The sequence below is a fragment of the Cydia pomonella genome, chromosome 13 (assembly GCF_033807575.1).
Source record: "Cydia pomonella isolate Wapato2018A chromosome 13, ilCydPomo1, whole genome shotgun sequence".
Taxonomy (NCBI): Eukaryota; Metazoa; Arthropoda; class Insecta; order Lepidoptera; family Tortricidae; genus Cydia; species Cydia pomonella.
Window position 1 is genome coordinate 15,273,879 of NC_084715.1, and position 576,716 is coordinate 15,850,594.

Sequence of the window (576,716 nt, forward strand, 5' to 3'; positions counted from 1 at the left end):
GTATGTTGGCTTAGCTTGTTAGTCATACAATAAAACACTCTAACAATAATATGTCATTATTACCTTCAATCTAGAAATAAACAGTACTCTTTAATGTGCCGAAAGTCCGAAACTGATAAGAACTACAGCTGCGTACTTTTTTCCGTGGCCCCGTACATGTGTTTTTGTTGAATTTGTTACATAATGAATACAGGTAGTATTACCTTTATCATATCTACCGAAGATTTGCAGAAATTTACCCTTTTGTTTCTTTGAATTAGGATTGCCTTGTTTATATTTAGGCTACGTTATATTCTTTGATAGTAGCAAGCTTTTACAAGTATGTTTCATTCATTTCATTAATACTTAACAGAATAAAATGTCTTCTTTTGATTTAATAATGACAACCAGTAGCACAGCGTTGCTTAAGTTCATAATTATAATGATACTTACTACGAAGCTGATGGTCCCGGGTTCAAATCCTGGTAAGGGCATGTATTTGTGTGATGAGCATGGATATTTGTTCCTGAGTCATGGGTGTTTTCTATGTATTTAAGTATTTATAAATATTTATATATTATATATATCGTTGTATAAGTACCCTCAACACAAGCCTTATTGTGCTTACTGTGGGACTTAGTCAATTTGTGTAATAATGTCCTATAATATTTATTTATTATTATTATATTAGTGCAATGCAACGAGCAGGTCGCTAGTTTTGACTAAAATCAATAGCTGGTTATACAAAAAACAGAACAACCCCAAATTATTTAGATATAACCATTATATTCAAATCGATGCAAAAAATACAATTTAAGTTTAATTCACACGTAAATGTTTGTCCGACGAACGTCCCGTATTCAATATACTAAGTGGTAACTCAATTCAATAATACCTAGTCCTTATTTATTTTTCTCCCGGGCGTGTCGAACCTACGAGACGTGCGATAAGTACCTATCCAACGGAACCGAGCCCGAAGCTCCGCACACGAACGCAGGTACGGGCTACGTATCATGGCGTGTCACGGTCACGGCGTGTCACGTGAATCCGGACGCGAACGCAGGTACGAGGTACGTACCTTGCCGTGTTCGTGAAATTCGTGATCTTAGTACCGCCGGGCTTAAGAACCCGTAGCTACGGATCGGCGTGTATCACGGATATCAGGAGCCCTAGTTTTTACCCACTTCTTTGGCGTTTTAGAGGGCGGGCAAAGATATCGGAGTTATCGCCAACATTGCCCGCGTCAATTTGGTGCTCAAATACAGCACGTGTGATGATGATGTCCAAGAATCACAAAAAGGTTTGGGCAATCCTGCCATTCCCTGTTAATATAACTTAGCGATAAGAGTATAACTTTTGAATAAATTAGGTGGGCAATGGTACCAACCCGTTTTTGCCCATTTCCATACAAGACTTGCCTAAGCATTTTACATATGCTAGGGGTTGTCACTTTTGAGAAAATCTGTTACAATAGTTTAATGGCCGTAAATATGGTTTTTGATGTATTTATGATACGTTAAAGGGAGAAAAGATCTAAACAAAAGGTAACGAGAGAAATTAAATACAGTATATATTTTAAACTTACATAACCTTCTTTCACTTGCGCTGTTGGCTAAATTATTCGAATGAACACTCTAAGCTGTTTTAGGTTTGCCCGATGCCATTCATTGTAACATTGTCCATCAACTATTTTTGCCCGCAAAAATATACTCTACATTTGACTACAACTCGCTGAAAACTCCCAAGTCAAGTTAAGCACATGTGTGTTAAAATAGTGTTGTCACAATTGTAATCTACTTTCTACTAAAAATAGTGGTGTTACTATAACGGTTATACATTTATGTATACCTACATTTATAGATCGTATCATTCACGACGACGCGTGCGTATGTATCTAGGTACATAAACGAATTTGATAAAAAATGTGTTTTTGGGCAATGATACCCCTGTAGGCAAAGTTGGATAGTTTGAAGGTAACGTATTATTCAGTCTATGTCACAGGCCATTAGAAATTGTCTTTTCTATTACTTTCTGTAGCGTATGTGCTTTCGTTTGGGACACAGGCCAGGGCGGTTAAATAAAACAATAGTTAGTACTTATGTACCGTGCGTTCGGCCGTTCAGTGCGGCGCTTGTCAACAATGTCAACGAAACGGAGAGCGGTTGGCGGGTAAATCGTATTACGCATATACTACAATTACTACACTTTCTATAATTTTCATTTAGGAAAGATGACCTAGGTAAATATTATTATTCTAAGTGCTAATTAGTATTGCGACCCTGGCATACATAATGCACACTAGCACACGGTGCGGTGAAGCGCCTATGAAGTTTTTATCAAATCGATAGATACCTATATAATACCAAAATACAAACAAAACAACCATGACTGCTGCCATAACTTGACTGACACTGAAGAGAAATGTAGTAAAAATGCGTAATAATTATCTTAATGGTCTCCTTAGTTAGTAGGGTGTTTTATTGTATGTTTGAAAAGTTTACAGTTAAAGGGTTATTAAAATAACATCTTAGTTTACACTTTGTATTAAAATAATAGTGTATGTAACCATAACAGACATCATGGAAGCGAGAAAGCCATATTCAAGACGGAAGAAGAACGCAGTATGAAACTGGATGGGTCGTGATTGGATCAGCCCTCGGAGTACGGTCAGCTCTGACCTTAGATCAGCATCTGAAATTAATATTTTGTAGTTTTTACCTAAACAGACATGTTTTTATAGAGGCCTATAAATTAATAACTTGATAAGTATTGGTGGCATAGCGATAAGGCGAGCTACTTTCAAGCCGAAGGCCGCGGTTTCGAATCCCGACTAGCACTAAAGAATTTATGTATAATGCCATGAGATCTGGGGACATGGCAGTGCCTCCGCCAAGCCGAGCATTATTTATGTCCTAATTGCTGTTCGGTAAAGGAAAACATCGCGACGAAACCGGACTTATCCCAATAAGGCTTAGTTTTTCCCTGTGGGTTGGAAGGGCAGGGAACCAAGCCAAGATGACACAACCGTTGATAGAAAACGCCAATATCGAAACTTAAATAATGTATGGAAATAGGCTTGTGACTTTTCGTAGCATCTGTCACCCCGATAGGTACATGTTTTCTTTTCTTTTGGCTTTTGTCGATGTAGTTTTGGTCGATGACTGCGAGCGCGGTGTCGAGCTGCCTGTACGCGCGGCGCTGGCATTGCGTATTAGCGTGCCGGGCATCAGCGTGCACGTCACTGATCTCCTGTACGAGAAAATAAACAACCTGCCAGTCCACTCACCAGGGTCCTTGCCGACAAGAATGTGATCGATGACGGCGAGCGCGGTGTCGCGCTGCCTGTACGCGCGCTCGCACTGCGCCACCAGCGTGCCGATCATGAGCGCGCACGTCACCATTCGCAAAACGTTCGCGGCCGCGGGGTAGTTTCCTGATGCGTACATTGTGGGCTGGAATCAAAATATACGTTTAGTCTTTTATTGCAAACGATATGCTGAGATAGAGAGAGATAGAAATCTTTATTTGCATGTATTTTTACATAACATGGTACCCTGGCAGGGTATCGCAAAAAAATCTTAATACTACTTACTTAAAATAAAACGAGCAAGTTGCTAATAAAAATGAATTTTGTATCATAATTTATCTCTCTCTACTTCTCTAGTCTTGCTTATCCAATACGTAGTCCTTCTAAGGAATTGTTATTACTATGCCGCATTGGACTACTCAAGTGGCTGAAGGGTCTTTCGATTGTCAGCAGCGGTGACCCAATGCATTTGGATAGTTGGGTAGTAAAACATTTTGTGAATATTTTAGGGTCAGTTAAACAAACCACAGCGTGTTTCAATAAAAAAAATCGTTAAAATTAATATTGTAAAGGTAAGTATCGTGGTTAAACCACCGGTCTTTGTAAAATCCAATGAGGTACCATTGGATCTATATAGGTATTATGATAAATCAATAAGAGCCCTTGCTGCGTAGCCAACGTTACAATCGTTCACGCTCCGTAGCGTATCGTAGCTATCTCTCTCTATCACTCTTCCATATTAGTGCGACTGTGACAGTTGCGTTTCGTTCGCCACGGAGCGTGAACGATATGCACGTTGGCTACGCGGCCTTATTCCTTAGTAGAGCGTTCTCCGATTTCACGACATAACGCTCGATAGATGGCGTTGGTGCTCGGTACGCGAGCGCCGGCAACGCGACGCGCGTTTCAATGCAGACAAGAATAATCTTGATAGTTTTCAATATAATTTCAAGCAAAATTAATTTTAGTGTTATAGCATATGGGCACTCTTTATTTTATTTTATATGCACAGTAGTAGTGTACAGAGTGTACTATAACCCTTGCTCTTTCACACCAATGGAAAATGAAATAGATATAGTAAATGACTGCAGGTATAAATAAAGAACATGCGCTTATGGCTAAATTTGCAGAAAGTCACAGCATGAATTGTATAGCTTGAATTGTGTTCGCTAAGCACCCTGGGTGCCTAGTCAAGATGCCAATCGTTTGCGCATATTAGTGCGATAGAGAGACAGATAGCGTTTCGTTGTCGAAGTGTAAAAGATTGGCATGTTGGCTATGCACTAATGGTGCCTAGCTAAGATGCCAATCGCTTGCATATATTAGTGCGTTAGAGAGACAGATAGTGTTTCGTTGTTGTAGCGTAAACGATTGGCATGTTGGGTACACACCCATGCTTGCGAGTCTTTTTTGTTTTTTCTAGTTTTTTCAGGATCTATGAGTTTTATGTTAATATTTTGTGTATGGCGAAACGGAAGCTTATTGAATTCCACACAAAAATCGAATTTTAAGGAACGTCAACATGGATCCCAGAGCTCGTATGCGTCAAATTTGATTACTGTCACTATATTGTTAGAATTAGAACCCCATTTCAGACCTAAAATCTGTTTTTGCAATCACAATATTTAGTCCTAAACATTTTTCCTCTCTTCATTTTAGTAATTTTGTATTGCATAGCACTCATGTATTAATTACGGATCTACTGTGATGTCTGCTTTATTGATATCTGCTCTATAATTTAGGCGCTAGAAGAAAAAATATGATTTAATATTCGGAGTCCTCTTAAGGCGGCTCTACAGATTTTTCTTTAATAAAACAAGTGTAAACAGGTCATGAAGGGCAAGAGAAATCTACCGATATGTCATTTTTAAAAATCTGGCTAGTATCCTAGGCTACAGGGTGTACTGAATCATCAGTACTTAAACCATAACCCTACTTTCTGGTGAAGTCACATTATAAGTAAAATGTTGATGTTGACATATGGGAACTTTGCAATTTTTGAAAGTTCTCTAGAAATAGTGATTTTACTATCGGCGTCGGGTCGGCTAGCGAATTCGGGTGTAATGATACAAACCTGCGATCCGATGACCAATCTTACAGCTATGTTAGTAAACCGTATCATATCTATCAGCAGGCTCAGACTGTTTAGTAATATCTGTAAATGAAGATAGCAAAATTATTAGTATGATATAGGTATTAACCATCAACATTAAGCTAATTTTACGGTTTAACTGACGTATTTTTTGTCGCTGCTCGGCACTGTTAGTGCTTGGAAATGGAGATCAAGGCTCTTCGATCTCCGAAATATGTCGCAAGAGTGATTAAAACCGGCCAAGAGCATATCGTGCCATGCTATAGTGTACCATCCCTATGGTGTGAGGCAGCAATACTCAACCTGCGGCCCGCCAGTCTTTTCTACGGTGACCGCCGTCAGGTGATCTTGTAGGGCTAAGATCCTATCATTTGTTACCATGCCTGTCACGTTCTAACAACTATGTTAGAACGTGACACCACCACCATGTGTGGTGTGGTGGTGATGACGACCAGTTTGGCCTAGTGGGTATTGACCCTGCCTATAGTTTATTTTTTTATCCCGTTGACTAAAATGACATTTCATGTGTTGCTGGATTTTTAAGTCATATAAATAGTGATGTGCTACAACCGGTACTCACCGAAAATAAACTATTGAGAGTTACTTATAATAGGCAAGTAACACCATTTTGAAGCATTTAGAAAGTTTGTATCCAGGTCTAAACACAATATTTCTAATATTTAAAAGCGATTTTATTGTAAGATTAACAGTCACCTCGAAGCTCATAATGCAATTTTTAAATGTTTGAGTGGATTAGTAGTGAGTAGATTTTATTTATTGTTTACTTCCTATCATGTAGTGAGTAGATTACATTAATTGTTTATTTTGGATCTAAAATGAATTTAATATTTATCGGTTATTCACAAACTGAAATCAAAGATCAGCACTATTTGTTATAAGCTGGTCACATATTTTTTTACGTTTTATACGTTTGACATTTGTGGTAGTCATTTTAGTCTACGGAATAAAAGAACAGACTATACGAAGCCGATGGTCCCGGGTTCAAATCCTGGTAAGGGAATTTATTCGTGTGATGAGCATGGATATTTGTTCCTGAGTCATTGGTGTTTTCTATGTATTTAAGTATTTATAAATATTTATATATATCGTTGTCTAAGTACCCTCAACACAAGCCTTATTGAGCTTACTGTGGGACTTAGTCAATTTGTGTAATAATGTCCTATAATATTATTACACAAATTAATAATTAAGTAACTTGAAATAAAGTTACTTAATTACTTAATATTTTATTTAAACTTTAATTGCCTGTTTTATTTTTACAGTTACTAGTTACATATTGCATTCACGTTGTTACATTCATACAGCCCTTACTTAGATTTAATTTATCATTTCCTATTATTCGAAGAGTAGCTGTCAAAATATAAACAATTCGCTCCTTGTACCCTGTAAAACTGCATACTGAAAAGCTATGCAAGTGTCACTTCACTAGCTCAATATTACAGTTCTAGGTTTCACTTTTGACGATTTGAAATTTGAACGTTGTCATGTCACTATGACTAAGTCTAATTTTAACTACGTTGAACTTATAACAAAGAAACCTGTAAAATTGGGCTAGCGACATGTAAGTAACCATAATTGCAATTTACAGAAGCACTCGTACCTGAGGGCTTACCGCGAACCACGTTCGACGTATTGCCACCCTGTCACACTTACGTACGAATTTACAAAACCGAAATTCGCAATTTGCGGGGATCTTTCTCTTTTACTCCCACTAACACGTAATTAGAGTGACAGAGAAAAATGCCCCCAATTGACGAATTTCGATTTTCCCGGTAGCCGCCCTGATCCTGATCCAAGCAATCCAAGTGCGATTGGAGCGTGCCACGCAAATTTAGATCACGTAAGAAGTGATCGTTCCTTACGGGATCTAAATATGTGTGGTGTGTATCGATAGCGTTTGGATCGCTTGGATCAGGCTCAGGTGCGGACGCATCTGTACATTGCAATTATGGTTACTTGAAATTAAATTGCAGCTTACTGAATCCCATGAATTATTATATAGATTTGTAATTTCTAGTAAAAATATTACTGAAAATAAGAGTGCTGCTTTATTGTTCTCAAGCAAACTATTGTGAATTTTAGTCATGGGATTAGTAAAACCAAGAAACAAAACACTAGATAAAACTTCTCGGCTTAATAAATTCCATGACTTTTTTTATAATTCCTAGTAACAGGTATAATAAATCCCATAAAAAGTTACTAAAAATAAGAAAAACTATTCTTGTTTAATGTTAAAAGCAAGTATGTTACATTATTTTTTGTTTTTTTTTTTAGTTTGCTTGTTTTTAGTAAACAGTATTGTTATTCCAAGGAGGACAATTTTTTTGGCGTTAGTAAATACTATTAGTAAAACTGGTTTATAACCGTTAGTTAGTACCTATAATCTCCTTGTCCTGGGATTCACTAATTTTACTAATGATTAATATTTTTTACTTGTTCCTAGTAAAAAAATTCTCCGTGCACTTGTGAGAAAAGTCACGTAATGGAATTTGAACATGATCAGGTTTCAAGGTTAAAAAGCGTGTTTTTGTAGTGTTTTTTAAACTATTAATTTATTCTCTTTCGGAGCGATTATGTCTGAAATTATTCACTTTATCAATATTTGTTGAAAACCCCTATTAAGACCATAGAGTTAAAGATTAAGACCTATTCAACGACACCCCACACTATAGAACTAAGACAAAAAATAAAATACATTCCTACTTTACGTGTAGGGGAGGTACACAGATATTTTTCTAATTTTTATTTTACAACTTTGTTGGCGTTATTGATTTATATATCCACGCCGAATTGCAGCTTTCCATAGCTCTAACGGACACGGAACAAAGCCTCGGACGCGGACATGGCGAAGCCATAAGCTATAATACGCGAGTCACATACCGTAAAATTACGTTAATGTTAGCGACAGTGTTAATTCGGGCAACCACTAACATTTATAGTTTCCCATCATCCTTTTATCGTTCTGAGGCTGGAAGGTCGTCAGCTACTTAATAATTAATAACAGAAAGACAGTGTTACTTAATCCCATTTTGTACTTGACAAAGACAGAATTAGTGCACCAAACGAATACTTTCCTAAGTCTAACAGTTACACGGAACCAATTAAAAGTACACTCACTAGGTTAGGTTCATCACGTTCGTAGTATTTTAAACGAGGTGAGACCCAGATCAAAGATCATCGCGCTTTTACTTGTCTAATGCTTCTTAGATGCTTACCCTAGTCCCAAACATGCTGTTTATGAAGACACACTGTTCACACAAAAGAAGATAGCATCTACTCAGCCATCTCACAGCTTGAGGGCTATTGCATACCAATGTTCTGTCCGGCGGCGTCTCGTTGGTATTTCCAGGTTTCGATGGACTTTCACAGTAGAACCAAAATTTTTTACCAATTGGGTCGCTGAAATCTCCTGGAAAGGGCTTAGTATCACAGTAGCATTCCTGAAGTTGATTCACAATACCTTTCAAACGATATTCTACGTGCATAACATGTGACATGAGATCAAGCGTACTGATCATCTTGATTAGGAGATAAATGTAACTGGTGGAATATAATGTTGGAAGCAAGCTCCCATAGCTTACTGCCCACGCGGTGAAGTCACACACTGAAGAAAATATCCAAATCGCAATGAAATAAACTATTAAATTAATATGTCTTCTTTTAATAGCCGAATAATTGGTGGAAATAAGAATTTGATCGATATTTATTAATTGTTTATCATACTCTGCATATGTATCTCGGCCATATTTGAAGACAAAAAACAAATCCACTAGGTATTGACTATAATCGTAGCTCATTTGTATCACGTCAGTTAATTTAATGGAAAGGATAACATCATTGTAGTGATAGCGAATTTTTATATACAGACAGTAGAATGTCAAACACCCTAGCACTGATGCCGAAGCCAACGCTTTAAGCACTATCCAGAATAATTGCCAACTTTTATTAGGACCTGAACAATTTAAAGAAACTATACTCGTTAATGTTTTTATAGGCTTGAAAGTATTTTGTAATTCGGTACTTCTTCGGTCAGCTGATATGACCCTCATGCCAGAAACACGCATGTTTTATTGGAAATAAAATGACACCATGGGAACGACCGGTAACAATTTCCACGAGCGATAAAGTAATTTTAATTTAACTAGAGCAAACTTAGGTGTGGCAGCCGAGTAACATACAGCGTGTTATAAATAAGTTAATATAAGTCGCGTAAACAGTTACAGTCTATAGAGGAGTTTAGCGTTACTTCGAACATTTCGAAACATTAGGTACGTAGTAGGTACCTTAATGCGAGCAACATAGTATCAATTAGCATGTCAATGATACTAAATACTTAATGCACATAATTTCATAGGGCCCTATTTAGTGCAAACTAATAGTGGCCTAATAAATTATTACCGGCCGGCTAGGTATATCTAACCTTGCAGCACGCAAGCATCCTATTTTCACACCATTTCGAGCTCATTTCCATAGAACAGGGGTTGGCTATCCGTAACAAATTGTATAATGAGTACCTATTTAGATAGAAAAGAACCGGTCAAGTGAGAGTTCGTTTTACTCGCGCACCGAGGATGCCGTACTTTCTACTTACTTTGAATTATCCCGTGTAGCTATAAAGGCGAAAGACTTGATCTAAAGCACCTATACTAAGTCACAGACCAACCCCTGGGCGGTTTTCTGTGATACTAAGTATAATTGTGTACAGCGCTATCCATCGGCAAATTGTCTAACTAATTTGCGTGATGTAATTCATGTAATGTTGCAGTAATAACATATACTCATCTGTGATGTAATGCACGTATGTTGGTTTTTAGAGGATAATTAGGTACTTGACACATGCTGAATTTTATAACAAAATTTAGCTAAATGGATAGAAAACGGGCCATTCATTATAATAAGAGTGGAATTTAAAAAGACAGACATAGTGAGATTATGAAGAAATACGAGGCTTCAATGGATCAGAAAAAAAATATTTTAACTTTCAAATATAAGAATAAAATTATACCATTCGATTCCATAAGTGTTATTGAAAAATAAATTGTATGACAACTATATACATAAACGCAATATTTCACGGTCAAAATAGCAATTTTCTTGATCTTCCATAGATTAGGACAAACTAATGTTCTGTGACGTCACATTACATTATCATTTTGTTAGAGGCGTTTCAATCATCGAGTGCGAGCGTCAGACTTTAACTCTCATTTCTGACTTCTGACCTTTGTTTTGCTTAAATGCCATGAGTCCTATATAGATATTTGATCCTCAGGAAAATCAAGATCGATTGGCATTACAAAAAACTGTCAACTGAACTGATTTCAATATAAGTTTTTTTATTTGAAAATGTGGCATAGAAATTTCAAGTGTAATAAACACATGTAAAGTTGTTTAAAATGCATACCGAATTCGGAAATGTTTTGGTTAATTAAAAAACCGGCCAAGTGTGAGTCAGACTCGCGCACGAAGGGTTCCGTTCCGTACCATTATCTATAAAAACGGCGAAAATAATACGTTTGTTGTATGGGAGGCCCCTTAAATATTTATTTTATTCTGTTTTTTAGTATTTCTTGTTAAAGCGGCAACAGAAATACATCATCTGTGAAAATGTCAACTGTCTAACTATCACGGTTCATGTGATACAGCCTGGTGACAGACGGACGGACAGCGGAGTCTTAGTAATAGGGTCCCGTTTTACCTTTTGGGTACGTAACCATAAAAGAAATTACCAAGATAGAGCTTGGGTGGCGATGGGTGGCAGGCAGACTGCAGAGCGCGACGACATCGCGGCACTGTCGCGAGCGACACGCGGCAGACACTCGGCTCGCTCACATGACTTCACCGGCAACGGAGGCCGAGGCCTACCGCGAAACGCGAAAATCAAAATTTCGTTTTCTGGCTCTTTATCGCTCGAATATCCAAGAGTGATAGAGAGGCAGATAACGAAATTTCGATTTTCGTATTTCGCGGTAGGCCCTCAGTATGTGGTAGAGGTGCCCTCTACGCAGTGTTTTGCGTAATATCCCCTATTTGTTTTCGCGATTTCGGATTCGGAGTTGGTCCTATAGTAACAAATGCTCAGTATGACCTAAACATTAATGGGTCTCTTTCTTTACCTTCCGTTCTGTTACATACTGTATGTTGGCAATATCGCGGCGCGCCATTTTTTTGTTCTTTTCTAATTGCTTTAGTTTTTGGCTTTACGCCCCCTAGTTTAAAAGTTCTCTAGAAGAACACCCTAAACACCATTTATTATTAAAATAATTGTTCTCCCTATACTCTATTATAGTAGAAGTGGATTAAGTCATTAAGCTTAATGGGTGCTAATGCTAAGTCATATTCGGTATCGTGTACGTTACATGGAGACATAAAGTGGAGTACACTTTAACTTTTTTTGTCATAGTACTTTTTCAAAAAAGGTGTTTTTACCAAACTAGAGAAAACGGTCCACTTGAGATAGCAAAGGTGGGTCGCGGTGTTTCACTCGCACATGTTGCCAATGTTAAAAACATACCATTGTGGTAGTATTTATATCAATATACTACTGAAATTAAATACTTTCTTATACTATTTTAGTGCTATATTAGAGTGCGGATCTCAAACTTTTTAAGTACTTAATTTGTAAATAATTATGATGTTAATATTATTAACTGATTAAACCAAGCATGTGCACAACAAGAAAAATTATTAATTTTAATATGGTAGACATTGTAGAAACTTTGAATATTAATTGGTATCCCCAACATTATGACATATTTTCGAGATATTTTCAAAAAACGTGAATGGTGCGCTCAGCATTTAATTGCGAAATATTTAAAAAAATGGTTAAAAAATCCCCCTCCCCCTCGTTGAGCTCTGGCAACCTTACTCACCGACAGGAACACAACACTATGAGTAGGGTCTAAGTGTTATTTGGCTGCGGTTTTCTGTAAGGTGGAGGTACTTCCCCAGTTGGGCTCTGCTCTAGATCTGGAATGACATCCGCTGTGCTGTGCCCTACCACACAAAGCGAGATGATATTCACAAAGCCCATACCTCTCTTTTGGACGTAGCTTAAGGACGTACCCGGGTCCAAAATATTATATTCATATAAATTTTATATGGCATATTACAAAAGAATAAAAAAAAAAGTGATTTTACCAGTTCTTATACGTAATAATAAAATTTTTAGCAAGTTTCACAAAACATAGCAATAGTTTCAACTGTAACAAATTAGAACTGAAGTATGCTGATGATAGCAAGAAGATTGGTATTACAGCGCAGAGCAAGGGATGACTGACTGACCTGGCTGCATCCCGTGACCTTTAATATGCACCCGGTCTACTTGAGTAACAGGAAAACTGGGAGCGGGGGTAAGAATTCCTTGAATTATCTCGAATTATCGATAACCCTAATTAAGAGTCTCATGTTTGAGCTCCTGTAATTACTAAAATACTTAACTAAGTACAATAATTACTCTAAGATTCTGAAGCGATGCATAGACCAAGCTTAAAAAAAATGCAAATAAAAACTATGTTATACGTTCCAAAAATATAGGTATGGCGACTTGGGATGTTATTAAAAACGTAACTAATAAAACTAAGGTCATTGATGGTAATATTGAAAAACTAGTCATTAATAATAATACAATAAATAATCCTCTCGATATTGCCAATTCGTTTAACGACTTTTATATAAATATAAATAATTCTAATAATACCAACTTTAAACCTGATTTCTCTCTAGTAAACACAAATAACGCCAATCTGTTCTTAACTCCAACAGATGAAAATGAAATATGTAAAATCATCACTAATCTTATTCTACTAACTCTGCTGGTTATGATGAAATACAAACCAAAATAGTCTAAGTAAATTTATCTTTCTCAGGAGGTATTTTCCCGGAGCCTTTGAAAGTATCTCTAATTAAACCTTTGTACAAAAACAACAAGGAAGATGTTGAAAACTACAGGCCAATTTCATGGTTCCATGGTTCAATACAAATCGTCCACAAAGGACAACAACAAGGTAGGTGTTCCACAAGGTAGTATCATGGGACCCCTTCTTTTTTTATTATACGTCAATGACTTACCAAATGTACTTAACCGTTTTTGACTGTACACTTTTTGCTGACGATCTATCCATCGTCATACCGTATTATGAGGCTAGGACATATAATAACTATATTAATAATACAATTGCTGATGTTATAGTATGGTTACGTATAAATAATTTGAATATAAATATTGATAAAACCACTTTTGTACAAATTGTAAATAAAAATGCCAATAAACATTCATTAACTGCGTTGCATGAAAATCAAAACCTGGCAGAATCATGTCGCACAAAATTTTTAGGTATCTGGTTGAACGATGAGTTTTCCTGGAGCGAACACATTATTAATTTAAGGAGTAAAATTAACTCTTTTGCATACGCTCTATGGAGACTGACCAAGATAAGCACGAAAGAAACCGCAATACAGGCATATCATGGATTCGTTTGTTCTCTGCTCAGGTCAGTTCTGTGGGGTAACTCGAGCCATGTCGAACGTGTGTTAATAGCTCAAAAATAGTGCATAAGAGCTATATGTAATGTGGACATGTTAACATCATGTAAACCGCTATTTAAGGATTTGAAACTTTTGACTGTACCTAGTATATATATTTATGAAGTTTGTCTATTTGTGAGACTTTCATCCGGAATTCTTCAGTAAAAAAAAAGATGTATGGAAGTTCAACACAAGGTACCCTGACAGACTTATTATCCCACCTAAAAAAACAAAATTGTATGGAAAGAATGCGCTATGTATGTCAATTAGTATTTATAATCGTTTACATGATGACATCAAAAAATTACCATTTAATTTATTTAAATCTAGGTTAAAAAAATGGTTAATAGATAAATGTTTCTATAGTGACAATGATTATTTTGATTATTACGAGAATATTTTTAACTGATAGGTATACTCGTAATTATGTATTTTTAGGCTCTTTTATTTTATTGACATTGCGAATCTCTTAATTATTTTAATTAATACTATTAATGTGTTGTAAAATTACTAATGTATTTTAATATTCTTATGTTTTTCTGCTTGTTTTAATGATATTGTTCTTGTGGGGAACGAGGTGGTGGATCGGTTGGCTAGGGAAGCATCCGAAATGAGTGAAAAATGCCATAATGTTCCTTGGTTTTCTGATATTCTATACAAAGTCAAGAATATGTGCTTTAACGGTGGTCTGAATATTTCGATGAAAGATCTCGCACAAAGGGCATATGGTACAAAACGATCCAACCCTCACTTCCTCGAGTCCCATGGTTTTCTCTTTGTAAGTTGAACAGGCAGGATCTAATTGTTGCCTTTAGATTGCGATCTGGCCACATTCCTTTGAATAATTTTTCGTTTTTGATGCGTAAAGTTGACACGCCCAATTGTAATTTATGCGGAGTAATTGAAGACGTATTTCATATAACAATGGAATGTCGCCGAGGTGTCGCACAGCGTCGCTTGCTTAATGTCTGTTCCTATGACCTCGACCGAGTCAATAGCATCCTAGCATCCCCAGCTTCGGAAGAGGCTGGGCTCCTTTATTCTATGGTTATCGATATCATTGCACGTAGAAATAGTGAAAATTAGACTGGTGTAGTTTTGTTAGAGAGCCACTATGAGGGTGGCATTTGTTTAAAAACCCTCAATAAATAAATAAAGATAAAAAAAAGATATTGTTCTGTTATGACCTTGTAAATATGGAATGAATACGTGTAATTTGGTAATTTTGCATGCCAGCTGCTGGTGAAATGTGTGTTTCCCTAAAATATTGACCATCTTTTGTACCATGTTTCAAGCAAAATAAATGATTTATGATTTAAACTCCCATATTTTCGTCTATGGTTGAGCTACAAGCACTTGTACCTGTAACCTGTAAAATTGTAACACAGTACTTTTATAAAACGCAAATTGTAAAAAACGGAGCAAGTGTTGCAAGTAAACGCCTGTAAACTTGTAACTTTATAAAATTGGGCCTGATACATCTTCCCATAGAAAAGTTACATTTATTGAAACATGTATTTGCAGATCATTTTGAAAATAAAGCTTTTAATATAAAAAAAAACACGACTTAAAAACTGTATTAAAATAATTCGGATCCACATTAAGCCCGACCAGATATTAGTCCAATCAAAGAACTATCCACTATATAACATACAACTTATATGTGGACTCGATGTTAATCTGATTTCCAGTACAGTCAAGGTATTAAATATCGATACGGACAAAGTGCCAAAAATATGTATACACGACCTTATTGCCTATATATTATGCAAAAATCAAAAAAAATCATTTGTAGTTTTACATGTATGTAAAATGTATAATTGTTGGTGCAATAAAGAATATTTACTTACTTACTTACTTATTATGGTAGTGTGTACATATTTTTGTCACTTTGTTCGTATCGATATTTAATACCTTGACTGTACAAAATTTGTAGATAGGAGCCTATGTTTCAACCCTCCCCATTTTATCGATATCAATAAGAATCGCAAGCGTGTAGCAACACTATTTAAATCGCTTATGTTGGTACTAGTTGGTACTATGGTTCTTTGACAGTTCTTTGTCGTATATTTTGGTAATGATTTGCGAAACAAACTGATTCCACTCGCTAGTATGGAAGTCCCGTCTCTTAAAACGTAGCGATTATATGCTCTTTAGCCGCAGCTGTCATTTTTGACAAGAGAATGAATCAAACGATGCTACACTAATGTTGTAACACTATTTATTAAACGTTTTTTGAAACTGTACATAAGTGAACCAATATTGTTAATTTATTTTCCTCACAATAGTTCCTTTATTGTGTACTATTTTCAAAACTTGAACCCTTTGCTTTACTGCTTTTGATTAGGTAAGATATGTTAAACCATTTTAACGCTAATATTTATGCTTAAGTATTTAAGAAATTGTGTTCCAAAAAAATGGCAATTATCACAAGTGTGACTCTACCTAAACCGTAGCAGAGGGTATAAAGAAATAAAATAATTTATATTTCAAATAAGTATGTACATTGATTGTTTAGATTTTATAAATGTGATGTGAAGAACTGATATGAGACCCACGCTAGCCTAATTCGGCAAATAATCATCTTTAACCTAATCAAATTGTAACATGTTAGTTTGTAAATACCTCCCAAAAACTCAATAAGTATGGTATGAGCCTGGGTCTGTAGTTTGTATAAATGATCTCCGGCTGGAAGCCAAATTATTTGCTTCTAGCTAGGATACTGGTCTAATTAAACAAAACAATACTCTGTGACTTAAATAATTCTTAATATAAAAACTTAAATTTTATCATTAACGTCTTGTCTGTGTATCATAAGGATCCTAACCAATTTGTTTGTCATCTTTTTGCATTTTTTTGAGAATGATTTATTCTGAGTTTCTATCCACTTACGAAACTTTAAATAATATACTAATATTAAAATAAGTATAAATTTGTGTGATAAAGAAATTCATATTTTCATATTTCAGGCATATCAGCATGGGAGGGTGCCGGTGCACCTACAAAAATTGTACAGTCAGATCCGACGGGAAGACCCATTTGTTTCACTACCCTGTATTTGACAAGGTCCGTTGCCATGAGTGGCTGTCCAGAGCTGGCCGTTATGACTTCCTTAACCTAAAGGTCTCTCAACTTAAGAATCGGTGTATATGTCAACACCATTTTGCAGACAGCTGGTTTATGAATGATAAGGTAAGTATTTTTTGTTTTATGATTGTCTTGTCATTTAAAGAGTATTCATCCTTACTTGTCCTATCATGTAAACAAACATTTCTCAAAGACATTAATCACAGTTTTCCCTGGAATTACACAATAATCATCACTTAAAATGTTATTGTATGTAATTGTATGTTGAGATAGTTTGCACACGTGGAAAGAATGAGTGAAAGAAGGTTAACAAAGAGAGTGTATAAGGGAGAAGTAGAAGAGGGCTCAACAAGGGGGGGCGGGTTTAGGGTCGGCAACGCGCATGTAACTTCTCTGGAGTTGCAGGCGTTCATAGGCTACGGGGACTGCTTACCATCAGGCGGGCCGTATGCTTGATTGCCACCGACGTAGTATATAAAAAAAGAGGGCGCTGGAAGGGGTAGACCTCGGCAGACTTTCTCTGATCAAATCGGGGAAATCCTGAAGAAAGGCCAGGTCAAGAGCACCCTAAAACGACGAGCGTGTATGAGGAATGTCATGAAAGTGAAGGAAGCGAAAGAGGTATGTCAGGATCGTAGCATGTGGAAATCCGTGGTCTCTGCCTACCCCTTCGGGAAATAGGCGTGATTATATGTGTGTATGTATGTAAAATGTTATTGTATACTTTAAAAAACTCACAAAGTTCAATACTTTGTGAGTTTTTTTATCAACCAAATAACAACTGAAAAATATAATTTCTAAAAAGATTTCATTGATAATTTTTTTTTTAATACTACGTCGGTGGCAAACAAGCATACGGCCCGCCTGATGGTAAGCAGTCTCCGTAGCCTATGTACGCCTGTAACTCCAGAGGAGTTACATGCGCGTTGCCGACCCTAAACCCGCCCCCCCTCGTTGAGCAAGCAAGATAATTGCAGTAACTAATGGATCATCTGACATTACGATGTCTAGATTGTCTATGAATCATAATGTTGGAACGTCATGTTTGTTTACATGATAAATACACTGTAGACTTTATGATCATGTAAATTAAAATATTACATATGTATACATATAATTCACACTCATAAATCCTTTCTCCATAAATAATGCTTTATATATGAACACAGGCAGAGGTCTATTTTGTTAATCCACTTGAATTTGTCCTGGAAAACCTGTTTTGCTTCATTTAATGTCATAATATTCCTTCTTGGTATTCTGTCTTAATTTTTCTTTGGTAAATTATTGGTCATACAATACCAGTTTTATGCAATCAATCCTTAATGCTATATTTTAAACATGTATTTGAAATAGGTTTCTGCTTATGACCAATTTAGAATACTTATAAATACTTCTGACATGTGTGTGTTAAAAATAGTTGGATGATCTTTTCTAATAAACACTCATATCCTTTTCAGAAAGAAAAATTAAAATTAAAAGCAGTGCCTACCTTGGATGGTCCTTTTTGCGATTTAAGCAAATTTAAAGAAACTGAAATGCCACAGAACATGTTGGGTTTATATCCATTAGCATGTGAGGTTGTTGAAAATGATGACTTATTCTTAGATAGAAAGTCAAACTATAATTTACTTTATGCAGATTTTTTAACTAATGATGCCATATCAGATTATAATATGATAGATGTGGATAATAAAAACTGGACAAATATAGAGAATGTGACCCCTTCAACTAATAATAATATTACAGAAGTGTATACCCATAAAACTCGATATGCAGATAATTCTAAAATTAACCAAATAAATATGCCTGAAAAAGATGTGGCTAAGGAAATTATAGTTGAGGTTCCACTTCTAACAGATCAACAAACTAATGTAATTGTTACCAAACAAGAATTTCCAACGCAAAATGAAGCTCCACCATTACTTGCATTTAGTAAGAACAATAGTAAAGTAAGAATAATATCAGAAAAAAAGATAACAGAACCAGAAAAAAAGATTAGTGTTCCTATTTCTGCTGCATCATTTGAGGTAGTTAAGCCTTCAATGATTCTAAGTATTAATAAGAATAAATCTAAGAATAAAGAAAACAACACTACTGTGCCTCAGTCTATACAAGTAAAAGAAGATCAGACAATTTTAAATAATGTGGACAAAAATGTAAACAATGTAGTTGATGAGATCATAATGTCATTTAACAATGAAAAAGAAGAAGCAATTGTGCAAAGAAACATGCCTACCTCTTGCAAAAGGGATGAAAGTAATCTTCCAGAAATACTCAACACTAGTGATCCGAGTAAATTTGAAATTAAAGTTAACTTGATTGAACCAAATCCTTTAGAAAAAGCCAAGTCTCCTCAAAAGAGAGACAGCAATAAACTTCATTGCATCAAAAATAAAATGTCACCAGAAAGGGTTGCTGCTATTAACGAGAAACGAAAGTTTAACATGAAACTGAAAGACATCATTGCAGAAGAACTAAGCCGATTAGAAGAACATGGTACTGCTTATAAAGATAGTTTGGTTCCAAAGAAAACGTTAAATAACGATAAAGTTAAATGTGAAAGAGTTAGGACTTCTCTATCAAAAGATCCCTGTCTTCCGAATGAGCATGCTTATCTTGTACACTATTTAGAGGCGAGAATGGAAAAGATGGAAAACTTATTGTTAAATAAAATTGATCAAAATACTAAAAAAATTATGGATTTGAAAAGAACCCTCGAAACTAAAGAAGATAATCAACCACTCCCTGCAAAGTCATCAACGAAAAGTGATTTAAGTGATGAAGCACATAAAAAACAGCTCTACAAGGAAATTTCAAAATATTTAACACCTAACTGTAACAGTTTACTTTACGAAGAACTTTTTATTAATAAGTATGATATAAATGAAGCAAAGGCTGCGTCTGCACCAGCTAAAAGGAAAAGAAATAGATGATAAATCACAACTAGTTAATATTTGTATATAATGTGCTTTTTAATGTACCTAATACATTTATTTTTAATATTTTACATTTTATTATAGCGTTTGCTTGAATTGACTTTTACAATAGATTTCCCCATATTATCTCCTTTGAATAAACCTATAAATGCATCCACTGTAGATTCAAATCCGTCATAGATATGGTTCTTATATTTCAGTTTCCCTTCTTTCACCCATTGTAAATTTTGTTGTATGCCTTCTGCAGTGCGCTCAGCAAACCTGTTAACTTGGAATCCTTCGATTTTCAATTGTTTCCCGACTATGAACGGTTGAAGAAAAGTACCTGTGAAAAACAGTTATAACTGCTAAGATAACCTTTATTTTTAGAACTTATAGTTGATCAGCGATATAGAATAACATGGAGTAAAATCACAGTACCTAGTTTGAAAACGAAACTGACAATGTGTAGATAGAACGAGTAAAAAAATACCGTGCTAAGTAAATATGTCCTGCAAACGCGAGTTTACTTAAATGCCCATTTTCTGTGTACGAGCTGCGTAGGAAGTATTTAGTGTATTCCTGATCATATTTACTAAAATGTCCTATGAACTTTTCTCAAATTCGCCTTGTTTCAGAGTTAATTCCAGTTAAATAACATTGCTCTTGGTAAAGTCAGTGTAAGTTAAGAAGTAAAAATTGACAGTTATATATATCTATCATCATCATGCTTTTTATCGCCCACTGTTGAGCATAGGCCTCTCTTCCAGTACGCCACTTATCCCGGTCCTGAGCCAATCTCATCCAGACCCGCAGTCTTCCGAATGTCGTCCACCCAACGAGCTATATATGTATATATGACAGTAAGACCCACTTGCACCATCCCACTAGCCCGGGGTTAAGCCGTTAACCCAGTGTCAAATTGTACTGGTAACCATGTATTCTGTCATGGCATTTCCGTCAATAGAAAAGAGAGGCAAATTAAAAAAAAAGTTAACGTTCCATAGAACATTTTGAATTTCGCGCCTTTTTCTACTGACAAAGGCAAATTTGTTTGACCGGCTTAACTCCAGGTTTTTCCGGTTAACCCCGGGTAAGTGATTTGGTGCAAGTGGAATTAAGGCTATTAGTTAAACGGTAGGTCTTAGCTTCGTAAATATGAGGGTCAATTCATAACTGGCAAATTTTACTTAACTTTCACCGACTATAGTGCAAAACGCCCTTTTTATAGCGATGTTGCTACTAATGGGACCAATTCTAAATATCCTTTTTGGTAGGTAGGTAGATGTCAAAAAGTGACAACACTTTGCAAAAACTAGGTATTACGAGAAAAAATGGTAAAAATACGTTTACTATTTATGAATAAAAACATAAAAAAATCGAAAAAACAACAAACAATTTTTTGGCGAAATGGACCTTAACTCATATGACATTTTTTCCTTCTTTTGGCCTAAGAAATTAGTCGTTAAAATCTTTCGGGTTCCTCGTGAGCACCATATAACACATGTATGTAAATACCTTTACGCTTCATAGGATCAGTTTCATTGTAGACTGAGATAGCCCCGCACACCGCCACCCTCCCGAACTCTGTCATCTGCGCCACCACAGTGCTGCTGATCTCCCCTCCGACGTTGTCAAAGTAACAATCTACACCGTCGGGAGCGTTCTTTTTAAGGTAGTCTGCAATGTTTACGGTTTTGTAGTTGGCCGCGCAGTCCAAGCCTAGTTCGTTGACCAGCCAGGCGCATTTGTCGTCGGATCCGGCGATACCGATTACTTTGCAACCTGGAATATATTTTTTTAATGTAACTATGATGGGCACAGCCGAACCTACGATATACATGATTAACATGATATATGAAGAACTTTCTAATTATAACCTGGAGGTTGGCTGTGATATGTATTGGAGGAGGCTGGAGGTGATAGGTATGTATAGGATCGCACTAAAAGAAGAGGCCACGAACATAACAACTCGTCGCGGACCTACCTGCTGTCATGAAACTGGCTTTGTAAGCAACATTCATAAATTCAGAATTCTTATCTATATAGCGGATATATAACACAACTCATAGTCGTGATAGCTTTGATTAAAATCTTAAGGTCTGGAAGGATAAGAGGAACATTGTTTAATTGTGACGTTCCACGGATAAAGGTACTTTATTCCGGTCAGCACTTACGCTATTATTAACGACGCTGCAGTACTAAATGCGGTCCTAAAATAGATACCAAAACTGAACTCCAAGCGTAACGACGAGTGGTTCTAAAAGTGGAATCTTGAGCTTTGCGAGGGTTTAAAGGTACGAGGGGTAACAAACTGCTACCGATTGAAACACAAAATGTTCACCACACCAATGCGAGTAAAATTCAAATGAACGTAATTAAATATTGATCATTCAAAATCATCACTTAAAAGTCAATTAATTTACCAGCCAACAGCAGGAAACAACTCAAAATTTGCATCAGATTACTTTGTCACTCTTGTCGATAAAATCATTGTCTTATATAATTACTTCGTAAAGACGGCCTTTCGCGGACTACGAAGTGGGCCAGTTCATTGGTCATACATGTTCGCTCGGCACGGCATTATAGTAAGTTTACTTTTGAAATTTTTGGATAAAATGCAACTTCGTTATCAGTTTTTGAAGAGCCTTTACGTGCTGGTGCTGGAATAACCAGACATGATAAGCTCCTTACCTAGAATTTTGGCAATTTGTCCAACGTGTGAGCCTACGGCGCCCGCTGCTCCCGACACCACTACGGTTTCTCCAGCTACGGGCTTGCAGATTTCCGTAAATCCGAAGTAGGCAGTATTGCTGAAACATTCATTACCTATCATTTTTAAAGGAATCAAATAAATGTAACATCATAAGTTGCCGGAGCTCAGTCAGACTCGCAATTCTGAATTATTTTTGCTGTTCGAACTTTATGACTGCATTATGAATAAATGACATGTGTTAAATTATATCTTTGAATTTTCCTTCGGGTAGATATGGCATGTCGAAGGGTGAAATTATTTCTCTGCATGTGAAAAAGGAAGTATACCTACGTAATTAGCTAATTGGGTAGGTCCATCTAATTCAAAATGGAAAAGTCCACCGTGGGAACTAGATACATTAATTTCACAATTTGGAATTGTTTGTTGGTGGGTCAGGGTTCCATTTGGCTTTACGTGTAAGTAGGTACATTTAGGTTTAGCTAGTAGGTAGGTACTAACCCAACTCTCCCACATATACCCAGCCCCAACGAAATGGGCAGTTTTCCGAAATCTGGCAATAGGTACATGTAGGGCTTCTGTCCGCATAGCTTCGCGTTGTCGGGGTGTACGATCGTGTGCGTCCGCCACCCGAAGTGGCCCATGACCAGCGCGCCTACTGGGTAATCCTGATTTTGGCTTTCGGTTATTCTGAAATTGGTAAAGATGTCATCAAAATATTCTACACGAGCGGCGTACGGATATTACGGATCTGCATCCAACGTGAAGACCTACTTAGGTGCCATTTGATCATCATTTGATAGGTGAGAAATGAAAGTTTAGATCTCATAAAATGATCTCTAACATTAAATAAATCAATTATATTTAACAATAATTTTACGTAAGTTCACTTTCTAAATTAGGTACGAGGGTTGATTGAAAAATTCGCGGCCTGGCCAATTAAAAAAAAAACTTTTTTCTTTTTTCTGCCTCCATTTTGAACTGTCATTATTCAACTGTCTTCCCGCGAAATTTCAATTGGCGTCTATATTTAAAAGCAATTTTACGGCATATTTAAAGTTACGTGTCGGTAGATATCGTGAAAATGGAGAAATTAGAGCAGCGTGCTGTGATTATTAACTACCTGAATAAAAAAGGATTGACACCGAAGCAAATTTATGATGATATGCAAAGTACATTAGGGCAATCCTGTCCATCATATACGATGGTGAAAAAATGGGCAGCTGAATTCAAGCGTGGACGAGATAGTATCGCAGATGACCCTGGTCCCGGGAGGCCAACAATGGTGACTAACACGGACAATGTGGCAATTATATGCGAAATGATAATGAAAGACCGGCGCTTAAAGGTGCGGGAAATAGCTGACATCGTAGGCATCTCTTGTGAAAGAACTCAAAATATTTAGTCAACGAATTAGGTTTTTCCAAGGTGTCGGCGAGATGGGTCCCGAGGCTTCTTTCAGTGGAAAAAAAAATCGCTCGCCGTACTAATTCACGTGAATGTCTAGACCTGTATGAAGCCGATACTCAAGACTTTTTGGACAGATTTGTAACTATGGCCGAGACGTGGGTCCACCACTATACACCAGAGACCAAACAGCAATCGAAGCAGTGGGTTCGTCCTGGATCTCCGCCTCCCAAAAAAGCCAAAGCAATGTTGTCGGCCAATAAAGTCATGGCATCTGTTTTCTGGGATGCAAAGGGAATAATAATGGTTGACTATCTCCAGAGAGGTAACACTATAAATTCCGACTATATTGCGAGTTATTACGCAGATTTCGCGAGGCTCTGAAGATAAAAAGACCTGGAATGTTGACAAAGAAAGTTATCTTCCACCAGGACAATGCACGTGTTCACACGTCACTAAAATCGATGGCGGAGATTGCCAAATGTGGGTTTGAATTATTGCCCCACCCACCCTATTCACCCGATTTAGCACCATCGGACTTTCATCTGTTTCCCAATTTAAAAAAACATATGGGTGGTATGAAATTTTCAAGCAACGCCGAGGTCCAAGCTGAGGTGGATACCTATTTTGAAGGTCTCGAGGAAAGCTTCTTCAAAAGTGGTGTAACGACTCTGGAATCCAGATGGAACAAGTGCATTCAACTCGACGGGGACTATGTAGAAAAATAAAAATAAATTAAAAAAAAACCTCTGTTTTGTTTTTAATATTCAGGCCGCGAATTTTTCAATCCACCCTCGTACTTACATGCACCCTGGCACCTGGAGTTACCATCGTTAGCCACATGACATTAACCCTTTTCCAGGCATAGTACGATTTATCGACCACATTGGCGTCAATAGAATTTAAACATAAGCATTCCGATTTAAGTTTCAAATTAAATTGAACTTTCGGGAAATGTGACTTATCTTCAAATGAATCATCAAAGTTGGATTTATTGGAATATATTATTTTTAGGGAAACCTTGGTGTGGCCTGGCCTGAAAAAGGGTTAAGCGAACTTGAGGGACAACGCGAACACAGAAAATCGAATATCTGCCTCTATCGCTTGAATATGGGAGAGCAATAGAAAGAAAGATGACGAATACTCGATTTGCTGCCCTCTGCTTAGCAAAGTGATGCTTGTATTGATTTACCTTGCAATTTGTCCTCCAATCATGTCACAAGGGAATGTGTTTCCAAGTTTGACCCTCTGATAAGGATCTACACTTATGTAGAGTGCCTCAGCTAAAAATTCTGGAAATTAACGTGCTGATCAATACACAGGCTGTTGTTAAAAATATCTAATTTATAAGTTACCTAATAACTATAACCGTGTATAAACCACGTCACAACGACTACCAAAAAACATGTTGGCGTGAGTGTCATTTGTAATGTAGCGAACGGCGATGAAAAAAAGAATTATGAAACTTAACCGGGCCAAAATACTTTTTAGGTAATGCCTAATAGAAATTGTACAAACTAATTTTGTTCCGAGAGACAAATTAGTTGATAAAAGATAACATTACATATATTACTTTTTTTATATTCATTCAGATTATTTATTTTTTCTAATAGTCCACGATAGCTATATTATTTATGCCGATATTTAAAAACATGGGATATCGCAACAACAACTGCGTTACTTTACTATAACCTTAATTAAAAATCTTTTTTTTTATCCCGGAAGAGCATTAGTGGTAAACAGCAAGAAACTTTTGGAGTTCAAGTATTTAAAATAAATATTACTGTATTTTAATTAATTAAATAAATTGTGTTAATAAATCTTTGGGGAAAAATGGTCAGGCGGTGGTAACAATAACAGAATTACCTACAGTAAAACAGTTGAATTAAGGAAAAATAAAGAATTTTATTAAATGTTATGTATAACATTGTATGTTAATTGTATTAAATTTGTGTATAAGTGTAATTGTCTCCTAAGTTAACCTAAAAAAAATTCGTTAAAAATTGATTTCAATTGAAAAGGGACAAGTTTTTAGGCATTAAAAAGTATTTTGGACCAACCTATATCGTGATTGAACTATATGGATTCAAAAGTTATCTACATACTATCTTTTCTTATTCTTATCTCACCATTTTTCTCTAAAGGTCTTATTTCTTCTTCAACAGTTATAAAATTTTCCGGCTTCGGTTCCCCTACAAACGGAGTTATTACCACATATTTTTTGGCTAAAACCATTTTTATAGGTTAGATGACAATTCTACAACTTATCTAAATTAAAAGGCACAACTATCACAGTTAACAATATGCAGCAATCTTTACGAGTGTATTTATTTTTATCACAACCAGTTATTATTATTATTAAGAACCTATACTAACAGGTAGGTGTAGATAAGAATGATAAATGATAATGAACAACGTACAGAATCTTCATGTTGTTTATTAATATTAATCCTATTATGTTACAAGATGGCACTAGTAGCTTTGGTATAATGGCGACACCTAGTGAGAGAATAGGAAAACCGATTTTCACAGTTATGAAAAAGATACTATATGTATAAGATAGTACTTGGTCTAATTTCATGTTTTTAATGCACCAGAAAGCACCCTATAGGTTTACCACATGTAGCAAGGTGAACAACTGGGCTGCTGAGCCCACTATAACCACATATAAGTGATATAAGTAACCTAAAATCGCGTAAAAATTGACTAAGATATCATTAATTTTGGGCCAAAATTAATGATCATCATCAGTCTGCCAAAATTTTGGACAGACTGATGTGGATGTTTTCTATGGGAGAGCCTTTGTTTTTTGCGATTATTTCGCAAAAATGGCTTAGAAGTGTGATTAAGCTTAAAAAACAACCCGTATGCGACAAAAAGAGACTTATGTTTATTGGTTTGTCTTTGTACTATTTGTAATACCTCTCGTTGTAACGAAACGGCCAAGCCATAGGTATATTCTGACTAAGGTGTAGAGTTTGTGAAGTTAGGGCATGTAGAGTTAAAAGCATGGCTCTACAAGAGATCTGGTAACTTTTTGACATTGCGAGCTTTATGGTTTCGTCTTGGCAACATTTTATTCTATTTCACTTCTTTTTGTAAGTTGCTTATCTTACTTCCCTTAATTTAAAGGGTTGGGGGTGATTTACTAGTAAAAATTCTGAAATACGTATCCGTGGGGGCATCTACTTTTATAAAATCTGCTTTTTTTCACTGATTCCACATACAAACTTCAACCCCCTCATGCCCTTTTTCTCCCCCTTTTCACCATTACGGGGTGATTTTGGGGCTTAAAACTATTCAATATCCTTTTCCATAACAAAAACCATCTACACACCAAATTTCAACTAAATTGGTTCAGCGGTTATTGTTTCCCCATACAAAATTCCATCCCCCTTAGGCCCCTAGTTTTTGATTTTTTTTGTTGCTTATTTACTAATACTATCCTAGATACTTACTAAATTTTAGCTTCCTAGGACTTCAGGAACTACCCTAAAGGTTTTTTTGATGATCATCAGTGAGTGAGTGAGTGAGTGAATCAGTGATGAAATCGGGGTTTTTCAGGTATGAATAAAAGCTAAAGTATGAGAGCTATGCAATTGAAATTTTTTATGCTTAATAAGTCCACTATTGACATTATATCCCGAAAATGTTGTTTATCTGGTATATTCCAAAACCATGTTTTGAGTTTTCAAAAAAACGACGAAGCGTTTCGAGAAAAGGTAGGTAGTGCCCTTGCGCTTCGCTTTGCTCGTCTTGGCGGGGGCACTACCGTGCCCCCAGATGAATCAATTTATTCGTGAGTTGTCGGAAAAAATGCGTGGAAATGGAGAAAACTGAGGTGAGCGCCGTTACTGAGTACTTCTTTTTGAAAAAAAAAATGTGTACTAAAGCTACGCACACTGAATTAGCGGCAACATTGGGGGACTACTTCTCCGTAGGTATTCCAAAGCCCTACGGTAAGTGGTCCTTTATAACATATAATTACAGAATTTAATGTTAATTTCAAATGAGCACCGATAAACTAAACTAATACTTTTTCAATATTTGGCGAATACGAATATTCGTATTCGTGGCATCGCTAATCTCGGCCAAACCATAATTCTATATGTATAAGAATCCACCGACGCCCACAAGGTACCTACAAATTATTATTTTTCTGACAAAAAAAGCTGTGAATACGTACTTTAAAGTAATACTTTTCATAATAAAAATGATTTATCTAAATACTATTTTTTTTTACAAAGGACTAAATAGTGACGATTTGATAATACATCACCATACGTCATATGAATTTTTCGCGCATAAATCCAATTTTTTGTGTGAGAAGGCAAAACATATTAGGTAGGTATTTCATAAATAAATTTCGCGTCCTCAATTTGTTCGAAAATGATAGCCGTACTTGACCGTATTGTAGAAATAGAGCGAATAAAAATGAGAATCGATTTGAATAAATAAATATGTAATTTACATACTCGTAGGTACCATCCACCTTCTAAACATTCAAATCTTAAGGTGGTTCGACTAGGTTACCCAAAGCTTAAACCTCACTAGATGGCGCCACAATTACAAATTTTGAGTTTTAATTTTTTTGTGGAGTAGTCTTGGTATTTCTATTCTGTAAATTATGTTTAGCGCACTCTTTAAATAAATATTGAACTATTACTACAAACATTGAACACTTCATTGTACAAAAACTACCCCTTAATGTCGACAGAATGTTTCTTGACTCTATTTCTAAGTATCACTCACACATTCGATTGGGTTCTTCCAACTCAGAATCACTAGCATAATCAATCTTCGTGCTAAAAAAACCCGAAAATTTGTATTGAAATTTTAGTTTTACATTGAAATTTCTTTCACACTAAAATGTGACGTAATGGTATGGATATTTTAGGATATCTTTTTTTAATGCTAGGGTGGAGAAGATTCTAAGTAGAATGAACCTAAGAAAGTCCAAATTTGTAAGTCAGATTTTCCGGTATTTTTTTCAAAAAAAAAAAACGCTGTTTTGTTCTAAAATTAAAGCAATCCCTTACTGCCCAGCCTTTAAAAAAGTAGGTAATATTTTACAGTAGAATTAAAACATTTTTTTTACGATACATTTAATTCAATTACAGTGAGTTACAAAATTGGATGGCCTTCTATTTATAACCATTATAAAAAGAAATGAGATATTTACCATGTTTGTTTATATTATTGATTTCCCGATATTTTGACACAACTAGAAAATTCACACAATGCCTAGAGATAGAAAATTATTTATTTATTTTATTTATTGTCAATTTCATTCAACGGATCACATCATATCCAATTTATGTGTTTATGTATTTCATTGTTTTCTACCTAGTTGGTTATTAAATTCTGTTACTGCAATAATCTTTACATAAAATATACCAACGAAAGTTTAATAAAGTATATATTAAAATGAAGTACACAAAATCAGGAATTACATATGACAATATCATTCAAAATCGCCTCCTCTGGCTTTGACACAGGCCCTCAAACGACGAGGCCAGTCATCAATAGCGGCACGCACGATTGTCATGTCTAATTCCGTCACTGTCTTAACTATGGCCCGCTTGAGGGAGTTAAGATTTGTGTGGGGTTTAGCACAGGCTTTCTCCTCAATAACCTGCTATATGGCATAATCCAGGGGGTTAAGGTCCGGGCTGGAGGACGGCCAGTCTTCGTGGGCAATAAAGTCAATTTTGTTCCTTCGAAACCAGGCTTGAGTTGTTTTTGCCTTATGTGCAGGAGCTGAGTCTTGTTCAAAGATCCATGGCTGGTTTTGAAATAGGGTGTGGCTTAAGGGCTTCACTATTGGTTCGAGAACGGTTTCCAGTTTCCGGTTTTCACACCTTTTTCACAGAAATGAATCTGTGTTAGCCCCGAGTATGACACACCCAAAATCATGTTTGGCGGGTGCCCACATTTGTCCAACGCAATAGGGTTGTTTCCATCTACAAATCTTAGAGCATAATTGCATCCCAAAAAATTCTTTTGGATTATAAGAACATGTTAAACTACTTTTAGGGGACCTGTAATGACCATATTTTTGTAAATATTGAATTTAAAATATCTTTTGGCACACGTCACGTGACCAAACCCGAAACGTCATTGAAGATTCTGATGACGTCACAACTCTCGGATTGACACTGTTGACAGTTAGGCGATTAACAACAAATGACAAATATCAGTTGACAGTTCGTATCTTCTACGTGTGTATGTAGTTATGTGTCAAACCATAAACTGTGACGTCACACAATTTTCAAAGAGCGTTTTGGGCGCGAAAGCATCTGTCAAAATATATTTTGTTAATTTAATATATTTTAATCCGTTTTTAGTATAAAAGCTGAATTTTAAGGCAACTTTTAGTTAATATAGAAAGTAATACAAGCGTTTCAAAAATTTGGAATACGATTCTCTTTTAGGCCCCAATTCATTATAGATACGACGAGATAAGCGTTATTTGTGGTATATAATTATAGCTCACAAATCCACCACATTATGTCATTTTTTATTTTTTCGGTAGCATTTGTTTTAACGGAAATAAAGAGGTTGCAAATCGAGTAACAGAACTTCAGAACAGATATCATTTGATATTTACCAGTCCCTTTTCGGTGAAGGAAAACATCGTGAGGAAACTGGACTAATCCCAACAAGGCTTAGTTTTACCCTCTGGGTTGGAAGGTCAGATGGCAGTGGCTTTCGTAAAAACTAGTGCCTACGCCAAATCTTGGGATTAGTTGTCAAAGCGGACCCCAAGCTCCATTGAGCCGTGGCAATATGCTGGGACAACGCTAGGAAGAAAGAAAGAAATCGAGTAACAGAACTTAGTAACCAACTAGGTATAATAGTTATGATGTAAATGTCCATATCATGTTGGAGTCATATATGTATTAGCCAACTAATTATTCAAGATCAATACACTTAGCTCCCTTAGGTATTCGCCTAAGTACAATCTCGGGCAAAATTGAGTTTTATAAAAGTGAACTAGTTTCTAGGTCATATTTTCTATGAATTGGTCATTTTTGTAGACTCCAATTACAGTTACACTTTTCCTGGTTTTTCGCGGACCAGAATATCGATGATTTTTGTAACTTGATTTAGACGTTGCTATCATTTTCAATCCAAAAACACATAAAATCACAATTCAGAACATGCGGCAGCGTTGTTTTCTATCAAGTACCTCAAGCACCAGGGCGGCTACCGGGAAAATCGAAATTCGTCAATTTCGGGCATTTTTCTCTGTCACTCTAATTACGTCTTAGTGAGAGTAAAAGAGAAAGATCCCCGCAATTTGCGAATTTAGGTTTTCGCGGTAGGCCCCCAGGTCCTGTCAAGTTTCAGCAGTGTTGCCAGGTGAGCGGAAGAGAATTATCGTACTTGAGTGTCAATATTATTGTACCGTTGAAAAAAATATCGTACGCCAATCAAAAAGGCAGCCCCTAAAAATGTCTTGCAAAATAAGCTTAAACTTCCAATTAATAATAAAAAAAAGACAATTTTCGTCTAAATTGCGCAAAAAATCTGTTTATATTTGTGTATTTTTGGGATAGACTCAAACGGTATACAGGAAATTGTGACATTTTAAACTTTAAACTTACACCAAGGAGCCGAACACCCAAAAGATACTAGTTTTAGCCTATTTCTGAGAGAAAGTATCATATTTTGCTTCAAATTACTAGACTTTTAAGGTGGCATCATCCAAGGGCTGAAATTATAGTACTTTAGTGTACGATAATGCTCTTTGGAACATTACGTCGTACCGGGGCCCAAATTATCGTACATGTACGACAATTATCGTACGCCTGGTCACACTGAGTGTCAGTGTCGACAGAGTCAGCTAAAAACGCGTCAAACATCGCAACGTCGCGCCGATGCATGGAGTGGCAACGCCGCAATGTATTTGTACACGACATTTGTCACACACACATGAGTAAAATTTATAAAAATATAACGTTGATTATTGCATGATTTCTGTATGAAACAAAGTTTTTCTATTAATTTAGCGCAAATGAATATTCGAAAGTAGATAGATGCGCAACTATTTATGTAATAATATTCTGTAATTAATTAATAAATAGCGATTGTTTTTTGTATGAAAATCGAACCACCTTAACTCACTGCATTAGTTAGCATAGCACTGGATAACTACAGCTCATAAATATCAAGGAAACTATTGCTTCGTGTGCATCTCATAGTACAGTTGGTGGCGGTCCATGAGCTGCTGGTGCGTGCCGCGCTCAGCGATGCGTCCGCCTTGCAGCACGCAGATGAGGTCGGCGTCGCGGACGGTGCTGAGGCGGTGCGCGATCATGATGCACGTGCGCCCCGCTGCAGCTGACTCTAGGGCTTCTTGTACTACCTGGAAACGTGATTATCAAATATTAATTGTAGATATTAGATATGTAAGGTCAAGGAAAAATTGTGCCCGTGAGTTTGACAGTTGAAGAATATAGTGATGTACGCTATATGACTTGCGTTATCGCGCGCGACTTCATATATATGTCAAGCGCTAATTCAAGTATTGAGTCGCTTGCTACAATGCAAGTCAAAACGGTCATACTTACCGCATAATGTAGAGATTGAAATTTTGTCTATGGTTGGTACCTTCTCGCTCTTCGTGTCGAGGGCGCTGGTGGCCTCGTCCAGCAGCAGTACCCTGGGCTTGCGGAGCAGCGCGCGCGCGATCGCCACCCGCTGCTTCTGCCCGCCGGACAGCTGGGTGCCTTTCTTGCCGATGTTGGTGTCGTAGCCCTGTGCATTTTTTTATCATACTCCTTTTCAGGGGTAGCGCACAAGCGTAAGATAAATTGTAATCATTTTTAATTTGTCATTTCTGGGGCATCAACCAACATAATATATCAATTAGAATAGATGCTCTTAATGTAACGTCATTGACATTAGAACTTACCTGTGGCAAAGTCACGACAAAACTGTGCACATTGGCCTGTTTCGCAACTTCAATTATTTCGTCGCGTGACACCACTCGGTCGTTCTGTCCGAAAGCGATGTTCTCTGCGATCGTTAGGTCGAACAATACTGGCTCTTGGGCTACGAGCCCGAAGCTCGCACGCAAGTCCTTCATCAGCAGTCGGGGCAGCGGAACGCCATCCAAAGACTGAATTTGAAAACAATTTTTTAAGCCTAAGTAAATATTATACCGCAATTAAAGGACCAAGCAAGATGATTGTCCATAACCTCCTGAGACCCAGAAGCAATTTTTTTGTTTTGGTATTAGCACTCAGGTACCTACTCTATAAAAGTTCAAAATAGATACAAAAATTTGTACGCGGGGTCCCAGTTAAATGTGCATCTGAGTCTGGTAAACGCACCATTAGCGCATCACTCGACAAATCACAAACAGTAAGTTTGCTCGAACACTAGATGTGCTTATCATCAATGTAATGCATATTATGAAGGTGTTTAGAGATAAATCAAGCAATCGAGGCACCATGTACAAGTACATGTACACCATGAAGTTTTATCTCAACTGCTAGTCTGTAACTCATAGGTAAGTAAAGTATACAGAGTCTCCTTATCATTACGCGAATATAAAGACTAGGGTTAAAAAGAGCTAGTACTTTACATTAACGAATGACTATTCTACCTAGTTGACAAGTCTTCTGGTCCAAGGAGACTCACCACGGTACCCGCGCAAGGGTCGTAGTATCTTAGTAACAGCTGTATGACTGTGCTCTTGCCACACCCGCTTCGACCGACTAAAGCTACTGTTTTTCCACTTGGTGCCTGAGAAAATAGAAGTAAAACTTTATTAACATAATAGAAAAAAATGTGTAGAGTCGAACCAAGATAAGTTGGCAACCATTTTGATAGCCCAGCCAGTGCAAGTATTATTTTAAATGTCAAACATCTATGAAATTACGACGTTTACTTAACACTTGCACTGGCTGGGCTATCAAAATCGCTGCCAATTTATCTTGGGCTGACTCTATATGGGTCTTTTTGGTTATGTTATGTATTAATTGTTTGTGTTACTTTCCTTTTTTGTCTGTTTTTAGGGTTCCGTACCCAAAGGGTCAAACGGGACCCTATTACTGAGACTCCGCTGTCCGTCCGTCCGTCTGTCACCAGGCTGTATCTCATGAACCGTGATAGTTAGCCAGTTGAAATTTCTACAGATTATGTATTTCTGTTGCCGCTATAAAAACAAATACTAAAAACAGAATAAAATAAATATTTCTTTCCAATCTCGAGGCTCTCATCCAATCACCGAAGTTAAGCAACGTCGGGCGGCGGAGTCAGTACTTGGATGGGTGACCGTTTTTATAGATAATTGTACGAAACCCTTCCTGTGCGAGTCCGGCCGCACTCGGCCGGTTTTTCTGGTCGTTGGTGTACGTGCCGCCACTCGGTAACTCATAGTTTTAAGTTAGGCCTCCCCCCGCCCCACTGAAACCAGCGCCACGGATTGCTGCGGCATTATGCTGAGTGATCCTATTTTAGCGTCCAATGTTTTTATGTATATACCTTTAATTTTTTTTACAGTACATATGGGGCTACTTTATAGCACTAGTGCGAGAAGTAGCATATTACGTTACTGTGTCGATCATTTAAAGGGCCATATGTACTGTAAAACGTTGTACGATACATGTGCGAATAGGTAATTCGCAACTCGTGTCGATTTAAAACACTCCCTTCGGTCGTGTTTTAATTTATCGCCACTCGTTTCGAATTTCCTATTTTTCGCACTTGTATCGTAATGTACTATTCTTTATGCATTATATTATTTCTTTCTTTCTAAATATTACCTGATATATCTTTCTTTAGGCAATAGTTTATATGTATATAGAAAATAACTTACAAAGAACTCGTCGTTACCTCAAGGTTGAGCTTCTGCAGTACCATGATGTTACGCCTATTTGGATAGTAAAACTCAACTTCCTTGAATTCTATCTCACCCGAAGCTACCTGTCAGAAATGTAAAATGTTATATTTAAGGGACAATAGAGACTGCTTTATTACTTATAGGAATTCTATTCCCAACTTGAAACCTAAATAAATGCTTCGCGCACTGTGTCTTTTCAGGGGAATTAATCCTGCGAAGCCTCCGACAGCCATACTGTGGAATGTAGAATAAGCACCCTACTGAGTCTTACTCGCGAGGGACTAAGGTAAATTTTAGGACTAGTGTGTAACAGATTTTTCGTGAGACACTGCTGGAGTTGCAGTAAACATTGATGTCTCAAATAGCTACAATGAACCTAATCGGGTAAACACGTTCGGGAAAAATCTGCTTTTTTTCTGTGGACACAAGACAGGACAAGAGTTAAGGATTTGGATAACACTTCAAATAAATTTTACTAAGTACTTAGAGGGGATATGGTTCTTGATAAAACTTACAAATCCAGTGACAGGATCCTTAGGGTCCACGATAGCCGGCTGCTTGTGCAGCAGATCCAGCACTCGAGCCGCCGCCGACATTCCCTTCTGGAAGTCAGGCATGTACGATAACACTTCGTTCGCTATCCCTGCTGCCATTTGAATGCATTGCGTTGTGCTGAAATCCAGAAATGCATTAGCAAACGGCCATTGAATATGATGGTAGCTATTCGTCAAGAGTGTCATAACATAAGCATGGAGCATATCCGCTACCGCCAAGGTATTAAACCCAGCGTCATATACCGCAAAATCCTCTATACTCACATCAAAATTTTCTCGTATGCTAATCGTTCGTATACAACTAGGTATCCGCCGTAAACAAGGGCTGCAGAGTTCATCCAATTAAACATGGCTCGGGACAGGCCAGTGACCAGGCCAAAGAGGTGGGCTCCCCGCTTCGCGAGCTGCAGAGTGAGAGCCAGCTGAGCTAGGTACTCCCGCACAAACGCGGCTTCGCGTCCCAGAGCCGCTACCGTGCGGATGTTGGACAACGCGTCTACTGCTATCTGCGAAGAAGTAAGACGGGTAAGGACGTTGAGTTGTACCGGATTTGAAAGGAAACAGTCCGGATTTGAGTTGGGTTTTGGGTTCTACGGATGTTCCATACCGATGGTTTCGGTAAAGACCGGAGATTCCGGTCGCTGAAAACAGTATTCACTGTATTTCACATTTCTCTTTCTGTCTTAGTTCAAAAAAATTACGACAGGTACGTACAATGAAATCCTCCTGTGTATGGTTGAAATAACTTAAAATAAGTACCTGAGTACTTCTCTCAACAGCCTTAGCATTCATTGAAGCCACAATGGTAGCGATGACATTTTGGTAGTAAAAGACGGGTAGCACGAGAGGCACAAATGCCAGTGCCACCAAAGCCACTCGCCATTCGAATGTCAAGGCCATGCCCAGGGATAAGACCACGGTGCCTATGCATTGGACTAATGTGCTGATTCGATGACCTGTTGCCTGAAAAGAAGTTAATATTTTATTGAATTTGCGGTGCCCGATATGGAGTGTGCGTGAACTAAAAGCGGGAGGAGGAAGATTGTTCATTGTTGCGAAATGTCAATGTCAAGTATGAGTTTTCGATTTAGGCCACACTTCCAACGCACATGATCTTGTAGTCTTTAGACGCTTCGTATGAGGGTATCCGCCAGCTCTGTTTAATGGCAGTTTATACGATGGTGTTAACGTAGCATGTGCGGTAGTTTAGACTCTCTATTTAACTACAGTTCAAACTAGGGGAACGTACGCCTTGCACATGAGCCGCCTCAGCAGACAACCTTGCGCACAGTGCGCCCGTAGAATTAGCTCGCTCGTCGAAAAACGCGATGTCCTGGCGCAGCATATGTGCAAACATGCTCAACCGCAGGCGCTCCGTGAGGTGTGCACCCGTCAGCCCAAAACACACCGCCTGGTCATATACACACCATTATTGTCATCAGCATCGAATCCTATCCGTAAAGTAGCATCAAACATATTATAAATACGTTAATCTGGACCAGTTTCGCTTATAAGACAGTGTAAAGTGCCGTTCACATGTTTTAATACAGCGGCTAGGATACATTTTGATTTCAACATGAGCAGTTCCACTGTACGAAGCACTTAGCAAAGATCATACATAGGTAATTTTAATAACAAAACTTCCGTGAGATTCTGTGCGGAAAGAGAAGAGTCGTGGAATGTATGGGACCCAATACATTCCCCGAATCTTCTCTTTCCGAAGAGACTATATACAATACAAAACGGTTTTGTATATATTTAATATATCATACATAGGTACTATTGAAAATAAATTGTGAATTACGCATCGAGTTAGTTCCGTTCAGGTTTTCATAATCAGATGCGCTTCACCAAAAAAATATTGTACTACAATCATCTGTCATCATCAAATGCTTGGTTTGTAATTCCAAAAATCGCTTTATGTAGTAGGTACCTAAGTAGGAGTATATTAAGATTTTTTTCGGTTTTATGTTCTATAGTGACGGTAAAAAGGCAATGAGACGGGGATGTTCGCATAAATCTATTTCATCACGCCATTAACAACTTTGACAAGTACTTACCTAACTTAAGGAGGAAGGAGTACATATGCTACAGTATTGCGTATTACTTACTTGTATAAAGTACGAAGATCCAATTGCTAGACCTATTCCAACACATGCCAACGATATATGAGATACTTGTTTTAACATGATGGATGGGTCTGGATTTGATAGTGACTGTAACCATAAAAATAATATAGTTATAAGCCTCAGTTCTATACTATTGAATAGAATTTCAATAGTATGTAGACTATTTACCCCGAATAACTGACCAAAAGCCAGAACAGCTAGAGGTAATGTGAATCCCACAACAAAACCGCAGATACATCCAACTAATATCAATTTCCACTCTGGCGCGTTGAGCGCTAGAGCATCTCGAAACGCAACGCGTTTTACTTCTTTCTCGTCTTCTTGAGATATCTGAAAAGCATAATGATCTCGATGGAGCTTCTCGAAACGCAAATTGACCTATAGATATAATGCAGTAACCTGTTATCGCCATCAACACAATATCTATGGTGAGGAGAGGTATTGGCCATGGCTAAAGAGCGAAATCGACGTCCTCTTGTCATGGATAGATTATGTAGCTAACGGTGATGAATAGAACAATTCAAATCTTAAATATTGTAGGGCACCAAAAATTTTTTTTAATGTTAAATATTTCTACGTATTATATTTAGGCGAGGTCACCGGCGGAGGCTAATTTGTACATAAATCAAGAGTTTATAAAAATACCTACGTACAGCTGGTGTACTGTCCGGAATATTATGTTCACTTATAGAGATGTCCTTATGCCTAGAGCCAGCATCTGAAAGTTGATTGATCTGCTTAGCTGCCTGCGCCTATTAATTTATATCTATATAATACTGAGATATAATATGTGTTATACCATCGTTGTCACTTAGAATTTCATAGTAGACTCCCTATACACCGCAAACAAGTAACACGTTCGAAAACTCACATTAACCAAGACCTTTAATATGTTCTCACTAGTGAGGTGAAAAGTTGTATGTGTCACACAAGAGCAAAGTTATTTTACATCTCGTGTTTTTGAGTCCCTCGCTACGCTCAAGATTCTATCAATTATAGGACCTTTGGCTTATTCGGGACTCAAAATCAACACACGCAAGAAAAACCAACTTTCCTCTCTTGTTGCACAAATAACTATTGGTGAATGGTGAGATATGTAGGTCTGGTACCTGGTACTAGTTTTCGTTGGTAAATATTGTAATACAAAAAATATTGAGCGAGTATAAGTTTTAAATACAAGACGTCTACTAGCTCTTCTCCTTGTTTCGATGACTAACGAAATTTAGTACCAGAAGGACTACTACGAAAAACGAAAATCGAAATTTCGTTACCTTTGTCCATCTGTCGCTCTTCCATATTTGTGTGATAGGTACTTCGATTTTATTAGTTTTACATGTTACTTGAATATCCTACCCTACCCATAGTGTTGTGTTCCTGCCGGTGAGTAAGGTTGCCAGAGCTCAACGAGGGGGGGATGCTAGGGTCGGCAACGCGCATGTAACTCCTCTAGAGTTGCTGGCGTACATAGGCTACGGACACTGCTTACTATCAGGCGGGCCGTATGCTTGTTTGCCACCGACGTAGTATAAAAAATGTTCACGTCAAATTTCATGTTATTTTAAAATGAGAGCATAACTGCCATTGAATGGCGACATGCCCACGGCGTTTCATTTTATAAAGAATATCTGGGAGATCAAGCGTAGCTCAGAACTCGGAATAATATAAAAACTAAAAAAGGCGCGTTTTCACAGAAATAAGACCTAGCTAGATCGATTTATCGTCCCCGAAAATCTCCATATAGGAAATTTAATCGAAATCGTTAGAGCCGATTCATAGAACCCCGAAATATACAAATATGTATATAGGCTGTATATATATACAAAAATTGCTCGTTTAAAAGTATAAGAATCTCCGCTGCGCCGCCAATGGTAAACAATAGTCGATCTTCTTGGATTATTTCCATACAACAATTTTACCAATTAAATCTGGCTCCTGAAGCTTCACCATATCATAATAGAGCCCTTTTTTCGCGACAAGTTCCGCGTGGGTTCCTTCTTCAGCAATGACTCCGTCCTTCATCACACAAATTAAGTTCGCGTTTCTGACCGTCGATAACCGGTGAGCTACAATTACGGTTGTTCGTCCTTCTGCAGCCTGTGAATAGGGGCTTAAGATAATAACATATTTTTGCTATGGTGGTAGAATTGAAGGTGGCAACGGTCATCCCGATGGCTATTAGCCAAGGCGGAAATTGATCGAAATCAGTAAACGTTTACAATTCTAGATATATATAATATACCTACTTAACCTGTAGGTTTTTTAAAAGTGTTACAACTTTATTCTTCAACAACTAGATTCTTCAAAAGTTGGTTTGCTGCATATCTGATTTCATTCGATTGTGATTTTAATAATTTTAAGATTAATCCTGTCTCACTGAAACTCTGTTCGCCGTCTGTCGTGTCTCCTTGTTTTGTAGCTACGCTTGAATCTTTAAACTGTATATATTGATCTGTATTTTTCTTATGTCCTCGACAGTTGTTTCGTTCGGTTTCAAATTTAAATGTCCGGTAAAGAAAAGTACCAGACCAAAGAAAGTACCAATACTCACTTTTTCTAAAGCAAGTTGAACCTCCATTTCCGAAGCCATGTCAAGAGCGCTGGTGGCCTCGTCCAAAAGCAAAATGCTGGGGTTGCGCACCAGAGCACGGGCGATGGCTATGCGCTGCTTCTGTCCTCCTGACACAGAGACACCGCGCTCTCCGACGAGCGTGTCGTAACCCTGTTGATGTGTTACACAATTGCAGTGGAAGCAAATCTACAATCACGTTCTTGTAAGTAAAATATACATATATAATATATATCTAACTCAAATGGATGCATTGGACAGGCTGATGCAACTAGGCACATAAAAAGTTTTGTATGAAGTTTGTTTCGCAAATTTTTGCCAACGAAGAAAAAGAAAACGTCAGTGCTATTTATTCTGTCAAGTTTACATCAAGTCAATTATCAGCCTAATTGCTTTGTTTGTTATGAAGGCTTTAATGTTTTGTTCGGGTATTTCGTGCAATTTCTTTATTATTTAGTGAAAATATCGAAATTAGTGAACCGTGATCAAAGTAAAGAGCGAGTTTGTTACAATGCCACCGAGAAAACGGTTTACTAAGTGTGCAATATGTGACAAGCGAGCCACTCGAGAAAATCACGAAAAAAGGGATTTTACGGCAAAATTTCCCTTAGATAAAGACCGGTACGTATTGCTTTAGATACTTTTGACGTTATTTTGGTGCAGTAGGCTTTAAACACATCGAAAATTTGATATTTTATATTATTTTTAGTTGTGAACTAGGGATGTACTAAAACTATCGATAATTGTATGTTTATTTGTATATCAGAGTATTAAATAAAATATGTGAAATTTCCTGAGAACTTGCATGCAATATGACACAAAATTAATTCGTCGAAGATTTTCAGTGGGAATTATCTATCATCTATGCATTAATGGTCATTATTTAATATATTTTTTTAAATCTAGTAATTATTTAATATAATAACCTGAAATGTAAGTAAAATAATCTCTCTCTTTTTATGATCAAAAAAATATTATATGACATTATTACACAAATTGACTTACTGCCATAGTAAGCTCAACAAGACATGTGTTGTGGGTACTTAGACAACGATATATACATATACAATTATAAATACATAGAAAACACCCATGCCTCAGGAACAAATACGCATGGTCATCACACAAATAAATGCCCGTACCAGGATTTGAACCTGGGACCATCGGCTTCATAGGCAGGGTTACTGCTCACTAGGCCAGACCGGTTCTCATGATTAACAGACATATAAATACATAAAAAGTTAGAGCATTGATAAAGGGTTGTTGATAATTGGATGCCAAAAAAACATATCATAATTTATAGATGCATATTAGCGCTAAATAATCAGTTGATCATCTCATTAGCAAACACTTGGAATATAAACTGTAGATAACCAAGGCTGTATGTTTTCAGATGCAGGCAGTGGGTCAAATTTGTTGGGAACGAAGACCTGATACATCCTCCCATAGAAAAGTTACATTTATTGAAACATGTATGTGTAGTTAATTTTGAAAATAGAGCTATTAATAAAAATAAAAAATAAGAAAAAAAATAGTGAAGGATTTTATAATTACATTCTGAGTGTAACGAGGTATTCTAAAATAGAATCCTAGCGTAGTGAGGGATTTAAGTGTTAACACCTAACGGTGGTATTCCACCTATCCAATTTCTTTGTCCAATGTGTATTGCGTCTCACATTTTGCTTAATGACAGAGTGAGCCGTAATGACATTGGACAAAGAAATTGGATAGGTGGAATACCACCCTAAGGTGGAAATATTTTTGCTACCACGTGATAAAATTTACATACTGCTTTTCACATCACCTATGAGGAAATTATTACGGTACAAATTTAATTTTACCTAAAAAGTATGCAAAAAGGGGGAAAAAAACGTGTTCTAGAACAGAATAGTGTCACTTTGATCCCTCCTAGTAGGGAAGAAAAGTGCTACTTTGATCCTTACTAGTGAGGATGAAAACGCCCCTTTCCAACAAGGTGTTGTAAAAAAAAATCGGCTCCACATTAAGTTCGACCACGTATTAGTCCACTCATAGAACTATCCACTATATAACAAACAACTTAAATGTTGACTCGATCCTAACTTGATTTCGAGTACAAAATTTATAGTCAGCAGTCTGTGTTTCAACCCTCCCCATTTTATCGATATCACAAGAAACGCAAGCGTGTAGCGTACTACACTATTTAAATCGCTTATGTTGGTTATGGTGGTTCTTTGACAGTTCTTTGTCGTACATTTTGGTAATGATTTGCGAAACAAACTGATTCCACTCGCTAGTATGGGAGTCCCGTCTCTTAAAATGTAGTGATTATATGCTTTTTGACATTGAAAGGATGGTAAGCCGCCGAACGTGGACAACCGCGCGAAACTGCCTATCCATACATACGTACCTGTCTCCAGCTGTGTCGGATCAGCTCAATGGTACCATAATATTACATTGTTACCTAACTTACATATGTATGCAAATTTTCAGTCTAGTAAACAGTAAGTACCTTTATTTATTAGACTTTATTTTTACCCTGATAACTTTACAAGGTGCATAAACAAACTTAACTAAACTTGAGAAGATATAGACAGCTACCATCGGTAATTTAAGTATGAAGTGATGCGCGTTGGCCTGCTCCGCGGCTGCCCGTATGTCAGCATCCGAGGCATCCTCGCGGCCGTAGCGGATGTTTTCACGGACGGTCGTGTTGAACAGCACAGGTTCTTGCCCCACCAGCCCAATCTGCGCGCGCAGCCACCGCACTGACAACTCACGCACGTCGTGCCCGTCCACGCGCACCTACAAAACGACCTGCACGTGAAACCAATACATATTTTATGTGGATATTCTTAGCCCGGATAACGCTCATAACTGGAGGATGAAAGGATGACCCTACGAAAACGTAGGTTGTTTAGATTCGCATTGTTTTTGGACATAGCTGTCAACTGAACGTACAGATGAGATGGAAACTACTTAAACCAAACTGGTACCTTGAACTAAAATAAGGGCATAATTACCTCAGTGACTTTGTTAGATTCAGGCTCCAAAAGCCTCACACTGCTCTTAACAACACTTATTGGTCAAGGCCAGTATGTCCAATCGCTATGTCTTCTAGAAGTCACAACTAGGATCTGTTATCATAGCATTGCTTCTCAAATATTCAATTTCCGGGCAGTCCAAGAGCGGATTTATAAACAAAACTGAACCTACTGTAAAATTATCTTCAAAACAAAGGATATTAGAACATTACTTACGCTGCCTGCGTCGACATCATAGAATCTAGTTATAAGCTGTATAATGGAGGATTTTCCACAACCAGAGTGCCCCACGAGCGCTACTGACTGCCCTCGCTTTATACTTAGATTAATGTTTTTGAGAACCTGTAGCAAAACAATAGTATACGAAAAGCAAGCAAAAAAGTCGTTTAAAAAAGTCTAGTAAACAGTGTTCTAAGTACTTACATATAAAAAGAGCCTATGTGATAAAATATCGCTGCGTTTAGTGCACCATTCGCAACCAAATATATAAAATGTATCGATGGTAAGTCGAAACCAGTAACATTAACCCATATATGCCCATTGGGTCATTTTTGACACACCGGAAAACATTCGCTCTCGCCTGACTTGTGTAGTAGATCTAAAGGCATCAACTAACCATTACGTCCGGCCTTGTAGGATAATTGAACATAACATTCTTGAGATCTACATCGCCTTCGAAACTCAAAGGTTTTACTCCCGTCTCCTTATAAGGATTTATACTTGGCGTATTGTCAATAAGGCGGAAAATTTGGGCAGCTGCGCCGCAGGCAGACCCAAAAGTGTTTACCACGGCACCCGCCATTCCACAATATTGTAAACCATGTACAACGCCGAAAAATACCTAAAAATTAAAACAATCGTGTGATGACGTCTCTAATAAATTTGACCATCCACAAGTCTTCTAGATCCATGGAGATAGTTTTGGGTAATTAATAATTATTTACTACTTTAGTCGGTATTCACAAGAAATTCCTATCCATTGCTATCTGGTGCTTTTATACTGTGTTAAGTATGTAAGTGTTACGTTACTTACAGAGAACATAATGTTGGCATTATATGACTCAGGCTCCTTAATCATCAGATAAGTACCAAAGTAAAATGACAAGCCGTAGGAGCAAAACGTTCCAAGTGTCAGGAAGCTCATCGCTAATCCCGTGAAAATATCTGAAAAATAATTCCGATGTACGATAAGGTAAGCTGGCTCTCTCCATTACCAAGTTCAAGAGTCGAAACGGTTTTTAGATCGTGCGATGATAATTGGGTACCTTGGGCCCTGCACAAGTATAGTAGATTGTTAACCATGGGATGAAAGGCACTCATTTCTGTCGAGGTAGTTTAGTCTGAGGCTGAAATGATTCCTTTCACCCGAGTTAAATACTCTTCATTTCGAAGACAAGGAAAGTAAAATGCATGTTATTTATGGTATTATGGGGAGTTACTTATATCAGAATGGAAATTGTATGACAAATCCATTCAAAACCAAATTTCAATTGCTTATCTTATACCTTCAAACGAGCAATTCTTGTATATTTATATGGACTGTCCCTATTGTATCGGCGAAGCTGGTGGCTGTAGTCGTCCTTGGCAAGACTTTCCGATTACGTCCACAGCCGTCTGTAGCGGCCAAAGGGTTATCTATCCCCAAATGGGGTCAAGTGGGAATTAAACTATTGTCACATGTTGGCATTTTTACCTCGAGGGCATTGCGGTAGTTACAAATAAGTTTGTCTTTAAGTAACCTTTCTTTATATGAATCTGTCGCGCTTTAGCAAGAGGCTCCTTATATCTCCCAATTTCCTTTTCCTGCCCGTTGTATGCATACACCGTGCGGACTGAACTGATCACTTCTTCGGCGATGGCACTTGCTCGACCGCTCTCAACTGCTTCTTTCTTAACAAATCGGCTTGCTATCTAAAATGTATAAATTGGGCACCTATATTTGTCCAAAACCTTGACAGTGTAAAACCGCGTAGGTAAATATCTACAATCGGCGGTTTAGAACCTTGGGATTCGTCTTAAGATATTTTCTAATATCAAACTACCAGAAAAGCAACGAAGTTAAATAAATAAATATTATAGGACATTATTTGTAAATTGACTAAGTCCCACAGTAAGCTCAATAAGGCTTGTGTTGAGGGTACTTAGACAACGATATATATATAATATAAATACTTAAATACATAGAAAACACCCATGACTCAGGAACAAATATCCATGTTCATCTAGCCAATCAATGCAAAATCAATGAAATGCTGTAAAAATGCTTTTTTACATTAATCTCAAACTTTTTCTCCTGCACACGTTTTAACAAAACAACATACATACCATACCAGACACCATAAGTAGGACCAATGTTACGGGAGCCATTATGAGGCAGAGAAGCGTGAGTTTCCATCCCTTGAGGAACGCCATGATGAAGGCGCTAATCGAGCCCGTTATATTGTATACGAAGGTCGATACCTTAAGACCAATGCCATCTTCCAATTTTAGAATATCACTGAAAAGATTATAGCCTATCAGCATTAAATTCCTCATTTACGCGCAAGTTCCAGATTTTCTGAAACTTTAACAATGATATACCTAGTATAGGAAGCTATACTACTTTAAATTTGCTACTATTTTGAAAGATTGTCAAACCAGCTTACTCTGCCGCTTTCAATAAAAAATCCCCCGCCTTTTATTTTGACAACAAGTGGAAAAATCATCAAAATAAGTTAGGTCATTTTCCATTAAAAAAACCCTCATATGTTATTTTTGCATGGAGTCGAAAAATCATCAATCTTACTCTGCCATTTTCGATGCGAAATCCCCCGTCTGTTGCTGGTCGAAATAAGACATATCCTGGTGCATTGCGGCTCTTAAATATGCTTGTTTTATTTGGTAAATCTGTTGAACAGAGCAAGTTATATGCGACAGAATTAACACCTACTATGTATTACTTTCAATAAGATCAAGCAAGCTAAGTACGTAGGTTACTTACCTGATTTATAGCAGCAATCTCAACAAAAGCCGTGCCTATGTACAAAGAAACGACCACTGTCAAACCTATCAGTGAGTAATTAATTCCAAATTTATGCAGGGCTTCCAAAAACTTGGCGTTGTCAATAGGTTTGGACTGTAGAATATTCTTCTCGTGTTCAACCATTACGTTAAAGATGCCAGCCACCGCAATAATAGAAAACGGCAACATAAGTCCAGCTACAATGCTGCCAATTGTAGACATGCATATCAATATTCTATCGGATGTTGTTGCGAACCTATACTGAAATCAAAAACTTTATTGACAGTACATCTGAATATCTGAGGGCTTACCGCGAACCTCGTTCGACGTGTTGCCTCCCTGTTACACTTACGTACGAATTTACAAGGGCAACAAAGAGGCAACAAGTCGAATGTGGGTCGAAGTAGGCCTTTTGATGCCAGCAAACAGGTAATTAATAAGGGACGAATAATTTGCCAAGGACATGCAAAAAAAATTGGTTTAAGCACCGCCTGTACGGGCAAATCGAATCTTGTGCTTGTGACTTCTGAGCCAGACAGTTATTGCCGTGAATGGAACAGCGGACGAGTTAAAGCCTAAGACCCACTTAGGAACCTAAGAGTTGCCTACAAACAACCATTAGGTAAGTAAGCATTAAATATTTACTTTGAAATTGAACAAGTATGGCTGTGTAGAATTATATTTAACTGCTTCCCTCTGGTTTGAGGTTTGTTGGCACGACAAGGACGCACGTGTAAGCTATTCTATCAATAATTTACACAGTCAATATAATATAAATAGGAACCTACCAACTTATAATATGAAACGTTAGGAACTCGCCCCGTTTCTGCTCTTTTATCCTTGGCCATAGTACTTATACGTAGTCGTACAATCGCAGTACTAAATAATCACTTAATCCTGAAGTGCCATGTAACTTGATGTAGTAAGGTAATCATTAACATAAATAAAGCATGCATATAAATAGTTATTTGTTTTACAAGAGGGGAAAGTAGTTGTTTAACCGTTCGTTCCAATATTGCTACCTGAGCAAGCGAAAGATTCCAAAATTAAACCCTGAGCATAGCGAGCGGTGCGAGGGTTTCAAGACACGAGGGTTAAACAGATTTTTCCACCGAGTGAAACACAAATATTTTCACAACACCAACGCGAGGAAAATACTAACTAGTTAATACCAAATAAAATGAAACCAAATCAAATCCAAATAAATATCAAATATTTATCATTTAAAAGTCAATTCTACCAGCTAACATAAGGAAACAACTCAAAATTTGAATCATATTACTTTGCCACACATGTGGATAAAATGCAACTTCTCATCCGTATTTGAACTATCAAGAGTGCCTTTACCAGCTGGTGTGGTGAAAATGTATGTACCAAACCGTAGATAAAACTTTAATAAATATACACACAAATTAATTTGAAATGATAGAACGTTCAAATTTTTTATCGAATTGAACAATTAGATAGGATAATTTCTCATTTCCTACGGATCTAAATGATATATACATATTCAACTAAAGTCTAAATTACGGATGAATGAATGTCAATGTCATAATTTGACAAATTAGTGCAACAAGCTGCAGTTCAATGTTTTAGATAAGTAGGTACAACCTCTTTTCGAACTAGTACAAACAAAAGCCACGTATTGACTATACCTACTTACACATTTTTGTTTATAAACCAGGTTTATAAACAATGTTTCGTAATGAGTACCATACATTTTCTGATAAACTTTGTTTACCAACACTGTTTATAAATAAACAAAATTGGCTAAACTTGAAAATCTCTAATCACTCTAATTACGTCTTAGGCTTAGCACGCACTGCGGTTTTTAAAAAGCGGTTCCGCTACCGCAAAAAATGTAACGTACGGCATTCTTTATAAGCGCACGCACTTGCGATTTATTTCAGTGACTGATTTTAAAAACGCAACTTGCTACATTTTGATTCGCGGTTTGCAACCGCGCGTTTTTATGTATCCCATACTTCATGTACGGCAGCGCCCCCACTGCGGTTCGTAAAAAGCGGTTTTTTCGTCAGTTCGGCTCAGAGAGCGGAGCAGTGAGGTGTGTGTTGTGCGCTGTATTATGTCGTCGGAGTCCGAAAGTTCGTTGCCGGTCGAAAGTGAAGCGTTGCCGGTAGACAACAAACACATAATTAATGAAGTGGCAAAAAGACCAGCTCTGTACGATAAAACTATAAAACAATACAGTGACAAAAATGTGAAAGCCAAACTTTGTTAGAGGATGCACCCAGTACTTATGTTGGGGAAGACGTTTTCTATTTTTTTATTTTTATTAATACTAAGGCCACAACATATACCTACGGCTCTGAGGAAATCCATTGTCATACTGAACGTGAAAACCGCGGAAACGCAACCGCAGTGCGAGTTCCTCCGCGGTTCGGCGTTTTCGGCCAGACCGCAACCGCAAGAAAAAAACCGCAGTGCGTGCTAATGCTAAGCGTAAGTGAGAGTAAAAGAGAAAGATCCCCGCAATTTGCGAATTTCGATTTTCCCGGTAGGCCCCCTGAGAACTTGAGGTTTGCCAAAAACTGTATACATATACACCGTGTTTTTATTGATTATTCCGTTAACTTCGGTGCACGAGTAAGTACGTTTAAAGAAACTAATTGGCAGAAGTAATAATTTTTCTTTTTATTTTTTTTTATAAAAAGTAATTAAATGTTGCATATAGCTTGTTGTAACACTGGCGGGACGGGCGGGGTAGCGTTGTTTAACTCAACCAAACAATTGAAAACTATAACATATCAATGACATTTCAAACATCGATCGTCCGAGATAGTACTTACGTTTAGAAGCAAATGTATTAACTCGTACTAAACACTAATCAATATGTAAACAGGCCCTAACGCAAGTGTATACGCTCGTAGGGACCTTATAAGATAAAAATAAATTATTGATTATCTCCGAAATGGAGTTCATTAGAATACCCGTGTCTTTGAGAAAGTTACTTAATTGAAGCTCAGGAATGCACCCTCGAAATTAACAGAAATAAAAAAAAGCGGCCAAGTGCGAGTCGGACTCGCCCATGAAGGGTTCCGTACCATTTATGACGTATTAAAAAAAACTACTTACTAGATCTAGTTCAAACCAATTTTCGTTGGAAGTTTGCATGGTAATGTATATCATATATTTTTTTTAGATTTTTCATTCCGTTATTTTAGAAGTTACAGGGGGGGGGGGGACACATTTTTTCACTTTGGAAGTGTCTCTCGCGACTAGATACCCCACACGTATGGGTTTGATGAAAAAAAATTTTTTTTTAATTTTTATGACGTATTAAAAAAAACTACTTACTAGATCTCGTTCGAGCCAATTTTCGGTGGAAGTTTGCATGGCAATGTATATCATATATTTTTATTAGATTTTTCATTCTGTTATTTTAGAAGTTACAGGGGAGGGGGGGGGGACATACTTTTTACCACTTTGGAAGTGTCTCTCGCGCAAACTATTCAGTTTAGAAAAAAATGATATTAGAAACCTCAACATCATTTTTAAAGACCTATCCATAGATACCCCACACGTATGGGTTTGATGAAAAAATATTTTTTGAGTTTCAGTTCTAAGTATGGGGAACCCCCAAAATTTATTGTTTTTTTTTCTATTTTTGTGTAAACATCATAATGCGGTTCATAGAATACATCTACTTACCAAGTTTGAACAGTATAGCTTTTATAGTTTCGGAAAAAAATGGCTGTGACAGAATCGGACAGACAGACGGACATGACGAATCTATAAGGGTTCCGTTTTTTGCCATTTGGCTACGGAACCCTAAAAACACGGTGTAGATTCATATCCAACCGCCTCGTTAACTTTCGACGCGATTGAATAAAAAATGTGCAAAATCAACATGGCTGCCGTTTTTTTATAATTCCGACTACGGAGTTATGTTAAAAGGCCTTTCAGGTCCTCACACATCAATTTTAAATATGATTCGGACAAAAATAGAGAAATTCAAGTTGGCGGCCATTTTTAACAATTTTTTTAAAGGGTTATTCCTATTAAGGGGTCGTTCGACGCCAATATATCATCATATCATCTACTATCAATTTATCACTGACCACTATCTAAATGCAAAATTACTGTTAAAAGATGGTTACAATCCATTGATTATAACGAAACAGGATTAATTATAAGTATTATAACCTAAAGTAGACACATATATACATACACTACAAGCAGTACACTTTAATTGATATTAAACTACAAGATTTGTTTTAATTTTAATAACAATAGCTTAAGTTATATGAATATTATGTACCTAAATTAAGAAAGAGTGGGTTCTCCTGATACAGGTATACATACATATACTTACAAGGAGAACTCAGATCTAATTGTTGTCCAATTTTATAATGTTTAATTTAACCTAATGAACTTTTTTCATTTTCATCATACCCAAACACAGAGAAATCCAAGATGACGGCCATTTTTTTTCAGTTTTGACTAGGAGTTTATACTTATTAAGGTAATTTTCATACCCTTAGATATCAACTTTCATCATGGTCAGAGCAAAATGAGGTTAATAAAATAATGAACGTTTTACGTATTTATTAGGAATTACCTAATTTGTTTAATATTATCTTAAGAAAAAATACCTGTTTACCAAAAACACAGGATATATCACATTTTTTAGGGTTCCGTAGTCAACTAGGAACCCTTATAGTTTCGCCATGTCCGTCTGTCTGTCTGTCTGTCTGTCTGTCTGTCCGAGGCTTTGCTCCGTGGTCGTTAGTGCTAGAAAGCTGAAATTTGGCATGGATATATAAATCAATAAAGCCGACAAAGTCGTATAATAAAATCTAAAAATTTAATTTTTTTTAGGGTACCTCCCCTACAAGTAAAGTGGGGGTGATATTTTTTTTTCGCTTCAACCCTAGAGTGTGGGGTATCGTTGGAAAGGTCTTTCAAAACTAATAGGGGTTTTCAAGAAACATTTTTTGGTAAAGTGAATATATTCGGAGATAATCGCTCCGAAAGAAAAAAAAAAATGTGTCCCCCCCCTCTAAATTTTGAACCATAGGTCCAAAAAATATGAAAAAAATCGTGGAAGTAGAGCTTAAGAAAGTCATTAAATGAAAACTATAGCGGACATGATCAGTTTAGCTGTTTTTGAGTTATCGCAAAAAGTTTTCCCTTCATAGTAAAAAGACTTACTTTAATTAGGTACTGATTATGCAAATTTGCCTATTTGTTTAACTCGGGTGAAAGGTACCGTTTCATCCCTTGGTTAACTTAATTACTTTAAGCTCCAGTTTAGCTTATTGTGACGGAAGAGTAACTACGGAACCCTACACTGAGCGTGGCCCGACATGCTCTTGGCCGGTTATTTTAAATAGAAAGTGAAACAAGATGTTGACAGGAAACTATAGGTAGTATTTTTCAAACAGCTTGTGCATGGTGACGTTATCTCAATACACTTTATAACCTTAAATAACAAAATCTCGCAAGTTTGTATTGATATGACAGCTTTCAACATACCCACGCTGTTTATGAGAGGAATGGGAACTTATTTAAAACAATATTCACAACACACAGACATTTATTGATTGAATGCTATGAGTAGAAGCCCCCTTTTCCTCTTATCTGAAACAACATACATTGTTTATTAATACTGGCTTGCTATAGTTCGTTGTTTTTGCATTAGAAAAAAGGTAGACAATCTTGTCGTGTCTTTTATATTGAAAACGCTTTGTAAAAATAGTTTATATTACTTATGAAAGCAAACGAATGTAAGAGATCGTATAAGATTTATAATACCTATATTGTTACATGCTGTAACTTATTTTTCAAAAATGATTTTTATTAAAAAGACACGTCAAGATCGCTTATCTTCTTTATAATGCTAAAAAACGAACTATAAACATTGGGGGGAAAGGGGTCAATAAGTCCTAAAAACAAAAACACGTCACGCATTAATGGACGCCCCCAACCGGCAATGCCCGACTGACTAGAGTTAGTGCCTGACAGTGATTCACTAACTTTGGTTAGGGCTTGTGCACAAATCACGCGAGGGTCGATAGGGGGGGAGGTTAATATGGAATAATATGTGCCCCCCCCCCATATTATTATTGCAAAATAGCGAAAATTAACAAGATTTTCTTTATACAATACTATTTATCTTAATTGATGAGAATAAAAAAATATAATAAAAATACACGTGAGGTTATGTGGGGGCGGGGGGGTTAGCCAAGAACCTCACCAAATATCACCTATACACAAATACTAAAAAACATAGAAAACATCCATGACTTAGGAACTAATATCTGTGCTCATCACACAAATACATGCCCTTACCGGGATTCAAACCCAGGACTATCGGCTTCAAAGGCAGGGTCACTAGGTCACTACCTACTGGGCCAGACCGGTCGTAGTATAAGTGTATAGATCGTTTCATTCACGAAGACGCCTTGACTCGTATTGTCATCGTTTTAAGGGTTAGATTTGACAAATCTGCGCGTCATCGTGGATGACACGAACTAAAATTATATTATCAATGTATAGGCGAACATATTAGTAAATCCTGTAACTTTGCGGTTGATCTGGCGTACGAGAAGTTAAAATAGGACAGGCCGCGTAGCCAACGTGTCAATCATTAACGCTCCGTAGCGTATCGTAGTTATCTCTCTCTACCACTCTTCCTTATTAGTGTGACAGTGACAGTTGCGTTTCGTTCGCTACGGAACGGTTAACGATTGGCACGTTGTCTACGCGGGCAGGCCGGAAACGTTCATAGTAAAGTACCTATATTCAGTCCTATATAATAAAAAAACTGAAGACTAAATAACTAACTAATCTAACTATTGTCGACGTACGTACCTACATACAAACCATTTTCACCCGTCGCTCTCGCAAAGGGCTACTACTAGACTACCTACAGTAGTGAGGTGGAAGTTACTCACAAATACTATAAGAAAAAAGTTATACCATAAGAACATGGAGGTGATATATTATTGGCCGGTACTGTATGCTGCGCACTGTTCATCAGACCCTCGAGTGCCTTTCATGGAAGAAAATACCGAGCGCTGGCGAGCTTTATTACATCTCCAGCGAAACAATATAACGTCTATATAAATTGCGGCATTCCTGGAAAGGAAACGTAAGCTTAAAACCCAAAAATACTTACGGAGTGGGAGCAGCCATGGCAACGGATGTCAGCTTAGAGAGGATACTCCCAGCTGCCAGATTGCCATAATAAGCCTGCGCGGCGGCGGCGGTGCTGCCGGCGGTGATGCCCGTCGAGCTGATGCCCATCATAGAGGCCACCAGCCCCGCGCCCAGACCGCCGGTGCCGTAGATCACAGCACCACCTAGAGCGCCGACGACTATTGCCGAGAAGATGCCCATGCTGAAATCAGATGAGCGGAAGTTGTAACCCATATAGTTAGCATTGGTTAGATATTTATGCAAAACCGTTAAAAGTATGTATGAAAGATCAAAAATTTCTACCCGCAAAACTGTGATATAGTGACCTATATGTAAATATTTCGGTTTTCTTTCTTACTTAGATCTAAGTTTCAAATTTTGACGACCTGTTTATTTGTGTGATGAGCACGAATACTTGTTCCTGGGTCATGGGTGTTTCCTATGTATTTTAAGTATTTATATATTATATATATCGTTGTCTAAGGACCCACAACACAAGCCTTATTGGGCTTACTCTGGGACTTGGTCAATTTGTGTAGTAATGTCCTATAATATTTTATTTTTTATTTTATTTAAATAGGTCTGCTGAAAAATGTTTAAAAAAGTTAAAAACAGTTATTACATAAAAACGACGCGACGCCACTCACATCGGTTTAAGCACTACTAAACTTTATTTTATAAAATATTGGATAAGTTAATAAACAATATATTAATCAGATATTTGAATAAATTTGTCCTACTACGTACTATCACCCCGGCAATTTGGCTTTCGAAAAGGGAAAAGTACTGAAATGGCGGTATTAGAGTTAACAAATTATATTATGCATCACTTAGTAACAAGAAAACTTTAGGCATTTTTTGATATAGTTAATATTGTCGGAAATAATCGCTCCAAAAGAAAAAAAAATGTCTTCCTCTAACTTTTGAACAATGGGTCCTAAAAATGTCAAAACTATAGCCAACATGATCAGTCCAGTCGTTTTTGAGTTATTGCAAAAATATTCTCTTCTTAGTAAAAAGACGTATAAAGCGCTGCAAAGGTACTCCCTTATGCTTGTGATGTACATGATTAATAGGATACTTACTAATAGACCCCATTTGGTTTATTTTTACAGAATGGTAAATACGAAACTAAGTATAGACTGTACCCCTAGTGTAAATTTGATCGACATCATAACGTGACGAACGCGTTTGCGTTAAGTGTCATTTTGTATAGGATTTTGAGTTTCCAAAACGTCCCGCTTGGCGCGCTCTTTCTAAATCACATACAAAATGAGACTAAACGTAAACGCGTACGTCACGTTTCGAAATCGAATATAATTACACTAGGTGTACTGAACATGATTTTTTACTTTAATATTATCACACAAGTGTCAAACTTAAAAGAAAGATTCGACAACAACATTTTAAATGAATATTTTAGGAATAATAAATTTTGATTTTTTGTTAATAATCATAAACATCTAACCACTTCAAAAAGGTCTCCTTTATTCCAGAATGTACACAAACACATTATCCACAAGTGCCTTTGTAAGTAAAAGTCTGTTTAAACGACAATGCAAAAAGAAACTTAGTTTATAAATACCTACGTAATGGCGATAGCATAGTTGTGGCAAACTAAATACTTATTTTTAGATACGCCGGCGTATTTTTAATACTTACCTAAATTTCTTGGTAAAATACGGGCTTTAAATTATTTCTTAGTACTTAATAAACTTAATAAATGGTACGAGTATACTTGGTACTCACATAGTTCAGTACTTGGTACTCACATGATTAATCAGTAGTAACTATGAAGAAAAACTTAACAACCGCAAGACAAGAGATGCCTGAACTGAACTGTGGTTCTTAGAAAAAAATGGCGACTACATCCGCCCTCAGTGCTTTTTATAGCCTGTCTAGATTGTGTTGCCAGTATTTTGATAAAATCGATTGGCGCCACTGTGCACTCTTATGTTATGTATGTATCGCTGCAGTAAGTAGTTGATAAAAAGTACCCATCCTTTTCTATAGAACGGTAATAATGACCAAATGAAAGAATCGGTGTAACTCTCTTAGTTGTGTAAGTAATACTGCTAAATTTATTTGGTCACAATTTAGTTCCAAATTTTTCCACGAGTGGTTGGGGGATTCACCGCAAAATGTGCATATAAATTCCCCTAAAATGTCATTGGCAATAACGTTTATTGTATGAGGAATTTTAACTATATGTGATAAATTACGATGAAAATACAAAAATACATTAGTTTCACATTAATAAAAAAAGCTAAGTTTGCTATACATATGTATAAATCATATTACTTCGTCGTAAAATGTTTACCGGAAATAAGATCATCTAATGTTGGCGGTTGGCGGTATCGGTATTTTCATTTTATATATGTAAATAAATTATATCTATTTATATTTATAATTTGTAAACAGGGTTTACTAAACGTACATACTCATTCTAACACATAAAGCTAAGGGTGGTATTCCACTTTTCCAAGATCTTTGTCCAATGTGCATTGCGGCTCACATTTTTTTAAACAAAATGTGAGACGCAATTAGACACAAATAGATCTTGGACAAGTGGAATGCCACCCTAAGCCACATGATTGTTTCGTTAACGCCATCTCGGGGTAGTTATTTGAACTACAAAACAACATTGATTTAACTGCCATCTTACGGAATACTGGTTTATTAGTGAAACCTATGAATAGCGAGGTCTGAAAATATAGTGCTTGTAGCTCGCAAGGTGGTATGATCTTCAAATGTGGTATGTTAATATTATCCCTTTATTTATTTATTATTCATCTTGTAAGATAAGATAAAGAAATAATCACTTCTTAATTTGGAATTTGGGGTAAAATGTAACAATATATAAGGTACATCAGGCGGGCCGTGTGCTTGTTTGCCACCGACGTACGTATAGTATAAAAAAATATGTAAGGGGAGGGAGATCATGTTGGATTTTATTTATTTTCACAGCTTGTGGAGGACAAGGACGTGATTTAAATACAGAAATGATATTGATGAAATGTTCTACATCATTGAATTGTATTATTTTCCTAGGCGTCAAAGTAAGCTTGTGATGAGTGTTTATATTTAGAAAACATAATAAATTGACGTATGTATTTTTTTACGTGAAGGTGTAAGAACGGACGAGCCTATAACTTAGTCCCTATTGCTGATGTCACAGAGTTTATTATTGCGAACTAATTTTACCCATTATAATAAACATACCTACTTATACAGGGTATTTATTTAGTCACCGAAATAATTTGCGGGGTGAATATATAGGTCATACTGAGCAACTTTTACTATGGGCCCAACCCCGAAATCGCGAAAAGCCTAAATGTATGAAACAGACAATTTTTTTTAGACAAATTATGGAAATTATGGGATTATATAGTCTTACCGGATGGTTTTCCAGCAAGTCTTCAATTCTGGAACTAGTGCCAATTGACACAAAGTAATCTATCTCGCTGCTTGTGTTTTGCATACATTGTATATGAGTATCTTCGGAAAATGGAACATTCGCCTAGAAAAACAAAAATAGATTCACCCATGCATAGAATTATTTTTATTTTTGTATAGGTACCTACATTAGGAGTAAATACAGTAAAACCCACTCTCGAAAATTTTTAAGACCCACGTCATAATAGTACATTACGATACAAGTGCGAAAAATAGGAAATTCGAAACGAGTGGCGATAAATTAAAACACGACCGAAGGGAGTGTTTTAAATCGACACGAGTTGCGAATTACCTATTCGCACATGTATCGTACAACGTTTTACAGTACATATGGCCCTTTAAATGTTCGACACAGTAACGTAATATGCTACTTCTCGCACTAGTGCTATAAAGTAGCCCCATATGTACTGTAAAATGCGTTTCAAGCGGGAAAATGTCTTAACAGCACAAGAGTAAAAAGGCATATTACGCCAGAAATCGTATTAAACGTGATTGTATTATATGGGTTCTACTGTATATGAGTAATGTATAATTTCTTATTGTTCAATTCTCCTGTATAAAAAATACAAACTAAAATACCTTTTCTAAAACCTCTTTGAGCGTACAGCTTACTTTTGGCAGTGTAAATGTGATAAGTCTCTGTTCACCATTTTGTAGGAATATCAACATTTTTGCTGACTGGGGTTCCGACGACTGTTCTGACGGTCCACTTGGTGGCTCATTATTGTCTGTTGACCAAGTAAAATAATGTATTAAACAGAACTGTTCGTGTTTGTAAGTTAAAAACAATGTCTTAGCTGAATGATACAAAACGGCGAGTAAGTAACAAATATTCTTTATTGCACAAATAATAATATTAATAATACGTTTAATTTTAAAGGAAAATATAGTCGGCATTTTGCATCTACATGTAAAAGATGAATAAATTTCTGTCATGTAGACGCTTAAATATTAACATTAAGTTCATAAATTTAAAAAAATATGTGCAGAAGATTGAATTTTGTTAAAATAAGCCCCTCGCTCTCCTACTTAAGGTAGAGATAGAAATTATAGTTTCAGCTGATTTTTGAAAGTGGGAAGAGATTTAGCGAGATATTATTGCAACACGAATAGTTTTCTATTGATTACGGATGATTTATGATGTAAGATTAAAGATACATTGAGTGACCATCACGAGTTAAGACTAATGGCGTTACTCATAAACGCATTACAAGTCTGAAAGAGCTATGAATAATTTGTCTTATTTGTCATTTTGCCTTATGTATTTGTAAGAAAGGGATAAATATAATTTAACTAATTCAGGCTCGTAAAGTTTTATGAATAAGGGGGGTTATTTATATGTATAATACGTGCTATAGTTTCGGTTTTACCAAATTATTGTTCAATTTGGTTGTATTTGTAATAGTTTTGGTTGTGTTTGTAATAGTTGCAGCATTAACAGAAATAAGAAAGTAGGTAAGGTTAGGTTAATTCGAACATCCCTCCACATTACATCATCAGCTTAATTCACAAGTATTGATTTTTGGTTCTGATTTTTAGTTTAATATTTTTCGTAGTTCGTCTTGAATTTTTGTCATCGCAACTCCAATCTAAGAACATGCACCAATCAAACCCGAACTCATCACTGAAAAACGGCACCAAAATCGGACTCGTAGTTGTGATTTTGCACAAATAAATGTTTACTGCAGCGCCCCCTGGTGAGTTGTCACCGTAACACAATGGCAATATTGGTTTGCACAAACATCCTCTCACCCCATGCAAACGCATATACCGTCTCCGTTCCGTCGTGGGTAATAAAAAGGGGCTCATCAACCGGTGTAACCAGACTAGTGCTGGTTATTAACAAATCCATTTAGGGTTTAAACTGTGTAAGATATTTACTGAGCCTTACCATGCTGAGCCACTTGTTGAGATTGCACAAAAGGAACGCGTTGCACTGGCCGTTGCTGCTCTTTGCTACGCACCAGCGTTTGGCGGCCATTATCGCTCCTAGAGGACAATCAATAGGTACGTTAAAATCAGTATCTTATACGTTTAAGCGAGCAATTCGTGTAGGCATACACATTTCGGGGACCCGGAAACGGCTCTAATGATTTCGATGAAAATTGCTATTTGGGTGTCTTTGGGGGCATAATAAATCGATCTAGAGGTGGTCCGGGAAAACGCGCATTTTTGAATATTTATATGTTTTCAGAGCAAAGCTGGGTCTCCCGGATATTTTATAATAATTTCATTTTTAGCTCATTCCTTTTCATAGTGACATATACAAGTGACTGAAACTCATCGATGACTTTTTTTTATTAAAACTTACAATTTTTTAAATTAAAATACATGATATCCGCGATCCCGTTTCGTTTAATTCAGACCAGGTGATCCATATTCTTGTAAGTAAAAATAGAATAACATACACCCTATGTTAGTACTAACATAAAAAACACTTAAACTTTACAACTACATTAACATTAATCACTGCGAGCAGAAAGGATCAGGAGACAAAAAGGTGGGTTATTTAGCCCTGCCTATCACCACCTCTATCCAGTAGCTTGTGAGGAGGCAATGTGAAAACGCTCTAAGATTTCCCATACGAGAACGTTTAACGAAGACAGACGGTTTGGTTTGTGGTTTGGTGTAACTAATCCTAAATATCGGGAAAGGACATACCTAAGTAGGATAGTTTTTATCTCAAAAATCATCCTTAAGGAGGTGAAAAGGTGGAAGTAAATAATTTACTGTGGAAAGGGGATATTAATATAAGTCCTATGGGTGAATTAAATTTTAAAACACTGATTTCCAGCACCTAGACTCCCTCATTGATTGTTCAAAAACCATGATGTTTTTTTTTACTTTTTACAAAAAATTGTAATATTAATAAAAGCTTATTTAATTTGCCCTGTTAGTATGTATGGGATAAATTGACCCACTTCCCGGTTTCCGATGAAGCTGAAAATTTGCATACATGTGTAAGTTGGGTGACAATGCAATATTATGGTACCATCAAGCTGATCTGATGATGGAGACAGGAAGTAGCTATAGGAACTCTGTGATAAAACAACGCAACCTAATTGTATTTGGGGTTTTAAGAATTGTCTCGATGAGTATAGGGACCGTGCGCGTTGGAGGGTCTGCCATCTTGTGTCCTGAATCGGAACCATAAACGTGTACATTTACACGTCACGTGTTTTCTTGTGCATAGTAGGTTCTGCCATCTTGTAGGCTACATCGGAACAATAAACATCACATTTACGCCTCGCGCCAAAAATCTGACGGCTCCAGTGCTGCCTCCTATAGTTCATGCACGCTCCCTATTAGTTGTCTGTGGTAAAAAAAGTACAGTCAGCGATAAAAGCTTGTATCAAAAATAAAATTTTTGCCAAAAACTTATTTGTTTACATAGGCATTATTAGATCCATGAGTATTTTATTAACACATTAAAATTAACAACTTCATCAGATAAAAGTTATATTTTGTATGGGTGCGCAGCTTTTTCTGCAGTTTGATCCCATACAAAAATCAGGGACATGCTACTTTTGTATGGCAGCATGGCAGCAAATGTTCACCCCAATATTTACGCACACGAAATCTTGGACAGAAGCTAGTATTAAATGTTAAACAAATTTTACGGTTTAACTCACGTGTTTCTAGTGGCTCGCGTGACATGTTTCAACACTAACAGTAAAAACAGTAAAAAGGAGACCTATGTAGGCTCTCCTCTCCGAAACATGTCGCGCGAGTGACTAAAAACACGTGAATTAAGCCGTAAAATTAGTTTAATATTAATACACATTAGTATGTCTCAAGACAGTTTAAATTCGAGTATAAATGCTAGTTACCTAGGTTGTTGCAGTTGAGGCTGCGCCCCCGGCATGTGCATGGGCTGGTGGATCCGCTTGTACTCCGCCAAGGTTATCCTCTGCCCCGTCGACAGCGTCTGCAGCTGTCGCTCGTCGTCCGGTTCCGTGTCCATCAACACTTGGCGCTTGCGCGAATGCTGCTCGTACGACATCTGCTATTTAAGTAAATTTTTACTGTTAACCATTTATTAAACTACATTTACAATACAATAATATAAATTCGAATTTATTCTATTATCTTTACTTACCGACGACGTTTCGACACAGGTTTCACTGGTCATGGACGTTGCTAACTGATGTCCTAGCAAAATGTCAAAACTGAAATTTGTGTAACTACCCGACAAAAAATCTATGAAAAAGTTTGGGGTAGACATCATCATCAGTAAATCATATAAAGATAATTAAGTAAAATTCGCTATAGACCCGGTTATAAATGTAATTTAATATGTGTTATAAATGCGAAATTTTTAAACGTTACCCATTTATTAAGACTAAGTTTTAATACAATGAAATAATCGAAACATAATATCTTTAAAAACGTAATGAAATCTAACACAAAATATACATTTTCAAACAAATAACACTAAGGGAATTGTCATAAACTTTCTGAGAAAGCGGCCTCAAAATTTCATTCATTTTTGTTTGTCCGTATTGTTACGGTCATAGGAGATTGTATTGTAGACGTAACCAAATGAAACAAAAAATTATTATTATAAAAAACAAAAAAACCCGACTGCACGCTAAAAAGAGGAAAACAAGCCCCACAAGAATATTGTTATTGATGGTAAGTATCGCAGGCGGGGACCAACTTGATCGCCACCAACGAAAATACCTACCTACGTAATATTCTGCTAAAAGGTGAACTTAACAACCAAAATGACTATAAGTAACCCTAACCCTCTAGTAACCCTCTGTCGTTGTTTGTCGTTTGTCGGGTTTTTTTTTTTATAATATTTATTTATTTATTTAGAACTTTTTAGTTACCCCCAAAAAACATCCTATGACACTCCCGTGATCAAAACTAATCTAACGATATCTCATACATCAAAATCCATCAAGCCGTTTAGGCTACAGGAGGCCACAATGAAAAATACATACATACATACATACACTCGAAAAACATTACCCTCCTCCCTTTGGCAGTCGGGTAAAAAAATCGAGAATTTTTTTTCTTCTCGTTAAAGATGGAAAGTGCTTATGAGGGACATAGCACACTGCGTCCGATTCCCACGTCGTCGGTCCGTCGTGCGAGCAGGATGTCGCTATAATACGCGCATAGCATGTTCTTGCTCAAACTTCGGACCGACGAATCTGAAGCAGTGTGCCATGCCCCTAATTCCCAATTCTAAAACATAAGCACGAGCATTTCTATTTAAGGAAACAATTTTAAATAGAACAGCAGTGGCAGCATGGTTCCATTTTTATCACCTGTCACTATGCCCATTACTATTGCGCTAACATACTTGTCAGAACGTGAAAGGCATAGTGACAGTGTTAAAAAACCGACCATCTTAGCCCTACTGCTCTTATAACAAATCATTAAGTACCTAAGTGCCTAACCATAGTCACCTTCTGATAGCCGAACTGTGGACTGTTACAAAAATACATAAATACCAATATAACATTGTTATAAATATAAATTAACAAATACACAATTATTTGTTAATTTATACAAAGGTTGTCTGGAAAACAAAGGTTGTCTGGAAGAGATCGCTTTTTAGCGATAAGACCGCCTGTTGTCTGCCTCTACATTTAATCAATTGTTTATTTTTCTTGTATCTTTTTACTGAGGTGTGCCAATAAAGAGTATTCTACATATCTATCTATCTATTATTACATAATATGATTCGACGTTTGTTTTTTTTTCTCTACAGTCAGCCAGTCAGCTGCAGAGAGAGGTAGCCCCCCACCCCCTGCATACAATTAGTCTATGCAGGGGGGGTTACCTCTCTCTGCAGCAGACTGTACATGTAACTATGTAGATTTTGAGAAGTGGTACAGCTGAGGTATAGGCTCGTTGACGATGTGTTTCGTTAGAATAGCGGATGTTATGCTTTCTTATGTATTAATTATTTTAATGTTCTGTACCCCTAGTGTAAATTTAGTCGATAGCGAAACGTGACGTACGCGTTTGCGTTAAGTCTCATTTTGTATGGGTTTTTGAACAGCGCGCCAAGCGGGACGTTTTGGAAAGTCAAAAATCTCATACAAAATGACACTTAACGCAAACGCGTACGTCACGTTTCGCTGTCGAAAATATTTACACTAGGGGTACTGTATCCGGTTTTTACTTTTACTAGTTTTTTTACTGAGACCAATGAATCATTAACGATTCTAAATATTTTATTTATTATGCAGTTTTTACCGTAAAATGTTCGAAAGTAGGTATACATACTAAAAGGCTATCTATTATTAACGTCTTCATATATAAAGTTTCAGTTTTTTTTTATTAATAAGTATAGTGTCACGCTACTTATGCTTACCTATAAAACATACAATTTATGTCTTTAATATAATTTAACAATAATGAATCACGTTTTATAATACAAATTATGTTTTGCAATAATCAATAAAACCTCATAGTGCATTGATATTACTTTTATTATTTTTTCCTTTTTCAAAAATGATTCAAGGGTAAACAGATATTACAATTTTATTATATAAACAATAATATTTTACGAATGTGCATACAATCAAACAGTTGAACTTGGCATTTAAAATGAATTTCTAAAAAAACATTAGCATTTTGCGGTTTTGTCTAATCTAATTTATTCAGCAAATTAACCTCAAAAATTAAACCTTTAAAAACTAGTGTGATTATGTTTTATAAATACCTTGTTTCGATCAACATTGGTATTTACCTCATGAAAATTGCAACAATTAATAGATTTGTGCACTAAATCCTTACAATTACTTATTATACACAATTTTTAGCAACACTTACCTTCACAACGAATGGAATGTGATTTCCGCTTGACATTCTATATTTTATTTAGTATGCGTACTGAGGGCCTAATGCGAATCACATTCGATGTGTTGCCTCCCTGTCACACTTACGTACGAACTTACAAGTGCGACAGAGAGGCAATTCGTGGAACGTGGTTCGCGGTAGACCCTCTTCTTCTGCCTATTACCGCAATATATAAGTTAAGGTACTAAGTAAACGCATTAATGCAAAAACACACAACACATGTTAAGAGGAAAGGGGACGGCCGTTTTTCCATACAATTTTTCTCTCTAGATATTGACAATATGGAAAATGTTTTACCTAATTTGATGAATATTAATCATAGCTGTGCCCCTGCGTTTGACTTTTTTCGATTTTTTGATTATTGTAAAAATTAGGAGCAAAAAAACAGATTTCATACATAAATGCTCCTAACTCTTAAAATACCGAATTCAAAACTCGATAAAAATCTAATGTAAGGGCATAGCTGCGGTTGATAATATATGTACAACAAATTGTGTCAAAATATCTTCAATAATGTTAATATCCAGACAGGAAAATGAGGACTACGTTTGTATGAAAAGGCGATTTCGAGCGGGTCGTCCACTTTCGTCTTAACAGATTTGTGTAAGTTCGTGTTCGTCTCTCTCCCTCACTCAGCGTAAGCGTGAGCGAGATGGATGTGCGTGCCCGAGATGCCGTATTTTAATTTTATTTTTGTGCACGTTGAAATAAATATTAATAATAATCGATACGTTCCCTCAAACATGATATTGCCGATTTTAAAAAGAAACATTGTTAGCTTTTGTGCATAATTTGTTACAATTTATTAAGTGCATTTTAGACCTATGGTCGAGATTTTTTTCCACCGAGCGAAAGTCCAAAACTCAGGATTCGAATCGATACAAGCCCTCGAGGAGGCCCTCAAGATTGCTAATTAACCCCTACCCATACCCTACTCAAAGTGTTGTGTTCCTGCCGGTGAGTAAGGTTGCCAGAGCTCAACGAGGGTGGGAGGGGGTTAGGGTCGGCAACGCGCATGTAACTCCTTTGGCGTTGCAGGCGTACTTAGGCTACGGATGCTGCTTACCATCAGGCAGGCCGTATGCTTGTTTGCCACCGACGTAGTATTAAAAAAAAATTAAATTTATGGCAGTCGTATTGTGATCCAAAAAATCATAAAAAATGTGAACATACTGCATGTCATGAGAAGACCAGATGAGCACATGACAAAAAGTGCAATAAATTAAGCCTCCTATCGGGACCAAATCCTCGTGGCAGACCCCTTACTACATGGATGTCATTTATTAAAAAAGTCCTCTCCAATAACAATTTTCTATGACAGTCTAATTGCGGCCTAAATAATGAAATGAAACTGCAAACCCTACGACATTACGTCACAACACATGGCAAAAGGAGCAAAGGGGAAACGCTTTACAAAAGGGGTTCTGGCTATTTTTTACCGTACTACCTATATTTAACCTGATAAATTGTGATTAGGTATATAGTCGTTTGGCGGTCATCACACGATGCGGATTCAGGATGTGTCGACGATGTGATAATGATAACCGCCTTAGATTTATTTTATTCCTAAGTATGACATAAGATTTTGTTTTTATATCTTTGCTTGATGTTTACAATCTCCGTTTAGGTAACTCGAGAGTATTTATTTTGTTATCATAAACTAAGGATTACGGAATCACGCTTACAGCCTGAATTTTTCGTTCAACATAATTAGGCAACGTAGCTGAAAATCTTTATTCCAAACCTAGAGGTCAGATATTTTGGTCAATCGTATACCTAGGACATCAGTCAGCTAGGTTCCAGAGTTATGGTATAACGTGCGGGTTGAGCTATTGAGGGAAACGGGCACCTCGGCAGTCGGGGAGCAACCGGCGCGCCATACACACGCCTCACGCCCTATCGCGGACAACCCGAAGATCGCGATACAACTTATCTCTTATCATCATAACGCGCTTATAAAAAATGATACATCGAATTACCTCACGAGTGCCCAGATAACACGGTACCGTGATAAGGCGTAAACGATTTGATTTAGTTGCAATTTTGTTAGTCATTTAAAATACTAAGAAAATTCGTGTTGTTTATTATTGCAAAACTTAAGTTATCAGTTAGTTCAGTCAATTCTTGTGTTATTGTGAGATATGTTATTAAGACTGTAAACAAGTAATTTCTTTGCCTTTCCGTGAACTTATTAACAATGTTCAAAACATTGTTAGTTCTTCCGCTAATTTTATTGTGCAGTGTAAACTGTGAACCGTGTAGAAGAATTGAGACTGTAAACATTACGTATGGTGAACAATTTGAGAACAATTCAATATTCTATGATGGGGTGGAGTATATCGAAGGCTCGTGGTACGACATTGAAGAAAACAATGAGACTGTCAGGCTTGGTTGTCCATGTATTGGACGTACATGTTTGTGGAAGTGCTGCCCAAGCGGTCAACTCTTCATCAATGGACAATGCGTGGAATATGACTTAAAGGAAATTAATCCCTTCAGTCCACAGATATTCAAAGACAGCGAAAGCCTGGACATAAGGGCACATGAGCATTTCTTCTATATGTACAACAATAAGCTGTGTGATTCTCGGTATTTGGTTGACTCGATGTTGGGCGAAGGAATTTACATTCAACAGGTCTGTATTCTTCAACACGGCACGAAATAGAAAGATCCGGTACAAAGTATATACATCCATTGAAATGCTACATAGCCTGCATCACAAAAGTTTTTGATCTCAAAAACCCGCCGGCCACTAATCTAATCCCTTGTTTGGAACTATTTCGATGGGCCAAGTTAATTAATTATGAATAAAATAAAAATAGCGAAGGTGTTAAGTAGTTAAGGTGTTGTGTATTACTGACAATAAACTATTGATGGAATTAAAGGTAGCTTAAAACTGCGTAATCTGCCCCACCACACGATTTACTAAAATTTTAAGACAATTAGGTATGTACTCTACGCGTTAAATATGCTAATTAGGCAAGATGGGGCTAATTTGGCTTTTTTTTCTTCATTTTCATTCAAGGAACAGTGCTTAACCTGCATGAAAATTATGCAAGCCGGTGCAATAGGCATCAGGTTCTACGAGTCAAGACGCCACACTACTGATGCAAAGCCCGATTCTGATTTTACGGTTTCGATCTTATTTTGATACGACTCCGAAGATAACTCACGCTGATTGGTGTATGCGAAAAGAAGTGAAAGTCGTGCGTAAGATGCGCGCTAACCACTAAGATGATCGTCAAGGTCACGTATCAAATTTTGAATCGACCATACGGAGGGTGATGTTAGTTTTCTTACGACGTTAAATATGAATGTAGACCAATCGCGACCAATGGACCCGGGTACGTCCTTAAACTACGTCCAAAAGAGAGGTATGGGCATTGTGAATGTCATCTCGTTTTGTGTGGTAGGGCACAGCCAGTGGATGTCTTTCCAGATCTAGAGGCTCTAGAGCAGAGCCCAACTGGGGAAGTACCTCCACTTTATAGAAAACAGCAGCCAAATAACACTAGACCAGACCCGACTCTCTCTCTGTGGCTCTTGACGCTTGGAATTCGTGTGCGTGACACCGCTGTATTGGCCCCATTCTTATTGCCTGTAAGCCCCGTCCTTACTCGTAGATATATGTCAATGTAGTTCATGCCATCCACGACGGCGCGTAGATTTGCCAAATGTAGCCTTGAATAACATGATATTACGAGTCAAGGCACGCGTCTTCGTGAATGACACGATTTATACAATAAACCGCATTTTAAAAACGACCTGAAGAAATTTTAACCATTAGATATCGGTAAGGTATGTGGCCAACGAGTAAACCCATTACGACCAGAGAACTCACAACTCATTACGATGTGTCAAGTTATCTTGTGGATAACTTAAACATAATGTAGAAAAAAAAAATAGGTATGTAAAATAGATGAGCAAAAACAATAGGGTGACTACTATAGTCATTGCCCACTATAACAATAAGATTTCTATTGGCTTGTTTCTTTCCGATTTTTAAGGAGTGGCCAATATAGTAACTGATACTCGTAGTGACCAATAACTATAGCAGTCACCTCAAATTATGTAGGTATTAAAAGGAGAAAGGAAATTTTAAATAATTTTCCTTGAGAAACAAGTTTTTTTTTTATTTGGTTTCAACTGAGGGAGGTAACACAATCGTGTTCGGTAGTAGGGGTCACGGACTTTAATTGTTGATCCATTTAGCGTTCTAGCTAATTTGGTTGTCAATACTAACGGTATGAAATGTCCAACGTAAACCCTAAAATGGCTCAACAAACAACATTACAGCAGTCCGTGATTGTACTAACCCAGGATTAAACTTGGCGGCGTGATCATCTGAATTTGAATCATTAGTCATCGCTTAAAGTAAAGAGTTTAGAGTAGGAAATCTATCATTGGGAAGATTATGGCCCGCAACGTCTTGAACTGTCTGACGAGTAGATTAATGTAACGAAGCAATATCTCAGTAACTAACTGCTTTGGCTCAGCGATCCAAAAAGAATCTTGGCCTCCGAAACGAGAGAACGCCACCTGTCCTGATCCAGCGCGGTTTCCATGAATTGGCATTCAGCCGACGCAGGTCCGCCTCCACGATATCACACCAGCGGTACCTGGGGCGCCCGATCGGTCGACGGCCGGTTGGTCGCCCCAAGTACGCTTTCTTGACTGCGCGATCCTCCCCTATTCTGACTCTGAGTAGGTGACCGAGCCAGCGAACAACCCTCCCATGGAAAAAAATAAAACGTTACGAAACCGAATAAAGAGAATATCTCAGTAAACAAAATTTAAAATCACTATCGAATTAACTTCTTAAGAGTCTGTTGTATTTTACTCTCTTACTTTCTTTGTGTAACAATTTCTATCAACGAAAACTATTTTGTCATACTCGTATTATCACCAACAGTCACACGGCTCAGTTAGGCGCCATTCATTTATTACCTGAGACGATTTTTGACAGTTTTTGTCCCCCTCCCACACCTATGTAAGAAAAAATAAGGATAGGCCTCCACCTCCCCCCTTTATTACGTAAGAATCTAAAGGAAATAAATCGGATAGAACTAAAAAACCGGCCAAGTGCGAGTTCGTTTTACTCGCGCACCGAGGGTTCTGTACAAACTTTGAATTATCTCGTGTAACTATAAAGTACCTATACTAAGTACGAGTATAATTGTGTACAGCGCCATCTATCTGCAAATTGTCTAACTATTTTGCGCGATGTAATGAACGTATGTTGGTATTTGGAGGATAATTCTCTATCGTGTGAACCGATTTAAAAATTGTTCTTTAATTTGAAAAAAGGTCTATTTAATGTAATCTCATAGAAATTTTAAGAGTTGGTTGAATTGCAAACTGAATTTGGAAATGTTTTTTGTTTAAAAAAAAGTTATCAAGACAATTTTAGCTCTTTCAAATGATACCCCACCTGACCTTGTCACTAGACTTTGAAATTTTGTCCGCTCTTCATATTGGACATTTTCCATAGTTATTAAAACTAAATAAATAAATAAAATCTTTCTATGTGTCTGGGTTAGCGTTGTTCAAAACAATTCCAAATTTCAAATCGAGAGCTCTCTAGTGGTTCTCGAGATATTTAGCGATGTGACAGATAGATAGACGGACGGACGGACAGAGTCACACTTATGATGGAAAATGGAAAAAAAAATATCATTCCCCCACCTTATCCTCGAAGTTTACGATTGACAAAATAATGTTATTTTTACATAATAATAACATTATCATAAAGATTACAGGAAAATCAGACCTATATCTTCATAATTTTTATTTTAAATAACAAAAAACATTTTGTAATTTAATTTGCAACTGAATCCCGTTTGCGGGTGTTTATTATAGTTGAAATTTCTATAAGATTATACTAAAGGCACTATTTCAAATAAAACAAAAAATATTGAAATCGGTTCACATGATAAAGAATTATCCCTGAAAAACCAACATATATACAGATCGCACAAATTAGTTAGCCAATTCGCCCATAGATGGCGCTGTACACTATTATGCTAATAGTATACTTCTGGTCAAAAGTCTTTAGTGATTATAGTTACATGAGAAAATTGAAAATTTGTACGGAACCCTCGGTGCGCGAGGTAAACGAACTCGCACTTAACCGGTATTTTTTTCTGAGGTCTCCCCTACCTACTTATTTAAAGTTTGAACATGTCATCTCGTAGGAACAGAGGATGACTCGCCGTCTGCTTGCCACAAAGAAGATTGTGCACAATAACTAAAGGATAACAGTTACGCAGTATATTTTTCATCCTGTGTTATGTTCGCAGGATATCGCATTCAGTAGGTAGAGGTATATATCAAATGAAAAACCATTAATTTTTGCTAAACATAGGCGGGGGTCAAATAGATAGCTCTTAAATATAAATATCTGGGAGCACGGTAGTGTCCCCGCCAAGACGAGCAAAACGAAGCATAAGGACACTACCTACAGTACCTACCTACTATAGTGGACTTATTAAGCATAAAAAAATAATTGCATAGCTCTCATACTTTAGATTTTATTCATATCTAAAAAACCCCGATTTCGTCACTGACTCACTCACACACTCACTCACTGATGATCATTAAAGCCCATAGGGTACTTCCTGAAGTCCTAGGAAGCTGAAATTTAGTATATAAGATAGTATTAGTACACTAACAAAAAAGAATCAATAACTTGAAATTTGCCGTCACTAAGGGGGGTGAAAAGGGGGGTGGAATTTTGTATGGGGAATCAATAACCACTGAACCGATTTAGTTAAAATTTGGTATATATATAGTTTTTGTTATGGGAAAGGATATAGAATAGTTTTCAACCCCAAAATCACCCCGTAAGGATGAAAACGGTGAGGGAAAAAGCGTTAGGGGGAAAATTTCATACAAGAAGTATTGTATAATAAACAATAATGAATAGTGAATACAGTTTCACCTTAAGTCCCTGTGACGGTAGCCAAACGGCCAAGCCATATATTTTGACTAAGGTGTAGAGTTCGTTTGTGAAGTTAGGGCTTGTAGAGTTAGAAGCTTGGCTCTACAAGAGATTTGATATCTATTTGACAGTGCGAGCCTTATGGCCTCGTCTTGGCAACATTTTACATGAAAATGTTTTTGATGGGATAAATATTATAGGGACATTCATTACACAAACTGACTTAGTCCCACGGTAAGCCAAACATTCTTGTGTTGTGGGTGACAACGATATATACATATAATATACAAACACTTAAACACATAGAAAACATCCATGATTTAAAAACAAATATCTGTGCTCATCACACAAATAAAATACCCTTACCGGGATTCGAACCCAGGACCATCGACTTCATAGGCAGGATCACTCCCTCACTACCCACGTACCCACTAGGCCAGACCAGTCGTCTTAGGGCCCTCTATCATTAACTTTCGTATAGGATTGTACAGTAGGTAGTTATTTTTGTAATAGTATTTTATATTGTTTATGGCAAAAATCAAAGACTTTGCTAATCCTTAGCAAAGTAATAATTTTGTTTTAATTAGAATGGATTTCCGCAACGCCTGACTCTATTCATTATTTGCGGGGGCTGTTCAAAATAGGGGGCCTAAATAAGATAATTTTATCAATTCTCCGATCAACAGTTCAAAGCCAGTTCTCCCTTTTTGTGATGTTCAAGGAAGTCTAACCACGCGTCTCAATATTTGAACACGCGAGATAAGGAAACGACAACGTCTGTTGACAATGGTCAATTGCGTCGGCAATTTAAAGAAGAGCGGACTCATTGAGTAAGCAAAGCAGAGTGGATTTTCGGCATGTGTCATCGGAGTTTTATTTATAACAAGGTCTCCCAACGTTGCGTAGAGTCTATCCAAAAGAATAATACTTGTATTAATAGTTATTTTAGTACATAATCAGTATAGTATTCGTATACAACGTGTATTGTTGATACGACCACATAATCAAAGGGTAATAGTTAGTTTAGGCTACATTCATAGGTTTTATAAAAAATGGATGACATATTTTCCATATAAAATTATTCAGCAAGTAATGTATCACTACCATCGCATTAATGACGCGACGTCACAACTGTCACAAATGATCACGATGTACAAACAAAATATAATGTCACTCTAAATAAAAAAACGAAAATAAATTATGCAGTAGTGTTTAAAAAGTAAATTAAAATCTGCGTTTAAAGTAAAATAAAAACATAATTGTGATTATATCAAAAATACACGCAGAATAGTAGTTTCATTTTCATCAGTAATGCAGCTTTCTGCCCTTTCCTTATTGCCACCTCTCTACGCCCGCCTACAAAAGTACAGTACCCCACACCCACTTCAAAAAAATATCGTTTTCTTTAAATGGTAGTTTAATACAATTTAGAGAAGATTTATAAATAACTTTGCATTCTGATTGTTTTGATAAGGTGTTAACTACACGAGCCAATGGGTACGTAATATAAATAAGGCATGCAGCGTATCGATGAGCTCATGCAGGCGTATTTTCTTGTATTTTCACGTTTTCTGCGCAACACGTTAAAGTAACAGGGTGCATATTGAAAACATTACCTATGACAACTACTAATATTTACATTGGCTATTTTATTGTTTTCCCATTTTACGTGCTTAAGTCAGAAGTTCAAGTGAGAATTTGTAAATTCTGGAAATAATATACTGCTTGTTGTGATTTGTGGTTTAAGCTTGAAATGTTAAATAAAATACCGTACGCCTGTACGTAAATATTGAGCCATTATTTTGGAACATGTACTGGCCGTATCAAACAATATCGCAAAGTGTGCTTTCGAATATCTCAATCTGTGAACGTGCGCCTTTGTCCTACTAATCACGAAAGCCGTTACAGAAATATTGTAAAACTCATTATATAGTAGTTTAGGTATTGGTACTTACCATATTTTCGCGCTACGAATTCCAAAGTCACACATATTTTTCGATGGTGGTTTCATCTATTATTACGCTTGGCGGGGCAAACTTAAAGACGTATTGAATTAGTATTAGATTGCCATTGAATATTCTTGCTGAATACGGACGTGGATGTAAAACCAATGTGTTTATTGTTTCAACTGGCGCGGTTGCAGCGTGCGCTGTGGCTGATAATTGCCATACGCTGAGAAAAATCTATCAAAGTATACAGGAATCAAAAGATGGTATAAACTGATGCCACATGTTCAAGGGTTTATGTAGGGGCCAACAATTGTAGCACTAGCAAACGTGTTGAGAGACTCTATGAAAATATTTATGTTACCGAATTAATCATATATACATTTGATATTCGGTGACATACCTACTTACTAAAATCGCAACCACAAAAAAGCTCATGAAAACGGGCTTATAAGTAGGTACCGCAATATCCGATTTGAGGTTCGCCGCAACTTGTCTTGTCTACTGGCAATACGCTTGTATTTTAAATTATTGTTTCTTATTGACAAAAATGAAAACCCCAACTAAAATAAAAACCTGAAAATAAACAGGAATTTCTACTGAATCCATCCGTACTAAACCAATTATATAGTTTCTATTAGTTTCTGATGTGTCTATATAATAGCCACTGTGGCCTCTCTAAAACCCAATACGAAAGCTCAGCGGAAGCTCATATAATAATGTAATCAATCACACTCAAGTCTCTCTTATTCAACTGAATGGCAACGAATATAGCAATTATACGCTATTCTTTCAAGTTTAAGTATTATTTAACAGATCTGCTGTATTTCATTTATATAATCTTTATTATAGGTAAGCACAAAAGAAAACTTATAGAAAATAATGTCAAAAAGTGGAATATAGGCTTCCCAACAGTTTTTTTTTCAACAATTTACTTTTAGTTCCGACACTCGCATCAAAAATAATACGAGAAGATATGCCGTATCTCGTATTCGACTAGTATCTAATTTATGGCATGTTTTCAGTGTGTGAATCGAGTGGATTCGCACCGCAGTCGTGTAAATAGTAACGCAGCTGTTCAGCATCACACTTAATAGTACGTATTTTACTGTAGGTACCTACCTAAACGTGAGTTACAGCAAAAGAAGGAGTTTTGCTACGATAAGAATCGAATAGTGTCGCGCTTTCATAAGTAAGTAAAACTTAGCCTAGTCATTTATATATTGAAAATAGAATGGATAAAATACCGATAGTGTTTAATTTATGAAACGTTGACCTACTCTGTTTATGTAGACAGGTATCCTAAGTAAACCATAATATTTAGTAGCTAGTCTTGCTAGGACACCACTGCACCAGTACAGGTATCAGCTACGAGCGAAATATGTTGTGTGGGCTTTTTAGCCTACATTATCATCAATAAACGAACCATTTAAGTACAATTCAAAATACATACAATTCACCATGCCGCAGGGGGATAGTTTTTAATTATTTATTTTAAGATTAGTTTTATTTATTTTTAGATTTAGATTTTAAGTTTTATATGTAGTATGTTGTTATTCCCAGATAAAATAATGAAAAATTTATTATTATTATATAAATAGTCTATTGTAATTAGCTTATACTTAAAATATCAGTCGCCATGTGCTTTGTGTGGAGCTAACATATCAACTTTAAATAGTGTATTTTAATTATGTTGTTAATCATTCAAAATTACATTTTGAACTTAAAAATGGTAAATCTCAGTCCTCTCGCCGCCGTCAATAATCGGTTCGTTTAGCTGTAAATAAATTACTGAATGCCTATTTGTATATTTCTCTTATCGACAGCTACAGTGCCTGGAATTCTACGGCCAGACTGTTTGGCTATTCTGATTCATTCACATGACGAATCGAGCTTTACCTCGTGCTGAATGGAAAAATAAAATCTCATTTATTATGACATAATTAGTTATGTTAGGTAGCTCTGAAGAACTAACTTTTGTATTAAGACATATTTTTTATGCTCCGAAGACAATGCTATTCATAATAATGAGTCATTGTTGATATAATTTTAATTGGTTGACTGGTAGAGAATGCCTTAAGGCATTAAGTCCGCCATTTGTACCTTCATGTATTGTACAATAAAGATTAAATAAATAAATTTTTATCGAAACTGTTATTATCTACCTTAATAGCTGGATCGCGATCAAGGACAACGTTTCCCGGGATTATATTATGGGACAGTTTTTTTTTATAAATGAGATAAAGATTATTGTGGCAATATTGGAACCGCTCCAGACTTTCATGCATGCCTGAGTTTTTCCTCAAGGAAATAATCATGAGTGTTACCTACGAGAGAATAAGTTTGATATGTTTCCGCGTTTTTACAATTGTATGAGCATTCATGCCTTCGACTTTTATGAAAATGAATTAAAAGTGGGTACTATTTAAAATATACAGTGAAAGTACAATATAACTGCAGTGCATACTTTTAATGCGGTATAATAATGCAAGATTTCATTCTGAAGTCAGGATGGCGGGTGGACCTTTTTTGTTATATATCTCATTTAACACCGAAGGTTCAATATGTTTATAAATATTTCGTTCAAATTCGCTGAAGTCTCCTGATGTTTACTTTTCCTCTGATTTGTGTTATGCTTTTACATAATTTTCACCATCAATGCCTAGTAAGCAAACGGTAGGTACTTTACCGGAGCTCAACAATCTCACGACATGGTATACGTGCATCTGTTGCAATTTATGGGACTAACGTGCTATGCAGGGTTTTAATTTCCTTACAGCTTACCTTACCCTATATGATTTTTATTTCAAACTAACTGTACATGAATTCCTTTTTGTCGTACCTACATACAATGCAGGCTCCATGTGCCTTTTAATTTTATTTTTCCGAGTATCTTTCGTAACTCGGGCAGCTATAAAATGGTCGCTGCTATACCTATTTCTTTTTCTATTTTCCACTTTCTTTGTTGCATATTCGAGAGCATTTATCCGCAACGCTTTCTCAATAATGGCACGAGAAATGTTGAAATTAACTGTTAAATAAATTTTTGTCCCCAATCCCTACTAATATTATATAAACGTAAAGGTAACTATGTCTGTCAGTCTACGAGTATAATACCTTGATCACACGTACCGAGTACAGACAGCAACTTGGTATTCGACCGAGAGAGTAGGTTGTGGTAGGGTGGGTGAGCAGGTGTTTACAGATATACAGTAGTTTACACGCAATTTGCTTTTCCTGACGAGTTAGTTCACTTTCGAGAGATTCGTCAGTCTGAATGAATAGCAAAAAAAAAATCATTACTCGCCGAACCCTACTGGCAATTGTTTCTACAATTCGCAAAGTACAACAGATCATAAGGACCATATTTATCTGAAAAACAATAAATGTTTACTGCAAAACCGAGATCCATATCTGCCTCTCTCTCGAATATTCAAGAGCGATAGATGCAGATAGCGAAACCTCACCAAACTTCAATCTATAGGGAGCGTGCATGTCACAGTAATAATATATACTAATCTATGGCGAGGCGTAAATGTTTATTGTTCCGATGTAGCCCACAAGATGGCAGAACCTACTATGCACAAGAAAACACGTGACGTGTAAATGTACATGTTTATGGTTCCGATTCAGGCCGCAAAATGGCAGACCCTCCAACGCGCACGGTCCCTATATAATAAATCCTAAATATATTCATAGCAATTTGATATTGTTATTGCAAATACCATATGCAGAGTAAGCTTGGTCCGAATCTATCATTCTTAGGGATAAAGTTACTATTAAATACTGGTGGTGGTGTTACATAATTCAAAAAGCTTTTGCGTCTTGCGTTCCAAAACTTATACCGATATGAAATTGTCCAAGATATCTTCAATATTGAGTAAATTAGAAGTTATTATTATTATTAGTCTTCAATTAGACGTGCTATGAATTCCGAATTTTGCCCCTCGGGCACAATCAGGAAAACAAACATTGCATCAAAGCCATGAGAGACGCTTCAGATTCTGTCTCAAAACGTAACGTAACGTACCGTATGGTATATGGCTTTGTTAACCAATATTACGAACAACAAATATGAGATAGAGACATATATTATTGTTTTTTAATTTCAATAGTCTTGGCTGATCTACTGCCGGACAGTTTTCTACTACGATCGAAGCGTAACTTTTTTCTGGCCACCGAGAAGATAAGAAGACATTTAGATTAAAAGCTAACATTTACTGAACTAACCGATATTGGTCGGCCCGTCACGTAATGCGGGAAAAACGTTATCCGTAGATACATTTAATTTATTAGTTATTAGACCAGGCATAAGGCCTAAAATCGCTAAGACATTTACTTACATTAAGGACATACCCCTATTTGTAAGTAGGTAACACAAAAATGATAAACAATAAAAAACTTTCTATTCTATTCTTATATGGTATAGAAAAAGATAATTGTGACTATACAGGCAATAGGTGACCTAATAATCGTTATTTTTTGTACAGAACGGCAGTATGATGGAGGACGTCGAAGGCCGTGTGCAGTGGCACAAGCCAGGCTACTTCTGTGTGGACATTATGATCACGGACAACATCAGTCGCCTTATCGCTGGTCCATGCCATCCGACTGAGGTCCCGGTCGACGACGACAGCAAGACGCTTTACGCTATGTATGCTGCAGGTAAGTAAATAAATACATAAGTAGTGACAATATACTCACATCTGACAGCCACTAAGTATACAAGTCGAGCATAGCTGGCATAGAAGATACAATATGCTCGCTCTGGGTCCGAAGGACTCCTGTGAGAAACAGTACCATAACAAAACATGGTCCCAGCAAACAGAAAGTATGAAACTTGTGTAAGAAATAATCAATTAATCACCGAGCAATGAGAGATGGGAGTCGTGAGATAAATCTTTTTTTACTAGACTATAGCTAGAGATAGTCTAGATTATCCCGATGAATCATTTAAGCGCTTGCCGAGTCTTTAATTTCTCATAAAAAGGGCGGAAGACTAACAAAGCGCTTCTATATAAAGGCTATAAATACAAGTCCCTTTTTATAGCCTCCGTAAATAGCAAAAAGCATCAGAGGTCGTTTGGATCGTTGTTATTCAGATACCAGTCTAGTTTTAAATTGACCGCCTACAGCCTGCGGCCCCACCATTTCACAAACCCTTCCCTTCTTCTTGCTTAATCGGATGTAAATTTGTCAGGAATAATGGCAAATTTAAACTTGGTCGGATCGGAACATTGGAAAGATATTTTAATTACTTATTAATCTTATTATGTGCCGCTAACTAAAACTCGAATGCTTTCCTGCGTTGTTCCTTCTTGTTGTACAAATTATATACTTAGCTGGTTAAACGATGGATCTAGGTAAGTATATATACCTAGTAATTGTGTGTTCTTGGTTGGAAATATTTTATTAATCAATTCACAATCTGCCAATCAAAATAAATTTATTTACATAACAAATGGCCGAAAGGGTGTTATGAAACTTATGAATATTTATCATACATGTTAAGTATTATTCACAGTGACCGATCACATCCACGTTTCAAAATAATAATTAAATAAATAAAAATACTTTATTGCAGACAACATTGATCAATATAGCATCTATAATTAAAATTAAAATTGTATACAACTAAAAAAGGAACTCTTTTCGTGAAACTGTGTGTTGGAATTGCATTTCAATTTCAATCTAGTAGAATACACATGACCCGAGTAATCAATGGGGTGCAACTAAACAAATAAAACACATTAAATTTTATACCGTATTCCCGCGCAAAAAGTTACAAATTCAAACAGATTTTTCATTGGTTGTTATGGTTATGCCTGGTGGGTCAAACTTCTATAGATTCCCCGAGGTTTTTACCGATGTTTGGCGAAGCCAATCTATTCGGGTCATTAACTCGGCACCCTCTAGTTAATGGCTCATAAAACTCATATTACGCTTAGTTTTATCGCTTGTTAAACCTTCGCATTGTAAATTAGACGAGAAAAACTGTTTTATTACAAAAAATAATTTAGTACATTTGCGGGCAGCAAGCTGAAAATAAAACCTTTAAATATGTATTTCTGTAAACTTCGTGGGCCAATAAATCTTGTGTTCGAAGCTGATGGATGAATCGATTAAGTAAACTAATTAGTACTGTATAAGTTTACAGTGCACACTAATAGGTACTTTAGTTTTACGTACCTACATTATACTTATCTTTTCTTTTTGGGTCAAGTAACGGACCTCTAAAAATAGTCATTTTATCGGCATAGCTGCCGATAGGCAGTGAAGTATTTTCTCTTATTACTCGTAGGTATGCACTTTATACTAACATAACTAGGTAACGTATGATTTAAGTTAAACAAAATCGAGCCAATGCATAATTTCTCTAATAACATAAAGCTTGTACCTAAATAACACAGGTACATATTATGAAAAGTGGTTCCGTTAGATAATAACAACAGTTGTCTGCAGCCAAATTACAGCACTCACGCTATGCATGCATGTACGTACACCACCACTAACATCAGATTTTAAATATTTGATTTTCATTTGACTCGAAGTGCATAATTTTTTACTGGCGTATCAAGATGTACTGTCAGTAATATTTGGTTTAAGATGTTTATTTCTCAAAAGATTACAAATAATCACTTACTGAGAAATACATATTTCAACTTAACATAACACAAAGGAGAGGGTAATATAAAATTAATACGAGTATCAAATTAAACTTTAGTAAAGTTCGAATTCCGCTCTTGTAACATTGCATTCTCTACTTATATATGAAAGCCTCCATAGCGCCTATCTCCACGACAATGCTACGATATTGCTACGGCGTAGCATTCTGATTAGCCACGATTAGCGTAGCGATAACACTGATTACTTGCAATTTGCAATACTATCGACTACGAGTAGTTGATGCTTTTTATTAGTAGTAGGTACGATAATCTACATACATACCTACTTATACAGGTACTAGACCGCAAGCCGAGAACAAATTTCCATGACCAATCGCCTCCCGGGTGAAAACTCGTGTAGTGATTAACGGCTATGTATGATGAATGAACCCTCGTGGACATCAGCTGCCACCCACCCATCACTGCCTTAGTGGGTTGAAGAATAGCAGTCACCGATACACGTTAAAAAATAAATAAATTTAGTAATTGCCTCCCGTTTGATAGTTTGCAAGATGATTTTGTGAATTATAAAAATCGTCAGCCGGTTGTATCGCGGCGGAAAGAACGTCAGCTGGTCGCATAAACATGTAAAAAAATAAGCACTTTAACTTTTTTTATGATAGTGATAACAAAATCATGAAACTTTGCATGGAGCATTCCATCGAGCGTTTCAATAAACGGATTACGCATACTTTGCGAACATAAGTGGTAAGGTGCGTATTTTTTATATGTTCTGTTTTGCGTGACCAGCTGACGGTCTTTCCACCGCGATACAACCGACTGTAAATTTTTTCAATTCATAATAGCATCTAAACTATCACATAGCAAAGTATCAGCCGAGAAGCGATGATTAAGGCGACTTTTAAGTCTTATCTTATGTAATACTAACAAAAAATGGGATCACTGTTATCTTGAAATAAAGAATTGATTGATTGATTGATTGATGATTCCGCTTTTTTCTTATGAGGTACGGCCAATACTGGAGAATGGAGGTTCTAATAATTCGTGGGGTACCAACAATAAAGAGTAGTGTATAGTTTTAATACACAGGCGTCATGTTGTGCACTTCTCCTCGTCTTCCTTGCGTTGACCCGGCTGTTTGCCACGGCTCATTAGAGCAACTGTCGTTTGACCTTCCAACCCAGAGGGGAAGCTAGGACTTATTGGGACTACCGAGTTCGGCTGTCTCACGATGTTTTCCTTTACCGATAATCCCGATACTATTAAAAAGACAGCGAAAATAACTAGTGTCCGTCATTTCTGTGATTAAATATACCTTGTTTATTTCAGGTCTCCTCCTATCGGCTCCATTCCTCTTGGTCACGTTTCTGGTGTACGCGTTCATCCCGGAGCTGAGGAACCTTCACGGGATGTGCCTAATGGCGTACTGTGCTGGACTTATCGTGGCGTACCCCTTTTTGGCGTACCTTAAGATGCACAGCGGTACTGTGGGTGTGGGGAAGACGGGCTGCGTTGTAATAGGTGAGTGATATAATATTTATTGACTAGGAGATGGATGTGGCGCTCTAGGTGGGACTCATTGTAACGTACCCCTTCTTGGTGTATCGTACGATATACATTGGGACTGTATAGGCAAGACTGGTTGCGCTGTTATTGGTAAGATAAATACACACTAATCAGAGGCACACTGCTGTGTTTACGCACTGCGCAGAAGCTATGATATACCTGGGTGCGTAGACAAAATATCAATCGTTAACTCTCCGTAGCGAACGAATGGCAACTATGTCTCTGTCGCACTAATATGGAAGAGTGATTGAGAGAAATAACTACATTACGCTACGGAACGTTTGGCATCTTCTCTACGCACCCTGGCTGCGTAGCCAACGTTACAATCGTTAACGCTCCGTAGCGTAGCGTAGTCATATCTCTCTATCGCTCTTCCGTATTAGTGCGACTTTCTTTCGGAGCGATTACAGTAATACCCCGCTTTACTCGACCCCGGATAACGCGGATTCGCTATAACGCGGTTTTTAGATCATATCTCTCTATCGCTCTTCCATATTAGTGCGACTGTGCGATATCCACGTTGATTACGCGGGCTGTACCCTTTCCTGACGTACCTCAAAATGCACAGCGCGCACACTCCGTGGGCTTTATTGTGGCGTACCCCTTACGTACCTATCTACCTCAAAATGCACAGCGGGAGAAAAGAACATTTTTTTCGGAACTTAATTTATCGTTCACTGCTTAAGATTAGAGATGATTAAAAAAATCTATCCTATCTTTGTTTTTTTTTTAAAGTTGTGTTATTAGGTGTTAGCTCATTGTTAGCTAGTGCAGGGTGGTAAAAAAAATACGGCTCTAATATATTTAATTGTGTAAATCTGAATAGGGAATATATATGTTTTATACAGACTTCTTGTTTTCTTTACGCTTCAGTGGAAACTGTTTAAGATATATAAAAATTTTATTCCCAAAATACACATAATCCATAAAATAAATCGATATGAATTAATTGATATAGCAAGATAACGACTAATTGAATATTGTCTTTTCAGGCAGTTTGCCGCACCTATTAGTACATAAAACAAAGGATTAATTATGATATGAGTGATTAAGTCATGCTCAGATACCTACCAAGAATTCCCTTAATACCACATGCTAGTTTTACTCTACGCTAAACGAATAAACTTGACACAATTTAAATGGAAGTCGAATCAGAAACTCTGAAAACGCCTACATTTGTCCATGATTCAGCCGGGTTTTACACATAGATAGTCCATCCTATAGGTGTGACAAGGACAAACAATAATAAAATAGCGCTTTCTCTGCTACTCCAATGAAAGATACATAAGGCTATCCCGTTCGGTCATTTCCCCGCACCGCTCATACCTGATCCAGTAATACTAGATTCATGGTTTTTCACTACAACCTTGGACCCTTTCGTACCCTTACCCTTTTAAGTTACTCTGTGAAACGTCAAGTCGAAGACGAACACTAACGAAAATATATGAACGGCTCTTTATTGGACGGTTGACGATAAACAAAAGTTAGGTAGATAGAAAATGCATATCTTATAGCACTTACAATGGCCGAGGTGTAAGAATTTCTGGACAAATGTCCATATTTCGCGACCATCCGAAAAGTTGACTTGACATATGATATGAAATAGCATTTAGCTTCGCCATGTCCGTGTGTCTATCCGAGGCTTTGCTCTGTGATAGTTAGTAATAGAAAGCTGCAATTTTGCATGGATATATAAATTAATAAATCCGACAAAGACGCAAAATAAAATCTAAATCTGGACCCGGGTATGTCCTTAAACTACGTCCACAAGAGAGGTATGGGCATTGTGAATGTCATCTCGCTCTGTGTGGTAGGGCACAGCACAGCGGATGTCATTCCAGATCTAGAGCAGAGCCCAACTGGGGAAGTACCTCCACCTTACAGAAAATCGCAGCCAAATAACACTAGACCCTACTCACAGTGTTGTGTTCCTGCCGGTGAGTAAGGTTGCCAGAGCTCAACGAGGGTGGGAGGGGGTTAGGGTCGGCAACGCGCATGTAACTCCTCTGGAGTTGCAGGCGTACATAGGCTACGGATACTGCTTACCATCAGGCAGGCCGTATGCTTGTTTGCCACCGACGTAGTATAAAAAAAAAAAATCTAAAAATCTACTCGTTTAGGGTACCTCCCCTACATTTTTATTTTTATTTATTTTTGCTTTTATCCAATAGTGTGGGGTATCGTTGGATAGGTCTTTCAAAATGAATACGGGTTCGTAACAACTAGGTACTGCAATAAGGCATTAAAACTTAGTCAACTAGGAACCCTTATAGTTTCGCCATGTCCGTCTATCTGTCTGTCTGTCCGAGGCTTTGCTCCGTGAAAGCTTAAATTTGGCATGGATATATAAATCAATAAAGCCGTCAAAGTCGAAGAATAAAATCTAAAAATTATTTTTGGTACGTTCCTACACGTAAAGTAGAACGAATTTTTTTTTTTGCTTCAACCCTACAGTGTGGGATATCGTTTGAAAGGTCTTTCAAAAGTAATAGGGGTCTTAAAGAAACATTTTTGGATAAAGTAAATATATTCGGAGATTATCACGCCGAATGAAAAAAAATGTGTCCCCACCTCTAACTCAAAAAATATGAAAAAAAACGTGGAAATGGAGCTTAAGAAAGACATTAAATGAAAACTATAGTTATCGCAAAAAGTTTCCCCTTCATAGTAAAAAGACGTACCATCCACAGTTCATCCCTTGGTTAATAATCTACTATACTTTAAGCTTCCAGTTTAGCTTATTGTGACGGAAGAGTAACTACGGAACCCTACTCTGAGCATGGCCCGATATGCTCTTGGCCGATTTTTTTAACATCACGTCAGTAGCAAATGAGCATACTATCTATTTACAGAAAGAATACTGATTATATTATTTAGAATTTTATAAAACCGTTTCATCTGACACTCTTTGTTGAGAGACGGTCGTATACCTCTTTAGGTACTACCTACTAACTACGATGATATAATTGGTATAGCCGAATAAATAAATTTAATAATACAAATCGGTCATAGCGTGTTTTAAAATATTAACCTATTAGGTAAAGAGGCACTTATCTTATACCTTTAAACGAGCAATTCTTATATATATATTTCCGGGATCTCGGAAACGGCTCTAACGATTTTGCTGAAATTTAGTATATGGGGGTTTTTGGGGGTAAACAATCGATCTAGATTAGTCTTATGTTTGGGAAAACGCGTGTTTTCTAGTTTTCATGCGTTTTTCTTTCGACGCAGAATATGGTCGCTAATTTCGTGTTGCCGGCCACTGTCCGTCTGGTCCAGCAGGTTAAGAACTGGACTGCTAAACGAGTGTTACGGGTTCGAATTTCGCCCGGTAACTAACTTTTGTTTTTTTTTATATGTTCAAGTTTATATATAATTTTTTAATTTTTATTGTTTTAGACAAGTTTAATTTAGTAAAAAAAATTAGTTAAGATTATCACCTATACACTACCATATTACAATAAATAGTTATAACCGAGCAAAGCTCGGTCACCCAGGTACTATTAATTAATAACATTAAAAAGTATGTCACATTAAAATGACGTCACAACAAGTGTCACAACCTGATACACATATGATATTAAGCGTATATGATAATGCCAACAGTGTTTTTTATAGAGATGAGAGGGCAGATCTCTGATGTCAATCAATATTATAGAATCTATCGCTTGCACGGGACTCAAAACAAGCACTCGAAGAAATATCAAACTTTGCTCTCTTGTTGTACAAATAACTATTTTGCTTCCAGCGAAACCTTGTATAAAATCCATGTTCTGGAGTACTAATTAGCACTCATGCAATCAGTGGTAACGTACAGTTGGCACACCTATATTAATTCACTTAATTTGACATAGTAAATTGCATTTCCCTCCCTAATTACTTGTAAGTAGGCCTGCCCTATAGTTTCAATTAGGCCCCGCTTTTCTGGGCGTGGACAAGCTATAATAAAGTATTTTAATGTAGCTTCGTTAATTAATGGAGGATATTATTAATATTAATGTGTTATTGTTGGAATATTAAAATGTTAGGGCTTTTTTTCTTTTATACTACGTCGGCTTTTATTACATATATGAAATGTCTGACTCTGAGTCTGCAGCTGATGTATGTGCTCGTTGTTACGTACTTTTATAGAAGTGTATGCACCATTTTTATACCTAGACACAGTAAAGTTGGTCTGTGCTAGACTGCTAAGTGAATACCAAAACAGGCAACTACAATTAAACTTGCTATAGTTCCAATAGTTTGTTCTTGGCATTGGCACTTACTAATTGATATGTTGTAAATTCCTTTGGTATTTGGCACCTAACGGTTTCTGAAACCGAAACACTACAGACAAGTTTCCAGTAATAACGGCATTTATAGCTTTTAAAATAGGTTTAATATTGTAAACAACTGGAGTGTTTGGACGGGAATAGATCGGGACGCGTTCTCTATCTATTTTGTAATCAATTTAATTAATAAATTATATATAAGCAAAAAACAGTGACTAGGGAGCTAAAACCCCGATTTCCGCCGGGTTTGCAGTATGAATAAAAAAGCCCTTTTGTGTACACCTTTTCTACTACTACTTCAGGAAAAAAAGGAAAATGTTGGCTCCAGCTTGCCTCACTGCCCGCGTAGCCAACATGCAAATCGTTAACGCTCCGTAGCGTAGCGTAGACATCTCTCTCTATCACTCTCCCATATTAATGCTACAGTGACAGTTGCGGTTCGTTAGCTACGGATCGTTAACTATTGGCATGTTGGGTACGCGGACTAATAAGTTTAACGATCCGCTAGTGCTAGTTTCCATTAATTGCATTAATAATAAAAACATCGCAGTGCTCTACGTGGCTTTAATTCTATAATAAGCTTTACGAGTAGCATAGCAAGGTTTCAAAATCTCAAGTTTATGCCCAGGAGAATGCAACCGGGACAAATGCAAAGATGAGAGAAATATGAGAAAAAACAGACACAAGGATTTAATAATTTTACTCTAATATTAAACAATATACGTTGTCGATAAGATTCTACGAAGCAGATTTGCTACATACGGCGTAGTATTACGATCTAATCTTAATAGTGAATGAGTAAATATAAGTCACATTTATAGGCCTTTATTGTTTTGATGCTACTTTAATACTTAAGTTTCGTGCTACAAAAAGATAATCTGTTCTGCAGAAACCGTATTCAAGAAGGTTTCCCTGAAAACAATAAAAGAGCAATGAAAAGAAACGCTATTCGTAATTTTCTACTTTACATTGAAAGACAAATTTCCAGAACAATTCACAACAAAGAAGCACGAGGTATTTTACAGTTTAGTTACAAAATGCCAGAACTATTTGTTCTAATTACCGTTCTAGTGAACTAAGTTACTGATGGTGCAATGGAGCTGAGACTTTAAGAATGATATATGCCGCTACTTTAATATAAGATAGTAGTTCTGGTTCTGGGAAGTTACTGCCTCTAAAACGATGCCGTGCAATTGATGTGAACTCTTGCAGTTTGAAATTCTGTATCTATAATAAAAGAGATTGGAGAAAAATATGTACTAACACACATAGGTACACTTCGTTGAAATAATACTATTTTGGAGACAAATGAGAATATACCTCCAAACAATTTTTTTTAAACTAAAATTTTGAATTTGTGCTCTAACGAAATCTCAGAACAGTTGAAGTTGGAACTGTAAAAGCCATGTAAGAACAAGTTGAAACTTACCATTAGGCGGCCCGTATGCTTGTTTGTCACCGACGTAGTACAAAAAAACTGTAAAAGCCCTGCAAAACCGCTGAAAGACGACAATATACCTTATTTTTCAGTTAAAATTATATTGGAATATAGATTGGTATTTCGAAGTGCCTAGTGCTGTAAATTACCGTTATAATAAAATTATGTTAGTAATGTACATGCACCATCTTGGTTTCAGTTCCAGACGTTTTATTTTAATGTGACAATATTTCTAAAAGTCGAGTTATTTATAAATGTTATTGACAAAACAATAAGCTAACTAAGTAGCAAGTTTTAAGTACGCTAGTCACAGATTGATCACGAATTCAATTATTTGTTAGTAGTCCTTCCCTCCTTCCTAACTTCGAGGCTTCGTCAACATTGCTTTAGAGATTTATCTAATTTGTAGGCACAGTAGTTACTGCTATCGTGTTAAAACGCTATAAGAATAGCAGGACAGAGTATTCATTTATTCTTGTAAATCAATCAAAACCTGAACCCACGCGGCCTTAAACTCTACTAACGAGTGAAACACATTTTTAACCACACTAACGCGAGGAACATACTTAAGACATTACAGATAAATTATAAACGAACGTAATTAAATATTTATCATTCAACATCATCACTCAAAAGTCAATTCTACTAGCTAATGAGCAAACATCTCGAAATTTCCAACAACAACTTTCTCATCAGTTTCTGTATAATACAGGAAGCTTATAAGCTAATGTGGTGAAAATATATTCAGCAATAAGGATTACGTCTCTCTTGTGGACGTCAACAAAGTTAAGGGCTATAAAGCCTAATTTTCTGCATAAACCATTATGTATAAAGAAATAGGTATTTACTGTAACCGTCCGTTACGGTTCAGTTCAATTCGTAATGGTTACTTTTCAATATTTTACAATTCTAATTAATGTTCGGCTAACACAGGTAGCTAGGTTGATTTGTGCAGAATTGTTCTATAATATTTATTTATAGGTCCGATTATATTTTTCCTGTAAAATTTATAGTACTTAATGTTAATATGGAAAATACACTTTACACATCATATAACCTATAAAACTTAAAATCTAAAAATAAATAAAACTAATTTTAATATAAATAATTGAAAACTATCCCCCTGCGGCATGGTGCCGTAGAAACTGGTAGCATTTCCTCGTTGTATCGCAATAATTATTCTCTGTGCGAGGAAGCTGCCAGCTCTACGATCACCAGATAACGATTTATTGTTATTCATATTAACCTAAATCAGTTAAAAGCCAATGAAATGTTTTAATTATTTTCTGCAAAAAATGTTCAAAACCTATTTATTTATGGTTTATAAAACAATCCATCAGTTACCTACTGCTAAACCAGCTAATAATTATTTAAGTAAGTATACAGAGCACGTCTACAATCGATTTTTTAACAAAGAAATGCATTTGGTTTCTAACTCCAATACTCGTCCATCACTGTAAGTTTTCTCATTATGAATATTTGTGTCTTTCAATATTTAAACGTATATTACCAGTAATATAATAGTATGTAATATTAAGAAAATTAAATATACTTACTTTTAGGATCACACACAGCAATGTGTTGTTAAAGCGTTTGTCTCGTGGACGTCACCAATAAAGATTAATTTTCATCTTATCCGCATAGAGAAATACGACCGACCGACGTTTTTGACGACCGGTGTGGCCTAGTGGATAGTGACACTGCCTATGAAGCCTGCCTAAGAAGGTCCTGGGTTCGAATAAGGTCATTTATTTGTGTGATGAGCACAGATATTTGTTCCTGAATCATGGATGTTTGCTATGTATTTAAGTATTTGTATATTATATGTATATACCGTTGTCTGAATACCTACAACACAAGCCTTCTTGGCTTACTGTCGCACTTAGTCAATTTGAGTAAGAATGTCTTTATAATATTTATTTATATATTTAAATATTTACCTTTTCTGTTAACCTCATAATCATTTAGTACTTACTCGTCTTATATTTATGCATGCACACATCAGGCTGTTAACTGTAGTCCACAAAAGCTACAAATTTGTTTTATAATCTGTGTAGAACCCTTTAAAGTCTACTTAAACAAGAAAGTATATCGATTACTTAGTTACCTACATCATTAAATGTTAAACCACGATGTTTGCGTGTTTGCCACTCTTACCTAAAGCCTTTACATTCACGAACACCATTTGCAGTATTTTGCCGACAGTGTATTAATGCCACAATAGATGAATAGATTTTCCTTCGACGAAATCTACTTCGCTATTATGATATCATAACAACTAGGGCGAGATGAAAGAGTTGGATGAATGACGTTTGATCAACAGGATATCATACGAAAATACACTCCAAGTGTGTATGTTTGACGGCGTCGAATTAACCCGATGGTGCCCTAGTTTCCGATGATATCTCAATTAGGTGATCTAACTGAATTATATCAACTTGTCTTTTTTATCAATATCTTTATTAACTTTAAGACGATTTAAAAATGCGTAACTACACGGGTATGTACCCGGGGGTGGGTATTTACCCGTTCTCTTCTAAATTGGACGTGTTTAATGGTTTGTAAAATTAGATAAAAACTATTAAAGTCACTTTTCGTAATATTACAGTCGAGTTCACAAACATATAGGTATTTTTAAGGCAAAATTCCAATAATATATTTAAGTACACGCCTAAGACACTGACAATAAGGTCGTGACTCGTGTAAATATATTTTTGAAATGTTGGCCTGTAAATATGTTTGTGAACTCGACCGTACATATTAAGTTTTATATAAATTAATGAAAAAGGTTAGGAACTATGATGTGAACTTTCTATGTATTTAAGTATTTATAAATATTTATATATTATATATATCGTTGTCTAAGTACCCTCAACACAAGCCTTATTGAGCTTACTGTGGGACTTAGTCAATTTGTGTAATAATGTCCTATAATATTTATTTATTTATGGTAAAAATAGAAGGAAAGTCAAAAACATTTTTTGTGTGGTGGCAGTGGCAAGACATCTAGTTAAGTGGATGGCCGCCCATACTTTATTTTTATTTTATTGATTCAAAAAAAATACACAGTATTACATTACAGCGAACTAATACACTGAAATTTTATAATAGACAGTATTTATACAACCTTGGTACATGATACAGTCTAGAAAGGAAAAACAGAAGAAAGAAGACTAATACTCACAGAACTTCATACATTCTTTACACAGATCCATCCAACTACTTGCAAATACATCACATTCCGGTGCTGATCCGAGAAGCGCGTTAATATATTGTAGAGCGCGGACAAGTGGTGATTTGCCATGGGACATAGTGCGTATTTTAGGCACTGCTAATAGGTGACGACTTGGTCGGAAATTAAATTGAGCCTTAGCCACAGATGGAACGAACAGGCGTGCGAGCTGTGCAACCAGTTCAGGGCAGTCCGAGTTCCCCCGTAAGACATTACATACAGTAGTCAATAGCCCGTAGTTACGCCTCACCTCTAAGGAATTAAACCCTAAAACGCCAAGCAGGAACGTTGATGGGTACAAATATGGGTAATACCCGTAAACCTTTTTGTATAAGAATCACAGAAAGGCTTTCTGGATTTTTTTCCAGAAGCAAGACGTACTTGTCCTCATGCGGGTTCCAAACGACCGATGCGGCTTCAAGTTTACTCCTGACTAACGCAGTGTACACTGTACACTAATTTAATAGCCCTAACGTCTCGAAATCGCCGACGAAATCTCGCGCGTTTGAACCACAAACCCTAACCTCCGATAGCAGTTAGTAGCCAACGCTTTCATGTGCTCATGAAAGTTAAGCTCTGTGTTGAGGATGACACCCAAGTCGCGTATAGACTCGACACGAGTAATGGGATCAGAACCGAGCAACTATTGAGCGAATATGGGACTATTGGCACGGCTAAAAGTTAGCACGGAGCACTTTGATTTGTTGAAAAGGAGCTTGTTGTTAATGCTCCACTGATGAAGGCGATCAATATCCTCCTGCAAAGATGCACAGTCGGATCGGATACTGATCCTTTAGTAAATTTTACTCAATGTATTCGGCCAAAGAATCTTTTGTCCAGAATATTTCTCATAAAGAATGCCAGGAATAGCAATAAAATCATTACTATCGATTTTTGCATAGACGCCGCAAGGAGTTCGTATTTTTGCAGAATGCATTTGGATTTTAGTGAAGAAGCGTGTGCGATGGTAAATACCTGTCTACCTACGAATTAATAACGTAATACCGATGTTTCCTATCATTGCAAAAAATATCTCAATAAAATACGGGGAATATTTGCGATGTCACAAGCGTATGTAATTGGTCCAGTTGCTGCAGAGCAAATTCGGGCCAGTGTTGCCAGGCGTAAGATAATTGTCGTACACATACGATAATTTGGTCTACGGTACGTTGTACGTTCCAAAGAGCATTATCGTTATCGTACGCAAAAGTACTATAATTTCAGCCCAGTCTAGTTTCTGAAGCAAAATATGACTTTCCTTGAGAAATATGCTACAGTTAGCACCTTTTGGGTGTTCGGCTCCTTGGTTTACGTCAAAAATATCGAAATTTCATGTAAACCGTTTGGATATCACGTAAATATAAAACTGATTTTTGCGCAATTCAGACGAAACTTGCGTTTTTGTTTGATTATATATTGGACATGAAGGCTTATTTTGCAAGAAGTTTTAGGAGTAGTGCATTTCTGATAGGTGTACGATATTTTACCATCGGTATGATAATTTTGACACTAAAGTACGATAATTTTCTTCCGCTCAACTGGCAAGACTGATTCGGGCTGTGGCAGACGGACAGACAGGCAGACGCGCGAGGAATCCTAGGAATCCTATACTTAAGTATACTGCCTATTAGTTATATGAAGGGGCTTAGGATACTGCCTAGTTATATGAAGTCCTATCCTACTCACAACCACAGTTTAATATATGTATTTTATTGTTTTGTTGCAGCCTTCATCGTCTACTATGCGTTTCAATCCAGCTTTTTCTGGCTCAACGTGATGTGTTTCGATATCTGGCGAACATTCAGGTAAGTTGCATAGCTGTTATTTTAAATTTTATTTTTATTTTACAAAGTTAAACAAACTAATTAAGATCAATTCCAGCTACAGGCCGCGTAGCCAACATGCATATCGTTCACGCTTCGTGGCGAACGACACGCAACTGTCCCAGTCGCACTAATATGGAAGAGTGATAGAGACAGATAGCTACGATACGCTACGGAGCGTGAACGATTGTAACGTTGGCTACGCGGCCTGATGTGCTGACGGAAAGTTTCCAAAATTGCAAAATGATCTACTAATACACCTAGGCACCTACAGTTGGGTAAACAATTATATTAGATAATTGGTACGTACGTAGTCAGCCTCGAAATTCGTTTTATTTTTTTGTACAGTCGTCATCAGATATATTGTAGCAGCCATGGTGCTCACAAAAATCTGAACACACCTCTATTGTCAAGGCGCCAGAGTGCGTGTCCGTCGGTGCCCGTTATTACCTACGCTACCGTTAATCTGTTTTATTGAGACTTTGGAAGAATGTAATTATTAAAAACCTCAACGTTTCTAGTACCCCATTAATCCCGAGTCAAGCGCTGTCGTGATTTGTTTGCTCACATGCATTTAAAAGGGCCTACTGAAATATACTGTACCACTGATAGAATGCGTCAGCTAAAAAAAGCAAAACTGAAAAACTTTTTAGCAAACTCTTAGGCGTTTTCAAACTTTTTCGTTCGCAATTTCTAAATGGATCCACTAAACTTTTCAGGAGTTGATATTTATAGAAGTTTAACTGCTGTGAAATATTGAACACATTTGATGAATAGATTGCGGTCCATTAAACGCTTTTACCTCCTTAGTTTAATTTATGATAACTATCCGAGATTACATTATTACATAAGAATATACGAGAATGCAGTTATTTAATGAATTCGTTGATTAAATATCCAAGTAATTAGATATGTAGTTCCTGCAGACACACAATAACAATGAGTAATAAGACAGTTTTATGAATCTCTTATTTTAGGATTATTTACATTTTTATCTTGTTACGACACACGGACACATTACCCCGTTTGTGAAGTTTCAAAACATGTGACAAAAATGTTTAATTTATATAATTCTACTCCTCTATGCTCCTGTAGTTTTATATGTTAAAATTATATTGATAAACAATTCCAATGGTCTGTATTCTGTGTTGTTACGCATTGCAGATCGGCCACTCCGATTCCCTCCAGTACCGGAAACTCTCTGTAGGTTTCATCGTTGTTCAGGGTCGATGTTTAACAAAAGCATGTGCTTAATAAGGGTGTAGGTGGCATGCCCCTGTAATCGATGTGTTTAATACCTATTATGTAGGCCTATCGGGCTACAAATCGCAAAATTTATTGTGCAAATGTAACCAAGAATTAATTTTCGTAGAGTTACAAAAAATATATTTACACGTATTTAGAACAAAGAAAACACATTGTACAAAAGGCGGAATTAATGCTATAAAGTATTCTCTAACGTTCAGGCAAAAGAGCTAGAATCAGACCAGGATAAGTTGGCAGCGATTTTGATAGCCCAGACAGTACAAGTGTTATTTTAAACGTCAAACATTCATGAAATTATGACGTTCACAGGCTGGGCTATCAAAATCTTTGCCAACTTAGCTTATAAGTGTATAATCTATTTTATACTCATAGTTTCGTTCGTTAGTTAGTAACGCTACGTCGTTGTAGCGTATAGAGTAGGTAATTGATATTTCCCGCTTTGTAGCGCTTTTTCGCGATATGCCATCACACGCAATGAAATGGTTAGTCAGTTTCTAAATTTAAAAGTTACTTATTGTACCTACTTAGTACCTTGTACGTTTTTCTATAATAGATATTGTTATCTAAAAGCTCTATGTAGACTAAACAAGTCATCTTGTGTTTAACCGTCGAAGTAAAAACATTATTTACATCATAAAATAAATAATATCAAACAAACTTCACATGAATTAGTAATTTGGTAATATTTCCTATCATTCGCACACATTATCGAAAGTAGGTATCTATAATTCTAGATATTGCAGGCCAAACAACTTTTTCACTAGAAAAAGACGCGAAATTCTAATATTTTGTATGGGACGATCACCCTTCGCGCCTACATTTTTTAAATTTGCCGCCAATTTCTACTGACGGAAATGGCTTGACAGACTATATGCCATGTCTTCCTGTGGTATACGTAAGTATTTTTAGTTGAATGTGTAATGTTTTGATATCGAATTCCGCCACTCATCGGGATAGTCGCGGTTCTCTGATCTTGCTTGAAATAACTTTGTATTTTTTTCAATCCGAGCGAATTTAATTAAAGACGGAGTTCGCGCATAAATATAACTTTCCCTCTTTTATCTCTTATTTATAATTTTATAAAATTCTTTTAGATTTTCCTTCGTTTTTACTGAGGCATAGTCAAAAACAGTAGATTTTTATTTATTTATATCATAATAGCATGTCTTTTAAGAGCAATTATCAAATAAGTAAGTAAGAAGTTTCGTAGTTTTTGTATTTTTAAAGCAGTTTGTATTTTTATACTTTTTTCCAGATACATTTTTGTAGACACTCAGTTTTTTTCAAATTCTCCAAATACGTGTTATCAATTGCATGAAATCGAGTTATTTCTCTTTGATATATTTCAATTTATTATGAATTGTATCTATAGATAACTAAATAACTAGCTATAAGAATGCCAAATTTTATAATAAAACATGTTTCATCCCGATGAATTCTATTTGTTTTGATCCTTTGTGGTGCAGAGGTATGTGAAAGCAAAGCGCTGGTATGATTTTCAAGGCATAATATAATTCTCGGTACCCTGACCACACAAACAACGCATTAGTGCATGAACCCAAATGGAACAGGCCTGTTTAAGCGTTGTGCATTTGCAGATAACCATTGTAGTTATTAAGTTGCAGAGACAAGTAACCTCTTTTACTAAAAAACTTTTCTATATTTCCGGAACAAAGGACTATTTTACCTTACATATATTCATTCATCCTGGCTATCTGCTACAGCCTTTCAGTCTTCTAAAAAGGGCCTAACTTTATCTACCACCGCTCTTGAGGTCTGCCGGGTCTCTGTTTTAAGCAGTGAGGATAATCACCGTGTTTATCTTGGCCCACAAGTTTTTTGGCAGACTGCATAGTACATATCTCCTTTACCGTAAAGTTTTGATGACTAATATAGTGGATATGTTCCAACAGCAACACTCTTAACTGTCCATTGGTGGACCTTATATTAAACCAGCTTTGCCTTTTGCAATAAGGTCCATTGATAGACAGTTAACAGTGTGGGCGATGGTATGTCTTTAAACTTCTTGGTTTTCATAGGTAAACGAGGTAACATTTCACCAATTTAACGTTTCTGGGCAGGCAGTCACAAATGAATACAATTTTCACAAATTAATTTTATAACATTTTTTAACGCTATCCGATATCACTTAAGGACGTCAGGGCAAACCATAACCCAGGAGTCGCAACGGTAAGGCTTTTTTTATTATTAATAATTTAATTTCGTTAAATTAATAATTTAGGTCGTACAATACTAAGTTTACCTACTTGTATGTAATATGTATGTAATAAGTAATCTTTTTTAATAACAAGTACCTAATTTTGGCACCTACGAGATCTAGTAGGAAAGTCAAGTTATAATACATATTTAATATATTTTCTGGTTTTTGGTGCGAGAATAGAACCCGAGATGTTCGTTCCTTGTAGCGTACCTACTCGTATTTTTGCCAAAAAGAGCCGAGCTCTCAGAATGCACTATGAAGTTTGGGCGCTTTATTTTATTTTATCTATATTCAGACACTGTATTTCACAAGAGTGCAACATGAGTGCAACGAAACGTAAAACTCTTCCAAGTCGTTTGCTTTATCTAGTTTTTAGTTTACGTAGGTATATTAACCAACCTTTCAATTATTATTCGTATATTTTTGTACTATAATATAAGTAACTTATTAGTTCCTATTAGTTTTTGCCGCGCAACACTCAAGATTCCAGTTTTCGAACCGCTCGTTGTGCTCGTGATTCAACTTTGCTTTGAGAAAAAAAACTATTTCTGCTTTTATAATATAGTTAATATCTTACGAAGTTTAAAGTCCCTCACTTAAAACATAATTGATTCCCCTTTCCACCACCTTTGGGGACGAATTTTAAAAAACGCTAATAGTTTTTTTTGTTTCCTAATATAGTGTTTTCAACGAAATTTGAAGTTCCTCGCTCAAAAAAAATGACCGTACCCTAGACGAATTATCAATTCTATTATCGAAAACAAACTATTTGTATTTGTAATTTCCACGCAAGCAAACACTATCGGCTCTTATTCAGCAGTGTACAAGGTACAAGCCGTACTAAGATAGTGGAACAAAATCTACAATCGTCTCAGATACATACGTCTATTTGGATCAATCTAGATCTATTTACCTCTGATAATGGATAGAATCAGACGTTACTTTGCGAAAATCAATACTATAATTAAAACAAAAAATATTACTTTCCTAATCCGCGAAAAATAACGTGCTAGTCAATCAGTGCTAACCCGTTATACTTACTTCCGTATTTTTACATACAATTAATGTTCCCACCCTCCCACCGCAAAAATAAATACGCAAATAAATATAACAACCCTCCTCAGCCTCAGTAAGTATAACGGTTAGCACTGATTGACTAGCATATTATTTTTCGCGGAAGAAGTAGCAAAGTAAGTAATATTTTTTGTTTTAATTATTTACCTCTGACTTGCAACTAAAACTGCTTTATTATAACTGCGAAATTATACAATCTGTTAACCTTTGCTGCTTAACGCCGTAGGTACTTATATAAACATTATAAATTGATTATATCTTGCTTAAGCTTCCCCGTTCTAAAATATGACACGGTTATCGGTTAGGTATAGTAAATTGTTCACCAAGGGTGGAAAGAGAATCATATCACCCGAGATATTATGGCAATGCAATTTCCCACCCGGCTATCAGCCTATGAAAGGTGAACTTTCCGAATAGGAGAGTTGAAAAGTATATTTAAATACCTATTTAGATTCAGTGACGGATTTGCAGTCTTCGCCGCAATAAGCACCAGGTCCTGTAGTAAGTAGTAGCCACTCCATTCTCAGCACCCATCATATATACTGCCGCCTCTAATATCTGCTCGCCCTGGCCCTGGACCTTCTGGGCCTTAGGGCAAGTCCACCACTGCTTAGATGTCATAATTAACCTAAATAAATTGTAGTTGTCACATATACATGACCAACTTTAATGTCATCCAACCACAATACATTACCTAATTAAAGGTTAAGACGATGTTTGTTTTAATTCTAATATTATTGCTCTCATCTCCCATATGCTCGTTAAAAAGAGTACAGACGAGGTATCTCAAATAATTAGAAACAATAAACTTAATTAAGAAGCTTAGCGCGTGCTGCAATGCGACCATTTGGTTTAATTCGCATTTCCGTACGTCGAGCGTACTTAGGAAAAATGCTTTAAATTCTTTTTACGGTTCTTTCTTAACGTTTACTGAAGTAATTTCCATTAGTTACCTCCTTCATAAAATGGTAGTTTCTGGTGAAAACTATAGGTATGCATTAAGCTATGGTTCGATAATCTGCGCTAAACTTTAAGTCAGTCAATGAGTAGTAAATACTTGTTTCTCCAATAACTACATAGGCATCGCTAATTAAAGCATTTCGTAGTGTACTTGAGTTGACACAATCAGTACGGGCAAATTCAAGCGAAACGGCTACTTAACACTGTTAACTAGTCTCAAGTAACCGTCAGACTACTTAGAGTGTGCTAATGAAGATTCACAGGCATAACCGTTAACTTAAATTGTTAATTTTCAACCAAAAATGACCTTACCGATTCCCTTAACTATACCTACGCTGCTACCAAAATGCTACAAGATTACCTATGTATTTTTATGACGCCGCATGCCACAGACATGATAATCTATGCATAGGAAGTTGTTAGGATTAACCAATTTATTGCAATCACAGGGGCTACCGAGGAGGCAGCAGTAAGAAGCGGCACGAGCAACGACGGTTCGCCATGTATGGGCTGTACGCGTGGGGAGTACCATTGGTGCTCACTGCTCTCACCGCCTTCATGCAGTTCGGACAACTGCCGAACTACATCTTGAAGCCGGGACTGGGGGATATGAAGTGCTGGTTTGAAGGTGGGTGATAAGTAGAAGTTAAGTATGTGTTCGAATAATAGCGAAAATTTACAGTTACTTACATAATTTTGTATAACGTTGCTTCTGTTTTTGCTGTGTAAACTACTATGTAATTTTTAACCAACTCGTGCAAAGGTACCTTAATTATGGCGATCAGCGTTTACGCTAGTATCAACGTTGCGTCAATACTAATGCAGTGCTACGCTATGTAAGAACCAACCGCCATAAACTACCTTTACCGAGGAACGTCACATATTTTCATTAGGTACACCGTACTAAATGAATATTAAATTCTTTTTTCTACATATTTACCTACAGCTTCTTACATAACTGCACTTGTTCAATTGTTTCGCATAAGATTACTGAAATCTGTAAACTTTGTTCTACTTTTGAATCGCATATTTCTAAACTTAAAGGATTCGGTAATGTAGAGCGAAAGGCGAGTCTGAACTGAACACAGGCCATGTTTCACGTTGGATAAAATCTTGTCGTTCGTGCGGTGGCTATTGTTCCCACGGGATAAGATATAAACTTCAGAGTGGTTTATTCTTACTAAATATCGTATTGGGTAATTTTTAGCAATCACTGTATTAGCATGTAGGAATGATTAATACGAAAGACACCTAACGGAAGGGAAAATTCGAGTTTAAGAGTAATTATTCCGAATATGTATACGATATTGTGTGCCAATAGTATTTTAGAGTTTTGCCTCAAAAATGGGACCAACAAGAAATAAGGAAGGTCATTTTAATAATTTATTAGTGAGATTTTATCATATAAAATGTCAACTATTTATTCTACTTATCACTCGCACATTTGTTAGATTTGGCGTAAATTAAAGGATACAGGGAGATATATAGCTGAGTAAGTCAGAACACAGGCCATGTTTCACGCTGGATAGAAATCTTGTCATTCGTGCGGTGGCCAATGTTCTCACGGGATAAGATACTCATAAGCTTCCGAGTGATGACTTCCTCATAGCTCCTGAATATCGTTTAGGGTAATTTTCAGTAACCGCTGTAGATATTGACGTCTAGGAATGGTGAAATCAGATAATGTTAATTTCTCAATTCTCAACAGACTTTCCCAGAGTAAGAAGGGAAAAATCGAGATTAATGACTATTATTATATTGCCAAAATTAGTGCCAATAGTTTTCCCTCAATAAGAAATGTAATTCAAATTCAAAGTCAAACATCTTTATTGCTCTCGTATACACGTTCTATAAGGGCACAGCAATTAAATATTACACATTTTTTTTTTTAATAAATTACTTAAAATTAATCTGATTAAGTACATTATTTATATATATTTAATTATATCACTTTAATTTCACCGTACAACCGTAAAAACATAAACTGTTTGTTCCGCTTTTCACTCGCATATTTGTTAGGATTAGCCAGATTTAGCTAAAAGGATGCAGAGAGTTGAACAAGGGCTGTTTTACGCGGGATAAAATCTTGCCGCGGTAACGATTCCCACGGGATAAGATAAAAATTTATAAAATGTAATAATCCAGAATGATGAATTCTGACTCTAATTCTACTATTGATTCTTTAATTTTAAGAGCAGGAGAAAGGAAAGGAGGAGCACAGTTTTAAGTTCCGTTTATAGGTACTTAATGTAAATCTGTATATCTGTCTGTTACATTTTCATGGCTAATTAACTTAATCTTAGTAAGTACTGTAGTAGGTATATACATTTTAATAACAGAACTTCCGTGGTACTAAGCCGTTTTAAATCAAACAAATTTGTTACATAGAAAGCTTAGGCCCTGGGGACCTAACTAAGCTACTTTATTTTTGGAAATCAGCCCCCTCCTGGCGTAAAGAATGAGATGAGATAGGTAATTAGCGGAATTGCATTACCTACACGCGTACATGCTTAGTTAACAATAATTATGTTTTTATTCTACAAACTTATTAGCTATGTCGTCTATTTCTCCGTTTTCAGTAGCTTAAAACACTAAAAGTTTTATTATTTCTCTGCCTGTAGTTTTCCTTCGGTAAAACAGAAATCTGGAATGTAATTCTAATTGCCAGATACAGCCGCCATCTTTGTTTCATTTCTAGAGTACATTGTTAATCCAGTATTACAGCAGATTAATTATGCTAAACAAGTCATTTTCTTAATGGCAATAAGCTTCCCGTTCCCAAATATTGTGGAAAGTTATAAATAATGCATAAGTACGGTGTTTACTACGGGATGGTCGTTACATGATAGGAACGTACATAAATTTAAAAAAAACCTTGCAAGAGTCGTCATCAGGCCCGACATCGGCACCGACACCGTTTCCGATCGTTAGCCGTCCGACTGCATGATGGATGTAATAAGCCCTTTGACGGTTTATTAATAGACACCAGAAAAAGTCAGAACAGATGTATCTTAACGTTTATCTTTACTGAAGGCACTAGAACTAAAAAACTAGGCTTTGATGTAATTACTAAGGCATTATTATCATAAAGTTAATGGTGGACAATGACAGAAGTTTTCCAGTCGCCCTAACCCCTTTATTTATAAAACATAGCAACCTCTTACAAATCTAAATTGTCTCTTTCCAACAAACAGAAATGGCAAAATGACGTATAAGGACAAACAATTAACATCAGTTTGTTAGATTTCACAGCCCATTATTAAGTGAGAGTCAGAATGGCAGGTGTACCTAAATAAAATTAAATTAAAACCATACCATATTTTTTTACCTACTTTGTACTATTTTCCTTTAAAAAAAAATGTACTTAAAGTTATTACCAAAAAACATTACACCCGCCATTAAATTCAAATAACTCAGAAAATCATGTCTTAAAAAAGGCTAGGCGCCAGTTCAAAGAAATCTTCCTAAGAAAAATCATTTTTAAGACATGATTTTCTGAGTAATAAAAAGAATTGTTCCTTAGCGTTTTCTTAAAAATAAGATCGATAACTTGAAAAATGATAACGCCTGCGAAATTGTAATAGCAAGTAAAATATAAAATGAGTAAAACTTGGAAACAACAAATAAAATGGCTCATATTATAATTAAATATGAAGGTACAAAAAGGTACAAAAATTTGGCTTTTATAGAATTTATCAATAACCACGGGAACATAGCGTAATAAAGTACACCACAAAGGGACAAACGGGACCCTATTACTGAGACTTCGCTGTCCGTCCGTCCGTCCGTCCGTCTGTCACCAGGCTGTATCTCATGAACCGTGATAGCTAGACAGTTGAAATTTTCACAGATTGTGAATTTCTGTTGCCGCTATAACAACAAATACTAAAAACAGAACAAAATAAATATTTAAGGGGGCTCCCATACAACAAACATAATTTTTTTGCCGTTTTTATAAATAATGGTACGGAACCCTTCGTGCGCGAGTCCGACTCGCACTTGCCCGGTTTTTTTGATAATAACTTTGTGTTCCGTGAGGTACAATTTTTTTAATGGAGGTACTAAATAGTACAAATTAGGTACAAAAATATGGTATGCTTTTCATTTATTTTTATTTAGGTACACCCGCCATTCTGACTCTCACATTATTAATAAACCCAAAATTCTCTTTTGCTTGACCCTGTATACGAAAATTGCTTAACCTTTGCATATGCAGACTCCACAAGGCCATGAGCGCACCGGATTAAATTAGTAAAGTAATTTAAATAATTTATCATCCCCAACAGTCCTGGAATGTGACGTATGATTTTATCTGACTACCCTACGCCTACAAGAGCGTGGGCGTAAAATATGGCTTTTATTAACGCTCTCATAAATTTTATGCTGTATACCGGAGTTAAAAAACAATAAGCCTGGCATTTGCTCGTGAAATCCACCGCCCGTCGAACGGTAGGAATAATTGATTTTCTATCAAATATTAGGATACCGCGGCAGCGAAAAATTCAAGTCATTGAAAATTAATGAGATGAATACATTGATTTCATTGTATTCTTTCAAATTGTTTTTATATTCTACAATGGACACGATGGTGGATAGAAGTAAAAAGCAGACACTGCAGCCTATGGACGATTGGAACTTTATATAGTTTTTTTTTTAACATTAGAGAAATGGTAAACAATATTGACGTGTTGTTTAATAATAAAAAAACAAAATAACTTAATTTCATTTCTTTTTATAGAAAGGGAAAAGGGCCTTCAAAAAACCAACCCACTGAAAAGTAAAATAGTTATTTGTACAACAAGAAAGCAAAGTTTAATATTTCTTCGAGTGCTTATTTTGAATCCCGTGCAAGCGAAAGATTCTATATTTTTTTAACTCTCACTCGCTACGCTCGTGAATCTAATTTAGAATCTTGAGCGTAGTAAGGGACTCAAAAGCGCATAAGATGTAAATAACTTTGATCTCGTGTAGTATACAAACATTTTCATGTCGGCAGTGAGAATATATTTGGAAGGTAAAGATACAACCTGAAATTTTTTAATCCGTCTTCATCACTATCTCACTCATGTTTTCTAAAGGTATTCTAACAATTTAGTTTAATTACCGCAATCAAATAAAACGAAAGAAATTTCAATAAAATAATACGATAATAATGAAATAACGAACATCAATTGACAGTTCAATCGACAACTTTTTTTTTGTAAAAAAAAAAATTGTAAGATACGGTCTGAATTGCGGATACTACTTTTGTCAACTATATGAGTGATCGTTAAAAGTAAAATTATTTTCTTTGCGTAACAATTGCGTAAATTGTTATAAGTTCATTGTTTTGACTGTAGAATAAATTACGTAAAATATGGTGTTTTTATTTAATTTGAAACTTTTCTTTCATTAATTAATTATTACAAATGAAGACTCGTAGGGTGTTTTGGAACAATGCGGTTTGTCCAATGTCCAGTCACTATCCCATCGTGGCAAAAGTATTTAATAACTAATTATAAGAAAATTAATAACCATCCGGGTAATTACTTACATAGTTTTTGAAGGCGGTGCTTATCATCATTCGACATTTTGAAATGTTGACAGCTTTGTTGAACTTGTCTATGAAGTTTATTGTGTGAATAGTACCTACAAATATTGTGCGGAATGTGCCAGCTACATGGAACCGATGTACTTTCGGCCCCGAAATTTTCGTCGCATTTTTGACCTGTCGTAGTGACAGGTGATAAGTACAGTAGTTTGATACCTAAACACCTGTAACCATTCTAAAACATGAAGTGATCCCATTAAGTGCAACTTGAACAAAATTTTGTACAGAACACTACTCAAAAATGAAATTAATCACGACTGCAATGATCACAGGATTTTGAACTCATTATAAAGGTTTCTACTCTTGTTATTCAGATTGGAAACGCGACCTTATGTATTTCTTCACACCAGTCCTGGTCTTGGTACTGTGCAACACTATCCTGTTCTCTGTGACTGCTCACCGCATCCGCTCTATCAAGCAGGAGACGGCCATCTTGAAGAGCTCGGAGTCGGCCAGGAGCGACCGTCTTAAGAAGGATAAGCAAAGGTAATTTGTCTCATCTTGGCATGCCAAAGCTGCACTATTGAAAAGGGGAATTCCCGGTTCTGGTACTGTTATTGTATAAGAAACCAGTACCGGGAACACACTTTATTTACAATACAATAGAATACAATACAAATCCTCTTTATTGCACAACCTCAAAATAACATTTACAGACAGACATACAGAGGTGACAACAGGTGGTCTTATCACTAAAAAGCGATCTCTACCATACAACCTTTAGGTAGTGGAGAAGTGATAATATTAATTTAACTATTTAGGAGGTGCAAAAAACTAGATAGATTTAAATTTTATTAAACGTGTTAATTGTCGCGGTTGAAATTTATATAACTTTTTCGTGCGCCTCGTTGTACTACTTAAGTCAGGTGCAGGGAAATACCGAACATATTCCATTTCCAACCGTGTCGTGGCGGCTTGGAACCGTTTACCGGATAGTGTTGTAACTGCTCCCTCGGTCAATGTTTTTAAAAACAGATTGGACAAGTGGCTTTTAAACAATAAGTTAGACTGATGTTACTTAGTGATATGATACTACTTTACAAACTTTGAACTGTATAATACAGGACTCTGTGTGACATAGGCTCATCAGCTAAATAGCTGCTCGCCTATAATTATATAACAATAATAATAATATTCCGTCTGTACTTGAGATTCCCATTTTTCACACAGCAGGTATCAGTTGGTCATTTAAACACTAAAATTCTCCTTAAGTATAATAAATAAAAATCATGGAAATTGTTGTACAGTTCCATCATAAAAACGACAACAAACCTAACACAATTTCCTTGTGTGAACTGAATACGATAAGAATCTATCATGATAACACATAAATCCACAACGAATGAATCGTCTGCAAGGGCATCAAGTAATCTATCAACCCACCTATCTACCAGATAGACGATGCGACAATTTAGTTTATTCGTTTAAATGGCTATAAATAATAATGGAAGTTACCCTTAACCAGGTACGGCCTATACCTGAAGCTGTTCATGGTGATGGGCGTGAACTGGTCGGTGGAGCTCATCAGCTTCGCCGTGGGTGGCTCCAACTGGTACTGGGTCGTCGTGGATCTGTCCAACGTGATGCTGGGCTTTTTTATCTTCTTTATCTTCGTGTGGAAGAAGAAGGTGCGCAACTTGGTCAGGAAAAGGTAAGCTGGACGAATTTTTCAAAACTTTTAGTTTTGTGTTCTTGTTTGTTGCGTGAACAGGGGCATTCCTATGTACTGTGTGTAGGTAATATTGATCAACTGTCAAGTAAACAAATAATAACAAATGAGTATACAAAGTATACCACAGAGCACCGACCTCTTTAGTAAGCGCCCTACATCATCCAATCTCTTTTTGTTAATACAAACTTCTTTGTATCTGAAGTCAGATTTATCTGCAGCTGACTGGACTTACCAACTACGAAGCAGCTAGTTTCAAACTATATTCAACCGAATACAGCTTATAACACCGTCCCAGAATCTGTTGGAAAAGCTGTTTCCAAATTTGTTGTAGATACACGTACCTATTACCTAACTTGGCACAGGCGGAGAAGCTGTTACTACGTAATTCAGGGATCCAATCCGTGAACGAGTTCGAACGTTCGTCGATTTGCCTGTATCACTCGAATGAGTAAGAGCGATACTGAACCAGAAAAACTATTTTCGAGTTTCGCCGTTTTCCCCGATTGTCATTTCATCGCTGACTGATTTAGTCACTCGGGAAAACCAGTATATTACTGGTATAGCGCATTTTCAATTACGTGTAGTTGACATGCACCTTAAGATAACGTTACACTGCCGCCCAAGAAATCATCTCGCCTACACTGGTAATCAGAGAGCCTACCGCGAAAAATTTAAATTATTTTATTTTATTTTATTTTAACAACAACAAAATTACACAGCATTACAGTATATACTAATGCACTGCGAAATTTAGGACAGAAAGTATATAAATGCATACACATCAGGTACAGAATACAATCTGGGACTAAGTAGGTAGATCATTAAATTGTGTTATACATAAAAATAGAATTACAAAACACAGGAGAACCTTAATAACTAACTGAGGACGGACGGTCATCCATTGCCTCACAATGGTTTTTGCATTGCTCACAAATTTGCCTCCAATTACTGGCAAAAAGATCGCAGTCTGGAGCCGACTGGAGAAGTGCGTTGATGTAGTGCAAAGCACGAACCAGTGGTGATTGCCTGTACGCCTTCGTGCGTGCTTTAGGAGCCGCAAGTAAGTCGCGATTACGAGGCCTAAAATTGAACTTTGCGACGGACAGAGAAGGGATGAGGAGGCGTACCAGCTGTGAGACCAGCTGAGGGCAGTCTGAATCTCCACGTAATATTCTGCACGCGCCGATCATAAGTGCATAATTACGCCTCACTTCTAAGGAGTTAAAACCCAGAGTTCCAAGTAAATATTTTGTCGGGTAAAGGAAAGGATAATACCCATAGACTTTTTTAAATAAAAATCTTAGAAAAGTCTTTTGGATTTTCTCCAGAAGCAAAGCGTCTTATCGAGGCAAATAAAGATATTTCGATTTTCATTTCTCACGGCAGGGTCTCAGGTTATTCGGCCGGATTTGTGCCTCTAAGGAATCGGGACAAACTCTATAAATGCAAGTTTGATTGTTTCCCGCGGTGTTGTATAAGTTTTCCAATATACAAAATGAATTATTTCAATAGATAGGTCTGTCTACTCATCTATGTCCTATGTATATTCTATATGATGTTTTGTGAAAGGAACATGGATCCAAAGGAAAAGTAGGAAAAATGGAATCCTCAGTTCAGGCAACATAATGCAACTATTTTTTTCCTCTTAATGAGCTGACAATGTAGATATATAAATTTTTACACTGACAGTAGAACTTGCTACGCGTTAAATAATTCATAGTACGAATGAACTAATGTGACCAAACAAATCTAGAAAAACATTCCATTTTAACCAGCCCACCAGTTCTTAAATATGCAGTAGGATGTAGGACATAAAATATGTCTTGTTTGTGCCGGTCCATCCCAGTTGATATCCTATTCCATATCTCGGGCTCGCAAGTGTCACTTGAGCGCAATGTAATGGCGACCATCAATATCCCTAGTTTCATGTCACCATTTTATGATGATCGTAAATCAGCTATAACATATCAGGTACCAGCGTTTGTCAATAATATTTAATGTTACGCCACACTTGCCAAGTGTTATTAGGAGCCGAAGGGGCATATTTGGAAATGCTATATTGATGTCAGGTCAGAGTCGATTTCAATATCAGGAGGCTATTTGAGAACGTGAAAGATGACTTAATTAGCATAAAAGTAAATATATGGCAACCACTCGTCTACTTTTGTGAAAAAGGGCAATATACCGCCTACAAGGCATCATGTAGTTGACGGTTCGGGTTCGAGGCATCACCATAGAAATATTGTAGTAACTTGTCACTTTCATAAGTCAAATTGGCCCCCAGTGCTTCGTGCCTTAATTAATAGTTTGAAATTTTTATTCCAAGGTTTTATTTAACTTTCCCTGTTAGTAATCTTGGATGCTAAATTTGACCCACTTCCCGATTTCCGATTGAGCTGACAATTTGCACACATGCATATTATGCAATATTATGATACCATCGAGCTGAACTGATGATAGAGACAGGAGGTAGCCATAGGAACTCTGTGATTATGTGCTTGGGGTATTTAGAATTGTCTCGATGAGTATTAGTTGCCTGTGGTCAGAAAGGTACAGTCAGCGATAAAAGCTTGTACCAAAAAATTTTTTTTTGCCAAAAACTTTTTACTGCATGAAAGTAAGTAGATATGTAGGTACAAAAGGTGTTAGTATATACAAAAAGTCCATCACAATCTGCCGAGATCCAGGACACAATGCAACTGAATGAATTTAATAATAATTTTTAATTCCCTCCAGTATTTCAAATAAGGCATAATACATGAGCACTATCATCATAACAAGCCATGAGGGAACACGCACAACAAGCACTTAGGTATATTGAAATAAAATCGGAATCATATTTCACATTCGTGAATTCTCACTTCCCCCAAAGTATTACAATTGCCCAATACTTTATTTTATGACAGTCATAACATCTTATGAAGTAAATGTATGGCGTACCAAGCTGTGAAACTAATCAATTAGCGTAGTAGCTTTATTAGCATCGTCAGTGGAGCCACTAAATTGCCGACGAAGCGATAATGAACCAATTGTGTGGAAATGTTTGGAACTTAGTTTGGAACTTGTGCAGTAAGAATCAGTGACAGGACGTTCGTAAAGCTAGATTCCTACCGGCTTAGAGAATTGGGTACTTGACACATGTTGAATATTATAACAAAATTTAGTTAAATGAATAGAAAATGAGCCGAAAACAGTGGAATTTAAAAAGACATAAGTATTGGAATTATAAAAAAATACAAGGCTCCAAAGTCCAAAGTCAGAAATTTTTTTTTTACTTTCAAATGTGAAACGAAAATGGTACTATTCGATTCCCTACATATATTTTTTTTAGATTTTTCATTCTGTTATTTTAGGAGTTACAGGGGGGGGGGGTACATTTTTTCACTTTGGAAATGTCTCTCGCGTAAACTATTCAGTTTAGAAAAAAAAAGATATTAGAAACCTAAATATCATTTTTGAAGACCTATCCATAGCCCACACGTATGGGTTTGATGAAAAAATTTTTTTATTTTTTATTTTAGATCTCGTTCAAACCAATTTCCGGTGGAAGTTTGCATGGCAATGTATATCATATATTTTTTTTAGATTTTTCATTCTGTTATTTTAGAAGTTACGGGGGGGACACACATTTTACCACTTTGGAAGTGTCTCTCGCGCAAACTATTCAGCTTAGAAAAAAGTGGCTGTGACATAAACGGACAGACAGACGGACATGACGAATCTATAAGGGTTCCGTTTTTTGCCATTTGGCTACGGAACCCTAAAAAATTATATTAGAAACCTCTATATCATTTTTAAAGACCTATCCATAGATACCCCACACGTATGGGTTTGATGAAAAAAGATGTTTTGAGTTTCAGTTCTAAGTATGGGGAACCCCCAAAATTTATAGTTTTTTTTTCTATTTTTGTGTAAAAATCTTAATGCGGTTCATGGAATACATCTACTTACCAAGTTTGAACAGCATAGCTCTTATAGTTTCGGAAAAAAGTGGCTGTGACATAAACGGACAGACAGACGGACATGACGAATCTATAAGGGTTCCGTTTTTTGCCATTTGGCTACGGAACCCTAAAAATTGTCTTGAAAACCTAATTCGCCTAACAAACATAACGAAGACGACACAAATCGCCAAGCGGGAACTATGCGTCAGTGAAGAGTTCCATTCTGATCAGCATCAGCAGTTCCACTTCATCAAATGTCACTTTCTTAAATGTAAATGTTTGACTTGTTGATTAAAATACAAAAATCACTATATGTATGTTTTTCACATTTGAAGGGTTCCCTCAATTCCTCATGGATCCCATCATCAGAACTGAGTTTTGACACAAACGGGACCAATCTGTATGTATATAAATTCAATTAAAAAAATACTTTTCAAAATCGGTTCAGAAATGACGGAGTTATGAAGTAACAAACATTAAAATACAAAAAAAACACAACTGAACCTCCGCCTTTTGAAATCTTGAAGTCGGTTAAAAACTGTCAAGTAGCCAATTGCGCGCCTTGTCCTAGAAGCGACCTGCAAGAACAAGATAAATAAATAAAGAACAATTGAGAGAAAGTTAAAAACCCTAACAGGTTCTTTTAAGTGCCGCCACTGGTAAGTATATGAGCCCTTTAGGGTTTGCCGTTTGGTTGGACAACTCATAGCCCAAGTAGCTTGAACTCTGAATGGCTAACCGTGCCATGCGTGACCTTATGTACCTTAGTGTGCTAACCAGCCTGTTTAGGTTTAGACTAAACTTTTCTAAGCTTGTTTAATAATTTCATCAATCTACTATACTACGAGTACTTACTATCCATACCTTTATTTAAATAAGAGTATCCCTAATTCAAGTCTAGAAAATGAGACCGTACCGTACAACCGTAAAACGAGTAATCGTTGTAATTAATTAAAGCGTTTTTCTCTTGGGAAATGTGTTTGGTTTAGACAAGGACTGGCGAGTCCGTTAAGACGTGTTACTAGCATCATCAAAAACATAAAAATGAAGTTTAAATATAAATAAGAAGGAAATTAGTCTAATTAGTCTAGTCTAGTCGGGCAGCGACCCGTCGACTCTTTCCTGGTTCAGCAAATATCGCTGGCTGTGCAACGCGGCAATGCCGCTAGCATTTTTGGCACGTTTGGATCAGGTGACAGTCGGAACGGGACATAGGGCTTTTGATATACAGTTAGTTTGTTATAATTAATTTAATTTTTAGGTTTATTTCTTAATGATAAATAGTTTTAATTTTTTATCAGAATGCATTTTGGACCTACGTTTACAAATAAAAACTTTATTTCTGCCTAGTCTAATTAATTGACGAAGAGTTGGTATCTTTAATACACAATGGGTGGATAAGTAGGTGTAAAAGTCATGTAGGCAGTGGTTTTTATTTTTACAAATGCGATCCGACGGTATGAACTTCCAACCCCGAGGGGAAACCACAGACCAACCACCTAGGCGGTTTTCTATTGCTCAAGATGTTTTCGTATGCTGAAACCACTGGTAAACATTAAACAATATTTTGTAGGCTTAAATTTCACGCACTGAATAGAATTCATTCATAAAGTGGCCATGCACTTTTGCGGCTGGGTGTAGGTACATTTATGGTCCGAAAGACTTATAGGTACTTACGAGCCCGGGCCGCAGTCGCCCCCTTTACTGCTACCAATGTTTATTAGAACTAAAAGCAGGCGATCCTAACAAGCGTGCTTTACGAATATGTGTACTTCGTTGTATTTCACTTTTTTTTTATGTCGCAATTTTACGTATTGTTATAATTTCAGCTGGAACAACTTCTGCGGCACGAGGACAGTCGCAGACGGGCTTGGAAAATGGGCAACCCGGACGAGTTCGGCACCTACCGAAGACACTCGAGTATCAGCCGACGATACCGCCATGCGAATGAAAGAGCTCCACTAACCATCATAGGTCTGTACATAATGCCTCCTCGACAAAAACCTCTCAGAGCGAATTCGCATGATGTAGCCTTGTTTACGATAGTAATGATGATATTATACAAAATATTCAGTCACATATCTCTCACTGCACTGCATCCAACTAGACGCAGTTCTGTTTGGCCCTGTGGTTACCTTTTTTTTTTTACATGGGGAATGCTTTTACACATACCGCCGGGTCGGGGTTAATCCCGGACGGTTATGTGGAACTCAGGGCTGTACAGAGGCCCCACTATCCACTAAACCGTATGGTGTCCTCTCGCCGCTATGGTTGCGGGGTTACGGGGAAGCTCGCGCAATTCGTCCGCGACCCCGCAGCGGCTATCCTGACTAGGATCCGTCACATGGTTAGTGCTGTCCAACCGATCGTCTCAGTGGAAGCGCTTCCGGGACACGAGGTCGCGCTTACCATCTCGGGAGCCAGCATCGTGGGCGGGGACGCCCCCATGTCCACCGCCCGCTGGCGGCCCTGTGGTTACCTGGTAGAGAATGCCTAAAAACATTAACTTGTTGTACATTTGCTATATGCAATAAAGTGTAAAATAAATACACACCTTTGTGGCTACTAAAGACATGTCATCCAACCAACATCAACAGGGATGACGCGCCAACAAACTAGTTACTGTGTAACTGTGTAATTGTTTTACATGAATAAATGACTTAATAAAAATAATAATATGCCAGTACGAGCGAGATGCATATAGAAAGTCAGTTACGCACACTCAAACGAATATGTCTTCTCATGCTTCTATGGAGTTTCTATATCGGATTAACAGACTTTCTTAAAGTTCGTCGCAAAGTTCGGAGCAACAGGAGAAAAATTCGAAATTACATTTTGATATTAAAAATGACGTTTTGTTATTATTCACGCGAGTGTTTCGCTCGTACCTATCAATTTGTATATGTCTTTAGCGTTAGCGAGACGCCCGTGCGGGTGAATTTAGGGTGCAAAATTTATCTTGTGCAACCGATTTTTGTGGTAATGATAATATTAACTAGGAATTGGAATTTATCTTGTTTCAGAACCGGACGACATGCCATATCAAAGCCAAAGAATTCTCAGAATAAATGCGCATCTATAGTTTTAAGTAACTTAAGTAAATATAGTGTAATTAAGTAAGTTAATTAAATTGCTTTTTCACATCCTTTATATACTTCTAAAAATGTTCAAAATAAAGCATAGTTCATATAGAATTGGTACGCACTAGAAGATTGTCATTTTTTTATTAACTAATACAATAAGAAAGTTATGAATGGTGAATTGTAAACAATAATTTATTTAGCTTTCAAATATGTATAAAATTTAAAAAAAAATCTCTGATATGTAAATAATTACGAACTGTTTTCATAATGGCCCCACGTCATTTCCTGTACAACACTTTTGTCGTCATTTTTGGCGTGTTGATTTCTTGTAGACCGCAATGAATTGATAGCCTGGACAATTTGACTATTCTTGTTTAATTTTTTTTCATGATTGCCCAGTAGTTTTTGATAGATTGAAATTGGGGACAAAGGTTTTGAAGGTTGGTGATTGAACTGTAATTGTCAATTTTTTTCCCGCCATGGAATTATTATTTTTTACAAACATTGCTAATTATGTGCCAATTCTATATAAACTAAGCTTTATCAAGTAAATCAATATATAAGAAAAAATAATAAAATAGGACCCATCACCTTTCCCTATATATGCGGCTATCCGGTTTTTTACACCAGTGGCGTAGCGTGAACTAATCTAGCCGTGACCGTAACCACATCTGTGAGGCCCTTTCCCTTTTCAATGTGTTTTCCCAAGGTAATAAAAATGTTGGCTTTGCGAGGCCGTGGGCGAGAACCCCATTCACCCACGCCTAGCTTCACCCACGCCTAGCTACGCCACTGTTTGACACATTCTGCTGAGAAGGACAGACAAAGGTAGATGATATTTCCCTGATCGCTCTAAGCGGGAAGTTACCAGCACAAAGTGTCCAGCGACCGGATAGAGCTAATGAAAAAAAAAATGAAATGAAAACATTTATTTCGGACAAAAACATCCATATTATGTTAGTAATGACTTACGGCTAAGTGTGTTAGTAAAAAGTATAATTGCAGTTTGGATTGGCATGCAGCGACATCCAGTGAATAAGGATAGGGCTGTCCATCCTCTCAGCAATCACTTTCAGGAGAGTGTTGGTACTGCCCCGAACACGTTCGCCCAGGGACGCTGTCCGCTTCCGCATCACGGCTTGGAAACCGTCGGTTCTCCATGCGGCGAACATCCCTGACGCGCTGCAGCGCCAGGGCAGCCCCAACAACCCCCTGAAGGCGTTATTGTACTGGGCGCGCAGAGCACTGTAGGCTTTTTTAGTGTAGTCACTCCACAGGTTGCACGTGTATAGGGTTTGACAATACGTTTTAAACAAGGTAATTTTCACCTCCTTAGAACAGCGTGCAAACCTGCGAGAGAGCATGTTACACCTTACCGACAGTGCTCTGCGCTCCCTTTCTATGTCAGCATCATCTTTAAGAGTGTCAGTAACCCAGTGACCCAAGTATTTAAATCTAGTTACTGTTTGAAGAGGAGAACCACTGAGCATTATTGGCGGAATGGGATATAACAACCCGTCATGTTCAGTTATGGTCACCATCAGATTTTTTATTTTATTTTATTTTATTTATTTAAGGTTCACCAACAATTGTTGACATCGATACATTCAAAACGTACAAGCTAATACATGTAAGGAGTGGTGTCACAATTACTTACAGGTAAACACGGCATGCGAAACAAATATAAGTAAACAACTATAGAAGTACCAAAATTTTAACTTAAATTCTAATTACTTATGTTTAAAAAAAATTTTTCGGACAGATTTTATAAATTTATTTAGTGGGTCATAGTGCATATCCGCCTTGTCACAGCAACCATTAGCAATTTTACATAACCTGCATATTGGAGAGTTAGTGCCTGAAACTGATCTTCTAGGCGGGGCGTAAAGAGGGGTGATAGCATTACGGGGGAAACGGGATGGAGCACGAAAGTTCAACAATGTCAGCAGTTGTGGACAATCTATTTTGTGGTTCACTAACTTGTACAAAAAAGTTGCATCTAGGAGCGTCCGTCGATCTTCTAGGGAATCCATCTTGAAATATTGCAGTTTCCTTTGATAGGATATTGATCTTTTAGCCATAACACGTGCCTGAAATGCTAAGTGACGAGTGAACCTTTTTTGAATACGCTCTAACCGTAATGAGTGGGTAGCATAATGCGGCCTCCAGACAACGCTGCAATATTCCAAAATACTCCTCGTCAGACTATTGTATAGCAATATTTTGGTTGCGCTGCGCCTAAATGATTTAGTGCTTCTCATGACAAAGCCCAAAGTCTTAGATGCCCTCTTGACAATATTTTCTATGTGGGGAATAAACGTTAATTTGTTGTCGAAAAGAACTCCAAGATCGCGAGTGTTCTCAACTTCGATTAGGTTGCAACCGTCTATATGGTAGTCTGACTGTGTTACATTTTGTTTTCGAGTGAATTTCATATGGATGCATTTTTTGATGTTAATGTGCATTAGGTTATGCTTACACCAACTACTCAGTCTTATAATATCGCTTTGAAGTAAGGTGATATCGTCAGTTGTGTTAATAACGCGTGCGAACTTTAGGTCATCAGCATACATAAAAACCGTAGAGTGGTGGAAGCATTCAGTTACGTCATTGATAAATAAGTTGAAAAGTATAGGACCTAAATGCGAGCCTTGAGGTACGCCAGATGTTATATTACGGTAAGACGATTCGTAGCCATTCACCACTACATAGAAAACCCTTTCAGTTAAATAAGACTGTAACCATTGCAACATATTGCCTGATACACCGTATGCTGATAATTTGTACATTAGTATTGAGTGAGAGACTTTATCAAAAGCTTTACTGAAGTCAGTATATATAACGTCTGTTTGTTTACCTGAGTCCACAGCACTTGTTAGTAGCTCGGTAAAGGATACTAAGTTTGTACATGTTGATCTAGAACTCACAAATCCGTGCAGATATAAGATATGATGAAGCTGCTAAAGTTCACACGCGTTAGGGAGTATGTTCAGATGTTTTTATGCACTTTTGCCGGTCCCATAAATTATATATGATGGCGACCATACAAGTGGCGGTACCTACGTAATGATGATACAGCTTTTAAACTCTAGTAGGTAACTAGGTAATAATAATAGGTACATGGGTACAGTTTGCAGCACAAATGTTTTTTCTCGAGTCTAGTGCAATGTTAAGCTTTTCGACCACTTCACAAATTTTGCTGCTGACTGTGCCTAGGTATTTTGAATAAAAAGTACAAATTTAAAACGATGTTACGATGTTATTTACATTAATATATATATATAAAAAATACGTATTATTAGCTTTTGCATCGTATAAGTGAAATCACAGATTGCTGGAATTATTAAATTAAAAGAAATGGTCGTTCCTGTTAGTATAATTAAGCTGCAGTGGGGTAAATTGAGATGTTAAAAAAATTGCAAATTTCTAATTAACAAGAGGAACCTTATGTTCTGACAATACTTACGACGCGTTGGTTAATATTGCTTCGACTTGAGAGTCTCGGAAGTATCTTGCTCCAAAGTATAACTCCGAAGTGATTCTTCTTGCATAGTAAAGACGTAGTTTTATACCTCGTTTTCGAATTAACCCCAACGCATCTAAGCTACAGTTATTTGTGGTGCGTAAGTTCACGCTTCTTAGTTGTTTGTGTCTTTCACTGAGTAATTAAACTAATGTTAAGTATTAATGACTGGGAATAATATGATGCCGAGAAAAGATAGGCACTGCCTTTTGCCCTTTGTCTCGTCTTGGCGGGGACACGGTCATGCCCCCAGATTCATTCAGCTGTTAGGAATCAACAAGTTTCGGCGTTATTAGATAAGTTTATGTTTGCCGGACATTTTCTGATGAGCAATAGGAAATCGCAGAAAGGGCCGTGTCCGGAGACCGGATAGGTCCAATGAAATAATCCCTTAAACTATATATCGCTCTGTGTGGTAGGGCACATTACAGCGGATGTCATTCCAGATCTAGAGCAGAGCCCAACTGGGGAAGTACCTCCACCTTACAGAAAATCGCAGCCAAATAACACTAGACCCTACTCATAGTGTTGCGTTCCTGCCGGTGAGTAAGGTTGCCAGAGCTCAACGAGGGTGGGAGGGGGTTAGGGTCGGCAACGCGCATGTAACTCCTCTAGAGTTGCAGGCGTACATAGGCTAAAGATACTGCTTACCATCAGGCAGGCCGTATGCTTGTTTGCCACCGACGTAGTATAAAATAATAATAATAATTAAGTACCATTGGTAGTGCCTTTAAACCTATATTTGTGCGGAAATGAATATGCGCGGGAAAATATGTATGGGAGCCCTCAAGACACCACGAGGGATTTTATTAAGTGGACTGTATATTAAATAGAAAAAAAAAGTACTTGCTTGACGCCTAGATTTAAGGGATTTAGGAAATGCCTGCGCACATACCTGATGATCTTGCTGTACGGTACTTGAGCTGGCCAGCACTTCGTAAAACTTTCCCCAATCCTCAGCGACAGTACACACGTATATCACTTTCACTCTGGTTCAACAATTTTGCTAATTTCACATTACATTTTTATTTATTTCGGCTAAGAGATGCGTTTAGGTCTGCATCAATTCAGGAACTGATTCGCCAAGATGGCGTCTCATAGAACATGCCGTAAGCGAGACAGCAATACGGCTTTGTGCGCGTTGGCAAGGGATAGGTAACTTGGAAGGGTTAAGAGCGTTTTCACAAGTACCTACATTTGAAAATATTAGGAAAAACCACCTTAAAATAAAAATATCAAATTTGAAACTCACCATCCCCCCGGCCTTGAAGGAACCCTTCAAAGAAAAGAAAGGAAGGAGACAAAGTGCTCAAACTATGAAAAATATCATCGCGGCATATGGTCATTGTGCCAAGTTACTTGCTAAGTTCGTAATAGGAATACAAAACAAAAATTAACCTAACACCTCAACCCAAAAAAAAAAAAGAAAGGTTTAAAAAATGATGATAATGCACAACAATTGTGCCAATAATCTAAGTAAGATAAGTAAAGCGTAAGTATAAGCTAAGCTAGCTTAAGTATTATAATTAATTGGTCTATATCAGACGCGAACTAAACCTAAGATCCTTAACTAAAATTAGACTCCTATTGAGTCGGTAACGGACATAACCGTATGGTTGGCCGTTTATACGTTCCAGTCTTCGTTTTTACTTCCGCCACGCGTATGACTCCGTCTTGAGTATTAGGATAGACGTTGGTTATAATTCCTAATGGCCATTGTAAAGGCGGGGCGTTATCAACGCTTAATATTACTACGGTACCAATTTTAATTGGATTTGAAGGAGTATTCCACTTTTCACGTTGCTGCAAATTATGTAAATACTCCATTTTGAATCGTTTCCAATAAGACTGCACTAGCGAGTCCATTAATGAAAACCGAGACAGTAAATTAGGGCGTTCATCAGACAAATCAGCCGCTGGTAAAAATTCCAGCGGGGACGTGGTTAAAAAATGAGACGGAGTAAGCGCGAGCGGTTCGGAAGGATCCGAGCTTAAAGCGTACAAAGGTCGACTGTTAAGCAAAGCTTCCACCTGAGTAAGGACGGTTTCCATCTCCTGGAAAGTTAGAATTTGCTTTCCTATCACTCTGAATAGTAAAGTCTTAATGCTTTTTATGTTAGCTTCCCATATACCTCCGAAATGGCTAGCGGTAGGAGGATTCATTTTCCAGGTAATACGGTGTTTCGCGAGCTCGTCGCTGAAAGTTTTATAGTAATTGTCCGATTGTAAAAGATCGTGAAGCTCCTTAAAATAAGCTTTTGCAGATACAAAATTTGTCCCGTTATCCGAGTAAACAAAGCTACAGGGACCTCGTCGTGATAGGAAGCGCTTGAAAGCGTCTATGAAACACGCAGAGGTTAAGTTTGAGGCCAATTCTATATGAACGGCTTTCGTCACGAGGCAAATAAAAAGGCATATATAGGCCTTAACGCTGCGTACACCACGTTTTCTATAAGGAGTAACATACAGTGGTCCAGCAAAATCTATACCAGTATGCATAAAAGCCTTGCATTGCTCTAAACGACATTTAGGCAAGTCTGACATAAGAGGAAAAGTAGGCCTAGGATTTAACCTAAAACAGCGGTTACATTTTTGAGTGCGTTGCCGAACAATGCGACGCGAAGAAATAATCCAAAATTTAGTTTTTAATATTGCAACTAAATGTTGAGGCCCTGCGTGCAAGTTATTACGGTGATAAAAATCAATTATTAATTCTATTATATGACCTTTTTTAGGTAAAATTATAGGATGCTTAGATGCATAATCGAGCGATGAGTTCGATAAGCGACCTCCAACGCGTAAAATCCCATCAGAAAGGAAAGGAAACAGTTTCTGTAACTTTAACGAGCATTTACGACCTTTCGAAATGGATTTAATGTCAGCTGAGAAGTGTGCGTCTTGCACCGCTCTTATAATTTTAAATTCAGCAGTATTCAGGTCATTAGCGGTAATTACATCATTTCGCGGTAGCTTCTTCAGAAAACGAAGCACATAAACAGTAGTTCGAAGAAGTTTGTTCCAAGTAGAACAGCGGTGGGCGAGCGTCAAAAGAGGGTGATCAATTTTAGTAACCTCCGTAGTCACGTGGGATACAGTTTTCTCCTCGGGTAGTTGTGACCGATTTGGAACGAACCTTTGTATAGGCCAACACTGTATAGGTTGTGATAACCAAGCGGGTCCTTTAAACCAAAGCTCATGCTGGAGCAATTGAGAAGGAGTAAGACCACGTGACACACAGTCACCAGGGTTTTGCGAACCTGCAACGTGGTATAAGTTGTCAGGTGAAATATTAGTTTGGATTTGCGAAATGCGATTAGCGACGTAAGTGTCAAATCTATGTGGAGAGGCGACCGACCAGCATAAGGCGACCTCCGAGTCTGAAAATGCATAAATATTATTTATTTTATGCCTAGTAGACATAGTGTCGTGAACTTCTTTAAGAAGTCTGGAAAGAAGTAATATCCCGCAAAGTTCCAAACGAGCAAGAGTGACTTTGGGCTTAGCGGAAGCGACTCTTGATTTTGAACAAAGCAACGTGACCACAGGCGGCTCGTTGCCATTCACGACGTGGGAATATATTACACACCCATATGCGGACTCGCTCGCATCGGAAAACCCAACTAACGAAACTTCAGACCGCATCTCAATGCTTGTATGTCGGGGAAAACTAAGGAGAGATATTTGCGGTAGCTCGGCTAAATATTGTTGCCACTGCTTAACAATATGCGAGGGAGGCTCTTCATCCCAATCGATAGAAAGAAGCCAAAGCTGCTTGATGATTAATTTAGCATACAAAATAACTGGGCCGACGAGTCCTAGGACATCGTACAGGCGTGCGGTAGCCGAAAGAATGGCGCGCTTGGTACAAACGGACGGAGGACTCGAAATGTCAAAAACAAAGCTGTCTCGTGCAGGTAACCATTTCAAACCTAAAACCTTAAAAGTACTTCCGTCATCGAAGGAAATAGATTTAGATTGTCGGTGTGATTCAGGAATGTGTTCGAGCAATTCGCGTGAATTGGAAGACCATTTGAGTAAATCAAATCCACCTGCTTTGAAAAGGGCGATCAACTCGTCAGCTATCTTAACAGCTTCCTCGGGTGAAGAAGCAGAAGAAGCGAGGTCGTCCATATAGACATCTCTTTCGAGCACAGAGGCTGCCTTCGGCCATTTGTGCCGCTCATCGGCCGCTAACTGACGTAACGTCCGAATTGCCAAAAAGGCTGAAGGTCGAAGTCCGAACGTCACACGCGTGAACGTTAGCACTTCGAGCGGGTCGGTATCAAAAAACCGATATAAAATACGTTGGTATTTGCGGTGCGAAGGGTTTACATAAATGCATAAGTACATTTGTTTTACATCAGCGAAAAATGCTATTTTATAAATGCGCACATTCAACAAAATGTGAAAAATGTTAGCCTGTAGGTTACATCCAGAATATAAAATGTCATTTAAAGATAAACCTGTATCCGTCTTTGAACTTCCGTCCAGGACCGGTCTCACTTTCGTACTTATTTTGTCATTACGTAATACAAGGTGGTGCGGTAGATAAAATCCAGGAGTAGATTCGTCATCGGTTGACGCGCGGGTGAGAATACCTTTATCCAGATAATCGCGAATAACTTCGTCGTATCCAGATTTAAGCTCAGGATTTTTAGCGAATTTCTTTTCCAACAGTAAAAAACGCCTTTTTGCGGTATTAAACGAATCGCCCAATGTCTGAGGATCGTCTTTAAACGGAAGGTCCACGGTATAACTGCCGTCAGTATTACGGACAGTGGTTGAAGTGTAAATATTTTCACATTTTTGATCTTCTGGGCTCAAAAAGGTACGAGAAGGTATTTCTTCTGCTGCCCAAAAGTTCTCAACGAGCCTATGAAGCGGATCGCTAGTAAACGCGCAAAGCGTGCGGGAAGCGGTAGGCGGGTTAACTATAGCGGCGTCACCCATTATTATATACCCTAAGGTCGTTTCTAAAGCGGTAGGTATAGTAGGATCCGAACTCTCAATTTTCTTAGACAGCAATATTTTGCAATAAATATTAACCCCCAAGAGTATATCTATAGGTCTAGGTTCCGAAAAACTATCATCTGCGAGCGTTAAGTCGCGAACTAAATCTACAACCTCTTTATTTACGCGCGAGTCGGGTAACTGTGAAGTTATACGATCTACTATCAACGGACGAATCGAATATTGATAAGAATCATCTATTAAAGATGAAAAAGTGAGCGCGGTATTGCCCTTTGTCTTGAGAACTATTTCTCCCAAACCAGAGGCTTCCGTAATATGTTGCGGTTTATTCATAGCAAGCGAAAGGCGCTTGCAACAGGCGACAGTAATGTAATCCGACATGGATCCCGGATCAATTAATGCGCGAAGGATATGCGTGCGGTTTAAGGAATCAGTAACCTTAATTTTAGCGGTTGCTAGTAAAGCGGTAGTCAGGCATGGACCAGTATCGTTCTTACATGCCATAGTGCGGATAGATGCGGAATTTACCTCATGAGGAGGCGGCAAGCTATTTTCGACCTTAACTGCAGCAATTGCAGGGTCTATATTAGCTTGAGCGGGATTATCGGCCCGTACACCTGAGGAGGCTGGGGTCGAGTCATAAGCGGTAGCGGGTGCGGGAGTAACAACATTATTTGTTGTTGCGGGAAAACAATTATTAGATGCGGGCGCGGATACAACTGCACTAACGTTGCAGTGAGATTTCTCTTTCGTATCGAAATGTAACATAGTATGATGTCTCAACGAACAATGAGAACAATGGCGCTTGGAAGTGCAAGCATTTGTCTTATGTTTCACACTTAAACAGTTGTTACAATAAGAATTTGATTTTATAAAATTGAACCTGTCGTGCGGTGTCATTTTATTAAAAGATTGACATGAGTATAAATGCTCATGTTTTTTATTTTTACACAGTGAACATTTATCGCTAGCGCTTGCGCCGTTGGCCGCATCTGTGTTTACAAAAGATTTAGTTTTTTGCAGCAGGCGTTGCTTAGCAGAATTCTCAACAGATTTATTGGTTATCGCATTTGGCGAACGAGATAAAACTTTGTTTTGTTCTTTGACAAACTCAATTAAATTTTGATAAGAGGGAATTTTCTCTTTGCGGTATGTAATTTCGAACAGTTTAATTGTATCGGAATCTAACTTTTGTAGCGCTAGATGTAATAACATGAAGTCGGTTAAGTCATCCAGGTTCAACTGCTTAAGGGCTTCGACAGACGAGTTAAATTTATTTATGAATGAATCCAAGCCAGCGGCGTTGGTTGCGGTTAATTGTTTAAACGTTAGCAGCTGATTAAGATACGCTGACGCTAACGAGCGTGGATCATCGTATTTTTGTATTAATGCGTTCCAAATAATTGGATAATTCTCCGCGGTTGTGGGCAAGCCGGAGCAAACATTTGCTGCATTGCCGGTTAATTTGCCAACCAAATAGTACACCTTTTCGCTGTCATTCAGCGATGCGTTTTCGTGAATGATACTTTTAAACTGTTGATAAAACAAAGGCCAGTTTTTGACATCTCCGTCAAAAGAAACTAACTCCAATTTAGGTAGGCGGCATTTTGGTTTCTGAGAATTTACCGGTTCAGAGGGAACCTTGGATTCATTATCTATCAGAACTTGCTTAATATAACAAAACATTTCCTCAAAGGCCGTCCATGACTCGTAATCTATTTCAGAGTCAGGGTGCAATTGCAATTGCAATAAATTATAGGACTCTAAAACGGCTTCGTAGTCTTCACGCATCTTATCTAAATTTAATGCACTCGTGTGAAATGCCCTATATTGAGTAGGATCGGTTTCTGCCTTATGAGCAAGTTCCAAGATGTTTTCTACGCGCTTGTATATAACATCGCGCCTAACTGTATAGAGGGCTAGCTGATTTTTATTTGTATTGTAATCATCGCTAATAACGTCCTCGCTGCCTTTTCTATGTTTTGATTGTTTTGGCATTTTTATTGGGTACGAATAAGTTTTGCAATAAAACTAAATGAAAACGTCGTAAATAAATAATAAACCTACGAGTTATTTTAGTATGAAGGTGTAGTGTACTATTTAGTTTAGCAATTCTACTAGATGTAATTTATGCGAATGTTATAGAATATATGCGGTTTAAATAAATGAGTTCCCTTTTAAATAGGTATACCTAACGAATATTAGCCGCGAGTCAACGCCGTTACACGGTGAACGTAATATTTTTCTACCCGAAATACTTGAGCGAGCGGTGTGACGTTAACTTGCCGTGCAATCGTATAGGAATGAAACGAGCGGAATAAATAAAATTAGCCGAACAAATCCGAACTATCACGAATGAATTGAGATAATTATTTTGCGTATTTCCAAGATGGCTAACAATTATGGAATGTGAACAAAGGAAAAGTGGAACACGTGTATAAGTATGTTTGTCATAAAATTAAAATAAATTAGGAAATAACCTACGATCGATTGTACTTAGCAACGCGGGGCGGAAATAAAACGAAATAACTGCCGATGCGGGAGATATAGTAAGGTGATTGACAGAATATTTCAGTTACGTTAGCACAATGACCATATAGTTAGCGGGATATTTATGACAAATAGTTAACTATCCGGTTCGAATGGATCAAAAAAAATATGGTAGTGCCTTTAAACCTATATTTGTGCGGAAATGAATATGCGCGGGAAAATATGTATGGGAGCCCTCAAGACACCACGAGGGATTTTATTAAGTGGACTGTATATTAAATAGAAAAAAAAAGTACTTGCTTGACGCCTAGATTTAAGGGATTTAGGAAATGCCTGCGCACATACCTGATGATCTTGCTGTACGGTACTTGAGCTGGCCAGCACTTCGTAAAACTTTCCCCAATCCTCAGCGACAGTACACACGTATATCACTTTCACTCTGGTTCAACAATTTTGCTAATTTCACATTACATTTTTATTTATTTCGGCTAAGAGATGCGTTTAGGTCTGCATCAATTCAGGAACTGATTCGCCAAGATGGCGTCTCATAGAACATGCCGTAAGCGAGACAGCAATACGGCTTTGTGCGCGTTGGCAAGGGATAGGTAACTTGGAAGGGTTAAGAGCGTTTTCACAAGTACCTACATTTGAAAATATTAGGAAAAACCACCTTAAAATAAAAATATCAAATTTGAAACTCACCAACCATACTTCGGCAATTTGAAAAAATCTGGAAAGCTTTATTTGTATTGGAATCCATAAGAATATTTTTATGCAGGCCATATGTAAGTACAAATGTTTTAGGTAGGTATCGATAGACCATTATAAAACATTTCTTTATCACGCAAATATACGTATCAACTTGAATGTATAGGTATCCAGGCTCAACCCGAGCGGGCTGCATAGATACGATACGCAACTCATGCTAGACGGTCTGTGACACCTAAGCCAGTTGAATAAGTACCTAAAAAATACTAAAAATGTTAGGTAATAGAAATTGGTAAATAATAACGATGAAACATTTAAGGTACACGTGTCAATGTGTCAGACATTGACACGTGTAGGTACCTTAAATGTTTCACCGTCATTCCACCACCACCGCCGCTATTCTAAGACTTTACTATAAATATAGGTATCGATTCCGCATAGGTATCGATTCCGCATAGGTATCGATAGACTACATCTCGAAACAAAACGACCTTTGGAAAAACTAGTTACAGTCGTGCGAGATGAAAGAGTAGAAAAATCACAAAGTTATTAAACATTTTCCATACAAAATTGCCATGTTTATGCATTTTACTCAAAGAAAGTGGCGCCCTCATTTATTTTCTACTAGTTTATGTCCCAGTTAGGTACCTACATATACTTACACCTGTCGTACTCGTATCATACGAGGTCATTAAAGTAAGATTAAATGTATTCTGGATCAGAATGAATCTAAGCTTTTATATTAAATTGTTCAAAGCCTGAGATTTTGTGTTTTATTGATTTATCCTGTGGATTTACCTTTCACAACTTTCCGTAATCTATGATGGTTGGATTTTTTCCTTAGAAATACGTTTTTGTTATAAATATGCAGGTTTTGCAATATCAGTCTCGTAACCTAGCGGTAAGAGAGCGTGCGGCGTTTAATCCAGAGGTCGTCGCGGGTTCAAACCCCGGCTCGTAGGAATGATTTTTTCAGAACTTATGTTATGTACGATATATTATTTCATATTTTACCAGTGACTTTTCGGTCAACAGAATAATAAGACCTAGTTTCCCCTCTGGGTTCGTAAAAACTAAGTTCCTGTGCCATTTCTTGGGTTTAGATGCCAACGAACCCCAAGCTCCCATGAGCATGTGAAAGTAGGATGAACGTAAATACCTAATAGAAATAGAAATAGTAGGATGAAATCTCAGAATAATGTTGCTACAATGTAACAAAAAGTTAAATCTTTCGGTCAAAAAGCGCGGCTACATACGCGGTCTGCCTAGCGGGTCTTGCTGGAGTTGCTGGCACTGCCAGTGAATGTGTTCTATGATTAAATAGATTTTTTTTGTCGATCCAGTGTTTGGAAATTTTTCATAATGGCGGATTCATGTTAAGTACGTCCCGCCTAAACAAATAGCCGTATCCATATCATAAGAGTTTTTTCCTTGCGAGACATGCTTACAGAGTGATTTCCGAAAAAATCAGATATTTTAGAACGCTGGTTTAGGGGGTATTTAGATACTTAAGTTTTACTCGAGAATAAGTAGCCTAATTTCATCAAATTTCATATAACCACTCGTGGCTCAGTTGTAATACGCTCGCTCTGTAATGACGAGGTTCTGGGTTCCAACCCTATACAATGAATTCTGCTTTTGTTTTTTTTTTTGCACTTTAATTTCCTATTTTTGATTGACTAGTATTTGTATGAGGGAGAGAGAGGTCCCTAGAATTGTAACTTTTTGTATTATTTATTGCATTTCAATTTTATATTGTTGATTGATCAAGCTAAACGCGTTCGTATCAGTTTTTTTGTCTGACCTTTTTTTTAGCCGTTACAGTTTAAGGAGACGGATAGTTGCGCAGGCGAAAACGGGTGCGATGTGTGGGGGGGTCCATGTTCAAAACTTATCGGAGCAAATTTTGCACTTTGATTAATTTATCAACTTTGGCTTTTCTATAGATTAATTGTATATCGGAATATTGATATTATTTTAGGAACAGAAGTTTAAACGTAAATGTTTGTTATATTGCTTTAATTACCAAATTGAATATCATAGCTAAAATAGGGAAACAGTTTTTATAGCATTTTTCCCCAGCTCCTGCCAGAGCTGCAATTTTTTTTTTTTATACTACGTCGGTGGCAAACAAGCATACGGCCTGCCTGATGGTAAGCAGTCTCCGTAGCCTATGTACACCTGCAACTCCAGAGGAGTTACATGCGCGTTGCCGACCCTAACCCCACCCCCCTCGTTGAGCTCTGGCAACCTTACGCACCGGCAGGAACACAACACTATGAGTAGGGTCAAGTGTTATTTGGCTGCGGTTTTCTGTAAGGTGGAGGTACTTCCCCAGTTGGGATCTGCTCTAGATCTGGAATGACATCTGCTGTGCTGTGCCCTACCACACAAGGCGAGATGACATTCACATTGCCCAATACCTCTCTTTTGGACGTACCTAGTTTAAGGACATACCCGGGTCCGAAAAGCTGCAATGTTTCAAGATGGCTGTCGCGGCAGAAAGTTACGGTACGGCACGTGGCATTATTGTAGATAATTTTGGTGTATATAGATTACTAATAGTCGGCGGTGAGAAAGTGGCGCCATCTAATAGATCAAAGGCCAAAGCAAAGGTATAGCGTTTCAAGCGATGTCGCCATAATTTAGGTTGTGCCCGGTAAGATGGCGCCGGTTTTTGATATTTAACAAATTGAACACATATTAGTGAAATAATAAGGATCAAAGTCAAATGGCGTTTTAAAAGTTTTAATCACGTGTCGAAAGATAAGGCAGTAAATTTACGTGGCTACAAAGTTTTCTTAGACAATACACCTCTATTTCAAATTCTCTTTGCTGTTAGTTACCAGCAGGTAGATTACCAGGCATTTGTATAAACCCAAATCAGTTGAACAGTTTGCTACTTTGCTGTGCGGTATTTAGATCACCAACATAGGTCTTGACTGGCTTAAAAAGTTAAAATGCTCAGGGTTTTTGTATGTTTTTGTTTCGTTATTTTTGTTGCATGTTGAGACGGCCCAATGATGCCATTTTGAGGTCATTTACTGATTAGAAAGATACATCAAACAATCCAAACGGACCTACCGTTTGGACTGTTTGATGTATCTTTCTAATCATGCTCTACCCGTTCCTCGCCTTTAGGTTGTAATGGTCAGATTTGATAACGGCACTGTCACAAGAACTTGGTGTCCTAAAGAACTTACATTATTCAGCCAGCGGCAGTAATGCACTTGACAGTAATGTCGCGTTACAAATACTGCGGCAGTAGTGCAGCTGCGGTCGGGAATCCGAACGTTACCTTTACATTGCTTAGAGTAGTGGTCGACCTGGGGTATCTTGCTGTAGGTTGTTTATACGTTGCGCTTTCTCAGGTTCAATATCTAAATATAAGTATCTTAGAGCCTTTTAATTTAGATCGCTTCGCTAAAATTTGGACTGTGAAACTCCTTCTATTGCGTTTCAAGGACTTCGAGGAGGAAAAAATACTGAAAAGACTGGCAAACCAAGCAAACCGACGCGTACGATGAAGCATCTCGGTTACAGCTACAGGCCAATTTCGAACGTACACTGACATCAGAATCCATTAATTATATATGAACCATTTTGTTTAGTTATCATGCGTCTCGCTTGCGCCAATACATACATGTACGGACTCCGTAGAGTACGAGCGAAATGCATGATAACTGAATGACATTAATATTCGATAATAAGTGGTCCAAAAATATAATGTAATGAAAATTCGTTTTCCATGCGGTTTTTTTTTTATTCCAATATACGTAACAAGTATCCCTAGCAAAATTTAGAGCATTAAACATCATTTAGGCGTCGCAATAAATAAAACAATTCTGCCATAAAAAAAGTATGAAAATAAATTGACCCATCAATAATTCTGCTTTGGAAATGTCTTTAAGGACTTCTTACACGTTTTATTTATTAGTATGACTAAAGCATGTTAAAAATATGGCGGTTGATTTTTTTTTTACTTTTTGGTTACTTTGCATTTATTTAATTGTATGAGGATATGATATTGGAAATCACAAAATCATGGCGAATACAGCGACCACTAAATCATGTGCAAATGAGTTCAAATTATTCCATAATATAATAAAGGGAGCCTTGTGAAGATAATAGTACATTACGATACAAGTGCGAAAAATAGGAAATTCGAAACGAGTGGCGATAAATTAAAACACGACCGAAGGGAGTGTTTTAAATCGACACGAGTTGCGAATTACCTATTCGCACATGTATCGTACAACGTTTTACAGTACATATGGCCCTTTAAATGTTCGACTCAGTAACGTAATATGCTACTTCTCGCACTAGTGCTATAAAGTAGCCCCATATGTACTGTAAAATCTATTTCATGTTCTTTCTACATACAAAGTAAAGTTGGACCACCCTATTCGATAATTATGTTTAAGGTCGGCAACGCGCATGTAACTCCTCTGGAGTTGCAGGCGTACATAGGCTACGGAAACTGCTTACCATCAGGCGGGCCGTATGCTTGTTTGCCACCGACGTAGTATAAAAAAAAATAAAGACTTATAACATCACGTCTACACTAGATTAAAACGTTAAGGGCGTAAAACAGATCGCTGTCAGTGTCAGTTTGACAGTTCGTGGTCTTTATGAATGACAATATCAACGGGGACTACCCGGACTACCGATGAAATAATTGTAGTTCCTTACAATCTACATAAACATTTAGAATAAGTTGCCATAAAGCAAGTTTACAATATAATTTTCATATATTTACGTAATTAGGTATTGTATGGTGTTGGTATTTATTAGTTTCATTGCAACAGTGCGCCTATGTAATCATACAGCAGTTATCATTTTTGGACTATATCTAACGGAATATTGTAAATAAAATAAACGAATACATATATTTTATCGAAGCTTAGTTTAATGTGTAAATATACTAGTGTAAAATGTAGATAAGTAAAGGCTTTAGTGGTGTAGAACCTTATCAATGTTATCATTTGTAAAAAGTAACCTTTGTACTGATCTGAAGAATGTTTAGCTTTAATCTCAGCCTTTCTTTTATTGTGGTATTGCTATCATTACTCTTATCCTATATATTTGTCGCATTGAATAATAATTCAGGTGGGTGTAAGTTATAAAGTGTATAGTAAAATCTGCTTTTTATGTATATGAAGTAACCCAGTAACACATGCGCCTTAAGCCCTTTTTTTAATACCACGACGGTGCAAACGAGCCTAAGGGCCCGCCAATGAGGCCTTTGAAGCCTATAGAAGCATAATACCTATTAGTACAAACTGCACTAAAATACATCTCAAAATTTGTTTGAAAATGTGCCATGAAAAAAGTTGTATCTAAAAGTGGTTACTGCTGTTTTTACATTAAAAGTTATGTAATGTTGATTTATTTTATTTACAGATATAAAAATGGGAAAAAATGGTTTGTTGTTTGTGTCAAATGCTGCAAAAGCACACAATTATTGCTTGAAGGCCTCACAGTTTGTTCAAAAAGTGCTGTACATAAAGATAAATGAGAATTCTCTTAACACCTTACCACTTCTTAGTAGCCAAATATCTAATATTTATACAAGGGTAAGTAATATTTATATTTATATTAAGGGACTTATCAATCATACGCAACTCAAAATAGAGTGGTATTAGCATCGCTTCAAATCCTGACGAGGGCTAATATTTGTTTGATAATGAGTATTTATTTCTGAATTTGAGATGTTTTCTTTATCTTTTCAATGAAATTTGCTATATGGGGGTTTTGGGGGGTGAAAAATGGATCTAGCTAGGCCTTATCTTAGGAAAACGCGCATTTCTTAGTTTTTATATATTTTCCAAGTAAAACTCAGTCTCCCAGATAGTTCATAATAAATCAAACTGTGACTTAAAATAAATTTCACGTTTTTTTAGACATCTTCATATTCCAAATTGGATGTTCGGCTGATAATTAAACCTGTGGATACAGTTAAAAATATTAGGACATATCATCCTATAGACCTACTACTCTATGATAATGAGTTATCCTCCGAGATTGAAAAGCTGAAGAAATCTGTGGAGAGCCTTAAAACTGATTATCGGATACAAAGCATTGGTAAGTTTTTTTTTTTTCAATTTATTATTACAGACATTATTAATGTAGTTGTAATTACAAACAGACCATTAATGCTTCTAACTTTTACTGGAAGTGGAATTTTATTTTCCAATACTATTATTTTTGACACAATAAATATAAATAATAAGGCTTGAGCCTAGTGCTCTATTCAGGTTGGACCCGCTGTTTCAAATGTTATTTTGTTTTCAGAACAAGATGGCAAACTTGAAACTTTAAACCAAGAGCCTGTAAAGCAATATGAATATGTGGCACTGGGCGGGACATTTGACCGGCTCCACAATGGGCACAAAATCCTCCTATCGCAGGCTGTGCTGCGCGCGACCAAGCATGTCACTGTGGGAGTTACTGATGTTAACATGATTCAGTGTAAGTCTACTATCAGATTAGGAGTTGTAAGTTTGTATAGTGTTATAAAACAAAAATATACTGGCTAACTTTACTGCCTGCTAATGTTAAAAAAGCTATCAAGTATTTAATCTAGGCATCTGTACAGCGTTCTCTTTTAGCTAAAGATTTCAAAATATTTGGCAAAAAATCATTTGATGAATCTCTTGTTGATATTTTATTTCGTTTTCGAACTTACTAACTTCCTTGAATGCAAATAGAAATAGAATACATTAGGGTAGAAATTTTAATGTAACAGATATATGTTTTACATGTTGAACAAATTACAGATAAACATTTTATTACAGCTAAAAAGCTCTTTGAATTGATTGAACCAACGGAAACAAGAATTAAAGCTGTGTTAGATTTCCTTACCGATATAAATCCCGACCTAGAATACAATGTTCTACCCATACATGATTTGTATGGTCCCACAAAAGATGACCCTAAATTTCAGGTAAGCTGTTTTCAACTCTTACACAAGGTTAAACAAATTACTTCGTGTTGACACAAACAGAAAAAAAACATGTTGAATGAATCATATGATTTTTGTATTATAATTTGTTTTCACAAAAAAAATATGAGTGCCTATTTTGAAGTGATACTTTTCAGAATAAGGGATAAATGTGGTGAATTGTCCTTATTTATTTAATTTAAAAGTGCAACATTTTATTGAAAAGTGCAAATCGCTACACTGTGCTTGTAAAGGCCAGATTTTACAAAAAAAATACATATAATTTTAATTTTTTGGGCTAATATTCGTTTTTTTTGTATGAAAATTATAAGTAGGTAGAAAACCAAATGTGAGAAATCTATATGTGACTCACAAATTAAATATAAAAGTGTAGATGTAGTAGTAGTGTCAAACCCACCTTTTTCTTTGGGGCGAAATTACTCAGGTGGCATTTACAATATTTACATGTTTCTGATTTAACCTATAGTTTACTTGTGGATAGTGCCTTTTTTTTTATTAGCCTATTTGTGTGTCCCACTGCTGGGCAAAGGCCTCCCCTCTAGCTTTCCAATGCTCCCTGTGCTGAGCAAGGTCTCGCCAGTCCCGCTGAAACGCATCCAAGTCGTCCCGCCATCTCTTTCTCGGTCTGCCTCTGCCACGACTACACCGGGGATGCCAGCTAGTGGCTATTTTAGCCCATCTGTCATCATTCATCCGGCAGACATGTCCAGCCCAGTCCCACTGAAGCCTGGCGGTCTTCATCCCAACATCGACGACACGGGTTTTGGAGCGAAGCTCTGCGTTCCTCACCCTGTCAGATCTTCGGATACCCAGGATACTCCGCTCCATTGCCCTTTGACAAACCTTGAGCCGTGATTTTTGCGCCTCAGTTAATGACCAGGTTTGGGCACCATAGGTGAGGATGGGTAAGATGCACAAACATGTCGACGAGCTTGCGCTTTAGTGCAATTGGGAGTTTACCTTTCATGAGTTCCTTCATAGACCAAAAGCTCCGTATAGTGCCTAATTAAAATTTATTAAATAGGCACTATCCATATGATTTGATATACCTAGATGTTGTAGACTCTATTTTTAAATCCATCATGATAATAAATAAATTGTATTACAGTTAATAGTAGTAAGCGAAGAAACCCAACGCGGCGCACAAAAAATCAACGAAAAACGGAAAGAGAATGGTTTGCCATTATTAGACACTTACGTCATCGGCCTCGCACAGGACTCGAGTCCGCAGCGGTCTCAGGAAGAGGAAGAGAAAGTGAGCTCCAGTAACCAAAGAATGCGGTTATTAGGCACCATGCTGAGGCCGCCTGTTGTAAGTAGTCTTCGAATATACATTACAAAAATTCTTCGGCTTCGCTGCGGCCTCACAAAGAGAAGGAAAAAGTGAGCTCCAGTAACCAGAGGGTTATTAAGTTATTATATACTGGGGAATCTAAATTCGCCCTTTATTTTGAATGTGCCGCCTTTTAAAGCGATGGACATTGTTGGCCAGGCTTTAATTTCTAATTAAACTTTGTGTTGCTTTAATCAAATTTGAAAATAATTTGTCTATTTGTATTGCACAGTTGACATTTATATTTGCAGGAAAACAACAATATACCCGCGTGGCCTTATGTGATTGGACTGGCTGGTGGCATCGCCAGTGGAAAAAGCAATATTGCAGAAAAGTTAAGGTAACCTAGCTTTATTTTAAACCTAACTGCATAGAGAGTTGCACTACATCCAATACAGGTGCATGCAGATACTGCAGATGTGGCAAATGCGCCGGTAGCGCACCATTCGGACACTCGCCTACGCACTGCACATTGTATTACTAGTATGTACAGTCAGCGTCAGCGCCTTGGCCGCTGTGATATATCTGATGGCGACAGTACATGGTTCACGAAACTGCCAACTAGCGTCATTCGCAAAGTTTTGAAGCATTTTCAGATTACCGCAAACTTTGGCTTTTCTTGCAAAGCTAGGCTGCGCCATCTGAACCATATGAAGTATGACTTTATTTGTAGTCGTAAGAGCATGTCAAATATTTTGGTTATGATCGATATTATTGCTGGTGACTGTACTGTTGTGGCCTGTACTATATGCAAAATTACTAAAAATAATAACGCCATTGATTAAAAATCTGATTTCAGGTTAAAAGGTGCAGCCATTGTGAACTGCGATACGATAGCTCATGACTTGTACAAGCCAGGGTTACCACTGAATCAAACCGTGGCTGAGGCGTTTGGGAGCGAGATCATCACGGACAGCGGCGAGGTGGACAGGCGGAAACTGGGGCAGATCGTGTTTAGCGATAAGGTTTGAAGATTTACTTTATGACATTGATAAAGAGGTTATTACATTTATGAGATCGCCGGCACTTCCTGCCAAGAGGAACAGAGAAAGGTATGTGTAACTCATTTCGCTTTTATTAGCAAGACAGCAGAACGTTTTTGGCGAAAAGATATCCCTTAGGACAAGCACGCAAATCTCTTATTATCTTGAGGTGCGCTCGGATCTGGCGAACACAGCGTAAAGGCATCCGTTTAGGCAAGACTTGTCAACTTAGTTGCGTGCATTACGTAGTACAATATCCGGCGCGCGTACGATGCACGATTGATTCGCGAAGCGTTTGCCAGCTCAGGACGCTCCTTAAGATCCTGATGCTCTGTTTGCTCTGTTCCGTACCCAAAGGGTAAAACGGAACCCTATTACTAAGACTCTGCTGTCCGTCCGTCTGTCACCAGGCTGTATCTCATGTTCAAATTTTCACAGCTCATGTACTGTTGCCGCTATAACCAATACAGTCATTAGAAGAAGTAGCTAAGAGCGTGTGAAGTTTATTATCGGCACAGATAAACTATTGCGTCTACGCTCACATCTAAAGTAAATTTTATAGACACCCACACATAAACATAAAGTTACTTTGCTCCATGGAGTGCGGTACTCTAAAAAAATGGTATACACTTAAACACCATACCCGTTCCGTACACCATAACGTTCGTTGCTAACTGTAAGCACATACTTGTGTATATACTTCTTAATCGACTGCTTTTAATTCCAGGAGGAATTAGAAAAGTTAAACCGACTGGTATGGCCAGCGGTGATCGAGGAGGCCCAGAGAAGAGTACAAGCTCTCGGGCAGGAGGGGTACAGGGTGGTGGTAATGGAAGCCGCGGTGATGGTGCGCGCCAAGTGGTACAACCAGTGCCACCAGCTGTGGGCCGTCATCATACCGCCTGAAGAGGTGAGATGGTAGATTAGACGTACTTTAATAAACCCCTGAGAAGGTCCCAAACAAGGTGTACTGCTAATCGCGTCAAGATACTCAAGATAACAATAGTTGAACTGGGTCTTCATACGACCAGCCGTTAGGTCTTTGAACCAGTAGGGGATATCCGCTTTCGGTTAATAGGATAAAAAAGCGCAACGTAAGTAGTAAAACAAATGTTTTTCAATTGCGTATGAACTAAGACTTGCTGAAGTGGCATATCATATCATATCAATCATTCAGGCATTCAGAATGTATTTGGATTATGGATTTGGCTAGCTGGCTAGTCGGCCGACGAATCGGCCATCCAAACACCGATTCCTAGTCTAGTCAGCCAAATACTCGATACATCACTTAGAAGGTTCTAATTCTTGATTTAATTCTAGTAAGTCGCTGAGATTAAATTAGACGACAGTGAAAATCATTACACTCCCTTTTCGTCAAGGCTTCAAATAAAGTGAATAGAAATCATAATCCTCTCCTCTCTTCATCAAACATGAAAGTCATCCTTAAAATTTACTCGTTATTCAGGCAATCAAAAGACTACAAGAGCGCAACGGCCTCACAGAAGAAGAAGCGAGACAACGCATAGAATCCCAGCCCTCAAACCGAGAGCAAGTGTCGCTAGCTAACATTGTCTTCAGCCCGTATTGGAGCTACGAGTACACGCAGATGCAGATAGATCGCGCATGGCAACACTTACAGGAGTTGTTGGATAGCAGGACGTGTAACTGCTAACAATATGCTGTTAACCCTTTGAACGCCACGCCTTTCGTGAGCCACGCGTCAACCGAATGCTTGGTTGATATTGGTTGTCTTTGGCGGTCAAAGGGTTAAACTCTTATTGGGCCATCACTGAAACGTATGTATTTAGAGCCTGATTGTCTATTGGCTCTGATAAATATTTATCGAATATTTATTGTTACTGAAATGTATAGTCAGACCAAGATAAGTTGGCAGCGGTTTTGACAGCCCAGACAGTGCATGTCTTATTTTAAACATCAGACTTCTATGAGATTATGACGTTTACTTAACACTTGCACATGCTGGGCTATCAATATCGTTGCCAACTTAGCTTGATCGGACTCTAAGATGGAATGGGAAAAGCCGGTAAAAGCTAAATGTAGATGGCGCTTTCGATGATGGTTGCCTTTTGTGTAGGACTTTTGCTAAATGACGTAGACAATCAATTAATAGTTGAATATTTGAATCGATTCAGAACTATAGACAATCTGGGCTCCGCGGTGGCTATATTGTACTAGCAATAATAGAAATTTAAGGAAATACCTTGTTATACATACATATTATGTATATTGTTTAAAGGATGTATGGTTCAGTTTTTTAATGTGTCAATATTATGGATAATTATAAATAGTAAGGGTGGCAAAGAACAAACGCAATGCTGGCGTTTAGTTGCGTACCTAGACTTTATCTGTCTGTTGTGCAAATACGACTACTTCAATCTCTATCATACTTGTTAGTAAGGAACAATTGCTGGCAAATGGACAACATGCCTTTACTAGACTGCCTTTTTTAAATGGAAAAAATATAAAGAACAGGTCTGTAATTTACTATTTACTAATGTTGGATTGTAAAACTGATGGTTAGCCACTTATTTACCTACACGCTCGTGCAAGTGGTGTGGCGACTGACAAGTCGATCACTTGAGTATGAAATTATGCCGTAAGAAAAGTATAAATAATATGATATTATTTACCTATGCAGTCCGGAGGTCGCGGGTTCAAACCCCGGCTCATACCAATGAGTTTTTCGGAACTTGTACGAAATATCATTTGATATTTACCAATCGCTTTTCGGTGAAGGAAAACATCGTGAGGAAACCGGAGTAATCCCAACAAGGCCTAGTTTATCTTCTGGGTTGAAAGGTCAGATGGCAGTCGCTTTCGTAAAAACTAGTGCTTACGCCAAATCTTGATATTAGTTGTCAAGCGGACCCCAGTCTCCCATGAGCAATGGCAAAATGCCGGGACAACGCGAGGAAGAAGAAGATGATTATTTATCTGTGCAATCTGTCACAAATTACAACATGTATAGTTTGACTCTGGTAAACCAACTAAGTTAGTAGAAAAAGGTGGCACATTTTAAAAATGTATGCGCGAAGGTTCTATTTGCTATAGTAGTTTTCACGTCGGATGATGGTCCTTATAACAGTTTCTTCAAATCTCTCTTGGTTGGGCTTAATTTAAAACATAATAATAGTAATATAATAATAATTCAGTATATATACGTCCCACTGCTGGGCACAGGCCTCCTCGCGAGAGGGTTCGGGCTATAGTCCCCACGCTGGCCGCGGGTTGGAGACTTCACATACACCTTTGAATTCCTTCGCGGATGTATGCAGGTTTCCTCACGATGTTTTCCTTCACCGAAAAACTAGTAAATACCAAATGACACTCCATACATAAGTTCCGAAAATCATTGGTACGAGCCAGGATTTGAACCGGAGACCTCCAAAAAAATAATTGAAGAAATCTTACCGTATTTTTGTTTCTTAAATAAATTAATATCAAAATTACATTTCGAAATAAATTAATATCAAAATTGCTACCAACTTATCTTGGTCTGACTCTATAAAATAAACTGTCGCGCCTTTTTAACCGACTTCAGTAAAAAAGTGGTTGAACCGTATTTTTTTCTGCTATCTCTCTCTTTTCGTTGTATCATTATATACGTTTTCATAGTCGTAAATGACCTGTTTTCTATACATATATATAGCTCGTGTCTTTCACGAAGACGCGTGTCTTGACTCGTAATGTCATTTTATTAAAGGTTAGATTTAACAAATCTGCGCGTCATCGTGGATGACAGGAACTATTTATTTATGATATGAACTTATTATTTTTGATATTTCACCGACACCTGTAAAATTACTACCGCTTTACGCTTTAAAAAATGAATGTCCAATTTGTCCTTTATGTTTTCTATGTATTTAATGAAAGCTACTGCCATTGGTTTGAATATTATTTACCAATTAAAACTGGTTCTTTGCTCCAGTCATGGGATGTATGGCGCTATTCATTTTCAAACTAACAAATACCAATGAAAAATTAAACTTACGCAGCTCTTTGTCTCTTGTTTATGGTAAAATGTTGCCAGCGATTAAAAACTGATGGTAAAGACTTGTTTTAGAGGATTTGTCTATACCATCCCATTACTGGTGCCTGGGGGCCTACCGGGAAAATCGAAATTCGCAAATTGCGGGGATCTTTCTCTTTTACTCTCACTAAGACGTAATTAGAGTGACTGATTTTCGCGGTAGGCCTCCTGTTCCATTATAGGGATGTTTACTATATGACATGAATAAACCAATAATTGGAACTTATGACATGAATAAAATATATTTTCATAACTAAATTGTCTCACTTCGTGTTATTATAGAAATGGAACCAAATGTAATGACTCTACATCAATTTTAACGTAAAACGAGTATTACAATCCCCCTAATTTGATTGGTCTACTCTACATTGATTTACTAGCTAACACATTCATTACTCAGATAAGCTCGTTACACTACGTTGTTGCCCATTGGATTCCACTTCCAGTAAAAATCCTCCGTAGAGAATTGATTGATCTTCATAAAAGCTTAACTATGAAAAATATATGCTTGTCATGTATTTCGCTATTTATTTTGGTATATCCTATCTGCGAAGCTATAATCTTACCGACTACCAATTACGAGTCTACAAATGAAGGAAAAAGGACCGAATTTATTGTAAGTTCAATTACTATAATTATTTATTTCAAATTAAATTATTTTGACGGTAGCTTGCTAGCCAACATAACAAAATTCAATATAGAACTTGACATCTCGAGAAAGGATAAAGACATTTTTACACGTTTCGACTATTCGATAATACATAGTACATTAGAGTCGTCTAAGCTAACACGATGGCGCCGGCGCTTTTTTATTACGCGTTGTTGGATTTTTGACTTGAAGCGTTGGCTGTTAAATCGAGTTTAGTGTGCGGAACTACTAACGTCAGGTTTTAACGTAACGCTCGTGCGAGGCCTAATCATGGTATTGCCTCACTTTGTCGTTGCATATGCCATACAGCTTGGTCCGACTTTACAACTACAGCCTGACTAACCTAAATCGTCAGTACTTAATGTACAGTAAGTAAGTAAGACTGAAAAAAATAAATTCAGGCAAGGCATCTTTTCCAGTAGACAAACACGCGATATTCAAAATTTAAGTAAGTAAGTGAATATTCTTTATTGCATCACATAAAAAACAAATCCAAAACTTTGTATGGGAGGCAGATTGTCCGCGCCTACAATTTTCAAATTTGCCACCTTTTTTCTACTGACAAAGCTGACTTGCCATAAAACTAGTAGCTGTGTGATTTACTTCTTATTCGACAAAAAAAAACAATAACATGCTCACAACATTTTACGAAAATCGGTTTAAACTGTAGAAAATTAATTTAAAAAAAAATCAAATACTCAAAATTGAAATAAAGTACGGTATTGTTACAGGTAAATTTAATAAATGTGAACTTCAAAAATAATGGTTGGAATAACATTATAAGCATGGGGCATTGGTCAGACATATTTTATAGTCAAAGTAAGTTTCCTCTGCTAACACACACAATATCGAACATTGAAAACGAAGATCATTATATTGAAGATACGGTACCATATCATTCAAATATTATTGTTATCAATTGTTTAAACTTTGAAGAATTTGAGGAGTCTTTAACAAAAACAACAGAAAGTCCGTATTGGCATCCTTTAGGAAATATTGTTGTTCTGTTTAGAACCTTTCAAAACGACATAACTGTATCAAAAATATTCTTTATTTTGTGGTATTTCAAATCTCCTAATGCTGCAATAATACAATATGACGATGACAAAGAAGTATTATTTTTGTCAAGTTACGAGCCTTATGTGTACGAAAACTACACACTTCCATTAGTATTTGGATGTTGGACTACAAAAAAAATCGGCATACCAGTTGATGGTTTTCAAAATGGATTCACGTGTGAAGAAGAATGTTATAATGTATCTTCTCAATCAAAATTTCGAGCTAACAATCTGGGCACCTGCATTGGATTTTATACTCGATTGATACCTTACAGTGAGTTAAAAACTGTAACCATTCTTGATTTGTTTGAGCCCAAAGGCAGAAATCTCCACGGGTTTCCTCTACGAGCCTTTACGACAGAAGTTAAACCATTTCTTACAATAGAAGAGGAAACAAATAATACATATTCAATTGGATCAAGAGATGGCGAATTGTGGAGAGCTATGGCAAAAGTCATGAATTTTACTATTGATCTATCTCCGAGCGTTAGTGTCATGAAACTGCCATTTAATTTCGAATTAAATATCCAACACATTTTTTCATTCGCGCATAGGAAGGCAGATCTTTTCCTTATACCCATATATCAAATGGATTTAATAATTGTAGCATTGGATCAAACATTTATCATAGCTGATAGTGGAGTTTGTTTAGCTGCTCCTAGAGCAGAATTCGAAACTATTTTGTTTGATTTTAAACTCTTACAGAACAATTACACCATGATCATAAAATTCATTTTTAGTTTTTTAGGATCTTGGATAGTGTTTTCAGTATTCAATATTGCAGAAAAAGGTGACATAAGTTTAGATCAAATAGGAAAGGATTTCCTAAATTGTATACGAAATATTTTAGTTATTTCATTGTTAAAACCTTCTAAAAAGGGGTCCTTTCGAATATTTTTAGGCTTTAGTCTGTGGAGCTACTTCATTTTGAATTTTGCCTCTCAAGCAGCTATAACTTCTTTCTTCACGGCCATGAAAAAAGGAAAGGAAGTAGAAACTTTCGAAGATGTAATTCAAAAGGGTTATATTATTGAAGGTATGGCATCACCAGATGTAGTCCTTCCAGATACAGAAGAACAATTCAGAAAGATTAACTCCAAACTAGTACCAATTAACAATTTATTTACATGTATAGAAAGAATGAAAAATGATAGCAGGAGATTTTGTCTCATAGATTGTGAAGTGGGACGGTATTTGGAACGAAATGAATTAAATTATAAAGGTCAACAATATTTACATATAATTAAAGACAAAATACATAATCACTATTTAAATATGATATTTCCTAAACATTCACCCATGACAGAGCATTTTAACAAACATATGATGGCAATATTTGAAGGGGGCCTTGTAAGAAAATGGGAACAATATCGTTTTAGTGAACTAAAACAAGAGATTCCAGTAAAGCCTTTAGGCATGGAAGAACTTTCAAGTATTTTTAAATGCTATTTTCTTTTTTTGGGTTTCACTTTTATTTTGTTTGCTACCGAAGTAATTTTTGGTAATTTGAACAAAATTGTAAAAAGAAAGGGACGTAGTTACTCTTAATTTATAGTGATAAACGTGTAGGACATTGAGCAATGTGAGGGATTAGAGTATTGTTGTACCCATTGAATAACACTCAGATTTATATTTTTAAACCCATAATATAATTTAATTCTTCTGTACAAATAGGTTTATAAGCTTTAAAAAAACTGTGACTGTATTTCAAATCAAATCTATAATTCCCTCGGGAGGTAAATCAATCATAACTGCATTTGCATTGTATTTTTAAACTCTGATGTTGCTCTGATGTCAATACCAAACTATGTATGCACTTCACAATTCACATTCCTTTACTTGCCCAATTACGTTAACCAACCTATACGTTTTGCATTACATTTCTTTCCTCAATGTTTTAAACGACAGTGACGCATAAATAGATAACAAATCACAAAGTAAATGTGGCATGGAATTGAGCAGAACAAAGTGAGGCGTGTCATTATATTGTTACATTTATACAGTTGTGAGGAGTGTTATTTAATATTGTGTGTTGGATTTACTGTAATGCTATGTTACTTATTTGATCAATAGAATAATAAATAAATAATTATATACGTCATATTTTCATATCAATTTAACATTTTAAATACATTGTCACACTTTGTCATTGCAAATGCCATGCAGAGTTAGTCCGACTCTAGAACTTTTCTGTCCGTGAGTGTGAAATCGACTTAAGTAGGCTGAATATAATTATCTATATCTGTGCCTGTTAAAACTGAGCAATAAAAAAAAACACCATGTTTATGGTTAGAATTAGGTCATACAAACATTTCGAAATAATTTAAAAATACAAGTGAAACAAATTTGCTACCGATATGACAAGATATTTTAGCTAGTTTAATGGGCAATTCGCAAACAAAGAGCACACAGCAGCGGACCAACAAATCCACGCATTCAAACCGTGACGGACAAGCCTTCTCAAGTCAGGTAAAAACTTGCTAATGTCATTCTCAGCTGAATATACGTAACGCAATAAAAATATGTGTTTATCTTTTGTTCTTCCTTAGTTTACTTCCATGTGCTGTGGTATCTATAACATAGATGACTTGTATAATTATAATTATTTCCGTGATTGTCAGTTGACAGTTCTTTGTTACCATTGATAGCTAACGTAATTTATTTTTGTGTTTAGTTTAGCCTGTCCCATTTCGTTGGTAACCTCAGTGGGCGCTCGCTGGTCAGCGTTACGAGTAACCAGTCCGTGTACAGCGCATCGCGGCCTTGGTCTCGCGTTTCACGACGAAGGTTAGTGTCATACATTATTTAAACATCAAAACAAACCATGTACGAATGTTACACAAATCGCAGTCAAAACAACAATGACTGTTGAAGACTTCGTTTCTTTAACATGTGGCTTTATCCTAAACATATTCTAGTGGGCACTAAACCTTCAGGCATAAGTATAAAACTGACAGACGAAAATATGCATTTCATGTAATCATCAGAAGATTTTACCTAGATGTATTAGAAACCTACAAATTACATCTTTTCTCTTAACATGTTGATCATAATATGTTCTGCATTGGTATTTTGTCTTTTTATTATTATTTTTGTTATTAGTAGCTGTGATTAAATCAGTTTTTCTTTTTACTTGGTTATTAGTTGAAACTTACTGTGCAACATCTTTCAGATGGAATGATTCAACACTAACCAATCCCCTTGAAGCTAGTAAGACAGCCTGGCCGGTTGCGTATAAAGAATCCATATTCCTACCAGAATTCCCAATATCATCAGACTTGCTACAAAAAGATTTTGAAATAAAAGAGACAATAGCCAAGGGTGCCTTTGGACAAGTGTACAAAGTAAATAAAGTTACAGAAGACAAAGATTATGCTTTGAAAGTTCTCAGCAAAGCACAGGTGAGTTAAGTTTGCAAATTTTAAAGATGTCCTGTAGCTTTATTCCTGACCATGTTACATAAGAACACCTATTCAGTTACAATACATATCATTCTATGGTAATAAATCTCAAGTTTTAACCTCTAATGTAATATATTTAACCTTTTTGATGCCAATGATGGATATATCCGTACTGTAGGTGCTCCAATGCTGAAGATATATTAATCTGTCACAGAGAAGCATAGATCTACATGCATATGCATAAAGTTCAATTACAGTTTTGACACTTTGGTGATGTGGCGTCCGAGTGACCGCTTTTGTGTTTGACACAGAGTCGAGAAGTATATGATATGATATTCAGATAATTAAGCCTAATTTGGTATAAAGTGCTCTGAACATCAGTTTTCCATCTAATCATAAAAAATGGTGTTTTGATGATCGTAAATGTAAACAATAAAAATATACAAGTTAATGGGTGCACAAAAACTGTAAGTTGTAATAAAAGTGGAAGTCTCTAACAAAAGGAGTTAAATAGAGACATTAGTTTGTATTAAAATCACAAGTTTTCATGAAATGCCCAATGTGTCACTTTCAGAGGAATTTCCTATTTGGAATCACTCCAAATTACTTATTGTTTATGTTTACCGAGAAGTTTGTTGTTTTGCCTTATTGCATGATGTAATTGGTGTCACCACAGGAATCATTTAGTTGTTAATCTTAGTGCCACTTGCTCTATGGTTTTCTACATGTTGCTGCAAGTTTAAATCCTTAATTGGTTTTACATTGCAATTTAGCAATGTACAAAAATAAAAACATGTAGAACAGTTGTGAATTTGCAGTCTTTTCCATCCTAGGCCCCAGGCCCTCTAGGATAGTAACTACTAGCCTTCTCAGCACCCATCATATAGACTGCAGAATTGCTGCCGCCCTTAATGTCTTGTCACCCTAGCCTCAGGCTGACTGGGCCCTAGGGCAAATTCCCCACTGATGTAGAAGCTATGGACTATTCCAAAATGCATAATATATGTGCATCAAAGTAATATATATTAATTTTTATTACAACATTGGACTGGTCCTATCAATATATTTTGAGAAAAGCACTATACAAATATGTTAAACATAGCTATGTACCCCTTTGTTAGACTTTTTCGATTTCTTGATTATTATAAAACTTAGGAGCGAATAACAAATTCCTTTCAAACTTTTAAAGCTACAAACTCTTAGTTAGTTGGTTTTTTATAACATTAAGTAAAATTCTGCAGGATAAACCATTAAATAAATAATAGAATTGCATTAGTAAGATTTATCAATGAGTTGACTTATCATCATCATTCTTTTGTCCTTCAGGTGCTCGGTGATAATGCAGTAAGGCAGGTGAAAGAAGAAGCGCGTATTCAAAGTGCCTGTGGACACCATTCCTTCATCGCTGGGGCTGTGTCGCGCTGGCAAACTAAGAAAAGACTGTATATTGGTAAGTGTTTTTATGTATTCAAAACTCTTGATCATTTACTTCCTCATCATTCTGAGATCTGTGATCCCTTATCATTTACCTGTAGCACAGAATAAATAATAGTCCTACCGTACAGAAATGACACTTTCTACAAAACTGAGGTTTGACAGTAATTCTGGGACAAAATGTATGGCACTATTCCTTGTGGTCATGTGCATGTATAGGGACGCCAAGTTATGCCAACCCTAATAATTGCTCGGAGTAATGCTGAGCCGAACAGAGCCGGGAAAAGTCGAAAGGAGGAGTGTCGCCCCACTGCCTGTAGACCAGGTTCTATAGGTCCCTCCATTTTCACTAAGTATGCTTTTTTTCGGTGTATTGGTGATAAAGAAGTGTATGCCATAGCAAATGGGCGTTTGCATTTACAATAGTGTCTCATAATCTATTTAGGCAGAAACCTCTGAAGCTAGATTAAAAAAGAAACTGTGACAAGTTGGGCGCTACACTGTAGCTATTTGTGGTCAAAGAAATACTGGCTAAAGTGGGTGCACGGACCAAAGCATTTTCACCAGTGGCTTGTTGCTGTCTATAGTAAAATTCACATTACTCACTGAGTTGCATTACCCTAAAACCCGTTCTAGTCCTATAAATCGTCAATTATTTAGCAGAGAAATATTTATTTTATCTTCTCTATGCGATCCGACGCGCATTTGGCCATTTTATTTACGGCTGTTATTATAAGTAAGTGATTAATAGTCCGACCAAAACCGGATTTTTTGCCGAGACCGAAAACAAAGTTTCTGCCCACTGAAAAACTATGTTTTGGCGTGGCCGAAAGTTTCGCCTGTTTTTGCCCGAAACTGAACCTACATGACTTATGTGCCCAAACCTCCCAAAACTGAACTTCGGTGGGACACTAGTGATTAAACTCTTCACACCGTCGCACAAGTCGTTATCTGTCATATCTGGAACTCCGAGACGCGAGGAAGGATTACTCACTGATTACCAGAGGTCAGTTCTTTGGGTCAATACTTTATGTTGACAAGAGAGATAATGATAGCACAAGTCTGCAATTAGTGGCTGAATGTGGAAGTTTATTTTCGACTTTAGAACCCCGAAAGAAAGACAACATCTTTTGCACTTAGAAGTTAACTAAACACGCGATGTGTTACACACTCTCATTAACAATAAAGTTGTGTTTACTATTTTACTTAGTTCCTATATTAGGATATATATTATAGTTAGCGGAAGCGGTTATTCTGTTTCGCTTTTTGATTATATGTATTTTTACAATTTGATGATGAAAATATTAAACAGACTTGTTATTTTCACTGTTTTCACTATACACGGTGAAACACGAGGAACCCAATGGATTTTAAACACGCATTTCTGAGGCCAAAAGAAGGAAAAATTGTTATACGAGTTTTTGTAAATATCGCAGAAAAACATTTTTTTTTTATGTATTGGTACCTAAAAATCAAATTTTATTTGTAAACCTGTCACTTAAAATGATTTTTTTTTTCGTATAACGTAGTTTTTGCAAAGTTTTATTTGTCACTTTGTTGGCATCATCGCCATCAAAAAGGCATTTTTCACTAAGTAACAATACGAAGATTTTTTTTAATTAACTCTGAAACTACGCGAATTCCAAGAAAAAATATATGATATTTTAGTTTTTAAATATGATCAGGAATACACTGTTAGAATCCTTCGGGATCCTGTAGTGTGTGTAGACACAAGGGATTTCGTGATGCGTTGACGTTTGAAATACATATGTACAGTCACCGTGAGATATATCTCAGGAGCGTGAGATATAGCGCAGGAACGCTCCTTTTGTTCGAGCTTTACGCAGCTTGAATTCACTCCTCGCATCAGCGCCTGAATGTGATGTGTTTGCAAGTAGATGGATGTCAGTGCGTGATGAATGTCTGAGGTTCAGCGAGATGATGGATATTCGTCCCTCCTCTGTGTTATAAGTGTCACCTGTATTCTAATTAGTATTTTGATGTTTCATGTCAACTCTTTCCAATTATACATGTCTAGATTGTCTAGGTTCAATATGTAATTTCACAGTGCTTTAGTTTTAACTGTTATACTGTGTTAATTAAAATGAATAAATAAAATAAAAAAAAAAATATCGGGGCGGCCAATGTGTTCACAAAATTCACAAATATCTCCTGTTCATCAGAAAGTTCATTTCCAGACATTTTCAAGCAACTTGGCCGTTCTGATGTATCTGATGACAAGTACACCTTAAAGTAATGGAATAAGGTAACAAATCGAATTTTTCAAGTCTGACGGGTTGCAAGTATTGCGCGCAAAACTCCACGTGGTCCCGGCATTCGGCCGCAGTGATTGTCACTCGCATCGTGGCTGATTGGGTTATCTTGTTCTAATTATAACAGGACCGCCCGCAGGGCTACCTATTCATGAAACATTGTGTGACCTCGCTATTAAGCGCGCGTTTGTTTGATGCGATAAACGCAGCGTTAAACGCGTTTTTAAGACCTCGAGATGCGTCACAATTATGCGTAATTAAAAGTCAGATTAATAATGTTTTGACTTGCGCTTGGTAAGCATAGCCAGTTGAAATTGGGCAAGGGCCGAAGTCTTGTCGAATCTAAATATGAAGATCTCAACTCAATTTTGTTTTAACCCATTTTCAAACACTCATCCCAGATAACACCAAAGAGCACAAATTCACAAGATAAGATTTAGTTAGGGATCATATGAAATAAATTAAGTTACTTCAATCTAGCTTTAATACTTTCGATTTTAACACCATTTACTGTTTAGATGTGTACCTAAATCGTGAATAAAGACAACACGTCTTGAAAAAAAGGAAATGAGAAAACGATTCCGCCGTAGTAAAGGATACGCGTCTCTGCAGTAGACCTACTAGACTAGTGTCCGAAATCGGTAGAGTCGTAAAGGCTTAAAAGGCTCTACTCTAAAGACTCGATTATTTACCAACACTAGTAGACCTAGTAATAGTCCAGGCCAAGGAAGATTTGCTTGTGTCAATTGTTTCTGTTGACAACTTGATATCCACTTCGATTGATAACATTTGTTTATTATGAGAGCAGTATTTACTTGCAAGATATAATGCACTTTTAAATACAATTCTCTCAACACGCGTAGCAGTCCTTAGTTTCGTGATAATAGGTGAATTGAGACGGCAGCAATAGGTTTCATACGTCAACACTGCTGGTCAAAACTTCTGTTTCTTTTAATTGTGCGTGTGTGTGTGTGTGTGGTGGCTTGTGTGTATGTGCTAGACCTGTTCTATAGCCGGAAATTTCCATGTTTTTGTGCAAAACACTTTTCATCTCAGACCTTACGTCGTTGGGTTTTCCTTTTTACAAAAAAAAATCCCATATTGTCCTCTCCGAGTCGTTGCGTTTTAGTATTGTGCTTGAGATATCGGGAACTCATTCTTCTATCCAAAAATGGTGCTACTTTTTCATTGTTTTCAAAATGGATATATTTCACGATTACAATTAAGAAAACACCAAATTAGGTAAAGCCTGTTTGAAGAAGGAAATACCACTGAACAGCATGTACTAGTGAATTATTTACCCGTTAAACTACTTGCTCGTGATAAGTGTTTAGAAGGTTGACGGTCTCGATAATTCTAATGTGCGTTATCGGCCACGTCTTATCGTTCGAGTCGCGGCTAGACGTTACTGTTTATTTGCTCAAATAATTAGGTCACAACAGGTTAATACTTTGTTGGCGGATACGTACAATGTAACATTAATTCATTTAATTAATTTATCTTAAGTTATGGAAAGTTTGTTAATAAATATAACTGATTAAATCCTTAAATGGGAAGCGAGTATAACGTTTGCCGACGTGCTTAAACTCAACCGATATCTATGCTTAAAAACGTTTCAAAATCGAATGATTTGATAGAAATATCAAACTTTAAGGTAACTAACTATCCCATTGCAGACGATAAATGAGTGTTATCTCTCGCCGGCTGTGTGATTTTATCTGTGTATCTTTTATTCACAAGGGATTTACATCAAAATCAGCACGTATGCTTTTTGCGTCTATAGTCACTCGCTAGGCGGTTTTTTGCCGCCGAAAGTGATATGTATGTATGTGTAAACATGCGTTCCAAAATCAAGTGCTTTGATGGGGTAAATCGTTAAAAGGATAGACAGTTTTAAACCTCGACGCTACCGACAAGAAGACCTGTATATGTATATTAACGATTAACTGTGATATTTATATTAACGATTATGTTTTCTACTGGAAAGGTGACTTGATCACGCTTTAAATGAATTATTTTCAGTTTCAGAATTCATTCCCTGCGGGGAGCTGTTGGCTTTGCTGGATCGATACAAGGTTTTCCCTGAGGAGCTCGTTAAGATATTCGTTGCCGAGATTGCCGTAGCTATAGGTAAGTCCCTAACCGCTGGCCATAACACCTTGAGTCCTAGGGATCAAAATTGCTAGCCAAAAAATTACCTTGAGGTTTTAAATCTAGTATTTAATTTTCATTGTCATTGCGGATGTGATATCGCGTCAATACTCAATATTTTATTGCAAATTCACAAAGTGATTGTACAGGTGGTAAACTTATAAGCTAGGTCTTTGTGAACCCTGTTGGGCACTGCAATATTATTATTTACAATTCCAAGGAGAGGAGAATTTGTGATGAAGTAACTTGTAAACAATAATAATTAGCATGTAACTCCTCTGGAGTTCCAGGCGTACATAGGCTACGGAGGCTGCTTACCATCAGGCGGGCCGTATGCTTGTTTCCCACCGACGTAGTATTAAATTAGCAAATATACCTACGATAAAATAAAAATTAAATTTATGTCAAAAATACAGACTTCGTGTCAAAAGTTTTAATTACAGTGTCATTTGTCATTTATTATTCAGAACATGAACTTATTATATTGACAAGGACGAGTAATCAATAGGTATTATTGAATTATAATCTGTCATTAAAAAATTGGCTTAGAGTATAATATGTCTTATCTAATAACAACGTCCAACGTCCGCGGGGCTCACCGAGTTTAACGCCTAGAACCTTTAAAGGTTTCGTGACTTGTTCCTCAAAATGTCATTTACACGAGATTTACATATGCACTTATGTTTTTATGACGAGCAAATGGTCGATATTCATGGAATACGTGGACAAAGTTAGCCTAGGTTTAGGTCTTTTAGCCAAGTAAAGGTCTTGGTTATCGCAGTTGCCGTACGTTACATATAGCGTCATATTTTATAGAAATGTTGTTGTTGTCTTCCGATGCTGGATATTGTGCATTATGTTGATGTGGTGGATGTTGAACGCAGCCCACGGTGTCAATCAAAAACTAAGTCCAAAGCTTTATGTCGTTTCTACGTTGAACGGGCAGTATCTTAGAAATATTTCATTACAGATTTTCTCCACAACGCCGGCGTAATTTACCGCGACCTTAAACCAGAGAACATCCTCCTCGACAACAGCTACCACATCAAGCTCATCGACTTTGGGCTCTCCAAGTGGGTGTCCATCGGCTCGCGGACCACCACCCTCTGTGGCACCCTGCAGTATATGGGTAAGTTACTTTGTATGCTTCTTGTATAATTTTAAACAGAACATTACAACAACTACCACATCAAGGTCATAGACTTCCAGCTCCAAGTGACTGTCCATGGGCACTCGAACCACCGCCCTCTTTGGTACTCTGTAACCCTGCAGTATATTGGTATGGGTAAGTTTATATACCAAACGCAGTGGGTGATTATAACCCTGTAGATTTAGACAACGTATTTAAGTATATATTGTATTAAATGGTATTACGAGTAAACATATTTAGATCCGATTTTATCTTTTAATTAAATAATTGTTGGGGAAAATAAATCAATTTAATTCGGTAGCTTCATGTATATGCTCCTTGACTCGTACATACCATTTGACAAAGACGTATGTCATTTGCGCATGAAAATAGTAAACTCCAATTGCGCGTCATTATTTTGGTTAACGTTCATCAGGTTTTCGGGCCCTCCTTGTAGAAATGATGGCTCTGAAGGGCTAAGAAGGCCAGCTTTTTTTCATTTGTCACCATGCCTGTCACGTTCTAACAAGTAAGTTAGTGCGAAAGTGACGCATAACGTGACAGGTGATAAAAATATGACCTTGATACCGCTGCTGATATCGTCATTATTATAACTATTGTTATATAATGAAAGATACAATAATTCTTCCAAAAGCTTTAACCACATGCTTGTGGTAAACCTAATCATTATCTTTTTCGGCATTTTAAATTCATATTATTGTGTCATGGTCCCAAATTTTTTTTTTCCTTAATTACATTTAGGCAAACAAGGCAAACATCAGATAAATAATCTGTTTTTAAAACGATTTTCTACATGTATTATAATATATGGGTTAAACGGCACCGACTAAAGCGGTCATTTTCCATTTCAGCGTGGGACTTGACAAATTACCTATTTTAAAAGTGAAATGGATCAGTGCTTCGCTCGCGTCAATTATTTCCCAACAATCTCCTTCAGTCGCCAGTAGCCGCACCGTCCGAGTGATTATGTCAGTCGGAGGTCAGTGACCCCGAGATGAACGCTCGGAGCATCGCGTTCGAGCTGTCCATGGAGGGTCGGCAGGTGGACGAGGTGGTCGCCAGCATCTTCCATACCGTTCTGTTCCATCGCTCCAGCGGCAAGTTCACCTACAACAACGAGGAGAGCTACTCTATACGCACCGTCAGCTACGTAGACGTCGACTGCGACTTTATAGACTTCACGTACGTGTGCTGCGAGTCCGAAGCGCTCGGGAGGAACGTCAAACGCGAAATATCCGACTTTTCTGACTTGCTTCGCGGCGCCGAAAACACAGCTACCCCTCGCGGTTCTATCAGTTTAGAGTTCTTCCAAAAGCGACGCGCCCGCTGGCCGTTCCAACCCGAATGCGTGCCCTGGGAGGTGTGGACGGTGTACTGCGAGCTGGCCGAGGCCCGCTCCGAGCACGACATGCGCGCGCAGCACGAGGGCGTCGTCGAAATGCTCCAAGACAAAATAGTCTTCATCACCGAGATCATCAATCGACACGAATACGTGCCGAAGATGCCGAGTCGTTCCGACGCGGACCTAATCTTCGATACTTCGTACCCCGATATCCAACCTTATCTGTTCAAGATCCATTATAATTTGTCTGGCGCGCCGCCGCTCACAGTGGGCAACACTGTCCGCAAACTGATCCGAGATACGCTTTCTTTGTGATGTCTATCTCTATACTATCTATAACATGTTTGCACAAAACATCTCCTTGTGTAAATTGCACCCAAATGATCCCCAATTTAAAGGCCTGGGTAATATAAAGGCGGGTTTTAAACTGCCTCGAAACGCTTTCACTAGCGTAGCTATAGACTCTGGGTGTATCAAAAAGGGCCCCTAAAATATAATCGGCAATGCCCAAATTCCCTATTTTTTAGCTATGTCTAAATCGACGTGTGATATAAAATATTCGCTATTCCGCTTTATATAAATATTAAATTGTACATCAAAATTTTAATCGGACATTGTAAATTGTAAATAATGATGGACAATTATAAATGTAATTAAGTAATTCATGTTTTATTCTATGTAATAAGGCAAGTGTAATTTTTTTTTTTTAAATATTGACATACATAATAATCCTTGATATACGCAGCAATATTAACAAATTATAGATTGTACTTATGTAAATGTTTTCGGTCGCACAGTTATTATTTGTCGTAAGTAGAGTTTGTTTGAAGCGTAGCGCCGTGTCGCACTTGTTTTATTTATTACCAACACGGCTCTACGATTGTAAATAGTTTTGTTTGTTTATAATTGATAATAACAATACTTTTGCTAATTTCTTCAAGCAATTTTAAATGCAGAAGTAAATTAAATAAAAAATGGTGGAATGAAGCAAAAGTATTCGTTCTTACGCTTATATGAAAGCTATGTCTTAAATCTTAGTAAGTAAATTTAGTTGTAATTTTTTTAGAGCTATGACTCAGAAGGCTGGTTGATGTGTCCACTCATTTATATGATTTATTTAAGGTTTTTCGCCTATCGTTTACTTATGAGCTCGCTTCGGAGGATTCATGTTCTGCACTGTAGAAGTTTCAATAGCTAGTTGTCTAGTTATTCATGACGAAAGAAACAATTTATTGTTGCAATTAATATAGTTTTATGGGGTAGGTATATTTATTAACCCGCGACACCAGTGTAAATGCACGATAAAATATTTATTTAAGTAAGTATGTATATCTATTTGGTGGCAGTCTGTGTATAGTGTTCGCTATTGTAGGACGCTTAGAGATATCGCTGAGTGATGTACTCGCTCAGTCTAATTTAGTAAAGTCATTTGACTATTTCGTGTGTATTTTTATATTAAAATAGAAGCTTTTGTGATATAGCTAACGAAAACGAAAATTTATGAATAAAAAAAAACATATTTCGGAATTATTTTATTTGTGAAAAGTAATTTAGATTTATACTTATTGAGCCATTGTCGAGAACTTTAAATATATGTATTCTTAGAATTGTCATTGCACATTGTGTATAATAGTATAACTACAGTTTTAAGACAATGTACAGATCAACTTATTGTAGATTTTCTCATTGAATTATATAATAAAACCGATTTATATTAAGGTATGTTAGAGATGTAGATGTAATTGTCTCACAGTGATCGTCTATTTGGGTGTGTGTAGTTTTAACGATAGCTTAGATAAAGGTGCATGAAACGTCTCATAGTCGTAAGAATAGTAGATGTATTAGTTTGCAATTTTGTGTTGTTAAGTTAAAAAGTTTTCCCTTTTAGTTTGTCGTCGTTATTGTTCTCTTGAATTTAATCTATAACTGAAATGAATGTGTTTTAGGCTCCACGTGTCATGTGGATCAAATTCTAAATTTATGTCAGCGGGCCTATTACAGTCGCCTTTATCTCGTGATAACGCTTACAAGATAAAGCATACGTACGTCACTTTCTGAAACTATTTTTATAGTTAAAACCAGAGGTAGTAATAAATATAATTTAATATTTGACTCTCATTGATTTAGTCCGTCATTGATCACTCGATAAAGGCTACTATAACACGTGTTTAGTACGGCTATGATGGCACGGCAAAAATATGTAATTATGAGCGGAGCACATAATTTTAAATACAGTAGTAAATGCGATTTTTTCCGTGGAACACTCCGTGCATCTCAACGTCGCATAAATTTTAAGTTGCAATTTCAAACAATTTCTAAGTATGAGTGTTGTTCCACGGACAATAGGCCCGCAGAATAATGTACAGTAAGCTGCAGAGATAACTGACCGCCCCTGCAAACAAGTTTATATGCAGGGGTCGGTTATCTCTGCAGCTTACTGTACACGACATAAAACACCTAAACCTTGATTTTGTCAAGCAATGGTTTTTGTTTCCATTACTTTGAGGTCATTAGACGGGCATTGCTGCGAGTCCATCCACGAACTTCTGATTTTTACTCCTACCTCATTTTGTGACTAGCTTAGGCGTGTTTGCATCTCTATTGGATTATAGTACCTATCTATTTATCTATATTTATCACTATATAACTTTGTCACCAAAGATGAGGCTGTACATACCTTTGAATCTTTTTAAACTTCTGTAGGTCGTTGGACGCTTTTTTATTTTTACTGAACTGGGTGCGTAGCCAACATGCCAATCGTTTACGCTCCGTAGCGAACGAAACGCAACTCACTGTTGCACTAATATGTAAGAGTGATAGAGAAATGACTACGGTACGCTACGGAGCGTTAAAGATTGGCATGTTGGCTAAGCAGCCTGATGTACTGATTTGAGGGTGACATACGTTACATGGTAATGGTACCTTGCTCAATGAACTCGTTTAAGTGTTCTTTATACATTTACCAGTGGGATGTCCGATAGCTCGCTGGCGAGAACCTGCGACATCAAAATCGCTATGATAATGTTAAAAATAAACTGACGAAATGATTATGTGTTCCGTTCTACGTTTGAGATCTTGATTGAGAGCGGAACGCCGCCGTTGTCCGAAAGATGCCGCTGATTTGATTGGATTAGATTTCAAAGGAATCAGCTCGAGCCAGTCACGATGTAGCGTATGTTATCCTACTTGTAGCCCCTCACGGCATTCGTTTCATATCAGGGAGTACCTTGTAACATTTTATTTACAATATTGGTGATAAGACAATATATTTTATTCGATTGCGTGCCTCATTCAAAAGCCCGAAGTGTGGAGCACATTGTAAATAGTCATTTGTGTCGTTCTTAAAGAAAAGCCGCCTCATTGGAGCTAAATACTTCAAAGTAAGCGCTCTATTGTGTTAAGGCATATTAAAGAATGTAAACAAAACAATATTCTGTAACAACCATTTGTATTTATCACATAATTGGCCAAATAACGTAGATTTTATTTTTGTTTGTTTATATTCTTTAAATCTATTAATAAAGTAACATCATCGGACATGAATAATTTCGTACATTCACCTCCTTATTACTTGCCTCTGTTACTCACGCGGAAAGTTGCGCGTGTGTGACGGCAATATAATTTTGAGTGAGTAATAGAGATATCAAAGGTCGATGTACGAAGTTCTATGTGCTGTAGTATAGACTATGCGGTCCCTTTTCGTTAAGAACGCCAGTTTTCTGCACATTGTAACTTGCTATGGCCTTATTTGAAAGATTATATATGTCTGAAGAGAAGCTGAATACATGACGGCTGTTATATATTAGATTATATGCGATGGCGACACGGGAGGTATATGTTGTGATGTGCAAGTTCAAAATAAGCTGAAATCTTAGTCTTGTGATAATTTATATATAAATATATGAATTAACAATGAAGTATTATGTTTTTGTATTATTTTTTAATGTTAAAACAAAACTATTAATTATTTCCCGATACGGTAAAGCAGGAGTGGTTATAATTATTTTATATAAACATAATTTGTATACTTTTTTTTGGTAAATTTTGTAACTCTGGAAAAGTTTTGTGTACTCCTGATTTAAAGTATTTTTTAAAGAAAACGGTAACACCGCATTGTATAAAGCTACAATTTTACAACTGTAAAACTATAACACTGGCCAAACGCCGCTCGTTATTCGAGTCCAGCGCGTGTCATACGTCGTTTTTAGGGTTCCGTAGCCAAATTGCAAAAAACGGAACCCTTATAGATTCGTCATGTCCGTCTGTCTGTCCGTTTATGTCACATCCACTTTTTTTTAACTTTAACTTGTAGCTTAATACAATTCGGCGGAGAGTTAAAAAATACGGTAATTTTTGTAGGTTTCGAAACAGGACCACCATATCTCTTTTGTCAAAGCAGAGACGCTTTCCATATAGATATTCGTACATTGACCCGCCTGTTGACATCTTTATTGCACGCGCATAATTATATTGCTGTCCCGCCCATGATGCCGGTTGTCAATGTCACTATGCGCGCTTGACAGCAATATAATCCAGCGATGTACGCAAATCCATATGGAAAGCGTCTCTTCTTCGCACATAGTATACCTACCAATATTTTCACGTTAATTTGATCATTTGACACAATGAAATAGCAATGGAAATAAGATGATAATGAGCTTCATTAATAGTATGTTTAAGTTATAAACGTCTGAACAAAGTCGACGCTCCTGATTGATGTTTCACGCTATGAAAGAATAAAAAGATGCCATTAATGAAGAACGAACACTGTTTTGTGTGTAATCAATTCATGTGTGTGGGGTGGTCAAAAATCGTGGGTTCTTGTCCAAACCACGGTTGTGATATAGGTTCTCGAAAAAAAATATTAAAAATTTCACCAGGTTCTTTTTAATACACATACAAGAGGTTAATAAGTCATAGAAGTTTCATAGAACCAACGGAAAGATGAAGTTATTGTATGTAACTAGGGATTGCAAACCGGATTGGTTTTCAATCCGGCCGGATCCGGCCGGATTTTGGCCGTAGTCCGGCCGGATCCGGCCGGACCGGATCCGGTTTGGTATAGGGATATAAAAGTTAATTAAATGACATATTTTTCTAGTTTTTTGCGTAATACGTATTCCTAAATCTATAATTTGCAGTTAATAAAAAACTTCTTAACAATAAAATAGAACTTGGTAGTAAAAAGTGTCACAATGTCAATATCACTTTAAAAAAAAATTTTTAAATCGGTAATTTATTATATTTTACCATTCAAAAGTGCTCAAATTATCGTTTACAATTATAAATTTGCTTAGTTTCCAAAGCCTGATGATGGGATGTGGGGTGGGAATTAGAGCTCCTTGAAAGGACAAGTTTTCGTAACTGTTCTTTGATTGAATTCTTTGTAGAGTCTGTTCGGAAAGAGAAGAGTCGTGGAATGTATTTGGCTCCATACATTCCACGACTCTTCTCTTTCCTCACAAACTCTAACGTTCACATCCATTCTAGCATAGAGAAATAAGAATTACATAGATTGCACACTCCATACATCAGTTTTGGTACCAAAACGCTTATTATTTTCGTAGTCGACATCTATTTAGCATCGAGTAGCGGAACTCTCAGGACTGCTACTCGACAATAGATATCGTGGCAAACAAAAAGTCTAATGCTCAACGATTTTCCGCTAATATTATAACCAGAGTAACCGGAACTCTATTTTCAACTCCTACGCTTACTATTATTTATTACTTTTAACGAAGATATTTTACTTTTAACCAATTATGATATTAAATGCGCTCTAGTATTATCTTGCTCTAATTTATTTGTCCGAAAAAGTAGTAGACTGTATGACTTAAAAAATTGTATTTTTTTTTAATTTATGGAAAAGTATATTGGTCAAATTATAAGGAACAACACATGACACGACGATCTCATGCGAAAAATAATAGAATGTAGGATTGAAAACCATCGCGGAAAGGGAAAGTTACATAGATCAAATAAAGAATTGGCTGGACGTAGAGTAGCATGTACCAGGAGATGAAGGAAATTGCATAAGATTGGATGAAATTGTAAAGACAAAAGATTCTCTCTTAAATTTGAATAGAAAAGAATCTATATTTTATCATATATATACATATATCGGAGAAAACTAAAGATTATCAATATTATCATATATTCTTCATTCACACATATTGATGAGCCCAACTGTAGTCGGTTAATCTCCTATCACAACATTATGACACGACATGAACCTTCTCTTTAGCATAAATTACAAATACCTTCCATGGCATCTCCATCCTTTCATTTTTCCTTCTATTACAGTATTTATGTAATCGTCATATCGTGCCACCAACATGAAAGAAGAAGAAATCCTCTTCTGTTCCCAGTCATCGTCATAATAAATATATTTTTATCTTACTAAATTTAAACTTTTTCATTCGTTTTTTGTTCTGTTCAACTTCATACCTCGTATCCGTTGCCTTTTCATCATCTGAAACGCACAGCGCGTGCTGTATTTAGGCGTTTTTTTATTATACCGGATCCGGTCCGGATCCGGTGATTTTTACCGGATCCGGTAGCTCCTGAAAAGTGCCGGATCCGGCCGGATTACCGGATCCGCCGGACCGGATTGCAATCCCTATATGTAACATATATCCGTCGTACATTTTATCTGATATTAAAAAAAAAACATATTTGGTTAAAAAATACTTTAAAAAGTACGCTACAATCTGGACGGTTGGTGTGCTATGTGAATGTTGTGCAAGAGGAGCCCAAACAGGAAGACTTCGTGTGCTCCACACATCGAGAAGTTCCTACCATCGATAAGTAATTTTATATTTTTCATTTATTTTATAAGTGTGAATGGAGGAATGCTAGTTGCATCGAGCACAAGAAGTTTGAATGTTTGCTGCTCTAACATAGTAAATTTGAATAGAAGAGAGCATAATCATGTACATAATTATAATATCAACATAAACCATATTTGTGTCTAGCGTAGATGTAGTATAATTTCTGTAGATATGCGACACGCGTGCGCCCGTGAGGGACAGAAATTAATATCACGTTTTAAGACTCCTGACAGCACCAAATCTACGTATTTTACTAATACTAAATCTCTTCTATTCAGATACCTATCTATTTACTATAGCAAAATGAGCAAACCCTTTCTTTGGAAAATATATGTATATCTTTACGGTTTGTTCGCAGCCCCCGAAATACTGAGCCGAGAGCCTTACGGCCATGCAGTGGACTGGTGGTCTTTGGGCGTCGTCGCCTGTCGAATGCTGACTGGTCAAGTAAGTAAACCTATTTTTTACTAACTTCTGCGTGGGATGATGATGATTGATAAACAATGGCCAAGTGCGAGTCAGACTCGCGCACGAAGGGTTCCGTACCATTCCGCAAGAAACGGCAAAAAATCAATTTTGTTGTATGGGAACCCCACTTAAATATTTTATTCTGGTTTTACGTTTTACGAGTAGTATTTGTTATAGCGGCAACAGAAATACATAATCTGTGAAAATTTCAACTGTGGTGACAGAAAGTCACACGGACAGTGAGTCTTAGTAATAGGGTCCCTTTGGGTACGGAACCCTAAAAACTATCATATGTCCTTCCTCGGGCCTCTAAACTATATCGATACCAATAACCAACGTTATATGTACATAGTTACATACTTACCATTGAAATTAAATTAGATCTTCAACATGCATTGATGGCTCACGTACGTTGGGGTTTTTAGAAAAAAAATGTAGCATTATCTTTTTTAGAGAAATTATAAACTACTGCGACTCAGAATTACGAGGACTATTAAATATAAAAAACAGTATCCTCAGTTTTCCATACAAAAAATTTGGATCAGTTGTGTGTGTGTGTTTTCAATACCTACTTAGAAATGTTCAAACAGTAACGTTACTGTATTGTATATAACCGTTTTTCAAACATTTATTGACATTGTATAAAGCAGTTAATCTTAATGAAAATCTTTTTATTTTATGTGTGCTCGCAAAAAATATTGCCGAATTTATGTATATTTCTAAGAAGTTAGTAGAAAAAAACGGCGAAGGCAGATCCTATCAATAAATCAATCATTCCTAGCAATTTACTTAGCGAAACATTTCGGTATTATGTATGCTTAAACGGATATTTTCAGATTACCCTTAATAGTACCTTCCTTAGTCTATTCCGCAATAATTCAACTCATTTGATCTAAAGTGGCACGGTAGGGCTTCGCCAAGACAGGGCAAAGAGCATAAAAGAACTAGTTTTTCACGATGCTATTTTTGTAATTATTTCTATCCCACATAACTCCGATTTTGGTAACAGTAAAGAGCCCAAATTTTTGGGAAGATATTAGTTAGTAGGTACATTAACTCAGGAAATATACAAGCCTAGTCATCCTTTTTGGATTGTTGGCAAAAAAGCACCCTTATAGTTTCGATGGTCATTTCCGTACCGTGTGTCACAGCCATTGTATTCGGAAACTACCTATAAGGTATAAGTATTACTATATTTTAATGAAATTTGGAATGTGCATAGGTATTTTGTGAGCTGCTAGATCAGGGGTCACTAAATGGTGCACCGTGTTCCGGATCCGGACCGCCGATCTGTACTATTTTTTTTACTTATTTAATAAACTCAAGTAGAATAAAAAACCGGACTCCAGAAGAAACTAATTGGTAACTGTAACACTTTTGTAAATCGTTCTAGAAGTCCAATTATGTCTAGAAGAATGAACTGACCCGTGGTGTGTAAAAAAATGCTTGATAAATACTTGATCATGATCTGTTGAGCCATTAAAATGATATTTGAACACTATTTTTTTTATTAAAATGAAGTAAGTGTCGCGAATATACGGTTTTTTGCTTGTATGCCGGAGCCCTACGTGTGGTCCGACACGCAGTTAGCCGGATTTTTACCAATATCCTTTATCTTTATCATCATTTAGAGATCTGATATTTTTAACAGTGAACATGTTATGAACTTTAAATTCTTATCAAAACTTCGGTGGGATTCAATTTATCGGTTCAATTTATATGATAAGTTCATTCTTGCATGTACAGTAGGTACATGTATTATACCTACGCGTATAACAACATATAAGACTGTTGCTTTTGACATCATTTCAATTTTAGTAGCGCGAAAATAGTCTTTCGCCATCTCATCGTTAGTAATATTTCTACAGGATTATTTTCTAGTATTAATTTTAACTTGACCTTACTTAATACCTACTTTAAGATTTCTCCCAGAACGGCTGAACACGACACGCGTTTTAACGCCAGGCGAAGTTGAAACCACAGATTTCCGCTTAGATTCCATGATAGGCGCTGCTATTATCTTCTTCAATTGTTTCCGACGCTGCTACAATTAGCTGGAATACTCGTACTTAAAATAACTTGTTAAAAGTTATCTACACAGAGATGTTTGCAGACTATGTTCAATCAATACTTCATGCCAGTAGCTATAAATAGGTACATACTTATTTTTGTTATTTAAATTGGTTTACCTAAACCTAACCTAACCTAAACCAGTCGTCTACCTAAAATGAATTCAGATTACTACATTAAGAAAACCGGCAGTAAGCAGGCAGCTAAGGACATTTAGGGGAGATAATTCTGGACAGCGGATAATTGCGAATGTTCATTGATACGGCGCCTCTTACCCCCCGTGACCGCTTTTAGGTAAATGTTGTTGGCACATTCGATGTTCAGCTATACCTACATCTTAATAAGAGGCTGCGAACCTGATTCAAGCTAGGTGGAGTCAAATATTTCGCACCATTTCATGTAATTTTCATATATTTTAAACGTTTTTTAAACGTTACGCTATATGAGTATCATCCTAGAGAGTGTTCTTAAATAGGTATTAGCTTTATAAACCGCTAGGGGGCACCTGTCGCATGTTTATACCCCACACCAACGCTGTTGTCCGATTTACCTCACGGGCAATGAGATAGTTACGGTCAGAAAGGGTTTTGTATTATTCGAAAAAATATACCTTGTTGATTAGTTACTAATAATCACTAATGTTGGCTTTAAAAACTATCAATAAAATGTTTAAGATAAAAAGAAATGAATCACTAATCATATTTTTAGATTTATTCAATAATTAACCTTACGGTTTTTGCTAGGGTTTTAACAGTTAACTATATGGACTTAGATTTAAAATTTAACACAGACAATGAATGAAGCATTAGACTTTAAAAATCAAAGAAAGAAATATTTAAACTATACTTTTTTTAACTTCGCCAGTTGACGTGTATTATTAAAATTAAGATGAAATTCAGTAGCAATAAATGCACTTATGTAGGTAAAAGATTAAGTTAGGTGAGGTAAGAAAACACATTTACTTATGTAACACTATATAGAAAACGATGGTCCATGATTTTTTTGGGTTTTCATGATACGAGCAGAATATAAAACACAAAATTGTAAAAAAACATTATTTTATTACTTATAGTACCGGAAATTCGATAATTTACTTTGTGAGATAATTACAACTTAGGTAATTTCGGTTCGTCTATTTAAATAAGTCTCTAGAACTATGAATAGTGATCGCCACAACGACGTGCGGCGATCGTTCACACTCACAGGCTAATATCCCAGTGGTTACTCCACGATGGCGGAATGACGACTGGGACGACCATTCGGAGCGGCAGACCGCAGGCGCGTGTCGAGGGACGTCGACACACGCCTGCTGCCAGTGCTTTCCCATTCACTAACCTAAAGCCTAGCATTCACTACACGAGCCACAAATCCGTGGGAAAATCGCGGCGGATTTGTCTGGAAGCGACATCCCCGTGTAACGCAGCATTCACTCGCGGATTTGTAGCCAGCGACAGAACCGGCGTACGGGTTCAATGTCAATGCTGGGATTAATCGTTCACTAATCTAAGACTGTTCCTTACTCTCCTCTGAAGAGTTTGTCTCTTTGCTGTTTTCTTTTTCGCTGCTTTCCCCACTCTCGTCAGAACTGTCTGCTGGGGCATCTCCTAAGGGTTTCTCGGCTTTTACTTCGGTCTTCTCAGCTTTTACTTCTTTCTTTTCCTCAGGCTTCTTCTCTTCTTTGGCTGCTTTGACCTCAGGTTCGCTGGGTTTTTCTGCTTCTGATTCAGCTTTCTTAGGTTCCTCAGGCTTCTCCTCCTTTTTAGGGTCTTCGGCTTTAACGGGCTCTTCGGCCTTAGCAGATTTCACTTCCTTGACCTCCTCTTTCGGAGATTCTACTTTAGCGGCTTCTTTGGCGGGCTCAGCGGACTTTTCCTCGGCCTTAGGCTCCTCGGGTTTAGGCTCCACAGCTTTAGGCTGCTCAACAGCAGCAGCCTTGACTTTGTCATCGACGGTATCGCGAACTACGCGTAGGCTATCGTCGCTGGGCGCAGCAGGTGCCTCTTTGGCTTCAGTTGAAGGAGCAGCGTTCTCAGCGGGTTTTTTAGCAGGTTCGCTTGCCTTTTCTTCGGCTTTCGGAGCTTTAGGGTCTTCGGCCTTTACGGGCGTCTCAGGCTGTGCGCTTTTGGCTTCGACAGGCAAGTCAATTTTCTTCACTGGCGTGGGGATGATTGCGGCGGGGTCTGCCTCATCGTCAGCTATAGCCGCCGGGCTTCTGACAGCACTTACTACGTCAATGACTTCTTGCGGTACAGATGGCTTAGGGGCAGGTTCTTCATTGGCAACCTCTTTAACAGTAGCCTGAGATTCAGCGGATTTAGCTTCGGGTTTGGGTTCAGGCTCCTCGCGTTTCTCTTCTGGTTTAGATTCTTCAGGCTTCTCTTCCTTCTTTGCCTCAGACTGAGGCTCAGCAGGAGCCGACTTGGGTTCAGGAGCAGCTTCTTTCTTTTCTTCGGGCTGAGCTTCAGGTTTCGGTTCTTCCTTGGCCTTCTCTTCTACTGGCGCACTCTTGGCTTCAGGAGATGCCTCTTCTTTTTTGGCTTCAGGAGCTTCTTTTTTAGGCCCTAATACTTCCTCTTTCTTCGGCTCAGCGGCTTCTTCTTTCTTGGGCTGGGCCGCTTCCTCCTTTTTAGGTTCTTCTGATTTCTTAGATTCTGGGGACTCTTCAGGCTTCTTCTCTTCAGCAGGTTTTTCTTCAGGTTTAGGTTCAATTGCTTCAGCCTTTATTTCAGGAACAGTAGGTACTTCGGGTTTCTCCTCAGCCACGGGCATGGCCAGAGCTACGGCCGCAAAGGCCATACATAATAGTAAGACCTTCATTCTGAAAAGACAGAAAAGGCGCAATTAGTGGTTGTTAGGATGATAGCAAAATTATTGTAATTTGCAATGTACGTCTGCAAGTCGTGAGTGTGGTAAGGCCAATGTTACGCGCCGGCCCGTTTCGCCGGTCGGCACCAATTTTCCTATTAAGACTATCGAGTAAGGGCCCGATAATAAGCCGGGTATTTGCCTACCTATTTTCTAGTCACAATGAATTGAAGTCGATACGCATAAGGAGGATGTACTCTATTATGAATCTGGGCTATGTAATTGGTTTCGAAAGTAATTTCTCATGCGATAAAAAGATAAGTCAGCAACACTGTCGCGAACCGAGTGTTAATGTTTATATTTTTTGCCTATTATGGCTTCGTGAGCGGCTCATCTATTTTCCATTAGTGCGGGAAGGTCGAGAACCTCGTGTTATTTTTAGCGTTGCCGGCGGAAGGTAGGGCATTAAGGCGATATCCCTAGTCCTGTCGGAATGCAGTCCGGCGCCGAGCTGGAAATAGATTACCTGGGTATATTTAAGGTAATTATTGCTCATATACCATGTGCTGTTGGTCTTTTTCTAAGTAATAATGGTAGTGCTGCTTGCTTTATTTAATCCATTTTAAATGTGTAGAAGCGCGTGCGGGCAGGATGCGCCATCGCTGATTCGACCAGACACTGTATAAGCTGAATTTTAATCGTCTGATTGAATTGAATCAGCAACTAGAATGCAATAGATGGCATCGTGTGACTCATAACGACTGATACGTACTCGCGAAGTTAAATTTACGATCGTTACGTGCTTTTTGATGTTTTTTTAAAATTATATTTTATCTCCGTATCGGAAGAGACAAGTTCAATACGTAATGGCAGCTGGTTTCGTAAGACGGCCAGTTGTCCAACCCGTTCTTACTTCATGTATATGATGCACTTGCACTTTAAATTTCTTTTTGGCATCGTAGGGTTGCGAGAAACATTGTGGTTGGTTTATTAATTTGACTGCTGGCCATATGTGATACGTGAATGCTTATCGACAATAAAACACTTATACTGGCTTAATATGTATGCAATCAAAATTAAAACATTAACAGTAACACACATTCTTATACAGATTGTAAAATTTTGTGATAAAACATATTGATTGCTAATTTACTTTATATGGAGTAATATTTCGTCAGTCAATTATAAGCTAATCAATAATGAAGCACGTACCTAGTCGTATAAACGTTGAAATCTAGCGCCGATTGTAGGTTATCTACCCGAACTAAGTAACCTATTAAAAGTTGTATATTTCTATTGAAACGTTTGATAACAACCCGAAATTATTTTGTTATCTTGTTCACTAAATAATTAACACGTGGGTGCTACTAGAACTTTAAGATTAAAAATATATTATTTTATGAACTACAATCTTGTTTCGTAAGGGCAGCCCTGCAGAAACTGAAAGTCTACCGATACATGATAAAAAAGAAGCCACTATGAAGCTTGCGAAACAGGTTCCTCGGGCGATGCTAGCACGGCACGGCCATTGCCTCCATCGGCGCAGCCCATGCGGCCGTAGGGTTGCATCGAATTATTGGTTCAGAAGTCGTAAATTTTGTTTCGTTTTTGTTATCCTTTTAGCCAAACAAACAGTCTGGTTTTCATTTTAATTAAGTTTCATGGTTGAAGCTCAATTTATCTCAAGTTTTGTTTACCTAAATTGTAATATTTAAGTCCAAGTCGTCAGGTAACGAAACTTATGCGTTTAACATTGAATCACTGTAATGTGATGGCTGACAACTACTTTAACTACAAATGTACCTACGAATGTGTCACAGGTCCGGCTATATAAGCGGATAAAACCATGTAGAATACAAACAAGTAATAAAATAAAGAACCCGCTGATGTATGTTTACATCTGCATATATTTATACGCAAGAACACGGGAAAATAAATTTTCCTAGGAATTAAACCTGGTTAAACCCAAAAGGAAAAAAACAAGATTATATGTGCGGAATACACAATTATAATCCTAATAGTAACGATACCTACAACTTCTTACAGTAGGACTTAGATTTTTTTTTCGCCCTTAAAAGTTCTATTTTTTCATAATCGAACGGTTTTCTAGAATACGATTACAAATGCTCATTGAACAGAGTAAAGATATTCCCGCCGTCCCTTGATTTATGCATCATTTACATTCTGGAAGGATATCCTCACGCTGAGGGCAAGAATTGTCGTCCCACACGCCAGCCAATCTTCCAATTGAAGCCCAGCAGAACGCGAGTTATTGCTCCAATGAAAAAAATTGCCGGCTGCCGTCTGCTGCGTGATAACGGCCCAGCGATGTACCTAATAGGTACATAATACCTAATATGTGATACATGATTTATTGATCTACCTGTGCCATATATGGACTTTATCCATTGGGTCTTTTCATGCCTGATAGTGATGTCAAGTCATTGAAATTCACCGACCGTATTAATAAATGTTTGACACCTAATGTTAAAATTATCCCAGGTTTGATATTGTACATTATATGCTGCCAATTGAGTAAATTTCAGACAGCAAAACTTGTTCTTTGGGTATTGTAAATAGAGGACAAGGTCCATGATTACAGAAGTACACGTATTTAAAACTAGTACCAAGCTGTCAGCGATTTTGATAGCCCAGACTGTGCAAGTGTTATTTAGACGTTATAATTTCATATATGTTTGACGTTTCTCAACCGCTTACTCGTAATTGTTCGTCGTTCGTTTTAGCTAAGAAATAATAATTTATTTAAACAAGGTTTGTAATATCATGCAAAATGATTCAAACGTCTTTATAAATCGCAAAATTTGACCACGAAATAGCTTTTCTGTAGAGCTCTGAATAATTGAATAGTAACCTGATAACGTGGGCCTTGTAAAGTTTAAACTATTCTCGTTGTCCCGGCTGCGTTGCGACACAATGTCCAGTTTTACGGTTCACCGCTCGTTTTTACGAAATGCACATATTTTATTAGTATCTCGTACTCAGCCGTGACCGATGCAATTTGCCTGTAGATTGAAAATTGAGCTACAATTCGTTGTTTTCGTTTACTGTAGGTAATCAATCAATTACGTACATTTCGTTATGTACCGACAAACCTTAGAAAATTACGAAAAACAAAACTACCTATTAAAATGAAATCTAAATGGCTTTAATTAATCTCGTCTTCTCCATAACGCACTTTAGTCTAACCGTCCTATGAAATCTCCGAATCCTGCAAATATCTATCGCTCTCAATATCTGAACTTGTAACATTCAAACGCACTGACTGACGTGCCATAGAACGATAATTATTACCTTATAATAAATTATTTATAACTTTCTTAACAACGTCTTGAACATTAAATTATTATGACACATTGCATGAACTGATCATTGATTATTCAATAGTAAGTGTAAATTATCCTTTCACAACGAATGTTGCCAAAGTTGTACAGGAAATAGTTGCATGTTACACAAACACGCCCACGTGTGAAGTTGTAGATGTATGCATGTTACCATGTATGCATTGAATCAATATTAAAACAATACCTGCCGGCATACGGTACCAACAAAATAAAGTATATAGAACCTATATGAAATTTTATACTCTTGCAAATGCAATTCAATTCAATCATTTATTGATAATATTAGAATTTTACACGTCATATCATTACAATGCATTAGTGCATTAATAGTATACATGTAATTTACATTATTCTATAATACTCAAATTTATGTATTTGAATTACAATACGTTGTCCATTTTAATTAAGTCGTATTAAGATAATGTCAACATTACATGACTACTGTTAACCTATCATTCAGGACTCATTTGCCATCTGCACGAAATATTTTTATTTATTTTTTATTTATTTATTGCATACACACAACCATCGTTACAGGCTATCCTAATTCGACAGTATGGAATTTGACACACAAAAGAAAAGAATTACATAGGTATATAGTAAATAGATTATTACAAACTACAGTAACACAATACATATAGCGTGGCCCTTGTGAATTCGCTCAAAGAACAAATATGATTTGTATATACCCTGTAATAATATCGAAAAGTAGGTAATCATTATAAAAATATTTAATATTAATTCTATTTTAGGCGACGTAACAGAAGAAACAAAACAAGAGAGTTTTGGTTTGGGCTATGCCAAGTAAATACATCGCGTTGTCCGCGTATTTGCACAGTTGGACACAAAAATACGTCAGTGACAATTCATCTCATAAATGTTCAACCATTTTTCAAATCGCTCGAGTACTAGTAGTATATTCACCATTTGAACAAGCCAGATTTTGTATTAATAAACGTAAATTACAAATTTCGTTGAATAGAACTTTTAAACTGTGATAACCGATAAAAATCTTTGGCGCCTCACAATTTCAAAATTCCCAAACAGGTTCGACTTTCTCTGTTAGAATGCAGCAATTCCCAAGATTCTATGCCCATTTACATATGCATTGCATCACATGCAAGTTATTATAATAAGGCACCGGATTTTCATCAATTTTCAAGAAGCAAAGAGCGATCAACGATTACTTTATTCGAGTCGTTATGTTGGAATGCAGTCAAGAATCGGGCATAACGCAACGACGTGTCTCTTACTTGCTATATGCGTTTTTGATGTAAATAACGTATTCATAAATATCACAGGTTTTTTGAGAAGAGAAGTAAGCTAACCGATGTCCATAAACGACTACTGTCATATGAGGCTTATGTGAATAAATTATTATCTGTAGCTTCTTTGATATGTATTTTTTTACCTAATAATATTAATGGACCCAGAAAAATATATTTATACAATTATTTTCATAAGTATGCATTACCTTTTGTACCAAAGATCGCTTTCGTACATACACCACTGAAGTAAAAATAAACTTTCGATAAATCTACCGCTTCTCAGGCCCCATCTTTTTCAATAATGAATTCTAGTGAAAATACAAGACCTGTCGTCATGGCTATAAAAATATCGACAGATTAGTACAAATCACGTACCAGATCTCATGACCTGTACCTGCGTAAGTAGTTGATGCATTTTATGAGAACTGCTTCAATTCATATGTCGAAAGCCGTTATTTGATATGTAGGTTGGTTGTGCAACAACGACCCACAGTTCATTGTCGACGCATTGGGATCGATCGATCCTATTATACTGATCTGATACAATACGGCGAGGCCTATGAATCAGGCAGGCTAATGGCTAAGGTTTCATGACATGACTTATGATGGATTTATGTTTTGGCCTATTTATCAGGTTGGTAATTTACTAAACCAGATTGGCGCGTAGTTAGGCCCATAGGACGTTCGTTATGTTCGCATTTGTTAAGCTCTTTAGAAACGTTCTCTTCTTCTTCTGTATTTTAACTTCAGCTTCAAATAGTTTTGATTTCCAGCTAATACAGCTTATCCCTTTTTAGGGTTCCGTAGTCAACTAGGAACCCTTATAGTTTCGCCATGTCCGTCTGTCTGTCTGTCTGTCTGTCCGAGGCTTTGCTCCGTGGTCGTTAGTGCTAGAAAGCTGAAATTTGGCAAGGATATATAAATCAATAAAGCCGACAAAGTCGTACAATAAAATCTAAATATTTAATTTTTTTTAGGGTACCTCCCCTACACGTAAATTGGGGGTGAATTTTTTTTTCGCTTCAACCCGACGTAGACTTCAACCGAGTGTAGGGTATCGTTGGAAAGGTCTTTCAAAATTAATAGGGGTTTTCAAGAAACATTTTTTGATATTCGGAGATAATCGCTCCGAAAGAAAAAAATAATGTGTCCCCCCCCCTCTAACTTTTGAACCATAGGTCCAAAAAATATGAAAAAAATCGTGGAAGTAGAGCTTAAGAAAGATATCAAATGAAAACTATAGCGGACATGATCAGTTTAGCTGTTTTTGAGTTATCGCAAAAAGTTTTCCCTTCATAGTAAAAAGACTTACTTTAATTAGGTACTGATTATGTAAATTTGCCTATTTGTTTAACTCGGGTGAAAGGTACCGTTCCATCCCTTGGTTAACAATTTACTATACTTTAAGCTCCAGTTTAGCTTATTGTGACGGAAGAGTAACTACGGAACCCTACACTGAGCGTGGCCCGACATGCTCTTGGCCGGTTTTTTTAAAGATACTATGCATTCACTCGATCACTTATTCCTACAACTGTAGTACCTAAATTAAAATGGCTCTTTTATCCGCAAATAGATAAAGCCTATTTGTAATAGTTTACCATTTTGTACACAGCAAGGTGCAGTTATTCACATTCAATAAATGGTTGTGGCCCTTTATAGATTTACACACATGGAGCCATTAGAGAGGCACTTGGTATTTAAAGTCCATACGATGAATTGACTTAATTTACACGAATGTCCGCCCCGTCACATATGAATGGGCTGCCCAACAAACTATTACTTAACGTCATTAATGTCATTATAGGCCTTTAGAGACACGGCAAAGGTGAAGAAGTAGTAGCCTACTAAACATATTGCTAGTGACGGTGAGCTTTAGATCCATCATCTTGATTTTTTTAAGGTTGTATAGGCAACATTCCACGGTATTTAATTATCGAATCTGTTCACCAAATACGAGAACCGGTTGAGAAATGCGACCTTTTGAGAACAGCCAGACAGATATACGAAAACATATTTTAGCTGAAAGGGAGACCTTCGCTCTCGCTCAGTCACAAATAAATGATTACTTTGAACTCTACAATTGAGATGTCTCGGACCAGACTTGCCTGTTTATATTACGCATGTAGTATGCGTAGCCGATGTTTTACTTTCACAGGGATATGTTATTAAAAAGCTAATAGTCTTATTATGTCTGATGTGCATGTATTAGTTAAGGACTCCCTTATAGCACAATCGGAATAGAACAAACCTCGAAATTTCTTGGACAGTCCTGAAATTTATTATTCCGGTTGTGCTATTAGATATTCATTGAATTTCTTCATAATTCATAAGGTTACAGTCTTAGCACTATTGCAGCAGCAATTAATGAAATTGTAATTAAGCATAACCTACTTTACATGAGGCATTTCGATCCCATACTCCAGTGAACGTGTTAAGGAAATTTTGACATTTAGCCGTTCAAGCTCTCAGGTATACGAATTGTTGTTTTTAATGAGTGTCACGTTTGCCGACGTTATTGAAGAACCATATTGTTATCCCTCGAAAAAAAGCTCGAAATAATCTATTTCCACTATTTCTATAATTTTGATGCTTGCGTTCATTAAAAAGATTCAGGGGGATAGTGTGTAAAATCAGCAAATGTACCTATGAAGTGAATAGAATAGCACGGGGTCATTGCCAGCGGAAGAGCGGTCAGGGAGTTCGGGTAACGGCGCTTGGGCAAGTGCGAAATGTCAACAAATACGTTTCATCACCTTTCCCACAGCAAACACTTTATTAAACCAATCAGTTATGTTTAACTGTCGGGCTTAAGTGGTAAAACAAACAGCATTTACATTATTTCAACGGTTAAGCGGTTGAATTTATCGAAACGCGTAAAGTCAAACCGTTACTTAATTATGTTTAACCAAGAGAGAACTAAGCCCTTCGTGGCAGCATGGTTCCATTTTTATCACCTGTCACTATGCCTGTCACTTTCGCACTTACATATTTGTTAGAACGTGACAGGCATGGTGACAAATGATAAAGAGCCGATCATCTTAGGCCTCAGTACGGATATGATGGTCGTATTTGTTTATGTGACAGCGTGACAATGACAGTATCCGTCTCGTTTAATCGCGTGGTGTTAAAAAGTGTCACTTATTTTATCACGTGTATAAAGACATCCATAATACGTCTGCTGCGTGTGCCTATTACAACTCTACTGTTACACGTGTAAAATTTTCGGTCAAGCCATATTAGATCCCACAATAGGCAACATCCATAATTTTATTTTGGGTATCGTCGTCATACAAAGCGACGAGTAGGATATGTAGTTATAATAACAGTGATTGAAGGAGCTCAGAACTATTTATATTTTATATTTATAATCACTATTATAACGATCTAAATCTAATTATATAGGTTAGTACGTTGTCTCACAAATCTGTGAAATAAGACGTGATTTCTTTTGGCTTAACCTTACAATAAGTAAATATATGAGTATAAGTACATTACATTAAAATTGTATAGTATTATTGTAATTAAAGACCTTTCAATGTTACCTATATGTATAAGTAGGTATTCAGTTATTATTTTCTGTAGAGTAGGTAAGTGTTATCCACAACGTTTATCTATTATACACAAATGAAACAAAATCTTTATCTAAACTAAATACACGACATAAAAATCTACATAATTTCGTCCTTTTACATACGAAGGCATTAGCCTTGCCGAAAACGTCTCCTTGAACATCTCGGAGTGTACATCATAGCCTTTGTCGGCTAAATACCCGTGATCCGTGAAAATCGTTTGTGTTGTATAACTGACGAAGTCGCCTTGAGTGAGGCTCTTTGATTGCCTCCCATAGACCCTGCATTGGATATGTTTACGAAGACTAAAGAGATAGTTACACCTTCCTGAGTTTAGAAACTGACAAGACAAGAGGACTGACTGAGGAGGAACTGACCGCAATACGTGAGACGTTGCCCTAGTCTGAAAATCTAGGCTATATGCGTAGTGCGTGGGGGAGATGATAGCGTACGTAGCCACAGAAACGCGAAGGTCTGTGGTCCCGAATTTTCAAACGCCCATGTACCAACTGTCATAGAACCGTACGTGCGAGAAGCGCAGTTGCGTTCCACACCTCTCAAACTCTTGATTTTAACGCAGATTTAATGTTAGTTTATTTTTTTACGATATATATTAGCATAGGTCGTAAGCGTTGATGCTACTCAAATGAGCCGTAGCACTTTCATATACCGGGTGTGGCCTGTAACTGGAGCAAAAAACTGAACTGTTGGCTGTACTCCTCAAACTGACCAACATTTGTGCGCTTGTATTTTTATTTGAGTAAACTTTAAAGTTCGTTCTAAGACGCAATGTATTGCAAATATTTTGTTATGTTTAAAGCGTAACGTACGAGTAACTAACAAGCAACGTCAATTACACTGATGATAGCGTTGCATTTAAAATAATATTTAATTTGTATGAAAAAGAGAAAATCTAAAGACTTCATAATTTTTAAAAGTTTTGAAGAAACGTTTTATCGTTTAAGGAGTACAACCTATGTTTTAGTTATTTGCTCTTGTTACAGTAGATATTGACCGCGATTCGACGTATGCTCTGTCTAGTGGATTAGTGATCAATGCCGCGGCTCTTATTGGGCAGTTAACTTTTTACTGAGATCTCCAATAAACGTGTAACAATAGACCAGCCAAAAGTTTCCACGAACTTTTAACGACTGCTATTTTAGTACGGATTTATGTCTACAAGCCTAATAACGATGTATATCTATTATAAATATTCTGTGTCTTCCGTTGTTATTTCCTCAAGTGAGTCAAAACCACAGAGATGTAGATAAGTATAGGTACGTTTAATGGTTGGATTGTGCACGTGTTGAAATTTAATATGTACTACGCAGCTCTCGTTTAACCGCGGCTACCTTTTAAAATGTATTATGTTTATCATATCAGCTTTGTCGAGTATTAACCTAACGTACAACTTGTTCCTGCGGTTCCGTTTATGTGGGAATCGTTTTTTTTTTCCGCCCCCAGAAAGTAGTTTTGCAAAATTAGTGGTCTTATGTACATTATTTATTTATTTATTTTAAAACCCTAAAAAGCTTTCAATATGCCAAGACCAGAAATTTTCAGTCTGGAATTTTCGCGGCAAAACAAAAGACGTTCGAAACTAGCTACCTAGTGTTAAAAACATTTTTTATTGAGATCGATAGTTGTGTAATAGAAAAAAAGGTTATGAAAATTTTACCCAACCTGAACATCATACCAATTACAATGAATTTTGTAAATGTGCTCCCTTGATTCTGATTCTGATTATCCATATCAGTCCAGTAGTTTAACCGTGAAAAGACAAAAATACCAAAACACAACTTTCGTATTACGGATGCAGATTATGAATGGTACATATTATATATTTCAAGGTGCAAGCTCCGCATATCTATAAATGCAAAAAAAAATCTAACGTTTCGAGCATCGGTTTTTTTCTGCAATCTGCACATATACCTGTTGCATTATGAAAACACATCTCATCATGTATTTTTAGCCAAATACCTACATCAACATCGATTAGAAACGATTGGGCACGTGCGGTGTGTCACACTCAAAGTTGTGCGTCACACAGGGCACAATGCAAACTTAACGTGGGCTTAAACCTATTAGGTCTCAGAGGGCCTACTGCGAACCACTTCTTTCGTTCGTCTATTTGCCTCTATCATTCGAATAAGCAAAAGTGATAGAGAGGCAGATAACGAAATTTCGATTGTCGATGTTCGCTGTATGTCCCCAAGGTAGCTACATACATTAACATTGTAACTACAAATATAAGTATTACAATTGACTAGCTGCACCCATAGTTCCGAGGACAAATCTGGAATCCATTTACAGGCTCCATATATGGTTGTTGTTTGCCGGTCACTGCTAATATTTACTTAAATTTAAAAACAGGCTCTAAAATAAAGTGAAGAGGTATGCTTTATTGATATCATGAATACCTGTGTTGTTTTCTTGCAGTCACCGTCTGGTAGCAATGTGTTTGTTAACATTTTCTAAATTTTTTGGCACAACCTTATTTTCCTTATTCAGTTCTTAAGAATAAGAATTATTTTTAATAAGGTTAAATTTTTAGGGTTCCGTATTTATTATCGGTGCATACGCATAAACACACAGTTTTATCCTAATAAGTTTTTTGATATACCTACTTAAACATAATACGCATTGATATTAGTCAATCAAACCCATCAATCGAATATTCTGTATTGTTCACCAAAAGAAACGAACAATAACGATCTAATAATAATTGGTTTTTAATTTGATCTGGATTTGAATATTGGTTATGAATATGTTCATATCCATAAGAAATCGATATAAAATTCATAACCTTAATATTACAATTAGAATACGCCACTGCTAGGGTAAAACTTATTAAGTAATGGAGTCTCGTGAAAATGAGTCATTTCGGACTCATTTTCTTGATGGATCAGATAGTCACGCTTTGATATTGCGTGCATGTAGTTTATGTACTTAGAATCACTTACAAGTGGTTAAGTAGTTACGATTATTACACGTGTTATTAGGTATCTTGATTCCCTAAGCATAGGGTTTTTGTATTCCTCTTTTTTAAGGTATATCCCAGTTGACAAGCTAGGTAGGTCTGATGGCGATAAGTACATGAGGTTTATTAATACTGGCATCTACATATATAGGTAGGAACTTTCCTCGCGTAACGAATTTTCAAGCAAATGTTTAATATAGATATTAACAGATTCAGAGACATTACTTGTTTTCGTGCAATTCAGACACGCCACGAAAAAATCAGTGTTGTAGAACAATTATCTTAAATTGTTGTTTCATTAAATATAATAAAAATGAATAGGGTTTTATACGCATAAAAACATTTCAAATCAGACATAGTTGTTTCTCAATTTACCATCAGCTGACACATTTATGTTTAAAATATTTGAATCAGAATGCATAATTATTTCCAAAGTTACGATGTCTGTAATACGTAGGTGCCTAATAAATATTTCAACGACCCCTGATTCCCGTGGTTCCCTTTGAGAGCGCTCATAATGTTTTTAGTGTTTTGTTTTTAAGACTGTTCATTTTTGTTTTTGTCTTCGTGGCCGTGGCACCTCGACTGTGACGAAACGTTCATTGGTCATAAGGTAACAATAATAATCTAGTGTTCTCTGTACCGGCAATTATATAACCGGAAATTTAGACGTTTTAATAGCTCGTCTCGAAAATGTACAATTGTAGAATATTTTGTTTAAATTAGTCTTTATTGTTGCATATGTTTTAGGCTTAGCTTTTAGGTATACATAATTTAGCTTAGTGAGTTTTCTGTATTGGCAGTAATATAAAATATACCTACTTATCCCATTTTAGTAAAGTCATTCATTATTAAATAATAGGCCATTAATAGAATCATGCATGTATTTTTTTAAACATTATCAACGATATATATTATAAATCCGCGATACGTTTCTTCAATCAAAATTCCACACAAGCATCATCTGATCTGTTTTGATAAGTTAATGCCTTTGTTGGAATTTTAAATTGCAAATATCCACGATTCAAACTTAAAGAACTCTGTTAGGTATCGGTTTTATGTCTTTCGGGTTTTGGCGGTCTACGTTTAATGATACCAAAATTGTTGGAAGTATCCATAAAAATAAAAAGTTAACTAGGCTGATGTAATTTAGTATATGAATAATTATATACATTTTATTCACAATTACAATATACATAATGGATATATATATAGTGGTATTACTATGACTAGGTAAAATAGGCCATAGCTTGCTTAGCATAGCATAGCATAAATTGTGCGAGGAAGTCGCCAGCTCCTCGGTCACCAGTTACGCCAACCAGACGCTTCGTTCTGAAAAAACTTGTGCGCGCCGGGACCCCATGGACCTAGACGAGTTTCAACGCCAAATAATTAAATATCGCCCCCAATTTCGGGTTTCTTTGAACTGTAGGAAAATGGGGACTACGTTTGTATGGAAAAGCGGTCGTCCAATATCCTCTTGAGCGACAGCCAGTTAAATGTAAACGTGCTAGATATTAACAATATTAAAATTGACAGATGAGTAGGTATGTGAGTTTACAATCCTTTTTTAAAACGTCAAAATTGTACTTGAATATTAACTCAGATTTTAACCATTAAAGTAATGTGAAACTATGATAATAGTCACTTACCTAAACTAAAAACATATTGTACCTGGGGCTCGTCGTAACATCTATAGGAAATCAATTCAGCACGGTTTAGTCAAGGTGGACGTATATTCTTGACTGTTGGTACACGGCTCACTAGACTTTGTGCCAAGAAACGAATTAGAAAAATTACCCCTTTATTGTTTGCTTACATGACTGCGAAATTGTAATTGTTGTCATTATTAGACCGCCCACTGAGGCTGAGATAGATGAGATCCAGCGGAGCAGAGATATGTGGATTACAAACAATGCTATTGGTTCGTATCAATGAGTTTTTCGGAACTTATCTACGATATATCATTTGATATTTACCAGTCGCTTTTAGTTTTAGTCGTTTGTAGTTTAGGAAACCGGACTAATCTCAATAAGGCCTACTTTCCCCTCTGGGTTGGAAGGATAGATGGCAGTCGCTTTCCTGAAAACTAGTACCTACGTCAATTCTTGGGATAAGTTGCCAAGCGGACCCCAGGCTCCCATGAGCTGTGTCAATAAACCGGGACAAAAACTACGAAACTACATGTGTATATAAACTAATCATCAGTCCTAGAGCCGACTCTAAAGTGGGTTGTTAATTGTAAATAATCTCAAATTTGTAGCATTTAAAAAGAGTTAATAAAACATACATATTTATAATACGTATATCTCTCTAAAATTTTAATGCGACTTAAGTTATGAGATAGGTATTAAATACTAAATATCGTTTTACGATTAAAGAATAATGGGAATACGCACTCGATAGAGTAAAATTCCGGGAAAAAGGAGAATCTCTAGGCCAGTATTACTCGTAGAACAGTTAAAATTGCATAGGTATATTTCATAATACATTTATCCCTGACCTGAGCATATGGGATAGGACTCGAAACGTCTGGACGGATGTTACACATTATACGCGATACAATCCGCTCGGATAGATGTTTAAGTTCCTTTGGCATAATTGAATGTTAAATGAACTCTTGTATTAATCTCTTATGACTTAGTGAGCTGTGTTTTGAATATAAGTTGTTATATAAACGCCAGCCATATTTACTGAAACATTGATCGCTTCAGTGGTTTGGCTCATCGGTAGTGACAAGTCCTTTGTGTTTATTCGAGAGCTCGTGCAAACGCCGCGCCGCCTGCCGTGAAATATCTCGGTGATTGTCCATAACCGTATAATTATTATTTCAAATAAATATCTTGTCCAGAATCGGGAAATATTTTTGTATATTTTTGTTACTGTATTCTTAAAATAATTCTGGATCTAAATATTATTCTTGAAAATATTTGTTTTCGTGTAAAAACCAATATTTCCGAATTTATAATCTTTTTTAAACAAAATACTTAAAAATAGATTGGATATAAAAATATTATTCTACCATGCACACTTAAATGAGATGGATGAAACTTAGTAAAAATACTATGTATGCAAGCAATTTTAGTAAATATATATATAAAGCTAAGGTAATTTAGGTCGTGACAAGACAGTTTTAGTAAAATTATCAAGAGAGGCTTACAATTTTACGTGAACTTAGTTTATATTTCATATTGTATAGTTCTGTATTATTTAATAGTATTTTAAACAATCGTTGACCATATAATCTAGAGTGTTTTAACATTTAATGTGAGAAAGTTGAAGATATTTTTTAGGGTTATTAATATCATATTAGTGCGGTATTTTAATCAGACCTTGGAAGTTCAAAACTCATAATAACTATTTATTTTTGGTTGGATATTTTTCAATATTTTAGGTACATTCAAATGAATTATTAGAAAAATGAAAAAATACCTATTATATTTTTACTTGTGTGTTGTGCACTTGTTTGAAAAACTTACCTAAAATTGGTCCTTCAAAAATTAAAAGACAAGCAACCACTGACACTGAGGTTTAAAAAACAAATAAATCCGTGTTTTTGGTTCGATATTTTTTATGTGCGGTCGCTGAGACGGCCGGCAATGTATTGAAGGCGGTTTGATAATGCCTGTTTTATATACCGCGTGCAGAGCTGTTGGTCACACCACATAGGCAGCGCAAGCGAGTGACTTGTTACACCTATCCAGTATACATTAGATCTCCGATTATGCATTCTTTTTAAGTAGCTTAAAGTCAGAGACACTTGAGCCCAACGTTCTGTGCTCAGAACACGATTGGAGCAAGCAAAGAGGCGTCGCAGATGCATAGCCTGCGCTCTTTGACGAGATAAAAGACATCTCATGAGCTTTTTCCTTATTGCCATCTGTCATTTTAAGTTGCATTTGTCACATTAGTGGGTTAAGCTTCCTGTCTGCTGGGGACTGTCCGTAGAAATAAACTGAATTTGTCTCTGATCATAGAATAAGTAGATGTCTACACTCTGATTCGCGTACTGAGAAACTTTCTTTTCAGTAAAATTCTAGTTCAAGGCTAGAGCAATATTGTTAATGTTATTGAAGAAAAATACATTATTGCTTCGAGTTTTTTGTTGTTTCTTATTTAATTTGCTACCTATCGAAACAGGGATCAAACTAAGATAAATAAAAGAAAAGTCAAGCCAAGCAATTATTTTCGCCAACGTGATCTAAAGTTTTATATTTAGTCAAGGTAGTAAAGTAAAATGATTTTCTTAATATAGGACTATTTAATTTACAGTCAAGTTGAGAAATGGAACAATTATTTTATGTGAATTAAATATAAGATGGGCACGTTTTATGCAATATTTTAATTATGTAGTCATTGCGTTTTCGAATGTCTCACGGAACCTTTATAAAATCTGCAAACCACTTTATGGTAGGTATATTTATTTGGTATACTCCGGCACAGCCATTTTGTCAGCTGTAGAAAAAGGTGGCAAATTAAAAAAAAATTAGGCGAGAAGGGTTGATCTCACATAGAAAACTTTAATTTCGTGCCTTTTTCTCCTGAGTGGGGTGTGTTTGAGTATAATAATTTACAGAGTTAAACTTAAGATTAGGAACTTATTTAACCGTTAATTTATAATTAAATAACAGATTATCAACTGAGAACCTGATTGCCTATTGTGGTGCGTACACAAGATGCCAATTGTTAACGCGCCGTAGTGGACAAAACGCAACTGTCTCTGTTGCACTAATATGGAAGAGTGATAGAGAGAGTTTTAGTCAGACCAAGCTAAGTTGGCAGCGATTTTGATAGCCCAGACGGTGCAAGTGCTAAATAAACGTCTTATCGTTTTATAGAAGTTAGACGTTTAGAATAATACTAGCACCGTTTGGGCTTATCAAAATCGCTGCCATCTCATCTTGGTGTGACTCTAACTACGCTGCGCTATGAAGCGCGAACGAATGGCATCTTGTCTACGCACCCTGATTTGCTATGGGCTATGATTAATGCAGATCTGAATTGTATCATACAGTAATGTAAACAAAATCTGAGGACCTACCGCAAACTATGTTCGACGTGTTGCCTCTCTGTCGCACTTGTAAATTCGTACTTAAGTGTCGTCGCGGGAGGCAACACGTCGAACGTGGTTTGCAGTAAGCCCTCAGATGGCTGCGCCATAGTTGATGTAAAACTTGGCCAGTGAGTGTAGGTGTAGCTACTGCGTTACTTATAACCGCGAAAATCGAAGTTCCCTTGCACGCATCTTTCTCTGTTACTCTAATTACGCCTTCATTAGAGTAAAAGAAGAAGAATTTCGGTTTTCTTAGTAGGCTCTCTGGTGTAGACGTATCTACTTTATAAAGCAAATCGCAGTAAGATGTTGCTAGCAATAGAGGTGTGCTGATGGCCCTGTAAGTCCATGTGATAATAAAACAGGATAACGGGATTTTAGTACTTAACTGTATATGTATATGAAACATTAAATGTTAATTCCAATGTAAATGTCTGCAATAAAAATATGATTATTATCGTAAATAGCAGTACAGTTAACATTTATAGATATTTTTCTAAAAAGGTCATATGGCTGTATAAGCATTTTAGATAAGACATTATTATAATCAGCTTCCTCTAAGTACTTGTTAACATCCTGAATAAATTATTTCAATTAAGGATGACATGATGACATTTGTGCATTTTGTACATATCCTGCTCAATTACGTAGACCATACGTAGATCTTGTGTAAACTTTTAAAATAATTAAAATAAGTGGAGGCTGATCTCCGTGAGCTCGGCGTCAGCCAAAGCTGGCGCGAGTTCACTCTGGACCGAGCAGAGTGGCGTGCTCTTGTGTTAGAGGCCTAGATTCATTTTGGGTCATTGAGCCAGCCAAGTAAGTAAAGTCAAAAGTAACGTTTTTGGCTGAATAATAGAGACAGAACATATCCATAATGAATCCAGATCGAATTCTTAACCTGGGGGCCTAGTCCAGAATTCCAGATGACCCCTTATAACAGAATATGCCTCAAGGTTGAGCAAGTTTACGGTACCCGAAGCACTAGGCCGAGGTATTAGGTCAGCGGTTCCTAACCTGGGGGTAATTATCCCGGCGGGGTATAACTGGTATTTCGCGAAGGTAATATGCTTAATTAAAGATAACAAAGATTAGACCTATAAGAAAGACGATTGATGATTATTGGTTGAAGGGGTTAAATCAGGATCCCTAGTTAGTGTAGCGGTGACAGGACTCATAAGGTTAGGAACCACTGTATTAAGTGGTAATAGACAGGAATAAAATAGTTGATACTTGCTAAACTACAAAAAATGTTGTCAGAAACAATAGCTGATATTGTATACGTATGTAATTAAGTGAAATGATTACCTATCCAATTTTTTGATTTGTGTACCCAACTAACCTTTGCTGCATTTCTAGAAATAGCGGTTGTTCCCTGATCCCTATAAGACAGGTTTACCTAGTTTAGGGCTCAGGACACTATTCCTAGGCTATCTAACAATAGAATGCTCTTAAAAATGTAATACTCTTTTACTGTGTAATAAGCTGCAATTTTGATACTTAAATACTTAAATCATTTTTCATTTTCAATAGCTAGGGACAGTACCTACAGATTTGTGCGCCAAATTTACTTGGCAGATGTGTTTGAGATGTGTCTGAAAATAGGCATAGATGTGCCTGCCGGGGATCTGTCCTCAGCATAGCATGGTTGTGCAGGGCCAAAAACGTACCCAGTGATAGTGATTAGGATCAACCTCGAAATCTCTGGAACAGTCAAGACATTTGGTATGAAAAAAATTAAAGGCCCCCTTTTCATGCCCACACCATTTGACATTCGGGGACCCAACATTCAAGCTTATCAAATTCTACACAAAATAGTCCTCGACATCTTTGCGGAAGAAATACATCTTGCTATAAAAATTACTGCTGAACCCAGATTTAGCGCGTATACCCTTTCAGGGGATATTCTCTTAATAAGAAACTTGGAAGAATATGAATTCCACTTTTAACTATAAATTTGTACATGATCTACCCCAATATCAATATTTTACTTGACTGCGACTTAATAGTTTAGGCGCTAGAAGAAAAAATATGATTTAATATTCGGAGTCCTCTTAAGGCGGCTTTATTGATTTTTATTTAATAGAACAAATGCAAATAAGTTCTGAAGGGCAAGAGGAATCTACCGATATGTCATTTTTAAAAATCGATCCTGTGTCCTAAGCTACAGGGTGTACTGAATCATCAGTACTTAAACCCATAACCCTACTTTCTGGTTAAGTCACAGTCGAGTAAAATGTTAATATTAGGGTAGCTCAAACATTAGTGACAAATGTATAGTTAAAAGTTGAATTCATATTCCTCCGAGTTTCCTATTAAGAGAATGTCCCCTGGCTAAACATAGATTCAACAAGTATTTTCTATAACAAGATGTATTTTTAACGCAAAGATATCGAGGACTTTTTTGTGTAGAATTTAATAAGCTCTAATGTTGCCTTACACCATATTTCCATAAGGAACGTAGATTTTGATTAAAACGTGAATTTCTCTTGGATGGTACACATTTTCCAAGATGGCTGCGATTCCTCGAGGTCCCCAAATGTCAAATGGTGTGGGCATGAAAATGGGGCCTTTAATTTATATACATACCAAATTTCATGACTGTTCCAGAGATCTCGAGGTTGGTCCTAATCCGATTGCGCTAATATGTAAATAACATAGAGCAAATTATAGGTTTCCACCGGTAGCAACAGGGTAACAAACAATTAGTAGTTAACACTTTTTTTTAAAATTAGGAGCGAAAAAAATGTCTGTATGTATTTCTAAATGCTCGTTATTCTTATAATAATTAAAAAATTGAAAAAAAAAACAAACGAAGGGGCACAGCTGCAGGTCATATACATTAAACTGTGTCAAAATATATTCAATAATGTTAATATCCAGACAGAAAAAAGAGCACTACGTTTGTATGGAAAGGAGATTTCTCGCGGCCGTCCACTCCAGTCCCGTCTTAATAGACAGATTTGTCTGGGTGGTAAGGATATATCCCTTAGCTAATGGGTTGCCATCCTTCTTATAATTACCGGCTTGCGCTTACGCAAAACTAAGTGTGTGCGCGCGGTGCACTGAGAATTAATTATTTTAAAATTAAATTATAAATATATTTATTTCAAGAAATTGGCATTACAAGACAAGAGAATATATGTTTGATTATGGAATTAAATTAGTTTACTTAAGGCTGATTTTTCAGTTACCATTTAACCCGTCAGATTATTATTCCAGCGATTTAAATTATGAGAATGACACATGACAAACGTGTTACCAATAGAATACGTCCTATTCATCTGTTTAAATGGGGACTGAAGAATTGGCTCACCTAAAACGCGCACACTGTCTATTTGTATCGGAGTAAATGAGATATGGCACTGTCCAATGTTACTGCCCCTGGGCAAGAGAATAATAAGAAAACTATATAAATAAAAAAAGTGGATTATTTGTGTATGAGTAATGTTAGCGGTTTAAGTACAAATGTTTTGTGATTGGAATTTTAATTGCAGAGCTATAAGTAAAAAAAAATAAAGATATATATCTTTTTTTCTTTACTAAAACAAATTTTTTTTCATAATAACTGCTTAAGTAAGATCAATTTGCGCGACCCTTGGCGTGAAACATTTTTTTCGACCTGCTGAGCATCACAAAATATCGCGACATGCTTGAATTATCAGGAATTGGTGCGACTTTTAAACCAGTCGTCAAAAGATACGTAAGGTAATTTGGTATTTTTACAAAACAACGAAATGAAATAGACTCACACAGACTCAGACCACCTGAAAATTGAAGGCTCAGAAGCAAGATCTATTATTTCATGAATTTTATCTAGAGTCAGACCAAGATAAGTTGACAGCGATTTTTGCAGCCCAGACAGTGCAGGTGTTATTTTAAACGTCAACCATTTATGAAATTATGACGTTTACTTAACACTTGCACAGGCTAAGCTATCAAAATCGCTGCCAACTTATTTTGGTCTTACTCTAGTGCTTAAGCCAATTTTCGAAATAGGTAGCAAGCGAACCGTTAAGCCCGGTAATATTTCTAAATCTATTAATACTTGCAGTTTTTGTTTCAAGTAATTTAATGAAGCGAACCTCTATTGGCTTATTTACCCTCCCGTTTCCTCAGCCCAAGAATCTTAGAAGCACGCACGCGAATTGTATATTTTTATTATATTATTTATTTCCAAAATAGTTGTACAGCATAACAGTATATACTAAGTCACTGCAAAACTACAGACAAATTGAAACAAAAATAGGCTAACTAATAATATTATGTACAATTACTAATTAGGCATCGACAGTTTCTAGGCAGGTTACCACACTAAGATATAACAAGCACATTCAAACAGTTGAAGGACGTGCATCCATCCTCTCACAGAACCTCAACAGTTCATCTCGCACTTCGCTCCACCTGCCAGCAATATGAAGTCATCACATCATCATCATCATTTTAAGAACCTGGCTCTTGTTAGTAGAGTAATCGCCATTCCATTCTCTCTGCCACTGTTTTGAGCTCCTGATACGTTACGATACTCTGTATCTTTAGGTATTTAAATAAAAGTAAACAATTTGTACATTTTCGGGTTAACCAACCAAATACAAAACCGCCTGGATCCGTCACTGAACGACCTGACTTTAACCTACATTATTCTGATCATGTATTGTTTTAAACTACCCTCAACTGGCTTAAGGAGCTATTTTGACAGATTTTGTTTACTTTTATTTAAATACCTAAAGATACAGAGTTATAGAGTCAGACCACGATAAGTTGGCAGCGATTGTAATAGCCCAGGCGGTGCAAGTGTCAAGTAAACGTCATAATTTCATAGAAGTTTGACGTCTAAAATAATCCGTGCACCGTCTGGGCTATCAAATCGCAGCCAACTTATCTTGATTTGACTCTAATTGGATTTTTTTAGCTTGGTCCTAAAATGCACGTTTCGGTCTTATATGAGGTATTGCCACGTAATTAAATCTTGATATGTTCAACTATGTTTTTATCAATACTAATTACTTACGCAAACATATAGTAAATATAATCGGCATTGCGATTCTGCAAGACTGTCAGCGTGCAACATGTGCATTATAAATGTTATTAGTATAATTTTCGTATTTGTTAATTTTACAATATTGCACTCGCCAATAAAATTTAATTGAACCCTTTAAGGTGACTGTTGTTAATGTCATAATAATCTTGATTGAGTGTACTAGTTGCTAGTGATATTCGCGTTTTGTTTAAGGAACAGCCTACAGCGAAATCCGAACTTCGCAAATTGCGAGGATCTTTCTCTTTTACTCTCACTTAGACCTGTAATTGGCTCTGTATTTCTATTGTATCTTATAGGAATGTTTAAAGCTGTTGGTTTTCTATGTATGTAATAAAAATACGTAATTGCAGAGAAAGAGAAAAATGCCCGCAGTTGACGAACTTCGATTTTCGCGGTTATAATCAAGGTTCTCAATCCCTCGTGGTTTTTAATCTACAGTCACCTTAGAGTATTTAGAGCACCGGAGTTACCTTTAAGAGCTTACCCCTCTGCCGAAGACCTTGCACAATGTACATTTCTTGTACAATGTACATTACGTACAAAAAGCCAGTGTATGGCTGACGTGCCCTCCCCGCAAAAATCGGCAGACTATTTAAAATGACAGACAAGGCGTTTCCAGTTAGTAAATGCTCTAAGACAGTCACGCTCCGTGATTGATATGCCATTTAGGGTTCTACCTACATTGGACATTCTGTAGCGTTACAACGAATTTAGCTACGACCCTTAGTGACTCAACTGTCACGGAGCGTAACCGTACTTATGTTACTTACTCGTTATGAACCGACTCGTCGGGACTTACTTGGAATTTTTTATTTATTCGAAAAGGTTTCCCCATTACTTCCTACTTAGTCCCAACCCATCGTTGTCAGGTCAGAATCTGATAATGGGAGGGAGGAATCAAGGGAACATTTTAAACATAGACACGTGTCAACTGAGCTATGCCAAAAGGAGCTATATACTAAAATGATCTAAAGCAGGTAGAGCTGTATATGCTTTATAGTGTACCTAGATGGGTGTGTAATGTTTAATTAATATAATTATGAAAAAACTATCAGACACTTGCCGCAATGCCATTTCATATATTATTACTTGTTATAATGTAATTATTATTATACGTTGATTTACTAAACCGTAATGGATATAATGCCTATTTTTGTTTAGATTGTTAACTGGTGTAAAGAAATATTGTATAATAGCTTTTGTAACATTATATTTTAATAAAACGTAACACTTTATTTTTTATACGATGTCGCAGTTTTAACGTAACCTAACCCACTTTTCCGGAAGCCTTTTGTTTAGCGCTCCTGTAAAGTAACTTTTATACTTACTATGTATATTTTATGTATACCTAAACCGCAATTGATATAATGCCTATTTTACTACAGATTTTTAACTGGTATAAAGACAAATTGTATAATGGGTATTATTATATTACATCTTAATATAACGTTATACTTTATAGCGTCAAAAAAAAAAAATTTTACGGTGTCGTAGTTTTAACCTTACCTAACCCACTTTTTCTAAATATTCGTTTGTGAGGGATCACAGTTTTAACCTAACCTAACCCACTTTTTCTAAATATTCGTTTGTGAGGGATCACAGTTTTAACCTAACCTAACCCACTTTTCTGGAAGCCTTTTACTTTATTTGGACCTATTTACATATAATTATATAATGTCACTAGTTATAACAAATATGTTTTAGAGTATGTAATAATTTTGGCAGTGTATATTACTCGAGGTGTTAATATACCCTATAACCATTACACCAAGAATAACATTATGTATGTCGTTGATTAGGTAATATAGTAGTACTCGTATGCCTTTTATTACGTTATTCAAAATGACGATATCTTCGCCGTCCTTCATGTATCTAGGTAAGATATATGAAGGACAGCGAAGACAGAAAGTAATATAGTGTTACAAATTATAACTTATAAGTAACGTAAGCAAGCCCTAATGTGTAATATCATTTCAAGTCACACAATTTACGTGTAATGCGTAAAACCAGCGTATTAATAAAATTCAAGATAAAAGAACCGTGCACTCCTAAACAAAGCGAGTTACGTAGCTCTACATGCCCGTGACCTTAACTCACTCAGCTAACCTATCATAACGAATTGTTATGGTGAAAGTCAGAATATTTTGAAACCATCGCCGGCCGGCCAATTCAATAAATAGTGATATACAGCTTCGTATATAGTTCTATTACCATATGGTACTAATTCCGTGGGTACTATAAAATGTCGTCCGTTGCGTCCTACGGCCTGCCTTACGACCCACAACATACATATAGATACATTTTTAGAAACGTTTCATCCATTTAGTACCTATCAAATTTAAGTTTATTTTAATCCATCAAAATATTCCATCATATCAGCCTTTTATCTGCTGAGCATAGGCCTCTCTTCCAGTACGCCACTTATCCCGGTCCTGAGCCAATCTCATCCAGAAGTGATCCGCAATCTTCCGTATGTCGTCCGCCCAACGAGCCAACGGACGCCAGGCACTCCTTTCGTCTGAAAGTGGCCACCATTCCGTTAACATTTTGGCCCCCCTGACATCACTCTGCTAATTTGGTAATGACGTGTCCGAAGTTAATCAAAACATTTACCGATAATAAATTTAAAATTTAAAATAATGATTTACGTAGTGTACGTAGATACGTAGCTTTCTCTGGCAGCGAGAAAAGTTGTATATCCTCATTTTTAGGGTTCCGTAGCCAAATGGCAAAAAACGGAACCCTTATAGATTCGTCATGTCCGTCTGTCTGTCCGATTCTGTCACAGCCACTTTTACAATATTGAATTAAAAATATTCTGAGTAAGTACCAAATATTAATCTCCTTAAACGTTTTAGGCTGTGCGTTGTCTGTCGGTATCTAAATAACGGAACTGTTTTATATATTTTTATAATAGAAGATAGTACTATGTATAGCTAAAGGTAGCAGTTGCTAATAGTTTATTGTTGCTAACAAACGATATTTGTTCATTTGTTTGTTTTTATGTTTTGGCACGTGAACTATTGCCGTCGGCTCCAATTGCTTGAATCTTGTTATTGGTGATTTTGTGACGGAGGGAATTAGCGGGACAGAAAAATAATCGTGCAGGCAAATGAAAATATTACCTGTCTAGGTCGTGCACATGCTTTTGTTGTCGTTTAACTCATTTAGAATGGCCTAATCACTTCGTAATGAGCTAATTAAGTTTGTCAGACGTTTACCTCGAAACTACTCATTTGGTCTAAAATTTATCTTTATTCATATGTTATCTTTAAAGAATATGCATTTTGTTATAAATAGGTAATAAAACCGGCAAAAACCATGTTGGGCCATGTTCAGTGTAGGGTTCCGTAATATAGTTATCCGTCCGACAAAATGTACTTTTTGCAAAAACTCAATAACGGCTGAACCGATCTTTACTAAGCTTTATTTCATGATTTTTGGACCCATGGTTCAAAAGTTATAGATAAATAGATAGAATACTGTTTATTGGCACACCTCAGTAAAAAGATACAACAAAAATAAACAATGATTAAATGTAGAGGCATACAACAGGCGCAATGCATACAGCCACACACATAAGGGAGGGGACAATTATTTTCTTTCAGAGTGATTATTTCCGAAAATATTACGTTTACCAAAAAATGGTTTCTGAAGACCTAGATTAGTTTTGAATGACCTATCCAACGATACCCCACTCTATACATAGGGTTTAAGCGTAATATCACCACTTTTCGTGTAGGCATGCCACCCTAAAAAAAAACATTTTTCTATTTTTTATTTTACTATATTGTAGGCGTAACTGATTTATATATTCGTGCCAATTTTGAGCTTTCTACCACTAACGATCACGCAGCAAAGCCGCGGTCGGACAGACGGACCGACATCAGACAGACGGACATGGCGAAACTAATAAGAGTTCCTAGTTGACTACGGAACCCTAAAAAAGAGGTGGTCCTATGTTTACATTTCTACACACATTAAAACAAAATGACCGACTTTTGTTTTGTTTATATTTGAGCGTAGGAACGTAGGTGGTTCGGTGGGTCGCGCAATTTAAAAATGGTTTGTCTATATTCCGCAGCAAACCCTTAAAAAATCTGGAAGTTGAATACAACGTTTATATCCGTGAATACTTTAACTGCTTATTATTTTTATTTGCTATACGCGTTTACGGAAAAATTCCCTTACACACCCAGGTATAACAGGTTTACTAAATATGTATCACATTTTTCCTGTACTGGCCCTGATAGAACCACATTATTGTTATAATATTAATATAATAATAATAGTGAATAATAAATTAATATTGGACAACCTTACATAAATTGACTAAGCCCCACAGTGAGCTCAAGAAGGCTTTTGTTGTAGGTACTCAGCAACGATATATATATAATGTATACTTTTATAGTTATATCTTTGCAAATAAATTTAATATACCTATAGCCATACTTCGTCCTTTAAATTTATAATCATATGGAGATGCCTCAGCCAAATATTCTTTGTTACATTATCCTTCATTTTTCTTTACGCAAAAGGAATTTAGATAATTCTTGATCTGGTTTGATCGTCGGCCCGATTCGAAGAATGAGATACAATAACGATAAGTCCTGGTTTAGATACATTCTCATTTATCGTTTGTATGTCGTATACTTGAAAGAAGCAACTCGATTTGGGCAACCAATGTCACTTTGACATTAGAAATATCGTAGATAGAAATAAATGTCAATGTTGACATATAGTTTAGTTATCGATCTTTCTAAGATCTTAAACGTGTCTTCATCATTCTTCGAATTGGGCCGTGTATAATTAGGAGGAATTTTATACATGTTTACCTATTATAACCTTAAAATTGTTTTTGTTCTATCTGTGGATAACTAACACAAGCAAAAATGTTTTAAGTACCTAAAGTGTATTCGGGTAATTCGAAAAGCACCCATAATTCTATCATTTCAGAGCTCAGAAATCGTTTGGTATTCTGAAGTAATAATAAATCAGCTCAATACATTTTTGATGCGGTTCATAACGCTGTTTATTTAGGGGTCGGTTTTTTTTTCATGTAACCATAATTTATATTAAACCCTATTATAACTATGAGAAACTGCGAGGTATGCCTACCGTAGAATGTAATAAGGCCTTAAGTTGATTCCAGACAAACAAAGATGACCATCGTTTTTATTTGGCAGTTTTTTAATCAACACCTTGGTGACATCCGACTTTAAAAAGTAACTTCACGGGTTGTGATGGTCAGGTGTTTTAGCGGTTGAAGTGTCAAAGCGTAGAGGTCATTTTGATTTAATGTTCTTTTTCATAATTTTTAATACTTACCTTAGGAAAGAAGTATTCCTTGGGTTATTCGAGAAAATATGATACTTACAGGTTTTTAAACCATCTGGCTAAGCGCATGTGAATTTATTATGTTGAAGTAATACATTAGTTTCGAAATACATCGGTGCTACATGTTTATGTAAACACACATGCTGATTTCTGATCTGGGGGCACGGTAGTGCCCCGCCAAGACGAGCAAAGCGAAGCGCAAGGGCATTCATAACTTCATAACTTGGGTTTGGATTATACCAGATAAACAAAATTATCGGGATGTAATGTCAATAGTGGACTTATTAAGCATAAAAAAATTCAATTGCATAAACCCCGATTTCGTCACTGACTCACTCACCCACTGATGATCATCAAAACCTTTAGGGTACATCCGGATGTCCTAGGAAGCTAAAATTACATAACAACTCGTAAATAACTACCATCGAAAACATAACCGTATATACAGAGTGGGCAAATAAGAAGTATAAATTTTGTTTAAAACTTTTAATAATTAAGTATTGTTTTAAATATGTATATATTATTCGGGGTTGGTAAATAAATGCGGAATATAATGTCACGCAATTTTCAGCATATTTTCGCTCATTTTCGGCATTATCTTAGTAACTGAGTGTCGGATGGTCGGTTTTAACTGTTTAAATTAACACGTAATTTTAGATGGCCTCACAGAAATAAGTCAGGAGCTTCAAAATTTGGGGAATTTAGGTGCCAATCACTGTCACTGTTTCCGAGCAAACAACGTATTTTAAACAACACAAACATTTGAGAAAAAAATGCTTGCTGCTAGAGGTAATCATTTAGCAGAAATTATCTTCCGTAGAGAAATGCCAAACCTGAATAATATATTTATGAAAAAATATTGAATACATTATTCACTTAATATAATTAAAATTGAAAAACAAAGTGTATCACTCTTATTTACCCACCCTGTACAATAACAGCCCTTCTGTAACAAATCGGAAATACCTACTCGTTATAATCATTCAATAACATTTAGAAACGAGAAGTAACAAATTACATATCTATACATCAGATGTATTGTAAGTGATTGAAGTTAATGACGGAAATCGTGAGGCGAATCGTCTTACTAACGAAATAACAATATTTGATATTAATGAAATTGAAGTATTATTATAATTTATACAATTCAATTCAAGTTATTATAACCGTGTATTTCCGGACCGTTTGGAGTTGGACGCTCTTGAACTTTTTTATCCGAAACGGGCATGTGTACGTAAAACATTACAGTACCCAGGGGTAACGCAAACGCGTACGTCACGTTTCGCTATCGACTAAATTTACACTAGGGGTACTGAACGCAAATCATCAAATCGAACTCCGTAACTTTCATACCCGTTTACTTTTAGGTGGAGGAGTTTCTGAATTTATGTATATCAATCGTTGTCTGTATAATATTTTAAAAACTCCATAAATCTCATATTCACGTAGGCTTCATGTTTTCAACGTTATTTCCCAATATTGAGTGCCACCCGGATGCTCTTAGGTCATAACACTTTAGTGTCTCGTGAAACAACCAACCAGATAATTTTGTAATTAAGAATAAGACAATGAACCGTTTCCGCCACCTAATTGTAAAAACTGCAAGATCACTTGCTGATCGTGTTAGTATGACGCAGTTTTCGTTGGAATCGTATTTTTTCGTCCTTAAGTGCCGTCGAAATCACAATTTCCTGGAGTTCCTGCTATAATAGTGATTTGTTTTCGTTGTTTACTTCTCCAAACTGACGCTGCTTTTATTTGCGTCATACAAAATGGACGTCTGACCGTCACATGTTATATATAAACACGGTTTACACGCCTAATTTTTTCAGCTATTTGCTAATTACCTATATTGTTAATTTCCGACTTTATTGTTTATCTATTAGAGCTCAACATGTCATGTTAGCTAACCATGGCCAATGTCAATTTTTTTTTCTCGTGTGCATCCTTTTTAGAATGTCTGCCACCAATTATAATTGATTAGACACGTAAATTGCTTCGAATATGTCGAGTTCTCTTAGCACGTTCATTTGCACAAAAGCATAAATTTATTTTCATTTCAAATACGTTGTGTTCGTACCAGAGCGGGTGTTGGTTATAAATTTACATAAAAGTGATACATAGTAAGGGGTAGGTATAACACGCGTAAGTAGGTAATCAATGAAACTATCTATACACATGACTTCAAGGAAGTCTAGAGAAACTGTATTAAATTATTACTAACAAACGAACTTAATTCAACCTTTTATATATGGATTTTCAGGCACTATAGGCATTAAACATGTGCATTAGATGAAAAAGCAAATATTAACAAAAACAGTAAAAACAGTAGTTATTTTAAAACTTTCAGCGCATAATTAGGAGCGTTGCGTTGTTAAGGTATGTTGTGGTAAGTTCCGATCGGATCGAGACCCGCAAATTAATTTTAAAGAAGTTATTTATTGGCAAAAAACTGCAAATTTAAAATAAGTATTTAAAGATGGCTTTAACACAGAAGAAACTATTGTCAATAAAGCGTTGCTTCCAAAAGGATACCCATATTAGAAAGCGCCCTTATTGACGACCCACTATGTGGTAGCTTTTCCCTGTAAGTAAACGTGACAATACTACTGTCTGATTTTATTCCAATATACCTTACATATAACTAAGTCAAAGTTATTAAGTGTCTGATTGCACCATAGAAACTCAGAAGCTTACCTTTTATCGGCCTCGGGTAGAATATAAATATTTATTGTTCAACAATACAAATTGTCCAAGTGTGAGTAGTCGTGCCGAATTCTATGTTTTAACTGATTCCACGTGCCAAGAAACAGGCGAACGAGCGGATTTAGCGACAACTGACTCGTTTATTTTTACGAAATCTAGAAACTACAGATTCTTTTCAATACTTTCAGTAGCTGAAGTAAGAGTTGTGTGTCGAGTGTACTTGTTTATGAAGATTACTCCAATGACAGAGTGGCTAAGCGCATCTTTTTCTGTGAGCTGCAAATTAGCAAGTGGAAACAGGGCGGCAAACTTTTGCGCTATGCTATTGCTGAAGCGCCACATGCACAGATGTGACATTGAACCATCACACTGGGAGACTTCGGCGCAAGATCGGCCGGCAGTGGAGGCACAAAGTGAGAACAAAAGCGCAAGCCTGCTGCCTGAGTGTAACTCGACGCGAGTCATCAAATACAATTTTGTCGGAGGAGTGCAGCGAATGTAGCCGTAAATTTGCTGCTAAAATCGGATATGTGCGCCACCTGAGAGCTCATGAACGTCGCTCTCATTCGTACAACAGTTGCCGTGGTAACCGGCCAGGACAGTATGACGATGATGGTGAAGATTACTGTCTGATTGGCAATTTTAGAGTTATAAGAGAAAAAATTACTTATTTATGAATTACATGCAAATGGCGACTGCAGCAACGTTGTTGTTACAGCACGGGCGATGTCATTTGTCAATTCCCTTATAAATTGCGTAGCTGTCGTTGCAGTAATGTGACGTTCAATACGTTACTAGTTTTATCAAATAAATTGACAGCCATACCGCCCGCGTAAACGCTGCAGTGGTAAACATGCAACAGTAAACAGATAACGCCGTATTACAAATATAACGTAAACATCATCCAAATATAACGTTAGGTTCCTTTCTATCATTGCACCGCTCGCCGTCGGCAGTAGACCAATAGTGGGACCGGATTTTTGCCCTATAAGTTTCGATAATTCTAAAGAGTGAAAAGTGATGTTTATCTGGTATGGGACATATTTTTAAGCATATTTGTAATATATGAAGAAAATTTAGAACGAGCGTTAGATATAAATAAGGTATTTATGTATTTTTATTGATGAATTTTGAATATTGAATTAAAGTACAAAATTTAAGCATCGTCTTTTATAATATGTATGAGGCTTTATGCTATCAAATTTTTAGAAAAAAAATCAACGTGCTACTTTGTCAAACTCAAATTAGCTTATTATTTTGTCAATATTGAATTAAAGTTTGAAAAATCCACAATATCATATCTAAATTCTTAAGTTAATAGGCAAGGCAAAAAATTAGAAGAATAGGATATGTGCTTCACAATTAATATGCGTTTTTTGTCCTGTAAGATCTAATATTGAATTAAAGTCCGTAGAGATAAGTCTATTACTATAAAATAATATATGCAGCCATTTTATGGAAAGTTAGAAATATCTCTGTGTAGCTTGCATTGTAATAGTAAAATCAACTTAAAAAGGCGCGAAATTCATAACCACGCCGCGCTGGTCCGTCAACATGTCGGCTCGGCGCGCGGGAGCCTATCGTAGCCGACCTAGTGAGCGATAGATACCTCGCCCCGCCCGCGCCCCCCGCTCAGCTTCGCAAGCGCTGTTTGTCTTTTCTTTCAAATCATTCATTTGTTTGTTTATCGTGCACATAAATTAGATGCGGACATTACATGAATTTAATTATAGAATAAAAGTTATTATGACTTCAAAATGAGTGAAAAATGTTTGATATGTGTACTGTACTGACTTAGTAACAGAGAAAAAACGAGGAATTGAGCAGCTAATAACTGCGAGCAAATAATCTTTCTTGGTGATGGGAAAGTTAAATATTTCTACGGGAAGGAGGAACTACGTTTCCATAAAAAGTGTAGATTATACATTGAGTCGAAGGCTATACCGGCGTACAAAAGACTAATGGAGGTGGCATCAGAGGGCTTACCGCGAACCACGTTCGACGTGTTGCCTCCCTGTCATACTTACGTACGAATTTACAATAGTGTAGTAAATCTAGCAAGTTGTTGTATGGAGACCCATGCAATAATTTCTCAGTCCATGAAATTTTGCTTGGTTATTGTATAGTATGAGCCGAAACTAACATATAAATATCCAAAAAAAAAAAAAAACCTAAGTTAGGTATTTATACGTAAAAATATAAATCTGTTTATATGTTTAACCGAGTAATTCCTCTGTCCAAAATTATTTTACCAAATAAGTTATTTGTATCAGTATGTAATACTAGAAAAAAATCAAAAATTTTTGTCAAACATGAGATTTTTTTTTTAATGATAATTCCTTTTTTGACGCTCATTTTCATCGGAAAATTGCTCTGTCATTTTTTTCTTCTTATATGATCTTAGAATATAATTTGGCGTAGTGGGTAAGAATATCCAAAAAAAATACATACCCAAATGTATGTATTTTACAACTATTAAAAACTGAGAGTGGAAAATTTCTCAGCCTGTATTCTTTTAAATATATACTAAATATATACGTATACACTTAAATTCAAAATATCCAAAAGAAATATCATCCAGAACACCGAAATTTTTGAAGCGAAGATAAATCCATCCCGCGGTTACGCAATAATGTACCGTCTTCCTTTAGCAGTTAAGTGCAGATTAGTGTCCTTGTGCTACTAGTACGACCCGACCGCGTGACCCGCAGTCCACACTTAAGAAGGGAGTTGTCGTTGTCACTGATGTGTAAGTCTTTACACTACATTTAGTGATTTTTGCGTTTTCTTTGTACCGAATAATATATACTTACGCAGTTTTATATAACATTGATTAGAATAATATCACGCTAAAGACGTTAATAACAACCGACGTCAAAAACAACTAGGTTCTAGAATTTTTGCCACGTAATAAAGATTACCTACTTATTGTATGCTTATCGTTAATAAATTGCGATATCTTAAAACTTAACCATCGAGATCTTTAAAACTACTGAACCAGTTTTGATGAAACTTGTACTATAAGCTGAAAGATACTTCATCATCATTATCGTCAGCCTGTTGCAGTCCACTGCTGGACATAGGCCTCCCCCAGATGCGCCACAAAGCACGTTTTCCCGTTTTCTGCATCCAGTCCCTGCCAGCTACCTTCTTTAGACGCCCACATAGACTGACTGAGTTTAAAGGTCCCTTTTTTCAGTTTTTCTTAAATAACTCGCAAACGGTGGCCCATAGTAAAAAATGTTCTTTAACGTAAATAATATATATAAAATTGCCGAATCGAAAGATTCAGTGCACTTTTTCGCTAGGATCAACATTTAAGAAATATTAAAGCGGGAAAGTTAATTAAAATCAATTTTATGGTCCATTTTACTATATTTTCGTGAATAACCCGTAAATAGCAAAAACCTTATTAAACGTAAATAATTTACACATTTTTTTTACAAAAAAGATTCAGTAAACTTTTTGAGAGTATCAATATTTAAAAAGATATTAAAGGGGGAAAGTCAATTAAAATCAATTCTAAGGTTCCTTTTCTTTCGTTTTTCGTAAATAATTTGTAAAGTATGATCCATAGCAAAAAATCTCTCATACATAAATATTAACCATAATTTTTACTACAAGAAAGATATATGAAACTTTTCGCTAGGATCAACATTTAAAAAGATACTAAAGCGGGAATATTAATACTAATCAATTTTAAAGTCACTTCTTAATTTTTCGTAAATAACTCTTAAACGGCAGCTCATAACAAAACAGGTTCTTATACATAAATAATTAACATAATATTTCCTACAAAAAACATACAGACCACTTTTCTCCAGGATCAATATTTAAAACAATATTAAAGGGGGAAAGTAAATCACAAACAATTAAGTCCCTAATTTTTTTGTTTTTCGTAAATAACTCGTAAACAGTGGCCCAATGCAAAAAGTTCTTTATACATTAATAATAGAAATGTAATTTTACACAACAAAAGTTCCGTAATTTTTTTCGCTAGGATCAATATTTAATGAGATATTAAAATTCATTATAATCAGTTTCCAGGTCCTTTTTAGGGTTCCATACCCAAAGGCTAAAACGGGACCCTATTAATAATACTCCGCTGTCCGTCCGTCCGTCTGTCACCAGGCTGTATCTCATGAACCGTGATATACAGTTGAAATTTTCAAAGATGATGTATTTCTATTGCCGCTATAACAACAAATACTAAAAAATACGGAACCCTCGGTGGGCGAGTCTGACTCGCACTTGTTGGGTTTTTTTAGTCAGAGGGGCAAAGTTACTTACAATGAATCCTCAGATCTCTTTTTTAGTTTTTCGTAAATAATTTGTAAAGTATTATGACCTATAGCAAAATATATATATAAACAATTATAATAAAATTTTCTACAAAAGACATGCGGAACATTTTTCCCTAAGATCAATATTTATTAAGGTTTTAAAGCGAGAAACACAAATAATGTGCAGAATTGATTAAAATTAACTTTCGCGGTTTAATATCTCAATAATATTGATCCTAAAGAAAAAGAATAGAAATCTTTTTTCTAGAAAATTTTATGTTAAGTATTTATGTTTGAACGTGTTTTGCTACGGGCTACCGTTTACGAGTTACTTACGAAAACTAAAAAGGGTTTTTAAAATTGATTATTATTAACATTCCCGCTTTAGTATCTTTTTAAATATTCATCCTAGCTAAAAGTGTGCTACATATTTCTTACAGAAAATTTTATGTTACTTATTTATGTATGAGACATTTTTTTGCTATGGGTAATACTTTAGAAATTATTTACGAAAACTAAAGAAAAGGAACCTTAGAATTGGTTTTATTAACTATCCCTCTTTAATATATTTTTAAATATTGATCCTTTCACAAAGGGTATTGAATCTTTTTTGTAGAAAGTTTTATGTAGATCATTTACATTTTACAGCGTTTTTTGCTAATTGCCACCGTTTACGAAAATATAGAAAAATGTACCAGAAAATTGATTTTAATTAATTTTCCCGCTTTAATATCTTTCTAAATATTGATCCTAGTAAAAAGTGTACTGAATTTTTCTTGTAGGAAATGTTACATAGATGATTTGCGTGATAGATCATTTTTTGATATGGGCCACCGTTCACGAGTTATTTAAGATAAACTAAAAAAGGGACATTTAAACCCTCCCTCCCCCGTACACAACAGCGCCACCCCCCTCTATCAGTACTTTCAGTATGTTATGTAAGGTACCTTTATCTACAACTATGCCAAAATTCGCTTATACACGAATTATTTCCCCGTTTTTTCCTTCGTTTGATGGCCTAATACGTACGACTCGAATTGAATAAATTGAATTTAAGAATATAAATATTTAAATTAGACACATCGCATAACCTACCTACTTCATTTGTAGGTACGGTAGAGACTATACTTACGGTAGGTACTACACAGACAGGCAGGCATTAGGCAGGTAAAAAAAGAAACAAGTTATTTTTAACAACAGTAACCTATGCACCTAGGCGATACGCGAATGAATAGAGAAGTAGCAAGCTGCCACCGCCAGGCAGGCGCGGCGCGCGCGCTTGCGGCGGCCGGTACCGCTCCCGCACCCCGCTTGTACACCCCGCTCCCTACACACTGCTCCCGATATGTTAAGTTTTTAATACGCTCGTTATTTTTTTGGATGTTTTTATAGTTGGATGGAAATAAAACTGTGATCTTAATTCAATAAATAAAATGGATAGAGAAATTTTTCACAGCGAGTAAAAAGGCAATTTCTGAAAATAGTATAGTTACATGGATTTTTTTTTAGATTTTCATTTTGTAGCTATAAAACGGCAATAAAATGGCATTCCAGTGAAAAAATTAGACGGAGTAATTTTCCGGTCCAAGACACGTCCAAAAATTATATTTTATTAATATTGGTATTTCTACTGGGATATTTTTTTGGATATTTCATATATTGTTATAATACGTTACATGAATATGTCTGGTGAAGAAAGTTTGAACGGAGCATTTTTCCGTAAAAAGATATTAACGATTTAATACTTTAGGTATTTACTTAAATCCTATTATTATTATTCTTTGGAAATTAAGACAATACTTTTTATTTATTGATACTTTATCATACTGTAAAGTTTTTTCTGGCAGAGGAATTACTGCGGGGTCCACTACCTTTATTTCCTACACTACAAGTGCGACAGAGAGGTAACACGTCGAACGTGGTTCGCGATAGGCCCTCAAATGTACAGCCAAGTGACGATGATGAAAATTACATTTTCAAAACTTTTGTCTTTTGTTACCATTGTGTTAGCCGCCTGTACTTACTTTCAACATATATTAGTAGTTTATGTTACTGCTACATAATAAAAGGCATTAAAATACACAAGTGTGGGCTTAGGAAACGAACGAAGTGAGTTTCTTAAAAAGATCACACGAGTGTTTTAATGCCTAATTATCTTATACCTTTAAACGAGCAATTCTTGTATATATGTATTTCCGGGATCTCGGAAACGGCTCTAACGATTTTGCTGAAATTTGGTATATGGGGGTTTTTGGGGGTAAACAATCGATCTCTTATCGATCGATTAGTCTTATGTTTGGGAAAACGCGTGTTTTCGAGTTTTCATGCGTTTTTCTTTCGACGCAGAATATGGTCGCTAATTTCGTTTTGCCGGCCACTGTCCGTCTGGTCCAGCGGGTTAAGACGCGGACTGCTAAACGAGTGTTACGGGTTCGAATCTCGCCTGGTGACTAACTTTTGTTTTTTTTTTATGTGTTCAATTTTATATATAATTTTATAATTTTTATTGTTTTAGACAAGTTTAATTTAGTAAAAGAATGTAGTTAAGATTATCACCTATACACCACCATATTACAATAAATAGTTAGTTATAACCGAGCAAAGCTCGGTCGCCCAGGTACTGTATAGTTATTGCAGGTAGTTCGCAATCACATTTTTAGCACAGGCATAATAAGAGAGGTATGGGCATTGTAAATGTCATCTGGCTCTGTGTGGTAGGGCACAGCACAGCGGATGTCATTCCAGATCTAGAGCAGAACCCAACTGGGGAAGTACCTCCACCTTATAGAAAATCGCAGCCAAATAACACTAGACCCTACTCATAGTGTTGTGTTCCTGCCGGTGAGTAAGGTTGCCAGAGCTCAACGAGGGGTGGGAGGGTGTTAGGGTCGGCAACGCGCATGTAACTCCTCTGGAGTTGCAGGCGTACATAGGCTACGGATACTGCTTACCATCAGGCAGGCCGTATGCTTGTTTGCCACCGACGTAGTATAAAATAAAATAAAAAAAACACAATTAAAATATTTCATACGACATGTGCTAATTATTTGTCTCAGTGTAAACAAAAATATATCATAATTATGATATCAATTTTCAAATTCAAAATGGCGGACATGTTTTATAACTTATTTTAAGAAATTATGAGTAGTTTAAGACTTTAAAAAGCAAGAAATTGTTTCTTGCTTCTGTTTGTATATGTATCATGTAGTATTTGATGTTTTCATTATTTTTGAAAGTCCTCAGGGTGCCGATTACGAAAATGACATCCATTATGGAATCCAAGATGGCGGACATTCATTTTTCTTAAAAATCGGTATGGGTGTCATCTCCGAGGTTCTTCGAGGTTCCGATTACGAAAATGACGTCCATTTTGCAATCCAAGATGGCGAACATTATTTTTTCTTAAAAATCGATATGGGTGTCATCTCCGAGGTTCCTCGGGGATCCGATTATGAAAATGACGTTCATTTTGAAATCCAAGATGGCGGAAATTATTTTTTCTTAAGTCGATATGGGTGTCATATCCGAGGTTCCTCGGGATTCCGATTACGAAAATGACGTCTATTTTGAAATCCAAGATGGCGGACATTAATTTTCTTAAAAATCGATATGGGTGTCATCTCCGAGGTTCCTCGGGGTTCCGATTACGAAAATGACGTTCATTTTGAAATCCAAGATGGCGGACATTAATTTTTCTTAAAAATCGATATGGGTGTCATCTCCGAGGTTCCTCGGGGATCCGATTACGAAAATGACGTTCATTTTGAAATCCAAGATGGCGGAAATTATTTTTTCTTAAAAGTCGATATGGGTGTCATATCCGAGGTTCCTCGGGATTCCGATTACGAAAATGACGTCTATTTTGAAATCCAAGATGGCGGACATTATTTTTTCTTAAAAATCGATATGGGTGTCATCTCCGAGGTTCCTCGGGGTTCCAATTACAAAAATGACGTCAATTTTGGCGGTTCTTGTTGGTGCAGATTTCAAAAATAGAGACCATTTTAGAATTAAAGGTGGTTGATATCACGGCTACACACATCGACACCCATTTCAAAAAGTAGCGTCCGCCATATTTATTTTCAAAATAGATGCCATTTTTGAAATCCACACCCCTAAAAACCCAGAAAACAACACCCATGACGACTTTTTCAAAAAAGTGACGTCCGCCATCTTTATTTCCAAAATGGACGTCATTTGTAAAATTAGTACACATACATCATACAACATGAAAACTAAAAACATTTCCATCCTCTTTTGGGCAGTCGTGTAAGTCTGTGATAACCCTAGGTAGGTACGGAGACCTTGAGCGGTGTCGGCATTTACGCAAACATCAAAGGCGTCGGCCCACTGTTACTTTTTACACTGTGCTTTTACTGTGTAAACGAAAACGTCACATGATATATCAAAAGAAAAGTTATTTTATCTTATACCTTTAAACGAGCAATTCTTGTATATATATATATTTCTGTGATTTCGGAAACGGCTCCAACGATTTCGCTGAAATTTGGTATATAGGGGTTTTTGGGGTTTTGGTAGTCTTATGTTTGGGAAAACGCGTGTTTTCGAGTTTTCAAGCGTTTTTCTTTCGACGCAGAATATGGTGACTAATTTCGTGTTGCCGGCCACTGTCCGTCTGGTCCAGTGGGTTAAGACGCGGACTGCTAAACGAGTGTTACGGGTTCGAATCTCGCCCGGTGACTAACTTTTGTTTTTTTTTTGTATGTTCAAGTTTATATATAATTTTTTAATTTTTATTGTTTTACACAAGTTTAATTTAGTAAAAAAAAATGACCTATGTAATAAGAGAAATCGACAATAGATGGCGTTACTCTGTGACAAGTGCTGTAAGGTTAAAATCGATTGTAAATAATAATAATTGTCAGTTCACATTTTACTTTTTAAGTTTATGTAGATTATCACCACCATATTACAATAAATAGTTATAACCGAGCTTTGCTCGGTCGCCCAGGTACTATATTACTAACTGTACTAGGTTGCCTTTTTAACAAGTTGGTCCAGTCCAAGGTTCCCTACATTTTATATAAAAATCGGTTAATCTAGGCGACCATTAACTGGACCAACTTTTTTAATACGGCAACTTTCAAATAAGCTTTCATTTGATATATCATACGATGAAATAACAAACAAAAAAACTATCCGTACGCAATCTTACAAGGCAACCTACTTGAAATGTATCACTGTGAATTTTGTCTTACATTTATTTCTTATCAGAAATAAATAACATGAGGGTGCATATACCTTATAACGTATCTCTATATAACTATCGGTTATCAATATTAGCATTAGCGGTTAACAACAACATTCCCCTTAAAACAAATAACTATCGCGAGGAAAATACCAAGTCCAAACATCTGAAAAAAATCGGGAAAGAAAAGCTGCAACTGGCTTTTAAAATGGTACAAGGAAGGGTGGTCATCTGTATGAGAATGTGTTTTTTTTGTCTCTATTTGACCCAATGGTTGACTGGTAGAGAATGCCTTTTGGCATTAAGTCCGCCATTTGTGTTTTTTTTGTTTGTGCAATAAAGTTTAAATAAATAAATAATATTCATGTAACGCGATAACGAATTCTACCGGAACGAAACCGCGGGCAATACCTATTATAGTAACAACAAAATAACAATTTTATATTGCTATTAATTTAAAACACGCTTTAGGAATTTTTTTGATGGACCGTAGACGCAGTCAAGGGCACCCCGCTCCCCACTACCGTTGTTCGCTGCCTCCTGCCACAGCGCGCGGCGCGCGCAAACTTGCCGCGCGTTTGAAACGTAACGTATTTATATAAGCAAGGAATGCATACATATCAGTAATGAGTGTCGCCGTGATTTTATATTTCTAAATTTTTGTTTAGTAACTGAGATCATTGTTGATGATCGATTATTATTAACTCTACAAACTTTAATTCAATATCAGCTATACTGCTTAACCTGAAATCAATATCTAGACAAGCACATTGTCTACATGTCTAACTTTTTACTAGAATACTAAGTTGATCGATAATATCGTAATTTTGCAATATCAGCAACTCTAATTCTATATTTACAAAATAACTCGTGTTTTTACGTTTACCAGAAAGCAGCTGTTCCAGATTTCTAAAAACTGAAAATTGTACATAAATTGAAGTGTTATTCGATATGCTAAAGTTTTCTGTAACTTTAATTCTATATTTACTTAGTTATTAGCAAAAATTAAAATATTTAAATATAACCGAAAGCTCAACCTTAAAATTTCTAACTTTTTACCAAAGTATTATTTAACTTACTCCCAATGACATATCAAAAAAGAAAAAACTTTAATATTATCGAAACCCATTTTTGTTCAACCGCTGGTCTACAGGGTGTTCATTCTCATACCTTAGAACCTAAATGATAATACGTGCAGTGTGCGGTTTAAGAGATATTTACTCCCGCGGACGCTCCGGCTGTGAAACGAGCATGTCAAGGTTTTCCCGAGGGCCTACAGTATGGGGTTTCAAAAAAGGAGTGTACAGGATTTTAAAGGGTCGGTAACGCGCATGCAACAACTTTGAAGTTGCAGGCGTCCTTAGGCTACGGTGACTGATAGATACCATCAGGCGGGCCGTATGCTTGTTTGCCACCAACATGGTATTAAAGAAAACTATCTACCCGCGTTCTAGTACCACCATTTGTAATTAATAAAAAAAAAGTCATATTCGTCATACCTAACGCTAAAATAATAAAAACGCGTGGTTACTATTTACTATACATAAGTATAGGGTTAATTTCGGAATTCGTTGCCCTTTTCAAGCAGCTAATTCAAACTTATATTTTGACACCAATGATAAAAATTCGCGCGTTCATTTCGCTTGTACATTCCTATATATGGATAGGCGCGAGCGAGACACACGAGAAACTGACCTCACTTACATATAGATTAATAGTAGGTTGGTTATAAAGGCATATTTTTACGTGCTGGACGTGATTGTTTTGTAATTATATACAAATAGGTTACATACGTGCAGATAGTTTAATTCATAAATAGTCATATTGATTTCAGTTAAGTCATTCATCGGACATGCCTAAAGATGTTCATCTGATACCTTGTTGATACTGATCTGCACGTCTACCACGATTTGTCGTTTGACATTTGCGCGTTTGCATTCCCTCTCTATCGCACCTATACTTCAATGCGAGCGAAGTGGACTGCGATCGAGTTTACGCAGTCGCTAATATAAACGGCAAATGTCAACTCATGGTACGGCTACAGTAACAGGACTGCACTCGAAAAACTGGTTTATTAGAAAACATTTCGATTTGAATGATATCGCCTTTTATGGCCCGTTTAATTTAGAGATATACATATATGTTCTGCATTGCACTTGCTCTAAAGAAGAATATTATATGTACTTTATATTTATTACGGCATACTTTTTATGTATTTGTGTGTATAACGATTAACGTGTGTTTTTGAGTTTTATAACCATGACAAATTTTACAAAGCAAGTTTCAACAATTACCACTTTTATATTATATATTGTCCACAAAACCTTCTTTTAGGCACTGTACAAAAGTTTCGGTCATAGAGTCGCCCTATCCAAATTCTTTTCACAATGTTTTCCTCACTCAACACACATCAATTTCGTACAATAAGTTCCGAATAATTCATTGCACCGGCCACAAGAAAAGGTTATTGTAGTGTATGTACAAGTTTAGACGGGAGAGTACTTGTCTCAAACAGCATGTCATACACACATCATAGAGGTCCTATACCTGTCTCGGGTATATATAGCGCGCGTAACGAGAGGGTCTATGGTGACCGTTCGGGTAGAGCAACTCGCGGGAGGAGTAAACATAAGGGTGGACGCGGCTGTGTATATTAGCGAGCCAGGATGTAAGGAACACTTAACAGCGTATAATACAGTTATGAACCCATAACCTCAACTTTGAAAGTCGAACGCATCACTGAATCAGACGCCAATTTTTATTAACACGTATATCAATATAACGTTAATAAGGAAGGTATAGTTTGGATTAAGTGCGTGGTTTAACGTTCACTGGCGTCCAATTAAAGTTAAACCTAACGATAAGCCAAGGCTTAAAATTTGGACCCGGTCAGAGTAAATCAATCTTTAGGTGTTGAACTGTCATTATTTTACCGTACAGCCGTCGCTGAGCCAGGGCCGCATTTGGTGTTAGTTTTGTTTCGGTAATATTTCACCTTTGATCAAGTTTAGTCGCTAAGTTACTAGTATACGTAATAAGAAAAGATGTCAATTTTTATTTACATGTAATAATAGTCAAAGTCAAAGTCAAGTCAAAATATTCTTTATTCAAATAGGCCTAGCAACAAGCACTTTTAAATCGTCAAATTTTACAAATATCATCTTAATCTAAATATCAGAGCAATTTATTGATGCAGTTATTATTGTTCTAAAAAATACATTGAACTATTATAGATATGGTAAACTTAATAATAAGAATTTCACAAAAAGATCGTCAAACATCAAAATTGTATAAAAATACTAGTCTAGAACCTTTCTAGAATAAAATCTAAATGTCAAAAAATACGGTATATACAGGGTGATTCATGAGACGTGAGCAGGACTAAGCCTACACAATCAGTAAATGTTAATGAACCGTTCATCATTATATTTAAGTAAAACAATCTCGCTTTATTTCTGTTATTTAACTTTTTGGGAAGGACAAATTTGATAATCTACAATCATCGACACCCTACAACACTTAATTAAGAAAGATAAAACCTCTTTAACCGTTATGACAGCAGTTTGATTATGAAGAAAACAAAATGTCACACTTGAGTGAGATACGATTTTTCAAAAGTAACCAGACTCCGATGACATTTAATTTGTCACTTGTTATGGATAAAACAAAGAGGGTGACCATACATGGCGTAAATAAATTAAAACATTTTTTTTGAACAGTAAAAAATAAAAGAACGTTAATCTCACAAATACTGGTACGAAACAGTTGCTTATAACTTACTGAATGCTCAAGCTTGATCCTGCTCACGTCTCCTGAATCACCCTGTATATACATTGAATTATCAATTTCATCATTAATAACATAACAATAAATAATTCATTCTTTACAATCACACTTAATCCCACGGTGTTTCATCATTCATGTAGTAGGGGTATCTGTCATGTATCATCAATATAAGTAGGTGGCTTGTCCCATAAGTTAAATAAATTAGAGAACAAAGCTACTTATAGGTATTATACAGGCTGCTTTTAGTCACCTAGGGACCAACCCCGAAATCGCAAAATAATAATTGGCTGTTTCATACATTTTGGCTGGTCTGATGTTGATATTTTGTATGGGAGAGTCAATTTTTTTTTTCGCGATTTCGGGGCTGGTCCCTAGCTGGTGACTAAAACAGCCATGAGGTAACCATAGTATAAGTTGTTCAGTATGACCTGTAATTAATAATTGCAGGTGACTAAAAACAGCCTGTATTTATTTAAAAAAAAACCATTAAGGTAAGGTAGTATACTAATAGTTGACAAAAAACTAAACTGAGTTAAAGGTTTTAATATTTATTTAATTGCTAAATATCAAATTGATATTGTAATATTTGTTTCTCAATACAGCTTTTGGCAGTAGTTAAATGTTATAATAGAACTGAACTAAAATGATGATAGATCTGCTGCTTATAATAGTTATAATACGATACGATCTTAATACATACACCTGAAATGTAAGTTTTTGAGCACATGTACTATATTTAGGCACAAAAATTATTTAACATAAAAAGTAAAATAATCAGATGATTGAAATTTGAAGATCACATTCATTGATATGATTTTAAAAATCAGGTCATATAATCATAAATCATAAATTATTTATTGCGTGAATAGGATCAGATTACAGTTGTTGTACAAATATTAGATGTATTTCTTAAACTAAGTATTTATTACAATATACATGAATGTAAGTACATTTTAATTTTCGGCATTATAAGTTACATTTTATATCTATATTAAAGAGACAGAAAATATTTTTTAAATTGAAAGTCCGCCCCTGCAGCTGTAAACTCTATGAATTAAGCGCACTAAGTACAGAGGCGACATTAAGTCGGAAAGTAATTATTTACCGCGTTCCGGTTTGCCAGTTAACAGTTTACTCGGGAACCGTTATATAACGTATGACTTAACATTTTGTGGTACACCAGTTAAAGGAATTATAGAGACTGACAGGAAAGGAATGGAGTTGCTGCAGATATATAGCCTGACCAGTAATATATCACGCGCCATATTGCGAAATTTCATTGGAACTAAATTTTTCATACTAAACTGAACTGTCACCCTATACATGAGAATAACAGCGCCCTCTTGACAATGATCATATATTTCTGGTCGGGCTTTAGGTAATGTTATAGATTTTGATTAAGCAAATACATACTACATGTTATTATTATTAAGTTTTTCATTGCGATTAGAGTCAAAGTCGTTACTCGTTGGGCGATATCCTGAACTAAATATAATATTGATATTGCCGGTGCTAGTATTAATATGAACCAACTGCTAAGACGTAGGTAAAATGATTGAACATTCTAATACATAGGTAAAAAATGGATACCCGCTGTGTTTATTTTAAAAATATACCTAAAATATAATTTGATGTAGGTACAATTATTTGAATGTCCTAGACTTTTGATTCCACGAACCAACGTGAAGATTCAAAAATACACAGGTAATTATTTAATAATGCCAATGTTAACTAATTGTTTTACGGACCGGCCATTTTGTTGAACCTCACGTAAGCTCATTATCAAGATTATTTTAGAACGACTTTAGCAAGGACGAGTATTCCGAACGTACGCGAATGCTTAACGGGTGAGTCGACAGACATGTGTACTTAGCAAGTAATTGTTAAATCAAGATTCTTAATAAATACGAGTTTTGCAAAGCTTACTATAATGAAACAAATAAAGCTTTGAAATAAATGAAAAATTAGCTCTGTGGTATCGTTTTTAGAGGTTTCTGTTTACTATAAAATTAATTAAATAAATACTCATGTCCCTTAAGTTATCATTAACATTCGGACGGGATTATGTTTTTTAGACTTTATTTGGGCCACTTGCGCCATCCAGGGTTAGCCACTAAGTCGGGGTTAACCGGTTAAACCCGGAGTTGCCAGTAAAATTTAACCGTGGGTTAATGGTTAACTCTGAGTTAGTTGCTAAACTAGGATTAGTGCAAGTGGCCCTTATTAGTAATTTTGTTGAAACTTGAGTTAATTTAACTGTGGTATCGTTTTTAGAGGTTTCTGTTTACTATAAAATTAATTAAATAAATACTCATGTCCCTTAAGTTATCATTAACATTCGGACGGGATTATGTTTTTTAGACTTTATTTGGGCCACTTGCGCCATCCAGGGTTAGCCACTAAGTCGGGGTTAACCGGTTAAACCCGGAGTTGCCAGTAAAATTTAACCGTGGGTTAATGGTTAACTCTGAGTTAGTTGCTAAACTAGGATTAGTGCAAGTGGCCCTTATTAGTAATTTTGTTGAAACTTGAGTTAATTTAAAATTGTTATCGCCGTTACGAGTCTGTTAAAACTGGAATCTTCTAGAGATAAATATTTTTCAAGAGGTTTCTGTTTACTATAAAATTAATTAAATAAATACTCATGTCTCTTAAGTTATCATTAACATTCGGACGGGATTATGTTTTTTAGACTTTATTAGGGCCACTTGCGCCATCCAGCATTAGCCACTAAATCGGGGTTAACCGGTTAAACCCGGAGTTACCAGTACAAATTAACCGTGGGTTAATGGTTAACTCTGAGTTAGTTGCTAAACCAGGATTGGTGCAAGTGAAACATTTTGTTGAAACTTGAGTTCATTTAAAATTGTTATAGCCGTTACGAGTCTGTTAAAACTGGAATCTTCTAGAGATATTTTTTTGCAACGAATATCAAGACACGTTGTGTTCAAGTAGATACTTACAGCTAGCTGCTAAATATCTGGAATTCATTTATAAAGTGGCCTTGTACGTTTGCAGCGGAGTATACATAATATAGTGTAAATAAACAAAAATCCTATGAGAAGCACTCCAAAAAGACTTCAATAAGCACTCGACTCACGGCTCAAAAGACTCCAATCTGCCCGAAAGCCTGTGTTTACCTAACTCATAAATCTAGAGTTCTTATAGGAATAGGTGCCAACTTTATTATGTAAGTACATTGGTTTTCCTGCGCGGGCGACTCGCTTACGATTGTAATAATGACCAAGGAGAGGAAGTCTCGGAAGTAATCATTACCGTAGATCTGTCATTATAAGCGCTATTTGTTTAATATGGTACAGATGCGCGTTATGGTAATTTGTTTTGTACAAACGCATGGGCCTTGTTCCCTTAGTCATTTACATATTTGAACCATCTAATGAAGAACGAATAGCTTCTCTTCTTTAATATCGTTTTTTTTTTGGGATTAATCATAAGATATTGTCAATATGTGCATATAACACGCGTGGGTGTATTAAGGAAATCTAGTAAGATTTGAGTGAGATTGTGGTAAAGGGCTTATAATTTTTTCCTTAAAAATAATTATGAGTAATATTTAGGTACTTAGTGTACATTAAGAAGAAAGTGGAGATTCCGTGCGAAATCGCCATAAACAACTTATATATTTAGAATCAATTCTGTCAAAATATTTTAAATATTAATTTTATTGCAAATATTTTGACACAATTGGTTGTATGTCAACCACAACTATGCCCTTACGTTTGATTTTAGCCAATATAGCTATGGTTAACTAACTAAGTAACTGCTTTGGCTCAGCGATCCAAAAAGAATCTTGGCCTCCGAAACGAGAGAACGCCACCTGTCCCGATCCAGCGCGGTTTCCTGCCATGAATTGGCATTCAGCCGACGCAGGTCCGCCTCCACGACATCACACCAGCGGTACCTATACCGCTAGCGGTAGCGGTAGCGGTAGCTATGGTTAATGTACATCAAATTATGTAAAAGTATTTTCCATAATGTCATTATCCAGAGAGGAAAATGGGGACTACGTTTGCATGGAGAAGCGGCCGTCCTCTTTCCTCTTATCACACAAAATCCTACTACATAGTATTTAGTGGGAAAAAATACCGATCTATACATGAATCTACAGATCTCTAATTTTGCCAAGATTATATCTAGGTATTATTGGGTCATGGCAACAAAACATATAGGTCCATAACAATATTACTAATTACAATACTTAATTCATCAAGGCTTCACACGACCACTAATTTATGGCTAACGCAAATGTTACCATAACACAATAAACACCATGCTAAGTTATGGCTAGAATTATTGTCTAAGCTGTAATCATCAATGTGGGGGATAATAGAGATAATATCGTTGTTAGTTCAAACAGGTTAATTTCAAGAAACAACTTAACCATTTATATACTCATCTACCACGAGCACTCTGATATGTGATATGACATGCAGTACTTATACAGTATGTCCTTAGCCATTGCACAAACTCTGAAATCCCACGTAGAGTTACTTCTCAGGAATACTCTAATGGTAATATTTTTTAATTAGAACAAAAGACAAGAACATAATGTACAAACAAAAGTTATTTTAAATAATCGTCAACAGAAAGAAACATACTGTATTAATCATTGGCAGTGTTTTGAACAATTTATTTAAGGTCCGACCGAGAACGCTTTTTCTGTCTCGGCCGAGAACGAGACCGAGACCGAGATTCAATGGTATTCTCGGCCGAGACCGAGACCGAGACCGAGAATTTATAAAATAGAAGAAAAAAACACGATTTTTGCAATCAAAATGTTTTAATAGTCGAAATTCGATGATTTATCAGAAAAAGGTTTCATGGCCACTTCGTAGCGCTATTAAATAAATAGTATTTTTAGGGTTCCGTAGCCAAAATGGCAAAAACCCTTATAGTTTCGCCATTGCCGTCTGTCTGTGTCTGTCCGTATGTCACAACCATTTTACTCGAAAACTAAACGATATATTTTATAACGATATATGGAATGAAGGTGTATTATGTAATGTAAGTCGCATCTTAGTAAGGTAAATGATTAAGCTGTAATAAATACTTTTTCAGGAAAATGATTTTGAATATCTTCTTATTAAAATGAAGGAAGTGCCACGAACATTCGCTCTTTTGCTTGTCTGGCTTTTTGTATTGTATGAAGGTACGGAACCCTCCATTATGCGTTGCCCGACACTTGGCCGGTTTTTCTACTACGGATGTGCACAAAAAGAGGTACAGTAACAATAATCAGAATTAAAAAAGTTATATATTGTTACCCAAAAAACGTAATTTTTCAGCGTTATGGTCCGTTAAATTGTGACAATGCTCGTCGTTTAACTGGTCAGTTAGGGACCTGCTACTAAGCTAAGCCATATTAAATGAAAATCAACTTATGTCTGAAAAACCACACCGCGAGTTTCGTCAAAATTGCATAGAAGCATCCGCAAAGTTAGCATGAAATTATGTCCAATATTCCACAACAGTAATCCGCCACAGGTATTGTTTTGTACTTACCTACTGCTTTACCTTTTCCCGTAAACAAAAATATATTCAGTATCAAAATATCCAGTGTCATCTTACACCCACATCAAGTTAATTTAAGTTACATGTCAATAACAATATACACTCATTTATTAACTCTTCCGCAATTACAACGACCACAAAACGAAAAGAACGAAAGAACAAGTCATTACTGGCAACCGAGCCTATCCGATCCCAACGCCGTATTTGATAAGTAATTGGCTTAAAATGTGGGTACGAAACCAATCAAAATCACAAAAACGTCACACCAAGCGGGCGAAGCAACCAACGGGTGGCTTTGAAACGGGCGCTCGTGCGCGGTAAATTAAAAATCCACCAATGATAACATACTGCCTAGTACTCGGCTCTCGGCCAAAATGGGCCGAGATTCTTGCCGAGACCGAGATCTCGGCCCGATTTTTGGCCGAGAATGCCGAGACCGAGACCGAGATCTCGGTCGGACCTTAAATTTATCCCTTCGGCCGCGTACGCAACCAGAGCTTCGTAACCAGATGCGATCGAAAACTATTTCTGCCTTGTACGAAACCGGTTGCGATCAAAAACTAATTTCGTCTTACCCGTAACCAGTTACGATCGAACACTTCTCGTTCTTATACGAAACCAATGTCTGGGCCATCTAGCTATAGGTTTTTTTTTCAAATTTTTTGTCATGATACTCATCATACTCATGATAATTTCTTATCCTGAATGTCAGTGCTCCATGTCTCTTAAGCCAGTGTCTTTTAAGGAACAAGGTTACATTGTATTTGCCAACAAAGTATTTGAATATTATCAACTGGTACAATTTTTGTGTTCTGATTTTTGACTAGATATATAACGTGTACAGTACTTATACTGTATAACAAGGTGTATAAATATAATCTTAGCTGACTTTATCAACGGTCGAAAGGTTTCGTACAACAAAGAAAAGTGTTCGATCGTAACTGATAACTAGTAAGACGGAATTAGTTTTTGATCGCAACCGGTTTCGTACAAGGCAGAAATAGTTTTCGATCGCATCTGGTTACGAAGCTCTGGTTGCGTACGCGGCCGAAGGGAAATTTATTCGTAAATGTTCGGCAATGATGATATTTGTCAAAAGTCAGAATCTTTATTAGTGTCATGAATAAAAAAGATAATGAAAAAGGTCCAAGAAGGTCCCATACTATTTTATGACGATGTAATTACCTCAGGAGCTACTAACACATACAGGCTGCTCCAAAGTAAAACATCGTAATTTGTTAATTTCTTCGTAACCGCTACACCGGTTGTTATGATACTTCGTTACACTGATTCTAAATACCCTAATGCATATTTACAATTCTCCAATGGCTAGGGACACACTGTATACATATTAAGATTACAAACCTACTTCAGTTAAACGTTTTAGTCAATAACAACCAGAACTGTTCCATCGTATTAGAGTAAAAATACCAGACGCTATTTAAATACAATGTTTAATTAGGGAATTAAAAAATAAGTCCTAGATATTACGTGAAGCGAGTCGCGCTCAAAACTGATATGGCTGGATCGTCACCGTAGTGATGTTCGCGCTTGCACAGAAAAATGGTGTTGCCCCTGTTTTAATTGGCTCACAGCGCCTGATAAAACCGAGCAGCTGCTGAAAAATGCTGCTGCACTGTTGACTGTCAAATGCGGCAGTCGATATCATAGGTCTATGTCATACCAAATTTGCATTGGTAATGTTTCAATCCACTATACTATAACAAACGCCATACCCAAGATGATTTTGTATTAATTCACTCTTATTTATGTCTACGACGTCACGTATTTTTTGCCGTTATCTTCATTGACAGGAGTAATTTATCGACGCAAAGCATTATAAAATCTAAAGATAACTTATATTACATCCTCCATACTTAAGATACGTTAGCTTCGTCGAAAACTAGGAATAACGTGGTGCTTAAACACACGCAAACGATGGGAATGCAATTCCATTCGCTCACTAAATACGAACGAGTTCAACAAATCCATTGTATGTGAGCTCTCCGATCCCGTATAGATATCACAGACCTCAAGATCATGCTAGTCTAGTCAGCCCTTAAATTAAGTTATTCTTAATACGTTTAACCAACAACGGGATTGAACCAAAGCGAGGTGCATCAGGTAATTTTAACGGGGTAGTAAATATCGCATATTATGGCGCCAAGCGCTGTTAAAGTTATTTATAAACTGGAAACACCTTAATTGCTTGGAAAATGTCTATGAGGGTGCTTTTCTACAAACCTCTATACGCCATCTATTGTATACAGGATGAAATTGTTACGTCAAACCATATTTCTGAGAAATATATCTTCATATGGTTAGGTTAAGTTTGATTTTGTCATGATGTGTCCAACCGATCATTTCATGAAATCAGTGCCACATCATGTAATGACCAATTCTAAGATCTGACCACGACATCAATATTTTTATATCCTACTCTTTTCTTCTATTTAAGGGTCTGCAGCAAGCTCGGCCGGATTTCACCTTCCCATATAAACGGAGTTTCGTTCTCATTTTAAAACTACGTGTTGGATTATAATGAAATTTTGCACATACAATGACAAGAGGTATATCTATGCCCGTAATTAGTTTATATAGCTCCAGCTTATCAAACGAACGAAATATAGCAAAAACAAATTTTGTATATAAAACTTAAATTCTCTGTATTTTTCAACTATCTGAAACTACATAAACTAATTACAGGCATAGATATACCTTATCCTATAGTATGTTCAAAGTTTCAGAGCAATCTAGCTAGTCGTTTTAAAATGAGAGCGTAACTAAGTTTGTATGGAGAACCGAGCTTACTGCGGACTCTTAAGTAGTGGTTGTTTACCGACAAGCTATACTTAAATACAGAGTATTCTGTGCTATTAAGACTGACATATAAATCATAAACCGCAAATGGTGCGCCGGCGGCTGCGATTAGTATCATCGTCGGACTCATCAGTGCTAGGTGATGGCGCCACATAGCTCCTATTCGAATAGTTTATAAAGATAGAAATATTCACAGCAGACGATTAAGGGTCGGTTATACAATCCCGTCTGTAAGCGTAAATACGTTCATAAAATTTGATTATAGTAGAAATTTCATATTTCTTTGCTGAATTACGTTTGACTAACGTAATTGTGATGAGGTACCTGTACACTGTCCTGCCTTCGCCTTCTCAGTTGGCAGAGCATGTGCACAGTGCTATTCAGAGCCGCTAATTCTAGACCCGTCCCATATATTATCCATTTTTCTTTTTATTTCAAAATATTTTGTTTGCAGACGATTTGCTGAATCCAAAATGTACAGTCAGTTAGATCCTTTGTATACATACTTTTATGCAGAGGGGTAGGGGGTGACTTTTCTCTGCAGCTGACTGTACCTACATATACCTATAGTATAGGATGGTGATTTCTCGTGTCGAAGGTAAAATCTTCTGCAATGTGACGTGTCTGAATAAATAAGTTCTCCAAAACAAAAACCGTTTCTAAGTTGTGGTTGAATCCTGGTTATTACCGCTAATCGCCGAGTTAACGTTAACGCTACATAATCACAGGAAGGTTGTTTCCGCGTCGTTAGCATATTTGTGGCTAACAAGTGCTGCTACCACACAGCGGTACTGTCAGTTCGGAGACAAAGTAAGGGCCACCACAGACACATCTGGACATTTGGAACGGGATTATCGATTAACGCTGATAAATTCAGATTATATGTCTATGGTTATGGAAGCCTGTGAGATATTTTTTACAGATTACGTCGTATAAAGAATATAATGTGACAGATTATGAGAAATAATTGACCAGGGACTAGATTTTAATGATAGACCCAATAGGTAATGATAATGAAATGTGTCTCTGAAGTCAGATGTATCTATGTCAGTCAACTTTTGAAATGAAATGAAATATAGAAAGGTCAAGTATGTGTTCATCGTCGCCTAGTATCCATAGTACAAGCTTTGCTTAGTTCGGGGCTAGGTTGTTCTGTGTAAGATGTCTCCTGATATTTATTTAGAATATCGGGTGCTCAATAACAAAGGGCAAAGTGCGGTCAAGATGGAAGGAATCTAACATCTTAACCCTTACCTACGGCATAGGTACTAGGTACTTGTAATAGGTCATAGAGAAATAAGAAGTGCAGTCAAGTGTAAAAATATGGGTGTACACATCTTACTCAAAAATATGTCCCATAACATCTTATTCCAGTGTAATAAGAGCGTAGTACCATATTTATGAGACGATTATTTCGATACACATTTTTACACTTTACTGTACATAGAGTGCTCACTCCATAGTCTCCATACATCAGTTTTGGTACCAAAACGCTTATTATTTTCGTAGTCTACATCTAGACTCGACAATAGATAAGGCGGCAAACAAAAAGTCTAATGCTCAACGATTTTCTGCTAATACTATAACCAGAGTAACTGGAACTCTATTTTCAACTCCTACGATTACTCTGGTTATAATATTAGCTGAAAATCGTTGAGCATTAGACTTTTTGTTTGCCGCGATATCTATTGCCGAGTAGCAGTACTGAGAGTTCCGCTACTTGACGCTAGATGTAGACTACGAAAATAATAGTATTTTTGGTAACAAAACCGTTGTATGGAGTGAGGACTCTTGGTCTTCTTAATTCTCTTTGAATAGGTGGACATCCCCGATCCCATGGACGCACTTGTTCTAACTAACCTTAGTGCTATATGCTTTTTAGTTTTTACAGTACAAAAACGGTGTGATAATGTCATATTCGTTGAAAAAATTCCATGGGTTTATTTCATTGACCCTCAAGTATCTTTTCAAATTACTGGTTATTTGTCTGACCAGTAAAGGTTAGCGAGGACAGCTTAACAATAAGAAACGAAATTTAATAAATGCCCATCATTCTTCTTTTTTTCTGACAATATCTTGACATACATATTTCTCTCGAAAACTGAAATAAGGTGACGTTCGGAAGTCAACTACCTGACGACCGGTCTGTCCTAGTGGGTAGCGAGTGACCCTGCCTATGAAAGCCGATGGTCGAGGGTTCAAATCCCGGTAAGGGCATTCATTTGTATGATGAGCACGGATATTTATTCCTGAGTCATGGATGTTTTCTATGTATTTAGGTATTTGTATATTATATCGTTGTCTGAGTACCCACAACACAAGCATACTTGGCTTACCGTGGGACTTATAGATAGATAGATCAATTAGTTATAAAAAAAAATACATGTTATTTTTGCTAATTGCTAATCTATACCCAATCTTAAATTCTTATACTTTGCCAAATTGTGTAAGAATGTCCCTATAATATGTATTTATTAATTTATTATTTATAACTACAGTTGCATTACTGTTGCGTGCGTCTTTGTTGCCGCCGCTTAAATTTCCTTGATAAAATGAGGGTTGTGCCGTTATAAGGGCCACTTGCGCCATCTAGGGTTAGCCACTAACTCGAAGTTAACCGTTAACACAGGGATAAATGGTATTGTAACTCCGGGTTTAACCGGTTAACCCCGAGTTAGTGGCTAATCCTGGATGGCGCAAGTGGCCCTAAGTCACACTCACAACCAGGTATGTATCTGGAGAGACAAATTTTATTTTTTGCCCCATTATTTATAAACTTAACAAACCTTTGTTAATTTATGAATAACACCATCGTGTTTACCATTTTGATACCGATGGGTCACCATTTGCATTAAATCCTATATGTCACGAAGCCTGTGTTTCTCAAATATTTTTTTTTATAAAGGTAAAGAGGTAATACGATCATACGATCAATAAAATAGCTCTAAATTCTTTTTCAGTCATGATATGATTGAACATGATATTTCCTAAACAATACTTAACAAAGTGTTTTCTGTTTTAAGTATCTTAAAAATAGAACATCATTCTCAATTCATTCTCTGCCAATCCTCTAAATAAATTTTATATTTTATAAATTTCATATTTGTTTTTAAAAATAAATATGAAACTTATACTAATACTCGTATTCATATAGGTACAGTGGAACTTCGATTATTTGAAGAAATTTGAACTAATTGGGGCCGAGACTATTTCGGATAATCAAAAGTTCTGATAATCGGAATGTGTTGCTTTTGAGACGAAATCAAACAAAAATACCTATACCTTTTTTACATAAAAACTATACTGTACTCGGTATAATAAAATTTGACATAAGTACAAATTAACGCTAAAATATAAGACCCTTCAATAATTTTCGTATGATTGATGGTTTGGATAATCGAAGTTCGGGGTTGGGGTATCGTCGTTCTACTGTAAATTTACATTTAAAAAAACTATGTGTTGTAAATAGCACGGTGTATTTCTTTGGCGATGGCGTTGGTTGGTTGGTTGGAGACAACAAATCAAATGACGAATGTCTTTTGTGATGGACGTTGGCGAATTTATGAACGGGGAAAACGTCAAGATTGTCTCTAATAAGGACAAATTAAGGAAATACATACTGTCATATTGTGGGTGTCCCCTAAGTCAGGGGCACAAACATACTATACATTGTTGTTGTTTGTTAGGCTTGGCTAGGGGCGGGTTGTTATCCTTAAGATACTCGTACAGTCACGGTCTTTAAATATTGAGCCATCAAGGGTTCACCTTACATTGGAGATGTCATAGCGTTGGTATATCCAACCAAATTAGCTAGAACCGTAGTAATTGCGAGTATAAAAATAGACCATTACCTATGTTTGTAGTGATCCCATTTAGAGGATAGTGGACGACCGCTTCTCCAAAAGGAAAATGGGGACTATTGAATGGGGAATAATATCCAGAATTTCAGATAGGAAAATGGGGATTACGGAAACCGGTATTTTTTCTATGGGAACGAAAACGGTATTTTTTCGTTCTTTGTTAATTATTTCATTTCTAATTGGGCAATCTAATAATACGAAGTCGTTATCTAAAAACACAACCGAGTCCTATATTTAGAGTATAAAATAAACCGAAATATATGTTTATTTCAAAGTTTTTGCAAAAAACCGGTTCCGATCCCTGGTTTGTATGGAAAAGTACCGTGGTCAAGTAACTTTGACTTTACGGCTTAATTTTCATTGTTTGTCTACGGTATTGCTTGCAATTAGACAATACCTAATATTATTTCATTCCCTTCAAAAGTTATCATCATCAAAAGCGCCATTTATATTTTATCTTTTAACATCAATTCACGATTATGTCATCGTTTATTGAAACTGCTCTTGTTACAAATTCTCCAGAATTCTCAAGTTTTTTTAATGTATGTAAGTACATAAGCATATAGTATGTAAGCAACTTAAATTAATGACACTATTTATCACATGGCCGCAAAGTGTGTTAAACAATAGTTATGGTGAGGCCAGATACCTTGTGAGTTGGAAAAAACCCACATCAGCCCTGTAATTCACAAAAGCCTTTTGTCTCGGTAAGAGCTATTGTTCAGAATAACTTTATTGCGGTTCGCAAAAACTATGACTAGTCGGAGATCCTACTTATGCTGGTTATTTTAGCAGTAAGCTATTCAGCATTACTTCTCTCACTCGCACTGAGCGTGAGCGAAACGGTTATGCGTGCCCACGAGCATGCTTCTCACGGATTTTATGTATTCGAATTATTTTTTGTAAGTTTGAATAGAAAAAAGTAATCAATGAGTTCGACAAAAATGAAATTGCGAATTCTTAGAAATAATTTTCGTATTTTTAGCTTTTGTGCAAAAAAAGCGTTTTCGACTTATGTTCGTAATTTTTTCCTCTCGAGCGAAAGTCAAGGTTTCGAATCGACGAAGTTACTAGAGAATTGATTGATATCGCCCTAAGATTGCTATTCATATTTTTGGCAACCGTATCATGATAAAAAAAGCGCCACGATTTTAATAAACTCTGCTGGCTGAATCCACTGCAACTTAAGTTGTTGATCAATGCGAATAGCAGCACTATGCTAACCACTTCGAAGCATCCAAATAAATAGATAAACAAGTACCTTTAGCAACCTATTATGGACCTATTATTATTATTATGGACTTCGAATGATGACACGACTAAGCCTTTTTATATACTAACAGATATTATTTTATACAGTCGTGATATAATAGAGAGCTATTCAGTTGAGAACAGTGTTTAGGCAACGAAGCTTGCTAAGTTGCCTAAGTAAGATACGATATTGAAAAGCTTGAGGATATAATTATTGTATACAATACTTTTGCTACGAGTCATCTAAAATAATACTTTTATACTATAAAACCTAAATATAATTAACCTAAATTGATAAGTATCTCAGTAGACAAAATACATAAACGCGCGGCTATTTAGTCCCACTCCGCGCCCGTTTAGTATTTTCAAATGGAGCGCGGCGGCACGTGATTGGTCAAATTTATTATAGTTGACTATAGCGTATCGAAATGAATATTATAGTTGAGTTGGGACCCCATACATGAAAAGTACACAATTTTATGTATTTTGGTAAACGAAATCTTAATTCAACCATTACAGTACAAAATAATACATTTCGAATTATTTCGATGCTAGTGCGGAAAATATGTCATCACGTAGGCTCGTGGCAAGACTCGGGACGAGTCAAGAATGACATTTCCGCACGTGTATCGATCGATGTTTTTTTAATACAGTTGCGAAAATATAAGAAAAAAATCGGCCAAGTGCGAGTCGGACTCGCACAGGAAGGGTTCCATACCGTTATCTATAAAAACGGTCACCCATCCAAGTACTGACCCCGCCTGACGTTGCTTAACTTCGGTGATTGGATGAGAACCTCGAGATTGGAAAGAAATATTTATTTTATTCTGTTTTTAGTATTTGTTGTGATAGCGGCAACAGAAATACATAACCTGTAGAAATTTCAACTGGCTAACTATCACAGTTCATGAGATACAGCCTGGTGACAGACGGACGGACAGCGGAGTCTCAGTAATAGGGTCCCGTTTGACCCTTTGGGTACGAAACCCTAACAACAAGTTTTTTTATGCTTGTTCTGTAAGACAGAAACAATTGTAAATATAAAACATTAACATTATACATACTATTATCCTTACTTCTCAGTATCGTTATTTACAATTATTTGTGTATCGCATATTTAAATTGTATAAAAACAATATCGAATCTTGCCTTTGGAAGCTTAAAACATGCTTGCAGTAAGAAAAAACGCAGCTATTCCGTTCCATTCAGACAACTTATTTTTTTCAATATTCAATATTAAAAAACGCATGTAACTCGGAAACTAAAAGTCGCGAAATGAAATGAAACCTTTCACTAAGCACTCCCACATATTTAAATCCAGTATATCTCCTACATCCTGTACGTGTTAAAATTGAAGGTATTTCAATATAATGACTTATATAAATTAAACAAGCGGATTAATATGATTTGTTTACGTTTAAAAATAGGTATTCAATTTGATTATTACTGTAATAGCCCTTTAAAATATTTTCTCATTTCTCATGCTCATGCAATGTACTTTCTTAATACGTTTGTTTCTTTTTTTTACGATAAGCATTTCAAATTTTGGTTTTAAATGGATTTGATGTACAATTTCCATTCGGATAATTAACTCCCCATTCCATAAATAATTATAGTTGACCTAAATTGTTGATTAAAAGTACACCTCACGAAATACTACTGAAGTTTATATTTAGTCGTGTTTTTACAAGCTTTTATCTAACTTGCCCTGTTAGTATGTATGGGACAAATCTTGCAAGTTAAATTTGACCCACTTCCCGATTTCCGATGAAGCTGAAAATTTGCATACACATGTAAGACGGGTGACAATGCAAATATTATGGTACCATCGAGCTGAGCTGACCTGGAGGTGGCCATAGGAACTCTGTGTAAAACAACGCAACCTAAAGGTTTTTGGGGTTTTTTAAATTTTCTCGATGAGTATTAGTTGCCTGTGGAAATAAAAGTACAGTCAGCGATAAAAGCTTGTACCAAAAATGGAATTTTTGCCAAAAACTTATGTAACGTCCGTTAAACTAGCACAGGTCCGACGCGGACAGTGGTCACGGGCGTACTGGCGTACTGACGGTATCGCCGCGCAGGGTAACGTTTAGTAGGCAAAATGTTGAATTCATAATAATTAATGAAAAATTTAACGCATCGATAAAAGGACAAACAAAATCTTAGAGTTACTTAAAAGCTATCGAATGAAGTAAATTTCATACTGTTATTCGTCATAGTACTTCTAAAATATCGAAAGAAACACAATTTGTAGCATATATTCAAAGCAATAATCTATCGAGAAGAAGAAGAGCCATCGTGTGTCTGACAAACAGAAGCCTACTTCAGGGACTGAAATTATACATAGTAGAAAATAATAATTGAAATCCTTGTACAAGCCTGTAAATATCGATTTGAAATAACGCATTTTACTATACACCGCGCCTAAACGCAAACACGTACGTCAGGTCACGCTATCGAATAAATTTACACTAGAGGTTCTGATCTACTCGAGTTGAGACAAATCGGCATTCCAAACGAAATGTTTTAAAAACCAGATATCGGCTAATGAGAAAGTATACCAACGAGTTCCACTAACGCCTGGCCAAATCATGCGGCGGTGCAGGTTAAAAATAACAAACATTATAAACGGGTACAATGTCAAGGCTGTTGACCGCAACTCACAGGGCCTGCGGTTTCCTCCGCGGACGTGCCACAGAGTAAACCCGCGAGTTCACTATGGTATTATGTAAAAAAAATACTGCCTACACCAATCAATATACAAACAAAGGATATCTTACAATTGGTTACTCGCACCAATTCGCACGCAATACTAGTACAGCTACGACAAAGAAGATAAATCTTACGTATGATGTTTGTATTCCTTTTCCAGTTCCAGTTCGCGGGACGATATCGGCCTGTCAGTTATTCGCAAAAGCTGACAATCGCGAACAACGTGAACGTGATGTTTCACTGATCTCACATAGTGAACGTAATCTAAGACAGATATGGATATAATGGCAGCTACGCCGTTTTGTTTTCTGTGTCCGACCGCTTCTCATCTCGCTGGTCTCGCTAACCTCTTCGAAGTTTTTCGTACGTACGGACGCATTATAAATTACTTTAAAAATCTGTCTCTTTATTCGGTATTCTGCGTATTCGACAAGTTTTGCAATACTCGTATTCGGCAGAATTATTCAGTTAAAGTGCCAAACATTCGGCAAATATTTTTTATTATGTTTGTCTTGTTGCAACATTGTATGTAATATGTATATAAGCTCCTCCAGAACTTTTAAAGTATTTTACCAACCTTATAGCTATTGACCCCTTTTTTGGTGTTAAAACCTAATTCGTTCATTTCCTTAAGGCTATGAGTATACCTACGTAAATGACCTGGATTAAGAACCAATCCAAGTATAGAAAACGAAACGTCGTAAATGTTCTTCAAATCACCCATATTTAAAGCATTTTATGGAAACCTTGTACGTTCAATATGACCAAAAGTAACTGATTATTTAGACTTATAGGTGTTATTTCTTGGTTAGTGTTCGTGGTTTCAATAATGATGTTTATAAGTACATGACCGGTCTTCGACCACCTTGTTCTGGACTTGAAGGCTCCTTAGTAAATAGTTTTTACTACATCCTGTTTACACATTTTAAAAATTTTATTGTATGCGAAGTAGGTCTCTGCAGAGGGACGTTAATCCGTGAGTCGCGTGTGGTTGGTGTAACTGGCCCCTAATCTTCTCCTCGCAACCCAATTGGACAAAAGCTTATATGTACTTGGCCTAATAAATAGTCAGAGCCTCGAAGATAATATAAAAATTATAGTTGTGGGGATTACGTAATAATAGCAATAATTCCAGAATCAGGAATTTTGAGATGAAGAATGTCATTCATGTATATTGTGAGAAGAGTGGGCCCAAGAATACTTCCTTGGGAAATGCCAAATTTAATCAGTTCCGTAGAACCTTTAAAGGAATTTACTCTGACAAATTACCTTCTCCCTGACAGGTAGCTCGCGATCCACGCCAGCGGGATTCCATGAATGCCAGGTTTTGAAGTTTGCGAAGTAAAATGGTATCTAAACAGTATCAAAGACTTTAGCCAGATCTAGAAGTGTATCTCCACATACTTATTTTAATAATAGCCGTGCAAGACGCCTCGGTTGTAAGTTCCTATGGACTACGTGCTTACCGTCAGGCGTGGTATAAAAATAAACCTTGTATATCAACCTCTGGCCAAGATCGATCCCATTAAGCATCTACCCTCGAGAAACGTTCGAGGAAACACCAACCGTATCATTATGCTCTCGACAATCTAACTAAAGTTACTATGATGTATCCTCTACGGAAATCAGACGAATTTACATCTTTTTGGATCTGTTAGGCTAAGCTAGACTCATTTAGAGGAACACTTGAACCAACAGGAAAATATAGGACTTAATGTAAGCTTCCAGTATAATAAACGCATTTGAGTTGTATATCTTGCCTCAGAGCAAGTGAAGGTTTTATTATAGGTATACCTGAATTATTAAAATGGTTATTAAAATAGGAAGTAAAACAGTCAATAACAATAAAAATATTGGCTTGACGTTTCTCAATGAACATTTATTTAATGGTCCAAAACAGGCAAAGCATAATCGATATAAAACTACATATTTATCAATATAAATTACATGATAACATATTTTAACTTCCTATAATGTATAAATTCAATTTAAATACTTAGTTTAATCTTATTACATATTAGTATGACATACTTACGAGTATTTCTTGTGTTTTACTTCCAAACTTGCAAAACGGGACATTTAAATAAGTTCTGTAGGTAGTTACTTAAAATTCGTGTCTCAAAACACAGTTACATTCCTAAACCAAATTCATATGGTGTTATCTGATAATCAACATTTCTCTATTCATTAAATAAAAAGATTAATACGATAAGGATATGTTTAAACTGCTGCACATTAAAAGTAAAACCCGTCTTATAATGGCCGTGCCGTTTTGTGTCATTGACTTCTGACAGACCTGCCTAGGTTTATAAGTAGCCGTGATTTAAATCTTCCACTTCCTTTGCTATTTCTAGTGTCTGTGAGAATCGATGTAATAATCTTTTAGCTTTTGCCTCCGGGTTTGTTCACGTAAAGCTCGTTTCTCTCATTTTATAGTAAACTCAGTCTTCAGTCTTTCTTGTTAGTAGACTCCGTGATTAATGAATAAACATTCCGACATACAAATGCCAACATTTATACATTTGTTGGTTATTAACGTTATTAGAATCATGCGTGTAAGGTGTATCTTGTAAATTGTAGACATTGGTTAGAAGCGGAACTTTTATTTATTAAACTAAATAAAACCGTCGAATACAAAGTTAAAGGTACTTAATTATACTTATTTATTAAGCATTAAAAAATCTGGAGAAGTTAATTAGGTCGTTATGTAAACAGCATTATCTTAAAAGCAGTTCGAAAGAAATCTAAAACATATGTACATACAGAACCACAGACCTAATTCGACCGATAATCAAAAATCCAACGAGGGGTTATTACTTCAGAATTTATTACCGTCAGCAAAAACCAAAACGTTTAACTTGTTGAAAATTATTTACTGTAAGTTAATAAACTTTAATAATCATACTAGAGACCAAGATAAGTTGGTAGCGATTTTGGCAGCCCAGACAGCGTAAGTGTTATTTTAAACGTCAAACTTCTGTGAAATTATGACGTTACTTAACACTTGTACAGGCTGGGCTATCGAAATCGCTGCCAACTTATCTTGGTCTGGCTCTAAAAATATATCCTTCAAACAGAAATATACTCTGATGAAAAGTAATAACAATATTTGTACGCTAGTCTTGGCAAAACAAGGATCGGTCAAAACCAAAAATGTAACCCCCATGTATATACGTTTGTTTGACTCGAATATACATTCATTCATACAATAGAACGTACTCTTACAAAAAATTTTTAATATACGTAATAAAACTTTTTATTGTATGAAGTCGGCATTAAGTTGACGTGTTCTGATCTTCTGATTAGGAATAAGTAGAAGAAAAACTTATTTGACGCGAGATTTTATTTCTATGGGGTAGGTCGGCCAACGTCCAACCCTCCATAAAAAGGACAAAAAAAATTGTCGTAAAAAAAATTCTCATACTTTTTCCTAATCAATACACGATACCAAATATGCCCTTAGACGGATCCCCATTATTTTTGTTACACCTTGTAGATATTTGTTTAACAATGCATACTGTAACAAAAAAACTACCTAGATAAGTAAAGATTATTCCTAATACGCGTAGGTATTGTATTTGAAAAACAACTATTGCCTGCGATGCGCATTTTCCAGGTTTATTTTGGGACCCACCATTATTTTATTACGAGCCCCAACCATTAAAGTTACATTGTCGTTGATGTTTTTTTTCTTGAATAACGTACATAAATTGCACAATGCGTATCATTATACGATCCAGCTTAAACGTGGCGTCAAGCCTGTATTAGTATTGCAATAAGGTGTATAATCGGTTGATTGAAGAGTTGTATGGTGCAAAACACACGACATGGTGCTACGTCGAGATCCGTAGCTTTGTGTGATAAAGCGTTCTGTGACTGAATTTCAATGAATTTGTACAAAAACACGTACTTACATACCTACCTAAAGGCAGCGTAAGACTGGTAGTTGCAGGGTTCTAGGGTTATACTCACTATTAATATATTGGCGACCGTACTCTCCGCGCAGTCACGAACTACATTGCTGACCCAAAAAGAGTTTACTTTATACTGGACAATTACAGCGTAAGTATTGAATAAGCAAATTGCTTGAATCCTAAATGGCTTGGACCCTAAATTACTCGAACCGTAAATGGCTCCACAATTAAAGGCCGTGACCGTACGTCACGGACCTCGTTGCCATATCGCCACGTATGTTTCGTCTTGTAGTCGGAGTCAAGGTTGTGTCAAGATGAGACCGCGGGTGAGACGGACAATGCACGCAATCGCACTTAGCTTTTTTAATTAACTGTCATTGTGAGATTTTGACGGATTGCGACACTTTCGCTGGACGCACAGCGGAGATAACTGTACAGAAGTTTATCTGCTTAGGCTGTGGTTGTGTGGTTGCCCGTGTGATGATGGGGAATTCACTCATAATTCCATTATCTCAGTACAATAACGCTCATCATTTTCTCATCTAATGCTCGAGAGGTCCTACCGCAAAACACGAAAATCTAAATTTCGTTATCTGCCTCTCTATTGCTCGAATTAGCAAGAGTGACAAAGAGGTATAACGCAATTTTGATCTGCGTGTTTCGCGGTAGGTCCTTAGATCTTACACGTTTTGTGGGAATGCTGAGCCGTATGATGTTCGCCGCCGCATTATATTAAGTACTGCCGCGATTATGACGTTCATTTTGTCATTCATTTTATCAAGGAAATTGTCACAATAGTAATTCAGCTGCAGTTCACATACCAACGTCATAACTCGAATATGTATAGTCAAACTATTACACTATGATGTTTTCTGTGCATTTGACAATTCAAGTAGGTACCTAATAGGTACTGTATTAAAATAATCATCGAAAATTTCTTCCACCGTCATCAACATGAAACGATATGTCGGCGTATGACGTTAATTAAAAGTTTTGTTATTTTATTAGCAATAGTAAAATATTGTAAGATTTGTAAGTTAGAGCTAAACTTAGTCTAAACGGCCATGACAATTGGTTTTAATATTGACATCTGTCTGGGGGCGCGGTAGTGCCCCCACCAGGACAAGCCAAGCGAAGCGCAAGGGCACTACTTACCTACCTTTTCTCGAAGCGCTTCGTCGTTTTTTTTTAACCCCCATAGCTTATGATATGAGTGATGTCAATAGTGGACTTATTATTAAACATAGAAAGTTTCAATCACATAGCTCTTATACTTTACATTTTATTGATATCTAAAAAAACCGATTTCGTCACTGACGCCCTCACTCATGAATCTCATGGCCATCAAAACTCTTAGGGTTTTCCTGAAGTCCTAGAGAGCTGAAATTTGGTATATAAGCTAATAATAGTACACAAACAACTAAACAATTCTAAAAATCGGAACTTTTACACCCCAACATAGCAAGGCTATAAATTATAAAATATGTATTTCAGGAGTCCACTAGTAAATCACCTCACACCCTTTAAATTAGGGGATGGAAGATTGTTATAAGCAAGTTACAAAAAGAAGTGACGAAATTCCACCAATAACATTTTCATGTAAAATGTTGCTAAAACGAAACCATAAGGCTCGCGCTGTCAACAAATTATTAGATCTCATGTAGAGCCAAGCTTCTACAAGCTCTACAAGCCTTACCTTCACAAACTCTACACGTTAGTCAAAATATGTAACTTGGACGTTTCGCTACCATCACATGGACGTAAGGTGAAAAATTCACTATTCATTACATTTCCTACAAATAGTTCATGTAACGATACGGCCGAGCCGCATATTTTGACTGAGGTGTAGAGACTGTATAGTTTGTGAAGTTAGGGCTTGTAGAGTTAGAAGCTTGAGTTCTCTGCCTCTGACATGAAAATGTTTTTAGTGGGTTTATTTTACTAAACTGACTAAAATGATTTTACTGAAATAAATGACTTACCTTAATGATTAACTCCCCTAAAACAAACTTAATTTTTTTATGTCGAAATAATCGTACAGAATGCAGAACTTTTTATTTCATTAGGCCGAGTCCTATTAAGCTCAATTTTTTATTCCTATTAAGCAATTTGGCCTGGTCCTTCGAATACTTGGGAAGAGGGCAATGATACAGAATATTATGGGTGGGAATTATATAGGCTAGTCCATACCTAAGGTTTGTTTCTAACATTCTTGCCGCGTGCAGTTTACTTTTTCAATAAGATTTCATTATCTGAACTAAAAAAAAATTAAATGCTTTGTCAGGCCACTGAAGGGGAACCAAGCGCATAAACATGGCATGCTAATAAAACTAATGTTTCAAGTCGTATCTAGTTCATTGCATTATATCTGTTGCAATAAATCGAACGTTTATTGAATAAATGCAAAGGTCATTGACTAGGTGGATACATTATTGTGGATATCATCAAATCTGTCTGTCAAGGTCTCTTGCGAAGCATGGCCTTGGATGAATTTGCAGATAATTGGGTATATATTTAGTGTGATATATTATCTTGGTTTGTGACAAATTATCATTCTGATTTAGTTGTTGTAATACTAGGTAAAGTACATAAGAAAGATTAAATTTAAGGACATATTATGGATTTATTTATCGTATTAATTTATGCCTCCTCCATTGGAATTCGGTTGAACATGTAGATTTTCCTAAGTACGTCAAAATTTGAGAGCAAAACATTAATAGATAATAAATATAAAAGCGACTTCAAAGATAAATATTAGACTAGATATATGTATTATTTGTCAACATACTTTTTTTTTACGATGTCGATGGAAAACAAGCATACGGCCCGCCTGATGGTGAGCAGTCTCCGTAGCCTATGGACGCCTGCAACTCCAGAGGCGTTACATGCGCGTTGCCGACCATAACACTCCGCACCCTCGTTGAGCTCTGGCAACCTTACTCACCGGCAGGAACACAACACTATGAGTAATTGAGTAGGGTGTAGTGTTATTTGGCTGCGGTCTTCTGTAAGGTCGAGGTAGTTCCCCAGTTAGGCTCTACTCTAGATCTGAAATGACATCCGCTCCACTGTACTGTGTCCTACCACACAAAGCGAGATGACATTCGCAGTGCCCATACCTCTCTTTTGGATATAGTTAAAGGACATACCCAGGTTATTACAAGTAACATAATATAGAAAGGCAAGCTAAATTTAGAATTCCAGGCAGGTCATAATTATCCATTATATAGGACGACCCCAGATGTCTATTTCGGTCCTTTCTTACATCAACAAACTTCACTAATGCCAGGCCGAACGGCCTGGCACATTTCCCCATGATGTCATTACAGCCGACAAAAAAAAACACATTAAGTAGGGACTCCTGAACTGAACCCAAATAGGACTTCATTATTTACAGGCCATGACATAGCCAATATAGCATATAGAAAGGCAAGCTAACTTTAGAATTCCAGGCAGGTCATAATTATCCCCAAGGTGTCTATTTCGATCCTTTCTTACATCAACAAACTTCACGAATGCCAGGCCGAATGGTTTGGCACATTTCCGCACGATGTCGTTACAGCCGACAAAAAAAAAACACATTAAGTAGGGACTCCTGAACCCAATTAGGACTTCATTATTTACAGGCCATGACATAGCCAATATAGCATATAGAAAGGCAAGCTAACTTTAGAATTCCAGGCAGGTCATAATTATCCCCAAGGTGTCTATTTCGATCCTTTCTTACATCAACAAACTTCACGAATGCCAGGCCGAATGGTTTGGCACATTTCCGCACGATGTCGTTACAGCCGACAAAAAAAAACACATTAAGTAGGGACTCCTGAACCCAATTAGGACTTCATTATTTACAGGCCATGACATAGCCAATATAGCATATAGAAAGGCAAGCTAACTTTAGAATTCCGGGAAGGTCATAATTATCCCCAAGGTGTCTATTTCGATCCTTTCTTACATCAACAAACTTCACGAATGCCAGGCCGAATGGTTTATCACATTTCCGCACGATGTTACAGCCGACAAAAAAAAACACATTAAGTAGGGACTCTTCAACCCAATTAGGACTTCATTATTTACAGGCCATGACATAGCCAATATAGCATATAGAAAGGCAAGCTAACTTTAGAATTCCGGGAAGGTCATAATTATCCCCAAGGTGTCTATTTCGATCCTTTCTTACATCAACAAACTTCACGAATGCCAGGCCGAATGGTTTATCACATTTCCGCACGTTGTCGTTACAGCCGACAAAAAAAAAACACATTAAGTAGGGACTCCTGAACCCAATTAGGACTTCATTATTTACAGGCCATGACATAGCCAGAATTCCGAGAAGGTCATAATTATCCCCAAGGTGTCTATTTCGATCCTTTCTTACATCAACAAACTTCACGAATGCCAGGCCGAATGGTTTATCACATTTCCGCACGATGTTACAGCCGACAAAAAAAAAACACATTAAGTAAGGACTCTTGAACCCAATTAGGACTTCATTATTTACAGGCCATGACATAGCCAATATAGCATATAGAAAGGCAAGCTAACTTTAGAATTCCGGGAAGGTCATAATTATCCCCAAGGTGTCTATTTCGATCCTTTCTTACATCAACAAACTTCACGAATGCCAGGCCGAATGGTTTATCACATTTCCGCACGATATTACAGCCGACAAAAAAAAACACATTAAGTAGGGACTCTTGAACCCAATTAGGATTTCATTATTTACAGGCCATGACATAGCCAATATAGCATTTTCACATAGCTTGGGTACGGGTGCGGCGACAGCGGTCTCCGCACCAAAGCTATGTGAAAACTACTATAATATAGCTAGTATTGCAACTGGCATACTCCAGTGATACTTATATCCCAGCTAAAATATGGAATATTGAACGTTTAAAGTCGAAACTGTTTAGGTAAGCATACCTACATGATCTTTAACCACGTCATCACCATGTATACGAGTGGTCTTATTATATGCTTACCTATATTTCATTTTAAAAAATCGTGAAAATTAATTTTACCTGATATGATATACGCTTCTTGTCTTTTTCTTACCTTCTTGTCTTTTTTGTCTTCATTACAAACATTCCAACACATATGCTGCATCGGGAGCCAAAGCGAATAATACCAAATACCAACTCACATACACTCAACAATTATAACATTATAAACCTTCCCTCTTTTCTAACTAGAATTTACTTTAAGGCCGCAATTAGACTATCATACAAATGATCATATTTAAGGGATGCCATTTGACAATGATCACATACCTACAAACTTGTTGAAATAGGTGTTACTATATGGACTATCGTTCTTCATATTTAAATGACTTCTAAATCTTTCTACGATAGCCTAATTGCGGTGTTAGTCACAAACGCTGCTATTTTAAATAGAAACATTGCCAATTTCATTATATTTAAGGGAGCCGCGCAAAATTCGCAATGTCACGAGCTGTTGTAAAGCAGTCTGGAATGGCGCCCCTGAACATGTGCCTATATGCAATGGTGTCAATGACCGCCGTTGGCTTGCGAGCGGCTAGGGACCCTCGCCGATATGGGCGGCCGTGCTAATACATATAGGTACAGTCGGTTGCATGATTCGTATATTGACTTTTTCTTATATACTTAAGGAAAATTTAACATACACATAGAACTCGCATAATAAGATTATTTTTAGAGTCAGACCAACCAAGCAGCAATTTTGATAGCCCAAACATCTATGAAATTATGACGATTACTTAACACTTGCACAGCCTGTGCTATCAAAATCGCTGCCAACTTAGCTTGGTCGGGCTCTAATACGATTTTCCGCGTAATAATACGCCATATTACACTGGTCCTTTCAACCTTAACACGCTTTCCCGCTTGAGATGTATTTTTAGCGTTGTCCCTTCATCTTCAGAATCTTTTTAAGATGCAAAGAAAGAAACAAAAATGAATTACGCGCGAGTTTTTTTACCTTTTATATCAATAACTCTACGTGCAAAAGTTCAATATAGAAACTGCAATTTTGTGCTCGCTCCCTCTTTAAGAAAGAAAGAAAGAAAGAAATGACACTTATTCCATAAAGCACACATACACAGGACAAGAATATGAAAGAAATAAGATAGAAAGATAATGATAGGAACTACAAAACAAAAACAACAGATAGAATTATGTACACATTAGAATCCGAAAATTACACACTTGGGTCCAGCAATGTGTTTGCAGTAGGGAAAAGACCCTGTCTCAGCATATTGTTGCTATTCGCAGACGAGGCAAATTGCAACGCTGTTATTCTGCCAAGGCCTTGGGGAGTGACATACAAATATTAATATTGAAAGTTGGTAATGCAGATTCCCATTCCCTATTCCCATCTCTATCCCATTCCTATCCCATCGGTCTTGGTATCATTAGGTTCGTTAAAACTCTGTGCCTTATACTTTATAGTTAATTAAATCGATTTACAAGGTATTAAACCTGTACCCCTAGTGTAAATTTAATGGACATCATAACGTGACGAACGCGTTTGCGTTAAGTCTAATTTTGTATAGGATTTTGAGTTTCCAAATCGTCCCGCTTGGCGCGCTCTTTCTAAATCCAATACAAAATGAGACTAAACGCAAACACGTACGTCACGTTTCGAAATCGAATTTATTTACACTAGGGGTACAGAAGTGTAAACCAGAAACGATATATAGGATCGCGTGATATGATAATATTTAAGTTTGAATAGGTAGGTATATAAAATTACTTTGATTCCGGTTATGTCAGACAATTTAATTTATTTATATATAAGTAGACTTTTATTTTATTACCCGTTTTTCCATTTATTTTAATAGTTTGAATCAAGAAATGGTAAATAGAATTGCCTCGGTATGTACTGACGGACTTTAATTGCTGAGCCATTTAGGTGTCAAATTAATTTTGATATTTTAATAGCAAAGCTATGAAGTGTCTAGTATAAAGTGAGCTCTAAACGTAGGTACGTATTACCTAAACGAAAGCTCGTTATATGAAACAACGAAAGGTGACGTTTGGACGTTATAGTCCATGGAATTGGTACATTTTACCTAACATCAAATGAAGTAGTTCTGTTTTATTTAATATGTTGGTAGTGATGAAATGGTAATAACAAGTCCAAGTTTTCGACCTCGAAAGCCCTTGGGATCATTGTAAAGTACATGAAAATCCATTCAATTTTAGGACTTTTTCATTTTTATTAAAAAAAAAACCATTAAGACCCGGAGTTACGTCAAAAGTCACTAAGCACACTTTCAAGAAGATGAAATTTGCAATTAATGGGAATATAGTCTTAATAGTCTTAGTGAGCCAAATAGTTTCTACGGCTTCTCAAAGGTTTACAAAATTTTGAACTAACTGTAACTGCAAAAAAGGTTGACCAGCAGTTGTGGTTGCAGGGAAGCAGGACTCAAATGCTCAGCTGTTTGCAACTACAGCAATGGTCAATCCTGCGAGAATATGCCAGACCGGAGATATATATGTAATAACCATTCATTGATGATCCACCATCAGATGACGATTTCGACCTGCCTGATCAGGTTGACGAAGAAATGCAACCACATACGCTGGGTGCAAAAGAAGTGCTGTGGATTCAGACGACAAGTGTGGTCCATAAAAGATATACAAGAGATGCGAGTTATAACAAGTTCCCTCACTGTACTATATGTTATACACACAATGATCCGAAGGGCTTTCGAGGTGGAAAACTTGGATTTGTCATTATAATATTTCATCACTAATAACATATATAAAAAACAGAACTACCTACCTCTTTTTTGGCACGATTTCCATGTATTATTAACTAAAGCTGCATTACTGTTGTATGTAAATGAGTGGATGATTTTATTCGTAGAGTTTGCTCGATCCTACAAAGATGGAGGTGTGTTCTCTGTTCCCGCAAAAGTTGGTAAAACAAAACTATACTGGGAGCGGTTTAAGGTGCATCGGAGGTGTGTCGCAATTCAGAGATTTCAGAGCGATTTTTTTACGATCACGGTATCCGAATGAACGGCATAATCGCGGCAAGGTAATGCGGCGGCGAACGTCGCATTCGACAGATACAGGGGCGGCAACAACGACGCCATCAAAACAGTAATGTTTTAGTTGGCGTTCAAACGTCACATTTCGTTTAATATAACGAGAAATTTTATCTAAAGCCTGTCAAATGAATGACAATAATGAATTAGGATGGACTTTCTTTTATTTTTATAACAGTAATAGGATGGTCTAGATAGATCCTGTAAAACAAGTATTTACCATCAGTTTTTCATCGCTGGCAACATTTGACCATAAACAAGATCCAAAGAGCTGCTTCAGTTGAATTTTTTATTGATACTTGTTACTTTGAAAATGAATGGCGCCATACAGTCCATGACTGGAATAAAAACCTAGAGTTTTAAATTAGTTAATAATATTGAAACTAATTGCAGTAGCTTTCATTAAATAGGTACATAGAAAACATAAAGGACGAATTGGACATTCAATTTTTAAAGCGTAAAGCGGTAGACATTTTACAGGTGTCGGTGAAATATCAAAAATACTCTAAATTTTCTCTTAAATGTCCCATGATTGGACGCCTGGACGTAGGAGGCTATACTAGCTATACCTTTGTCACCTTCCCCCGTTAAATTCAGTCCATCAGCAGAATTACCTACTTGTACAATCCGCAGCAGAAGTAGCTACGCGGGTGAGATATCCAAAATGATCTGCACACGATCTTATTTCCCTAACAATAAAGTTGTGCTTAGCTCATTATAAACACCTCGCTCCCTTAGCAACTGCCGACTGTAGTCCTTGCACGGTTACCAGACTTACCAGTCAAACTTGACGATAAATAATCCTTCCGAAACCACTGAGGTCAAGTTTCACGGCACTAGGTCAACTCGGACAGTTGACAAATTAGAGGAGGTCCGCGCCAGGGTCCCAGTCGCAGCACCGTTAACTGTGAGACTTCCGTTGGTTAGGGTCTAGTTTGACGACAATGTTGCTCTACTTTTTAACTGTTTGTGCAATGGTCCAAACAATGATAGATGGGATAACGGGGAAAATTAGGGTAATTGAGAACATAATCTTTTAACTCCTGAAATTGCGAATGATAATTATTACTTTAGCCATCTGTTTACAAACTTTGTCATATAAAATACAAAAAAACCACTGTCACATTTTAACCCAATGATCTCCGGGGTAAAACTGGGGTCACTACTTTAAAAGAAGGCTAAAACTTGCATTCATTACGGAGAAATAGTGATGTTTACCACAATAAAAATAAAAATTACGTTAGTAGGTAGTCAAATTGATATAAATATCAATAAAAAAAAAAGAAAAAAAAAGAGCAAGAAAAGAGCGTACTCCCATCTTAAAGGCCGGCAACGCACTTACAACCCCTCTGGTGTTGCAGGTGTCCATGGGTGGCGGTAATCGCTTACCATCAGGTGATCCATCTGCTCGTTTGCCTCCTCTACCATAAAAAAAAAACAGATGAGGGTGCAAATTTCTTAGCTTAAATCTGGATCCAGACGGGTGTAACGTGTAATGTACTCCATCGTGTAATATAACAGGAATTCTGCGTGTGGACGGCACTCCGAGCATAACATGTAACGTAACGCTTGTGCCGGATCCATCGGCTCGGCTGTCGGTTTTTAGCGCGAACAGAAAGGCGCTCTCAGTGCCGTCCACAACGTTGACGCTATATTATACGTACAGTCAGCATCAATAGTAGCGGATGAAACAACGCACCAAAAATACCTGATATGCCGGATAACTTTTCCAAATATGGATAAATCTCTAAAATGTATGTTCACAAGTATATCTTTTACCGTCTTAATTTGTCATACATATAGAACCATAACATTTTGTTAAGCTGTTCAAGAATGGTAGATACTTTTGACACCTTGTTTGATCCGCTACTTTTGATGCTGACTGTAGGACATACTTTTGATCTACTTCGAGCTGAAACTAAAACAAGTAGAATCTACTAAGTCGGGAAGTTTTAATGTTGTAATATTATTCTAACGGTGCAGCGGTAACAGAGCTTGCATTAACAACAATTACTTTGATCTTCAAAGGTTCAACTCAAGGAGAACTGAGCACAATCTAAATTCCTATTAGGACTGCCATTATATTCCGAGAAATCAGTTATAATAGGTACCTTTTATAGTCTAGTTAGGTATAGGTTTATCCATTTTATGTATAGCTACTTATTTTAATTTTGCTGCAACGTATTACATATTTAATAAAAGGAAAAAAACCGACGTAAATATAGTACTAAATGGTATACAAGCCGAACAGTAAGTAAGAAGTTGTCTGGAATACGACTCGTGGTTTGGCAATTTTTCAATATCGAAATTTTGTGAGATTCGGTTCAAATTCGTCTACCTTTCTTCTCCCCCACAAATACACTGAGATATACTGACAAAAGTACGACGGTATAAATAAAGTACCTAGTCCTGCGGCTGTAGCACGGTTGCCTTTTTTAGGGTTCCGTAGCCAAATGGCAAAAAACGGAACCCTTATAGATTGGTCATGTCCGTCTGTCTGTCCGATTCTGTCACAGCCACTTTTTTCCGAAACTATAAAAGCTATACTGTTCAAACTTGGTAAGTAGATGTATTCTATGAACCGCATTATGATGTTTACACAAAAATAGAAAAAAAAAAAAACAATAAATTTTGGGGGTTCCCCATACTTAGAACTGAAACTCAAAAAATCTTTTTTCATCAAACCCATATGTGTGGGGTATCTATGGATAGGTCTTTAAAAATGATATTGAGGTTTCTAATATCATTTTTTTCTAAACTGAATAGTTTGCGCGAGAGACACTTCCAACGTGGTAAAAAGTGTGTCCCCCCCCCCCCCGTAACTTCTAGAATAACAGAATGAAAAATCTAAAAAAAATGTATGATATACATTGCCATGCAAACTTCCACCGAAAATTGGTTCGAACGAGATCTAGTAAGTAGTTTTTTTTAATACGTCATAAAAATGTAAAAAAAAAATTTTTTTCATCAAACCCATACGTGTGGGGTATCTAGGGATAGGTCTTCAAAAATGATATTTAGGTTTCTAATATCATTTTTTTCTAAACTGAATAGTTTGCGCGAGAGACACTTCCAAAGTGAAAAAATGTGTGTCCCCCCCCCCCCCCTGTAACTTCTAAATTAACAGAATGAAAAATCTAAAAAAAATATATGATATACATTACCATGCAAACTTCCACCGAAAATTGGTTTGAACCAGATCTAGTAAGTAGTTTTTTGAATACGTCATAAATGGTACGGAACCCTTCGTGGGCGAGTCCGACTCGCACTTGGCCGCTTTTTATTACTTGTCACTATGCCTGACACGTTCTAACACGTAAGTAAGTGCGAAAGTGACAAGCATAGTGACAAGTACTAAAAATGCGACCGTGCTACAGCCGCTGGTTCTGACCCGTCCTCATAGATGACTCCTGTCGGCCTAGCCAAGGTGACAATCGCTATCGCTACGACAACGAAACACTGTGTCTCTCTATTACTCTTCCATATTAGTGCGACTTTGACAACTGCGTTTCGATCGCTACGGAGCGTATGCGATTTGCATGTTGGCTACGCGGCCTGATATTTTTAGTATTCAATATGAACCTGCTTTACATTTGTAAAGGACATAACTCCTAAGCATATTTACGGCAACCTTAAAAGGCACAGGTGCTAATTGGTATGTCTCTAGAAAATTGCTGTAAAACACACCCGCTTGGAAACCAGTGGCCATTTCTATTCACTAATGCGGTCGAGTCGTGACTGGATCAGAATGTACGAGTGTAAACACTGCTTCCACAGACCGAAATGTCTATAGACCGGTCACATCGGGACGATAAATTAGACAACACCGTTATTTGTACAAGTCTGGAGCGGTAGTTCATTTCATTTTAACCCCTCAACTCCCACGTTTAGAAGGTTTGGAAGTGTTGAAAGTAGAGGGCTTAACGCCGTATTTGTAACTATACTTGCAAAAAAAAAGTTTGCTCCTGCATATCACCATACGAAGCGCGGCTCGATGATGCACCGGAATAATGTAGATCGTATTTTTACAACCAAGCAAGGAACATTTTGTTCGACTGTTGCCCAACCCATCCCTTGAACAACACTTCTTGAATTCAGACCGAAGCCAAAAATATTATAACTGAATCCCGGGTATACCTACTGTGGTTTGAAGGCGTCTAATGTTGTGTATACCTAGTTAAAGATTAAAATAAATAGGACCAAATGTAATTTCGCTACCATGCTCTTCTTTATAACTCGTCATTTATCAGAAAACATACAGATACCTATCTAAAATGACGGAACGAGAGAATTGTCTTTTGTATAAATACCTAAGGCGAAACTAGAGAGAAACTGGGGGCCTACCGCGAAAACCGAAATTGCGGGGATCCTTCTCTTTTACTCTCACTAAGACGTAATTAGAGCGACAGAGAAAAATGCCCGCAATTGACGATTTTCGCGGTTATAGCCCCGATAAGAAGAGAATAGGCAACTGAAGCTCTCGCAGAGCCTTCTCTAACGCTTAATTAATCTTTGCCGCTATGTTGATACTGAAGATAAGACTTATTCTAACGGTTATTTGTACAATCGAAGCGTGCGGATAATGGGTCAATAGGTACTTAAAATGAATGACCAGTCAAAATCGTATGCGGTCAGAGATGTAATGGTTAGATTACACTGCATGTGGGAGGAAGACAACACAAAACAATCACAACAAACAAACAATGTACAGTCAGCATAACTATTAGCTTATCACCTCTGCATACAAAAATTCAAATGTATGCAAGGGTGCTAAGCATGGTTTTGCTGACTGTAACTACCTAATAGACCTGCTACATATTTCAGGCGGTTGGTAAAGAAATTGCGCGGTGATTTTCTATTAGAAGACTGACTTTTGGACTTAAAACATGTTTGTATAGTTTACTTAACTACTTAATTTTTTTAAATCCAAATCAACTTTATGCAACCAAGCTTTAGTGGACTAGCTGACCATAATAACTTAGTAAGTATGCTGGATTATCGTGATACCTAAGTTTTATTTTATTCGTAGTTTGCTCGGTCCTACAAAGATGGAGGTGTGTTCTCTGTTCCCGCAAAAGTTGGTAAAACATAAACTATACTGGGAGCGGTTTAAGGTGCACCAGAGATGTGACGTAAATTACGTCACGTAATTCGGATATTTCAGAGCGAATTTATTACGATCACAGATCGGTAACCCTAGTGTAAATTTATTCGATGGCGTAACGTGACGTACGCGTTTGCGTTAAGTTTCATTTTGTATGGGATGTTGAATTTCCAAAACGTTCCGCTTGGCGCGCTGTGTCTAAATCCGATACTAAATGAGAATTAACGTAAACGCGTACGTCACGTTTCGAAATCGAATAAATTTACACTAGGATATCTGACCTAAGGCACCGCTTGATTTGCGATGTTCGCGCGCGACGCCATACTTAAACTGTGTATAGTTTTGAAAGAACTGACAAATTAATTTGTCGCATCAGAAGGAACATACCTACATCAGGTATGCTGGTCGAAATTCTGGCAGAGTTGTGTTTTCTTTTTCAACATTTGTTTTTCATGATTAGCTAACTATTGGCTGCCTATTCCTCATAAGTCTTGTGCCGAATGTTATTTCTTATTTCTTTCAAATTAATGTATCTCTCAGTAAAAGTATTTTAATTAACGAGATAAGTAGGTACTTATTAGTTCCTTAACAAAAAGCATTTTTTTTTAATTTGTATGTGTCGAGCAATCTTCATAAGTAATTAAATAAGAAAAGTAAACACGGCAGTAACTTTTATACATTAATATGAATACCTATAGATTACGAGTATATTACTGCCTAGGTTCTTAAGCGATTTTACTTACTCTTAAAAGTTGTGATTTCGTACCAAGGTAAGGTATACGCTAAATAAGATGTCTATGCTGGCCATACATACACACTAGGGTACGCCTGCACAGTTTTACCTGTATAGTTCAACTGCATATGTACAGGTTAAGCTGGTTAGAAAACTACGCAGTTTAATGCCACATAAGGTACATTTTACCTGTGCTGTTGGCAAAACTGCGCAGGCATACCCTAGTGGACTGTGTATGGCAAGCTTTATTTTCTATTTGTATATCTTAGTTTTATTGCTTTCTTTGCCAACATTAGATACTGTATTTAATGTCTAACTACTAGCTAGACCAGTGTAATTATATCGTGGTAATTAAAGGATTAATCCACACCACAGCAGTTTGCTTAAGGTTAAACCAACCCCTTAAAGCTATTTAAATTTATCCTACGTTGAATAAGTAAGTCTATCAAGCTAATCTTCGCGGCCATTACGGGCGCCAATCGTTAATATAGGCAGTAAATCCCAACAGTGTAATTAAGGTACATATGCTATTTTTAGTTGCGATGGGTCTGGGAGTCTTTGGGTTCCTTGTGGCAAAGCCTTGAGGTTTTTTCTACAGTTTGAAATTTAAATCTTAGTTATCATATTTCGTCACTATCATATGGTGCTGTCAGTTACCCGCTTGACCTAATGGGTCTAAATCATTCGGCTTGGTACTAGTACGGACGTCAGCTAGCATCCTTGCATCAGTATCAGTGCTCAGCTAATAGCTTTGCTGACTGTACATCACTCCACTCCCAGATAGATAATCCTAACTCAGGATCGGGGGGCAATCCAACTAATTCCAATGAATAAGGGGGCAACTTATTATGTGTGTTAACACTAGGACGCGGCGTAAAAAAATTGTTTAGCGTTAAAAGCTTGATAACATTTCGAAAAAACTAGAAATATTACTAAATACGAGGGTCATGCCAAAAGAAATTAGATACTCAAAAGTTACCGACTTTATTCTTTATTACAGCTATCTATTTTTTCGAAGTAGTCACCGTGAACACGTATACACTTTTCCATCCGTCTAAACCACTTAGAAAATACCGATGACCACTCTTCTTTAGATACCTCAGAAATTTCATAATTATACGCAGCCAGGGCATCTTCTTTGTTCTCAAATCGCCTTCCTTTTAATTTTTCTTTAATTTTGGGAAATAAGTAAAAATCGCAAGGGGCTAGGTCGGGGGAATATGGCGGGTGGGGCAAGATAGTCACGTTTTTTGAGCTGAAATAGTCAAGTGTTCTAGCAGAAGTGTGAGGGGCAGCGTTGTCATGGTGCCAGAGCAGGTGCTGAGTTCCCGATTTCGGCCGCTTGTCACACCAAGCTGACAGTACTCTGGGGGCACAAACTGTCACATACCATTCAGAGTTGACTGTCCTTTGATCTTCTAGCACTATCGTAGCAATATGTCCCGTCTTGCAGAAAAATGAGGCAATCATTTGTTTTTGTGTACTTCGGGTTCGGCGACATTTTGTTGGCGTCGGCTCATCTTCAAAACACCATACTGTGGACTGCCGCTTTGTTTCGGGGTCGTAGTTATATAGCCATGTTTCGTCACCTGTAAGTATATCATATACATTTTTTTTCTCGCCAGCGTCGAATTTATCTATCATAAATTTGCACCAATCTACGCGGCGGTCTTTTTGCAAATCGGTGAGTTTGTGCGGCACCCATCTTGAACAACGCTTATGAAGGGCCAGATGATAATGAATTATAGTTTGCAATGCTGCTGATCCAATACCCAGCTCACGCTCGAGCTCTGCATATGTAATTCGTCGGTTCGCACGAACATTTTTTTCCACAGCCTGTACGTTTTCTTGAGTGACTGCGGTTGGCGGCCGTCCGGTCTTCGCCTCATCTTCAAAGGTCTCTCGTCCCCTTTTAAATTCAGCAAACCAATTAAAAACAGTTGCACGTGAACAAGCAGACTCGCCAAAAGTTGAAACTAAAAGTTCAAAACACTCTTGAGGTTTTAAACCTTTTTTAAAATCATAATAAATCATAACACGAAAATCACGTCGAGTGAGCTCCATTGTTGCGAAAATTTCCCTCCAAAATTACCCAGAAAAAAAATAATTAAAAAAGGAATCCTAACATTTTCCGAGTGTTCCATATTTGAATTTATTAGCAAATAACCTACCTTTACAATGGTGTATAACTGGCCAGTATCGATCAAATGACCATAGAGTATCTAACTTCTTTTGGCATGACCCTCGTATCTAATTTAAGATGTGGCCTCTAATAACGTTTCTCATCATCCACAGCAATATTTCAGCTATACTATATTTTTTTCCTGTACCTATATTGTTATTTGTGGGTTATTCAAACCTATTTCAAACCACTGACATATATCTAAGAACGGGCCTTACGGGCAATACGAATGGGGCCAGTACAGCGGTGCCGGTGTGAAGCCAATCGTGCAGTCTAACGCCACAACGCGATTGGTTGATGAGATCGCATCACGCGCGCGATCGCAACTAGTTGCGTTAGACTGCACAATTGGCTCGAATTCATGAGTGACACCACTGAACTAGTACCATTATTAAGTGCCCCTAAGGCCTGTCCTTAGTATATGTCAATGTTTTAAACCCATTGACATATATATCTAAGGACGAGCCTTACGCGCACAAAGAATGGCGCTAGTTCAGTGGTGTCACTCTCGAATTCGAGTCAATCGTGCAGTCTAAAGCAACTAGTTGCGACCAATCGCGCGCGTGATGCGAACTCATCAACTAATCGCGTTATGGCGTTAGACTGCACGATTGGCTCGAATTCGTGTGCGTGACACCGCTGTACTGACCCCATTCTTATTGTCCAGTCAAGTGCAAAAATATGGTTGTACACATCTTACTCAAAAATATGTCCCATAGCATGTTATTCCAGTGTAATAAGAGCGTAGTACCATATCGAGGGCTTCATGCTAAAGGGGCGTATAAGCAAGAACCCTACTTTTCAGGAGAGACAAAAAACTGAATAACTTTTGTTACAATGTACCGATTGTTCTACAATTTTGCATAGAGTATTTAAATTACTGTCTGTTTCATGTGGCATGCCTAGTTTCGTTCTACGTATTCTAAAAAGCAGTAATTATGTAGTTACGCCTCTTTACCACGACAGTAATTTCCGACATATAGGTTGAAATTTTTTGAAAAATACTTGAGATTTACGGTCGTATAATTCATTTTTTTTTCTATTCGATAATTTAATCATGAAAGGTGGAAATACTATTAATAATGCGAAATACTTTAATTTTACAGTAATTTAGTCATCATTGTGTATTTTCTTCTATTTTTTCTGATTTTTATACGCCCGTCTGGGCTGACGAATCTATCCTGTAAGTATCCTTTATTTGTGGCCGTATAATAGGGCGCCAAATTATATTTTGACTAAATATTCATAAGTTCATCTAGATTTTACCATTAAAATGATTCCTGATGGTTTTGATAGTGTCACAACTGTCCACGAGATTAAGCAATGTCGACTCGAGCTGGTTACCGATTGGGTAAGTAACTATTTTGAATTGCCACTTTGAGCATTTCAGTGTTTCAATAGCCTCCGTGGTCTAATGGTTAGAGCGGTTGTCTCTCGATTCGGAGGTTCCGGGTTCGAATCCCGGTGGGGACACTGTCAAGCAAAAGTCGCTTTGTGACTTTGTGAGACTATTCCCGGTTTGGCTAGGACATTGCAGGCTGAATCACCTGATTGTCCGAAAAGTAAGATGATTCTGTGCTTCGGAAGGCACGGTGTAAAGTCGTTGGTCCCGGCTGCTATCTATCCGGTGGTGCTCGGCATAAGAGCCATGTCAGAGGCCTTTGGCGACTCAATAACTCTAACACCAGGGTTTTTAAGGTACATCAATCTTACAACCCACACGATAAGAAGAAGTGTTTCAAAAGACAATCACGCCGCTTATTCTGATTTTTGCCTATAATAGCAGTCGTTTAGCCCTTCGGTGGGAGTTAGAGTTAAGACGTGTGGGCTTACTTAAGAAAACTGACTTAACTGAATTCCAATAAGATCATTTTTACTATTTGTGATAGTAGGTAAATGGTAGTCGCTCAAAAGTTGAGTAGTACAAAACGATTTTATAGAAAAGAATTGAAATTGGTAGTAAAGGATGCATGGAAATTGCTAAGACAACACAATGACAGCTTTACTAAAAAAGCAGTCAAGAAACAATCAAACGATTAAATTTAGAGTGCATTAACTAAAACAAAAGGTTAAAGTTAAAACGTATCAAAACTTGTATTCAGACAATAAACATTACTCCTGGTAACAAAATTATAACTATCTTAAACAATAAAATATTAATCAAAACTTCTAAACAAATAAATACGACATCATTTATCATCATTTCATAAAAAGAAACAATATTAAATCTTCTGTACTAATAAACCTAAAAGTAGTTTAGCTAACAACTTCTCATTTACGTCTCCATCAAATTATAACAGAGGAATGTTACACTTAAGAATTACTACCACCCCGACGGAGGACGAGTGGCTACAGACATATGAGGTAATCAGCCCGCAGCGCACGCAGTGGGCCTTAAACAGCTTTGACTCCTTCAAATCTCCAGGAATAGATGGGATCTTCCCTGCGCTTCTTAAATGGGGCGGGAAGCATCTCACTCTGAAGCTGACCATCGTTCTGCGCGCCTGTCTGGCTCACAGGTACGTGCCGAAGCAATGGAGGGAGGTCAAGGTTATCTTCATACCGAAACCAGGTAAAAACGACTACTCGGACCCCAAATTCTTCAGGCCCATCAGCCTGACCTCTTTCATGTTGAAAACATTAGAGAGGTTGTGTGACAGGTACCTTAGAGAGAGGGTGCAAATTCATGTGCCCTTGCATCCAAACCAATATGCCTACAGCCCTGGCAAATCTACAGAATCGGCACTTCACGCAGTAGTAAGTAAAATTGAGGTGGTGGTCAAAAACAGATCCATGTGCTTAGGAACCTTCATAGATATAGAAAGGGCTTTCGACAGGACCAGGTTTAGTAGCATTACAGCAGCACTGGTAAGACATGGCGCGAATGCAGTTATGACAGAATGGATAAACAACATGTTGAGCCAACGAACCATCAAACTCGGGACGGGCGAAACACAGCAGGCATTAATGGCAAAAGGATGCCCCCAAGGAGGAGTCCTATCGCCACTACTATGGAACCTTGTGGTGAATGACCTGATCACCACACTAAACAATAATCACTATTACACAATCGGCTATGCTGACGACATAGTGATACTGACGAGCGGCAATCATGCAGGTACGGTATGCGATGTTACCCGCTCTGCACTAGCCATCGTGGAACGCTGGTGTTTTAACAATGAACTCTCAGACAATCCCAACAAAACTGAGCTGGTTATTTTTTTTTATACTACGTCGGTGGCAAACAACCATACGGCCCGCCTGATGGTAAGCAGTTATGTTCACCAACAAACACTTCCGCCTGTTCGACACTGAACTCCAACTATCTGCGGAAGTAAAGTATTTAGGGGTAATACTTGACAGCAAATTGAATTAGAGCAATCACCTAAACGGCAAAATTGACAAAGCCACAGTCGTAATCTGGCAATGTCGTAGGATAGTGAGTAGAACCTGGGGGCTAACCCCAAAGATAACTCTATGGCTTTACCAGGCAGCCATGCGACCAATAATAAGCTACAGTGCGATAGTTTGGTGGCCACGCACCAAAAAATCCGTAGTTGAAGCTGAACTACAACGAATCCAGAGGTTGGCCTGTATGGTGACCACGGGCTGCATGAGGACAGTACCAACCGCGGCCCTGGAAGCCTTACTGAGCCTGCCGCCGCTGCACCTCTTTATACAACAGGAAGCGCTAGCTACTGCGGTACGTCTCAAAAAATCTAATCTCTGGAGACCACCTAGGACACACCGAGATCCTCTACGAGGAGATAGGTAAGGAACCACTAATAGAAGCAGTGACTGACAGGATACCCAGACAATTCGTCTTCGACAAGAAATATAAGATACAGTTACACGAAGAACCTCGTGAAGGACTCAACCCATGAGAGCTGAGAATCTTCACGGATGGATCAAAGACAAGGTCAGGCACTGGCGCTGGAGTATTCTCAGAGGACCTAAACATACATATCTCAACACCACTAGGACTTGACTAGGTGCCCACAACACAGTCTTCCAGGCAGAATTGGCATCATAATGGCAGCACACGCAATCGCCTCAAGGAAAATATTGGACTACTCCATCCGCATACTCTCTGATAGTTGGCCAGTACTACAAGCTCTGCAAAGTTATACTTTGACCTCAGGGCTAATCTACAAATGCCACAAAGCTCTGTCAGAGGTAAGCACCACCACCAGCTTAACTCTGCAGTGGATCAAGGGACACAGCAACTCGCGAGGGAACGATGCGGCCGACATATTGGGGAGAGGATGTTCGGAACTGAGGGTGGCAGGACCGGAGCCAATTATACCTCTGCCTTATGCCTGGCTCCGGAACATGCTGCCACACAACACCAAGGTAAAACACCAACCGTACTGGTCTAACCTAGGCACGTACAGGCAGGCGAAGGAAGCCCTCCCGACAATCGACCCCGGTTTGTCGAGGAGGCTGAGACAGCTGAAGAGGCCACAGGTCCGGCTTTTGACTGGGTCCATAACCGGCCACGCCCCACTAAACAAACACCTACTAACCCTACGTGTTACAGATAGCCCCCTCTGCAGAGCGTTCTTGGAGGTAGAGGAGACAGCCGCCCACGTCATTCTTGAATGCCCAGGGCAGAGCCATCAGCATCAGAGTGCTCCACTTCATTGTTATTATTCGCACGAGATGCACACCATACTGTAACGCACTATATAGACACTGACTGAGAGACAGGCGGCCCTAGTGCGCTTACCCGCTTGACAGTAAGGGTTAGCAATATGCGGCAATCAAGGACGCTGTCTCCGCGCCCCTTTGGCCCGGCATTATTTGAAGGCCAACGTAATTTTTGTACGGTCGTATGTTCATACGCCTCTTTGCCGCGACGCACTTTGAGGATAGTTGGTAAAAATTTATGGTCGTATGTATGTACGCCTATATAGCGTGACACTATTTGGTGGTTCGCACTGTCACGTGAGAGAAGTATGTATGTACGCCTTTATACTCCGATGAATATCGGGGACGGAATGAAAATATCACTTATACGCCTTCAGTACGGCTTTTTGGAACGACATAAAATTATGACTGTCTGTTATACGCCAAATGATTTTTTAATTATTTAATTAACTAATTGTTATGATAAAATTATGAAAAAAATTGTGCTTACGTATTGTTACAAGACGAATACGATGCCGTTAAAAACGAAAAATGGCATTTTTGCGTATACGCCCCTTTGGCCTGAAGCCCTCGATATGTATGAGACGATTCTATCGATACATATTTTTGCACTTGACTGTCCGTAAGGCCCGGTCTTGGATGTATATGTCAATGTTTAAACCCGGTTGCCCAAATGTTGAATGCCTTGAATGGAAGTAAGTAGGGACTTCATAAAGTAGTTACGACGGGATAGGTACGAAAGTTCGCGGAATGAATGAAATACATATAAAGACTTTACTATTTTTCCTTTTCAATATAATCCCCCTAAACCTACCAAATAATAATTTAACATAGAACCCACGTCCTCAGCACAGAACAGCACTTGCTCAGTTTTTTTGCAAGACAGTCACGAAAGAATGCAACTAAGTTAAGGCTTATAAAACTTAATAGACTAGACAAGCGACGAGTAAATGTTTATAGCAGCATCAAACACGATTTACAACAACGTGGAATAAATAAATTATCTGACGAATGGAGAAAACAAGACATGTTTTTACCTTTACATGTGTCTGTTTAAAGTTTCACGTAAAAAGGCGATTGAAATATTAAAATTACTTACACACAAATAGGAAAGCAGTATATTTTTTTATTACACATGGTATTAACGAGCTTTCACATTTATATAATCCGTGACCACAGCTAGTGTAACCTGGCTGAAACGTCGGATAAAAGGTAAAATAATGAAATTTAATCACGTTAGATCTTAGACCCGTTAGTGACATTAAATATGTATATAATATAAAACGCGAGAGCTTTAAGAGTTATAAAATAAAGTGTCCCAAAATTCCCATACAGTTTTCGTTACTTCCATTTCGTTATCATCATACAAAGTCTATGAAAAATGGTAGCGGAATGGAAATAAAAACTTTGGGACTCTTTTTAGGGCTCCGTACCCAAAGGGTAAAACGGGACCCTATTACTAAGACTTCTCTGTCCGTCCGTCTGTCTGTCTGTCCGTCTGTCACCAGGCTGTATCTCATGAACCGTGATAGTAAGACAGTTGAAATTGTCATAGATGATGTATTTCTGTTTCTTCTGTTTGAAATAGAATAAATTAAATATTTAAGGGGGCTCCCATACAACAAACGTGATTTTTATGCCGTTTTTATAGATAACGGTAGGGAACCTTTCGTGCTCGAGTCCGACTCGCTCATAGCCGGTTCTTTTTCTACTGTCAGGATGAAAGACCTCGTGATTCTGAGAAAAGAGATAAAATAAAAAAGTATAGTGTAAAATTTGAAATAAAAGGCCTACCTACCTATACCTAATGTAAGTTTTCCATTGTTTACAGTTTCCAGTGCCTGCGGCCGCGCGCAGAGCAACGACCCATGCGGGTGACACTGACGATGAAAACGACGTCACGTAAGGCAAAAAAATCCCTTCATTTTTCACCAATTAAAATTTTCCCGTAGTTTCGTGGGGCCTTCTTACTTATGTGAGTAAGTAATCCATTATTATTGTACTGTTCGTCCTCATGTTTTCAGAAATCGAGAGCAGCCTGTACCGGGCACGTTACCACCAAACGCCGAATTGTCAAAACCCGCCCGCGGCTTGCTGGTGCGTCTCCTCGATCGTGACCCTCGAGTTCGCATGAAGAGCTTGAGACAGCTGGAGCAGTCCGCATTCTTCATGGGGTACAAGTTCGACCACGTGAAGGCTATGAAGGTAAAGGCAATAGTTTCAATACTTATGTTTATGTATCCCAATTTCCCAATACATAAGTATTGAAACTGTTGCGCTAGAATTTGAGAAGGTATTTGAGATTTTTTCGTGTTCTTAAGATGCAGTTGGTTCAGCCAGCAGAGTTTTTGAAAAAGTGCGCATTTTTAGATCACATTATTACTGTTGCCAAAAAATATGCTATACATTCGGAGAAGGACCTGACCTCACGGCGCCTTAAGAGCAATTCCTAGCTGAGCAACTTTTCAAATCTCGAATTTTTGAAGCTATGTTTCTGTCGCGCTGCGGTGGGCGGGAGCGGGAGCTATCTAAGTGTGAGTGCGCGCACACAGATGCGAGACGTGAGCGCTCACTCATTGCGCGCCGTTCCGTTGACATTGCCGGCGAGCCGGCTGGAATTCATCCTGCGCTGCCCGATGCAAGTTGTTTTTGATGTTAGCACATAATATTGTTTTTAATTATTATATTATACTGTATCTATTAATTACTATTTAGATAAAAACTGCAAAAAAGAATGATGTCCTTGCTTCGGTCGTCGTACCTATCCGTGACAATAAGTTGGGTGTGATCATGGTGTGTTGTGAAATTTTGTAAGTAGGTATGGTTAACCTACAATCTAAATAGTAGTAGTAGTACGATGGGGCTAAACTTGTGCCGTCTTATTGAAGAACGTATCGCAATGACAATCTGGGTAAGGTATGTTGGGTTAATGCCGGACAATTTTGGGACCAAAAGAGAACTCGCAAATTTTATTTTCTAGATCGTGTCAGATTCTTGAAGTACGGAGCAAATCGTTAAATAATAACCGTAGATTCGGCCTGAATTTTGGTAATCTTCAATATATAAGGGTTTTAGTTTTGTACATGTGTAAAGATGAGACATACTTTTTTTAGGGTAACGAGTGTTTTGCCATCAAGGGATAACATCGGATGGTGAATAAAAGTTGCTTTTAATGGAAAGAGAATAAGGTATCACAAAGAAATAGGTCCGGTGTTTAGCCTTCTCCTACGTATATACATTGCAGCCAACAATACAAACTTAAAAGTTGTCATCGAAGGTTCTATTTTTCGTTTTTTTGTATCCGATCTTAACCCTGATACAAAAATTGGGTAAAATTGGGGCTCTCAAACTTTGATACTTTTGTCATAAGGCAATTTGATAAGTAAACAATGTGCTAACAATTGCGATTTTGACGGTAAAATATTGCAATTATATATATAGTTGATATACAATCTTTTTTTGGATAAAATGTAAGGATCATATGCAAAAAGCAAAGTCAATATATAGGAAAAGAGAGCCCTCTTGAAGCATTTTAAGGAAACTAATTTCGAAAAGCTATCTCTATTTTGTATCCGAAACTAACTATATGCGTGCGTTCACATCTACATATGCATCCGTATGTGTAGGTACTTTCGTACTACATAATATTAGGTCTACTTCGGCGGTGTACATGTTATTTTTTGTTTGATTTCTTGTAACATTCATAGTTGTTCTGTTTACAAGATATTAAACAAAATACTAACTTGTAAGCCGCCCAAGTAGATCTAATATTATGTAGAAAAGTTTTAAAAAGAATGGAATAAAAAAAAAAACATACTTTATAGTAATGCAAGAATATGTTTATTGCTTTCAATTTTGTATACAAGATAGTAATAGACTAGGTGTTGTAAGTACTTCAGCTTCTGATTTTGTTTGGAATTGATCTTTTTTTTTTACCTATGTTCATCTTTGTGTACAAAGCTGCATTAGCTTCGTCTTCTGTGACTTGTGTCTCAGTCTGACCTAGAACTCTTTCATGTGCTCATAACTGACTTGCCTAGTTCTCAACTGAGCGTTTCTTCTTTGACTTTAATATCCAACTGGACGTGAATTCAAGATATTCCGGAGGTAAAGTAAGGACAGGTATAGTGTATGTTAGGATAATTCCTGGTAATTTCGTCTCGCTCTCTAGCTCCGTAAACAATTTGCTCCAGATATTCTTTAAAATAAACACATGAGTAATGATGTCGTTATTCGGTTTCTTCTTGTACTAATGAATTTCAGGCATAGGGTGTATGTCTTGTCTACACAAGTTCTTCCATAGATGCACTCTATCTCGTCTTACTTCGAGAATCAGATTGCACAAACCTATCAGAGTTTCATCGGACATGCTTGTCGTAAACAAAATTAAAATAATCACCGCTTGTTTTCATCTGATGATGATGATGGTATTTTCTTCTTATCTTCGAAAATATCTAAACCTCTCTGCATTGTCTTGGACACTGTAAAATTGTTAAACCTCCAGGTTTTGTAACGTTGGAACTATTGGGTTTATAATTTCTCTATTTAAATATGACTCGTGTTTAATGCTTGCTCCGACTTTACTATGCTCTGCAATTTAAAATTAATAGAGGAATAATAAGTGCATATCAATCATATCTGTTAAAATTTTTTTTAACAGTAAACAACAGTTGCTAGGTAACAACATTATGAATAAAGATAAGTCTTGCTCTTGACATACGAGGTATATGTAACCTTCTTAATGTTGTATTCATGCCTTTATATTTTATCAATCTTATAGTGATATCTGGTGATGTAGTTTGCATAATCGGAAGTCAGCTTTACGCAAAAGTATGCTATCGGATCCCATTAATAGAAGTCGCCGCCATCTTTACTAATGTTAACTACATTTCTAAGTGTCGCCCCCCTGATCGTATGTAACTATTACTTAATTCCTTTTTGAACGTTGAAAAAAAATGTAAACTATTGAAACTGAATTACTGAATTTAGGTCCTGTATTTTTAATCATTTCCATATAGTATTTAAATATTCATTTTATTGCGAAAAATTGCTTATTTGCTATCTATTTTACTAGATTTTGTTATAAAATTCAACATGTCTAATCATCCCTATACAATACAAATAATACACCTCAATGAAAGAAAACAATACAAAGAAAACAGAAACATAAAACATAAAATTGAAAGTTTGACAATCACTGCTGTTTTTTTAAATGGGTTAAGATCGTATTTATTTCTTTCCGATCTTTACCTGGAAGGGTCAAAATCAAATATCGGTCTACAGCAATCCTAGGTCTGTTTTTGATTGGATTGTTTTATAAATAAACATCTAAAACGAAATTATACATTAACACAATTACAAAAACAAACACATTTTCATCATAATACACAAAATAAATTACAGGGCGAAGATCGGATACACGAAATTTACCTTGCTCTATGTGATTGCGCATAGCACAAGCCCGACATCCCTGAGCGGCGCGGGGACACTGGCAGTCGAGGCAATGAAATGCCGCCTTACACAATGTTGCCAACATTAAAAATAAAGCCAAATTAGGGAGAAATGAATTTGCTACGTTCTTCACCCACATCCGGTATTATCCCAACATACCGTAATGGTTGAACCGCCGCATTTCAAAATGGCCCTTATGCTAGCCGTAATGTAAATTTGCTATCTAGTGGTTTACTCGTGACGCACAAGTGTGAGCAATGCAAGACAATAAAATTGTAAATGGGTATTTATGATGTTTTAATCAAAATAAGCAGGTTGTACCTATTATCCTACTTAGCTTTATTTACAGGCCTTTAATAGTAAACATTACTAAACATAAGCACTACGTGACCTACAATGTAAAAAAATACAAAAAAAAACGGTTTGAAGTGACAGGCCATTACGGGTACATTTTAGAATAGAATAGAATATAAATTTTTATTGCGAAACCATGGTACATAATAGTTGTTACATTAAAAAGTGTGAAAACACATGGCACCCTTTTCTTAGAACTACGTGGTATTTTGGTTATATTACGGCGATCGACTGTTGGTTGTTGGTGTATTTTTTCTCATTTTAACCATTAACATGTTATGCCCATCACTATTCCTTCTGTGTACGTATATTTAGAAACTGTCTCCGCCTCCAATTCGTGCGATAAGGACAACTGCAGCTCGGACTGAAATTCACACGCAAAAAACTCAAAAATCGAGGTTTCGCTCTCGACTGTTTCCTCCTCCAAAACGCAATCAATCTTTATGAAATTTTGGAAATTGCAAGAGGAAGAAATAATCTATGCCGCTATGTTTTGATTTTTTGGATATTTTTTGTCATATTTGTATACTGAGCCTTTTTTTACAGCCAATTCAATTGAGCCGTTTTTGCGATTTTCGAGGCGCTGTATCTTTCTTCAAAATAAAATAATCCAAAAAAGCAAAACATAGCGGCACAGATATTGATGATATTGATCTTATTTGAAAAAATCACTGCTCTAGGTTAAAAATCCAGGGAGGAATCAGTCGAGAGCGTTTGTATGTAAAAATCGCAACTAGGAATTCCTCTTAAACATTACCACGACTGATTGGCAACTTTAAATTTAAAAAAAAGTTACTTGCCTGTCCGTCGCTCGAATATGCAAGGCAAGAGCGTTAGAGAAGCAGATAACGATTTTCGATTTTTCGATGTTGTTGGTAGGCCTTCGGGATGTATGTATGTAGTCAGCATCAATAGCAGCGGATGAAACAACGCGCCTAAAGAATCTGATTTTTCGCATAAATTTATCAAATATACATAAATAAATAAATAAATAAATATTATAGGACATTATTACACAAATTGACTAAGTCCCACAGTAAGCTCAATAAGGCTTGTGTTGAGGGTACTTAGACAACGATATATATAATATATAAATATTTATAAATACTTAAATACATAGAAAATACCCATGACTCAGGAACAAATATCCATGCTCATCACACGAATAAATGCCCTTACCAGGATTTGAACCGGAGACCATCAGCTTCGTAGGCAGGGTCACTACCCACTAGGCCAAACCGGTCGTCAAATATATCCATATATAAATATAGCCATAAATCTCTAAAATTTACATTTAAATGTATATCTCTTACAGTCTTAATTGTTATAGATATACAACCATCACTTGTTGCAGTAAGTAGTAGATACTTTGGACACCTTGTTTGATCCCCTACTTTAGATCCTCACTGTACTTACCTGCCTACCACGTAAATATTCCGCGTTTTGACCTAAATATAAATTTCATATGTTATATATTTTTCAGGTGACTCCAAGATCCATTCTCGAACGTTATTTTCCGGACGGACCTCCTGATGGCACTGAAAAAAGAAAAGACGGCAATCTGCACTTCGAAAACTTTGAATCGCCTTAATTTTCCAGAAAGTTAATGTTAATTTCTTAATCATTCCATTAATTAGTGCTTCGATACCTCAGTGTGATTCCAAATGAAGAATAGTATTGAAATAATACAATGGTGCCATATGTAAAATTTATATAATTATAAATTAATCAGAATAGTGTACATTTAGGTCTATAATCCTTCCAAAATAGTTATTAGGTATCTTCTTATCCTCTTATTAATAAAACTTAACAAGCAAATAAATATAAAAAAAGCCTGAATTAGTAAATTTATGTAATTATTAACTATTATCCCTTTCTTACTGATACGTAGATCAAAATGAAGGATTAAAACAAACGATTAATAGCTAATTGAGGATTGGAGAGCGCGTTTATATAAAAATGATTATGCCATTAGTAAAACTGTGGTTAGCACCTCGTTGTGTCCTGTTTCCTGGTACCTAAGTAACTGGGTCCTTAAGTTGTAATCGGTCACATTGGGCCATTAGCAGCTAGCCTTTTAATAAGAAGTATACAGCAACTGTAGATGTAGATTTATTTGTATTTCATTCATACATTTCACCCTTGCACTCTAATATTAATTTTTGTTATTAGAAATACGAATCTCAATTTTATATAGTGCATTTTTTTATCATATTGTTAAAAAAATGCAGCAAAAATCACGGTTATATTTCTTTATCGCACACATGTATAGTCAAAGTCCAAGTCCAAGAGTCGCTTGTCAGTGGAGCATAGGAAGCAGAGATAATCATATCGTCTTTTCCTTAATATTATCTTATTATTATTATGCTAGACACTAGTCACGCTAGTGTTACCAAAAAAAATTATGAGTATATTATATAGTAAACACCCCTATAATGGAACTGGGCGGCTACCGGGAAAATCGAAATTCGTCAATTGCGGGCATTTTTCTCTGTCACTCAGGCCCCCAGGCACCTAATGGGATGGTATAGACAAATCCTGTAAAACAAGTATTTACTTACCATCAGTTTTTAATCGCTGTCAACATTTTACCATAAACAAGAGCCAAAGAGCTGTTTAAGTTTGATTTTTCATTGATATTTCTTAGTTTATAAATTAATTAGTTTATAAGTTAGAGTTTGTCGTATCACCTCGTTTTGAGAGCACTCCCCTGACTGCCACAACCGGTATCGGAATCCTTGGCGTCGACATCTCCAGTGAAGTCCAGTTCCGCGACCATCTAGAGGGTAAGGCTAAATTAGCCTCAAAAAAGCTCGGTGTGCTCAACAGATCGAGACAGTATTTCACACCGGCCCAACGCCTACAGCTTTATAAGGCGCAGGTGCGCCCTCACATGGAATACTGTTCTCATCTATGGGCAGGGGCACCCCAGTACCAGCTTCTCCCTCTGGACCGCATCCAACGAAGAGCGACTCGAATTGTCGACTGCCAGTGTATTTCGGATCGGCTTGACTCCTTGGCGCTGCGTAGAGATGTGGCCTCGCTCTGCATTTTCTATCGCATGTACAACGGGGAGTGCTCCGAGGAATTGTTCGGATTAATCCCTGCCGCTTTTTTTCGCCATCGCCCTACGCGACAACATTTCCATCCTCACCACTTAGATGGTTGGCAGTCCTCAACTGTGCGTTTTTACAGGAACTTTCTGCCTCGCACTGCTAAACTGTGGAATGAACTGTCGCCTGCGGTATTTTCGGACCGATACGGCCTTCAAACTTTCAAGAAAAGAGCGTACTCCCATCTTAAAGGCCGGCAACGCACTTACAACCTCTCTGGTGTTGCAGGTGTCCATGGGCGGCGGTAATCGCTTACATACTTTAGCACAGACACTGTCAGTATAAAAAGGCGACAAATTAAAAAAAATGTAGGCGCGAAGAAAAAAAAATGAAATAGAAAAAAATAGAAAATTTAAATTTCGCGCCTTTTTCTACTGACAAGTAGGGTGTATTTCAGTCTAGTATAGTTTTTCTACTGTTATTGACAGCCTGTGTATCAGACTATATCCACTTTTATTTTCCACCTATTTTGAGACACAATGTTCGTCCAGACTATAAAGGTAATTTTTATATATTTTAATATATGACAAGAATAATACATATATTATATGATAATTAAATCTGAACAAAATAAATTCGTAATATTGGTTAAAATGGCATTTTTATTTTTATGACTTTTATTTTGAGCAATAACAAAACACCATGTTACGTCCTACTACTATCTGTAGTATGGATTCTCATCTGTCAATTTGACAGAAGTAAATTTCGATTATAGAACTTTGTTGAACGAGATTCCCGTGAAAATGGCTGCGATTCTGCAAAGGGCCGCCCTGAACTACCTGAGGAACCAGGCTCGCGCCTCCTCGCACTCTGCCACTGCTGGTGGTCATGGAGGTAAACAATATTTATAAGTGTTTTGAATTATGTAATCATGTCTAACCTATCTTAGGGCTTTATCTCTGACCTGTTTGTGCACTTTTGTAAGGTGGTTTTTCGTGATAGGTGGCCATGCCCTGTGGAAGAAGATGTCGTTCTTCGTGGGTTTCCCTGCCGTGGGCCTGGGTATGCTGAACGCTTACTTGGCTCATCAGGAAGAGCATCACGAGCCCCCGCCATTCGTACCCTATGAATACCTTCGCGTCCGCACAAAGGTAATCGCAGTTGCACATTTTTTTCGTTTTAATCGCCAATAACAGTTCATTAAGCCATAGTTATCACAAACGAGGTGTATGCAATCATACAACGGCAACAAAAGTTCTTGCAAATAAGGTAGTGTTACTATCTTTGCTCTTCTGTAATTAATATTGATTTAAAAATGGTTCAAATTATGAATTCACCTTACAAGGAACTTAGTTATGATTGATTGAAAAAATCAAGTCGACATGAGAGAAATAAAGACAAAAAGCAAAAACTACATGTTTGTCAAATTCAAATTCAAAATTTACATCTAACTTACAGAGCTTACAGAGGGCTTACTGCGTAAATGAACATTTCCCTATCTACCTGTCTGTCACCATTGCAAGGTCCCCCACCGTGTCTTACTGTCTGTGTGTTTACTATAAACTCAAATACTATTGAACAGATCTTCATGCTCTTTTCATTTTCACCTATCAATAGAGTGAGTCTTGAGGAAGGTTTTGGTTTATAATTTGTTGAGGTTTACCTGTGCAAAACCACAGCAAGTTGCTAGCTTATTATAACCATACCTTAGCATTTATTTCGTTTTGTCCTAAACAACATATTTTCTATGCTACTGTTTTCTGTTATTACAGAGGTTCCCATGGGGTGATGGCCAGAAGACCCTCTTCCACAACCCCCATGTCAACGCCCTGCCCACCGGCTATGAGCACTAAACATTCTATAATGTAACTGAAACTGTGCATGAGCACATTATTAGAAAATTAATTGTGATAAGTCATTAAAGTAAAAATAATAAAAAGTCATGATTTGTTTTATTGTTTGCATCAATTCACAGTTTATCATCTGTTTATTTTGTGACATACAGTTAACATCAAATAGATTAGAGTCAGACCAAGATAACCTATCTTGATCTGACTGAATGGCAGTGATTTTGATAGCCCAGCCTGTGCAAGTCATAATTTCATAGAACATTGATGTTTAAAATAACCCTTGCACTGTCTGGGCTGTCAATATCGCAGCCAACTTATCTTGGTCTAACAGTGACTGCCAAAATGGCCAAATATATTGTAACACACCTTTATTACCATAGAAATAATAAATACCACTGGCCGTCTCTATGTATTTGATGCTGACTGTACCTGCTTCAGAGCTTATGGTTTTTCATAAAACATTAATCGTGCTTATAGTTTTTCATTTGTCTCTTTTACTAGTAGACAGTGACTTCATTCAAGGTCGCATTATTTCGCCGCAGCAAAATAGTCTTGATGGAATATTCAACTTGAATTTCAGATCCTTGGTCTACATATTTCCTTTCGAATAATCTTCCATAATCCATAATTGACTACAGTATAAAATCATGTGAGAATCTCTACAATTGTTTATTACTGTTAAGAGTCCTTATTCCTACAGACGAGCGTATTTTGTAAAATGCTTCCTTTTTCATTCAAGATTACGACGTAACTATTAGTATTTATTCAAAAACTGATAACGTACTTAAATAATCGTTTCCTAAACTAGGGGCTCCAACAGTTCAAATTTTCATTTTCTCTTTTAAACCTCTTTTTTAATGAGGTTTTTTGGGAGTCTTTTCCAAATTTTGCAGTGAGATGTGGCGTTTCGGTTCTCAATTTTGCTATAAACAAGAATCATTTGGTACATGAATGACTACAATTTGATTCAACATATCTCGTACGAGGGGCTGGAATGATTAACAATCGAAGATTCATTTGAAAAAACTGATAAAATACCTTCCGAGTTTTCTTCATTTTTTTGGCGAAAACAGGGTTTTATTATATTTTATTTCCGCAAATTGTACGCATATTTTGCTTTAAAAATAATATTATAGCAAACTGTAACTTTATGTTAACCTATTAAAAAAAAATCGTAACTATGGGACCTACATTGCCGTAAATTTATATTTTTTTAAAACACGTATAAATCACGCAGCAGCGACGCCCCACTCTCAGTCCGCGCGGAGCGCGCTTAGAGGATGGACCTGTGCTCAATTGTCAGGCATTCGTTGCGATCGTAATCAGCTACGGAGTTCCGAGAAGTGCTATATACTGCGATTAGAAAATCTTAATAAAAGTTCATTTTTTACAGTATACCTAACTCGCTTATTGATGGATTTTCAGTGTTACTTTTTTTTTAATACTAAGTCGGTGGCAAACAAGCATACGGCCCGCATATGTACGCCTGCAACTCCAGAGGAGTTACATGCGCGTTGCCGACCCTAACCCCCTCCCACCCCTCGTTGAGCTCTGGCAACCTTACTTACCGGCAGGAACACAACACTATGAGTAAGGTCTAGTGTTATTTGGCTGCGATTTTCTGAAAAACGCATTTTCACTTGAAATTACGTTAAGGTTTGCATTATTATTTTTGACTCGGATGAAGTCCAAGTTCTCATGATGGAGTCAGGAGTTGGTCACCAGAACTCCTAATCTACTAATTATAATCCCATCGTGTTTGGGCTCAAAAGATTTGCCCTGACGAACACCATCGATCTAGATGAGGTCCAGGGTCTCATGATGGAGTCAGGAGTTGGTCACTAGAACTCCTAATCTACTCATTATAATTCCATCGTGTTTGGGCTCAACAGAGTTGCCCTGATGAGCACCTTCAATCTAGATGAGGTCCAGGGTCTCATGATGGAGTCAGGAGCTGGTCACCAGAACTCCTAATCTACTCATCATAACTCCATCGTGTTTGGGCTCAATAGATTTGCCCTGATGAACACCATCGATCTAGATGAGGCCCAGGGTCTCATGATGAAGTCAGGAGTTGGTCACCAGAACTCCTAAACTACTCATCATAACCTCATCGTGTTCGGGCTCAATAGATTTGCCCTGACGAGCATCATCAATCTAGATAAAGTCCAGGGTCTCATGATGGAGTCAGGAGTTGGTCACTAGAACTCCTAATCTACTCATTATAATTCCAACGTGTTTGGGCTCAAAAGATTTGCCCTGATGAGCACCATCGATCTAGATGAGGTCCAGGGTCCAGGGTCTCATGATGGAGTCAGGAGTTGGTCACTAGAACTCCTAATCTACTCATTATAATTCCATCGTGTTTGGGCTCAACAGAGTTGCCCTGATGAGCACCTTCAATCTAGATGAGGTCCAGGGTCTCATGATGGAGTCAGGAGCTGGTCACCAGAACTCCTAATCTACTCATCATAACTCCATCGTGTTTGGGTTCAATAGAGTCGCCCTGACGAGCACCATCGATCTAGATGAGGTCCAGGGTCTCATGATGGAGTCAGGAGCTGGTCACCAGAACTCCTAATCTACTCATCATAACTCCATCGTGTTTGGGCTCAATAGATTTGCCCTGATGAACACCATCGATCTAGATGAGGCCCAGGGTCTCATGATGGAGTCAGGAGTTGGTCACCAGAACTCCTAAACTACTCATCATAACCTCATCGTGTTCGGGCTCAATAGATTTGCCCTGACGAGCATCATCAATCTAGATAAAGTCCAGGGTCTCATGATGGAGTCAGGAGTTGGTCACTAGAACTCCTGATCTACTCATCATAACTCCATCGTGTTTGGGCTCAATAGAGTTGCCCTGACGAGCACCTTCAATCTAGATGAGGTCCAGGGTCTCATGATGGAGTCAGGAGCTGGTCACCAGAACTCCTAATCTACTCATCATAACTCCATCGTGTTTGGGTTCAATAGAGTTGCCCTGACGAGCACCATCAATCTAGATGAGGTCCAGGGTCTCATGATGGAGTCAGGAGCTGGTTACCAGAACTCCTAATCTACTCATCATAACTCCAACGTGTTTGGGCTCAAAAGATTTGCCCTGATGAACACCATCGATCTAGATGAGGTCCAGGGTCTCATGATGGAGTCAGGAGTTGGTCACCAGAACTCCTAAACTACTCATCATAACCTCATCGTGTTTGGGCTCAATAGATTTGCCCTGACGAGCATCATCAATCTAGATAAAGTCCAGGGTCTCATGATGGAGTCAGGAGTTGGTCACTAGAACTCCTAATCTACTCATTATAATTCCAACGTGTTTGGGCTCAAAAGATTTGCCCTGACGAGCACCATCGATCTAGATGAGGTCCAGGGTCTCATGATGGAGTCAGGAGTTGGTCACCAGAACTCCTAATCTACTCATCATAACTCCATCGTGTATGAGCTCAATAGAGTTGCCCTGACGAGCACCATCAATCTAGATCAGGTCCAGGGTCTCATGATGGACTCAGGAGTTGATCACCAGAACTCCTAGTCTATTCATCATAACTCCATCGTGTTTGGGCTCAAAAGATTTGCCCTGACGAGTACCATCGATCTAGATTAAGTCGAGGGTCTCATGATGGACTCAGTAGTTGGTCACCAGAACTCCTAATCTATTCATCATAATGGTAATTTGATGGTGCTTGTCGGAGTAAATCTATTGAGCCCAAACACGATGGAGTTATGATAAATAGATTACGAGTTCTGGTGACCAACTCCTGACTCCATCATGAGACCCTGGACTTCATCTAGATCGATGGTACTCGTCAGGGCAAATCTTTTGAGCCTTAACAAGATGGAATTATAATGAGTAGATCAGGAGTTCTAGTGACCAACTCCTGACTCGATCAGGAGACCCTGAACATCATCTAGATTGATGGTGCTCGTGAGGGCAAATCTATTGAGCCCAAACACGATGGAGTTATGATGAGTAGATTAGGAATTATGGTGACCAACTCCTGACTCCATCATGCGACCCTGGACTTCTTCTAGATCGATGGTACTCGTCAGGGCAAATCTTTTGAGCCCAAACACGATGGAATTATAATGAGTAAGTAGATTAGGAGTTCTAGTGACCAACTCCTGACTCCATCATGAGACCCTGAACATCATCTAGATTGATGGTGCTCGTGAGGGCAAATCTATTGAGCCCAAACACGATGGATTTATGATGAGTAGATTAGGAATTATGGTGACCAACTTCTGACTCCATCATGAGACCCTGGACTTCATCTAGATCGATGGTACTCGTCAGGGAAAATCTTTTGAGCCCAAACACGATGGAATTATAATGAGTAGATTAGGAGTTCTGGTGACCAACTCCTGACTCCATCATGAGACCCTGGACTTCATCTAGATCGATGGTACTCGTCAGGGCAAATCTTTTGAGCCCAAACACGATGGAATTATAATGAGTAGATTAGGAGTTCTGGTGACCAACTCCTTACTCCGTCATGAGACCCTGGACCTCATCTAGATCGATGGTGTTCGTCAGGGCAAATCTTTTGAGCCCAAGCACGATGGAATTATAATGAGTAGATTAGGAGTTCTGGTGACCAACTCCTGACTCCATCATAAGAACCTGGATGGACTTCATTCGGGTCAAAAATAATAATACAAACCCTAACGTGATTTCAAATAACACTGAAACTCTATAGCACTAATGTGCGCAAACGATTGGCATCTTGACTACGCAGCATGGGTGCGTAGCCACCATGCCAATCGATACGACAACGAAACACTATCTGTCTCTCTCTCGTACTAATATGCACAAACGATTGGCATCTTGGCTGGGCAGCATAGGTGCGTAGCCAACATGCCAAACGTTTACGATACGACAAGGAAACACTATCTGTCTCTCTATCGCACTAATATGCGCAATCGATTGGCTTCTTGGCTAGGTATCATGGGTGCGTAGCCAACATGCCAATCGTTTACGATACGACAACGAAACACTACTCTCTCTCTATCGCACTAATATACGCAAACGATTGGTATTTTGGCTAGGCACTAAGCAAGTGTGTGGCCAACATGCCAATCGTTTACGATACGACAACGAAACACTATCTGTCTCTCTATCGCACTAATATACTTTATTTATACCTGCAGTCATTTAGTAACTTCTTCATTTTCCATTGGTGTGAAAGAGACAGAATAAAGAGCAAGGGTTATAGTACACTCTGTAGTCTGTACACTTAGTAGTAGTGTACATAAAAAAAAACTACTGTGCATATGCAATAAAATAAAGAGTGCCCATATGATATCATATGACACTAAAATTAATGTTGCTTGAAATTATATTGAAAACTATCAAGATTATTCTAGTCTGCATTGAAACGCGCGTCGCGTTGCCGGCGCTCGCGTACCGAGCGCCAACGCCATCTATCGAGCGTTATTTCGTGAAATCGGAGAACGCTCCAAGGATTAAGGGCTCTTAAGTTGGCGAACATGATTTATATACAAAAAAACAAACCTAATATTATCACTTCTTTCGGTTAAGAATCTGTGGTACAAAGGAACGTCAAATCTGACAACACACACCGTCGACGTCAACTGTCAAAACTATATTAAAAATATTGAAATTTTTAAATGAAACAATATCAATAAAAGATGAGACTGGGTTGAAAGGCAGTGTATTTAATAATAATTATTAATTGTATTTAATCTATACTTAAAATGGCTATAAACTCAGTTAAAGATTTTGGAAAAGCTTGGTGGTCTGAGGTATACAATCGAATAATAGGAGCGGCCGTGTTCCTGGACGACTACAGTTCAGAATGTTTACATTGGGACGGAGGATTGATGAATCTGATATACGGGGGAGCTGTCTCTGTGAAGAGCTTATCGCCTTTTGAGGTATGGTTTTGAAATGTTTAGAAACTATGACCCTTTCGTTCATTATATAGGCGGGTATACATAGAGCGAGCATACGCGCGAGGCAATATCCTCGCGTACAAACTGGCCAATGTAGACGTGCCTGGGCTGAGGCGGCGCGCGCGTGTTTTCCTCACCTGAGCGTTTTCCATTCAAGGTTTCAACCATAGAAATATGAATTTGAACATTAAATTTATTATCATATACAAGAACCTAATCTTATAGCAATATCAGGGAGGTCCTAGTTACTTTCTGAATGGCAATCCAATGGCCAACTAAGAGAATTAAGTCTATAGATATAGTTATTAATTAACTTAGCAAGTAGATATAGCACAGTACAGTTACATGGCCAACTCCAGTCCCTAAGTCATTATAATAAGGTGTACAATTTGTATATAAGAGTTTTTAAGGTGTCTCAATATAAATATTAGAGTTCTGTTTACAATTTGGACATGTTAAAAAAATACATATAAAAGTGCCAGCTTTATCACTTTATTGTATATTTCAAAATGGCACTTTTTATTAGATTAGATTAGATTAGATTAGATTAGATGATTTATTTCATGAAAGACAATTACATAATAAATTTGCATTGATGTCAAAAATATACGAATTTCTATCATGATCGTCAAAATAAAATAAAAATGAAAATAATAACAATACTAATGAAATAAAATTATAGCTCCCATAAGGATTGTCAATACAATTAGAATAAATAAGAGAAACAGTAAGTAGGTAAATACTTACAAAAATCCAAAATATAAATTGTACAATGTCAAAACTTACGAAAATACGAGAATAATAAAAATAAAAACGATAAATTAATAAAATAACACAAATAATATCTCCCAATAAGAATCGTCAACACACAACAATATAAAAACAATGTAATAATATCTCCCAATAAGGATCATCTGTATGATAAAGAAAACAATGTCAATAAATAAAACCAATAAGAATAAAAACAATTTCTGAATCAAAATGTCAATTCCATGAACTCATTTACTGAGTACAGAGGGTTTTCCAACAAAAGGTTTCTCAATTTACGTCTGAATATTTCGTCGCATTGCTCGTTTCTTATCTCGGCAGGTAGGTGCTCGAAATAAGTAGGTCCGATTATTCGTGGGTTCCTTTTTAAAAGCACCAAGCGACGAGGAACTGTTCTGAGACGACCTGTGTTACGCAGTTGTTTTCCCGGACAATCCACACGAGACACACATTAATTTTGATTCCATTGTCGAAAATATTATTCTTTATATCATATTTCCTTTTAGTTTGCTACAAAAGACCAAAAGAAAGCTGTCTTCATCACCCAATCTGCCAGCACACAACTTCGCACAGTCCGAGAGATCATCAAGCACAGTGACTTTGCTCACTGCATGCTGATATGCACCGTCAGCCTGGACGTGATTTATCTGGAGCTGAATGAGGGGAAGGATGTGAGTGATGTGGTGGCGGCAGGGAAGGCTCCCACGGAGGCTACTAAGCAGTTGGAGGGGATGCTGTTGGAATGGATTGGTAAAAAAGTATGCACCTAAAATCAGTGTTTTTATGTTTATTTCACTTGAAGTAACATTTAAGAGGATGTATATTATTTATTATAGCTTGTGTGATCTATGCTGCAAAATATTTAATTGAAAAGGGCACCAATAGAAAAATACTGTCTATTAAAAAGACTCATATCTTACTATTCAATTTGCACCTTTGATGTTCTGACTAAACAATTTTTTTTACGAAATTGTGAATGCACCAAGGAGCTGTACACACTCTGCAAGACTGCCCACACACGATTTGGTCTGGGAGTCCTCAGAGCTCAAGATTTCCACATGGCTATACTTTAGCAGTGAAAATCTAACAGACTAATGTGGTAATTGTTTACGTTTTTCAGTTTCAGTTTTATTTATAGCATATCTCATAATGAAAATGAAAAAAATGAAAAATGATTTATTCATAAAAAAAAAATAACTTTAATTTTTCAGCAATGTGCAGTTGAAGTGGTCCATCTCCCACTATTCACAATTTCACCAACAAATGTAGTGTTCCTCACACCCCCATACCACAAAGTGTATCCAGCATATGATGGTAAACTCACAACGGAGTCAACAGCCATAGACCTGTACACATTGAGCAAAGAGGAGAGGGCTCAAGTGCGGAGGCTGGCTAGTGGTTTGAACAGTATTATGGAGTCTATGAATTTGAAGGAGGATGTGTATTACATGGGGACTTTCGGCTCGTTGATAGCTGGGGTGCTGGAAAATTCGCCTGTTTGTTTGGCTCGGAGAAAGGTAAATCCTAATTTAGTTTGATCAGACATTGTTTATGGGTCATAGACAGATTTAGGATCTAACGGCTGTTCCTAAAAGTTAAGAACATTGGTGAAACTAATGTTGACCATTTGGTATAGGTTAGGTCACACCGAAAATATAGTTCGTGTCGTCTACGTTGACGCCCAGATTTGTCAAATCTAACCTTTAATAACATGGCAATGAATCAATCGTCGACTTCGTGAATGACACGATCTATAAGGCTTCCGTATCTTTCATTTTCGGGAACAGAGAACTATTGTTTTGTGTGTGCGTGTAAAATAAGTGATAACTTGAATGTATAATTGTAATTAACTTCAATGTTTCAATTAAAATTCATAGGTATTGAAAATTAATTTTAAAATACTATTTGTAAAAAAAATTTTTATATTAAATTTTTATTAAAGAATTGTATTATATAAACCATTAGATATAAGATATTAGTTTTAAGATTTGTTATGCCCTAACAGGGTTCATGTTTGATCCAAAAAGAAATACTTCACACCTAGTAAGACCCATAAAGGTGACTTCAAGTATGGAATGTTTTCTTATGTTGTGTTTTAATCTTTTTAAATTGACTTGTGATTATGTCGTGTTTGCCTTGTTTCATTTTAGAATTGCACAAGTCCCGCGTCCCTAATCGTAATAGATCGCACTCTAGATGTTTGCGGAGTGACCAGCCATTCAATGGAATCTGTCCTTGACAAGATTATGACAGTTCTTCCGAGGTTCCCGGGGCACAGCAACGATGTCGCGGTCAATATGTCGCTGTTATGTGGAGCTGATGTGTGAGTAATTTAGTGGTTATATCTACATTAATATGTAGATACTACTGTTAAGGGCTTGTGTACAAATCACGCGAGGTTCTATACGAAAAAATCACGACAGATCACATTGGGGGAAGGGGGGGTATAAGGAGGCCTCACGTGTATTTTTTTTTTCTATAGTGAACGAAACTGAGAACAACATATCTACTACGTACTTTTTCTCGGTTTCGTTAAACATAAATCTTCGCTTGGCACTTCAAAACAGCGAGTATAAACAAGATTTACTCTATACAATACTATTTATCTTAAAATGAAAAATTATAATAAAAATACACGTGAGGTTATGTGGGGGAGGGGGGTTTAGCCAAGAACCTCACCAAATATCACCAAGGGTGAGGGGGGTCAAAAAAGTAGCCGAAAAAACCTCGCGTGATTTATGCACAAGCCCTAAGAAAGGGTTAATATGATAAAGACTATGTTGTAAGTCGCTATAATCAACTAAAAGTACAATATATTTTCGACCTTACCTGAAATTCTTCTTCCAGAATCTCGCATCCAGAAGACCTGCAACTCGCCCCCGGCTGCCTATACCACGCCAACGACGACTCCTGCACTTCCACCTTCGACCACATGATCAACAAGAGCCAGAAGGAGGTCATGTTCGACCTCTACAACAAGCTGTCCAAGATAGATGTGCAGAGGTATTTCTTTGATACAAATTGTGAACGAAATTCGTAGCGAACTATTCACTCTGTTTGTGGACTTCGAGAAGGCGTTCGACAGGGTTAAGTGGACAAGTATATGGCGCATACTTAAGAAAAGAGGTATACCAGACAAGATCATAAAAATTATACCGTGATAACTCGGCGTACGAAAGTCAAATTGTTCAACTCCACCGTCAAGTTGGTCCTGCTGTATGGTTGCGAAACCTGGCTTGTGAGGAAGGACATCACCAATCGGCTGCAGGTGTTTATAATCATGTGCCTGCAGCGCATCCTAGGGGTTTACTGGCCACGAACTATCTCGAACGTCAGATTGTGGCAGATGACTGACCAGAAACCTATAGGCCAGGAAATCCTTCTAAGGAAATGGCGATGGATCGGACACATGCTCCGTAGACCGGACAACCACTTGTCCAAGCAGTGTCTCCGTTCGCAATCGACTGGCAGTAGACGGTCAGGGCGGCCTCGTACCATATGGAGGCCATCAGTTGAGAAGGAGGCTGGTTCAACTGGACTCGGCTGGGAAGAGCTGGAAGTAGCCACCCAGGATCGCGCCAAATGGAAAATTCTTCTGCGAGCCCTATGTCCCTAATGACGGATAACAGGATTACATCATCATCATCATAATAATCATCACCTCTCGCTTCGAATGATAATCCCTGTGACAATTTATTTTTACACTATATAAACTGATACTGTAAATGTTGCCAGTATAAATTTTTGAATTTCGAATTCTAGGTCGCCCAGTCCCAAGACGCTGATGAAGGTCACGCCGCAGAGCATTGAGAAGATCGTGGCGGCCGCTAAGGGTAAAACAACTTGCAAGCATACAATTGTCAGGCCTATAGTTACTCTTGTATTAGATATTAGGCCACGTTAGGTTATCTCATAATCTTTGTTTTTTTTTAACTGTTCCTACGCATATGCAGCTCTGTTTAACATTATTACTTTAATATTTCATATAAGTTTTACATTAATATAAGATTTTTTTTATACTACATCCCCACGTCTACGTGTATTAAGTTCCCTTGGCGCGAGTCCGCTCTGGACCGAGAAAAGTGGCGTGCTCTTGTGTTGGAGGCCAAGACTCATTTTGGGTCATCGCGCCAGCCAAGTAAGTAAGTAAGTACTTTAATATACTTGGGCAAAGTTGAGCACCATCGTTGAAGTTAAGGTATCCTATGGCATAGTTATGTCAACCCTTATTTTCAAATAATTGCAACATTATTAATGGGGTTTGCTTATTTATCTACCAGTGCTTAGCAGAGTCAATGATAGTCGAAGAGATGTAAAGTAAACAAAATCATGCCCTCTAGTTTGGCAGCTGAGCTGACACTGTACTTCTCGATATTTTCTGTGGTTAACGAATTGTCAAATTCATTAATGCACAACACATTCAGTCATTTGACAAGCAAGGTCACCACATAATGCGCCGCCGCAGTTTAGCACCATATACATCAGCTGTCGTATTCGAAGCATGATTTCTCTTAGACTTTACACATTATATTGCAATCAATTAAGCGCCGCGCACGATATGCGTGGCGTTCAAACGGTTAAGACGTCTTATTTTACTGAATTTTCAGGAAACTACGACATAATAGAAAAGCACATCGGCGTCCTACAACAAGCGTTAGGCGTGGTCCAGACGCTGAAGTCCCCCAAGCGTTCGCAGGTGGAACTTCTGCAGAATTTAGAACGGCAAGTGCTGCAGAGCTTGGCTGCTAGTCGCGACTCCACCAGCGTACTCCACCAGGTAAGATAGGCACCATGCTCAGGATAGGAGGCAACTTAGGGGGTCTATAGATCGTGTCATTTACAAAAACGCGAGCCTTGACTAGTATTGTCATCTTATTAAAGGTTAGATATGACAAATCTGCGCGTCGTGGATGACACGTACTATATCCTACAGTATCTTTAGGTATTTAAATAAAAGTAAACGAACAAATCGTTTGGGTAGTAATAACATTTATTGGGTAACCAACCAAATACAAAACCGCCTGGATCTGTCACTGAACGACCTGACTTAACCTACATTATTTGATCATCATGTCTTCATCTCTATTTGAGGGTAGATTTTGTTTACTTTTATTTAAATACCTAAAGATACAGAGTATAGTTATAATCATTTATAGAAAACGCCAATTGAAACTTTAATGTATGGAATTGATGAGTTGACTTTTCGGCGCATTCCGATACATTTTTACTTTTCAATTGACGTTTTGTATTGTATTGTATTTATTTATTTGCAAAGAATAAGTAGGTACAAAAGTGTCTTAGGTGGTAAGTGACAATTGGTTGCTTATTCTGCTATTTGTACTAAACAGGTTGTACTAGCATGCAAAAATCTTAAAACTACTACAACTCTGGCTGTATATCTTCAGAGAGGAAATCATTTACACTATAATAGCTTTTATCAGATAATAGCTTCATTAATTTGTTTCTAAATCTATGTACAGGCAGTTCTCTTATAGATTTTGGTAACTTGTTAAAAAGTTTCATGCACATAACGAAACAATGATTCGAATATAATGCTGTCCTGGGAACACAATTATGAACCAACCTTCCAGGATCCCGTTGATTTCTGGTAGAGGCGCTTTCAGCTGTTGTAAATAAAACCATATGCCTCTTTACAAACATGCAGATTTCTAAGATGTATAAACATGGCAGCGGTAAGATCCTAAGTCTTTTGAAAGATGGTTTGCATGTCTTGTATGGGGCTAGATTACAAATAGCACGTATACATTTTTTCTGTGCTACGAATGCAATGTTAAAATTCGTACAGTTTCCCCACAAAATAAGCCCATATCTTAACACTGAACTAATATACCCATGATACGCGGTTAACGCCGTATGTAAACCCGATGAGCGTCTTAACTTGCGTAGTACATAAACAAATCTATTTAGTTTACAACGAATCTTTTCTATTTGTGCTTGCCAATCCAAGTGTTTATCTAAAACTATCCCTAAGAAACTTACATTTTGCACTTCTTGAATTGACTCATCTCCGTAGTTTACATTAATCTTAACATTTTCGCCAAGTTTGGAGTTAAATTGTATGTAATTAGTTTTACTCATATTAATTCGTAAATTATGTCTTTCTAACCATTCTATAACATTTCTTAAAGTCTCATTAACTTTACGTTCATGTTCCTCAATATTTTCATTCTTTCTTGATGTAACAATAAAGGATATGTCATCAGCAAACATAACAGATTTATATTGAATTATATCGGGTAATTCATTTATATAAGCAATAAATAATAAAGGCCCAAGTACACTACCTTGCGGTACACCAAAGTCGTTACATTTTAGCTCCGATCTATAGCCGGTTTCTTCTTTAAAGTCGTTGAGTTTAACAATTTCTACACACTGTTTCCGATTTTTTAAGTAGGTTTTTAACCATTTAAGTGCAAGACCTCTTATACCATAATTTTCTAGTTTGACTAAAAGTAACGAATGGTCTACAAAGTCAAAAGCTTTGGACATATCTAGAAAAATAGCTGTAGTATGTTTTTTTTCGTCTATGCATTTAACGATGTGGTGAATTAGGTTAAAACCAGCAAGTGTCGTCGATTTATGTTTTTGAAAGCCATTTTGTTCTAATTTTATTATGTTAAATTTATTTAAGAAACTGGTAAGTCTTTTGTGCATGCACTTTTCAAAAATTTTTGCTAATATTGGAATCAGAGTAATGGGCCGATAGTTTCCCATATCCTTCTTATCATTTTTTTTAAACAGTGGCTTTACTATAGACATTTTGAGTAGTTCTGGAAATGGGCCGCTTTCGAATGAAAAATTAAATAAATGTGTTATAATTGCACTAAGTTGAGATTTACATTGCTTAATGATGTATGTGCAAATACCGTCAAATCCTACTGCATGCGAATTATTTAATGAAGTAATGATATTCATTATTTCGTATTCTGAATATGGACTTAAAAACATACTATTATAATTATAAGTCGAATTATTAGGATACTCTGTATGGCCATACACCATTGTCATCATGGCTAGAGCCCTAGAAGCTCTAATAAATATGATTACTTCCTATAGTGAAAGGTCGTTAGACATAAACATGCATAAAACCAGGAACACGAGTTTTCTAAAAGGATCTTTTGTGAAAATTAAAAAAGCATCTTAAAAAAGTCTTCTTGTTCGTTTGTATTTTAATATATTTGACCGCGGCCGGCAAAACGTGTCACTTGCCATAAGGACGCCTTGTGAGGTTATTCGTATAAAGATACAAGAAAATCTCGTCCTTATGGCAAGCGAAAAAGTGGGACGTTTTGTCCGTCGCGGTCACATATTACTTAATATGTTTTGTTCTGAAATATGTTTGTTTAACATTCTTTTCAGATCAGCCACCTAATAAAGACCAGGAAAGACCGCAAGCTCCCCCTAGAAAGCCTCCTAGCCCTCATAGTCCACGTGTATTCCCTCACCGGCACCGAAGTTTCCTTCTCCAAACAGCACGAAGACAGTCTGACGGAGACGTTGAGCGTGGCCATCTTCGAGGACCATAAGACCCTGTTCGCTGACCATGGGCTGAGGGGCAGCCCGGAGCACTGCGATGAAATTTCCCAATCCATCATGGGGAGGCTGAAGGACATTGCGATGATGAGGAAGAATTTGCAGAAGTGAGTAGATTTGAAGAACAAGACACAAGGAGACGCTTACACACTTACCAAATGTAAAACTTCAAAAAAAAAAAAACAATACTACCAATATTTCTTAAGAGGAAAGGGGACAGCCGCCTTTCAATACAAAAGTAGTATTGTGCACGTACGCAAAAAAAAAAGCATAAGTGTCTGAAATTCGGTACATCATTACTTATTATCATGAGAGAGAGACGGTAACGATAGCATTTGGGATTACTAGTTGTGCTATATTCGTTTAATGAATTTAAATCACTATAAACTGTGTAAAGGTTCTATATCCTAAAATATAAAATACTCGTATCTACCAAGTGGGTAATATAGTAGGTATTTTTCTTTTTATTATCTAATTTTACTGTTACTTTGCCTGCAATATAAAAAAACGTGGTGATATATTTTGGTTAATAGGTACAACTCAGTCCTAAAGCCTTGTGAAACAGGCGGGGGACACGAGTATCGTGGCGTATTACAACAGTTGGTAGAAGACCTGGTAGACACAGAGCGACCAGAACTAACTGATCTGCGACACAGGAACGAGGGTCTTAAGGATTTGCTGCGAAGCGGACTCAAGTGAGTAGCGTCTGGTTCTTTAGGCAGTACTGTAAGGCAAGGTACTCGGTCCTAAAACTGTATGAACAGGCAGGGGCACGAGTACCGCTGCGTATTATAACAGTTGGTAGAAGACCTGGTAGACACGGAGCGACCAGAACTCTGATCTGCGACACAGGAACGAGGGACTTAAGGATTTGCTGCGAAGCGGACTCAAGTGAGTAGCGTCTGGTTCTTTAGGCAGTACTGTAAGGCAAGGTACTCGGTCCTAAAACTATGAACAGGCAGGGGCACGAGTACCGCTGCGTATTGTAACAGTTGGTAGAAGACCTGGTAGACACGGAGCGACCAGAACTAACTGATCTGCGACACAGGAACGAGGGACTTAAGGATTTGCTGCGAAGCGGACTCAAGTGAGTAGCGTCTGGTTCTTTAGGCAGTACTGTAAGGCAAGGTACTCGGTCCTAAAACTGTATGAACAGGCAGGGGCACGAGTACCGCTGCGTATTATAACAGTTGGTAGAAGACCTGGTAGACACGGAGCGACCAGAACTCTGATCTGCGACACAGGAACGAGGGACTTAAGGATTTGCTGCGAAGCGGACTCAAGTGAGTAGCGTCTGGTTCTTTAGGCAGTACTGTAAGGCAAGGTACTCGGTCCTAAAACTCTATGAACAGGCAGGGGCACGAGTACCGCTGCGTATTATAACAGTTGGTAGAAGACCTGGTAGACACGGAGCGACCAGAACTCTGATCTGCGACACAGGAACGAGGGACTTAAGGATTTGCTGCGAAGCGGACTCAAGTGAGTAGCGTCTGGTTCTTTAGGCAGTACTGTAAGGCAAGGTACTCGGTCCTAAAACTGTATGAACAGGCAAGGGCACGAGTACCGCTGCGTATTATAACAGTTGGTAGAAGGCCTGGTAGACACGGAGCGACCAGAACTAACTGATCTGCGACACGGGAACGAGGGACTTAGGGATTTGCTGCGAAGCGAACTCAAGTGAGTAGCGTCTGGTTCTTTAGGCAGTACTGTAAGGCAAGGTACTCGGTCCTAAAACTGTATGAACAGGCAGGGGCACGAGTACCGCTGCGTATTATAACAGTTGGTAGAAGACCTGGTAGACACGGAGCGACCAGAACTAACTGATCTGCAACACAGGGACGAGGGATTGCTAAGAAGCGGACTCAAGTAAGTAGCGTTTGGTCTTTAGGGAATTGACTGTAAAATATAGATAAATACTGTAAGGCAAGGTACTCGGCCCTAAAGCTGTATGAACAGGCATGGGGCACGAGTACCGTGGCGTACTACAACAGCTGTTAGAAGACCTGGTAGACACGGAGCGACTAGAACTAACTGATCTGCGACACACGAACGAGGGGCTTCAGGATTTGTTGCGAGTGAGTACTGGACTGGTTCTTTAAAAATACATACTGGAAGCTAAGGTACTCGGTACTAAAGCTGTGTTAAATAGGCGCGGGGCACGAGTATTTTTAATTCGTCTTCCGATAAACAAAAAAATATGTCAAAAGAATTTTTACGCAAAATAGGTGCCAGTCGTCGAGTTGCGGAATACCGCCCGAATAGAATAAGATACAATAATCAGAAATTAATGATATTAATGAAATTGTGTTTAATTTATAGCATCTTAACGAGCAAGAAAACTCGCAGCACCAAGCACCCGCTCGACAGCCCCACCGTGATCATCTTCGTCGTTGGTGGCATCACGGCCGAGGAGTGCAAGCATATCCACAGGTAGGTGTTCTAATTAAATAAGATGAAAGTAGTCGAGGTCACGTTTCTCTGTCTTTTTAAGGCCCAATGGCCTTATTAATTTCGATGTAATTTAAGTACTATCGTTTAGTCTTTAAACAAAACAAATCGACTCTATTCCCTGCACTATAGGTTAAAATTTTAGTAACAATTTCGGCTTTGGTAATTAAAATTATAAAATGAAAATATTTTTACATGATTTGATGTATACTCGTATTATAACGAGGGGTTTGATTTTTTTGAATTCATTGACTGTGTGCGATGTCTAGAGTCTTAGACAATATCGTGCTTTCGAGTTTGACCGCTGAAGATGGCGCTGTTCTATATGGCGCCATGTTTTGTGGGATTTGAATTGTCAAACGTCAAGTTTTTACCGCGATAGTGACCGCATAATGTATGCCGTACGGCTCTCTTCGTCAACAGGGAATATTATGCGAAACTCTGCATAGGAGGCGCCACAACCACAATCTGAGGGTCTACCGAGAAACAAGAAAATCTAAATTTCGTTATCTATCACTCTTGCGTTATCGAGCGATGAAGAGGCAGATAACTAAATTTCGATTTTCGCGTTTCCCGGTAGGCCCCTTTGTAAACCAACCGCCTTGATGCATCAATGTCATATTTTATTATATATGAAAACTTATCAAAAAACAGTTTTAACGGTATATATAAGTTACTCTATGGCTTACTAAAGGTGCTAGTGCTGCACTCTGGCGCAGAACACTGCAACAACACACCCTATTTCATCCGCAGGACCGTGATCACGAGCGGCGTGGACACGGCCGTGTTCATCGGCTCCACAAAATTCGTCTCACCAGTGGAAGCCATGAGGGACGCCCTCGCCTTATAGCACTACTCGCCTTTGATGGCGCTGAAGAGAACCACCAGCGCCGTTAACGACACTTGCCCAAGGATGGTGTGTTAAGTTTTGTAACTACTAATCTAGTTATTTCGTCGTCGAATATAGGGCTATTATCGCGCACAAGAAACGCACAAGCAGTGCTGACCAAGAAACTTATCAACAGATATTATATTAATTCTTGCTTTTTTTAGGTAAATTAGACTTAGGGCCTGTTTCACAATGTCCAAGTAAAGTCCTGAATAAGCTATTTGCCACTCATCTGACGAACAAAGGCGTCTTTGGCGTTTCACAATCTTCAAATAAGCTTAACTGGTAGAGAAAGATGTTAGTTTTGCAAGAAGTTTTATCTGACAGTTAATTTATTTGCTAATAAGCTATCCAATACTTGGACATTGTGAAACAGTCCCGTAGTTACTGATTCGCATATGTAATTTATTACACTTTTACGAAGCGGCTTCAAATTTAAATGACATGTAGTATTTTAATTAGGATAATAAACTCTTAAAACAACTAATCTAGTTGTAATGGTGATGTCCCCTGTATTATATACTCTTAGAAAAGTCAAATACACATACCCATTTATAACTATCTGAACCTCTTATGTTCCAGGGATTTATCAGCCAATGACAACCTTTTGTGTATTTAAAGGGCAACTTTGTATGGAGTCTGGTCTAAAAATTTGAAATGAGAATTAGGTCATTATATAGGTATGTCGATGTACTTCATTTCGTTTTGTGGGCACCAAGCGGAATTCCATTGCAGAACTGAGATATTTGTATTTTAGTCAAAATCCCCTTATTACCTAGGCAATAGAGTCCAAGTAAGTAAATAAATTGCTGCAGTGGGTATTCGTTATTCGTGCACCGCTGCGAGCGCGGCAAACTATTCGCCGCGCTCGCTCAGCGGTGAGCTCTATTGCTTAGGTAATAAGGGTGATGACATTTTGACTAAATACAAATATCTTAATGGAATTCCGCCTGGTGCCAAAAAAACGAAATGAAGTTCATAGAAATATCTATCTAATGACCTGAGAACGTTGTTGGTTTTTGAACCATTTTGACGCATAGTCCTTAGAATTGAATTTTGAATGTCATTGCTGACCCGATATCGCGTCCGTGGGAGTCAATAAGTTAGCAAACCAATTCCTTCTAGAACTTTCCTTATGAGAATAGAGTTATAAAATGAACTGAAAGGCAGGTAGTAAAGTGAGTAATAGAGAAAAAGAGATAGTTTTAATGTATAACTGAGTAAGGTCACTTGAGGTAAATGTGTCTTTTAAAGATTTCTTCTAAACGGAACGTTTTAAAACTATGTTCGAAGTATGTTCACCGATCTTTCAATGAAGACGGCTACGTGTTATAATATGTTGCGTTTCGAAGATATCTTTAATAGACGCATTTATCCTGGTTGACTTTACCTAACTAAGCTTTTATGATACTTACTGGTTGTATGTCATTGCCGTAGGCTTGAGTCCTCTGCTGTTTGCTATATACTGTATATTTTGGCTGTTGTTGTTGTTTTGGTTGTTGTTGTGTGTTGGTGTTAGCTTGATGTATTTGGTTACTTCAAAAGTAACGTTATACAATGTTAATTTATGTAATACTTAAAATATTTATAATACATTTTAAATAGTTTAATTAATTGTAAGTGCAATGCAATTACAATGCAGGTATGAACTGTTAAAAAGTTTATTTGACTTGATCTGTTAAGACATGGAAATAAAGGTAGTTTAAACGTGTAAGAGTATTTTATTAAATAATTCTTTTAGATGTTAAATAGATAAAGACGAAAATCCCCTCGCGCAGTCGCCATCAAAAGTACAGGGTGCTCAATAATATCTAACATGTATCCTTAACGCCTCTATAAATCGAACCGCTTTATTTGCAACGACTTATAATGTGTATTATGCACTAACAACAGCATATAGTCGCAAGAGTTTGAGTGACTGAAGCAACCTGGCTGATCCTCTAACGCGCGCGGTCTATATAGCCGTGCAAAATGCGTGCGACCGTGCGTGTTGGGTCTGCCATCTAGCACATACATGTAGTGACCTGAATCGAAAACAATTAACGCTTCTAAGTAGGTGCTGCCCCCTCACTTCACGCTGGCTCTATTTCGCATAGTAAGGTCTTCCATCTAGTGGCTTAAATCTAAAAATGAAAATTTGAAATAATGCTAGGGGGCTTCTGTGCTGCCGTCTGCAGTTCATGCATGCTCCCTATACGTGTGGTCTGCAAAATCTAGTTCATATAATCGGACGTTGATGACCGTTTAAAGGAAAATAAGACGTTTCGCTACTACTCCTCGCTAGATGGCGTTGTAATAAAATTTAGGTAAGTATATACATTATACCTAGTCATAAGTAATTTATTTGCCTAATGGCAGTGTTGTTGATTGCTAATGGTATTAGCCAGAACACGACAATTTTATTGTTAAGATTATTATTGAAGACAGCCTGCTTACTACTTCTACTGCTGGTGCCTATGTATAAAAACGTCACATGTACCTAGAGATGGAGCTAAAAACCCGTCGATAATTTCTGGACTGATCAATGAGTACTATAGCATTTAGCTTTGCCTATCGTGCGCGGCGCGTCAATGTGAACCTTGTCGGAAGGCACGAAGGTTGATATTAGGCTGTAATCGCGCGCTTCAGTTGAAGTTGGTATTTGGTGGTCAAAGGGCTACACACTTACAAATTACTAAAGAAATTGTGAAATAAAAATCATTATGACGTAAAAAGAGGTTTTATTAATACTTTTCAAATTGGACATCATGTAATAACATTTATAATTTAGATATTTTTGTCATTAGTACCTATCGAATTATACAAGTATACCAAAGAGTATAATCATTCATTTCAGAAAAATCTTCCTTAGAGGTTTTTTTTCTTTGCGGTGTAGCTATACTCAGTCACACTCACTTTGTCAGTAGAAAAAGGCACGAAATTCAAATATTCTCGACATTAGCAGAATCGTCAAAAGCTTGATGGAGTCATAATAAGTGTCATAACACGCAAAATTGAATTTAAGTCTTCGCGCCTAATTTTTTTTTCATTTGCCGCCTTTTTCTGCTGACAAAATGGGTGTGCCTAAGTATACCTATTTTAAATATAGATTTTTCATACAATAATATCACAATTTGTCATTATAGGGTTGTGACAAAGTTGTCATTGAAAGAAATAAGGCGCATAATTCATACAAATTCATTTTGTCTAGAAACAAACTCACTTTCATCAACAGAACATATTTATACAACTACTAGGGTAGCTTTTTAAAAATAAAGTTTTAATTTTTTTTTCTTTAGTTTCTATGATTTTAAAACACTATTCATCATTAACATAGAGAAATAAGTCAGTAGGTATAGGATGCTCATTCAATACTTAAATTTTCCTACCAAAACGTTTTGACGCTAGATGTCTACTACGAAAATAATTTATTAGTAGCAACGCAACTCAACAATGGATGTCGCGACGAACAACATTACGAATAATTTTCAGCTAATATTATAACCGAAACTCTATTTTCAACACCTGTTTGTTATATTAGTTGTAAATTGCTGAGCAATACACTTTTTGTCGCGACACTGGTGACATCTAATGTCAAGTAGCGGTACTGATAAATCCGCTACTTGACGCTAGATGTCGACTACGAATATAATAAGCGTTTTGGCAAGAAACCTGATATACGGAATGAGCACTCGGCTTACTTATTTCTCTAAGTCACTAAGCAGGCGTTTGAAAACTGTAATACTTAGGTAATACAACAACGTTAAATAACGACACGACAGCAATAAATCAATACAAGTATTATAACTAAGAAAATCAATTTTTAGGCTGCGTTTCCACCAGAGACAAGCGAGGATTCGTAGCGAGGGTTGACTTTGTTAGGAACCAATAAAATCACTTAATTACCCTTCCTCGCTCGGCGCAGATCTAGTTGACAATATTCTATTGGTCCAACAAACACATCCCTCGCTACGCTACGCATCCTAGCACATCCCTGGAAACGCAGCGTAAATACCTGGAGTTCCGCGGACGCGATATCGCGTCGGCAGAGTAGTTCCCTCTGAGTTCCACTGACGCGCTATTTCATACAAAATGTACGAGATGTCATAACTATAACCCTTGGGACGTAAGAGAAAAGAGCACGTGATCGTCCGTACAAAAAGAAAAAACGTTTTTCCTCTTTAAATATTTTCCATTCTCCATATTTTTTTTATTTTTAGTGTTCTGTACAAAACTTTGTTCACGGAACACTTATGAAATCACTTTGGTTTTGCAAATCGGTTATATGCGATTTTTTATTAAAGAATTTCATAGAAAAATACCGTTAATTTGCTAGGATCGCAAAGCTATTCTTCCCTCTTAGGAGTCACACGCACTTGGCCGCTACCATACAATCGAAGTTAAGATTTCATTTTAAAATGACAATAAAATACAAATAACATGAAATTTGTCATGAACATTCAAATAACACATATTTGGCATATATACACGGTGGCCGTGAGCATTGCGAGAGATTTTAACAGTAAGTATATTCCTGATCATATTTAAAGACTAAAATGTGCTATAAACTTTTTTGGATTTTGCCTATTTTCAGAGTTAAAACCACTTACAAAAAAATCATTTTTTTATTGTTACTAAGTGCAAAACGCCTTTTTGATGGCGATGTTGCCACTATGACACCTAGTCCGAATATCCTTATTGATAGTCAAAACGTGACAAGTAACACTTTGCAAAAAATAGGTTTAAAAAAAGTTTAAATTCTTTTTGAGTTACAGTTTTACAAATACCGTTTACATTTTATGCACATATACATACAAAAAATAGAAAAAACAAAAAAAAACTGCGAACTTGACCTAAACTCATATAAAATTTATTCCTTCCTTTGGCCTCAGTAATGAGTGGTTACCTCGTGGGCACCTTGTATATATATGTCTGGTACGAGTTTTTGTTGCTAGAAATTGTACCCAATGCAAAGAAATTAGAGCGAGTATAAGTTACATACAACTTTTACTCGTTATATTTTCGTTATGTATCAATTTTGGCGGCGGGTTCGAGATACTTTTAGCATGTTGCCTGGGACTCAAGGAGTTACGTAAGATAAATTACCATTGTTAGACCTTATAACGTTACAATAAGGTTTACGAATGGATATGCAACGTCAGGAGCAGTTGTCTTCTCAGATGCGTTTAGAACAAGGGAATTTATTTAAGAGTCCGCAGCAAGCTCGGCCGAATCTCACCTTCCATACAAACGGAGTTTCGTTCTCATTTTAAAACTACGTGTTGGGTTATAACGAAACTTTGCACATACAGTGACATGACATGAGTTTATATAAGGTAGAGGTACTAGTGCTCGACGCTGCAGTGCCCATGTCGGTGACTAGTGCAGCGTCGAGCACTAGTTCTTCTACTCGTACCTTAGCTCCAGCTTATAAAACCAACGAAATAGAGCAAAAACAGGTTGTGTGTTAAAAAATTAAATTCGCTACTTATATTTTTTTAACTATGGTATCTGAAGCTACAACAACTAATTACACATATCTATGTATATCTACTCGTATATCTTATCCTATGTAAGTAAGTTTCAGACCAATCTAGCTTGTCGTTGTAGAACTTGTAGAATCAGAGCTCACAACTACGTTTGTATGGAGAACCGAGCTTGCTGTTTGTGTTGTACTATGCTTTAAGCATTGTGATAGAGATATAGATAAATTTGAGCCAGAAAAATAGTAATTACTAATTAATACTATTAAAATATGAGAACTATCGGTAAACACTGTACATTTCTCTTATTTTTAACTATTTTCATCCGTTTTCTAGTATATACTCGTATCTAGATAATCCCGATTAGGTTTGTGACGTAAAGGCCAGTCCAGACGACCGATTTGAACCGAAAAGAAATTGGCGTCAATCGCAAATTGAATCACCAATTTTAGACTTAAGGTGATATTTGAGCCCTCTAACAATCGTTTAGTTTAGAGCCCGCAAACATTATTGTCTGAGCTCTGTCACGGTTGGGGACATATCGATTTTTGTCTTTATATCGGATGCGATAGTGTATATATATTTCATTAAGTTAACATGCCTCAATGTTGGTTCCACTGCCGACAACTTGTCGGTTACCTATTAAGAGATAATGTTATATATCTAACAGCATTCACTAAATTGTTAGGTGTTCATAACTGAAGGATTTTAACCCTTATAACGCTATGAAACGTATCATGAGTTCACTGTTCACTGTGTCAAGGACGAAACAATCTGGACGCATCTTTAAGTTAGATGTAAACACTCTCTTATTTCTAGTAGGTACAGTCAGCATCAAAAGTAGCGGATCAAATAACGTTTCATAAGTATCTACCATTCTGTAACAGCTTAACAAAAAGTGATGTCTTTAATATAGAACAACAAAGACTGTAAAATATATACTTTTGAGCGCGAATTTTAAAAATGTATCTATATTTGGAAAAGTTATTCAGAATATCAGATACTTTTGGCGCGTTGTTTCATCCGCTACTTTTGATGCTGACTGTACCACTTCGAACTTACTAAAACTAATAAATGCGACACCAAGTGCTCGTCATAAAAGTTTTCGCATCATTCGCATGTACCTAATCACAGAGCACGGAAGCTACTTTCCTATCTAAGTGAAAAGACTGGAACCTATTTCACGCACTTAACAACTCCTATGAGGCTCACGAGTGAGGTATTGAATGTAGCTTAATAATGATAACACAATTACAAAATGATTTAAATATTTAGGAACATGGCCCAAAGTAGTTGTTAAACTAGCGAAACAAGGACCCAGGTCTTTAGAGATGGATATATTATATTTTACAGTGACATGTTTTTTTACTGATTTACGCCTAATAATTCATTTCAAGTCTTATTTAAGTAATTTAACTCGTAGGTGCATGAGATTCAGTACGACTGTGGACTTAAAAGTGTGATCTAGTCACCAGAAACATCGCCTCCTTTCCTGAAGTCGGCGTTGGCGTATATTGCCGTTTTGTTCCTGTAGAGGGCGCACACGATTGAGCCGCGGCCGCGGTAGCGGGTCATGACGTGGCCTTTCGCTTTTAGGCCATTCACGATTCCCTGTAAGAAAAAAATGAATTACGTACTTTAGTATTTCTTTATTTTCACGCAAATTAAATTTGATGACTATCCGCTGTTTATAAAAGAATAATAAATAGGTAGGTACCTCGGTAACTCCAAACTCGTATTCCACTTGCATGGGCAGCAATTGATGATGTATCCGCGCTTCATCCACTGCCTCTTTGATCGTCTGCTGGAACCATAGCTTGCGAATGGCCACCTGAAATGGTCAAAGGCAAATATATTTTCGGGATCAGTAAGATAACAGGCCAATTCGCCTGTCAGCAAACCGATGCACAAATGGCAGCTAACTAAAATGATTTCAATATGCTTCTAATATCCGTTTGATGTTACAGGAAATGTACACTTCGTAATAGGGAGCTTTGCACTTTGTATGATTGAAATCCTCCTACTAATGATGGATGGTCTCCAAGCGCCTCCAAATGTAGACTTGTGAACAAAATTTTGCTAAGAGTGTGGACTATTCTTCCAACGGAAGTAAAAATAGGGGTTTTAAACTTACCAAGGCAACGGCTGTGGTTATCTTAGTGCCTCCAGAAGCTCCAAGCACCATTTTGGCATTGCCTACTGTATCAGAAATAATGCTAGGACTCATGGAAGATAAAGGTCTCTTTCCTGGCGCGATGAAGTTGGCCGGGGAAGGCTCCAGGCCGAAGTAGTTAGTGATGCCTGGAGAGGAGAAGTCGTCCATCACGTTGTTCATTACGATGCCCGTGTTCAAGGTCGTGAAGCCGGAGCCGTAACTGTAATGCGAATTAATATATGTTTATACTGGGACTTTGATCGTGCACCTAATCAGTAGGTATAAAAGATGGGGTGGTTTATGGAAGTATAAAATATATAAATCTCCGGCGGCGCTGTCCATTCAGCCGATCGGCTACTGGGGAACTTCTGCGGAGCATAATTATAAATTGGACAAAGCCCGATGTTGAGATAAAGCTACGCTTGTTCAACTAAAGTAGGCCCTGCGGCTGCGACACTATAAATTCTGGTGAAGACTAGGCTCTAGCCGGGTGCGTTCCTACATAGCAGCCAGTTACATATCAGGTGGTTGGATAACGGCCGGCAGTAAAAGCAGGCAGACACAGACGTCACCACAGCCGCCCTCACGTGCCCACCCCAAGACCGACGCAGCAGTGCGGCGCAGCGACGCTGAGAGTGCAAACGTCGTGAGATGGGCATACTCTACAAAATGGAGGTCTACCGGATGAGACTAGGTACTACTACTAACATATAAGATATTCTGAGCGTCTGCATTGCTAGCGCTGTGCCCGCATCAGGTTATTGGTACACTTCCGCACCGGACGTTTTTAGTCATTGGTGATAATTGATCTATGGACAACACTGACTGGTACTTGACAGAGGTGGTGGCGGATACGGCGCCTCTATTGCTAGCTATCACAGAGATGTGAGCTGTGCCCGCATTCAGGTTGTTGGTACACCTCCGCGCCGGACGTTTTTAGTCATTGGTGAATGACCTATGAACAACACTTACGAGTAGTTGATATAGCTGGTGACGGACACAGCGTCCCCATTGCTAGCTATGACAGAGATGTGCGCCGTGACCGTATCAGGTTGATGGTAAACCTCGCCGGACATTTTTAGTCATAGGTACCTTTGGACAACACTTACTAGTAGTTGATAGAGCTAGTGACGGACACAGCGTTTCCATTACTAGCTATAATAGACATGTGAGCTGTGCCAGCATCGGGTTTTTGGTGCACCTCCGCGCCGGACGTTTTTAGTCATAGGTACCTTTTGACAACACTTACTAGTAGTTGATAGAGCTGGTGACGGACACAGCGTCTCCATTACTGGCTATAACAGAGATGTGAGCTGTGCCAGCATCAGGTTGCTGGTACACCTCCGCACCGTATATCGAGGAGTCATTGCTTGTCATTGAGTCGTTGATTCTGCTGCGGATTTCTGCCCCGTATTCGGGCTGTGTCACGTTTTTTATTAACTGAAAAAAAAACTGGTTTTGAAAAGCCTAAAAACTTTTTTACCGGTCACTATGTGTTGGATCGAGGTGGCTGTTGGGAGAGCTAAGTAGAGCATGCAACGTGCGCTCTTCATACTCGTAGTGGCCTCCTCTGCCTTACTCTTAGTTTTATATTGAATATTAATTAGTTTTATTTTGAATTTGTTCGTTTGTCACATAGGTAGGTAGTTTTTTTTAAGATTTTCATATTTACATGGATTTATTGATTGAAATAAAATTTATTTTATAAGTATATTGAGATTTAATTAATTCACTTGTACCTAGACAAGGCAAATTCTGATTTTTTAATTAAAAACTATTTTTTGCGTTAAGATGTGGTGCGTACCTCATCTAACTGCAAAAACGCAGCATCTCCCAACTTAGTTCTCGTCGCGTAGGCGAACTTAAATGCCTCTATAATCCTATGGTATGTGAGGATTTTGTCCTCTGTCGTGTTGATGCTGTGCGGCCCGAAGTTGTACCCCGACAGCACGTTCAGGATGTTGGCTAGGATGAGCCCACTGCTGGGCGGTGGGGGCACGTGTAGTCTTTCCCCGTTTTCTAATCGTACGTCGATGGTCTCTGATACTTTTGCCCTGAAAGGAAGAAAAAGACGGTTACTTAAATGAAATATAATTAACACATTGCACCATTGTCGCTTACTGAAGCGACAATGTTGCAATGTATTATTTAAGCTGGTCACTTTGCATAAAATATCCGTATAAAGGGATGCATTCTAATTAATTTAAAGTATACTCGTTAATAAAACCCTTTCTTGAAGCAGGTAATTGAACACAGGTACGAATTACCTAAAATTTAAACGATTAGGTATATTTATAGTAAGTATCTACGCTTTTGGTATCTTAGATGACGCCTTGTTATTATTGATATAAACGCTTTCATATTTTTGTTTTAATTCCAATTCCAATAATAGTAAACCTGATGGAATATTATGGGTGAATGTAGGTGATAAGTATATTGTTTTGACGCAAGCAGCTATCTCCTTAGGTCAGAGGGGGTGACTATTTACGCAAACATTATTATTAATAGGAACATACATTTTAAATGCGACGTTTTCTATTACGTAAAGGCAATTATTATAATTTGATTGTGTTTATAAACATTTGATTAAAAGAACCGGCTGCATTTCACCGACTTCGTACCTAATTCTCATCTGCATTCAGCATCAAAAGTATCGGATCAAACAACACACCACCACCACCATCTACCATGTTGTAATAGCTTAACAAACAGTGATGGTTCTATATGTTGAACAATAAAAACTGCAAAAGATATAGCTTTTAAATTAATTTTAGAGATTTGTCTATATTTGGAATACTTATCTGGAATATCAGATGCTTTTGGCGCGTCGTTTCTTCCGCTCCTATTGTTGCTCAGATTTTTGTGTGCCTACACTTATGGGATGACAAGCAGCGTCGAGACGTACACATCAATTAGTATATATTATTACTGGACGTACATACATAGCGACTATATCTTCACTTGTTAGTTAGCATAGAAATTATCAATATCAATTCAACAACATCTAGATTTTTTTTGGGTTCTCTAATACTGAATAATTTCCCAAACAACAATACCTCTAACTACTTGTCAAATCAAATATGCTTTATATTATATGCGTATGGCATCTGGATGAGTATCCACGGCTAATAAAATAAACGCGGCGGTGAGGGGCGGCTATAATATACACCGTGTTTTTATTGAATTTCGTTAACTTTGGGGTATCGGTAAGTACGTTTAAGGAAACTAAATGGCATGTCAATTATTAATTTAAAAAATTCTTCTTGCAAATTATTAATAAAAAAAAAATATTTTTTTATAAAAAGTAACTAAATGTTGCATATAGCGTTGTTGTAACACGGGCATTACATTTAACTCAACCAAACAATTGAAAACTGTGACATATCAATGTCATTTCGAACGTCGATCGTCCGAGATAGTACTTACGTTTAGTAGCAAATGTATGAACTCGCACTAAACACTAATCAATAAGAAAACAGGCCCTAAGGCAAGTATACACGCTCGTAAGGGCCTTATAAGTTAAAAATTAATGATTGATTAACTCAGAAATGGAGTTAATTAGAATATCGGTATCTTTGAGAAAGTTACTTAATTTCAGCTCAGGAATGCACCCTCGAAATTAACGCAAATCAAAAAAAAACACGGTGTATACCTACAGAGTGTTTATTTAGTCACCTGCAATAATTCACGGGCTGAATATGTAGGTCATACTGAGCAACTTTTAATATGGGACCAAGCCCGAAATCGCGAAAAAAATGACTCCCCCATAGAAAATTTCAAGGTCAGACAGCCAAAATGTATGAAACGGCCATTTTTTTTTCGTGATTTCGGGGTTGGTCCCAAAGTAAAATTTGCTCAGTATGACCCCGTCAATAATTCTAGGTGACTAAATACACATCTTGTATGTATGGTGTTCCAGTTGGTGATATACGAGTCGTAAATTGAAGGTTTCGTATCGTAGTTAAATTAGGTAAGTTTTGTGTGCAAATGAACTGCCCACTTACCTACGTAGTAAAGGGTAATCACTTATTTCCTTTACCAACTAAACAGGTTATAACTATTGTGTTGCGTTTGCGTACCTAAGCAATTGCAGAAATCTCAATTTAGCGGAAATAAGCAATCTGCAGTCGTATATTTATTTTATAACTATAGCAATAATTATAATTTTTTCAACCAAACAAAAAGTATATACTTTGCGTACCTACGCATCTTAAGAAATTCATTAAACATGTAAATTTATAGGCACATAAATACATGAACGATACTGCGATGTTATACGAGCAATAAATAAAGTTAGCTAAATAATTCACATAATAAACCAACGTTTGTAGCTATTTAAACGTACTTAACGTTAAACAGTAACTGAAGGTTTGTGTACATTTCCACAGCAAGTAAGTATTTAAATAGACATTGTTGCAAATACGATATTTTATCGAAAAGATCGTAATAACTAGGATGGAAGTTAATTAGAAATGTTTTGAATAAACTTTCTAATATGCCAATGTTCCGCTAAGCACAGATTTGGTATTTTTACACAGTTTTACTTTCAGCATGTAGTTAATAATTACTTTAGCTGACTAATCAGTTAAATTAGTATTTTAATTAGGTACAATTAAATAATACCATTTAAGAAAAGTATAATTTTTACCGGTTTTTTCGGGTGCGATTTCCAGCGGTTTTTGACGAAGCAGAACGCAGTTTTTGATTTAATAAAAGTAGTAGGCTACTTGTTAGTTCGATGTTTCGTATCTAAGGAGAACCAAAACTTGTTTCGCTAGGTCTCTTGTTTTCACTAAAGTTACTTTAATCATAATCTCTGACCTGGATTAGTAATTAAAATGCGTAAAACCGTAAAAAAATTGTAATCATACTTTGCATTCGTTTGTGATTCATATGACATTCGTGACTAATACTGAAAGCGTCTACGTGCTGTTGACTAGGGACTACCTATAAGTACATAGTGTTATCACTACTACTAAGTAGATGTAGCCTAAGATAATATATTCTTACCTAATATTGTTAATTTTATTATCTATTTGTATTCAGTTATTATCAGTGGCTTAAAAATGTAAACAACCAGCAGCGTTATTTGGCCCAGAACTGTTTAAATCCAATCGGAGGTTTTGTTGTATCAGATACGAAATGGAAATCCAAACAAATATATCTATCTGATTATAACAAAAACATACCTATATCGTAATCGTCTGATACCAAGCAAATACTACTATACCTATATACGTGTAGGTGTGTAGGTACGATACTTTAAATAATGTTTATTTAAAGTCTTTTAACAAGGTTGATATGAAAAAAAAAAGTAAAAAAAAAAATTTGAACATTTTGTGGTCAGTCACGCATGAAAGTTACAGTTATAGGAATGAGCCGTTTATTTATTTATTTTGAGTGTTTTGGTATAAAATAAACCGGTTTAGGGGGTTATGCGTTATTATTTCCGAAAATCGTAAAATAAGGGGGTTAGTTTGAATTTCGCCTGTACCTACTAAATAAAATGTTCCTAGTTTCCATCTCTCAACTCTAGTTGGCAGGTTAAAGGAATAAGGTTGATTAGGAAACAGAATTTGTGTATGATAAAATTCTGACAATGAATCATTTGTGATAAATCATACAAAATTAGGTAATAAAACAAGAATTAGTATGAGATAACTTACACGCACAGTTCGGGTTATGCATACGAGTCAGCCAAGGCGAATCATTATTTTTACCTCGCACGATTAACAATATCGCGATAACGTTCCAATACTTTCTAGAACTGAGTCATTGCTGTAATAATAACAAGTGCTTTAAAAAGTGGAATATACTCGAAAAGTTATTAAAAATGTGTAAATAAATGAACACTTGAACAAGCTATGGAATGATGAAATATGTGAGTCATATTACCGCAGGTATTACACTGGCGGATCGATAATCTTACAACTTTGCTGGTACAATAAGTGATTATAGCATTACAACTGCAACCGTATAGCTATTTCATGATAACAAAACTGCGCTGTAAAATATGACTTAGAATTCCAATGAATGAATTCTTTTGATTTATTTTTTTATTTTTTTTCTGTTTCCTACAATTTCTACAATCTTAATGTTCACGTATGAATTTTACTAACACTATTGTAAGATTTGGTAATTACCTAAGTAATTATGACTATTGGTAATTTATCGCTAAATCATGATACTCACGTACTTATCGTTCGTGTAGTATACTAAAACAAAGATTGACGATAATGCTGAAGATTGCCGATGCGATGGATACCTATTAAGAAAATTGAAGTATAGGTATCTTCTGTAATTAAAAGACTTGCTTAAAGTGAAATTTTTGTGATGTACTTAATTTATAAGGGATAGGTGAAACTACATGAAAGCTTGAGAAATTTAATTGTATTTTTCCCACGAATACTGTTAAAATATTTTTCCTTCAAGTGCAAAGTGATAAATGTGATATCATTGTTTGGGTGTGTCCCATTCGTGTGAACACACACACTGCTGTCCCAAATACAGAACAATACTGTTAATTTTACCAACAATAACAATGTGCTGTAAATGAGGAAAATACCTATTCAATAACAACAATTAACTTACCGTATTTTAATCGATTTCCTTACTACGTGGTTTTAGCTCCAGTTCATTATAATTTTATTATTTACCTACTAGCATTTTTTTAATTAGGAATTTATGTTGTGATGATTAAAAATTTATTTCATTTATTTAGATAATGTTTGAACATTTAACTCTCATGTGAGCAAGTCGACTGGACAACTCCATTGCGCATCGTGTGACCGCATCTTCAAAACAAAGTTTGGTTTTGCGAGCCACATAGGGGCATTTCATAATCCGGATAAGAATTGTTCATGGAGTCGCCATTGCCGGATACGGCAAGGAAGGAGATGATGATGAATGATGATGATATAAATAAAGTCTACGAAAAAACGTGCCTCGACAAATCAAGAAAAAATTATGCTCGAATAGATGACGATATACCTTTGGCCTATACTCGAGTAGATGGCGACAATGTTTGATATTTAATAAATAAATAATATAATAAATAAAAATACGCCTCTATACTCAATCCTCTTTGGTGAAACGAAAGGTGACCTCATGTTTACTTTAAATGTGAACCTTGACGATAACAAACAAATGCTATTCTAAGGAAGTTCGCAAGGATCAAAATCTCTATATTTAATTTAATTTTCGAATAATGAAAGAGTGATAAAGACGGACTTGGATTTCTTCGAACCTCGTATTTTACTGTCTGTATTTTAGCGCGACACAACTTTACGTTTTCCCGTAAAATACTCCCATAAAATTCTTCAGATCTTCAGCGGAGTCTATAACGACGAGATGTTAGAAGGATTTTTGGCCACATCATAAGCGTATCATGGGTAGATATTTTAGCGCGACATCCTATGCTCATAGCCTCAAGGCTCTTTAAGAACGTTTCCTGTTACGGAACGTTAAAATACTCACTCATAATTCCTCAGATCCTCAGCGGAGATGATGCTGCCGACTCTCTTCAGGTCGTCCAGGAAGTCCTTAGCCAGGCTACCGTTGTAGAGCTCGTCGCCTCCCCTCTCGGCAATGAGGCGAAGAGTCTTGCAGAAGGCTTCGCTCGGCTTCACTATCGTTCCTGGGTTGTAGAAGTTGTTGGTTGACGGGTCCACATACATTTTTCTGAAAGTAATTCCGTATGTTTTTCGTAACTAGTGATGTCTCGACTATGTGTGTGGAGCTACTACTGGACTAAATGGCGGTCAAATCGCCGAATTTTGGGCCAACTCGTCGGCAAAGCCAATCGTTTCTTGGTACAATCGACTAATCGGCATTTTTTGAGTTTACAGCCGTTTTTATTTCAAGTGTATTTTCGAATTTTTAAAACAAACCTACTAAGAAAGCATAACCTCGCGTGTATTTTTTTTATTCGACTTAATTTCATGATAAATAGTATTGTATAGAGTAAATCTTGTTTAGACTCACTATTTAGAAGTGCCAACTGAAAGAAAGTGAAGTGTTTAACGAAATCGAGAAAAAGTATAAGTTTCGTTCACTATAGAAAAATACACGTGAGGTCTCCTTTTGTACCTGCCCCTTTGGTTTAATGACAAAAGTTTAGTTACGGGTGTTAACCTATGTAAAATTAAAGTACCTTAATATTGGGTCACTCTTTATATACGGCGCGGCCAGCAGTCCGTCGAACATGACCTTGGATACCTGGAAGCCATAGCTGCAGAATCCCATGGTGGGCGCGATCAGCTCGGCCCACGGCAGCTTGCCCCACCGTTTGTGTGCTGCCCACATTCCTCGGAGCTCTCCTGGTACTCCTATTGCTAGAGGTCCTAAGGACAAGAAATGTTTGGGTGATTTTTAGCACGTTGCCATGGATGCGTTGCCTGCGTCTGTCTTTATAAGCAACTTTAGCGTCTCCCGAGGATGCTGGAGAAGAACAATATGACATTTGCTTGTTAGCACTACCAAATAAAATTAATAATATTTTGGGAAAACCCTTTTGTGATGAAAAAGTAATTACGGAACTCTATACCCTATACTGAGCATGGTTCGACATGCTCTTGTTTAGGGTAAATCTTCTATTACTGGCCATCTTCCAATAACTGGACATCTTATACTGAAATGGCTAAAATAAGAATTCTTTTGATTTATTAACATAATTCAAGTAAACCATATAACTTGAGTTATGAAAATTTACTTATATTGTGTGAATATTAAACCGAATATTTTTAGTATAAGGTGTTCAGTAATTGGAAGATGGTCAGTAGTAGATGATTTATGTACCCTAATTCTATTTCAATATCATGTCACGATATAAATCAACCTTGAGGCCTATTATTTCGTTCATCGTTTGCAAATGAATAAACATTTATGACCGAGGTATTTAATGCTATTTTTATCTAGTTACTGTTTATATTTGTGTTTAACTATATTGCATTTATTCGATCAGACCTTGACATCGTGATACTGCGATCAGCCGCAGTGACCGGGGTGACATATCAATCGTTATCAATATGTTGCACGCAGGAGTTGCAAAATTGCATGGAAACACATGAATGGAATTCATTCCTAAAGTGGCTATGCAGTTTTTCAGCTGGGATTACACTGCAAACTGAAGGATTTACTTACTATGTGCATTAATCAAAATAGTGTACTTGCACACATTGTTGTCGTTAAGTTTGTCATCCCTGCTCAATGCGGCAGATCGCGATGTCAATTGAGTATAAGGGTGCGGCCCACACATATCGGGATTCGGCGAATATTCGTGATGGCGTCTCTCGCTATCCAATGGAAAAGAGACGCCATCGCGAATATTCGCCGATAGGATGACAAGATGACTGCGCCAAACCATCCCTCACGGATCTGTTTGCAAAATTTTTATTATATGGGAAGTTTCTTAGTTCACCGCGGAGTGGCGTTGATTTATCCGTCAATTGTAGTTTGTAAAACAGGCCCTTAAAGTCACACGATGCCAGTCTGATCGTGATCTTAATCCAGTTGACCTTTCGGTCATTCAGTAAGCCATGCGCTCCATATATCGACAATACCTTAGTGAAACGGCGCCGAGACCGGATGGTCGAAGAGAAAGCTTTAGAAACCTTACCGGCACCAAACGACTGCAAAATGCCTATTAATAACAATTCACTTTTACATCTGTTGCTTTACTGTTTGGAGAATTAATGTTTAATTGCCTAACCGACATGACAGAGGTGGTTTTGAAGTAATTCCCCTGCATGAAAGTTCATCTAGCCAATAAATGTATGTGTACTAATGGAATAGGTAACCCAAATTTAGAGTGGAATGTATGGGGCCCGATACATTCCACGACTCTTCTCTTTCCGAACAGACTCTATCCGTTAATTTAACTACAACCTTATTCATTTGATAAATTAACAGTTTAACGTATAGAATTACGGAACACGATAATAAATACAGATAAATGTTAAATAACCGCATTCATTTGTTTTTGTTATTTAGCACTGAACGACTGAGCAGCAAAATACCTACAAAAATACATTAATGTTCTCATTTAGATACTTACATTGCTACGCCGCACATAAGTATGCAATGTTTAAACAATTGTAGAACAGAGAATAACAGTTTTAATGATAAATGAAATTTATTCCAAATATTACAATCCATAGGGTGTATATGACGCATATTCATACCTAAATTATTGCGCATTTTAGATATGACTATTTTTAATATGTCAGAAATTGTTTTAGTTTTGAACGTAGATAGAGGACTTTTTTAAATAAAAAATAGAAATAAATAAATCAGGTTTCATTGTTATTAAGTTTTTATTTTTATACAGCCTGTGAGTGTCGTATTTAAAATGACAAAATGTCACGAAGCGTTTTAATCTGTCGATATACTAGCCTGGGTATTACATACCATAAATTTTTTTTAGCCTACAGTTTTCTGTTTTCCTTTATATTGGTACCTATAGGCGTCGCTTGACTCCTATTGTCATGTTATCAAAGGTAAAATTTGACAAATCTGCGCGTCATAGTGATTGACACGAACTATACTATGTAACTACTTAGTACTACCTTATAGCTTTATCCTTCATTATTATCGGCCAAGGCAAACGATCTGAGATATCCGCACTACTTACGTTGTTTATATTCAACAACATAATTTAAAAATCAATTGTATCGTCGCCCCCGTCACGCTCCCGCGTATTTTATTATCGTCTCCTCTAACTGACCTACACGACATTATTTTATGTGTCTGAGCTGAAGAACGTATTCGTGTTAATATGGGAGCCAGTTTAGGACACAAGGTCACAATAAAAGAGTGGTGTAAAGTATAGAAAGTAAATAAGTTCCTAACGGGTAGCGATATTAAACATAGTCTGGCACAGCGACCTTGTCAGTAGAAAAAGGCAGCAAATTTAAAAAATGTAGGTGCGTAGAGTTGACTTCCCACAGAAAATTTGAACTTCGCGCCTTTATGTGTGTTTCATTATACAGACTGTTAAATTGACTCTCCCATAGAGTGTCAAGGTCAGGCAGCCAAACAGCCAATTTTTTTTCGCGATTTCGGGGTTGGTCCCATAGTAAAAGTTGCTCAGTATGGCCTATAGAGCTTTTTTTTTAATGATTTACGGGGTGAATATATATATTCACCCCGTAAATCATTGCAGGTGACTTAATAAACACTCTGTATAAACATTTTTTTATGTAGGACTTGTAAATAATCACATTAATCACTTATCTTAAAGAAACACTTTCCGAGTATCTACATTATAATTGCTCTGAAGTCTGAACTTGTAATGTAAACGTATGTTACATATACACAAAACGGGCCAAGAGCATGTCGGGCCACGCTCAGTGTAGGGTTCCGTAGTTACTCTTCCGTCACAATAAGCTAAACTGGAGCTTAAAGTATAGTAAATTGTTAACCAAGGGATGAAACGGTACCTTTCACCCGAGTTAAACAAATAGGCAAATTTGCATAATCAGTACCTAATTAAAGTAAGTCTTTTTACTATGAAGGGATAACTTTTTGCGATAACTCAAAAACAGCTAAACTGATCATGTCCGCTATAGTTTTCATTTAATGTCTTTCTTAAGCTCTACTTTCACGATTTTTTTCATAGTTTTTGGACCTATGGTTCAAAAGTTAGAGGGGGGGGGGGGGACACATTTTTTTTTTCTTTCGGAGCGATTATCTCCGAATATATTCACTATATCAAAAAATGTTTCTTGAAAACCCCTATTAGTTTTGAAAGACCTTTCCAGCGATACCCCACACTCTAGGGTTGAAGCGAAATTCACCCCCACTTTACGTGTACGGGAGGTACCCTAAAAAAAATTAAATTTTTAGATTTTATTGTACGACTTTTTCGGCTTTATTGATTGTTATATCCATGCCAAATTTCAGCTTTCTAGCACTAACGACTACGGAGCAAAGCCTCGGACAGACAGACAGACAGACAGACAGACAGACAGACAGACAGACAGACAGACAGACAGACAGACAGACAGACAGACAGACAGACAGACAGACACACGGACATGGCGAAACTATAAGGGTTCCTAGTTGACTACGGAACCCTAAAAATTATACACATTGGCAGATATGTAAACACCAGGTAGTCTTTTTGCCAATGAACAATCTCTTAATACAACCTTTACACCAATACAAAATTACCTTTAGAGGCTTTAGAAGCGTCTCCTTTGAACATATCTCTTGTAGCGGCCAAAGGCGCTGTTTCTCTCGCGTTGACGGTGTACGCCTTCTCTTCATCTCTGATGTAGACTGTCATGAAGAACCCGCCGCCGAGACCCATGCTCTGCTGATTGAGGAACCCGTTGCAAAACATGGCGGCGATCGCTGCGTCCACCGCTGATCCATTTTGGCCGAGGATTTGTCTGTGAATAAGAATCAATATTGTAAATATGTTAGAATCCAGTTTGCTAGGTTTAGACTCTTCCGTGGAGGAAACTTTGTGAGAACTTCTAAGCTACTTAGCGTGGGGACTATTCCTATCTCAACCCCCTTGTGAGAGGACGCATGTGCCCAGCAGTTGTGGGGACGTTGGGATGAGTTATATAGGCCGATGATGGAGATCTCTATTGAGATTGGGTATGGTTTGGGCTGAAATAATGTTTTACCTCTGGCGCTATTTTTTAAGTATGGTTCTATGATAATCGATTAAGATATACGGAGATTAAATCAAGTATCGATTTTTAATAAAGACAGATGGTAAATCTTTTAAGTTTCAAATCTCAAAAGTAATGGTAATTTAACTTTTTCTTCCGAAATGGTATGATATCTAATATTGTGGTACAATAATATGTAAACGACACTATAATTCAGTACATAGTTACTCAGATTTAATTTTGTAGGAAAAAAAGTTAGCCCTACATTAGGTTATAAAATCCTTAAACTGAAAAAAAAAACAGAGTATATGTACTACGTTGTAGATACGTTAGATAATTATAAAATAAGTAAGGTACCTATTCTTTACAAGTCACAGGTGGATGTTTAATTACGAAAAGTACGTTGACCACAAGTCGTGGGCACTCTAGGCGATGCGTAAAAAAATTGCCGTAAAATAATGTGGCCCGTTATCGTTTTAATATCTTAAGTGCGATCAGTGTATGGCAACTAGTTTTAATACAGACAGGTTTTTTTGTAGAAAACGCTTTTAGTTGCTAGCTGGCAACATAAGTGAAGAGTACCTAATAATAGAATACGAAACCGGGTTTGGTTATTGTATATCTATTCCACTTATTGAGCGATCGAGCGCTAAGCCCGAGGGAAGAGTCTCTGTTTCAGCTTGGACGAAAATGCTTTTGTATGTCCGGTACAGGTCGCATTTTTCAACCAACCGAATGATATTTTGTTCGTAATTATTAGTAATGAAAATAATGAATCCGTATATATGTGTTTTTTATACTCGAGATAATCAAAAACGAATCACTGTACGGTAATTACTGTTCAGTTTTTTTACAGTTCGTTTTCATTGTTCCGCAGTGTAATTAGTGTGTACTTATATGTGTGTAACTAATTGTAACGTATTTGGCATTTATTTAAACGAGAAATACAAGATTAACCATGCATGAGTCTATACTTAGGTAATATTAAAAAAAGTAAGGAGGATTGATAGTTAATAAAACGAGTAAAGCGGCGACGTGGCACAATTTTAATAATTAATTTAATTCTAATTAGTTTCCCTGTATATAAAATTATACCTCTATTAATTTATTGTACGTAATTAGTGCATTTAGTGATTGCTATCGGTAATATCCTTGCCGGGATAAATGCTAAGGTGGGAGATAATTATAATATAATAAATGGGAATTAATTCCCCACGCATAAAAATAAACATTATGGGTAAATTTTGCACAAATGGACTTAGTCTCACAGTAAGCTCAGTAAGGCTTGTGCTGTGGGTAGGTATACTGTAATAGATGACGATAAGTATAATACATATATAGATATATATTGCCGGCCGATCGTAAAATCAGGCAGATCATGAAATTCCTAGGCATATAGTGAATCATGAAAGTAATTGTCTCGTTCCCTGAGCCGGCGGACATCTATGCGGGGCTCCAATTTTTGGACAGTTTTCCGTTCGGTCATTTGAAGCAACAAACAACTAACGACCCTACCCTATCTTACCTATCTACAGGTTTAATGTAAATACCGTCAAAACATTATTCAGCACAGGAAATTTACGATCGGCCTGATTTTACGATACGACAAATAGACAAATAAGTAGAAAAATTTATAACTCAGGAATAAATGCCCGTACCAGGATTCGAGCCCGGAACCTCCTGCTTCAGATACAGGCCTGTATCAAGCGGGTCACTGCCTCGTATTTAAATAAAAGTAAACAAAATCTACCCTCAAATGGCTCCATTAAGCCAGTTGAGGATAGATGAAAACATTACATGTTTAAATAATGTAAGTTAAACTTAGGTCGTTCAGTGACAGATCTGGGCGGTTTGTATTTGGTACCCATAAATGTTATAACTACCCGAAAATTTACAAATTGTTTATTTACTTTTTTAAATACTTAAAGATCCAGAGTATATGCTAGGAGACCGTTAAAATACTTAAATAGCGGTTTGTATTTGGTACCCATAAATGTTATAACTACCCGAAAATTTACAAATTGTTTATTTACTTTTTTAAATACTTAAAGATCCAGAGTATATGCTAGGAGACCGTTAAAATACTTAAATAGCGGTTTGTATTTGGTACCCATAAATGTTATAACTACCCGAAAATTTACAAATTGTTTATTTACTTTTTTAAATACTTAAAGATCCAGAGTATATGCTAGGAGACCGTTAAAATACTTAAATAACCACGTCAACTTTATTTAAAACCACGATTAAGTATCTTCTAATGATGATTGATGTCTCTACTGATGATCCTGTAAGATTTTTTTAGTGACAGCCCCACACGAAGAACGGACGGTCTCAACAGTCAGTAGGGGCAGCATGGTTCCATTTTTATCACCTGTCACTATGTCCGTCACTTTCGCGCTTACATATTTGTTAGAACGTGACAGGTATGGTGACAAATGATAAAGAGCCGACCATCTTAGCCCTACTGTTTTAATATAGATTGACATATAAAATAACTGTTTTTTTCTAAAATAAATAAAGATCGGCAAAGAGCATGACGGGCCATGCTTAGTGTAGGGTTTCGTAGTTAACATTCTGTCAGAATAAGAATAAGCCAAGCGGTTGTTATTATTATCAATCGCTGGTTGTTAGTATCATGTACATTACAAGCACAAGGGAGTAGTGTACGTGTTTTACTAAGAAGAGAATATTGGACCAATTATAATATGTTCGCTAAAGTTTTCATTAAAAGTATTAAAAGTATTTTTTAAAGTATGGGGGTGACATATTTTTTTTCTTTGGGTGCAATTATTTCCGAAAATATTAACTTTATCAAAAATTAGTTTTTTAAACCCATATTCGTTTTGAAAGACCTATCAAACAATACCCCACACTAGTGGGCTATATAAAAAAAATGTATTTTGGAAGTACACCATTTTTTTATAGTTTTCATTTTACCGTTTTGTTGCAATGTATGATTTATGTAATTCGGTATCCATGCCAAACTGCAGCTAAGCACTACGATCACGGAGCAAAGCCTCAGACATGGCGAAACTATAAGGGTTTCTAGGTGACAATTAAATCCCTAAAAAAGTAGGTACTAGTGACGGTGTATTGTTTGTTGAAAAATGCTCTGTCTTTAAAAATTGGCAAATTTCGTCGTTTTGAAGGTTTTTTTTTACAGTCCAGTCCTTTGTTTTCTTATATTTTACATGGCTAGCTTAACACTAACAGGAAATTGATTTACGATGAAGCATGGTTAGATATTTATATTTTATAGTTTTGGAATTGAAAAGTTATTATGACTAAATGTCACGTTTTGTGCCACGTACAATTTATAAACTTAAAACGTCGTATTTTTTGTTTAAATACCTATTCATGTCATCCATGATGAAGCGCAGATTTGTCCAATCTAATATTGAATAACATGACAATACGAGTCAAGCCACGCGTTTTCGTGAATGGCACGATCTATACTTTACGAAGCACAAATTATTAATGTTATTCATGTATATATTAAATATCTGTATGTGGCCTATGCAACACCGTGTCTCGGTTTTAAATCCCTACCAATACAGTGGAACCTCGCTAACTAGAACCTCGGTGAGATGAAATCCTCCAAAATAAAGTGCTATTCCCTTCCCTTCAAAACCTAAAACCTCTCCAACTCGATATATTTAACCTCATTAAGACGAAGTAACCAACGATTGCGATTCTCTTCACGGCTATTCAGTACAAATTTAACCTCCACAATTCGAAAACTGAACTTAGACCTCCGCAATTCGAAAAAATGGACGTATTCTTAGTTTACCTCTATACCTCGATATTAATTATCAACAAACCTCTGTTACTCGAAGAAAATAATAAGACCGTGCGTGTGTATAATTAATTAATTATCTGTCTATTACGATTTTTTCGTTTATATTACCTCTGTAGAGTCAGACCAGCCAACCAGACCCAGCCTGCGCAAGTGTTAAGTAAATGTCATAATTTAATAGAAGTTTGACCTTGACGTTTAAAATAACACTTACACTGTTTCTATGCTGTCAAAATAGCTGCCAACTGATAAGTCTTAACCTAAAAAGTCTAGTCTTAAAATCTTAACTTTGTATGAAATGAAAATGTATAAAATATGCTTAAATCGCCCTTAGCCCACGCCGACGTTTTCAAAGTTTAAATCTATTTTTAATAAATAAATTAAAAAAAAGTAAAAGGATGTAATTATAGTATTAAAAAATATATGTGATAGACTACCTCATTGTTTCATGTTTGTCTATTGCAAAACTTATATAGTGACCTACGTATAAGTCGTGTTAGTATAATAACTACCTATACTATTTACACCATTATAATTATATTAATTATAATCATCATTAACGCCTATCTGCAAAGCCGTATTTTCTATACCAATTTGTCTAAAATTTAGTAGGTAACATTAACATATTATGCAGCAGAATAAGAATATTTAACCCATACCCGCTGGCAAAAACTCACTCCTATTCAGAAGAACGAGCTCGTAACTTCAAGGAGTTAAGACCAAATAATAATTCTGGGCGTAGGTATATGGGCTAAGTAATGGTATTATAATTATAGCGACGCTAAGCAAAATCTAACCGCCCTATTTAAATTTCAAGATACGCCGTAAGTTGGCAGCAAGGCCCCTACTTAATTCAGTAGGGTAATATGCATCGCTGCACTATTGATTATACACTTCCGGGCGCGTTATTGATCGTCCATGCAACCACTTATAACCTAGACAATAAACTGACCTGTAGGTTATATACGCTACTCTTTGTTATGTTATCATCACGTGATAATGTAGCTACGGCGCAAAATAATAAAATATTTACTGATAATAGCGGCAAGGCCAGAAGCGCGCGCCGCCTCGGCTTGTGCTTCAAGGTTGTTTTTGTGTATAAACAGCTAGGCGTAGGCGGATAAAACATAACAAAGGCAACGACCTCGCACATTTTCCGGCAAAAAAACAACAGAATAATCGTAAATTAACTCTTTATTAAACCTTAAATTATTATTACAGTCCTTTGAGCATCCTACCCCAAACATATACAGGGAGAAAACACAAAATTAAAAGTAATAAACTAACTAGGAATTAATAACACAGCAAGATGAGCTCTATAACAAGCTCGGTTTTAGTTTGAGATCAGATCTGGAAACGGTGGTGTGTCCAAAATAGATTTACCGGTGGCCTTGGGCCCTGGGCCCGGCACGTCCGATGACTTCGCTCGCTGCTGCTGGCGAAGTAGCACCCCTGCATGAGCAGGAAGCGCCAAGGATGCTCCACTGATCTCGACGAGGCCTACCCGAACTCTCCTCGGGTATCCGCCTTAACGTTCTCCATTCGTTCTGCATATCGACGTCCCAATTCCAAGCCAAAAGTCGTTTTTTGATCCGGAATTTTCAGTGCTTGCCGGCCTTCTTGTTTTTCTCTGTGTTCGCTAGCTTTGTAACGATCTTTCTAGAATGACCGGACGGGTCGAAGTGGTTCTGATGCTCGCTCACCTCGCGCTTCGATCGCTGCTTGCCGCTGTGTCCAGAGAAGATGTGTTTGTCTTGCTCGAAGTTGTAGTGGTCGTACTCGTCGAAGAAGGCTTCAGACATGGTTGCGATGTGGATTTTTCTTTCGTTTTTAATTAGGTAATACACTGGTTGCGCGTGCAACGTTACTTGGTTGGATATTCTGGCTTGAATGTTCGGTGCGGGCGGAGGTGGGCGCTTATATACCGTCGCGAGACACGTCACTGACCGCATGCGCGTCGATAACGATGAAGCTTCGCGATTGGTCGATGCAGCCGGCGACCCGGTTATGAAAGAGTTTGTTTATAAATGCGCATGTGAGTATGTAGTCACGTTATGTACCTGTGTGCGCCGGTGTGTCACACCACATTAAGAATTATAAACACCTCAATATTATTTCCGAAGTCACGTTCACATCATTTAGCATAATTATTTTAGATTAAGATTTTACGTCGGGTATTTATTTATTAAAAAAATATATTGTTTGGTTGGCGGTTATTCAATCATTGGCCTAGATTGTTTTAAAAACAAAAGTTTTGTATACAGGGTGAGCAATCCACATGGACGATATGTTACTTACTGTAATGCAATGCAAGCCAGTAGGTAATGCATAAGGATATCGGCTTGAATATTCGCTTTGTTATCTAAGTAGTATGGTATAGTAATGAATAGTATTAAAACTTGAGTATAATATATACTTACTTAAGTGTAACCTGAGTTATACATTATGTCGGTAAGTGCGGTACGTATTTATTTATTCTGAAAAGAATGATTCTTAAAATAAGTTGAGGGAATGTTTTACATATAAATGTTACAACACATTTTCCTAGATTTTTACGGATTGAATTTAAAATGCTACTGTACGAATGAAAAACTATTTTCTTAGACTTTTATAGTGCATTTTCCTGTCTTTCCATAAACTTTGTTTGTCACTGATTATTTTATTCATAGAAGATGAATTTTGCTATTTTGCTGTAGGTTAACCAATAAGCCTCTGGGTTGGGAGGTCAGATGGCAGAGTGCTTACGCCAATTCTTGGGATTAGTAGCCAAGCGGACCCCAGGCTAATGAGCCGTGGCATAAAGGCGAGACAACGCGATGTAGATGACGTTTATGCGGTAGTCTTTTTGCGCTATCGACTAAAATTAATAATTTTCCTAAGTTTTCATAGATCGGCTTTAACATTGTGAGTGCCGGGAACTATGTTCGTAGTCGCTTTCGTCTACAATGCGGGAAAACGCTGAGAGCGGCTACGAGCGTAGCGCTACGAAAACGTTGGCAGGAATGTGTTACATGATTTTGACCGAATTAATCTTTCTCGCGAACTAGTTGAATCGAATAAATTTTCTTAAGAGGGAAGTATACCACGTGATCGGCTATATAAAAAGAGAAAACGTTTTTCCACTTCTAAACGTTTTCCATTCTCCATGATATTTTAGTATATCACTGAGATATCAATGAAAAACTAGGTTTATAGGTTTTCCATCTTTCAAAATTAACCAAACAAAAAGAAAAAAAAAATTCTTTTTATTTCAAAAAAGCAAAACCTGTATACCTCGAATATATTATACTGAAGCGATCGACATCAAAATCGAAGTGATTTGTTAAGATTTTGTCAGTGGAAACAGTTTTCTCCTGAAATGGAATTTCATAGAAAAATTACCGTTATTTCGTTAGATTCAAAAAGATATTCTTCCTTCTTAACGTTTCATGATTTGACTATATTTTTTATTCCGATTGCTTGAAATGTAAAATTAATTAATCGTTTCTTAGGTTTAGAAACATGTTGTAAGTAGCTCTCAAGTATGTTTGTAAGTAGCTCTCAAATAGATCTATTTTAATGTAAGTAGTTAAGTATCTATTCAAAAAATACTATATCGAGGGTTATTATTTCGTGCTTTGGTAAACAAAAAAGAAGTTTAGCAAAGTGAATGCTATATGCATAGAAATTACTACAAAACATCAACATGTGAGCCTGTTAGCATATACATTAGTATTACATATGTATCAGTATGCTAATGTAAACCGACACGCCACACACACATACTAAATCTCCTTAACAAGATCAATGGATCGGTGCGGTTAATCTTATTTTATAATAATAACTCGTATATGTATCATAAGGTTGTCAATATCTTTAAATACTTCTCTATTATCAGGAAACTGTGTTCAAATAAAAAAGTAAAGAAAAACATAAGATTTTTCCAAACCCTTACATGTTCACTAAATACACAAAACCATATCGGTAGCTCTGAAGATAGGGTTGCCATCTCTAAAATTTGGAAACCAGGCGCGTGAAAACCCCGGATTTTAGAGTCCAGAACCCGGACATATCAACAGGGTTTTTTAAACAGGTTGTGCGTGTGTCGCGGGCGGCCTAAGACTTTAAATTTTTAAACCCGGACTACAAATGAAGCCTCCCCTGGACGCTCCCCGGTTGCCCTCTAAACTAGGACAAATCTGGGGAAACCCGGACGGATGGCAACCCTATCTGAAGATCCCATCCTATCATTGACCTCTGTTTGATCCCTACTGAAAACGACACCTTGTATGTAAAACAGTGTCATTATTTATACGACATTGATAACGCATAGCCTAAACCGTAAGTTAGAAAGATTTATTTTCATTTTCTCGCATGTTATACGCTGATGAAGAACTTAAAACTGCAATATATTTTAAGTAATACTCTTCATAATTAATAATTTATTTTTCATCAAGGGTGATGAAAAATATTATATTTCGTGCAGTTGTTCCCACGGGAGTTATGGATTGTGAAAAAAAGCTATTTATGTCACTTATCCATACAAGCCGAGTAGCATAAATGAGTTTTACTTTTAGAATACTTGACGTTTATAATGTAATATTTTTGTTAATGTTTAAAATTATTTAATTTGATTAATTTTTCAGCCATTAAAAATATATTTCGGCTGACTGCCGAATAGGTGTGTTGTGTGCCTTCGATGCCTAATCTGTATTTGAGAATTATTTCGCTTAAAATTTACTTTTTTCTTCGAAAGTGTGATGGAAAACATTGTGTGTAACTCCGGGGGTAAGAATATTGCAAACTCGTATCCAAAATTTCACTTACCTCCCTCGTTGCACAATGTACTATAATGTCTGTGCAATGTAGTTTATAAGGTTAACCTAATGTATATAAAAATAAATTGCAGTGCCCTTACAGGGTCTATGTTCCATGTAAATGTGGTATAATGGCAATAAAGATGTTTGAATTTGAAGACGAGGGTGGAGGTTTTCGTCTGTTTTTTTTTTAAACTATGAAGTACTGCCCATAGAAAATAGTATGACCGATGACTGTTCATTTGTTTCTTTCATAGAAAATGAATGACGTAGTACTTAATAGTTAAAAACAAACATAATCAATGTTAACAAAATTATGTCTTCTGTTATTAAATAAACAGAAATTACATTTCAATGAATGTAGGTTAAGCAATAATCAAGTGCAGACTCTGGTAGAATCTGAACGGTAGGTATAAGTACTAGGTATAGGTAAATAATGTCATTGATAAAAAAATAACCCGAATAAACAAAAATAGTAATGAGGTTAAAGCAGTATAATACGAGTATAGATTAACATATTTATATGGTATGTAAAATAAATTATTTGTCATACATCTTACGTAGATAGGTAGAGGTACGGTCAGGTCTAAAATATCGATACGAAAAAAGTGCCAAAAATATGTATACACGACTTTATTGCCCATATATTAAGGTAGTGTATACATATTTTGTCACATTTTTCGTACCGATATTTTCAGACGTGACTGTACCTATGTGGTTCTCTATTGTTTCCCATAAAGTTTTAAGTCATAATGTATTGTTTGTCCGCATTTTCGTTAGTCATAATTTGGTTTTTCTCAGAAACGCGTAACTTTTCAGGATTGCCATAAAACAAACCTAACCTAACCTAACCTATCTATAGGATAACCTAAGGAAATTCCTGAAAAGTTAACGGTTTCAGAGTTATGACTAATGTTAATATGACTATTATTACATGATGACTTTCAATAATTATGCGAAAGAAAGGGATCTGGACTGTACCTATGTTATTGAGTATGATACACTTGATCTCGCTAACGAATTACCCCGTATGGTTGTTATAGATCGTGTTATTTACGACGACGTGTGTTTTAACTCGTATTGTCATGCTATTAAAGGTTAGATTTGACAAATCCGCGCGTCATCGTGGACGACACGAACTATATTAGGTTAGGTAGTAAGTTCGTGTTCTTCTCTCACTCTCACTGAGCGTAAGCGTGAGCGGGATGGAATTGCGTGCCCGGGAGCGGATACAATGTTTTTAAATAAATTTTTTGTACGTTGAAATAAATAAATAAGTAATCAATACGTTCCCTCAAACATGATATTGCCGATTTTTAGAAGCAATTGTCATATTTTTAGCTTTTGTGCATAATTCGTTACCTACAATTTTGTTTAAGTGCATTTTAGATCTTTGTAATTTTTTTTCTATCGAGCGAATGTCAAACACACGGAGTAGGGCTATAGCTGCGAAAATCGAAGTTCGTCAATTGCGGGCATTTTTCTCTGTCACTCTAATTACGTCTTAAGAAAGAGTAAAAGAGTAAAAGTAAGAGTAAAAGAGAAAGATCCCCGCAATTTGCGAATTTCGGTTTTAGCGGTAGGCCCCTAGAATTGATACAAACCCTGCTACTTCACTGCTAATTCAATTTATGATAGCCTTATTATGATCCAAAAAAGCGGTAAGACTTTTTTGAATCCGTTTTCTGAACTTACTGCACCTTGAGTAGATAGTTTTGCAGTCTCACTCAATTTCGTCACTCCAAAATCTGTGGAAAACTTTTGAAATACGAGCGATAGAAATTAGGAATCTACTGGTATTGACCACTCGTTTTAAAATTCTATTATTAGATTTTTTTTGTTTCTCAAATTTTGAAAAAGAAAAAAGCGGCCAAGTGCGAGTCGGACTCGCGCATGAAGGGTTCCGTACCATTTAAGACGTATTAAAAAAAAATCTACTTGCTAGATCTTGTTCAACATTTTACCACTTTGGACACACATTTTACCACTTTGGAACTGTCTCTCGCGCAAACTATTCAGTTTAGAAAAAAATGATGTTAGGAACCTAAATATCATTTTTGAAGACCTATCCATAGATACCCCACACGTATGGGTTTGATGAAAAAAATTTTTTTTTAATTTATTGACGTATTAAAAAAAAACTATTCACTAGATCTCGTTCAAACCAATTTTCGGTGGAAGTTTGCATGGTAATGTATATCATATATTTTTTTTAGATTTTTCATTCTGTTATTTTAGAAGTTACAGGGGGGGGGGACACACATTTTTTCACTTTGGAAGTGTCTCTCGCGCAAACTATTCAGTTTAGAAAAAAATTATATTAGAAACCTAAATATCATTTTTGAAGACCTATCCATAGATACCCCACACGTATGGGTTTGATGAAAAAAAATTTTTTTTTTAATTTTTATGACGTATTAAAAAAAAACTACTTACTAGATCTCGTTCGAACCAATTTTCGGTGGAAGTTTGCATGGCAATGTATATCATATATTTTTTTTAGATTTTTCATTCTGTTATTTTAGAAGTTACAGGGGGGGGGACACACATTTTTTCACTTTGGAAGTGTCTCTCGCGCAAACTATTCAGTTTAGAAAAAAATGATATTAGAAACCTAAATATCATTTTTGAAGACCTATCCATAGATACCCCACACGTATGGGTTTGATGAAAAAATTTTTTTTTTTAAATTTTTATGACGTATTAAAAAAAAACTACTTACTAGATCTCGTTCGAACCAATTTTCGGTGGAAGTTTGCATGGCAATGTATATCATATATTTTTTTTAGATTTTTCATTCTGTTATTTTAGAAGTTACGGGGGGGGGGGGACACACTTTTTACCACTTTGGAAGTGTCTCTCGCGCAAACTTTTCAGTTTAGAAAAAAATGATATTAGAAACCTCAATATCATTTTTAAATACCTATCCATAGATACCCCACACGTATGAGTTTGATGAAAAAAGTTTTTTTGAGTTTCAGTTCTAAGTATGGGGAACCCCCAAAATTTATTGTTTTTTTTCTATTTTTGTGTGAACATCATAATGCGGTTCATAGAATACATCTACTTACCAAGTTTGAACAGTATAGCTTTTATAGTTTCGGAAAAAAGTGGCTGTGACAGAATCGGACAGACAGACGGACATGACGAATCTATAAGGGTTCCGTTTTTTGCCATTTGGCTACGGAACCCTAAAAATGGAAAGCCTATACACATTGTGTCAATAACATACTAAAACATCATGGAGAATGGAAAATATTTAGAAGTGGGAAAACATTTTCTCGTATTGTATGGACGAGCACGTAGTCCACGTAGTATAATTCCCTTTTATCGAGGAAGAAATCGAGCGATAGAAAATAAAAAATCAGCCCCTATTCATCAATAATTAAATATCACGATTAACCGACGCAGTTTCCAAATATAGCTTTAAATTACAATGAAGTTCAACCTGCTACTTAATTCGCTTGTCTTTTCCCTCGGAATCTCGAGTATATAGGCATACACGAATGTGTCATCCAAGTTTGCAAAGAAAATAAGCCGAAGTTATGTTGCAAAAGCAATTGGCCATTTTCGACCCCATATACCTACATAAAATTATTCCATTTCAAACTTACCTTCCTATTTCCGAACAAGGAGGCGCGTCAGTACACACTGCTGCTTTCTTGAACACATGTAGCCAAGAAGCCGAAGGTTTCAACGGCTCCACCGGGTCCGGGGGCTCGGAGCTCTGTTTCTTGACGTTAGAGTTGCTGATGATGAAGCCACAGAACGCCGCGATAACCAGGAGGAGCGCTAGCGAGCCTATGATCACCTTGGTCTTGAATTTACTCGGCCTGTGGACAAGGTGAGACTTGTAGCGCCATCTGTTGTTAAGTAGTAGAACTAATGAAGATAAGGCAGTTTGCCTTGAACTTTTTTTGTAGAATGAATGAAACTGGGTGTTTATAATATAGGTTTTGTGTTTTCCGTTAACTTCTAAGGCGTTCTAAGTACATTTAAGGAAACTAAAAGGCATAATTATTTTTACGGTTCCATACCCAAAGGGTAAAACGGGACCCTATTACTAAGACTCCGCTATCCGGCCGTCTGTCCGTCTATCACCAGGCTGTATCTCTTGAACCCTGATTGAAATTTTCTCAGCTATGTTGCAGCTACGAGTATAACAACAAATACGGAGTACGTTTAAAAAGTACGGAGCCCTTGGTGGGCGAGTCCGACTTGCACTTGTCCGGTTTTTTGTAATTTCTGTTTTTTTTTTCATACAAAATAATTAGATGTTCCATTTTCCGCTATTGTAGAACAGGCTTTGCAATTAAATTAATCAAACAATAGAAAATTATGACATGTCAATACATTGCATTGCAACAGATGGATTGCAAAAAAAAATCGTATAGTAGGAACACTATTATAATTAATTGTTACTTCATTATGAGCGATCTGAAACCGGGAAAACAACAAACTCAAATTATCATATTAATATTTAAGTTAGGCACATCTTTAAACATAAATCTCAATGTTTTATTTAACAATGAACAAACAAATTTCTTTGAATTATTTTAGTTAAACTTCCGGTGCTTTGAGAAATTAACTTAATTTACGCTTGGGAAGCCCTTACAATTAACGGAGTTATTAAATCACTGTGTAGGTACATAGCATTATGTTAATCAACATATAACTAGCTGATAAGTAAACCAGTTATATCGAAAAGTAATTTAGAGTTTCTTTATGGAAAACAAATTATATTTGTTGTGTTTTTTGTAGGTACCTACAGCCTCTATATTACATAGGACGTAACGTACTTAATAATAATAAAAATGTTTTTATTTAAGTAAGTGTTTTCAATAAAATTAAGAACATTGACTAATACTAAATCAATCTATCTCTTTTTATATTACGTGCGGTAATAGGCATATTTAAGGTAAGTAATATATGTAAAGACTTATAAGTACAATATCTCATGAAGTACCCTACTTTTAGTAATTTTAGAGGAATTTTGTAACTACAGCAGATCAACAATGCTTAAGTAATTAAGGATCAAGTGTATATGTATAATCCATAATAATTAAATACTTATGTATGTACATACTCGTTTAACCTTTAAAGGTAGACTAAACTACTAAAAGTGGATCTTAAAAAAAGGACGTAGTATAGCGCAAAGGATCCATGAGATCCATCTTCTAAAATTTGTCATTTAAATAAATGACTTTTCCTTTCGGCAGAAAGCTCAAATTTTATTGACAAAATTTTGTGTAATGGATCCTTTTTCCTAAATTACGTCCAATTTTAAACATGTTTGCATAATTGCTAATGCGACTTATTTTACGAATAATTAGAAATTACTAACATATCTACCTTTTAGGTGATATCAAAATGGTACTCTTTTACGAATTATCTTAATTATAATGATCCTACAACTTACTTCTCAGGAAAGTCATCCTCATCGTCATTGATAAAGTTCCCTTGAAATAACGCAAGCCTATTAATAGGTGACACCAATCGGATAGTGTCCATGGGGATATCGTCAGCGTGCGTGCTTATAAAATTCCTCCGGTGCAATCCACTTCCCAATTTCTCCATTATTTTTGTTTACATGGTACACTTGTATTTAAATACACATCATAACATAACCTAAAACTAAACACCGGTCGATAGCTTAAACTCGGTTTATTTCTTGGTTTTTTGTTACGTAAACTAAACTAAACATTTTTGGTTTGATTAAGGTTTCTGTGTATTATTTCATATTGTTTTAAAGCCGTGGGCCGCGGCCGTGGTGGTTGCAGTGAATTTGTCTGCGGGTACTGTGGAAATCGATACGAACAGCTGGTAGGACCACGTATCTGGAACACTTCGGACTGGAGCAGAAGTTTCTTGAACGCTGTTCGTTGTGCAGTCGTGCTTTAGCCATTTAGTGACCTATAAAGTTCTGTTGTTCGACAAGAGATGGCGTTTAATTCATGATTTTTATTTTCAATTTATGGATGCTGTAATTGTGTACGTAAAATAAGGTAATTTACCTATTCTTAATAAAATTTGTGTTCCTATAAATATAGTTCATTACATTAAAACATTATTGTGACTTTGCTTTGTTGAATTTAACAGGCGTCTTTCTAAAAGATACACTACGACACGATACTGGAAGATGCGATGATCAGTGTATAATATGTATGTATAGAAATAGGTAGAAGTGGTAGAACCAATTCGGCACAAGGTAAATCATAGTTAAGTGGCACATTTCTCAGTACGTTCGTGCTAAGCTAGCATTTTCCTTCCATGAATCTTGCAGTGTAAAGTTGAAACTAAGCTTAGTGAAACGCAGTCTAAGCCGTTTTCCTTTAGGGATTTGGTGCGAACAAGTTTTATTTCAATGCGATGCATTTATTATGTAGGGAAATACGAGTAGGAAAGAAGTTACGATGAAATGAAACAATAACATGTATTTTTTTGTTTACTTAATCTTATACCTTTAAACGAGCAATTCTTGTATATATATATGTATAATATTTCTGTGATCTCGGAAACGGCTCTAACGATTTCGCTGAAATTTGGTATATGGGGGTTTATGGGGGTATACAATCGATCTAGATTAGTCTTATGTTTGGGAAAACGCGTGTTTTCGAGTTTTCATGCGTTTTTCTTTCGACGCAGAATATGGTCGCTAATTTCGTGTTGCCGGCCACTGTCCGTCTGGTCCAGCGGGTTAAGACGTGGACTGCTAAACGAGTGTTACGGGTTCGAATCTCACTCGGTGACTAAGTTTTGTTTTTTTTTTTTTATATGTTCAAGTTTATAGATAATTTTTTAATTTTTATTGTTTTAGACAAGTTTAATTTAGTAAAAAAAATGTAGTTAAGATTATCACCTATACATCACCATATTACAATAAATAGTTATAACCGAGCAAAGCTCGGTCGCCCAGGTACTGTATTAAAAATATAGAATTTGTGGATAATCTTGATATTACTGAGGGAAGTTTATTATTACTTTTACTGAGGCAAACTATTATTTTAATCTTCCTTTGATTCATTTCAAAGTTAAGGTACCTATATCTACCCCCACTCACATTTATACAATTAGTACCTGGGCGACCGAGCGTTGCTCGGTTATAATATAACTATTTAAGTATTGTAATATGGTGGTGTATAGGTGATAATCTTACTAAATTAAACTTGTCTAAAACAATAAAAATTAAAAATATACTTAAACTTGAACATATATATATAAAAAAAAAAAAGTTAGTCACCGGGCGAGATTCGACCCCGTAACACTCGTTTCTAGCCGTCTGCGTCTTAACCCGCTGGGCCAGACGGACAGCGGCCGGCAACACGAAATTAGCGACCATATTCTGCGTCGAAAGAAAAACGCATAAAAACTCGAAAACACGCGTTTTCCCAAACATAAGACTAATCTAGATCGATTGTATATCCCCAAAAACCCCCATATACCAAATTTCAGCGAAATCATTAGAGCCGTTTTCGAGATCACAGAAATATATATACATATATATATACAATAATTGCTCGTTTAAAGGTATAAGATACATACTCATTTACTCAAGTTTCAGATATCCCCCATAATAAGACCCGGATATTTCCATACCTACATTTTTCGTTATTTCCAATACATTACCGTCATACAAAGTCTCTGAGAAATGGTAACGGAATAGAAATTAATCTTGGAACGGGGGGAAAAGACTTCCTGCATCGCACAGCTAAACTGTGGAATGAACTGTCGTCAGCGGTGTATTTCCGGACCGATATCTACGACCTTCAAAGCTTCAGGAAAAGAGCGTACTCCCATCTTCAAGGCCAGCAGCGCACACCCCCCAAATAGAGTACCAGAACCGGGAATTCCCGGTTCTCACCATACAAACTCAGTACCGGTAGCATTCCCTAGTTACAGTGGACACCCTCATGGACGATGGTGATAGCTTACCATCAGCCGGTTCGTCTGCTCGTTTGCCTCCTATATCATAAAAAATAAGAACTTGTGATTCTCAGTAGAAATATCATAAAAAATATATAAGCATTTAAATAAAATGATACATTTTAGAAGATTAAAATAAAACTATGGAAACTGATTAATTTCTAGTTATTGTTTCATTATTTTAATATGTGGATAAACGTTATGCCTTAGAGCATCCAACTGGAGACGCCTTGTCTGTAATTTTATGTACAATACAGTCTGCCGATTTTTGCGGGGGAGGGGCAAGCTCTTGGCAAAGGCGACTCCGATGAAGAGGTATGCACATTGTCATTATGTCGACAACGAACGCTGTACATAAATTGGGTTGGGAATGTCGGGATGTATTTTAAATAGTTTTATATCATCGGTAACTATCGTGGTAACCGAAAACAATGTTCAGAAGATTAATTTTATTTACTTACCTGCTACTGGAATCCGGTAGTTTTATGAGAACATGCCTGTTTGTCCGACGTCCAGTGCCCGGCCTTTTTAATGAACTTTCTCGACGTAACAATTTTTCATCACACATCATTAATTTAATCGTAGCGTTCTTTATAAAACACTTTCTTTAAATAATCACTAAAATGTTGACATTGTTTGTAGATTATTTAACAATAATATTTAATGCGTTTCCCTTAGTGCGATTTTTCAAGGTGAAGGAAAACTATTTTAACATCGAGGTCTACGTAACAGTTTGAGCTAAATAAATTTAATATGAATGAAACATTCCAAACAAAAATACTTCATTGGTGTAAAAGATTTTAAAAGATTCTATCGTTTAATCTATGCTTCTTATTAAATAATCTATTAATTGAAGCACTTCAGTGTGTCATATCATAACTTTGGAGAATTTATATTATAATAACTTATGTAAATGTCATGCAGAGTTAGTTCATCTCGTGCTTAACCTCGTGACATGAAAAATACTTAAACAAAAAGGAAAATATCTCTTTCAGCTACGCTACGCCTGCAAGAAACAACGAGCAATGAAATACAAAATACTATTTTCCTTTCAATAGCGATTATGCATTGTAGTGTTTCTAAGATTTACCCTGTAATAATAATAATTTAGGGAAACCTTTCTGGTCAAAATATAAATACCTACGTAAGTGAAGAGTTCCTTACCCTGACAATTAGTCTTGTTAATATCCAGTGAGGTAACGCATCATCAAATAAATAATGATATAAAATAGTGGTACAGATAAAATTGTGGGTATGAGGACGTTTTGTACAATATTATTTTGGTTCCTTTTTTTATTTATTCAAGTTAGTAGCATATATATATATGCCTGTGTTTGATTAATTTAAGTAACTAACATATATATGCCTGTTGTCTTCCTCTATTTTTAATCAATTGTATTCTGTATGCTGTATCTTTTACTGAGGTGTGCCAATGTCTATATATCTACATTATCTACTTGACATACCCTGTAACAGGAGCAATTAATTAAACTGTAGGCTACCTACATTGACTTCTGCCGCAGTACTGCTTAACCTGATCAACATTTGTTCAGCGAATTTAATATAAAAATAACTTGTGTTTTGATTTTAGTACACTTTAAAGTTTATTCTTTGACGCAATGTATTGCGAATTTTGTTATGTTTAAAGCGTGACAAGCAACGTCAAATACAATGATGATAGAGTACATTGAAGATAATAATTAATATGTGTGAATAAATACTTCATATTTTTTTAAAGTTGTTAAACATAAGTTTTATCGTTTGACTAGTACTTATATATGTTTTAATTACTAGCACGTGCTACAAGGCCCACTCAGTGTAAAAATAACAGTCCTAAGTTAGTAACTCAATAAAACTAACTTATTAACGTCAATATAATGTATAAGGACTCGAATAAAAGCTTTATTTTATTTTTTTACCTATGTTGGCTATGTCACGCTATGTTTTTTAAATAACATTGTGTCTACAAAAAAAAATGCGTAAGAAATAAAGTCAGCAATATACGTGGAAACCACGCATTGTCACGGATAGAAATCATGTGCTAATTAATTGTCATCATTATGTAGGTATTTGAGTAAATGCAATTAATATAAATAATGAAACCAACGAATCGGAAATATCTGTGCTTGATTAAGTAGAAATACATGCTTATAAGCCATACACAAATTGGGTAGGTTGTAAAAAAGAACATTTGGTGTAAAACGAATTGCCCACAATATGGGCTTGGATTAGCTAAAATTACATCGGAGGCGATTTAGGCTCATAAAATTTACATAACCAATTTATCTAGGCTTTAGTTCTTACCCTTAAACAGGAACAGAAGCGAATTTAGTTTTTCAATGTGTTCATGGCTTTTATGCCCGTCATAAATGTTGACCACTTCTCTGTCCATACTTTTGGCCGTGCTGCGTCCAGCCATTTGAAATCAGTGATATGTCAAACGCTTCGCTTGACTGACAGATGAAGTGTGCGAAAGGGAAGCCATCACGTATATGAACAAGCCATGAGTGCGAAAGAGGCAGACTACATACTTATGAGAAAACGTAAGCATTTTTTGAGTTCGAAGGCGGCCGAGGCGGCCAAGATAATATTGCCGTATTTTATACGTGAAAAATATAAGAGAATCAATATTAAGTAATTTAGTGAAAATGGTGTCATGTGGTGTGCCTGGTTGTAGTGTTCAAGGGCCAAAAAACCCAGGAAAATACTCATTTCACAGGTAAGTAATTATGATATTCCTAGCGAAATTTTCGTAACGATATTTTATCAAATTAACAGCAAAAAAGTGTAAAAAACTAATTTATACAGTTCATTATAAGTTTTTCTTCAATTGTGTGTTAATATTTCATCACATTAGTCAATAATTTAGAATATTTTGTGTATAAACCTAAACTGTTACTTTACGCTAGGACGTGACAAAAATTTCATATGACTGTATTGATAACTTGTCGGTATATTAGTAGGTATGGAATTAGTTGTTCACAAGACATCATTAAGATATTACCTTTATAACCGACTTAAAATAATAACGATTGTTATAAATAATGTTTAGCGATAAATTTAAACTTCACTTTCCAACACATTTTAACCAGCTCCAAAAGTTCCACGGCTTTGCCGCCAACACAAGGAAACACAAGACAGCGTATACTTGTACACAGCGTATACACATCCAACCCAACTTGTCAGTAGAAAAAGGCGCGAAATTCAAATTTTCTTTGGATTGAAACTTTTTGCGAACACATTTTCAAACAACTTCAACTTTTATATTTTCAACTTTTTCAAACACATTACAAAGTAGTCGATAAAGCAGTTAAACATCGATAGATTATTAATATGTTGTAACATGACATCACTATTTTTGTTCGCACATAGACAAGTTACGCACACACTTGCATTTTATTTTTGGTCACACTTTCGAAGTTTGACAGTCGTTCTATACTATCCTATTTCTATGTGGCGACTATAAGGATTTATTATAAAAATGCTACACCTGCGTAAGTTAACAACAAACAACGATGTTATTGCGAATAATGGCGCTCAAGATTTTAATGTTCAGACATGTTATTATTAACTTTGAGAACTGTGAAATGATTATGACGGGTGCATTACACTTTTTAGGGTTCCGTAGTCAACTTATAGTTTCGCCATGTCTGTCTGTCTGTCTGTCTGTCCGAGGCATTGCTCCGTGGTCGTTAGTGCTTGAAAGCTGAAATTTGGCATGGATATATAAATCAATAAAGCCGACAAAGTCGTACAATAAAATCTAAATTATTTTTTTTTAGGTTACTTCCCCTACACGTAAAGCGGGGGTGATTTTTTTTTGCTTCAACCCTACAGTGTGGGATATCGTTGGAAAGGTCTTTCAAAACTAATAGGGGTCTTCAACAAACATTTTTTGATAAAGTGAATATATTCGGAGATAATCGCACCGAATGAAAAAAAATGTGCCCCCCCCCCCCACCCCCCTCCAACTTTTGAACCATAGGTCAAAAAATATGAAAAAAATCGTGGAAGTAGAGCTTAAGAAAGACATTAAATGAAAACTATAGCGGACATGATCAGTTTAGCTATTTTTGAGTTATCCCAAAAAGTTTCCCCTTCATAGTAAAAAGACGTACATCCACAGTTCATCCCTTGGTTAACAATCTACTATACTTTAAGCTCCAGTTTAGCTTATTGTGACGGAAGAGTAACTACGGAACCTTACTCTGAGCATGGCCCGACATGCTCTTGGCCGGTTTTTGTTATAATTACTTTTCATATATTATAGTTTGATATATCGTTATGTTGAATAACGTAATAAATAGCACACTACCGTAATACCTAATTAACGGCATACTTAATAATTGGTATAATGGTCATATGGTATATTTATACTTCATCTAATATACATTGCCATTTATTACGTTTTTATTTTGTTTTTTTATTTGTTTATTTATTAGACATTTATAAGCTAACAGGTACACCAAATCGCTTACAAACTAGATTACAGTAGGATATACAATACAAATTACATTATATACATTAAAACACAGTTCATTATTTGCAGAAATATTAAATATAGGATTATTAAATAAATTAAATTAGTCAAATAGAAATCATCATCATTATAATTAAATTATTAAAAATAGAAGTCGATACGAAGAAGTGATAGAGTGGTCAGAAACAAGACATCGAAAAGAATTGGGACCCAACTACCTCGAAATAGGAGGGTTAGGTTAGGTTACAAGTTCGACCGCCCGTAATTCGTAATTTTACTCAAACTACCTCACAAAATGTGTCTTAAGTTAGGTTTAAACTGCGGCTTCCGCAGAACCAAAAACCTTGAAAAAATAGGTTTGGTTATGTGGGATGATAATCTGTACTTAATTATACGGCCTGCGTACTACTTGTTATAATAATTATGTCAAACTTTACGTTATCATTTAATTAAATATGACAGAAAATGTTATACAATATATGTATTTATACTTTATAAAATTGTATAAAGTACTACGTTATACAAAAATATAATATAACAAAAGTCATTATAAAACATGTCTATGTACTACTTAAAAAATATATTAGAATAGGCATTATATCATTGACAGTTTAGATGAAATCACAATATAACAAAAGAAACGTATAATAAAAATTACATTGTAACATATAATAATAAATCAAGTGGCATTAAAACAAATGTATGATAGTTTTATTATATTAAGTATTATACACCCGATTATGACCTTAATTACCTTAAATATCGTTAATAAGTAAAATAAGTTTTATTACGGCAATGAACTTATTAAAACCTTGCTCGGGTTTATCAGAAGTTGTTCTGCCGTGAGGCCTGAGGGTAGATTCCGCGAGAGTCAAGGGAACATCCTTACCTTGAGTACTTGCTCGTTACATAATACATTATATACCTATATATGTGTGAGACATATTACTCAGTTGGTAAAAAAACACAGTATTGTAATTAAGTCTATAGAAACCTAATTTAAATAATCCCGTGAGTTTTTTTCAATGAAATGACTAGGTACAAACCTAGATAGAAATTGTACAAAAAATCCATTTAAAACCAACATTTTAATTGCTTATCGTAAAAAAAACGTACTTCCAAAGTACTGTGCTCTAGAGCAGACACGTATCATTTTCTGCATACTTTTTAAAACAACAACTAGGTACCCACTTTCAGAGCATGAGAAATGAAAAATATTTGAATTATACCGTTTTGTGGAAACTCTTTTAGAAATGTACCGTCAAAAGTCCTTTTAGCCATTGTATAATTAGCCGCTGTGAAAACGTTTGGATATCTTCAAAGAGAGTACCGTGAAATTGCTTTTGTGACATTAGCTGTGGATCGAATCGGCTGATGTTAGGGTTATGAGTCAGGATTTTCCGTGATATATCAGGACTTTTCGTCCTTTGTTAGGGTAGCGGGGGAACTTTGCGGGTGTCAGGGATTATAGAAACCTCAACTCGTCCTTTGTCAGGGTAGCGGGGGAACTTTGCGAGTGTCAGGGATTTTAGAAACCTCAACACGCCCTTTGTCGGGGTTAGTGGCGGGAGAACTTCGCGAGAACAAGGGATTTTAGAAACCTCAACTCGTCCTTTGTCAGGGTTGTGGCGGAACTTTGCGAGTGTCAGGGATTATAGAAACCTCAACTCGTCTTTTGTCAGGGTTGCTGGGGATCTTCGCGAGTCAGGTCTCGACATATTTAGTAATGTGACAGACCATAAGGGTTCCTTTAGGACCCTTTTTGGAACAGAACCCTAAGTACTTCAAGGTACCTACGGAGGCCATATTAAAGAAACTCCACTGGGGTTTGGAGAAACGACAGTCCAGGATTTGTCAGGATTTTTACGGTGATGTCTGGACTTTTGTCTGGATGTTCAATATTTTTATGTGGCAACCTTATCTGGTCACATCTTATCTGGTCTGGTGGTTGCATCTACTACTATAGGGCTCTTATCAACGGCGAGTCTGAATACTGTGAAATCGGGATTCGTCTAGGCAAACATTCATTGATTGTATAAGATGTGTAAGCCTAATGGCGTTAAACGTTTGACAAATCTAACAAACCGTTGATAATAGTTCGTGCCTATCTGTAATTTTGACACTTCTGTTAGTTAGAAAGCGACAAAATTTAACAGAGGTTTGTAATTTTTATGAATAAGGCGCATGACACACTGCATCCGATTCGTACGTGGCGGGATGTCGTTATAATATGTGCATCAAAATTCGGAGCGACGTGCGAATCGTATGGTGCATGGCACACTGCAAGGCTCAGACAAATTCGTGTGTCGAATTTGACAGCTGATGTTACAGATGCGCAAGTTGTCGAAGGTTCCGAAAATAATAATTTCGGAAATTGAAAATTTTGATTGCCAATACAAAAGTATGAATATATGATAAAGTAAACGTACTAATGCTCGTCACGATCCCAGTACATGTCATTTTTAAACTTAGGTCATTGTCAACAGGGTGACAGCAGGGTGTCGTCTATTGCGCATTAGCATGTCGAGCACTTGTACGTTCACCTTATATTTTCGATATTTCACCATGTGAAAATTTCACAATTTTGGAAAGTCTTCGACCGTCTTCAATGTGTTCAATACCTTATGTAGATGGCTCAACATTACGGGGCTTAGTACATTATCCGTTACTTGCGTTAGACTATTCAGTATGTCAGTGACCACAAAACATGGCGCAGTACCATCGCTCACACTATTAACTGTCCATCGGTGGACCTTATTATAAAATGAATAAGGTCCACCGATGGACAGTTAAGAGTGTTGCTGTTTGTACAGCGGCATCTAATTCAGCTGCCAAATATGCGCGCGGTTCGCGGTGGCAGCGTTAAAATTTTCAACCCCATTTTCACTCCTAAGGGGTGAATTTTCAAAAATCCTTCCATCATACAAAGGAAAAATTCAAAATTTGCCACTGACCGACTGAATTTGAACCTAATATGTAGGACATAGAGTTGATTTTGCGTTGTTTGAAAACTAAACGAAACAATGCAGAAGCGACTCTATTCCAATTGAGTATGATTGAAATTTCCTCGAACTGAAGAAGTACTATAGACCTTGGGCCTTAGGAGGATAAGACTCTTATTTATTTAGACTTAGTTATTTATTAACATATTTATTGTGAATTGGCCTATACTGGTCTAACATTTCATTCCAGGCGACGTGTATTATGCAAGTTGAATGACTTGAATGTCTAAGAAACAGCTAAGGAGATGACGAAAAAAAAAATTTAAAATTCATACTAAGTAATTGAAATTACCACAGAAAACAATACGTAAACCTCTACAAATCCCAATCGTCTACAGTAAGGAAGGGCTATCTGTCTTTAAAAAATATACTTACTCCAGAAATTTGGACCAGTACCTACTGTCGTGACTCGGGTCAAGTCGGGTCGCCTAATAGTTATGGCGTCAGCCCTCTGGGGACTGCAGAAGACGTAGATTCGATCCCAGCCTTGGGCACTGGAGGCCTTGGTCACTTTTTAGGGTTTTGTGGTCAACTATATAAAAAAGTGCCGACAGTTTCTAAAACTACCTAGAAAATAATGGAATCATTATTTCGCCCCAACAATACGCCTACAGGAGGCTGCACTCTATAACCTCAGCCTCCCCGCAGCTAATTAATAAGGTGGTGGCGTCTATCAATGAAGGATTAAAAGTGGCCGGATTATTGTGCGTTCTATCAAAAGCTTTTGATTAAGTGAACCACAACCTACGTAAAATTAAGCTAGACAAACTTGCCATTCTACATTTTTAGAGGGTAGGTCACAAGTCGTAGAGGTACAAAGTCCAGGTGAAAAACTTAGGTCTTCACCCGCTCGTATTACCGTAGGAGTGCCCCAATGGTTCATCATATCCTACGGTGTTAGTCGCGCGTTTATGTCTACTGAGATACTTATCCATTTTCATTAAGTATTTTGGTTTTATATTTAAAAAAGGATGAATAAAGAATGCACGTAACGGAGATGAAGATTTGCGCTGGTCCGGGGGAGGTCCAAGGCTTGACGCCGGATAGTTAGGTTTGGTTAGGTTTGGTTTTGGTATACCAAAGACCGCCAAAAATGGCGCCAGAATGTTAGATGTGCCGACCCCAAGTAAATGGGATAGGGCAAGGATAATGATGATGATTAAAAAAAGTATTATTTTAGATGACCCGTAGAAAAAGCATTTTATACAATAGTGATATGATCAAGCTTTTCAATCTCGTACCTTACATAATAAATAAATATAATAATAATAAATAAAATATATTATAGGACATTATTACACAAATTGACTAAGTCCCACAGTAAGCTCAATAAAGCTTGTATTGAGGGTACTTAGACAACGATATATATAATATATAAATATTTATAAATACCTAAATACATAGAAAACACCCATGACTCAGGAACAAATATCCATGCTCATCACACGAATAAATGCCCTTACCAGGATTTGAACCCGGGACCATCGACTTCGTAGGCAGGGTCACTACCCACTAGGCCAAACTGGTCGTCAAAACATATTAAAGCTCTCTATTATATCATTGTATAAAATACTATAAACGAACTGTTGCAGTCCACAATTATAACACTTGAAATGCTCATCGTCTCATGAACATTCGTAAAAGGCTGGCCCTGTGTACAAAGGATCCCAGAGTAATGGGACCACCCCTTTATGAAAAGTTACATAAACGTGTGAAACACATAGCCAGTGTGTCGGAATTTCAGTCCCAACTAAAAATAAATATTGCTAGCAAATACGAATTCCTGAAACCTTGAACTGTGTTATATTGTTTGTTAGAATAAATCGTATTCTGTAATGTACGGCCGGTTTTCTTTATATTATAATCTATTATATTATATTCTAATTTGAATTGTATTCGTCCTGTAAATTTTCTTAAATAAAATTGGTATGAAATATGAATTGGATTTATTATTATTGCTCAAGAACAAAGAATCTTTTGTTTCTGGAAAATCTATAATAAAAATTCTTGTCTATGGAGTTAAATCTTAAGGATTTCTTATAATTTATTCCTTAAAAACTATTAGTCACCTACTTAAAATACATTATGTACTTAGATATATACATATGCAACTACTAGCGTGGAGATGTATATTGATCATTTACCGAAGTTCCTGCTCATGGTGTGTTTATATGATTACCAATAATTCAATTAACGACTAGTAGATCAAACAGGTTTCTATGTACCGCCATTTGGCAGGTTGCTGAGAATGTAAACAACGCCTAATATGTCTATTGTGTCTCTTAAAACGTCATGTCTTCTGCAGTCTTCTACAGTTCTAATAGGGTTTAAATTCGTTTGCCAATTTATACACTAACGTGGTAATAAAATAATAAGTTATGTCGATATTTTGAAGCATATGTTCGATAATAGTCACAATCATAATACGCATAGGAAATTTTATTCGAGGTCATTCGCGAGTGTTTTTTTTTATTATCGCCTTAGTAGCATACCTAGGTAATTATGGCAATACCTTGGAATTACAGCATTCGATGGATTTGCTATATTGATAAGTATGCAGTGCAATAAATGATAAAATCCAATTTAGAGTTTTCACTCTAATCATAGCTGCGGTGGCAGCATGGTTCAATTTTTATCACCTGTCACTATACCCCTCACTTTCGCACTTACATAGTTGTTAGAATGTGACAGACATGGTGACAAATGATAAAGAGCCGGCCATCTTAGCCCTACTGGAGTACTATTTTATCGTATTTTAGCTGGTTTAGCACAGGAGCGCCGCGACAGTACCTAGTTCACCCGCGAGATACCCGTACCCGTCTTTTTCTAGCTATATTAATCAGAGAGGAACGAACAGTCTATCTCGTGGGCGAGATACTGTCGCGGCGCTCCTGTGCTAAGCCTGGTAGGTACTATGTAATTTTTATGGTTTCTGTTCCGAACTTTAGTCATTTTGTTTGATCTCAAGAATATGATAGTCTTAGTATTTTTTGTAAATTAAATTTGGTTTGCAAAAGATATACCTATATATAGCATAGGCAAAATATCCTGCGTACAAATCTCAAAAAACGATGTTTCGTATTCGACTGTTTCCTCCTCTAAAATTTAACCAAATGGAACGAAATTTTGAGATCTAAATGATAATGAAATTATCTGTGTCTGATTGTTTTGCTTTTCAAGCTAATTGATGTCAGTTTTGAATACCATGCTTCTCTTTGCGGCCTAACAAATTAGGCCGTTTTGCGAATATTTGAAGTGTCCTAGCGCCTTAAGAAACAAAAATATCAAAAAAAGCAAAACAGTCCGACACAAATATTAATAATAATAAACTGTGTTGAAAAAACCATTGCTCTAGCTTCAAAAACCACGGAGGAAACAGTCGAGTACGTTTGTATGGAGAAATGACCACTTCTAAACAACAATCTATTAGTAAAGGTTAGTATACTTGTAGCTGTTGTAGACTAATCACAATCATGGGGTAAGCTTTATCCGTGGTCGGTCAATTACCACTTGTTATTTGTGTATAGATATAAACAATTAACACATATTTCGTAACAACATAAATGCGGAGTAACAGAACACTATCAAAATAGCTTATATATCAGAGTAGCTTTTATTACAAAAAAAATCTAGGAATATACGTACAAACGTGTCTTAGTACAACTGCTCATTTAATTGGAGCAAAAAAAAAAATCGATGTAATGTTTTTTTGTCCCCAAAAATGTGACAAAGCGGAGGTTTTTGTATGAGATGAAAATTATTTTTTTAATCTTTCTTATGTGAAATATTATCAGCTAGATACATACAACAGGCAATAGCACTGACTGGTCTCTAGACTGGTCAGAAACAAAATAACCAAAACAATTTTGACCCAATTACTGCCCATTGAAATGAATAAGGTTTAAATAAGGACTGAGAATAAGATACTGAGTTATATCATCGTTCAGTGGTTTACCTTGCCGCACGAGAGATCACGAGTATGTGCGATTATGTTACATATTAGTGATATTAGTAATTATTATTATCTTTTCTTTTAATTATAACGAAACATATAAAGAAGCACAAAATTCGGATTGTACATTAAAAAATCGTGTTTTTGTTTAGATGTTATTTCATTCCTTATCGTTGCTTTGTCGTTCCGGAATGAGCCAGCAATCCTGAAACACTTATGACAACTGAGTTACTTATACCTCAAAAAAATAATTAAAGTATTATGTCTTCATAACTATTATGCCTCTTTTTGTTATTTGATATATTCTAAGAACTTTCAGTTAGCCCTATGTATTTCGTTAGGAATTACTAAAACCGCTAAAGAAGCTGGTAACTTAAATTATCTAAAGAAAGTAAAGAGGAGACGAGGGATCTGGAATGGAAGTGCCATGGTGTATGGGTTTGGCTATCAAAAGTTTTAGCGTACGAAAACAAAAGACTAGAATTTTCCAATAAGAACTTTTCGCATTTGTGGCTCGTTACCTTACGTATAACTTTTGGCGTTCCGATCCATCTACTGTGTGTCTTATCTGTGTATAAATATAAATATTTCTCTTCACGTCTGTTGAAAAATCATTGAGTCTATTAAATATTCTTGTATTGTTTCTTATACCACGTTGGTAGTAAGGGGCCACAGTAGTCCATGGGCGCCTGCAACTTTAGTAGGTGTTTACTGGTTAACGACCTTTATTCGGAATAGCTTAGCATGTTTTCTGTAAAACATAAATTGTAATAAATTAATAATACGTATATTATACTTAAACAATTTTATTAGGAATTTTGAGTTAAGTTTGAAGCAAGCACTTTGTATTTTTTGAGCCGTAGATACCTGCACGTTTTTTGCGACTAGCCGTAAGCCGCTGAATATCTAAATTGCGATGTCTATGGCATATGACCACTTCGATTACAAATTAAATTGCCTACTTAATAAACTTATGTAATCTACGAGTAATCAGGAGTATCAGGACGTAGTTGTTATGACACACGGAAGTCTTCAATAATTATTTTCAACATTTTTCCCCGGTATTTTATACCTTGTAATACCGGTTAAAATAACATACGTTAAACATTTATTCAAATTATTAATGAACGCTCATTCGCATTTATTTCACAAAACTGGTTTCAACAATAGCACAACGTTATCATATCGGTCACTTCACGTATTCACGTTTACGTTCCGCACCGTGACGATGTCACGGCGCCGCGGTTGCTACTGGCTGCGCGCGCGCCTACCGCTATATTTTCATCGGTTCGCATCACGTGAACTTTTCAACTTCCAGTTTTCCTGTTCCGAGTTTTTGTGAAACCTTGGACTGGATTGGAAGTTATGTTTACAAAAGAAATTGAGAAATAATTAAGTATTTGTTATTTCGTACGTTATATTAATATTGGTATTTGTTCTTGAGTCATGGGTGTTTTCTGTTTTCTATGTATTTAAGTATTTGTACACCGTGGGCCCATATGACCCGACAGATTTTAAAGGTGTACTCTTGACCACATTAAGAGACTAAAATGTCATACAACGTTTTCTGAAATCGGTCTTAAAAGATAGACAATTCTTGTGTAAATTTATTTCTGTAATACTCGGTGAAAAACGCCTTTTTGACTGCGTCGCTGCCATTATGTAACTTGGTTTAGACATACCTACTGACAGACATTAAAGTTTAATTAAGTAAAAAAACTTCACTTATTCGTTGTATTTCACCAAGATGTAAAAAAATAACGTGTCGTGTGCAGAAAACACACACACACATACATAAAAAAATATTTTCGCTGAATTTGACTAAAAGACATGTAAATTTTTTTGCTCCTTATGACCTCAGGAATGTGTGGTAAAAACTGTTGGGTTATATGGACCCACGGTGCGGTGTATATTATATATGTATATTGTTGTCTAAGTACCCACAAGATAAGCGTTATTGAGCTTATCGTGGGACTGAGTCAATTTGTGTAATAATGTCCTAAAATATTAATTAATTAATTTATATGGTTTGAATACTAGCTTTGGCCAGCTAAGTCGCACAATGTGGCCTTATCACGAGCTTGTTACTGACATGGCACTGACATATTCTCTAGCGTGTGCGTAACTTACTATGCATCTCGCTCGTACTGTCAGATTAGTGCGAGCGAGATATACAACAGTCAGTGACAAGCTCTGGTGGCCATACATATCGCATGATTTTCTCAGATTTTGTCATTTTGTATAAACTTAGAACCCCACACGCCACAGGCAGAGAGCGAAGGAGAGGAACACAATACCTATACTATACCCTTCTTAAGAGGGAAGAATAGGTTGGCGATCCTGGCGAAATAACGGTATTTTTTCTATGAAATTCCATTTCGGGAGAAAACGTTTTCTACTAACTAAATTTTAACAAATCACTTTGATTTTGATATCGATCGCTTTCGCATAATATATTCTAGGCTTGTATCTAGATTTCACTTTAAAAAAAATGTTTTACAAATTTTTAAAAATGGAAAGTCTATAAACCTAGTTTTTCATTGTGTCAATAACATACTAGAAATCATGGAGAATGGAAAATATTTTGAAGTGGAAAAAGGTTTTCTCTTGTATGGACGACCACATGGTTATACTCCCTCTTCAAGAATGCACCTACTATACTACCTACTACAAATCCAGGTATAGATAATAATTAAGAGTAGGTAGGCCGTGCATTTCCCGAAGCTTGTGCGAAAGCGAGAGTACGAGCGAGATGTAAGTATACGGGAGCATCAGTTAATGCATCAATTTGTGAGTTTGATTTGGCCTCCTAATAAAGCATCTTACCATGCGATCGGCCATACAAAAAGAGAAAACGTTTTTCCACTTCTAAATATTTTCCATTTTCCATGATTTTTACAAGCTTTATAATCTTTATATTATCTTGCAATGTACCTATGTATGTACGGGTCAAACTTGCAAGTTAAATAAAATTTGACCCACTTCCCGACTTCCAATGAAGGTGAAAATTTGCATATATATGTAAGTTGGGTGACAATGCAATATTATGGTACTATCGAGCTGATCTGATGATGAAGACAGGAGGTGGCCATATGAAGTCTATGATAAAACATCGCAACCTAATTGTGTTTGGAGTTTTTAGAATTGGCTCGATGAGTATTAGTTGCCTGTGGAGGAAAGTACAGTCAGCGATAAAAGCTTGTACCAAAAATGATATTTTTGCCAAAAACTTTAAGTATGTAATTGAGACAATGAAAAACTAGATTTATAGGTTTTCCTTTGTTCTAAAATTTGCATAATAAAAAGAAAATAGAAAAATAACTGCTATTTCGCTAGTATCGCATAGCTATTCTTTCCCTTTTAAGAATATATGGAGCATAAGGATTTTCTCATGGAAAGGTCGTCCTGCACAGACATGAGGACCCTTTTCTAAAGAAAGCCACATATATTCATAGAACTTCTGTGAGTAACGCGTGAAAATGGAATTACATACATGTATATTTTTAGAAATAAACTTTGGTGGCCTAGCAGTAAGATGTGTGACTCTTTATTCGGAGGTCGCAGGTTCGAACTCCGGCTAGTACCAACAAGTTTCTTGGAACTTATGTACTTTCGTACATGATATCATTTGATATTTACCAATCGCTATTCGGTGAAGAAAAACACCATAACCTGCAATTGCAGGTAAATTCAAAGGTGTATGTTAAGTCCTCAACCAGCTTTGTGCATGGGAGCTATGCCTAATATAGCCCAATTCCTCTCTTGCATGAGAGGAAGCCAGTGCCTGGGAGCGTATAATAAATAAATATCTAAATAAATATTATAGGACATTATTACACAAATTGACTAAGTCCCACAGTAAGCTCAATAAGGCTTGTGTTGTGGGTTCTTAGAGCCACTTGCACCATCCCACTAGCCTAGGGTTAACCGGTTAAACCGCTAACCCAGTCTCAAATCGTACTGGTAACCTTGGTAACCCCAGGCTTAACCGGTTAACCTTGGGTTAGTGAGATGGTGCAAGTGGCGCTAACACGACGATTAATACATGTATATAATTACATAGATAGCTTTCATGACTCTAGAACAAATATCCGTGTTCATCACACAAATAAACACCCTTACCAGGATTTAAATTTATCCCGGGACCATCAGCTTCATAGGCAGGGTCACTACCCACTAGGCCAGACAGGTTGTCAATTAATACAGCGTGTATTTTTACAGCCGCAAATTAAATTCGCGCCTCAATTTATACAACCGCAAATTCAATTCAGTTGTAGGTTTCAGTGCCGTGAAACGAGTTTAACAGAAATAAAGTATTTTTTTAACAGAAATGTTTAATTGCACCTTAACTAACAGAGTGTAATTATTATTATTTTTTATCGAGCGGCAATGTATTGTATACATAGTCACCACTGTTGTAGTTGTGACGTCGCGTTAGTAAGTGCAACGTTTTTTAGTAAAGATAGAGTAATTAATGTAATGATACGTTACGTGCTGAATTATTTTATATGGAAAAATAATAGCAGACTCTGTATTAAGAGAGTTAAGCAATAATTTACGAAGAAGTGTTAGTATTTTACAAAGTAAAACTTATTTATATCTACCTACTTTAAAACATTATGCCCATTATCCCCATGGGCGTAATGAAATTAAACAAAAGTTTATTACGGCCGTGGGCATAATACAGCTCATTCCATCTCAGTATGCACAATAACACCGTTTATGAGCAAGTATGATGAAAATATCTATACTAACTACTCTCAGATTATGTAGTGCCATCAGAAATAAATGCTGTATAGGTGAATTACGCACGTATTATAGAAAGAAAGAAAGAAAATACATTTATCTAACGCTACAACACATTACATTTGGAAAAAGAAGAAACAGAGAAAAAAACGTAGACGCTAAAATAGGATGCCGCGGCAATCCGTGGCGCTGGTTTTTAGTGGGGACCTGACTGACTGAACTATGATAGTGGCGACACATACGCCAACGAAACAGAAAAAACAGACCTAAAAAGGAATCCAAAAAAAAAATGTTTACATATTAAAAAAATATTATGAAACCTTCGTCACTTGACTACTAGACAGAGTTCTTGAATTTATTTATGAGCTGCATTGTCTAATCCTGCTTTGAAATATGCATAGTGTCCATTATTATAAGTAGCACGCACAGTGCACACTGTCGCGTGTCTCATAAAAATTAGCGCCCAGACCCAAGAGACTTATGCCGTGCACGATTCGGATTATTTAGGTTTAAATTTAGACCCTCATGGCCTAGGAAGGGTTGGTGGACTAGCGGTAAGAGCGTACGACTTGTTATCCGGAGGTCGCGGGTTCAAACCCCGGCTCGTACCAATGAGTTTTTCGGAACTTATGTACGAAATATTATTTGATATTTACTAGTCGCTTTTCGGTGAAGGAACCGAAGTAACCCCAATAAGGCCTAGTTTACCCTCTGGGCTGGAAGGTCAGATGGCAGACGCTTTCGTAAAAACTAGTGCCAAGCGGACCCCAGGCTCCCATGAGTCGTGGCAAAATGCCGGGACTACGCGAGGAATATGTTGAAATTTAGAATCATGGATGAAATAATATCTCATTAAGGTTTAAATAGAACCTCATTAAAACAGAGCTGAAAATTCGATTATATAACGTTTAAGTCGCACTGCGATTAATTTCTTGCGGTTTCAATCTTACAAGTACGTGCGCTTATGAAGCATGCATAATTAAAGCCTCAGGAAAATGTACCCAAAACGTTAACTTGTGTATTGTCAACACGAAAGACGCCATTTTTTCCGAACGTTTAAGACCCAAATTCGAATTGACTTCAAACTTTCAATCACTTTCTTAAACATAACAAAGATATTCTGTATTTTAAGATTTTGACTGAGGAGCTGCATGCGATTAAGAAAATACCTAAGCTCAAAATAAACCAAAAAGGTAGTTTCAAGAGATAAGGCAACATGGAATGTTTTTACTGTATTGAAACATGCCACCCAATAGTTATATCTAAGACGGAGAAGAATAGAAGGTATAAGCTGGAAAGAGAAATAAACACGGAAGTATTAGATTTGATAGCTTTTGAGAAGAGGACGCTGCTAAGAACGATTGAAAACAGAAGGGGAAATATGTTGGGGCACCTGATACGGCACGAACCTTACATAAAGACTATTGAAGAGAGAATAGAAAAATGGAGAGGCAGAGAAAGACCGAGACGTGAATTTTTGGACCTAGCTAAAGAAAAAAAAAATATTGTAAAATTTATTATTATTATTAATGAGAAAATCAACGTAGTGACCTAGTGACGTATCGGGAGCTCCACACAGTGGCAGAGAGAAAATCAAAATGGGGATTACTCCACCGACAAGAGCCAGGTTCTTAAAAAATATGATAATAATATTCCCTAAAAAAATATTATATTATAAATTGTTACTTAATAAACACTTCCTAAATATTAAAATTACTTATAGATTGACGGTAAAGAGAGTTTATTAATTTCCAAGTTAACGCAGGCATCAGTAAAAAATATCTAAACAAGAACTGTATGGTGATCACAGTTATCAGGATCAAAGTGGCAAGCACCAAGGCCAAAAAACAAAATTTCTCACGCACACGCTTAGCATTTTTTGCTCTCGATAGCAACACACCCAGTCATTGTGACGTAACTACATATGACTGGCAAAACATTTAGTAAACTGTCCTCACTACTCGTATAGCTTGAGCGATTTCCATATACCTAATAATAGGCAGGCCCGGATATAGAGACCTAGGGCCCCTAGGTTCTTTGTATAGCACTTAAAATTTAGGAGGCCCTGTTCTGGGCCTGTGCCTTGTGGGCGGATATCCAGCCCTGATAGTAAGTCAGGTTATGGTTTTTAAATCTTCGGTTTATTCGACTAGTGACAGTAGGTTCTCAAGAAAGGTGTCACAGCTCTTTATAGGATATTTTAGAATCAGAAATCGTCTGTTGCGAACTATGGTACATAGATGTTACAATTCAATAATAGGAACACATGGCACACTAGAGCCTAGAATGGTATTGCAAAGTATCTTATCTCTAATTTCGACTAAAGTCTATAATAATAAGTTACTTATTATTATAGATATACTCATACCTACTGTAGGCATATTAAATATTTCTAACCACAGTTAACCTTTCATGATATCATGACTTATATACCTACCATATTTTTAAATTATATGCTTAACCTATAGATAAGATGTAATTGGATTTATGTTTCATCCATAGATTATTATATGTTATTACTGTAAGTTACATCTGCCATAACTTCATCAGGACCAAGCAGATAATTTTTATGAATAACACACCACTTCCCTCATAAAATAATTTTATTATAACTTCCCGTAAGTAATGTAATACAAGATTCTGCACCGTAACCTAATGTGATTCACATATTCCGGAAAATGGTTAGGGAAAAAATCTACTTCTTCTTTACCCTGTACAAGAAAACAATGTAACTTAATGCCATCAATTACTTAAGAAGTGAGGTGCAAAAAAGGGGTCCATATCGGGTTGTAAATCATATCTTTGATACGCATAACAACTTATGTCATAATCTCATAATCATCATTGCACATACAAATGAAAAATCATATTATATTGTATCATACATTTTTATTATTATTATAGCAGTTTATTTTTCTGTGTATACCTAACGAACCTTACCAAAAATTTATGGGAATTAAATTTATGACTATAAAAATTATGACATAAACTCATTTATGACAAAAACCCAGTTATGCTCAGGAATAATTCTGACTAAAGATTTTTATGACTTACAATGTCGAATGTTGTTGACTTATAAAATGTTATGACAATTAGAAATATGACAAAAGTTGTTATACGACCAGAGGGAGTCCCGCAAAAAAGACTTATCTAAAGACCGTGTAAATACGAATTACGCTATCTAACTAAACCGCTTAAGGCCGCGTAGGTTCATGTTCTTCTCTCACTCCAATTGGGCGTAAGCGTAGCGGCATGGATACATGTGCGTGCTCGAGACCGCAGATATCATCTTTTTTTTAATTATAATTTGTTGTAAGTTTTTACAAAACAAGTAATTGCCAAAGGTTGCCAGAGCTCAATGAGGGTGCGGAGTGTTAGAGTCGGCAACGCGCACGTAACTCCTCTGGAGTTGCAGGCGTACATAGGATACAGAAACTACTTACCATCAGGCGTGTCGTATGCGTGTTTGCCACCGACGTAGTATAAAAAAAAATCGATGAGATCCTCAAAGATAAAATTGCGCATTTTTAGACACAATTTTCATATTTTTAGCTTTTGCGAATAAATTGTTACATTAAAGTGAGTTTTAGACCTATGTTATCGTGATTTTTCCTATCGAACGAAAGTGTAAAAATCAGGGTTCGAATCGAAAAAGCTCTAGATAAAATCCTCAAGATTGCTAATTAAATGTTTGGAAACTGTGCTGTGATCTAAAAAAGCGGTTTTCCAAAAACTTTACTCTCGGAACCTACGGCACCTTAAAGACTGCCATCGTAAATTTTCGTAATAAATGTTGTACTACATAAAACGTCTTCGTTACGACGCTAATGCTCGATAAATTTATAAATGTCAAAAATATGATATGAGGCGGACACTTTATGAGCAATAAAAACAAAACTTGTATGGAAAATTTGCGCTTAACAAAGATTGGCAAATGGAAAAAAGATGACCCTTTAATGACAAATTAAATGTTCCCTAATTAGATATTTCAATATACAGTGGAACCTCGATAGTTCGAACCTCGCTAAGACGAAATCCTCGTTAACACGAAATAAAATGCCATGCCCTTCCCTTCAAAGCCCAAGACCTCTATAAGACGAAAAATTTTACCTTATTAAGATGAAGTAATCAACGATTCCCTACACGACTATCCAGTGCAGTGTTTATCTTTTTAACTCAAAAAATGAACGTTTACCTTTATAACTAATAATCGTATTTTTTTACCACCTCCGTATCTCTAAGTAATTTACCTACTGTTAAACCATACTAAATGTATGAAAAGTTTGACGGAGTTGTGTCTGACCGCAGTCATATAATTTGAGAATGACCCAGATATATTTATTTTCGTTAGCACAAATGATGACTATCACCTTTTTGCTATAAACTTCTTCTTGTTCTTCAGTCGGTCCCTCAATGCTGAGGATCGTGACATCATGTCCTTCTGTTGAAGACCAGATTCCTCCATAGGCTTCCTTTCCTCGCCAAGCGCATGGCCTCGTGCAGTTTTAAAATTATGGGTAGTATATATAGTAGATATGGCAACTACATAACAGGTCTATGGAAAACGTCTTAAAACATTTTCCATTTTCGTAACACAATGAAATCAATTATCTTAAGACTAATTACAGCTTATCGAACATGCCAATCGTTAACGCTCCGTAGCATAGCGTAGTCATCTCTCTTTATCACTCTTCATTAGTGCAACAGTGACAGCTGCGTTGCGTTCGCTACGGAACGTTAACGAATGGAACGTCGGCTACGCACCCAGGTCCTTAACTACGTACTTAATTTTTTCACGCAATTCACCTTTAAGATGAAAGTGGAGGAATTCGCTTTTTTATACAAACGTAGTCCTCATTTTCCTCACTTGATATTAACATTATTGAAAATATTTTAACACAATTTGTTGTGTATGAACCACAGCTATGCCCCTTCGTTTGTTTTTTTTTTTCGACTTTTTAATTAATAATAAGATAAAGAAGCATTTAAAAATTTGTATGTAATCTGTTTTTCGCTCCTAATTTCCTCTCTTCTTTGTCCAACCCATTTTCCAGTTCAGCTGGGGTCGAGCCTCCTCGTACGTCGGCGCCAGGACAGTCTTTCCTGGGTTGTCCGCGTGGTCAAGTTTTGTGTCCTCATCTCTCTTTCGACATAGGACCACCAGGTTGCTGGTCTTTTGCCTCTTCCTTTGGGTTTGCTTGGGATGTTCATAGCCTTCCTCACTGTGTAGTTTTCGTCCCTTCGCATAACGTCACCATACCACCTCATTCTACTCTCTTTGAGTTTTTCGGTAATAGGCGCTACCTTGAACGAGCCGCGTACATATTCATTGCGAACCTTATCGAGTCGCGTGACACCGCCAGCCTACCCAAGCTTTTCATTTCTTAGCGGTCCAGCATTCTGCTCCATACATCATTGCAGGTCTAACGGCGGTCTTATATATTTTTCCTTTTGTCTTTATTGGAATTTTGCGGTCGCACAGAATGCCGGACAAAGATCTCCACTTTAGCCATGCTGAATTCACTCTATGGGTGACATCATTGTCTACGTTTGCGTTAGCCGTCACAACTGAGCCGAGGTATTCGCTCCTAATTTCCACAGGAATCAAAAAATCTAAAAAGTCAAACGTAGAGGCATAGTTATGGTTATATTTCACCAAATTATTAAAAATATTTTCTATATATCCAGAGAGGAAAATGGGGACTAAGTTTTTATGGAGAAGCGGCCGTCCCCATTCCTCTTAACTGATATTATTGGCAAGTTGTTGGCAAGTCATCGTTACAACATAAAATAAAATAATAATAAATAAATAGGACATTATTACACAAATTGACTAAGTCCCACAGTAAGCTCAATAAGGCTTGTGTTGAGGGTACTTAGACAACGATATATATAATATATGAATATTTATAAATACTTAAATACATAGAAAACACCCATGACTCAGGAACAAATATCCATGCTCATCACACGAATAAATGCCCTTACCAGGATTTGAACCCGGGACCATCAGCTTCGTAGGCAGGGTCACTACCCACTAGGCCAAACCGGTCGTCAAAACAACAACGTTACAACTGTTAGATTACTTTCCTTTTCCGAGGCGAACAAGTTGTGCGAGTGTATTTAATGGGTTTGCTTTAACGCTATGCGTTTTATTAATTATGAAGATCAATAATTACTAATTTATTTCTTTTATCCATGCCTCTTAATTCAAAATTTCATATAAGTACTTAAAATAATTCTGCTTGTATCAAATTGTGCATATACGCGTTAGGTTTTTCATCTAAAGAAATACTCGATCTCATGTTTATATTTAAATAGGTACTAATTAAATTTGGGAATGATGTAATATTTCCTTTTAATGCAATTTTATTTGTGTTATGTTTTTAAACATAATACAAATAATATAAAACGTAGCACAGTCACGGTTTTTAATTGTTGAGCCAGGGCCACTGACATAAATGTACTACGTACTAGACAGGCTATCGAGAGCAAATTGTGTCCGCCATTTTCGCCGTTTGACGTCTGTCACTAAGCTAAACAATAAGCATAGGGGCCAGAGGCGAAACTGTTATGACAACAGTTCATTTTCTGCCTACATACGCACTGTAAATAATCTAGATAAAAGATATTTGTTTCCTTACAAGTGTATTCAAATTGTTTTACATTTGTGACACTGACAACATTAAAAAAATTTAAAATAGTCAATTTGACTCTTGTACTCGTAGCAATTTTTATCAAAGCGGGCTTGTAGCATAACATACTTTTTGAATATAAGAAAAACGTTACAAAAAATTACGAGATAAAGATTAATATACATATTGTGTATATATTCTGCAAACAACAAGGTAGGTAATCATTAGTACCTACGTGTTACATCTGCGAAATGTACTCGTATTCTATGCTCCAAAGAAAATGGCGTACCTACAACCGCGAGTGTATAAAGATAAAGTGACGTTTCAAAATAATGTAAATGAGCTTTAAACAAGAGTTTTTTCGCAGTGGATTGTTATTATGTTGCTTTTATTATGTTTCTTGTTATTATTAGATTTAGAGGCATTTAAATTTTTTATTATTTTTTAAAATTTTATTACATTGTGACACCTCGCCAGTAGTCGGAGACGTACTAAACGCAATGAAGTGCCGGCACTTCATTGAAGGTGCGGAAACATTTTGTTACAGATGCCGACTCAAGATGCCGAGTTCAAGCTAATTTGGTTGTTTAATACCGTAAGTATTAAAATAAATAAAACCATAATCCCGAAACTATTAAACAACCAAATTAGCTTGAGCCCTAAATGGCTCAACAATTAAAGACCGTAGCCGTACGATCTTTAATTTTAATTGTTGAGCCATTTACTAAATGACGTATTTGGCTATTAAAAAAAAACTTAATAAATGATGAGACAAAAACTAGCGATACGCAAAAATGTTGAGACATAACTTATGCAGACAGTACGATAAATATGTGATTAGTGTGGTCACGGAGTGGTGTAATAAATCTAAAAAACCACTTTCCCAAAAATGACATGGCATGCTGAATTAAAATACAGTTCACAAAGCTCTCTAGGTGACCTAGATTAAACACGATGAAAGTCAATCGGCGATCAGGAGTTCAAAATATTAATTACCCACCTAATTAAAATTCAATATGCGAAATCTAAGCAATTTAATTCGCCGTCTAATTAATTACAGTTAATGATATCGTCAAAATTAATAACCACTGCGGCGGTATCATGGTTCCATTTTTATCACTTGTCACTATGCCCGTCACTTTCGCGCTTACGTACTTGTTAGAACGTGACAGGTATGAATGATGATACTTTGATAAATGATAAAGAGCCGACCATCTTAGCTCTACTGGATACATGAACACCCTATTTGTGTACATCAAGTGCCATCGCTTTGGCTATAGAAGGTAGAGGTGTGGAATACAATCTCCATGTACCTTTAACCAAACCTTAAATAGGTGGCGCTACAACACGTAGAATATTTGAAAAAATAAAATCGAATTAAGTATAGAAAATGCACTGCACTCCGTCAGTAACGCCTAGGTTCTTAGCTACTCTAGCGCTACTCTGGAGAGATTTGGAACTATTATTTATAGCTGACAGCTGGACACTTTTGCAACAGTTCTGCCTATGGAGGTTGTATTCCTTACCTCCACCTTCCATAGCTTTGACCGGGAATTTAACAAATTGACAGCTGAAGACTATTTTTTATGGCAGTTACTTTGGTAAGAGGTTTTTAAACTCTTTAGACTAAACCATTGGTAGGGTGACAATAAATTTCAATAAAAAATTAATTTCAACTTAAAAATTTGGTATGATTAAAAATAACTTAGAATTGTGTTAGTGCTACATATTATCGATTACTGAATTAGGAAAGTTGGTTCCTGATCGCTGGTTAAATTTCTATCTCAGTGTATACAGAATGATTCAGGAGACGTGAGCAGGATCAAGCCTGCATATTCAGTAAGTTATAAGCAACTGTTTCGTACTAGTATTTATGAGATTAACGTTAATTTAATTTTTACTGTTTAAAAAAAAGTTTTCATATATTTACGACACTTGTGGTCACCCTTTTTGGTTTATCCATAACAAGTGACAAAATTAATGTCATCGGAGTCTGGTTACTTTTGAAAAATCGTATCTCACTCAAGTGTGATATTTTGTTTTCTTTATAATCAAAGTGCTGTCATGACGGTGAAAGAGGTTTTATCTTTGTTAATTAAGCGTTGTAGGGTGTCCATGATTGTAGATAATCAAATTTGTCCTTAGCAAAAAGTTAAATAACAGAAAAACAGCGTGATTGTTTTACTTAAATATGATGGTGAACGATTCATTAACATTTACTTATTGTGTAGGCTTAGTCCTGCTTACGTCTCATGAATCATAGTATAGTACATATATGTATGGTATTTACACTACAGTAGGCAGTACAGTTCGGTGCTATATTTTATTGGTCGCTTAATCGAGAGTGTTGAAGAAAGAGTCGTTAGAAATTAATCATCTTTTTTCTGTATTGTCAGCAATTATATTTAATTTCAGACAAAACTTACATGAAAAACGGGACTGAAAGTGCAAAAAATAAATCATAAAGTCAAAGGCATTTGGACGTTTGGGAATTGAAATTAATGAACTAGACACGAGATGAATTTCAAAGTACCTTTTTGTATGTGTCAGCTGTAGCCAGCCTAATTACCTCCATCTGCGCTTAATTTGCTCGGCTTATCTTTCACCACAATACTTGTTATTCATTAGCAGACATATTCAATAACATTAAGTATGATATCAGTTTGATTTAAATATCATTTTGTTACGCTCACGCGATAAGTTTTCATCAAAGGCGTTATTGTCGAACACGTACTCTAAATGATGAAAACGTGCGTGAGCGTTACTTTTCGCCATAACTAGCTGCAAATTATGTTTGTGATGTTATTTCCAAATTACAAGAAATCAGGTGATGTTATTTCATGTCTTTTTTCGAAAACTATTAACTAACTGACTGAAGAAATATTTGTTTAGATATTTCATATAGGTACCATAAACAATAAGATGTACTTAACAAATAACTAACCATTTAGCTAAGTCTGATACCCATCTATGTTTTAAGGGAGTCCTTCTGCCAACAAACTGCTCTGCAATTTGGCAGAAGATTTTTTTAATTGTAAAATTGGGTTTGTCTCTTGATTATTTGTTTTATATAGTAAGTATACAGCGTGTTTATTTAGTCACCTGCGATAATATACGGTGTGAATATATAGGCCATACTTAGGCACTTTTACTTTGGGACCAACCCCGACATCGCGAAAAAAAAAATTGGCGGGTCCATACAATTAGGTTGTCTGACCTTCACATTTTCTATGGAAGAGTAAAAATGTGATTCGGGGAAATGAAATGATTTCGGGGTCGCATCCCGTAGTATGGTCCCATAGAAAAAGTTGCGCAGTATGACCTATACAGGGTGATTCAGGAGACGTGAGCAGGATCAAGCTTGAGCATTCAGTAAGTTATAAGCAACTGTTTCGTACCAGTATTTGTGAGATTAACGTTCTTTTATTTTTTACTGTTCAAAAAAAATGTTTTAATTTATTTACGCCATGTATGGTCACCCTCTTTGTTTTATCCATAACAAGTGACAAATTGAATGTCATCGGAGTCTGGTTACTTTTGAAAAATCGTATCTCTCTCAAGTGTGACATTTTGTTTTCTTCATAATCAAACTGCTGTCATAACGGTTAAAGAGGTTTTATCTTTCTTAATTAAGTGTTGTAGGGTGTCCATGATTGTAGATTATCAAATTTGTCCTTCCCAAAAAGTTAAATAACAGAAATAAAGCGAGATTGTTTTACTTAAATACGATGATTAACGGTTCATTATCATTTACTGATTGTGTATGCTTAGTCCTGCTCACGTCTCATGAATCACCCTGTATATCCCGCCCGTAAATTATTGCAGGTCAGGTGACTAAATAAACACTCTGTATAAAACATACAATATTGCTAAGGGTATTTTCCCCATACATATACTTCGAAGTACCTACGTCTCATGTAAGCGATGTTACTGCTTTTGACATATCGGCCTCGGCAGTTAGTTGTGCCTATTCCACAAAATTGTTCAGGCGCCTTTGGCTAACGACTGCTCCGAGCAGTTATAAATGCACTGTCTTATGAGTTAGGTATCGTACCATACAACTCATTCGTTGAAGAGGGATAAAGTGATTCTCTGTCAAATATCGATTTTGTTAGACAGTAAGAATTCTGTACGCAATACTATTTATTATCAATTCTGCCTCTGCCTGTGGCTCACATTAAGAGTCCCCGGCAAGCTCGGCCGAATTTCACCTTCCTGAGTCTCGTTCTCATTTTAAAACTACGTGTTGGATTGTAATGAAACTTTTCACATACAATGACATGAGCTATATCTAGGCTGAAATTTATTTATATTGCTCCATGGTATAAAACAAACGAAATAGAGCAAAAATTAGTTTTGTATGAAAATCTTAAATTTGCTGTATTTTTAACTATGTTAACTTTTAGGCTACATAAACTAATTATAGTCCTAGATATACCTTATGCTATTGCAAGTACAAAGTTTCAGAGTAATCTAGTCGGGTAGTCGTTTTAAAATGAGAGCGTAGTAGTTATATTTGTATGGAGAGGAAAGGGGACGACCGCTTATATCCATAATGTAGTCCCCACTCCATATTTTTCTCTCTTGATATTGCAATTATGGAAAATATTTTTATACATTTCAATGTATGTATATTAACCATAGGGCATACCATTCGTTTGAATTTTTCGATTATTATTAGACAGCAAAAAACAAATCATAAAAGCTTATAAATCCTATATTATTAAAAAAACAAACTAAGCGTCATAGCTATAGTTAATCTACATCGAATTGCGTAAAAATAATTTCCAGAGAGGAACATAGAGAATACGTTTGTATGAAGAGGATAGTGGACCTCCAGTGTCCTCTTCATCATATCCAAAAATGATGAACGCTTACCTCCTACAGCACAATATTTTGGTGGTGGCGTCGCGAGTGTCGGTCACGGTCATGCTGCGGATAGTCATCTTCACGCCGGCTCACTGGAACAATGCGGTTATGAAATTCATTATAATTTTATAAATAACCTCTTTTTACATTATAAACATATACAGACTAGGTCAGAGGTATTACTATTAATAACTACCTAGCTTAAAACTAAAATAGGCCCTTGAGGCGAATGCCGCCAGCATCCTTGGTAGAATTACCAAGGATGCTGGCGGCATTTCCTCGTTGCATCGCAATTAGGGATGTCACGGATATATTATTCGCACTCGTATTCGTATATACCTACTAATATTCGCATCATTTTAAAAATTCGCATCGACATTCTCATTCGCATCAAATGAAACGAATGGTTTGTAAGTGCGAATGTGCGCAGGTCGTATGGGCAGTGCGCGCAAACTTTTTTCAAGTAATGCACTTTGACCAGTAGACAGCATTTCTCAACACTTTACGACATCTCTTTCTATGTTTTATGTACTAACGGATTTTTTCTAATTAGGAATGACAATAACAACTACATATTCCTTAACATTCGTATTCACTTTCGGACATTTACATCCTGGACATTTGGTTTCACATTCACACTTGTTATGTGAAGAATGCGACATTCGTGACTTCCCTGATCGCAATGCTGATACGTTGTGCGAGGAAGCCGCCAGCTCTTTGTTCACCAGTTACGTCAACCAGACGCTTTTCGATTTCTGTAAAAAACTTGTGCGCTTGGACCCCATGGATCTAGAGTTCCAATTTTATTAAATATTATGTTTTGTGTGTTTTTAGTAGTTACACTACTAAACATATATGAATAATAAACCGAAATAGCTGTCATGTACTAAGAAAAAGTGAGAAAGCCCTCCAGTGGCGGAGACCGGAGGGCCTACCGCGAACCACGTTCGACGTGTTGCCTCTTTATTGCACTTGTGAATTCGTACGTAACAGGGACAGGGAGGTAACACGCCTAACGTGGCTCGCGGTAGGACCTCGGATTAGAACCGGCGTCTTCAGCTTACGTGGCTAATTCTCTGGACCTCTAGGCTCGTCACGTCTGTACCCGTCACAATTACTCGAGAATATGCAATCTTTTATCTTAGAAAGACTAATAGGCGTAGGCGTCTTTCACCAACTCTAAGGGCGGGCAGTACGTGCTTGCGCCTCCTATACGAAACCTTTAAGGGATTACAATACAGTGCGTAAATTCAATACGGGTGAATCTTTAAACCAGGGTCACCAATAAGTTTCTTCAGAGGCTCCAGTTCTTCAAATAAAATTACCATCGCGGTCCGTATTTCCATGAGTTTAGTAAATAAAAAAATAGGTTGGCGGTCCGGATACAGACTGCTGTCCGCTATTTAGTGACCCCTGCTTTAAACGGTGATTGGCATAGGACCTCAAAGGGCCCCAAATTCCAATAAGTATCGGATTTACTTAATATTGCCAGTGCCGATGCCAGTATTCCCAGGTTGCGATCTAACCCCCTTATTCATAAATCTTAGAAAATCTTTGTTAAAATTCGCCCCTTTCTATAGGTAAAAACACAAACGTCTAAATGGCAACAAATATAATACATATCAGTGAAAGAATAAGAATCAAAGTCAAATGGCGTTCTAATAGTTTTAATGATGTACCGAATGATGGCAGTAAATTTACTGTGGTTACAAAATTTACTAATTCATATCAGCCCTACGAGCTACGCGCCAAAAATATGTTTTTAACGGGCTTTCAATAACTGTAATTTTAACTATTGTTATAATCACTAATTTTATTATTTATTAACAAGTGTGTATGTGTAAGTAATCTGTGAGTAACCCGTTGAAAATCATTTCAATACGTTACGTTGTTAAGTATAAATTAGGTCTTAATTTCCAACTCGGTGTCGAAAATATATGAAATTTACTTACGTATTACTATTTCGTCCACTATAATTGCAGTTTATCGTGACCCATTTTTATCGTAAGTATAATTTTAAAACAAAAAGCGTGAACAAAATAACTGAGAAGTATCACAATTGATAGAAACACAGTAAAGGATTTCGCTATTTTCGGCCACTCAAGCGCTGCGATCGTTTTGCCCGCCAATAAGGACAAACGACTATTACGTGTTAAAACCACATGAAAACGTAGAGGAAATAAAACCACTAGAGCAGTGATTCTTAATTCATCATACTTAGCACACTTTTTAACAATGTTTTATTCTTAGTCCAACTCACGCTCGGCTGCAGACTTCTTATAGATTTTCCTGTAGTCACGAGTTCTTCGTGTCTCTTTTTATTCCTTTAACGATCTTCGTTATAGTATTATTTTTTAATTTAAATAATTGCTGATTTCGTTCTAAAATTGCCAAATATGTGACGTTACACCAGGGTTGGGGATTGCCAAATGTGGCTTGGTGTGACGACGGGGCGACTCAAAATATCATGAATTCGTGTGACGTAATCTATGGATAACCCATGGATGTAAGTACAACTTCTCGGCTTAGCTTAGCTAGGTAGTATTAAATAGCTACCTTACCGGTTACTGACACTACTGACCTAGCCAATAATTTATACAATAAGTACATGTCCTCGGTTGAACTAAGCGCATAGATTTCCCATGTCGATAACTATGTACATTGTATGTACATATTACGAACCATTCATTAATGCAATTGCATTCACTAAGCAATAATCAATAAATAGGTAACTATTATACTTTACTTAATTTACTCGTAAGTTATATTAGTCATACACATAATGTTTTTTTATAAATTGCAATATTTTACGGTGTGAATGTACAGGGTGTTTATTTAGTCAGCGGCAATAATTTACAGGCTGAATATATAGGTCACACTGAGCAACTTTTACTATAGGACCAACCCCGAAATCGCGAAAAAAAAATTACTCTCCCATAGCAAAATGTATGCAACAGCCAATTTCTTTTATTGCGATTTCGGGGTTGGTCACATAATAAAAGTTGCGTAATGAACTATATATTCAGCCCGTAAATTATTGCCGCTGACTAAATAAACATCCTGTACAGGTCATACTGAGCACCTTTTACTATGGAACCAACCACGACACCACGATAAAATTGCTGTTTCATACATTTGGGCTAGTCCGATGATGATATTTTCTATGGTAGAGTCAATTATTTTTTGCGATTTCGAGGTTGGTCCCATTGTAAGAGTTGCTCAGTAACTATGACCTTCTAGGTTCTACTGAACTTTTAGTTCACATAGTAAAATATTGCACGTTATTTAAAAAGAATTTTATATATATATATACAGTAATGGGCAGAAGAAAATAAAGACATGCAAAGATGATTTTGAACACTTCGGCAACTTTTCTACTTTTGTTGCTGACTGTACCCGGGGTGAAAATTGGAAACTGTCAGTTTTTGATGCCACATGTATTTACAGCAATCGATTGCGAAAAACTTCTTAGTTTTCGCACAAAACGTTAGATTTATCATTATATATCAATGATGAGTAAGCGCCGTATTTTTAGCAGCAGAGACGAGTAAAAATAAGGACAGACACTCTATATATAATGGCTTTCCACGTCAATGTTGTAGGGTAGCGTAATTTATGCGAGATAAACTAGCACCGTAACGCGAATGAATCCAAGATATTGCTAATGTAAATATTTAGGCGTTTATTATATAAATTTTTGCGTAAAATCGGAGAAATGTCGAGTACATTAATTTCTTCGTGAATGAAACTTAACAATTATTTACTCCTTAAGTAGTAACCCTAATGTTTTAAATAACACCTAAAGTTTAAGTATCAATGTTACTATTTTTAAGCCGACTTTAAGATGTATGGCTTATAAAATAAATAAGATTGAAAAAAATAAAAAAAACTTAACAATTAAAGCCTGCGCAGAGTTAGCTTGGTCCGACTTTGTGGTCTGTTTTTTATCAACTATGCAGTAAGTACTAAAAAATAGTGTGGAACGCTAATTTGTTTCTTGCATGGAAAATGTATAGCGCAATAGTTACTTTATAGTTCAAAAAACACACTTTATTATAGATAGAATATTGATAATCTTTTTAAGCATTCAATTAGCGTTGATACTAAGGGACATTGACAGTCTTTGTTAAACTTTATCTCGATTAGCAGTCTGTATCCACACGGCTCACTTCACCATCTGATGATCGGAGTCTTTGCAGGAAACATTCAATCCGCGTTTATACGAAGAATACGAGTATTGCAAGGGTCCGTCCCTATATTATAGGACATAGACAGTCTTTGTTAAACTTTGTCTCGGTTAGCAGTCTGTATCCGCACGGCTCCATTCACCGTCTGATGATCGGCGTCTTTGCAGGAAGCATTCAATTCGCGTTGATACGAAGAATATTGCGAGGGTCCGTCCTAATATTAGACTGCGTACAAAGCGGCCACGATCCTCATAAAAGAACGTTTGCAAACTGAAGCAATCGGATGTGAAATTCAGCCGAATATTGTCTAGGAACTACATATTTTTCCAAAATTATTATCCGTTATTATTATGGTTTAATTTTGTCAAAACGACTTATTCGTGCAATATTGACAAAATTGATAGAGTGATCTTATTATTACGTCTATCTTTTATTATTTTTTTATATTTTCTTAGATAAATGCTTTTTTATGAATATTGCGATAATAAAATACTTACAAAACAAAAATGCATGTGTTACATAGGGCCTTATTCGAGATGCACAACTGTCAAATTTCGCGTCCACATCAAATCAACACTTGATTCTATCGCATGTTGATTGTATCAAGTGTTGATTCTATCAACTGTGGATATTATCATTTGGAACAATCAAAACTCATTCATAGAAAAAATAATCAAACAAAAATCAACTTTGTTTATTACTACTATATAGTTTGAAATGGCTCTGAACTCGAAGTGGTTCGGTTTGATTTGATTGTCACCTGACTGTGGATTGCTAATGTCAAATTTTGACAAGTGTTGATTTTATTGCTAGACTTTATTGTCCATGGGCTTGGGCACCATCTTGGATTTTTTGACGTACGACAGGGAATACCCTTCCTTTCCTACAATATATGGCATAGAGTAAAGCGTCTTTTTTTTTAAAACATAAGTTTACTGGAATCAGCGACATCTTGTATTCGATAGGATAAGTAATGCGCTATGAACAATGCGGCGGCGAGTAGTGAAACTGTACCTGACAACGTCAATCAATAAAAAGTGACCACACAGTTGATGGTCGATAAAGGCGATTATTAATTGAATTTTAACGACAATAAAGAACTATTGACATGCGATCTTTTTGTTGAACCCACACCTACACGTCGAATAATGCTCGCTCCACATATTCTCCTATAAACGCTCAAAATTGTAAAAAAAAATGATGCAATTTACTCCGCACCCAGTCTCAAGTTGCTTCTAAACCACGTTCACGAACCAAGTTATAACCTAACACATCTGTAAATATAAGGCATATGATTTGGAGATAAAGTCCGTTTTTTTTAAATTACGAGATGGTTCATGAATAACCTTTATTACTATAAAAATAATACTACATTTGTCAAAAAATTTTTCTGTATTGCGCTATTACATAATGCATAAAATTGATATAAAGATAGGTACCATAGTAGCTCGCTCACTTGGTCTATCAACAACTATTTTAATGCTCTTTGTACTCGTATACGCGACCCCATTGTATGTACAGTCGCCATCAGATATATTACTTACCAAGACCTAAGTACCTATTATTTATATGTACCTATACAAAGAGAATTCCTATGTTAAAAGGAGATTAAATACATATTTTGTTATTCAACTACAAATAAAATAAAATTTATCTTTTTCAGTTAACACATTTTTTTACCGATTTCTTTAATAAAATAAAACATTAAAGTATTATGTGACTATATTTCATTGTCTTCGGTGTAGATTATTTACTGATGTTCCAATTTCCTGTATCAGTTTGGTACCAGGAAATATAAAAACTACACCTCTTCAAAAACTTTGCTGGTAGTTCGACATCTGTAAGTTTAAATATAAAACATGATAAAAACACTTAAGTCAAAAACGTATACATAATATATTTGCCCTATATTCTGGTCGCTCGGTAGGGTGCTCAGAAGGCTGGGTGCATTTCCGCGCTGGTTAACAATGCTGATCCTCTGGTCACCAGAAGCCTATATAAGGCGCTCTCATAGAGCCACACTAGTGCCCTAGAGTTTCAAATTCAACCCCAAGTGCCACAAATATGTAGTAAAGGGTTTAAATTCTGGATCAAGAACATGGAATACTGTTCGCTAGTAAGGCCATAGGTATTAGAAAAAAAAAATAGTAGGACACGGCCGTGGTCATGGTAGGTGGTACAGGTGGGCCAGGCAAGCTCTGAAATTATGCACCTATTTTACTATAACTTTGTTCACCTGTGTATATTTACTGTTTCCATGATAATCATTTTTAATATGTAGCCCGTGTAATCGGGCTGTATCATTGGTCTCATATTAACACAAAATCATAATTTTAATTCAATAATTAATGGTGTTTTACATATTAATCATTAATGTACCTATTTTGCAAAATTTTCTTGCATATAATAATATTGTTTACTTCAATTGACGTGTTTATTATTTTCGTTACTATGTCAACGTTAATACTTAAAAAATTATAACGTGAAGGTTGAGTCCGCAGTACAGTTACAGTTTACGTACATAGTGGCATTAGCACAGTCGGATTAGGACCAAACTCGAAATGTCTGAACAGTCATGAAATTTGGTATGTATATACGTTAAAGGCCCCTTTTTCATGCCCACACCATTTGACATTTGGGGACCTCGAGGAACCGCAGCCATCTTGGAAAATGTGGACCATCCAGGAGAAATTCGCGTTTTATTCTAAATCTACGTTCTTTATTCAATAATCGTGTAAGGCAACATTCAAGCTTATAAAACTCTACATAAAATAGTTTTAGACATCTTTGCGAAAAAAAATGATCTTGCTTTAAAAAATACTTGCTAAACCCAGATTTAGCCCTTATACCCTTTCATGGGATATTCTCTTAATAGGAAACTTGGAAGAATAAAAATTCCACTTTTAACTATACATTTGTACATAATCTACCCCAATATCAATATTTTACTTGACTGCAACTTAACCAGAAAGTAGGGTTATGGGTATAAGTACTGAGGATTCAGGACACCCTGTAGCTTAGGATACTGGACGGATTTTTTAAATGACGTATTATTTAGCCCTAAACCTTTTTCTTCCGTTAATTTTAGTAACTTTGTATTGCATAGCACTTGTATACTAACTGTGGATCTACTGATGTCTGTTTTACTGTACTCCGCTCAATAGTTTAGGCGCTAGAAGAAAAAATACGATTTAATATTCGGAGTCCTCTCAAGGCGGCTGTATCGATTTTTCTTTAATAGAACAAGTAAAAGTAGGTTGTGAATGGCAAGAAGAATCTAACGATACGTCATTTAAAAAAATCCGTCCAGTATCCTAATACCTAGCTACTGGGTGTACTGAATCATCAGTACTTACACCCATAACCCTTCTTTCTGGTTTAGTCACAGTAGAGTAAAATGTTAATATTGGGGTAGACCACGTACAAATGTATGGTTAAAAATAGAATTCATATTCCTCCGAGTTTCCTTTTAAGAGAATGTCCCCTGGAAGTGTATAAGTCCCCTATTCGTGCAATATATAAAATGTACCATAGAGACACACTTAGAGATAAGTTTAAGGACATTAACATAATGACAGTGCACTGTCAATATATTTATGGGAATATTCTGTATGTACATAAAAACATTGACATTTTTAAGAAAAACTGTGAAATACATAATATTAATACTAGAAATAAGCATAAGCTCGCAGTGCCCTTCACTAGGCTCCATAAAATTAAGAAATCATTCATGGGTAATTGTGTAAGATTTTACAATAAACTTCCTAATATTATAACTGAATTGTCTGTTAGTAAATTTAAAAATTATGTAAAACGTAAGCTTATCTCTAAAGCCTATTATAGCACACAAGACTACATGAATGATGAAACACCGTGGGATTAAGTGTGATTGTAAAGAATGAATTATTTATTGTTATGTTATTAATGATGAAATTGATAATTCAATGTATATATATACCGTATTATTTGACATTTAGATTTTATTCTAGAAAGGTTCTAGACTAGTATTTTTATACAATTTTGATGTTTGACGATCCTTTTGTGAAATTCTTATTATTAAGTTTACCATATCTATAATAGTACAATGTTTTTTTTAGAACAATAATAACTACATCAATAAATTGCTCTGATATTTAGATTAAGATGATATTTGTAAAATTTGACGATTTAAAAGTGCTTGTTGCTAGGCCTATTTGAATAAAGAATATTTTGACTTTGACTTTGACTTTAAGCGTTAAACTTAGATTCAGCAAGTATTCTCTATAACAAGATGTATTGTTCTGCAAAGATATCGAGGACTTTTTTTGTAGAATTTAATAAGTTTTAATGTTGACTGTTGTGTTGATGGTACACATTTTCCAAGATGGCTCGGATTCCTCGAGGTCCCCAAATGTTAAATGGTTTGGGCATGAAAAAGGGGCCTTTAATTTATATACATAATAAATTTCATGACTGTTACAGAGATTTCGAGGTTGGTCCTAATCCGATTATGCTACATTGTGCGTCCGCAGCAAATTCGGTTCTCCATACAAATGTAGTTACGCTCTCATTTTAAAATGACTTGCTAGATTGCTCTGAAACTTTGTACTTACAATAGGATATGGTATGTCTATGCATATAATTAATTTAAAACATAAATGTGAAATGAGAGCCAATTAAGTTCAATATTAAGAATATGTGTCGTTGTTGACTCGCCGACAACGGAATTGACATCTATATGGGTGCCATGTTCTGTGCTGTGTAGAAAATCCTGAAATTATAAAGGATTTGTCTTGGCTAGTTTTTACGTATAGGCTACGTATCACCGAAACGTCACAAACACCACGAAGGTTCGGCTTGTACGGGCCCTCGTATTTTCTATATTCTTATACGCTGCGGAGACCTGGACTATCCGAAAGACAGAGGAGAAGACGATAGACGCCCTAGAAATATGGTGCTGGAGGAAAATGCTGGGGATATCCTGGACCGAGTTTCGGACTAATGTCTCCATCCTTAAAGAACTCCGTATCAAGCAGCGCCTTTCGACTCTCGTAAAGACCCGCATACTCAGTTTTTTCGGTCACGTCTCGAGGAGGAACAACGACTCCATAGAGCGTCTAGTGGTGCAGGGTAGAGCAAACGGAAAAAGACCGCGCAAAAGGCCACCTATGCGATGGACTGACCAAATCAAATCTGCCATGAAGGGTCCCCTGAACGCATTTGCCAGAATGGCCCCCAACCGCGAAAAATGGCGAGAAATCGTACGGCAAGCAACATCTGCGCCTGATATCAGCAGTTGATCACGACGCTCTGCAAAGAGTACAACGACAAAGAAGAAGAAGACGTATCATATTTATCTAAAATTTGGTTTGTTGGTACACACACAAGGGATAGTCTCTAGCTAGGTACGGGGTGCCACACTCGTCAGCGCGACGGCGATATTTTTTACCTTTTACCTAAAAATCTCGAACTTGTGTACGGGCTCAGCTCCTGTTTCGTCTTAAGCCTGAATTTAACAGATTCTGACTCACAGGGGGCTTTGAGCATGCTGTTGCGTTCGTTTTCAAATTTTGAAAAAAAGAACTAGCCTAACAACACAATAAATGCTTGTTTTTCCGCATTCTTCACTATATCTCCCTGTCTCACTACTATCTGACCTTCTAACCCAGAGGGGAAAATATACCTTATTGGGGCTACTCCATCTTCCTCATGATAATATATTTTACTTTACTGAAAAGCAATCGGTACATGTTACAAGATGCACATTGTTAAGAGCCGGGGTTAGAACCCACGACCATTGGTTTTAAAATGAAGCTTTGTATATAATTTGTATTTTTATAATAAATCTGTTTTCTTGTTGACATTTTGTGGTATTGTATTGCTTTATGTTAATTGTCAAGATAGTTCTTTCATCCTGGACAATTGTCACATGCGTCACATGTACGTTTTATGATAGATCTACATCGACGCAACTGCATGTCATTGTCAAAGAGCATATAATCACTACGTTTTAAGAGACGGGACTTCCATACTAGCGAGTGGAATCAGTTTGTTTCGCAAATCATTACCAAAATGTACGACAAAGAACTGTCAAAGAACCATAGTACCAACATAAGCGATTTAAATAATGTAGTACGCTACACGCTTACGATTCTTATCGATATCGATAAAATGGGGAGGGTTGAAACATAGGCTCCTGTCTACATGTACTCGAAATCAGGTTAGCATCGAGTCCACATTTAAGTTGTATGTTATATAGTGGATAGTTCTTAATTGGACTACTATCTGGTCGGGCTTAATGTGGACCCGAATTATTTTAATACAGTTTTTAAGTCGTGTTTTTTTATTTTATTAAATGCTTGATTTTCATAATTATGTGCACATACATGTTTGAATAAATGTAACTTTTCTATGGGAAGATGTATCAGGTCTTCGTTCCCAACAAATTTGGCCCACTGCCTGCATCTGAAAACATACAGCCTTGGAAAAACATGACTTTATCTACAGTTTATATTCCATGTGTTTGCTAATGAGATGATCAACTGATTATTTCGCGCTAATATGCATCTATAAATCATGTTTTTCGGCATCCAGTTATCAACAACCCTTTATCAATGTTTTAACTTTTTATGTATTTATATGTCTGTTAATCATGAGAACGGGTCTGGCCTTGTTGGCAGCGACCCTGCCTATGAAGCCGATGGTCCCAGGTTCAAATCCTGGAACGGGCATTTATTAGTGTGATGAGCATGAATATTTGTTCCTGAGACATGGGTATTTCCTATGTATTTATAAATACTTATAAATTAGGACTATGTACATATATATATATATATACATTATTACACAAACTGACTTAGTACTAAAGTATGAATGGCATGTGTTGTGGGTATATATATATATATATATATATTGTTGTCTAAGTACCCACAACACATGCCATTCATACTTTAGTACTAAGTCAGTTTGTGTAATAATGTGCTATAATATTTCTTTATTTATCATAAAAACAGAGATTAATTTTCTTACATTTTAGAATAAAGATAAAAAAAATATGTTAACTAATGACCATTAATGCATAAGTAATAGATAATTTATGCATTATTAATCTTCGACGAATTAATTATGGTCATATTGCATGCTAGTTCTAAGGAAATTTCACATATTTAATTTAATTATTTACACTGATATACAAATAAAACTACAGTTATCGATACTTATAGTACATCCCTAGTTCACAACGAAAAATAATGTAAAATATCTAATTTTCGATGTGTTTATAGCCTGCTGACCCAAAATAAGGTCAAAAGTATCTAAAGCAATACTTACCAGTCTTCATCCAAGGGAAATTTCGCCATAAAATCCCTTTTTTCGTGATTTTCTCGAGTGGCTCGCTTGCCACATATTTCACACTTAGTAAACCGTTTTCTCGCTGGCATTGTAACAAACTCGCTCTTTACTCTGATCACGGTTGACTATTTTCGAATTTTGCACTAAATAATAAAGAAATTACACGAAATACCCGAACATAACATAGAAGCCTTCAAAACAAACAAAGCAATTAGGCTGACAGTAGACTTGATGTAAACTTGACAGAATAAATAGCACTGACGTTTTCTTTTTCTTCGTTGGCAATGATTTGAGAAACAAATTCCATACAAAACTTTTTTCTTCCTAGTTGCGTCAGCCTGATCGGAATTTGGCAGCTAACTCCATCTTGCGTCCAGTAGAAGAATCAAAATCGTACAGGTAAAACTACTCTCTGCCTTAGGATCCCCTTTTAAATGTCATAAATCCAAACATGGCAGCCATACCCATCGACAAAAAAGTCTACCGTTGATCTAATTTCATTTGACAGTTAACTAATACGTATTCGACACGCTTATATTTGACAACTAGAATCCTGACTAGAGCTGGGACTGCGTACCAAAAGTACGTCTCTGTTACTCGTACCAAAAGTACGTCTAAAATACCAGTTTTACGAGTATGACCCCCAATAGGCAGTTTACGTATTTGCCGTGCTTAGGCGTCTTACAAATAAGGATTATTTATACAAATATCGACTTATTATTTCGGTAAGGGTCGGAAATATGGTGACGTTTTGAGTGAAGGCTATGAATCTATTGTCATATTTTTGTTATATATTATTACATTATTTTTAGATACAACAGACACCCAGACGACCATCTGTTACCAAAATTTTATTTTACCTAAAGTAACGGTAAGAATGGAGGTACGAGGTGATAAAAGTTTCATATTTGTTTTATTTCAGAAATCAAAGTCCGTACTTTTAAATACTCGATAAGCTAAAAGTAGTCTATTACAAATAACCTGTTCCAAAAACTATTCCGGTACAACGCCCCGCCTCTAGTGTGGATATTTATTTTTTTATTTATTTATTTAAAATTTGATTCAGGCAACAAGGCCCATATTACAAATACCTTACAGACTAACATACATATACATTTTATAAAATTACAACTAAACACTATTTAGGCGACAAAACGGCGTGGCTCCGTTGAATCGGCTGCTCTTGTGTCGGATTCGGCAGTTTGCCCCGGAACCTCCGAAACACGACACCCTTCGGCCAGAAGTCGGCGCATTCGATGGTCCCCTGCAGCGGTCGCGGCACGCGCACAACAAAAGAGTTGAAATGCACGTAGTGGCGCGATCGAAGCTGGAACACCCTCAGCGTGTATCCGGTCTTCTGGTGTACATACTCCACCACTTCAGCAGCCGTGGCGGTGTAATGCAAGCGCGATACGTACAGCGCCTTACTCGGTGTAGCAATCCGCAAGCCAGAATTAGCCGGTTCGGCGGTACCACACTGAGTCTTACGAGGCGCCGTGCGCGCCTTCTTCTTTCTTGATACCAGTGTGAACTCCTCCTCATCCACACTAGCAACAGGGAGCTTCTCCTTTGGAGTCGCTCGCTCTTCAGTACCCTTTACAAGTACACTAAACCGGTTCGATGCAACTTTCGGACCGGCGACGACATCCGCGTAAACACGATGACGTGATTTGGAGGAGGCGAGGGGAGGGCGCGCGCGCGGGAGGCTCGCGGGCGGCAACACGGCTGATGCGACACATTTGACAGTGTCAGCAACTCGCAAACTGACCGACTCAGCGCTCGTGGCATGCCGGTCATCGCACTTGAAATTCGACGCCGCCGACCGAGTAAGGGCACTGTTTCGCAAACTGATGACTTCGTTGCGTAACTCGGTTATAGTGACCTGGGCCGCTTCAAACTTCGAAATGACATCCGCTAATCTTGTTTTTACGGCCACGATTTCCTTCAACAAGCAGCTAGCGTCAACATGATCCGGAATATAGGATGGCAGGCTGGAGGCACCCGTCGTCATAAACTCCGGAATCCGGTCTTCATTCTCCCTTAGAACTTTTATGATGTCCTCAAGGGTCTTCTTCCCAATTTCATCTCCTCTCCGGTGAGGTACAAACGTGCCGGCGATCCCAAGGGACTGGTGCAGCACCTTCTTTGCTGCACAGATGTCCTCGACGGAAAAACTCGACGAACAGATCTGGACAGCAGACACCGTGTCCATCACTCCTTCCAGCAGCAGCTTCCGTTGCAGAAAGGCGAGGAGCTCGTTCACGATAGGTGCACTCAGCTCGAAGGCACTCATCGCGTCACTTCGCTAGCTGCGGCCGAGCCGCGCTAATTTCGCAATTAATTAAATTAATTGATCATCAATGCGTCTTTGTCGATGCGCGCATTGGACACGACTGATATTGTTCACTGACAGGTGGTGATAATAGCAATTCGACAAGTCACAATATTTCTCACATCAAATGGAAATCAACACGAAACGTCACTTTTAGCATGTCGAATAAGGGCCGATTTATCTTGACATTTAATTATAACCATCATTATTTTATTTATTTTATAAACGTTTTATATTACATAAACGTCGATAAAATATAAAAATATGAATATAGATTTCGTTGACATAAGTATAAAATGCATGTGTACGCTGTCCATTTACCTATCGCACATAAAAAAAAAATCGGTAGCTTATGTTATGAATTAGGGCATAATTTTCAAACATAAATGTTACAGAGATTTTCCACAATTACTCGAGAATTAGTAAGAAAGATAAAAATTGTCATCAAAAATTTACTTTTTTTTTACATTATATGTTTTTTTTTTTTCGAAAACGAGGTCGTTGGCCTGTACTTTAATTTATTGTTAAATGATAGTACAAGATATCAACTAAAGCTGGCCATACACACTAGGGTATGCCTGCGCAGTTTTGCCTGTACAGTTCAACTGCACAGGTAAAGCAGTATAGGAAACCGCACAGTCGAATGCCACACACGCTCCGTTTTACCTGTGCAGTTGATAAAACTGCGCAGGCATACCCTAGTGTGTATGGCTAGCTTAAAAGTTGACATCAAAATGATAGCCCTAGTTAAAACATTTCACAAGTTACACGAGTCCAAACAAGACCTTTTGTTATAAATATTGTTGTAGAAACATAGGTATGGGGGGTGATTAGTCGATAAAATTCAGCGTACTTACTATACGTGGTTAACGGCTCCACTATACGTGGACAAACACATTGTATTGTATAGGCGCCGGTTGCGCGCGCGCACGCGCTGCTCAACTCCCTGCTCGAGGCGTAGCCACAGTGCAATTTGTTTGTGAGTGCGATGGGCGAGTGATAATGGAATGCAAGAGGATATTAGAAAGAGAGATGCCTGAGAGTACTATACCAATATGAATACCTGTGTCTTAGCTGTTAATATATTATTACTTTATAATGTTAATGCTTTATGTTGTTAACCTTTTCGCCGCCACGTCAATGAAGTAATAAAGTGTCATCAACGCTACTTCAAAAATGGCACGTATGCGTATGCCTGACCAAAACTATGACTTGATGTGAGGTCGTGGCGTGTGGGGCACGAAATGTACTGACTTTATATCAAGTCAATGGCGGCGAAAAGTTTAATGTGCTCCAATTTGTGCCGCTTTGGCATTGGGTGGAATGTAAGGCATAAAGCATAGGTATAAGGTGCAATTTGGTATTTCACATTATAAATAAATATGAATCTAACCGCTCAGCATGACTTGGGTTGTCGCGCGCGACTCTATATGTCAAGCGCGATAACGCAAGTCATGCTAATGACTAATAAATAATAGTAATGCTTAGGCATATCAGGCATATTCATCGAATTCTCTACGAGTATCTAATCCCATCTAATGTACAGGATTTTAAATGCCTAAGAAATATAGATCTAAATTAAACAATGTTAAGTACTATTCCAGTGTGATTATGCATAGACCTAGTTTTTCTGGATTTAATTTTCTTAGTGCATTCGAGTTTCTTTGTAGAAAAAGGTTTTTCCGCGATTGTACAAGGACCTCAGGCTCCGTCGCAATGGTATTATGATTTAATTATCTCTTGTTATTACTGGAATGAGGAATAATTTCAGTTCACTTATTCGTTGGGTAAATTGCGGTGGTATCGTACCTTCATCTAAATGTGACATTAGTTACTTGGCAACGTAACAAATGAAACAATTGTTTGTAGTGTTGGCCGAACGTTAATTGCAATTGACTATTAACCATTACAAATTGAACCGTAAACCGTAGCGGACGATTATAGTTTACGGTTCAATTTGTAATGGTTAAAGGTCAATTGCATGAACGTTTCGGCCAACTGCGATTGTTTGATCCTCTTATTCCAGATAATTCCAACTGTTTTGATATAATGAGAATAACAGCGCCTTCTTGACAATGACCATATATTTCTGGTTGGGATTTACCTGTATATTTAATACACGAAAAAGTTTGCAAAACCAATTTTCTTATTTATCCCCCCAAAAAGTTATCTACACGTTCGTGTTTGGGACACAGACTTACATTACATATCTGTATCAAATATGAAATTAATTGGTCCAGTAGTTTCGGAGCAAATAAGATGTGACAGACGGACAGACAGACATCAGAAGCACGAGTGATCGTATAAGGGTTCTGTATTTCCCTTTTGAGCGACGGAATTCTAAAAACTGTATGAGATTTTCAGAACTTAAATAGTAAGTAGCAGTATGCATTTCTATATCACGTAAAGGTAGCCTGTTTGGGCTATTTACTCAATTTTGCCTTTATTGACTTATTACTATCATAATCTTTAAATAGGCGCGTGACTTTATCATGCTCCTAAATTGTATGCTTAACTAATCAATAATAGTAATTATTATTAGCAATCACAGTGACTTCTAATAGTTTTAATACTTTTAATGCATTAAACAATTTTATGAATAAATAATTAGAAATAAATCAGTAGATTTAGGTAAGGCAATTTTAGTTTAGCTAATAAGCTACGTTGATTTTTAACCGACTTCAAAAAGGAGGAGGAGGTTCTCAATTCGACTGTTTTTTTTTGTATGTATGTTACTCGATATCTCCGAGAATCGTGAACCGATTTTAATTTTTTTTTTAATCGAACGGGTATAACCCCGAGATGGTCCCGTTGGCACCAAGTCGGGGTCTGATGATGGGATCTTGGAGAAATCGAGGGAACTCTTCAAATGTTATAGGTACATGTATGGCGCTTTTGGTAATTTTTATTTCAAATCGGTTTTATTTTTTGTTAAAAAGTTTTATATTATGTATTATCCCAATTTAGTATACTCGTACCACTCCTGGGTAATGGCCTCCCCTCGTTACGCCTTGATCCTGTTTTTTTTCGTGTAGAAAGAGCGGAGTGATAGGGTCAACATCGCGCATGTTACACCTCTGGAGTTGCAAGCGTTCATAGACTATGGAGACTGCTTACTATCAGGAGGGCTGTATGCTTGTTTGCTACCGACGTAGTATAAAAAAAGGCTCCCATTTATGCCTCCTATTTTTCTATTATTTATTCTTTGTATTCGCGAGTTTTCAGCAATTTTTAAGAGTACAAAATTATTCTTTATTCGAAGTATAAGTATCTTAACCAGAATCATGAACACGTACTATTGATACTGGGAGATAAAAAGTGCCCCAATCCACCTTTCCTCATTTGGTAGCAGAGTGGAACATACCAGCAACGTTGATTTGGGGCCAGATAATTGACCTCTTCTCTGGGGTAATGGGTATTAAGTACTTTCTTTTATGGCTGATTAAAGACAATACGATATGGGTTGAACTATTCCCAGCAGTCCCATATATTATTTATTTAATCTTTATTGCACAATACATGAAGGTACAAATGGCGGACTTAATGCCTTAAGGCATTCTCTACCAGTCAACCAGTGGGTACAACATATAAAGAAGGTTTGTAGGCGTACAAGGTGTTACAATAGTAGATTGTTAACCAGGGGATGAAATGACGCCTTTCACCCGCGTTAAATAAAGACTTTATTTTTCATTTCGAATACGAGGAAAGTAAAATACATGTTTTTTTAAACATGTCTAGTTATATATTTTTTTAATATTTCTTAAAAGTACTTTTAATGAACCATTTAAGTAACAGTATCGTTATTTATAGAATGGGGAATTAAATATCAGAATGGAAATAGAATAACGAATTCATTTAAGGCGAAGGGTAGGGCAAGCTCTTTAGTTTGGTACAAACTTTGTGCGCGTTTTTCTTCGTTTGTGTTTGCGCTACAGTTATTATTTTTGGTAAATATTCTTATTTTTCTGTTAGCTGGCCTTGATATATATATATATATTTTTATTTTTTTTGTATTTTTATTAATTAAAAAAAAGAGAAATTTCTACTTCAAGTTCTGCGTATATTCAATATATACAAGCAAAAAATGAAATTAAATGCTATAGTGCCAAAACTAACGAATACAACTTGCACAAGGTTTGTATGGAGAATGCCTTGCCCTACCCTACCCTGCGCCATAAAACCAAATTTCAATTGCTTATCATTACAAAAAATAAAAATAGTACTTGGAAAAAATGTTCTAGTGCAGAAACATATCACTTTCTCCACGCTTTTTAGAACAACAATGACCCTCTTTCAGAGCGTGAGAAATAAAAAAAAACCCTTTTTAAAGGCGAAGATCGATACTGACTCAGCCTAAGTAAGCACTTTTAATTTGTTTACCAGAATTTAACCATCCGTCAAAATGTGACTTTTACTGTTAAATGTGTGTGTACTAGATAATGCATTGATTATATTTCAAACAAATACGTACCATTTTCCTTGGGCTTATTCTTACAGTGTTGTTTTATATGTGACAGTTACAAAAAATAAAATGGAGTAAACACTAGTATTGCTTTTATTGCTCCTTTTATCTCCAAGTAAATTCATTGTATAAAGTGAATACGCCAATAGTAGAATAGTACCCACCTACCGCTTGTTTGTAATTTGTAACTGCTAAATATTTTGAAACACTAAGCAATATATTAACGTCAATATCGATCTAGTTATAAATAGCAACTACATAAAAGTATGCTGGTATTGTACAAAGCCAAACACAATAAGTTATTGTATCTATAACATAAAACAGAACCGGTTTGGGACTATCAAGTAACCATCCATCGTAGAAGTCAAGGGTACGATACGCTACGACAAGCTTAGCCAAGAGGCCAATACTAAAACATACATTTCATAGGTAGGTAAGCTGGTAGAGGGTGGGAGGGCCCCCCCATGTTTTTACCGAATTAGTGACAGGAGAAAATGCACCACATTGAAAATGCCGCCTATTGTGCATAGCCTTACTGATGTTAGGGTTCATTTTTATTTAATACTATCGTCCCGCCCCGGCTTCGCACGGGTTACATAAAACATTAAGAAATTATACACCTTTACCTGCCTCAAGAATCACTCTATTGATAGGTGAAAACTGCATAAAAATCCGTTATACCGTCCGCGAGCATACATACAAACAGACGCGGCGGGGGACTTTGTTTTATAATATACAGATTCACATATGTATGTTCATACTATATTACGAATACGGGAAAATGTCACGTAGGTACGAGTACTAGTGGTATATTTTGTAGTTATTCAGTATACAGGCTGTTTATTTAGTCACCTGTAATAATTTAAGGAGTGAATATATAGGTCATACTGAGCAACAACTGAGGTCGAGTTTTTTTTCTGTTTCATACATTATGGCTGTTTGATCTTGACATTTTCTATGGGAGTGTCAATTTTATTTCACGATTTCGGGGTTGGTCCCATAGTAAAAGTTGCTCAGTATGACCTATATATGCAGCCCGTAAATTATTGCAGGTGACTAAATAAACGCCCTGTATAAAAGCAGCCTAGGATGCTCAATATATTCCTTGTTGCGCCCGAGTGCAGTGACTGAGCCAGATACGTCAAGGTGACGCTATCAACAAACGCCGTGAAAACAGCATAATATATACATAGGTAGTATAATATTCTAGCTTTTCTTACATAACACATTACCAAACAGATATTACCGACTGCAGCGCCTCAGGTGGTTGAGTATAAAATTGAAGATTGAAGGCTACTTATTGGTCTAAGATCCAAAAACCGCCAGAACTTATTTATTTTCCCACGAATAAAATGCATGGGATAATATTGTGTTAGTATGTACTTTTAATCTCTGCATATTCGCTTATATATATTCGCCCGACGGCCATTTGTCCGGTACAAGGTACTAAAGGTTGGCAAAAATAATATTAACTTTTCTTAATATTCTCATGGCTGACTTTTATGTATGTTTTAGAAAATATTGTTGAAAATTGATAATTAATATTGCCAGACCATTTCCGCCGGCGGTGACGTTTACCAGACGTTTTAAAGCTGTCAAAAAGATATTGTAACTTTACTTATATTTTCACTCTTGATTTTTATATATGATATTTAGGGAACTATTACAAACTATTTTGTAAGTAGCCAGACCAATTGGAGGGGCCCAACCATCCCCAGACCCACATAAAGTTTCACACAGACAAAAATAAATTTTATGTGGGTCTGGGGGATGGCTGGGCCCCTCCAATTGATGTGGCTACTTAGGGCTTGTGTAGGTACAAATCACGCGAGGTTTTTTCGGCTACTTTTTGGCCCCTCCTCCCTCTTCGTGATATTTGGTGAGGTTCTTTGGAGGAAATGGCGTTTGCTCTTTGGACTACTCTTTCCATGACATAATAGTAGTTTGTGCAACAGGTACATAAGAAGGGTTCTTAAAATTCAAGGGACTGTCTTTATAAAACTCGACTTCGTCTCGTTTCGTAACTTCGGCCCGAGAATTTTAAGACCTCATTATTTACCGCTGCACACGATATTTTTTCTAAGACAGCAGACAGCCTACAATAATACATAAAATCGAAGAAAATACCTATAAAAGAGTAAATAATTTTGATTTGTAGATCTTTGCCTAGAAGTTAGCATAAAAAAATGCAAGCTCATTGTATAAAAATTCATTAGATTGCTAAGCAGTTCTGTTATAATCCTATAGACAAGCGCCGGCTCGCCCCACGCTCCGCTCTTCTAATGAAGTTGATTTAAATATCACTGGCAGTTATTTAATTGGCAAATAAAAGTGCTAAAGTATAAAAAAGATTTTTGACTTATCAAACAATCCATAATTGAATATATTTAAGACTTTATTGCATCCAATTTAATAAGAATAAGTGAAGGTATACGTAATAACTAATTTGAATGTTTCATAATTTGACGTGTAATACCTATTTAAAAAAATATACATAAATCTTCATGTTCAATTAAGTTCATGTCTAATCCTTATAAACTGACGGAAGTTTACTCTTATTATTAGATGAGGCGACACACTATGGCAAGATTCTATCTATTTGATTAATTAATCGTCCCAAACAGGAACCGTCCCGTAACTGAGGTCTGAGAGGCCCCTTAATATCGTCCTATAGTTGTAAGAGAATTTAGTTATCATCAATAAAATAAACATGGAATGATAATAACAATAAGTAAATGAAAATAAAACATAAATCTATTTTCATCTTGTAAGAGTGTATGTAAATGATGGAACGTAGTATTTCTTAGTAATCACCTAAAATTATTATTCTCTATTTATACATAGATAAGCTTAGCTGCAATTTTAACAACAACAATTTTAATTTTAATAGCGTTACTTCAAGGCAAGAGTAGGTCTCTAACGCGAGTCACTATGTTATTGTAACATGTCCTTCCATTCATAATGCAAAATAATGTGTTAATTTAGTCAACAGGTTGGTAATAGGCGATTTATCCGTCTTGAGACAAGCAGTACTTTTTATCCCATAGATGTTGGCACTTAACTTTGCATCATTATTTTAAAAAACGCAATGAAATCGCGATTCGCTTTAATACTTCCTTGACCTTTTAACAACGAAAAGTATTTCCAGAAATTGTACATTATGTTATGAGTCAACTTACCAATTATTTTGACCAAAGGCAAAAATATCTTTTTTTTTTTGTTGTCAAGTAATGGAAAACACACAGCTATACACACACTATATTTCCATTAAGTAGATGTTATTTTTGCCTAACCTTATTAAGATGATGTTTATTCGGTGGATTAGAACAAACAACTAACAATTAAGGCGGTAAATAACTTCCTTATAACGTTTTTCTGCTCATTTCTAAGGGGCCATTCATGAGACTTGAGTCACACAAATTAATGACAAATTTATTGGAACTCTTCGCTTATTTATTGGATAGGTACACTGTTTTACGTGTAAGTAGAATTGAAATGAGATGAGAAATCCCTAACGACACTATTATTTTCACTCATGAAGGAAGTGGAAGGACGAGAATAAATCGGCGAGAAAAGATGTATATTGCAATGGCCTGTCCATTGCCATCTACATCGTGGAGAGGCCTATGCCTGAAGTAGGGGTGTGGGCCCCATACCTCTACTTCTGGGGGAGTAAACGCAGAAATTCAGTTTTTATATTAAACTTTTACACGTTTTAATCAATCAGTTCACACGGAAAAGATTTAAGTTGGCACAATAGAAAATTACGAAAAAAGTCTGTACCCCTAGTGTACATTTATTCGATAGCGAAACGTGACGTACGCGTTTGCGTTAAGTTTCATTTTGTATGGGATTTTGAGTTTCCAAAACGTTCCACTTGGCGCGCTTTTTCTAAATCCCATACTAAATGAGACTTAACGCAAACGCGTACGTCACGTTTCGCTATCGAATAAATTTACACCACCTAGGTACTGATTTTAATTTATTTTCAATTGTTTATCGTTACCCTGCATACTATAGTAGTATAAATTTTGACTTTTTGATTTGACTAGCAACATTTTAACCAGATAATATAAGTACTTTCAAACTTATAGAGGTAAAATGTTAGAATCCGCGCGATCGCCAAATCTTTCATTGAAAGTTTCGCGCAGGATTGCCCTTTTTTTGTTCCTTTTAAATTTTCTTCCTGACTACACCCTCTCTGAAGAAGCGCTTAAGAGGCTGCTGTGGATTTATTGTTACATATTTTAAAAACTTCCCAGACACTTTTTCTTTTACGGGAACTTATCGTGGTTTTTAAAATTTTCTATGAATAGAAGTCATAACTTTCCATGCTAACACTACATAGTAAATGCATTCCTCCTTACCAGTAAATAGCTTACATACACAGAAAGCCTAAATAAATGTTCTCATTACATAGGTACGTTTTAATTATAAATAATGAATGAAAAATATATCTTAGGTGTAGGTTTTTTCATTAATTATTTATACGGTTCCAAATTGATTGCAGTCGTAATTAGTTATTAACGGTAGGTACGCTAACTTCATTTGAAATGAAACCAGAGAAATGCAAGATTGATGGATATCATGTAAGTACGTGCGTTATGTTTGCAAAATATCGAATATTAAGAAAGCATCTCGGACAAAACATAACTCTGCGTCCGTAATGGCTTTTTAAAAGAAAGTGGCTTGGCACAGATTTAATTTAAAATTTAGATCGTCTATTTCATATAATTTTACAAGAGACGGACTGATTGGTTTAGGGACAGTTATGTATTTATGTATTTTGTCTTTCTCATTTTCTGTCACATTAGCTAGTAGAGATAAGAGTTAAAAATAAGATCAAAGATTATACAATTTATAGAAATTATATTACACTAATAATAAGTAGCCGTGCGAGTTTAGGTATATTATACCTACTTATGTATAATAATGCTTACGAAGGTTGTTTGGTAACTAAAACTGCATTTTGTGCATTGTTAAGTAACTCTTGAACGTGTTTACTTACTATTTAACAAGTTTAATCAGCAAATAATTTTGCAATAATATCAAACATATAATTTCATCACATTACCTATTTAAGAGTAAGCAAAGAAAGACTTGCTTGACATCGATTTAATCATCATTAACCATGTATACGAGTATTCATAATATATTGAGTACGACAAACATGACTTCGGTATGAATATAAAACCTAGGCATTACCTGCGTTCTTATCAGCAAAACCATTCACGTGTGCAACACGAACCACATCAAATTAAACCAGCACGAAGACCAATCCACGGTCAAAACACTTTTGGAAAAGACTCACACAACCCTTTAAAGAAAACACTTTGGTTTCAAATTTCGTAACACATTATCAAAGATATGTAACTCAATATTTGTTTTAAATTTTAATATAGAAGAATCGTTAATCGATAAAGGGATTTAATTTGTAAATTAGTGAGCGTAGGGAGTGCGCGCACGCGTCGGTGTCTGCGCGGTGCGCGCGATCAGTCGTGACGGCGCGGGACCGGCCCAGTAACTAGTAGAACTTTTTATACGCATCCTTTTAGGGATCAGCGGGACCAGCAAAAACTTGGAACGCGTTCCATCCTCCCGTTTATAGACTGTTGTGCTCGTGGTTGTTATAGCTTCTGGTTTAATTTATGGATAAGATGGTAATTATAATGCTTTCTGTAAACAAATTGTTTGGTTTTAGTGTGGTTTTACTGCTTATGAATTTGTTGTTACTTTCAATTAAAGTGATATTGATATCTAGATGGAGTTTATTCCTCTTTGGCGTACATACACGATTTGACGAGAAACAATGCTTTTTTCTTGACTGTATTTCAATCGTAGCGAGTTATCTTTTGCTTTTATACTTAGGTAACTATATAAAAGCAAGCAGTTCTTGTTACACTCCAAATAGCAAATACACAATACATAAGTATGTTATGTGACTGCATACACATCGTGGGTGATCCCTATTCGTCATTATATGTACCTGTGTGGGTAGGTAGTTCAAATAATGACATTACTCAAGCAAATTCATTGATTACTGGATGACTGCGCACATCGTGACTGTTCGACTCCGATTGAATCGTTCGATTATTAAAATAATAATAAATAATATAACTTGTATAAAAACATTATAATTAGTAGGTATTTGTTTTCAACAACTTTATACTCACATTAACAAATATGAAATGAAAATATTAAGATATGGTCCTCAATTGAAGGAACCGTAGTATGTAACCGAAATTTGTTCTTTATTCGGAGCTCAGATGTTAGATCGTTTCCACGACTCCCATTGTTCAAAGCCGGTATCAAGTACATTGTTATCAGGTATCATGTGTTTAATCCTTTTGCCATGGTATATTAAGCCTTTTGACTCGGTAATTACGGAGTCTTTGCAACGTAAATATTGATAACTTAACAAAATATATAATTATTCTTTTGAAGCTCACGCGTATCACGCGTGGTTTTTATTTTACAGGTAAACATATTTCCTCCTTTCTTAAAGTTGGATAAAAACGAATTGATTGATACCTCATTTGCCAAAATCCAAGCACAAAATTTGACGCTGTTGTGGAACACGCAGAAATATACCCACAAACATAAATAGACTGCTAAAAGTATGACTCTTCTAGTAGTTGGCTAAAAACTAGCTAGTGCTGGTTATGCGTTAAGAAACCTATCCAAGATTTTGAATCCAACAGACCTGAGGGCTGTTTATTTTGCACATTTTGAGAGCATTCTAAGATATGGTCTGGAGGTATGGGGTAACAGTGTTCTAATAAATACCATCTTAATATTACAAAAGAAAGCTGTAAGATGTATTGATAAAGCTAAGCCCCTGGAACACTGTCGCCCACTTTTTGTTAAACATAAGATAATGACCGTCATTTCATTATACATCTTCTCAATTAGCATATTTATTTACAAAAACAAATCTAATTACCAGTGTAAATCCAATAACAGATTGCATGCCTTAAGAAATAACAATGATATTATTTTACCAAAATCAAATAATTATATTCATTTTAAAAGAAGTATTGAGTACAATGGAATCAAAATTTTTAATTTTTTAAGTAATGACATAAAAGAGTGCACTAATTTAAATGAATTCACAAAAAGGCTAAAATGTTATTTAATAAACAGACCTTATTACTCCTTGCAGGAATATTTCCAGAAACTGTATGAATAGTAATAATATTTTATTTAAATTTGTATAATACTCGTAATAATTTTCTTAGCTTCAGAATTACCGAACTATTAGCTATAGAAATTTAATGTCATCGTAAACTTAGGCTAAATGTATTACCTAGTGTAAGTTTTGCATGCCAAGTGTGGCAGAACATGCATTCATGTAACCTATCTACTGACATGACAAATTGTAATATCTGTGTAATGTTCTAGCAAAAAAATAAATGATTCTGAATCGGGCCAGAGGGAAAACCCACAAAAATAAAATCTGCTGATTCCTTACACAATATAATAATCGATACAGTTTCTTGTGTCACCATGGAGATATTAAAATATGAGGTAGATAAATGTTCTGCTCGCGACTTCATCCGCGCTGCATAGAATGTTGATTTTCGTGATAAGTGATAAAAACTCCCGATGTCCTTCCTCGGGACTCAAACTATCTCCATGAGGTAATAATAGACAGACAAAGTTACTGTCGCTTTTATAATATTAAATTTATAATATAAAGCGGATGACGGGACCTCCACTGACATTCTTTATTAAATGCGATGACAGCTGTCAACTCCAATTTTTGGTTAATTACTTCGTTAACGTGCTAGACACAAGCCGCGCTTAATCAATAGTAAACTGCTTGATTCATTTGAATTGCCTGCCGTGACTTGTTCAATCAAATATAGAAGACTCGACTTTATTTAAAGAAGCATCTAATGACATGTTGTCTATTGTTGACTATATCCAAGGCTAAAGCCAGCTTTATAGTGAGGGGGACGCATGGACAAATTCCAGTTATTTTTTCGCAAATGAAATATTAACACTTATGTTGTCCTAAACCCTAGGAGTCATAGCCTGGGCCGCCAGACCACATCACATCATGCTGTTTCCGAGTGTTGTCATCACGACTAACGGATTAGTAAGGTTTTGCTTAAAAATACATTGTCATAGAAATTTGTCATTGTGGTTTGCGGCTAAAATATTTTGCACTAACTTTAGTATTCTTTTGTCCATTGGAGTAGTAACAAATAATAATATTAGTCACAAGTTATAATTGATTATTAGACCACCTACATAGCATTACGCATCATTATTCTTAACCGAGCGATGTTTCCTTTTCGGCAATGATGCAGCAGCTCACTAATCAATCTAATCATCCTTGAACTTGTATGAGTGGCTGGCGTTGGGACTGTGTTGCATAAGAATCATTAATTATCAAACAGATAGCGACAACCAAAGTGACAAACCTAAAAATATAGCGTAAGACCATAACACCAATATTACCATAGAAATAGGATGTGTGTCAATATTTATACCAACTTAGGCCGTCACTATCTATTTGATGTTAACTGTATTCAGTTTCATACATTTTGCTGGTCTGATGTTGAAATTTCCTATGGGGCAGTATATTTTTTTTCGCGATTTCGGGGTTGGTCTCATAGTAAAAGTTGCTCAGTATGACCTAAATATTAACCGGTTTGAGTTATTGCTTTACGTTCAGATACATATGTCTATGGCTTGTCACTATGTCACCAAACATACCTACATGATGTAACAAAAATAGTGCCGGACCGTTTAATATGACCTTAAACGGAACCCTACTTTTTTATTATGTGTAGAAATTTTATTTATTAAATGTTACGCTGGGAACAGTAAAGTTGAGTAGTAATACTATAGTAGTATTATATACTATAATAGCCGGTGTTCATCTCTAGAACAATATATTTTTTTTTTTTTTCATTTATTTTACCTGGGAGTTTTAGCTTTACGCTAAGCCACCCCCGTAATCCAAAAAATTACATGTATGACTCTAGGTAACATTTAACAATGAGGAAAAATAAATTTTAAGCAGTTCCTTAGCATCATCTGATGATGGTGAGGCCAAGGCACTGTTACACCATCCTACGTTACTACCATTACCACTGACACGATCGCGTCGCTGGGCAGCGCTCCGGACACATTCCGTCAGTACGTGTACAACATCCTCAACCATATTGCAATCTAGGCAATTAGATGAATCTGATAACTTCATAAGATATTTGAATTTATTAGAAGGTATGTGTCCAGTACGCAGTCGAAGCAGTGATACAATGTACTTGCGTTTAATTTTTATTTTTTCAAACCATGGGTAACGAGGAAGATCGTGTTGAATGGTTTTATACCAAATTCCTTTAGTTAATGACCGCTCATCGTAATATTCCTTCCATTGTAGACGGCACTTTTCTTTTGCTGCTCTCAAGATCTCATTGTGCATTGGTAAACATTCATAATCATTTCCTTCACTGATGGCTAGTTTGGCGGCGAGGTCTGCTTCCTCGTTACCTATTAGGCCTATATGTGAGGGTACCCACTGCATCACAACTTTTTTATTCGCAGCTTGGATTTTACCGATGGTTTCCAAGATATGATAGGCTATCGGTAGACCTCGACTTCTCGAGGTTAACCGAGCCAAATGAAATAAAGCACTTTTAGAGTCAGATAAGATGACAAATTGATTATAGTCCACCGATAATATATACGCTAAAGATTCTGAAACAGCAATTAATTCAGTATGCATTATTGATATGTTTGCACTTATTTTAAATTTAGCACGTAGGTCTAATTGCGGGTCGAAGAAAGCCGCGCCAGAACCGGTTTCCTCCCTGGAACCATCGGTAAAAATCTTGTAATATGTAGCATACTCCCTACCCAGTAACATACTGCATTTGTTTTTTAAAGTGACTGCGCATAACTGTTTTTTAGCAACGTTAACCCCTTCAATATTCAACCTAATATTTGCGATAAATCAAAAGAAGTAATCCATTTACTCAAAGAATACATAGGTAATTTACTCGCCGATTGAATTGGGTACTGTTTATAGGCTCTAAGTGTACTAACCAAAAGAGGTATTTTTTTTCTAACCCAGTATCTATGGTTACACGAACTGTCTAACTGTTTAACAACCTCACTTGTTATGTTGTTTTTAAACGCTTGAGATCTCAGCCAAAATTTAACCGCCAAATACCTTCTACGCATGTGTAAAGGAGGGAGACACAGCTCACTCTCCATCGCTTGTATGGGAGTTGTTCTGATAAAACCCCCAATTACGCGCATTGCTAGGTTTTGCACCGTGTTAAGTTTTTTTAAATGGTTATTGATGCTAGTATCATATCATATAAGAAACTGCAATAATCGATCCTACTGCGAATAATCGTTATGTATAGGCGCCTCAAATGTGTAGGATGAATGCCCCAGTTACCCCCAGCGAGTACCTTAAATACATTGATATATGTAAATAGTTTGTCTCTAGTCTCGTTAATATGTCTACCCCACTTTAAACTTCTGTCTAGCCACATGCCCAAGTATCTGACGCTGTCCACCTGTTGAATGATGTTAGCATTATTCAAATATAGTTTTACATCAGTCTTTCTTTTTCCCCTGCTAAAAAGACATACTTTTGTCTTTCTATGAGATATATCTAACCCCAGATCCTCTATTAACTTGGAAAATACGCGCAATGCACATTGTACGTCAGCGATGGCTCGTGATAAGTTTTTGTTCGAGCTGTAAAGGACAAAGTCATCAGCGTACTGTGAAATGAACACCTGTTTTATGTTATGACATATTTTGCTTGTGGCAGCATTAAACAGGGTCGGCGATAACGGGTCACCCTGTGCTATGCCCATTCCTGTGGTGCGTATAAGAGTTTCCTGCCCGGTTTCTATTATTAGATTTCTTTGATTCAAAAAATCCCACAAGTAGTTACACAAGCTGCCTCCGACTCCTATACTATCTAGGATAGATAGAAGGCTAGCTACGTTAATTTTGTTATAAGCGCTATTTATGTCTATAAAGCAGCCAACGGTGGGGGTTCCTGTGGTAAGACCTATTTGTATTCGAGTTACTATCCTCACTAAGTTGTCCAGACACGATCTAGATCTTCTAAAACCTATAGTTTCCCCAGACAAACATTCATTTTTTTCGATGTACGATTCAAGTCGGCGAGTAATAATTGTATGGAAAACTTTACAATAACATGATAACAAGGCTATTGGTCGAATACCTGCTGAACTCTGATTCCCATTTCCCGGCTTCGGTACAGGAATAATTTTTACTAACCTCCACTGTTTGGGCACAAAACTGGATTCTAAAAATCGATTATACAATGCAACCAGAGTCTTCTTCCCAACTTCCGGTAGGTTGTAAATCATAGAATATGAAGCATTGTCGGGTCCAGGAGCTGTGTCTGAGCGTTTAACATAATTGTTTAGTTCCTGTATCGTAACCGGTGAATTCAACAATATGTTACTTGAGTAAAATATAGGCTTCTCGGGTGATACAAAGTCTGGTGCTAATTCATTGAGTAAAACCTCTAACTTATCTTTGTTTACACTAGGTCTTGAAGATTTATAGCCTTTGATCCATCTCATTTTTGACCACATTTCTCTGGAAGAGGTAACATTGTCAATATCGTCGCAAAACTTTTGCCAAGACTTCTGTTTTTGTCGTTTAATCGCTGCCCGAGCATTATTCACTTTAATCTGTAAGACGTGGAGTTTGTCGGGTGTAGGATTTTTCCTGAACTGAGCTAGAGCTAAGCGTCTTTCTGCCACCAATTTTGATAGATCTTGCGTCCAGTAAGGCTTGGGCGAAAATTTTGCTGGGTTTAATGGAGTTCTGGGTATTCTAGTTACAGGTATGAATTCGTCCGCCACTTCGTCTATGACCTCTATAAATTTGTCATACGCAGTTTGGTGATCCAAAGGTAAGAGAAACCCCGATAATTTCTCATCAATTTTATTACTATATCCAGCCCAATCAGCTTGACCGAAGATCCTGCGCCGTTTAGAATGTTTGTAAGCCATGCCTCCGATAGTAATTTTAATCATCATATGATCGCTGCCTAGGTTTTCGTTCATAACTTTCCATTCGAACCTGAGCGCAATATCTGCAGAGCAAAATGAGATATCGGGCGCTGATTTCTGTACTACGTTCATGAGCTTTATACGAGTTGGATTGCCATTGTTGAGTGACACATAGTCATTATCTATAGCAGAGTCAAATACACGGTTCCCTCTCGTATCTGTTTTTGATGACCAATTAGTATGGTGTGCATTAAAATCCCCGACTATCAGAGATTGTTGATTGGACTGTGAAAAAATATAGTTCCAATCTTCCATTGAAGTATTTACATTAGGAGGACAATACACTGATATAATATTTTTGAGGTGTTCACAGTTCTCTAACTTGACGCTCACTAGTTCAATTTGTTCGTTACGTGTTCTGGATTCAGCTCTTTGAGCCTTTAATGACCAATGAGTTATTATAGCTACACCCCCGTATCCGTCCTGACGATCATTTCGAAATATGTTGTAACCTTTGATTCTAAATGAACTGTCCGACTCCAGCCAGGTCTCGCTTACTAGTGCTACATGAATTTTTTCCTGATATAAAAGTGCCTCGAACTCTGTTTTCTTTGGCCTAAGGCTTTGCGCATTCCATTGAAGTACGTTTACTGAGGAGGTTCTGTCTTTACTATCCATAACTGTTCAAAAAACTAAGACAAGGAATTTCCGATAGGTACTGTACTGCAAAGGATATAGCCGCTTTCCAAATTATGTCAATACATTTCTTTATCCTGTCCTCCAAGGGTGCCGCTTCATTTAACAATTGTGTTTTAAGTTTATCCCAAAGCACTATCCACGAAAACGTACGCTTTTTTTCCGGCCTATTTCGAGCTCCCGCTGGTTCCTGTTCTCTTTCTGTATGGGAAACACCTTCTATTGATGAACTTCTATCAGTCGCTTCGAGAATATAAGCATTACAATCTAATTCGCGGTTTCCTGTCTTCTTACCTTTTTGCTTTTTTTCCTTCCTTTCTTTCGCTGTCTGAGCATACGATTGGGGCGTTTTTGATGCTGTATCTGAAGTGTTCGTAGAACTGCTGGTTGAAGATGACGGCGCCACCGTATCATCTGCTTCTTTTTCAGATTCAGGAATCGGGAAGTTACTTTCAACGCTTCTTGAAGGAGGAGGCGAGGGAGGAACGTATAAGGTCAGTGCTCTTTTGTATGAGCAATTAAACTCGGACATCAGATCACGAATTTTTCGTTCTCTTATATATATTGGACAATTTTTGGACAGTGCCATGTGTCTACCGCCGCAATTGCTGCACGTAAAATCGATCTTTTCGCAGTTTTCATGATTTTTCCCACATTTTGGACAAATTGGTCGATTGGCCGGGCACAGGCGCACCATAATGACCAAATCTCCAGCAGCGGGAACACTGTGTTACTGGGTATCTATAAGACTCAATTTTCACTTTTGCATCAAATAAATAAACATGCGGTGGTACTGACGCCCCTTCAAAACAAATCCTTATTGCTTCACTATTCTCCCATTTACCGGATTCTGTTCTACGCTTGAGTCGTTTAACGCTAAGAATAATAGCAGAGTTGCAGCTTAAACGCACTCGGCCACCACCGCTTAGAATAAAAAACCCGCTTAATAGTACATTACGATATAAGTGCGAAAAATAGGAAATTCAAAACGAGTGGCGATAAATTAAAACACGACCGAAGGGAGTGTTTTAAATCGACACGAGTTGCGAATTACCTATTCGCACATGTATCGTACAACATTTTACAGTAGGTACATATGGCCCTTTAAATGTTCGACACAGTAACGTAATATGCTAATTGTCGCACTAGTGCGGTAAAGTAGCACCATATGTACTGTAAAATAGGTATTTAATAAAACTAACGATTATCTAGGCATTTTTTTATATAAATAGCACGTTCATTACATACCCCGTAGCGCAGCTACTTAAACAATCCAAGTCCACAAATATAACAACCAAGACAACCGATCACAAACTTTGGTTGCTTTTGAAATTTTACATGTCGTTCAGGCAGTGGTCTCAATAAGCTTTTTTTCTGTCTGTTCTGACCAGGATAGAGCTGGTGCCTCTCGAAGACCACTCACCCTCAGGAGTTTGGAGATGAAGTAGTTGTTCATGATAGCATCATTGATGGTCCTGGTTTTGTTGTCGGGATACTCGAATGAGTGCATTGGGATGATTTTTATGTTGGTGCGTGTGACATTGGCTGAAAAAGGAATTTCGTCAATTAATTAATATTGTGGTGAATATTAAACAACAATATACAATTATTTTCGGTGAAGCAAAACATCGTGAGGAAACCTGCATATATCCGCAATATCCGCATATATAATCAAAGGTGTATGTGAAGTTCCCAACCCGCTTTCGGCCAGCGTGGGGACTATAGCCCAAGCCCTCTCGCGCATGATAGGAGGCCTGTGTCCAGCAGTGGGACATATATAGGCTTATTATAATTATTAATTAAATTTGTATAAGTTCCTAAGTATATTTTTATAAGCTCATCTTTGAAACATATTATTTGTTACTCGACATGTGTTTTACAAACGTGAATGCAAATAAACAACTCGAACTTGAACTTAGCTAGCTGAGCATCCAGAAATTACTGGGGTAATTATCTCTATGTATATTTATGTAAGTGGGTTTAGTTATTTCCTAAGTATTTACATTTTGTTTGCACAATAAATTTTGCCTGGGTACACAAAGACTGGATACTTATTTTATAATAAAACAAGTTAAAAAAAAACTAAGCGATAAGATCGCCTGTTATTACTTAGTTATATTTTTCTTTTTATTTTCTTTGTATTAAACATTGTATTTATTGGTACAATAAATAATATTTATTTTTTGATGAAGGAAACTAAAGCACCAAAATATTTTGTACCACGTTAACCAAAGAAATTATGATTATCAACAGGCAATCTCAATGCAAACTAAACGTTTTAATTATATTATAACTTTTTTTTTTCAATATTTACCGTTTATAACTCCAGACTTATGTTCAATGTAGCAGTACGTGTATCCGATGAAAATGCCGATGGTTATCGACAAAGCGGTGATCAAGAGCAGCGCCCCGGCACACGCCAGGAACATGGCCATCTGCGGCCTCCTGCCAACGGGTGTTATGTGAGGTCAACATGGTCTGTCGAACCGGTAAGTAAATACATAGTTGGCATCCTCCTTTTTTAAGATTAGAATTTTTCTAAATTCAAAAGTAGGTAGTGGCGTTCTCAAGCAAAAGGTACCACATTGTAGCATATGATAAGGACGAAATAATTTGCTCGTATCTTTATATGTATAAATAACCTGTCAGAGCGTCCTTATGACAAGCGACAATGTTTTAATTTGAGAACGACACCTATGATATCTAATATTGCGGTAAAATAATATGTAAATTACACTATAATTCAGTACATAGTTACTCGGATTTAATTTTGGAGGAAAAGAGTTAGCACTAGGTTATAATATTTTTAAATTTGAAATAAGAACGGACTATAAGTATACAGAAAACTACGGAGACTGACGTGTCAGGGAGTGGTCTATGTAATGAAATTACGACGTTATGATTATCAATACATTTTATGGTTACTCCTCGAAATGTTGCAAAAGCGCAACACTGCGTGGATGCAGCCGACTACTTTGCATCAGAAGTACTTGTACATAACAATTAATAAGTATGCAAAGCAGTTCCCAAATTTGTATTTACTACGATGTAGACACCTAAAATGTGTGTCATACGCTGTAAATAAGGGCGACTTGCGACATTTGTCCATCAATAAAAAATAGAAAATCTTTGAACCATTCAAAAAAGTTTTCGAAGTTTTACGAATTCCAAGCAAGTTTAGCTACCTAGTTCACCGAGTAAGAAAAATGACTGAGTGGCCATTAAAACTTCTTGGGAATATCCTTCGTTGGGAATTCCTCATACTCACAATTCACATTTTTTAATGAGAAAAATATTATCGTTTGTTCGTAAAAAGGAAATTCGCTAAATTAAATAGGTCCATAAATATGTCAAGTTTATGAAATGGCCATGTTTGAAAAGCCTGATCTGAGTAAGATCTGGGTTGCCCTTTGAGTTAGAAGTTAAAAATTCAGTCCTATAATAAGAAATTCGGTTCGACGCCAAATCTTGATTAAGGGACCCCGAGCGGAAATTGAAATTATTATTAAGTACGTACTAGTTTAGGTACAGGAAGATGAAAATCAATATAAATATGTATACCTATCTTAACCGTTATTTTGCCCAAATATGGTTCAAATTTAGTTTTTAGGGTTACGTTTTGAGGTCAAAAGGAAAGCGGGACCATTATAGGATCATTTTGCTGTGCGTCCGTCCGTCCGTCAGCCTGTCAGTCCGTCAGTCCATCAGGCCGTCAGTCCGTCAGTCCGTCCGTCCGTGCGTCCGCCCGTCTGATTGTCTGTCAAGACCCTTTATCTCGGGAAAGCGTGGAGGTATCGAGCTGAAATTAAAACCATTATATGAGTATACCTGACCTGAGCGGCTACAGTCCTTTGAAGCTGTGAAAAAATCAAGAAAGATACGGCCGTTTATGCCGAAAAAACTTATATTTCGATACTCTCAAGGGAATCAAAATTTATAGGGCAGTTTTCGTTGACCTGGAACTATGAAATTTCGCAAGTAATATCGTCTTACACTACAAGTACAGGGAAAAATCAGAAAATAAAAATTAAGAAAAATATTTTACGGAACTCTTGGTGGGCGAGTCTGACTCGCACTAATTTGTTTTTATTTTATTTATTTAATCATTTTAATACGGAGAATAATGTACCTACCTACATCTTTGATGTCGATCGTACTTGGTAATGTTATGTAATCACTGTAATACTATGAAACCTGCAATGGTATATTACCTACCGTAAATGGATTCTGTAATTTGCACTTACCCTTTTAGGAAGCCAGGTAATGACTCCTCTTGTAAAACAGTGTATCCCAATACGTCCATATTAAGAATTGCTGCTTCAAAACACTATAAAAATGTATAAAAACTTGGAAAAGTGACAAATGAGTCTTTTTTTGTAGATTTTATATTTTGCACTATTTTGCGGGCAGTGTTTATTTTATACCTCGTTTAAACTTCAAAGGAAAACCAAAGAGAATATATACGTGCTCGAAAAAGCAGCTCTAATATGTTTTGTGAAGAGAAAACATTGCAAAATATCCAAAGAGTAAAGTAAGTGAAAATATCTCCAAGCAAAAAGAGTGCAAAAATTTAATCTCTTTGTTACTTTGTACCTGACATTTAGAGAGGTTTTTTTTTAATAAAATGTTCAATATATAAGTATATTAGGTATAAATTGCTATTTTTACCACGATTCCTTATTTACAGTTCTCGCAAGAAAGAGGATGTAGGTATGTCAATAACATACTAAACAATCATCTTTTTTGTATGGACTATCACGTGGTATACTTCCCTCTTAAAGTCGGTGAAGAGTTAAGCGAGACATCGCCTTTTCATTTGCTTTTCATACAAACACAGTCCTTATTTTTTTCTCTGGATATTAACATTATTGAAAACATTATGACACAATTTATTGTACATCGACTATAGCTATGCCGCTACGTTTGATTTTTTTAGAATTCTTAGTTATTATAAGATTTATTTATTTTAAAAATTAATTATCATTTAAATTAATTAGCATTTAAAAATTTGTATGAAAACTGTTTTTCGGTCCTAATTTTTACGATAGTCAAAAAATCTAAAAAAAATGCAAACGTAAAAATACTATTTTATTTCTCAGTAGGGAATAAAAGTAGAAGGGGGTAGTAGGGGTATTGGGTGTAACTGTATAATTGCTGTAAAGTCTACCTTTTTCTTAGGCAATGATTCTTTTGTCTTTGGGCAAAGATAAGAAGTTGTAAAAAACTCTTTTAATTCTCTCTGTGTTTGGGCTGACTGTTGCTAAATGTCACTTTTGTTTGTTATTTCGATTGTATTGATCAATTTCTTCAAATTACTGAATCAAGCTGGTTTAATACCTACTCGTATTTCGCAGACATTTTTTAAATGAACGTGTTTATTAATCATGTGCATATGCCATTATTGTAGTATTCTAGGACTTTTTCTTGGTGAAATATTATACGCTGCGCAGAAGTAAGTACCTGATCGATCAACCTAACTTTTAGTAGGTATTTTGATTTCTTAGAAAATGTTTAGTCTTTAAATCCATCAGTTTCGTATTTTTCATTATTATAACTTTACCATACTTTAACACATTTTACAGACAATGATATTTTCAAAAGTATTGTACAGACGTTTCCTTTGCATTGAAATATTATTACTTATAAGTCAGTGTTTCTTTGCGGTAATATCCACCACACTTGGGTAGTACTAAAAAGTTTTCGGTGTAATTAATAATAAAAGACCGAGAGAGCGGTGTCAAAGACTAATGCTAGCCTATTTAAATTGGCCGATGCCTATTTAAATAAGCTGTTACCCAGGGATAAGATTTCAGGCCAAGTGCACCTGTTTAGGTATTCTGAACACTACACAAAGCGGTAAGCTATTTCAAAACATTACTGGGATTCGTGGAAGAGCTGCAGCTGGTGTGGTTACATTAGGGTATACGAGTAACTACGTCAAATAGGCACAATGACAGTCAACTTTTACAAAATCACTCTACGAGACAACATTTCCATCTTCACCACTTAGATGGTTGGCAGTCCTTAACTTTGCGGATCTATACGACCTTCAAACCTTCAAGAATAGAGCGTACTCTTAACGCCTTGCAACCCCTTTGGTGGCGTCCATGGGTGACGTTAATTGCTTATCATAAGGTGATTCTTCTGCTCGTTAGCTACCTATATCATAAAAAATGCCCAGGATTACTATATTTGATGTTGTATATTGCAGATTAATCCAGTGCTTAGCAATCGGGTCGGTGTTCACGTGTCTGATGTTCTCATTCACGGTGATCCTGATGCTTGGCGTGGGGCTCGGCTACAACCACGCCTACGTCGAGATCACTGGAACGAGGAGGCCGAAGTTGTTGAGAAGTGGTAACCTTTTTTTAAGAGCTTTACTGGAGCGTGTTTTTCCTCGGATATTTAGAGCATTTTACCAACCGGAGACGCCTTGTCTGTAATTTCCTGTACAGTATAAGTTACATAACAGTCTGCCGATATTTGCGGCGGAGGGGCACATCAAATGTATGTACAAATAGCCATGTCAGATACGTCAAGTATGACGTGAGTATGATCATTGGCCGAGGTTTTCGACTGAGGGGTAAGCTCTTAAAGGCGCCCCAGATTAGTTAAATGCTCTAAGCTTGGATGCGATAATTTATCGATAATCAACTGATGTGACATACAATTCTATCGAAACATATAGTTAAACCATTGATTGAAAATTTCGAAATTTCCACTGGAATATTATCATGAACTTGTGCACAATACCTACAATTAGACCGCGGGTCATCAGGAGCATATTTCGTCAGTCATCGCCTCCCAGCTGATACTTTGTCAGATGATAGTTTAGATGCTGTTTTAAACTTAAAAAACCGTCAGCTGGTTCTATCGTGGTGGAATGACCGTCAGCTGTAAAATGAACATGTAAAAAATATGCGCCTACCACTTTATGTGCGGCAAAGTATGCGTAATGTGTAAATTGCGTAATCCGTTGATGGTTTTTTAGGCGATTACGTCTGATGAAATGCTACATGCAACGTTTCATGATTTGTTTTTGCTATCATAAAAGGTATAGCGCTTATTTTTTACATGTTCATGCGATCAGCTGATGTTCTTACCACCGCGATGTAACTGAGGGTAAACGGGAGGCTATGACTTTTTTTTTTGTTTTACGTGTTTCGGTGGCTGCCATTCCTCAACCCACCAACGGAGCGGCAGCTGACGTCCACGAGGGTTCATCATATCTAGCCGTTAACCACTACACGAGTTTTCAGCCGGGAGGTGATTGGTCATAGAAATTGTTCCTGGCTCATGGTTATGCTTCACCTCAATCCATTGAAATAAGGTGAAAAAATGTATACCTATTACAATTTATACAAATGTATACCTATTAGAGTTAAGATATTTAAATCTTCTCGGGTCAGAGGTGGGTTAGAGCTAGCGTAGCTTTATTTGACGTTCATAAACGCATTGTAACATGCTTACTTGGAAAAAAAAATCTTTATCTAACCTATGGAAAATTTAAACCATTAATCTAAAAAATATTTTTTGACAGAAAATAATGAAAGTGATGCTGATGCAATAGAAACGAGGACTGTAATACCTGTGGAAATACCTATGTACGACTATGACGAAATACGGATGAAACGAAGTCAGAACACAAGTTCTAACGCCACCACGGAAGATTATCCCTTGTCTCCCACCATGGTAATCCCTCTCCGATCGAAGAAAAATATTCTACAGCTACTAAGGAAAGTAAAGAAACAAGGGAAAAACGTTACCTTGGAGATTATAGCAACGTGATAGCCAAGGGAGAGAAAGTTGGGAAAGACGTCCTATAAACATTCAACCAGTCGTGTTTTTGTAGATGTTGTTTTGGACGTGCTATATTTTAATTTTATTCTGTGACAGTCACGGTCTATCAGTTTTATTATATTTGTATGTATAAATACTTGTACAGTACAGCTTTAGTGTGTTATGTTTTAAACACGGCAATGACATATTCCTCGTTAATCTAATTTGACTTAAATATAAGCGTAATAAGAAATTAAGCTTTCCTTTGGGTCATAAATCTTAAGATAGTAACTCAGGAGCAACGCTTATAAAGCCACACTTATTTTTTCTGATTTTTTATTATAAATTATAATACAAATAATTTATAAGTACCTGGGCGACCGAGCTTAGCTCGGTTATAACTATTTATTGTAACATGGTGGTGTATAGGTGATAATCTTAACTACATTTTTTTACTAAATTAAACTTGTCTAAAACAATAAAATTTAAAAAAAATATATATAAACTTGAACATATAAAAAAAAACAAAAGTTAGTCACCGGGCGAGATTCGAACCCGTAACACTCGTTTAGCAGTCCGCGTCTTAACCTGCTGGACCAGACGGTCAGTGGCTGGCAATACGAAATTAGCGACCATATTCTGCGACGAAAGAAAAACGCATGAAAATTCGAAAACACGCGTTTTCCCAAACATAAGACTAATCTAGATCGATTGTTTACCCCCAAAAACCCCCATATACCAAATTTCAGTAAAAATCGTTAGAGCCGTTTCCGAGATCCCGGAAATATAGATATAGATATATATATATATATATATACAAGAATTGCTCGTTTAAAGGTATAAGATAAGATATACTTACATACTTAAATTTTCCTTTTTGCTCCTGATTATCACAGGTTTTTATTTCTCCATAGAGACATAAATTATTGAGCAGAAATCGTATACACTTTAAATGTTTGTTTAGTCGTCATCATTTTTTTTATTAGTCATTTAAGTTATTATGGAGACTAAAACGTCTTATTAAGTTATTACCTCTACGTACATATCAATGAGTGCCTGAATGGTTCCAATAGCAAAGTTACAAATCTAAGCCATTTTACAATAAATATGGTTCATAGTCTTACATACCTAATTCACTGCAACGCTGGTGGCCTAGCGGTAAGAGTGTGCGACTTGCAATCCGGAGGTCGTTGGTTCAAACCCCGGCAGATGTTCAAACCCCGGCGATGAGTTTTTCGGAACTTATGTAGCAAATATTATTTTATATTTACCAGTCGCTTTTCGGAGAAGGAAAAGTACTGGAAAAATCGCGAGGAAACCGGAATAATCCCAATAAGGCCTAGTTTACTCTCTGGGTTGGAAGGTCAGATGGAAGTCGCTTTCGTAAAAACTAGTGCCCACGCCAATTCGTGGGATTAGTTGCCAAGCGGACTCCAGGCTCCCATGAGCTGTGGCCAAATGCCGGGACAACGCGAGGAAGATGAATACATACCAATCAATCAATCAGGTGTTTAAGTAATTAAATACCTAAGTAAGTACTTTTAACGTGAAAATAGACATACATTACGATTTTTTGAAAGAATGAAAGAAAGAAAATTAATTTATTTATGACAAAACAAACACGGATTTTGAAGTCGGTTAAAAATGCCATAAATGGGTCGCAACTCAGCTTGTGACCCAGGCGTACGCCGCTCGACGACGGGGCGGCTATGCTTTAATTAACTAAAATACTTAAAATTAGAGCTATAGATATGCCTAAAAAATTAAATTTAAACTAAACTATTTATATACTGCAAATATTGCGGCAATTGCCGTAACTAAAACAGCCCTGACAAACAAGTTTTCATATATTGTTATATGGAATACTCTACTTCACAGGTACGTAACCCTTCACTATGCGTAATTACATCTGAATGCCTCAATTATTATGTTTGTACAATCACGGACTTTAATTAATGAGCTATTTAGGGTTCAAGCTAATTTGGTTGGCAATACTAACGGTATGAAAAATGCAAAAAACGCCAAATGGTTCAACAATTAAAGTCCGCGACTGTACGAGTTATGCCAATATTGAAACTTATCATCTTATGCTTATATTACGTTTTGATCCTGATCTCTTAAGTAATAGCTCGTAAAGTGCTAAAATTTATGACCAGCATTTTATGGAATTCCGTACCTATACATTTTGCGCTATCACCAAGTATTATTAAATGATAAAACATACAATGTATGTTTGAACTACCGTTTGTATCTTTGTTTACGTAATTAAATCATGTGTTGGATCTACTTTTTATCCTTACATTGAAATATAAGGTGAGGAAATATTGAGGTTCTTCAAAAAAGGAGTGTACAGATTTATAAAGGGTCGGCTGGAAGGATGGTGATGAGGTTTTTTTTAAATGACGAGAAGAGAACTGGCTGAGCACAGTCAGCCACTAAAATATCTCAGCTTCTAACGCAAACACTACTTATATAATTATCACGTCGACTATTGACTAAGATTGTGAATCAATTTTTTCATCACAAAAGGTTTTATTATACTTAGGTCCGGTCCGTTAATCCTAAATTTCGATAGGGCTGTAATGTACGTCCGAAATTAGGCAGAAGTTTTAACCCCCCCCCCCCCCCCCCCCCCCTTTTTTGTCACATGTGTGATGAAAACATTGTGTGCCACGAACGGCACAGGACTTATGTTTATTAAGCTTCGGGCTTCAATACACACTCATTCGTAAGTTCTTATTTACCGCCTTTAATATGTACCTACTATAAATAACCCCTTAATTGTACAATTTAAATTGTACCTTGGTAAATTGTAAATAAATAGATATTTACACAGATCGACCTAGTCCCACAGAAAACTCAATAAGGCTTGTATTGTGGGTGCTACATGACGATATCTACAATATATCGTTATGTATAAATACACATCCATAAACAATAACCCTTGAACAAACAATTATTTGTTATTAAATACACCGGGATTCAAACTGCTTCTGAGGCCGTTAAACCAAGGTGTAGGCTAAATAATCCAAATAAACTGACTTTAGCTCGTCGCTGGGTTATGACTTATGATACATTTACAAATATTACTCGTGCAATTATTATTATATGCCAAGAATTGAATCAAGCTACCTAGATTGAGTTTTCGCCTTTGATTTACTTAGTCATAAAACCTGATTTCCTAATATCTGATCTCTCGTTTATGCCTAACTACTAGGACATGAAATGAAAATGTTGACTCACTTGGAAATTCTCACAATTAAAATTTCTCATAAGGTAAGTCTTGAGCGTTACTAGGATTTCAAGGCACGAGGGTTAAACAAACTTTGTCAACGAATGGAGCAAGATTTTTCATCACACCACCGCGAGGAAAATGCTGTCTAAAATATTATAAATCAAATTTAAATGAACGCTATTATAGATCGTGTCATTTACGACGATGCGTGCCTTGACTCTTATTGTCATGTAATTAAATGTTAGATTTAACAAATCTGCGCGTCATCGTGGATGACACGAACTATAAACATGTATCATTCAAAATTATCTCTAAAAAGCTAATACCACCAGCCAACACGAGGAAACAACTAAGAAATTAGCATCAAATTACTTTGTCACCTTATGGATAAAATGCAACTTTCTCACCCGTTTTTTAAGAATAAAAAGAATCTTTATAAGCGGCGGCGGTGAAAAGCCTATTTACACAATACACGTTTCATGAACAAGAATCTTCAATTAGGTAGAAATCAAAATATATAGGTATACCTAATATAGATATACCTAAACGTATCTTATGGCGAAGAACTCCTTGAAGATTGAGTGAACTCGAGTTGTTCAGCTGATCTGCAAGGCGCGTATAATATTAAGACTAATTCGCTAACCTTTGTACAATCAAGAGCTCCATTGTAAGTGATGTATGTAGGACACCGCATCAAAGTGTAAGTAGCCGTGACCTGCCTGACACAAGCTACACCCGATTCAATAAAATTAATTTTAAATTTCCTATTTTTTAATAATTAACATTGCAACGTGTTATTCTATGGCCTGGGCGTACGATACAATTAAAATTCTTGATTGGCGCTGATGATGGTATCTCCTGTGGATATGCAATAAGAGAATTTTAGGTCTGGAATTCATTTATTAGCGCCTTTTCATAGTTCAAAGAAGTTATAAGTTATAAAATATAACTCTGGATCGGATATGAAGGGGAGAAATTACAGAACGGGATGGTTTTATGGACCTTTCAGTAGGAGTAGCAGAGAAAGCGCTGTTATTACTTGTTCTTGTCATGGTTTTCGCCCTTCTGCCTACTTCTAAAACGTCTTAAGTGACGTAGACGTTTTATGTTGCCCACCATTTTTATGGCGGGGAACAATCAAACTGACCAAATTACGTAAGTTGTTTTTGGTATGCTGTCAGGAATGTAACAACGTGTTTTTGATTTCGTCGCATTGCATATGTTCTGCCCCTAATGGGCGCACGTATGGCCCATATATACTAAGTCAGTCTAGACGATACTCTTGACTTTTCTTTTTTACTTCTCCTTGATCAAAATAGTTACTATACTCTTTTAGCAACTGACATATATACCATAAACTGTCAATGTCTGCTTGATTTAATAATTCTTCTACATGAATTCGAATATATTAATCACAAAACAATGTTTACCACAGTTTAAATATGCTCTCTATCGGTTCTAGAGGCTTAAATTATGTGGTAAGTACCTATTAATACATGTTTGTAATGCTTAATATTTGTCGTAAGTTGTTCTACCTGGGTTGCACCAATCTTAAGACACGATGCATTAGCGGGATCATATCAGACGACCGACCGGTTTGGCCTAGTGAGTAGTGACCCTGCCTATGAAGCCGATGGTCCCGGGTTCGAATCCCATTAAGGGAATTTATTTATGTGATGAGCACATATATTTGTTTTTGAGTCATGGGTATTTTCTATGTGTGTAAGTACGTGTTTATCTATTTAAGTATCGTCGCCTATTACCCATAGTACAAGCTTTGCTTAGTTAGGGGCTAGGTCGATCTGTTTAAGATTGTCCACAAATATTTATTAATTCATGATTTAAAGGTATCTATGATAGATATGGGTTGTGCGAGATAGTTAAACGAACGGAACTGAAGGGGCAGCATAGCAGTAAGCTACAAAGTCCGATAAGATGTCATTATATTCAGACGAAATGCATGTTGCAATGAAGATAGTCAATAATGTAAACTAATATGAGCTTGAACATGCATAATGGTTCATGAAAATGATAATGCCTGTTCTTAAAAATTGGTTTTCTAGCTCCGCATGCCTGGACTTTATTAGTAACGCAGAGCTCGTTTAGCACATCTTGCTGCTTTGTGCGACTTCATACTTCAAGTCAAGATGTGTTATAGCATGCAAGCTATTTCTATGTAATTTTTACTGGGCAATTTTGACATGATCCGTTGCCAATTCTAGAGGGTACAATAGTTTCCTTATATTATACAGTATTTTTCTTAAACTTATCTTCGTATGTTTATTTCAGTCTTTGTCCAACGCTTTGCTGTCTAAGTCAATGCGTATGCTGTTTTGTAGTCATATTATGCGTGATACCGTTCATGATAGCGATGTACTTCTGTGGCCTGTGGATATACTACTTCGTTACAGCTGAATGTTAACCTATTGATTTTTAAGACAGGTATGTGCCCCAGTAAACTGTCTAATAATTATAGTCTTTTGGTGTTATTCATAAATGCCTGCTAAATCTAACAAGCCCTTAACCTTTTGAACGCCAAGAACACCTAAAGGCGTCGCGTCTTACCTAGTCGTGCCCACAGCGCCACAGCGCCAGGGACAACTGCAGGTGTAATGGCGGACGAGTAGGGTTTACATTAGCTCGCTTGCGCCTGGGATCTTGGCGCGTCAGTGACGTTTTTGTTTATGATGTAAAGCGTTCAAAAGGTTAATAATTGTTTGCCATTATTCATCTTTTTGACGTTTGTGTTTATTAGAAAGGGACACAATAGGATAAAATATGGTTTTTATGAATACGGGGGTTAATGTTTGTGGTAAACAATTACTATAATTATGTACTTAACACACTGTACTGTTCTGTTCAAATGAAGGCTCTACACGGTATTTTTTTGAACTCCGTTAACTTCGGGGTATAGCTAAGTATATTTAACATAACTGAATGGCATGATTAATTAATAATATATATAGCATTTTGGGCAATTGGGCATGCTATTTAACTTAATCAAAAATTTTAAAACTGAGATATCAATATCATTTCGAATATCGATCGTCCGAGATAGTACTTGCGTTTAGTAGTACATTAGAGTTGTGCCCGCTCGGTCTTTAAAAAGAGCGCTCCGATCTCGGTCAATCGGTCAAACGAACTAGTTCGCTCTTTTAGGTCCTTTAGTTCCTTTAGTTCAGGAGCAAATCTCGAGATCTGAATGAGTATGACTAGGTTATATCTTGCTCTCGCTCGCAAATAAACAGAGCGAGAGCGTGAGAGAGCGAATTTCTTGACCTTGACTCATTCCGATCATTCGCTCCCGACCGATTTGTTACTTGGTACTGAGGGCGAACCACGTTCGACGTGTTGCCTCTCTGTCGCACTTGTAGATTCGTACGTAAGTGTGACAGGGAGGCAACCCGTCGAACGTGGTTCGCGGTAGGCCCGCTGACATACCGACTAGTGAACTAAAGGACCGAGACCGATTAAGAGCGCTTAAGATGAACTAGTTCTTTTCGGTCTGTGGTGGGATTTCATTCCTTTTAGTTCTTCGGTCCTGACCGACTCAAGCCTATAGTACATGCATAAACTTATACTAAACACAAATCAATATGTAAGCAAGCCCTAAGCCAAGTGTACACGGTCATTGGGCCCTTATAAGATTTTTTTGATTACCTCCGAAATGGAGTTAATTAGAATACCGGAGTCTTTGAGGAAGTAACTTAATTTAAGTTCAGGAATGCACCCTTGAAATTAAAGGAGTTTAAAAAAACACCGTGTATAAACGAAGTCTGCCAAAGTGCGCCTTTAAAAAGTTATCACAAATAAACTGCTTGAACAACATAAGATTGCGTCGACGTTGCATTGTATGAAAGCTTGGACCTTACCGCATACAGGATATCGACGTACTATCCGGCTGGATACCGTATAGTAAATTTGCGTGATTTTGGGGAAAACGAATTGAATCTAAAAACAGTTACGGTCATAATCATACTCGTTTAATAATTTAAAACAATTTGAACATATTATTATCAGGCGTTTTCTAATTTTAGTTATTCAATCTGTTTCCGATATGATACTGTTCTGAATCTAGACGTATTTGGTTGAAGATATGTCACTTTTGACACTGACAGTTCAGTATCATATCGGAAACAGATTGAATAACTATAATTCGATTATCAAAATCGATATTATTGAGTTTAATATTAAATAAAAAACACCCAAAAGGTAGGTATATTTCAGCCGGCCGGATATTCGGCTACCAAATATAGGGCCGATGGTCAAGCCGAATATCCGGTATCCCGCCAAACAACTATCCGTTGCATCTGTACTATATAAAATCAATTTATATAATCTTGTTTCAGAATGGAATTTCATAAAATAAATGATGCAAAAATATCCAGCATTATGAACGAAAGACAAATTTGGCTAACAACTTTACGACACAATTTATTTACAGACTTCAGGTCAGTAGACTTAGAGCAATATTATAAATGTTTTTACTTAGTTTTATTATTGTCATTGTTTATTGATATATCATTATACGGTTTTCTGTAAAACCAGTTTTCTTTCATTGAAAGGATATTTTTAAATTATGCATTAAGTGAGTTTTATAGGTAGTTAAATTAAAAAAAAAACATCATTTACGACATTAGGTACGTTAGTCTTGAGGTTTAGAGCTCCTGCCAAAAACTCGCTATTAGGTGTGTTCATTTGGTATTGGAAGTGGAGCCCTTGGCACTGAAAGTGTTAAAAGCTCAAGGCGTAAGAACTTACGAGTCATCAAGATGTTGATACATTTCCTCGCCAGTCTGCTTGTGACCACGAACGTAACGCCACGTTCGAAACGTCAGGTCATATAATAAACGTAAGTTTACGCGATTAATAAGTCCCGTATTAGTTTTAAAAATTATGAATAAATCTTATAAATAAGTCAATAGTTATCAAGTTGAATCTTTTCTTTCATATAGGACAAGTTTGAAATACATCAGGCAATATTTTTAGTAATAAGACTTAATTATACCATTTTATTTAACCACGTGAGGCCCAGTGTCATAAATATATTACAAAGAGTTTGGACTCTATACATATGGTAGTGCTAAAGTTACAAAAAGTTTACAAAAGATGACGTCACTGGGCCTCAGGAGGTTAAATCCTATCCTAATTGATCCCAATTTTTGTTTTAACCACACTTTGAGGTTTTTAACAGATTTTTTAATTTCAAAAAGGTGTCGTAAATTCGAAAGCATGTGTGAATAAAATTTTGTAAACTCATCGGGTATGCTAAAGGATTAGCATTTAAATAGAGGACTCGTGTTTGGGAAAATGGGTAATTTGAGGCAGAATTTTATTTGAATAACGGTGAAAGGAATTTCTGTAATCTAATTAGAATAAAATTCCAGAAGCAACGGTCATCAAAAAAAATCGTTTATAAGTTAAAATGTATTTTTTATTTAACCCTTAATCAAGAGACCCTCAACAAGGAACCCTTATAGTTTCGCCATGTCCGTCTATCTGTCTGTCTGTCAGACCGTACGCGGATTTACTCCGTAAACGAAATTTGGCTTGGATAAATAAACCAGTTACGCCGGTAATGTCGTAAAATAAAAACTAGAAAAAATATTTTTTTTGTGTGACCCTAGCTGGGGATGATTTTTTTTCTTTAACTAAGTATGTAGTATGGGAAGTTGTTGGATTGGTCTTTCGAAACGAATATGGATCTTTAAGAACCATTTTTTGATAAACATAATTAGTGTATTTTAACATATTTTCGGAAATAATCACTCTGAAAAAAAAATATTGTGAAAGTAAAGCTTAGTAAATACTTTCAAAGAAAACTATAGCGAACCTGATTGGTTAACCCGTTTTTTAGTTTTTGCAAAAAGTCTATTTTGATGGACGGATGACATGCTCTTGGCCGGTTTTTCTACTTGCGATGTCCATAAGTTACTATATGTGTAAGTATATGTAAATTACCTTCATGCAAATACATAATTTTCACAGGACTCGCGGGAATATTACATAACCATGAAATGTTAAATTAATCCTCAATGTTTTTAACTAAAATAATTTTCATAATCCGATGGTTTTTGAACCTTTAAATATACTTAAGTATTCAAAGTTAATAGACGTGTATTTCTCTGAAAGATGTCTAAGTAAAGCTAAAAGCTATCTTAATTTAATTTGTGGTCTGAAAGGTAAATTGAAACTTGTTTCGATTCTCTTAGTTCCTTAGTGAGCTTTTTATTTGAGTACCTATCTAACTAAATTTACTATAACGAGAGGTTGTTGGGTATATCGATACCCTTCGATCTTTTTAACCTCCTGAGACCTAGACGCAGTTGTTTTGTTGTTGGATTTGGATCCTTTTGTTAATAGATGAAAGTTCAGAATAGATTGTGGAAAATTTACAAAAAATGTACCGGGATGTCTCAGGAGGTTAACTTTAAGTTCAACATTTCTACTAACGCTTTAAATGGAGATATTAATTGTTCCTCAAGATTTTTATAGGGTAAGTTATTTGAATAATTGTATATTTCACCCAAGTATGAGAACTTTGCTACATTAAGCATAATATACCAAACAACATGAACAGGTATAAATTCAACTCGATGCGCCACCAGATGATATTGAGAATGTTGAAAATTCACATCAAAAAGTATAGTTCTGAAAGTAGTTTATTCAGAAGTAAACAAAATGAATAAAAATACCTGTTTTTCGCTTCACCCTAGTCTAAAATCCTGACCAAGTTTCTGTTTTACCTTATGGTTGACTGGTAGAGATTACCTTTAGGTATTAAGTCCGCCATTTGTACAATTTTATAACATGCAATAAAGATGAAATAAATGAATAAAGCTGCCAGTATAAATATAATGTTTGTACACCGTAGTGCCGCGTAGAGGCCAATTGACGGACTTAATGACCCGTACGTCTGCTGAGAGCCTTTACACAAAGTACAAAGCGGGAGCGTCATACTAGTGGCCGCGAAAACTCAACTAAAGTTGATATACGGCCCGATTATAACTAAAAGATACGTCACCAATTTCCTAACGATACGATATGGATTAAAATCCCTTTACCAAATAAAACTAAATTGAAACCACAACCATCATCTAAATCCACAGCGCAAGCTTCGTCAAAAGCATAGGTACTAAACAAAATCCGCAACAAACTTCGTCTAATCTAAATAAGTGATTATCCGCCACAGGCTTCGTCATAAATGTAGGTACAACATAAAATCAGCAACAAGCTTTGTCCATGAACCTAACACTACCTACGCTCTCCGTTAATCCCCGAGACACGTATTTGTTTGTTGAAATGTCACTTTTAACACTAACATGTCTAATCCATATCTGGGGGCACGGCAGTGCCCCCACCAAGCCGAGCAAAAAAGCACGGCCGTACCATCCTTTTCTCGAAGCAATTCAGACCATTTTCGACCCCCTGTAACTTCGTTGTGGATAAAACTAGAAGACTGAATTTTCAGTAACCATGCAGGCATTGTAAAGACACGGTATATTTCAAATTTCATTCAATTTGAACCAGTATTTTAAGAATTATAACGGGTCAAATTTCTTAATTTTGTCACTCACTGACTCACCGATCATCAAAATTCTAAGGCACTTCTAGCAGACCTAGAAGCTTCAAATTTGGAATATAAGTAGTGTTTGGTGTATGAATCAAGGAAAAACTAAAAAATCTAGAAAAGACCGCAAAGAAAATTAAGCCCATACAGCCAAGTCTTCAGTTAAATTTTTCAATATTGGCTTTATTCGTAACGATGTTTTATGTTTTTTTATTTATACATATATACAATAAGTAGAAGGTACCGAAAAGGAAAAAAGTAGAACTGTCTACAAAATACAAAAAGAAATGAGATCCCATCAAAAACAATACTTGTCAAAAAAACCAAGTCTCGCAACTCAGTTGTTCTGCGGTAAAAAGTTGTGAGATCCATGTAATACCAAGTCGGTTATTAATTTATTCAGTCTCTACTTAAGCGACTTTCTGTCTTAATACGTCCAGTCTCTAAGACCACGATCGTGGTCCATAACAATTGAAAATCAATTGTGTCTGGAATCTCCGTACTCGAAGCATTAAGTTGTTACGTAATAATTCACAGCATCTTATAGTGACGCATATCAATATTAAAATTCTTTAATGTTTTATATAAATATATTGAGACTTGGCCATCGCACTAAATAATTGAATTTACATGTGTTTTCAGGCGATTGAATTTACACGTGTTTTCAGGCGATTTTTTGACAAGTATTGTTTTTGATGGGATCGTATTTTTAGCAAATGTTTGTTAATTATTAACTAGAACATTGACTAAATCTTGTACAAAATAACACTCGTATAGTCTACATACATGAAAACTCGGCTTATTTCTTGTAGTAATAATTTCTCTTGAGAGAGTAGTGTTAACATATCTGCGGTAACTATAATAACTCAATCAAAAACTTGCCTTATTTTCTGACAAAAAGGTGTATAATTGTATGGAGGTCCTCAGAGCTCCCGATTGCAACCGACGACGCCTACGATATATTAAATATTAAAGAACAAATGTACCGCTGAGACGGCTAGCGAGAATCAAATCTAATTTAATTTCCTAAACGTCTTACATTTTTTAGCACTACCAACGTAATAAGTTTTCATTTTATGTTTTCAGGAATAGGTATGATCATTATCAAGGAGTAAAAATAGATACTGGAAAAAAATAAAATAATTTCTAAAAACGATTATGATAGGTGAGTCTCCAGCCCAGTTTTTAATTAAGTTGTAAAATTGAGCGGGATTCGAACCAACAATGCTACGGAGCATTACCAGTTAAACAAAGTTGCGGGTTTACACTGACACCGACTTATAGTTTTTTTTTACTTTATTAAAATCTATACTTTCGTAGCAGACGTTTTGTGCTTGATATAAAAACATGGATTTTTAAAATGGGCTTATGACTTAGGAGTTTATTTGCTTCTGCCCGCAACATCGTTTGCGTGGAATGATGTTGATTGATTAAATTATATCATTGTTTTTTCCTGGGCTTCGAACTACATATTTCCATACCAAATTGCATTTAAACTGGGTCATCTGTTTAAGGCCGCGGACTGGACGCATGCGGCGCGACTGGCGCGAGGTTCCGATCAAAATGTATAAGTAGACTTAAATGAATCTGTTTTGGACGACAGCGGCGGCCCGCCGTACCGCGTCGCGTGCTTCCAGTTCGCGGTCTAAGCGTGAAGAGGTGACAAACAGAGTTTTATAAGAGATAGAGCGACTGTGAGTTATATTATACGAGCATAATTATATTGTATGTCACCGAAAAGTTATCGCCTTAGTTAACGCTAAAAAATATCAATAATGGAAGTAAAACCTTACTTAACCCTCATTATGGCCCCCTATATTCAAGTACTTAGTTTTAAAATTCCATTCAAATATAGCCGTGTATATGTATACACATGTTAATGTAACGATTTTGTTGAATGTGTCTTACATGGTAGCTAGAGTTGAGTGATTATGATTTCATACTCGTAAGTAATAAGAAATTAGAACAACTTTAAAGCATTAGAAATTAGAACTAAGCCTTTCAGCACATTGCAGAACTGCGAACCAATGCAATCAGTGCGTTACCGTCAAACCACTAATTTAAGAGCCCTTCAGTACTTCACCTCCGTAATTGTGTACTGGTTATACCAAGTTATATCTTGCTTACACGACCGCGCGCCAAAAACCACAAGAGTTTAGCTTTAATTAGCTTATTAAGTTAAATAAAATGCCATATTTGACTATCCGCTTGTCCGTATGTTACAGCCATTTTACCCGGAAACTATAAAATGTATTTCCATAAAATCATCTGTAATAACATCCCAGGTTTGAACAACCTTTAGGCACTACCAGCACTATCCTCACTGCATTCACTTTTAAAATTCAGAGTTATATTATGATTGAGGGTAATGTTGTACAGTCGCCATGAGATATTTACATCGGAGCTACCGAAGTGATCAAAAATATCTGATCACACCTCTCTTTTTAAGACGTTATAGTGCGTGTTTAGATATTTTTGAGCCTTCGAACCGTCTACATCTCCTGAGGACGCCTCGTAGAGAGGCGAAACACGTGTCGAGTTTTATACTTTCGGTGGTGGATTATTATATTTATTTGCGTATTTATTTTTGCGGTGGGAGGGTGGGAACATTAATTGCATGTAAAAATACGCAAGTAAGTATAACGGGTTAGCGCTGATAGACTAGCACGTTATCTTTTCGCGAATTAGCAAAGTAATATTTTGTGTTTTAATTAATATGGATTTCCGCAAAGTAACGCCTGATTCTATTCGTTGCGTAGTAAACATCCCTAAAACAAACAAATTTTAATATTCCTTAATCAAAACAAGCCAATGGTACTTTAACTAATAACGTGAGGCATTGGCAAAAATCTTTGAGAAAAACGTGAGCCTTACATTATAAGAATCCGCCCTTGGAAGTAAACCTGTACTGGAATTAAATAAATACAAAATTCCAAAATATTTTTAATCTGTGTGACCACACAAAGTATGTAAGGTCTAGCACAAAATGTAAGCCCCGAAAGGCCCTAGATGATAATCATCTACTAAAACTTTTCCTGACATACCTTTCTCAAAAAACTACTATCATCAAACTATTCACCGGTTGTCTTTCTATTTAATATTTTCCTAGGGCCTGGAAAACTGCCAAGCTTTCAAAATACCTGGCAAAGATGCAGCTGTACCTGTTATTAATCGACCGATTAGCCTGCTATCTGCACTTAGAAAATTATTTGAGTGGATTCTAGCTTCTCGTCTGCATTTCTCATCTAATGGCATAATTATAAACAAACAAAATGGATTTCGCTCACAACACTCAACAAGTTTTCAGTTTAATACTTAGACTTACCAAACACTGGCATGCTTTTATTACATGTAGAAATAGCATTCGATTCAGAAGCAAGCATTCGATGGTCCGATCCATAAGCTAATTACGTTTGATATAGCGTTACGTGTAGTTAAAATGTAAGTCTCATTTGAGAGAGAAATGGTTTCCTGTCCACATAGGAGAGTCAAGATGTACAACTACACCAAGTTCCAGCTGGTGCACCTCAAGGATCGATTCTCCTCCCTTTTCCGTTTCTTTTATATGTTAACGATATTCCAATCCAAACACGTACAAGCTTAGCATGTTTTGCAAACACAGCATACTTGCACGTCACTAATACGACCTAATATATAATTAGATTATTCTTAAAGTTCTTTAAAATTCCTAAGCTTATAAATCATTCAAACGATTTATTTTCATGCATTAGGCAGTCACGTATCGTTGATTTGCCGTATGTCGATAGGTACGGTACGTATCGCTTGTTCCATTACCTACTATTTTCTATTCCGATGTCGTGACTGCAGTATTGAGATTTCTACAGTTGGTTCTTCTTAGAGGAATCATTAGTGCATTGTTAGTTTTAAACAATACTTTTCTAAATATCAGCAACAATTCCTGCTACTCTGTTTGGCTTGATGGTTGAGTGGTAGAGAATATGAATAAGCAGCTCCAAGTCTATGCGGCCAAATCCGTTTGAGGAAATTCCTGAACCGTGTCGTGTACTATTTTTTTCAACCGTCAACGACAAAATACCGTCAGTTTTTGACCGCTGCGCTAAAAGTAATTGCTACTTTATCGATGAATTTCACAATAGTGTTGTTAGAATTTTTTTTCCTGCTATGGCACGACACGACGTCTATATTTCCATTTAATGGCAATGGCGACCGTACAATATCATTAAAAGAAACAGATCACCAAAGGCCGTCGCTTACACGTGGAACCCACCATCTAATGGAGAGACACGGCGCATTACCCTGACAACATTTTCATTATTTCCCTTTTACGGGGTCAGAGAGGTTTCTTTAGGGCGCATACACAATATACTCAGGTACAATCAAACTGCCGACCGGAGTTATTCAACTTTTGATTCATACTTACATGGCAGTAGCAGGAGGAAAATGCCTACTTGACCGTTAATTTATCTTACAGTGTCATTTTTTATATGCAGATTTCCTCCTCCTCCTATCTAGGTTGGTAGACGTACGACGTCGTCAAAGATTTAGATTTCGGTGCCTCTAGTCTGTTTTGAGACAGAACTTAGTTGTGCAATTTGTGTTAAAGTTGTGAATTATTTTAGGTTGAGTGTTTCAGGACAAATATGTTTTTCGATGTGGAGGGAATTTCCCTTCTGAGCGCGGGGAGAGGGGGTGAAAGATAAAGAGAAAGAATGTCGTTCAACATTATACTAGAACATAAGGCTCTTCGCCGACTTGAGCGAGTGCACGGAGCGGGTAGACGTCGCGCTTATCAAGTGCACAACAAGTGTTAAAATAACCTTGTTCAGATCGTATTGCCAAACTTTTTACACTTGCAGCCTGTGGATCAACTGCACGAAAAAAGCCTATAGTGCGCTGCGCGTCCTCTACAATAACGCGTTCAGGATGCTGATGGGGCTGCCACGGTACTGCAGTGCGTCGGGGATGTTCGCGGAGGTATACACGGACGATTTTCATGCCATTATGCGCAAACGCGTCGCGTCCCTGATGCGTCGTGTTCGTAGTAGCCCCAACAGGCTCTTGAGCGCGGTCGCAGGGGCCCATGACAGCCCGATTTTTGGCCACTGGGCGAAATCTCACGCGCCACATGCCAACTACGACAAGTAATTAGTTTAATATAATGTAATTGATAATTTTAATTTAATTTATTTGATAATTTTAATTTAATTTATTTGATAATTTTAATGTAATTAAATTGATAATTTTGATTTAATGTAATGAATAATGTTAATTTAATTTATCCGTATTTTTAATTTCATTTAATTCATATTTTAATTTTATTTTTTGTAATTTATATGTAAATATTTTGATTGTTTGTTGTTTTGTGTTTTTGTATTATGGATCTTGTCCGAAATAAATGCTTTTTTTTTATTTATTTTTTATCATCGTAGGTAAAATACACGCCCGCCCGCGAGGTTGAGTGGGGTTGCCAGAGCTCCACGAGGGTGCGGAGCGTTGGGGTCGGCAACGCGCATGTGATACCTTTGGAGTTGCAGGCGTCATAGGCTACGGGGACTGCTTACCATCAGGTGGGCCGTGTGCTTGTTGGCCGCCGACGTAGTATAAAAAAATAAATTCGTGATAAATCTTTTTGTACCGTCAAATTCTTTCACATTGTCTACCCATGCCTAGCATTGCCTGGCTTGAAAAATCAGTGATGCTTCAGTGAGTCACCCTCTTCCCATTATTAAAAATTAAATAAAGATAGAGATTTGGTAGCGTACAACTGTTTTTTAAGCCAGGCAATGTTTAGCATTGTTAGGCAATGTTGAATCAGTTGACGGTACGCTACAACGTGGGTAAAAAAGCATGTGACTTGCCTTATTGTAAGCGAACACTGTTTTATGGACTATTGCAATTCCAGAGGTATTCCACATTCCAACTTCGCGACCCTCAGGACGAATCCTGACTTTACTTTTACGTGCTTTATGATGTCATCGAGCTTAGTAAGGTAATGTGTGATGTTGTGTTAATAATCGGCAATAGCGATGTCGTCTCAGGGTCTAGTCTGACTTGCGAACGCGTCCACTCCGCCCTACCTTCTTGTTCGTGAACCTCTAGTATGTATAAGTCTTTACTGTTAACAGAACTCACGATGTCTCTTGCTTGATTGCAAGTTTGTCTTTGCTTTCTTTTCGAATACAATACCACAATACTAGTGCTGAGCACCACACGAAGTGAAATATAAATCTTGTAGGTATAGTACATAATAAATGTAATATTTTCTAGAAATAAAACCTTTTAGCACATTGGTCGATAGTTTGCAATGCATTACCTATAGAGTAAATGGAACGTGAAATTTCATTTGTGTCAAGGCGTTTACCGCAAAACCCGAAATTCGCAAGTCGCGGGAATCTTTCTCTTTTACTCCAATGAAGGCGTAATTAGAGTGATAGAGAAAGATGCCCCCAATGTGCTAACTTCGATTTTCGCAACTATGGCCCAGCTATTGATTAGTACTTGTTGTTTTAATTTATCCCCATTGGAATTGTTAGGTCGTGATTATAGGAAAGTTTGCTGTAGATAAGGCAGATAGTATGCACTCATAAAAGTGGTTTCCTATGTTAGCGTATAGTCTACGTGGGCAATACTGTATGTTTCTGGAATGAGCCACTTAGAAGTCACCCAATGATAATGTTTATTTGTTGAAAATATAAACTTATTGTCTATTTTTAGATACAATTTATTCGATGATTATTTGTATTTTAGGAATGCTGTATGAAAATTATATGTCAGGGAAATTCTACATTTTTTTCGAGGAAACTTTCGTATTATGATTTTATATGATGTGTCCTCACTCTACAAAAAAGTCATAACATACTTCAAATATTATTATATAAAGAAGCCGACTTCTCGTTCGACTTGGTTAAGAAGTATATATTTTACCAGCAAAGTGACGTTTACATTTGTAGTAGGTAAATGTTATAAAATTATTAAAGAATCGCATATCAACTTGGGTATGAGGTATTCAAATGAATCAAGTGAAAAAAAAATGGTTGTCTGTAAAGTTGGTTTACGGACGATAATTTTGCGTGATAACGTTATAAGAAAACATTCATAAAAAACTGCATACTTTTATTTATGATTTGAATTATTATTTATCAGTTAATTAACGTTATTTTGTATAATAGGTACAAAGAAGGAGTTAATTGAAAAATACAATTTTTTCAATCAATTAACATTTATTTGCTTTTTTACATAAATTATACAAGTAACAATGTGCTATTAACAATTAATTTACAACTTATATACATTTGTGATATTTAAGATCTTCCAATGTGCGTTATTCTATTTTAACCTTTTTAACTTTTGAACCTTTTGTACCTTTTTAACCTTTTCAATTTTGTCACTGCTTGATACTTGTTATTGATCTTTGTACTTTTTACATTTATTTTATATACAGATAAGAATTTTTTCACGCTACCATGGAGATCTGTCCACAACGTGACACTTTTTCGTGCATGCTACCGTTGTTCATGGATTTATAAGACGTTATCACGTAAAAAATCCTGTATGAAACCTTATACGTCATTAAACATTTTAGACCCGGGTACGTCCTTAAAGTACGTCCATAAGAGAGGTATGGGCATTGTGAATGTCATCTCGCTTTGTGTGGTAGGGCACAGCCAGTGGATGTCATTCCAGATCTAGAGCAGAGCCCAACTGGGGAAGTACCTCCACCTTATAGAAAACAGCAGCCAAATAACACTAGACCCCACTCATAGTGTTGTGTTCCTGCCGGTGAGTAAGGTTGCCAGAGCTCAACGAGGGGGGGCGGGTTTAGGGTCGGCAACGCGCATGTAACTCCTCTGGAGTTGCAGGCGTACATAGGCTACGGAGACTGCTTACCATCAGGCGGGCCGTATGCTTGTTTGCCACCGACGTAGTATAAAAAAAATTAAACATAAATTTAAGTAGATATATCACTACCACGATACAATCCAATATCACTGTAAACCCAAAATTTACATACGAGGATAAAAAGTACATGAGAATTAAGCGCGTGCTTTTGGGTTGATTCCAACGTAAAATAATGGACGTGTTCTCAGAGTTTAGTAAAACTAAAATAAAAAAAGTTGCACGTCTATTACCGTTTTTAAGAAGCCAGGAACTTTTAGTATGAGGTATATATTTTTTAAAGTGGGTCACCATCGACTCGACTTGCAAACCTTGCTTTTTATTTCTGGCGGAAACATTGTGTTTGTGTTTGTTCACTGTATTCCATTGGTACGTTCCTTTACGTACACAGATGTAATTGGTAAACCATAGTGAGTGGAAGGGTGAATATAGCGAAGGTGTTATGTAAGTTGTTCATATTTTGCAACATACTTATGCTAACTATTATAAACAAATTAAATTATTTTGAAAATATTTTAATTTGTGTTATTTCAAGTAGAAACGCTACTATATAAATTACTATATTAATTAGCCCTGTAGGGCTAAGATGGTCGGCTCTTTATCATTTGTCACCATGCCTGTCACGTTCTAACAAGTATGTAAGCGCGAAAGTGACAGGCATAGTGACAAGTGATAAAAATGGAACCATGATACCGCCGCTGGCCGCTGGAGGCCTTGGTAATTTTGTCTTCGTAGGTATATGACATTTATTTCGGTTTATTATACTTATACTCGTAGCGAAAACGCGATTTAGATCGCGAATAATGTGCTCTTGAATAGTTTGCAATATGAAAAGGATCGCACTACCCATTCAATTGCGCGGATGAAGCACAAATGAACCGATGAAAATTGAATCGAAAAGTTTGTCCCCCGGAGCTATTGTGGCGAGGACGAGTGACGTGCCGCTGCTGTAGCTAGGGATATTGGAAAATTACTTGCAATGCCGGGGAGGACATAGTTGAGTAGAAACCTTCAACTATACTATACGTTGATATGGTCAACCATAATATATATATATATATACTGCTATCGAAGCTGGAGTCAGTCTATAAGTTACCTGTTGAGTTAAAGTCAACCAATAGCTTCATTTTCAGAAATAAGTTAGTCTTTCTTGCTAGAGAAGTGCTACTATTCGGTAGAAGAATTTGTGAATTACGAGTATATACAATTATAATTCAGTGTTATTTCCAAATTTACAATTTGACATCCTACATTTATATTTATAATTCAATCCTTAATTAAAACCTATTTTATTAATTTTCGTGTTTTTATGTTGTAGTTCCAGGTTTAGTTCTACTTGCTGTTCATGTAGTTTCAAATAATTTATAATATAATTCAAACACAATAGAAAATTGTTGTATGAATAAATAAATAATAATAAGGGACTCTACATGTTGGATCTATGTCCCTATCCCTATGCAAGCCTGTCAAAAGTCCGGGATGTACAAAAAGTGGATTAGGCCTTTGATAGGAAATATCACAATCAGATTTCACCGATACAACACTAGAGGTACGGTCAAATGAATAGTTGTGTGTACGAGCGAATGCGTCTGGGTGCAGTGGTGTGAAAACGTCAGTGGATCCTGGTCAGGCTGAAGTCGCGGCGAGACTAACTAATAACTTGGGAATGGGGAAGTTAGGTTTTTAATAAACGATTTAAATTAGTTCACATCTTGAAACAAATATTTTTACATGCCCACATAATGATAAAGGGGGGGGGGGGGGGGGGGGGGGATACTTTCCTTATATAAGCCTGTTCACTAAGTTACGTATTTCGTCCGAAGAAAATTATCGTCCGACTTTCAATCCGGAGGTCGTGTGTTAAAATGCTGGCTCGTACCAATGAGTTTTTCGGAACTTATGTACGAAAAATCATTTGATATTTACCAAGGGCTTTTCGGTGAAGGAAAACATCGAGAAGAAACCTGCATACATCTGCGAAGAAATTCAAAGGTCTATGTGAAGTCCCCAATCCGCATTGGGCAAGCGTGGGGACTATAGCCCGAGCCCTCTCGCGCATGAGAGGAGGCCTGTGCCCAGCAGTGGGACGTATATATGCTGAATTATTATTATAATTTTCTTTTTCTATTATCTTTATTTTTCTTTTTCCTTAGGCTAGGCTTTTTACAATATTTATATAAAAGTAAAATATAAAAACGCTTCCAAAACAATACAAAAGATATAAACACATTATAAAAACCCAACCCAGGCTGCCGCCAGCAGCGGGGCAGAGCCCAAGCTGCCGGTGGTCAGGGCCGCAGAGAGAGGAACCCGGCGGTTCCTGACTATCCGCACCGTGTCCAAGATCACCGCCTTCTGCATCTGACCCTTGATCCAACCACCTAGCAAGAGTCTCTCGAGGTGCTGGTCGAGACTCTTCGCTATGAGACCGTCTACGACTATCGTGTGAACGACTATCGGGACAATGATCCGATGCTTGATTCGATAATCAACATCCCACATGGCGGTTATCTCGTGAGACAAGCCAAGTTCTTACTGGACTTGTCGTTCTCGGCTTTCACGAGATTCTCATCATGGGGGATGGTGATTTCGACGAGCACGCCCGGCGTTACGATCGATCTATTACCACAATGTCAGGCTTATTGGCTACATTTATTATCATTAAATACAATAAATTATACAATCGATTTTAGTGTGCCTAACCAGTTGTTCTACAGAAACAATAATGTTTACTGATTTTGATGGCCAATGTCCCATCCCTAATTATAACGCTTTATTGGTTGTACGAGTATCCAGAATGGATTTGCATTGAATGTTTATTGTCGGCGTCGTTTCGATGTTCGACTGATGCACAAGTACTCGTTTATCGATTTACCAGTGAAATTCGCACTTTGAAGAACAGGAAAAAACAATTGTAATGATTATTTCCTTTCCTTGATTTTTTTTTCTTTTGCCTGATCTAGCTCTTATATATTTATATTTCTATTTATGACAAGCTTATAAAACAGCTTACTTACTTGTTACTGGTTCCCACCTTGTTATAATTGTTATACAAAGGTAGGTAAGCAGTCACAAGCGCCCAGTTCGAGTACGGACATGTTATAGTGAAGACCTCTTCAATTCAATTCAATTCACATCAATTTGTTTATTGTAATCATGTTCATTGTATACAGAGATGTCTTGTAAATTGGTTGTTAATGTGTCTGGAACAAACAAATAAAGTAAAAATATTGGTACAAGTATTAATTTTCATCATCAACCCCGTGTTGATGATGAAAACACACCTTCTTTCTTTCTTCCTCGCGTTGTCTCAGCATTTTGCCACGGCTCAGGGCGCCTGGGGTTCGCTTGGCTAATCCCGAGAATTGGCATAGGCACTAGTTTTTACGAAGGCGACTGCCATCTGACCTTTCAACCCAGAGGGTAAACTAGGCCTTATTGGGATTAGTCCGGTTTCCTCACGATGTTTTCCTTCATCGAAAAGCGACTGGTGAATATCGAATGATATTTCGTACGTAAGTTCCGAAAAACTCATTGGAATGAGCCGGGGTTTGAACCCGCGACCTCCGCAAGTCGCACGCTCTTACCGCTAGGCCACCAGCGCTTCAACACACCTCTAATACACACATATAGCTTATTGTTGCTACAATGGAAAGTGCCTCTAGTTTCGTAGATATTTGCCACTGCACCTAATTCAAGATTTTTTTAATTCTTAAAATATAAAATAATATCATTTGTTGTCATCTACGCGTGTATACGCCTTATAAAAGTAGAATGCCGTTATTGTGATGGAATGCACCTGACCTATTACAGCCATGGGTTTACGGCTCGCCATACTCGCATAAATATATACGGTTATGAACCTATAAAATATCTAATTCCATTCGGTAGGTACCTGTCCTTAAAGGTAGCCTCAATAATTAATGATCAAACGAACTTACCTGTACGTGAAGTTCGATCATAATTATATGAGTAGCTTCATTCGACGCGATTTGTTTACATATTGTAGTTGAGCTCCACATCACAGCCTTGCACGGACATTTAAAGTAAGGAGATTTTGAAATCCCTTACTGGCAACACTCAACAACTCCCTGCACCGTTCCCTTGGTTCGATCTTCATATTCGTTTAAAGCTTTTTTTTTTTTTTTTTTTTGTATTGGGAAGGGATACGAGGGTCATGCCAAAAGAAATTAGATACTCAAAAGTTACCGACTTTATTCTTTATTACAGCTATCTATTTTTTCGAAGTAGTCACCGTGAACACGTATACACTTTTCCATCCGTCTAAACCACTTAGAAAATACCGATGACCACTCTTCTTTAGATACCTCAGAAATTTCATAATTATACGCAGCCAGGGCATCTTCTTTGTTCTCAAATCGCCTTCCTTTTAATTTTTCTTTAATTTTGGGAAATAAGTAAAAATCGCAAGGGGCTAGGTCGGGGGAATATGGCGGGTGGGGCAAGATAGTCACGTTTTTTGAGCTGAAATAGTCAAGTGTTCTAGCAGAAGTGTGAGGGGCAGCGTTGTCATGGTGCCAGAGCAGGTGCTGAGTTCCCGATTTCGGCCGCTTGTCACACCAAGCTGACAGTACTCTGGGGGCACAAACTGTCACATACCATTCAGAGTTGACTGTCCTTTGATCTTCTAGCACTATCGTAGCAATATGTCCCGTCTTGCAGAAAAATGAGGCAATCATTTGTTTTTGTGTACTTCGGGTTCGGCGACATTTTGTTGGCGTCGGCTCATCTTCAAAACACCATACTGTGGACTGCCGCTTTGTTTCGGGGTCGTAGTTATATAGCCATGTTTCGTCACCTGTAAGTATATCATATACATTTTTTTTCTCGCCAGCGTCGAATTTATCTATCATAAATTTGCACCAATCTACGCGGCGGTCTTTTTGCAAATCGGTGAGTTTGTGCGGCACCCATCTTGAACAACGCTTATGAAGGGCCAGATGATAATGAATTATAGTTTGCAATGCTGCTGATCCAATACCCAGCTCACGCTCGAGCTCTGCATATGTAATTCGTCGGTTCGCACGAACATTTTTTTCCACAGCCTGTACGTTTTCTTGAGTGACTGCGGTTGGCGGCCGTCCGGTCTTCGCCTCATCTTCAAAGGTCTCTCGTCCCCTTTTAAATTCAGCAAACCAATTAAAAACAGTTGCACGTGAACAAGCAGACTCGCCAAAAGTTGAAACTAAAAGTTCAAAACACTCTTGAGGTTTTAAACCTTTTTTAAAATCATAATAAATCATAACACGAAAATCACGTCGAGTGAGCTCCATTGTTGCGAAAATTTCCCTCCAAAATTACCCAGAAAAAAAATAATTAAAAAAGGAATCTAACATTTTCCGAGTGTTCCATATTTGAATTTATTAGCAAATAACCTACCTTTACAATGGTGTATAACTGGCCAGTATCGATCAAATGACCATAGAGTATCTAACTTCTTTTGGCATGACCCTCGTAGTTGGGAGGGTTATTAATAATCGCGTCGAATGAAGCTACTCATATAATTATGATCGAACTTCACGTACAGGTAAGTTCGTTTGATCATTAATTATATTTCCTAGCTTCATTCTTAGCGATTTGTTTACATATTGTAGGATGTTGAGAGCAAAATATAAGACAAAAAGAAAAAAATGTTATTAGATTTTATTACGAAACGAAAAAGGTCCAACTTAATCACATTTAACATTATTGAATTTATTAATCAATCTAAAGTGGTATTGGATGTGCACGAAAGAATTGCTTGAGCAAATTGATTTTTGTGATCGATTACAATTTCCCGATTATAGAATCTCGCAAACACAGAGGATAACGTACTCCAACCCGCGGTTTTTCGAATGATATCTAAGCTTATACCGAGAGAACTGGCTTTGGATGTAGCCGCATGCCTGGTACTATGTGTACTAAACATGGTAGTATCTAAACCACTCTGTTTTAGTGTATCTTTAATCCAATGGCTTAGACGCTGGGACGATAATTTTGAGTGAGGTCTTCTGTAACTTATGAACAAGTTGTTATGATCGCCTGACCGCAAAGACCTGGTTTTATTTATATAAGAAATCAAACATCTAGCGGGACATATATTCGGATTTTGGTCAAAAAATGGCAATTTTAATAAAGGTTGTGTTGAATTTAAGCGTAATGTTTTTATTGGATCGGGTATCTTAATTAAAACCTCTGCATTCTCTATAATATTAATATTATTTAATTTAATCAATGTTAAAGTTTGCACTCTATGTGCAGTTACGAGTGCCAATAATGTTGATAACTTTTTCGATAAACTTTCTAAATCAAGGGAATCATTAGGCCATTTTTTAGACAAATAACGTAGAACAATACCAGGGTCCCACGTTAAATCATATTTCGGTGCCGTTGGTCTAAGACGAAATACTCCTTTCATAAATCTATTAATTCGCTCGTCTCTAAGATATGACGTACCTAGGTACGTAGGTAGGTATAAAGAAACCGCGGACTTATGCGAATTTATTGTGCCATATTGAGCGCCATTTTCATAAATAGATGCCAAAAAATTTATTATATCGGAAACAGTTGGTTTCAGATAATCTATACCATAATTTTTAGAGTAATTGTACCAATTTCTTAAGCAACTATCATATTGCTTGTAAGTTTTTTCTGAAAGTGATGACATTATAATATCTATAGATTTGTCTTTTAATGATTTTTGTGATAAAGATTTCCGGACAATTTCACGGCAACCAATGTAAGCGTCTTGTTCAAGATGTGGGACCATCTGAAAGGAGATGTTAACAAATTAGAATTTGGTTCAAAATAAATAAAATTTGAAATGGCAATTTTTGGCAAAACTGGGAACCACGGCTGAGTAGGCCAATATGGCTCAACTAAAATTCCTACGGCTTTTTCGAATATAATTTTCTGTAAAGTTTTCAAAATGATCGAAAAAGGTGGAAATGCGTAAAAAAACGTATTTTTCCATGTGATTGTAAATGCGTCTACTGCCCAGGCTTCCGGGTCGTTCTTCCATGACACGTACCTGGGGCACTTCGCGTTACTTCGACTTGCAAACAAATCTATTGCAGGATTGCCATAAGTATTTACAATCAATTGAAAAGCTTCATCGCATAACTCCCATTCGGTATCAGTAAATTTTTTACGCGAAAGATGGTCTGCCTCTATATTTTCATGAGTATTTATATATGACGCAAATAGTATTATTTTTCGGTCTTCGCACCATTGCCATATGTCGCGAGATATGCGATTTAAATGTGGATATTGAATGCTCCCCATACGATTGATACAAGAAATAGCAGTAACATTATCAATCCTTAGTCAATTCACAATTTGACACATGTTTAGCAAATGTTTTCAATCCTAAAAAGGCAGCTATTAATTCTAAGCTATTTATATCTTTTTCATTTTCTTTCCAAAAACCGTGAACTTCCTGACCATTACAAAATGCTCCAAATCCGCTCGAAGAAGCGTCTGAAAATATCTCCAATTTAAACTTATTACATTTCAAAGGATTGCTGGAGTCAATGTTGTCAATCCACCAATTAAAATCATTCTTAAATTTATTAGGCAATGAGATTATTTGGTCATAATTAGGGTTATCTAAAAGTTCAAATTGTTTAGTGTACAGCCATCCATATTGAACGGCTGGACAGGCAGATATCAAAAGTCCGATAAACGCGGCAAAGTCGCGTAATTTACATTTCATAAGTGATTTAAATTTAATTAATTTATCCAATATTTTAGATTTTTTCTTCTCAGGGAGACTAAGTGTCATATTGACTGAATCAAATACAAAACCTAAGAATTTGCATTGCTGTTTCGGTATTTAACAGCTTTTATCTACATTAATTATGAACCCAAGTTTTTGAAGCATGTTTTTAGTAAAAGTGATATTTTGCTGACATTCTAAATAAGTTCTACCAAAGCAAAGTATATCGTCCAGGTAAATTACTGACATATAACCATTCGATCTCAAGTTTTCTATTACCGGTTTAAGCAGTTTGGTGAAAACATATGGTGCTGTGCATAAACCAAAAGGCAATACATTAAATTTATATAAAATGTTATTATATTCAAACCGAAGAAACCGTTGATGATCTTCATGGACAGGGATTAAAAAATAGGCGTCTTTCAAATCAATTGATGCCATGAAACAATTTTTTGTTATTATTTTTGAGGCTGTCCTATAATCCTCCATCTTAAAATGCGGAGGTTCTATAAATTTATTAAAACATTTTTAAATTTAAAATAAACCTTTTGTCGCCATTTGGTTTAGGCACGAGAAATATGCTTGATAAAAATTCGTTATCTACGTGATTACATTCTGAGATAGCTTGTATATTTAACAACGAAGTTATTGCATTTGAAAATTCAGTATGCTCAATCTCTGATTTCGGGTACACGCTTGGAGCATCAGGACGAGAAGGTGTACCAGTAAATGGAATCTTATATCCTTGCGACCACGACAAAATAGTCTCATCATCAGTAATTTGTTCCCACTGTGACAAAAAATATTTAAGACGGCCGGCATAGGCTACCTCTACATCTATCGTCTCCTGCTCCTCCAGGCCGCTGGTCGCTCCGCCGGTCGCTCCGCTGTCCCCCTTCGTTGAGAGCCGTGACGTGGTTCGCTGCGTTGCGACTGGCGACTCCTCCCGTGGTAATCTGCTTTCGGTGTTATCTTCCGAGGCATCGTCTTCCAGTTTAAACGATTGTTTCCGTTGTTACGATCCGTTTTTACGAAATTGTTTATATGAAATTTGTTTGAACGATAATTTTTTGCTTGTTTAAGGTCGGCTCCAGACAGTTTTATTGTTTTTGCAGATTTTAATTTTTCGGATACATTGTCTCCAAACAAAAACTTGCTGCGTTTGGTTTCGTTAAGCACATCCTTCATATCAGGATTAATCGCTGAAATGACGAATCCACGTCTTGTTTTTGTATCCGAACAATGGCTGTCACATAAAAGCCTGCACGCGTCGCTAATTGGTTTCAATATCTTGGTGTGATGTTCTTTAGCAATTATCAACTCTACTGCTTGATTAAGAGCAGCAATTGCTATGGCAATCTGATTTTGTTTTGTCATAATAGCGTTGTCTCGTTTTACCAAATTATCCGCCAACGCTGCCTTTACCTCAGGGTTCAGTAATGGTGCTACTAATAATTCACAGTTTTCAGGAATAAGGTAGGTTTCTGTTAATTTATCTTTCGTCTCTTTGACTAACCCTTTATCTAGGAGTTCTTGCCATCTGGATGCTAAATCTTTATGTGTAGGTTTTCCCATCTTGATTTCTGATTTCGGTGCGTCACCTAATACTTCTAGAATCTCATCATCAAGTTCTGCAGAAATGATGTCTTGTGTTATCAGAGACGCTATCGTAGGATCTGAAGTCGAGGGCGCATTAGTAACAATTGCCGGTGCGGGTGCCGGTGTCGGTGCCGGTGCTGGCGCTCGGGCCTGTGCGACGCGTGACGGTGATGCTAATTCACATAAATCATCTCGATCGAGGTGTTCTGACGACGTATCGGTATCTGATCCTAAAACAATTTAGTTTACTTAATACGCGTGTAAATATATATTTTATTTTTTGTATGTATTTTGTGTAAGAGATAGCCCTGTTGACGTCTTGCATCACACATACAAAGTGTTTTAAAAGTACGTTATAATTTATAATCGATTAAAATATATGACAGAGATAGCCCTGATGGCGTCTCGCATCATAATTAATTAAAATCTCATGTTGGTAGACCTGTCTACATTGCGTGAAAGAGATAGCCCAGTTGGCGTCTCGCATCACAAAATAATATTACTAGTGTTGACATTTGTAGCTCGCTAGCTACTAAAATACGTGAAAGAGATAGCCCATTTGGCGTCTCGCATCACAAGGTCGTTAGAAATAATATTATACGAAATGTATAATAACGAAAATAAAATGTCACCATTATGAGGGTATTACCACGGATAAAAAGAAAAAAATATTTTTTGAGGGTAGGTTGACACAAGATTACGTTGCATTTTGAAGCGATTTCTTTTTGATAATGCTTAAAATGTCTGGCGTTTTATCAAATAAAGAACATTGAAAGAAATAAACTCACCTTCATTTTCATTATCAGAAAAAACTATTCTTCGTCGCTTGGAATTTCGCATTAATTGTAATTCCAGTAATGCAATCTTCCTTTTGATACTGTCATTGCTTTCACAACTTTTTCGTTTCGACATGGCTGATAACAGAGCTGTTTGAAATAATTTATTTAAAATCGTGTGACGTGCGAAGGCTATGAGCACGGAAGCACAGAATGAAGATCGAACCAAGGGAACGGTGCAGGGAGTTGTTGAGTGTTGCCAGTAAGGGATTTCAAAATCTCCTTACTTTAAATGTCCGTGCAAGGCTGTGATGTGGAGCTCAACTACAATATGTAAACAAATCGCTAAGAATGAAGCTAGGAAATATAACAGCAGGTACTCGTGCCTCCCTTTCTGATCGATCGTGAAAATACGTGGAAAGTATTTGTTAGTCATTCATGTCAGTACACAGTTCAGGAAAATCACGTTAATTGTATTTTTTAAATTAATGCATGTTAATTTTAAGATGTTGTTTGAAAATATGACTGTGTCTTGCCGAGTTTCTTGCCGGTCCCATATTGGGATACCCCCCTCCAATTGAGAAGGGACTTATCTTCTCGGGCAGAGTTGTAGGGTTAGAGCCGGTGTATCTTTAACAAAGATAATTTGAAATAGAGGTGGATTATAAAAGATTTTTTTTGTAGCCACAGTAAATTTACTGCCATCAGTTGCTGTCATCCACGATGACGCGCAGATTTGTCAAGTCTAACCTTTAATAAAATGACAAAAGAGTCAAGGCACGCGTCTTCGTAAGTGACACGATCTAGAATACGTCATGTTAACCGTGTTAATCAAGATTCATAGATTCAGCATGTACCTTTGTGCCTCTATCGAGCCTTTAGCATGGTCAACGAATCCAATAGCTATGTAAATTAACCCATCCTAGAGCCTAGGGCAATCGCTAGCTGCTTGCAGTGCGTACTTACTGTTCCGATGGATTGGATGGATTTTTACAATAGGTATAGGAGTTCAGAAAAAAGCTGTACCATTTTTAAAGTTCCGCTGCCAAAATGCCAAAAACGGAAACCTTATAATTTCGTCATGTCCGTCCGTCCGTCTGTACCCTATTTTACTCGGAAACAATAAGAGGTATTTTAATATAATTTAGAACATGTATTTTGTGAGCCGCTACTTACAAGTAAAAAAAAAGTTTTTCATTCCATTTAGTCACATGTCTTAAAGTGTAAAAAAGCCTTGTAAAATAAACATGTGGCATATCATTCGACAGGTCTTTAAAAATATCATTAATAATCCAATAACCTGATAGTGTCCCTTGCGCCCTCGCTTTGCTCGGCTTGGCGGGGGCACTACCGTGCCCCCAGAGTCGTTTCTATTTGTTTGCCACCACTGTTGCCATCCAACTTACATATATATATAAATTTTCAGCTTTATTGCTGTGACGATTACGACGACTTCACAATTGGAAACTGGGAAGTGGGTCAAATTTACATAGGTTGCAAGTTAAATAAAAGCTTGTTAAAAACCCTTCGTAAACCATCCTTAATATTTCTGTCAAAGTGCTTTATATTTATTTTGAACATCAAACGTTTAATAAAACGAAATATGTAGACGTTTCGTAATACAATTAAAAACTCAGATTATACCCAATTGGTCTACAGACAAAGCTTTTCAATCGTTTTTCCATACCTAAACACAATTGTTTTTTTAGAAATATAATTTCCCTTGGGTGGTTTTCTTTAATTTATTTATGGGGACGCTTTTATTAGAGTAAACCTTTATATGGGCCCTATTTGTGGACTTAGAAAGAAACCTCACTCCGACCTTAACTGTATCTTACTATTTCAAATACCTATACAATTTTGAATATACTTATATATAAATGTTATAAATCATAACAAAACAGTTGTTTTCTATATGTTCACGTTTAAAATTATTTTTTGAGTTTAATTTCATAGGTAATACTAACTAAAAACTCCACTAATGTTTTTGCTTATGTGGACAGCGTTAGCGTTTTACTCGTATAAATAATCCTTTATTTTTGCAAGTGGTTTTGAGAGTTAGAATAAAAGGCAAAATTTATTTATATTTTAATTTATTTGTCTTGCAAAAACAGTATTCCATACCCTAGATAGGTATTTCTCCACATGTCAACGGTTGGGTTAAGCTTGTAGTTTTTGTAGGGTGCATTTTTTTTAATTTTATTGACCATATGTTTCTTTAATCATATCAGCCACTTTTTCTCCGATCATTATACAGGGAGCATTAGTGTTGCCACTAGGAATAGTTGGCATGATGCTCGCGTCGGCAATCCTTAGCCCTGTAATACCCCATACCCTCAATTCAGCATCTACGACGCTCTCTCCTTCAACACCCATTGGACAAGTTCCCGCTGGATGCCACTGAGTTGAGGCAGAATTCAAAATGTGGCATTTCCAGTAATCATGAGTATTAAATTCTATGTCAACACACTGAGGTACCTGCAGATTTACAACCTCAGAATTCAAGCTCTTCATATACGTGCTATTTAAAACGTCCAAGTAGTCTTCTAAATATTTTGCATGATTCTCCAAATCTGTGTCATTTGCATAGTAATTGAGGAATATTTTCGGAGCGACTTCCGGATCGTTTTCGCTCAATTCGACGTATCCTCTAGAATTTGGGTGCAGAAGTGTTATTGTCGTAAAAAGAGTTTCCTGCTTCTGGCCCGCCTGTGCAACAGCTGTGCAGATCTTGTCATCCAGACCAAATACGTAAGAACAGATCAACGTCGAGATAATTGTGCCGGCTGGAAGTGGAAACACCTGCGCTTGGTATTCTGGAACAGTGCTGGCATTTGATAGTGCAGCAAACCCATATATGGTAGGTGTCGGAAATTGGTCTAGATTTGTGAAAACTTCAAGGTTCTGAGGTACTGATTGGAGTCCTTTTTTAGCTGTTAGTATTACTGTTGCATATCCATGGTCTTGTAAGTTTTTACCGACTAATGGCGCGTCTAACAATACATCAATACCCTTTTCAACCAAATGGTCTTTAGGTCCGATTCCCGATAACATTAATAGCTGGGGTGTATTTATAGCACCAGCTGATAAGATTACTTCTTTGGTAGCATAAAGACTAATTGTTTCTTTGTTTGGTAGCTTCACTTCTACTCCGGTAGCTCTCTTAGTTTCATCAAAAAGTATTTTCGTGCATAAGGTGTTTTTGAGGACAAATAGATTTTCTCGATCTTTGATTGGTCTGAGGAATGACACTGCAGTGCTTTGTCGTTTTTTATCATCAATCGTATACTGAGGTAGTGAATAACCAATCTGCTCGTAGCCATTTGTATCGACGAGGATTTTATGTTTCTCACCGAAAGCCTCGAGATATTGTTCAGTGTCTTCATCCCATGTCGGTCGTGTAATTCCCAAGGGGCCATCCGTATTGTGCAAATCAGCTGAATCTGAGTTCAAGACCTCCGAGCTTTTAAGACCTTCGCTCTTTTTAAAGTAGTAAGTGACATTGCCCCAATCCCATCCATCGCCTCCCAGGTCGACCCATTGCTCGTAGTCGGCCTTATTGCCTCGAACGTAGTACATATAATTGGCGCCACTGCAACCCCCAAGCATCTTGCCTCTAGTTAAATGGATGGTTTTCGTCTTATGAGCCTGGACGGAGTACCCGTCATCTTCGCTGTAGTAATTCCAGTCAGCCATAGAGTAGTCCACAAAGGGAAACAAGCCAGGAATCTGAAAAAAAAGGAGATTGCAACCAAACAAAAACTGCCCAGATTTCAAAACTACGACCTCCGTAAAAGTTGAAAGTCTAAAAATATTAGTACTAGTAGGCAACTAAGCAAGCACTGTCGTTTGAAGTTTCAAATATAATTATTATAGGGTGGATGCTAATAACCCGAAAGACGTCGACCGCGTATTGCTGACGTAATTATAACGAGTAAATAATGTTATAATTTTACTTACGTACTAATTTTAGAAAATAAAGAAAGTTTTATTGACAGTGACTTAAAATCCCCTGTAACTTTATCATGTCAGAATCCATTTTAGGAACTACTTTACAGTCAGTAGTAAATCGGAATTACCCAAACATTCCTAATATCTTGCTGTAATAAACCGAATATATCATAAACTCTCGCATTCGTTATATAATTTTTATGTTCTAATTAGGCACAGAAATCTTTAGTTAAGCTTGATCGGGTTATTCTCTGTAGATATTATCAGTGTATCCTACCACAGAGTCGATAGGTGGGTTGTCTCCGGCTTCGATGAGGAGCACCTTCCAGTCAGCAATCTCTGAAAGGCGGGCGGCGACCACCGCGCCAGAAGAACCAGCGCCCACCACGATGAAGTCAAACTGATCTCCATCTGAGTATAATCATAAGATTATTGTAGCATATATGTTTGCTTATATTATAATATATGATATAAAAGTCAGTGACTCGCCTAAAAATTGTTAATTTTTTTTTACTTCATTGTCATTAGAGGCTTTTTTCCTAGGGGTTGAATGTCAATGGTGCTCTACAGCATTTAAAGAATACAAAGTATCCAAATTCAGCCCCAAACTTTAATAGCTTAGGTGTGTATTCTCTGTCAGTACAGTATCTAAATGACGGATATCTTTCAAGTATAATATAGATTCAAAGTGTCAACTAAATAGTTTCATAGTTACATTAGTTTGTATAAAATTATATTATATTATATTAAATTAATTGCTTATACAAAATGTTGTCTGGGAAGAGCGAGCGAGCGGGGTCTCCTGTCACAGGTATAATATACTTACTAGGCGACTCCATTAACTTTATCGTCAAAACGAAATATTTACCAAATAAATATTTTTTCATTTTTAATTTTTTTCTTAGTTTAAGTAATGTGCCAAACGAAATACATACGTATATTTTGATGTAAATATCTTAACAAATAATAGGCATTTGTATTTGTGTGTTGCTATCACTATCAGTTTTCGAAAACAGTACTAACGATTTCCACATAACTTACAATATGGTTAGGCAGGTTATATAATAAAATTCGTTTTTCCGACATTTTGCTCGAGTAGTTGCATCTGTACGGTAAATTATACGGCTATTGCTGAACCAAAGATTTCCTTTGGTACGATTGGTCCTTAAGGCCCAAGGATGGATTTAAGAAGTGGAGCCACCACGATTTTTGATGTTAGTTTTTTGAGGTTTTGGCAGCTTCTGCTCTGGAGGAAAATAGAGTCTCAATCTGTATAGAGGCATTAATTGTGCTACTATTCCATGTTTGGTACCATATTCGTATGACTTAATGATGCCAAATTCATTTTAGGACTCATATTTGCACGATAAAGATGTTAAACTACGTAAAATAAATAAAAAATAAGTAAACATTACAGTATTTATTTTAAAAAAATCGAACGCAAAAAAATCAAAGTTGTCACGATTATTCCTAGCCCACGTCCTCCAATACCTCTGGATCCAATTCTATATCATCTTCGATGAGTGCTTCGCTCCATTACACTGTAACAAAATGTAAAACAATGATTACCCAAAAAAGCCGGAACAAACAAGAAAGAAAACTAAAACCGAAAGTTATTCATACATAAATGTACCTGGAATTATCGCAGTTGCCATTACAGGTCTTGTATAGGAGTGTGCATGGCATTCCTTCTCGCCCACAAAAACAACGGCCTCTACAGCTGTTCTTACATCCACATTTTACCAGGTCTCGCGCCGCATCCCAGATACTGTGCTGGTTTGTCCATATTGGCTGCCATTGTCCTTCTTTTTCAGTCCATCCCCAGTTCGATGGGGGAGGGGATTCGGGTGAGGAGTCAAAAGCTTGTCCCCATATATAAACTGCTTGGTAGGCTGCCCTAAGTGTATGCATTTTAAGAGCATCTCTTGAGGGGGGGGGGGATATTCTGTAAAGCCTTATTCTTTGTGAACAAAAACTTGCGAGCTTCATTCACCGAAACTAATTCTCTGTCACCACAGTAAAGCTTGATGACATACTTTTGCAAGCTAATCACTATATCATCTGTCAGTTCATTTAAAGGATTAGAAAGAGCTTTAAAAGTTGATGTGCCACTGCTGTCATGCGTTCCAGGTTAGTGTTTTCCCTTTTGAGTAGAACGCAGAAACGGTGGCACAACCTGTGATTGCATGATAGCCTCTCGTGGCTTCTGCTTTCTCTTCATCCAGATGATGTGCCAAATCATGCGCAGCTATATAGCTTTGACAAATACAACACGATCAATCTATACTGCTGGACTCTCCGGTTAGGGACTGTGGGTCAGCAACCACTAGCAATTTTTCTCGTTTTGCCATTTTGAAAAAAAATCAAGTTAAATAGTTGTGCGCGAGAGTCGCGACCCGCGTCAACCGATTGAGGGCAAACGAACGCGAGCTCACGCAGCAACCTGCTCCGCGCTCCGCGCGACTAGCAAGCGAGCAAACGCGGGCCGTGGGGTGAGGTATGAGGCGAGTGAGGGGGGAGAGATGGCTGCGCGGGCGGCACTGCAAAGCCCAATCAGTGCGAGTGCGAGGCAATTTGGTATATACCTACATACCTAAATAGAATTACGTATTATTTGAAATTCATATTAATTTTTTTTAATGAAATCCATTTTTACTATATATTGACCTAAATATTATTCCAGAACTGACAATAAGACATTCGATTGAATCAAAAATGATACCTAACTCGATTATATACCTAAACCCTACGCAGTTATTAACCTCAGCCTTTGTTAAGGCTAAATCCCCCCCTCCCCCCACCTGCATGAAAAATTCAGGTGGCTCCACTTCGTAAACCCATCTTAGTGATCCAAAGATCAATCCTGCCAAAGGAAATCTTTGGTTCAGCAAAAGCCGTATTCTTCGTTTTTTTGTATTGTACGTCTGCAACTAGAGCTCTCAAAATAGGACTAGGGCATTCACGATACTTAGTTACTTACTGGACACAGTTGCCTGTGGCGGGTAGTTGTCGGCGCCGAGATGCAGAACCGTGAGAGCAGCCAGCGCAAGCTGTATCAATTTGACCACTTGGGGAATAAGTGACACCTCCAACGACGATATAAATAGGCTTAATATAGACATCTGTAAATAATAACAACAAAATCTATAGGTGTGTTTAAGTCTAACGAATATGTCGCGAGGACTCATGCTAATTTGCTGTAGATCGCGCGTTTTATGCAAGCCTTGTAAGCGTTGCGCTAATTAGCGTTGCGGTAACAATTGAGGCAGTGTCAAGCTTTTCGCATATTTACCAACGTTATATTCTCCTTAAATTTTCGCGGTCAGTCTCAAAATTATGTCTGCGGTCTTATTAGACCAATTTTAATTTTGCGATTGCCACGACCCATACAAAATGTATGAAAAGAGACGTATCTCAGAGAAAAGTTCAAAGTTCAAAGTTATTTATTGTATATAAGAATCAGGTTACATTAATGCAGGTCGAATATACAATTACACATTCCGTTACACTGAGACTTTACCTTTTCAGGTGTACATACATTTGCATCATATATAGGTATTTACATATTTATCTAAAGAATAACAATACTTATGAGTCACTTAAATAATCATTAACACAATAAAAACATTTTTCTATAAGCCACATTTTTGTGTTTGACTTGAACAGTTTGAGATCCATATCCTTAAAACGATCAGGTAACTTGTTATAAATTGTGATACACATAATATAGGCATTTTTTGCAGTGAGTGACAAGTTTACATATGGCTTAGGTAATCTGTGTCTGTATTTAGGTCTAGTTACGCGGCAATCCAATGGGTTATTATCCGTGAATAGGTATTTATATTTGTGAACGAAAACATAATTTTTTTTAAATATAGAGACTGGGAAAAGTAAGAATGCTATGTTTTATAAAATATGGACGGCATGAATCTCTAGGATGAACTGAGAATATGGCTCGACTGAAAATATGGCTCTAATGACGCTTTGTAAAAAACGTTAACTTTTCTCTGTGAGATCGTACTCTTTAGTCAAGTCTTTGCTTACTATAATTAAGTTAATAAGTTTTTATTATAATAACTTTCGTTTTAAGGTTCTGTAGTCAAGTAGGAATAGGAAACCGTATAGTTTCGCCATGTCCGTCTGTCCGTCTGTGGCTTTACTCTGTGATTGTTAGTACTAGGAAGAAAGCTTCAATTTGACATACAACGGACTGTCTCTACCCTCTGGACATAGATGAATAAAACGTGTCGATTAGGGTATTTCTAACCTATGTACAAAGTCTCATTCCAAACGCCACAGTATTAACGGAGAAATTAATGATTTTCGATTTAATACATCGGAACAGCCTGTATGTAGATACACGGTAATTAATATGTCATGTCACTGTATCATTGTGAACGACTAATACAGTATGCTGCTATTTATTGATGATTTATTTGAATTAATTTAACTTTTGACGCGGGTGTGTCCTTAAACTACGTCCAAAAGAGAGGTATGGGCATTGTGATTGTCATCTCGCTTTGTATGGTAGGGCACAGCGGATATTATTCCAGATCTAGAGCAGAGCCCAACGGGAAATTACATCCACCTTACAGGAAACCGCGTCCAAATAACACTCATCATCATCAATGGCCACTACATCCCTGACGGATGATTGTTGCAACGCTCTGTCAAGAGCGGTTGAGACGGCCAATGCATTTCCGCTTATGACTATACAAGCCTATCGCTGCACGGCACTTCTTGCCGCATAAGTCGCATGTGTATGTTGTGCCTCTGGATATTAAACCACTCCACGAGCGCGACGCCCGTTCCTTTTATGCCTCAAGTTTTCCAGCCACACGTCGTCGTGCTTCTTCACTCCCACGCATAGGTCTCTACGCCATAATTTACTATATTAGAACATTCCTGAGAAGGAACTCCTCTCGGGATCTCTGTCAATGTCCAGAGAGTAGAGACACGTTGAATAAATAAATCACTCACGCCGGCAAATTGGTAAAATTTTAACGTTGGCGTGCCTTCGATTACTCCCGTAGGTATTAAGCCAATCAAATTAGATTTATTCGAAGAATTTGAATACCTTCATTTGGTGCTAAATCCGTGTAATCCGAGTTTGCGCAATCCCAAGAGACGCCCTTTTTCAGTTTTTTACTTGTAGCTCAAACACGATACGTCCGACGGAAAATTTGCTCTAATCATGATGAAAATTGATATTTGAGAATCCGAATGATAACTTAATATTAGTTCGTAGTCGTGGTTGTAAAAAATGGCTGCCATTTAGAATTTGGGTCGAACATGTTAAAAATGTTAAAATCCTTTTCAACCAGTGTCTGATCCACAGAACCTTGCTGGTAGTGTAGTTTCCTTCTACATCCGAGTGGTTTAGAAATCCAAGAAAAAAAAACGATCTCCCAAAATTTATTTACAACTCCAAATTTAATATATAGACACTATACATCTCTGTTACATGGTAGTAAATATTTATTTTAAGATTATTGTAATGTAATGTTAACTCAGGTATTTAGGTAGATTTTGTATTTATTAACGTTGATATACATTTTAACGTTAACGTAAATGTTATATTAACTTGCAAAAGAGCCCTTGAGGCCTCCTTGTAGATTAAATGATTGGATTTTGAATTATGCACACCTCCTGGGATTGTGCAAACTCGGATTACACGCATTTAGGACAAAATGAAGCTTGCTGAAAATTAACTCCTCAAAACACTTTTTGGATCTAATTTGGTTGGCCTGTATTATACTCGTAAGATGGGAATGATTTTTCACTTCCTTCTAACTTTTATAGAAAAAAATCACCTTTCAATAAAAACTATTTTGAACATGATCGTTTTCGTTGTATTTGAATTTTCGCAGAATTCATCCATAAGTCGTAGAGCGTAAGTGCTGCTAGGTACGGTATTCACGTTTTGACCATAATATCTCCAAAAGATCCCCTTCTAATTCCGCCTAAAATGAATATTTTACTACGGAGCCTTACCATACACTGAGCATGGTCCGACATGCTCATGCCCGCTTCAGTACATTTGTACAATTATTTAAAATATTTAAATGCAAATTCTAAGTACACAACAGGTGCCGAACAGGTAACTATTATATTATATGTATGTAGATAAGATAGAACAATGGATTTCAACGACACATGCTTTATAAATTATTTTTCAAGTATAATACCTAACCTAATACCGTATCCTCGGCGTCTCAGCCAATGGTAAGCTCACGTCACTCTTCAAAAACATAATGTGTATGAAAAAATACGTGTTTAGCTATAAAAAAAACTTTTTGAAAAAGTTTTCCTGTTTTGATGTAATATGTGCAATGAAACCCCTTTAATGTTCGCTTATTGTACAGGACGGGTAAGTACAGCCCTACGCTAAGCATTGCCGGACATGCCCTTAGTAGTTTTTATTATTTAGGTAACTTTTTATGCAGTTAAGCTAATTTAAACACCTCCAAAATACATAGATTTTTGAAAAAAAAAAAAAAAAATTGTGTATCGTCCACAATTTACACAGTACCCAATTATAGACTTAACGGTTATCACTTATCAGCTATTTAACCTTTTATCTTAACTTTGACGAGCTGCTAAGATACATAATGTAGTAATTGTTTGTTTGTTTTTTAAACATCGGTTTGAAAAGTACTTTTCACCACACCAATTGGTAAAGGCCCTCTTGATTGTTCAAAAAAGAAAAAGAAAGTTGCATTTTATCCACATGTGGGGCAAAGTAATCAGATGCAAATTTTGAATTGTTTTCTTATGTTAGCTGGTAGAATTGACTTTTAAATTATGATTTTGAATGATACATTTTATATTACGTTCATTTATATTTGTTTTGGTTTGATTTTTTTGGTAAGTATTTCATAGTTAGTATTTTCCTCGCGTTGGTGTGAGGAAAAAAATTGTGTTTCTCTCGGAGGCAAAGGTTGTTTATCCCTCGTGCCTTGAAACCCTCGCAAGGCTCAAGATTCTACTTCTCGAACCACTCGCTACGCTCGTGGTTCAATTTTGGAGTCTTTCGCTTGCTCGGGTCTCAATATTAGCACGAGCGGTTAAACAACAACTTTGCCCCCTTGTAAAACAAATAACTATTTAAGATATTTTAAAGTTTTAATGCCGTAATATATCGGACCCCTAAGATTTCAGGGGAAAATTTAATATTATATTTTGTAAAAATGGCGTAGTTTTTAATACGATACTATATAAAAATTCATTACAAAAAAAATCGCTTTCAATACCTATAATACTAAATATTATTCCGTTTAAGGCATATACTTAAACTATATCAACTGATATGTTTAAAGGCCACGCAATATTTTAAAGCGTACCATGATTTTGGTGCGATTCGATAAGGATGCGGTTATATGTACGGTAGATTGGCTTTCATACTATCGAACAGACGAACATGGTACATACTAACTGTACCAAAATGTACGTTCGGTTCGATTGTGTTATTATAATAGGTAACCTGCAGAAAATACGTTAATTGCCGTCGTGTTTTTTAAAAAACAATTTTACCAATTTTTGAACTGTACGTAGCAGGCTGGCTGTACGCGGGCGTGGGATTCGGAAAAGGATAAGGAGGTATCGATACTATCTATACACACCCTTTACTGGATAAACTAAAAAACAGTTAATATTAGATATATTATTTTAATATGAAATCGGTGTTTGAACTAGATACAGTTTAATAAAACTCATTTTCAGCCAGAAAGACGTGAAAAAATTATCCGAAAAGTTACCTTCTTTTTTTGTGATGTCCTACTCCTTGTCCGCGTCTTTGGTTACTAAAACTAAATACAATTGAGTTTATAAGATTCTATTATGCTATGCCTACGTAACTGTTTTACACTTGTACAAATAGGGACTTATTTTAAATTCTCAGCACACAATTGTTGCCAAATAAGCATTCTGATAAGATAATACAGCTATGGATTTCACGGTTAATGCTTTATTAAGTTTAATATTAGCTAAATACAATTCTTTGATGTGACTTGTGGACTGTACAAATAGTGAAAACACGTGTAACTCTCCAAAATTTTCAATTTATAGCATTATTCAAATGGCTTCCCCGAATATAGATATCGGATAATTGGTTCTTCGCTATTTTCTATAGAATAGTTTTCTTTTTATATTTAAGTTGATAAGGACTAAATGTAGTGAGGAAAGGCATATGTCGATTTACATTTGATTTATATTCTTGTAACTTTTCAGTGAGTTACAGCTCATCCTGAATTTATTTTATTAATGTATCTTTGGATTTTAGATTCTTGTCGATAACCGGTTTATGTAAAAATTTTTGAAGCACTGGTTTTTGTAAGGATCGTTCTAGGTCTACTTATCGCGCACTAAGTCGTGGTATCAACAGTTGCATTCCGAGATTAATAATATTTTCAACACACTTACTCAAAACGACGTTTTTATTCTACCGATTTTTGGCTCATAATCCTAGATATTAAATACGTGTGCTTTTTCAGTATATTATAACCCGTGGGCTTTTTCATTATATTATTCGACTGAGTTAAGAAGGTAACTGAATGCAAAAAAAATGCATGGAAGCGGAGCCTTCTTAATTTGGTCGAGTAATACATTTTTTTCTAACCAACTATTAGGTTTCAAATGTTAGTTCAAAGAGGTTTTATCACACCAAACATAATTTATAGATTAAATTATCTCGTAAATTACATTAATGAATAAACATAACAATTTATCGATTTGATCTCCATCCGTCGAAAAGAAATACGAAAATATTAGCTTTTTAAAATATTTTTAATTGGCTGATTGTCGAATTCGTGCGCGCCTTTGCCTTGCGCGTGCATTGGAATAGTGCGTAAAAAAAAATAACGCGCCAGCCTTTTTCCGTATTTGTCATAAAATTTGAATAGTTTTGCATGTTTTTAGTTTATATATTGAGGAAAATGTTCTAGCATTGTAAAAGAAGAACACATAAAATTGACGCTGCCAGTAATACTAATAGAGACAAGAGCCGAGGACGATAGCCTTTTACCATCAAAATCGGGTGAAAAATAATTGGCGGCATATGAATCTTTTATTCAATGGAAAATCAGCAAAAACGCCCAGTCTTTCTTGGAAAACGTGTGAACTTAAAACTAGCATACATATTTATCATAAGATATATCTTAAAAACTAAAACACACTATGGCTGCGATGCATTTCGCAACCCGGCTATGTCAGGGAGCCGGCCGCGGAGCCGCCGAAACTTGACACCCTTCGGCCAAAACTCCTCCTTTGTCAAGTTCAGTCACAATAAACCTATTTGAAGACGATACACTAAAAAAATATTTGCATACAGCAATAAAATTGGGACTAGCGAGTTCATAGTTAAATGTTACCTGTTAGAATTGGTTGTAAGATATTGAACAAAAATTTTTTTTCTTACTTAAGTTCGGTTATTTTTGAAATTACTGAATAAGTTTTGCTAGTTTTTTTCCCATATAAATAAATATTTCAATGAACTGGCGAATAAGTGCCTACAAGCCCAGCACGCTTTGGTGCAATTATTCGATGTTAAAACTGTAGGTAAGCCAACATTTTGAAAATTGTACTTTTACTGTTTTTACAAAAAAAAACAATATATAAGTTTTGTTTTTTCCTCGCAAGTGTGTTGAAAAACGTCGTATGAAACGCGTGTGCTATGGTCATTACACACATCGGCTTTCTTATTGCGCGCTCGCTTACAGCTCGCGCGCACAATATCGCTTCGTGTGTAATGACCAACTTAGCACACTTGTATCATAATGTACTATTGCGTAAGTAATAGGGAATATTACGTAGAACTCTGCGTAGGCGGCGCCACTAGCATAAACTAAAAGCAAACGTCTTATTTATTCGTAACAAATAATCTGTGAAATCTTGTAAAAAAAAACTATTTAAGGCATAGTATACTCATAAATAAGTTACTCTATGGTTTTTGCTAGTGCTGCTTCTGGCGACAGAACATTACTCCCTATTGCTTTTCATTTAGGAATAGTACACAACACAAGACATGCGCGCAGTGTTGGCCGAAACGTTAATGAAATTAATCATTATTGGCCATTAACCATTATAAATTGAACCGTAAACTGTAACCACCCGTTACGGTTTACGGTTCAAAATGGTTAATTGCAATTACCGTTCGGCCAACACTGCTGTGCGTCGTGGCGTCGTGCGTCACCTCAGTATCGTAAGAAATATTACTTGTTAAATAAGATATGGCGATATTTGTCATGCTTTATAAATGTTATTTAGTACTTCCATAAAAGTAACTTTAAGTAATGTTGTGCGAAGATATAAAATACCTTTATAAGACAATAAAAATACAGCTCTAATGAACAAATATGTCGAGAGATACCGATAGCTTGTAAAGTCACGAAATGTAGATATTTATATGCTGAATGAGCCTATGCGTACTGCGGCTTTTGGAGACGTGTTTTTGTTAAGGTTAGTTTTAGCAACATTAAAAATAAATTTAACTTTTTTTTGAACTTTAGTTCTTTATTCGATAATTGTTCTGACCTAGTGAGTGACCCTGCCTATGAAGCCGATGGTCCGAATGAAGTCTTTAAATCCCGGTAAAGGCATTTATTTGTGTGATGAACACAGATATTTGTTTATGTATATCGTCGCCTAGGAGTTAGTACCCATAGTACTAACTTTGCTTAGTTTGGGACTAGGTCGATGTTTTTTTTTAATTCAAAATCTGTGACATTACTGATATTTGTCACGTTACATTGTATGAAACGTGTCGTGCTGCAATGCATTTCCTATTTTTTCTATGCTTTTTCATCTTTCATTGTATCTGCAGTCCACTATTCCCACCTGACCTTGGCTTCGCCAGTTAGTGCAGTACGAACAGTATAACAAACTACTTACTAAGGCAACGTGACAATCGGACTGATTAAGCAAGGCACAGTTCTTAAGTTTGATTATCTCTTCGGAAAGATTTCTTTAAGTACGATTTCCACCGAAGCGCTGGAGTCGGAGCGCATTTTCTATTTGTACGGCCCCAAGCCGATCGGCTCGGCTCCTCGCGGACGCGGTCGGCTCCGGACGGATTTCATCGCTTCTGCCATATATAATGTATAGGTGTGAAAATGTGCTCCGGCTCGGCAGGCCCGACTCCAGCTGGTCGGTGAGAATAGTACATCATCTTCTATGATCTTACTTAGTGGGATGGGCAAATTTTAATGGGCAAAAACGTAATGACTGTCACTTGTACGTTTTAGGTGGTCATCTGTGGCGCTAGAGTCTCTGTTTAAAAAGAAAATTAGGCAACGTATACTTCCGAAGTTTAGGTAGGTACTGTATATTTTTAGGTAAGTATATTTTTCTTTTAGACTTAAAAAAAAGTTTCATTACAACTTTATCCGTCTTTACTAATATAAAAAACCTTGCTTAGTTTTAGTTTGAGGTACCTGCTAACCTGTTTCTTACAATTTTCATTTAAAAATTTAAAAGTAATTTGAAAATTCACATAAAGACGAAAAGGATACGAATGGAAACTGACTGGGCCCATTTTTCTTCGGCATACAGTAGTAGGTTCAATTGTGTACTCCTCTATGCCCTATTGTTCATTACAATATACCTTGTCGTTTTTATAATGAAAACTACGTTCAACTATTGCACGTGATTTTGCAAATCGTGACTTCTGAGATCTTCAATGACAGCAAACTAATATAATAAACTATACGTATGAATGGCATTAGAACATCATACGTAAATATAATTAAATCTAGATGCTGGTTCTTTGCTTTAAAATTGAATACCTAAATACTTATAATTTCAAATTATATGTAGGTACCTTACAACTTTTCATTTGTTTATGGATAAATACAAAGGGTTCATTATAATGAAATTTCCCGTAGGTAATTCCCACAATTTCCTTAATAGCAGCCTCTATTAGTGTGAGATTTCATCTGGGCCCCATTTGTGGACTCAGCAACCACTCGGACCCCTTATTCTCATTGCTGACGGGTGTTAGCCTAAGGTCCAATGTAGTGTGGCCTCCGATTAAAATACTCGTAGTTATTATCGATCAGGGGTGGCGATTTTTAAATTTCGAGCTGAAGTCAAGCTTCGTCACTTGAAACTCTGTAGAAAACGGCTAAATGCTTATTTTTTGGTATATGAGTGATAGAAATTAGGAATCTAGTGGAATTGACATAGTACAAAGAGTGTGGAAGTAGGTTATCTTCATACAAACGCACCGCGCGCGGGTTGTATGTGGGCGCTATAGTAATCTATACGTCGCCGCACGCACACTCAAACAAAATCTTGACCCATATCTCAGTGTGCCAGTCGGAGCTTTTGTTTGAGTGTACGTGCGCACACATACAACCCGCGCGCGGTGCGTTTGTATGAAGATAACCTACTTCCCCACTCTTTGTATTATGGAATTGATCGCTAGTTTTCAATTATATTAGTATCGAAGGGCCGAAATCGGCCTCCTGAGCGCGTTTTTAAAGGTAGAGTCCGTCTAAGCTAACTTTTCACTGAATTAAACAAAACAAAGTAGGGGAGTGTTACAATAAACGTCATATTAACATAGAAATTTGACATACATGATGACGTTGCCACACTTACATTTACACGTTTACATTTCACAAGTCTAAAGCGTCAACACGACATCGCTTATCAATCGCCGATTTACACCAAACTTGTAGCTTTATAATTTGGGGTCCTGCGGCTGTCGTATGGTAAGGGTTTTATCACCTGTCGCGTCACGCGCTACTTTCACACTTAACGCAGCGGCTTACGTGAGCGAATAACTCGCGAAAGCGAAGCGGCGCGGATGAAATCAATCCTTTGATACCTATGGAAGTGTCCTACGTGGGCGATCTCGTTGTGAACGCGGATGCCGTTGGGCTGGCGCGCCGCGTCGCATTCGCGAGTTATTCGCTCACGTAAGCCGCTGCGTTACATACTTGTTAGAACGTGACAGGCACGGTAACAGGCGACCATGTTACCGCCGCTGGCGACTATTACACTATACTGAAAATTGAAAAAAAAAATGTACAGTCGAGTTCATAAATATCTTCTTCTTCTTCCTCGCGTTGTCCCGGCATTTGCCACGGCTCATGGGAGCCTGGGGTCCGCTTGACAACTAATCCCAAGATTTGGCGTAGGCACTAGTTTTTACGAAAGCGACTGCCATCAGACCTTCCAACCCAGAGGATAAACTAGGCCTTGTTGGGATTAGTCCGGTTTCCTCACGATGTTTTCCTTCACCGAAAAGCGACTGGTAAATATCAAATGATATTTCGTACATAAGTTCCGAAAAACTCATTGGTACGAGCCGGGGTTTGAACCCGCGACCTCCGGATTGCAAGTCGCACGCTCTTACCGCTAGGCCACCAGCGCAGTCGAGTTCATAAATATGTATACATTTATTCACCTTAATCCAATGCAATGTACAGCACTGTAAGAACAGTACATACCGTCAATATATATTTATTTACTGGTTGGTCCAACAATGTACGGCTTATGTCACTGTCAGATGACATTGTCTCAATGGTGAAACAGAGGGATCTGGAGGTCGCACCTACACTGGGCGTCCCGATTGCGCTTCATAAGAGTTAGGAATTGCAGAGCACTAATAATTCGAAGCTGAGGCATTTTACCTCACTCATTGATGGAGTTGACTTGGGTGAAATAGGTAAGCTTTGTTTGATCTCCTAGGGGGTATCTTTTCATTACACTTGCAAGGGTCATTATACAAAGGGAAGGAAATGATATACAGGTGATGTTAAATTCAAATGTTTTTTTCATTGGTCATGCTCTGAAAGTGAGTCATTGTTGTTCAAAAAGTGGGCAGAAAGTGATACGTTTCTGCACTCGAGCATTTGACTTTCCAAGTAGTTAGGTAGTATTTTTTTTTCTTTTTTTTTCGACAAGCAATTGAAATTTGGTTACTTGGATTTGTTATACAATCTCAATTATAATATTTAACTCCCCATTCCATAAATAACAATATTTACCTAAATGGTTAATTGAAATTACCCTCAAGGAATGTTATATAAAATCATACTTGGTCATGTTTAAAAAAAAACATACTTATGCATTTTACTTTCCTCGTATTCGAAATGAAAATAGAGTGTTTAACTCAGGTGAAAGGCATCATTTTAGCCTAGGACTATTGGCGCTCTCACTGCATTCGAGCGCCAAATTACCTCGGCAGAAATGAGTGCCTTTCATCCCTTGGTTAACAATCTATTATGTTACAACTACTAAGTGGAGACCGTTTCCAAATTGATGCCTTTCTGAGACGATCGATGCACGTTATTCCCTTTGAATAACTACAAATTGTCGTAGAATAACTGTAGAATACGTAACAAAAAAATAACTATTTTATGAAAATTTGGTAAGTTTTGTAAGAAATCAAATGTAATGCCAATAAAACCCCTTTACATAAATAGGTATGACATATATAAGTAGGTATACACGTATTACTTAAAGACTAGTATTGTAACAATAATCTTTGGATTCTTTGGACTAATACAGAAGTGAAAATTTGATACCATTAGCAATTTCCGAATATTCTTAGTAGATTTTACGAGCATTTAGCCGAAACGCGGTCAGTTCGGGCGCCACTAACTGCCTACGGGTTTATTTCATGTGCTGTTTACGATTAATTCACTCGGCGAATTACTAACGTCATCCTGCCCAGTTCTCGTGAGATGTAGGTAGTTATGGGTACCGAGGGTGCGATTTTCCTCGAATTATTCACTTACATTTCATTTCATTCATAGACAGTCTCATAAGAAATGTATGGTAATGTAAGGAACTTGGTTAGCATTAAAATCAATGTTAAATGTATTTAAATGATAATAATAAGTTGAGTTTGTTTTGTTTCTTTAGCAATTCGCGGTTTAAGTAAATTTGGTTTGGTTTGGTACATATACTTATACTAAGAGCTATCCAATGTAAAGTGAACCATAAACTGCTAAAGAATCAATTTCCTCGACCGTACAAGTATAGATTACGACACCTGCTGCACTGCCGGTTGACAGACAGTACCATTACTTTTGTATTGCCTACACTCATCACCTTATGTAGAAATTGCTTGTGTAATTCAAAATACAATAAGTACTTACATGCCCCTTCTTCTTCTTTGTCGTTTCCTTATGACTGAGGGATGTGATAACTGTGGATACACTTCACCAGTGCTATCCAAGCCGCTCTATCTTGGGCCGGGGTTTGCTAGCATGTAATGTAGCTTTTGTCTTTGACTTTATTCTGTCCACCCAACGCTTCCTTGCCATGCGGCCAGTGAACTAAGGAGAAATAATCAAAATAAGGACCACAGATTCTTTAAAATGTCCATTCTTGACCTGTCCGGTACGTCGACGTATGAAATATTGTTGTAAAAGACTGGATAAGTAGATAAGTAGTTATTTTATATAGTATTTGTATTATGACGATACACCGAAAAAAATATTTTTCTACAATACTACCAGAACGTATAGTAGTTAAAAATATAGTTATACCTACTAAAATCCGGTAGTAATAACAAAAAATGTTGTATCGTGTAAAACTTGTTTTTTAAACATCACTGTTTAATTCTAGTTAAATGCAATTTAGTACTGCTTACAATTTCGTTGTATATTTAAAGATGCAAGTGTTGTAAATATTAAACGTTTGTCTCGTTTAATATATGCATCGTAACACTAACTATTGATATGTAAAAATAAAGATACGAGTGTACACGTTACAAGTTATTATGTTATGGCTACTATAATGCATTGTATTCTGAACGAATCAAACAGTTGTGCCAACACCATGGTGTATGCGCCGGTGGCGGGGGAGGGAGAAAGGAATTGCGCAAGTCACGGAACAGCCATTGCCCCAGCGTCTTTCGTTGCGACGGTCGGTGTTTTTATTTACTTAGATCCTGTCCATAATTTAACTGTAAACTAGTACAAGTGTATAGTATAAGTGTGCTTAAAAACTTGTCTGTTTTGTGAACATGGACGAAGACCTAAGAAACCATCTAATAACGTGGAACCTGGAGGAATATACGGAAATTTTCGAAAGTAAGTAAAAGCTGATGTTATGGTCGAAATTAATGTTTGTCATCACTCGCCTGTATTCATTATTAATAAATAATTATGAATGCTTTGTATTCAATTCCGCTGTAAAATAGTTTTAGCCATATACTCGAGGTGTGGTGTGTGGTTGTACTTACCTAGTTTGTGTTTGATACCTACATAAATATTTCGCGTGACGACGTATTTATTGTAACAAAATGGCGTCATTTGATGGCTATGCATTTTATCCATGTCATTTATCGACGAGAGTGATATTATAATTCATGTATTCATAAAACAAGTAGCTTGAGCAGTTCTTTTGCCTTTTCTAACTAGGTTGTTGCACATTAGGGTTGACGCATATATACGTATTTATTAAGTCAAATACAAAAACTATGTTTTAAATTAATTATTTATTTGTTCTCAGGTGCAGCCACTACTCTAAAAGTATAACCAAATCCCTCGTGGGGGGCAGTCTTGTTAACCTAACCTGCTAGACCCTTTAATTTATACTGTTCTTGATATACTTTAAATAATTTGAAGATGCTTTATAATTATCATTATTTAGAAAACCAATAATAAAGCGTTTGATTTTATTTCTCGTATTATTTTACTTTTAAATTGTCTACGATTTGTGCGGTGTACTGGTTATATATTGTTCACGTAACCAGAACCCACTGTGCTGAAGGGACTTCTAAACGGGCCATATTTTGACTGCAATATGTGGCCGGCAACTATTAGTGTCCCTTTCTAACATGTGAGTAAGAGGACACCAATAGTTGCTGGCCACATATTGCAGTGAACATATCGCCCGTTTAGAAGTCCCATTAGCACAGTGCGTTCTGGTAACGTGAACAATATAAAACCAGTACACCGCACAAATCGTTCAGTTACACATACCAAATACCTTGTTATAACAACAGGATAGGAACGTATATGTTACTGTATTATTTAGTAACCATTAACAGACCGGCTAATTGGGTTTACTAAAAGTCTTATACCCACTACTAGGGTGCATGGGTATACATTACATTTCTGCACTTTATGAATTACTATACGCTTCATAGAGTTAACAAACTTAATTTAACCAGAATGGTCTGGTTATGTTTACAAAGTGTCCTGTCGTCACATATACAACAAGACAGTATAGTACAGCTAACCAGATTCTGGTTACCAGTACCAGGTTTTTTTTTCAGTGTAGTGCATTATTGCTTCAACAATTTAATGAGCATTAAATCTTATCGGCCTGATTTTAAAGCACTGTACTGGTTGCAATAGGTATATTATGCTAAGGTGCCGTCCGTTTAATGCCCGTTTATTATGCCAGTTTATAGCTGATGTTGAATTTAGACGACAAGTGCCGTAAACTGAAGCTTGGCTCCCTAGATAACGCTATAGTATGTGCTGTTAATCTATTATGATATTTTGTAACATTAAATAGGCTTCGTAGGTATAGATACATGAAGTATCTTAGTAATATCCGTGATGCGTACCAGGGGGGCGAGTTATGAATTTAGAGTACTTTTTGTAAATGTGTGGAAAACGGCGTAAATGCTATTTTTGAGATACAAGCGGTAGATATTGGGAATCCAGTGTGGTATTGACCAGTCGTTTTCAATTCTATTAGAGGAACGGCTACATAATGTGGAAAAGAGTCGTAGCGTGGGACTACTGCACTGCTACATTTTGAAGGATTTGCGGCAGTGACTAGATTAGGGAAATTACAGGATCAGATAGTATCATAAATAATGGGCAAGAAAAATCATATTATTTTGCATTTAATTCTTCACTTATAGTCTTAACTTACTTTTTAAATTAACACAGATATCGTAAAACAACAGCTTTCTGACTAGAATAACAAATGATATTTTATATCTACCAAACATTTATCATTACATAACGATATTTAAATCTTTCACTGACATACATTTCTACTTCACAGATAATGAACATTTTCTATCGCAAAATAACAATATTGAGACTGAGATTTTATCACCATCCTCCTTGTGAAAATGTTTTACAAAATAAAGTCTTTCAAGTCGGTTGAAATTTTTAATATACTTTAAAATACATAGTTTCCGACAAGATTGCGAGACAGAATCTATTTAAAGCCATGGGCGAAGTGACAGAGTACCCTTACGTGAGGTAAAGCGAGTATCTAACACTAAATCAACTTAGGTATACGTCGCGAGGGCTGAGGCGCAATTCCCAGTTCGATCGAGATGCATCACTATTGTTAAATTCTATAAGGTTTCATTTCAATGCATGTTCCTTTGAAACTCGAATACACATCATATCAATCGATACTCAGAACTAGCTAACTGGACGGCGCAAGCAGCTGGGGCCGCCTACACACTATAGGTACTACACGAACACCTGTGTAAGTACCTAACTTTGTCTTAAAATTATCATCGACATCGTTACAAAATAGACAAAAAAATAAATTTAACCATCTCATTAAACTCTTTCTAAACCTATGGAATATTTCAAAAATAAAATCTTTAGACATACACACTAAAGTAATACTTCAGTAGTAAAGCTAACGATATGGAGGAACCCTGTAGAAGAAATTATTACGACTACAATACTCCTAATAAATAGTCATAGGAAACTTTATATTTGGTCACAGTTTGGTCAGGAGGGTCGAGAAGAGTCCGGTACAAAGCGACTAAAAATAATATCTTTAAACACCGAAGCCGACTCATTTTCGAACCGCACACACAGTTATTGTCTTTATACGCACATCTATCTATCCTAATTTCATACCCATTTATAAAGCGTCGTGTGTGTTTACGTGAGGTTGGTGTTGGGGCCACGAGAGGAGGAGCTGCTCGTCGGCCGGCTGATCCAGGCTCATGTTCTCTGACATGGCGGGCGAGTACACCTGGCCTAAGAGCGCCCCGCTGGAACGCGACTGTTGCCTGCAGAGAGGCCGTCGCGTCGGCGACTCGCTCTCGTCCGACATCGCTCGAGTGACGGTGATGCGTGGAGACCTACGTCGACGGCGATCCCGAGCCGCATTTTCCTCCAATCCCAGAGCTCGGCCGAGCACCACGTGCGGTGGTGCGCGGATTATGGGAATAGCCGACACCCGTGGCCGCGCCAATTCTTCGTGTGCCTGATCCTGCAACATGTTGCACGACGCGGCTCGCTGTGCAGGCCTCTCCGATCCACGCGAGCCCATCGCTGCCGCATCCGAAAGCCGTCTCGTCGTCGGCGGACGAATAGAGCCCGAGCCCGCTGACAACGACGGCCGCCGAGAACCGCAAGCACTCGGAGTCCTCGCTTGAATCTCCTGTGTCACCTCGCTTTTCGTCATTCTTTTCCGTCGATAGTTTCGCAAAGAATCACGAAGCGGTCGACTTCGGATGCCGTATAAAATACTGTTGATAGGCGGAGCGGCTGCGAGCAGGGCCGCCGAAATGGCTGCCACGGGCTGCGGTGGAATGGCAACAGCCGGCCATATCAATACGCAGTAGTACGGAAAATAGAGTATAGCTAAAGAGCCGAGAGGTTGGAGCACTGCGGATAGAGCTCGACGTCGGGGCGGCGGTGGTGGTGAAAATGGGTTTCGTTGGTGTGTGACGGTAACCTGTGCAGAGAGTGTAACTTCGTAAATAGCGGCCGCAATTCTGTGTCGATGGTACCGCGCTATACGAAGGATTTTCAGACTGCAGAAGACGACTAGAAGAACCGGTAATATTAATGTTAGTAAAGCGTATACGAGGCAGAAGCCCAGCGCGGCGGGGCCGGCGCCGCAGTCGGGCGCGCAGCTGCCGATGCCGGTGTTGTACACCAGCGGCGGCTTTGCTACGGCCATGGGCGCGAGGAGTGCCGCCATAGCCACCCAGCCACCTGCGACGCTTATAAGCACCTGAAACAAAAAAAAATGAATATATTATTTACATCTGCCGCCAACTTGCAATCTAGACTCGCTTACTGCAAACTTGAACGCTAACCCGATATATTTTTAATTTAAAAGGTGAATTATTGATAATAGTCAAGCGACCTGTGAATGCTCAAGCAATTTAAATTGGATCGCTTTGGACAAAGGCAGCGCGGTGACCCAGTTTTAAGTTATGACAGTAACCAGTTAACGATTCCCGCCTATTCATATTGGCCGGTTCCGAGTCTATGCTTTGACGGCGCGGAATTCAATATCTTGTTTCCTGTTTTACCAACAATAAAGAACCCAAAAAAATTGTGAGTTTTGAACAACGTCAAAAGAGTTAAAATATTTCCCATAAAAGCTGTCACGTAACCGACAGATTCGGCAGATTGAAAATTCGTAAGACGGACTTGATCGAAAAACTGTTACAATGTCATTGAAGCCAGTAGTTAAATTTTTAATGTAATATAAATTGTCATGTTTGTGTACGATAGCGCAATAAATGAATATTGTATTTTACCACATAAATGATAGTACTTTTATACTGATAATTAAAGAAATTCGTGCAAAATTATTCCCTAACCATTCCAAAATATTAAAAATTCACAACGTTAATATTCAAGTTTTCACTTCTGCTGGCACTCCGGGGGTGCAACCCGTTGTTTATTTAATTTTGTTTTGTTTGCACCACCCTAACCAAATAGGACACGAGAAATGTTGCTTACATAACGCTTTTGGTTCTTATGGCAATTACCTCAATCAAATCAGTAAAGCTCGAGAATATACATAGGTACTGCCAATTTGTTAGCCAAGTCATGAAATATTACCAGACGCGATATTTCATATATAATGATTTTTCAGCATTATCAGAAGTACTAAGAAAGGCGTGACGTAACTGATATTCTCGTGGCCTGAAAGGCATTCATTTACCTTCTTGGCGGAAACGATGGCCGCATAGTGCAGCGGTGCCGCGATGGCTGCGGCGCGGTCGGCGTGCAGCCCGCACACGGTCCACAGCTGCAGCGGGTGCAGCGCGTGCAGCAGCGCGCCGCACGCGCACGCACCGCCGCCCGCGCAGAGCGCCGCGCCGCTCGCCATCGCGCCCACCGCCCCGAGGTGGAGTAGCAGCACTGATGATGCCGTTGCTGGCTGGAAGTAAAAATACAGGAATTAGAAATAATTTCACTATGACCTTTGCCAACACTACATATTGTAGCCCACAGAAACGTGCCTAATTTAGATTTCTCTATATCCATATCCATCAACTTCGCCTTATGACCCCATACCAGGTGCGCGAGCTCAATGGAGTGCTCACTTTCCTTTCTCTCCTAAAAAACAAAAAAACAAAGGTATCAACGTAGAAAGAAAAGACGTTATTTCATTTAAAAGAAACTCTAATGCATATAAATATAAATAAAATAATTAAAAAACAAACTATTAAAATTTTATAAGACAATGTCACCCCACCGGATATTGTAGTCGTAGGCGTTCCTGCACTCCGCGGCGCTGCTTCCGGCTTGCAACAAGTTTAGTGACTTTCCGCGCTAGAAGGAAAAAAGCTTATTTCTTTTACACCTCTGTACAAAAGTTGTATGTACTTTTTAAATCGATTTTTGTCACTTTCACGTCGAATAAATTTTGGCCCAGAGACAAGATTTTCTGTGAATTTAAAACTAATTTAAAACTTCATAATGAAGGTGTATGAGGTTACCTGCTTATTAACTCTCATTCCGTTTTTCTACAGTAGGGGACTACACGTAAAGTGGGGGTGAAATTTTTTTGTTGCTTCAACCCTACTGTATGGGATATCGTTGAAAAGAAAAGGTCTCTCAAAACTAATAGGGGTCTTCAACAAACATTTTTTGATAAAGTGAATATATTCGGAGATAAACGCTCCGAAAGAAAAAAAAATGTGTCCCCCCCTCTAACTTTTGAACCATAGGTCCAAAAAATATGAAAAAAATCTTGGAAGTAGAGCTTAAAAAACATTAAACGAAAACTATAGTGGATATGATCAGTTTAGCTGTTTTTCAGTTATCGCAAAAAGTTTCCCCTTCATAGTAAAAAGACGTACATCCACAGTTCATCCCTTGGTTGTTCAATCTACTATACTCTAAGGTCCAGTTTAGCTTATTTGACGGAGGAGTAACTACGGAACCCTACTCTGAGCATGGCCCGACATGCTCTCGGCCGGTTCTTTTATTATTATTTATAAATAGGTAGTATACACACGGTGTTCGAATTTATAATAAATGACTTACACATTATATGAAATATCAGCCTAATTTTAACCCTGTTAACCGGTTAACCCCGGGTTAGTGGGATGAGTATCCCTAAGGGCCACTTGCACCAATCACTAACCCTGGATTAACCGGTTAAACCTGAAGTTACCATGGTTACCAGTACAATTTGACACTGGGTCAATGATTCAACCGGTTAAGCCCGGGTTAGTGGGATGGTGCAAGTGGCCTTAAGGAACATTAATTGTGCGTTTTTAATTTTCTTCGCATTTTCTATAACGATGGGCATTTGTCATTTTCTTTTGTATTTCCGATCTGAGCTTCGAATTTCTTGCCCCAATTTGAGACATGCTCGTATAAAAAGCCGATTATATTCAGATTGAATTGAATTTAAAGAAATAGAGCTGATTGCTGGAAAAATAAGAAAAATATCTGATCTATTGATGTTTTAGTTTCTGGCTTATTTTAAGAAGTTCATTGCTTTCATTACTTAAAGATGCATGGAAAGGATTTGCACAGAGACAGGTATTAGTGGTCGTTGCAGCCCATAAAATACAGCGTTTCGTGAACCGAAGATTTCCTTTGGCAGGAGTGGTCCTTAGGACTCAAGGATTAGTATAAGAAGTGGAGCCACTAAGATTTTTGATGTAAATTTTTAGGGGGCTCTCAACTTTATCTTGATATATTCACATCATTTAGCCTACTAGACCAAGTTAATAGGTATCGTTTTCGTATAAATCGGGGATGCCGAATTCATTTATGGTATCACATTGATACCATTCCGAAGTAAAAACATTAAAATAAATATAAAGCCCGTTTTTTAATATCTCTTCACGCTTTATCTGCTGAACCAATTTAGTTTAAATTTGGTATACCTTTATTAAATAAAACTAAATTGAAACCATAACCATCATATAAATCCACAGCGTAGCCTTCGTCAAAAGCATAGGTACTAAACAGAATCCGCAACAAACTTAGTCTAATAAGTGATTATCCGCCACAGGCTTCGTCATAAATGTAGGTACAACATAAAATCCGCAACAAGCTTTGTCCAAAACCTAACACTACCTACGCCTCCCCGTTAATCCTCAAGATGACACGCGCAAAAGTTCCAAAAATACTGGCTGCGTTACCGCGCTGTACTGCCAGTGATATTATTATTTATATCGTAAATTATTGCAGGTGACTAAATTTACATTCTGTATATACGGTGTGTATATAAAAGTGTGTAAAAAGTATATACTACGAAGATCGTGTATTTCAAATGAAGATAGTTCTTAGTAGGATTTGGGCCGAGACCGAATGGAAGCAAAACAAGGACAGCTTACCTGCGTGTACGGATGGGACAAAGCAGGTTAATGATAGTATAAGGTCGCTTGTTATCCTATGTCAAACGGTTTCTGGATCAGAGTGTCTCAGTACTTAAAGGTTTGATGGAATATGCATACGTATGGAAACATACAGGTGGATTAATAATTAATGTTTTTGTCTTATTTTCTTAATGCATGATTGAATAACAATTACAAGAAAGTGCTGCTGCTGTTTATAGCCGCAAATACGAGTATAAAGCCTCTGTTTAAAATTTTAATTCTGTTTGGTCTAATTTTTCTTAAGTAATTCTTTATCATTATTATTTTTTATTTTTTTAGGAGGAGGTTGACTGGAAGATATCACTTTTTAGCGTGATAACCTACATGATTTTTTTAATCTTGTACCCAATCGCCGGTATTTAAAATTAGCATCTAACGATATTTTGTATAGGATGCATATATTGCTTGATGATTGTTTCCACCACGGCAGGAGATGTGGTGGAATACGTCCGCAAGAAGAACCGTTACTAGCTGAAAGTATTCCAGCTGCGATCGCGGTATAACGTGCACTTCAGCTCGTTCGTGTTGCGTGGGTCGCGGCCACGGCTGGAGAACATCGCGAGTGCGGAGTTCTGGCCGAAGGGTGTGATATTTCGGCGGTTTCTTGGGAATCTGTCGAATCCCGCACTGAAACAGGTGGCGCAACAGAAAATGTTGTATGATGTATGTTAGTTAGGTTTTTATTATTTGCCTTAATTTCCTGAAAATAAATTATATTTGCTGCTCCAAAAAAATTTTTGTATCTTTAATTACGTACATTTAAAACTACTTATCTCTTAGCTCAATTTGACTTAATTCAAATACATTATAAACTTGTATAATTCTTATTTTTACGTATGCACCCTTCCATTAGGAGTACTTAAGAAAACATACTTAATGACATTATTTTCTCTGACCTTAATAAAAGGTAGCTCGGCTACCTAATTTATTAACCACGAGCTATATGTACTCGTACGAGGGAAAATCGTAGCACACGACCTTAATATGCTTATGTGGTACAAAGTAAAGGCGATGGCTAAATGAATGACGAGATGGGGGAGCCTGAGTGCCATGGCAGGTAAACATCGACGGAAAAACTTGCGCGTTCCTTATTGGGATATATCGAGTCGAGAAAGATTTATATATGCTGTTAAAATAGGATGATGTAAACGCAAAAGGTTATACAATACTTTTTTGTGGCGGACTATACTTAAGTTTATTATTATTATTATTATTATAACGATTACTGCCTGGCATCCGTTAGCTTGGTAAACGACATTAGAAAGATTAAGAGTCACTTTTGTATGAGATTATCTCAAGAATGTGAGAAGTATTGTCCTAAAAATGTGACCATAAAGGCTAAAATGATGATCATGATGGAGGTGTCAGTGATATTAATAAGCCCAAACTCGAAGAAGAATATTCTTCGAATTATATATGTGTTAGAGCTAGTAACTCTAAAAAGAACATGTACAGTCAACCAAATTTAGGGTACCTATTACGAAAAATCATACCTACCTTACCAATGAAGTCAACTATTGACCCTCCATCCCCTGATGAATTTCTATTCATACGTATGCGTACGTTTGTATGCAAGATGCCATTGATCTCTGTAGCTGATTGTGCATTAATAACAAAAAACCAACGGGTTCTAAAAGTTTTCCATTGTACCAAACACCGTTATACCCAACGGTCTGGCCACATTTGGTTAGTAGTTATCCAAAGACCGACATTAGAACATTACAACACAAGGGCACTTCCCTGAATATTTCATAATGACCGCACTCAGCTGTGTCGCGCTATATACGAGATGCCAGTTTATTTTTAACCTTATTATTATCATGGTAACGTTCAGAACAGTATGTCTTGGCAGTGTTGGTGGTAATGCCCGGTTTTTCTGATTAACCTTTACGGTTTACCAATCGAAGGTGAATGCGAGAATAGTATTTTTGACAATTTTGATATATAGAGAGCTTTTCAGTCAAGTACCGTGTTTAGGCATAGAAGCTTGCTGAGTTTTAAGTAAGGTATGAGATTGAAAAGTTTGATTATATCACTATTGTATACACCTTACAGAAAACCGCAGCCAAATAACACTAGACCCTACTCATAGTGTTGTGTTCCTGCCGGCGTGTAAGGTTGCCAGAGCTCAACGAGGGGGAGGGGGGTTTAGGGTCGGCAACGCGCATGTAACTCCTCTGGAGTTGCAGGCGTACGTAGGCTACGGAGACTGCTTACCATCAGGCGGGCTGTATGCTTGTTTGCCACCGACGTAGTATAAAAAAAAAGTATACAATACTCTTCACCACACCAACTGGTAAAGGCCCTCTTGATTGTTCAAAAACGAATGAGAAAGTTGCATTTTATCCACATGTGGGGTGTTTTAATTTATTCTTAACTTTGTTTTTAACATTGTAATGCGATTGGACCTATGTTGTCTTAAATAAACGGATTTATTATTATTATTATTAAAGTAATTTAAAGAACTAGCGTGACAAATACGAACATTTCCGAGAAAATACGATGGAAAACAATCATGCACTACATCTGTACGCTACGCTACGGAGCGTTAACGATTGCCATGTTGGCTGCGCGGGCTGGTCGATCTTCTGCAGATAAACAGAGAAAACCTACCTGTTTTAAAGTTGCCATAGAGCTAAAGCATATAAGTTATCTAATAAGCACAATGTACACAAATATGGCAGTAGTAGCGAGTTTTGTTTGTTTGCGTTGCGTCGTGAGAGGTTTAAAAATAGTCTTCTTATTATATAATGGTTATCTCTACGTCACAGTAAAGAAACAGTTTTATGTGTGCTTAAAATTCCCTTTTCGGACTTTTTCGGGCAAAGTAACGTTTCTTAACATTCTTGTTACATCATATCAGAAAACGCTACAGGTTACGATGTAGTGCTACGGCCGTAGCTTAGCAGTAACTGAGTTATGAATTCATACATCGGGGTTTTCGGTGCGGGAATTATTTGAGTAAGAGTACTTAGAAATAAATCTATTTGTTTGTTGTTACATCTGTTTTATTTTTCATCTTAATGTAGCTTTTTTTGTTGTTTTGTTTTGGTTAAGGTTAAGATTTTGTAAGCGCGTAGTATGAGTAAGTTTTGTTTGTCTATATTTGGGTGAATACTCCGGTATGATTTTTGACGTTATTATTTAAGTCCATTTGTATTTGTATTACACATATTGGCAAAACTTTAGTAAATAAATTAATATAATACTCATACTTATAATCTTCATTGCATATCACATTACATAGAATTGTATACAACATGATAACCGGTAGGGAGGAGATCGAGTTTTTTGTACAAGATATTATATAATTATTATTTATTGTATAGGTATTTTGTTAATTGCAATTATTGGTCGTTAAAAAAACATTTATTGTATAATAACCTTTTTTGATGAAGTGATCTTTTAGTTTTTTAAAGAATTTATTGTCGGACTTCGTGTTATTTATTTCGTTACTGATTTATTTGAATATTTTTATTGCCATAGAGTTAGGACTTTTTGAATGTAGTTTTAGTTTTGAGGGGATAACCTGCACCAGCTTATTTTGAAACCTGCTGGCGTAACGTCGGGGTATATCTGAACGTTTAGTATAAAATTGAGGGTATTTCTTTACAAACTTGCCTGTTTCCAAAATATAAATTGATGTTAAAAACTAGGTAAATGAAGTGCGTCTTACAACTTTCCATAATATTTAATAATAAACAATAAACAGATATGAATAATAAACAAATAATAAACAGATATGTTAGCCTGAGAAAACATCACATTATTCTTAAAATGAATAACGACGTCTCTGTGAGTTTTATACACACTATTATACAATTTTATTTTCACCACACAAGCTTGTAAAAACCTTATCTTTCAAAAACGGAAAAGAAAGTTGCACGTAATCCACAATAGTGGCAAAGTAATTTGATGCACATTTTTGGTTTATTTCTAATGTTGGCGAGTAGAATTGTCTTTTAAAATGATGATTTTCAATAATAGATAAAACAATATTCATTTGGATTTGATTCGTTATGTTTTAGTTAGTATTTTCCTAGCGTTGTTGTGATGAAAAAAGTTTGTTTAAATATATATTATATTTTTTAATTTAATCTTTTGTTTAATTAATTATTTATTAGTTAGAAACCCGCTTGAGTACATTCTGTTTTTAAGTCAGTACCTTTGGCTAATGTCAAACATTCCCGCACCGAAAACCCCGATGTATCGAAGTCTAGTAAGTAAATATTAGTCATTGTACCTTAAAACTACTTTATTTTCCATAACAGGTTCAAGATTTACTTAGATGGGTTTTACGCTTCGTCGGATCTTCATAAAACTGAGCTGGTCATGACATTATCCTATTTACTTTGTCCTTCAAGTTCTTACTATACAGGGTGATTTTAATCACCTGTATTCAAGTGAATTATAGTATTTTACACCATCTACTATGTATTCAGAATGATTATAAAGTCCTAATTTTGCATATGAACCTGTCTATCTTATGTATTGAAACGCATTACCGCGAATAGATGGCGTTACGGGTTCTAAAAATCATTAAGGTGGTTCGACTAGGTTACCCAAAGCTTAAACCTCACTAGATGGCGCCACAATTGCAAATTTTGAGTTTTAATTTTTTTGTGGAGTAGTCTTTGGTATTTCTATACTGTAAATTATGTTTAGCGCACTCTTTAAATAAATATTGAACTATTAAAACAAACATTGAACACTTCATTGCACAAAAACTACCCCTTAATGTCGACAGAATGTTTCTTGACTCTATTTCTAACTATCACTCACACATTCAAACAGTCTTACTGGGATCCTTGTAGTAGACAATTTGGCACAGCGTGAGTAGGCTTCAATAGCGTTGCGGTATGTACGTGGAAATACATGCAAGAGGATGTGGGTTCGAGACTCATTAATTTTTTTTTGTTATCAGTATTATCAAGTACCTATTATTAATAAATTATTTTATGAGAAATATGAGCGTTTTTCCATAAAAATATTAAAAATCTGATTCTCACACATCATGATATTTTTGGGTTCTTCCAACTCAGAATCACTAGCATAATCAATCCTCGTGCTATAAAAACCCGAAAATTTGTATTGAAATTTTAGTTTTACACTGAAATTTCTTTCACACTAAAATGTGACGTAATGGTATGGATATTTTAGGATATCTTTTTTTAATGCTAGGGTGGAGAAGATTCTAAGTAGAATGAACCTAAGAAAGTCCAAATTTGTAAGGCAGATTTTCCGGTATTTTAAAAAAAAAAAACGCTGTTTTCCCTTACTGCCCAGCCTTTAAAAAAGTAGGTACTATTTTACAGTAGAATTAAAACTTTTTTTTACGATACATTTAATTAAATTACAGTGAGTTACAAAATTGCATGGCCTTCTATTTATAACCATTATAAAAAGAAATGAGATATTTACCATCTTTGTTTATATTATTGATTTCCCGATATTTTGACACAACTAGAAGTTTCACACAATGCCTAGGGATAGAAAATTATTTATTTATTTTATTTATTGTCAATTTCATTCAACGGATCACATCATATCCAATTTATGTGTTTATGTATTGCATTGTTTTCTACCTAGTTGGTTATTAAATTCTGTTACTGCAATAATCTTTATCTACATAAAATATACCAACGAAAGTTTAATAAAGTATATATTATAAAATAATAAGTAAAATGAAGTACACAAAATCAGGAATCACATATGACAATATCATTCAAAATCGCCTCCTCTGGCTTTGACACAGGCCCTGAAACGACGAGGCCAGTCATCAATAGCGGCACGCACGATTGTCATGTCTAATTCCGTCACTGTCTTAACTATGGCCCGCTTGAGGGAGTTAATATTTGTGTGGGGGTAAACACAGGCTTTCTCCTCAATAACCTGCTATATGGCATAATCCAGGGGGTTAAGGTCCGGGCTGGAGGACGGCCAGTCTTCGTGGGCAATAAAGCCAATTTTGTTCCTTCGAAACCAGGCTTGAGTTGTTTTTGCCTTATGTGCAGGAGCTGAGTCTTGTTCAAAGATCCATGGCTGGTGTTGAAATAGGGTGTGGCTTAAGGGCTTCACTATTGGTTCGAGAACGGTTTCCAGTTTCCGGTTTTCACACCTTTTTCACAGAAATGAATCTGTGTTAGCCCTGAGTATGACACACCCAAAATCATGTTTGGCGGGTGCCCACATTTGTGCAACGCAATAGGGTTGTTTCCATCTACAAATCTTAGGGCATAATTGTATCCCAATAAATTCTTTTGGATTATAAGAACACGTTAAACTACTTTTAGGGGACCTGTAATGACCATATTTTTGTAAATATTGAATTTAAAATATCTTTTGGCACACGTCACGTGACCAAACTTGAAACGTCATTGAAGATTCTGATGACGTCACAACTCTCGGATTGACACTGTTGACAGTTAGGCGATTAACAACAAATGACAAATATTAGTTGACAGTTCGTATCTTCTACGTGTGTATGTAGTTATGTGTCAAACCATAAACTGTGACGTCACACAATTTTCAAAGAGCGTTTTGGGCGCGAAAGCATCTGTCAAAATATATTTTGTTAATTTAACATATTTAAAGCCGTTTTTAGTATAAAAGCTGAATTTTAAGGCAACTTTTAGTTAATATAGAAAGTAATACAAGCGTTTCAAAAAATTGGAATACGATTCTCTTTTAGGCCCCAATTCATTATAGATACGACGAGATAAGCGTTATGTGTGGTATATAATTATAGCTCACAAATCCACCACATTATGTCATTTTTTATTTTTTCGGTAGCATTTATTTTAACGGGAATAAAGAGGTTGCAAATCGAGTAACAGAACTTCAGAACAGATATCATTTGATATTTACCAGTCGCTTTTCGGTGAAGGAAAACATCGTGAGGAAACTGGACTAATCCCAACAAGGCTTAGTTTTACCCTCTGGGTTGGAAGGTCAGATGGCAGTGGCTTTCGTAAAAACTAGTGCCTACGCCAAATCTTGGGATTAGTTGTCAAAGCGGACCCCAGGCTCCATTGAGCCGTGGCAATATGCTCAATATGCTGGGACAACGCTAGGAAGAAAGAAAGAAATCGAGTAACAGAACTTAGTAACCAACTAGGTATAATAGTTATGATGTAAATGTCCATATCATGTTGGAGTCATATATTAGCCAACTAATTATTCAAGATCAATACACTTAGCTCCCTTAGGTATTCGCCTAAGTACAATCTCGGGCAAAATTGAGTTTTATAAAAATGAACTAGTTTCTAGGTCATATTATTTTCTATGAATTGGTCATTTTTGTAGACTCCAATTACAGTTACACTTTTCCTGGTTTTTCGCGGACCAGAATATCGATGATTTTTGTAACTTGATTTAGACGTTGCTATCATTTTCAATCCAAAAACACATAAAATCACAATTCAGAACATGCGGCAGCGTTGTTTTCTATCAAGTACCTCAAGCACCAGGGCGGCTACCGGGAAAATCGAAATTCGTCAATTTCGGGCATTTTTCTCTGTCACTCTAATTACGTCTTAGTGAGAGTAAAAGAGAAAGATCCCCGCAATTTGCGAATTTAGGTTTTCGCGGTAGGCCCCCAGGTCCTGTCAAGTTTCAGCAGAGTTGCCAGGCGAGCGGAAGAGAATTATCGTACTTGAGTGTCAATATTATTGTACCGTTGAAAAAAATATCGTACGCCAATCAAAAAGGCAGCCCCTAAAAATGTCTAGCAAAATAAGCTTAAATTTCCAATTAATAATAAAAAAAGACAATTTTCGTCTAAATTGCGCAAAAAATCTGTTTGTTTGTGTATTTTTGGGATAGACTCAAACGGTATACAGGAAATTGAGACATTTTAAACTTTAAACTTACACCAAGGAGCCGAACACCCAAAAGATACTAATTTTAGCCTATTTCTGAGAGAAAGTGTCATATTTTGCTTCAAATTACTAGACTTTTAAGGTGGCATCATCCAAGGGCTGAAATTATAGTACTTTAGTGTACGATAATGCTCTTTGGAACATTATATCATACCGCGGCCCAAATTATCGTACATGTACGACAATTATCGTACGCCTGGTCACACTGAGTGTCAGTGTCGACAGAGTCAGCTAAAAACGCGTCAAACATCGCAACGTCGCGCCGATGGCAGTCCGAAGCATGGAGTGGCAACGCCGCAATGTATTTGTACACGACATTTGTCACACACACATAAGTAAAATTTATAAAAATATAACGTTCATTATTGCATGATTTCTGTATGAAACAAAGTTTTTCTATTAATTTAGCGCAAATGAATATTGGAAAGTAGATAGATGCGCAACTATTTATGTAATAATATTGTGTAATTAATTAATTAATAGCGATTGTTTTTTGTATGAAAATCGAACCACCTTAAGCATAGTTGTTTACTTCAATAAATTGTCTTACACTACCTATCTGCATGAACGATGCATTTTTAATTTTCCTACACTTCTCATCGAAAGGTACAACCACCAATAATGGTAAATTAAGGTCATACTGACCAACTTTTACTATGGGACGAACCCCGCAATCACGAAAAAAAAAATGGCTCTCCCATGCAAAATATCAACATCAGGCCAACCAAAATGTATCAAACTGCCAATATTTTTCACGATTTCGGGGTTAGTTCCATAGTAAAATTCATACCGTAAATTATTGCAGGTGAAACAAACAATGTATTTGCTTGCTAGTATTCATATATTTTATAACTTTGTTTTCTCATCTAAGCAAAGGTAAAGTTGGTAATAGGTACTTTAATGCTAGTTTACTAAATTCGAAATATAGCAAAAAATCGCCAAAGTAACGCTTACATGATTAGTTTTGTCAATAAAAATTGATATCATTTGTAGGGCTAATAACCGTATACAAACATGATACAAACTCAGTAATTAGATTTGACTTTCAAGTCTTATTAAGTGTTATGGACCAAATATTAACGTAGAACACAATGTAGTAGATGTCAAGATGTCTATACCTGTGAGCAAAGTGGGTCGGCACTATTAGTAAAAGTTTGCGGAACAGATGTGTGTCAACAAGCGCTCCTAATGTGGCAACTTGCACGGTTCTAGGGCTCAACTTGTTACGTTCAATATCCTGCCCTGCTTCCTTATCTTTTGGCGGTAGCTTTGGGTGAGTTTGTAATAATGAAGATAAGTGATATTTGGTGTAGTTCATAGTTGTCTCATTATTCGTCTGAGGTGCTAGTAAAATAGTTATTTGTGCAATAAGAGAGCAATAGTTAGTCTTTGTTTCGAGTGTTAAGTATGGTCCCTCGCTACGCACAAAGTTTATGTTTGACTTGACCCAATGGATGACATTAAAATAACATGTCGCGCGAGTGACTAAAAAGACGTGAGTGTAATCCGTAGAATTATTTTAATGTTAGTATGTCTCACGACAGTTTAAATTCGATTCTTGCGATAAAGTTTAAATAAATATATAAATATTCTAAATTAGACTCACTGGCGTTGTCTTCATTTCATTTCATTTATTTTGATAACGACCTTCATTGATGTCTTTTTAAAAACTTAATTTAGATTATGGTACATGACAGTGTCATTACTTTGTTGACTGCTGATGACATGTAAAGATCCTAAATAATCCACCAATAAGTAATCAAATTTCAGGGCTTTTTGAAACAGCCGCGCCATGGCAACAACCAGAAGGTAGATAACGATGAGTGCTTGTTACGCGCTACCGTTAACGCACGTCTTCTCAAAGCGGATGCTATGCGCGTAGTTCGGACAAGGACCCTTTGACGAAATAACTCTTGCCGTCTTTTTACAAGGCTTGAGGATTTACAAGGTATATTCACATTAAAGTTCTCAAATCCACTATTCTGTCGTTTTTGATTGTACGTTTATTCACGTACATTCACCGACGTGAATTCTTCTTCTTCGTTTTTTACGTTGTCTTGTTTTTTGTCCTCAAAAAAGTGACGTAGTGTAGATTTTTGTATAGGTGATTTTTAGTTTCGATTTTTTCCCAAGTAAAACAATCTCCGGCCATAAAGACATCCATAGCACTCGATTTTATTTATTTATTCGATAGAAGACACCACCAATACAAGCGTGACAGAGTGGTCAGAAACAAGACAACGAAAACAATTTTGACCCACGTATCTAAGGGATAAGTTACGACCCTGCACTTGCACTACATTGTTTATTCAGTTCAGTTCATATAATTGCCACAAAGTCTACTCGCCAAATAGCTACAAAACTAGAGTGTATAAATCTGGCTTCAGTTTAATCAGGAAAAGTCGTGTTATCAGCAAAAAATCTCAACACAAGTGTTACTTTTTTTAAATATTTGATTGCAGATTTATTGGCATCAATGAAATGCTCTCACAATGTGCTGCATATTTACGTGGATGGCCTGGTGCTTCGATGCATCACACAGGTAAATTGTATTGAATATAGAAACTTCTTGAATACGATACTGAATTATTCACTTCAATAATCCTTTAAAATATTTGTTCTATGTTCAGCCATTTTAAAAGCCAAGTTTTAAGTCCAAAATCATAGCATGCAGTTTTTTTAATGCTTTGGTCACGGAATGCACAATTCGAGCGTCACGAGTGTGCACGCTCGCCGACTGCCATACATTTGTGGCATCAACGTGCACGCTCCTGATGCTCTGAGTGCGCGTTTCGTGGCACTCGAGTAAAATTCTTAAGAAAAAATCTTGTTCAGGGTCGTGGTTTTCATCATGGCGTGCCTCATCAGCTCGTCTGTCTGTTGCTTGCTACTCACAGCTTCACTAGCAGGCGTTGCCATGGGTTATAATTACTCATTAGCTGAGTACATCGACCTCAAAGGTAAGATAGTAAATAGTTTGTATAAAAAGAACTTATCTGAGAAATTTCACGATATCATTGTGCATCAATAAATAAACTTGCTAACAATATATTCAGTTGATCAGTATCTTCCTCCTAGATCTAGATCCTGTCTGTTTGTGCCTGCGCGATTCAAACCCACATTTATAGATACCCAAATATGTCAAAAATGTGCTGTTAGTATAAGCAATCCATGGAATTGCTCAATTATGCTCCGGCAATTGTACGTTTCATGCCGGAATATAGACCCTAATGATTTGCGGTAGGTATGCGTTTCATTAGTTAGAGAAATAAAAATGATTGGAGCAGAACGATTGATATTGAGATGATCCGAACTATGCTGAGTTCCAATCACTAATATGGTCGCAGCAGACTATAAATTTAAAAAAGTGTCGTTTATTTTTGGGTTTTGTATGCCGGATGGCATTCACACAAAATTATGTTGTTGGTAGCTGAGCGAACTGTGAACTTAGATAAAGTGAAATATTTATTAACTTAATTACTTTTTTTTTCAGAGACTAACATCTCCGTGTACATCAAGCGAGGTGTTTACGATGACGAGATAGCTGATGACTTCGACTGGAGACGATCGGGCGGTGCAGAACCAAGTATTGCTCTCAAGGACGCCGGTGGCCGTACGTTGATATTTTAATTACGAGTATATGATTAAGTATTTTTACTACAGGTAAATATTCATGACTCCATACACATATTATTTCTAAACAGAAAATATTTATGTTTACGTTACCCGATCACGACAAATTCTGTGTCAATTCAATATAACAATTTTGAATACATAATTTTGCTGAAGCCCCGGATAAACACAATGGCAAAGCAACGACTCAGTATTCATAACATCACACAGTGCAAAAGAACGACAAGGACAACTACCTACATGAGATATTGTAATATTTTTTTCTTCTTCTGGAATACTCAAATAATATTGTACATTGCTTTACAAAATCTTGACAGAGAGAATATCACCCGGAGTTCAACAAGACGAGCAGCCACTAGCGGCCGGTCGTCGCCGATCGGACAACTCCATATTTGAGTCGGAAGCACAAAACAAATACGAAGGCAGCCTCATGCGGCTCACGTCTCCACCGGCTGGAGACGCTGTACGAAGATTTGAACCTCCAGCGCCACCATATACCACCAGTCCCTCAACGACTCTGAATAAAGTCGATGCATTGCTGCAAGTAAGTGGTACTAAAGGGGTACAAGCAAAAGTCTTTCGGCAGTGCAACTAAATACTTGTTTAAATGTTTAATATTGCTATAAAAATACTTTCAAGGGAGCTTATTTAGTAGAACAAAATAAGATAGAGTAATTAATATTGGCCAGCATAGTTGATTTTGGTTTTCATAAATTAACATGATATAAGTTCAAAGGACACTTTTACTTATTTTTATTTCTATTTTTCAAGATACTTTTTACATTTTTCTTCTTACTAGGTTGCCGACAGCTTGCCAGGCGGTTCGGTGGAACGATTGAAAGCTATACAAGCGGCTGCAAGGCATCATGAAGCTCGAAAAATTGAATTGGTAAGATGACGCTCCACAGACGAATGAATAGATATATTCAAGATAAATTAGTAAGCTATTTTTACCCAATACTCATTTTTATTTCAAGGCTACCGCTAAGATTCCCGAGGATCCGTTAGATCGAGTAAAGGCTATAGAAGCTAATGCTCAAATACATAATGCCAGGAGGAGCGACCCGGTATGTTTTAAAAACGACGCAAAGACAACTTCCATCAGGCACCACAGACGTATCATCCACAGACGTATTTAAATATTTTCTGGTATTTCAAAATTTGCTTGGGTTGTAACAACAACTACTGTTCAAATCCTGGTCTGATCATAAATACATGAAATATCTTCCAACTGTTTGTTTAGATTAGCGAAGTTTAATATATTTGAGCCTAATCACACATCCTAGAGCACATTGGCAATCGCTTATACAGGGTGCTCACGAGGTACCCGAAACCACGCATTTTTGACGCCAAAATAAGTTTAGGTAATGAGTTTAGGTCTATTTCGCCAAAAACAGTTAATTTTTGTTTTATATTTTCGATTTTTTATTATTATATTGGTAAAACTGTCGCTAAAAATAAATTTTTACCTTCTTTTTCGCTAAACCTAGTTTTTGCAAAGTGTTACTTGCCACTTTTTGACATTTATCAATAAGAATATTTAGACTAGTTCAGTGGGCGAAACTAATCCTTTCGGGCATTCTCGGCTCCGTTCGGTTCAACATTGCTACGAGCAATTATTGGGGTTGGCACAAGTTGACGTCACTTTGCGTGCACAACCACAAATAAGATAATGGATAATGGAATGGATGGAGTTGAATTTTGACAACCCTAAATAGCCGTAAGGGATAGAGCTATACATTAGGAATGCCGTCCCATGATTCGTCCCAAAAGCGCTGTCAAACTTCGGTTTCGTAGGAAGTTTCTTTTCGTTACGGTCTTCGGTCTATTACTTATTCTGTAACTTGGTTAGGTCCCATAGAGGCAACATCGCCATCAAAAAGGCGTTTTGCACTATGTAACAATAAGTGTGTGTTTATATTTTTGGTATTAAATCTGAAAATAGGCTACTTCCAGAATAGTTCACAGGACATTTTAGTTATGTATAGGATATGATCAGGAATACTGAATACACTGTTTAATCTTTCGGATTCCTCGTTAGCACCGTGTATAGGTAGAAAACGCCTCATTAAAACTTTAATAATGCATAGAAATTACGAGGAGGCTTTTTGGATTATATTTTAATTTTCGATATCCATTTGTCGATAAATGATTGCCATCTTGGCTACGCCTATGCACAGATGTACATATATTTTGGTTGGATTCAAAATAAATTTTGACCATATTAAGAAGCTTAAATGTTTTTTGTTGTTTTTATTTTTTAGACCACAACGACGGATAAGTACGCCAAATATTTCGGTCAGTTAGCGATGCACCCCGGTTTCCCAGGCTCCGGTTTAAGCGCCAGGAAGTTTATGGAGAGTCGAGATAAGGATATCAAGGAGACAATCCCGCCTAATCGTTTTAGAGACGCTGTGTTCCAAGGGGATCTTTCAGGCTGGCCTACAGCGGGTACGTAGGTTCCTAGGTTCTACTTTAGGTTCTAGGATGTTTACAGAGAGTAGCAGTCATGGCATAATGTAGACAAACCCGGCTAATCGTTTAAGAAACGCTGTGTTCCAGGAGAAACTTTCAGACTGGCCTTCAGCGGGTAAGTAGATTTCTAGGTTGTAAACAAGCTAAGCATAAAGTGGTCACTCCATACATCAGTTTTCTTACCAAAACGCTTATTATTTTCGTATAGCCGACATCTAGCGCCAAGTAGCGGATTTATCAGTACTGCTACTTGACAATAGATATAGACTTCTCGATCGTCACGATATCTATTGTCGTCGATACGTTTTGTTAAGAAAACTGATATATGGAGTGAGCACTCTATGCTTACTTATTTCTCTTTGGTGCTGCTTTATGTACCATCAGCCGTAAAAGTGCATGGCAAATTTATCAATGATTAAATTCATAATTTCTCAATTGTAGGTACCTATCTAGACTATGCTCTAACTTAGCAGGCTATAGCAAGACAAATCTGCATAAATATTTATGACACAAGAACAACGCTGGCTTTTAGCTGAGCATTATGCTGAGTTAGGTCCATTTCGTGATGCGCGCCTAATATCCTATTTCTCTGCTTTTTTTACCTATACATGTTCATACATGTTTAATTTTCTGATCGTCACGATCGCCTTTTATGTTTATCTTTACAGAGTTTTCATTATAATTTCAATTTACAGAACCTTCTAGATCGTCTTCCGAAAATTTCTTCGACTACGAAGTTAGCTACAAGTCTCCAGTACTAACACCGCCAACCATAAGGCCTTTACTCGTTCGTCCGTTAGAAAATAAAATGCAGCAGATTATGTGGGACATGAAGCCGAAAGTAGAAAGTCCGATTAAAATAACCCAAACTGATTTCAAGGATTTCGGGAATGATAAGTAAGCAACAAATATTTTAAGTTATTCTACTATAGATCGTGCCATTCACGACGGCGCGTGCCTTGACTCGTAACGTCATGTTATTAAAGGTTGGATTTGACAAAATCTACGCATCATCCTGGATGACACGAACTATAGAATCAGTTTGTTATGTAGGTTTGTTGGATCAGAAAGTTATTGATTATAATGGAGGGGTAAAGTCTAAGATAAAAACCTGCCCCCTAATTCGACAGCCGCACCAGATTGGCGAATTGGCGATGTACTGCGCCATATGTTTTGTGATCTGAATTGTCAAACATCAACTTTTGACACCAGAGCTACCGCATAATATATGGAATGCATGGAGTCATACACTACAGCACCATCTTCCCATCTATATGACCTGTAAATTTGGAGGCACGAATTTTTTTAGACATTCCAGATCTTATATAATATAATGTATCTTTGGTTTGGATATTTATTCCTCTAAGAATGATATTAAGTGTGTAGCAAGAGTTTGTAAATTTACGACTCGTCGCGTATGATCACCTGTCTGACGCTAACCACTAAAAGTAATGAAGAAATATATACACGAAGAAAATAAACAACTACTTGTACTTAAACTTCATGAGTTGCAATACTTATTTCTTACAAAACTTACTTTAGTTAATAGAATTGAGAGCTTTTAAAATTTAACGCGTTTAACTTTTCAGTTCTATTAAATTGAAAGATATGGTGCCCAAACGAGGAAAGATGTACAGTGACTACGATGACTCTCATGGATTACCTATTCGAAGGAAAAGAAGCGGTAGGAAAGTTAATGTGAAAGAATCAGGTTTTATTTCATCCTTAATAACTAAAACGACTCATGACACTTACCTGCATACCAAGGCCATAGAAGAGGAGTTGGAGATATCTACGATTACTGAAGATACGTTACTAAATGACTTTATACAAAAATCATCAGCAGAATCCACAAAAACTAAACTAAATAATTTGAAAAGTACTAACTCTAGTCATAACTCTCAAGCGATGATTGTAGAAGCTGATCATGACAGCGATGTTTTCGTTAAACTTTCAAAAATAAATAGCTTGGAACATTTAACCTCTACCTGGAAAACGAAATACGTAAATTCCAAGCCTACGAAGCGGAAGAAAAAATTAGAAGGCTACGCATATAAAATCCTCGGAAATAAACAAACGGAATCTTTTTGGTGGAGATTTTCTGACGGCGTCTCTGAGCAATGGAATAGAATAATTTTGTATCTTCATAAAAGAAATTCTCCAATATTGGATCATTTTCGGAATCCGAAGACATCAGATAATAACGATTCGAATAGTTTCGATAGCAAGAAAAGTACCATTATTAACAAGTTGGTTGCCATATCGACCAAGAAACCAGTAGAAAGGAATCAATTTCATATAACTGAAACTAATACGAGAACAAATCTTGATATTTGACTAGATATTTCGAGTTATTATAAAAATAAACCGATACTAGTTTTACCGTGTTGTCTATGTATCGTTTATTTGTTTTGTGATGATAATAAAGGTATCGGTGTACGCGAAGTAACAACCAACTTGTTTTATTGCCGGTTTACGATTGTGTAGAAAATTAATACGATCGCAAAAGTTACTACGTTAATAAAATAATTTATTACTTATGCAAGCAGACTAATTTTAGTATTTTCTTGCTGATCGAACGTGTTGCAAGTAAATTCATCCAAATTAAGTAGGTTACTATTTCAGTCCAAAAAAATACATTGATAAGATTGTCATAAGGTCAATACGGATAAGTGTAGCTGCGGGATAAGTGTGGCTGGTCTACACATTGGAACCTGTTTACAAGTTGATAAGTGCTTATTGCGAGTTCATATATTTGCTACGTATGGCAGAGAATGATCATAATCATTTATAGTATAATATTAATATTAGATGTCGATTATTTACAAAAAGTATTGAATAACAATTAATTATGAAAAAAATAAAAATGAATAATATATTAATCAATTATAATATAGATACTCATAACTAACTAACTAACTAACTAGTAACTCATAATTTAAGCTTTCATAAATTCGTCAATGCTATAAAATGTGTGCTCGATAAGCCAAATTTTTTTTTATACCACGACGATGGCAAGCAAGCATACGGCTCGCCTTATGGTAAGCAGTCACCGTAGCCTATGGACGCCTGCAACTCCAGAGGTGTTACATGCGCGTTGCCGACCCTTTAAAAATCTGAACACTCCTTTTTTGAAGAACCTCATACTGTAGACCCTCGGGAAAAGCTAGTGAAGGAGCCAAGGTGATTGACACTGGCCACTTGTTAAACAACTTAGGGCACATAACGGGATAAATAATAGTACTACCGGACAGAAATGACACTTCCTACAAAACCGAAGTTTGACAGCAATTCAGACGACCTGTCTGGCCTAGTGGGTAGTAACCCTGCCTATGAAGCCGATGGTCCCGGGTTCAAATCCTGATAAGGGCATTTATTCATGTGATGAGCATGGATATTTGTTCCTAAGTCATGGGTGTTTTCTATGTATTTAAGTATTTATAAATATTTATATATTATATATATCGTTGTCTAAATACCCTCAATACAAGCCTTATTGAGCTTACTGTGGGACTAGGTCAATTTGTGTAATAATGTCCTATAATATTTATTTATTTATTCAGGAACGAATCATGTTGTCCTTTTCTAATGTTCTATTTAGGGTTGTCAAGTTTGCGCGCTGCCAACGTCAAGTAACGCCACAGACTACATACTAATTAAGTTTTGCCAACGCCGAGCCGAACGGAACCGAGAGCGCCCGAAAGATCCAGTGTTTGCGTTTAGTAGCAAATGCATGAACTCGCAATTGACACTAATAAACAGGCCCCACTATAAAGGCCAGTCATACTTATCCCGCAGCCACACTTGCCCATATTTACCTTATAGGGCTTATTATTACACATTTTTTAAAGCTTTTATTTAGTTTCACCTGTCCCGTTATTTAAATCCTGAAAGCTAAATTAGTACTTCTCATGCATATAAGTAAGTTGGGTAACAATGCAATATTATGGTATCATCGAGCTGATCCGACGATAGACAGTAGCCACAGGAGGTAGTCATAGGAACTATGTGTTGAAACGACGGAAACTTATTAAATGTTAAAAGAGTTTCTTAGAATTGTCTTGAAAATTATTAATTGGCTGTTGAAAGAAAAGTACAGTCAGCGATAAAAGCTTGTATCAAAAATGAAATCATTGACAAAAAACTTGTTTACTTTTACGCCCTGACTAGCTTGGATCAACATCATTGTTATTTCACCGACAAGCATATTAAGTAACAGAACCATGCATTGTGATTTACGATATTCATAGTCACATGTTGAAAATTACTTACTCTGTGTCCAGTTTTCAGCTTTTAAAAAAATCAACAGAATTCATTCTGAATTCATACAAATAAAATAACTGTATCTCTAGTAAATAAGCAAGTGAAAATGGCAAGGTTGTTGTGTCCGATGTTCATTTTCAGAGATAACACAGTTCTGCAAACTTGCATTGCCTGTTTGCTAATTAAGTTGATGTTTGTACGTCGGGGAAACTATTTATTTACCTACTATTTACTTTCATGGTTTATGTTTAATTACGGTAATATCGTTTTCGTTCTGTGAATTTAGTCACCATTTTGTACTATTGCACTTTCAAAGTTGTTTACCTATATAGATAATGTAGATATGGTACGTTAGGGAGACGCACACAACAACGACTGATAAAAATTGCCACCTTCATTTTCAATTTTAACTTTTTTCCTCTCTGCAAATGTCGAGACCTATTTGTCTTCAATATGATCTTTTTTTCCACTTACCAAATGTTGTACGCTGAATTATTATATTAGAAATATTGTATACACTTCCCGTTGAGTTTTACCCACATTTGATGACAATGATTGATTTACCATTCGATGACAATGATTACCGTCATACCCAGACAATTAAAGTGAGTTCAACAAATAACTGGTAGATACAGAAAGTCAACTGAAAGGACCATTTGTCGTAATTTAACTTGTGTGAAACTAATAAGACGGCAGAACTCCAGTAATGGCCGCCAGTGTCTGAGGACATACATCTTTAACTTTCCGGCTGCAGACAGTTTAGCCACCCGAGAAACATTACTTCTCCATTGCGAAGTTGGGTGCCCACCTCAATTAACTTTGTGTCGATGCAGAAAAGAATTGTAAAATCTGTCATTCTTGTTAAATAGTCACATATATGTTTATTATTCTTTAACTAATTAAAGGATAATAAGCATTTATTTAACTAGTATATCTGATAAATATTTAAAATTATTCTAGAGACCACACGTAAATTATTCTGACTCTGTAGCCTTACCACGTGCTTACACTGACGTGACACTGACATATGCATCTCACTCGTCGTACTCGCATATTAGTGCAAGCGAGATGTTAAGAAAGTAAGTTACGCAGACGTTAGCGAATACGTTGATGTTTTATTTTTTATTTATTTGTATAGTCTTTGTTGAGTCAATCGGTCCTTGCTAGAATTACGGGCGACCGGTTGCTCTTTGTTTCGTAGGTACTGTCTATAGTTGTGGTTATTGATGGTTATAATATAATAGTTATGTTGGTGTCACGTTAATGTGACAATTCGTGGTAGGAACCAAAAACGGCAACTTTTCGTTTTTTCAACTTTAGGTTTGACTGGGTAACAACATGTCACGTAATGACAGCGACATTTTTAAATTAGCGTCATTTTTTAGTAAGCAAAAAACCCAAGTCCTAGAATCAACTAATAAGTGGACCAAAAGTTTCTCCTTATCCACGCATCTGTGCATTTAGTGTTAATACTCCTTGTTAATCGCATACCCCTAAATTTTCAACGTTTGTGCAGAGCAGCACACAGCTCTCATTTTCCCTGAATCAAGCCGGGTCTTATTTCGGCAGGGTTAATGGTAGCTCTGAGCCCATAGTCTTGTTATCACAATATTCGCAGGCTGCCGACTTTGCCGAATAGCCTGTTTAACCTGACACAGCCAATCTGTGTTTGTTTTGTAAGCTTGTTAGCTGGATTAATACGAGTATAAAGCTTCAACTATCAAGTGTTAAAATTTGTGATGCAGAAAAAATATTTAGTTTGTATTTTGAAACCCTTGAACCAATGTGACAGTAATGAACTAATGAATTTAAATGACAATTTTTTAAACCCTTGTAGTGGTAAGGATTGAATATGTTCTTCATCGTCAATATTTTAAGTTTAATTTAGTAACGAAAATAAATCTTAATAGTTCCGACAACTCAAAAATGAAGCATGGTACCTGAAAAGTCCTCTATTATATAATTAAATGAACTAAATTGACGTGTCAAGCTAAGACAGTAGATTTAGCTTTTTCGCATTTACCTAAATACCCAGAATACCTACTGAGTTTTAAAATACTGTTTTAATATTGTTCCATATATGTTTATTTTTCGATGACATGTATTTACAATTGAATTACGCATTTTTTTGTTTTTACCTAAGCCATATGACTAAATATAACACTGAAAAGTCAATGCCAGTGAGATCACCTAGATCAATAAACATGAAACTGCAATATTTGTAGCACATTTAAATCTAGTTTACTAATGTGCGGAGACTCTAAATTACTTTGAAAACACTAGATATCAACAATATTCAATTAATTATATTTTAGCCTTTACGAAATACAAAGCTAGATGGCAATTATATATTATACATTATATACTAGAAATACTAGAAAAAGTATATATGAAGGCTAGAACCGCCACAAATTTACAAGTACCTATACATATATTGCACTAGCCCTAATTAAGCAAGTGCGCACGACCTGATACGTCTGTTATCTATGATATCTAATTAGAATGATTTATTTGCATCAAATATGGTAAGCACAAAAAGATGTTACAATTTTGCATGGTTTCACATATTTTAACAGCTTCTAACGTCTAACATGCAAATATTCATCATCTTTATCATTATCTCATTAACAGCAGACATTTTCAATACAAGCAGAGTAAGTTTCCAAAAACATATCCTTGAAATGTTAGCTGAGAAAACTTAATATCTTTGTGCAATTTGTTTCATTGTCATCTAGTCGCTGGAGAGCGTTAGGTGTAGTTTAATTTACTGTAGCATTACCTTATCTATATTATATTATGTATAGTTCTTAGTGAGAGCGTTTTAGGAGGTAGGTGCACGTCTATTGCACTGTATAACTTATCATTAATACTATTATTGTACTTGCTTCTGTTGTTTCTCCTATAAAGAAAAAAAAACATTTTAAAGTAATTAATCAACAAATACGAAGGTTCTATTAAAATATGTTTGTTGTCAAAAACGTTACATATAATGTTATTTATGAGAAATATTGTCATTCATTCATTTAACTTTGATTGTTTTTCTTCACCTGGAACTAACTTCGTTCGAGATGAGTTCAAGCTGCCTGGCATCGCGAAACTTGTTTAATTAAAGCAAATAGGTCTTTACGAAGTTTAATTAGTCTGACGAATATTTGAAGGCAGCGTCTTTAAGACAATCTGTAAAATCTGAGGCACGGAAACACGAATGACGATTTTGATCACAATATTATCATTATCGAGATTCGCGCTTGATAAAATTAGAGCAAAGTTATTACTTGTCTATTTATTATATAAATTTAATTAGAAATTCGAATTCCAGATAGAATTTATAAAGGCAAACACTCGCTGGATACAAAAAAAAAACTGATTTTTATTTATCATCGGTGCTACATAAACTACACCATTTTCAAAAAATCTTCATCCAACAAAAAAATTTTTTTTTCGTCAGTCCGAAAATCCCTGCTTAAAGAATTACAGCTTTCTTTTTCGCTCACTAGACTGTGCTTTAGAAACTGCTGGGAGAAGAAGCGAGCCCAGCGCGTACGAATTCTTTAATAATACAGCGGCAAATTGTTATGTTTGACCATACGCTGAGGGGTTGATATGACCCACATATCAACCCTTCATATACTGAAAAACTTACAATGGAGTCAACCCCGAATTACAAAAAAAAAGTTGTTCGGTATGACCCACATTCACCCCTCAGCGTATGGTTAATATCATAACAAGTTCACCCTGTATATTTATGTACCGTAGTAAGGCAGCTCCAAAAGATTCGAGTACTGAGCAGAAAATAGGTATCTTGTTTTAAGCGTCGATGAAACCCTTAGCTCATAGCCTCAAGAGGACCCTCACGAAGATGATCACGCGCACGCTATCTCGACCATCTGCAAGAGTAGTATCTCTTTTCTACCTGCGCGAATCTACAGCAATCTCGCGTTAAGTGTCGACACTAGAACAAACTCAGGAAAATACTGGAATTTAAACCTTATTCAGTTGTTCATAAGCCGCTAAGTCATATCGCAAACTTAAATCTTTCGTTAAACGTTGGTGTCGATTTACTTACTGAGATTCGGGAATTTAAGCCTTACATGTTTGATACAAGGGTTAGTTTTAAATGAATTTTGGCACTCACTCTAGCGGTAAACTGCAATGTCGCGCCTCGACGCTCTTACCGGGGATTAGACGCGCTTATAGCGATTTTCTTCCAACGTTCTAATATTTCCAAGAGAATAGGAAAATATAAATTCTATGTTCGTTAATTCTTACCGGGACTTAATGATGATCTCGCTATTTAAAGATGTTTAAAATGTCATGCTTTCTTGCACGTTCCTTGTGCAGTCAGCATCAAATAGTATTGGCCAAAGTGGCCAACCAGGGCAGCAAAGGTATGTTACGATATATTTGGTCACTTTTGACCATCACCATCTATTTAATAAATAAATTATTATTATTATTGTACAAATAGACTAAGCCCCACAGTAAGCTCAAGAAGGATGGTGTTGTTACTCAAACAACAACATATATAATATATAAATACTTAAATACATAGAAAACACCCATGACCGGGATTCGATCCCAGGACCATCAGCGGTATATATATGTATATACACATAATAACATCGGCTTCATAGGCAGAGTTACTATCAACTAAGCTATTTGAATTAGGTCGTTATTCATGATCTGAATCAAGCCTTATCTTAATATACAGATATCGTTAGAGCGGTTTTAGACTGGCGTATTTTTACGCGCGTATACGGCAACTGACCGTATACGCGCTCTTCTAAACTCCGGACGCTCGTATACGAGCATAGGGTACACCGGCGTGTGCGTTCGAACCGGTGCGTATCAGCTCGCACGGCACGAGCTTATACGAGCTTATTAGCGCGACAACGCTCGTACGAATGGTATGCGAGCGCATATGCTCCTACGCGCGCTTCTAAAAACGAGCTAATCTGAAACCGCCCTTATGGTGCTCTTTCTTCTACACTGGCAGTGATATAACGTTGTGTTACAGGTGTGTGCCGTGTGTGAGAGTACATTACATGCATGTTGTCGTAGATCCTAGCAATTATTTACATGACTTAGTGTCGCGTTACTGGGTAAATTAATAATGTGTCTTGACTTACATCCATGCCACCTAGTCACAATTAATATAATGATATAACTTGACTGCTCTAGGTAGTCTAATCTAGCAGGTATAGATAATTCTGGATAGATAATAGAGATGATTTTTTGAAGGTATGCTTCGTTATCGAAACTACTACTTGATTTGAGATTCTGTGGTATTTCGCTCTAAATTTGGTCATAAAAGTGGAATCAATGATGCAGAGTTGCAATACTTTTGCTATTTTTTTATAGTCCCTTAACAAAACATCTTGAATATATTTTACCAATAAATGAACAATTTTATACCTTAATTAGGCAATATTTACCACCATGACATGGACTTTTTTTACAAGCATTATTTAACTGGCCCTGTTAGTATGTAAGTTTGTTAGTGTGGGTCAACTATTGGATGCTAAATTTGAGCCATTTTGCGATTTCTGATTGAGCTGAAAATTTGCGTAAGTCGGGTGACAACGCAATATTATGGTAAAGGAGGTGGCCATAGGAACTCTGTGATAAACATAACGATCCTAATTTTGTTTGGAGTTTTTAGAATTGCCTCCATGAGTACTGTGGAAAGAAAGTAAATGAAATTAATTAAATTTTAACCGAAAACTTATTTTAAGTATGGAGTTACGTTTTGCGTAATCACTAACTTGTTCCTGCACTATTATGGGTTACTATTATGGTCATTATTGTTCAGTGCCAGTACTAACAATATCACGGTGCAATTACTTTTAATCAGCGGGATTATATTAAGCTACATGGAATATATGAATAAATAAAGCGAAAAGACTAAATTCTGGTCCGAGGCCGAACGAGCTTTAAGCTCAAGAACAGTTGTCCGCAGGTTAACTATACAGGAGATATGCTACTCTCGAAAAACACACCGCCTAAAAAAATCATTTACTACGAAAATAAATAAAAAAAAACATAGAATTGATTTTAATTAATTTTCCCGCTATAATAGCTTTTAAATATTGATCCTAGCGAAAAAGTGTCCGAAATCTTTCTTGTAGGCTATTTTATATACATACGAGTATATCATTTGCATATAAGAATATTTTTTATTATGGGCCACTGTTTACGAGTTATTCACGAAAAACTAAAAAAAAAGGACCTTTAACCTCTGGTAGGATTTGCCCGGCGTAATCTTTCACGGAAGGGAAATAAAACATACATTTACTAAGTTTCATAATCGGCTGTTCACAATGCAAAAAGTCAAAAAGAAGGCATTCATTTCTTAACATAGACTCATATATGTATACAACTATACATAGTACTACAGCTTTGTGCTAAATTTGTGATTCTTTTAAATTTTAATAATAAATAAGTGTATTAAGCTTCTACGTGGTAAATTCTTGCAGTATGTCAATTTAAATGATGGATATGTAGTTATAATTCAAAAAACTAAAATAATGTATGCCACGTATTTCACTCTTGTCTTGAAAAGTTAAAATTAGTAAGATTTAATGATGAATTAAAATGAAGTAAAGATAAATAATGTTTCATCCAAATAATCTTCATACAAAAGAGCGGCAAAAGTACGGACTGTGTTTTAGCAAAGAGAATTTGAAATAGAGGTGGATTGTCAAAGAAAACTTTGTAGCCACAGTAAATTTACTGCAATCTTTAGAAACTGATATAAACTTTTAGAACGCCATTTAACTTTGATGTGTTAAATTTGTTTGGCGTCGTCACTCGAAACGACGCCGCCATACCTTTGGCCTTTGATCTATTAATTGGCGCCACTTTTTTATATTTAACAAATTGAACACATATCAGTGAAAGGATAAAAATCAATGTGAAATGGCGTTCTTAAAGTTTTAATCATGTGTCGAAAGATGACAGTAAATTTACCGCGGCTACAAAGTTTTCTTTAATAATCCACCTCTATTTCAAATTCTCTTTGGTTTTAGTCAATATTCCTGTAAAATTACTTTATATGAAAGTTAGCATAGGCCCTCTATTTGGCAGCACGTTTTGAAAATTATTGATCTCTAGTTAGTAAAACAATTAAACAATTTTTTTTTTAAACAATTAAACAATTTAATTCATAAACAAACTTGTACAAAAGAATTCTTAAAAAACTAATTTCATAAGCAAAAACTTGTACAAAAGGATTCTTAAAAGTAAACCAGAAGGTCTGTTTCCTAAGTAGGCGAACCTGTGATTTAGGATAAACAGTGCCCCTCCCCTTAAATATAATTATTAATTACAATAACAAGGTAAGAGATTCATGATCAAAGATAATGAGGTTATGTTATAACAAAGTAAAACAGCATACAATTTAGAAAAAGGAACAACAGTAGAATTCATTGTCTAAATTTTTTTGCAAAGTTATCAAAAAAATATTATCTTACTCATCTAGGTTGAAAAATTCATTGTAAATGGACAGTCCAATCACTTTCCTTCCAATATTAAGAGCAAACCCAAATAAAGTGTATTTTGTTTCAAATAGCCTATACCTACATCCCGAAGGCAGTCATAGAATACAGAGTAGATAGCCGTTAAATCCAGCAAGGGGATCTTTGCCGCTTACCCTATGTTCACTAAGGATTACTATTGATAAAACCGATGAATATCGCAGAATGTCGAAATTCTTGCTTTTATCAATTACTAAAACTAAAACAAAAACTTAATATTACTTTGCTTATCCGCGATAAGATAACTCATAAGAGATAAAAGATAAGATAAGATAAGATAAGATAAGAGATAAGAGAGTTATTTTTTCGCGGATAAGCAAATATTTTTTGTATTAATTAATATGGATTGCCGCAAAGTAACGCCTGATTGTATAAACTATTTATCAATAACCATCGGATTTTAATTAAAAACGTCCAATTGTATTTAATACCTATAATTGGACGTTTCGTGTTGAACTCAGGTAAAACAGGTTTTAAGCGCAAACCCAAAATAAACCGTTCACAGCAGAGTTGCCCAAAAAAGTTGACTAATAACTTTAGATAGGGGAATTGGGAACGCTTAACTTTAATGCTCTAAAAAACATATAAAAATGTCAAAAACAGGATTTTTTTATTGCTAACCGTTAGTTTGGTTATCTGTCTATCTAATTTTGACAAAATAATAATTTTAAGTTAACGTTATCCTACTAAATTTGGAAGAAAACAATAACCTTCCCGTTCCTTTTTAGCCGAAACCGTAGGTATAATGTAATAGGAAATAGTCCGCGGGGGAAATGGAAATACTGATGATTTTCAATTTAGTATCACTTTTCATATTTTCAAGGATCTTTTTTACCTTACGGGATACATAACAATTTACAAAAAAATGTACAAAATATTTTTGGTCATTTTGTATGTCGCGCCATATTTAGCTCACAATCAAATGCAACGATTCGGATGCGGTTTTCGGAAAAGGATTTGTGATATACCCAGTAGTATTTTATTTATATTAGGCAGTATAGATACTCGTAGTGTGGTTATAATTTCTTCGTTGGTTTCAATATTCAAATTAAGAGATGTTATCTGGATTTGACAAAAATACTAGTCTACGACTGGTCCTCTATATAAGCTGTATTCAAATCCATCTTACATAAATTAATGCTGAATTACGATAATCAGAGACTGGAACATTGTACATAAAATCTTGGTTTACTTCGAATTTTAATTAACCAGTCGACTTCAATCAGATTGGATTATGTATCATTTTCGATTATAATTTTAGATTTATCTAACGGTAAACAAACATCAACGTTTATCGTACTTAGGCTAAAATCAAAAGTAAAATTTGGTTCATAATAATCACAATTAAGTGTAAGGCCTGAGTGGACGCTCGAAGCGGAGCGTTCGGCGGGGCGTGCAGCGTGGCGTCGGGCTCACAAGGGATTTGTGAAGCGTGCACTAAGGCCGCTCCTATACGCTTGCATTTCTTTAACATGCACGCCGCACGCCCCGGCCTGCTGCACGCCCAACTCGAGCGTCCACTAAGGCCTTATACTAAAAGGTGCAATGCATTACGAATCCCATGAATTACATTAAATAATTGTGATCAATAAATAGTCAGAGCCAACTAAATGGCTGAATGGAAATATTAATCAGCAGTTTCATTTGATAAATGATATATCAAGTAAAGTTTGTTTTATAGGTCACAGACTTTAATTGTTGGTCCATTTAGGGTTCAAATTAATTTGATTGTCAATACTAATGGAATTAAATTAACAATGTAAAGTAAACCCTCAAAAATTAAAGACCGTGACTGTACTAGACGACGTTATAAATATTAGAGAGATACATTTACTTATTTAAATAACCAAGTTTGAAGTGTTCTTAGAGTGTAAGTTTTAATCCTTTGCACGGACAACTTATAAATAAACTTTTCGCCACACCAACTGGTAAAGGCCCTCTTGATTGTTCAAAAACGAATGAGAAAGTTGCATTTTATCCACATGTGGGGCAAATAAATTAGATGAACATTTTGAGTTGTTTATTTATGTTAGCTGGTGGAATTGACTTTTAAATGATGATTTTTAATGATACACATTTCTTACTACGTTCATTTGGATTTGATTTGGTTTGATTTATTTGGTATTTCATAGTTAGTATTTTACTCGTTTTGGTGTGGTGAAAATTTTTGTGTTTCACTCGGAGGCAAAGTTTGTTTAACCCTCGTGCCTTGAAACGCTCGCAACGCTCAAGATTCCACTTCTTGAACCACTCGCTAAGCTCGTGGTTCAATTTTGGAATCTTTCGCTTGCTCGGGTATCAATATTAGCACGAGCGGTTAAACAACATCTTTGCCCCCTTGTAAAACAAATAACTATTATCTGTTCACCTAGATTTTCGAAAACAGTCGTAATTTTCTGCTAAATGAGATTAAAGTACCATTAAATTATTACTTGCGGGATCTGATTTCAACGAAATGAATTGACGCTAAATTACAACGGTGGCATTTATTTGCATGAAAGTGGGATTTAATTACGTTATTTGATTATGTTATGATCGTGGCATACGGTCTGATTTTCCGTCAAGCGAACATTGCAATAAAATTTTAATACTATCGCTCCGCTGTTAATTGACATATCTTTATTACGAAGACAGGGCAATTGGAACGTGCACTGACATCAGCATAATATCTAAATATTGTCATTTAGCTACCGTGCGTCTCGCTCGCGCCAGTTCATATACGGTGAAAGATATCAGTGTACGTTCAAATTGACCGGATTCAAGCTATTTTCAGCAATGGCATGGAATGAAAAAAATAATGAAATGTCACCCTACCCTTTGAATTTGAAAATAGTATTTTATACAATCGTGATATAATAGAAAGCTTTTTCGTCGAGTGATATGTTTAGGCAAGGAAGCTTGCTGAGTTGCCTAAGTGAGGTACGAGATAGAAAAGCTTGATTATATCACTATTGTATACAATACTTTATCTACGAGACATCTAAAATAATACTTTTTTTACTATTAAACTTAAGCGCCCAACTCCCGCCCCGCGCCCCTCACCCTTTTTGACTTTTCTATGGGAGCACGGAAGCACGTGATTGGTAATTTTTTTTAGAGATGACTATTACAGCGCAACGAAATGAATCTTTTAGTTGAGTTGGGAGCCCCTACATAAAACTACGCAATTTTAAACTATAATTGCGTACTTTATACGAATACTTAATGCAACCATTACAGTCGACGAATAGAAAAAGACTATAATGAACTATATTGTCAAACAATGCATATCATCGCGTATCATTTTTGTTCACATTGCGACTGTCACTCTGTATACACATAAACGCACTGACGAAGTACATTATACTTCATTAGTTTCATTACCGTTCTCTAATGGATGTTATTGTCAAACAACGCGTACCACGAGCGTGCCATACTAACTAATATTGCTTTAAATGTAGTTTCGAGTTTCGACATGGCGATGTTAATAGGAATTTAATATTGTGTAAGGTAGAAGTACTAGTGCTCGACGCTGCACTAGTACTCGACATGGGCACTTTATGTCAAAGTGACAAGGATTAAGTTCGAATACAGAAAAATCTTCGTTGTTCAAATTTAACCTATATTTCCATGAAATAAAGTGCCCATGTCGGTGACTAGTGCAGCGTCGAACACTAGTTCTTCTACCTTACTTACTCTACTACAAGTGACAAAGTGGCTGACACAAGCTACCAATGTTTGTCAATAAGTCCCTCCGGTCGATCCTCCGCATTTTCTGGCCGGAGACATCAAAAAATGAGGATTTATGGAGTATGTGCCTCTGATCACCCAAGAAGTAACGCTATGGAAATGTAGATGAATCGGACATAACCTTCGGAAAGGAGCTGCGAACAGTGCCATTATCGCGTTTCAGTGGCGGCCTCAAGGCGGAAAGTGGAGCATAGAGAACGAGCTGCGAGCCGTAGGACTGAGCTGGAACGAGGCCAAGATGGTTGCTTAAGATAAAAAGGCGTGGAAGGATCTTATGGAGCCCTATGCACCTCCGGGGTGCCCTAGGACCAACAACAACAACAACTCTACTAGAAGTGCTTTAGCTCAGTTGGCAATAACAACCTTTGTGTATAAAGTGCATTGAGGTAACATCGAAAGTGGGGTAAACCAGAAGCCTTTCATACTTTAGCAACACTTACGCCACTGCCACGTTTATCATGGTAACTTGCTTACTGTTGCTAAAGCGGACGCTTAGCACGAGGGATTTCGTACATCGACCCAACTGTTCCTATGTCAATCGTACACGCGTAATTTATGATGACGCTGACGGTCAATAGCACTGTGAGAACAGAACAGCAATATAAGTAATTATGCGTCTGCAATAAATGCTGTTGTAGCGGACTTGCGCGATCTCCAAGCTGACAACACGGTACTTAGCCAAAGTGCCAATCGTTACCGCTCCGTAGCGTAGCGTAGTCATCTCTCTCAATCACTCTTCCATATTAGCGCGACAGTAACTTGACAGATGATTGTTGCTGCGACATTCATGCAAATAAATGCTACCGTTGTAATTTAGCGTCAATTCATTTCCTTAGAATCAGACCCCGCAGGTAATATTTTCATGGAACTTTAATGTCATTTAGCAAAAAGTTACGACTTTTTTTGAAAAGATACAGACAGGCTGATATCGTCCAGTAGCCTGTTAGTCAGTGGTCGGCTTTACAGGCCAATTCGAATATGCACTGTCATCAAAACGATATTAGAATTTGATTAGACTTATATTGGAAGCATATCCGTTAGCTGCCATTCAGGCGGTTATATCGCTTAGATTTGTCAGCACAAGTTTTTGTGCGAGCGAGACGTCAGCTAAATGAAACGATTTCAATATCATTCTAATATCGATTTGATGTCAGTGCACGTTCCATTAGCCTGTCAGTGTGAGAGAACATTAGAAAGAAATATGTAAGGTACTTGTCACTATTCGTTTTAGTTTATTTGTAGTACCTAGTTTATGTGACTGTTACATAATTAAAAGCATTAAAATACGGCAGGTTACGAAATGAGCTGAAAGCGAGTTTCATAAAAGCCGCCAGTGTGGCATTTGATCACACTGCATTGACATTGCATTTCGAATAAAACGGCATCCCGACTTAGAAATGATTTCAAATCTAATTTGATTTCTTTGTTTCTCGGAGATGTTCGTTTGAATGTCATTATTAAATCAATATCGACACCCATATGAAAGAATTTACCGTACAACCTCTACAAGCGTTTTGAGCAGCATAATATAGCAAACATACTTAATAGCATAGTGCTACGGCGTAGCACTCGTAGTGTGCCTGCGCCTGCGCAGTTCCGTCAAAATGATACAAAATATCGTTCATTATGTAAACGAACGACCATACTTACTACTCGCTACTCGGGTTCTCTGTTCGTAGGCATTTTCGCTATACACGGTGTAACATGAGGACATGAGGAAACCAAAAGATTTTAACAGTGTATTCCTGATCACATTTAGAGACTAAAATGTCATATAAACTTTTCTGGTTTTCCCCTAGTTTCAGAGTTAATACCAATAAAAAAAAAACATCTTATTGTAACTTAGTGCAAAACACTTTTTGATGGCGATGATGCCCTTACGGGGCGTAGTCTAAATATCCTTATTGATAGATGTCAAAAAGTGACAAGTAACGTTTGCAAAAACTAGGTTTTATTTATTTAAAAAATCTATGAAGTTCATTTTCAGTGCCAGTTTTGCCATTACATTAACTTTTTATGTACAAATACATTAAATTTTTTTTTTGGGAAACTTACAATAACTCATATAACATTTGTTCTTTCTATTGGCCTCAGAAATACGTGGTTAAAATCTTTCGGGTTCCTCATGTTACACCGTGTATACGGTTTTTCTCGCGATACCGGTCACGATCGTAGTGCGTAGCTCGCGCTGGCACTAAATGTGGTAATATTTAAAGAAAATGAATGAAGATAAAAACTTTTTTTGTAAGGAGCCCTTTTATTTATAAAATATTTAATTATTTATTATTATTAACAAACAGACACACCATATAAATCAACAGACGTAGGATGTAATAAAGCTAAAGTAAAGGTTAATTCAGTCATATTTAGGGGCAGAACCTTAATTGCATACGAAATGTTTTGTCAACCCGCAGATAAATAAAATTATGCGAGATGAATAAACGGGTTACTGAATAACTTTTACTATGGAACCAACCCCAAAAAGTTTAACTCTGCCACAGAAAACATCGAAATCTAACATTTTTATCGCAAATTTTATCGGTGACGGTCCCAAAGTAAAAGTTGCTCATTTGACCTATTTATTCTTATTATAAAATAGAGTCAGACCAAGCTTAATTGGCAGCGATTTTGATAGCCCAGCCAAGCCAGTGCTATTTGAAACGTCAAAGGCCCTCGGCACATGGAACGTAAGCGTAAGCGTTTCGTAAAAACATGACGCATACGAGACACGTAGAGTTCTGGGCACCAAGCGTCGCGTAAGTGTCGCGTAAGCGTAATCGGTTTATAAGTGAAATCTCATTAATTGAAATCATGTAGTCGCTGGCGACAGATGTCTTCGGCGGATGTATCTACGATCTTACTTTCAAAAATTTTGTTTTCTACGCGTGAATTACGCTACGCCTATCGTAATGACGACAGAAATCTCTACGACGACGCTTCGCGTGCGGATTTGTTTGAAGTTGTAAGTGCTTCTAGTGCTCCCGTTCTACGCGCGTATTACGATACGTTTAGGCGTCTCTTACGCTTACGCAACGTGTACTGAGGGCCAATCTTCAATGATGGCTGGGCCATCAGAATCGCTGCCGATTAAGCTTGGTCTGAATCTATACTCGTGTCGTGAACAAAGAAAATTAGAAATGTTATAGAATGGAGAAGCCAAACACGTGAATCGATACCGTTTTATTTTTGTTTATATACGTAATAGTTAATAGCTAGTTCCACCTTTCTCTGCTTACAAATTGTTGCCTAACATCGACCGAGCATGACGTTTATTTGACAAACACTATGCTTAAAATAGAACCATTTACGGTCTCACTTGGAAATTAACTGAAGGTGGAGTTTCATAACCACTACAAAGTGGTAATAATTTATTTACAGTATTTTACAGTACATACCTATACATATGGTTCTACTTTCCCGCACTAGTATCTACATATTTTGATTAAGGTGTAGAGTTTGTGAAGTTAGGGCTTGTAGAGTTAGAACCTTGGCTCTACATGAGATCTGAGGGCCTACCGCGAACCACGTTCGACGTGTTGCCTCTCTATCGCACTTGTAAATTCGTACGTAAGTGTGGCAACACGTCGAACGTGGTTCGCGGTAGGCCCTCTGGTAACTTTTTGACAGTGCGAGCCTTATGGTTTCGACTTAACAACATTTTACATGAAAATGTTTTTGGTGGGATTTCACTTCTTTTTGTAAGTTGCTTATGACAATCATCGTCAGAGGATGGAAGATAATGAGGGAATTTAAAGGGTGGGGGTTGATTTACTATAAATCCTGAATACGTATTTTATTATTTATAACAAAGAGTCTATATATTAATTTTCAAAACCTCTCGCATCAATTTTCATTTTATATATTTGTGTACTGATACTAGCTTACATACCAAATGTCAGCTTTCTAGGACTTCAGCAACTACCCAACGAGTTTTGATTATCATCAGTGAATGAGTGAATCAGTGACGAAATCGGGGTTTCTAAGATATCAATAAAATCTAAAGTATAAGAGGCAACTGAATTGTTTTATTTTTAATTAATTTTAATTAGTTATTTTAATATTAGTAGCTTTTTTTTAGTTTAATTTTTGTATGTAAGTATTTATAAATATTTATATATTATATAATTATATCGTTGTCTAAGTACCCTCAACACAAGCCTTATTGAGCTTACTGTGGGACTTAGTCAATTTGTGTAATAATGACCTATAATATATTATTATTATTATTTGTATGTCTTTCCATATCTCGGGACCATGGGGTCCCGGACCTTTGGGAGGCATGCGTGGGGCCGAAGCCAACAGCGCAGAGGCCCTTTTAGACAAATTTGATGTTATGTAATACACCAGCTAGAACCCATTCACGGGTACAAATAGATACCCGTAAATCGGTCCCAGCTGGTGTAGGGGCTATTGTAAATAAAGTGGATAAGAGGGCCAGTTATGGTGTTGAACTTTGGCTGGTCAAAAGATTGGGCTATTGTAAAGAGTTCCGGACACCTGCCATAACAATGCTTAAACACGTTATCGAGGCAGGCGGTGACTTGCCGCTGACTAGATGGGCCCCTGAAACTGCCGTCGTAAAGACGACCAGGAGCAACACCGGTGTGAGCGGCTCAGGGGTGTCGAGAGGTGTACGCCGCTTTCTACCCAGTGGCTGATAACAGCCACTGTGCCAACTTGCGTCTTATGCATCTTTCACTTCCACCCCCGGAGCATATAGCTCTAACGATTCCCCTCTGGACAGCCAATGAAGGCAAGCCAGAGCTGAGAGTCCTGCGGGTCCCCTTGGGGTCCACTCCGACCGACAAAGACACGCCGGAGACGGAGACCCTGACCGACTCTCGGGAACACTCGGGTCCGTGGGGTCGTTACTCCCCAACAGCTCGCCACAAGCTGCCCTGCGGGCTTATTATTATTATTATTAATAGGTCCACTTCATATCCCGAAAATTATGTTTATCTGGGATAATTCAAACCCAAGCTATGAGGGTTTCCAAAAAAACGTCGAAGCGCTTCGAGAAAAGGTAGGTAGTGCCCTTGCTCTTCGCTTGGCTCATCTTGGCGGTGCCCCCGCCAACCGCGTACCGTGCAGCCAGATACGATTTGTTTTGTACAATTATCAACTCATAGAAAGTAAATTTAACAAACTACCTCAAGGGTAAAACATTAAAATTAGCTCCCCGAATGCAATGAATACAAATTAACATAACCTTTCCTTTGGCAAGCAAAAACAAAGGCGCTATCAAACTGAACGCCTCTGAATGAACCCTTTGCGGAAGTTTCAGTCGGTGAAAGCAAAGTTCAGTGAATAGAACAGAAACAGACGTGAACCCGGTCGGATATCTCTTGCCTTTGGACAGGACTGTTAATTATATAGTTAGCAGCTGGCGAGTGTTCGGCTAAACGGAACCAGTAAGGTCAATAAAATTTAGGCCAATTAAATTAGATATTTCCGAAGAGTTAATTCTCAGCAAGCTGGAAATCGTTTTATAGTAATACCTTCATTCGGTGCTAAATGCGTGTAATCCGAGTTTCTGCAATCCCAAGAGGTGTGCAAACATTTCTGCAGTTTTTCAGTTTTTTTGCCTGTGTAAAATTTGCTCTTATCATGATGAAAATTGATAGCCTAGTCAAAGTTGTAAAAAATTGCCGCTTTTTTTAAATTTATTCACTTTTGGTATGATCATGTTTAAATCCGCAAACGCCTTTTAATTTGAGATTATGTTACTTGTAATCAATCCTTGGCCTTTAACATCAATAGTATGATAGAATTAAACAGTGTCCATAAGATTGCGACACTTACGCAAATTACTTGTAAGTCCAAATTTGTAAACGTGTTTAATAATTGATGGTGGGTTACTTCTGCCCCGAGGGGTTTGGAAATCCAAGGAAAAATGTATCACTCAAGGCTCCCAAAATGTATGTACACCTCCTGGAATTACAAGCTCAGATTAAACGCATTTAGGGCCAAATGAAGGTATTAAAACAATTTCCGGCTTGCTGGAAATGAATTCCTCAAAACACTTTTTTATTTCGATCTAATTCGAAAAAAACTAAGTATGCGAGTCTTTACGAGAGTCGAAAGGCGCTGCTTGGTACGGAGTTCTTTAAAGACATAAGTCCGAAAGTCACAATGTTACAAGTGCTATTTTCAAGGGGCTGCATCTGTTCTCAACGTACCATAGTACCATAGTGCTCTATCCCTTTTCTGATTTGCTTTTTTTCTACTAAAAGAGGGACCTACCTACCTTTATCGATTTGAAATTTGGAATAGTTATGAACAATGCTAACCCAGACACATTGAAAGTATTATTTTGTTATTTTATTTTTAATAATTATGGGAAATGTCCAATATGAAGAGGGGGCAAAATTTCAAAGTCTAGTGACTAGGTCAAGTGGGGTATCATTTGAAAGAGCTCAAATTGTACATTCCAAAACAATTTTTTATTATTTTTTAATAGTGGAAAAAAATGATTTATGGAGGATAATGTCCAGCCTTTATAGTTACAAGAGATAATTCAAAGTTCGTACGGAACCTTAAAAAGTGCGCGAGTAAAACGAACTCGCACTTGACCGGTTTTTATTTTATTGCGTACCCTTTGGTAGGTACACTTCAACCGAACGCCCATCTAAACTACGTAAGCATTGGGAATATAGGAGCTGATAAGCTTAAAGTACCAGCCGCTTACGGTCGCGTTTTTATCGCCTGTCGTGTCATGCGTCACTTTCACACTTACATACTTGTTAGAAAGTGACAGGCATGGGACAGAAGTTAATGAATGAGGCGACCCTGTATGGAAGTAATGTTCAAAGTTTTTAGGTTTAATACCAAAAGTAAGTTTGTTAGGCCTAGACAGGGTTCTTTATGTTCGGTGCCTGTCCTTTTCTTGCTGTTCTTTTAACAAGTTTTCTTTATAACAAGAGGTACTTCAATTTCCTTAAAAACTTTTAAAGGTATTACTTAGTATTCTGTGCCAGCCACGGAGCCACTCATTATTATTAATGCCGCACTGGTCGAAATATTTTTGGTAAAGTTTGGCCTGCCTTTTCCACAAAGATAATATTTATGTAAGTGCGACCAAGACTTGGCAGGATTATTATATTAATATTTTTAAATTTTTATTATACCTTTTGCTAAATAAACTTAAATTTTAGTTGTATAATTCATTCCGATACTGAAAACCGATGGAGCACAACGTGTTCAATCCTCTTATTTTCATAAAATAAGAAGTTTTCAGGTAAAATGCAGGTCACAGTTTCGGTTTCAAAAAATCTGACTTACAATCATAGCAAAAACGCCTTTTCACAGACAACAATAAGTACTGTTTTGCTTGAAAACTACGTAACTTAATAATGAATTTTGTTTCAATTCAATGTTTATCAAAAGTCAAAATGCAGAATGTTGTTTTTTTCTTTCATTTGTTACCTTATAATGTTACCTTTGTCTTTTGCGGTTTATCTTAATGAAATTTTGCCATCCCACTCTAAAAAGGCACTCACAAAGGTCTCGAGTGTATGTTGTGTACTTTTTTGCCACAACTTAAATGTTTTTCTCGACAGATATAACTTTTTATACAAAATGTATTGTGATGACACAAAACTCGTGAACGAAAATAGAAGCACAGCACCTGACTGTAATTTAACTTTACGAACAGTTTTTGCTGTTTCATTATGAAGAGCTTATTGTTTTTAGCAAAAGTAGACAGGTGTGCATTTAAGTGTAGACAAATACAATGCCAAATTTTTGACTGCCTCTTTAGCTATTAGCTTGTTTGTGTGATGAGCATGGACAGATTTGTTCTTGAGTTATGCATTATAATTTATCTAATCTATACATTAACTAGTGTCTACGTCAATCTGGGGATTAGTTGTCAAGCGGACCCCAGGCTCCCATGAGCCGTGGCAAAATCTATCTATACATTAAATATATGCTTATTATAGTCATCTAGCACAGTAAACGTATGTTTTATTGAGCTTACTGTGTATCTCCATAGGTAGTAATATTGTCCCGTAATATTTATTTAAGTAATATCGGCGTTTATTGCAGATGTATCTTTTGTTCTGCAATTGTTTTTTATTTGCCGTTTAGGGGAACGAAATATTTGCTCGTATTAGTTCCTTTATTGTAGGTATTAGGGATAACCGCAATTATATTCATTGGAATTGAGGATGATACACGCTGTTAGAAGTATTATTTAGAACAAATTAAATTAATTTCAGAAAATAAATTAATTGTTTTTATTTAAAGTATACACACTACAATATAAATTATAAAACTTAAATAACTGTCATATATTAATAAAAACTGACGAAGGCCTCCAGTGCTCAGGCTGGAATCAAACCAGCGTCCTCTGCTATCGCGGCAGGTGCCTGAGCCACTCGGCCACTGGGGTCACGGCGACATAGGTCGAATTTTTCCAAGTATATGCATTTCTTACTGAAGGCTTACGACGCCCTCTGGTCATTCGTTAGGTAGAACAGTATGGTTCGGATGTTACAAGTTGACAATCGGAGATCAACAAACGCCAAACGAAAATAATAAATCTATCGGGATGACAAATGCTAGGAAATGTTACGTGACATTTCCATACATTATTTAAGTTTCGATTGGCCTTTGCTATCAACGATTGTCATCTTGGCTAGGTACCCAAGGCTTGAGATAGCAAAAAATCTACCAGGATGGAAAGTACTATTTTATCGAGCGACTTATGATGGTCACCACCCTCAATCATGACTATAATGAGGATACGACGTAGAAGTAGAGCTGAACTCAATAGTGTAAAATAAAGGACGCGTTTAACACTGACTGACCAACGACCTTGAAATGGGGAAAATAAAACGCGCCCTGAAGTTTATCTGGTAGTAACTACCTAGTGTTAGCGTCCTAGGTCCTAGCAATGCGCTTAATTGCCCAAAGACCGCCATTGGAAGCCGGGACGGCGAGACGTTACAAGAATCTGGACATTTCATTATCTGTGGAAATATCTCGGGACACTAATGCCAGGCATGTTAGAGGGAATACAATTACTTCAACGTTTTAAACTTATCTAATACTGTTTATACAATTAATTTTCATTAAATCAAAGTGACAGGAGGGTTCAAAGTGGCATTTTTCTGTTCTAGGACTTTTTATTTCCAGTATATAGTTATTTGTTTTTCAAGGGGGCAAAGTTGTTGTTTAATTGATACCCGAGCAAGCGAAAGATCCCAAAATTGAACCACGATCGTAGCGAGCGGTTCGAGAATTGAATCGGAATCTTGAGCGTTGCGAGGGCTTCAAGGCACGAGGTTTAAACAAACTTTGCCTCCGCGTGAAACACAAAATTTTTCACCACACCAACGCGAGGAAAATACAAATTGCAATACCAAATAAATCAGACTAAATCAAATCCAAATGAACGTAATAAAAAAAACCGGCCAAGAGCATGTCGGGCCATGCTCAGAGTAGGGTTCCGTAGTTACTCTTCCGTCACAATAAGCTAAACTGGAGCTTAAAGTATGGTAGATTGTTAACCAAGGGATGAACTGTGGGTGTACGTCTTTTTACTATGAAGGGGAAACTTTTTGCGATAACTGAAAAACAGCTAAACTGATCATATTCGCTATAGTTTTCATTTAATGTCTTTCTTAAGCTCTCCTTCCAAGATTTTTTTTCATATTTTGTGGACCTATGGTTCAAAAGTTAAAGGGGGGGGACACATTTTTTTTTCTTTCGGAGCAATTATCTCCGAATATATTCACTTTATCAAGAAATGTTTGTTAAAGACCCCTATTAGTTTTTGAAAGACCTTTCCAACGATATCCCACAATGTAGGGTTGAAGAAAAAAAAATTCACCCCTAGTTTACGTGTAGGAGAGGTACCATAAAAAAAAATATTTTATTGTACGACTTTGTCGGCTTTATTGATTTATATATCCATGCCAAATTTCAGGTTTCTAGCACTAACGACCACGGAGCAAAGCCTCGGACAGACAGACAGACAAACAGACAGACAGACGGACATGGCGAAACTATAAGGGTTCTTAGTTGACTATGGAACCCTAAAAATGTATCATTCAAAATCATCATTCTAAAGTCAATTCTAGCAGCTAACAAAAGGAAACAACTCAAAATTTGCATATGTTTACTTTTCCCCACATGTGGATAAAATGAAACTTTTTCATTCGTTTTTGAACAATCAAGAGGGCCTTTACCAGTTGGTGTGGGTATGCACATAAAATTTATTTATAATCGATTACGTGCATACTATTTTATTTACCTAAAATAATAATTTCAATCACATTAATTTTCTCATAATAATATGTGATGTGAAAAGCAGTATGTGTCACATGGTAGCTTTATTTCCACCTTAGGCGTTATTTTGCTCCCTCGCGACTTGTGACACAATCTTTTATTACGCTTGATGATAAGATTGATATTCCAATGTAGGTATACATATGTACTTCTTTTTTGTGGTTTTTTTTTTATACTTTTAGATTTTAATTTAGAGGAGTATATATATATTTTTTTATGTTGACAATTATTCTGTGATTTTTTTTATTATTAAATCTGATCTATATTACTATTCAATATTTTAAAGCGTAATTATAATAACATCAATAAATTGCTCTGATAATAAGCTTAAAATGATATACTTATTAGTTTCAACTATTCATACGTGTTTGTAGCTAGGCCTACATGAAAAAAACCGGCCAAGAGCATGTCGGGCCATGCTCATTGTAGGGTTCCGTAGTTACTCTTCTGTCACAATAAGCTAAACTGGAGCTTAAAGTATAGTAAATTGTTAACCAAGGGATGAAACGGTACCTTTCACCAGAGTTAAACAAATAGGCAAATTTGCATAATCAGTACCTAATTAAAGTAAGTCTTTTTACTATGAAGGGAAAACTTTTTGCGATAACTCAAAAACAGCTAAACTGATCATGTCTGCTATAGTTTTCATTTAATGTCTTTCTTAAGCTCTACTTCCACGATTTTTTTTATATTTTTTGGACCTATGGTTCAAAAGTTAGAGGGGGGGGGACACATTTTTTTTTCTTTCGGAGTGATTATCTCCGAAAATATTCACTTTATCAAAAAATGTTTCTTGAAAACCCCTATTAGTTTTGAAAGACCTTTCCAACGATACCCCACACTCTAGGGTTGAAGCGAAAAAAAAAATTCACCCCCACTTTACGTGTAGGGGAGGTACCCTAAAAAAAATTAAATTTTTAGATTTTATTGGACGACTTTGTCGGCTTTATTGATTTATATATCCATGCCAAATTTCAGCTTTCTAGCACTAACGACCACGGAGCAAAGCCTCGGACAGACAGACAGACAGACAGACAGACAGACAGACAGACAGACAGACAGACAGACGGACATGGCGAAACTATAAGGGTTCCGTTTTATGCCATTTGGCTACGGAACCCTAAAAAGAATATTTGAACTTTGAAATTCAAGTATTAAAGTTTTCGAAGGAACACGGCAAGTGATCGTCAGGCCGCGAGCCGGGCCGGGCGTCTCTACCTACAGGTAATTACACAGTTATCGTCATCAACAGACTTCGTACTATATGCAATTTATGTTTCTCTACTCGTGTTCCAGAAATTCGAATTAAATCTCAATCAATTAGCTGTAGTTGAATTGTTATTTAGAGCAATTAGGTAATCATCAGCATCGTCACAATTGATACCTTCTTAAGAGCCCGGGAACGATTTTAGAGCAAAAATGTGCAGGTTCGACCTCATATGGAGTACTGCTCTCATTTCTAGTCTGGCGCTCCACAATACCAGCTCCTTCCTCTAGACTCCATCCAATGGCGGGCAGTTCGAATTGTCGGCGATCCCGAACTTAGAACTGACGGCTTAGAACCTCTTAGTCTTCGGAGAGACGTTGGCTCTCTTTGCATGTTCTACCGTCTGTACAATGGGGAATGCTCCGAAGAACTTTTTGAATTGGTGCCATCGTCAGGTTTTTATCATCGCACCTCCCGCCAAAGGAGCAAAGCTCATCCTCACTTCTTAGATACATGGCACACCAAGAATAAGCGGGCATCTCGCTTGTTTCTTCCTAGAACGTGCGGAATTTGGAATCACTTGCCTCCTGAGGTATTTCCTTTGCGCTACGACATGGGATTCTTCAAGAAGCGGGTATTTAGAGTTCTCAAGGGTCGGCAACGCTTAAGTGGCTCCTATGGTGTTGCTTATGTCCATAGGCGACGATGACCGCTTCCCATCAGGCGGCTCGTCTGCTCGTTTGCTGACTATGCTAACATAAAAAAAAAAATGATAAATTGAATTGAAATTTTTAAAAAGATATTACATATTACAAGGGACGCACGCTTGCGACCTCATTATTAAAAGACAAGATGAGAAATCGTGCTAATGGAAACCAATACTTGTTATTTAGATATTATGTAACAAAAGGTGTACAATTTCAACGACTAAATCTTTCAATTTGACATTTTTGCGACTAAAATCGATAACGGCGTCTTAGTGAGAATATTCATACCATCACAAATATTTAAGTTTCTTTTTAATTTAAAAAACATGTAAGTGTATTCCATCTCACCCAACATCCATAGAATCCATACACAATTGTTTCTTGGCATAATTTTGCAGTTTTCTGCATTTTATCAAATATTTGCTTTGCATAGTCGTGGCATTACAAAGCAGCAAGCCACATGGCCTCCAAGTGGAAATATTCCACGAAATTTAATTTCCTCGTGTCATCCCGCGGCACAGGATTCTCTTTAGAGTTCGCAGCATTTAATTATATGGGTGAGGCAAGCTATTTTTAAAGCTTATAACGGTTTTGCTTTAATTTTAGGTGCTTACATAGTGCAGCCTTATTTATTTAAACTTTATTGCACAAAACACAAAAATAATGTACAAATGACGGACAAAATGACTAATGATATTCTCTACCAGTCAACCATCGGCCATAGCACATGGGGTGCTCACCCGCACACACTACGCACAACTGGCCTTGCGCTCTGTTACTCGGCGGCAGAATATGCGTGCCCTGCCTGGAAGAACTCTTCTCACGCCCACCAGGTAGATACTGCTTTAAATGAAACCTGTCGTCTAGTGACTGGGTGTTTAAAACCTACCCCAATCAAGAAACTTTACTGCCTTGCAGGAATAGCTCCACCGGCAGTGAGGAGAGAAGTGGCAACTGCATTGGAACGAAAAAAACAGCTCCACGATGCACGGCATTTGCTGTATACCCACAGTCCAGCTCGGAGACGTCTCAAATCTAGGAAAAGCTTTGTTACCAACCTGCCACTCGACAATCAAACTCCAAAAGAAGCCAGAATCACCGCCTGGAACCAGTGGCACGGTTGCTCGCCAGCTTTTATGACCCCAAAGGAACGCTTACCCCCTGGAGGAACTGAAACGTGGAAAGTTTGGCGGGCCTTGAACCGTCTACGGGTGGGAGTCGGTCGATCAAAGGAAAATCTCATAAAATGGGGAATCTTACCCGAGAATTCAAGCGCCGAATGTTCTTGCGGATCATATCAGACGATACAGCACATGACAATGTGCCCTCTATGCCCTGTCACCTGCACTACCGATGATCTCCTTAAAACAACTCCCCGAGGAATACAAGTGGCTAAACATTGGACGAACATAATTTAGGAAATTGGATCACCTTTACACGATAAGAAGAAGAACCATCGGGCCAAACAGAGACATGTAAAAATGGTGTAAGGAAAAAAGTATAAAGGTATTAATTAGAGCTATTGTAAACAACTGAAAATCTTATAATTCTGATAAACTAACATATATCATGACCAGGGGTCGGACAAAAAGTGCGCATGACGTCAAACCACTTATAGGATGATTTCAAATACATAGTATTTTTGATTTTCATAAACAATTATCACTTATCATTTATCAACCTCTTTATTAAACGATATCGCCACTTGAAATGAGTAAGTACGTTTTTGACTGACACATTGTCAATCAGATGAACAATAAATTGACTTCGTTACTGTTTAGCTATTGTATCTTCACGATTATATTTAGCTAAAATTTATACTTACTAATGTATAAGAAAACGATCTAAAATGTCATGTCATGCATCTTTACTCGAATATTGTGGCAATTTTCCGTTTTTGGAGGTACGTGACAAACACGTATACTGCTAATCTTACCTACTGTTCCCACTTTTGACTATTAAACCTATTTATCTGAGGATCCCACAGACTTGTTCTAACTAATTTCAAATAATTATACCTTATGGTAACAAGTTTCGTGAAATTTATTTTATTCACTACATCACCCTACCACCTGTATTATTAATTCCATGGATTTATTTACGTTTATTTTGTTACTTCATTAATACTACTTTGTTACTACATGTCACACGGAAGTTTAAATACAAACTCAAACATCATCCTGTGTGCAAGATTACGTCATTTTTACGTCATCCGCACTTTTTGTCCGACCCCTGATCATGACATACATCCATTCTTTATTGAGAACCAGCTTCATAAATTGTTTTTTCACGGTCGCAGATCGATGGGCGCTCGTTTTGCTACAGGAGGTTACATATTATCAATGCAGATATTATGTGATGTAAAGTTATACTAAAGTCCTAAAGCGCAATAGGTAGGTACCATTAGCTCCCAAAGGGCCAATTCACTTTATTATAGATTGAGAAATAAGGGGCCATTTATCGAACGATATTACAATTGACGGAATGTTTTATGGAGAGAGTTATTTATTTACAACTTCACAAATTAAATTTGAGCAAAATATTTTAATTTAGTAGGTATTATAATCAAACCTAAGATAACTCTGGGCACTTTTAGTAAAGTGACGTAGCAAAATATTTTATCGACAATTAAATATATCGATGTTACTGTCAACATCTAAATGTTGTACAAAATAAATATATTTATACAAAATCGCTTTGTATAGGTACTGCTTCCTTAACTCTAATATATGTTTTTTGGAATATATTTTTTTTAAACCTGGCCGCGTAGCCAACGCTACAATCGTTAAGGCTCCGTAGCGTAGCGTAGTCATCTCTCTCTATCACTCTTCCATATTAGTGCGACTGTGACAGTTGCGTTTCGTTCGCCACGGAACGTGAACGATATGCACGTTGGCTACGCGGGCAGGTCAGTATTTCCACATTGGCACTAAATGTTTTATTCTAATCATTTTATATCGTTATTTATTATTTTTTTAACATTACTCGATCCATCTTCGTTTATTGCTAAAAGTACCTACACAAAAAGTGAAATTTACATAAACTATTTCGATACAAACCTTATTTATTTTGTAAAATATGCCTGAAAAGCGTTCTTTATCAAAACTATTTCGAGAATTTTCGACATCTTTTTTATCGATATCAAATCCCTAGAATGTGCCCCGAGTTATCACAGGTTTGATTATAATTATTAGTGTAGACTAATTAATGGCCAATTATTAAATAGTGTTTGTTGTTAGTGTTGTCATGGAAACCCTTTTACTTTTTATAAGACCATATTATTAAGCCATGCATTCGGGAAATGGGCCCCCGGTGGCTTGACCTGCGCTAAACAGTACGGTACCGAGATATAAATAGTATTGTTCCGGGTTTGCTTTGAAATTATTAATGCTTGGTCGCACTTACGAGTTACAAGAACAGCAGTGGCACAGTGTGGGACTTCATGTTTAACTAGCGAACAAAGGGTACCTCGGGGGTAATCGCCGCCCGCACGTTCGTAGGAATACGTGAAACATTGAATACATATGGGAAAACCTTTCTGGTACCGTAGTTTCCATTAGTCTGAATCGAAAGAAATAATAAATCAAGTTCATATATAGGAGTGATATTACAAATATTTTTGTAGAATTTTTGAGTCATATACCTAGTGTATGTGACTCAAAAATCGTTTATATCTAAATGAGGTAGTTCATCCAGTTTCATAATTATTTTTTACCAAATAATTAAGGTTTACTCAAGTACAGCGCATGCAAACAAGGGTGCCACGCACTGCATGTGCATGATATCGGGGCTTGATCTTTTTCCCATACCTAACTTTTATTAATTTGTTACCCTTTTTTTTCATCCTAGCTTTTATCTTATCTGAGCAGCAGGCCGACAGCGGAGATGGGATGACGGTGGCCGCCACCCTGAGCGCTCTTCCCTCCCGGCACGCCTCCGTATCTCGTTTCCCACTCCCTCTTACCAGTGATAACGAGTATTTACGCATTGAGCAACCGGCCGACTGCGGAGGTGACGTAGACCTCCACATTGAGCGCCAGCGCCCCCTCCCCGCTCCTACGTCCCGAGTCCCTATAAACTACTGCTCGACGCAACGTTGGCGCAACTGCGCAGCGAAGTCATTTTACACAGCGCTGACTATACGCTCAAAAGACGCTAGTGTGGCGTGGCCCTAACTCCCCCGCCAACTTATTATACCTAGTGCTAACGATAAGTGTGAGTATGTACGCATTTATTTTATACTGCTAACAGCAGGCCAACGGCGGAGATGACGGTAACTTCGAGCGTCTGCGCCCCCTCCCCATGCCTGCGTCTCGTAACTTCCCCGCCACCTTACGTACCTGTTTAGTGATGACGATGAGTGTGAGTATGTACGCGTTGAGCAGCAGGCCGACGGCAGAGATGACGGTGACCGCCACGTTGAGCGCCAGCGCCCCCGCCTCCCCGCGCGTCTCCGTCTCGTTCATCCTCACCCCGCGTCCAGCCCCGTCACCTTACACACGCTGCTGCGCACCATGGCATCCTCTGTGCGTCTGAAATTAAAAAGGTTTTCTGAAGTTAGTAGGGATAGTAAACTATTACGTATTGTAATTATATATACTTCAAAATATTATTGAACAGTTGAGGTAGATAATGTATGGCTGCGAACATTATACGGTAATTTGATTGACAAGCGCTGGTGGGTTACCCCTAAAATTTAAAGTGACGACAACGCACGGCTCGGAAGAAATGCAAAATGTTCATGACTATACTATATAATACATACCTGCCCTCCAGGGAGGTACATAGTTACAGGCCAAACATACACTGGCATCAGAATTATATTTGAATCATGTTATTTAGTTATCGAGCGTCTCGCCCGCGCCTACAGATGTACAGACAAGTACGAGTTTTAAACGTACTATAACTGAATGATATCACTTAGACAAACCACATCATAATGTAAATTTTGCTTTTTAATTTTATTTTACTAAAATTTTTGGCTCATTTACATAAAAAAATGCATGTATATGTGACAGAACACGTGAGATAAACCTTTTATTTCTCATATATATAAATACAATACTTACCTACTTATCAACTGTTCGTAAAAGTTCCAAGCCAAAGTATCGTTTTTTTCCCAAGGCAATAAATAAAACTATCGATCAATTTGTTGCTAGCAACCGTAGCCATCACTTAAACATGACCATGTTTCACCTATTTATCCGTTTCCATTGACCTTCGGACAATATCGACTTCGTCGTAAATAGCCACCGTTTATAATAGAGAATGGAGTCTACCTCAATTTTATCTACACAATACTGCCTCGTCAGTAAATGATAAATTATGAAAAATATTCAGGGTTGTTGGGATGTATACTTACTACACCTTCCGCTTTTAATATTAAATTTGCAAGATAATGGCTGTGTAATGGAGGATGGATGGAATTTCAATCCAGAGGTCGCGGGTTCAAACCCCGGCTCAGACCCAATGAGTTCTTCGGAACTTATTAAGGAAATATCATTTAATATTTACCAGTCGCTTTCGGTGAAGGAAAACATCGTGAGGAAACCGGACTAATCCCAATAAGGCCTAGTCCACCCTCTGGGTTTGAAGGTCAGATGGCAGTCGCTTTCATAAAAACTAGTGCCTACGCCAATACTTAGTTCTTAGGATTAGTTGCCGTGATGAGCCGTGCCAAAAATGCCGGGATAATGCAAGGAAGAAGAAAAATGGAGAATTCTTGGATCTAGCCATTAAAATTCCCATGTTAAAACCTTGGTTATTATTCAGTATTTATGAAGCAATGAGGGTCGAGCCCTCTTTATACAGTATCTTTGAAAAGAAAACACGCTCAACGGTATGTAGCTTCTATATTATTGACAAAGACCAGAATGACGCAATTTCCCGGGAGTTGTTAAAGAATTGGCCATTTTTCGTCCGTTATTATGTACAATCGTGAGCTTATTATTTTCTAACAAGGGACCGTCTTGGAGTAAAATTGTTTACGCGCAGAGGCTAGAGTTTCTTTCACGTAATCCATCACAATAACAAGGCTTCCAACGTGGACGTGCATTAGGGAGGATCAAATATTTTTGCACTCACGCCAGTCACGCCAAAAAGCCAAAGATGGCTTATGGCCTAAATTCATATCTAGCGAAACGGACCGCACGCGCGATAACTATATATTCTGTTTTTATCTATGGCTGCTTGGAGTGACATCCAGGCGGACCCACGAAATACTAAATTAGATTTTTTATTAAGCTAACTTTACAATTTAACAATAGGTATCATCTATTTCAGAAGGTGATTTGAAGTTAGGGCAAAGGGTGGGTAACAGAGCGACAAACGTCGAAATGCGACGGATAGCATTATAAAGGTGATACTATCCTTTGTGCTGTTTTGTCACCATGATATAGACACCATTCCTCGCATTTGGCGCTTACCTAAGTTCTAGAGCACCGGGTACAGCTTAGAAGGTTATCATTTATCAAACTAGAGTTTTGACGGCACACGACACAATATACACACACACTCTTATTAAGCACGAATGCGCGGAATGTAATGTACTTAACATAAAAGTAACAGAAAATAAATACTAAGATTAGTCTGAAACGGTTCGGAATTGCAATGTCAACTAAACATTTTCAAACAAAAGAAATTCTGTTTATAGGCAATTACGTCCTCGTAGCTCCATCTTATCTCACGCCACAAGTCCCGACCAACAGCTATTTAGGAGCCGAAACGGCGGAAAATGCCTTTTGAATTACTTAAGTTCACTTTGAAATGTATTAATTAAGTAAACAGCGGTGGGTGTTTTAGCTAGCTTATTAAATTAAGCAAATTAATCCCAAAGATGCGGTAGTCGACTATTACATAACAGGCGTAGAACGTTCACACTGGCAGTCCTGGGTTTATTCGATCGTAACTCGTACCAATAAGGCCCAGGGCTATAACCACGAAAATTGAAGTTCGTCAATTACGGGCATTTTTCTCTGTCACTCTAATTACGTCCTAGTAAGAGTAAAAGAGAAAGATCCCCGCAATATGCGATTTTCGGTTTTCGCGGTAGGCCCCAGTACCTAAGTTCGTGTTCGTCTCTCACTGTCACTGAACGTAAGCGTGCCCGGGAGCACGGATATCTTGTTTTTTTTTAATTTCATTTTTTAAATAAAAAGTAATTAATACGGTTGCCGATTTTTAGAAGCAATTTTCATATTTTTGGCTTTTGTGCATAATTTGTTACAAATTTTAAAGTTCACTTTAGACCTATGTTCTAAATGTTTTTCTATCGATAGAACTCATCAAAAAATCCGAAACAATCACAAGTGTCTTATAATTCCAAGATTATACTCGTACCTGTCTTAGATCCGACAAGAAGTGCCAAAAACGTCGGCTTAACCACTTAATATATTATGATGTACATCGAAAACTTATAGTATGGATTTTGATTTCGTACGGTCACGTCTGAAAATATCGATACGAAAAAGTACCAAAAATATGTATACACAACTTTATTGCCCATATATTAAGGTAGTGTATACATATTTTTGGCCCATTTTTTGTATCGATATTTTCAGAAGTGACTGTACGTGTCCTATAGGTACCTCAAATGTCTGTGATACAAGTGACGTCTCGTGTCGTAAGGCCGTTAGATTGAAAATGACATGCAGCGGGTCGCGTGTCATGGCTTCCACTGCAGGGCTGTCAATCTCATCGATTGCACTCGCCTCAGTAAAACCAGTATTTAGTATGACCTCCGCAGATTCCGCATCTGAGCGATGATTTTTCATGGTAAATATTTTTTTGGGTTTTAATAATTTAGAATTTTTAAAGCACCATCGATATAAACAACGGCAAATGCCCCCGACCTTACTGGATTCCTACGTTTTTCAAACTCGATGGGTACGCTGACAGGTGTCATCTCAAAACAATTTTGGCATTTTTAGGTTATAAATTATATGGGAGTGACACCTGTCATCCTACAAATCGAGTTTGAAAATACTATAGTTTGAATTTCTTTCAGTTGTGTAAACACACTGAAAATTGAATTTTCCCTACTGAGATAAAAAAAAACTAAACCCATGGAGCTGTACCTGTTCGCTTTAAAAAACTAAAAAAAAGTTTAAAGCATGTTAGTGAATCGTACAAAAAAAAAAATCCCATTCATAAATATGGAAGGGGAGATCTTAGGAATATAGCCCATAAACACGTATTGTTGGATAAAATATTGATGACACATATTTCCATTGCATGTATCGTACATAAACACGGAATTTTGCAATGACAATCCAGCACCGGGGTTAAAAAGTTTTGTTATATAACGAAATAAACCCATTTTTAGGGTACTTTTTAGGGTTCCGTAGCCAAATGGCAAAAAACGGAACCCTTATGGATTCGTCATGTCTGTCTGTCTGTCCGTCCGCATGTCATAGCCACTTTTTTCCGAAACTATAAGAACTATACTGTTGAAACTTGGTAAGTAGATGTATTCAGTGAACCGCATTAAGAATTTCACACAAAAATAGAAAAAAAAACAATACCCTTTTGGGGGTTCCCCATACTTAGAACTGAAACTCATTGTTTTTTTTTTTATCAAACCCGTATCAAATACGTGTGGGGGGGGGGGGTATCTATGGATAGGTCTTCAAAAATGATATTAAGGTTTCTAATATCATTTATTTCTAAACTGAATAGTTTGCGCGAGAGATACTTCCAAAGTGGTAAAATGTCCCCCCCCCCCCCCCCTGTAACTTCTAAAACAACAGAATGATATAAAACTAAAAAAAAATATATGATGTACATTACCATGCAATCTTCCACCAAAAATTGGTTTGAACGAGATCTAGTAAATAGTTTTTTTTTAATACATCATAAATGGTACGGAAACCTTCATGGGCGAGTCCGACTCGCACTTGGCCGCTTTTTATCATGCCATATAATATAACTAGGTATCACAAGTTAGTTTTATGATAGATTCTTTTTATTTTTTTATTAAACAGTAAAAATTTTGCACTCTCTCTTAAGGCACTTATGGCGTATTTTTAGACTGTTTAGTTTTAAGTGCGAGTACAGTAAAAATATTTAATTTGTGACCCCATTTCGCACTTTCTCACAGTGACAAACATAAGTCGCTAGAGACCTCATACTATTGTCACTGTGACAAATGGGTCACAAATAAAAAATTTTGACTGTACATGCATGTACTATTAAACGCAAGTAGCAAATGTATGAACTCACACTTAACTAATCAATTTGTAAACAAGCCCTTAGAATAGCAGATAATGGCAAAGTCCACTATTAGCACGATTTCCGTTTTGTGCAATAACTTATTGCCAATAAATAAATTTGTATTCCAAAATACTTTTGAATTTTAAGAAAAATCGAAAATACAACGAATGCCCAGCAACAGGTCTCGTCATCAACTATTTATCAAACAGTATATTTCCATTATTTCCAAGATCGCTCTCGACAGCAAAAGTAAATCAACCATAAAATTGCGCCCAGCCGCCCTGGAAGCACATTCAGATTTTTTAAATTATAACATTGATTTGATATCAATCTCCCTGCGTATGTCCCGCATCAATATAAGAGTGCGTGCGAGTTGCACTGATTAAATTCAGAATTCGATCGAATCTGTATCATATATTCAAACTCTGAATATGTCTCCTAACCGCGCACCCAAAATGTATCTGACAGTATTCATATAGGTAGTTGAAATAGACCCTTGATAGTGATCGATTTTGTTGTAAAATAGCTATAAACTATTTTATTTGTGAAACAGTAAATGGAGGGTAACATACAGGACCGCTTTTAACCCTGTTTATCATAAAATAACTTGAGAAAATTCAATCGCTATTTTATATGCGATATAAAAGTATGAGGACACATTTTAATGCGGGGGTTCCGAATGGTCACAACGTTGAGCTAGTAAATGAACCTTTTTGGTAACGTGTAAAACCCTTAGAGAGGTAATAGCTGGGGAGCCGGCGATGCTAAATGTGTAGTTACTCGAGTGTCATAGAGACCTATTGTAATCGAAAGATTAGATAAGAAGAAAAAAAGGTTATATAAAGTTTTCTTTTCCGGGGAGCACGAAAGTGCCTACAGATTTTTTAAATTTAGGGGGGTTGGTGGAGGGTTAAAAAGTCGTTAAGTAGATTGTGGATTAGGTCATTTTCAAGTTAATGCTACAATTTTTCTATAATTAAATCTGACAATTATTTTTACGCATAACTGACACGCCTTAATCTGACGATTACAAATTCTACGCCTAATTTTCACATTGTAACCATCAGTAGGCCTAGCACATGATTGGTCCAACAGTATTTCGCCTGCGAACTAGACTACTCGTATTTTTATAACTGTACTAATTAAAAAGAGGCGGATAATATATATCGCGGGCGAGATACTGTCGCACCAATCATGTGCTAGCCCGGCAGATTAAGAAAATGCGTACAAATAATTGCCAGATTTAGTGATGGCACTATTATAGCATAAATTTGGACTAAAATGACCAAATCCACAATCTACTTAACGATTTTTTAGTATCGGACTACAGTTGGGTAAATTTTTATATATCAATATAAATTATATTTATTTAAATATAATTTAAATTTATATTTAAATTTAAATATAATGTGATTTTTATCCTTTTAGACTGCTTCGCTATAATTTACTTACTCATACAGTAAAGTAAGTAAATTAGGGTCGGCAACGCGCATGTAATATCTCTGGTATTTCAGGCGTCCATAGGCTACGGTGACTGCTTACCATCAGGCGGGCCGTATGCTCGTTTGTCACCGACGTGGTATTAAAAAAAGTAAATAAGATCTATAAATAACTTTTATACATTTGAGGGAAAATACTTGAGAACATTTTGTGTAATAGGCAGGTAGGTATACAGATAAAAGTGGACCCATGTTTTAAAGTTCCGTAGCCAAATGGCAAAAAACGGAACCCTTATAGATTTGTCATGTCCGTCTGTCTGTCCGGTTATATCACAGCCACTTTTTTCCGAAACTATAAGAACTATACTGTTCAAATTTGGTAAGTAGATGTATTCTATGAACCGCATACTACCACCGCAAATTATTTTCATACAAAAATAGAAAAAAAAAAAAACAATAAATTTTGGGGGTTACTATACTTAGAACTGAAACTCAAAAATTTTTTTTTCATCAAACCCATACGTGTGGGGTATCTATTGATAGGTCTTTAAAAATGATATTGAGGTTCCTCATATCATTTATTTCTAAACAGAATAGTTTGCGCGAGAGACACTTCCAAAGTGGTAAAATGTCGTGTCCCCCCCCCCCCCCTGTAACTTCTAAAATAAGAGAATGATAAACTTAAAAAAATATGATGTTCATTACCATGCAAACTTCCACCGAAAAATGGTTTGAACGAGATCTAGCAAGTAGTTTTTTTTAATACGTCGTAAGATTTAAAAAAATATTTTTTTTTCGTCATACCCATACGTGTGGGGTATCTATGGATAGGTCTTCAAAAATGATATTGAGGTTTTTAATATCATTTTTTTCTAAATTGAATAGTTTGCGCGAGAGACACTTCCAAAGTGGTAAAATGTGTGCCCCCCCCCCCCTTTTTTAACTTGTAAAATAAGAGAATGATAAACCTAAAAAAAAATATGATGTACATTACCATGCAAACTTCCACCGAAAATTGGTTTGAACGAGATCTAGTAAGTAGTTTTTTTTAATACGTCTTAAATGGTACGGAACCCTTCATGGGCGAGTCCGACTCGCACTTGGCCGCTTTTTGTTTGTAACTATTGTAAATTTTTGACTTTTGATTTTTCAAAAGCTGTTAAAATACAAATATAATAGTTATTATTTCCTGCTACCCAAAGCTATGAGTTCTTATTTTCAATAATTTTATGAAAACTTTACCAAATCAGAAAGTTTGAGAAGGCATTGAGGCGGTCAAAAAAGTCATTACATTTTAATTTAATTTACTTAAATTATAAAGGCTTTTTGAGGTAAGGTTGACTTTTTATGAGGTCGGCGGTGCCCTACCGCTGTTATGATTTCATTACTATGGATTGTTTTATAATTAAGTTATGGCTTTCTTCTTCCGGAGTTTGAATTGAAAATCGTGATTTCCCCTGAGATGATGAAATTTAAGTATAAATTATCTAGGAAGTTTCTTAATTGGTTTCCTGTTTATGGTCACTGAGACTTGTTCTGAGTATGATTTTTAATTAAATATGTCCTTAGATTTTTAATTTTCTACGCAAATGTACAATAAAGTATTGTTACCATAAAATAATAATAATAATAATAATAATAAAATTCTTTATTGCACACTACATAAAAAACAGATACAGAAATTGATAACATATACACATTGGTAGGTAACAACAGGCGGACTTACTAAAATATTTACTATAAAGTAACTCAATAAGACGTACCTACATATATCTGAATAAATGATCTTTCTAATAAAGTTTTTTACTTCTCTGTGTAAATTTATGATAGGACTTTTATCTATAATTTTTTTTTAGATTTGATTAACCAAAGGCATTGCCAGCTGAATCGAAGAACTAGGTCGGGGGGCACTTTATATGGCCGATGGCCAAGGAGATGAAGAGGGGTATACATTTAGTTACAAATTTTATTCTCTAGGGGGGCAGCTGCCCCTCACCCCCACTTGGCGACGCCCATGAATGTTTATGAATAACGCTATACATAAATATCGTGTCCAAAATGGTGCCAGGAGTGCAAAAGTTATACGACATTTGGAATAGATATGTAGGCAATATTTTTTTTCAAACAACACTCAATAAATAGACCCAATAGTGGATGTTTTTCACCGCCTCGCTTCCAAACCTTTTGGAGAAGGTCTTGAAAAGATAGGGTGAATACTTTATAAGCCAGTCAGCGACGACCTCGACTTGCTGCGAATTCGATACGGGGCTTGAATTTGATCCAGGTACGAACTAGTGGCTCTGTTATTGTAAATACGGTTTCATTTTTTGGAATACTAACCAGATTCACAACTTAAGTTTTATTTTTATTTGATTACCACCTATGAAAAGCTTTATAGCAATTATATAACAAAAAATGTCAACAAGTCAGATCCATTTTCTTCAATATACCTACGTATATACCTTACTAAATCATGTATCAGTCGTTACCATTATCATCCCAAAATAATAAGTGAGCAGTTACTACATGTCTTCTCTCATGGTGCAATAAGGTTTAGGTTACTGTTTATAAATGTATAGTTCATATGATGCCGATTAGAAGACACATGAAATAATAACTCTAAATTGGAAAGGAAAAAATAGTTGTTTATATTAATAAATTGCATTATATACTAACCTCCGATCACTTTTTGAAGTGAAAATTTCTTTACCATCACAAAAACTGTACAGGGCCTGTACAGTTTTTGTGATGGGGAAAAAATGTTAAACTCGCGTCAGGTCACGTGACCGTCAGATAGAAAATTCGTAAGACGGACACGTGACATCATAGTGACGTGCAAATTGAATGTCAACGAAACCTGGTTACTTTCGAAAAATCGTATCTCATTCAAGTGACATTTTATTTTCTTCATAATCAAAGTGCTGTCATAACGGTTAAACAGGTTCTTCTTCTTCTTCTTCCTCACTGGCTCAGTGACCCAAACAGGATCTTGGCCTCTGACACAAGAGAGCGCCACTCTGCCCTAACCTGCGCCACTTCACGCCAGTTGGGTATTCCGAGGGCGAACAGGTTAACCCTTGTTAATTGAGTTGTATTCTATCTTTGTGTTGTTGGGTTTCCATGATGGGAGACACTCAAATTTTTCCTTACCACAAAGTTAAATAACAGAAAAGAAGCGTGATTGTTTTACTTAATAGGTATGATGGTGAACGATTCATTAACATTTACTGATTGTGTTGGCTGTAGTCCTGCTCACGTCTCATTAATTGCACTGTATAAGTGTATATGTTATATATTAACACTAAAATTCGCATTTCAAAATATCTTCCAAGCTCAAATTTATTTACATAGCGCGTAGGAATAATAGAAAATTATCTCTTTTTATAAAACTGCTAGTCAATTTCTCCAAAATATCAAAAATACACAACGTTAAAATTCAAGTTTTCACTTCTGCCGGCACTCCCGGAGTGCAACCCGATTTTTTTTTATTTTGGGGACAATTTTATACAGATCGACTTAGCCCCAAATTAAGCAAAACTTATACTATGGGCACTAGACGACGACATACCTACATACGTATATGTATAGATAAATACATACTTATATACATAGATAACACCCATAACTCAGGAACAAATCTGTGTTCATCACACAAATAAAAGCCCTTGTCGGGGTTCGAACCCAGGACCACCGACTTCATAGGCAGGGTCACTACCCACTAGCCAGACCGTTCGTTTTCGGTAACATCTTAATATTAACTTTAACTAAAGTCAGAGTCCAAATTTCCGTAATTAGAGCTGTCTCCGTAAGAGTCAGAGGCACAAAACGACACATCAAAGCGTTTAAATGCGAAGATGGAGTAGGAATCATATACTGGAAATCCCCCAAGACCCCATCATCTACCTCTTCACATCACTCTACTGGCAGGAGTATTTTTTTATATAATTTTACTGTCTCCATGTTTATTTATACAGTATGTAAAGAGAACGAAAGGCAACGAAAAAAAACACATTCAGGGTTGGTCCCATAGTAAAAGTTGGTCAGTATGACCTAAACATTAATGGGTCTCTTTCTTTGCCTTTCGTTCTCTTACATTGTATTGTGTCTTACGTCATCTGAATAAATCTTCCCGTACAACTTAACTTTAGTTTTATTTCACAATCAAAGTGAGATTTTTTTTTTGCGAAAGTAATAAACAAACATTAAGACTTTGTCAACAAAAATATTAAAATTCATAGTTAATTAAAAATAAATGCAATATCCGCAGTTATTTTTCAGCCGTGAGCAAAATCTGTTCGTTTCTGTAAACGGATCAAAATTCGCCGGATATTGAGTTTCCGTCGTTCCAGATATATTTAAATCTTTTGGGATTTATACCCTAAAAGATCTCATATAGATTAATCTGATAGGATGAGATATATGAATACTATGTAGGTATTTACCTTTTAGGCAGCCTAAACCCCTTTAAGTAAATAAGCGTTTTCCATAGTGAAGACTAGATTACTGACACAATTTGTTGAAAACGCGTTTTCGTAGTTAACTATAGTTATCACAAAGCGCCTTGGGGAAAACTAGTATTGAATGTGATATCTCAGTCAAAAGTTTCAGTTAACTGTAAACTAGTTTTGCCACAAACAAATGAATATGTGCTACTTTCCGAGCAAGTCGTTAAATGTACAGAGGTATGTATTCGAGTTGTGTGTTTTCCTTTTTTCAAATAACCTTAATTTTAATACACAAAAATCTCTCAGAATAAGCAGCTGAAATAAATATCGTAATCGAGAACGAAACATTTCTCGCACTTACATAAACGACCCAATTCGAACTTTAAGGTACATCAAATATTAGGTCTGGATCGGATATGTCAGTGTCAAAAGTGACCTTTTTGTTTGAAAAAAAAAGTCCGAATCGGGCCAACAGTAAAAAGTAAGTTTAGTATGTCAACATTATAAAATATATCACATAGGTATTGTATTAAGATGTTATTTAATATGTGTATACTATCTAGTGAAATTTATATACTCGTAACCGAAAGAGTTCTACAGAACATACACAGGTAATATTGAAAGTTCCTATAATCTTAAGATCTATAGTAGATATACGACATTTTGTTTTGTAATTGCTGGGTCTTAAAATCTAGGTCCAAAGTGGTTTTTATATGGCGGTTGTAAGGTATCTATTAAGATTCATGTTTTCTGACGTATACGTGTAGGTACATGAAGGTTTTTTTTTATTTGACTTATTTATATTGGATACCTAAGGTTGTCTGAATCTGTTGATATACGATTTTTGAAACTTTATCATTGAGCACACAATAGCCGACTTTAGTTTAGAGCGTCGCTGTTAAAAGACGTCCTTCTCGATTATCCTCCGTGATATAGATATGAAGGCACCTAAAATTATAAAAACTATACTTTTCTAATAATCGCACGAGAAGTGGGCTTCATTAGATTTCGGAATCGGGCCTCTTACAGAATCTCAATACGCACTATAGGTACTGTTTTAAATATCTTACAACAAACATATTAGGCATTGTTGCATGCGGCCGCAATTACATACGGCTTTTAATTTTTGAGACTTAAAAACAACGTTTTTGTTGTTTATTACCCGTGTTCATTAAGATTAAATGCTTTTTTTTCACATATATTTCAAATTTTCGTTTTCTGAAATTATGGATATCGATTAATGTTACAGCTTAGGTATTGGCACAGACAGACAGATGGACATAGTGAAAGTAGAATCTTGACTAAGGAAAGTAGAAAGCGGAAAGACTTATTTCAAGATTCTACCTCTTATACATATAAAATCTTCAGTGATTGATGTTCCGAAGAGCATATTCATAAACACTAAATGTGATAACTATTTGTTATTGTATCAGTTTCTACTCTAAAGAGCGTGAGTTTGATAGGTATTCTACATTGATGTAATTTTTTATTTTACGTTTCTAAATTTAATTCGTGATTTCATCATGTTAAATAGAAAACTGAGCGTCTTTTGTTTCGGCATGAACTGTACCCCTAGTGTAACTAAATTCGATTTCCAAACGTGACGTACGCGTTTGCGTTTAGTCTCATTTTGTATTGGATTTCGAAAGAGCGCGTCAAGCGGGACGTTTTGGAAACTCAAAATCCTATACAAAATGAGACTTAACGCAAACGCGTTCGTCACGTTATGATGTCGATCAAAGTTACACTAGGGGTACTGATTGAGTAAGGAAGGATTAACTTTCAAGGAAATTATTATTTTTTCTTTGCAAAAAATGAACAAATCCCTTCCTCGTTATTTTTGTCTACCCACCCGTTTCCTTTAAAGCCACGGCACTAAAATAGCTCCGAGTGTTATCGCTTGCATATAACGCTGGCAGTTATGCTTTGAGCGATATCGCTCAAAACGTGTGGCATTCTGGTGAGCCTCACTTTGACAGGTTTGACACGTTTGTAGCTGCCACGGCAGCACCGTAGCACGAAGACCACGTAGCCAGTCTAAAGCCTTCCGAAAGTTCAATTCAAAATTATCTGTCCATCAGTTCTAACATGCAATTTTATTCTAACAAAAACATACATATGATTTTTTTAAGGTTGTGCATTTGAGTGTTTTGTAGATTATTTTTAATATTATGTAACAGGACTTTTATTGTATGGTGCCAGTTTTTATTTGTCTGCTTGTCGTAGGTACTTTTTTTGTACAAAGTCTGTGATTTATTTTGGTCAATTTAAGTAAAGATAAATATTTCTCTTTTCTGTAATCGGAGAACTTATGATAACATATGATAATTTGACTCTAAAATATACAATAAACTATTAAAATGAGGATCTCAAGATGTTCATAAATTTCATAATACATTCTATTTTATTCATAGTGTATTCTGCGATGTATCAAGATCAATTTTGGTGTTAATAGCCTTTTTTTTATTCTGATCCATCTGCCATTAGCCGATGACACAGAATAAATAATAAGTAGTACTACCTACGTACAGACGGTTCTATACTGAACGTGCCCTAACGTTGCAGATTGGATATTATTATTATTATTGGGGTTTTTTGGGCCTTTGAGTGCCACGTCGACCAGGTAGTGATCTATTGTGACAGCCCTTTAAAATTCATTACTGATGCCCGTTGAATCCAGGAAATTCCAGATTCTTTGGGCCGTAATGCAGATTGGATATATCATCATCATTGGATTGTCAGCATTTTTTTGTTTCTACAACTATCTGAGACGCACTGTTTACTTGCTTTAGACATATTTCTATGGGACACCAGATCTGGTGCAAACCGCGCGGCGCGGATATACGCCTGCTATGTTATTACAAACGTCGTAAAAATATCCCATAGAATGCTCTTAGGCACACAATACGTCATCTACCAGAGCGTTTCTTAAAAAAAAAAACCCTTATAAATTTTGTATTTTTTCTACTATATTTTCACGAGCAGATTTCTACTCACGAGTTCTTTCTATCCTAATGGGATAAAAAATGTCCCAGGGCTTTTTCCTAAGTATATTGTGTAACCATTTACCATATAACTACTTTGTATGGCGGTAAAATAAGCAAAGTGTAGTGTATCTTATTATTGTGTATTATTATTTTTCTCAGACCGTGGGGACCTTATACATCTCCAAACTTAATGTATTAACCGTGGAGACTATACGTCTCTGTCATATTGTATAATATACTTGACTTGGTACATACTAGTTATGTACAGAATGTAGCATTAGTTTATGAGACTGCTAGTTTAACAGTCCAGACGCGGTTTATTTATTTAGTATAAATTTTATTTTGACACTTGGAGAGACTTTACACCTCCAAATTTTATTAGTATTAGTACTCTGACATTGGGGACCTTTTACATCTCCAGATTTAATGTGTTTTTAACCATAGAGACTATACATCTCTATTGTATTGTATTAATTATTTATTTTAAGATTATTATAATGTAATGTTTACCCAGGTATTGGCTGTTGTATTTATAAATGTTGTTATGTATTTTTCATGTCACTATATGATGTTACTATAAATGTTGTATTGACTTGTAAAAGAGCCCTTGAGGCCTACTTGCAGAATAAATTTTTGAATTTTGAATTTTGAATAAAAGTTGGAAACATAGAAAAGGGAAAAAAGATCTCATAAAACATAGAGGCAAAAAAGAAACGCCCTTCACGTGAAACCAATTTACTGCAGTTAGGCGTCGTAGAGTTATTGGCTTCCTAACTGTTCCTAACGACTGAAGCACACTTGCACGTTGATGTAGAATTTCAATATCTAATTAAAATATAACTCATATACAGTGGCATCCGTCCATTATATCTCTGCTTATATTGACCAACCGCTTACTGTGACGTAATTGCTGTGCGATGTTTAGTTTTCATATAAAATTCTTTATAACAATGTCGGATAAAATGACTTCGCTTATAGAGACAAATCGCATACTAAATCCTATTTTCATGAAATTATTGCACTGATACATTCGCTGTGTTTCCGTGGCCGTCCCCGTCTTTCTCTGCGTGGACGTTTAATGCTTGCGTGTCGTGTAGGTTGATTTAGTTTTGATTCTCAGTGACAAGTTGATAGCTGATACAAAGTTAATAAAACTCATTTTTCACAGAATAATTTGATATTAATTTGGAAAACTTGACATAATTGTTGATCAAATATGTTTTATATGACGTCTGCTTAGTATGACGTATGTGTCACTTCGTCACTTCCCTTCGATGTTATCATACGAGTATGAGAATTCTACTGTACTTATTCAAGAAAAAGTGACCACGCCAGTAGCAGAGGCTGAACTGAAGGGTTTGGTAATTATTTCACCAGTATATGACATATATATTCTTTCTAGCATTTGTCCCGGCTTATAGCCATCATGGGAGCCTGGGGTTCGCTTGGCAACTAATCCCAAGTATTGGCGTAGACAGTTTTTACGAAAGCGACCGCCATCTGATCTTCCAACCCAGAAGGGAAGCTATGCCTTATCGGGATTAGTCCAGTTTCTTCAGGATGTTTTCCTTCACCGAAAAGTGACTGATAAATATCAAATGATATACGAGTATACATAGATCGTGTCATTCACGAAGACGCGTGCCTTGTTATGTTATTAAAGGTTAGATTTGTCAATTTGCGCGTCATCCAAAAAACTCATTGGTAAAAGCCGGGGTTTGAACCCGCGACCTCTTTAAGTATATGACATCTGTTTCAGTTTATAATTTATATATACATAGTGTGTGACTAGGTAGTTAAAAATGCAAATCAAAATATAAAATAATTTGATTTGTTCCCAAAGTTGTATTTTCAATTTAAATTAAAAAAAATGGATATTTAAATCATGGTACATTAATTTACATAAAAACAGGCGTTACTTTGCGGTAATCTTTTTTAATCAGTATAATACTTTTTTTTTTTCAATATTGTAATAATTCAATTTCTAACTGTTTCAATTCATTTATTTCATGTAACTGTTACATATATTTTGTTAGTACGTAACAGTTTAAAAAATATAATCCTAATTAACCCTAACCCTAATTTGACAAAATCTAAAAAAAATAACCTAACCTTAACCTAAAGTTTTCAAACTTGCAAAACTTGTTTATTATTAATTAGGTACTTACCTACTTTTTAGTGATACGAGTAGGTACTCCATTTATTTTAGTTTTGAACTAAAGTACTAGGTTTTAAAAGTAACATTAAACAACTTACGTTACAAACACAATAAATAAACTAATCATTAAAACTAAAACTAAACTATGATAAATCTTAAAATAAACTTATAAATAAAAAATGCTCCCCAGGTCACGTGTTATGGTGCCCAGAAGGCTGGCAGCGTTACCTTTTTGGATGGCCAGGCTTATCCTCTGGCCGAGGTAGCTGCCAGTCACCTGAGAAGTCTATAAGGCGCTAGGAAATCTCTTCAAATATTGTTTTCGCGCTGGGCCACGGTCCTAAAGTTTCTACGCCAAACGGCACAAATATGTAGCCCTCACCGAGGACCTACCTACTTGAATTGAAAACGTAACCTCAATAAGAATAATTACTATGTATCTAAACAAAATCTCAATAAATTAGAAACGTGTACAGCCCTAGCGAGCGAATAGTGTGGCCAGCAGTCACCCGAGACACGAGAACTGTCAATTACTGTGTGCATTGTTAGCGAAGTTGGTTAACTGAGTTAACGGGCGGTGTTGCATTTCGAGTGCATTTGCAACAATTGGCAAAATGGTATTATGTTTCGGGAATGCAATTTGGGTCAACGCGCTATTATTTTTGTTCGTGTTGAGTTGATTGAGAAATGTTTAGGTAACAAGTTAACTATGAGATTAATGAGTTCTAAAGTTTTTTAGCGGTAATATTGCCTTTTTAAGATTTTTACTGTTTCAATCGTTTTGTTGTGCAATAAAGTTAATTTTTATTGTGTTGTTCTCTTCTCACGTCACTTAACCTTCAAATTTGACTCTAATTCCTATTTTTTTCTTGTCTCCACATTTTTTCTGGATGGCAACCCACTTGGTCATTGCCATTTGACTTGTTATTCACACAAAAAACATGTTTAAAATTGAAACTAGCCTACTTAATAATATAACTTTTTACGGCGGTTATCAGTATCACACTGGATGCGATTCACAAAATAAATAGTATAAGAAATATAAATAGTAAATAAATAAATATTATATGAAATTATTACACAAATTGACTAAGTCCCACAGTAAGCTCAATAAGGTTGTGTTGAGGGTACTTATTGTTTATTGTGTATTCCATTACCATGTTGTTACATAAAGGTAACACCTTTTTTTTAAAGAATACTTGTAAATTGAATATAACCCATGCACCCAGTTAGTTTAAAATGCAAAACAAACTATGCATAAAGTCTTTGCTTAGCTTAATTTAGCGCCGCGGCGGGCATCACGTTATTCGTCTGAATATGCATTTTTAATTTGTACCAGAGCATCTAAATTTAGCAGACGTCTGAAAATGTCTTTAAAATTTAAATTTCATCGCAGTGGTGAAACATAAAAGCCGTATAACAAATTTTATGTATAAGAAATGCATAGTTGCAACTAACGAAGCAACAATATTTTCAAGAAAAAATCGTTGAAAACTACGCTTCTAGCGTTGATTTGTTACATTGCCAACATCCATAGTATCCAACTCGCAAGCTCGAAGTATACTAACTATAGTTCCAACCGGAAGAAAGCATCCAATTGACAGGTTGCTTCCTTGCATTTTTTTTTACCTACATAAAGCGCCTAACTAACGTTATGCACGTTATAAACTATACTTTTGAAATATATTAGGAAATGCCGGACTATCAGTGGAAAACAAAAACCCTTTAACAGTACTACAACAACACTAAAGTACTGTAACAATAGTATCTTTCTAACAAATATGTTTGTTATGGCTCTCAGGTCGGATCCATTTGTTTGACATAATTATTGAAAGTCATAATGTTATGATAGTCAGATTATCATTAGTCATAATTCTGAAACCGTTAATTTTTCAGGATTTTCGTAAGGTTATCCTATAGATAGGTTAGATTAGGTTTGGTTTGTTTCATGTCAATCCTGAAAAGTTACGCGTTTCTGATAATCAAATTATGACTAACGAAAATGCGTACAAACAATACATTATGACTTATAACTTTATGGGAAACAATAGGGACCGTGCGCGTTGGAGGGTCTGCCATCTTGTGGCCTGAATCGGAACCATAAACATGTACATTTACACGTCACGTGTTTTCTTGTGCATAGTAGGTTCTGCCATCTTTTGGGCTATATCGGAACAATAAACATCACATATACACCTCGCGCCAAAAATCTGACGGCTCCTGTGCTGCCTCCTATAGTTCATGCACGCTCCCTACAGAAACCCCTCTCAGTTTGGTACCTATTAAATTAAGTATTTTTTATATACAATTCTATATAACGTTGCAATTGAAATGTATATAAATACTAAAAGTAATTTTAAAACAGTCTTGAATTAAAAATCATCCTTTACAAATTGATCGAATTACGTTAGCAGTGACAGCGTAAAAGACTGCGAGAGGGTCCCCTTTTGAGCAACAGAACACCGCAGCGCAGTGCCCTTTGCCGACGATTTGCTCCGGTGACACAAATGGGCCTTTGATTTTTACCATCTCGCTCGAAGAAAACGGCTAAGTGGGCGTTTATCTGTTTTAGTTTTCAATTTCTAGGTTCTTTGTTGGTATTGGTAAATACAGACAAGAAGAAGATATCTGTAACCTTTATAGTATAGGTACTCTGCTTTTAAAGTAAATACATAACTGCTTTAGTTCATTGTGATCATCACACCTACACCGCTTACACCCAACACCTACCTGGCTTGCAGTCTGTGTCGGTCAGACCGAAAACGCGTGGGGCTCTGGGTGAAGCTTCTTGTTATGGAGCAAAACATGTTGAACAGCTTGAGACTTGAAATACTTGAATGACCCGTTTTAATATATTTAATATCTCACCTACGTTCCCTAGCATACACAACCCAAAATAGTATTAAAAAAACCGGCCAAGAGCATGTCGGGCCACGCTCAGTGTAGGGTTCCGTAGTTACTCTTCCGTCACAATAAGCTAAACTGGAGCTTAAAATATAGTAAATTGTTAACCAACGGATAAAACGGTACCTTTCACCCGAGTTAAACAAATAGGCAAATTTGCATAATCAGTACCTAATTAAAGTAAGTCTTTTTACTATGAAGGGAAAACTTTTTGCGATAACTCAAAAAAAGCTCAACTGATCATGTCCGCTATAGTTTTCATTTAATGTCTTTCTTAAGCTCTACTTCCACGATTTTTTTCATATTTTTTGGACCTATGGTTCAAAAGTTAGAGGGGGGGGGACACATTTTTTTTTTCTTTCGGAGCGATTATCTCCGAATATATTCACTTTATCAAAAAATGTTTCTTGATAACCCCTATTAGTTTTGAAAGACCTTTCCAACGATACCCCACACTCTAGGGTTGAAGCAAAAAAAAAAATTCACCCCCACTTTACGTGTAGGGGAGGTACCTTAAAAAAAATTAAATTTTTAGATTTTATTGTACGACTTTGTCGGCTTTATTGATTTATATATCCATGTCAAAGTTCAGCTTTCTAGCACTAACGACCACGGAGCAAAGCCGCGGACAGACAGACAGACAGACAGACAGACAGACAGACAGACAGACAGACGGACATGGCGAAACTATAAGGGTTCCGTTTTATGCCATTTGGCTACGGAACCCTAAAAACAGTCATTGGCCAACAGTTCTGAAATCAATAAGTCCACTATTGGCATGAAATAATGCTGAACTGGCCAATTATTGGTGGGGTGCCAAAGGTATGTTTATTGAGTTGTGTCTATTGTGTAGGTGTACGTTACATCACGAAGTTCTACATGATACATTTATTATTTGTTCATAGTTCGAAAGTCGGCCTCATCATAACAAAAAAACAAAATTTTGAGTCGCTCACCCTATATACTCATATATTTTAATTTTTTTACACGTAAGCCCTACCGATTGTGTATTACCTTCATCAAATTGTTTGTCAAATAAACATATAATATGTAACATCATTATTATGATTCACGTAGGTAAACAGAATCTCAAATATTCTATCACTTAAGCGTCACGTTTCACTTGAGCCTTTTCCCATACCTAATTGAGATTCTGTTCACGTCTGTAACTACCTATAAGATCTGATTTTTCAGTCTGAAAACGTTTCGTCAAACCATTTAAACGCGATAAAAGCTTTCAAGGCTAAAAGGCGTTTTAAATTTACACGAATTTACTATTATTTTCAGTCAATGTACCTTCTTTACATGGAAGAAACGTTTAATGTCAAAAACCTTTAATTAAAGAGCGTACTCCCATATTAGGCTGGTCACGTGTACAAGTGTGTAACCCCTCAAGTATTGCAGCTGCCCATGGGCGACAGTAATTGCCTACGATGGTAAGCAATTCGTCTGCTCGTTTGCTCCTAAATCATAAAAAAAAACCTCTTTTACATACTATATTAAGAGGGAAGTATACCACGAAGTACTCGCCCATACAAAAAGAGAAAATGTTTTTCCACTTCTAAATACGTAAGCACCCCTCTAACTGGCTCAAAGTTAATAAATGATCCGAATGTGTATTTGGGTACATAATATATTTATGTTATGTATATATGTCAGTATATATTGCTTTTCTTCTTATATGCGTAAGTGTATAAACAGAATATTGTTATATTGTTTAGAGTAACTTGATTTGTGTTTCATATTCCCTCTCGTTGTGTACAATCCTGCACTAACTACAAGTTTCTGTTTGACCCAATGGTTGACTGGTAGAGAATGCCTTAAGTCCGCCATTTGTATAATTTTATATCGTGCAATAAAGTTTTAATAGATAAATATTTCCATTCTCCATGATTCTTTAGTGTGTTATTGACACAATGAAACACTAGGTTTATAAGTTTTCCTTTTTTTATGTGTACAATAAAAAAGAAATTACGTTTTTTTAGCGATATATAAAGCGAAACCTATAAACCTAGAATATAATTAAGAAGCGGTCGACATCAAAATCAAAGTGATTTGTTAAGATTTAGTTAGTGAAAAACGTTTTCGCCCGAAATGAATTTCATAGAAAAAGTACCGTTATTTCGTTTACGAAATGAATGATACTACGAAGAATGTAGGTACTCCATCGAATTGGGAACGCTTTTTAAATTACAGCTTACAAATATTATTTTCAGCTAGTAAATATATCGATTACGATAAAAAAATACTTGTACGTGTCTGATAAAAGACGTTTTAGTCTATCACGAGACATGTGTAACGTTTTCATTCAACATGTTTCGTTAACTTGAGTAATTGTGGTCAGAGGTGACAGCAGGGTGTCATCTATTGGGCAAATGGGCATCGGTATGTCGAGCTCTAGTACATTTACCTTACTGCTTTGAAGAGGAAAGACGACCACTTTTTCACACAAACATTAGTCCTCATTTTCCTTTCTAGATATTGGTATTACAGAAAATATTTTTGCATACTTAGATGTATATTAACCATAGCTATGACCCTACGTTTGACTTTATTAGTTTTTTTGATTATTGTAAAAATTAGGAGCGTAAACTAATTTCATACAATTTTTTAAATCAGCTTATTTTAAAAAGAATTAAACATTCGAAAAAAAATCAAACGTCCCTTACGTTGACATAGTTTTGGTTGATATACAACAAATTGTATCAGCATATTTTAACAATGTTAATATCCAGAGAGAAAATGACGACGACGTTTGTATGAAAAGACGGTTTCGAGGCGGATATCCTCTTAAAATTACCAACAAAATCAAACTTCACCCGCTATTCAATTTGTGTACTCGATGTGAGAAATGTTGCCAAGGTTTACATTGGTTTACAACGTAAAGCTTTTCGTAGTTGATTCGTTGTTTGCATAGGACGTGTAAGCGACATAACTTGGAAACTATTCGGAGCGGAAACTTGGATCTGCGAACTCTAATAAATTTGGTTTGTATGTTCTGAGACAGTTTTAAGATAAAGCACGCTTAGAAAATGCAAATTTAATGATAAATGTACATTCTTAAAAGCAATTTCTGTTGCCAAAAAGTTGACGTTTACTAAGTGAGCTACATAACCATCGATCATTTTGTTTCTGACTTGTCTTACAAAAGTCTTAAGTATGAAGTGGAAACCACTTTATATAAGACAAATAATTGCAATTTATATAGGTACGAGTACGTTCCTAAATATAATTACTCGGTTCCAAATCAGTCATTAAATTTATATTACTTTCTCTTCATAAATAAAGAAGCAAACTTTGGATTCATACCATAATCATGTATAGTCTAAGTATTTATAGCAGGCCTTTCGTAGGAAAATATTCCCCGTAAAAATGTGCCTATTTGGCTCCCAACTGGCTGATTGTGCTCAACAGTTTTTTTTAAATATAAAAACACTATATCATAACCCCATTTGTGTAAGTGTTACAACATGATAGTAGTCATTGATCTAAGTATAATTAACGTAGTGGTGTCAACATAGCTACCACCATATAATAATTTTAAATTTTAGATTAAATTTCGAACTTCGGAGCATGTTTTGTAGCAACGTAGGCACATTTTACAGTATTTCGTATGCTTTATAATGAAACTGATATAAACTGTATAGCAAAAATATGTAGCTATACTAAGGGTAGTTTCGTATCACAATGTTTGTCTTTTGACTAAACATAGATAAGTATATCAAGTAAATCAGTATAGTATGATCAAGTAAATTAATTGGGCATTGACTACCTTGACCTGTTTCACTATCATTCCAATATTTATTCGTTTTATAGAAACAAATGCTCATATTTCATTAGAAGTTTATTTTTGCATAAATAAATAAATGCAGTTTTACTGTAGAATACCTCCTAGATTTTGTATATATAAGTGCCATTGACATGTTAAAAGCCCGGTTTTTTGGGGGCAAACCCGTACCAGTGCTAGACTCAAATGTTAGCAAGTAATTTCTAAATCATGATATACCCTCTGGGTTGGAAGGTCAGATGGCAGTCGCTTTCGTAAAAACTAGTGCCTACGCTAAATCTTGGGATTAGTTGTCAAGCGGACCCCAGGCTCCCATGAGCCGTGGCAATATGCCGGGACAACGCTAGGAAGAAGAGAGATAATATATATATGTGACTCATCCTTGAAGTAACATTATTTAATTAAGAGTATTAGTTCAATTAAGGATGACTCACGTTAGACCAGTCCGGGGCCGGGCCAGGGCGTCTGATAATTCGTTTTCTAAAGAAAGCATCACCGTACAGCCGTCATAGAAAACGCAGTGTCGGACGCTCCGGCCCGGCCCAGGGCCGGTCTAACGCGGGTCATCCTTTATTATCTACTTGCAAAGCTCTTTGATTTATTCTTATTCCAACTGTTTATATCTGACGTCTGACGTTGACTCAAGTCAGTGACAATAATTAAAATAACATTAAAAAATAATTCAGTTTATATTATTGTAAAAGCTATTATAATATTTAAAAGCTAAAAGTGTCCAAGTCAAATGCTTGCAATATGGCTGTTAAAATATTTAATAGAGTCCCAGATGACCTCAAAACTTTACCGGTATGTCAATTTGAAAAAAAAATGTTACAGTGGTTGCTTGGTAAATGTTATTACTCTGTAGATGAATTTTTAAAATTATATTTATTATGAATTGTTAATTAATTTTGCTAATCTTATACTGACTTTGAATTTTAATGTTTAATTTAACTCCTCATGTAAATAATTATGTAAATATTTCTACGCCGATGCATGCCGGCAGAATATGCTGACCTAATACCTTCTACTAACCAATAGTGTATGTACCATATTCTTGGATATAAAGTCTTGAATTGAATTGAAAAAAAAATACATAAATTTCACTTGTGCATTTTAAACGTCAAATTAAATTGCACCTGTCAAACCAGGGTATGGCATCTTCAGCGTTTTGTCAAATTCTATTTGCTAGGTAGGTCTGTGTCACTCAGACAACAATAAAGTACGCCGTAGAGACTTTGGGACTGCATCGCGGCCAAGTTATTTCACTTCTTTCAATCACGCGATGCACTTAAAACTACCTACCTTACTACAACTTAATTTAACGAAATTACTCAGTAAAACTTTTGCTACCTGTTGGCCAAGACCAGAATGAACAAAAATTAATTAACTAAGCATTTTAACTACGTTTTTTTCTGTTTAAACATATTAAACATGAGAGACATAAGAATAACACGTCATCATTCTCTGAAATTATATCAGCCTGTATTAAAATTAATTAATGAAAACAATGGTGGAAGGTACGTAATTAGAGACGACCGAAGATTCATTGAATGGATGATGAAAGCCCATAAAAATAATAAAAAGGAAAAAGTTACCTCAATTCCATATCACTTTGATTTATCAAAAGATATAAGTAGACATAACAAAATTTAATATTTTTGATAGCACGTATAATGCTATAAATAACATATCCAAGTATATGTCGAGCCATGCTCTATGTAGGGTGCCGTAGTTTCTCGTCCGTCATAATAGACTGTCAAAAACAGGTGATATTTGTGGGTATCCTGTTCATAATAAGCAAAAGGAAGTTACCTTAGCAGCAGTTTTAAGTAAGAAGGTCTTAGCAGCACTTTTTCATCACACTTGCGAAGAAAAAACTAAATTTTAAGCAAAATAATTTTTAAATACGGTGACATATCAAACTTTCGTCCGCCATTTTGTAATTTCTTGGCAGGTGAGGCATCGAGGGCACAGACCTAGTCGGCATTTAGCCACGATTAAAAAAATATTTTAAACGGCTGTTAAATTAATCAAATTAAATAATTTTAAACATAAACAACAATATTAAATTATACACTTCAGTCATTTAGAAGTAAAACTCATTTATGCTTCTTGGTTTGTATGAATAAGTGACATGATTAAAGGAATTTTTCACAATCCATAACTCCCCCGGGAATAATATAGACGTTTGTCCTTCCTGCATGAAATAAGATCTTTTTCGAGCAAGTGTGTTGAAAAATAAATAAATAAAATAATAAGAATGAACGGCTATGAACTTGGAGAACCATCGTATTATTAATTTTTAAGCAAAATTTGCAAACTTATAGATACGGATTACGTCTCAATTCGAACAAGGCTTATAAGATGTCACAGCGATACGACACCGATCTCTCACTGTCAAAAGTGACATATCTTCAACCAACAACGTATTTTTGAGACTGACAGATCGGTATCATATCGCTGTCACATCTTGTAAGCATGTTTCGAATTGGGACGTTATGTCCATGATTTTATTAAATTTTTACCTTTAATCGTAGAAGATTAGTTTTACCTACTTAATATCGTAGAAATGTTTCGGATTCTTTTAAAACTATTCTTTACCTTTTCAACGCCGTGTCAAACACAAAAGCTGTCACTCAGACGCCACGTCACCGAAATGTCAAACCTGAAATTTAACTTCATGCGAATGCACATAGGTCTATGTAGCTCTGTCGTCTGTGACGGGTTAATCCGTCATTGGCGTTGGACCTGCGATTCGGATATATCCGTCGTTGGCGTCTAAAAGGTTAAATAGGTGAAGTAAGAACTCAACGAGGTTTAGATTCCATTATTCTGCTCATGCAAAGATTACCTGAAACAAACAAATAAGTAGTTTACCCTAAAGTACAGGTTATACCTATTTAGGAAGCAGAGTTTCTAATTTAAGGAAATCTATGTAAATTGATGTTTATGAAATAAAATTCATTCATTCATTCATTTAAGTACCGTAAAATGGGGTGAGTAGGGACGAAATCGAAGTTCAAACCTGGAAATGTTTATTTTTATATTTGGTATATTGATTTATATAGGTACAAAAAAGTATTCCGGATGTATGAATTTTAGTTTGTCAATGATCTTATCTTATCTTAACACGATAAATACATAATAGTAGGCAATCCCAGCTCATCCCGTAGTTGGGGTTAGAATGGATAGCAATGGGGTGGATGGGAAAATTGCTAGGGTTGACACTTTCGGATTATGACAATAGCTTGACTTGTCAAGATAATATTTTATTTATGTAGCAAAATTATGTTTTATTTATGCTCCTACATAAAATGATGTAATGTTTTCGGTACGTTGTGACCTTTATTATTATGTTTTTTAGATATATTCTTTTTAATTACTTTGGTCCATATAGAATTAGCAAGGTGAATCCTATTAAAAACATAAATGTGAAACGAATGACAGCCAAGTTCAAATATTAGCAATAAGCAACTTTATCGACTTCGCCGATAAGAGTATTGATACTCGTATCTACATATAATGGGTGCCGAGTTCTGTGTAAAAAGTCCTAAATTTTAGTTATAGGATCATGCCACACAAAATAATTTTAAATGTTAATAGACAATTACATAAGCAGTTCGTTTGTTTCATTTGGGACATGATCAAACCCCGGGGTTTTCGTGCGTAAATGTTTGAAATTAGCCAAATATTACAAACAGAATGTACTTTAGCCGGTTAAACACTTAGTAATGACCTGTATTAACGTATGAAATAAATAAAAGCACATTTTAATATAACATGTTTATTTAATTTGCAATTTCTTCAACTCCTCCGAGACTTCAATATTTTTTGAATAATATTTACTATTTAATCATAATGTAAGACACTTTTGACAACTCATGTAAATTGACAACCCTGAACTACAAACACCAACTCCCCCCTCTATCATCCCGGTACACCCCGTTCGTAACGCCAACTCTCCCCATTCATGACCCAACTGTCCCCGTTGTCATCCCAACTCACCCCTCAATACATACCTACTCACCGTATAAAATTTCTGAAATGCGGTTGAATCGTTTTCTATGTTACAACCATTATAAATAAGGAAAATATAACTTATAATATTTCCTTATCGGCGATTAGGCTGCACCGTTACTGATACCAACAATCGTGACGAGGACATAAAGATTAGGATCCAGAATACATTGCGATGCAGTGCAGCTCTTCACAAGGTGTTAGTGTCCAAGCTTCTAAGCAGACGCACCAAGATCCGAATCTATAAGACCGTGATTCGCCCAATCCTAACCTACGGATGCGAAGCATGGACACTAACACTCAAGGAAGAAAACATGCTGCTAGTTGCCGAGAGGAAAATCCTCCGCAAAATATTGGGCCCCAAGCAAAGACCGGATGGAAGTTGGACAGTCCTTAAGAACCGTGAGATTGAAGACCTAGTGGCTGAACCTAACATCATGGGAGAAAGTAAAGCCCACAGACTCCGTTGGTTAGGCCACCTTGAGAGAATGGACGAAGATCGGAACGTGAAAAGAGCGTACCTGGGTCGCCTAGCAGGAAGACGTCCTATCGGACGCCCTAGGTATCGCTGGAGCGACATGGTGGAGGCGGATCTGCGCGAGCTTCGAGTCGACAATTGGCGAGAGGTCGTACAGGACCGAGAAAAGTGGCGCTGTCTTGTGTCGGAGGCCAGGTCTCATTTTGGGTCGCTGAGCCAACGGAGTTAGTTAGTTTTTAGTTAGTTATAATATTTCTGTTTTCAATAAACCTCGTAAGTATATAAATGATATCCGAAAGGTTGATGAAACTTACTTTGGCAAATTTAACATAAAAACGAAGTTAAATTCAATTCCTGGTTCTATTTTCCTTTAAAATTCATTTGTAGTTTTACATGTAAGGAAGTAAAATGTATAATCGTTGGTTCGTTGTAGAATATTTACTTACTGAAATTCAAACAAAAATCCGCCGCATTCGAGCATCAACTTTGACACTGACAGTAAATTTGTGTTTTAAAACTATATGATTTGGCAACTTAGTGTTGCCAAAAGAAGAAAATATATGTCTAGAAATATAATCAAATTACTTTAAGAGCAACCTGAGCCCAAAAATCTAAGTAGCTACTAAAAAAGAAATTCTGGATTCGCATCCCTACTCCCCCCGCAATCCCTACTCACCCCATTTTACGGTATTTAAATAAATATACCGCATTTTCACTAAGAGTACTCAGTAGAGTATAGGTACTAGGTAAAACTCAGGTAAGCCAGGTCAATTAACAACACAGGTCGAAGAAAAGTCACAATTACCTACCCTTTTACCTCGAGCACGAATATGTATATTAGTACGAGCGAGATGCATAGAAATTTACGTAGACGTTAGCATATATGTTAGTTTTAACACTGTCAGTGTACGTGGTACGGGTTAAAGTGGCAATATTATTTATACGAGCTACATGTTGTCATTTACTTTAACAATCTGTGCATACTCGTAAACGTACATGTTAAAAATTTTCTTACTCTAGATACTTAGATCTACAATAAGAATCTTCACTCTGTGCTACTCTACAATCTAAAACAATTTGTGTTATGTCAACCAAACGCACGTTTATGAAAATAAAATCTTTACGTTGTTGAACATATTGGGAAATGATTTTCTATTTGCAGAAAAACAATCTGAATACGAATGGGAAAGTCACGTGTCGAGTGTCGTGTTTTGGCTTCGCAAGTACTCGTTAAAATAAATCTCCGAAAAAGGTAAAAGTTCAGATTCTTCTATACAGGGCGTCCCAAGACTATGGGACATCAAGGGAAAGTACCTTAAATATCGTAGATAGGTTATTTTGCTGAATGAAGACTTTACTTTATTTTAAAAAGTAAGTAATATTGCATTCAAAGAATTTCAAAAACAAATTTGAAAATTGCTAAAGGGGAATTAAACCGAATCTTGAAATTTTAATCAAAAATTTTACTCTATTCATTTCTTTTGCGATGTCATATTTCTGAGATGACTTATTTTTTATGCATTCTTTCGATTGGCATCATAAAAATACAGGATGTTTTTTTTCCACATTTGAGTCTGTTCGATTTCCAGACAAAGTACTCGTAACTTGTGTTTTTTTAAATCTTTGAATGTTATTCAGTTTTGAAAATAAGATAAAGTCTCCTTTTAGCAAAACACCCTATGTCTTATATTTAAAGTACTTTCCCTTGATGTCCCATAGTATAGCCTTGATGTGTGTTATAATAAAAATATACCTAAGTATTAATTTACGTAAACATAATATTAAATAAATTCATGCCTGAATAAAGTATATTATTGGACAAGGAAAAAGCCTCGAACCTTACATATAGTACTTGGTAGTACTAAACGCTTCATTGTACAAAAACATATAATAAAAGAAACTTATAATTAAGAAAAAGTAAGTTAAAGGCCGACTTATCCCTTTGAGGGATCTCGTCATGGTTAGCCGATCTTCACACCGGCTCTGTAACTGGATGCATCGCCAGAGAGCTTAGAGTTATAAGTAGGTATCCTACGTTAGGCACTTAGGCTGTCAAGGGGCTTAACGTAACGCAAGTTAAACTAGTTGTAATACAAAACTATCATTTTCTTTTTATTTACAGTTAGCCAGACATAACAATACAAAGTTCATGCAATCTAAATAAAAGATAACGTCACAAAATATAATAATCAATTACATTAAAAAATTAAGTATAAATTTAACAAATACTCTTCCTCGTCTGTGGGGTTAAAAATATTTATTTAAAGCGCGAGTACAATCGGCAGTATTACTTTTGATCGACTTGTTTATGGCTTGGCCTACTTTCTGAAGTCAGTTAAGAATGTACTTTGAAAACGGGAACTTATTATCAAAGCATTACTTCGTCTAGTTTGGCATTTTGCTGGCGCCCCTTTGCCGCTTGGCAGAGGCTGCAGCCGAAAACAAAAAGGCTTGATTTGAATGGCATTTTGGACGAGTAAATGTACTGCGGGGCAGGGAGCCAAAGGATTTTGCTGCCAAAAATTCAATTTTAATGTTGCGTTACTGATTTGATGCGGAAAATACGACAAAATATAAAAACAGAATACTTCACACTTACAGATACTAGCCTTAGTAGATAAATTTATATCAAATCCTACTCAATGCATTATAAAAATAGGATTGTAATCCATATAAATTGTCAATTGAAACTATTTTGACATCAATAAACGTTTGGTCTCACAGGAGTGCGTATCTTATGTCAAGGTTACTTGGATATTATTTCCAACTCGTTGAAAATAAATGCTACTAAGCGATAGGTGAAGGCATATCTATGTAGTATTTTTCCTTAGTGCCACCGGATATGTACTGCTTACTTGCTGCTAAGAAGGACATGGAAAAAACATTCTGTGTTCTTATTCCCCTTCTAATTGTATGTGGGTTCGGTTATCACAAAAATAATACAAGCGAATAGCTCTTTCACTAATGAGAACTTCAAACGGAGTGGAATTCAAAATAATCTTAACCTGGTTTAAAACTGAGCTAAGGGCCTCAAGAATACGGAAATTTCAGGAAACAACCAAATGCGCGTTATTCCAAATTATTGTGTAAACAAGACTTCAGTCTGCTCTTTAGGGCGTGTTGACTTGGCGGAAATAGGCTAGTCCAATTTATTCTACAGCTTTTTCGCTAGAAACTATCTGTCAGTGTTAAATAACATGGAACTCGGGTTTTTAGGGTTCCGTACCAAAAAGGTACAAAAGGAACCCTTATGGTGCGGCTCTGTACGTCCGTCCGTCCGTCTGTCTGTCTCATCGCTAAATATCTTGAGAACCATTCAAGCTATCGATTTGAAATTTGGAATAGTTATGAACAACGCTAACCCAGACACATTGATTTTTTTTAATAACTAGGGGAAATGCCCAATATGAAGAGGGGCCAAATTTTCAGTCTAGTGACTAGGTCAAGTGGGTTGAATGATCAATTTGAAAGAACTCAAATTGATCATTCCAAAACAATTATCCGAACCTGTAGTATATCATTAATTATAAAGAGGTTGCAATGTGCATAATCTCTTTTGCGACTAAACTATTTTCTAGTATGAAGTACCAGCTGGATTATTTTGAAAAAAATATATAATATATTGTAGACCTTTATGTAAGCAATAACGTAAAGAAGAACTGTTGGTGTCGCTCTTCTAGAAAGCAAGAAAAAAAGTACTGAAGTGTTTATTCCTACATTTATCCAAGATTTAAATAAAATGTATTTAAATAATATATGAGTACTTATTTATATAGAGACTACCGTCCCAAAAGTCTACGTAAATCGTATAAGCCAGTGTGAGATTATATATATATATAAAGTTTAAAAAAAATCATATCTCAGAAAATAACAGAGGTAGGAAGCTGAAACTGAAGCTGAACCATTTTACTGTATCTACAATACCTACTACCTTCATAAAAATAAAACTTCGACATTTCGGTTTAAATAGTTTAAACCTATTGAAATTCTTATACATGCATTCAGGTCATCCGAATATATCACGATGAACTAGATTTTAAATATTCCTAATGCTATCAAAATAAAATGAGAACGTGCCCTTCTCGACTGCATATTGGCCATTAGTGCACCATTTTGTGTACAGTAAGAGAGTTAAGTGACCCCCCCCCCCCCCCTGCAAACAAATATATATGCAGGGGGGTTACTTAACTCTGCAGCTTGCTGTACATATTTGATTTAGAGTTTGCTTTGGATTCACGGTAGGTATAGTTCTTAAAATAAAAATCGTACTTATATTGCACAGTCCAATCTGTAGGTTTTGGCTGTATCTGTATCAAGATGGGAACCGGAATTAGTTATTTTATTTTATTTTGAATTGTAATTAAAAATATTATTGTTTTACAGTTATTTTACTTTTTACACTTTTGTGCGTTTATTTTAATGATAATTTAGTATACTATACGTGTAGTATAATAGTATATGACAACTTGTTTTATCTTATTATGTTATGACGATCATTTTTTAATACGTATCTAATTTCTGGAATATATCTACTAATAAGTGATTATATATACATAGGTATTTCTATATTGTATATTTTGACATCGACTGTGAACTATGCACCTAATATTCATTTTTGTCCTAAAGCTGTAGAATTGTAATTTACATATTAAAGGGCTATTTTTTAGTTTCACAATTTGATACGATTTGGTTGGCAGATGTTCCCTATTCTGTACAACGTAACCGGATCTTACCATTTGTCCTACAAAATCTTCCACTAAATTAAGAAAACGTATGGAATTTTCGTAACTCAATAGGAATTTACATTTTTTGTCCCAAATTTGGATTTCGTATTTATTTCGAACAGAATGAGGAGCTGTTCAGACCTACCAATATTTATCAAAATATAAGAAAACCGGGCAAGTGCGAATAGAACTCGCGCACGAAGGGTTCCGTACCATTATTTATAAAAACGGCAAAAAAAATATGTTTTTGTATGGGAACCCCCCTTAAATATTTATTTTATTCTGTTTTTAGTATTTGTTGTTATAGCGGCAACAGAAATACATCATCTGTGAAAATTTTAACTGTCTAGCTATCACGGTTCATGAGATACAGCCTGGTGACAGACGGACGGACGGACGGACGGAAGCGAAGCGAAGTCTCAGTAATAGGGTTTCCGTTTGACAAAACGGAACCCTAAAAATGAAAATGGTCCCAATAATACTTTGTTACACGTACTCGCTGAGCATGACAGTTAAGTTTTTAGTATCATGTTCAATGTTTTTACCGCCACTGTAATTTTACCTGTAGCTAAATACAAAATAAATAATATACTTACTTGTTTACTAAATAAACCCTATCTACTTCGCTTGGGCGGATGTACACGGAAACTAAGTCGATTCGATAGTGTGAATTTATTCGATAGCGAAACGTAACGTTCGCGTTTGCGTTAAGTCTCATTTTGTGTGGGATTTAGAAACAAACAAAATCTCATTCAAAATGAGACTTAACGCAAACGTCACGTCACGCAATGAAATAAACTTACACTAGGGGTACAGGGCTTGTTTTGAACAGTGTTACTTATAGTGAGTAAACTCAGCAAGATGGCACCCTAGCCCATCACGAAACTATGTCAACGTGACGTCAAGGATGGGCATTTGAGATAGCTTATTATACTTATAATTATGTGTCAACATCAGGGACTAAATATAGGTAATTTTTTATACTACGTCGGTGGCAAACAAGCATACAGCCCGCCTGATGGTAAGCAGTCTCCGTAGCATATGGACGCCTGCAACTCCAGAGGCGTTACATGCGCGCTGCCGACCCTAACATTCCGCAGCCTCGTTAAGCTCCCAACCAAACTGCCAAATTTAGGGTAGCACCAATGGCAGCGCTCCACGAACGCACGTTATGTTATGATGTATTTGACATACATACCGTTTGACTACGTTTATGTATTTTTTCCTAATCAGAATTATTACAACTATTAAGCGTCAAGGAGGCTTGAACTTACAACCTTAATTTTTTTGTGCCAAATTAAGGGTTAGAAAAATACTAGCCGAGCCGCGTTTAGATACTGCATTAGTTTTATACATATAAATAGTTGCTTGAGGGCAACAATGAGGATGTTCAGACTGTCGATCAGAAATCGGACTCTGTTGTCGAGAAATCGACCAACATACATAAGTATATGTATTTAAAAAGCTAAAAAAGATTCTAACGAATTAAAAACCATCCATTTTTTGAGTCGGTTGAAAAATAAACAAACTGACAACTATTGCAAATTAAATGAAAAGCTTTAACGCAAACATTTCTATTGAATTTCACTAACTGTCTAATAAACGCGGCCAATTCCGGCCAGTTACGCCGAGCGGAGTAATAAAATTCCCTGATGGCACTTCGATGTAAATTCCGTCTGAGTAGAAATATTCCGACGCAGAAAGTATGCGGCTGTTAATGCTATAGCTTGGACAAATATGAAATCTATGTTTGGTAACGATTAGCTTTATTAGGAGCGCCATTACGGGCCACACGGGCCATATTTATAACTAATTTTGAGAAAGATGGCGATTATGGAAAGTGGAGGTAAGGAATACAATCTCCATGTACCAAAAAGTGTCCGTCGAAAAACCTTAAATATGTGGCACTACAATACCTAGAAAATTTGAAAAAAAAAAAACTGAAATCATAGACAGCGCACTTCACTCCGTCAATAACGCCTAGGTTCATAGCTACTCTGGAGACATTTGGAACCTTTTTCTAGGCATAGCTCGATTTACCGAACACATCCGCGCCAATAGAATTTCAACCTTAGCAATACGATTTAAGGTTCAAATTAGATTAGAGTTTGCCTTCAAATCAATCATTAAAGCTGAATTAATTGGAATACATTTGGATTTATTGGAATAACCTTGTAGATTAGTCCAGAAAAGGGTTAATATGTAGCAACATAGCTAGTAAGTCATCTACTGTCTTGAGTCAAATCGCACGCTTAAACTTTATTGCACAAATCACAAAAATAATTTACAAATGGCGGACTTAATACCTAATGGCATTCTCGACCAGTCAACCATCGGGCCAAACAGAAACATCTGAAAATGTATAATCCATATACTCCTATATATTTAAGGCATAGAACAGTTACTTAATCATAATGATGGACGCATCTCGAACTCTTGTTTCAGCAGATACAGCCGCATCTACAGTAAATTTCTTATGGCTCCTCTACACGATGGACCATCATAGTGGCCCACTAAGCTGGGCCAGCGTGTAGAGAGGGTAGTGGTGTCGGATGGCTTATGGCGCGCGGGATGGCGATGGAATGGCCGCGGTGTCGGTTTTTCGTCCGCACATCAAAGGCAGTGGGCCAGCGATGGCTGTCCGCATCTACACGTGGCCCATCCCACAGTGCGTGGTCGAACGCGGTCGAGTGAGTACGTTCGTGCTGTGTATTATTTTGATTAAAAATGACGAGTATGTTGCCGCATCACGAAAGAATAAAGTTTTTAGAGTTATATCGGGGAGAAAGCGTAACATGGAACCCCAAACATAAAGACCAAAACTATAGAAATAAGGTAGCAAGATATTTAAAAAAAAAGTTTTTATAACAAATAGTGCACAAATTAATTAGAGGATTAGGAAAATTATTTATACATTACGCAGACATCTGTATATAGAGTACATTCACAATTTAAATAAATAAATATACCAATAATAAAAGAAATAAATATTAGATACCTACATATCTAAATATATGTACATAAATACATAAATTATATATATGCACAATATATACCTACACAGCGGCACATGAAGGAAGAGACAAGTAATGATTTTTAGTAGGGTTTCAAAGCTTTGAAGAGTTTATTGCCCAAATAAATTGACTTAGTTGACAACCTGTCTGGCCTAGTGGGTAGTGACCCTGCCTATGAAGCCGATGGTCCCGGGTTCAAATCCTGGTAAGGGCATTTATTCGTGTGATGAGCATGGATATTCGTTCCGGAGTCATGGTTGTCTTCTATGTATTTAAGTATTTATACATATGTATATTATATGTATATCGTTGTCTAAGTACCCACAACCCAAGCCTTAATGGGCTTTCCGTGGGACTTAGTCAATTTGTGTAATACTGTTCTATAATAAGTACTTTATTTATTTATTTATTGCGATGGATAGATAACATCCACCATAATCTTCTACGTCATTTCTTTTTAATTACTTTATTATTGTGCAGATTAAGAAAAGGTCGGTACGTTGCGTATAAATAAATTGCTGCAGCGGCTAATGCGTCCACGTCCATCTTGGAAAACGAATAGATCGCAACTGAATGTCGCCATCGTGTAGTGGCGTGTCAGCCATCGCATGGCCCGCTCGCTGGGCCAGCGCTGGGCCATCGTGAAGAGGAGCCATTACATTTCTGTCTATACTGATAGACAGAAATGTATAGAAAAGGTATAGATGGATTTCCTATGACCAAATAATTAGGTATGTTTTTAGTGTTCCGTACAAAACTTTGTAATGACCAATGCACACGCGTTTCATACGACGTTTTTCAACACACTTGCGAGGAAAAAACTAAACGTATAAATTAGATTTACAGGAGGAAAAAACAAAGCTTATAAAACAGTAAAAGTAATGGTGGCTTACAGTTTTAACATCGAATAATTGCAACAAAGCGTGCTGGGCTTGTAGGCACTTCACCAGTTCATTGAAGTAAGCTACCAACACGTTTTCCAAGAAGGGTCTTTTTGCTGATTTTCCATTGAATAAAAGTTTAATATGCCCTCAGTTATTTTTCACCCGATTTTGATGGTAAAAGGCTATCGTTCTCGGCTCTTGCCTCTATTAGTGTTACTGGCAACATAAATTTTTTGTGTGCTTCGTTTTCAATGCTTAAAAATGATATTTTCGTCAATATATAAACTAAAACCCTGCTATTCCAATTTTACGACAAATACGGAAAATGGCTGGCGCGTTTTTTTACGCACGATTCCAATGCGCGCGCAAGGTAAAGGCGCGAACGAAATCGACAAACAGCCAATTAAAAAAAATGTAAAAAAGCTAATATTTTCGTAAATATGTATGCTAGTTTTAAGTTCCCACGTTTTCCAAGAAAGACTGGGCGTTTTTGCTGATTTTCCATTGAATAAAAGATTCATATGCCGCCAATTATTTTTCACCCGATTTTGATGGTAAAAGGCTATCGTTCTCGGCTCTTGTCTCTATTAGTATTACTGGCAGCGTCAATTTTATGTATTCTTCTTTTACAATACTAGAACATTTTCGTCAATATATAAACTAAAAACATGCAAAACTATTCAAATTTTATGACAAATACGGAAAATGGCTGGCGCGTTATTTTTTTTTTTTACGCACGATTCCAATGCACGCCCAAGGCAAAGGCGCGTACGAATTCGACAATCAGCCAATTAAAAAAATGTAAAAAAGCTAATATTTTCGTATTTCTTTTCGACGGATGGAGATCAAATCGATAAATTGTTATGTTTATTCATTAATGTAATTTACGGGTTAATTTAATCTATAAATGATGTTTGGTGTCATGAAACCTCTTTGAAATAACATTTAAAACCTAATAGTTGGTTAAAAAAAATTTATTACTCGACCAAATTAAGAAGGTTCCATTTCTGTGCATATTATTAGCAATCAGTTACCTTCTTAACTCAGTCGGATAATATAATAAAAAAGCACGAGTGTTATAATATACTGAAAAAGCACGCGTGCTCAGTTCAGTTCAAATATACTTTATTCATGTAGGCCTAGCAACAAGCACCGTATTACATATAATTATCTTAAGCTAATTATCAGAGCAATTTATTGATGTTGTAAATATTATTCCATATAATACTAATGAATATAATTCATAGATCAAATTGAATACTAAGAATTTCACAAAATATCGTCATACAAAAAAAAACAATTGTATTAAAAATACTAGTCTAGAATGTTTCTAGAATAAATCCTAAATGTCAAACAAATAAAATAAAAAAAACAACAAAGGAAGTACATGCATTGGAATATCCATTTCATCATCATTATTCAAATATAATAAATAATTAATCATTTCGAATCACAATTAACCCCACGTTGTTTTATCATTCATGTAGTCTTGTGTGGTATAATAAGCTTTAGAAATAAGTTTACGCTTTACATGATTCTTAAATTTATTAATTGATAACTCAGTAATATTAAGTTTCATTTCTCCACTACCTAAAGGTTGTCTGGAAGAGATCGCTCTGTAGCGATAAGGCCGCCTGTTGTTTACCTCTATCTTCATGTATTTTATGTGTTTCCATGCACATTTTTTCAGAGGTTGTGCAATAAACAGGATTTGTATTGTACTGTATTGTAATATGGTTTGGAAGTTTATTATAAAATCATACACAATTACCCATGAATGATTTTTTAATTTTATGGAGCCGAGTGAAGGGCACTGCGAGCTTATGTTTATTTCTAGTATTAATATTATGAATGTCACATTTTTTCTTAAAATCGGCAATATTTTTATGCACATACAGAATATTCTCATAAATGTATTGACAGTGCACTGTCATTATGTCAATATCTAGGATTATGAGCCAAAAATCGGTGGAATAAAAACGTCGTTTTGAGCAAGTGTGTTGAAAATGCCTTTAATTTATTGGATATCTGGATTGTGTTCATTATTTTTATACTATTATATTTTATTGCTTTAATTTGATAATTATGACTTTTATGACATGTCAGAATATTATAATAATGATTTAATTTAATTTATTGGATATTTGAATTCTTTTGATTATTATTATATTGTTTTATTTTATTGTACTTGAATTTGATAATTATTATCTTAATTGTACTTCAATGGACATCGACCTAATTATATGTATTATCCTTTTGACATGTAAAATTTTAATAAAGGAATATGAATACAGCCAGAACGCGGAAGAAGCCAAAATCTTTTCAACAAGAAGCGACCATTGCCTCAAAAAGGTTTTCTTGACTTGACAACAATAAATCAATAAATTACGAGTTCAAACGGCAGAGCTTTGATAATCTTTAATAATTGAAAAGAAGCCATTAAAGTGCTTAATAGTAAGCGCCTATTTAATTCCTGGAAGTTGTTCATTAAAGATTTAGTGTTGCTTCGGGGTAGGTTTTTTACAGAAATAATAAAGGTAAGGTCGATATATGAAATCTTTCGATTTACTATTTATTAAATGAATTTTAGAATATAATTAGTGAGTGAATAATGTTTGCGTTTTTAGCAGAATATAAATGTGGTACTTACATAAGTGGGTCATATAAAACACATGGAACACACATTTTACCAGTAATTGTCATGCAAAATAAAACAAACAATAAAAAAAATTACAATAAAGAATAAAACTATTTAGATATTTACAACGTCAATTATAAAATGTTTATAAAATGTCATAGAAACCGGATTAAATGCTTGACTTAGATTATAAAATTACGATTTACAACAATCAAAATAATCATCAACGGAGTAGAAACATTATTGTATTCTTCTTCTTTGTCGGTCCCTCATTACTGAGGATCGGACCACTTGGTTTAGCAGCTGCTGTCATTTGTTTCCATCAATCCCGACCTCCCGTAGCCCTCACCGCTTGATGGAGTTTGCCCGAGGTGACCTTTTTAAGTTGGTCGGGCCATCTAGTTGGGGGGGAACTTTTCCAAAAGCAAGCAAGCTATAGTAAAAAAGCAACCGGTGCTATATATGGTATGTGGACAGCCGTGTTTTGATGCCAACCATCGTTTAAGCTTACTAGATAGAAATAAAAGAGATAGAAATAAGTTTTGTGGTAATTATTCGATGGCATCATGTAATTGATGATAAATTATTAATAAATAAATTATATATTTTTTTATATCTTTATTTCAAAAGCAAGAAGAAAACAAGTGTTATCTTTATCTGACAGATAATTTTATCTGTTGTTTGATAAATCAGACCTTAGTCGTATAGCCATATATTATTTATATATTTTTTTTTATGTTATAATATAACGATGTCGATAGTACTGTTATATTGTGTCCCAACACTGCTTAGTAAAATACTTAATGAAAAGACTGGCTATACCTATTAACAAAGGGGATTTGGCGATATAAAAATAGGTTCCACGATGTCAATGTAAATTTAGAACAAATATGTACATTCGGCCGAGTGAAACTTTGATTTTGAACTTGGACGGACCAAAACCAGACAGGCAGGCACACGTGTGTTCGATGTAAAATTATTTAATTACAAAACTTTGTATATTTTTACTTTAGTGAAACTAAATTAATATTGATTTAGAACCAGTTACGTTATCCACCACGCTTGGCAAAGCATTTACTCAGTTAAACCAGGGACAAGGGTGAACTGACCTGACTTTCTATATTTTTTTACGAACCTAGAGCTCAAGCTCTAACTAGAGTTAACAATGAGGATAGAATAGTTTCTGAACTAGATAATTATAGGTGACCTAATGACTGCAGCGGTCAGGAATTAATGGCCTAATGGGTTTGATTTGTCGGTAGCATAGACAATAACCGGCCAAGAGCATGTCGGGCCACGCTCAGTGTAGGGTTCCGTAGTTACTCTTCCGTCACAATAAGCTAAACTGGAGCTTAAAATATAGTAAATTGTTAACCATGGGATGAAACGGTACCTTTCACCCGAGTTAAACAAATAGGCAAATTTGCATAATCAGTACCTAATTAAAGTAAGTCTTTTTACTATGAAGGGAAAACTTTTTGCGACAACTCAAAAACGGCTAAACTGATAATGTCCGCTATAGTTTTCATTTAATGTCTTTCTTAAGCTCTACTTCCACGATTTTTTTCATATTTTGATAAAGTGAATACATTCGGAGCAATTATCTCCGAATGTATTCACTTTATCAAAAAATGTTTCTTGTAAACCCCTATTAGTTTTGAAAGACCTTTCCAACGATATCCCACACTCTAGGGTTGAAGCGAAAAAAAAAATTCACCCCGACTTTACGTATAGGGGAGGTACCCTAAAAAAAATTAAATTTTTAGATTTTATTATACGACTTTGTCGGCTTTATTGATTTATATATCCCCACGGAGCAAAGCCTCGGACAGACAGACAGACAGACAGACGGACATGGCGAAACTATAAGGGTTCCTAGTTGACTACGGAACCCTAAAAACGGTCGATTAGGATATTTATTGTATACTACTCGATGTTTGACCAATTAAAGGCTTTTACTAAAGTGTTTTCATTACACCGAACAAACGTCCAATCATACTCATTGTTATACGATACAATACAAATAGGTACTCTTTATTGTTATATTATGTATATTTGGTAGTTTATATTATTACATAACATATAATGTCACAAATTTCTATATTATTGTAACTGTTGTAAGCAAAGAGTAATTGTATATGGAAGACGTGTTGTCTACGTATAAATCGTGATCATGTGTTTGACAGCCGATCTAGAGGGCGCTATGGGACGCCATATTATATTTTATAGTGACTGTTCTGTCAAACGTCAACTTTTTACAACCAGAGCTGTACAGCTTCGTACATTGTCACTCTAAATCAAGGCCTGTCGACTTCCTTAGAAAGACATGACGCTTCATAATTGCGCATGTGTGGTCTGACATCCTGGAAATAGTTTTCATATAAAATGATTAAATAACGATTTATGTTCTTGAAACATTGATCTAAGTAATCTTGAAATAGATTTATTGATTAATTTTTAAAATTAAAAATCCACTGCACAGTATCTCCGCTCAGACTCGGTTAAAGTTTAATCCATTGTACTAAACTAAGCAACAACAATTATTTCAAGGTAAGAAATATTTTAATCTATAAATAAAATAAGTGTACTATTGCCAAATTCAAATACATAAATTTAATCTTACCACCCTCTTAAGTCGCACGGCCGCGTTATCGCGTCCAAAATTACAATCGAAATTCATCATAGATGTAAATTCTAACATTGTTTTAGCTGGCAATTTAGAACTCTGGTAGCTATTAGCAAGGTAATTAGGGACATAGGTTATAGTATTGTTTAAAATGTGACTGTTTTGTTTTAGAGGGTGAACGTGAGCAAAAAATCCTTGGGCGTCATATCATTTCCTTGGAAAGGCTCAAAATCAAAAGGCACGGATCCGCCACATAATTCCGACTAGTTGTAGTTTCCCGGTGACCATCAACAAGACCGCTGCACTGAGCTGTGGAGCAGAAAGTGTCCGACAATCGGATAGATGTAATAACAACTTTGTCTGTCATATATTCATGTATTTTTTGTTTTTTGGGCTGATATATGTGATATGATTACAAGTTACACTAATTGCAATTGTGGAGTAAAATCAGATGTGCCAAAGATCATGTTTTAGATATATAAAAAGCTATATTAAATGCAATAAATAGTATATGTATATATATATAAAATTGTTATTATCATGAAGATTTTAATGACTTCTATTTATTGTTATGAAGGTGATCTGGGAATTAAAACATGCGCTAAAAATAGGCGACCTAAACATAAATAACGCCTTAAAAAAATCAAAAGATTATAATCACACGCACATGATAGGTTAACTATTTGGTACCCACATCAATAATGAACCGAAATTACCGACCTGTGGTCTCATTGAATAAAATTCATATAGGTATGTAGATATTATATGGAAGTGTCACAGTTAGTTCAATAAGCCCCGTCCGATACATAAATTTGTATAGAAAATGACTTTTTTCTTGCCTATTGTATGTTTTTCGAACGAATTAAGCTCTTTTCCTCCTAATATATAGGAATAAAAATATTTATAACTTGATAATAAACTGTATTTTTACCTTTTATATTGAAAAAACTTCAAAATATAGATATCATTATCTCTTAGGACAAAAGATGCCTGTGATTTTGATTAATATGTAACATAATATTTTTTTATTTGGTAAATAGTAATTTAAAAAACCTCACCCCAAAAAAACAAAAAATGAAAAAATACAAAAAGAAATTCTGTCGCCGGGATTTGAACCCAGAACCACTAGCTAGAACTGGATCACTACCTACCAAAACCCGCCAGGCTAAACCGGTTGTCAATTTTAGTACTGAGATACAAAGAGAGCGCCACTAGTATAAACGAACTTTTGAAAGGGACATTTTTTTGTATGGAGTTAGCGTTCTTCTCCTAGTGAGTATTATATTCTTTGCTCTAAATAGAGTACTTCTGTCAAACACTGATACTCTTTACCTTATCCGTGATAACTGATAAGTGTGAAATTAGTTAGTTTCCGATCCGCCGGATTCTTTTTTGCTGGATTCCTGTTTCGCCGGATTTATTTTAGTACGTCACAATCCAAATATACGAGAATTTGAAGCAACAAGAATCCGGCGAATAGGAAACAAACCGTCAAATTGAATGTCATAAGAGTTCAGCTTTTGAAACAACATTTGTATCTCACTCTAATGTGAATTTTTGTTTTTTTTTTTCATTATCAATACCAGCTTTTCAGTTTAAAATATTTGTTTCTACATTAATTGGTTGTTATGTTATGTCCAACATTGTAGAGTATTGATTAAACTTTTACTTTACGTTTACTGAGTGTGTAGGGTTGGTCCTGCTCACGTCTCATGAAGCAGCCTGTATAATCAATTAACTTTTGTAATTTTTTTTTTAACCACGATGGTGGCAAACGAGCATACGGCCTGCCTGATGGAGCAGTCACCGCAGCTTATGGACGCCTGCAACTCCAGAGGTGTTCCATGTGCCTTGCCGACCCTTTTTAAACCTGTACACTCCTTTTTCAAAGAACCCTATAATGTAGACCCTTAGGAAAACCTCGGAAGGGAGCCCATTCCACAGCCGGAGCGTCCGCGGGAGGAATGTCCTCTTAAACCGCACAGTACGCGACCATTTAGGTTGAAGGGTGTGAGGATGAACACCCTGCTGACAACGAGCGGTGCGGTGATAGAAAGTGGCCGTGGCATCACGTCAAACCATTCTTCCGAGCACAAACCATTGTACAAGTGGTTGTCACTACCTAAGTAGGTATGTACCATGTAACTTTTCTTCATGCAAACTATTTTTCGACTAGGTTCTAACTTCTACGTAGGTGTGATAGGTATCTGATTAAGCTTCGTACTTATGTTAGTCTGATATGATATATTACTTAATGATACCTAAGTAAAGGAATGGAGTCAGAAGTTGACCAAAGAAACTCTAACAACAATAAATAGAAAACAACACAACTTCATTATTTTGGAGCTATAACTGTTTGTAGAAACATGCAGTCGGCGATAAATGACAAATTAAATGAATGAATAGGTAGGTACATAATATACAAACAACGCTATTGTCAATATTTAGAAGGGGAATTTTACTGTGAGTACCCAATTCTGTGACCTCGACTTCTTTATTTAATATTACAGTGACCGGGCTGCGACATCGACGAGAAACGACAGATTTTGTGTAAAAACGCTATTAAAGTCTAATTTTATCGCGTTCAGCTGCCAGCTGGTGTCGATACTTACCTAGCTCTATTTCTACGTACAACACTCTGTTTTGATACAGATTAAGCGAAAGAAGACGGTATATCTCAGAGATAAGGAATCTAAACATGTTTGATATAAAGTGGTAGTATACGTGCTACTATCTCTTAACGAAAATATACTGTCACTACTCACTCGCTACGATATACAACACAGTTTTTGTTATTTTGTGATGCGTATGCCGCAAACTTTATGCGTTTTTTGTGTCAATTTGACTGAGCAGAATTGCTACACAGATTTTAAAACAAGAAATATCACTGCTCTGTACAGTCAAGTGTAAAAATATGGCTGTACACATCTTGACATCATGACAGTGCACTGTCAATACATTTATGAGAATATTCTGTATGTGCATAAAAATATTGCCGATTTTAAGAAAAATTGTGACATTCATAATATTAATACTAGAAATAAACATAAGCTCGCCGTGCCCTTCACTCGGCTCCTTAAAATTAAATCATTCATGGGTAATTGTGTGAGATTTTATAATAAACTTCCGAACCATATTACTGAGTTATCAATTAATAAAAAGAATCATGTAAAGCGTAAACTTATTTCTAAAGCTTATTATACCACACAAGACTACATGAATGATAAAACAACGTGGGATTAATTGTGATTCGAAATGATTAATTATTTATTATATTTGAATAATGATGATGAAATGGATATTCCAATGCATGTATTTCCTTTGTTGTTTTTATTATATTTGTTTGACATTTAGAATTTATTCTAGAAACAATCTAGACTAGTATTTTTTATACATTTTTTTTATACAATCGGAACCATAAACATGCACATTTACTCGTCAAGTGTTTTCTTGTGTATAGTAGGTTCTGCCATCTTGTGGGCTACATCGGAACAATAAACCTCACATTTACGCTTCGCGCCAAAAATCTGACAGCTCCTGTGCTGCCTCCTACACTTCATGCACGCTCCCTATACTTATATCCAGAGGGTACTGCGATTCCATTTCGTCACCGTTTTTAAGCAGTGGTGTGTTGTGGTCGAACCTTTATATAGTTCGTTCGGGACAACGTAAAGGAGAGGTGTTTCATTGAAATATTATTATTATTTAAAAAAAAAAACAAGTTTAGAAAAATGTGCTTAATACATATGCAAAAATATTTTTTTAAGCACCTACATTGGTTGGTATATCGCTATACACAAACTGTACCTACTGTATCGTAGCTTAAACATTTTTCTGTTTTATTATGAGAACTCAACCATAAAAATCAACAGTTAAATGAATAAGAATTATACATATGTGATTTTTGTTGGTAACAAATGCTTTTGTTATACCATAAACTGTATGTATAATCTAATTCCAAAAAAATGTAAAATAAAATAAGATGTACAAGTATCATTTATTAAAGTATGTGGCTTTTACATATAAGGAACCATATACATAGGTAGGGTACCTATACTTATATCTCGGAACCACCGCACCGCAACACCGCAGCTGAGACCAATTTCCGGCAAAGTTAATTACTATCTGACTATCGAGACTATTCATCACACTATGTTATCATGGATTTCCTGTATTTTGCGGTTCCTTTAGAGGTACAGAGGTTCTTAATTATTTTTACACATAAGTATAACGGAAAGGATTAGACAAATCAATAAAAATGTTGGTCAATATCTTAGTACAGTCAGCATCAAAAGTAGCGGATGAAACAACGCGCCAAAAGTATTTGATATTCCGGATAACTTTTCCAAATATAGATAAATTTCTAAAATTCCCGTTCCAAAGTATATCTTTTACAGTCTTAGTTGTTCTATATTAAAGAAATCACTTTTTGTTAAGCTGTTACAGAATGGTAGTTTCTTATGAAACGTTATTTCATCCGCTACTTTTGATGCTGACTGTACATAGATACAAAGTGATACAAATTGCAGTAAACTTAAATTAACCTCAGCTCAGTAACTATATTACAAGCTAAAAGTGTTATTAGTCTTAGGAACGTATACTTCGGAATTGCATTTTCGCTAAAATATCTTTAGTTATACTAGCTTTAATTTTTTTTTAAATCAAACATTATTCAAGTCCCCACCAATATGTGACACATACTCTCCGCTAAAATTGCACAGAGACGAGAACTCGGACGTTTTACCTTAAGTCATGCTACTGTTTTTTTTTTTCGGTCTTAGTCTTGGTCGGTTTGGTCGGATAAAATGCACTGAATCGACCAACTTTCTCTCCGCTCTTCGTCATGCAATTTATTAATTTAATATTTATTTATTTAGTATTTTTTCATCCAGCCGTTCTAAATTTTATTGAACAAGTTAAGTACTACACAATCTTAGGCCCTCATCACATGGAGCGTAAGACAGTGTCTCGTAAGCGTATCGTAAAAACAAGTATGAGACGCGTAGTGTTCTGCACACGAAGCGTCAGGTAAGCGTAATCGTTTTATATTATAAGTGATATCTCATTCGTTTACGCTTTGTTTTTTACGCCAGTATTACGCTACGACTGTCGTAATGACGACAGAAATCTTATACGCTACGACGACGCTTTGTTTGAACTGTTCGTGCTCGTGGCGCTCTGGTTCTACGCACGTATTACAATACGCTTACACGTCTCCAACGTTACGACACCGTGTGCTGAGAGTCTAAGACTTCCATTTATGAATATCTCCCGCCAGCCTACATTATCGACGAGAAGACGAGGCAACAAATTGGCTCCCACGGGAGGCGCTAACACACTAAAACGAAGCTACGTAAAATCACTAGTGGCAATCGAATTATTGATGTCGAACGATTGCTATCGTTCGTGTCATCCACGATGACGCGCAGATTTGTCAAATCTAACCTTTATTAACATGACAATACGAGTCAAGGCCCGCGTCGTCATGAATGACACGATCTATATTTTGAGTAACGACCAGCAACTGAAAATAGTAGGGCATGGAATCATTTTTCTCTTTGAGATAGCGGAATCTCTCTCTGCTTAGGTTAATTCAGGTTGCTTCGCGATATTTATTACCTAAATATATAAATCAATACAATGACTTGTTCGAAATAACGAAAGATTATTGCTTCACAGATAGATAAACATGCGTGGTTAATTGCTTACTAATATATCCATGGTTAACATTATCTTTCTCAACAAGTGATAAGAACTAAAAATAATAATATGAGGTAAATAAAACAAATAAAACAGATTTTTGAAGCTATGTATATATATATATATACATATATATATATATATATATATATATATATAGCTTCAAAAATCAATAGCTATATATTTCTACGTTGAGCGCTAATCTATCATAAATTCATAATCATAGCGTGTGGGATAAGTGCGGCCTTAATATGTCTACAGGAAAGATCTGTCATATCTTAAATTTGTGAATTACTGACAAAGATATCAACTCAGTTAAAGATAATAAAATAAATCACATAATTATCATTAAATCTGACATAAAACTCTCTGTTTAAAGTAAGCATTATAATCCCAATTAAATTACCTACCATTTTGGCGACAACATATCGTTCCAATTAATTTAATGCACGAAATCAACATTGCCTTATCATATGCAATATTCGCCCGGCGGTTAAATTTTAAATTCAATTGAAAATACATTTTCACTAATCCATTGTTGCAACTCCCAGTTTGCGAAAAGCGAAAATTCGTTGTTCAAAAGCGACTCGAGTTCTCACATATACCTAGATCATTTATTATTCCATTACGTTTTATTTTTGTAATCCAGTTTTAAAGGATTATCTTGTTTGCAGGACTCGTGTACTAATAAGAGCTAATTGAAAAATGCCTTTATAAAGCTATTAGTACTTCAGAGATTTATGGCAATAAATACTGAATTTCTCTTTCATAAATATACCTACACTTGGTTAGGCATAAGTAAACTCATCTGTACCCCTAGTGTAAATTTAGTCGATAGCGAAACGTGACGTACGCGTTTGCGTTAAGTCTCATTTTGTATGGGTTTTTGAACAGCGCGCCAAGCGGGACGTTTTGGAAAGTCAAAAATCTCATACAAAATGACACTTAACGCAAACGCGTACGTCACGTTTCGCTGTCGAAAATATTTACACTAGGGGTACAGATCATTTTATAAACTAACGAAATTTTTAAAAGGCTGTTCTAAGGCGAGCATTGGAATTCGCAAATTTGAATAAGTGTCTTGGGAATGAATGAAATTTCGCCATAACTTTTATCGAACTGTCATTTATCAAGTATGTAGGGAAAGTAGTGAAAGTAAATTGTAGAAATTAGAGCAATGACAGGCTATTGCGGTCTTGTAATCTCGTCTGGACGTCGGCCAAGCTCCGAGATTGGGCTAATTCCGCGCACTGATTATACGAGTTCCTAAGAGACGCAGCTATCGTAGAATATAAGCGTAGTTAAGATGTTTTTCACTTGAATATCTTGAAGTTCCACTTGAAAAGAAAGAAATTCTAAATAAATGCTGAATACATGGTTGGTTTGATGAAAAGAAACGAGTCAATTATTGTTCTAAAATATAACGTATGGAATGAAATATAAAGTTTCTATATTTTATCTATAATACACACATAGGTAGGTGTGCATATACATACAGAATATTTGCAAGTAAGAGGTTGAATTTGATAATTTGATAACATCCGCAAATTATATACATATAATTACTTATTCGCTAGAAATTAGTATTTTATCGGACTCTTTGTTTTATTATTAACTGTTGCCTGACTGTCATTAGACGCGGGCACAGAATTTGAAAACGCGGGCCATGTTTACCCCTGTCAGTCAGTCGTGCCACCACGATAGATTTTTGTAAAGGCCGGAGCTTTGGATCCCGGCTGATACGTATAGCTCTTGGGGAAAAATGTCATGGTTAAACCGAATGTAGGTATCGTTACTAGGTCTTGTTAGTTTCTCTTCTCGGTTGAAAAGTCAGGATCGCAGACGCTTTCATACAAGTGCGTGTCTTCAGGGGGCCTACCGCGAAAATCGAAGTTCGTCAATTGCGGGCATTTTTCTTTATCACTCTAATTTGGTCCTAGTGAGAGTAAAAGAGAAAGATCCTCGCAATTTGCGAATTTCGGTTTTCGCGGTAGGTTCCTGTACCTTCATCCGTTATGAAAATGCCATACAAGCAAAAAGGCGTAGTTACTGACTGTGACTTATCCTTGAAGTAAACAAAAATGATTTAAGAGTTCCTTTATTATCTATATGCAAACCTATTTGATTTATTCATATTGCAACTGTAAATATCTAACATCTTATGTCATAATTTTATCGACATCGACTTATAGTAAGTTTCACATCTCATCGCAATTTTTTAACCTCAAACCAAATTGCACCCGTCAAATCAGGGTATGCCCCCAGAATAAATAATAGTACTGCCGTACGGAAAGGAATCCTCCTGCAAAACCGAAGTTTGACAGCGATTCAGGGACGAATCATGTTGTTTCTTTTTAATGCATGAAACTATCCCTTTTGGCTATTAAGTGTTGTCAAAATTCAAGACATTATTATATCATATCCGTGAATGCGCACGCAAAGGAACGTCACGTTTTGCCAACCCTAACAATTTCTTGTAGCAACGCTGAGGCGAACGAAGCTGAGAACGCCCGAACGCTGCAGTTTCCCCCCACTGGTATGACAACACATGAAAAAAAACGATAAACCAACAATGTCACTCAGCAAACACGAAGCGCGAAATGTGGACCTAATTCAATACATTCGCTGCGCAACTCTCGCGTTCTTTTGTTTTCCAGTGCAAGCCGTGTTTATTTGTATTTGTACGATGAACGTCAAAAATAAGTATACAAGTCTCGCCTTATTGCATTGGGTTAAAGTGCAAAAGAGTAAACATATTTTTGACGACAACTTTACGTAACTACATCGCCATGCTATCAAACTATTGCCACAGTTTACACTGTTTATGGAAGCATATTTGTACTAAGTAAAGGGTAACTACTTACTATTATTTTGTAAACTCATACAACTATTACTGGTTTACAGATAATACTACTGTTATATTCGTTTTCTATTCCTACCTATTATGGACGTATAATTATTGTCGTATTCAGCCCACAACTACTGCGCTTACGGACCCGGTCGATTTGTGTAAGGTTGTCCTATTAGACCGCGAGCCAGAAACAGATTTCCATGACCATTCGCCTCCCGGACGATAACTCGTATAGTGGCTAACGGCTATGTATGATGAACCCTCGTGGACGTCAGCTGCCGCTCCGTTGGTTGAAGAATAGCAGCCACCAAAACACGTAAAAAAATTGCCATCGCCTATTTTTACATGTTCATGTAACCAGCTGACGGTCTTTCTACCAGCTGACAGTTTTTTTAAATAGTATCTAAACTATCATCTGACAAGGTATCAGTCGGGAGGCGATGACTGACAATATATGCTCCTGGCCCGCGGTCTATATGATAGTTATTTATTAACGTAATGTAAAAATTCCAGTGCCGTCAATCTTAATTCAAGGTTAAGAGGAAAGGGGAAGATAATCGCCAACTAAATAAAAATCGACACCAATAAATACGTCAGCAAGCGCGTTTCGGCATAATGAACAAGACTGCTTCTTTTGTTAGCGAAAATCAATTTTGTTAAATTTCATTAAAGCATCCACAAAGAAAATCGCCTTACAAAGCCGTTTATATCATGGCGATGCGCACAGACATATACCTATTTCTAAAAGAAGATTGCGCACGTAGAAAATTCAAATCTAAACGTGTCATTTTATCAATGACGCGTTATATACTAAATAGACGATATTTCAGTGATAAGGATAGATGGTAAGATCCTATAGATGTGCGACAAAATTAGAAACACTTTTTAACATTCCTGACAACATACCAAAAACAACCTACGCAATTTAGTTGGATTATTTGTTGCCTACCATAAACCATACTAAAATGTACGGTAAGAAATTAAAAAAATAAGACTGTGACAAACTATTACAGCAATAATAGCGCTTTTTCTGCTACTCCTACTGAAAGATCCATAAGTGCATCTCATGGGTCATCTGGCCCCTCCCCCATTTCATCCCTATATTTCCTTATCACTGACAATTATACTGCGACGCATTTTCCGTTTCGTTATCTTTAAGTATGTTTTAGAATACTTCGTATTACTTAGATAAATGTCACAATAAAATCATATTTTAAAGACTTCCATGCAAAAACGTAGTTAATAGTTTTATGTTCAACCGACTTAAAAAAAAGTGGAGGTTCTCAATTCGTCGGATCCTTTTTTATTACCGTATTTAAATTTCTCTTAGAATTATACTCTGGCTTTCTTTCATATTTTTTGTACACATAAAACTTATAATAAATTGGTGGACACTAGTTTGAGAACGAGTATTTCAGAGCCCATCAACGTGCTCACTAGCGCCACTGCTAAATAACTGTGACTAATTAAATTTAACGATAAATATTTAAAAAAAAGAGGCCGCTACGTACTGTATTTTGTATTTAAGTACCTTTTGAATACATCATAATAGTTTTTACGCTGCTGGATTCGTCAATCTAGGAGTCCAAAGTTAAAACGGCCGTTTTTGTTTTGAGTTCATAGATCGACGAATCGTATTCAAGAGGTACTTAAATACAAAATACAGTACGTAGCGGCGCCCTTTTTTAAATATCTATCGTTAAATTTAAACAATCACGATTATTTTCCAGTGGCGCTAGTGAGCACGTTGATGGGCTCTTAATAAGAGGAGCGCAAAAGACAGATGCACCACATGAAACTTGTTCTGCGATAAGCAATAATTGGCACACACTTGGCACCATGCGTGATCTTTCAAGAAACATATCTGAGGAGCTGCGCATTCATTACATTTTTGAGTGGAATCGTTTTTCTATTATTACCCATTAGGAGCTTTTGTTCATACTTGTCTAATCTAAGTAATCTATATTCAAAATGTTCTCAGAAGGGCTCTTGACTCAAACTTAATCCGATCCAATTAGCGATCTAGAGTTTCAAGAGCTACTCTACAATTATTAGCTATAAAAGGTAATAGATGTAAATTGACAAAGTATGAAGGAAAACACAGCAGGTAAAAAATATGAAAAATGTTTCATAGAACTGAAGGAAAATGCTACCGTAAAATAAGTCTTTGCTCCAAAATTCGAAATTTAATTTAAGTTTTAATTTATATTAGACTAGGTATGTTGATATATAAGTTTTTGGTAAAAAATTCATTTACGCTACAAGCTTTTGTCTCTGACGGTACTTTTATTATAAAAAGTTTCTATTTTTCATTTTATAAAAATGAGTATATCTCGTTATTATTGTAATTACACAAACCCATTCTGTTAGATGTGTACCTACTATTTAAATAGTGTTATGTTTTATCTCTTTAAATTAAAGAACGTAAAACCACCCAAATATATTTGTGTGAAAATCCGGCCCTGTTTTTTACCTGCTCTTCGAAAAACATAACATTGCTTCCTTGGCGCTAGCTAGCCGTGCGCTCGCATTACCAGTGCAAGCGAGGTCTTCGAATACGTATCTTTGTTTCGGATCGCAGTGTCACAAGTTAAGCTGGTTTGAGCGCGTTTAGTCGCCTACCTTAGACGCACCAATAGAGATCAGACAGCTATTCTGTTAGAATTCTGTATTAGTTCATAATGAATCTTATTCTGTGCTCAATAGAGTAGTAATTCAATAAACGCTACCTATGCGGCCTGCCCATTTTCATAGTGGCACGCGCCTTTGCGGTTTTTAAAGAATAGATAAGACGATAATCCGTAGAAGCTCACGGAGAAAAATAGAAACTATACCACGCGCAACTAATACTCATAGAGAAAATTGTAAACACCCCAAATACAATTAGGTTGCGTTGTTTCATCACAGAGTTTTATGGCCACCAAATTATATTGTAATCCGACTTACATATGTATGCAAATTTTCAGCTCAATCGGAAATCGGGAAATGGATCAAATTTAGCTTCCAAAATAACATAGGTCGTATGACCTAAGAGGGCAAGTTAAATAAAAGCTTGTAATAATATGACGATTTAAAGTAGCATATTACTACTATCATGTTGTAATACTTAAATGAGGCTGTGATATAGATTTCATGTATAAAAACTCAGGTAACAATTACCCAGGGGAGCAAAGCAGGCACATCTTACGGTATGATGGTACCGAAAATTCAAATAGTTTTTCATAGCTTTGTATCAATAGTGTGTAGGTGTTAGAAGGTTATACTCACCCGTGGTCAGTAAGCATTGAGAATACCATCCAAGGTAACTAAGGTTAAATGCTCCCGTAACACAGAAATGACCCCCATAAAGGAGTCACTCCACTGTCTGACGCGACAAGTTATTTACAGAATTCATATGATAATCTGACGTCATTGAAATAGGGTCTCTGCTTTGAGTGAATGCAACGTGCATCCATCCTTTAAGACAGTGACGGTGGCTAAAATATATTAGAAGCCTCGGCCAAAATCTCAATCGTTTTTTCGGCAAACGCCGATAGATAAGTAAAAACGTATTAGATAGGCAGTCGAAAAATGTTAGTTTTTTTAAATTGTTTATCACGTCAACGATAATCGCCTTAAGCTCTCACTGTGCACTTCGCACATAGGCAATGGCGTTTAATAGGGGGAACGCAAAATTCTGGTTTTTATATTAAATTATTACACATTTTAATCAAATTATATGGAAAATTCTCACTGAAAATAGACTATTTTTGCAAGGGCATATACTTTATCCAAAACCTTAAAAGTTTAAAGTTGGACCGATAGCATTAAATACGAAAACATGTCTAATTTTCCTGTTTTTTTTCAGTTATATATTTGTATATTGTTACCCTGCATAGTATGGGATTGAAATGTCCCCAGCAGAGCCATGTATTGAAGCAAGGCGGCTCACCACTGTGTCCTATGACCGCCAACACAGACACTCCATTCAACGCGAGAACTACCCTCTGTCTATGCATCCCTCGGCACGGGTTGGCTAACCCGTTCGATTTGAGGGTTTTATATTGGAGTTTTATTCTACATAGCACAAAGCTAACGAGGCCCATCTCCCCGGGTTATATTTTGGAGTTTTTCTTCTGCTATGCAGGTTACAGCAAAAAACTAACGAGGCCCATCTCCCCGGGCTATATTTTGGAGTTTTTCTTCTCCTATGCGGATTGCAGCAAAAAGCTAACGAGGCCCATCTCCCCGGGCTATATTTTGGAGATTTTCTTCTCCTATGCGGGTTGCAGCACAAAGTTAACGAGGCCCATTTCCCGGGCTATATTTTGGAGTTTTTCTTCAGCATAATGCTAGCATATTCCCATCTGTCACCGCCGGGCACAGATAGGAATAGGCGCTACATACAAATCATTCCCATCTGTGCGCGCCTCTTGTATGGCGGTGGTCAGATGGGGATGTACCCTAACGAGGCCCATCACTACGAAAGTGAAGGAAGCGAAAGAGGTATGTCAGGTTCGCAGCAAGTGGAAATCCGTGTGCTCTGCCTATACCACTCCGGGAAATATAGGCGTGATTATATGTTTGTATGTATGCCTAGCATGGCAGTATAATTTTTATATAACATAGCTAATGATGTAGCCAGGGGATATGAGAAGCAGAATTTTAAACAGAAATTATTTTCAAAATAGGTAATTAAGATAAAAGGTAAAAACCCGCGCGACAGCCACTTCTTCCGTCGCAAGTCTCGCGCTGCCCCCCCCCCCCCTTCACCCCACTTTTAAGCTTTACAGCTAAATGGCTTTATGTCAACGCTCAGTTACGTGCGCTGTTAAGTGATTAAACGATAAACCGTCGATAAATACGTTTTGTTAATACGCGACTAACGTCTAACGTGCGTAATCTCAGATTAATCCATTAAACGTTGGATTCTAAATCAATGTAAGTAAAGTATCGCAATGCCTTTAGAGTTGAGTTGTTCCACATTGTCACGCGACGCGAGCGCTTGCAAGTTGTGTTCACCAACGAACCAGCGTTACTGGATATTGAAACCCACAAGAAGTATACGTAATCAAAGAAATCATTTGGCTAGTTCGCTAGCCTTTATATCGCCTGTGCTTGGCAACTACTTGGAATGATGCCTCTGAGGCGCGGCTGCCCCCAAGGACGCCAGTTGAAAAATGTATTGTTACGTTTATGGAGTATGCAATGCGATTGCATTGTGTCGTGAATCTTTGACGTTAAAAGTAAAACAAAATATAGATATGCTGATTTTAGGCGATGGATTTTCGTTCATAATCATTTTTGTCGAATATTTTTGAAAGCCAAATAACAATCATAACCTAAATAGGTACGACAACGTTTTAAAAAATAAAGATATCTTATATTAAAAGAAGCAACCAGTTTGACTGCGTCTTGTTTATGTATAGTGGCGTTAAACTTTAGTATAACACGTCAAATCAAACCCTTTAATATATTTGGTAGAAAACCATGAAAGTTAAACGAAATATTGAAGTAAAGAATTAATTATTACTTATTTAACAGAAAATACTCTTCTTCTTTTGCTGGGGCGTTTGTCCCGGCTTAATGCCACGGCTTATGGGAGCCTGGGGTCCGCTAGGCAACTAATCCCGGGAATTGGCATAGGCATTATTGTTTACGAAAACGACTGTCATTCGACCTTTCAACCCAAAAAAGCGACTAGTAAATATGAAATGTTATATTGTACAGTATTTAATAAAAAAAATCGAATGCTAATAAAATCTAGACTCACGATAGTGCGACTGAGTCCTGACAAATTGGACAAATACCGAGCTACATGGCAGTGTATCATAAAGTCCTGCAAGCCTTTTTTCCCATACAACATAAAGAGGCCGACCGTATCTCCACCTTCGGCCTCATTCCCCGCATGGGCCTAAGTCGTTGTTTATGATCTCTGGACCGTAAGTTATCATTAGCAGTTACACGAGGGTTGCGTAAATCAGCTGGCCAGAAAAGGCCTTAGTACATTCTTACAGTTCCTCTGTATACCTAACTAGATTGAAAGGCAACTTTTATTTAGCTTTCCATTCGATTGACTAACTAAAAGTATTTATTTTTCTTAAACATCTGATATTCTAATTGAAACAAATAACAACTTTCAGAAAAGGGATAGAAAACACTACCTATTGAGATCGTCGGCACGTGTTTCTCCTAAATAACAGAAGAAAAAGAAACACCTTAGATTATACTAGAATGAAAAAAAAGTGATAAAAAGAAAAATACTTTCAAATAAAAAAGTTTTTTTTTGTGACCAATATTAGATGTGCTGAGAACCCAAAAAAAAAATTAACCGTATTCATTAAATTAGATCTATAAAAAGCGTTTTGAGGAATTAATTCCCAGCATGGAAATTGTTTTAATACCTCCATTTGGTCCTAAATGCGTGTAATACGAGTTTGCGCAATCCCAGGAGGTGTGCATACATTTTGGGAGGCTTAAGGGATACGTTTTTCTTGCCAATTGAGTTTGCCAGTTTACACATAAAAATCACATTTTAACTTACGATATGAGCGCGTTAAAGATTCAGATACTTTTGAATGATGCGCCTGCACTAAACCCAATAAAAACTTCAGTATCAAACCTTTTAGTGAACACTGCTCGCATGCCACAAGTTCTCAGAGTATACCAACAAATATTATAAAGGAAAAACTTGTACATCACACAGTAAAAAACCTGGGTATTTCTCAGTGGAAAGTTGTGTCCTTTTAGCCTGTCCCGAGCGTTCCGAGTGCTCGCTCGCGTAAGCCAGGGATCATGCGACAAATGTGCCCATTTTAAAGGAACTGGTATTTTTCGCCAAAAATAATGCATTTATCATTTTTATTGTAACACTTTTGTAGTTACGAGGAAATATGCCTAAACAATTTATTCAAATGACAAATGTTAGATAAATTATTATTCTGTAATCGTTCATCTAGCTAGTATTCGAAAGTGAAGGTCTTTTTTCTATTGCCAGCACGCGGGAACCATGCAAGTTACAAAACTACAGCAATAGCCGTCACTTTGATAACAATATGAATATATTAGAATTATGCCATAGAAGTTTTACTTTGACAGAATAATTATATTGGGTGATCCTAAATGTCAAAAATATGTTCAGATGGTCATATTCAACAAACAAAAACGCGCAAAAAATCGAATGGTCACCTTAGTAAAGTTAAGTAGACGAAACGCATGGGCCCAGGGGTATATCTTTTCATTATATTTATGTTGGTCCCATGGGAAACCTTGTTCAATATGACCATCATAATATATTTTTGACATTCGGGATCACGACCCCAAAATCACTATAATAAAAATATAAGACTGACATCGTTATAATAGATCGATCGCAACGTCGGGCCGTGCTCGTCGACATCACCATCCCCCATGATGAGAATCGTGAAAGCCGAGAAGGACAAGTCCAGTAAGTACTGACCACGACGACCACGACCACCACGACGAGATAACCACCATGTGGGATGTTGATTCGACGATCATTGTCCCGATTGTCGTTTTAGATAACGGTCTCATAGCGAAGAGTCTCGACCAACATTTTGAGAGACTCTTACTAGGTTGTTGGATCAATGGTCAGATGCAGAAGGCGGTGATCTTGGACAAGGCGCGCATGGAGTCCGGCGGTTCCTCTCTGCGGCCCTGACCAAAAAAACGCCTAAAATTGCTTCATAAACTTACATTACAAATGTGACGCTCCATATAGACAATCTATACGACGCTCTAATACTAATTGGTGCTCCGCGACGTAAGAACTAACCGCTATAAGGTACATTTACCCGTGGAACAACAGAAATAAACATAGCACCCTTATTTTTAGATACATTAGAGTGTAAATAGTTCATATGATAATTGTTTCACATGGAAGCAACATCCGCGGTAAAAAAAGTTAATTTTGCTAACTTTGCTTCTGTACGACTCAATTATATTTATATTGAAGCCATCTGTCTAATATGTAGGATTACAGAGTTCAATTTGGACAATGAGTGCATTTGTCCGATTATTAGTAGTCTATTGCCAAAAGAAACCAATTACGTAATTGACTTTCGTGTTTATTACGGGAGATCGAGACCGATGGGGACAAATCTCAGGAACTGCAAAACCAAGTGGGCACGATCCTCATAATGAGTTTATTACAGAGTTCTTTACATTTAATTTCGGTTTTGATACTGGTGACAGTGTTAAATAAGCTTCCTTTTTAGGGTTCCGTAGTCAACTAGGAACCCTTATAGTTTCGCCATGTCCGTCTGTCTGTCTGTCCGAGGGTTTGCTCCGTGGTCGTTAGTGCTAGAAAGCTGAAATTTGGCATGGATATATAAATCAATAAAGCCGACAAAGTCGTACAATAAAATCTAAAAAACATTTTTTTTTAGGGTACCTCCCCTACATGTAAAGTGGGGGTGAACTTTTTTTTTGCTTCAACCCTACAGTGTGGGATATCGTTGGAAAGGTCTTTCAAAACTAATACGGGTCTTCAACAAACATTTCTTGATAAAGTGAATATATTCGGAGATAATTGCTCCGAAAGAAAAAAAAATGTGTCCCCCCCCTCTAACTTTTGAACCATAGGTCCAAAAAATATGAAAAAAATCTTGGAAGTAGAGCTTAAGAAAGACATTAAATGAAAACGGATATGATCCGTTTAGCTGTTTTTGAGTTAACGCAAAAAGTTTTCCCTTCATAGTAAAAAGACTTACTTTAATTAGGTACTGATTATGCAAATTTGCCTATTTGTTTAACTCGGGTGAAAGGTACCGTTTCATCCCTTGGTTAACAATTTACTATACTTTAAGCTCCAGTTTAGCTTATTGTGGCGGAAGAGTAACTACGGAACCCTACACTGAGCGTGGCCCGACATGCTCTTGGCCGGTTTTTATTTTAATTAAATTAAGCTCAACAGCAGTTAAACTCTCAGCAGCAATTAGGCCACGTTGGCAAAAATAGCATTTTCATAAGTTCACCTATATTGCCCGTCTGGGCGCCGAAATATGTCTTAATCACTGATTCCATAAAAATAATGGAGTTGCGAAATACACCATTATTTTTACTGCAGATTTATGACGCGGGCTTGGCACTGCCACTGAACTCCCATCGAGCAAGTGTGACCTAGAGATCCGTAAGAGCGCTTTTACACCAGCATTTTGTCTGCTCATTTCGTATGTGGGCCCGCGCGTCCAATTATAACAAGTCCACCATGATTAATGCGTTGCTGGGGATTGAGATGTAGGAAGGAAGATATGACCACTTGAGAGTTACGAGCTTACGAGGTATATGCTGAAACCTGCGCAGAGGAAACTTTATTTTGGAACGGCTCTCATAAGTATGCGTTAAACTTATACTGGTTCAATTAAGTAGGTTTTTAGAATAACAACCCAGAATTCCATTAAATCCAACTATTGATAATCTAAAACGACAGTAAGATACCTACTAATAAACACGCAAAAATGCTTTGGGCTATTCCAAACAGCATTACTTATAAGTTATAAATAATGACGGGAAAAGTCACACAAGCAATTAAGTCCAGCGGCGGTATCATGGTCGCATTTTTATCACTTGTCATGTCATGCGTCACTTTCGCACTTACATACTTGCTAGAACATGACAGGCATGATGACAGATGATAAAACACCGACCATATTAGCCCTACAGTAGGGCTAAGATGGTCGGCTCTTTAATATCATTTGTCACCATGTCTGTCACGTTCTGACAAGTATGTAAGTGCGAAAGTGACGGGCATAGTGACAAGTGATAAAAATGGAACCATGCTGCCACTGCAGATCCAGATAGGTTCCAAGCCATGTTATGAAAGTCGGTTGTCATGCATTTATATGTACCTAAGTAAGTAGCATTCGTAGATTTCTGTTATTCCGCAGTATATCTTTAGAAATAGCTCATTACTGACTTATTATTTTATTCACGAAAACATTCATATTTTATGCACATGGTGAATGATCAATTGATCATTGATAATTTATTAGGGATATGTTATTATCTGATATTCCTGATATTATCTCTGTTTTCGTTAACATAGAACTAAATTATTATTTCAAATACAAATCTTGATAATAATAATCTTGAATCCAATTACTGTTATCCGATATATTCAATAATGTATACCTAAGAAAAATAAGATAAAAATGAAGAAAATAGGATCGGAAAGATGAGTTAGAGGGCATATGGGACCGATAAATTCTTAATAGGAAACGCCCTTTGGCATGGAAAGTGAAGTGAAAAGATACTTGTACACTTGTAGACTTTCTCAGACTTCGACAATCGTTAGATAGGTATACACTAGTATATACAAAAAACAAGCGAGTTACAGTTGAGTCCCATTAGGTTCAGGGGAGTCCCACAAGAAGGTAAATCGGGGTTTCGTAATTTCGGAAGTCATGGGACTTTCATTGAAAGCGCACTACAATTAACTAGACCGAAAAAAGAAACCGTCGTTAAGAGAATATAAGTAGTTCATAATAATAATAAAAACATCGTAATAGTAGTATAGTTGTCAGAACTCACAGAATTAATGTTATGAGATTTACAATATCTACATATTTTTTTCTGATTAATTCCTGCAACGCTCTCTAAATTTTAATGCGTCTGTAGTTAGCCAGAAATAGCCATATTTTATTTTAGTGCCTACATAGGTATTTACAAACTCATTTATACCGTTCCTTAATGTTTTAGTAGCGTGTTATCAAACTACTTCTAATCCACTTATTCCGAACATTCCTAGGCACTTAATTGAAATAAAAAATAACGTACCCCTTACTCCGAGAGTATTCATAATTTTAAAACAGTTAGTTTTCATATTGATATGATACGATCACTCATGTTTATTGGTGCGTGCGAAATGCATTGCGAGCCCTGGTTTTACGCATCTCGCTCGCTCGTACACGATATGAACTGTTGCATAGAGTGTGTGCGGAGAGAGAAGAGTCGTGGAATGTAAGGGAATACATTGTACGATTTCTCTTTCCGCACAGATTCTAACAAAAACATAAATTTTAAATGTGAAACTTAGAATCGACCTCTGAGCAAATACACTCGATAATATTTTGATGCAGAAGCGTGACCACGACCTTGGCAGTACGAAAATTGGAGCGATCCGTCGGGCGATAAACAAAACAACACCGCCTGACCACATGCATGCCGACGTGACCATGCTTTGTAAGTTTAAGTTTACTCGTCTACTAGTACAGTCAGCAGGACAAGCTACAAAGCGGGGTGGTTATTTTTATACAACGTCGGTGGCAAACAAGCATACGATCAGTAAGCAGTTACCGTAGCCTATGGACACCTGCAACACCAGAGATATTACATACGCGTTGCCGACCCTTTAAAACCTGTACACTCCTTTTTTTAAGAACCCCTTACTGTAACCCCTCGGAAAAACCTCGGCAAGGAGCTCATTCCACAGCCGAAGCGTCCACAGGAGGAAAATTTATTAAAGTCAACAGCAGAAACTATAAAGCGGCCCGGTTACGATTGTTACAAATGAAGTAAACACAACTTTATTGAGAGAATAAGAGCATGTGGTAATTGTAATTTTGAACTACACGCCCGCTTAGCTATACTGTACATCAGTACAGTAGCCATCAGGCTGTATTCATAAATTTAGGATTCGTAATTGTCAAGATTCCGAACTCACAAACACAATAGAAAAATCTGCCTCTAAATAATCCACATAGCCTAGAGCGAGTTTTTGGTATGATAAATTAAAATTGCATAACATGAATAACATCAAATATTTAACGTATCTTAACGTTCGAATCCGACCGAACAAAAGAAAACACTACATACAAATCCCAAACTTAAAAGTAAGTACGATCTTCTTTCCTAAGATCGACAAAAATTTAGAGATAATATGCTTACAGTTAATACAGATTGAAAGAAAACATATTGAAAGACGAAATTGCCCTTACGTACGTAAAAGTCCAAGAATCGTCTACAATCCTTACCTAATGGCAACTAACCTAATGCTGTCCTTGGACACTCGATTTATATTCATCCCAAGTAAGCTCTTGAGTCTATGGCTCCCTAAGGTTTGATTTTCATACGTATTGTGATTCAAGAGCCCGGACAGTAACTTTTTGGCAAGCCATATGTTTACAAACTTAGGCGACCAATTCACTCGACCGTATTTGTGCACAATACATTGCTTTTAATTTTGTTTTTCTGACTTCTCAAAGAATTACAACGTGAAAGTTAATTTAAAATAAGCAAAAGTCCAAAAAAGTCCAAGTTTATTCGATAAATATAGGAATATCTGTTTTCTATAGCATTTTAATATCGTAATGGTGCTTGGACTCATAAGCGTAGAATGTTATGTGCCACACATGTCAGTGTCATAGTAGATTAGTAAGTATGTTGACGAATGTTTCCATGAATAAAATTGACTGAGACTTGTTTCTCATTTCATGCTCTGAAAGTGGGGTCATTGTTTATCTATGAAGTATTACGTTTGTTGTAAGTGATAGGTTTCTGCTCTAGGGCGTTTACTTTGCAAGTACGTTTTTCGCTCTCGTCCACTTTTTTTACGAAAAGGTAGTTAAAATTTGGTTTGAAATGTATTTGTCGTACAGTTTCCATTTTGATATTAAACTCCCCATCTATTCCATAAATATATGATATACAATACGTTTACCTAAACAATTGTTAAAATATTTAAAAAAAATATGCTTTGTCATGTTTTTTTTAAACACACGTATTTGGGTAATTCCACGAGACTGTAACGTCAGTTACCAATTCTTTCGTGTGTCCTTACATTAATTAAGCAAATTTAAGCGTCTGTATGTCTGGCGTAGCCCTACAGGTAGATATCTGGATACTTAAATTTGCTTAAGTAATGTTCAACACACGAAAGAATTGGTAACTGACGTTACGGTCACGTGGAATCACCCATTTTACTTTCCTCGTATTCGAAATGAAAAGTAGAATAGGTATTTAACGGGGGTGTAAGGCACCATTTCAGTCTCCGACTATTGGTAATCTCACTGCGTTCGAGCACCAAACTATTATATCTCGACTGAAATGAGTGCCTTTCATTCCTTTCATTTCAAGTCAAAAGTGAAGTTTTTTCTTATCTTAAAATTCGAATCGGGCCGTAAGTGTGAAAAGTATCCATTGTATAGTTTTAGAAAAAGAGATGTCTCAATCACGTAAAACAATTAAAGTGTTTGTCAAATAATATTATGTTTATGTTAAATATTATGTTTAGAGTTTTACACCTTACTTCTTTGTAATAAGGTGAAAATGTAAACATTTAACGTCGACTGTACAACAAACATTTAAGTATATCCCTACTTATGAAATAACTAGAGGGTGACATATACTTTTGTCTAGTTGTTCTACCTGTTACTCTCGATATATAAAACAATGTGAGCTACCTCCTGACTAGATATAGTAGGAACATTACTAATACATTTACTGGTACATAATTGCGTATAATGACTTCCTACATACATAAACTGTCATGAATAAGTAATTGACAAATTATCGCTACACCGTTTGACAAAGCCAGTTGCTCTAGTCTATTGTGTTCAATACGCAAAGAACTGGTGGCATTTTGTGATCGAATATTATGCATGCAGCAAAAAAATCTGGTAGATACTCCGCAACTATGTTGGTTTTATCTATGTAGGTAGATGCTAACTAATTAATCCAAAATGATACAAAAAATATATATAATTAGATAATTACGAGTATACGATTTCTAAAAACGCAAACCAGACTGATTACCTAATACATATTTAGAACTTATTACCTATGTTGCTCCCATGACTAAGTACGTTCATCGAAATGAAGCAGCTATCTGTTAGAGAGAGATAGTAATACCTACCTATCTTACTTCATCACTTCACCACTTAGCTAGCTGTAAGTGTAAGTGACTTAATCGTGAGTACTGGGTTACGGGGTCATCCATAAATTACATCACATGAATTTCAAGATTTTTACCCCTCCCCCTCTCCTCGTCACTACTTATCATATTTGGCTAAACCATAATAACCATAATGTGACATATTTGACGATTTTGTTTTCAACGAAATTGCCAAATTGAATTAGGTATTATCATTTTAATAAGAAATAATTTTGATAAAAGCAATATTACAAATTTTGTAATATGAAACCGATTAGAAATATAAAATTCGTAATAAAAATGATAAAACAATAAATGTGTCACATTCTCTTGACCCCCCTCCACCGTTCCTAAATGTGTGACGTAATTAATGGATGACCCCTTACGACAGCTCCAATGGATGAATAATGGCTTCTTTCAATAATAATGGTTTACGATAGTCTAGGCCACGAAGAGGGAAGCCCTTATATTGCTGCTAATTACAAGGAATAAAAAATGAAAGGCTATTTAGGCAGTTTTTATAAAGAAAAACAATGCAAGTCATGGCCAGGAATGGCAGTGAACACGCGTTTTTGGTGGGAAAGTTGACGATTTCACCGATTACATAATACTATTCCATAGCAGATACACCATTTGAACCAGATTACGTAACAGCAACATTACCATAGCCGCTTATTAAATTAATCGTGGTCCCAACTGCTTTGTACCACAGTGGGTCCACGAGTATTTTTTTACCCGTTGTTCCACCGTTCTAAACAGAGGTCTACGGGTAGTTTATTTTAACCGTGGTCCTACCGCACTGTTTCTTTTCAAAAACATTTCCTTCACAACTTAACACGGGCCTCCTATTTCTGATAACCAGAATCAAGATGCTGGGTTGCACCGGACTTGAGACTGCAGAACATAGACCATTTCTAAACCTCATTTCAGAAGCGTTATAAATAACTTTGTTTTTGTTGTTATGTCACGTAAGTAAAGTTCGAAACGGGTTAACTTGGTCCTTGGCTTTTTAATGGCATACCTACTCTAGTGTTATGTAGTCTGCGCCAGCGTTTGTTGCGATACCTCCCCAATTGACAGTCGATAAGCTGTACAATAAGGAAGTTGTCGCTACTAGGGCTGCTACTTTCATATAAGGATAAAATTATAGTATTATTATGTATTTTGGTTACATTTTTAATTTTCTTGTGTGTGGAATTACCATAATTTTTTTAGTGAAAGTAAGATAGCAAAAAAAGCAATTATCTGTGTGAAATACGTCAGTTGTTCTTGACAAAATGAACCTTCATCTTTTATTTTGTTGGAAGTGATACAATATTACAATAAACAACAACCATACCCTACCCAACCCTAGCTGGTGAGCAGTCCATAGCCAAGGCCGCGTCATACATATTTTATGGCTGAAATCGTTCACGGACGCCGTGCGCCCGAGTCGCGCGCTCAATAATTTAAGCTGAACTTCAATAAAAACAGGCCATATTTTTTCGAATAAAGTGATCCAATTTCATTGTCTGGATGTGTATTTTGACTTTGCTGTCATACACACGAACGTATAGGAATAATACGAGTAGGTATGTAATTTATTTTGACGTACTAATATACGTATTTAAAAATGTGTAAATATGAACTTTGTTGTTTTAGAGTTTGGTATGTGGAAGATGCTACTACACTTTATATTGAGCATAGTCCGACGTATTCTTGGCCGGCTTTTTCTCAACTTGTTTTAGACTTAAATTGACTGGGATATGGACCGTGATTACTTTTTATATTGTTTTAGAGCTCTCGATATTCCATATCCCGTTCGATTTAAGTCTAATGAAACTAACCGTGAACCATTCAGAACTGCAACTTGTACTGTTAGAGAAACTTACAAATAAATAATTTGGTTATTGGGACGATTACGAATTGAAATTATATTATTGTGCACGAAATAAATAAAATAAGCTCCATAACAAAAATAAAAAGCCGAAACATTCATGAGAAACAAAGTATGCAAAGTAATATGACACTAAGTAGCACTTTCAACTTAATAACAAAGACGACGGTGTCAGTAGTTCTGAATTAACGTCAACATTGCGAGTATATTAAGTTAAAAACAAGCCCACTCCAAACCCACTTCAGAAGTAAACAACAAAACATCACGTCATAAGGTTTCATGTCAAAGCCGAGTCGATAACTTGGCTATTTCAAGCCCTACAAAGTTTGTATGGGCATGAACGGAAAAACCAAGCAATACGAGTCATTATGGGGGTTTCGACGTTCACCCTCTTGGAGCAGGCAATCGATGTAACCGCACCAAGGTTAGCGAGCCCAGCCACAGATCTCATAACAGTTATAACATTTACGAGGGTGGTTTGATAAGTCAGTGACGTTTTAAAAAAAAAAACTTTTTCACCTTTTTTAGTTTTATTTCTCTACATAATCTCCTTTTATCTCCATACACTTCATCCAACGATGTTCCAGTTTTTCCAGAATAAGGTGGGGGGGGGCAGTATTCCGCAACGCAATTCTACTAATTTGGCTGTTGCGACTGCTGACGAGTGTGCAGGGGCATTGTCGTGGTGAAAAAGGATTTTCTTCTTTGCCAGATGTGGCCGTTTTTTCACAACTTCTGCGTAAAATTTTTCCAACAAAGTAGCATAATAAGGCTCATTTATTGTTTTACCTTTCTCTAAATAATTTATATAAATAACCTGTTGGCTGTCCCAAAAAACAGTGGCCATTACCTTTCCTGCCGAATTGACGGTTTTCGCTTTCTTTGGGGCCCGTTCGTTAGCAGAAGTCCACTGTTTTGACTGATTTTTCGTCTCTGGCGTATAATGGTGGATCCACGATTCATCTACCGTCACAAATCGACGTAAAAATTCATTAGGATTACGCTTGAATTTGGATTTAAGCATTGCTCGGAAGTTGTTTCACGAAGTTTTTGATCGGCTGTCAGCAAACGCGGCACCCATCTTGCGGAAAGCTTTTTCATATTCAAAATATTATGCAAGATATGAAAAACTCGTTCAGATGAAATGTGTACAGTCTCAGCTATCTCACGAATCTTCACTCGACGGTCATCCAAAACAATATCGTGAACTTTATTCACGACATCATCAGTGGGCACTTCAATCGGCCTTCCAGAGCGTTCTGCGTCATTGGTAGTGGTACGTCCAGGACGAAATTCTGTAAACCACTTATGTACCATTCCATGAGAAGGAGCAGATTCCCCATAATATTTTTTTAAACAGTTTTCAGTCTCTTTAATAGTTTTTCCACGTAAAAAGTAATGTTTAATTAACACACGAAATTCGCTTTTCTCAAATTTTCAACAATTTTCCGATCGTATTTGACATATGCCTCAAAAACGTTTTTGTCACCCCACCTTTTAAAAAAAACTGCCAGCTACCAAGGAGTTCAGAATTGTAATTAAAATGATTTTTGTTTTACATAAAGTCACTGACTTCTCAAACCGCCCTCGTAATTCACGGCCCAATTCGAAGAATGATTATGACACGTTTAAGATCTTGGAAAGATCTTTAAAAGATCTATAACTAAACGACATGTCAAAATTGACGTTTATTTCGATTCCGCTATGATCCCAATGAGATCTATCTACGATATTTTTAACGTCAAAGTGACAACACAGATCCATGTGGTAATCGGGCCGTTAGTTAAACATTATTATTATTACTAAAACAGAAACTTCCAACTAAGTATATTTTTACGATCATCCAGGTCGTGTCAAAACCAGAGACATGTCAGTCGCTTCGCTTGACAGACAGATGAAGTGTGCGAAAGGGAAGCCATGACGTATATGAACAAGCCATAAGTGCAAAAGAGGCAGACTACATATGAGAAAACGTAACCAATTTTGAGTTCGAAGGCGGCCGAGGCGGCCAAAATCATATTGCCGTATTTTTTAACGTGAAAAATATAAGCGAATCAAAAAGAAAATTATACATTAAGTAATTCAGTGACGATGGTGTCATGTTGTGTGCCGGGTTGTAGTATTTCAGGGCCAAAAAACCCAGGAAAATACTCATTTCACAGGTAATTATGATATTCCTAGCGAAATTTTCGTAACGATATTTTATCAAATTAACAGCATAAAAAGTTTAAAAAACCAATTATAACAGTTCACTATAAGTTTTTCTTCAATTGTGTGTTAATATTTCATCATATTAGTCAATAATTTAGAATATTTTGTGTAAAAACCTAAACTGTTACTTTACGCTAGGGCATGACAAAATGTTCATATGACTGTATCGATAACTTGTCGGTATGGAATTAGTTGTTCACAAGACATCATTAAGATATTACCTTTATAACCGACTTAAAATAATAACGATTGTTATAATACCTTTTTTGAACGTGTACATGTTTAGCGATAAATTTAAACTTCACTTTCCAACACAGTACTTACATTTTAACCACTTTTCCACGGCTTTGCCGCCAACACAAGGAAACACAAGACAGCGTATACTTGTACACAGCGTGTGTATACGCTGTATCCAACCCAAGTTGTCAGCAGGAAAAGGCGCGAAATTCAAATTTTCTTTGGTAAGTCAACTCTTTGCGAACACATTTTCAAACAACTTCAACTTTATCATTTTCAACTTTTTCAAACACATTTGAAAAAGTAGTCGATAAAGCAGTTAAACATCGATAGATTATTAATATGTTGTAACATGACATCACTATTTTTGTTCGCACATAGACAATTTACGCATACACTTGCATTTCATTTTTGGTCACACTTTCCAAGTTTGACAGTCGTTCTATACTATCCTATTTCTATGGTCAAAACCAGTTCAAATGCGTAAATATAAAGTGCGTAAATAGTCAATTTAGAATCGACCTGCAAGTAGCGTGTCACTGACGTATGCGAGTGGTTCCCAATTCTCGCTGCCTGAAAAATCGACTGTGACATATTGATGTGTGTGTGACCTCTTACCTCTAACATATGCAGAGGCTACGCTGGCTCGAACCGCCAACCGCGGCTTATACATTATTAATGCAAGCAGGGTATTAGTGTTTGCCAAATTGATATAACCTCGTTAAATTTCGGCTAAACAAAGATTTTTAATATGCCTCCTATACTCTAATGAAATTAAAATCAAGTTCAATGGGAACAGAATACCGTTTTTGTGTTGTTCTATATTTGAACCGAAATTTTTATACAAATTGTAATTTCCAACGCCATTTTGAGCTTCTAGTGCATAATAACGTACGTCATAATGTTAGATCATTATTTATATTGACTTATAAGAATATAAGTATAAGTAGTATATAGATTTATGTATAGGTTATAGTTTGCGTATTCATACTTCGGGTTGTCTACTTTTTATTTTATTTTATTATCATCTCGTCCTACTTTTATGTGTATCCAAAATTCTCATTTCAATTTCAATTTTTTTTTCAATTTCAATTTTTTTCATATTGCTACTATTAATTTTGATTTGTCTTTCACCTGTTAGTGTTTGATCCTTTCGCATTTTCTCAAAGGTTAGCTGGAAGAGATCCCTTTTAGGGATAAGTTCGCCCTTGTACATAATTTTTTTTTTTGTTTTGTTTTGTCTGTTTTATGTTAACCTGTTTATGTGCAATAAAGTGACATACATACATACATAATGAATGTGTTGGTTTTGCCTATTCTCTGTCCTGATCGACTTAACTTTATGGACTAATATTAATGCATTAGGCCCTGCCTACACATTGATTAGTCTTTAACATTTATATTCGTACCTACATTTGTTTCTAAATGCAGGTAGCAATTATATGAACTTCCACACTAAACACTAATAAAAGTATAAAATAGTCCCTTACTTTAGCTTTCCTGTCGAGTATTATGTGCTGTACCTGCTACATCAATCAAACATCAATTTTGGAAAATATTATTTGTAATTTTTTTTATTGTTAATTAAAATTATCAGTAGTATGACGCTTATCAAAATATATATGCACATTATATCAGGTTCAGCTGGGTCTACCTTATTGACAGCCTTATATGACTGCGTCAGAACTGTGCGTCAATAGTACATTGTGTATTATGAGCGCTAAAAAAGAATTTATTAACGAGTGTGAATTGAAGCCCGAAGCCGAAGGCGAGGGCTTAATTAACACGAGTTCGTAATTCCTGTACCGCCCGAGGCACACACAATGTTTTTCATCATACTTGTGAGGAAAAAAAGGGAAATAAAGAAAACGTCTGCCTAATTTCGTACGTACATTAGATTCCTAGGTCGAAATTCAGGATTTACAGACCGCATCGCCTAGCAAGTGTAATGAAAAGATACCTTACAGCCCTAGATAAAAATTTAGGTTTTAACGGATCGCATCGTCTACGTGTAATAACACCTTTTACGACCAAGTGTTATCAAAAATAAAAAAGCGGCCAAGTGCGAGTCGGACTCGCCCATGAAGGGTTCCTTTATGACGTATTAAAAAAAACTACTTACTAAATCTCGTTCAACATTTTACCACTTTGGACACACATTTTACCACTTTGGTAGTGTCTCTCGCGCAAACTATTCAGTTTAGAAAAAAATGATATTAGAAACCTAAATATCATTTTTGAAGACCTATAGATACCCCACACGTATGGGTTTGATGAAAAAAATATATATATTTATTTTATGACTTATTAAAAAAACTACTTACTAAATCTCGTTCAAACCAATTTTCGGTGGAAGTTTGCATCGTAATGTAAATTTTTTTTTTTTTTTTTGAAAAAAAAAATCTATTTATTGACAATAACAATATACATAATGGATATATACAGATGAATACTATAACTAGCTTATATCTAAAATAGGCCCTTGAGGCATTGTACCAAGGATGCTGGCGGCATTTCCTCGTTGTATCGCAATACTGATACGTTGTGCGAGGAAGCCGCCAGCTCTTCGGTCACCAGTTACGTCAACCAGACGTTTCGCGATTTCTCCAAAAAACTTGTGCGCGCTGGGACCCCATGGACCTAGAGTTTCAACGCCAAACGTTTTTATGTAAATTATATATTTTTTTTAGATTTTTCATTGTTATTTTAGAAGTTACAGGGGGGGGGACACACATTTTTTCACTTTGGAAGTGTCTCTCGCGCAAACTATTCACTTTAGAAAAAAATTATATTAGGAACCTAAATATCATTTTTGAAGACCTATCCATAGATACCCCACACGTATGGGTTTGACGAAAAAAAATTTTTTTTTTAATTTTGTGACGTATTAAAAAAACTATTCACTAGATCTCGTTCAAACCAATTTTCAGTGGAAGTTTCCATCGTAATGTATATCATATATTTTTTTAGATTTTTATTCTGTTATTTTAGAAGTTACAGGGGGGGGGGGGGGACACACTTTTTTTCACTTTGGAAGGTTCTCTCGCGCAAACTATTAAGTTTAGAAAAAAATGAAAACCTTAATATCATTTTTGAAGACCTATCCATAGATACCCCACATGTATGGGTATGATGAATAATTTTTTTTTTTTTAAATTTCAACCCGTATTAAAAAAAAACTACTTACTAGATCTCGTTCAAACCAATTTTCGGTGGAAGTTTACATGGCAATGTATATCATATATTTTTTTTAGATTTTTCATTCTGTTATTTTAGAAGTTACGGGGGGGGGGGCACACATTTTACCACTTTGGAAGTGTCTCTCGCGCAAACTATTCATTTTAGAAAAAAATGATATTAGAAACCTCAATATCATTTTTGAAGACCTATCCATAGATACCCCACACGTATGGGTTTGATGAAAAAAGATTTTTTGAGTTTCAGTTCTAAGTATGGGGAACCCCCAAAATTTATTGTTTTTTTTCTATTTTTGTGTGAAAATCTTAATGCGGATCATAGAATACATCCACTTACTAAGTTTGAACAGTACAGCTCTTATAGTTTCGGAAAAAAGTGGCTGTGACAGAATCGGACAGACAGACGGACATGACGAATCTATAAGGGTTCCGTTTTTGCCATTTGGCCACGGAACCCTAAAAAGGTGATTTCAATTTTGGTAAGGCGACGTTACTCGTTCGTGCAATGGATACCTTATTCTAATAAAAGCCATGACATTGAGCGCTGGAAATAAAGTCTGAATTATTAAATCAGTTCAAGTTGGCAGGTTGACATGTAGGCTGATATATTGGTAATGAATACCGATCGGGGGTGATACAGATAATTTATCGTGCAGAAGTTCATCAAGTCACTATAGAAGTATGGCTTATTTTACTATATTGCATAGTAAATTACAACATACCTATAAATTGACAATCATATTGTGTATTATAGAATAAAGTAATCAATCTTGCAATTAAATTATTGTCTGATATATATCTTATACCTTTAAACGAGCAATTCTTGTATATATATGTATATATTTCTGTGATCTCGAAAACGGCTTTAACGATTTCGCTGAAATTTGGTATATGGGGGTTTTTGGGGGTATACAATCGATCTAGATTAGTCTTATGTTTGGGAAAACGCGTGTTTTAGAGTTTTCATGCGTTTTTCTTTCGACGCAGAATATGGTCGCTAATTTCGTGTTGCCGGCCATTGTCCGTCTGGCCCAGCGGGTTAAGACGCGGACGGCTAGAAACGAGTGTTACGGGTTCGAATCTCGCCCGGTGACATTTTTTTTTATATGTTCAAGTTTATATATATTTTTTAAATTTTTATTGTTTTATACAAGTTTAATTTAGTAAAAAAATGTAGTTACGATTATCACCTATACACCACCATATTACAATAAATAGCTATAACCGAGCAACGCTGGGTCGCCCAGGTACTATATATTTTATATGTTATTTTTGATATTTTATGGGCATACTCACCTATTTAAATTAGTTATATGATATCAATTGAATTAGATATTTAAAATAGACACACAACCGGGATTATATTTGGATAGGTAACCCTAACCGAGAGTCACCGGCTTATAATACGATTCAGATCAATACAACAAATACCCGTTCCGGTATAGGTAACATTCGAGAAACTTTCTTTTAACTCTTCGAGATAAATGTATACAGCATTTTTCCACTTTGCGGAGGAAATTTTTCACAGACCGTAATCTAAGGTAGAATTGTGGGTGAAGGGGTAAAGGCCCCTTTGTCTTTCAAAAAACGAGTACCTAAGTATTTAGTTAGAATTCTGTATTACTTCATTCCTATATATCTTAACCTAAATGATAATAGATGTCGTGAAGGGTTGTGTCGAGCTCTCTCCTAATGTATAAACAGATCGTCTGACGATCTATTTGAGGGAGAAGACGCAACTAAGCTCTAAAGATCAACTTTTTAGGATTCCGTAGTCAACTAGGAACCCTTATGGGGTAGTTATTATGGGGTATAATCAATCATGGCAACACAATGATAAAATTTGATTTTTTGATAAAGAGAATATTTTCGGAAATTTCGAATTCGAAAAAAAATAGTGTCTAGCATTTGAAGTAAATACTTTTAATGAATACTATAGCGGACATGACCGATTGAGCCGTTTGTGAGTTTTTGCAAAAAAGTCTTCCCTTTTTATTTAAAGTGCTGAAAAAGTACTCTTACTTGTTATACACAAGATAGCACCTAATAGACCCCGTTCAAGAAGCCTATTGTGACAGGTGGGTACCTACGGAACCCTACACTGAGCATGACCCGACATGCGCTTGGCCGGTTTTTATGTTACCAGCACCACATCAATATACGGATAACTCATCTCGTAGGTAAAAAAGTTACCGCGTATTTTAACGTAAATTCCTCATCCTGCGTCTTATTGATAAGCATAGGTCTTCTCCAAAAAATTTTGGGCTACATTCCTCACTTTACCCCAATGTACCGAAAAGCAACAGATAAACATCGCACATAACCGCATAAGCTCTGAAAAACACATTGCTAAAATACAAATCTTAGCTTTCGGCTGCCATTTTCTTAATGAAAATTAGTTCTGCATAATTTAAACATATACCTAGAACGTCACTCGTAATTACTTACTCGTAAAACCATCCAATATACATTAAGCAATCTAAGTTATTAACTACGCCAGAATCAAATTGTCTTGAATTAAGTACGTCTTAGGAGTCACCATAATATATTTTTCTACTCGTCGACTGTAATGGTTGAATTAAGATTTCGTATACCAAACTATAATTGCGTACTTTTATCATGTATGGGCTCCCAGCTCAACTATAAAATTTCTTTCGATACGCTGTAGTCAACTATAAAAAAATTAACCAATCACGTGCTGACGCGCTCTCATTGAACGGGGGACGGGCGGGCTCGCGCTTATTTGTACTACATTTTTGACAACTTAGATACTTACCAATTTTCATTACTTATTTAGGTTTTATAATAAAAAAAAAATATTGTTTTTGATGACTGGTAGAAAAAGTATTGTATTCAATAGTGATATTCATTAGTGCCCGCATGCCTGCTCTGAGCAGGACCTCCGTGATGCGACTCATGCGACGGACAGGGCGATAAATGTCGCTACCTTTTGGTCCCGCACAGTTTGAAAGTCCGAAACCATCGACACGAGAAAAAGAAGAATAGTGGTATAATCGAGCTTTTCAATCTCTTACGTCACTTAGGCAACTCAGCAAGCTTCGTTGCCTAAACACAGTACTCGACTGAAAAGCTCTCTATTATATCACAATTGTATAAAATACTATTACCTAAGCCAGTTAAACTACGACATACAGCCAGCGCAAATATCACACCAACTGTTACATAATTATAACTTTATTACGAAGCTCGAAGGTTTATTACCTGAATTTAGTACACAGTAGCCTCCAATATATATAATATTGTATGTCATAAGCTGTAAACACAGTATAAGTAAAGATAATCAACACGTGCCAGTTTTATCGACACAGCTTACCTTTAAATTTATGAAAGACGCACCTATAAAGTACGGCAGGAAATAATAAATCAATCAATACATTTCCCTCATTATACTCGGCTGAAGGTCGATCACAGATCACTTACTAACACCGATGGAGATGGAGCACCGTAAACCGTAAACCCGAGCGAATTTGATTAAGACAAGAAAGCACAGACGGCCCGATCTGAAGAATGAAATACTATAACGATAAGTTCTCATTTCGATATCGTTTGTATGTCGTATAATTGACAGAAGCAGCTTGATTCGGGCAACCAATGTCACTTTGACGTTAATATCGTAGATAGATCTTATTGGGATCACAGCGGAATCGAAATAAACGTCAATTTTAGCATGTCGTTTAGTTATCGATCTTTTAAAGATCTTAACCGTGTCTTAATCATTCTTCGAATCGGGCCGTACGTGTCCCGTGACAGATTTCCGATTTCAAATTCAATTATTTTCTAACGCATAGTGCGAGGGACACCCGGAGGGGATTTTTTAGTCTAGTGAGTGTTTCGGATTAATTAATGATAATGGATCGCTGGCCAGCAAAGCTACGTGTATATGCTATTGAGGTGTATCGAACCAAAGTTTTTTCACATAGTACCGCAAGAGCCCGACTCTGATTTTAATTTCTTATTCTGAAACTATTATGTATTTGATGAGTAAGCTGTCAACAGTGACATTTTTCATAAATTTGCATCTTTTGTTAGTGATTTTCTCGAGTCTGACCTTCTATTTACTCATGTAAGTTACAAATAGCATCAAATAATTGACTTAGAGGTTGGGCTGTGGTAGTGTAAAGTATTTTTAAAATTCTACATAAACGATGCGGAGTCTATAATAGATTATCAAAGTTTGAACTATACCTAAATAAACTGTATCGATGACATCACGGTTATCAGTTAGGAATCTAGAATTTCTACTTCGAATGAAAAAGTTAAATTATTGGTTTACAGTTCTTATATTGGCCATGTCAAATAAATTAACTGTTTTATAGTTGAATACGTATATTTCACGTTTTATAAAGTCAAAGTAAGTTTATTAAATATCTGATTTGTAGGTACATAAATATTTAAAGTATTTATGACTTATGAATAACTTAATACTTTTACCTTTACCTCACGACTTTGTTTAAATACTTACTCAAAGAAATTATAAACATTTCGTACAAATTAAGATATGATAAGTTTAATATTTACTAACTTACCAAGTTTGTAAACGATAAAAACACAAATTAAAATATTTTCATAAGAGAGAAAGTAATTTGTTCTTAGAGTAAGTTACCAAGTGTAGAAAAATAAGAAACAAGTATAGAGATTGTAATTTATTTATTTACCAGACTTGCAGCTCCATCGTAGGTGTGAGACTCATATTTTACCGAGTTTTCATGGTTTATTCATACAAATGAATACAAATTTACGTGTAGCGTCTAGCTGTCTGTGTTTGTTTTGCACCTAGTAAGTGGATTTATTTATGTTCATACTTTAAACTCTTTCTTAGTAAGTGCTGGTAGCCTAGCGGTAAGAGCGTGCGCGGCTTCCAATCCAGAGATCGCGGGTTCAAATCCCGGCTCGTTTTCCGAAACTTATGAACGATATAACACTTGTTATTTATCAGTTGCTTTTCGGCGAAGGAGAACATTGTGAGAAAACTGACTAATCTCAGTAACATTCAGTTTTTCCTTTGGGTAGGAAGATCAGATAGCAGTCTCTTTCATAAAAATTAGTTCCCACGCCAATTCTTGGGATTAGTTGCCAAGTGAACCCCAGAGTCCCATTAGCCGTGGCAGAAAGCCAGGACAAACGAGAGAAAGCTGATTGCTCCAATTTTTTGATTAACTGTACGGTCAACATCAAAAGTAACGGATCAGATTATGCGCCAAAAGTATACTTCACCATTCTCCCATAGCTTAACAAAAATAAACTTGCCTCTATATGTAGAACAATTAGAATGTAACTGTAAAATTATTTTAAACGATAACTGTTAGATTTGTCTTTATTTGGTAAAGTTTTAGAGAGTGGCAGATACTTTAGTGCGTTTTTCATCCGCTACTATTGATGCTAACTGTACACCTACACAATCTGATATGTTTACACAAATGTACTTTAATTAACTTGTGATAAAACAGCTTTGTTAATATAGTTGTTGGTGGGTCATTCTCCAGATTTGTGCCTGAGTTTTAACTCCATTAAATCATACTAAATATATGAAATGTTTGACGGAGTTGCGGCTGAACGCAGTCATATAATTTTAGAACGACCCGGTCACGCTTTGATAACAAAAACGCTAGGACGCCATTACCAATAAAAACAATTGAAAAAGGGGGAAGCTATTTTTTGTTACCAACAAAACCATTGACGCAAAAAAGGAAAACCCCTAGTCTAAAATGTGCATTTCTTACTCCTAAGAGATGCTTGTACTTTTCCCAAGATAAATATTGTGGTGAAGCATAATCCTTGTTCGAAACAGCCTCCTGGGGATGAGCGTCATTGTTTCGAAGAAGCTTAAACAAAACTTCGGTGCTTCAGCTCTGACATGAAGGAAGTGGATCGAAAAATATGACTTTTTTTTTAGAATTACATCAACTTAATTGAAAAGTAAGTAATCTGTTTTTATTTAATATTTTAAAGGAATCTCCTTACAAGAATGCTTGTATTTAACTAGCGACCCGGGGGCTTGGCATGGGTTACACAAAACCTTAATAAATTATACACCTAAACCTTCCTCGAGAATCGCTCTATTGATAACCGCTTGAAAATCCTTTCAATAGGTTTTGAGTTTATCACGAACATACATCAAACGATCATCGAACATCTATTCTAGATATAGATCCAACACGTAGAGGGGAGAGTTTTAATGTCATGTAGAACGCTTGCTGGAATCCGTTCACAGGCGGAACAATAAACACCCATGAACCGGTCGCAGCAGCCATGGGGAATGTTGTAGAAAAAGTGAACAGTACAACGGTACGGTACGACTGAGCCACTGTGCCAACTCGAATCTTATGCAATTTTTCACATCCAGCCCTGGAGCATTTAGCTCTAACGACTCCTCTCTGGTAGGCCAATGAAAGCAAGCCAGAGCTGAGAGTCCTGCGGGTCCCCTTGGGGTCCACTCTGACCGACGAAGACACGCCGGAGACGGAGACCCTGACCGACTCTTGGGAATACTCGGGTCCGTGGGGTCGTTACTCCCCAACAAGCTCGCCACAAACTGCCCTATATTGTTATAATTCTTAAATGTATCAAGATTCATATGACACAAATAGAGTAATGCTACTGCTACTAATACTCGTATAATTTGGTGGTTATACTAAAACATCAACGCTGAACCAAACGCCACATTACAAAAGAGTGAGGTGGAAAGAGTAAATGTCGACTGTACCACGGCAGGTAAATGGAATTTAATAAACGCTCGTGGTTAAAGACTAATAAAGGAAAATATAAAAATGTATCCATCTACGTTTTGCATGTCGAATAAACTCGTATGTCCACCGTGCATAACTAACATTATAATAAGAATATCTATGTACTTCGTAACTGCCAATACCATAAAACTTATGTTTTATCTTTGCCGTAGTGGATACGGGGGCTAGGCGAAAAAAAAAGTTTAAGATTTTTTCGTCACGACCCTTTCTTATTTAAATTCTTTCTCGAGAATAAGTAGCCTAGTATCAGCCACTTACGTAAGTCCTACAGTGGTGCACTTAACAAACCGCCGCTTTTATTTACAACAGCGACGATCCGACATCGAACCCCGGACGTGTATGCACAAATAACTTTTTGTATTTTTTGCATATGAATTTCATAATTTTGATTAACTAAGTGAGTGTGAAGCACGAACAAAACGTATAAGTTTCAGTTTGTACAAAAATGTTTTCTTATGTTTGGTTGATGTCCCTGCCTGTAAGTCGAATTTCAGAACTAATAATTTGTGAATTGTTGTAAGCAGATTCGCTAATTATTATTTTGTTGGTTAACATTTTTGTTGTGTTTGAATTTGTTAGTCAATGATATTAAACATTTATCAATAATAATAAGATAATAATATACTTTAAGCTGAGTGTTCCGCGACACTCACGCATTTTTTCTTAATATTGTTATTTTTGTTAAATTTCGTAAAACTGCCTTGAGCATTGAGCTCAGCTGTGCTAAGAACCTTACCTGTTCAGCTTACCACCGCCGAACTTCGTGAATAGAATATTGTTTATTCTACTACCCTAGCTCAAAATACACAATAGATCCTTGGCTACATAAAACTATCCTTTGTGTAAACTTGGAAAATAACAAAGTATAAAATGTTACCCCTACAAGTAGAATTCACAAAGTCTTCGAGAAATAACATGTATTGTTAAAATAACAGGAGGTCTATTCAAAAATAAAAACTTGGATGTTCTTAAAACAAAGTGCGATCTACTGTTGATAAATTTGCTACAAAGGTATTTAAATAAGATTTTGATTGGAATAAAATTGGGCATGTGATATTATCCAACATTCCGAGATTAATCCTAAATAATCAGGATCAAATTATTCCCTTGAATTCCATTCCGGCTTACGATGCCAAAATATTTTTTATTTGTCGTTTATGATAAAGTCTTTATCTCAGAAAAACTCATAATAGAATAATCCTCAAAATATGTCTGCAATAACCTTTAAGGTATTTCTAAGAATTTCCATAAATAAATTATTTGGAATCTGTAGTTAAAAGAACTAAAGGTTTACGGCCAATTTCCATTTGCTCTTCACTCTCTTAACGCATTCACTGCCAGGGGGCGTGGCCTAGGAACAAACTTGTATGACGGTGAACGCATATATGCGTCGATGGCAGTGAATGCGTTAAGAGGATAATGGACGACCGCTTCTTCATACAAACGTATAGCCTCTATTTTCCTCCCTGGATATTCACGTTATGTAAATATTTGTTTCACAGGATCTGTCTATACCATCCCATTACTGGTGCCTAAAGAAGAGGGAATTACGATAGCTAAAAGTGGAAAATAATCAATAAACCAGGCAGTCGACTAGTTTCGATGGATTTATTTTGCGAACTGACGTACAAAAATATAAACAGTCAAAATAACATTAGAATTTAAATATGGAATTAAAAAAGAACTTAAGACTAGACATAGATAATAGTGTAAACGTATCAAAACCTATTTACATATACACCCTTAACAGTGCCTGTTCCATTATAGGGGTGTTTACTTTAACCAATATTTTATTTATTGTGACTTTTTCGCAAATATATTAAAAAACGTCGTTCTATGTACGAGTGCAAGTGTCATTATTTACTTGTCCCGTATCGTTTATTCGCCTACGGTTAATAAAAGACATCTCGGGACCTGTACATGACACATTTTGCACACTTGCATTGAAATGTACTATTACACAAGTCATTGCATTTAGTCGGTCGTTTGAACCATTCGTGTAGCTTGTTTCGATTTTTTTAATCCGAACTCTTACAAGAATGAGTTATGTGATAAAAACAAATTCCATATCAATTATTAAAAGAAAATCATAAAATTAAACGAAGGGGCACCGCTGCGGTTAATATACATCAAATTAAGTAAACATATTTTATAATAAGTTTGTATGGAGATGTGGTTACGTGACATCGTCCCCTTTATGTAGTTAACCTTCTGATTATCTTGTCAGGCCTTTGCTATTTGTGATGACGCAGCGGAGTCATGCTGTTCTCGTCAAATTCCTCAAAATCAAATTAAGAAGATATCATCTATTTAGGGTTCCGTACCCAAAGGGTAAAACGGGACCCTTTTACTGAGACTCCGCTGTCCGTCCGTCCGTCTGTCACCAGGCTGTATCTCATGAACCGTGATAGCTAGACAGTTGAAATTTTCACAGATGATGTATTTCTGTTGCCGCTATTCGCTGTGCACGACTGTCACGCAACCTAGCGTCCGTAAGTCTAGGGGAAAACGGCAATTCACTACATCTTATAAAACTACTCCAAAACTAAAAACAATTGAACAGATTTTCATACGACTTTCATCTATCAATAGAGTGATTCTTGAGGAAAGTTTAGGTATATAACTTGTTAAGGTTTTGTGTAAATTGGTTGAAATATTACGATGTTGTCGGAAAAAATAAAAAATCACGCTGGCTAGGAGCTTTAATCGAAAACGCTGCCTAATCCGTGTGAGCTATAACAACACAATGTATGGTAGGGTTGTTTCTCATTCATAGGTCTACAAAAAAGTCCGCAATGTTAAATGTCTATCTTTTAAGGATAACTGACTATACCCATTCTTAACTTCTAGAAAAAGATCACGTAATATGTGGCATTTGCAAAGCTATTAATATGGATACATTATTAACAATTATCAAATTAAATATTAAATGCATTAGTTATATTAAGCATTTCATACAGATTACAATGGTCCCTTACACCATACAATTTAAATGAATATTTCAGGAAAAACGTAAATTAAAGATTCATTTCGAGCCATATAACTTGTACGAAATGTTAAAGACGCTATCTGCAGTTAGTTCTCATTTTTACCACCTTATGCTCTGAGATCGTATTACTTACCCCCACCTTGCACTTCGCACGGTCCCAATAACAACAAATACTAAAAAGTACGGAACCCTCGGTGGGCGAGTCCGACTCGCACTTGTCCGTTTTTTTTAGTTTGTTTATGTTAAGATGTGTATATTTTAAGAATTGTAGTTAACATCAAATAAACTGTTTATGTTGGTATACATATGGTTAATTGTCTTTGACATGTACACTTCCGTCTAACCGTTACTGGAATAAATGTGGTCGTTGATAGCTCTCCGCTATTTAAAACCGTTGTTTTATTTAATAATACTTTAACGCAGGCAGACAACTTAATTGTTGGTTATCAATGTGAATCGTATTGTTTGCACAAGCTTTTTAAATTTTTAGTTACTTACCTACATAATATGAAGAGCCCTCCCCAAATATATTATTGTAAACTAGCGCCCCGCCCCGGCTTCGCACAGGTTAAGCATCAGGCTCCACATTCTCGGCAAAACAACAAAAGACTTGCCGAATACGAGAGTGTAGAGTGCGCCTTCGTCTATGTTCGTATTGTCTGCATATATTCCTGTTGTCTCCGTTTCGTGTCGGTAAAATGGCCAAACATCAAAGAGGTGGTTTGCACTAAACTATTCCTCTACACTCTTTGCGCGCTCCCGTCAGTCGGCCGCCAGCAAGCGCATAATACTGCGGCGACAGAGGCTCCAACTTGTATGAAAGTCAAAAAATAACTGCACAAGGTGGGAATGTGGAGGGACGCTCTCTACTTGCCACGGTCTGGGCAAATGTCCCGGCAAAATCGGACTTATGTAGTTTTGCCGAGAATGTAGAGCGGCCTTTACACAAAACCTTAATACATTAGAGTCATTCCATATGAAAACGTCTGCCGGTGTGTGCTGAACGATTTGAGATTTTGTTGAAAAAAATCAGGAGTGTGAAGAGTGTGTGTCAGGGGTATGAAATCACTAAGCCTATGGAGATTTTTAGGGTTCCGTAGCCAAATGGCAAGAAACGGAACCCTTATGGATTCGTCATGTCTGTCTGTCCGTCCGTATATCACAGCCACTTTTTTCCGAAACTATAAGAACTATACTGTTGAAACTTGGTAAGTAGATGTATTCTGTGAACCGCATTAAGATTTGCACACAAAAAAAAAAATTAGGGGTTCTCCATTATTAGAAGTGAAACTCAATTATTTTTTTTCATCAAACCCATACGTGTGGGGTATCTATGGATAGGTCTTCAAAAGTGATATTGAGGTCTGTAATATCATAGATATAGATATCACTGAATAGTTTGCGCGAGTGACACTTCCAAACTGGTAAAATGTGCCCCCCCCCCCCCCCCCCCTTCTGTAACTTCTAAAATAACAAAACTAAAAAAATATATGATGTACATTACCATGCAAACTTCCACCGAAAATTGGTTTGAACGAGATCTAGTAAGTAGTTTTTTTTAATACGTCATAAATGGTACGGAACCCTTCATGGGCGAGTCCGACTTGCACTTGGCCGCTTTTGTTTAATACTTTGTTTTCGATCAGCACTGATTGAAACTTTTAAATGGTGTCATTTTCTTACTCCCCTAATCTAGGTTCAAACTCTGATTAGTAGCTTTTTCTGAAAATGATGTTTATTTTTTACTGTTGCTTATTAATCACTGTTTCCATAACAACTAATCATATCTAATCAATACGCTTCACACTTGGGTACTGAGACACAGTAGATAAGTATAAATAGGCTAATTTTCTTAGTTTTTAAACCAGAATTCTGACTTTCCTATTAGACTGAAGACTTTTTTCTTTTCTGGCTTCTAGAACATTAAAATTTAAACAAATGACCATAACTTTAAACCTTCCTCAAGAATCACTACTGATAGCTGAAAACCGCATGAAAATCCGTTCAACAGTTTTGGAGTTTACCGCGAATATACATAGAAACAGAAACGCGGCGGGGGACTTTGTTTTATAAGAAGTAGTGATTCTTACCTAAATAACGTTCAAAATTTCATTAAAATACATCTTATATTTACAGAATAAAATGGCTGTGACATTAGGATAGACAGAGGGACGGACGAACGTACATGAATTATAGTTTATAAGGGTTCCGTTTTTGCCATATTGGCTACGGAACCCTAAAAATGAGGAATTGCAATATCATCACGCGTATCTGTGAGTTTCGCAAATATCGCTAGTTTATATCTTTTATCGCATTTATTATTAATAGATTCTAAAGATAACAAATAGGACACCTAATTTTATCTTATCCGTTACGAAACCATAGTGTTGTGCTTTATGATTCGTTTCGACATCAGTTTATAAGCTTCTAACGAATTTTAATTGGGCGGCTTGTTTTAAATTGGCAATATTGCTAACCTCTAGAAAAACCAATATTTTTTAGTGTGATTCGTTTCAATCACTGCTTCCAATTAATTTTGTATACGAAAGCTTTATTTTTCAATTAGCGACAATTTACTGGATTGCATAAATGTTAAGTAACTATAGAAAGCTAAACAAAAAGTCTGTAAAAACATGCTTTTATGTCATAGTTTTAAATTAATGCGAAAAAATATTGACTTTGTATAATACATGCAAAATATAATTTTGATTGACAGCAAAAGATGGGAATTTTACATGGACCTCATACGGAGTTTTTCTTTCTTAATTAACATGTACAAAAACTGTGGTCTAGTAGTAAATAAATTCATTAAATCGAAAAATCGCAACTCTCTATACAAGTTGGCCTCCTAACCCACCTGCTATAATATCTTGCACTACGAATCACATAAAAGTATCTAACACAATTTTATAACGAGCCATAAGAGCGTATCAGGGTCGATTTTAAATTCGCTTGTATTTTTCGTCTTTCGTTAGATTTAAACGAAAGTTGACTGGCTAGAACAGGGGTCGGCAAAACGCGGCTCGCAAGCCGCATGCGGATTTTTACGTCCCATAAAAGTAATCCTTTTAAGTTCTAAAACTAGTGAAAACAACATTTGCGTCTGTTTCCTTAAACTGGTGATTTCTATTGCAATTAGCTCTCCTTCTCAAAAGTTTGCCAACCCTGGGCTAGAAGAACCCCTCATTCTAGGCGGATTCACACTAGAGCGGGCCAGGGCGGGGACGGAACTTTTGGCGCTTCGTTTTCCATGGAAATCAGCACGTAATCACCGATCACTCGATCAGCCGTTACAAAAAATGACGGACACCGCTCCGGCCCGGCCCCGGCCAGATCTATTTAGCGTGAGTCATCCTTTATCCAGAATAAATGTATGTAATTTTCCATAGAGTAACGAAAATACCATACATATGTTTTCGTAACTGAGAGGAAGTATTTTTTTGGACATAGGGTGAAATTGTGCTTATATTGTACAGAATGCGAACTTATACGTACCTTTTATACTACGTCACCTACCGTACCTTGTCACATTGAAATTAGTATGAACCACGTATGAACTATCTAGCGACTTTCATGTTGTTTGTCACTGTAATAAGGTACGAATGGGTCACAAATTAAATATTTTGACTGCAACTATCCATTAAATTTTAACAAAATCAGGGAAAAAAATAGGAAACAAAATATAAATCTGCCCATTATATATTATTGCACGTTCCGTTATGTAAGATATTATTTCAACACACTTGCTCAAAACGCTCTTAATCCTAGATATTAAACACGCGTGCTTTTTCAGTATATTATAACACTCTTGCTTTTTCATTATATTATCCGACTGAGTTAAGAAGGTAACTGATTGCTAGTAATATGCATGGAAACGGAGCCTTCTTAATATGGTCGAGTAATACATTTTTTTTAACCAACTATTAGGTTTCAAATGTTAGTTCAAAAAGTTTTTAAACATAATTTATAGATTAAATTATCTCATAAATTACATTAATGAATAAACATAACATTGTATCGATTTGATCTCCATCCGTCGAATATAAATATGAAAATATTAGCTTTTTTACTTTTTTTAAATTGCCTGTTTCCGAATTCGTTCGCGCCTTAGCCTTGCGCGCGTATTGGAATCGTGCGTAAAAAAAAATAACGCGGCAGCCATTTTCCGTATTTGTCATAAAATTGGAATAGATTTGCATGTTTTAGTTTATATATTGACGAAAATATCGTTTTGAAGCATTGAAAATGAAGAAGACATAAAATAGACCCTGCCAGTAATACTAATAGAGGCAAGAGCCGAGAACGATAGCCTTTTACCATCAAAATCTATTGTAGATTGTACCTTCGACATATTATCATAACAGTATACGGTGTTTTTATACAGCGAGCTGTTTATCATAACAATCCCCGGCCTTGATATGTTGACGACAGTCATGATGAGATTCCCAGTGAACCGAAACGACTTTTCAATTAATATGGGAGCGCATTCATAAACTTAAAATATTCAGGCAGTCACTACCTGGTATTAGGTATATAAATAAATACTTTGGTACTTTATCATGTAGTTTTAATATTTTAGACCTTGATTGTACATGACGTGTTAGTTTTAGAGTTAGGCATGTTTTTTAAAACATGTTATTATGTTATTAAGTTCATTGAATTTATTATATCGGCAGTCGGGTTAAAATGTCATCGTTTCACGGCACATCCATAGCTCTGTCTATCTAAGGTTAAGTAGGTAAGTTAGTTGTACACTTTCGACAAAACTTGCGTGTGTATATTTAGTTCGCGGATTGTAATTATTTTACACATCATGTTAATGACATCCTTAAAAACGTATATTCGTCATTGTGCTAAATTAACATAAAAAGCATGGATTCATTTGCGGCACTTGTAACGTCATACTTTATTCAGAATCGCATATAAAACGTGACCTATCCAACTGAGAGAGACGTATGAACGTTGAAGTAAACGGTTTTTCTGGCCCTTTTCGAATCAAACCAGGTAGGAAGCGAACGATTATGAATTTTAGAACCTTTGATGTATTATAAAAGCGATCCCTTTGCGATTTTATCAATGCGGGTACATTTTCATGGACCTCGCTTTTCGAGCGCATAATATTAAATTTACACTCGTATCTAAAAGGTAAGTGTATAAAAAACTTGTGATTTGATGATGGAAGCTTGTCGTCGAGTGGGGACTTTGTAGCTTCAATGTCAAAAATCACCTTCGTGGTTTGGTAGCGTTGTGTGGCTGCGTCACTTTTGTTTAAAAGAGATACTGTATGAATATTGAACAAATACGGCCATGAATGTTGCTAGTACGAGTATAACCGTCACTGCGGCAACTAAAGTTTTGTTTAAGTCCGACACACTGATTCTTCTTAGTGATATTAAGTAGTTTGAATTTGTGATACAGCTATAAGTAACTAGCCATTTTTAATTCAACAATCCATGGGAGGAAAACATTAGGGACACCTAAATTTGTGAATGAATGAAACATTCCTCGCCAGAAAAGGGTTGAGAGTTTTTTTTTTGGCTTAAGTGAAGCATTTATGGAATAAATAATATAAAATAGTGTCCTAGACTAGAAAATTGTCACTTTGATCTCTCCTAGCAGGGAAGAAAAAGCCCTTTTTCGGGTGATGAGGAAATAGTTATTTACGATACAAGTGCGAAATAAGGAAATTCGTAACGAAGTGGCGATAAATTAAAACACGACCGAAGGGAGTGTTTTAAATCGACACGAGTTGCGAATTATCTATTCGCACATGTATCGTACAACGTTTTACAGTACATATGGCCCTTTAAATGGTCGACATAGTAACGTAATACGCAAATTTTCGCACTAGTGCGGTAAAGTAGCACCATATGTACTATACGAGTAAAGTATATTTCAATACACACGTACCTAAGACACTTTAAGCCCTAAATATAGGTATGTATTAAAATAATGCACCGCTTTTTGGTAGCTTTTGAGGTAATCACAAGCACTGTAGTTCAATATTATGAGAGCCGACGAACGCTAATACGTAAACCAACGACTGCGGCCCGGCAACCCATTTCCCACCGGATAATTAGCATCCACCAAATAAATTATTTACTCACTTTAAACCATTTGTAATTAAGCGAATCGATTGATTTCGTTAGATATATATGTATTGGGTAATGGGTATTTAACACCAAATTAATAAAATCACTAACCGGTGGCCTGCCTTGTAAGTAATGAGTGTCTCACCTGAGGAATCTCCTTGTACACAAACATTATGAAACGATAACAGTTTTTTTTCTCTAAAGTTTCTATTGTCAACTTTCTTTTTTTTTACTTAAAGAACAACAACGGGAAACAGAGGGTATTTGTTCCTGGGTCATGGGTGTTTTCTATGTATATATATATATATGTATATCGTCGCCTAGTACCCATAGTACAAGTTTTGCTTAGTTTGGGGCTAGATCGACCGGTCGATCTGGACGATCTGTGTAAGATTGTCCCCAAATATTTATTTAAATAATTTGATATTCAGTTAAATCCGTTTTTCCCAAATGAAGTGCACTTAATAGGCAAATTAAACATTTTATAAAAAAAGACAAGTAAAGAAAGTAATAGTACTTAGTTCATAATATTTTTTAATTAGAAAAGAAGAAGACCAATTATAAAAATAATCTACACCCAGCAGCTGTTAGGCAAAATACCGCATACTTTAAACCGCTTAATGAACCCAAGAAATTCAAATTACCTACCTTAAGAAGAAAATCCGAGTCAGGCCTTAATTGCTTATATACACTTGAATAACACCAAATCCTCCAAAAGTCACTCCAAAGAAGTCTATTAACTTTTAAAAGTTTTCAATTTGAATTCACATGTTCGCGGTTACGAAAATTCGAAATACGAATCGGAACGTAGGGCGGGCGGGACGACCGGCCAGCCAAGCGACGCGAGTTGGACTGAGCCTGAACACCGTCGGTATACATTTCAGTATTGTCAATTAACATTTTTACCTGTGGACTGGCATTTTAATGTTCTAGCGCACGTGATTCCTGTGAATTCGTAAATAAATAAAGTTATTACATAGCGCGGACATTTTTTGTTTTCAGTTTTCATAAAATGTGAAATGAATTTTGACAAGCGATGTTTTTAGTGATCAGTCTCTTAGCATGCGTTGTTTCGTAAACCATACTATTTTTAAGGATGCATTAATAACAGTAATTTTAATAAATCCCAAAGGAATTTATTACTACCAAAATAATATAGTTATTTTGTTTTAGGTTAATTCGTTAACACATGTTTTAATTACGTTTCAACCTTTAGTAGGGATGCAAATATTTACTTCATTAATTTTAATACCTTGCAGAGTCATTTTCATCACTGCGTTTTAATATCAAGAAGGAGGTTCTTAACACATTGACTGCCAGCGACCTGCGAGGCGGGTTCCCTTTTCGTAGGCGCTTTTTAGTTTTAAAACCGAAAACCCAACTCTCTCTTCTTCTTCCTCGCGTTGTCCCGGCATATTACCAAAGCTCTTTGGGAGCCTAGGGTCTACTTGACAACGAATCCCAAGATTTGGCGTAGGCACTAGTTTTTACGAAAGCGACTGCCATCTGACCTTCCAACCCAGAGGCTAAAACTAGGCCTTGTGGGGATTATTCCGGTTTCCTCATGATGATTTCCTTCACCGAAAAGCGACTGGTAAATATCAAATGATATTTCGTACATAACTTCCGAAAAACTCGTTGGTACGAGCCGGGGTTTGAACCCGCGACCACCGGTTTGTAAGTTGCACGCTCTTACCGCTAGGCCACCAGCGCTTCGCAGAACCAGGGCAGGACAGGACATCGCAAAACCGAAAACCCAACGTGGGTTATAAAATATACTGTGGCTAATAGGGTTGTTTCCAATTTTTTGAAACGCTTGTATTACGTTCTATATTAACTAAAAGTTGCCCTAAAATTCAACTTTTATACTAAAAACGGCTTTAAATATGTTAAATTAACAAAATATATTTTGACAGATGCTTTCGCGCCCAAAACGCTCTTTGAAAATTGTGTGACGTCACAGTTTACGGTTTGACACATAACTACATACACACGTAGAAGATACAAACTGTCAACTGACATTTGTCATTTGTTGTTTATCGCCTAACTGTCAACAGTGTCAATCCGAGAGCTGTGACGTCATCAGAATCTTCAAAGACGTTTCGAGTTTGGTCACGTGACGTGTGCCAAAAGATATTTTAAATTCAATATTTACAAAAATATGGTCATTACAGGTCCCCTAAAAGTAGTTTAACATGTTCTTACAATCCAAAAGAATTTATTGGGATACAATTCTGCCCTAAGATTTGTAGATGGAAACAACCCTATTGGCTAAAGTGTAGCTCGCGCTGGCAGTGGATACGTTAGAGTTAAATAAACAGCCCACGTAGCCAACGTGCTGTTAACGCTCCGTAGCGAACGAAACGCAACTGTCACTGTCGCACTAATTTGGAAGACTGATAGAGATGACTACGCTACGCTACGGAGCGTTAACGATTGGTATGTTGGCTACGCGGGCTGTTTATTTAACCTAGTTAGCTTGCGCATGTTGAGCCACCACACAGGTCATATTATATGCATCGGTTAAAACGTATAAAAAAATGAGTGGATATATTTATTTGAGTATGAAGTCAGGAGCAAATGTTGGTGGTCCTAAAAATAATATAACCGCCAAAGACGTCAACTGACGCGCGGCTACAGACCAATATCAGTCTTCGTACATTGCGATAAGATTCAAGATGACGCGCCGCGCACAATGGCTGCGTGACGTTCAATGGGTTGCACATCGTTATGGTTAAGGGAGCAAGAGCGATCATTCTGACAACATCACCCACTATTAGCTGCTTCAGTTGCTGACTGTTCCAACGCGATTTGCAGCGCTGGGGCAAGTTAAAGCGTGCAAGCACAATTACTCGTCCTCGTCTCAATCGGTCATCAATTAACTAATTTAATAAATCCTATTTTATTGACCGAGCGAAAGCGGCCTGTTTCAGCTTGGGCAAAAATGCTTTCGTACCATTCGTATGTCTATGCTGCTGTTCTCTTCTACTCTACAGGTCACACATTTCAACCGGCTTTCGTGAAATTTTGTAAACAGGCTCGATAATTATATGGAATTTTTCTGTCGATCCAGTTTTTTTTTTTTACAAAATCGCGGAACATATGGGGTTTGTGAGGTCTACTACAGCTCACTGAGCCACTCATTTAATAGGTGTTCAACATCACGTGGAATTACATAGTTGTGTCGATATCAATATCAATAAGTACATGTATAATCTTTTTGAGATATTTGGCGTTCGCAGACACTTTTATGAACTTTATTAGTTATAGGATCTCAGTCTATTGACAGCCAACATATATATGCATGTGTTTTAATTATAGTGCGTGTATATTTCATGTTGACGAGCAATAGATGGGTGCGTCGCAGAACGTTCAATATTGACTCCGCGACATATTGCTTTAATATACGTAATAAACTACGTGACTTCATGTATATTTGCTCATTTAAATAGTGTTTTCTATTCCACGATTCCTTCTTTGATGTTGTTCATAACAATTCCACCCTCATGTAAATGAACTACTTACACGTTTTAATGACTTGACTTGGGACGTGTAAGATCGTCTCTGCTGAAGTAGAAACTTACTTCGAACATTTGTCAAATAATGTTTAATAGAAAATACTAAATTCAATTTCAATAAATTCAATAAAAAAAACAGTTTAAAATGCCATGAATAGAATATAGGTATTACTGTAGAGAATCCTCATAACGATCACAATTAGGCTGAGGGCTAAGATACGTCATTCTGTTGATCATTTTGTCTGTCTGTCGTGTCGTGGTCTGTCATGACCTTAAATTACTTATATGAATTTCCAAACGGAAAATACTTCCATTGAGAAGTTCCGTTGGGATCATCAGCAGTTCCACTTCAACAAATAGCACTTTTGAAACTCATGCTTTATTTGTAGATGAACATGCAAAAAATGCTTTATGAGGAGTTTGGGACATGCTCATGGGAGTTTTGCTTAAAACTGCGAAGATTTAAAAAAAAAGGAATCAATCGGGAAGTACCTACATAAAACAAAACAAAACCCTTCGAAATGACAAAGGTTTGAGGTACAAATGCAATATATTGTGTTCGGTATCTATAAAGTTATGTTTCAGTTTCATGAAAGCCATACCCATTTCAGCTAGAAGTATACAGGAGCAAATACCTAGGAACTCCGTGCACTCTAAAGGAGACAGTTAGCAACCTGAAAACATTGCTAGGCTTTGTGGAGGAACTGGGTGTTTAGAGTAGCGATACCTCGCTTAACGCAAAATAGGCACAATGGTTGTCGATTTGTGGAAAATGCCCAGAAGCACTAACTAACTATCTAACTAATTGTCAATTTCAGCTGTTCACTCGTGAACACCTAAAACTATAAAATCATGCTAACTTGAAATTGTGAACAACCACTTTTACATAAGTTTTAAAATTACGGCTTATATTACCCTCCGGGCTTCACTTCGTGTTTCTTTATTTATTTTGGCGCTTTGATTTTTGACTTCGAATGAAACTAATTTCACACAAAAATGTTTTCAAATTTAATTTGCGTTTACAATAACTTTACAAAATAACTTTGACATCTGACAACTAACATATGTCATAGAGCATATAATCACTACGTTCTAACATATGTTTGAATACAACTGGTGTTGCCACCATATGTCGCGTTAGTGACTTGTTTATTTTTATGTTCCGTATCCATACTCTGGCACAGTGACCTTGTCAGTAGAAAAAGGAAAGAATATAATACTCACTAAGAAAAACGCAGCAAATTTAAAAAAAAGTAGGCGCGAAGAGTTGACTTCCCAGGGAATATAATTTCAAGCTTAGTGTTTTTCAGTATATTATATTATAAAACTCTTCATGTAACCCCCTATACTTAAATATTGTCTGTCAAAGAACTTTTTCAGTAGAAAAATGTGTGTAGTTCAAATTTTCTATTGGACGTTTCGCGCCTACATTTTTGCCACTTTCTTCGACTGACAGAAGTTGCTTGACAGACTATAGGTTTGATGATTAAATGACTCTTTATTAAGTCTATGACTGAGAATGTCAGAAGATATAAGTTACTCTATAGTCAGTAGTCCTTTGACATCAAATGTAATGAAATATCATGTTAATCATGTAAATAAACCTTTCGCTTTATTTATTTTGTTAGGTAAAGCGTTTATACAGCTTGAATGGAATTAAACTAATTAGATTACGGTGAGTCAAATTTAATCTTTACCAAGTAGCTACGTCTATTACAGATCCGTTTTGCATCGATTGGATTTTTACCTGCATTGGTATGTAATTTGGTTTACTACAAACAAAAGGGCTTGGGTATAAACGAAAGGGCGAGGGCTTACATGGATCTACCTACTGGACGCCGTCCTGTTTGTCATCCCAACTATCGTTGGGCGGAAACAGTGGAGGCAGATCTCCGAGAGCTCGGCGTGAATCCGCAAACCGTGGACCAAGGAAAGTGGCGTGCTCGTATGTTGGAGGCTAAGACTCATTTTGGGTCATCGCGTTAGCCAAGTAAGTATTTTTAAACAAAATACACGTATAATCCCCCGCGGATAGTAAAAAAAACAATTCCCCATTCCTTTTAAGGGTTATGTAGTTAACTAGGAACCCGTATAATTTCGCCATGTCTGCCTGTCTGTCCTTCCGTGGCTTAGCTCACTGGCCGATAGTGATAGAAAGCTGTAATTTGGCATGGGTCAAAGGAATCGCGCCGATGAAACAACGCACCAAAAGTATCCGATATTCCGGATAACATTTTCCAAATATACCAACATAAATCTCTAAAATGTACATTCAAAAGTATATAGTTTACAGTCTTAAATTTAATGTTCTACATATAGAACCATCACTTTTTGTTAAGCTGTGATATATTTTTAAAGCGTTGGTTGTTCCGTTACTTTAGATGCTGACTGTACCTACCTACACACAAAGTGAGTTTTTTCACTTTGACCCTATGGCGTACCCGCGTGGCGTATCGTTTCATAGGCCTTTCAAAATGAAAAGAAGGCTTAAAGAAGGAATAAATCTTTAGGGCTCTTCAAGAATATATATGCAAATTTTGAGTTGTTTCCTTATGTTAGCTAGGAGAATTGACTTTTAAATAATGATTTTAATAATGATATTTTTTTTATTACGTTCATTTGGCTTTAATTTACGGCCCCATTCGAAGAACGAGATACGATAACGATAAGTTCTCATTGAGATATTGTTTGTATGTCGTATAATTGACAGAAGCAGCTCGATCCGGGCAACCAATTTCACTTTTGACGTTAGAAATATCGTAGATAGATCTTATTGGGATCACAGCGGAATCGAAATAAACGTCAATTATGACATAAGCTTTAGTTATCGATCTTTTAAAGATCTTTCCAAGATCTTAAACGTTCTTTCTTAGTCATTCTGTGAATCGGGCCGTTAATTTGTTTTTTTTTTTATATTTCAAAGTTAGTAGTTTCCTCGCGTTAGTGTGGTGAAAATTTTAGTATTTCACTCGGAGGTAAAGCTTATTTAACCCTCGTGCCTTGAAACCCTCGCAACGCACAAGATCCAATTCTCGAATCACTCGATATCAGTATCAGCTCGAGCGGTTAATCAACAACTTTGCCCCCTTGTAAAACAAATAACTATTTCATCTTGAATCTTGAATAAAAACTCTTTTCTTCTTAGTTCAACGACGTACCTACAAGTGCTGCGAAGATACTCGTATTCCCTTTTATCCACTAAAATATCCCTCGGTCAAGGGTAGATCACCACGGGACCCAACAATAAGTATGGCCCGACACGGCGTTCTTCTAAGTGATAATTTTCATTAAGGATCAAGTCATAGTGTTACACAAGCGCACCGTAGGCATAGTCAAAAGATTTGAAATTGTTATACAATTATAACCCTTTCATACAAGTTTACTTTTGAGTGAAACGTGAACGTTTTCGGGTGATCTTAAAATCTTATTGTTATTAATATTTTACATTCAAGAACAGGCCTCAATCCGTATAATCTTGTTTTTCACGCCTCAAAGAGCGTCGTAAGGTACATCATAAACAATTACGTTTAAATCCCTTCACGTAACAAGATATGCTAAGCTTCATTAGGCTTCTTTCGTAATTTTACGTGGATAATAATAATATAGCCTCTTAATTTCTATGAACAATAGTCAACATATTTACACCATACATTTTATACTAAATAATAATTACCTAGCAAAATACATAAGTTTTGATCAGACTATCTATTTATCTAAACCAGTCTCTATAATTATTAGGTATGTCTAGACAGAGTATGTCGATCAATTATGCGGCATTATTTAACACGTTCACAGGCCAGTGGCCCATATATGGGTCACGCCGAACTATCTCCACAGTTCACACGTCCGTGCCCCACATATGGGTCACGAATATACGACCAGGTAGTGTTATACCAAGATAAGTCTGCAACGACTTTGATAGCACACGCAGTTCAAGTGTCATTTATACGATATAATTTCATAAAAGTTTGACGTTTAAAATAGCACTTGCACTGCGTGTGCGACCAAAATCATTGCAGACTCATCTTGGTCTGACTCTACGCACTTAGATTGGTATAACTTCAAACTGTATGATAATATAAGGATAATTCTTATATAATAATATTTTTGGCTAGTTAGACAACTTCACACAGAGTTATTGTTCTAATTCGAGTGCTTATTTTTTTCTTAGTGGCCCATATGTAGTATGGGCAAACATGTAGTATGAATGAATGAAAGTTTTGAATAAATGAATGAATGAAAGTTTTATTCACAAGAACATATGGTACATTAGATATCATTAACATTGTTGACCCTTGATATGCTCGGCCCTAGGGCATGTGAAAATTATTTGTATTGACACAGTTTATGCATGTCAAAGTAAAATACGTTACATAAGTGTCGTATGGGGACTGTTAACGTGTTAACGTTAAATAATATTATATTTTCTCACAATCAACTAACACAATAATAATTATGTGTAGGCATGAAAACGAACAGACTTTTTTTGTTATTTCTTCGGCGAAAAACAACCTGGTAAACAATTCTAGGAAATGCTATATCTGGAGATATTAGGTAAATTCATAAGAAATCTTGCGAATGAAACCTACAACTTATTGGTAAGGGCGTCCGCTAGGTGGCGCGGGTGCACGCACGCTGATGCCATTGTAAAGGCTGACCAGTAATAAATGATCACGCGCCATATTGCGGAATATCATTGGAACTAAATTATTCATACTAAACTGAACTGTCACTCTATACATGAGAATAAGCGCCCTCTTGACAATGATCATATATTTCTGGTCGGGCTTTAGGTAAAATCCGTCGCACGCGTCCGTGCCATTAGCGTTGCTCATACGCAACCGCGCCAACTAGCGGACGCCCTGAATATTAAAACGCCACACCAAATTTAAACATTTCATATTGAATTGAGATGACTCTCACGTGGTGCGACTCTCTGGAGCCGATATTTTAAATTACCAGGGATATCAAATGAATATAAATTTAAAATTACCGTCACTGAGGATATAAGGATAACTTAGACAATTTCTTTGACTGTGAATTAAACTAGCTAGTTGAAAATTTTACCCTAAGACTGGTAAATCCTAATTCAAAAATTGTAAAAAGTATTTACACTGCTGTCAGCCGTGTTCCATATACATATATGATTGGGGAATACTGATTTATGCGTGTATGGACTATAAGGAAATATGGCGATGTATACAAATGTCCACTTGAATAATTTCGTGCCTGTATAATTTTGACAAAGTATAAACATTTCCAGATGTATATTAGACGAAATATAAAGATGTTGCGACAATAGACTAAAAGAAAATATGACGATGTATACAAATGTCCACTTCAATATTTTCGTCTCTGTAAATTTTTGACAGAGTATAAAAATGTCCACATGTACGAGTATGTTAGATGGAATATAAAAATATCGGATTAAGTATAAAAATTACTACTCGAATGAAAAGAAATATAGTTGACGACCAGTTACGAGTACAGTCAGCATCATATATTTTTATATTTTCACGGGTTCGGATCGGACGTAATGCAAAACCGCTGTAATAGTATTTTTTCTGCTTAATTTCCTTTAACATCAATAAATATCACTAATTATTCCGAAAGATATGCAACTTTCTATAGTAGAAAATATAAATGTAAATTATGACTTTTATATGAAAAACGCATGAGTGCTCAAACGCATGAGTGCCAAGGCTGTATATTATTATGATCCTGGTAAGTAAAGAAATTTAAAGAAATTAAGAAGTAAGAAATTTTTATCCGTTGTCTTTTAAAAAAATTAGTATTTTTATTGCAGACATTTTTATACTTTGATAATAGTCATTTTTATATTTCGACTTGACAATACTTAAACGTTCTGAAGTATTGGCTTTCTAATACTCAGACAAATTTATGTTGTACAGGTAGACATTTTTATACATCGCTATATTTCGTTAGAGTCCATACACGCATAAATCGGAATACTTCCTTTATTTAATAATTATGTTTGTTCGAGTCAAATATTTCAAGCAAATTCTTACTTCTCATTATTCGGTGAGCTTAAACTTTACAGACATATGTAAGTTTGGTGACAATGGGGTGACAATCTGATGGGGGACACAGGAGGTGGCTATAGGAACTCTGTGTTAAAACAACGCAACCGATGAGTATTAGTTGCCTGTTGAAAGAAAAGTACAGTCAGCGATAAAAGCTTTTTAGTTTTTGTCAATATGTTGTATATTATTTATATTAATACACAAGCTAATACAGGTAATAACCTATAGTGTGAATGTCGCTAATGGGCACTGTGTCACGTTTCAAAACAACAATTATTATATAAACCATAATAGTCTGCAGTTACATGTTTACTTTGTAAATACCTAACTTTATTAAGGAGAAACTTACAAATTTTCCCTTAAATTCAATTAGCAGACTGCATTTCCAGTAGTGTTTGTATACGCCAGCTGGAACATGATTAAGAAAACGCTAAGAGCAGTGGTAGCAGTTCTATTAAATTAGTGAGAATTGCAGTGGGCTGCAATTCAGAATATACTGCACTATGTTTTTATATTTTTATGACACGATGGTTGCTTATAAGCGTACAGTCTACCTGTGTGTAAGCGGACACTATAGCCTGGAGAGCCTACAATTCTAAAGGTGTTTCGAGCGAGTCGTCGACCTTTTTAGGGTTTCGTAGTCACCCAGAAACCCTAATGGTTTCGCCATCTCTGTCTGTCCGTCCTCGGCCTCGTTCTTTGCACCGTGATCGTTAGTGCTAGAAAACTGCAATTTGGCACGGATACAACATAAAACACGACACAACTACCATTTACCAAATCCAAATAACTTTAGGGTTACATAATTTAAAGGGTTTCAGTTTATTATTAACGGGACTTAATCGCGTATAATTAGGTTTTAAAATTACCTCCGACTCTCATTAGCATTCTGGGAGACTTTCTTAGAGATTATGGAGACAATAGCGTCCTCGAAACAACGAAGGTAATGTTAAAACTTTAATATATTTATTTATTTACACTTTATTGCAAAAAAAAACACATGGTGGACTTAATACCCATAGACATTCTCTTATTCTAAACTAAACTATAAGCAGAGATGTAATAAAAATGGTGCAAGAAGAAAAGTAAGAGAATTTAATTTGTAATAACAAACAACTGAAAAACATAATAAACTACATATACACAAATAAAAACGCTAAACGATCATACGCGATTCAATTCCGTTTTCGTAAATCAAAAATTGTAAAAATCGA

The 576,716-nt window shown here is 36.5% G+C and overlaps 23 protein-coding genes and 2 long non-coding RNA genes across 47 annotated transcripts; 12 read left to right on the forward strand and 13 right to left on the reverse strand.

The window, feature by feature from the left end:
* Positions 1-1,926: 1,926 nt before the first annotated feature.
* On the reverse strand, positions 1,927-10,366 carry LOC133524338 (uncharacterized). 5 transcript variants are annotated; one of them, XM_061860308.1, is made up of 5 exons: positions 9,991-10,090; positions 8,615-8,808; positions 5,361-5,441; positions 3,266-3,431; positions 1,927-2,670 (listed from the first exon to the last, which is right to left on the reverse strand). In XM_061860308.1, exons 2-5 carry the CDS (start codon positions 8,627-8,629, stop codon positions 2,507-2,509), a joined length of 426 nt encoding a protein of 141 aa, XP_061716292.1. In that variant the 5' UTR covers positions 8,630-8,808; positions 9,991-10,090; the 3' UTR covers positions 1,927-2,506. The 5 variants fall into 5 exon arrangements, with proteins under 5 accessions (XP_061716292.1, XP_061716291.1, XP_061716287.1 ...); XM_061860307.1 differs by lacking the exon at positions 9,991-10,090 and adding an exon at positions 9,578-9,634; XM_061860303.1 differs by having other exon boundaries at positions 8,615-10,366.
* A 5,752-nt stretch (positions 10,367-16,118) lies between these two features.
* Positions 16,119-20,041, forward strand: LOC133524332 (uncharacterized). The gene is made up of 3 exons (XM_061860291.1): positions 16,119-16,269; positions 16,892-17,114; positions 18,467-20,041. Exons 2-3 carry the CDS (start codon positions 16,902-16,904, stop codon positions 19,940-19,942), a joined length of 1,689 nt encoding a protein of 562 aa, XP_061716275.1. The 5' UTR covers positions 16,119-16,269; positions 16,892-16,901; the 3' UTR covers positions 19,943-20,041.
* On the reverse strand, positions 19,961-26,457 carry LOC133524339 (prostaglandin reductase 1-like). The gene is made up of 6 exons (XM_061860309.1): positions 26,174-26,457; positions 25,237-25,336; positions 23,139-23,327; positions 22,619-22,737; positions 21,443-21,709; positions 19,961-20,270 (listed from the first exon to the last, which is right to left on the reverse strand). The coding sequence occupies exons 1-6, from the start codon at positions 26,277-26,279 to the stop codon at positions 20,014-20,016; spliced, it is 1,038 nt and encodes a 345-aa protein (XP_061716293.1). The 5' UTR covers positions 26,280-26,457; the 3' UTR covers positions 19,961-20,013.
* Positions 26,458-28,489: 2,032 nt separating this feature from the next.
* Positions 28,490-49,325, reverse strand: LOC133524327 (phosphatidylcholine translocator ABCB4-like). Of its 5 annotated transcripts, XM_061860276.1 has the most exons (24): positions 46,961-49,325; positions 46,152-46,433; positions 45,957-46,057; positions 45,497-45,668; positions 44,911-45,082; positions 44,205-44,335; positions 43,788-44,012; positions 43,388-43,513; positions 42,729-42,932; positions 40,131-40,301; positions 39,499-39,676; positions 38,236-38,300; positions 37,751-37,912; positions 37,565-37,669; positions 36,703-36,864; positions 36,213-36,416; positions 35,718-35,959; positions 35,415-35,571; positions 34,893-34,982; positions 33,696-33,800; positions 32,965-33,171; positions 32,661-32,807; positions 32,165-32,415; positions 28,490-28,553 (listed from the first exon to the last, which is right to left on the reverse strand). In XM_061860276.1, the coding sequence occupies exons 1-23, from the start codon at positions 47,018-47,020 to the stop codon at positions 32,227-32,229; spliced, it is 3,657 nt and encodes a 1,218-aa protein (XP_061716260.1). In that variant the 5' UTR covers positions 47,021-49,325; the 3' UTR covers positions 28,490-28,553; positions 32,165-32,226. The 5 variants fall into 5 exon arrangements, with proteins under 5 accessions (XP_061716260.1, XP_061716264.1, XP_061716259.1 ...); XM_061860280.1 differs by lacking the exon at positions 36,703-36,864; XM_061860275.1 differs by having other exon boundaries at positions 37,565-37,912.
* Positions 49,326-51,714: 2,389 nt separating this feature from the next.
* LOC133524340 (uncharacterized) lies at positions 51,715-60,939 on the reverse strand. The gene is made up of 7 exons (XM_061860310.1): positions 60,892-60,939; positions 60,623-60,795; positions 58,684-58,781; positions 57,372-57,520; positions 56,734-56,856; positions 53,317-53,538; positions 51,715-51,776 (listed from the first exon to the last, which is right to left on the reverse strand). Exons 1-6 carry the CDS (start codon positions 60,922-60,924, stop codon positions 53,350-53,352), a joined length of 765 nt encoding a protein of 254 aa, XP_061716294.1. The 5' UTR covers positions 60,925-60,939; the 3' UTR covers positions 51,715-51,776; positions 53,317-53,349.
* A 3,427-nt stretch (positions 60,940-64,366) lies between these two features.
* LOC133524334 (G-protein coupled receptor Mth2-like) lies at positions 64,367-111,336 on the forward strand. 3 transcript variants are annotated; one of them, XM_061860297.1, is made up of 10 exons: positions 64,367-66,249; positions 76,991-77,165; positions 80,456-80,647; positions 91,363-91,441; positions 92,624-92,662; positions 97,430-97,608; positions 102,885-103,056; positions 104,036-104,221; positions 110,016-110,160; positions 111,210-111,336. In XM_061860297.1, exons 1-9 carry the CDS (start codon positions 65,812-65,814, stop codon positions 110,149-110,151), a joined length of 1,596 nt encoding a protein of 531 aa, XP_061716281.1. In that variant the 5' UTR covers positions 64,367-65,811; the 3' UTR covers positions 110,152-110,160; positions 111,210-111,336. The 3 variants fall into 3 exon arrangements, with proteins under 3 accessions (XP_061716281.1, XP_061716282.1, XP_061716283.1); XM_061860298.1 differs by lacking the exon at positions 92,624-92,662 and adding an exon at positions 94,880-94,915; XM_061860299.1 differs by lacking the exon at positions 92,624-92,662.
* Positions 111,337-127,372: 16,036 nt separating this feature from the next.
* Positions 127,373-136,555, forward strand: LOC133524333 (bifunctional coenzyme A synthase). Of its 4 annotated transcripts, none has more exons than XM_061860293.1 (10): positions 127,373-128,070; positions 128,365-128,537; positions 128,865-129,045; positions 129,256-129,432; positions 129,741-129,907; positions 131,034-131,237; positions 131,510-131,598; positions 132,058-132,223; positions 132,969-133,151; positions 133,707-136,555. In XM_061860293.1, exons 1-10 carry the CDS (start codon positions 127,980-127,982, stop codon positions 133,911-133,913), a joined length of 1,638 nt encoding a protein of 545 aa, XP_061716277.1. In that variant the 5' UTR covers positions 127,373-127,979; the 3' UTR covers positions 133,914-136,555. The 4 variants fall into 4 exon arrangements, with proteins under 4 accessions (XP_061716277.1, XP_061716280.1, XP_061716279.1 ...); XM_061860296.1 differs by having other exon boundaries at positions 127,374-127,688; XM_061860295.1 differs by having other exon boundaries at positions 127,375-127,728.
* A 966-nt stretch (positions 136,556-137,521) lies between these two features.
* Positions 137,522-140,100, forward strand: LOC133524331 (uncharacterized). Its single transcript, XM_061860290.1, has one exon. The coding sequence runs from the start codon at positions 137,727-137,729 to the stop codon at positions 139,545-139,547; it is 1,821 nt and encodes a 606-aa protein (XP_061716274.1). The 5' UTR covers positions 137,522-137,726; the 3' UTR covers positions 139,548-140,100.
* A 130-nt stretch (positions 140,101-140,230) lies between these two features.
* On the forward strand, positions 140,231-254,825 carry LOC133524337 (serine/threonine-protein kinase S6KL). Of its 2 annotated transcripts, XM_061860302.1 has the most exons (11): positions 140,231-140,468; positions 140,674-140,786; positions 141,172-141,400; positions 142,727-142,850; positions 147,130-147,237; positions 148,229-148,387; positions 156,939-157,027; positions 247,145-247,215; positions 247,338-247,518; positions 252,602-252,720; positions 254,314-254,825. In XM_061860302.1, exons 1-10 carry the CDS (start codon positions 140,382-140,384, stop codon positions 252,707-252,709), a joined length of 1,269 nt encoding a protein of 422 aa, XP_061716286.1. In that variant the 5' UTR covers positions 140,231-140,381; the 3' UTR covers positions 252,710-252,720; positions 254,314-254,825. The 2 variants fall into 2 exon arrangements, with proteins under 2 accessions (XP_061716286.1, XP_061716285.1); XM_061860301.1 differs by having other exon boundaries at positions 252,602-254,825.
* Positions 149,270-153,667, forward strand: LOC133524341 (autophagy-related protein 101). Its single transcript, XM_061860311.1, has one exon. It carries the CDS (start codon positions 149,403-149,405, stop codon positions 150,063-150,065), a length of 663 nt encoding a protein of 220 aa, XP_061716295.1. The 5' UTR covers positions 149,270-149,402; the 3' UTR covers positions 150,066-153,667.
* LOC133524335 (neurofilament heavy polypeptide) lies at positions 160,160-176,763 on the reverse strand. The gene is made up of 2 exons (XM_061860300.1): positions 176,582-176,763; positions 160,160-161,936 (listed from the first exon to the last, which is right to left on the reverse strand). The coding sequence occupies exon 2, from the start codon at positions 161,933-161,935 to the stop codon at positions 160,622-160,624; it is 1,314 nt and encodes a 437-aa protein (XP_061716284.1). The 5' UTR covers position 161,936; positions 176,582-176,763; the 3' UTR covers positions 160,160-160,621.
* Positions 254,826-254,907: 82 nt separating the features above from the next.
* Positions 254,908-256,114, forward strand: LOC133524346 (cytochrome c oxidase subunit 6A1, mitochondrial). Its single transcript, XM_061860314.1, has 3 exons — positions 254,908-255,065; positions 255,174-255,322; positions 255,944-256,114. Exons 1-3 carry the CDS (start codon positions 254,975-254,977, stop codon positions 256,022-256,024), a joined length of 321 nt encoding a protein of 106 aa, XP_061716298.1. The 5' UTR covers positions 254,908-254,974; the 3' UTR covers positions 256,025-256,114.
* A 5,488-nt stretch (positions 256,115-261,602) lies between these two features.
* Positions 261,603-274,089, forward strand: LOC133524347 (sec1 family domain-containing protein 2-like). Its single transcript, XM_061860315.1, has 11 exons — positions 261,603-261,925; positions 263,218-263,469; positions 263,923-264,228; positions 264,862-265,034; positions 265,559-265,714; positions 266,474-266,544; positions 267,319-267,488; positions 270,092-270,372; positions 270,799-270,960; positions 272,585-272,695; positions 273,467-274,089. Exons 1-11 carry the CDS (start codon positions 261,746-261,748, stop codon positions 273,561-273,563), a joined length of 1,959 nt encoding a protein of 652 aa, XP_061716299.1. The 5' UTR covers positions 261,603-261,745; the 3' UTR covers positions 273,564-274,089.
* Positions 274,090-276,302: 2,213 nt separating this feature from the next.
* On the reverse strand, positions 276,303-362,284 carry LOC133524328 (glutathione hydrolase 1 proenzyme-like). 9 transcript variants are annotated; one of them, XM_061860288.1, is made up of 11 exons: positions 361,557-362,284; positions 338,051-338,133; positions 306,049-306,267; positions 293,391-293,611; positions 289,372-289,561; positions 288,696-288,899; positions 283,024-283,273; positions 282,469-282,659; positions 281,199-281,439; positions 280,782-280,895; positions 276,303-280,675 (listed from the first exon to the last, which is right to left on the reverse strand). In XM_061860288.1, the coding sequence occupies exons 2-11, from the start codon at positions 338,116-338,118 to the stop codon at positions 280,529-280,531; spliced, it is 1,845 nt and encodes a 614-aa protein (XP_061716272.1). In that variant the 5' UTR covers positions 338,119-338,133; positions 361,557-362,284; the 3' UTR covers positions 276,303-280,528. The 9 variants fall into 9 exon arrangements, with proteins under 9 accessions (XP_061716272.1, XP_061716273.1, XP_061716269.1 ...); XM_061860289.1 differs by lacking the exon at positions 361,557-362,284 and adding an exon at positions 356,361-356,378; XM_061860285.1 differs by lacking the exons at positions 338,051-338,133; positions 361,557-362,284 and adding exons at positions 310,819-311,095; positions 322,891-323,045.
* LOC133524343 (nuclear protein 1) lies at positions 298,815-299,550 on the reverse strand. The gene has a single exon (XM_061860313.1). The coding sequence runs from the start codon at positions 299,438-299,440 to the stop codon at positions 299,240-299,242; it is 201 nt and encodes a 66-aa protein (XP_061716297.1). The 5' UTR covers positions 299,441-299,550; the 3' UTR covers positions 298,815-299,239.
* Positions 338,121-351,850, reverse strand: LOC133524574 (uncharacterized). The gene is made up of 2 exons (XM_061860657.1): positions 350,928-351,850; positions 338,121-338,133 (listed from the first exon to the last, which is right to left on the reverse strand). Exons 1-2 carry the CDS (start codon positions 351,848-351,850, stop codon positions 338,121-338,123), a joined length of 936 nt encoding a protein of 311 aa, XP_061716641.1.
* Positions 362,285-368,932: 6,648 nt separating the features above from the next.
* Positions 368,933-369,830, reverse strand: LOC133524348 (uncharacterized). The gene has a single exon (XM_061860317.1). It carries the CDS (start codon positions 369,768-369,770, stop codon positions 369,048-369,050), a length of 723 nt encoding a protein of 240 aa, XP_061716301.1. The 5' UTR covers positions 369,771-369,830; the 3' UTR covers positions 368,933-369,047.
* Positions 369,831-370,277: 447 nt separating this feature from the next.
* On the reverse strand, positions 370,278-373,745 carry LOC133524641 (uncharacterized). The gene is made up of 3 exons (XM_061860771.1): positions 373,318-373,745; positions 371,388-371,518; positions 370,278-370,618 (listed from the first exon to the last, which is right to left on the reverse strand). Exons 1-3 carry the CDS (start codon positions 373,374-373,376, stop codon positions 370,419-370,421), a joined length of 390 nt encoding a protein of 129 aa, XP_061716755.1. The 5' UTR covers positions 373,377-373,745; the 3' UTR covers positions 370,278-370,418.
* A 471-nt stretch (positions 373,746-374,216) lies between these two features.
* LOC133524642 (uncharacterized) lies at positions 374,217-377,024 on the forward strand. The gene is made up of 3 exons (XM_061860772.1): positions 374,217-374,525; positions 375,285-375,430; positions 376,614-377,024. The coding sequence occupies exons 1-3, from the start codon at positions 374,458-374,460 to the stop codon at positions 376,859-376,861; spliced, it is 462 nt and encodes a 153-aa protein (XP_061716756.1). The 5' UTR covers positions 374,217-374,457; the 3' UTR covers positions 376,862-377,024.
* Positions 377,025-401,187: 24,163 nt separating this feature from the next.
* LOC133524349 (uncharacterized) lies at positions 401,188-403,144 on the reverse strand. The gene is made up of 2 exons (XM_061860318.1): positions 402,566-403,144; positions 401,188-402,304 (listed from the first exon to the last, which is right to left on the reverse strand). The coding sequence occupies exon 2, from the start codon at positions 402,302-402,304 to the stop codon at positions 401,258-401,260; it is 1,047 nt and encodes a 348-aa protein (XP_061716302.1). The 5' UTR covers positions 402,566-403,144; the 3' UTR covers positions 401,188-401,257.
* Positions 403,145-407,623: 4,479 nt separating this feature from the next.
* On the reverse strand, positions 407,624-410,417 carry LOC133524575 (ecdysone oxidase-like). Its single transcript, XM_061860658.1, has 3 exons — positions 410,405-410,417; positions 409,826-409,989; positions 407,624-409,458 (listed from the first exon to the last, which is right to left on the reverse strand). Exons 1-3 carry the CDS (start codon positions 410,415-410,417, stop codon positions 407,827-407,829), a joined length of 1,809 nt encoding a protein of 602 aa, XP_061716642.1. The 3' UTR covers positions 407,624-407,826.
* Positions 410,418-425,010: 14,593 nt separating this feature from the next.
* On the forward strand, positions 425,011-426,214 carry LOC133524387 (uncharacterized). Its single transcript, XR_009800368.1, has 2 exons — positions 425,011-425,624; positions 426,046-426,214. It is a non-coding gene; the product is annotated as an uncharacterized LOC133524387 (long non-coding RNA).
* Positions 426,215-428,214: 2,000 nt separating this feature from the next.
* On the reverse strand, positions 428,215-566,798 carry LOC133524382 (beta-3 adrenergic receptor-like). The gene is made up of 4 exons (XM_061860362.1): positions 566,589-566,798; positions 479,180-479,371; positions 430,438-430,656; positions 428,215-429,492 (listed from the first exon to the last, which is right to left on the reverse strand). Exons 2-4 carry the CDS (start codon positions 479,303-479,305, stop codon positions 428,389-428,391), a joined length of 1,449 nt encoding a protein of 482 aa, XP_061716346.1. The 5' UTR covers positions 479,306-479,371; positions 566,589-566,798; the 3' UTR covers positions 428,215-428,388.
* Positions 442,603-449,557, forward strand: LOC133524381 (uncharacterized). Its single transcript, XM_061860361.1, has 10 exons — positions 442,603-442,945; positions 443,460-443,539; positions 443,833-443,957; positions 444,491-444,610; positions 444,948-445,174; positions 445,430-445,519; positions 445,608-445,697; positions 446,895-447,081; positions 447,801-448,002; positions 448,695-449,557. The coding sequence occupies exons 2-10, from the start codon at positions 443,490-443,492 to the stop codon at positions 449,440-449,442; spliced, it is 1,839 nt and encodes a 612-aa protein (XP_061716345.1). The 5' UTR covers positions 442,603-442,945; positions 443,460-443,489; the 3' UTR covers positions 449,443-449,557.
* On the forward strand, positions 519,961-520,679 carry LOC133523936 (uncharacterized). Its single transcript, XR_009800298.1, has 2 exons — positions 519,961-520,074; positions 520,322-520,679. It is a non-coding gene; the product is annotated as an uncharacterized LOC133523936 (long non-coding RNA).
* Positions 566,799-576,716: the final 9,918 nt, after the last annotated feature.

Excerpts from the sequence above, each read along its gene's own strand:
- LOC133524338 (XM_061860303.1), bottom strand. The coding sequence starts at position 9,463 with ATGCGTGTTTCTGGCATGAGGGTCATATCAGCTGACCGAAGAAGTACC. Across the intron at positions 5,442-8,614 it reads ACAGCATGTTTGGGACTAGG|ATATTACTAAACAGTCTGAG; the intron begins GTAAGCATCTAA and ends CTTCATTTACAG. Across the intron at positions 3,432-5,360 it reads GATTGGTCATCGGATCGCAG|CCCACAATGTACGCATCAGG; the intron begins GTTTGTATCATT and ends TTTTGATTCCAG.
- LOC133524332 (XM_061860291.1), top strand. The coding sequence starts at position 16,902 with ATGGGAGGGTGCCGGTGCACCTACAAAAATTGTACAGTCAGATCCGAC. Across the intron at positions 17,115-18,466 it reads GCTGGTTTATGAATGATAAG|AAAGAAAAATTAAAATTAAA; the intron begins GTAAGTATTTTT and ends TATCCTTTTCAG.
- LOC133524339 (XM_061860309.1), bottom strand. The coding sequence starts at position 26,279 with ATGGTTTTAGCCAAAAAATATGTGGTAATAACTCCGTTTGTAGGGGAA. Across the intron at positions 25,337-26,173 it reads AAGACCTTTAGAGAAAAATG|AATTTTTAGCTGAGGCACTC; the intron begins GTGAGATAAGAA and ends GTTAATTTCCAG. Across the intron at positions 20,271-21,442 it reads TGATCCTATGAAGCGTAAAG|GTACTTTTCTTCAACCGTTC; the intron begins GTATTTACATAC and ends TGTTTTTCACAG.
- LOC133524327 (XM_061860275.1), bottom strand. The coding sequence starts at position 47,020 with ATGGCCAAGGATAAAAGAGCAGAAACGGGGCGAGTTCCTAACGTTTCA. Across the intron at positions 44,336-44,910 it reads ACAGATTCATATAAAGAAAG|ATATTTTCACGGGATTAGCG; the intron begins GTTACTTAAAGA and ends ATTATTTTTCAG. Across the intron at positions 35,960-36,212 it reads CTGTTGAGAGAAGTACTCAG|ATAGCAGTAGACGCGTTGTC; the intron begins GTACTTATTTTA and ends ACTTCTTCGCAG.
- LOC133524340 (XM_061860310.1), bottom strand. The coding sequence starts at position 60,924 with ATGACCAGTGAAACCTGTGTCGAAACGTCGTCG. Across the intron at positions 57,521-58,683 it reads TCAACAAGTGGCTCAGCATG|ACAATAATGAGCCACCAAGT; the intron begins GTAAGGCTCAGT and ends CTTGGTCAACAG. Across the intron at positions 56,857-57,371 it reads TCAAAGAGGTTTTAGAAAAG|GCGAATGTTCCATTTTCCGA; the intron begins GTATTTTAGTTT and ends TTGTTTTTCTAG.
- LOC133524334 (XM_061860297.1), top strand. The coding sequence starts at position 65,812 with ATGTTCAAAACATTGTTAGTTCTTCCGCTAATTTTATTGTGCAGTGTA. Across the intron at positions 77,166-80,455 it reads TTACGCTATGTATGCTGCAG|GTCTCCTCCTATCGGCTCCA; the intron begins GTAAGTAAATAA and ends TGTTTATTTCAG. Across the intron at positions 91,442-92,623 it reads GATATCTGGCGAACATTCAG|ATCGGCCACTCCGATTCCCT; the intron begins GTAAGTTGCATA and ends TACGCATTGCAG.
- LOC133524333 (XM_061860293.1), top strand. The coding sequence starts at position 127,980 with ATGTTTAGCTTTAATCTCAGCCTTTCTTTTATTGTGGTATTGCTATCA. Across the intron at positions 128,538-128,864 it reads TATCTAATATTTATACAAGG|ACATCTTCATATTCCAAATT; the intron begins GTAAGTAATATT and ends ACGTTTTTTTAG. Across the intron at positions 131,599-132,057 it reads AATATTGCAGAAAAGTTAAG|GTTAAAAGGTGCAGCCATTG; the intron begins GTAACCTAGCTT and ends ATCTGATTTCAG.
- LOC133524331 (XM_061860290.1), top strand. The coding sequence starts at position 137,727 with ATGGGGCATTGGTCAGACATATTTTATAGTCAAAGTAAGTTTCCTCTG.
- LOC133524337 (XM_061860301.1), top strand. The coding sequence starts at position 140,382 with ATGGGCAATTCGCAAACAAAGAGCACACAGCAGCGGACCAACAAATCC. Across the intron at positions 141,401-142,726 it reads AAGTTCTCAGCAAAGCACAG|GTGCTCGGTGATAATGCAGT; the intron begins GTGAGTTAAGTT and ends TTTGTCCTTCAG. Across the intron at positions 157,028-247,144 it reads GTCGAATGCTGACTGGTCAA|TTTCCAGTGCCTGCGGCCGC; the intron begins GTAAGTAAACCT and ends CATTGTTTACAG.
- LOC133524341 (XM_061860311.1), top strand. The coding sequence starts at position 149,403 with ATGAACGCTCGGAGCATCGCGTTCGAGCTGTCCATGGAGGGTCGGCAG.
- LOC133524335 (XM_061860300.1), bottom strand. The coding sequence starts at position 161,935 with ATGAAGGTCTTACTATTATGTATGGCCTTTGCGGCCGTAGCTCTGGCC.
- LOC133524346 (XM_061860314.1), top strand. The coding sequence starts at position 254,975 with ATGGCTGCGATTCTGCAAAGGGCCGCCCTGAACTACCTGAGGAACCAG. Across the intron at positions 255,066-255,173 it reads CACTGCTGGTGGTCATGGAG|GTGGCCATGCCCTGTGGAAG; the intron begins GTAAACAATATT and ends TTTTCGTGATAG. Across the intron at positions 255,323-255,943 it reads ACCTTCGCGTCCGCACAAAG|AGGTTCCCATGGGGTGATGG; the intron begins GTAATCGCAGTT and ends CTGTTATTACAG.
- LOC133524347 (XM_061860315.1), top strand. The coding sequence starts at position 261,746 with ATGGCTATAAACTCAGTTAAAGATTTTGGAAAAGCTTGGTGGTCTGAG. Across the intron at positions 266,545-267,318 it reads GATCGTGGCGGCCGCTAAGG|GAAACTACGACATAATAGAA; the intron begins GTAAAACAACTT and ends CTGAATTTTCAG. Across the intron at positions 272,696-273,466 it reads GAGTGCAAGCATATCCACAG|GACCGTGATCACGAGCGGCG; the intron begins GTAGGTGTTCTA and ends TTTCATCCGCAG.
- LOC133524343 (XM_061860313.1), bottom strand. The coding sequence starts at position 299,440 with ATGTCTGAAGCCTTCTTCGACGAGTACGACCACTACAACTTCGAGCAA.
- LOC133524328 (XM_061860281.1), bottom strand. The coding sequence starts at position 322,899 with ATGTTTAACGTATGTTATTTTAACCGGTATTACAAG. Across the intron at positions 282,660-283,023 it reads CGTTTTTGCAGTTAGATGAG|TTAATAAAAAACGTGACACA; the intron begins GTACGCACCACA and ends TTTTTTTTTCAG. Across the intron at positions 281,440-282,468 it reads ACCAGCTCTATCAACTACTA|TTACGGCTCCGGCTTCACGA; the intron begins GTAAGTGTTGTC and ends TTCGCATTACAG.
- LOC133524574 (XM_061860657.1), bottom strand. The coding sequence starts at position 351,850 with ATGAGTGCCTTCGAGCTGAGTGCACCTATCGTGAACGAGCTCCTCGCC.
- LOC133524348 (XM_061860317.1), bottom strand. The coding sequence starts at position 369,770 with ATGGTGCGCCTGTGCCCGGCCAATCGACCAATTTGTCCAAAATGTGGG.
- LOC133524641 (XM_061860771.1), bottom strand. The coding sequence starts at position 373,376 with ATGGACGTATTGGGATACACTGTTTTACAAGAGGAGTCATTACCTGGC. Across the intron at positions 371,519-373,317 it reads TTACCTGGCTTCCTAAAAGG|GAGGCCGCAGATGGCCATGT; the intron begins GTAAGTGCAAAT and ends ACCCGTTGGCAG. Across the intron at positions 370,619-371,387 it reads TAAGTCTGGAGTTATAAACG|CCAATGTCACACGCACCAAC; the intron begins GTAAATATTGAA and ends TTCCTTTTTCAG.
- LOC133524642 (XM_061860772.1), top strand. The coding sequence starts at position 374,458 with ATGTGCATATGCCATTATTGTAGTATTCTAGGACTTTTTCTTGGTGAA. Across the intron at positions 374,526-375,284 it reads ATATTATACGCTGCGCAGAA|ATTAATCCAGTGCTTAGCAA; the intron begins GTAAGTACCTGA and ends TGTATATTGCAG. Across the intron at positions 375,431-376,613 it reads GCCGAAGTTGTTGAGAAGTG|AAAATAATGAAAGTGATGCT; the intron begins GTAACCTTTTTT and ends ATTTTTTGACAG.
- LOC133524349 (XM_061860318.1), bottom strand. The coding sequence starts at position 402,304 with ATGGTCCCACATCTTGAACAAGACGCTTACATTGGTTGCCGTGAAATT.
- LOC133524575 (XM_061860658.1), bottom strand. Across the intron at positions 409,459-409,825 it reads CTGATAATATCTACAGAGAA|TTGCCTACTAGTACTAATAT; the intron begins TAACCCGATCAA and ends GTGCTTGCTTAG.
- LOC133524381 (XM_061860361.1), top strand. The coding sequence starts at position 443,490 with ATGTGCTGCATATTTACGTGGATGGCCTGGTGCTTCGATGCATCACAC. Across the intron at positions 445,175-445,429 it reads AAGTCGATGCATTGCTGCAA|GTTGCCGACAGCTTGCCAGG; the intron begins GTAAGTGGTACT and ends TCTTCTTACTAG. Across the intron at positions 445,698-446,894 it reads ATGCCAGGAGGAGCGACCCG|ACCACAACGACGGATAAGTA; the intron begins GTATGTTTTAAA and ends TTTATTTTTTAG.
- LOC133524382 (XM_061860362.1), bottom strand. The coding sequence starts at position 479,305 with ATGAACGAGACGGAGACGCGCGGGGAGGCGGGGGCGCTGGCGCTCAAC. Across the intron at positions 430,657-479,179 it reads TCATCGTCATCACTAAACAG|CCAGCAACGGCATCATCAGT; the intron begins GTACGTAAGGTG and ends TTTTACTTCCAG. Across the intron at positions 429,493-430,437 it reads CCATCGTTTCCGCCAAGAAG|GTGCTTATAAGCGTCGCAGG; the intron begins GTAAATGAATGC and ends TTTTTGTTTCAG.